Here is a 576,716-nt window from a genome sequence, read left to right as displayed (position 1 = left end):
GTGTGCATTGTATTTGAGACACTGTTCATCCAGAAATACTAAGCAGTACAGATTCCCAGTTCCATAATAGCAGCTTCAATTGGCACAATACAATACAATTTATTATTGTGCAAGGCTTCAGTCATTCTTTATGGAGCTAAGTGTAAAATTTAGAAGTGGGCCCTTGATAAATCTAATGGGGGTCCAATGAGGCAGTGTAGGGTGAGTAGCCAAAACTGACACGGGAGGCCAGGTCTCGCAAGATGCTGAGCACCCTCAACTCCTATTGACTTCAAAAGCTATTGAGTAGCTCATCCCTCTCAGAAAGTGCCCCTGAAGGCTCAGTTCCATAATGGCAAGCTTAAAACCTAACACAAGTAAGTAAAGATTGTAATGCAGGTTGCAGAAAGGTCCTGGAGCATGTGGCAACGGGTGGAAGCAATGTAGGAAATTTGACACAAAAATTCTTAGTGTTGATGAGCCTCAGAATATTCTTCATGCTACTGTCATCTCAGAGAGGCTTAAATCCTAGGTATGCTGATGGGCCTGGTGAATCAATTCTGTAGAGTTTCACACTGTACATGGAATTACAGTACGTTAAAACACAAAACTACATTAAAAGAACATTGAGGTTGCCCAGTCAAGCGCTCTCAAGTGGATAAATGTCAGAATTAAAACTGCCCAGGAAAAGTTTGATGTAAATGATTTACCCAATATCAGACAGGAACTCTGCGGCAGAGGCAACTGGACAGACTCAGTGAATGCTCAAGCGCATGCTTCACAGAATTTAGCTGCCAAACTCCAACAAGTCTCTACCGAGGATCTGTGAACTGAGATTTTTCAAGGGTGTATAACTTATAAACACAGATCTGACACTAGAGTGAACCCCCTGCAAATGTCAAGTCTCCTGCTCCAAAGCATGGAGGAAATTTTTTGAACATAGGAAAAAATATGCATTTTCCCCTAAATTAGTTCTTGGAAATGGCTGAACCATTTCTGCTGAAACTTTTCAAGAAAATTTATCAGCCTGAGACAGACACCCAGCATAGGAAATTTCAGCCCAAACATTTTAAGTTTGACATAATGTGTAATCGAAAATGGGAACTTATAATGGGACATGTCGAGCAACTACCCGCTCTGCCTGTAATAAAATGCAAATGTATTTGGCTGTTGTGTAATCAGTAGAGTGAAAAATCTCTCCTGCCCCACCCCAAGTCAGTGAAAATGTTGACATTTATCCTCAATTTGGGGGTTTTGAAGTTTTTGACTAAAACCTGAAAAAAATAAAATAAAGGAACACAGACATTTTCCGGGAATTTTTTTATTTCTACAAAACAAGTAATTTATTGCCAAATTAGCTCTTTGAATGAAAAAAATTGACCAGCTCTAATAACCAGTAGTGCCTACATCTGTGATGTATATAATTCATAATAATGTGGCAGCAACCATCTCTAAAGCACTTACCATCCTTCATTTTTGTCATTTCCTCTTCTCCATTTGATTTCCTTTTCTTCTGTATCTGATTGTGTCTCCCTGGGTGCAGACTTGCTAAAATTGTACAGGGCAGGAATACATTCTCTACAGTGCTGGATTTAAGTGTCTGACTGTTAAGATGAATAGGATGGTTTAGAGCAGGGGTGGCCAACCTGAGCAGGAGAAGGAGCCAGAATTTACTAATGTACATTGCCAAAGAGCCACAGTAATAAGTCAGCAGCCCTGCATCAGCTCCCCCGCTCCCAGTGTCTCCTGCCCACGGGCAGCCCCTCCGATCAGCGCTTTCCCCTCCCTCCCTGCACCTCCCGATCAGCTGTTTCATGGCGTGCAGGAAGCTCAGAGGGGGAGGAGTGAGGGCACGGCAGGCTCAGGGGAGGGGGCGGGAAGGGGTGGAGTGGGGTCAGAGCCTGTGGCAGAGCCAGGGGTTGAGCAGTGAACACCCCCTGGCACATTGGAAAGTTGGCACCTGTAGCTTCAGCCCCGGAGTCAGTGTCTATACAAAGAGCCGCATATTAACTTCTGAACAGCTGCATGTGGCTCCGGAGCCACAGGTTGGCCACCCCTGGTTTAGAGAAACATATAATGACCATCAGCTAGATAGACAAGCTGGGTGAGTTAATATCTTTTATTGGCCCAACCTCTGTTAATGAGAGAGACAAGCTTTCAAGAGTCTCTCTCTAACCAACACAAGTTGATCCAGTAAAAGAATTACCTCACCCACCTTGTCTCTTGAATATCCTGGTACCAATACAGCTGCAACTACACTGAATGCATCAACTAGAACTAGATAGTCTTATGATGAATCCATTTTAGGTTACACAGCAGTGAAAGTGTGCTGCACTTCTTTAGCCAGAAGATGGCATCATTGTGCCATGAGGAATGATCAGTCATTGTTTTACCTTAAATTGGGGAGGCAGGTAGGTAGGTGGGGGATTGAGATGGGTTTTGTTTCTATAACAATTCCTCTGTGGACATACTGCTGCAAAACAGATCACCTAAGTCAGTCTTCACATATAATATGCAAATGGAAATAGCTTGGTAGATGTTCTAGTCCTTGTTGCTAAAATTATCTAGGTTTCTTTCATTATAAGTTATGGGAGTGACTCATCCTTCTTGAGCATGGCTGTGTGACTTTTCTAAATCAGCATTTGATCACATCCAAGTCCATGCTGGCAGAGAATTTTTTCAGCTACACTGTATGCATGCAAGTGGCAACCGGTGATGCAGTCACATTTTATCACATTCAGTTTTAAAAGACTGAGCTCTTCGTAGACTGCATGATCATTTACAAATTATGTGCCTGCTCTTTTAATCAAAGATTTATGTGAAATATTGTGAAAATGTTTCATAAATAGTGGGCTTGAGCTCAGGAGGAAAACCTATGAATGCCTGCCTGTACCTGCAGCTGATTTGGAGAAAAAGACCCAAAGGCAAGTAAAGATATATTTCTGTTGGACTGGGTCACTTCAGCAAACAGCCAGCTCAGGAAGGGTGAAGTTCACTCCTGTGCAGAGGGTCAGTGCAAGGCCTATGAACCACTTCAGTCCTATTTTGAGGGCTTAAGTTGGATTTAAATGATGCCTTGTGCTGCCTTTCTTTACATGGGTGAATTTCATCCTGTTGGAGTATTTCCCATTATAGTGGAGTGGGAGTGGTTTTCAGTGCTTTGCCAGAGGCAGTGTGATCCCTAGAACTAAGCATCTTGTTACAAGTAGGAAGTCCTGAGTTCTAATTGTAGTTATGCCATTAACTTGCCACATGGACTTTGGCAAGTCATTTTGGCTCTCTGCCTCACTTTCCCTAGCTGTACAATGTAGACAGTAATACTAACGTCCTCCTGGGGGGTGTTTGAGGAATAAATCAGTTAGGGTTAGTGCAGTATTTTGAACACATACTTAGCACTTGTATAGTGCCTTATCATTACTGCTATTACCTGTAGCTGACCCATGTGTGTACCTGTGTGGAATGAACCAGCTGAGCAGACCAAGAAATAAATGAAAGGCACATGGTGAATGTGAGAGGAGCACTGAGGGCAGGTCAGAAATTCCTTTCTTGTGTCAGAAAAAATGACCTACTTCTACAGGTCATTTCCCATACTTTTGCTCAAGAAGAGGAAAAAGCCCAATCAACTCCAGAAACCCCTAGTGGCCAGAAGGAGGAGCTGCAACATAAAGCACTAGTTCTAAATTATCTGCTGAGGAGATACTGAAAGGGAGAGAGGATGTTTTCTATTCCCATGTACAGTACTTTAAATGAGGGTTTGTGAGAAAGAAAAAGTGATTTCCTGCTATTATTGCATTAAGACTTTACACTAAAAATCAATGAGGAAAACTGCATAACCCCATGGGAAAAGAAAGAGACATCAGTAGCATCTGCTTTGGCAATTCTTGTATAGCCTGTCATGCCAGTAATGTTGGATCAAATTATAGTATGAATCACCCCCGAGATTCCTCTAACAGAAGCCATTTGAATTTTTTTTTACTTTTTCGTCGAAAAATTTGGGAGTGACTCATGGAACTCATGGACTCAGTTTCAACAACACCTTTCCATTTTTCAATTAAACAATTCAAAACAAATTTTCATTTTGTTTAGAATTTTTCATAAAAAATCAAAAGTTTCCATGAACGTGTTGAAATGAAATCATTTTGTCAACATTTATCCTGGAAATAAAATACATTTTTTAATAGTTTTACCTACAACCTCTCTGCTCATATGTCTGTTTAACTATGAAATAACATTGTGTGTTTTCTCTGAATATGAGTTCATTTAACTCCAGCATGGTTCCTCTGAGCTTTTCCTGTTCTGTACATAAATCACTTTCCCATGATTGCCATTCCTTCTTGACTCAGGGCCTGATCCTGCAGGGTGCTGACCAGTGCCTACGAGGAACTGAGAGCCCTCAATTCCCACTGAATTCTGTGGTAGTTCAAAACATTCTGCACCTCTTAAGGTGCTCAGCACACTTCAAGAGTGAGCCCATAGTTTGTGGCAGTTTTAAGAGCAGAAGTAAAACAAACAGGCCTTGAATAGCATGGAGGGGGGCCACCCCCTCTGTAAATCTAAAGAGCAAGTGCTGTATAATGCAAGAGGTAGCTAGCATCAACTGGTCTTGTCAGTCATATGTGTGTTGTATGCATTTGGGGTGTGTTGTGTGCGTCTGGTCATGGAAGGAGCTGAGCCAGGGGTGTGGTTTGGAGCTCAAGACTATAACAATAGAAAAACGTGCATTTCAGATGACAGAGGAGCTTTGTTTGAGTATATACAGAGATGTAATCAAGGCTTATTTAGGTGAATTTTAGATAATTTCCTTGTGTGACTGTTTGCATTCTGTTAGCTTTTATGGAAAGTGAAGCTGTCTGTTAGGGCTGGTTGACAGTGGTGGAAAAGCTCCTGCTTCAGGAGTAGTAAACAGAGACTATGTGCAATTCCCTAGAGTTACTATGGCCATTTGGCTAGAAAAGCATTTAAAAAGAAACCATGATGGCCAAAACCCACTTTTAATTAATAATCATTTAGCCCAATCAAACATGCTGATTTTAAAGAGTCTAGTGCTAGAAATATGCTTTTTAGTGGTTATTTATTTATATGCAGTCAGCAGAGTTACTGAGAGAGAGAGATAAGACTCTCAAGCACATCTGCTGCATACCATCAATTTCCTTCCAGCTGAGCCACTTTATCTCTGGAATAAATGCTGGTTGGCTGGAAGCTGCGCCTATATTAGAAAATATTTAGACGTTGTTTAATAACCACATTCAGAAATAAGAACAGCTGTGGCTGACCCAGCATTCTAATGGCAGCACAAGTGTCCTGTGTAGGGGATACAGTTGCAGGACTAAGGTCCCTTGCAAACACCCATGCACATGGGTCCCATTGGGTTCACCAGGTCTATTCATGTGCATAAAGTGTTTGCAGGATTGGAACCTAAGCTGGGTCCCTTGTTTTAAGAAACGGAAGGGACAGGGAGAGCTGTTGCTTTCCAAATTTTAGCAGAAGGGCTGCTACTGAAGTTGGCACCATTTCTCTTTGCTATTTCATTTTATAGAGAAAACATTATGTATGAAACGGCACCTGACATGTTCCTTAGAGCTGTAAGCACAGAGCTTGTGTCTATTGTGAGGCTAACGGCACCTAAGAAATGTGTCTACATCTTTATGAACACACATTTCAGACCTAACCCACTTGTACACTTCCCCCTACATGCACTCTTTTATATATATTTTACTAAGCATATATTTATGTACATGCATTTAATTTCCTTTTTTAAAAATGTATCCATTTTAATTTGAAATGAATATAAATTGTGTGCAACCATTGGGGAGTGAGACAATGGTGGAAGAGTTGCTGCTTCAAGAGTAGCAAACAGAGGGGGTGCTCAGGGTATGGAAGAATTCTCTGTCGTTTGTGTAGTCATTTGGCTAGAAAACTGCATGTAATTGTTCAAAATGCTAGGTAGTGTCATTGTGTGCTGTTAAAGAGTTGACACATTCCACCCCAGAGGTGGCTGCTCTTCAGTGGTGGGTGAAATGTTTCCTGAATTTGGGGCCCAGTTCTATGACCATGGCAGTCCAAAGGAGCAGGCGCAGGCCGTTGTTTGTAAAGCACTTTTGGATCCATCAGGGTCAAAATTATTTTATAAAAGTGAGATTATCAGCTGTTAAAGAATATTGAAACAAGATGGGGAGCCCTTGCCACACCTGCCAACGAGGTGGGGGGTTGGGGCAGGGGGAGCACTGCATAGCCAAATCAAGCCAGGAATGGTAGAAGGAAGCTTTCTTCCTCCTTTTGTCAGAGGAGAGAGAGCTGTGTTCCTCTCCAGCTCCCCAGTACTTTCACCTCTGATTATTATTAATAAGACTCTAGCTCAAAGTTGCTCCTGTATTAGATGGGCATTGTTTAATAACATCAAACACTTAAACAAAGGCATTGACTGGCCCAGCTCTCTATGGCAGTGCAAGGAGCAATCAGCTGTTTGGCGCCGCAAGCCTGGGAGGAGAATTAGAGCGGGGGCGGCATGCTTGGGGAGGATGTGGAGCAGAGGTGAGCTGGGGTGGGGAGGTACCACACGGCTCCCCGGGCCAGACCCTGCATGTTCTCTGGACAGTGAGTGAACCCCTGGCATCCTCTCCCATTAACTTGCTGTCTTCAGAGATGAGGGAACAGGAGGGAAATCTAGCCACAAATGGCTTCCCCTCCTGCCTTTTAACTTCCTCTTCTGGGTGTTGCCTTGAACCCTGATCCAGACCCAAGAGTTAATGGAAAGTAAAAAGAATTCTTACTGTAATAATGTTTAAGTGCTTTTCTGTTTTGGATTTTCTTTCAGTTGCTTATGGTGCACTTTGATAAGATGAAAGTAACTTTTTTCCTGTGCATTTTGTGTCCCTCCAATTTATTTCACAGATATCTCCACCACATATAATAATAATAGTAACAATATCTAGCTCTCATATAGCACTTTTTACCCACAGGTCTCAATGCACTTTACAAAGGAGGCAAGTGTAATATTCCCATTTTACAGAGGCGGAAACTGAGAGGTGAAGTGACTTGGCCAAGGTCACCCAGCAGGCCGGTGGCAGAGCCAGGAATAGCATCTAGGTCTCCTGAGTCAGGGATTATGTTCATTAGAACTGGAGGTGTACATTCCAGCTTGAGGAGTCATATTCATGCTAACTCTGATCAAGCTGCTCCAAGGATGATCCTGTTCAAGACCATTGGTTTGTACTTGGGCAGCTAGCCCCCCCAACTGCCCTAATCACCACAGCTACACTTCTATTTTTAGTGCGCCTGCTCAATCAGCTCTCCTGTGCACAGGTCTCCATGACCTGGAATTTACACCTTCCAGCTCAGTGGAGACATATTCACAGTGCAATCCGGGGATCAGTCCACTAGGCCACACTCTACTCTCTGTGTGGGGGCAGTGTATTTGCTACACCAACACTGACTTGGACTCTAAATACATTCTATGGGTGGCATAACCAAGATCACTTATTCACTGACGCTTTAAAAACTCCAACACACCAATCTGGGTCTATGCTGGTTATGTACTATGTATGTACCTTATGAACCTTGTAACTGATACTTGTAACCTCTCATAACTCAAACCTGACCCCAGATGTACAGTACCTTCCTTCTTGGGTAAATTTGATTTTAAACCTTAGCTTAAAAAAATTGTATATCTCTTTGATGGAACTAGCCCTTGTCATATATTGAAGCCTTTCCCTTTTCCTGCATGTGAAGAGATTTTTGTACTGTTTCCCAATTCTCCTCCGTCTGTGCAAACATGTAATAGGTCAAACATATTTCTGGGCTTTGAAAGCAAAGGAGTTACAATGGAAATAAATTCAATCTATTATATGAAACCTGACTTTTTAAAAAAATGGGATTCATTGAGCTGTCCTTGAGAGGTGGTTACTTTTGTCTTTACCAGTTGAGCCCCATGGCTTAAAAAAAAAAGATGCAAACACAGGATTTGAAACATTATTGAAAGATTTACAATATTTGTCTTCCTGTGTTTAACTTGGATTCATTTAAAATTCCCTTTATTCTATTTCCAACTCATATAGTCCAATAAAACAAGACACTTGTTTGGTCTCATTTTCCATGTCTTACTTTACGTCACTGTAAGATAGTCTTGTTGAGTTAATTGTTTGACCAGTCACTTAGGGCCTGATCCCGCAAAAGCAATCCTTTAATGAGAACTCTGGTGTGTAGGCAGGATCAGGGCTTTATTACCTGAGCTGTCTTGAAGGTTTTGTGGGGCTGTTACATTAGTATTTGTTGTCTCTATAGCGCCAAAAATGTGCATGGAGCTTTACAGAAAAACAGAAGTTGAGGTCCCTCTCCTGAAGATCTGTAGTGAGACAAAAGCAAGAAGAATACGGACAGCCACTGGCGAGGATCTATATAATCTAAGGGGGAGATTTTCATACTCTCCTTTGAGCTTTTGAAAATCCCCACCTAAGTATTCATAGTGCACTCATCACTGTACTTACTATCTTAGTTATATATCACATATAATATAAAATCCTTCTTGTGGTCTGATTTTTCCTCCCATAGCAGCATCTGTTAACTCTCTCTCTTTTTTTTTTTTCTTTTTCCCATGAAGGGCACAGGAGAAGAGGGGGCTAGAACACTCAGATAATTTCATTGCTAGTGATAGTAATGAACAAATCTTGACCTGTTAATATCACAGACAAAAATCTTACTTCTTCCTTCCTTCCTTCACATACATAAGCACATGCATGCACACACACACAGATGCAGGTACCAAAATGGGAGGATTAGGTTTCCACGGGCCTTGCCAGCAAAGTATGTTTATGTATTTCCAGGAGAGGGTGGAGGTGAAAACAAAGGCATCTGCAACCTTATCGATATCCCTGTCCTCCACTAATAAATATCTGCTCTTTCTTATCAGATTAAGAACAATTAAAACAACTTCCCAGCAAGAGGGAGACAGCTAAAACTCAACCCATCCAAACCCATGGTCACACCTGTTGCATGTTTTATACCATTGCCTCTTTTATAAAACATTCCATGGAGCATAACGATCCCCCCAGTGCAGAGGGCTAACATGAGGCTTAGGTACCACTGAAGTCTTATTTTGAGGTCGCAAGTGGGATCTAAGATGTGCATGGGCCTTGTGCTGGCCCTTTGTATGACTATATCCCTTGTCTTAAGTATAGAAAATTTATATAGAGTAGAATTGCTTTTTCCTGAACTAATTGAAGATCATAATAGTGAACATCGCATGCATAAAGCCAGTACAGTAATTTATTGGTCAACGATAGTGTACAGAATGAATGGTGACAAATGTATCCAGTGTGCCTGATTTGTCTTTGTTTGAGAGCTGCATCTCTTCTTTGCTTCCAGAACTCTGTCTTTTCAAACCTGTATGGCTGCTTGAACATGGGCTGAAGGATTGAAGTTACGTTTGATGGCAGAAAGATGACGACTTCAGTGGCAGAAAAATAGTTCATAAAATCAGTTTTTCATAAGATCGATGCTGATAAAATCAAGGTTCTACTGTACTGCATTTACTTATATACCGGGCCAAATCACTGTCTTGGATAGTCCTTCTAGACTGTCCTAATCCTAGCTCCTGATGGAAGAGGAAGATCTGTGCACCTTCTTCCGCCCCATACCATAACATGTACACTGCAGCAATTCAGAGTTACTGATCTAGACGTGCAGTCACTTACTGAAATGTAACTTACACCCCCATTGCACATCGTCTTCAATGGGGGCGGTGGGTGCTCAGCACTTCTGAAAACCAGGCCACTTATTTAGGTGCCTAATATAATGCCAGGCACCCATATCTGGAAAACGCTGAGTCTCTGTTTCCCTCTCTGTAAAATAGGAATCCTTAGGCCAGACCATTATCCATATGGAGGGAACTCTTTGCACAGATCTTCCTGTTCTGGCCGGAGATTGGCGGGGCAGGGTTGGGAGGAGTGGAGAGGTTTTCCATGGCATGGTTCCCCTCGCACTCACTCCCATAGGCCAAACCACATTGAGAGCCCTTTGTGGGGTCAAGGACCTGTAGCTGGGAAGGCGGTTGAGTGGTGCATATCATTAGATTTGGATGCCCACAGAAAAGCTAATGGAAGGTTCATGCAGCCTGGGATCTCGTTGGTGCTCGGGGAACCTGAGGAGGGCCCAGAAGGAAGGGTGACTGGAGTACACCTGGGATGGTAGCTCCAATTGAGCTTCTCTGCTAGGAATCCTGGGCTGCAAAGGGCGGGCTATGCCCGCCCCCCAGCCCCCCAGATGCTCCAAAGAAGTAAGATTGCTGAATCTTTGGGACAGGGACTTCCTATGTGTTTGTACACCATCCACAGTGTCCTGTTTGAGGCATTTAGGCACTACAACAATAGAAATGTTTGATAATACTTCTGAGCATGAGAAATGTTCTCAACAGCACTTTTCATTAATATTTGCAGATACAGTTATATGCGTGGTGTTGCTGCTAAGTCTGTACATTTATTTTGCTTAACGTAGCATTTGTCTCCTTAATTGGGTGATAAAGGCAGGCAAGATTAGATTAGAATATATAGTTCTTCGAGCTGATGTCTTCAGTTCAGAGTAAATTAATAAATTTATGACTGGTTGTTCTGCTGGAAAGGACGACTTCATTGTTCTGCCCTGTTTCAGCCACGCTGGAGCATACGGGTTACTTAGCTGTAAGTGCACCATGTCTGTTGGCCTCTTTATTTTTCTTCTGTGTGGGCACTGATGTGCAGGAGGGGCAGCTGTCATTGGGAGCTGCTGGATGCTCAGCACTTCTGAAAATCAGACCTTTTATTTAGGTGTCTAATTTTTGACTGAGGAGCCTAAATTGCGGCCCTCATTTTTGAGAATCTTGGCCTAAGAAAAGAGAGCAAATGGAGAAAATAATAACGAATGAGTATTTCATACTGCACAGTAATTCTCTGCCAGGAGGATCCTTCACTTTTGGTAATCCAATTGCTCGAGTTTCACTTTAATAAATAATCTTTATCAATTCCATACTTAAACATTTGATCACTAGGTGCCTGATAAATCACTATAAAATTTGATATTCCATGAGAAACATTTAAACAGTCACATTTATTACAGCAGGGGCAAGCTAGTTTGGAAAGTGCTTTAGTAATACTGGAATAAATAATAGAAATCAGGGGCCAGTCCTCAGCTGGTATATATCTGCATAGCTGACTTACAGACTTCAATGGAGTGATGCTAACATATACACCCGCTGAGGACTCGGTCCCTGAGTTTTTAACCTGCATTAACTCATTGGGAATGGGAGAGATTTCTGGGAGGCACCATGGAGGGCATACCCTGTAACAAGCAGCAAAAGCGTGCCAGGTACTTTAAAGTGACCTCAATGCACACCAGCCTCTTCCCTTCTGCGTTTCTCCCCTTTATCTTCCTCTGCATAGTTGGTTTTATTTTTTTTATCTTTTGAAATTAAAGCTTGGGTTTTCCCCTGTGACGGATACTGCAACCACATGCAATATCTTTAGCAAACTGTATTCTGCTCCATGGTAGGTAGGAGGGGTTATGACTGCTCCTCCAGGACCTAAAAACTAAAGGAGTTACTATGCCAGGTCACTGAGGCTGGAAACCACTCCAGAGAAATACCATCCCCTAGGGTGGTTTGAATATATTGGTTTGGACTAGAAGAGAGGCAAGAAACAGAGAATGAAGTTGGGATATAAAGACTGAGTTTAAACAGACACTAGGCTTCCTTTCTGATCCAGCAAATGGACATAATGTTTTGCCCAAGGGGTCTCCCTAATCCTCACTGAAGAGTTAGAAGGACTTTGGCTTACCAGGGCCCCATAAAACTGATGGGTGGTGCCTTCTGATACATTTAGTATATATGTATGCATAGATCCATTTATTGTTGTTTTTCTCTTTATGCTTTTGTCCTTAAATAAATATACTCTGCTTTGGAAGAGCTGTATGGTCCCGGTAAAAAACACATTGTTCTTGGAGAGAAACTAGAGAGCAGAGGTCTGGATATGTGTCACACCTGCTGGGGATAACCACAGTAAAGAGCAGAGCGCTGTCTCCCAACATCTCTGCTCACAGGAAGAGGGATAAAGGTCCTTGCCCAGAAGGACTGAGATCTGAGCCGACATTCCTTGAGCAGATCACAGGGGGCGGGGGTTTAAAGGTGCAGTTGCTCTAAAACTGTGACACCCCCTCACAAAAGCATATACAGAAAGCAACTCTTGTTGCTATGGTCCTGCATAAACTCGAAATCATCACTGAAACTGAAGTTTTGTATTAAGCCTAATACCTGGTGTGGCCTGTGGCCATATTTTCTGTGAAATATAGTGGGATACTAGCAGTACAGGAACCTATCAAACTAGGACCTAGTCTTAGAACCTCTCACATAAGGAGTCAATTGACTTCTGCGAGACTACTTATGTGACTAAAGACAGCTTGCATGAGTAAGAGTTGCAGGATCAGGACTTTGGACCTTACATATTATTTTCCATCCTTCTCCAATCTACCCAGGCTCATATACATAATCAGATACCATATAATCAGAACAAGAATTTTACTGTTAAAGCCCCTGATTTTACAATCTATACCTAGTCCACTGGAGTCAGTGGGATTCCATCTTAGCTGAGGGGTTGTGCTAACAGGATATATTAGAGTATCAGGATCTTTTTTCTAATTATATTGAACAGGAATAAAAGAAACCCATTTGTGTGTGGTTTCTGCAGCCTGACTAATTTTCCTCTTGTGCTCTTTTCTCCTGGCATCTACTGCTTCATTTTCAGCATACATTCACTAATTATGCAGTTAGCTATTTCTCTCTGAAATATCATGATTTGGCTCTGTTGCTCATTTAAAACATCTACAAAAAGAGGACTCTCTCTTGCTACCGTACACAGAACTACACAATATCTGCTTGGGAAAGAACCCCTTTCAAACTTGGCACTAAAGAGTTAATTTATATGGCTTAGCAAAATCATGATTTCCAAGGGACGAGGATAACTGATTATAAAACTCAGTGGGCTCTGAGGGTGTTTTGGATGAGCCATGTCCTTTATGGAGATGAATGCTCTCTTATGCTCTTTTGCTAAAAGTCATAGTCACGATGTTGACAGTTGTGTGTACTGTTTTAAATTAAATGGCATAACAAAGCTGGTAAATTTTTGATGTTGTTGAAGAAAACCAGAGCCAATTGTTTTATTACACAAAGATCTTTCCCAGTGTTATTGCATTTGAAATCTGTGAGCTGTGCTTCATTTTTGTTTGACATTATCTGAATAGAACACCAAGAATGATGTATCAGCTCCACTTAGGAAAGTGAGACAGACAAAATAATGTTTGGATAGAAGTAGTTTTATATTTCTTCTCTGTTTGAGCAAGAAAGAATCAACATCTTAGTCTCATGGTGAGAAAGGAAAATATTTTATTCTCATTACATTTCAGGTTTCCTTGGCTCAAACAAAGATTTGTGGATGATTTAATTTTATAAGTGCTTTAAAATTTGATTGTTTCTTCGTGATCAGTTATAAAATCTCAACTCATAAAAAGGTGAAGTCAGGGTTTGGATTTTTTATTATCTATATGTGCAGACTACTTGGAAGGGTTTGAGACGATGAAAAGTTAATGAAATATGCATTGGGTGTTCAGTAATTTTTTCTAGCCTTAGACTGTTTTTCCCAGACATTTTGACTCCTATGTAATGCCTCTGGGGAAGGGAACTGTAAATCATATTATATACACATAGCAATCAGGTAGAGAGGAAGAACGGTAGCAACATGTTCAATGAAGGTCTGAGGACATAATTCTGTAGTTGCCAAGTGCCTGTTCCGTGACGGGGATCTTGGTTCACCAAGAACCAGGAGATGTGCAGTTGTACTTTCAATAGGTAACATCCTTTGTTTAAAACATTAGCATATTGATACAGAGCTTCTTTGCTCATCAAGCTCTGCACCCATAGCACGCAATCACTCTCGTGCTTGGGACATAGCTTACTCATGTACTTTCTCTAGTTCTTCACCTCTTCCTAGAGTATGTAGAAAAAGTGGTCTATACCTACAGAGCTTCAGAAGAGTATCCTGTTCCCTAGAACAGGGATCCATTGTGGAGGTTTATTATGCTATACACACCAGGGCTTTCAGTTCAGAGTCCATACTGTGCTTGAATGGATCATGGTCTGTGAGAACAGTGTGTATAGTCGTCAGCTGGCTCTGCTTCGGGGTAACGGTGACACTTCCCATCATGGGATGGGCAAAAAGGTGGGAAACCTTATGCACTGGGACTCTACCAAGGGAGGGCCGTTCTTGGTATTGTCATACTTCATAAGAGTTCCCAGGGATGCATTGTCTGCAGCAATGAGGTAAATGCAGAAATCAGGCACGCAATGGCTACCAGCACCAAACTCATCCCTGGAGAAGAATGTAGAGCCAGTGGATTATTATGAGAACACATCAGTGGCCATGCTAGAACAAACCAGTGGTTCATCTGCTGTTGTATCCTCTCCCTGACAGCAGCCAAAAGCTTTAAAGAAAATTGTTAAACCTGAAGATTGCACCTAATTGTGCAATACTGTACCAAAGAGTTCAGATCTTCCTAATTCCAGCTAGAGATCAGTTTCACACTGTCCTCGTAGAGCATGATCCAGTCAAACACAGGATCCTGCATGGTCATAGCACTCCAATGGAAGAACACCATGGCCCTGATTCACTCTATTTCAGTTTTACACCAGTCTATCTCCATCCATTCCAATAGTTATATCACCATAAACCTGGAGAGGAGCACAGCGGGAAGTCCAGGCCTCTGGATTTAGTATTATCCTCTAAACCTCTGTCCCTTTATCCATCTACTTACCTTCTGGAAATCAGAAAGCTAGTCTGACAGAGTAATTAACCATATGTCCATGCTGTGCAAAAGACGGGTACATGCTACAGTGACCTATATGCTATCGAGACCCGCTTTATTACAATATTATCACACCACTAAGAAGATTATCAGGCAAGTTAAGGTCTATCTGCATCCTGTCTGACACCTGTTGCCTGATCTATTGATTGTGTATTCATTATTTAAGACAAATTGATAAATTAACACTCTGAGGTTTGACAGGTTCCAGTTCCAAGGTAAGGCCCAGAGTTACTAGAAATACAATTAAATTGAAAACCCCATGTCCACAGTTGCAACACACACTTACGAAAAAAGTTTTGGCTTTTTAGTATTTTTATTAACATGGTTGGTAAACACACAAATGTTCCAATCCAAACAAGAATGTGACAATAGTGCACTATTAACATTATGTCCAGCTTCATATCATATTCATACTCACACTATCCCTGTGGAGACCTAGTAGGGAGATAGGTGGTGATCCACAGTGGTCCCATCCTATGGCATGCCAAACAATTCCAGTGGTTGATGTTTTGATGGTCTAGGCTGTGGTTAGCTCTATTGTAGGATCTGATGGCTCCTATGAATAGTCATAAGAGGGTTCAACCCTCTTTGCCCATAACTCACTTCCTTACACTAGTAATACTGGGGTGTCCCTATTCTGTAAGTCAGTATATTAATTATCACAAACTCATTAGAATATCCTTTGGTTACTATAGCAATCCTGCTGTTAAGCATCTGCTGATATTCCTATCCTAAAATACCCAAACTGACACCAAGTGACTCTTTGCAGTTACCTGTCAGCATTTTATGCAAAATTTCAGCAGAATTTGTATTGCAAAATTCTATCTCATGCCATCTTGTGACTAAGGGTCACTGTTGGTCAACTTCCTTATGCTAAGGGTTAATAGGCCTAACTTCATTATGCTAAATGCTTAAGCTAATGTCTTTCAGTTTGGGCCTGTAGGCTTCTTGCATTACTGCCTTATACCTATATCTTATACTTAAAAGCTAACTTTGAACCTATAGTCCAACCCACAGGCTACAGACCTAGACAGAGAGTTCTGGGGGGAAGGGACTGTGTTCTTTGATACTTTTCTGTACAGAACCTAGCACAATGGGGACCTGATCTTTAACTGGGTTTCCTATTGTGATATAAATAATTTATTTATATCACACAAAAAAAAAAACTCCACATGGACTCCCCCTGAGGGTTGAAATGACAGTCTGGACCTATACATAGAATGCTTCCGCCGACGTGCACAGGCAGAAATTGTGGAAAAACAACATCGCTTGCCTCATAACCTAAGTTGTGCAGAACGCAATGCCATCCACAGCCTCAGAAACCATCCTGACATTATAATCAAAGAGGCTGATAAAGGAGGTGCTGTTGTCATCATGAACAGGTCTGACTACCAAAAGGAGGCCGCCAGACAACTCTCCAATACCAAATTCTACAGGCCACTTCCCTCAGATCCCACTGAGGAATACACTAAGAAACTACACCATCTACTCAGGGCACTCCCTGCACTAACACCGGAACAAATCAACATACCCTTAGAGCCCCGACCAGGGTTATTCTATCTACTATCCAAGATCCACAAACCCGGAAATCCTGGACGCCCCATCATCTCGGGCATTGGCACGCTCACTGAAGGACTGTCTGGATATGTGGACTCTCTACTCAGACCCTATGCCACCAGCACTCCCAGCTATCTCCGTGACACCACTGATTTCCTGAGGAAACTACAATGCATTGGTGACCTTCCAGAAAACACCATCCTAGCCACCATGGATGTAGAGGCTCTCTACACAAACATCCCCCCCCCACACACACACACAGATGGAATACAAGCTGTCAGGAACAGTATCCCTGATGATGCCACAGCACAACTGGTTGCTGAGCTCTGTGCCTTTATCCTCACACACAACTATTTCAAATTTGATGACAATATATACCTCCAGATCAGTGGCACCGCTATGGGCACCCGCATGGCCCCAGAATATGCCAACATTTTTATGGCTGACCTGGAACAACGCTTCCTCAGCTCTCGTCCACTCACGCCCCTTTTCTACCTACGCTACATTGATGACATCTTCATCAACTGGACCCATGGGAAGGAGACTCTGGAAAAATTCCACCACGATTTCAACAGCTTCCACCCCACCATCAGTCTCAGCCTGGACCAATCTACACAGGAGGTCCACTTCCTAGACACCACGGTGCAAATAAGTGATGTTCACATTAACACCACCCTATACTGAAAACTTACCGACCGCTATGCCTACCTTCATGCCTCCAGCTTCCATCCCGGGCACACCACACGATCCATTGTCTACAGCCAAGCACTGAGGTACAACCGCATCTGCTCTAACCCCTCAGACAGAGACCAACACCTAGAAAATCTCCACCAAGCATTCTCAAAACTACAATACCTGCACGAGGAAATAAGGAAACAGATCAACAGAGCCAGACGTGTACCCAGAAGCCTCCTACTGCAAGACAAACCCAAGAAAGAAACCAACAGGACTCTACTGGCCATCACATACAGTCCCCAGCTAAAACCCTTCCAACGCATCATCAGGGATCTACAACCCATCCTGGACAATGATCACTTTCACAGGTCTTGGGTGGCAGGCCAGTCCTCGCCCACAGACAACCTGCCAACCTGAAGCATATTCTCACCAGTAACTGCACACCGCACCATAGAAACTCTAACTCAGGAACCAATCCATTCAACAAACCTCGATGCCAACTCTGCCCACATATCTACACCAACGATACCAACACAGGACCTAACCAGATCAGCCACACCATCACCGGTTCATTCACCTACACATCCACCAATGTAATATACGCCATCATATGCCAGCAATGCCCCTCTGCTATGTACATCAGCCAAACTGGACAGTCTTTACGGAAAAGGATAAATGGACACAAATTAGATATTAGAAGCAGCAAAGAATCCTGTGGCACCTTATAGACTAACAGATGTTTTTGCAGCATGAGCTTTCGTGGGTGAATACCCACTTCTTCGGATGCAAGACTTCTTGCATCCAACGAAGTGGGTATTCACCCACGAAAGTTCATGCTCCAAAACGTCTGTTAGTCTATAAGGTGCCACAGGACCCTTTGCTGCTTTTACATAAATAATAATTGTATAACTATATATTAAGTGGTTGTAAAAAGGGAGATTGAGTCTCTAATTTCTTCATGCTAAGATCCATAGTGCCGTTTCAATGGGTACTGCAGCCTGCCTGCAGCATGGGAGCAGAGCCAGACCTGTCAGTCACTGGGTGCAGGGGAATACATTTTCTCTACCTGGCCAGTGGCTCAGGCAGCGCTGCCTACTGCAGCGCTTTTTGGAGGGAAATCCCAGACTTGAGTTCAGATTTCTAACTGACAGTTCTGCTCAATGACGTGTCCCAGCTATTTCCCAGAGCTGCGTTTGCCTTTTGGGGAGATGGCCATCTCAGCTCTACTTCCCTCTCGGAGGCGTCTGCAGTGGCTGGTGCCCAGCAGGCTTCAGGTAGCAAGCCAGTCAGAGAAAAAACAGAGGCCAAAAGGAAAGGGCTGTGTCTCCTGCTGCCGCCTCCCCCCGCCCCCCAATCAAGTTTCCCATGGGTAGTTCAGCTGGCTCTGTGGCAGCACAAAGTGTCCCCCTCACAGCCCATTCTGGTGGGGTCACCTCAGCCCCCTGTCCTCCTGGCTGGAAAGGAATCAGGTGGGACGGGAATTGCCTGCTCCAGGGACAGGCAGCCTCGCCTCTCCAGTGAAGCCAGGAGAGCAGCATGCCACAGGGAACATTGCCCCTGACTCCCTATAACCTTCACCAGCAGCCGTGCCTTTGACTGCAGCACTCAGCTGCCTCCTCCCTCCCCTTTCACATCCCCGCAGGCCTTGGATGGAGGGGAATAGCACACACATGGCCAACACCACAGACTGTGATAAAGGGGCCTTCAGACCCAGCTTCCTCCCTTTGCCACCACCTCTATACCTGGCCTCTCAAGGGATCCCTACTGTACCCCAGGCTGGGGACCATGTGACACCCATCTGGAGCCTATACAGTAGAAAGGAGGAGAGCCTGTGAGAATCCCATTTTGTGATGTACTTTTGGTGACATTTCTATGCTGGCGAAAGCCATAGTATACACACAGTTATAGCTGCTAAAAGTGCTTTTGCTAGTATAGTTTATTTTGTTCCGGGAGCCAGTATAAGCTGTGTCTACATTAGGAAGGTTTCCTGGTATAGCTATGCAGACAAACCTTTTCTAGTATAGATTAAGCCAAAGAAAGGAAGTTTGCAGATAGAGTTTTAGGTATTGGAAAACTTTACTCCCCTAGACCCTTTTAATAGTCTTCTCCATCATTCCATATGAATGTAAATGTTCTATTGATCCCATCCTAGCCACTTGTGTTATTTCTGCCAACTGGCCACACCTAGTTTAGCTCACAACCCTTATGGTGCAGCTGTTCTGAAATGAAAGATGAAATGTCAACAAAGACATTTGCCTCAGGGAGATTGGCTCAGATTTAATAGAGGATGTTCGCAGGCTTTCAGTCCTGCTCAGCCCACAAGGCTTAACAACTATACAAACTAAACTGGTTCACTAGAGTCAAATTGTTTGCTTAGATTTATTTACTTAATTCTGTTTGAGGCAGGTGGCCTTTGTATTGGTCACCAAATTACCATATAGAAAATGTCTAGTTTGTCATATGGATGGCCACTCTGAATATTTTATTATACCTACCAGCCCCGCCTATTATTAAGGTTGCCTGACACTTCCCATTAGAAGATCCTGTTTTCAGTTGCTTATAACTTTGCCAGACTTTATCCATTCAGGCTGAAGTTTGCCATGCCCAAGTCTGCCACAGGCTGAATTTATTTTGAAATTTCAGCCAAGACAGTTTGGCATCTCCAAGAATGAGGCTAGTGAAAAATACATTGTTTTTGTCTATGTTAAAACAGAGGTGTAGCATGTCCCTATAGGGCCTTGATCCAAAAATAGGTTAGGAGCCACCTTACCAATTCCAAAATCTAAAATTTTGCTTTCATTTACCATCTTGGAAAATCAGAGCATATCCATGATGGGCACACAGAAAAATTCTATTTACAAATGTATACAAATTTCTCACTGGCAGTGATGGAGTGCTAAATTTTTATAGTGCATGAACCCTGCAACAATGATCCTAAGTTGGTAATTCTGTCACATGTGAGAGAGTCTCCAAAAAAGTTATCTTTGGAGTGATATCATCAGAAGACAAAGCATCTCTATTCAAAATCTAACATGTTACCAGTAAATTTTAGCTAATGAAAAATCTGCACAACAGCAATTATGAGACTTCAGACATGAGTAATAAATACACATCATATCAACAAGAAACATATGCACTCAGCTATTATATGCCAAAATTTTAAACTAAACCACCAAGAACATCCAAAGCACACATGTAGCCAATCAAAAAGCCCAAGGGTTTGAGTCACCACTGTTACTCCAGTTTCAAGTTGGTGTAACTCTACTTAAACTGAATGAATGGAGTTACACTGCTATAAAACCAAAGTAACGCACTATGAGGAAGTCTAGCCTGACATCTTTATACCAGAGTCACCATTTTGCTCATGGAAAAACTTGCAATTTGAGCACAAACAGCATTTGTTTTATATTCACCAATCATGAACAGTCCCATCTAGGCATGCACGCCACCCTAACCCTTCTTTCTGCAACCCTCCTCACCCCAAGAGCCCGCACCAAACAACTACCATCACAAAATAAAAGCCACTTACTGGGTACCTCCTCTGCTGTTTGTTCTTCCCCAAGACGATCCGCTGTGACTGGCTACCTTCCTCCTGGCTTGAAAACAGCTCCTGGCTGCATGCATCTATGGATGCCGGGCCATCCTCTGGCTCTGGGCCCCCCTCCTCCTCAGCACCCTTGCTCCCGCTTTCCTCCTCCTGCCTTATTGAACTCTGTGCTGCTACGGCCTCTGAAGTGTCCATGGTGCTCTTCGGAGTGGAGGTGGGGTCACCCCCCAAGTATCACGTCCAGCTCTTTGTAGAAATGGCAGGTCATGGGGGCAGCACCGGAGCAGTGGTTTGTCTCTTGTGCTTTGTGGTAGGCATTCCACAGCTCCTTCACTTTAACACTGCACTGCGTCCAGGTGATGGCCCCTTTCCATCATGGCCTTTGATATCTGCCCACAGGTATCGTAATTCCTATGGCTGGAGAGCAGCTGGGACTGGACAGCTTCCTCCCGCCAAACACTGATGAGGTCCAGTACCTTGCCATTGCTTCATACTGGGATCGTCTGGCGCATGGCGGCATGATCACCTGGAAAGATGCGCTGAGAGCACTCTATGCCTTGCTGAGCAAACAGGAAGGGGAATTTCTGAATTCCCAGATAATTTAAAGGGCGGGTCTGACGGTTGGTCACCTGAGGGCAGGGCAATAGAGTTCAAAGTGATGACCAGAGTGGCTAGAACAGGCATTGTGGGACACTTCTGGAAGCTGATCAGAGCGCATTAATAGACCAAGGCATCCGCACTGGCGCCATGGAGCTCCAGCCATGGCGCAACAAGCGTTATGCTTCTCATGGAGATGGATTACCAGGGGTGCTCCAGCCGCAGAGTCAAGGCATTCTACATACCTTGCCAGTGCGGACACCTCAGGAGTTAGGGCACCTGGGGCTGATTTAAAGCACTCTAACTTGCAAGTGTAGACAAGGCCCCAGTGTGGGATTGCAGCATTGGTGAGCCTTGTGCCAAGCTATTGCAGTGATCATAATACTTGTATACCATTGTAAACACATTGATCATACAGCATGTTACAAGCATGGCCGGTATTTGTAGTGCCAGAATTCTGTAGTGAGGACAAGGCTTCTGGGCAGTGCTAAACCAGACTCTGCTTGTATGATGCTTCAGGTGGCAGTTGAACTTTCCAAGGCATTTTGTGCAAGAGTTACAAACACTAGGATAGGTATCCTGGTTGTATTCTAATTTGGGTAACTACATTTTACCTAAAACAGTTTTCTGTGTATTGAATGGGATTTTTTTCTTTTTGGTAAATCTACCTTATGCTCCAGATAACAATCTGTAAAATCCCCTCTTTTTATGCTATTGATTTAGTAGGCCTTAATTATTGTATTTAGAGAATAATTTAAAAATCTGTGGTTGTCATTAGTATCTCCATTAATTTATATAAAAATTCCCAGATTAGTAAAATCTTGCCTTCTGAGCATTATAAGTAGGAGTAACTATGAACTGAACTTTGGTTTTTAAAACCTAGATCTTAAATCAGACAATGGCTTTCTACCCTAGAGGGTAAACCCAATACAGTACAGCATTTTTAATTTAAAATATCTTTTGATCTGTATTTTAATACTAAATGTACTAAACAGTGTGGTCTGGCTCTAAGTACAAATCATTATGGCAGAGTTAACTGTGAACTCTCCTCTTGGAAAGGCCTAAATGGAACATTCCATCCATTCTGAGGACAACTAAGCCAATCAGGAAACCCAGTGTTCTGAAAGCTGCAGACACAACACTCTTAATTAATTAAGGGTGCTTCAGAATCCTTAGAATTCTGAGCAGTGAGTAGATCACACAAATAAGGATTCTTTAAAGAGAAATAAATGCTATGCAAATATTGTTTACATTGACATATATTGTGTTAGTCTGTATACACAAAAACAATGAGTCCGGTGGCACCTTAAACACTAACAGATTTATTTGGGCATAAGCTTTTGTGGGTAAAAAACCTCACTTCTTCAGATGCATGGAGTGGAAGGTACAGATGCAGGCATTATATAATGACACATGAAGAGATGGGAGTTACCTCACAAGTGGAGAACCGGTGTTGACAGGGCCAATTCAATCAAGGTGGATATAGTCCACTCCCAATAATAGATGAGGAGGTGTCAATTCCAGGAGAGGCAAAGCTGCTTTTGTAATGAGCCAGCCACTCCCAGTCCCTATTCAAGCCCAAATTAATAGCGTTAAATTTGCAAATGAAGTTTAGTTCTGCTGTTTCTCTTTGAAGTCTGTTTCTGAAGTTTTTTTGTTCAAGAATAGTTACTTTTAAATCTGTTATAGAATGTCCAGGTAGATTGAAGTGTTCACCTCCTGGCTTTTGTATGTTACCATTCCTGATGTCTGATTTGTGTCCATTTCTTCTTTTACGTAGGGACTGTCCGGTTTGGCCAATGTACATGGCAGAGGGACATTGTTGGCCCATGATGGCATATATAACATTAGTAGATGTGCAGGTGAATGAGCCCTTGATGGTGTGGCTGATGTGGTTGGGTCCTCTGATGGTGTCACTAGAGTAGATATGGGGACAGAGTAGGCAACGAGGTTTGCTACAGGGATTGGTTCCTGGGTTGGTGTTTCTGAAGTGAGGTTAGGGGTTTGTTATAGAAGTGGATGGGTGAGATTCTGTGGCCTGCATTGTGCAGGAGGTCAGATTAGATGATCATAATGGTCCCTTCTGACCTTAAAGTCTATGAGTCTAAGTGTGGTGTGTAGTTGCTGGGGAGTATTTGCTTCAGGTTGGGGGGGTTGTCTGTTAGCGAGGACTGGCCTGCCTCCCAAGGTCTGAGAGTGAGGGATCATTTTCCAGGATAGGTTGTAGATAATTGATAATGTGCTGAAGAGATTTTAGCTGGAGGCTGTACATGATGGCCAGTGGTGTTCTGTTATTTTCCTTGTTGGGCCTGTAGTAGGTGATTTCTGAGTACCTGTCTCACTCTGTCAATCTGTTTTCTCACTTCCCCAGGTGGGTATTGTAGTTTTAAGAATGCTTGATAAAGATCTTGTAGGTGTTTGTCTCTGTCTGAGGGATTGGAGCAAATTTGGTTGTATCTTAGGGCTTGGCTGTAGACAATGGATTGTCTGATGTGTCCTGGATGGAAGCTGGAGGCATGTAGGTAAGTATAGCGGTCAGTAGGTTTCCAGTATAGAGTGGTGTTTATGTGACCATCACTTATTTGCACTGTAGTGTCCAGGAAGTGGATCTTTTGTGTGGACTGGTCCAGGCTGAGGTTGATGGTGGGGTGGAAATTGTTGAAATCCAGGTTTAATTCTTCAAGGGCCTCCTTTCTGTGGGTCCATATGATGAAGATGTCATCAATGTAGCGCAAGTAGAGGAGGGGCGCTAGGGGACGAGAGCTGAGGAAGCGTTGTTCTAAGTCAGCCATAAAAATGTTGGCATACTATGGGGCCATGTGGGTACCCACAGCAATGCCACTGACTTGAAGGTATAAGTTGTCCCCAAATCTGAAATGATTGTGGGAGAGGACAAAGTCACAAAGCTCAGCCACCAGGCGTGCTGTGGCCTCATCAGGGATACTGTTCCTGACAGCCTGTAGTCCATCCTCATGTGGAATATTGATGTAAAGTGCTTTTACATCCATGGTGGCCAAGATGGTGTTTTCAGGAAGATCATTAACGCATTGTAGTTTCCTCAGAAAGTCGGTGGTGTCTCGAAGATAGTTGGGAGTGCTGGTAGCATAGGGTCTGAGGAGAGAGTCCAAATAGTCAAATAATCCTGCTGTAAGAGTGCCAATGCCTGAGATGATGGGGTGTCCAGAGTTTCCAGGTTTATGGATCTTGGGCAGCAGATAGAATACCTCTGGTCGGGGCCCTGGGGGTGTGGCCGTGTAGATTTGTTCCTGTGCTGTAGCTGGGAGTTTCTTGAGCAGATGGTGGTGTTTCTTTTGGTAATCCTCAGTGAGATCAGAGGATAGTGGCCTGTAGAATGTGGTGTTGGAGAGTTGCCTGGCAGCCTCTTGTTCATAATCCGACCTGTTCATTATGACTACAGCACCTCCTTTATCAGCCCCTTTTGATTATAATGTCAGAGTTTTTTCTGAGGCTGTGGATGGCATTGTGTTCTGTATGGCTGAGGTTATGGGGCAAGTGATGCTGTTTGTTCACAATTTCAGCCTGAGGTTCTATAATTTCTAGGACACTTTATTCACCTTTTGCTTTGGCAACTTCTGTTTGGCTAAAGTCCACAGATGAGCTATCACTGGTAACATCTAACTTTATCTTGGGCTGAAAAGTATGTCTGTGGTTTCTAATGCATAAGCTTCGCAGACCGGTTTAACATAGGTTTATTGCTGTAAATAATGCACCTCTTAGTTTCTAGGAGGAGCAGGCACTGAAATACCACTTATTTCATTGATCAGAAGTTCGAGAGTAACAGTCATAATAAATAAGAAACATACACATGCAACATGGATCAACGCACCTGTATGTTTGGTGTGTGCATTTAGTTTAACAGAAAATACACACTTGACATCAGCAGCAGTGAAATGGTTAAGAAAATGAGCAGCAACTGAAGCAGGTTTTTCAGGTGCAATAACATTAGAAGGCAGTAATTTAATCTGAATAATATCAGATAAACAAACTGATCTCTTAATCAAGGAAAACTGAGTCCAACACCTTAAAACAATCGGTGGAAAATTAAATAGCACATCCAAGTGTCGAGGTAATCATTTCATTTTGAACAAAGCTGGATAAACAAGATGTTCTACAGGATAATCCCATACTTGATGATAATAGTGGAATATTAGCCAAAGACTACTTGTCCTTGGGGTGCAAGGGCTAAGAGTTAGGGAACAGAGCTATAAGTCCATGCTGAGACATCTAAAGATCATGTAATTTTTACCCCAAAATTAACCATTAGATTAAAGGAGGCTTCAGCGCCTAGTGAACTAATGATTCTATTAAAGACAAGTATCAGAGGGGTAGCCGTGTTAGTCTGGTTCTGTAGAAGCAGCAAAGAATCCTGTGGCACCTTATAGACTAACAGACGTTTTACAGCATGAGCTTTCGTGGGTGAATACCCACTTCTTCAGATGCAAGAAGTGGGTATTTCTTGCATCTGAAGAAGTGGGTATTCACCCACGAAAGCTCATGCTGTAAAACGTCTGTTAGTCTATAAGGTGCCACAGGATTCTTTGCTGCTTCTATTAAAGACAAGCCTTTCAAAAAGGCCACATTTCCAATACTTAATGTGCACAGGACCCAGTAACTTCAAATGTGGTCTCCACTCACACTAATGATACAGAGAAACCATCCTCAATAAACAGTCACTTAGTTCACAGTTCAGCAGTCAATAGTAGAGCACTGGAGACCTATATAGCAAAAATATAGGAGTGGAAAATGCATCCATCAATGTGAAACTCAAACAACCTCTTGACCCACAATCCACCTCAATTCAATCCACTCCACTTACTCAGACAGAAACTGCTTCCAGCTATGCAAATAGTCCATATCTGTCTTATTGGCCTTTCCTCCACCTGACCTAATTAGTGTGGGGAGTAAATAGAAGCATGGGGTCAAATACAGGGCTGAAGTTTCCTTCAAATGATTCCAGATCTGACAATGCTGCTGCATAGTTATTGACATCCAAGAGACTGAAGGCTGTGGATAAAAGCTGCATCATTTGGATGTTTGGAGGTGGAAATAAGAAGAGCAGGAGAATGGCCTAGGAGAGTTACAAACACCTGAAAATTCGGATTCCGTATCAAAACCCATAGTATCAGTACAAATAATTAATATAAGTGGTGTAAGTAGCCTTTGACTTCACATAGATTCCATTGCTTCATGTGCATTTTGTGAGCAAACTAAAGCATTATCTATCACTGTGACTTTTCTAAAAAAAACATTTCAGGCTCCAGGTGATTTTAAAAAAATGTTTAATCACGAAAACAAGATTACTACTATCACTGTGACTTTTCTAAAAACAACATTTCAAGCTCCAGGTGATTTTAAAAAAATGTTTAATCACGAAAACAAGATTACTACTATCAGGATAGTCTACTAGGGTAGGCAAGCCTAGTCAGGGAACTCAAATGTTCTTTCCATGGTATGAATCCAGATAGTGGAGTTTTCCAAGAATTGTAATAAGCATGTTAGACTTTTATTAACTTTAAGTGCCCTTCTCTTTTGGCATTTCTAGCTGTTATGCTACAGGAAACATCAGACCACATTCCAGTGCTTTTCCAGATTATTTAACCACAAGCTATATTTTGCACTGATTGGGTCCCATGATCTAACTGTGGGTTTCTGGGGGAAGTTTTACATGTTCTGTTCCATTCAATATAGATTCTTATACCGCACTCATCACTTAGCATGTGAATGCTTTGCAGTATTGCAGTAACTATTAAGTGACTACACGTTTGTCACGTGTGTGTTTTCTCATCCTCTCCCAGGAGAGAAATGTGTTCTCTGGACTGTCTACTTTTGAAAGGGTTTTAGGGTTGTTTTGTTGCTATGTATTTATGTTACAATTATGACATTAGATCAAATAAATGTGCCTTGAACTTGGAGTGGAAGGTGGTGAGGTTTGTGACGGTCCTTAGTTCCTCGAAGAGTTTATTCCACAGTCTTGGACTGACTCCTAAGAAACTTCTGTGTCTCACACAGATGCGCTTTACCCTTATTATGGAGAATTCCACTGTGCCAGCGGAGCATAGCTGTCAAACATAGTTTTCATTCTGGAGCTTTAGAACAGCTTCTAGATATCCTGGGCCCAGGCCATACAGCATGTTGGAGGTAAGGACCAAGACCTTGAATGTGATCCATAATTCTCTGGGAAGTCAGTGTAGAGAGCGGAGAACAGGTTTGGTGTCCTCACTGTAGCCTGTGTTGCTGAGATGTGCTGCAGTGTAGTGCACAAGCTGGAATTTCCTAATTGCTGAAGGCTTCATCTGATTGCTGTAGTCCAGCAGAGAAGTGCCAAAGGCATGAATAACTGAGGCCAGGTCATCGTCCACCAGGATGAGACAGAGTCTCCTCCAAGCCAACCATGGATGCTGCTATGTGAGAACTTAGCATCTGTGAGGAATCGAAGAGTACTCCTAAAACCATGGACTGAATTGACCAATTGTGGAGCTACACCTTCCATCAAAGGAGACTGCATCATGGCTGCAAACTCTTAAAAATGCTTTCCTCTGCCCACTAGCATCATCTCTATTGCTCAGGTTCAGCTTTAACCAGCTGATCTTCATCCATGAGCTGATCTCGTCTAAGCATTAGGTCATTTTAGTGGTAGAGATGTGACTGTATATGGCGTGCATACAGATACAGATGTGTATCATCTGCATATCGCTGGCATTTGAGTCCATATCATATGACCAGTTCACATAGTGGTTGCATGTAGATGCTGAAAAGGACAGGAAAGAAAACGTATCCTTGTGGGACTCTACGGATGAGAGATGTAGTGGTGGAGGTGCAGTTTTCCATCACTACTTGTTGGGTGTATGCCTCCAGGAAAGATTCAAACCATTTTAGTACATTACCCTGGACCCATGTCACCTCTCTCAGTCAGGACAGCAGAATCTCATGGTCAGGTGTCAAATGCTGCAGAGAAGTCCAGGAATGTGGAATATATCTCTATCCTCTATCCATTGACAGGAGGAGATCATCCAGCAGTGCGGTTTCATTTCCATGTCCTGGCCTGAATCCAGGTTGTGCCAGGTGTACAATGTTAGCTTCAATTGGATGAGTATGGAGTTAGTCTTTGGCTACCTATTCTACACGTTAGCTCAAGAATGGGAGGTTTGACACTGGGCAGGAGCTGGCTAGAACCCATGTATGCAGGTTGGGTTCGAAGGAGAAGGAAAGAATCCTTCTCTGAATGATGCACTGGCTGTTCCAGTCAGGATTGGCACAAGGTTTTCATGACTCTTTCACAAGCCAAGAATGGCATGAGTTGGATTAATAAATCTTGGGTTGAGATTCCTATAGGGTGTCCAGAACTTCTTGCTGAGTGGGAACGCAGTTGGGCTGCGGATTGGTGAGAATAGGTAGAATGGATCCATATTGGTTGAGAGAGCTTCCTAAATGTGCATGATCTTCTCAATGAAATAGGATTATAGTTCTTAACAGATCTTGGTGCTCAGTTCTGATGCAGCCTGTAAGTACTCAGGATTGATGAAGCAGTTTACTACCCTGGATAGATCTTTGTGGTGGACTTTGGTAGCCTGCCTCTCCCTGCCCTGATGCCACAGTGGAAATAGACAGAGGTGCACAATTTGGAGTCCCACTGATGTAAAAAAGAAGGGGCTGCTTGCTGGGCATTGTCTGCAGTGGCCTCATGTCTTTTGGAATTCCAACCATCCCCAGCCTTGGTCTGAAACAGCCAGACTGAGATGATCTTCAAGGCACATTAACAACTCCTTTTTTGCAGGCTTTTGAAAAGCGGGGAGGGATGGTGGTGAGCAGATTGGTAATTATTGGGGAGGGTGGGGGATGAGCCCATGAGTTGCCTGGTTTGTTGGTGGGGTTTTTGGTTTAGGGCCTTCTCTTTTTCAATTTGAGAAATTTACTCCCATTCTTAAACACATTGTATTAAAGACATTTTCTCCTAACATTTCCCAAATCAGTCATCTGTGCATGATTTTAATAAGCACTTCCAACAAAGACAAGCTAGTTTGGATTCAACTTCCATTTGTCACCTCAGGTTGCTACCCAACTCCTGTGAGGCATCTTCTATTTCACCTGCTGCAAGTAATTTCAAATCAGGATGAGATTCTTACCAAATCTGACTACCCCACAGCTCTGCACTCACCCTCCTATTGGTCAGCATCTTCTGATCATGCCTGGGCCCAATGTTCCTGTGTTTCTTCCACCTACAGCTGGATGGCACTAAGCCATTGGTTAAAATTATTTCTTGTTACTGGGTTCCATGGGCTCATTTTCTGAGGAATCTACTAGAACCCTCCCTTCTCCTCCTTTCCCTGCCCCACCACATGCACCCACACTCCCCTTTGGGAAGGCTTTCTGAAGGGTTATATGAGGAGTCATTCCATTACTTGCCACGTGGGTGGAAAGGAGAGTAGGTCTGAGCTCCTTTCTCAGGTAAAATTAGCCAGTTGGAGTTTCCATTAAGAGGAGTGCTGGATCAGACTCCAGGATTTGTAAACTCTGTAGTTCATAATAGAACATGCAGGACAATGCATTTAGGATTCAGCTAAAAAAAACACTAGCTCCAACAAGCCATGAAGGACGTTTGTTGATAGGCTACTGGTGCATGTCTTGGGTGCTTTGCGAAGCAGCTTCTCCAATTGTAATATTAAGTAATAGACTAAACAGTTATCTACACACAGTAAATTGTTCCACTTCCACTATATCAGTATAGTTAAAGTGGTAAACCCTCCACCGTCAGGGGGGAATGCAGTTATATCAGTATAAAGGTGCTTATATCAGTATAGCTTATTTCCATACATTTTTATCGATATAAATCCACCCTACAGGTTGTATCAGTAAAAAATCACACCACTAACCAGAATAGTTATATTGGTGCAAAATCTTTCTATAGACCAGGCCTAAGTAATGGCTTTTGTGATAATGCTTGGAATTGTTATGGGTAAGCAAATTATTCCTGTGGATTCTCACTGGCTGTTTCAAATGACTCAAAGAATATGAAAGCTTTGTATAAAATTTTCATTAGTTGCAGGCTGGTATGGGGGAATGTTGGCATTAGTATCCGATTACCCTGAATTATAGAAATGTACAGCTGGAAGGGACTTCAAGAGGTCATCTCATCTACACCCCTTTGTCCACCCCTCCACCTGTGCTAAAGCAGGATTAAGTAAACCTAGACCATCCCTGACAGATGTTTGTCTAACTGTTCTTAAAAACATCCGAGGGCAGGGATTCCACAACCTCCCTCGGTAGCCTGTTATGGTGCTTGGCTATCTTTATAGTTAGATAGGTTTGCCTATTAGCTGACCTGAATCTCCCTTGTTGCAAACCTATAAGACAATTACTTCTTGTCTTACCCTCAGAGGAAATGGAGAACAACTGGTTGCATTCATAAGTCTAATATTGTCTAATAGGACCATTCCTCATTGAATTCCTGCATCTCGTATCACCCTTAGAAGGATGGTCACTACCCAAGCATCCATTCTGGTCAGATTTAGGTCTGCAGTGCCCTGCCTCAATTTCCCTCCTAGGACTCCAGATATACACAAGGGACATTCATGACTCCACTAACAGCCTTTTCTGGTGTCTGGTTTATTAGCATAAAGTTTAAAAATAAACACAAAGTCTTCCACCCCAGCTGTAAACTGGGCACAGCCCCTCCTCCCTGAGGTTCTCTCTCTTACTGCTCACTGAGCCGCTGGAGAAGTCACAAGCCTTTTTGCTATCTCTGAAAGGACAATTAAACTTCCAAGCTGGGCTTTCTTCTCAGCCACGACTCACTTCCTCAGGGATGGCTGCAGAAGACTCTCTCTTCCTGCATCTTCACTCTGCAGTCCCCCTTTTGGCTGTCCACCGGCCTCTGTTTTTCTATACTCTTCCCCGCAGCCGGTTCAGTCACAGGACTGTCATCATTTAATTCCTTCTTTCCACTTGGGGAGGTAAATCAGCTGCATCACAGGTGGGCTGAGACCTATCTTCCTTTAAAAGGGCCAGCCACCTTGTGGCCTCACCATAGAAATTATAGACAGAATAAGACATATTCGATCATATTGTCCTTTCCTCTTCCAACGTAAGATTGCTAGAGAGAGTATTGGGGCTTGCAGCCAAACAAGAATTCCCAAACTCTAATCCCACCACCACTGAGTTTCTGTGCAGTCTTTAACAAGTCACTTTACCTCACTACCACAATTCTTCCCATTTAGAATATGGCGATACAAATTCTTGTCTACTCCACAGGAGTGTTGTGAGGATTGGTGTTTTACAGGAAATTTATTAATATAATTTTCTATTAGTGCTAAATATTGTTTATTTCAGTGTATTCTTGAGTGCTTTATCCAGCTCAGGCACCTTTAAATGGAGCTTCCACCATATTGATTTCACAGTTAGGAAATGTTTTCCACTGTCCTGCCTAAATTTTCTGTTGCTCATTTCCTATTACTTCTGCTTATGCCTCTTTAGTCACCTCAAACAATTTCTCTTCCTCTGAGTTATTTCAACACTTTAGATTCCTGTAGGTCATCATATTCAGCTTTAGTCAACACTTAGCCAACATTTTAGTTCTCATACTAGCTCCTTAACACTTTAGTTGTTGTTATCGGCGTTTCCTCTAATTTTTCAACATCTCTCTGGTATTAAAGTGCCCAGAACTGAACACAGTATTTGAGATGGAGCCTGCTCTATGACATGGCACCCCTGTAGATAGCTCAAAAACACATTGGCCTTGGTGGCTTCTCTATTGCAAGCTCATATCTAAATTACAGTCCCTGGGTCTCTTTCAGTATAGCTGCTCTCTAAGTATGTGTCTTCTTTTTCATATTTAGGACTTAGAATATTTCTTCCCTGACTTATTGGAGTTCATTTTTCCATGGTGTTTCCATTTTATTCCCTGTCCTTTTCTTTGATGTCCATATGTCCATTTGTGTTATGTCCTTGTTCTCACCGTGGTTTAAGACTTCTCCATTTTTAAAAATGTCTATTTCTTGTTGTTCCTTTTTGGAGTTATTGAAAAGATTTTAAATAAACCCAGCCCCTAATAATGATCTCTGTAGCAACGCATTAGATGTCCCCCCGAAAAATCTATACTAATATGTACTGAAGAATCATATAGTAACACTTGCTTTACTTAAGAAATACAGTCTAGGAGCCAGCACTCTTTCCACTAGTAGCTCTTAGTTTGTTTTTCTACACAGCTCTTACAGTAGATTGATTAAATACAGATGCAATTTAGAACACTAATTGCAATATCTTTATTGTTCCAAAGCATTTCTTGCTAATAAAAAAAAGTAACTTACATTGATTGCAGCTTAGCCTACGTATGGCCACTGTGAGATAATCATTAAGTTACTGTTTTAACATATTGTTCAAAGCACATATTTATTCTGCTGCCTGTTTTATTTCTTCCTGTGTTTAGTCCAGTTTTCAGTTTTCAGTCCATGGGACAGTGTTCATCTGTTTTTATGTGAATTAATATTGAAAATAGGATATTGAGGGTAAGTTATTGGGGTGCCTGAGCAGAACACAGCAACAGTCAGGTGTAATCAGCAGGACAGAATCTGTATAACTACAAGCCAAATAAGATCATGTAAGCTCAAAGAGCAATTTAACAAATTTTTCCCCAACCAGGGATGAACCCTGCGTTCCCTGAAGCATGTTCTTTTTCCTGCCTCTCCAACAGCCCTTCTTCTAGTCCTTCCCTTCACAGGTGTGCAGGGAGGAAAGGAAGCTAGGGTTAACCCCGTGTGTTCTGCACCCCGCTCTCTGTCCCAATAAGACATATTTAAACTAACTGGTGTACAGATTATTACATCTATTGCCTCCACTTTTCCCCTGAATAATTTTGTAATTCAAATAAAAAGTTGCCTTCCTATCTACATTTTTATAAAATCATCCCTTGCTGTGATATCTGAGAGTCTCTGATCAAAAAGTGAACACAAAAATCTCTCTCTTCCAGCCCTGCCAGGCGGAAAAGTGTAAAGTTGTGTTTTTCGTTCTAATAGAAAAAGTGATTATTTTCATACTGTTTAATTGTGCATAGTTCCATTGTTCTCTAGGTGCCTTCAGTTGTTGTTTCTCAGTATTTGCTGCATGATTTGATCAGGGATTGAAGTAGGAAGATCAATTCTGGCAATTACTTTCTAGTAAGTCTTTTTTTCTTTCGGAAGTTTGCTAATGTTTATTTTTTGTCCAGTCCTCTAGTACTGTCCTTATTAGCCCCTTTTCAAAAATAATTTCTAGGCCAGTCATCTGTACATACATTTGTTTCACAAATGCTAAATATTCTATTTAAAACTTTTCTATATCTGATTCCTGCCAGTAGCAATTTCAATGAATTCCAGCAATTTAGTAAGGTTTAAGCCGGGGCCAGGCTTTTCCAAGTATCACCCCAATTTGATCCCTTAAAGAGTCTTAAGACTTTCCAACAATGGATTTCAAACTGACTAGTCTGTAGCTCTTAATGTGCCCCGGGCTGCTTTTCCCCAGCAATAGCATTTCTTTACATTTTCCAGTTCCTAGGAATTTCTCTTGAACGTATAAAAAGGTTTGCTAAAGCGTCTCTAATTTCTTTCCCCATTTCCTGCAACACACTTGGATATGGGCTTTCTGTTTTATCAGTTTTAAGGATCTCATGTTTTTATTAACCATTTCTGATCTTATCACCTGGTTTCCTAATTCTTCATAATCCGTTCACAGTAATCAGATTCCTGATTAGGAAAATATCTTTTCTCTTGTACATAGAGATGCAAAGTATGTGTTTAATATTTTCTTTGCCCTTATCGTTTCTTTCTGATTACCTTTAACATGCTAACTAAAGAAATTGCTTTTTTCCCCTTTATCTTTTGCCCTCTGCTAATTGTTTGTGTTAATTTAGATGATCTAGATTGATCTAAGTGCAGCTGGTTCCTCCAACTATACTTTGATTTTGCAAATTGTTATTTTCTGATTATCAGTGGGATAAGGGTCTGTCCAACTCTCACATTTACAAAGCGTGGCTGCATTGTAAAATGATTTCCCTTTTTTTTCTGGATGCCTCCTTACCTGTTGATTGAATCACATCCACATTTGTATTCCAGTCACTTCTAAATGTGCAAAGAGATGCATAAGGCCCAATTGCACAAGGTCTCTGTGCACAGAACATATACTGAAATCAGTGGCAGTTCCTTGCATACAGAGCTTGAAGAGCTGGCTGTTGTTTTAGCTGAATGACTAAATTCTACTCCAACTTAAAAGCTGATTTTTGTGGGCAGCATTGGATATAGGAATTTTAGGTGAAGTGGGTGGGTGGTGTGCTCATTTGCATATGAGTATCCATAGTCCTCTTTCAGTTCACATCTGGTTTGTACTGTGGACATAGTTTGGGGGAGACACGGGGAGCGTTGCAGTCCTGGGCAGGCATGGAATTTGTAAACCCTTCTCCCCCCCACACACGCTTGGCCCCATTGGCCTGACTGAGCTGCTCCCCCAAATATAGAAGTCAAACTACACCTATGGTTTATACTGTATTGTGGTTATTTGAACTGAGATAAAAACTGCACAGTCTGTGCATGTTTGTGGGTGTGCATGTTGTGTGGCTTGTGTGTACTTGACCAGAATGAATGTAACATGCACGGTCACATTCTAGTAAATTTACAATGAGGTTTGATTCAGCTATTAGGCAATTGGTTTTCTCTGATTCATTCTGTATTATCTTGCAATGCTTTTTAAATCCTTTAAACTGTCACTTTATACATATCTGATGTAGTCGTGATTATTCGCCCCATGCAACTATCATCAAGATATTACCAAAAGTAAATCCAAAATAGTATTGGCCAGTTACTCAACGTGCTGTTCCCAGGAATGTACCTGCCTTAGCTCAGTGCACCTTGCTTTGGACTTTTGTAATTTGTATGCCAGATGGTATCAGTATCTTAATGTTCACATAATCAGTATGCTGGCATTTTTATGGAGCTTTTTGATTTGCATAAATATTTCCTGACGTTCCTTTGCCTTGAGTCCTGGAGAACTAACATTTGATCATGATCTTGTACCATCCAGTCTTGTTGCTTTCATCCCAGTCTACACCATTCTCTGCTGCAGTAACTTCATGTGCTTCTTTTCTTTTCTCAGAAATACTGTCCAGCCCCAGTAATAAGAGCTTCACCAAAGCTCCTGCTTTTCTGCTCCATCTAGTTTACCCTTTGCCATATTAGATGATGGGATCATAGCATCCTCACACAGTTCACTGATCCACTCAAGTTTCATGGGTGCACTGCAGATCATATTTGACTGTGAACATGTGGTAACACTAATAACTTTCTTGGCCGTTTGTCCTCAGAACATTAGTTTACAAAGCACTTGCTTTTATTATGCTCTTCTTTCAAAGCTTTGAGGCTTCCGCTATACTGTATCTGCATGTACATTGTACGTTGCTCTCCCCTCCCTAAGCACAGTGGTATCCATACTTTCCCTGCACTCCATGTACACAACATACTAGCTTCCCTTCTAAAGTAAAGGGTCTGCCAATATCTGTACCTTAATATACATCACGTACTGCTCGCCCTACAGCTTTGCCCATTACGTTGGGGTATGCTCATTTATTAGTGTTACTCTTCGGGGGGGGGGGGCGGGTTCTGTATTTCTACCAGTGTACTACCAGTGTACTGCGTGTGTGTGTGTGTGTATGTATATATATATATATATATATATATATATATATATATATATATATATATATACACACACACACACATTAACAGAGCGCATCTGAGAAAACCGGGTTAATCAGTACTCCCAAGCTGACTCCTTATATGTCCCTGGACTCAGCAGGGGTCGAACAGCACCTCCACATTGTCACCTTCCTATGCCATGGGTATCGCACTGGAATAAAGCATGCCTGAGCAGACTGGGTCGAGCAGCACTTCCAAGCTGCCACCCTCATATGTCCCTGGTTCAGCACGTACCTATCCCTACTTTCATGTTACAATTGCTCTGGTAGTAACCCACTTGATAGCAAACCCCACAGGATTTTTGGGCACTGCAGGGATCTTTTAGCTTAGGTACGAGGAGCGTTGCTGCAGAGCGAATGAGGAAACCAAAAAAAACACACGAGGGAGAGGGAGAGCGGGAGAGAGAGAGAGAGAGAGAGAGAAGCAACCAGCTTAATCATGACAGTTATTTATTGCCAGGTAATAACCATAGGGGAGCCAAACAGAACAGTGATAATATTAAATCTAACTTAAATTTGATTATAAAAGTCAGATTTACAAAACTATAACTGATCACACAAGTCAGGGTCAGAGAGAGAGAGAGAGAGAGAGAGAGAGAGAGATGGGTTCTCATCACTCCATGAAACTTGAATTGATCAGGGTCCCAGGTGGTGGTGATAGCTGAGGGCCTGGAGTGCTGGAGTCAGGCAGAGTCCCCAGCACGATCAGTCAGGAGAAGATGAAGTCCCAGTGGAACTGATGCAGATTTTGGATCCAGGCATCAGAACACTTCCTTGAGCATGGGGAGGGGGTTTTGTACAGAAACAACAATGGTTCAAGGGAGATCACTAGATTTGTTTACGGGTAAACAAGGGAGTATACCAACGTTGTTTTGTTCAGGTTAGACCACGGAAGCTGATCATTCCTGGCTCTGGGCAGTGTTCCTTGGAGGGAGCTCACAATGCAATTAGGCAACTTCAGTATTTTGGATACCAATAAAGGATTTATTACTAGGATTGGTCTGATAACTACTGAGCTGGATGTGTGCAGGTGGGTTCATTAACATCTGGAGCAGAGATCCCCCATCATGCAGTGCTTCCCTGCTCTTCTGGTCCCAGAGTTCTGTGTGGTTCTTGCCTTGGAATCTCTGTTCTCTATTCTGTATGCCAATGAAGATGCCTCCTTCTCCCATCTTTGAGGCTAGGGGAGTTTCCTTAATCCTGTCACCCTTGTCCCAGGGGTTTAGGTGTGTCTCCCACTGCCTCTTCATTGCTTTTTGTAAGTCTTTCTGCTGATGCAGATTTGGTTCAAGCAGAAGCTGGGGGTGGAGGGAGGAAAGGTCTTTCATGAGTCAGACAGGCTGGGTACTGCACCCTGGTTCCCCAAGAACACAGAGCTGCTAGGTAACAATACCATCTATGAGAAACTGAAATGTTTAATTTTTCATCATGGCTGCTCCCCAAGCCCTTCTCCCCTTTGGCCCTAGGACAAACAAAAATGAATGTTTTTATATTTTTAATCATGAAAATAATACATTCCCTGATTTGGAGTGATTTCAGAGACAATGGTGAGACTGAAGAAATCAAGAACTGATTTCTTTGCAGCTTGTCTCCCGCTTGTCTCTCTTGTCTTTGTTTTAGTCCAGTTATTTTCATAGCGCTGGCACTAAAAGTCCTGTGATGGGGGAAGGCCTGAAACCCTTCTGGAGCAAAGGCCAGAACCTTAGGCCAAAAGTCAAGACTCCCCCCTAAACATTGGATGACTCATTTATTGTACCTGCTTATAATAATCTACCTGTGCACCACCAAATGTACCACATGATGATGATTCCCCTGAACTGTTACTAGAGGAGCTCACTGCAAAAGAAGTCACTTTCAGTTCCATATGATCTCTTCATAGTTTCTCTGCACTGCAAAGGCCATTTAATTTTGTCTCTAAAGCTCTGCCTAGACTAGGGATGTTAAAAAATTATCTTGGTTCTTTTGCACAGTGACCAGATGACAACATTATGTTGCAAACATCAGGATGTTTTGACACAATGAATGTGTCGCAGAGTGCAAATGTATACATGGGCTACCACTTTTCTGGCTATGTATGAGATTAATATTATAGCAAAGAGAAGTGATTATCCACTGTCTATATGTTTGTTGTCTGCTTTGTAGAAGTGGGGATTTTCACTTCAGAAAGAGTAATTAAAACTTGCTGAAGTGATTCTACAAACTATTATAAATGGTAAACACAAAATATAGGAAAGAGACTTTTTGTTTTCTCTTTTAGGTACCAGAAGCCTGGCCAAGTATCTTAACCTCATTAATAGCTAAGTAAATATTATTTTAGTGGAGCAGGATTATTGGATAAGAGCGATCCTAGTTTATAAGTTCTATTATTCATAAAAAACTGAGTTCAAAGTACATTATTAAAGTTGCAAAGTCGAGCACTCAAAAGTTAGAAAACACCTTTGAAGATCCATGGGTCCTACCCATGGCTATCGCCACACGGGGTGTACCTCATCCAGTGCACTAAATGCCTCAATAATAACTATGTGGGTGAAACCAGACAATCACTACACTCTCGAATGAACTCTCACAGGAAAATGAGAAAGGACAAAAACACTCTATCACCTGTGGGTGAACGCTTTTTACAAAACAATCACTCCATATCTGACCTCTCAGTCCTTGTCCTAAAAGGAAATCTGTACAACACCTTCAGAAAATGAGTCTGGGAGCTTAAATTCATAACTTTGGTAGACAGTGAAAATCATGCCTTAATAAGGACATTGGATTTATGGCTTATTACAGCAATCTGTAACTCACTAACCCCTCTTTTTCCCCTATGACTACAGAGGTGTTAACTGGCCGCTCTATCCTGAATGTTCTCTTACAGTATTTGTTAACTACTTATGCTACACAATCAGTTCTACCTTGTATTGTGCTGTGACATTCTGGCCATGTCTACACTACCACATATGTTGGCAAAACTTATGGTGCTGAGGGGTGTGAAAAAACACCCCCCTGAGCAACATAAGTTCTTCTTCGAGTGCTGTCCCTGTGGGTGCTCCACTGTAGGTGACGGTGCGTCCCGGCGCCGTTGATCGGAGATTTTCGGTAGCAGTGCCTGGTCGGGACGCACGCACTCAGTTGGTATCTCCCATCTCGTTGGAATCTTCCTGAGCGCGTGCGTCCTGCACCCTCCTCAGTTCCTTCTCAACCGCCCTCGGCCGAAGTCGGGACTCGGAGCAGTGCTGATCCTCTTCCCTGGTTTTTGAATGAAACAATTACATAGAAATAGTTAGTTAGTAATATCCTAGTTGTTTCCCTTCTTTTAGAATAGTTACTTAGTTAAAAAAAAAATTCCTCAGGTTTGTCTCCCACTGAGACTCTCTCCCCTGGCATTACTAGTGCAATAATGCCAGGGGCTTCAGGATTCAAGGAATGTGCTTCCTGTCAGGACTTTATGCCAATGTCCAATGGGCACTCGTGTTGTGTGAAGTGCCTTGGCGAGACACACGTCCCTGCCAAGTGTGTCCACTGCACGAGCCTCAAAACCAGGGCTCGTCCTGACAGGAACCTGCCACTGAAACTGCTTCTCATGCAGAAATCCCTGCAGCCGCCTCTGGAGACAGGTAATGGCAAGCCCTCTCCCTCATGCTCCCCGGACAGGTCCGAACAACCAGGAGCATGGCTTCACCCTCTCTGGAGCAGAGGCAAGAAGCATTGCAGCTGCCTATGGAGCAGGGCAGTAAACCCGCTCCCTCACGCTCCCCTGCCAGGTCAGAACCGACCGGGAGCATGGCTTCACCCTCTCTGGAGCAGAGGCAAGAAGCTCTGCAGCTGCCTGTAGAGCAGGGCAGTAAACCCGCTCCCTTGCCAGGTCAGAACCAACCGGGAGCCCGGCTTCACCCTCTCACGTGAAGAGGCAGGAAGCCCTAATGTCTCCTCTCAGAGACAGTCAAGAGGGTAAAGGATCTCCTGCAGAGTCTTTACCCTTGGTGCTGTCAGCGCCGAGAGCAGGCAACTCTGACCACCCCTGCACTTTACAAGCAACTCTCACGGGGCTCTAAAGCAGGAACCCGACTTCCCGCAGCGGGAAGCTCTCCTCGGCACTGGTTTCCCTGGCACCGACAATGGACCCGGTGCCAACAACGAGTTCCACCTCCGGCACCGAGCCTGCCTGCTACCCCCAGCAGGTTCAGACCCTCTGCGAGGCTCTCACAAACAGCTCTCGGATCCTGCCAAAGTGAAACTAAAATCACTCTGGGCTGCCGCTCAGACTTCATGCTCTGCAGCACACCAGCCTACGGAGCAGCAACAATTCCTGCATCAGCAGGATATCTCTGTGGCCCCTAGGCCTGACTCTCCGCTCCGGGACAGGGAGCACTCATTGTTTGAACAGCAGCTCTCCCCACGTGACCTGGGTTCTCCCTGCCTGAATCTTCCCTCCCTCCACACTGGAGCCATATATACCCCAAGACATGGGGCATCATAAGAATCAGCCTCAGTTTCCCTAATTTGTCCTCCAGTGGCTGGGACCCATTTTTTTTTCCTACCCGATGCCCTGGCCTCAGTGGTACCCATGGTCGGGTCCTGCCACTGCTTCTCCTTGCGCTCCTTCTACCAGACTGCAAGCTCATCCTATGCCTATATCCCCAGCTCTATCAACATCTAGAGCTCCTGAACCCCCTCCTGAAGACGTGGGGCTATGACCCCTTCCCTGTTTTACTGGCTCCTGCCTCACCATCAGCCGCAGAAGTCGCCCTTAGGCCTCCACCTCCACAAAACATGGACGGCTCTATGCAATTCCACGAACTCAGGACATCCCTTTGGAGGAAGTCCAGGAGACACAACATAGGCTTCTCAAAATCCTCCAACCCTCTGCACCTTCAAAGATAGCACTACCCATACAGAAAGCTCTCCTACAACCAGCTGGTACTCTCTCGCAGACCCCGCCTCCATTCACCAACATGCAAGAAAGCTCAACATAAATACTACATGCCTGCGAGGGACATTGATTTCTTATTTTCCCACCCACAACCCAATTCTATTGTGGTTGATGCAGCAACACACAGAACAAAGCAGCCACACTATTGGCCCACTCTGCAGGACAAGGACTTCAAACGTCTTGACCTCCTGGACCGCAAGGTTTATACTCTTCTACTTTGCAATTTAGAATTGCAAATTTATTCTACCCTCCTTGCAAGCTATGACCATGACAACTACAACAAGCTCTTTGATTTGCTTCCCATATACCGAAGAACAGGAGAGCAGACTTCCAGTTAGTCCTCGTTGAAGGTCAATTGGTGTCTAGCATGGCACTATAAGCATCCCTGGACGTGGCTGATCCAGCAGCCCGCACCACTGCACTGTTGATGTGCTGGTCTTCTTGGCTCTCGGCATCCGATATCCCCAAAGATTTGCAGTCCAAAGTGGAGAGTCTCTCCTTTGACAAAGATAACCTCTTTTCCCACAAACAAACAAACAAACCCAATATGAAATCTTTCACACTATGAAAGACTCTAGAGCCACTTTCTGCACATTGGGCACTTACCTGTCCCTCCCCAGGAGACAAGGTGTAATAGTCTGGTGTTGGGGGCCGTGCCCTCTCAGGGGCCATCGGGAGCCAGGCCGCCTCACTACACGGCCCCAAATCAGTCCTCGGGCTCTGAAGGTCTCGGGGTTCTGCCCCTCAGGCAGGGGCTAAACCAAAGGCACACGGTCACTGCAATGCCCCAGCCCTCAGTCAGGGCTGGGCAGCAAGCCAGTTCTAAGCTCCGGTTCTTGCAGCCGGAGCTGAGCAAACACAAAGTCAAGAAGCCCTAACCCTAGCTCAGGGCGGGGCAGCACACCAGAGTCCAGGGGCTCAGATCCTTTCTGCAGGCTGAGCACCAATAAAGTTAATACGCTAAGCCCCGGCCCTCAATCAGGGCGGGGCAGTGACACAGCAGTCCTGGGCTCAGCTCCTCTCAGCAGGAGCTGAACCCCCAGGGCCACTTGTAAGCCCAGGCCCGCAGTCAGGGCGGGGCACCAAACACTTAGTGCTAGGTTTAGGGCTCCGGTCCTTGCCCCAGGGGCGGGGCAGTAGCACTAGTCTCAGAGCTCAGGTCCTTACCTTAGGAGCTGAGCAGTAATAACAAAGTCAGGAAGCCCAGGCCCTTAGTCAGGGCGGGGCCACACACAAGAGTCCAGGGGGGCTCAGGTCCTTGCAGCAGGAGCTGAGCACTAATAAAGTCAGGAAGCCCAGGCCCTTAGTCAGGGCGGGGCAGCAACACAGCAGTTCTAGGCTCAGGTCCTTGCAGCAGGGGCTGAGCAGCAATGATAGTTCAGGGCTCAGGTCCTTGTATCAGGAGCTGAGCTACAATAATAGTTCAGGGCTCAGGTCCTTGTATCAGGAGCTGAGCTACAATAATAGTTCAGGGCTCAGGTCCTTGCATCAGGAGCTGAGCAACAACAATAGTCAGTAAGCCCAAACCCTAGGTCAGGGCGGGGCAGCAACCAATAGTTCAAGGGGCTCAGGTCCTCGGGCAGGAGCTGAGCAACAGCAGGTGCGTGCAGGCTTCTATGCCTGAGCGCTGGTGTGAGGGGGAGACTGCCACCCGTAAGTGGGGTGGCAGGGGGGACACAGGCCCACCCACTCCACTGTGTCCCAGCCCAGGGCCCTACCAGCGGCAGTCAGTCTGCTGCTGTGTCGGTGGGGTCCTGACCGAAACACACCGACATCGGCTCTTCCTCTGTCGTAGCCAGACTGGGGTCAGCTACCCCCGGGCTACTTCCCGTCTCCCCCTCCATGGGTACCTGCTCATCGCGGGGCTCGGCAGCAGGGTCCCACACCATGGGCTCCTCGGCGTGCTGAGGGCTGTCTAGGTCGGGCCGCTCCTCCGGACTCGGGTCAAGGGGCCGCTCGGGCCGCTCCTCGGGGTACCGGGCTCGGGGCAGGCTCGGCCAGTCCACCTCGGGGTACCTGGCTCGAGGGAGGCTCGGTCCGTCCGCGTCGGGATACCTGGCTCGAGGGAGGCTCGGTCCGTCCGTATCAGGGTACCTGGCTCGGGGCAGGCTCGGTCCGGTAGGAGCCCGGGCAGGAGCGTCTGTCTTCTCCGGCCGCTGGGCTCCAACTGAGCGCTGGGGCCGGGCTTTTATACTTCCTGTCCCGCCCCTTGACTTCCGGGGGGCGGGAACAGGTGGCGGTAGCTCCGCCCACTGGGGTGGCTGTTCTGGTTCCTCTCTCTCTGGGGCCGTTGGGAGCCAGGCCGCCTCACTTCACAAGGGTATCAACCTTACCAAACGCCCAGCGCAGAACAATACCACCAACCCCAGTCTACACAGTATGACGCTGGTAAAAACTGCAACAGACCTCTTAGATGCAGGCAAACCCAGGCACAACCAACTACTTCCCACCATTGGGTAACAAACAATTTTGAAGTGCTGGTCAGGGGTACATGCAACCACCCCTTGACTCCACCGCCTATTTGCCCATTTGGCTACCGCCTCCAGACTTTCCACCATGTCTGGCAACAGATCACGCAGGACTGTTCGGTCCTGAAAATAGCTCAGTCAGGTTACTCCATCCCTTTCCTATTTTCCCTGCCCATCCTTTCTCCTTCTCTGTCTCTCTTAGGGACCCCTCTCACGAGCACCTTCTCTGCGTGGAGGTGGCTCATCTTCTCCACCTAGATGCAGTCAAGCATGTACTGATGCAACATCGGGGAAAAGGATTCTGCTCCCAAAAGAAAGGCGGGGGGTGGAGACCTACATTGGATCTACGCCAACTGAACATGTTTGTACAGGTGCAAAAATTCAAGATGGTCACATTGGGCACAATAATACCCACACTGCACAAGGGGACTGGTTCACAGCTCTCACCCTACAAGATGCCTATTTCCATATATATATTAATTCAACCCAGCAGACATAGTTTTCTGCATAACACTGACTCCGCCACCGAACATATTGGCCTCCCTACATTGGTAGACAAAACCAGAGAACCTATGCACGGACGTTCCCTTCCATCCACACTCCCCAGTACTCAGGTTAACCATGGTTGCTTCCCAGATAGATTGCGGAGCGCACTTAGGCAACCACAAGGCACAGGGCCGCTGGTCCCTATTAGAGACGCGTCCGCACATCAATCTCCTAGAACTCTGAGCTGTCAGGCAGGGAGGAGCACAATCTCACTCCCTATGCACAACGGCCATTAAACTATGGTATTGGTGCATACATCATCACATAAAAGTCACCGCTTCCTACCTGCCCACGTGTCACAACACTACCGTCAACACACTCAGCAGACAGTTCTCCGAGAAACACGAATGGGAATTACATCCATCAATACCCCAACAGCTGTCCTCCCACTGGGGCACTCCATTGATAGACCTGTTTGCCACTCCTCAAACTGCAAATGCCATCTATTTTGCTCCAGAACAGGACTCGGAAACACACCTCATTCCTTGGAACATCTCCTTCATGTACACTTTTCCACTGATTCCACTCATACACAGGGTTCTACGCAACATCACAGAGGACAAGGCCCGGGTCATACTTTTTGACCCAGCTTGGCCTGGCAGACATGGTATCCTTACCTGCTACGCATGTCCATCCATCCTCCCCGTACTCTCGCCGACAGACCACATCTCTTCTCCCAGAACTGCAGTCAGCTTCTTCATCTGCAGCTCTGGAAACTCCATCTGATGGTGTTGTTCTTTCAAGGTTTCAATCCCACGAATTAGCCTGCTCAGAACAGGTCCGACATGTCCTCCTGCACAGTAGAAGGGACTCCACTCCTAAGACTTACCTGCAAAAGTGGAAATGCTTCTCCATCTGGTGCTCCCACAGATGCTTAATACCCCAGACTGCAACCCTCCCTGACATCTTAGACCATCTTTTCAAACTAAAGCAGGACACGTTTTCACTCAATTTTATCACAGTACGCCTCGCGGCCCTTACCACCTTCCATGACACTCTGGACGGCTATTCACTTTTACACGCCCCACCATGAAACGCTTCCTCACGGGCCTGCAAAACCTCAACCCTGAGATTCATTCACTAGTAGCCTTCTGGAGTCTCAACCTAGTTCTCTGCGCTCTTATGAAACCTCTTTTCAAGCCCCTGGCCACTTCATCCCTGCTCCACATGTCCAGGAAAGTGGCTTTCTTGGTTGCCATAATGTCAACAAGAAGGGTTAGTGAAATAAGCGCCCTGATGGCCTACCCTCCCTACACCATTTTCTCTAAACACAAGCTTACCATACAAACCTGCCCCAAATTCCTCTCCAAGGTGGTGTCTACCTTCCACCTTAACCAGTCAATACACTTACGTGTATTCCACCCCAACCCTCACATGACTCCACAGGAAGCTGCATCACATACCCTTGATGTCCGATGGGCTCGTGCATTCTATCTTGACAGAACTAAACCATTTCGTGAATCCCCTAGGCTTTTGTTTCTATTACCAAGAGATCAAAGGGTGATGCTATCTCTAAGCAAAGACTCTCCAAGTGGATCTCCACCTGCATCAGATCTTGCTATCAGACCCAGAATGTTCAACCACCAGAGGGTGTTAGGACTCATTTTACTAGAGCAATGTCAACATCCATTGCCTTCCTCCACAGCGTACCTGTTACAGACATATGCAAGGCGGCATTTGACCACACATTTGCCAAACATTATGCTATCGCATGGGATACTACAGCAGACACCATAGTCAGCCATATGGTACTTTCTACCTTTGTTCCTCACACATCTCCAAAATCCCACCAACCATAGTGGGTACTGCTTTACATTCACTTACAGTGGAGCCCCCACAGGGACAGCACTCAACGAAGAAGAGAAAGTTACTCACCTTGCAGTAACTGAGGTTCTTCGAGATGTGTGTCTCTGTGGGTGCTCCACTCCCCACCCTCCTCCCCTCTACTTTGGAGTATTAGTATGATTTCTCCACGGTAGAGAAGGAACTGAGGAGGGTGCGGGACGCACGCGCTCAGGAAGATTCCAACGAGACGGGAGATACCAACTGAGTGCATGCGTCCCGACCAGGCACTGCTACCGAAAATCTCCGATCAATGGCGCCGGGATGCACCGTCACCTACAGTGGAGCACCCACAGGGACACACATCTCGAAGAACCTCAGTTACTGCAAGGTGAGTAACTTTCTCTTTCGCTGGCATAAGTGGTAGTGTGAACAGCGTTATGTCAGCAGGAGAGCTGCTACTGCCGCTCGTTGGGGGCGGTTTAATTATGTAAACGGAAGAGCTCTCTCCCGTCGGCATAGAGCGGCTACACGAGAAATCTTACAGTGGCACAGCTGCTTTGTTACAGCTGTGCTGCTGTAAATTCTCTAGGGTAGACATAGCCTCTGAATACCTTTCCCAGACCTGAAGAGCTCTGTGTAGCTTGAAAGCGTGTCTCTTTCAGCGAAACAAGATTGTCCAATAAAAGATATCACCTCACCCACCTTGTCTCTCTAATATCCTGGAACAACTCTGCAAACAAAGTGTTAATCAGAGCTTTGCCACCTGGTAATGGGGTGTACCAGGCACTTGCTGCCCCCTGCCAGAGAACTTGCTGCCTTGGTGCACCCCCTATAAGAAGCAGTCCCTTAAAAAGAAAAGGGCAGTGAGTTTGGCTCTCCAGGGGTTGCCTAGAATCCCAGGGTTCCTAGGGTCAGCTGGTGGAACCGGTAAGACTTGATCCACCAGCTGCTAGAAGGGCTGAGAGCTGACAGAGGCCTGGCAGGGCCCAGCAGGTCAGATAGAAAGGGCTGGCTGCTTCTATCAAATGGCAGTTCTGGGTGAAGCCAGGAGAGGGGAGGACGTATTCTCCCTCTGCCTTAGCCCAAGAAGCCATGCTTGGCCAGAGCCTACTCCTCACTGTACTTTGTGTTTAGGTCAGTGAGAGACTTTTGATTTATTTTGTGAAGTGTCAGGCCCAGGCAGGCCATCCTGAGTTAGATATTAATTGGACACTGAGAAGCAGGCAAGTTCACTTCACAATACACCCACCAGGTCAGGTGAGCCAGTGATACACCCTTTTACCTTGAGCTATTTAGTCATCTCAGAGGGCTGCGCTAATAAAATCTGCTGCCAGAAGCGCTGGCTGCTCTTCCTTGCCTTTCTAGTGGGAAGAAGCATGTTCTAGCTATTATTCTAACTTCCTGGTGTTCCCCTAGAAGTGGATGCATGATTTATAACTTCAATTTCATTTAAAATCTATTTTGAGTTACTGTTTTTTAAAAATAGTAAATGTACGTCATCACAGTTAATTCTATATGAATAAATGTGTTTACAATACGTAGGGTCTGTCCAATCCTGATTCCAGTGAGAGCAGACTGGGCCCAGAGTCAAGCATCATATTGTAATGAACAAATTCATTTGTGTGTCAAGCGCTACCTTCTGCAGGACAGAATTAGAACTGCTCAACTGTGTCACAGACCCTAAGCCAGTGCTTCTTAAAGCTGGTCCGCCACTTGTTCAGGGAAAGCACCTGGCAGTCCGGACCAGTTTGTTTACCTGCCGCATCCACAGGTTTGGCTGATCGCGGCTCCCACTGGCTACGGTTTGCCACTCCAGGCCAATGGGGGCTGTGGGAAGGGCGGCCAGCACATCCCTCAGCCCACGCCGCTTCCCACATCCCCCATTGGCCTGGAGCAGCGAACCACGGCCAGTGGGAGCTGCGATTGGCCGAACCTGCGGACGCGGCAGGTAAAAAAACCGGCCCGGACCACCAGGGGCTTTCCCTGAACAAGCAGCGGCCTGACTTTGAGAAGCACCGCCCTAAGCTAGCAACAGCTAATGGAGAGTGCAAAGTGCAAGGCCTGCACTTTTGTAGAAGTAGGATCTGAGTTCTATACCTACTCGTGTGGCAAAGTTCTCTGCCACCGTACTGCACAGCACAATGACTATTTGAAGCCGTAGGTGCCAAAAATTTGTTGCAGTAAATATAGAGCAGAATGAAAAGGATACATTTTGGGTCTCCTGAGCTACTTTGATTTACACTAGCTGTGGATCTAACTTGGCAGATCTAACAGACTGTTGTATGAAAAATATTCAGTCACTGGATTCCAGGCATAAGGCCAGGTCTTCACTACAGACCTGTATAAGTATAACTACACATTGCTATGGGGTTTGAAAAATCCACTCCCACAGCAAGGTAGTTACACCGACCTGACCCACTGTGTAAACAGCACTATGTCAGCAGGAGAGCGTCTTCTGTCGACATAGCTACCGCCTTTTGGGGAGGCAGATTAACTACGCCGATGGGAGAAACTCATCTTCACTAAAGTGCTACAGCTGCACTGGTGCAGCGCTGTACATGAAGACAAGCCCTAATAAAACAAGTGTCTGGTGCCTATATTTTTCAGAGGGTTAGATTGACTGAAGTTGGTGGTAGATTTAAAAAATTTTAAATTGTTGTGATACACTTGTAAATAAAACTGAGCTGTAACACTAATTTTTAAAAAATCATAAACTATAACTTTAAACTATATCTCAGTTTGCTGAGTGTATAACACGAAGCAAGGGAAAGGAGAGTTGAAGACATTTGTAGTTCTAAATCAGTTATAACCAATCTGAAAATATTTTTGAACTTCTAGCACTTGAAGGAAGTTTTTTTTAAATTGGAAATTACTCTGAGTGCCATAAAACCACCCTTTAAATAACTAAGTGTTCTTTTCTTCTTGTGGAATGAAAAGAAAAATCTGATTCACATCCAACCAGCTCTGTAAGTATTCTGACAGTGGACCCCTCTCCGTTTGGTTTTAGCCAATAGCTGGACAGTTTCCTGGGGTAGAGAGGTGAACTTGCTCTTCAACTTCCTTCTTGCTTCATTCAGCTTTAAAAAGAGTGCACTCGTAAGGGAACATGAGCCTCAGGAGAGTATCTCAGCAGGTTCAAGTGCGTTAGGAAGTTGTGCAGTCATTGGTCCTAAGACTTGATTTTTATAATGACATTCTGAAGAAAAAGGGCACTGGGTGCATGAGGAAATTGGTAGTGGGAAATGGAGACTTTAATCTCCAAGTCACCAGTTTGAAACTAGCTTGAGTCACCAGAGATCAAACCACATAATCATGTATTAACTGTTTCGTGGTCTATAGGTTATAAGTTGATGGTCTCTGCCAAGTTCCCAGTAGATTGGTGTCCACATAACAAGAATTGCTATCACAAATGGCAATCTCAGCAGAGAGGCCAAGGGGTGAATGGGTAAGGAGAATGAGTCTAGAGGTGGTCCACACAGAACAAGACTGTGGGGAAACTTGCACTGATTTTGGGTCTATATAAGTCTAAATAGAAGACTTCAGTCCCTCTTCATTTGGGTCTAAATAGAAGACTTCAGTCTCCGGTGTGGTCAGTCTGCTGTGGAACCATTGTCCAATACTAAATATGCAGAAAAAATACATTCTGAAGGAATTGTCTCATTTAAAGCAGTACAAATAGAGAGTTCAAGGCAAGATTAATACAAATCAAAGACCAGATGGAATGTGGGGCCTTAAATACCAAAATTGGGTTTGAAAACTGTCCTCCCAAGGACAACCCAGGCACCCTCAGGGCCACAGTAATCTCGTCATCTACTACACTTTTGGAGGAAGATTGTATGTTGACTTTCTGCCTGGACTTGTTTTAGCCATTGCGGAATATGTGCTGTAGCATGTCAAGTGATTCCTCAGGCTGCCTAGGAGTCTTCCATCCTGTATCCTTAGCGTAAGAATAACTATGAGATCACTGGCTATACTTGGCACGATATCCCCAGGGATCCCTATTATACCATAAGTACTGTGGTAATATTGTCAGTGCCCTTGGTAAGGCTGACAAAAGAGCTCAAATATTCTTTGAAGCATTTAGATGTGTACGTGGCGGGGGGGGGGGGGGGGAAGGTGGGGAGGTTCCACTTTGTTCATGCCTGTGGAGAAGTGCTGCAAAACTCAACCCTCCTTCTTAAACAGTTCTTTTCATAATAACAATGTTTAATGCTTAGGTAGATCCTACATTTTCCCCAGAAGCCATCTAAGAGGTTAGCTCCCTCTCCTGGGTACAGAGAGCGGGATGCTGCACGTTCTGACACTGTGGATAGGATAAGGGAGGGCGGGAGGTCTAGAATAGAGAATATGTGCAGAGCAGAGGGAGGAAGTTATTAGAAGGATAAGTTGTAGAGGATAAGTTGGCCTTTTGCATTTTGATGTGCTAGAATGTATGGTATAAACTTGTGGTGATTCTCATCATTTGATTTTAGATCTTCATTCTGTAAGTGTTTAGACCATGGGGTATATATAGTGAGTGAACTCAGATATTCTGAAATGTCATAGGAAGTAAAATATAATTCCCAATTGAACCTCTATTTACAACAAAGTTATTCTGTAGGGGAAAAAAATTACCTCAATAGAACAGGAATCTTGTGACAGAGGATCCACTCTCAAGGGGTGTGTGTGTGTGTGTGTGTGTGTGTAGGGAAATCTTTCTGTCTTACAACATCTTGTCCTTATCCTAAGAGAAGCATCAACAACTGTGCTTCAGAGCAGAGCTCCTCTGCTGATCTACATAATCAAAAAGACCAGATGGCTCTCATTACTCCCATTGATTCAGCAGATATGAAACTCTGAGAGTGCCAAAGGAATGGAGAGGGGGAGCAAATCCTTCAATGGAAAACCCTGAGACTAGCCATTTTAAGAGGGAGCTTGGACCGTGTTTGCACTGGCGTAGTTTTGAAGTATGTTTCTGCTCCAGGCTTTGTTTGAATTAAGTAATTGAGGAAGTTGAATAAAAGCAGCCACTAGAACAGGAGTTGAATTGTATAAGAACCTACCTGTTGTGTGCTGTATTTGTTTTGCTGTGTGGACTCCTGCCCACTCACAGTTCGAATATATTCCAAGGAGACTGTGCTGGACAAATTCTAAATACATATTATAATCAAAAAAATTCTCCATAACCTAAGTATCCTCCATCACAAGAAGTACTGCATGCCAGTACCTAATCACTGACAGCAACATACCATTTTTCTTCTTAAGCACAGACAACATTACTGTACTTTATCTGTCAAAGGGCTTCCTCTTTGTTCTGCTAGGCTGCTGCTAATATACAATTAGGTCTGTGTGCGAACCACCTTATATTTTGGATTTAAATATCTGACAGCTGCAGAAGTTTCAGTAGATTTATACAATATTACACACACAAAATTATATTGAAATAACACCATTAAGGTTGCAAAGTTAAGCACACAAAAGTTAGGAAATTGCAGAATTAAAGTTAGCTATGCAACCTTAATTTGTCTCTCTTATGCATTGTGATACAGTCTTTAATTACATAATCACATACTGTTTTTTCCATAAGACCTATGCCTCATTCAGTGCACAGAATGGATGGTACTAACTAAATATTCAATAGTCTGTTTTCTCCTCATTGTTCAATGTGTGGCCCTAAGCCTTATTTACTGCATATAATTCAAACCGTGCTCTAAAGACAGAATTATTTACTTCTTCATGGGATTACTATGACATCCATCGCTATAGTATCTGAGTGAGTACTTCACAAACATTAATGAAATTATTTTAACAACACCCTTATGAGGTGAGAGGGTTGCATTATTATCCACATTTTACAGATGGGGAACTGAGGCACAGAAACATTAAAGTCAAAAGTATCCACTAATTTGGGGTTTAAGTGATTTGCCTAGCATCCAGTCTGTCCTTGTCCTGGTCTTGTCTCTTCCCCTCCCCAGGCTCCTTGGCCCAGTCCCATTCTTCTCACCTAGCTTGTCCAGTCTCCACTCTTGAGGCTTCTCATCCCACTCCTAGTCTCCTTGCCTAGTCAATCCTAGTTCCCTCACCCTCACTCCCACCTTGGCTCCTCAATCAACCTGTCTCTCACCCCCACTCTTGCCTCCAGTCACCAATCCCATGTTCCCCATTCCCAATCTGCCTCCCCAGGCTCCTCTTCCAATGTCAGTGCCCCCCCAACCTCCCTTGACCCGGTCTTTGTCCAGTTTATGTCCGTTCTTTCCCTACACCCTTCATCAAATTGCTCTCCCCTTCTTCACCTCCTTCCTCCACCCCACTGGTCCTCAGTCCCAGTCTCCTTTGCCAGCTAGTCCCAGTCTCCCACAACTCCTCATCTGAGCTCAGTCTCTCTCACGCACCTACTGGCTTCCCGTCCCCACACCCCAACTTCCAGTTCAGTTTCCCTCCCCAATCCTGCCAATCTTCAGTCCCAATCTCCTCGTGCAATCAATTCCCCCTCCCCTGTAGGTTCAGTTCTTGTCTCAAATGTCTTGCATTTGAATCAGGCAGATTCCTCCTCTGTGCTGTCTGGGCCCATCAGGGGAGTCACTGAGAGCACAGGAGAGAGTTTCCTTGCTCTCAGTTCAGGTGCCTAGATCAGGCACATCCCACTGCAGCCCAGAACTGCAATTGCAGAGAAAATCCTCCTGAGCCCCAGGCCAGTGCAGGCCACAAGTAAAGGGGGGGGGGGGAGATATACTTTACTAGGGCCCAATTGGTCCAAGGGGCCCAGCCAGAAGGCCACAAGCCTATTATCATGAGAAAAAAATTCAAGTAACATTGTGGTTTAGCATTCCAAGGAAATAATAATCCACACAACAGCAACTTCCTTGGAACTCCTGAGTTACTAGCTCACTATGACAACATAAATGTTTCAAGACAGTGATGCATTTAACATTTAAGAAAGGTTTCTTGAATTCATAAACTTTGGTCAAAAAACTGGAGAACAGATAGCCAAAATGCAAATTGCCAGCATGAAATGACAAAACATTCCCCTTGATGATTGTAAAGGTTAGGGTTTGATAATGGATCTCATATCTCAGGAAAATTAAAAGGCTTTCAGGTCTGCATTATGTCCAAAAATCATCTTGCTGTGTAGTCTCCTTGTGCTTTTCATTCATTTAATCTCGTAGGAGTTAATGCTGCTGCTGCTGCATGTACTGAAACAGTAACATTTTTTGGCTGCGTGCAGGTATTTTTCATGTTTTTCAGTGCCAGTCCTGTTTGGTGGAAGATTGTATCAACTAAGCTACACTGGTCATTCCATTCTCAATCAGACACATGATGGAGTGCATGTGCTGACGCTGTCCATCCAATGGCAAGGCATCTTCCAGATATTCTGGAGACGCTGGAATGCGCTCCTCAATTAAATTTGACACATGAAGCTCGATTAGAAGTGGAAGCACTGAAACAGACTTCAACTCATTTTCATGCCTTTTGTTGGCTGGCTTCTGGTATAAAGTTCTTTGAAGTATTGATGAGATAAACAAGATTTTACAAGTCTGAGGAATCTCTCTTGATGCAGTCAGCTCTCATCGCAGTTATTATTGAAGAATTAAAGCAACTTTGAGATCAGTGGCCCAAAGTTCTATTGGAAACATGCCTTGTGGCAGAAGCTATGGGAATTTTCCCACAATTACTGCAGAAAAGAGGTTGGAAATGGAAAAGATTTCATGAGACACCTGAATAATCATGTTCTATCACCTTTGAAGATGAAACACTCTCTTTATTCAGAAGAAATGTGTTCTACGCAACTTTGGACAATGTTATCTATGAGTTGGAGTCAGAACAACCAATGACATTAGTTTTGCATTCCAGTCAGTCCTAAAATGTGTCACATTGGAGCCTGAGAAACTGGAAGAGGAATCCAAATGTCTAGTTCTCAAATATCCTATGGATCTTTTGGAGAGCTTACTATGAGAAATCTTACATCTGAAAAAAAATTTCAAGTCTACTTTTGGAAAAGAACTTGAACTCCCACCACTTACCTTACTTAATGAGATTTACAACAAACTACAGCTAATTTTCAGTTAAGTGTGCATAGTCCTCTCTCTATAAATAGTTGCACATTGCCAGTGACAGTGGCAGAAGTTGGAAAATATTTCAACAAGCTGGCACTCATCAAAAACTGCAGTTGATCTCCTTTCATGCAGGAACACTTAGATCATCTTGCTATTGTTTTGTCTATTGAGTGTGAACTCACAAGAAAAATGTACTTTAGTGAGGTCATTCATGATTTTGCAATGAAAAACCTTAGGCCTTATCACTTTACAACTTTATTTTTCTATCTATGCCATTTCAGAAACAACATATACATTTTTTTTCTTTGATTAATTAGTGTGTCTCTGTGGAGGCCCATGTTATGAGTTTGCCCCAGGCCTGGTGAAATGTTGATTGGGGCTTGGGCTAGCACACGCTCAGTGTGGATGAAATCTTTGTGGAATTTAGCTGCTAAAATCTAAGAATTCTTTACTGAGCATGTGCAAACTGTGACATTTCAAAGGCTTATAACTTAGTCAAATTTGGGTAGATTTTCACAGGGATGGCTAAAAACACATCACTGACACCAAGGCCACGCTGTGCTAAATTTCAATTCCCTGCCTTAAAGCATAGGAGTGCTAGTCCTGTTCTAAAAAGGTCAGATTTTTTTCACATGGACAAAAGAATGTATTTTCCCCTACCCTCGTTCTCAGAAATGGTTGAACCATTTAGGCTGAAATATTCCAGAATAATTCACCTTGAGGCAGACACTCGGCATGGAAAATTTCAGTCCAAACAGTTACAATTTGGCAAAGTTAAAAGTAACTGAAATCCACACCTTATAATGGGAGATGAGCAACTTAGGATGTCTTTTTCTCCTGTATCTGCTCCTTTTCTCTAAGAAGAGCAAGTTCCTTTACACTAATCCCTGTGCACTGAATTCTGAAGGTTTGGCATGCTGGCTTTTTTCCTCCAGCCTTTCAAATTCTTCTTGATTTCGCACAACTTGACTCCTCTCTTGAAATGTTTAGAAAACCTGTTAGACAGTTACGGCTTAGACGCTGTTAAGGTGTGAAGCAGCATCAGTGCTGATGAGCAAATCAGATTGAAGGATTAAATTCCTTAATGTTCATGTTCACAAAAAAATGTTTAAGAAAATTAATGGATATGCAAAGCTCTGTCACGGGGACACTGCTGGTGTTTTCTATAACACCTTTAACACCAGCTTCACCTCTCTTCAGAAGGTAATGAGTCTGCTCTCCCTACTAGTGTGAAACTTGCAGTTCACAGACACTAAGAGTACATCTACACTGGAATAAAAGACCCACTGGTTCAGCTGACTTGGGTTCATGGGGCTCGGGATGTGGGGTTAAAAACTGGTGTAGATGTTGGGCTAAGGTTGGAGCCTAGGCTATGGGACCCTCCCTGTTCATAGGGTCCCAGAGCTCACGCTCCAGCCTGAGCCTGAATATCTATGCAGCAATTTTACAGTCTGGGCTCTGCGAGCCCGGGTCAGCTGTGGGTGTTTAAGTGCTGTGTAGATGTACCCTTAAAGAGCATATTATTCAATGCTAAGCAAGGCACAAATTCTCCACTCAGATCTCCATCCGCATTAATGGGAGATGATCACATGGTCTCCAGTCCAACTCTCCTTGAAGTCTGTGGGTCTCTTTCCACTAACTTTCATGGGAGGTGGATCAGACTCACGTAAAGAGAGAAAAACACCTAAGCTAAATACTGCTGTGCAGAGGGGACAGGAGAATTTTGCTCTTGATTTTGGTGCTATGCATTTCAGCTTCTGGAGACCTTTCTTTACTCAATAAGTCAGTGGTGTGTTTTGGGGTTTTTCCCCCCCTCTTTAAGTGAAAAGGATTGCATTGGATGTAATGAAGAGAAGAACGTGGTCCTATAGGTGGACCAATCACAATATTCCTTTTTCCATACAGGCACTTCACACAAACTGTTATTTGTTTTAAACAATAGCACATCAACAATTATTCCTTTTCCCAACCTATCCCAACTACTTATTTCTTCTCTGACCATTATTATTATTATTATTATTAAATGTTTATATTGTGGTAGTGATCAGAGCCCCAAGCAGAACTGGGGCCCCATTTTGCTAGGCACAAGCAGAGAATGAGAGAGCCCCTCCCCAAAAGAGCTAGCTGTGCCCTGAATATCCCAGTAGTGTAATAGCCAAGTGCAGCGCAGCACTTCCAAACATATTTATTTTTATGTTGTGGTTTGTTCCAGGATGTAACAGGAATGATCTCTATTACTTTGTTGTATACTTACAATAAACAGCTCTTCAGAATGATTAAACACCTCCTCTTCACTTCACTGTTAATCATTCTCATCAGACATTTATTGCTTCATATGCAATAGAGATTATCCCTTGATTAAGATAATATTAAACTGCAGTATACCATCAACTTTTAAAGATTGGGAACAGTGCTGGCTCCTACAAAGACAAGGCAAATGTTTTCATGTTGTACCCGATTATGCGGATTTTTTCTTCAAACAATGACAGACCACTAGTATGTTACCACTAGAGATCCTTTGTGGTAGAGATTGGTGTTAGTTGAGATATATATATATATATATATATATATATATATATATATATATATATATATATAATTTATATTAAAAATAAGGAAGTGTGGTATGAAATGACTGAAAATAAGTGACTGAAAATGAGTGAAATAAGCCTTATCTGCATGGAGTTGGATCATGGATTAATTTGGCCCATCACATATTGATAATACAATAATAATTAGCATGTTTCATCCATGTCTCCCAGGGCTTTACAAAGATGGGAATCACTCTCTGTACTTTACTGATGGGAAAATGGAGACCCAGAGAGGTGAAGTAACTTGCCCAAGGTAATATTACAACAGTTCAGTTGTCAAGTATGAAACAGGAAAATCTAAACACACAAACACAAGAGCCTTTTCCCAAATATAAAAAAGTTCTTTGAAAAACCATAAATATTGCTGTTCATGGAACTGCAGGTAGCATGGTGCTGTACAGAGTATGGAAATATCAAATGTTTTCAAAACACATGTACAATTATTAATGATCTACATAGTTTATACAAAACCAGTTTTGTCAGACCCTCTCACTGGAACAAAATGGTATTGTATATTGAAGCTGGGCATTCTGGTAGTCTTCTACCAAACAGACCATCATTAGGAGTTGACAGTACAGAAGTACTATTTACCATTGACAAGGTGATTTTCCTTTAAAGTCAGGTTCCTCTTTCAAAACATGTTCTTTGTTGGCATGTGTGCCACTGGTGAGCAAATTATAAAGAAAATTCTTAAGCTCCATTCTTCTAGCAGTCTGCTCAGCCTACGGACAGCCAGTAAGTGCTGCTATTAGACAGACAAGGAAACGAGCACAACTCCGCTCAGATAATCTCTACACTGAGGGTTTGGCTACACTTGCAGGTGTGCAGGGCTGGGAGTTACAGCTGTCTTCGTACAGCTGTGTAGGGAAACCGCTGGAGTGTGGCCACACTGACAGCTACCAGCACTGCAGTGTGGCCACATTTGCAGCATTTGCAGCGCTGTTGGGAGTGGTGCATTCTGGGCAGCTATCCCACAGAGCACCTCGTCCCATTTTGTCGCCGTGGGTTGTGGGAAGGGGGCGGAGGGTGCGGGTCATTCTGCTTCTTGTCCCAATGCCCTGTGATGCATTGCTTCGCATCCCAGCAATCCCTGTTTTTCTGTCCACGTTTGGTGCCATCTTGACTCTCTCAACGGTTTCTGTGCAGCGTGATTTCTGTGGGAAATGGAGCCCGAACTGCTGAGGAATATGCTGACGAGTCTGGCCAGCACATCACGTTTGGCAGTTGAGCTATTCCTTAAGATCCAAAGTGATGAGGAGTCTGACGATGATAGCGAGTCACCTGACGCGTATGACACTAAATTGCTTCTGGCATTCACGGAAATGCTCAGCAGTGTGAAACGCTGCTTTTGGGCTCAAGAAACAAGCACTGAGTGGTGGGATCACATCGTCATGGAAGTCTGGGATGATGAGCAGTGGCTGCAGAACTTTCGGATGAGAAAAGCCACTTTCATGGGACTGTGTGCTGAGCTCGCCCCCACCCTGCGGCGCAAGGACATGAGATTGAGAGCTGCCCTGACGGTGGAGAAGCTGGTGGCTATTGCAATCTGGAAGCTGGCAACTCCAGACAGCTACCGATCGGTCGGGAACCAGTTTGGAGTGGAAAGTCGACCGTTGGAATCATGTTGATGCAAGTTTGCAGGGCCATTAATCGCATTCTGCTAAGAAGAACCATGACTCTGGGGAATGTGCAGGACATTGTGGATGGCTTTGCACAAATGGGTTTCCCTAACTGTGGAGGAGCGATAGATGGGACGCATATTCCTATTCTGGCACCACCCCACCTAGTATCTGAGTACGTTAATCGGAAGGGGTATTTCTCTATGGTTCTCCAGGCGCTTGTGGATCACCGTGGGCGTTTCATTGACATTAACACAGGCTGGCCTGGAAAGGTGCATGATGCACGCATCTTTCGGAACACTGGCCTGTTCAGGAAGCTGCAGGCAGGGACTTTTTTCCCAGACCGGAAGATCACAGTAGGGGACGTTGAAATGCCCATTGTGATCCTTGGAGACCCCGCTTACCCGTTAATGCCGTGGCTCATGAAACCGTATACAGGGAAGCTTGACAGGAGCAAGGACCGGTTCAACTACAGGCTGAGCTGATGCCGAATGACTGTGGAGTGTGCTTTTGGCCGTTTAAAGGGACGCTGGCGATCTCTGTATGGGAAGCTAGACTTGGGGGAAAGCAGCATCCCCGCGGTTATATCCGCGTGCTGTACCATACATAATATTTGTGAAGGGAAGGGTGAAAGATTCAGTCAGGCATGGACCTCCGAGGTTCAACGCCTGGAGGCTGAATTTGCACAGCCAGAGAGCAGGGCTACTAGAGAGGCCCAGCAAAGGGCTTCAAGGATTAGGGATGCCTTGAGGGAGGAATTTGAGGCTGAAAGCCAACAGTAATGTTTGGTGCCTTGCACGGGAGTGAAGTGCAGTGGTTACAATGTTAGTAGGAATCTGTGTTTCCTAAGCTGATTTGCAGTGCCTGTTTCTTTCCTGGGCTAAGGTATCTTTGACGTTCTGCAATAATAAAGACTGTTTTCAAAGCCAAGAATTCATTTATTGAAAAGAAAATAACTTTATTGACAGACACCCAATATTTTGGGAACCTAAAAAGGGCAGGGGGGTGGGGTGGGGAACTGTGCAGTCACAGGTTTGAATATGTCCTGTCTGGAGTGCTGTGCAATGACTGCTGCACTTCAGGATGCCTATACTGCATGGTGATGGGGGTTGAGTGCAGAGGGTAAGGGTCGTAGTTCTCAGGGCTGGTTGGTGAACGTACAGGTGTTGGAGGCAGCTGGTGGTGGTAAGAAACTGGATGCTGGGGAAGGGGGTTTTGAGCTGACATTGGGGCACAAAGGAAAGAGCTTTGGGATGGGGGGGCAGCGCGGTAGTGCTCTGCCTGCATGGCTACGAGCGCCTCGATAGAGTCTGCTTGGCGCACCAGGATGCTTATTAGCTGCTTTGCGCTTTTCTTCCTGGCCGCTGCGTTTTTCTGGCGGATCCTGCTTTCCATTTCCCTCCAGTCCTGCAGTTTTTTATTCTCTCTGGCAGAGTGATCCATAACTGCTTGCAGCAGGTGGTCTTTGCTTTTTCTCGGCTTCTTCCGGAGGTTTTGGAGCCTTTGAGCTGTTGATAACACGAGCAGCAGCTGAGAATTCAAGGTTGCTTGTGGAAAGGCAAAAAAGAATACACTTAACAGAGGCAGCATTGTTTATATCTCAGACAGTTATTCCCACACAGTGAAGGAGTAACATTCTTCACAATAGCATAATTTTCCCATATCAAAGAAAGCACACAGAACCCACAGGAGCCCCGAAATGGTGAGTAAGGGGGACTGATTGCTTCAGGGCTGATATCTCGCTGCTGCCAGTCACCTGGGAAGGGGGACTGATTGCTTCAGGGCTGTACTGGGGTTTCTGTACATTGGGAAAAGCAAACAGCTGCAGGGGGCACCTACACAGAACAGTCTCCCAACATTTTCCACAGGAGTTGATCCTGGAAGATATCTCGCTGCTGTGGGCCACCTGGGAAGAGCGGGAGGGTCTTCTACAGCAATGCGGATTCCGCCCTGGCCCCTATGCAGTTTGCCTGTGTGCAGCAATGGTCCCCCCACCCCTCATGGCACAGTGGCGCGGACGCATTAGCCTGACAAGGACCACGGTGGCTCTCCCAATAAACTTGCGCAAGCGCATTGCCCACGCTCTGACTGAAACTTTTGAAGAGATTACCGAGGCCGATTACCACGACGTGATATACCACATCAATGTGCTATTCCACTAGGCATGCATGCATGCAGCCCTAACCCTCCCTCCTCTCCTGAAAAATTTCCATCCTGAAAATAAAAAGCTGCTTACCGGGAACCCACTCCTCTGTTTGTCCTCCACCAAGTACCGGCTGCTGTGACTGGTTACCTTCCTCCTGGCTTGAGAAGAGCTCCTGGCTGCATGCCTCCTGGGACTCCGGGGTGTCTCCCCCCAACCCAGTACCCTCACTCTCGGTTTCCTCCTCCCCCCACTCCTCCTCCCCCTCCCCCCCGCTCTGAAGTGTCCATTGTGGTCCTCGGATTGGTGGTGAGGTCACCCCCAAGTATCACGTCCAGCTCTTTGTAAAAACAGCAGGTCGTGGAGGCAGTGCCGGAGTGGCGGTTTCCCTCGCGGGCTTTGCAATAGGCACTCCGCAGCTCCTTCACTTTAACCCTGCACTGCAGCGCGTCCCGGTCATGGCCCCTTTCCAGCATGGCCTTTGATATCTGCCCATAGGTATCGTAATTCCTACGGCTGGAGCACAGCTGGGACTGCACAGCTTCCTCCCCCCAAACACTGATGAGGTCCAGCAACTCGCCATTGCTCCATGCTGGGGCTCGTTTGGCACGTGGAGGCATGGTCACCTGGAAAGATTCACTGATTGCACTCCACACCTGGCTGAGCAAACAGGAAGGGGATTTTTAAAATTCCCGGGGCATTTAAAGAGCGGGTCACCTGAGGCCAGGGCAGCAGAGTTCGAATTGATGAGCAGAGTGGCTGAACAGGCATTCTGGGATACCTCCGAATACCTCTGAAGGCCAATAACAGCGCTTTTGGTGGCCACACTGGCGGAGCAGCACTGCATCACCAGCGCTGCAGTCGTTATTCCCCAGGCAGAGATGGAGTACATGCAGCGCTGTAGCCAGGGAGATACAGCGCTGTATGTGCCTTGCAAGTGTGGATGGTGAATGAGTTGCAGCACTGTAAAGCCACCACCAGCGCTGCAACTCTCCAGTGTAGCCAAGCCCTGAGATTCCCCACCGCTTTTGCCATATTTTTCTAGCACCCCCGACATTTTATGTGTATCTAATTTACCATGTGTTAGGTTCTCTGATCAATAATCAAACATTCTTGTCACCTGACAAATGGAAAGAGGAAGAAAAAGGGCCAATGCTCCTTGCAGTCTTTTCCTTGGCTTGTCTTCTCTAATACTATTTATTTTGCCTCTTCGCTTTGCAAATAGCTAAAGTCTTCAAGCCAGGGCTAAGCCCAGTCCTTTTGTGCCCTGCAGCCATTGCTGTATCTTTAAGAGAAAACTGATTCTCTGGAATGCTGTGCGTGCACATACCTATCTGAGCTCTACGGCCCACACCTGCCTAACAGGTAAACCAGATCCTCAGTGCTGGGCCTCAGCAGCAACATTCCAGCTAGGCAAGCTATTACTCTCTAATTGTTACCTGTCAAACAGGTAAACTAAGCTCTTGGGCCAAGGCCAAACAAGTGTATATTCCCACGAAATCCTAAACCTGCAAACCTTTGACCTTTTCACAGTCCCGCAGATGATTTTAACCAGGACTGACTTAAAATACGATTATATCTTTGGCTGGCAGCAAGAGAGTAGCATTTTCAGCCATTTTTACTGTGACAAAGCTTTCCTGTACATGTTAATACCTGCACTAGTGCCCAGGATTACCACAACGCGGCAAAGGAACAATCAGCCCAATAAACATCATAATAACCAATGGCTCTGAAGCCTCCCGCATCGCTTCATCTGTGTGGTGGCTTTTCAGTGATCTCAGCAACAAGATGTTGATCCCAAAACTGGTTCGATGACTTTGTGGTGCTAATATATAAAGCTTCCTGAGCCTGAACAAGTTAGTGTACAAAGCAGCCCAGAGCCATTTTGAAGAGCTGGAACTGGCACTTCCTGATCATTTGTTACACTCTGCAGAGCAAGTCTGAACTGGAACAGGATTAACTTGCTTACAAGGAGAGGGTAGTGCAGTATCCAGTCACTGTTATCCAGCTCGTCCATATCAGTTATCACCATTGCTCCCCTCTACATTTTATGAAAAGGCAAGGAAGTGCCAACTAGGGAAAATGGCTCAGGCCCAATTACATCAGCAAACAAGGCTGAGGTTTTTTTGGGCTGATTTTTGTGTGTGTGTGTGGGGGCAGGAAATTGATGGTTTATGTGGTGAGATGAGGTTTGTTTGTACTCCTACAAGTCTGCATGGTGCTTTTGCTGAGCGGTGAGGGATTTGAATGACTCTTTGTAGGGTTAGGAAGTCAGAAGAGATCCTGAAGTCTACAGGTGAGCTACCAGGGACCATAGGGTTTAGCAGAGCTTTGGATCATGAGTGGACTCCTCCTGTGAACCCCTCACAGACTCCTACAGAGTTTATAGCCACTCAAAAAATCATGCAGTGTTATCATACCACATTAATACTTCAGAAATGTAGACACTACGTTGTGATAGGTTGGATGTCCTGCAAGGTGATGAAGGGGTTAACCAACTTTCTGTAAAGAGAGAGAGAGCCCTACCACAGCCCCAGGGCTGTTGGCAAGCTGTCAGTCATAGAGGGAGGAGCAGACAGCTGGACCTCCTTAAGGGGCATATAAAAATATACTTGGAGAGGCTCTTGCCTTGTTAAGGGTGTATCTTCCTCCCGACCTGGACCTTGATGGCAGAGGAGCTGTTGTAAGGGCTCAGTAGGATGCAGCAAAGGACAAGAATTTAGACTAATGGTAGTAAATAACTTTATGAGACTGTGGCCTCTTCTTAAGGGAAGCTGTTAATCCAGCAGGCCCAGGCTGGCTGTTGGGAGTTCAGGACCAGTCCAGTCCCAGCTACAGCAAAGGATGTGCAAACAAATCTATGTTTTAGCCTTAGAAACCAACAACGAACATCTGAGTAATTCTTGACAACACCTCTTTTAAAACCAAGGCTTGGTCTACACTACCAACCTATATTGGTACAACTACACTGTTATACTGACCTAACCACCAGAGTAGACAGCGCTGTATGGATGGGAGGGCTTCTCCCGTCCACATAACTACTGCCTCTCACGAAGGTGGATTAACTACCAACCGGAGAAACTCTTCTGTTGGCGTAGGCAGTGTTTTCACTAAGCATGACAGTGGCACAGCTGCACCACTGCAGCACTATAAGGCTTTGGCTACACTTACACTTCAAAGCGCTGCCGTGGCAGCGCTGCTGCGGCAGCGCTTTGAAGCGCTAAGTGTAGTCAAAGCGCCAGCGCTGGGAGAAATCTCTCCCAGCGCTGTCCGTACTCCACCTCCCTGTGGGGAATAACGGACAGCGCTGGGAGCCGCGCTTCCAGCGCTGGGGCTTTGACCACACTGGCGCTTTGCAGCGCTGCAATTTGCAGCGCTGGAGAGGGTGTGTTTTCACACCCTGCTGCAGCGCTGCAAATTTGTAAGTGTAGCCAAGCCCTTAGGGTAGACAAGTTCTAAGGAAACATGCAGGTAAAAATCTTTTAAGATGGATTGAAGGCTGTTAATGTATCAACTACAACACACTTTGTTTCATTTATAGGCTGGGCTCATTGAATGCACTGAGGGCACCTTGCATTCCCCCCCACAAGCTCTCTCCCTGAGTGCCACCCTCCCATCTCCTCTATTTCAGGGGCTCTGTGGGTTCTCCTCTCCCCCGCCCCTCATTTCTTTTCTGTTTTGGGCAGAGAAGTATTTCAGGGTGTCAGCATTTTAAATGACATTGGGAGGCTCAGCAGAGCCAGGATTTTTTTGGGGGGGTGGGGAGGGTGTGGTATTGTTATGCTGAAAGGTGCTAAAGGCTGCCATCAGCAGTTCTTTGATCTATAGATAATTACCAAGGTGCTTGAGGCTGATGGCTGTGCTAAGCAGATGCCAGGGGCTCTGTGTGTCAGTTTTCCTCTTGTGTTTTTTAACAATTGTCACCATAATCAATACAGTTCTGGACACCCATGCCTAGACAGAACATTCTCTGAAATCTTGGAATGGATCAGATTAAATGTTCAGAAGTTATTGTATTGCAGGCAGACAAATGCCATTGAGTTGAGTCTCAGACCTCACTTTTGCTTGGCTAGTTACTTAGGAAAAGTAACCCTAAAAGAACATTGTAGTTTAAATAAATAAAATACTGGACAGCAAGGAAACTGATGCAAAGTTAAGGTTAGAATTCCTAAAAATGTAGGAAAGTATGAAAACAGTGTGTAAGTACCCAAATAATGTCCGCTCTGACCCCAAGCCCTCTTACCCAAGAGCATGAGGTAGCTAGAGCTGGCTCCAATGTTCTGAATTTTGAGTGTGTGTGTGGCTGGTGTGTTTGTTGTTGTTTTGGAGGTTTTTGCTCCATACAGGAAACTGACCTGCAGAGCCCCAAATCCTGCCTCTGCTTGGCAAACGGGCAGCAGAACCCTTTCTCAGCACATAACGTTGAGGTGACCAGACAGCAAATGTGAAAAATCGGGATGGGGTGGGGGGTAATAGGAGCCTATATAAGAAAAAGACCCCAAAATCGGGACTGTCCCTATAAAATCAGGACATCTGGTCACCCTACATAAAGTTCATAGCTCTTATAAAATTCATACAAAAGCTGTTCAAACACAGGGAGGTACCTTAACAAGCTCCATTCAACTGAATGTTCCTCTTTGCCTTTCCGACTTCATAATCAGCATACTTAGATATTATCTGCCTCCAGTTCTCTGTCAGGCTCCTAATCTCAGTTTGCAGTGTTTCATCCCCTTTCACCATGGAAGACATTGTTGTCAATCACTAAATTGACCAAGTCTTATCTGTTTATCCAGATTCCTTTACTGATGCCCAACACCATAGTGTCTGAGCAACTTTGTTGTATCTGAGGCCAGTAGTAATATTTCAGGTCAATATTTCTATTTAGCATAAAATGCAAGACATTTCCAAAAGAAGTTTAATGCAGAACATGCAAAGGGTGCCAATTTCAAACAACCATTTTGTGAAAATTGACACATTCATTATTAATACATGCCTCATTTACTGCATAATGGTCATTTTTTAAATTATTCTTAACAGTGGCTTTAAACATCTTTCTTGGTCAACCTAATACTGAAAAGCTGAGGAATAAAAGGCTATCCTATATCAGATCTCACAAAAGCAATCTAATGGTAGAGAATGAAAGATACTCGTGGAATCAAATACTGTGAGACAATGTCTCTTCCATAAAACTATTTTTCATCTTATTCAGGGCCGCCCAGAGGGGGGGGCAAGTGGGGCAATTTGCCCCAGGCCCCGAGCCCTGCAGGGGCCCCCATGAGAGTTTTTCAGGGAACCTGGAGCGAGGTCCTTCACTCGCTCCGGGGGTCCCGGAAAACTCTCACGGGGCCCGGGCCCCCGGAGCTTCTTCCGCTCCGGGTCTTCGGCGGCAAGGGGTCCTTCCCGCCGCTGCGGAAGGACCCCCCCGCCGCCGAATTACCGCCGAAGCGGGACCCGCCGCCGAAGTGCCGGGTCTTCTGTGGTAATTCGGCAGCGGGGGGGCCCCCACCGCGGGTCTTCGGGGCACTTCGGCGGCGGGTCCTGGAGCAGAAGGACCCCCCTTCACCGCCAATTTACCGCCGAAGTGGGCCCCCCCCGCTGCCGAAGACCCCAGGCCCCCTGAATCCTCTGGGCGGCCCTGATCTTATTTAGGGTCCTGGCTATTGCCAGATTATCCAGTGTTTTTTTTTGTTTGGTTGGTTGGTTGCACATACCGAGTACTCCTTGTGGTGGTGGTGGTGGTGTTTTTTAACCATGAGCACTCTAACATTTTAATCCTGCTATGCTGACATAGTACGTTTTTACCAATAGACATTTAATCACCTAAATCCTGCACAGGGCTAGAGACCTTTAAGTATGGTTTATTTTTTCATACTAGTAAACTTTGGTATGCTTCCTTGATGTGCAAAGATGTAAGAACGCAGGGTTCCGTGCATCAAAATGTGAATATTCTATACATACAGCGTGGTGTCGTGTATATGTGTGTGTAGTTTCTCCGGTGGTTAGCACCCTCAATTCCTAGTTTCTGACAGCAGCATCTTACAGGATCAAGTTGCTGTTCCTTGCACAGTGATTAAAGAGGAGTTTTATGTGGGCAGTTGAGAGCACACACCCAATTTGCTTTCCCAAATTTATGTTCCCAGCACAATGGTTCCTAAGGATGATCAAAAACTCTTGACTCAACAAATCTAGCTAATGGTAGATGTTTTCATTACACAAATGAACTGAAACCTATTTCTTAAAAATGTACAGGTGCTATGAGAATTAAATTACTGACATGATTTCTCAAATAAGAGAAATAATCTTAAAACCAAACAAACCTTTAGTTCTTACCTGCTACTGGATAAAAGAAGAATAAATACACTAGTACGGCCACATCCCTGCATTGAGGGGCATTACTCATGTTTATGAAAGTAATGTGTTTTAACTTGAATTTCGGAAAATAACCTTAATCAATTAGCTGATGACTTGGACAAATGAAACCTAGTCAAAATTTTATCTGACGGGATGTTGCTTAATAGTTATGTGTTGTAATAATGGTGAAACCACTTAAGCACAGAGGCAGATATGGGCTTAAAAGGGAGTTCAGTACTTCTAATAAAACACTGAAAGGTTTTGAACCAAATTCAGCCCCATAAGGAGGCGTCACTATTGACTTCAGCAGAGTTGTGGCAAAACTATATCTTCTCTCTCTCCATTTATTTATGTATGTATCTTTCAATCAATGATTAATACTAAAAAGGTGCTTGTGGCAGTGGGTTACCATCTCTCCATGTGAATGCTCCTCCCTCGGTCTCCTTTATCAGTATGTTAATATAGCCCTCTAGTTGAGCCCAGAGGGGGTAAGTTTTTCATTTAACAGTTCTGAAACCACCTGGAAGTTTCTAGGCCGGCCTAAGTTTTAGATGTGGTGTGGCAAATATGGAAAAATTCTCCAAGTGCCAACTCTTGACTTTTCAAAACCAGACTTTTTTTCCAATTTTCTCTCTCTCTCTCTCTCAGTGACTATAAGTTGCATGTATTTAGACTTTGTTGTCAGGGTGCTGTACCAGATATTTCAGGCAGCTTGGTTTAAGGTATTGATTTTAACCTAAGAAATCCCATGCAATACTGCAGCAGTAAAGATTAATGGAAGCTCTTGAGCTGAAGCCCCATTATCTTAACCTGGAGAGGGCTGATGTTCTCCAGAAAGGAGCTTTGACTTTCACTTTGTATCTAGTTTTGCTTTTTGTCTGTAAGCTTGGATTTGTTTGGAGGGCCTTTTGGAAAGCCCACCATTTTCCTCAGGCATGAAGGGGGGATTTGGGTTGATGGGCAAGAGTTATGGGGGGAAGTGGGTTGACCTAATGGTTGCATTATTTTGATCATTGGGAAGGCTGACTCTATTACTGCAAGATTCGCAGGCCTCTGTTGCTGATTGTGAATTTTGCACCGAATATTGTGTTTACTTGTTTGACGTGCCTAGAGCGTTAGGGCTTGTCTACACAGCACGGCAAAGCACTCTAAAGTGGTGTGATTTGTAGAGCACTAATGCATAGCATCTGAACTGCCCTGCATAGACACTGCTAGAGTGTGCTAAAAGGTACCTAGTTCACATTAATGTTCAGGACTACATTAATCTGAACTAGGAATCTTTTAGAGCGCACCAGCAGGGTCTAATTAATTCTGTGTCCCCCGACATCAATTCTGCCCGGCTGTCCCCTTAACCTCTGCATCTGCTCCTCCTGCAGCTACTGGGAGGCTTCACCCACACACAGGCCTGGATGAGCAGCTGCAGTGGGGTCCTCGTATCCACCTTCCCATCTAAGTTCTTTCTGCTCCCTCCCCTACCCAAAAAGTTCTCTCTGCTCCTGTCAGTGATGGAGTCGTAGGTGGCCTGACCTAGTGGTTGGAGAAAGAGTCGAGTCTCCCACTTAACGCTGGATTCAGGTGGGGCAGATCCAGGAGCAAAGCTAAGGATCAATGCCGTGTCAGAAACCAACGCCTAAACTGAAGGTTAACCGGAGTTGCAGTCAGAACATGTAACTAGCAGAGGGTCGAAGCTGGGGGGTGGGGCAAGTATGGGCTGGAGATAGCAGAGGCAGGGACAGGATCAAGTGCAGCTGTGGTCTAGGAATCCATTGAACAGCCACTGGACTGCTGCTGTTACCGAGCATAAGTATCAGTCGTCTGACTCCGTCAACCAATCAGCTGGCACCGCCAATCAGAGAGCTGTTATTAGGGTTCATTAGGTTGCCAGGAGACTGGCTGTGCTGCAGGCTGGCCCCTGGCAGCTCCTCAGTGGGGGAAGGAGAACTCTGTCTGCCACCTGCAGAAAACCTGATTGGCTGCTCTTTCCCAGGATGCAGGCAAGTAAGGAAGGCAGCCAATCAGAGGAGGTGTTTCCCCCACCACCCCCAAGGCAGGGTTGAAATTTGCAAGACGGTTGGAGCTTCTTGGGTTGTGATAAGACTCACTCCAGTCCAAGCCAACACTGTGTTATTCACAAAAAACTCGCAAGAGTTGACAACACTGAGAAATTGATGTTTCACTTCCAAATATTTAAAATGCAGGTGATTTCCTCCCTATGAATTAAAAAACTTCCAAAGTGAATCAAATTAGGTGATTAAAATTCTTGATGGTTTCATTTTGATGTAGTGTGTTAACGTTTTTTGTTTTGTTTTGTTTTTGGTCTTTAAATCTGAATAACTGTATATTTCTCCCCATCCCTTTGCCTTTTAAAGACCAATCCTCATGCACTGAAATAATAAAGCAAAAGGATTTTGCAAATGTTATCCAGAGTAGTTCAGAACAATAGCTTAGTGCCCAATGATACATGCACTTATTACTGCAAGCAGTGACGTTGGAGACAATGAGACTAACGCATAGCCAACTCCTGCAATGTTATCACAAGTTTCACAATAATTGGTGCTTTTCCTAAAGCCCCAGCTACTGGATTCATGTGACTTTTGAGAATTTCAGCTTTTTTTTCTTTTTTCTTTTTCCATTTTTGAAGTGTGACGGGCTATACAAGCCCCACACTGGCAAGGAGGGGGTTAATGAGGGCCTGTGCAGTGCACCCAATTGGCCCTGCCCCATTACACCTGTAGTAGATGTCAGATGTAGAGAGGGGAGTTAAAAGGAGGAGACCAAGCTCAGTCTGGGGCTGACCAGGAAGAACAGAGCTCTTCAGCCAAGAGTCTAAGGGCTAGTCTACACTTACCTGCCGGGTCGACGCGGTGAGTTCGACTTCTCGGAGTTCGAACTATTGCGTCTAATCTAGACGCGATAGTTCGAACTCCCCGCGCGCTCCGGTCGACTCCGGTACTCCACCACTGCAAACGGCGGTGGCGGAGTCGACCTTGGAGCCGCGGACTTCGATCCCGCGGCGTCTGGACGGGTAAGTAGTTTGAACTAGGGTACTTCGAGTTCAGCTACGCTATTCACGTAGCTGAACTTGCGTACCCTAGTTCGACCCCCGGCCTTAGTGTAGACCTGCCCTAAGACAGCTGGCTGCGTGGATGAACTTGTGGATGGGATGACTCAGCCCAGGAAAGCTGGCTAAATGAACAGGCTGCATGAAGACAAGCCCTGAGTAGAAGGGTGCGGTCCTGCCGAAAGATTATTCTGGTTTTGAGTTCGCAGCATCTCTTTATCTTCGGACTTTGATACCTTGGGAAGGATGGATCTAAAGCATGCCTTAGCTGGAGGTAGGGTGACTAGATGTCCCGATTTTATAGGGACAGTCCTAATTTTTGGGTCTTTTTCTTATATAGGCTCCTATTACCCCCCACTCCATCCCGATTTTTCATATTTGCTGTCAGGTCACCCTAGCTGGAGGGCTATCACACCACTATACTGGTCCCATGAGAAGCAGCGCAGCAGCCACTGTTGGAGACCTCATGTACCTTCCTGGACTGAGTGTCTTGTTGGACCACAAGGGAGCACAATGGAGGAAGGCCCTGTCTCAGTAAATTTCTAACCCTCATGATTTTCTGGGGAAGCTTTAAAATGACACCTAAAGGCTCTAATACCAGAAGCCAAATAACCTCCCAATATTTTTTTTTCAAATCTCATGATTTGGGGGCGGGGAGGTGGTGGTGCCTGGGTCTGGCGACATTTGGGCTGCTCGCAGTAGTATGCCCCATGTTCAGTAATGTTTGCAGGACTGGCTGTCATGCTCGTGTCACTTGGGTAGTGCTCAGTGTTTTCTGTGCCTTTCACTCTTGAATCTAGCATATGTTTTGAGACGCCTCCTGTCCATATTTTGAATGTGCTCTTCCTGTGCTATGAACTTGGTGTGGAAAAAATGGAAACAGGAATAACAAGACTCATGCATTTGCAGAAAGACAGCTTGCACTCGCTGTTCATACTGGAGGGCCTTTAACATGGTATCTAATTATACTGCTCATTGTTCTGGGAGTTTGGTTCTGTAACCCTGTTTAAATAGTCACATACCCACTCTCACTTTCTGTTGCCAAATATCATTATTTAATTGCTTGAAGCAATGGTAACAGTTGATCACATGGGACTGCTCTGATTATTTTCAGTTTGCCAGAGGTGGGGATTGGGAGGAGTGCACTTCAACTGTCAGTCACTAATTAGCCACTAATCCCATACAGTGAAATTCCCACACATGGCAAAGGCATCATTTGGTGACTCTCTCAATTAGCATTATAATACCCCAAGCTTTTGAACAGTTTGTGTATATTTATCCTTCTCTTTAAATTGCATAGGCTGCCATAGATTAAACCAGTTTAATACTATACACAAGCCTATTGTCTGGCAGCTGTTAGCCTAAATCACCCTCTCCCTGGTACTAGCTAATGGTTAGAAGCAAATTTATGTTAAAGTGGGTATAATTTGAATTTGCTTGTAATCTACTGGTATTGCTATAAAACTGGAATTAAATTTACTATCAAAAGGGACAGCTTTTGCCCTTCCTCTCTAGGCATGTAGGAGCTAATGGGCAGTGGAGTCAGTGCAGTTCTGCTGTGAGGGTGAGCATGCAACAGGAGGAAGGGAGGAAAGGACAATCTGTGAGGAGCCCAGTCTCCATAGGAGCTGAATACATGGCAGCGGGAGTTGAGGCAGGGGCGAGAACATGACCACTGGATAAGAGCCTACATGAATCCATGGGGCTGAAGTACTCTTCTGAAAAGGGAGACAGTGGCTGGGAAGCCTTCCACAGCCCTGAACATTCAGTTACCTTCCAGTGAGGCCAGAACTCACCTGCAGAATGACCTATGCACAGGGCCAGGTGTTTGACTCTATGGGTCTTGATCCATAGTCCATGGATGTGAATGGAAAAATTCTCATTGACTACCACAGGCTTTGGATCAGGCCCTAAGAGCAAGTGGTGTAAAGAGAAGAAATTGCAAGCTCTTCAGAGGGCTGGGATAGTCTCTTTGTGTTTTTACAGCACCTGACACAACAGAATGCTGACCCTGATTGGGGCACAACGCCAGTACAGATGTTCAGCCTTCATGTTTCTAATTCCTGGGAAGTCTGCAGGGATTGGTTATGTCACTGTGTCCAGTCTTTAGACTGTAAAAAGCATTTACTTATGTGTTCAGCAATGTGTAGGAGAGAGCAAAGGGAAACAGTCTGAAAGTGCCTCAAAGAATTCCTCCTGGTCTTACTAGGTGTGAGGCGGAACAAAGTAATGCATTGAATAAAAGAAGGCTACACCCACATTCATACATGGAAATTCCAAGAACTAGCCCCAGCTGTGGTCTAAATCATGAACAGCTAGGTACAATGTCACTTATTTCATACATTCTCCCCTGAGCTAAAGGAGGTTGCAGATCCATTATGAGATATAGCCAATGAAGTAGAGGCCAACGTTCCAGAGGTGTCCAGGTCCTTACCTATCAATTCCCAGATTCACAAAGCAACCTTCCACTGTCCATCCCTCGCTGCTACCAGCATTAGCAATGCCGCTGGGCCAGAAGCCATACTACCATTGGCTAATGACCCATGACTGATGGCATTTAATTGCTGTACCGTCTATCCCTGTCTAAATTCATTTCCAATCTACACAACTCCTAGAGAGCTTTGCCATTTTTGTTGCCAGCAAACTATAATCAACAGAGGCCAACAGCTGCTAACTTCTGAACTCTAGCATCCTGTTAAACTGGTTCTTTGCTGCAATTTTGAGCAAAGGCTTCTCAAGCACTTTAAAGTATTGTGTTAAAGATCAGTTATCTCCATCATGCTTTGATTGCTTGTTTACAATTAAGTAATCTAAATGTGTGACATCCCAGCAGAGCAGCCTCTTCAGCTGGTCTTGTATGCAATGAGAATTTTGAGAAATGCTTCTACCTTTGGTGTAGCACCCATGCTTGCTAAAGTTGGGAAGCTTTAGAACCCAAAGAGAATAGCGTAGAGCAAGTGTAAGCATTTCTACCGTCATATCACCTAGTGAGCAGGACTAGATGTTACAGTGGAATAACACCTGCCTCCCCCTGACATGCTTTCACCAATGCTAGACCTTTAGATGCTACCACAGTATAATAAAAACCAACTGTGGCATAACTTCTAACTTCATCAGTGAAGATGCAATCCTACAGTGACCTAAAATGCCATGCTCCTCAATTGTACTGTATATAATCTTCTAGCCATTGTGCTTTCTGCATCTACGTTCCTTACAGGTCAGTGAGAGTGGCCATACTTACCCGCTGCTTAATTAATATTGAATTTTAGTCCCACAGTCTTGCCCTTGGATATATATCCACAGATCCTGCTGACTTCAGCGGGTCCATCTGTACTAGAGAATTGCACTGAGCATGTGCACTTAAAACAGTGTTGGCAACACTTGTGCCGTTACAACAACTTCTGTGAGTGGAACATGAAATGTCCAGTAAGCAGGGGCTTCCAAAGGCTCTAACAATGCTGAATTTCTCTTAAATAGATTGACTTGAAGTGAGCCCACATGTCTCCAAGTGAAGAATTTGGCCCTATAAATCCTGTAATTAATTTGCTTTATTGTACAACTTAGACTTTTTTTCTGAACAAAAGACATCTTAGCTGTACTGTCAGATCTAGTTAGTGTTTGATGTTTGCCCTAGTTCAAGTCATCATGTTAAAGTTACAGGCACAGCACATCTGCATTATACAGACCCTTAACAAAACTGGTTTAAAGTATGCACTGGAAATATCTGAAGGGACCTTATTTTGGTTTCAGCTTAAAATGCTGAGTTTCAAATGCACTCACAGGTAATGGAACCCCATTGATATTGCAAGAATTCTTTGTTCTTCTGCAACTACTTCCACCATCATGGGCAACATACTTGCTATTAGTCTAAGCATCAAGGCCAAGCACTGATTGAGAATGCTGCCTGAACTACTCTTCCACCCCTAGAGCTGGTCTCTCCAGGGCAGGGTTGAGGGTCGTTGCTGATCATGCTGGATCTGTATGCAATATCCAGCAAAACGTTTAAGAATGTGCACATGGGTAGAGTCAGTTACTCCAGTGGGACTACCTAAACGCTCTGCTGAAGTGGGGCAAGAGTGCTCAGCACCTTGCAGCATCAAGCACTGTAAGAGGAAGATCTCGGTCCATAAGCTTTTCATGGCGGCAACAGTCTGTTACTATGAGTGTGTACAGGGCCTGTGAGGTCTTGAGTGGCCCTATAATAATAGAAAATGTTTCTGGGTTGTGGTTACAAGACCTCAGTCTGTCAATCTAGCATCCTTCATGAGCAGAGTTTATTAAAAGAAGGTATGTATCCATGTACACTAGTTCACACATGAACAGCACTGCCAAAGCACGTGTTTTCACGGTCCCACCCAAACTGCTCTTAACTACCTTTTTAAGACTTTAGCTCAGATCTGCTTCCTTCCCCAGACCTGAAGAACTCTATGTAGCTTGAAAGCTTGTACTTTCCACCTACAGAAGTTGATCCAATAAAATGTATTACCTCATCCATCTTGTCTCCCTCAGATCCTGGAATCAACGTGGCTACAACAACATTGCAACACTGAAAACAACTTAACTATGTTTTCAGTATACAGGGTGGTGATTTGTCCTCAGAATGACAGCAGTGCTGGGTTTGCATCTGCCAAGTTAGTTTGTGGTAAAATAGAAACACACTAATTCCGTGCACCTTCAAGGCTATTGCTGATGTGTGGGAGCAAGAGAAAGAAGTGGCAAAGAAATTGAAATGTAAATCTTACTGCTTTACACCTCACAACCATATGCATTAGATAAACAAACAGCCATCTCCACCTACTTTGTTTTTCTAGCCAAACAAAGACAGGCAAATCCTTAGAATGTCTGTATATCTTGCAGCCACATGAAACTAACTTCTTCAGTAAAATGTACTTTCAATTCACTTGGTGAAAAGAAAATGCTTCCATGGAGGTGGAAAAGAGAAAAACAAACAAAGAAAAAGTAGAATGAAGCAGAAAGAAAAAATACAGGCATTGTAAATAAACATGTTTATCCGGTGATGTTTGCTTTCCATGCTGGAATAAAGGAAGCAAAATCTCCAATACAACCCTCATTTGTTTACAAAGTGTCTCAAGGCATTATACAGTATAAAGAGTTTGCAGAGCTCAAACTGCCTGAAAGGCTTGAGAAAACATAGATACCTCATCTATCTCTTAAACACTGGAACCAAGGAAACAGATGTAATGTCATTACACAGTATATTCCATAGCTTCGAAGCAGGTAACAAAGGCTCTGGTACCCACTATTTACAGACTTTGTTACAGAACAGTTAATAAGCTTGTGCCAGTTCATGCAGTATAGGAACATAGGGGTTCAGCTAGATAAGCATCTGGTCTTGCAAAAGGATAAGTAAGGCACAAAGCTACTCCATGCTGCCTGTCCTGGTATCCGCCTGCTTTCAACACAACGGGCCTGATGCTTGGATCCAGACATGCTGTGATCATGGCAGGACATAGGAGCTGGAAGAAGGCGGCAAAGTGGCTGTTAGGGAACCATTTGGGAATCTAATAGTTTCTTCACCGCGAGCCAAGGGATAACTAAAATTACTGCCAATGTAAGAAATAAAATCTCCTTGTGTGTGCTCTGTGTGCGTATCATATAAACACACACTGTCACCTAGATTGTGAGCCAGCTGGGACAGGCAACCGAGTCTGTCACTGCAGGGGATCCTGAGCTGGGGGCTTTCTGAATCAGTGGGGCTGAGTGCTCTTAAAGCTAATGAGCATTAAAAAACAAAACAACAGACAATAACCTGGAACTGATAAGCAGCCCTGAGGAAGACTGAAGGTTATCTCAGCAGGCGCTGATGGTCCAGTGTACTCAGTCTGGCTTGTTGAGCAGATTTATTTCACTTTTAACCCAGGAAAAATTGTTTATATGCTCTCTTCCTAGAAACTCCCTGTTTGAATAAATAGAAATAGACAATGGCATCTGATAATATTATGCACATGTCAAACTGATATAAAAACAAAACTTACATAGAAACTCAGATGTGGGCTATTGACCTTGCTATAGGACTAGGAGCCAAGGCTTCCAGAGTTCTCCTCTGGCTCTAACTCCCTTTAACATTCAACAAGTCACTTAACTGTCCTGCCTCAGTCTCTCTGAAGTAAAATAACAGTTACCTACTTCACACAGCTGTTGTGAGGACTTACCGAGTAACATTATAAAGTCCTCTGAAGATTATAAATGCAGTCAGTCTTATCTTAACATTCCTTGAAAGTTGCTATTCTATTTATAAAAATGCCATTTCCTAATATTTTTTCTGTATTAACACTGAAGTGCTCTCTGCCATCTACTTGATTAAAATATTATTGATAATTGTCAAGCACCGTTTTCTAAAATTTTCATAGTATTGATTTACATTGATAGTTGGGGCTAATTCCAGTGCAATTAACGCTTTATTTGCTGATTTCAACTATACTGAATGAAAAGCCTTTTTTCCTAAGCCTCTTTGGACTGAGTTTACTATGGTTCCTGAAGTGTGGAGAAGGTAAACAGGCTTTGTTTAGAATCCATCCTTCCTGTTAATCTACTGAATGGAAAGACTGCAGAGTGCTGGGAAGTATTCGGAATAAAACAATTTGAGCAGGTATATCTATTACTTTTAGGACAATAAAGTAGAGCAAAAAGAGATCCTGAGAAAACATACTGAACAGTTTTTTAATAATTTATCATTTCAAATGGTTATTCTATATCTGTATTTTCTAAAACTCACAGAAGCTTTACAATTCTTGCAAAATGGTTGAAAATTCAGTCAGAGGTCCAATCCTGTACTGAGCGGTGTCAAAGCTCTGTGAAAGTCCAGGGATCCACCTGCACAGAGCTCACTGCAGAATTGAAACATTAGAGTGCACTGTGACCTGGATTATGTTGAGTATAGAACCAGGAAAAAACACTGCTTTCATTTGTACAACTGAAGGAATTTTTTGGCATAATTTGGAAATTTTGGAAAAGGAGACTGAAATTAAACTAATAATGGCAAATTTTAAAAAAAACTATGAATTTTTCCTGCCATTAACAAAAAATTGAGGTCCAAATTTTAGTGTTGCCTCCTTCTGAGGTTCAACAATGGCTTGTCACACACTAGACCAAATAATAGCATTTTATGTCTCCCCAAGAGAGCAAAAACTAAGATCTCAGATGAAGTTACTCCATGAACTTGAAGATTCTCCCCATGATGATTTAGAAAGATTCCCACAGAATTATATGGAAGCTGGATCAAGCCCTAAAACTGATGTCTTGATAGCGTTTTCTCATTCACCTCCCACTCTTGCCCATTTATTCTTCAGATTGCACTCCCAATTGCCATATTTACTATAAATTCCTGGAAATTAGAGACTAAATTCTTGGGAATTGACTTCCAACATTAAAAAAAACCCAAAAAACCAAGAAGTAAATGATGTGTTGGGGAGGAAAGGGGGAAAAGAAAGTGCTATGTGTCTTGTTAAAAGAAAATCACCTGAGCTTGCTGGAACTCTCAGAGGGCAAACTGTGGGCCAGATCTTCAGCTTGTATAAACTGGCAGAGCTCCACTGAAGTCAGTTGGGGATCAGGTCCTACATATAGTTAGAATAAAATAAAGAAATTGAACGAAACAATCAAATAAGGTTTCAGCAGGGAGAAGTTTGCTACAGAAGATGACTACAAAGGAGAGCCTATGGAAGGACTTAACATTAAGTGCTACATGTCAACAAAATTAGTAGGCAGGCAACTTATTGTGAGTGCCCACAGTCTGGATCAACAACTGACAATGACAAAGCAGTACACAAGTTAAAATTAAGCTTTCAAACTAAGAGAAGGGGTTGTCAAACATCTGCTGTCTCACTGAACTTCTTTATAGCATTGTTTTTATATAAATATAAACGTTTAACACCCTTTATCTCACAGATTTCTTTTAGTAGTTTTCAAAAAAAACAATTTTAGGTACTTACCCCAATTAAGCCCTAGTTAAACCTTATTTGCATTTCCTATTTTCTCTGCCCAGTACTGGCAAGTCCAAACAATGCTAATTAGCTGTAACAGAGAAAATAATGCAAACATGAGGTAAGTTCTTAGTTGAATTCTATGCTGGTTCTTTATAGGAGTAATGCCATAGTAAAACTAGTGGCTGCTATGCAAACAAGCAAGCCAAAGCAAAGTATGAAAAACAGTGGTTGACTGGAACAGTAAATAAAACTGTTGTTTTAATTGTTCTTGTAAGCTCCAAAGACAAGCCATAGATTTAAAAACACATTGCGTTTTAGCTCACTCACTGTTTATACTACAAGAGAGGAAGATTGCTCTGGTCAGAAGATACTGTTAGCTGATTTTGCAACTGACTCAATGACACACAAAAAAATACGGAGATTTTGTAGATCACGACGAATGAGCAGCAGGTTGGACCAGACAGGACTTGTTTGACTTGCTTAACTAGAGCTTGACTCCAACACGTTAAGATGTATTTCAGTCTGCTAGATGTAGCAGAAAAACTCCACCCAAACAAAGAAATCCCCACCAAATATAGTCAGATGATTTCCGGGATCTATTTTCCTTCTCCCGCACCTCCAGGCTGGGGAATAAGGATATCACTAGACATCTCCAGTATCCACAAAACAGAAAGGAACACTACCCTATAATTTTCTACTCTTGTCCATAGTTTTGACCTTGGACCACTTTCTTTGAGGTTGAAAGCTTATTCAGTCTCCAGGTTAGCTCATTCTAAGGCAGGGGTGGCCAACCTGTGGCTCCGGAGCTGCATGCGGCTCTTCATAAGTTACCGTAATATGCAGCTCCTTGCATAGGCACTGACTCCGGGGCTGGAGCTATAGATGCTAACTTTCCAATGTGCCGGAGAATGCTCAGTGCTCAACCCCCTGCTCTGCCCCAGGCCCTGCACCCACTCCATCCCTTCCCCCGAGCCTGTCATGCCCTCACTCTGCGCCCCCCTCCCCACCAGAGCCTGCTGTGCACCATGTAACAGCTGATCGTGGCGGGCGGCAGGCACTGATTGGTGAGGCTGCCGGTGGGCAGGAGGCGCTGCAGGTTGGAATGGGGAGAACTGATGTGGGGCTGCTGACATATTAGTGTGGCTCTTTGGCCATGTACATTGGTAAATTCTGGCTCCTTCTCAGGCTCAGGTTGGCCGCCCCTATTCTAAGGGAATCTCCTGAGATCAGACTGCCAAAAACAGTTTTGTGTTGTGATCTGTGTACTAGGACAACAAACTTCAGTTCAGATTACAAACTGGGTTTGATCCAGAATTGTGGATGTGATGAGAATGTTTTTCTTATAAAGTCACCCAACCTTCCATGTTAACGCTCCTACCTCATTACAGGTGGGATTTTCAAAAATACTCATCTGATTTTACTAATACTTACTCTGATTTTATAGACTTCATTAGGAAAATGAAAAATCACATCTTAAATGTTATCGTACTGTTAAAAATAAAGGAAAAGAAAGGATTAGACCCGATATGGGAACCATCTATTTGCCTTACTCGTACAAATAGTCCTTTTTGGCCCAATAGTTTCTTTCAGGATAACTAAAACATAAGGATTTGGGATGAAATCCTTACCCTATTGAACTTAATGGGAGTGTTCCCACTGACTTCAGTAGAGCCAGCATTTCACCATTTATTTTTCCAAAAAAAGCTACTGAAGGATTGTACCCTTAGGCCCTCAAGTGGTTTTAAGGTGGCACCATAATTCCTTATTGGAAATGAGCAAATAATTTGTAGTGAGTAATTTATTGAATGAATTGGTTTTCTGTTCAAATTTTGACTTTCTCAGATTTGTTACACACAACTACTCGTAGAATCATTTTTATGAATAATTCTTGGTCTATAGATTGTTTGAGCAGTTTATTGCCAGCATTTGTTATTCAAACTTCAAGCTGTTACGTAGTTTTGACTAGACATGTAGGTTGCAAGGTACTGTTTTTGTCCTCCAATAATAATGCCCTGTCTATATTCAAAGCTCTACTGCTGTAGCAAAAATAATTTTAAAATCAATTTAGCTAAACCAATACAAACTTTTAGCAGACATTCTTAAATCAATTTAAATCTGGTTTATATTGATTTGAGCTTAATTGCCTAGTAACTTTGAATATAGACTCAGGTTTGTGCAAATATTTATGCGCCTGATTCTGATCTCATGCTGATTTTTACATGATTGAAATCCCTTTTAATTGAAGAGAACTAAGCCTTATTTAAACTGGGGTGAGAGGAGAATCAGGCCCCACAAGTTCAACATTTTCTGTATTTGAACATTATAATATTTACTAAAAAATTTACTGTTTCAGTGAATGTTCCTACCAGTGGAAGCAGCAAAGAATCCTGTGGCACCTTATAGACTAACAGACGTTTTGCAGCATGAGCTTTCGTGGGTGAATACCCACTTCTTCGGATGCAGTCAATACCCACGAAAGCTCATGCTGCAAAACGTCTGTTAGTCTATAAGGTGCCACAGGATTCTTTGCTGCTTCCACAGAACCAGACTAACACGGCTACGCCTCTGTTCCTACCAGTGAACGCCTTTATGAACTAAAAAGGCATGTGAGCAGACCTGAAATTGAAATACCAAGCTTTTAGGTGCCTTATGAATAGCTGTTCATCGAGGGAACTACCTTTTACTTGATTAATTAATTAATCCTGCTGTGAAATAGGACAACTAAGTAAATATTATCCTATGTGAAAAAGTATATCATATAATAGCTTTATACACTATTTAGGATATAAAATATTATTTATAAAGCACAGCAAGCTTTTGTCTCTAAGCTTTTCTAGCTCTTATTTTTCCTAGGACTTCTGTGCTTGCAGACGATATCTTGCCAGATGTGCCACACCATTTGCTACCACTAGCTTAAATTCTGATGGTTGGTGTCATTTTCTGGCACCATGTATCTGTCTTCACTGTGAAATGTTTTCTTCACTGACAAATCCACCAGTTTAAAATTCAGTTCATTACAGCCTCATGAAGTATCTGTTTTAAGCTTGAAGAATTGAGTGTCTGTCTAATTCCTATTTCTGTGGAGTTACAGGGCAAATGTAGATGCTTCTCTGGAGAACTTCAAATGACAGCAACAAAATGAAACACAGAAATGGCCCATAGATGTTGGTGTGATACTGACAGGGCTCAGGAATTGCAATAATGGTTGGGTTGGGGGTGCAGGTTACTACTTGACAGGTTTTGGTTGGGAAAAATCCTAAGGCATATACATTAATTTTCCCTACCATGTACTTAATGCCAAAACCAAAGCTGGGCGATGCTGTTTAACTGAGCAGAAATCTCGCAAGTGCTCTTTTATAGTCCTGATCAGGACTGTAAATCTTGTATGGGTAAAACTGGTACAATGCAATTATGTAATAGATACATTTGTCTCTAAGGTAGCTGTAGACTAGTTACATATTTCTGCCAACCATCCCTCTTTACGAGACAATAAATGTTCTTGTTTGTTGTTCTCAGCCATACCCCATTGGCCATCCAGGACTCTTTATATCCCGGAATTCAATAGCGTTGGCCTTTTCCTCTACTCGGCTGGCATTTCAGCCGTCTGCGGGTGGGGGTGGGGCCGGGGCCGATTGGAAAAAGTTAATGTGCGTGGAGGGCAGAGAGCTCTGATGGGGCCTCGCTCGGCCTGCGGGCTCCTGGACCATCAGGTCTGCCCCCAGCTCAGCTCAGCTCAGCTCAGCTGCCTGCAGCCAGCCCTGGGCAGACCTTTTCTCAGCTCTCCCCAGCTAGCTCCGTGCTGCCTGGAGTTAAGCAGGGGCCTTACCTGAGCGCGCCTCTTCCAATGGCAGCTCACCTGAGAGCCACCTGCACCCAATCAGCTCGCAGCTCGTCCCTCTGCCTTGTATCCTTGAGTGAAAGAATCCAGCGCCTCTCGAGAAAGTTACCTGTGGGCGCCTAGGTCTGCTGCGTTCCGCTCTGTGCCTGCCACTGCCCCAGCACCGCGGGAGAGAGCCCAGCACCCAGCCTCTGCCCACATGTGAGGGGGGAGGGGGCTCTACCTGTCCTACCTCTGGGGCTGGCGGAGGGGGGAGAGGGAGGAAAGCAGAATTACCAGTAGCTCTGGTTCTGCCGTCCCGGGCGCTCACACACACCTTCACCTGCACAGACTTGAAAGTCCAGTTTCACCAGAGAGACTGAGGCAGCAGGAAAAGGGGAGAGAGTTCATTGGATCAAACATGTCACAAGAGACGGACAAGTAAGTGATCACAGACATCCTGCTGCTCCTGCCGCTTTGGGCTGATCAGACCAACTGGTTTGTTGTGTTTTCTTGGTGGTGGCTCTGGACCTGCTGGGATTACGATTCTGCCTCGATAAAAGGCACTAGACTGAGGAGGCTGAATAAATCCCAGGGCTGCTGAGCACAAAGCTGCAGCTTAGCGTTTCTCCTCTCGCTCTTTTTTATTCGTCTTCCCTTTTCGCTGAGCTTTCTTCCGTGTGTGGGACTCTTTCTTTTCGCCCTGGAGCAGAGCAGCGCCTTCCACTGGCCTCAGGCCCGGGCCGAAAAGTGGCTCTTGGCTTTTGTGTGAATGCAACAAAGAGCTTTTATATTGGATCACAAACGGCCATCTTCTTCCCCCTGCTCCTTGCACTCACTGGTGCGTGTGGCCGAGAGCAGGAGGGGGGAGCTCTGAAAACTCTCCTGGGGAGTGGTTGGGGAGAGACCCCACTCCAGCTCCTGGCTCGGGACGTTGTGAGGCAGGGGGGTGTTTGAAAAGTGGCTTTTGTGGGATTTTGTTTCTTCCCAACGGGAGTCAGGGAGCCCAGGCACAGCCTTGTCTGGCCGTTGTTCTCTGGGCTGCTTGTCACTTTTAATTGCTACCTGCATAGATCTCTTTTTCAGTCTCTAGAAGCTGAAATTGTTTTTAACCAGGACGCCTTTGCAGCGCCTAGGCCTCTCGCACCCGCCTGCGTGCGACCCCAGGGGTTACGAAGTAACTTTTACAGCCAATTGCCCCAAGAAGCGCCACAATTATTATTATTTTTAACCAGAGCGGCATTTTAACAAACCTGTCCCCGTGTATTTAACGCAAGGACACTTAGACCCCCCGGTGACAGGCACTTCAGCGTGCCCCGGTTCTTGTGAAACGTGAGACCCAATCCCGAAGGACGAACTTGGAAAAAGTTTCCTCGAACTAACTTGTTGCGCGTGAGTTTCGAAGGGCACGAGACGGCAGCGTGTGTGCTGGGGGGGGCTGGTGTGTGCGCGGGTGGCGAGTACCAGCCTGGGCTGCAGCCTCCGCTCGCCCGAGCCCTGCCTCCCCCCAGTGTGCGGGGCAGGGGGGTGGATCTCTCGGGGAGTTGCTTTTCCCCTCGGGATTATCTGACTCCTTTCAGCGGCGAGAAAGCCCGCCGGCTCCTTGCAGCTTTGTCTGGTGACTTCGGATCAGGCAGCAGCCGGCGGCCCCGCAGAGCCCGCCGACGCAGGGAAAGGGGCCAGGCGACTGCAGGAGGCTGGGGGAGCAGGAGCCGATTCTGCTCGGGCCAGAATGTACCTTCTCCTTCCGGGCATGTGCGTCGCGCTGGGAAAGTCGCGTCTCGCTGAAGTGGCGGCCCTGCCCCTGCCCCTGCCCCTGCCCCTGCCCAGCCAGCGCGGCTGGGTCAGGCTCGGGGGCGGGTTTGGATCCGAATGGAGGGACGTTTGGGGGTGGGGAGGGACATCAGGGCCGGGGACCCGAAGGAGGGAGGGCGCAGGAATGGAGGGACCTCGGCCACGAGGACGAGAGCAGCTGGAAAGAGGCACCAGGGGAAGCGTGGGTGGGTGGGCAGCACAGGGGTGAGGGAAGGCTGGGGTAGGACTAGCGATAAGACGGGGTGGGGGGGTGGTACCCACGTTGTGCGGATGACGGGAGAGACTGAGCCAGGAGGAGGGTGTGGCTGGAGCGATGCCAGGCCAGTGGGAGGTGTGTGTGTGGGGGGGGGGTGTCAGATATCGGGCCCCTGGGGGCGGGGGTGGAACTTAACAGTGTGAGGACACCACGGGCAAGGCTTGTCAGTGTCGACAGAGGGAGGGACGTTGAACTGGAAAAACCCACAGGACTCGGCGACAGGCTGCCTGACTGTGGGGTGGAAGAGGAGACTAGCAGGGCTGGTGGCTTAGACAGAGCGGGGGAAGAAGGGACGGTTTAGAGGGGAGAGGTGACAAATTTAGTCTTGGCCACTTCGATCATCACCTGGCAGGAGGATCCTGGAACGGTAAATGGTGAGGAGCCATTAGAGAAGGGGAGGGATTGTAGTGGAGATCGAGATTTGGGAGTCACCAGAGCACAGATGGGAACTGAAGCCAAGGGAGCAGATGAGGTCAGTAGTGTAAGCTAAGGGATAAGTACAGAGAGAGGCAAGGACAGAGCCCTGAGCGATGCTGGTGCTGAGGGAGGAGCAGCTGAAAGAGAAACGATAGAGTTGGGTGGGGGACCAGATGACTACAGTGTTCCGAAAGCTCAGGAACAAGAGGGAGTGAATGACTCTATTAAAAACAATGGGTATGTTAAGGAAGATGAGAAAAGGCTGTTATGCTTGACAAAGAGAATGCTCTTAGTGATAGTGATTTCACTGGAGTAGAGGGGCAGAGCCAAGTTTCAGTGGATCCAGGAGAAAATTGGAGTGGGAAAGTCAGGTGAGGTGAGGGACAAGTCTGCCAGCTCCAGAAGCCAAAGGAAAGGAAGATACTGGAGTAGGTGCAGACGTGTGCACTTGTCATTACTGTTGCCTGAGAAGTTGCAGAGGCCAGGTACCTCTCAGACATCAACATCTGCCCTCTGCAAATGTGCCTGTGAAAGATCCTGGGGGAAGGGAAGGGAAGATTTGAAGAGGAAATAAAATGTGGAAAAACGTCACTGGTCTTTGTAGACATAGGTGTGTGAAGCAAGAAGGAAAAGTAAAGTTGTTTATCAAGGATAATGGCAGGGTTGAATAAAGAATTTGTGTGTGTGAAGGAAGTCTGTTAATTTTGTTTTAATATGTTCAGTATATAATTGTAGCTAATTAAAACCTAACCTGCAGCGTTATCTCCATGTGGCATCTCCCTTTACTTTATACATCTATATCTTTATCTATATCTATCTATCTGTATCTCTCTATATATCTCCCAGGGGCAAAACAATATAGAGGTGTTCATTATTATGATGTCAATTAATTCCTGTCAGTTTAATTGGACATTTTTTGGTTATGTAATATTCATATGTTGGGATAAGATACCTATGAAAAGATGCACTATTCCTTCATCTGTGTAGCAGGAGTAAGGAAGTTAAATCCTAGTTAGGAAAATAGAAAGGTGCATAAACTCTGGCAAATGAAATGTAAAAATATAATTTGGAAGGCCAAAAAAGAATTTGAAGAACAGCCAGCCAAAGACTCAAAAAGTAATAGTAACATTTTTTTTAGTACATCAGAAGCAGGGAGCCTGCTAAACAACCAATGGGGCCACTGGACGATGGAGATGCTAAAGGAGCACTTAAGGATGATAAGGCCATTGTGGAGAAAATAAATGAATTATTTGCATCAGTCTTCACGGTTGAGGATGTGAGGGAGATTCCCAAACCTGAGCCATTCTTTTTAGGTGACAAATCTGAGGCCTGGTCTACACTGGGGAGGGTGGTGGTGGGGAGAGGGATCGATCTAAGTTATGCAATGTACTTAGATCTATTTACCGCGGTGTCTTCACTGCGGTAGGTTGACTGCTGATGCTCCCCTGTTGACTCCGCCTACACTTCTCGCTCCGGTGGAGTACCAGAGTTGATGGGAGAGGGCTCAGCAGTTGATTTATTGCGTCTTCACTAGACACGATAAATCGACCCCCGCTGGATTGATCGCTCCAGAGGTAAGTGTAGACATGCCCTGAGGAACTGTCCCAGATTGAGGTATCATTAGAGAAGGTTTTGGAACAAATTGATAAACTAAACAGTAATAAGTCACCAGGACCAGATGGTATTCACCCAAGAGTTCTGAAGGAACTCAAATGTAAAATTGCAGGACTACTAACTGTAGTCTGTAACCTATCATTTAAATCAGCTTCTGTACCAAATAACTGGAGGATAGCTAATGTGATGCCAATTTCTGAAAAGGGCTTCAAACTGGTTGAAACTATAGTCAAGAATAAAATTCTCCAACACATAGATGAACATAATTTGTTGGGGAATAGTCAATATGGTTTTTGTAAAGGGAAATCATGTCTCACCAATCTAGTAGAATTCTTTGAGGGGGTCAACAAGCACATGGACAAGGGAGAACTAGTGGATATAGTGTATTTAGATTTTCAAAAAGCCTTTGACAAGGACCCTCACCAAAGGCTATTAAGCAAAATAAGCAGTCATGGGATAAGAGGGAAGATCCTCTCATGGTGACTGGTTAAAAGATAGGAAACTAAGGGTAGCAATAAATGGTTAGTTTTCAGAATGCCGAGAGGTAAATAGTGGTGTCCCACATGGGTCCGTACAGGGCCCAGTCCTATTCAACATATTCATAAATGATCTGGAAAAGGGGGGTAAACAGTGAGGTGGCAGAATTTGCAGATGATACAAAACTCCTCGAGATAGTTAAGTCCCAGACAGACTGTGAATAGCTACAAAAGGATTTCTCAAAACTGGGTGAGTAGGCAACAAAATGACAGATGAAATTCAATGTTGATAAATGCAAAGTAATATACACTGGAAAACATAATCCCAACAATATGTATAAAATGATGGGGTCCAAATTAGCTGTTACCACTCAAGAAAGTGATCTTGGAGTCATTGTGGATAGTTCTCTGAAAACATCCACTCAATGTGCAGCAGCAGTCAAAAAAGCAAACAATGTTGGCTATTATTAAGAAAGGGATAGATAATAAGATAGAAAATATCATATTGCCTCTATATAAATTGATGGTACATATGCCCACATTCTGAATACTGTGTGCAGATGTGGTTGCCCCATCTCAAAAAATATATATTGGAATTGGAAAAGGTTTAGAAAAGGGGAATACAAATTATTAGGGGTATGGAGCGTCTGCCATATGAGGAGAGATTAATAAGACTGGGACTTTTCAGCTTGGAAAAAAGACGACTAAGGGGGGATATGAGAGAGGTCTATAAAATCATGACTGGTGTGGAGAAAGTAAATAAGGAAGTGTTAGTTACTCCTGCTCATAACACAAGAACTAGGGGTCACCAAATTAAATTAATAGGCAGCAGGTTTAAAACAAAAGGAAGTATTTTTTCGCACAACACAGTCAACCTGTTGAACTCCTTGTCAGAGGATGTTGTGACAGCCAAGACTATAACAGGGTTCAAAAAAGAACTAGATAAGTTCATGGAGGATAGGTCTATGAATGGCTATTAGCCAGGATGGGCAGGGATGGTGTCCCTAGCCTCTGTTTGCCAGAAGCTGGGAATGGGCGACAGGGGATGGATCATTTGATGATTACCTGTTCTGTTCTTTCCTTCTTGGGCACCTGGCATTGACCACTGTTGGAAGACAGGATACTGGGCTAGATGGACATTTGGTCTGACTCAGTATGGCCATTCTTATGTTCTTATGTGCAGGATTTTCATGGCCCATGCAGAGGGTCTACAGAATCGCTGCAGCACAGCTCCATGGGCACCCCATGCACCTCAGTGTTCAATTGAATGTAGTGGGAGAAGCAGATCCAGTGGTTTCACAACTATTCTATGTGGCTCCAGTGGCTATTCTCTCTTAAGGGAAGGTTTATATCAGCAGTCAGGTGACAACAGTAAATAATCAGTCATTTGATTCTAACACTGAACATGAAACTTTTTTACAAGAAGAAAAAAAACAAGTATTATTCCTGAAGATATTTTCTCTCTCTCTCTGGTTCATTGTACCCTTCTGCCTAGATCCTGTCCTTCCTGGCTTCCTTCTACAGCAGACATGGGCAAACTGCAGCCGGCGGGCCACATCCGGCCTGCAGGACAGTTCTTCCCAGCCCTTGAGCTCCCGGCCGGGGAACCTAGTCCCTGACCCCTCCCCAAGTGTCCTCCCTCCCCTGCAGCCGGGCCACACTCTGGCCCACTGCTCCCTCTGGGCAGTGTGGGGAGTGCAGTGGGCTCTGGCCGGGTGTTGTGGTTGCGAACTCCTGCTGCTGGTAAGGGGGCGGGAGCGGGGGGGGGGGGTTGGGTAAGGGAGCAGATGGTCCTGGGGGGCAGTCAGGGAGAAGGGGGAGGTTGGATGGGGCGGAGGTTCTAGGGGGGTGGTCAGGGGATGAGGAACAGGGAGGGTTGAGAGTGAGAGTCCCGGGGGGCCTGTCAGGGGGCAGGAATTTGGATAGCGGTTGGGAGGGCAGTCAGGGGACAGGGAGCAGGGGGGTGGGATCCCGTGGGGCAGTTAGGGGCGGGGGTCTTGGGAGGGGGTGGTAAGGGGCCAAGGAGCAGAGGGTGGTTGGATAGGGTGTGGGAGTCCCGGGGGGGCTGTCAGGGGGTAGGGGTATGGATAGGGGTCGGGACAGTCAGGGGACAGGGAGCAGGGGAGTTGGATGGTTTGGGGGTTCTGAGGGGGGCGGGAAGTGGGAGGGGATGGATACAGGGCAGAGGCCAGGCTGTTTGGGGAGGCACAGCCTTCCCTACCCGGCCCTCCATACAGTTGTGCAATCCCAATGTGGTCCGCGGGCCAAAAAGTTTGCCCACCCCTGTTCTACAGATTTAAAGAAACAGTACACATATTTGTACCAGCCAGAAGGGCCAACAGCAGTGGTTGCTGTGTGGCCTGGGTGGGGGATTTTTGTTCCCCCAGCTGCCATGGAGCACCCCTTTGCACAGTGTCTTTATTTGCACTGTGCACAGATTCCAGGATTTTCCTCTACATTAATAAATTAAAACTTTTTAGTATTAATATTTTCTCACTGCAGAATATATAACTTAATATATAATTCCTAGATCTTCAGACCAGTGATATTAAGTGCACTAGTGATACTGAATAATGCTGGCCTCAGTTTTCATGAGATGTAACTGGTTCATAGGGGCAGGTTCATTGTTGCCCTACTACTCCATAGCTAGTGCAGGAGGGCTGTAGGCCAAATATAAGGCAGGCATGATGAATACAATTAGTGCAGTGTCCCCTTTCACCAGGCACACAGCCCCTACTAGAAAGGGCCTGGGGCAGGTGGAGGCAGAGCTGGGTCCCTAGTTATTGCCCTCTGCCCAAAGCCCATAAGGATTGTGGCACTAGACTGGGATCTGATACCGCCCCAGCAGCCCTTGAACTGGGGAGACAAGCTGCCTCCCGTCTGTCTTTGAGCCAGCCCTAGTGCTGTGGCAGACTGATGGTGTATAGTTTAGTATTTCATGGTTTGGATGTCTGAAGCCTTCCTTGCACTCTTTACAGCTTAGCAGAAAGACCTTCTCATGTTCCTTCCTGAGTGACTGTATCTAAAGGTATTTTGTTTTATTTGTTCCCTTTGTCAGAGTTAAGTTAGGAAGTTTAACAGTATGATTATCTGAGCCGTTATTTCTGATCTGCTGAATCTCTCGCCTGGCAAGTTGTAATCCTTTCCATATAAGGCCCAAGTCTTAAATTGGTCTTGAGCTGTTACAGTAAAGGCTTAGAGTTACGAACACCTTGGGAATGGAAGTTTTGTTCGCAACTCTGAAATTTTCGTAACTCTGAACAAAACATTATGGTTTTTCTTTCAGAAGTTTACTGTTGAACATTGGCTTAATACTCCTTTGAAACGTCACTATTCAGAAGAAAAATGCTGCTTTTAACTATATGAATTTAAATGAAACAAGTGCGGAAACAGTTCCCTTACCTTGTCAATTTTTTTTAACTTTCCCTTTATTTTTTTAGTAGTTTACTTTTAACACAATGCTGTACTGTATTTGCTTTTGTTTTGGTCTCTGCTGCTGCCTCATTGCGTAGTTCTGATTCCAAATGAGGTGTGTAATTGACCAGTCAGTTTATAACTCTGGTGTTTGTAACTCTGAGGTTCTACTGTATAAGATTACGCATTACTCAGCTATTAAATATTTATTTAGGCCATATGTTCAAAGGTATCCACTAGTTTTGAATGCCTCAAATGCCCCTGCGTAAGGCATCGTTGGGCCTGATTTTCAAGTGGTGAGCATCCAGCAACTCCAAGAGAAGCCAATGGGAAGTGCAAGTGTTCAGTACCTGCATTTTTCAAAATGTTGCTCTTATCTATTTCAATGTCCCTTGAAAAGTGTCTGACTTTGTGTCGGGGAAGCAAGCAGATGAGTAGTTGCTATTCTGAGGAATGTACAGGATTTTCAAACATAGATTTGCTTGCTAAGAATAAAGTTAGCTAATAAACACATTATGATTAAGGTTGCGTGTCTGTCATGGATGTCATGGAAGTCACGGATTTCTGCCCTCTCTGCACTGGGGAAGGGTTGTGGAGGCAGGCCAGCGGGGATGTGCTCTTACCCTGGCCACATTAAAAAGCCCATCACCATTGCTATGGATGGGGCATCCGAATGTGAAATCACCTGAAACCGGTTGACACTAGATATCTTTTGAAAAATATCAATTCAGTGCACTATTGGAGAGTCCTTTGCTTGTATTCTCTTGCAGTCATGGAGAAGATGGTCTGGGCTGTCTTATATTGCTCAAAATAAAACTTCCAAACATTCACCAAGATTCTGGGATTCACCACTGTATGAATCTGTTAGCTTAGTAATGCCCCTCTGCAGGAGCGCCACCAGCTTTTTGGCACCCTAGGTGGCGGAAGGTCCCGCCCCCGACAGAGGCGGCGGAAGGTCCTGCCCCCGAAATACCGACGACGACCGGGGCGGCCGAAGATCCGGCCGCCGCCTCCCAAATGTTAGCGCCCTAGGGGACCGCCTAATAGGTTGTGCCGTCCCTGCCCCTCTGAAAAAGCAGTGGCTAAATACAATTTGTGGGTAATGGTAGATAATCAGCTAAACATGAGCTCCCAGAGTGACACCCCAAAAGGGGTAATGCAATCCTTGTATGCATAAACAAGCAAATCTTGAATAGGAGTAAAGACGTTATTTTACCTTTGTATTTGGTACTGGTATGACCTTGCTGTGTCCAGTTCTGGTGTTCACAATTCAAGAAGGCTGTTGATAAATGGAGGGGGTTTAGAGAAGAACCATAACAATGATAAAGGATTAGAAGTGTTGTTGTAGTTGAGTTGGTCCCAGGATATTAGAGAGACAAAGTAGGCAAGGTCATATCTTTTATTGGACCAACTTCTGTTGGTGAGAGAGACACAGAGCTCTGTGCAAGCTCAAAAGCTTGTCTCTCTCACCAACAGAAGTTGGTTCAATAAAAGATATTACCTCAGCCACCTTGTCTTTCTAAAGGAATAGAAAACATGCCTGAAAGCGATAGACTCAAAGAGCTCAATCTATTTAGTTTAACATAGAGAAGGTTAAGCTGTGACTTGATTACAGTCTATAAGTACCTACATAGGAAACAACGCTTTGGTAGTGGGCTCTTCAATATAACAGAGAAATGTCTAACAATCCAATGGCTGGAAATGGAAGTGAGACAAATAAGGCATACATTTTTAACAGTGAGAGTAATTAAGCATTGGAACATTTACCAAAGGTTATTCTGGAATCTCCATCACTGACAATTTAAAAATAAACATTAGATGTCTATAGGAATTATTGTGGGGACATGCTATGGTCAGTGCTACACAGGAGGTCACACTTGATAATCACAGTGGTCCCTTTTGGCTTTGGAATCTAAATCATAGGCTTCTAATCAATGACTGGAAGAATAACAGCTAATCAGCAGAGAACAGCTAACAGGAGTAAGCAACTAGCTCTGACCTCCCAACAGATTCGGTGCACTATCCTTCTTTTCTCTAATGATATCAAATATGTAAAGAGGAAGATAAATCTTCCTTCCAAAAGAATGACTAATTAAACCATATTAAAAGTGTTTGAACTGTGGAGAAATCAAATATTGCAACATCCTTGTAATTTGTGAATATATGCCTAATAACTATTGCCTCAAATGAGAGACTCACTCACAGACTTGCTATTTTCCCTAGTAGTAGTAGAATGCAATTCTGTCCCTAGTATTGAAGAATTTATCTATTTTATGTTTGGAATAAACTAAGATTTTATGATAATATGCTTTTTCCATTGTGAGAAGTCGTGGCTCGAAAGAGGTTAGGACTCTTGCATTTGTGCTTTCCATATGATTGTTGCATCTTCAGAATAGAAAGTCTCTTTAGAGAGCTGCATTGCTGATGCTATAATTATTGCATTCCTATTAACTTCAGTGAGAGTGTTGAGTGAACCAGGGCTGCAGGAACAAGCCCTACAATGCAACAAGTCTAAGAAGCTTTGTCATTGCTACTTGGAAATTAAAGAAGTGCTGTGGGGCCACCTGCACAGAGAGATCTGTTAAATAATCTTGTATATTTCTTGTCAAAAGAATCAAAATACAGAGACAGACCTGGATATAGGTCCTGATACAAAGCTCATTTAAAAAAATGGAAATATTCCTGTTGACTTCATTAGGCCTTGAATCAAGCCCATGGTGCAAATCCAGAAAGTCTTCCGTTCTTTGAAGATATGCCACATAATATTGTCCTACTTAATACAGTGAAACCTTCCTTCTGTAACTACCCAAATGTCAACAAAAATTGGTTGCGTAATAGAAATTGTTTTTAACTAAGTCAAACAAAACTGTATTTGAAACCACAGAGATACTTCAAAGTCTTTGCTTAAGACAGGAAACTGATTATTAGAGGTGGACCTTAGTTCAGATTTTACTGTATATTCTTTATCTTTCTTTCTGTGTCAAATACTTTTCTGTAGCTGTCTGTGACACATTTAATAACATATCCATGTTCACAATATACTTTACTTTCCCTCAGAGATTAGTGTAGGCAATATAATTGCTTTTAGTCATTCAGCATGTTTGATCTTGTTGAGATTTGTCATTATATTGAAAAAAGAAAAATTTACCTAGAATTACAAAAGAGTCCCAAACTAGCACTCCTTAGTAGGCAAACGCCCATTGCCTTCAATGGGAGTGTTGTTTGATTGAGGAAGAACTGCCGATTGGGCCAGAGGTCTGGTATCTTCTTGCCTGTAATTTCCAAGTAGTCTAAACACTTGTATTTTACTCTACTTTGAAGTTATTTGTGTACAGTACATGTTTGCAGGGTTGGGGTGAAGTGTATTGTAAGGACTTGATGTCTTCCTCTGAAGCTTTAGTATTGTCCATTACTAGAGACAAACCATCTGACTAGATAGACCATTTTCTTATTTGAGTATGGAAATTCTTATGCTTCTTTATAACTTTGGACACTGCCATCTAATTGAGGCCCGGATTTTACTGGCTATTAAACTGTAATTTCTGGGACAAGTTCTCTGGATTCCAACATATCTATTAAATAAATTAAAAAGTCACAGGGAGACAATGATATATTTTATTCTTTACCTCCTGCCCACAAAAATATATTGTGAGTAGAGTTTGGGCTGACCTAGAATTCTCAATTCAATCTCTTCAAGTTCTAGGGAAGTCAAGACAATGATCAGAATTTTGTGGTTTATGCTTATTTCTATAATGGGCACAAGTAGAACTTCAGTTTCAAACACTCTCAAACTTGGAGAAAATTTAGATCTGGATCTTAAAGTTGTGAACTGGGCCTATCACAAAAGAGATTTTTTGTTGTCATTTACCCACACTCTCAAATTTGTTCAGGATGTGTCCTCCCTTTAGCTACATGTCACTCAAGCAGGGCTTCCCTTGCACCTTAACTAAGGCCCCAGCCACAGACAAAGTTGTACAGGTTTTAACTAAATATGGGCTTGGCTACACTTACGAGTTGCAGCGCTGGTAGTTTGCAGCGCTGGTCATCCAGCTGTGTAGGAACAGCGCTGGTGTGTGGCCACACTCACAGCTACCAGCGCTGGTGTGTGGCCGCATTTGCAGCGCTGTTGGGAGTGATGCATTATGGGCAGCTATCCCAGCGTTCAAGTGGCAGCAACGAGCTTTTCAAAAGAGGGCGGTGGGGGGTGGTGTAGTGTGACAGGGAGCGGGCGAGAGAGAGAGAGAGTGGATTTTTGGAGCCAACACTGTGTGTTACCTTCCTGCCTTGAAAAATCAGAACATGTTCCCGATCCCTTACCCTTAACTCTTAACTGCAAACAGCCTGCAGCCAACCGACTCCCTCTCTCCCCTCTGCCCCGTTTCTGTCAAGCAAACACTCACTCCCTGCCTGCCTCATTATCTCGTTTGATTGTTCACAGATTGATCACAGCAAACAGGAGCTGTGTTTGTAGATAAGCAGCTCCGAGATCAACGGAGCTACGAGTTCACAACAAAACAAAGAGAGGCTGCTTAACAAAACAAAGAGAGTAATTTATAAAAGCATTCTGGGATATCTGCTAATACCCTGGAGGCCAATAACAGCGCTGGTGTGTGTCCACACTTGATGAGCAGCGCTGGATCACCAGCGCTGCACTCGCTACACCCCAAGCAGACCAGGTGTTCAGCCAGCGCTGCAGCCAGGGAGTTGCAGCACTGGATGTGCCTTGCAGGTGTGGACGGTTACTAATTGCAGCGCTGGAAAGCCTCCACCAGCGCTGCAACTTTCAAGTGTAGCCAAGCCCTATGTGATTTTTATACTGATTTAATTAAACCCATGCAACTTGTGTGTGGATCCTGGGTTTAAATTTAGTTTATATCAGCTTCACATGTCTGTAAAATTTACAAGTACAAGCTAAACTGATCTAATCAGTTGTAAAATGATGTATGAGAATCCACACACAAAAATTGCACTGGTTTAACTAAACCAAATTAAATTAAACTGGCACAATGTCTGTGTTGAGACAAGCCCTCGTTTAGTATCTTTTCACACTTCTATATAGTGGCATGTTGCCTGCAGCCTAGAAGTTTGGTGACTTATTTAACAGCTGCTACAAGCTGCCACATAGATCATATCCAGTTCTGAGCTTGTGTCTCAGCCTACTTGCATCATATTGTATCATTTGAATCAAATATTTATTTGAAATGCAGTTGTAAATGTGACAGGTTTGTTGATCTACACATTTACTCATCCATCTAGAAAGCAACTACACAACAGCACATAACAAGAATCAGCATATCAGACAGAAACTCTCAGTAAGGGCACGTCAGTACTTGAAACTTGTTGCAACTTTTGTGTATCCGTATTAAGTGATCTACAGTAATTGAGCCACAATAACTGTTGCGCAAGCAGTTTGTATACACCACACTGTTATCCTGCAGTTAAGGTACTTTCACCTTGTGTTCTTGCAGCCACACGGCATTGTTTTGTTTCTAAATAAATGCTCAGCAGTCTGGCCAGCCATCCCATGATGCATTGCTCTGTAGCTGTGCTGTATGCATTCTGGGATTTTTTGCACTGTGCATTGTGGGGTATCTATTGGCAGGCAATGGAATTGTGGGGCGAGGGACAAACTAAATAATTACCATGATTCCTCTTATTTCATCCCATCATCCCTCTGGCTTTTGCGAGCTAGCCAGCACCATTTTCAAAGCACTGTCAGGCGTCATAGAGGATACATATGAGAGCACTATATTCATCACCATCTAAATTCATCCAGCATTCTTTAGAACCAGGGCAATAGAGGCCCTGTTAAGGAGGATGACATTGAACACCACACTTCTCCTAGATCTCTTCCTGGGGTGGCTTCTCTTGACAGAGAGCTGCTTTTGGGCGCAGACAGATAGCACTTACTGGTGAGACAGGATAATGATGCAGACCTGGGATGATTAACAGCAGTGGCAGACCTTCAAGATATCAAAAGTCACTTTCCTAGACATTTGTACAGAGCTGGAGCTGCAGTGGCAGAACACCGACATGAGAGCTCTTATCAGTGTGGAGACGCGCACAGCCACTGCTGTCTGGAAGCTCACAACTATTGATTGCTACTGGTCAGTAGCTAAGCAGTTTGGTGTTGTTAAATCAACTGTCTGGGCTATTGTCATGGAGATGTGTAGGGTCCTGGGCATCAGTCTGGGCTATGCACTGGAGGTTATTAATGGATTTGCATGGTTTGGGGTTCCCAGATTGTGCTGCGCACATTGATAGGACCTGTGTGCTTATTCTTTGCCTCCCCTCACCCTCCAGCCTTGGAGTTAATCAACAGGAAGGGATATTTCTAGATGGTGCTGCAAAGTCTAGCTGATCACTGTCAACAATTCACTACTATTGACACTGGGTGGTCTGGAAAGGTCCATGATGCCAGGATCTTTAGAATCTCTGGAGTTTTTTCCTGCAATAAGAAATTGAATTTTTGCTCCCATGGACATTGATGGTGTTTGCAGTGTCATTGTAGCCATATTGGTCCTGGGATATGAGAGAGTCCAGGTAATATCTTTTATTGGACCAACTTCTGTTGGTGCACAGGACACGATTCGACCAGTCATTCTAGAGACTCAGCTTTACCATATGCTCCCCTGACTTTTGAAGCCTTTTACTCTACACTTGGATAGGAGAGAGGAACTGTTTAACTATACTGTGACACAGTGAACTGACTGCTGGTGGTTCCTCTTCCTGGCCATTCTGGGGATTAGCTCTGCCAGGTGCTGTGCCGCCCTTCCAGTGGTGTCTTCACCCATCCTATCTCATCCTGAGGCCCCTCTTGCTCCAGGAACTGCAGCCTCCCCTTTGTGACTCGGCTCTCCAACGAGGTCACTAGATGGTTTCCTTTTCTGGGGTTAGGAAAGTCTCTTCTCACAATAGGCTCAGGCAGTTTTCCTGTTCACTGCCTTGCCAGTGCCACTTCCCTAATGGCTGGTTGGGGAACCCAGGCCCAACCTCTACTCTGGCTTCCGGCTCAGGGACCCTCTATTCAGCAGTCAAAGCCTGTTCAACCCCATACCTTGCTGCATTTCCCTGAGCCCTTTCCTAACCTTCTGGTTCGCCCTTCCTTCTCTGGAGCTGCCAGCTTCACCACTCCCTCCTCCTTGGAAGCAAGTGCAGGCTACATGACTCTGCAGCCTCCAACACTCCTCCCTCCTTCTAGGGAGTGACTGCAGCCTTTCCCATCAGCCCTTTTCTGTTGCCTACTTCCTGGCTTCATAAAGTCAGGACAGCTCCTCCTCCAGCTGGACTTCATTAGCAAATTAGGCCTTAGCATGCCTTGGCTCTCTTCCAGGTGTGGCCTATACATTAATTGGCCTAATTTACCCCATCAGGCCTTTTGTGGGGTGGACACCCCATCACCTATACCTTGAGTGTTGCAGAATGACAGTGGAGTGTGCATTTGGGAGTTGATAGATAGATAGAGAGGTTTGATGGCTAGGGTAGAGGCTGGTGAGAAATAGCTGCTACTTATGACAGCTGCTTGCTGTGTTTTTCCACAGCCTTTGTGAGAGCAAGGGAGAGAGCCTTGCAAATGGATGGGAGGAGGAGGCTGGCATACTTGGTGAACATTTTCAACAGCCAGAGAAGATGCCTCTGTGAAATGCTGCAGCTACTGAGGGGCACAGTTCAAGATGCATTATGTTCCTACTGTGAGGCTAGGGGTCACTTGTGAACAATGTATATGCGTTTGTATATCATATTGCCTCTATATAAATCCATGGTACTCCCACATCTAGAGTACTGTGTGCAGATCTGGTTGCCCCATCTCAAAAAGGATATATTGGAATTGGAAAAGGTTCAGAAAAGGGCAACAAAAATGCTTAGGGGTATGGAACAGCTTCCATATGAGGAGAGATTAATAAGACTGGGACTTTCCAGCTTGGAAAAGAGACAACTAATGGGGGTAGGATAGAGAGCTATAAAACCATGACTGGTATGGAGAAAGTAAATAGGAAATTGTTATTTACTCCTCATAACGCAAGAACTAGAGTCACCAAATGAAATTAATAGGCAGCAGGTTTAAAACAAACAAAAGGAAGTATTTCTTCACCCAACACACAGTCAACCTGTGGAACTTTACCAGAAGATATTGTGAAGGCCAAGACTATAACAGAGTTCAAAAAGAACTATGTAAGTTCATGGAGGATAGGTTCATGAATGGCTATTAGCCAGGATGGACAGGGATGGTGTCCCTAGCCTCTGTTTGCCAGACACTGGGAATGGGCGACAGGGGATGATGGATCACTTAATGATTACCTGTTCTGTTCATACCCTCTGAAGCAACTAACATTGGCCACTGTTGTAAGACAGGATACTGGGCTAGATGGACCCTTGGTCTGACCCAGTATGGCCGTTCTTATGTATACGGTTTAAATCAGGATCACTGTGCTCGTATTAATGTGTATGTACAGTACTGTTAGCTTTTGACATTCTGCATATAGGGATTCTAGTATACTGTATGTGGGAATTTTTAACATAGCGTATGGATGGATTTTATTATAGTGCATGTGAAGGTGGGCATTCTTATGAATTAGGTCAGTGGACATATGCATTTTCACGAATTGTTCTAGATGAAAAACCATGCAAAGACATTTTCAATAATTTTTTAATAAATAAGAAATACACCAGTTTGAAAGTTGTGATCAGTAAAAAAGTATTCAACATTCATAAGATTGTGTAAATTGAAAAACACTTTAAAAACATTTAAGTTATAAAGTATAGTGTGCAAATAAGTTTGTGCTTTCAAAGTCATAAATGTATGTATGTAGGGCACTCAATACTGCTCTCTGCATCTTGAAATATGGGATGATGGTAGAAGGGAATGTCCCTGTGGCTCACGGAACATGATTTTCTTTATCTTGTGCCATAGACTGCCTAGAAAAAGACCTCTTTCCTGGCATTGTTGCAGTGAATGGTGTGTCCCAAAATGTGGAGGTTTCAGAGGTAGAGGGCTGCACAGGCGCATAAGCTATGGCTTAGGCCTTGACCAGAGAGCCACTATGCTCTAGTCTACAGGACAGTTGTTTACCTTTCCATCATCTGCAGCAGCTGTGTATATATGGACCTCACCATGTCCCTGTCCTTTTCTTTCTTCTTTTCTATCATGCTGCAGGAACCCTTCCCTCCACTCCTCTGTCATTCTTTGAACATGTCATGCCATGTCATCTCTTGAGCTCCTCTTCCTCCTATGCAGATTGGACAGCTGGCCACTCAGTGTTGGCACCCTATTCCTGCTCATTATAAGGTGTCTGCTGCGATGGCCACCAAAAATAAATAAATAAATAAATAAATAAAGAGAGAGAGAGAGAAAGAGAAAGGACCACTAGTTACTGTTCAAATTGAAGTCTCCATGCCAACAGTAACCAAATGTTGCTTTTTCCTTAATTTTGGAATTCTATTCCTGAATCTCTTCCCAGTCTTGGGTGAGCTTAGAGATGGTAGGATGTCTTTACAATCTTCTCTGTTTTAATAGGACACCTTCACCTGTGATTTGAGGGGGTGGTTTGTTTAGCCAACTTGGGGAAAGGGGTAATAAATATATGGTGGGCTGTGGGTGTCGGGGTGGGGGCTATCTAAAGATGGTGCAGAAGAGACAAGGTAGTAATTACACGTGCATCTCTGCAGGCTGTCCTTACTTTGGAGGATGTTACTCTGAGGCATGTCACCAAAAGGCAGAGAAGGATTCTGTTCAAAGAGGCCATTGGCAAAGCAGAAAAATATGCTGTGCTGCTGTTTATCAGGATGGTGCCCACAGAGCTGGGGTACAACTAATAAGGAACCACAAACTGTGGGCAGTGAGAGAAGAGCTGCATTGCTGTGCAGTCTTCTTGCCAAAGCAGAACACTGTCTTTGCCTTAGGTTCTGTTTTTAAAACACCCATGAAACAGCACAAAGTGCCCTGTAAAATAAATAGAATGCTGCAGTAGCCCAAAGGGAGCTGAAATCCTTACAGTGCCTAACAATAATTTTATTTTTGGAATTGTTTATGTCCTGTTACTTTTCCAGTTTACCACAGAATACCACGCGTTGGCTAAAAGCTGAGGGCATTAATGAAACTGTGAGCAAGATACATGATTCTGGTGTTTTTCTTTTCTGTGTCGGCCACTACAATAAAAATGCCCTTACTTTACACCATCTGCTTTTTAACCCATGCGGTGCCGCCATCTTGGCTGGGGTGGGGAGGGTTGATTGAGGTGGAGCAAGAAGGAAGACCAGGCAGGAAAGAGAGCAATAGACACTGCAGTGAGGAGGTTGACGGGGTGGACAGGACACAGCAAGCTTAAATGCTTGTTGTGTTTTTTGTTTTGTTTTTATTTTTTAATTGATGCAAAGGACACACCAGTTTGTACACTCTCTCTGGTGTGGCCGCCATTTTGAGCAACAGGTGCATGGGGCTAGGGTAGACCAACTGAGTGACACTCGGATGGTCTGTGGAACTAAGCTGTTTGATATATCATAGAATAATAACTGGAAATGGTCCTCTCCACAGATTGTGGCTCTGCCCATGATCCACCTGGTTTCTCCAGATGTGATTCAGGCACATTCACAGATGTGATTCCTGGGTCTCCAGGACTGTGTCTGCTGCTTAGTTCACTGGCCCAGTGAGATCAGGGATTTCATTGTCATGCTCCTCCTGGTATTCATCATGGTTAACAGTTGCAGGGGTATCATTGGTGGTGTCCACAAAATACAGTGGTTGAGTGGTGGGATCTCTCATAAATATACAGTCCAACTCATCAGAGAAACTGCAGACTCTGTGAGCTCTCCCAGAGGTCCTATTATTGTCCTGCATACTCTTAACCTAGCTAGAGTTCCTTGTTGTGGCACTGCTTAGATCCCAATAGTACCCTTTTCCTTCGTTTGTTTGGGACAGCCATATGTGCATTGTGGTGGCTAGAATTCAGAAGGCAATGAAGTCCAGGCCCTCAGCATGAGGCCACACTGAAGCAAAAGGCATGACTCTTTAACATTCAGGAGTATGACACAGGTATGTGAATGCCCAACAAGCTGAATTCACAAAGGACAGAACTTGGCTGTGTGCTAGTATTTAAACAAGGAGGTTACATCTGGTCAGGATGACCATATAGTAGTAAATGACACACAGGTAGACAGATGGGCCAACCCAGGTGCCCAGCAAAGCAATGTGGGAAACCAGTAGGACTTGGAAGATGAGCAACAGTTCCTTAGGGATGGGGATTCAGCCACACCTACTTTGCTGTGGGTAAATTCATCCCACATCTCAGTAATTCTGCTTCCAAAATAGGCTTAATAGCACACATTGAAGTTGCAACAACAAAATAATCTTGTTTGTGGATGCAAGGCACTATAATGCGACACAACTCCAAATAACCTGCTATACATTTCAGATTTAGACAAGCCCTAAGCAAAGCCATTATTTTCATTAGTCATAAAAATCAAGCTTGAGGCTGCCAAAACCCATAGCCAGGAAACATAGGCAATGTTAAGAGGCCCAGCAACTTGCCAACCAAAACCCCACTGAATAAATCAAAACTCACTCAGACCACACAATAGCTCCAAGGGGTAAGAAAGTTCAAGAATACAGTGATGGAGAATCACATGAAGTTGAGCCTCTCTTTCTGGTACACACAGAATAGGTGGTTGCCTGGAGCAACAAAATGTCCACTAACTATTTGTATCTGTGTGTGTCTCCAGTCTGGAGGAGTTGGACATTTCGCTGTTTGACTAGAGCAGCAGAAACCCCTCGAGCCAGCCCCACTCAAAGGCCTGGTGGTTAGCCACTTGGTGTAGCTTCCTGGTGTAAAGGAAGCACATTAATGAAAATGGTGACTTGCTCCAGTACAGCTGACATGGAGAAGACTGCAGGGTCCTGGAGCAAGATGCACCAGTGCAAGTCAGTCCCAGTTTACATCTGTTCACTTGGCCTACGTTAATTGGAGTAGTTAGCAGTGCACCATGTACTGATATAGTTGTATCAGTGGCTAAAACAAGAAAAAAGAAAAGGAACTGAACTCTGTCCAGATGTACAGCCAAAAGTGAAAACAAAGGAATTGTGCATAGACTGTGCACATTGATAGTGTGCATCACAATACTTTCTTCCTTGTCATTTCAATCAATTATTTAAAACCCTCTGATTACAGCCTTTTCTGCTCTGCCAGTGCAACCAGTGGCCGGAGAACACCTATTGGCAACCTTTTCTTCTTTACCAACATATCCAACCACCTCAGACCAATGTTCTGCTACCCCTCAAAGAAGACCAGAAAAGCATATTCACAGCTCTGCCAGCTGGAAGGAAAATGTACTGCAGACGAGTCATAAACAACATCATGTCAAATGGGCTTGAGGAGAGCCAAGTGGTGCCAGGAATTGGGGAAGGAGCCTACAAAAGTGCCTTGCGTGACCCATGTGCAGAAAGAACTTAGCCTAGAGGGATAGAAGGAGATTGTGAAATCCTGTCTATTAGGGAAGGAATGGTTTGTACCTGGGAGGGCCAGATGAACTACTTAGTTCTTGTAATGTTTCAGAAACCAGATCCCAGGAACAAGGGAACTTTATCTGAAGCACACATCTGTTGGATGTGTGCATTCCTTGGAGAGTCAGAGGGCAAAGTGTGGCCTGGACAACCCAATGATGGGACAGGCCAGAGTTAACCCTCCACATTTGCTCCAATCTCTTCAACCTGTGCCTAGCTTTTGGTGCTCAACAGGGGAATTATGTTATTGTGACATGAAGTTTCTATGGACATTCTGAATCTCATGGTATTTGTGAACTCCATGTGGGCCCAATGCAGGTGGCCACGCTCTGGGGAGTAGCTTACAGGAAATCAAATATGGGAGCAGGAGAGAGGCAGACACATGGATGGAAAGGGGATGCTATTGCTATTAATAATGCCTTGTGCCACTCCAAATGCCTCATACTAGGAATGCCAATTTTGGTTGGATGTGTCCCTGGAGGTTTCATCACATGACATAATCTTTAATTAAATATTCATCTTTAATTCATGGAGACTCCAGGACAATCCTGGAGGGTTGGCAACCATACTTACTATCTCAAAATGAGTTATTTAGGGGGAGATGCTAGTTCAATTTAATTTAAACCTATTCCAAGTTTGCTTAAACTAAATTGGCAAAACCTACCTTTGACCTTTACAATAAGAGTTTTCAAATAGGGGTTTGCACTAGTTTAAGTATAGTGGTTCAAATTCATACCTTTGCTTGTAGTTGTGCAACTTTCCTGTGTAGACAAGGCCTCAGACTAGGCTTATACTATCATGGAGACCAATTTGCTACAGTGTGTAAACATTTTGTTGTACTAAACCTGACCCATGAGTAATGTGATAGTGTTGCTGTTCTTCACAAGCTTGTATCCCTTCCTTCCACCTCACTCCCATCCTTCCTCCCCATCAAAAAATTGGTGAGTTCCATGCAGTGCTGACAGGCAATGTAAACACTACAGTGTCTACACAGACATTTTGTTGCCCTAACTACATTGACCTAAGCGCTATGCCTCTCATGGAGGTGGAGTTATTAGGTCGGTGTAGTCGGGGACTTACATCGGCAGCAGCAACCCTGTAGTGTAGACACTTACAGAGTTAGGTTGATGTAATCTTCTGTCAACCTAACTATATAGTGTAGACTAGGGCTAATACTGCATTCTGCCCATGACTAGCTCTTCTGACAACAATCAATTGGTTGAAAAGATTTCACAATGCTTAACTGGTGATAATTAGGTCTCAGCATTAACCCCCCTGTGAGCTGACTGCAGGGCTCAGGGTAGAGAAATTTTTATTTCTGTTAGTGTTATTGTTTCAGTTTGTTTTCAAGCTCCATAAAACGACAGTGCTTTTGTTTACATGCTGCAGGCCATCTCTATAACCAGAGGAGACAGGCATTTTATTTTTAAATGTGAAAGCATAGAATCTAGAGAAAATGTGTTCAGTTCAATCTGAAGGAAGACCCTAAAACCTAGTCTCCTGATCTCTGCTGCCATGAATTTTCACCTCCCCAGGCTATTTAATTATTGACAGGCAATTCAATTACACTCATCACCTTAGTGTCTGAGTGCCCTCTAAAATGAGAGATGTATCACTTATGGAACTCTCCTGTCTTACCCCTTTAAGGTTGATCCTATCAAGGACTGAGTGCTTAGAGGCTGATTCCTTCTGGTTTGGGTGTCTAACTTTTCTCCAGACAAGCTTGTTACAATTTTAAACAGGTGATTCTTGTGATAAGCCTGTAGCACTCACACTATGAAGTCAGTTATGATTGTCAGATGCAAGAGTCCCAAGGGACAGAAGAGTGAATGTTTGTAGTTTTTGATTATGAGCTAAGATCACTAAAGAGGAGACTGTATGTGGTATTGGTGCTGCTCACAATGGGCAGTTGCCCATGTCATAAAACCATCATGTGTTTAGTTAAAGGAGAGCTTTGTTCAGGAAAGAAGAATCCGAAGGGAATAATGACCTCTTAGCTGGAGAGAAGAGGCTCTTCCAGGGCAGGAACAAGGTTTCAATCACCTCTTAAGCACAAAGAAAGAGGCTATTGCAAACCTGAGTTGAGGGTCACTAACAATACAAAGCTGACAAGGAAAGCAGGCCTTGTAGTTTCTTACACCTGTCTCTTCTATTATAAATAAATGCGTTAGTTTCCCTCACTGTAGCTGTAGATTATAGATATGGAATTGAGAGGGGGAAGCCCTAAAATAGTGCAAAAGGCCAGATGATGGTGGAAAGACACTGCAAAAAGGAAAGGAGTATCTTAAAATCAAGATATTTTAACCAGAAGGAAAAAAATAATCAGAGATCATTATTCTGGTTATTTGTGTAATGAAGTTATGAAATTCTCTCTCCTGCAGCTCATAAAATTTTGATCCATGTACTGGCTGATTATTTTGTTTTTTTGTTAAACAAAGTAATATGCAAACAGTGCTGTGTTCTGGAGAGATGATAATCTCTACCCCCAAAAATCCCTTCATTAATCAACAAGAAAATTCACTTTACAAAGCCCATTCAACCATCAGTAGCGTTCAATGTGAAGTTTGTGCTTATCAGTAAATTTACAGTAGGATTCACTGTAACTGGAAAATTGTGGGTCAGGGCATATCCCAGGGGGGTAAAGGTAAGGGAAGAATTTATTTGGATTGTGAATTCAGTTTGACCTTTATTGTCTCCTATTTCTCAATTCAAATATAGGACTAGATTGCACAGTGTTTGTGTTAACAGAAGTCCCACTAACTTCAATTAAAGTTTTGCCTGCTTAAGAACTGTAGGATTAGGCCAACAGTAATTAGAGGAGAACCAACAAATCTAAAATTAGCAGTTTTTACATAAATGTAAATGATTGTAAGGAATTTTTTAAAAAACTTCACAAGAAAGGCTAGTCAAGTAAATAGGCTGGCAAATGAAGAGAGCACATTCAATTCTAAGTCATTTTTACCCAATTTGATTCTTCCTCGGAGAGCTGATAAATTTTTTGAAGAGGAAATGTATAAAAAAGATTTAATCAGGTGCATAGTTTGAACAATCAAACTGACTCAGTGCTTCCAATGAACAATGGGATTATCCGCCTTTCAATCCAGATAAAACACTTCCCTCCCAGTGCTGGGTTACTTCTGATTTTTGTGTAGTAATAATACTTTGCATTTATATAGCTGTTTATCTGTTGGATCACAAAGCACATTATAAAGGTGGTCATTGTTATTTCCATTTCCAATAAATGAGGCCTTGTCTGCAATGGAGATTTCAGCTATTGGTAGTCAGCCATCAGTGTAGTTGTATCAATGCAAACCCATGACGTATGTTGGCAAACCGACTATAATGCCACGATTCACACAGGTTCAGTGTATCCCAGTTTCAAGCAAGGGCAAACTACACTTGTGCAAATCATAGCTTATAGTGGTTTTGCCTCTTTCTGCCAAGGGTTTACAGCTATACTGGAGGCGGGAGTCCCCTGAATATACAGTGCCTGAGACTCAGAGAGGTTAAATGATTTGCCCACAGTAGGTCAATGGCAGAGGTGGGAATCGAATCCAGGTCTCCTGACTTCCACCCCATTGGACCACAGCTGCCCCAATTATTGAAAGGCAATCTGAAATCACTGTCAAATTACCTTCCAAATAAGCAAGAAGGGAGAAAAATAGTTCTGCTATAAAACAGGCATGTTTCTTAAATGGAACGATAATATCTATTGTTTTACAACAATTTGAAAATTATTTTAACAGATACACCAATATACATAGTATAGTGTGAGGAAAACAATGCACACAAATCATTGGGCTGCAGTTTGGCCTTCTGGATGCATAGATACATATAGTTAAGATCTGAGGATCTCTGTCTAGTATTGATGCATGTTTTAACAGCAAGTTTAGTACCGAAGTCTTTGCTTGACACTGTTAGATCAATTTTACTCCATTTTGTCTTATTTTTTGCTCATCCTCTCTTGAAAAGATTATGCAATAGAAAATTGTAAGGTGGTTTGTGGTTCTGAAAGGAAAAGTCTTTGGTGAATTACCATTATGTGCCTTATGTTTTTACAGTAACAAACGGCTTGTGGCCTTAGTACCAAATGAGACACCATTCAATACCAGACGAGCCTACACAAGTGAAGATGAAGCCTGGAAATCGTATCTGGAAAATCCCCTAACAGCAGCTACCAAGGCTATGATGAGCATAAATGGAGATGAGGACAGTGCTGCTGCTCTCGGCCTATTGTATGATTATTATAAAGTAGGTAACTTGATAGATATATCTTCCAACCCTGCTAAATTTAGCAGGGGTCTGTTTTTAAGGCATATCAAGAGAGAGAATTATGCTGCAGAACAATTTCCAAATAAGTTTCTTCCCACTGGACACTAGCATTAAACTCCCTCTCCAGTTCAAGAAGACAACTTAAAGGCCTTTTGATTTAGCTACCACTGGGGATTAAAGCTAAAATTACAAACCTTAAAAGAACCCAGCACCCACTGTTTTGTTCAGCACAGTATTCTTGCTTTCTTCATTTCTAAAAGCCTCTGATGAATATAATTAAGTTTTCTTTTGGTTTATAAACCTGGAGTATTCTTTAAAAAGCAGAGACCTTGCTCATCTGGAGGTGTTTCTATGGTATCATGACTCATTTTGCTTAAATTGAAACTTTTTATTTTTGCCCACTCTTTAACTAGGTTTTTTCTCTTAATGGCAGTTCCATTTGTTGTTGTTGTTGTTGTTATTTATTTGTATTAAAGTAGTGCCTAGAGGCCCCTCTAGGCTCAGACCCCATTGTGCTAGGCGCTGTACAGACACAGAATAAGAATCAGTCCCTGCCCCAAGGAGCTTACAATCTAAACAGACAATGAGAGAGACAAAGGGTAGAAGAAAGGAAGTAGTATTACCCTGTTTACAGATAGAGAACCGAGGCACAGAAAGATTAAGGGATTTAATCAAACTCACATAGGAAGCCTGTGACAAAGTCATGATTTGAAAACTGAGTCCCAGCCCAGTATCTTAACCATGAAATCATCTTTGTTCTCATATCTCTGACAATGTCTAAGTATGGCTGCTGCTAAGACTCTGGCCCTGATTACTGGCTACGACTGAAGTCAAAGTAAAACCATGGAATGCTTCTTACCAACTTTGCCATGCAGTACCTGTGTGAGAAATACCATTTTAACCCCTTCAGCGATCGTCCCCACTCTAAAGCATGATACTTAATGCTGATTCTCGTTTGTGTAATCTGAAGTTCTTGTTGTTTCACTTAAATTGTCTTGGTCCCAATGTCTCTGATGTGTTGGATGACATTTTTTAACATTACTTTTACAATGAATGTGCATTTTCACATTCAAGCTGTGCTTCAATGTGGTTTCTTTTTCATGTTTGGTTTTTAACTAATCAAACAATATTCACCTCAACAATTTACAATCTCTTGCAAGTATAAAAAAAATTATCTAAATTGATCAGAGGGGTAGCTGTGTTAGTCTGTATCCACAAAAATAACGAGGAGTCCAGTGACACCTTAAAGACTAACAGATTTATTTGGGCATAAGCTTTTGTGCGTAAAAAACCACTTCTTCAAATGCATGGAGTGAAAATTACAGATACAATGGCACATGAAGAGAAGGGAGTTTCCTTACAAGTGGAGAGCCCATGCCGACAAGGCCAATTCAGTCAGGGTGGATGTGGTCCACTCCCAATAATTGCTGAGGAGGTGTCAATACAAAGAGAGGGAAAATTGCTTTTGTAGTGAGCCAGCCACTCCCAGTCCCTATTCAAGCCCAAATTAATGGTGTTAAACTTGCAAATGAATTGTAGCTCTGCAGTTTCTCTTTGAAGTCTGTTTTTGAAGTTTTTATGTTGAATGTCCAGGGAGATTGAAGTGTTCTCCTACTGGCTTGTGTATGTTATCATTCCTGATGTCCGATTTGTGTCCATTTATTCCTTTACGTAGAGACTGTCCAGTTTGGCCAATGTACATGGCAGAAGGGCATTGCTGGCACATGATGGCATATATCACATTAGTAGATGTGAAGGTGAACGAGCCTCTGATGGTGTGGCTGATGTGGTTGGATCCTCTGATGGTGTCCCTAGAGTAGATATGGGGACAGAGTAGGCAACAGGGTTTGTTATAGGGATTGATTCCTGGGTTAGTGTTTCTGTGGTGTGGTGTGTAGTTGCTGGTGTGTATTTGCTTCATGTTGGGGAGGCTGTCTATAAGCGAGGACTGGCCTGCCTCCCAAGGTCTGTGAGGGTAAGGGATCGTTTTCCAGGATAGGTTGTAGATCACTGATGATGTGCTGGAGAGGTTTTCGCTGGAGGCTGTACATGATGGCCAGTGGTGTTCTTTTATTTTCGTTGTTGGGCCTGTCCTGTAGTAGGTGACTTCTGCAAGTAGGAAGAGAATCAGGCCTTGACTATATTAACCTGAAGTTGCAAATACAAAGTGTTACACTTGCCTGACCAATGCCTGATGCTTTTCTCAGGTTCCCAGAGATAAAAGGCTGTTGTCTGTTAACAAAGTGAGTGACAATCAAGAAGACCAAGATAAAAGGTATAGTATCATTTAAAATAATATATTAATACACTGCATCTAAAAGAAACGTTGATCAGATGTGAATCAAAAGAATTGTTATGGCTTCTGACTTCCTTCTACAAGATAAAAGAACACAGTCTAGTGTGGGAAGCAACCATTACGCATCTCTACATATTAAAAAAATTAAATGGGATTTTAAAAAAAATGTGATTTGCAAAGTAATAAAGAATCCCAGTGAAGTTGTCATGTTATTTGAAAAAGTAAACCAGAAAAAAATATTGACATTAGAAATACTCCTTTTTTTTTGGGGGGGGGTAACAAAAGCTAAGTAGTTTGGCTTCAGTAAACTGATTTAGGTAGTTATACTTAGCCTAATCTCATCTCTGTTAGGGAGCAAATAACTGTACATAACATCTTCTTCATTAAAACTACCTTCTGTCAAGCATTTTCTTCCCCTCACACCTGTCAGATTATAGCTTTTGCTGTATCTGGAGTCAAAGTTGCTAAAGGGTCCTCTGTGGTAGGTTAAGAAAAAAACAACTGACTTTATTGGGACTCACGAGCAGGAGAGTGAGGCTATGTCTTCACTGCAAAAAACAGATTTGTTTGTACATCAAGTTAGGTGTCTCACTGTAAAATCTTAGTGGAGAGAAGGCACAGGTAACTTTTACCTTAGTTAGTCAAGGTCATAGCTATGCCCCAAAGTGGGGTTTGGCTCAGCTAGTTACATTGAGGTGAAAACTAACAATGCCTTGTCTCCACTATGATTTACATAAAACTAGCTATCTTGATGCACAAAAAGCTACATTTTTTATAATGAAAACATAACCTGAAACTTCTCCAGTCTGCATCTGGAGAGAGAGTTCCACTTCCTTCTGGCTCCAGAGAAATTCCACAGCAGGATTGGCAAAACATCCATTCAACGGAAAGTCAAGATGGCAGCCATTTTCTCATAAGAGCAACTCTCATTAGTTACTGAAAATGAGAACAAAACCCTTAGCAGCTGTTGAAAGCTGAAAGCTTTATGAATTAACCATTTCACGTGTGTGACGACTGCGCATGACATGGGTTTTCAAGGGCACCTTCAGTTAGAGATAGGGTGGTGCTGCTGAAAGCTACAGTGCACCCGCAACAATTACTGTCCTGTTCTGTTATGGGATTCCTGGAAGTACTTCTTCAGGAATTATATCAGCAAACATGGTCACCACCCCGTGGCTGTCTGAAAGGGCAGACAGCAAAATATTAATCTCATTATTGACAATTCACTCTCTCTATACCACATGAAAATTGTTCTACTGTCAGTTAAATATATTATTTCATGTAAACCCCTTCATGTTTATTTTGGCCAATGGGCTTTTGTATCGATCTATTAACTATGTATCCAAATAGTAGTCTAAGGAGAATGAAAAATAGGTCACATAGGATTTGTCATACTAGATCAGACCATTTGATCACTGGGTCCTGCATTCTAATTCCTGCAGTGGCCAATACCTGATGTTTCAGAGGAAGATAACCTCTCGTGGTCCTCAATACATGAAGAAAGTTTTGCACTGAGGTTGTATTTTCTTCCTGACTTCTGTAGCAATCAGCTTACTCCCTAAACGAGGAAATTTGATGCCAGTTTCTATTAGGACAATTCACAGGTCTTTGTTTGTTTCACAGAAATTGTCTTGGTACTAATGAAGCTCAGAGTAATTTGAGTGGAGGAGAGAACAGAGTTCAAGTCCTGAAGACAGTACCAGTTAATCTCTCATTAAACCAAGAACATCTGGAGTCTTCCAAAAGGGAATACAGCACAAATGTATCTGGGAGTCCAACGCCAATCTCAGTGACTGGAGTTACTGTGGTAAAGGCAGAAGATTTCACACCAGTTTTTATGGCCCCGCAAGTGCATTATGTTAGGGGTGAAAATGAGGAGCACCGGGGAGTTATCTTTGAACAGACTCAGTATGAAGTGCCCAACATTGCCCCCCATACAAACTATCTCAAAGATGACCAGCGTAGTACTCCTGATAGTACTTACAGTGACACTTTCAAAGATGGGGGAACAGAAGTAAGTTTTTCATTTATGAACTAGTATCTTGGAACTCATTAAAAAGAATCATACAGTGTGACTCTCTGTTGTACAGCACCGAGCACAGTGGGGGCTTGGTTCTTGACTGGTGTTCATAGTTACTACTACAATAATAATAATAATTAATAATTAATAAATAACACAAGCAGCATATTTTAGCTCTCTCCACAACAGAGGAGCAGGTGAATGACCGTGACCATCTTTAGTAAATTCAGCTGCTCCTCACAGTGCTCTTCTTTGCCTTCTGACAGCATAAGGGAAAACCATCATCCTAGAGGGTAGTTTGGCTTCTTACCTATTGGAAACAATGAGAGGTGATGGGTATTTCAATAGAGGGCATCATATGGCCTCAGTCCCATTGAGAATAAAGGGGGTAGGGGTGGCTTATTTTGAAAGAGGGCACGTTAACTTTATTAGCAGGCTGTAGCTTCAGTCCTATTCAGAACAATAGGAGATGGCAGCCATTTTGAAAGTGGATAATTGTTCATGAGCATCTCTTAAGGGGGAGAGTTTATGCACCAATCTCTGTTGAGGGATAAATTTTTTAGTTGTGAAAAGTAATGGCAAAAAGTTACCATTAATCCTAAATAGTTCATTTCAAAAGCTACCTATTGCACCAGATCTGCTCATCAAGAAGGGCAAGAGGGGGAAATGGGTGGTATTAGGAGGGTGCAATGGAATGTAGAGGTCAAAAGGTAGGGGGAAGATGGGGCATGTGGGTGGGTGTTTGTACAGAGGAATGTTGAGGACAGGAGGGAGGGAAGAACTGGTGTGTGCGCTGGCTGCTATGCACTGCTCTGGCAATGCAAAGCAACTGTAAATTCAGTGTAACTGGTCAGTATTCTCTGGTTGCTTTGTGCTGCTCTAGAGTGCCTGACCCTAGAAGTTAAAATTTAAAAAATAATTTAAGGTTGATACTACATATCTTCAAATCACATAGTAACATTCTCTTTTGGTTTCCTGATTCCTGTTAATGTATAAAATTATTAATAATTAAAAAAAAACAAGGAAGCTCCCAGACAAAAACTACATTAAGACGGAGTTAAGGTTGAGAGTATGTATGACTCATTTAGGAAAAAAAGATTACAGGAATGTAATTATCTCCAAAACAAGTATTCAAACCCAGGAAATGCAGAATTAAAATTAAACTTAAAAGAAATACAAATATGTTAAGGTATGGAAATGCATATTTAGGTCACCTATACAACCTGAATTCTCTCTGTGGTGACATAATGAGGAAATCTATTGTGCCTTTAAAAATCAGTTTAGACTAAACTGGGAGCTTCAACCCTTATGCTAGGAGACTGGTAAATACCCTATTGTAGGAGCTGGGGAGTAGTGTGCACATAGGCTTTCCCCAGGGTAGTTTGTGACACTGATCCTATCATGCCAGTACATGCGGTTGGAGATGCAACTGAACTTTCACAGAACAGTGAATCCATCCTATAAAGTGCTGTCAAATGGACAAAATTAACAAACTGGAAAAAAAGAGCAAATACATATATTTGCTAATACCTCAGTGACATCAGTAATATTTTATCACATTTTTTTTAAAATATACTCTGTCATTTATATTACCAATTTAAAATTAGGTATTACGCACTGTCTACTGTAACTTACAAACATGGTTCAAGCCTAGCAACATTCCTGCACATAAGCAACTTCACACACGTAAATATTCTCAGTGCATTCAATAAGATTATTCATATGAGTTATGACTCTTGTTTTTGAAAATGTGTGCAGGATGGGCCCAGTCCAGCTCTCTTATTCATGTGACCAATCTCTTTTAAATCAATGTGAATATTCATGTGAGTAAGAGCTATGTGTGTGAATGAGTTTGCAGGGCTTTAGACCGATTGTCTCAGGTGTGAAGTGTAAGTTTGTAAAAAGTAATTTTTCCACCAACAAGATTGCCTCCCCACATTTCATTGCCCTGTGCACATACATTTGTTATAAAAGTACAAGTGCAGATACCTTTTAGAAAAGTCATCTTGATGTATATTCTTTTAATCAGCCAAGGCAGAATACAAGAGAATTATGTATAACATTCCATGTAAATTACAGTACTATGATCATGATTTTTTCATAATATTATAAAAGTGGTAATATCTTCTATGTGATTGTTGCTTGATTTTAATATGGATTTAAATAACTGATCAGATTTTAAATTGTGTCTCAGATGAATTTAATAAAATAGCTTAATTACATACTAAGTAATATAAACTAGTTGTATTGATCTAACAAAAACAAGGATCAATATTTTAAAGTTGTTTATCCTCCGGAGACATTCTTGGCATCACTGCACCAAGCCATACATGAAAATATCACATAAAATGATATAAAAATAAGACTAGTCAACTGCAAATTTACAACCACTGCTGTGCCATGGTAAAAACACTCTGTAATAAACTGGCATCTCTTAAACAGGTTTAAAGTCTTTTTATTACAAAGCACTATTATCATGGCACATCAATCTGTAATTAATCTTGAGTGGTGACAAAATAGTAATAGTAATAATTAATAATCCATGAGATATTACCTAATGATCCATCAGAGAGGCTTTAGAAACAGTGTATTATGGCCACAGAAGGTAAACTAAAAAGAAGAAAAAGCAAGGCTCTCACAGACTATAATTTTTCTCCGCTCTATAATGTAGTGTATAGTTCTTTATTCAATCTATGCAGCAGACATCATTTTCATAATTCAGCCTCTTGATGCACTATATTTCACATTTTTCATCTATACCTTTTTATAGCTCTGTTTTCATTTTGTCAAATGAAGCTATTATTCTAACATCAGAGGGGTAGCCGTGTTAGTCTGGATCTGTAAAAGCAGCAAAGAGTCCTGTGGCACCTCATAGACTAACAGACGTTTTGGAGCATGAGCTTTCATGGGTGAATACCCACTTCGTCGTAGTGGGTATTCACCCATGAAAGCTCATGCTCCAAAACGTCTGTTAGTCTATAAGGTGCCACAGGAATCTTTGCTGCTATTATTCTAACATGATCCTGTATTACATGCAGAATACTTCCTTAGCCTATGTCCCCACTCCCATCCAAATGAGATGACACAATAATACGAATTTTTATGAGCCTAAGTGCGTGGGTTGTGGAGAACAATTAGAAATAGATTCACATAAACCCTCTTTAAAAACATAGACACCGTAAAAGCTTTCATTTAATTTGCAGCTTAGGACATGCTTGCAATTGTGAGCGATGCATGTTATTACAGATTCCTTTTAAACATGTGATAATGTAAGGGCAAGCAGAACACAAAAATACCTGCCACTTTACTGATATGGTTATAATGAGCTAGTTAGACTGACAAAATCCAAACACTCGGTGCAAATAATTTCTTTATGTCAACTCTAGAAGTGAAACCACATAGGGACTACTCAGGCTAATAGGTATTTTGAGTCTTAACTACCTGATAGTTTATTATAAGGGTTACCTAACTAGAAAAGTTTTAATATGATCTTGTCAGTAATTTTAATTTTCTTTGTATCCAATAATTCATCATCTGTTTTTTTTTGTTTGTTTGTTTTTGTATAACTTTCAGAAGTACCGCAGTGCATCAGTAGGGGCTGAGGAATACATTTACGAACAAACAGCAAGGTAGGTTACTGAAAGACAATGGGGAATAGATGGAGCTGATTGGCCTCATATTAAAATATAGTATGGAGAAACCCACTTTGCCACCAGCCTGGGAGCGCAACTACTGCTGCTTTCCTCCATTGCTCTGCACGTTGGCTTTAAAATCTGACTAGTGTGTGTGTCTTCACTGATGGCACATCGACACTTACCGTGAATCAATGTTGTGGCGATCAATCCACCGGGGGTCGATTTAGCAGGTCTAGTGAAGACCTGGAAAATCGACTGCTGATCGCTCTCCTGTTGACTCCGGTACTCCATCGGAACAAGAAGCATAAGGTAAGTCAACAGGAGAGTTTTTCCCGTCGACCCAGGGCAGTGTAGACACTTGAACATGTACTTAACTTTAAGCACATGAGTAGTTCAATTTATATCAGTGAGACTATTCATGTGCTTAAAGTTAGACATATGCTTAAGATTTTTCCTGGATTGGGGCCCTCATGCATGGGACTTTTTTTCCATGGTATAGCTTTCTTACGGCCCAATCCCTTTCCTGATGAAGTCAATGGCAAAATCCCCATTATCCTCAATGTGATCAGGACTGAGACTTTAGACAGGAGTATATCTGCAGCATCAATGCAGCAGAGTTTCCATTTCCTGTGTTGGTTATTTTTGAAACATAATCCAAGAGTGTTTGTATTGTCAGCATTTCTGTGAAGGTGAAAAACTTTAGCATAAGAGCCAAGGGCAACTTCAGATGGTAATTTACCATTCAGAAAGGAAATGCCTCCCCTCTGTGAATTATATAGCATTCTGCTAAGTGTTCCGTACCCTGTATGTACAGAAATGAATGCTTCAGATAAATAACATCAATGTAACTGAGGGCTTGGTCTAAGACCCACTGAAGTAGATTGAAAGATTCCCATTGATTTCAAAGGGCTTTTAGATCAGACAGTTGATGAGATTCAAAACAGGCTTAGAAAGTTTTCTGAATAATAACTGCAGTTACTTTTGCTAGGGTAAAAATGACAAGTGGTAGCAATGCTCATGCTTTAGGGCATAAACTGATTGCCAATTGGAATCTGGAAGAAATTTCCACTACGGTATAGTACAGGTATTACACAATTGGCCAGGTGCAGTATATCTGGTATTTGGGTTTTTTTAACACCTTCTGAAACATCCAGAGTAGGAAACTGTCATACACAGGAGAACAAACTAAGGCACATGGACTGTTAGTCAGTTGTACTGTGGCACTTTCTGGGTCTGATTTTGATTCACACTAAACTCCATTTTAGATTCCTTTATACACTGACTGATGTCAAGGAGCCTGAGGGCTTGGCTACACTTGAGAGTTGCAGCGCTGGGAGTTTACAGCGCTGGTCATCCAGCTGTGTAGGAACAGCGCTGGTGTGTGGCCACACTCACAGCTACCAGCGCTGGTGTGTGGCCACATTTGCAGCATTTGCAGCGCTGTTGGGAGTGATGCATTATGGGCAGCTATCCCAGCGTTCAAGTGGCAGCAACGTGCTTTTCAAAAGAGGGGGGTGGGGTGGGGCGTAGTGTGACAGGGAGCGGGGGAGAGAGAGAGAGAGTAGATTTTTGGAGCCAACACTGTGTGTTAGCTTCCTGCCTTGCAAAATCAGAAAATGTTCCCGATCCCTTACCCTTAACTCTTAACTGCAAACAGCCTGCATCCAACGGACTCCCGTTCTCCCCTCTGCCCCCGCTGTTTCTGTCAAGCAAACACTCACTCCCTGCCTGCCTCATTCACAGGGGTTATCTCATTTGATTGTTCACAGTCAGGTACAGATTGATCACAGCAAACAGGAAGTGTTTGATAAGCAGCTCCCGGAGCACCGGAGCTCCGGAGCTCCGAGTTCACAACAAAACAAAGATAGGCTGCATAACAAAACAAAGAGAGTAATTTAGTTAAAAGCATTCTGGGATATCTGCTAATACCCTGGAGGCCAATAACAGCGCTGTTGTGTGTCCACACTTGATGAGCAGCGCTGGATCACCAGCGCTGCACTCGCTACACCCCAAGCAGACCAGGTGTTCAGCCAGCGCTGCAGCCAGGGAGTTGCAGCGCTGGATGTGCCTTGCAGGTGTGGACGGTTACTAATTGCAGCACTGGAAAGCTTCCACCAGCGCTGCAACTCTCAAGTGTAGCCAAGCCCTCAATGTCAATGAAAATCTGGCCTTCTGTGTTTAAACTACCCTTCTAGCATAAACAAAATATATACAGAACATCCAGTAGTCTTTTCAAAACAATGCAAAATTTAGCACAAAAAACCCAAACTTTTTTCTTTTTAACATTAAAAAAGAATAGATTTTAGAGTAGAGTGATGTAATTAGGAACACCTTTAAAATTTAGCCTTCATTTCAAATTATAAAAATTACTACTAAACTACATTGAAACTAAACAGTTTCTGAACGCTCTTGCATCAGATGGAGGAAAGATGCAATGGAGGGTTTTTGGTTTTTTTCATCTCTTTGGGTGGGATTTGAAAACAAATCCTTGTTATTATTGAATTTTAGTTGTTATTTTTTATTTAGTGGCTAAAAATAAGAAAAATAGTGTTTTGGTCTTTTCCTTATTTCCTTTTCATATTGCCATAGGCAATGGCATGACATCAGAGTACATTTGGTTTAGACTAGAAATTCAAGGACACCTTAACCTTTTGATTTAGCATGTTCTTGCTTTTGGCCCTGATTCAGCAGTGCTTAAATGCTTTGTTAATTCAGACATTTGAGAAGGTATTATTTTCCTCAACTTGTGGCAATATCGTATAAGTGACTCTTTCCATTATGGTGTCTGTAAAAGTATTTTGAAGGGAAACGTTTATTCAGCAAGGTTCACTATAGTCTGATGGGGATGAATATACTAAATTATCGCAATGCAGCATGATAGGATGCCCATAGACAATGTTCTGTGAAGAGTGTGTTTAGGGAAAGAGTCTATAGGACAGAGATTCTCAAACTTTTTCACAATGTGCAGCACAGATAAAGGTGCAGTTTCTCTTATGGAACATCTCCTCTTCCAAAATCCTAATTCCCGTACGATAACATCACTAATATCTTGTCTGTTGTTTTTTCTAATTGTATTATTCATCAATTGCACTACCAGTGAAATCTAGGTATTCTGCACAGTTGGGTTCATTTCTAAAGATACCTGTAAAAATTAGATTTAATTTGTCTTAAAAAAAAATTAACCCCACTCTGCCGTTCCCCTTTCCCATCTCCTTGTACAGTAGTCAGGAGTCCTGTTCCTCTCGCACACTGTCTCAGCAGCTTCTCTCTCATTGGACTCTTCTTCCCGTGCCAGCTGCCGGTTCAGATGTTTATGGAGGCAGCTTAGCTCCCCGTACTAGCAGTGAACCAAGATCTATTCCCACCTGACAGTCAGCACCCTCATCATTGGGGTGTATATAGACTCCCATACTTATGTACAGAGAAACTAAAGACACAGTCCTTGCCCAAAGAGGCTTACAATCTAGCTAGTCTATTCTTAATGAATTCCAGATCTGATGGATTTAAAGGGAGATAATTTTAGTCATTGTCTCTATTTTTACATATTTTGACCTTTTCCCATCATTATTGCTATTTAGTTGCTTATTAGTTTTATGCCAATACCGTCTGTATGCATATGAAATGTATAAATAAATAAGGAAAAAAAGAAAAGGAAAAGTCATGGAGATTGTTTGATCTCTCTCTCTCTCTCTCTCTCTCTCTCTCACAGCAGCACTTTTCAGTATACTCTAGAAGCTACCAAATCTCTACGTCAAAAGCAAGGGGAAGGACCGATGACCTATTTGAACAAAGGACAGTTTTATGCCATTACTCTGAGCGAGACGGGTGACAACAAGTGTTTCCGACATCCCATCAGCAAAGTCAGGGTATGGCAGCCTTTGCTAGACAGAACAGGGTTCTGCCGACATGTTCAGGGGGTTGCTCATGGTTTGTTTTATTTTTTTTGTGGGAACAGCAGAAACACTTGGCTACAACACCAACAGAAATACGCGGAAAAGTTATCAGCTATGGATACCAGCTGTATATTTTTTAGTCTTTTTTCAGTCCCATCTCATGAGCTGCCCAGTTGCGTATATATCTGTCTAAGGCCATGATTCAGCAAGACACTTAAGCATGTGTTTAACTTTAAGCATGAGTACTCCCATTAACTTCAGTGGAACCATTCATGGGCCTGATTCAGCAAAGCACTTATTCCTCTGCTTAACTTTAAGCACATGCTTAAGTTGCACTGACATCCAATGTTAAGCACCTGCTTCAGTCCTCGTGGCCCAAACCTGGGAGGTGCTGAGTGAGCTCTCCCAGCTCCCACTCAAGTCATGGGAATTTGAGGGCATTAGCAGCTTGCAGGATTGGGCCATTAATTTACTAATGATCTGTTTTAAAAATCAAAACAAGAGTGGGATATGCGTGTGAGCTGTTTTATATTCAAGAAGAACACAACCTTTATGGAGAGTCCCACCTTGGAAATCAGACTTACGGCTTCATCTCAGTTCTCAGCTTCTGAAGCAGAGTTGTGACAATCAAACTGTGGTGAGCACACTGGGCTCATCTGATAATGTTTCAGATTAACCAGTGATCACCTGTTAGACTTGAAATGAAAAATGAGCTTCAAAATGAACCTGCTGCCTTGAGAATGGTACTGTCCCCTGAAACTCAAAGTGCAGTGAGTATGTGAAGCAGATGAAACACTACTAGGTTGAGAACGCTGTGGCCATTGTAGTCCAATTTCATTCTCAACATGTTTTTCTTGCTGTGTGTCAGAGACACAGTGGGGGATTAAAGCAAGATGAAATAAATCTGTTTACTGAGGCTCTTGGATGATTAGATCTCTTAAAGGGGTTACCAGATTTATGACATAACCCCTTCTGAGACAGTTTGGGGACAACCCTCAAACCCTGCTAGAAGGGCGAAAATGTGACTATAATTCCAGAACAAATGCCTGATGCAAAGTCAATTGCAGTTAGTGAGACGCTATTCAGCGATGTCATTGCACTGGATCAGGTCCAAGGGAACACCATTAATTGTGCTCTTTATCTCACACATAGTTTTGAGAGGCTTTACATACAGAGGCAGCAATTTTTTAAACAGTTTGGTGATTCAAGGTGGGAGGTTATTTATGGGAAATTTGTGTGGAGATTGGGAAAAGCTTCTTCATCTGAGAACAAAAAGAACACATTGAAGGGACTATTTTTTGTTTTCCATAATTTCAGCCTACCTTGGCATGCAGCATTTGTGACTGCAAAGAGAAATTTTTTAAATGTGCTCAAATAGGCAATTTTTTCCTGAGCTTTTATGACTCCAGTGTTAAGATGTAGAGTGAAGTTACAATTTGGTTTGGTTTGGTTTTTGGTATCACATAATTAGAGCAAAATGAATCCAGAACTTGAAATGAGGCTCAGTAAAAAAAACCATATAGCGTTGTGGTAAACATAAAAATATATGCAAGACTTCTGACCATAGGATGGGTGCTGGGGACTAAGGCAGTGGTCCCCAAACTGGGGGGCATGCCCCACCCTGGTGTGTGTGTGGAGGAACGTTCGGGCGCAGAGAGGGAGCGCTACCCAGCCCCACTCCGCCCCCAGCTCTGCTCCGTCCCCGTCCCCGTCCCCAGCCCTGACCCCTGGCTGCAGCTCCTGCCTCGACTCCAGCCAGACCCACCCCCAGCTGTGCCCCAGCCTCGGTGCCCTTGCCTCTGTCCATGCCCTCACCTCTCCCCCCACTTCCGGGAGCCATGACTCTGCTCTCAGCCCTGGCTCCTGGCAGGGGGCATGGACAGGGGTAAGAGGGGGTGCTAGTCTGAAAAGTTTGGGGACCACTGGGCTAAGAGATATATAATGTGGTATATCCACAAATGCAGACAAAAACACTTTTTAAATTATTGCTGCTCATCACATATGAAAACACCTGTTTGAAAGTAGCTCAAACATTAAACATCACAGGCTGTAATTTGTCTGAATTGTTGACTGTTGCAGGCACTAAAATACTATGTTTTGTTAGGGTGTATTTTCAGCTGTGTTAAATCAATTTGTGGCTATATATTTTTTAAAATCAAACAAGAATAGTCACAATATTTCCTGCTGCACTGCTGATTTTCCTGCAGTGCAGTCCCCAATCCTGCTGCGCCTGCCGCCCCCCACCCCCCTTAGTTGATTGCAGCATTATAGGAACTTTTTGTGTATGTTTCTTTTACCCAGAAGAGCGCCTATCATACAGAGCACATCATTTCTACTTTTATATAACCTTCTAAAGGCCCAACGAGTCCAAATGACTTATTCCAAGTATCTCAGTCAGAATTAGAATCTGGGATGTTTTTGCTTTTGAGATCACCACTGTTAGCACTATGAAACACAGCCCTCTTAAATATAAATACTCAGTCACATTTTATTCAAACTCCAGAATAAGCATCATCATTGTCCCTGCTTTATTTTTAAATTACCTTTCTATTGCACTCAAATATTAAATGCATCACACATGTAGGGCAAGAATACAAAACACGGAATGGTATTCTCTTCAAGGACAGATTTTCTAGTAGCATTGGAGGCAGGTGGGAGTTTCTAGTACTTGGGCATCTGAGAATTAATTAAACGTGAGGTACTGCCAGTAATGTAGTCTCCACTCCCTTTTTCTGTAGAGTGTGGTCATGGTTGTATTCAGTGAAGATAAAAACCGAGAGGAACAGCTGAAGTATTGGAAATACTGGCATTCTCGGCAGCACACAGCTAAACAGAGGGTCCTTGACATTGGTAAGTGAGTAGTTCTATGAATTTATATTCTCCTCCATACTCCATATTGAAATGTGGAGAAGCACAGTTTGTTATTATGTGAGGGAATAGAACATTCAAAGAGGGAAAAATCAACTCTGTCAAAGGTAGATGCAATTTATATGTGAACAGCATTGCAAATACTGTACAAAATTACCATAGGTGGTGGAACTTTTTAACACCTGGACTACCTAGTGATTACAGGTAAAAGCTTTGTGACACAACTGTTAGCAACTGCTGAGCCCCATTGAGGATTGGGCTGAGGGAAAGAGAACCAGTGAAAGAGCTGTGCTGTCATGTGGGACTCAGAGAATATCATACCCACAACTTCTCCATTGATAGGAAACCTATGCTCCATGCACTCCAACTCCTCTACATGGGGAAAACTCTTCTAGACAGAAAGGATGATAGTTTGGGAACTTTGAAAGCCTAAACTCATGGAATATCCCAAGCACTTTTTTTATTTGAATGTCTAAGCTGTCCCTCTGTTTCTAGATAGCTCTCTTTTAGGTCTTGTCTATGGGGAAAGTTATACTGGTATAAGAATAGGTTGAATTGAAACCACTCTAGTTATATGGGTATAACCTCCTGTGTGGACAGTCTTATGCCAGTATAAGAATGTCTTTTCCTGATTTAATTTACGTTTCCTTGTAAGCTTTTTAAACTAAGCCACCAAAAAAAAAAAGAAAAAAAAAAGCCACGCTTATTCTGGAATAGGAATGCCCCCTTGAGGCGTTCCACCAGTATAACTACAGTGGTTTAACTATACCAGTATAACTATACTGGTGTCACCGGTGAAACTTTCCCTTGTAGACAAATGCCTAAGCTTAAGTATATGCTTAAGTGCTTTGTTGAAAAAGGATGGGGTTACTCACATGCTTAAAGTTAAGCATGTGCTTAAGTCCTATTGAAGTCACTGGGACTTGAGCACATGCTTAGGTGCTTTGCTGAATCAGAGCATCTGTGTATGCCTTTTTCATTAATCTTTAATCTTTAATTAGAACACTAATGAGGACTCATAATTAGCCTGTAAAGATTGCCTTTTAAAAGCTTTCTCCTATTTATTTCTTGACATTAATTTTTAAAATAAGTAGCTTTATCAATTATTTTTATAATATCTACACTGCAGACAACAGCTGAATGTTCAATGTATTAAATAATAGTGATTGGTGGGCAGGGGTGTTGTTTTAGTCAGAAGAAATTCCAGAAATTGTGAGTAATCATCTAATAGTGTCCAAACTCATGGAATCATAGACTCTAAGGTCAGAAGGGACCATTATGATCTTCTAGTCTGACCTCCTGCACAACGCAGGCTACAGAATCTCATCCACCCACTCCTGTAACAAACCCCTGACCTATGTCTGAGCTATTGAAGTCCTCAACTTATGGTTTAAAGACTTCAAGGTGCAGAGAATCCTCCAACAAGTGACCCGTGCCCCACGCTGCAGCAGAAGGTGAAAAACCTCCAGGGCCTCTGCCAATCTGCCCTGGAGGAAAATTCCTTCTGGACCCCAAATATGGTGATCAGCTAAACCCTGAGCATGTGGGCAAGACTCACCAGCGAGACACCCAGGAAAGAATTCTCTGTAGTAACTCAGATCCCACCCTATCTAGTGTCCCATCACAGGCCATTGGGCATATTTACCGCTAGTAGTCAAAGATCAATTAATTGCCAAAATTAGGCTGTTCCTTCATACCAGCCCCTTCCATAAACTTATCAGGCTTAGTCTTGAAGCCAGATATGTCTTTTGCCTCCACTGCTCCCTTTGGAAGGCTATTCCAGAACTTCACTCCTCTGATGGTTAGAAACCTTTGTCTAATTTCAAGTCTAAACTTCCTGATGGACAGTTTATATCCATTTGTTCTTGTGTCCACATTGGTACAGAGCTTAAATAATTCCTCTTCCTCCCTGGTATTTATCCTTCTGGTATATTTATAGAAAGCAATCATATCTCCCCTCAGCTTTCTTTTGGTTAGGCTAAACAAGCCAAGCTCTTTGAGTCTCCTTCCATAAGACAGGATCATCCTAGTAGCCCTTCTCTGTACCCGTTCCAGTTTGAATTCATCCTTCTTAAACATGGAAGACCAGAACTGCACACAATATTCCAGATGAGGTCTCACCAGTGCCTTGTATAATGGTACTAACACCTCCTTATCTCTACTGGAAATACCTCGCCTGATGCATCCCAAGACCGCATTAGTTTTTTTCAGGGCCATATCACATTGGCGGCTCATAGTCATCCTGTGATCAACCAATACTCCGAGTTCCTTCTCCTCCTCTGTTACTTCCCGCTGATGCATCCCCAGTTTATAATAAAAATTCTTGTTATTAATCCCTAAATGCATGACCTTGCACTTTTCACTTTTAAATTTCATCCTATTACTATTATTCCAGTTTACAAGGTCATCCAGATCACCTTGTAGGATATCCCGGTCCCTCTCTGTATTGGCAATACCTCCCAGCTTTGTGTCATGTTTGGTCCTGGGAATAATTCTAATAATAGTACAGCTGAATGCTGTCTCTGAGAAATTCACTATTTGGTTTCAAGGGAATTAATCAATATTTCAGTTTATTTGCTGGCCTTGTTTTCTTGAGTGGTATTCTTACAAGGTTGGACTTACCCCCAAATTGTGCCTCCTCTCTGTATTTCTCAGATGTTTTCATTCAGCAGCAGGTTAAGGCAAGCAACCATAGTATGACTAATGTGAAAAAATTCCATGTTTCTAATAAGCCTCCTCTGATATTGTCCAAGGCAAGGTTCTTCATTTAAAAAAAAAAGAAGATTCACTGACCAAGGCATGATCTTTCACCCAACACTGTTATAGGCTCTTTCCAAAGCCTGCTTCTTTAAAGATAGTGGACTGGTGGACTGCTACATCCACACAGGGCCCCATCAAAATCAAATAATGAGTCTCTGTGCAGACACAGCAGTCCATTTGCACTCTGTCTCTTGTAGGATTAGGGCCCAAGATGCTACAACGTCATGTCCATTCAGCACTTCATATATGATGCCCTAGAAAATGTGAAAAAGGGAAACGTACAGAAACTCCATTCCTAAATCTAAATTGATCTGCTACGAAGATGTCCATTACTATAAAACATTCCTGCTATTAGAAAGCAGTGCTGCAAAATAATATACATGTGCAAATATCCATTCTTGGTGTCTGCTCAAGAGCTCAGAGTCTGCATGAGTGACGGCCAATGAGCACGCAACACACCCCATCACCCTTTGTTTTCTGCTTTTAACTGTTTGTCTCACCAAAAACTGGGAGTAAAGCTGTTTGAACCCTGATGAGTTATCCTGATAAGCTCCTTTATTACTCATCCCACCACAGGCATTTACAAGATTCTCTGAGGGTATGGCTACACTTGCAAATTTGCAGCGCTGCAGCAGGGTGTGAAAAAACACCCTCTGCAGCGCTGCAAATTGCGGCGCTACAAAGCGCCAGTGTAGTCAAAGCCCCAGCGCTGGGAGCGCGGCTCCCAGCGCTGTCCGTTATTCCCCACAGGGAGCTGGAGTACGGACAGCGCTGGGAGAGCTTTCTCCCAGCGCTGGGGCTTTGACTACACTTAGCGCTTCAAAGCGCTGCCGCGGGAGTGCTGCCGCGGCAGCGCTTTGAAGCGCTAATGTAGCCATAGCCTGAGAGCCTGCAACTGCCCTCCCCATGTGCTAGGGAAGATCTGGCAGAGCTTCCACCTTCCCCCCATGTGCAGTTTACATACCTGGTAATCTGCAGCAGATTCCGGCCTAAGGCATTTGCTAGACCAAAGCAGGCAGCATTTACCTTGTTTTGACTGCCTGAGGGAACCAAACAATTGAGTGCAGGGAGGGAGGGGGAGAAATGAGAAAAGCAGGACTTGGAGATGGTGGAGAAAATAGCACTGTTAAAAACAAATGGGTAATCAAAGATCACCTGTACTGTACTGGGAGCAGTCCCTAGGCTCTCAGCCCAGACAGAGAACATCAGGTTTGCCTGTCCGTTTTCCGATTTTGCCAGGCCCAGCCTCTACTGGGGCCTGGTCTACACCACAGAATTAGGTTGAGGTAAAGCAGTCCTGCAATGCTGACAGCTGGAGCCTCAAACCTGGGCTGTGGGCTCTGCATACAGCTCACAGCTGGAGTCTCCCTGCCAAGCTCCCAGCTAGGAGCCCAGCTGCCAGGCACTGAGAGCCCGGGCTCTCAGCTCCCCACCCTGCCCTTCATAAATCAGTGGAAGGGCTCCTCGTGAGGATGTGCGCCACCAGCAGAAGGAGGATAGTGTGGACATGAAAAAATGGAGTATTGTCCCAAGAAAAAGAAAAGTGCAGCTGTTTTGCGGAGCACAGCGTTTGAAAGCTCACATATGAACTATACTTGACAATCATTTTGTTCCCAAGTGGCAGCATCACTTGTGACACCAGCAGTTTGGAAGCCCAATGTCCAAAATTTTAATTCTTGATTAAAGGAAAATCTGTTTTGTAAATATTTTATTTGGCAATGGTAACCACCATAGAGCTTATTTCAATTGCACTTAGCTGAAATACCATACAGAAGTGCCTAGAGTGCTAGAGCTTATTCCTGAGAAATGTTTTGGCAAAGTTTAGATCCATGTTAAATAGTTCTCGTGTTTGACATTGAACATTGTATCATTAAATCTAGTTATTCCAGGCTTCATGCAAGTTTACAGTCTAAATAAAAACTACAGATAGGAGTGCCTGGAAGTCAGTGCCGGCCTATTTCTCTTCAAATTAATACAAATGTAAAAGACATTAATTGTAGTATATATAACACACTGCTTATGCACAGCATTCATTTTGCTGTACTCTGGTATACTGAACACACACTGTAGATTTACTTGTTTGGGCAAGGGGCCTAAAATGTATCAATTAAACCATTGTGAAATCCTGGTTCGTTGAAGTCAGTAGGAATTTCACCCCATGTCATCAAAGGTGCAAAGGTATGACCATTGGTCCTGCAGCATGTATATACTAGTACCAAAATATACAGCTTTAAACAATAGTTGTGACATGATACAACTTCTCTCTACATTTGCTCTGTTAGTGTATTTCCTATGACAACTAAATAAACAAATTCATTTGGCCTGGGAGCTGAAAGGGAATTTTTAATTAATCTTCCTCAACGGATGGACAGTTTTCAACTTGAGTCACTGGGGTCAGGTTGGTAGGAAGGAACTCAGTAACAGCACCTTGATAGCTCTCAGCAAATAGGTGGGTTTCTAAGCAATCCTAGTCTGAGGTCTTGTCTGTACCAGTGGTTCTCAGACTAGGGCCGCTGCTTGTTCAGGGAAAGCCCCTGGTGGGCCAGACTGGTTTGTTCACCTGCCGTGTCCACATGTTCGGCCGATTGTGGCTCCCATTGGCAGTGGTTTTCCACTCTAGGCCAATGAGGGCTGCAGGAAGGGTGGCCAGCATGTCCCTCGGCCTGCGCCACTTCCGGCAGCCCCCATTGGCCTGGAGCCGCAATTGGCTGAACCTGCGGATGCGGCAGGTAAACAAACCGGTCCAGCCCGCCAGGGGCTTTCCCTGAATAAGTGGCAGCCCTTGTTTGAGAACCACTGGTCTATACTACATAACTCGGTGCTTAGTGTATGCTACAACTAACGAACACGCTTTGATCTTTGTAGTGCTTATTATTTATAATCGGTTTATTATTCCTCATACTTCTGTTTCTGTTGCATCTAGAGTACAATATCAGGGCCTTCTTAAAGATAATTCAATAGCTACCAGCTTCCTCTTGGAGTGGAAGAATTCTCGTTCTCAAGAGTGCTAACATAACAATAAACTGGTTAGTGTTTGTGATCATGTCTCCTGCTAGTGGCTGGTCCAAGAAGTTCCTTTCAAGTCTCTTCTCATTCTAACTGGCTGGGTCATTTCTATATTCCAGCTTGTAAGCACTTTGAAGCAGGGCATTGTCTAGCTATCTTTCCTGAGGCACCTACAACACTTTTAGGCATGGTACAAGTAACGCATATTGTATACACTTCATATTAAAAATACAGGATAATTTATAAAGTATTAAGAAATGATTAATTTATGTTGTACTAAATTGCCATAGACTGTTATAACCATCTATAACACCTTGTACTGATGTGCTTATAGCTAATGCTAAGTTTTTGTCACGGATATTTTTAGTAAAAGTCACTGACAGGTCACAGGGAATAATGAAAAATGTATGGAAGCCCGTGACCTGTCCTTGATTTTTACTAAAAATACCCATGACAAAATGGATAGCCTGGGCAGCTGGGGGAAGAGAGGGTTGGGAACTCCAAGGTCCCCCCACTGGAGCTGGGAGCTGCCGGGGTTCCTCCTGCCGCCCACAGCAGCCGGGAGCTCCGGGGTTTTCCTTGCTGCCCGCAGTGCATGGGAGCAATGGGGATCCCCCCTGCTGCTGGGTCCCCCCCTGCCTCTCGGGGTGGCCATGAACAGTGGGGATTCTTTGCCACCGGGTCTCCCCAGCCACCTGCAGCGGTGGGGAGTGGCGCGGGTCTCCCCTGCCACCTACAGGGGCAGGGAGCGGCGTGAGTCCCCCCTGCCACCCGTGGCAGCCGGGAGCAGTGGAGGAGCCTCCGCAGGTGGCAGGGGACCCTGCAGCTCCCAGCCGGAACTGGCTGAAGTCACAGAGGTCTTTGGAAGTCACGGTGATCTCTGTGACTAAATTGCAGCCTTACTTATAGTCCTCTATGTCACATATTATTCATGCCTGTTACATGCTTATTACCTCTATTAATCATTCACTAATCCTTTATAAACTGTTCATTAATATATCCTTAATATAAAGCATGGCCTACAGAACAACAATGGTGCTCAGAGCTAAAGAAGTAATTCCTTTAGCTCAGATAATAGGGGCTGGTGCTGAAGGTCCCAGCTGTGATACCTGCTAGCTGCGGTGGTGTCCATGTGTCTGTGCCAATATTCCATCACATTACTTCTTTTTTGATACTCCTGTCATCAGCTTCTGTGCATTGTTTTGCTTCTTTGAATTAGAGATGGGCTTGAACTGCAAACTGCAGATGTGGAGCCAACTTTTACCCAAATTCAGGAGAGTCCAGATCTGGGGGTTTGGCTTGGGCTCATCTCTACTGTGAAGTTTGCAGAAAAGCATCATCTAAGGTTCCATGGCAGGTTTATGTCTCAGGCTCAGTGTTCAGATTGGCTTCAGTATTTAGAGCATGGAGTGAAGCCAGAGCACAGCTGTTGTGTGTTAGCAATAAATCAAATGCTGAAATGATGCAAATTTGTATTGACAACCCCTGGAACTTGCAAGAAGTCAGTTTTCTCACTCCTCAGTTATGCACCTCAAGGCTAGAGAGACCAAACAGAGGCAGAGGGAGTCTGAAGAAAACACTCTGGACACTTTGCAGAACTGAAGACTCCTTTTCCCCCCTTGCTGCTGAAAAGATGAGCCTTCTGAAAGATAACTATAAGCACTGTCTCACCTTCAGCAGTTCATCATACTTGCTGATTTCCTGTGGGAAGGATCCTTAGCTGATATTGGGACTAGCAGTGGGAGGGAGAATCAGTTGATATTTGGATGATGTCTATATTCAGGAGTCCAAATGTTTAGATGACATTCAGACACATACCCAGCCTCAAAATGCAAATGGCTTCTGAGAGACTCAGTATCGTTTCATAGATTCATAGATTCTAGGACTGGAAGGGACCTCGAGAGGTCATCGAGTCCAGTCCCCTGCCCTCATGGCAGGACCAAATACTGTCTAGACCATCCCTGATAGACATTTATCTAACCTACTCTTAAATATCTCCAGAGATGGAGATTCCACAACCTCCCTAGGCAATTTATTCCGGTGTTTAACCACCCTGACAGTTAGGAACTTTTTCCTGATGTCCAATCTAAACCTCCCTTGCTGCAGTTTAAGCCCATTGCTTCTTGTTCTATCCTTAGAGGCTAAGTTGAACAAGTTTCCTCCTTATGACACCCTTTTAGATACCTGAAAACTGCTATAATGTTCCATCTCAGTCTTCTCTTTTCCAAACTAAACAAACCCAATTCCTTCTCTGCCTTCCACTATGACTTAGGGCTCTCCCTGAAGAACACTTCTCTTTCTGATGTAAGGTTGTCTTCTTGGGGCAAGGGGGAAGCTGGGTAGCCTGCTCCAGCTCACTCCGGATATATAGGGGTGGCTAAGTTGGTACACTTGGATTTAATGCTCCAGCTACGGTGGAAGAATGGTCCAATGGTTAAGGTGTTAGGTACGGCCTTTCGAGCCCTTTGTTCAATTCCCTACTACAGACTTGTGACCTTGGCCAAATCAGTTAACTCTCTGTGCCTTACCTGTAAAATGGGGCTAAGAGCACTTTCCTAATGCGCAGAGTATTGGGAGGATAAGTATGCTAAAGATTGTGAGATATTTAGATTCTACAGCAATGGGAGCCCAGTATAACTACCTTAGAGTTCTGTCTCCCCATCCAAAGTCCCTAAGCATATACTTAACTCTAAGTATAAGTTAAGTCTCAATTACTTTAATGGGACAAGCACATGCTTAAACTTAAGCAGTTGCTTAAGTACTGTTCTATATAAGAAAGGATTTAAGGGCTTAAGCTCTTAATTAGCAGGGAGCAAAGGAGCTTTGCAAAATCAAGGCTAAATGTAGGTATGGATTTTTGTGGAAAAGGAGGTAGGCACTTCCACCTCACCTCTTTTCTTCCATTGGAGGACTGGGAAATATTTCTGACCTTTTAACACTTACATGCTCAGATATCCCACAGTGCACTGACTTTCTCTTCAAAAACAATGGAGCATAGAAGCGGATTACATTACAACATGCTGTAATCACTTGGCCAGTATTGATATCATAATATGACCAACAGTGGTACAGTTTTACCTATATTTTACCTAATATTGGTATCATTTGGATGCTTAAAACAAAAACAGTTACCCATAGCATATTATCCATGCAAGCTTGTACCCAACTTATGAATTTATAGTGTTCTAACAGACTGCAAATTTCAATATTGGTTCCGTATAGAATTTTCCAAACAGAATGGAAATAATTCTTGCAGAGCCATTTTCTTGCGTATCAAAGAACCCCAATTTTCTCTTTCTGTTAAAGCAATAGCAGATTGAGAGGAGAAAGTATAATGATGGCAACTTTCCAATATCCAAGGAAATGATTTCTAAATGACAGTTTATCATTAGTTACATTTATACCGAGGTAGCACCTAAAGGCCTCAACCAGATTGTTGCTTAAAACAGCTACAGTAAGTCATTTTCACAACCAGGAATGCTGATTTATCTGCTCTGGCTTCTTTAGTTATCTTTGAGCTGGAGGGAATGATGTGCAGCTCTGCTGTTAAATGGCATATCACACATTTCCTGAGATTTGTGTATGGCAATTAAGGAAATGGGAGGGAGGGGGGTGTTTTGGGGGAAGAGAGATGCTGGTGGGATGGTGGATACTTATTATCTTTTACATGAAGAAAACATATGTCTTTACAAGACATCTTGTTCACCCCTTTCCAAGATACACCTACACAGCATGTTCATGTGCAGCAATCATTTGCACAAGGCATTTTTGGGTGAATCATAAATCGAAGGGGTGGGTGGGAAGGTGGGTGCATGTGCATATTAAACTACATATGTATATCTCCTCATTCTTCTTGCTTACAGGAAAGCCAATGTGTTCATTTAGAAAGATGACCTGTGGTCACAGTGCGGATAAAAAAGCCCAGAGACCGTCTCTATATGCATTCACTGTGTCCAATTGCTTGACCTCCTTGAAAGTTTCATGCTATGCCTATGGTCTGAACGTTCTGAATTCTTTGATCCAAACTGTTTCAAGCATTCCAGGCGTGTTGTTTCACTAGTCCAGACAGCATCCCTGTGCTTCAAAGCAGAGAATTTTATATGAATTATACTTCTCTCCCTTATCACACCCACAACACTGGCACTTTTGCCATGCAAGCGAACTTGAAATTATTGTTGCTTCTTAATTATTTTTTGAAAACCTAGATAATGTTCATTTTTCTTAAAAGAATAACAAGGTTGAGAAAAAGAATAGCAAATTCATATAGGGCCATCACTTACAGAATGTAAAACATTCTCTTTATACAACTGAGTACAAAGCTATGAATCAACATACTTTTGAAGTGCAGATGCAGGTAAAAGTGAAGATAAAGGTTATTACATTGAGTAATCTCAGCCCTCTGGCAAAGGAGAAAAATGGGTTAGAAATTCAGGTCTCACTTACATTGGGTTTTTCCCTTTCAATACTCTTTGGATGACTAGAGTATTGATAGGGTTATGGCATCATAGGTCCAGAGGAAGCAAAAACCAATTAATTGAAGGGGGATATGTTTGGTTACTTTTGTTTTTGTTTATTCTTAAACACTCATGGGTTTGTTTGTTTGTTTTAATGCCAATTAAATTTTTGGAAGAAAATATCCCTTTGTTAAAAATCCAATGCCCTGAACCTTCAGTTATCAGAAAGCAGAGAGTTTGTAACCACTGCACTGAGGACACCACTGGACACATTCCTGATCTATCTAACATAAAAACAAGCAGGATTTTTTGTTTGGCAGTTGGTGGTGAATGATTTGTATATTTATTTAAATTGCAAAAGAAACAAAACTTTCTGGTCAAATTGGAAAGAAGCTATTTATAATATCTATATGCCTTTTCTCTGATGATCACCTGAACTTGCTTGTTTGTTAAAGTGATCATGTCTTTAAATATATTCAGACACTATGAGAAACTTAGTGCCAGGAAAGCTTGTTTGATAAGAAGAATTCTCTTCCTTCCCAGATAGTCAGAGTATTCTATACCACTGGAGTTGAGATGTGAGTTTTCTAGAGACATGACTTTTCCTGCACTTTGAAAGAAAAGTTCCTTTGCAAAGTCCGCAGTGCAGGAGGGTGCAGAAAGGAGCGAATGCTACTCTTCTCCCCCCCCCCCCCCACCAAAAATTGCTGGCAGATCGATGCCAGAATAATACTTGCATAGCATGTTGCAAGCCTTCCTCAAACTTCGTTGCAAGGCTCATTGGTCTCCTCGGCTCCATGCGTTTCCATAAAGGATTAAATGTTCCTTTTAATGTTCCCATTTTAACTTCCCAGTTTCAGCCTTTCCTTCCTACTGCCAAATTAACAAGCACACAAACTCATTCTCAATACAGAAATGCTGGTTCCATGTTAACAATAAAACCTCCAGTAAAAATACAGCTAGCACAGTGTAAGAAAGAGTATGGCTCCAGGAAAATTTATTACTCTGAACAGCTGAAAGCTTACCTCTTTGTAAATCAGATTTTTAATAATGAAACATGAGCAGCACCATAGCTTTTCCTGACCCCCTAGACATACCTACATGAAAAGGCAAAGGACAACCTTGCAGAAGAATCTGTGGACTATGAAGATAAACGATAGAACCCTGTTCTTAAAGTCATTTTTATTGGTTGCATCTTACAGCTGACTACAAGGAGAGCTTTAACACCATTGGGAATATTGAAGAAATTGCATACAATGCTGTGTCCTTTACTTGGGACGTCAATGATGAAGCCAAGGTGAGTTGCAGCACAGACTGAATGTATTGTTATTATGCTATTTATAAATATCACCTTCCACCCCATTCACCATTAACAAGCCTACGAAAGACAGAAGTGAGCAAGTTACACATCCTCAAAGCCAGCACAGTAAAAGCTTGGTCACTCACTGACTTATGGTGTGGTGGTGGAATCTTTACAAGGCCAGATGATGTGTGAGAGTAGGAGCCCATCAGGAGGAGACTCCTGGAGGAATGTTTCAAACATAGACAGGTCCCTGTCTACTAAAGTGAGGTTCAGTGCAAAAAAAATGACTGTAAAAATGGCATAGTGTGGGTCCATATTTATTGACTTTCAATAATTTCCATATAAAATATGCTCAGTTTTACACATAATAAGAGCGTGGTTTTTTCTAACTGCCAGATCTGCCAACCCAAACTGGGATCTGAGACTCGAGCTGAGGTCTTCCCTTTTCATGCCTCATCACCAGTAAGAAAGATTCTGCAAGCCAAATTATGCCCTCCATGATCTGCATGCCATTGTTTTCAGTGGGGTTGTAGATGGACATGAGTCTAGTATACCTCTTCTGCCTCATAAGTGGTGTCATCATAAGGCTTAATTAATCTTTGTTAAGCTCTTTACATTTCTGTGGAATCCATCATCCAAGACTGTCAAAGTATTTTCGTTATAATTCAGACACTTTTAGGAACTTGGTACAGTACTATAGCTTAAGGCAGGGGTTGGCAACCTTTCAGAAGTGGTGTGCCAAGTCTTCATTTATTCACTCTAATTTAAAGTTTTGCGTGCCAGTAATATATTTAAACATTTTTTAGAAGGTCTCTCTCTATAAGTCTATATATTATATAACTAAACTATTGTCGTATGTAAACAAGGTTTTCAAAATGTTTAAGAAGCTAATTTAAAATTAAATTAAAATGCTGATCTTACGCTGCCAGCCCACTCAGCCTGCTGCCGGCCTGGGGTTCCATTCACCTAGGTCGGCAGTGGGCTGAGCGGGGCTTGCGGCCGGGACCCCGGCTGGCAAGAGGCCGGCAGCCAGAACTCCAGACCGGCACCGGGCTGAGTGGGACCGGCGGCCGGGACCCCAGACCCAGCAGTGGGCTGAGCGGCTCAGCCCACTGCTGATCAGCCCGCTGCCGGTCTGGGGCTCCGTCCGCCGGCTCCTGCCAGCTGGGGTCCCAGCTGCTGGCCCCGCTCAGCCCGCTGCCAGTTTGGGGTCCCGGCCCCGCCCACATAGAGTGGGTACCTACCTTCTCCCTGGTTTTAGCCCATTCTCTTCCTCTCTCTCTGCACTGAGCTGAGGGTGGGAGTGCACTGAGCACAGGGCTGGGGGTGAAGGAGCAGGCTGGGGGTTGGGGTATAGGGTCTGGCCAGGAGCTAGAATGAGGGAGGGGGCTCAGGGTTGGGGCAGGAGGTTTGGGTGTGGAGCGCTTACCTGGGCAGCTCCCATTTGGTGTGAGGGGTGCAGGTGGGAATGTGGGTGTGTGTGTGTGTGCAGGAGCTTCTGTTTGGTGCTCAGGGTGGGGGTGGGGATGTCGGGGAGTGCAAGAGTCAGGGCATGGGGCGTGGGGGAGCTGGGTATGTGGGGGTGGGTGCCGGAGTCAGGGCTGGGGTCATGGGGGGTTCAGGGGTCAGGGCAGGGGGATGGGTGTGTGTGAGGGGGGTGCAGGGGTAAGGGCAGGGGCCTGGGAGGTGTGGGGGGTGCAGGGCAGATGGCTGGGAGTATGTGGGGGGTTCAGGGGGCTGGGGGTGTGGGCTGGAGTCATGGGGATGCTCCCAGCCCCCTGCCCTGAGCGGCTCATGGCAGGGGGCTGGAGGGGATATGCCCTGATTCCACCCTCCTTCCCCAAAGCCCCATCCCCACCTCTTCTCTGAAGCAATGAGCAAGCTGCAGCTGTGGTTCCAGCTCCACTTCTCCCCCTCCCTCTCCAGGGCCATCAGCTGTTTGGCGGCAGGGAGGGAGAGGAGGAGAGGCAGGAACCCAGCACACTGGGGGAAGAGGTGGGGCAGGAGGGAGCTTGGCTGCCGATGGAGGCTGCCCTGCAGCAGCAGCTGGCAGGACCAAGCTTCCTGCCCCCTGCCCCCACAGGAGAGAGCGGTGGACGGGGGGCGGAGAAGAGCAGGCTGGGCCGGGTAGGATTTTTAATGGCACGCTGCTGCCTGCCGGGGTCCCGGCCGCCGGCCCCACCCAGCTCGCTGCCATCCTGGGTTCGGCAGTGGGCTGAGCAGAGCCAGCAGCCGGGACCCCGGCAGGCAGCAGTGTGCCATTAAACATTGGCTCGCTTGCAGTCTTTGGCACGCGTGCCATATAGGGTGACCAGATGTCCCGATTATATAGGGACAGTCCCAATTTTGGGGTCTTTTTCTTATATAGGCTCCTATTACCCCCCACCCCGTCCCGATTTTTCATACTTGCTGTCTGGTCACCCGAGTGCCATAGGTTGCTGACCCTTGGTTTAAGGGAAAGGATGAATGGGTGTCACAGGGGCTCTTCCCTGTAGTATACCCCTTGTGGTCTCTCATGGCTCTGCAGGTGCATTGCATTCAAAGCTCACTTGGGTTTTTCAATCAATTACCAAGACTATGATTCAAAACGTTCATCCCAACCTTGGTGGGGTCTGATTGGTTAAGTCTTTCTACAAAGTGTAACTCAGTTCATTAGGTGCCCCAGTTCACATCCCACTTTGGATCCACATGAGAATTCTGATCAGGAGGCCTCCCCAGTCCCCTTCCTGAAGCTTGGGCTGTATTTCAAATGGTCACTGTTTCTTTGGCCAGGAGTCCCCAGCTCTCTTCCCTGGAGCTGGGTTGTAACTTAGGCCGGCTGTAGGGTCTTAGCCAGCTTCTCCTTCAGCTGGCTCCTTTTCCCTAATTAGACCTCAAGCTCAGAGGGTTCAGCAGGCAGCCTTCTCCTGCTGATGTCTGCCCTGCTATGAGGGAGAAGGCAGGCGGCATTATGCCAGTTCCCTTCTCCCAACTCATCCCCAATTGGTTGGGTGAGAGGAGAGCTTTGCCCAGCCCACTCTGCAAGGTTCCTGGTCCTTACAGAAACAGTAACGGATTTTTCTCCCAAACACTGCTCATTCCTGGGACTGCTTCTTTTCCACCAGTACCTCTTATTTCCTGTCTTTGCATACATCAAAACCTCCCAAAATCTTAGAGGATCATGCCATATGATGCGAGGCTCTGGACTCCTAGGCCTCACTACCCTGTCATATACTGATACAACAGGCAATCATATGGTCATGTAAAACTGAGGAAAATAGCTTTAGAACCAGTGAAGGTGACCCAGCATGAGTGCAGGAATCTGACCATTCATCAGGAATAACTATGAATGAATGTGAGAAGGGCAAGTGATATATTTTTCCTGAGTTTGCTGTTTCAACGGAGTTGGATTTTGCTATTGAAAACAAAAGCTACTGCTACAGCTGGTGAACATTTTTCATTTACAACTTTTCTGTGGGGGGATGGGGGGAGGAGGCAGGAAGGGAAACAAAAAATGGGCTTTTTTCTTGAACTGATGAGAAATGAATTTTTCCTAAACTTTGTTGTTGTAGGAATATTCTAATACTTTTTGGTTTTATTCTGTTTCAAACTGAAAAACATTCAAAATTGTGGATTTTCGTGCAAAATGAAAAATCTGGTTCCTGCACAGCTCTCTTAGATGGGAGCATTCCAGCCTGCAGGAATAGATGTAAATTCTGGCTAACATAATTTATTCATGGAGATACAGTTAATCAGAGATTGAACTGAGTGCGTATTCATGTAGAGATTATATGGCTACCCAAATCAGTGTGAGTTTATCTGAACTTTCACCTATTAATGCTTAGCTGGATTTCAACTGGCAATTTCTGGGCTTTTCCAATTTTGTGTTGGCATGCAGGTCATTACATTAAGCTGTGCAGATGCAATGATATGTGTGAGAAATGAAAAGCTGTAGGTAATGCTAAAAACAAGCTTGTATTCTCTAAGCTTTTATCAGCAAGCAAAATGTGCAGTGTAAAAAAGCTTTTTAGAGATCTAGAAATAATAATAAATATTGAACACTATCAGTGCTCAATAGATTATGGGCCCAGCTTCATTTAAATACAAACCGCACTGTACTAATGTAGCACAAAGGGGCTGACAAACCCAGAAGGACAGATACACTCCACTCACAGCCTAGGTCACCACTGCATCCTACCATAATAACATTCTACTCGTAGCAGACTGCACCCACAACTGAGCAGCAGCCTTAGCTCCCGTTCTCCCAGCTGGTTGTGGATTGAACTGGGAACACTGAGATTATTTTAAGAGAGAGTTTTATATTTAATCCATTGTAGAAGAAAATATACAGTCAACACATCTTTAAAACAAAGGTGCTGAAAAGCTCCCAAGTTCCTTCAGACCCAGGCCTTGTTAAATGATATATTTGTACTTGGCCTAGTTGCCATGAAAAATTCCTGTAGGACTTCCAACTCAATCTGCCCTCACCTCATGCCCAGGAAAAGCAGGTGACCCCAGCAGGATGTCCAAGAAAATTCAAGGTGGGAAATATAAATATACGGAGATACACCTATCTCATAGAATTGGAAGGGACCTTGAAACATCATCAAGTCCAGTCCCCTGCCTTCACTAGCAGGACCAAGTACTGTCCCTGACAGTCCCCCCATCCCTAAATGGCCCCCTCAAGGATTGAGCTCATAACCCTGGGTTTAGGAGGCCAATGCTCAAACCACTAAGCTATCCCTCCCCAACTGTCAGGAAGGGAGAGCCAGAGCTACACGGACCCCTCATAGAGGGAGCTCTCTCTTGTTGGCACCCTTGTGTATATGGTAGTAGCATGATAACGGTAAGGACACTGGCCAGGGGAAGTTGGTGTCCAAAGTAAGTGGTGGGGCTGGCAATTAGATACCCCTCTGCCCTGCAAAAATATTTGACACCCCATCACATACCCCTCCAAAATCATTTCTGACCCCTCTCTCCCTGCAAATAAAGATCGACTAATCAACTCGGGGCTCTTCCTACAAGGAAAGCTAGAATCTGCCTCCTTCCCCTCCTGCTCTCTCCATCGTGGAGAGAAGGGAAAAAAGAAAGGCAGCTGCCACATGGACTCTTTGTTTAATGAAAGAGAGGGGATTAAAGACCCGGGTATCATAGGCCGTACTTACAGGATGGGAGACTCTATACTGGGAAGCAGTGGCTCTGAGAAAGATTTAGGGGTCGTGGTGAATAATCAGCTGAACATGATCTCCCAGTATGATGTGGCCAAAAGGACTAACATGATCCTTTGGTGCATAGACAGGGGCTCTCGAGTAAGGGTAGAGAAGTTGTTTTACCTCTGTATTTGGCAGTGGTGTGACTGCTGCTGGAACACTGTGTCCAGACCTGGGGCTCACAATTCAAGAAGGATGTTGATAAATTGGAGAGGGTTTAGAGAAGAGCTACAAGAATGATTAAAGGATAGAAAAGATGCCTTGTAGGAGCTCAATATACTTAGATTAACAAAGAGATTGAGGGGTGACTTGATTACTGTCTGTGAGTACCTATGCGGGGAACAAATATTTGAGAATGGGCTTTTAAGCTGGCAGACAAAGGTATAACATGAGCCAATGGCTTGAAGTTGAAGCTAGACAAATTCAGACTGGAAATGAAGCATACATTTTTAATAGTAAGAGTAATTAACAATTGGAACAATTTACCAAGGGTTGCGGCAGATTCTCCATCACTGACAACTTTTCAGTCAAGCTGTGCCCTAGGAATTATTTTGGCGTGTGTTAAACTGGAGGTCAGATAAGATGATCATAACGGTGCCCTCTGCCTTTGGAATCTATGAAATTTATTATTTTATTAAAACTCAGTATTTGAAAGCCAATCTCATGATTTCTGGGTGCCTGGCTCCTGATTTTTAGCTACTTGGCATTGGCAATTCTGTAACCAGCCACAACTGATATTGCCAAACCATCCCCGGCCAGCACCCCAGGGGTTTATAGAGTGGTAAGGGCTCTGCCATTCCATGTGAGGTAGGAGCAGAATGGCTGAGGGAGCTTTCTCCCACTATGCCACTCCAGTCACTCCCTCTCCATAACGTTAAGAAGGCAACTCTCACTTAAATCACTGGGAATTTAAAATAATAGGAGCCAGTGAGTCTTTTTAGGACCAAACAGTGCTGCCATGCTCTATGCATGAAGTCTAGGAAACCTGTTTCCTGCAGGAGTTGCTCTTTGAAATGCATGGTAGCCTGTGCTTATTCATTGACATGATCATCAAATATTTGACTCAAAGTGGACTTGAAATCTATGTGTTTTTACAAGAATGAGATGGTTAGTGATAAATGCGGGGGATGCAGATAGCAGGTTATATGATAACATGATAGGTACAACTTGCTGCGAGTTACCACCGTACACTAAAACGTATTGGCCAGCGCACACACACTATGAGCTAGGGGTGCGATTCCCTTGCTTGTGTACACATGCTCGCTCTAGCTCTCAGCGAGCTAGCGGGAGTATAAACAGCAGTGCAGCTGCAGTACCGCTGGTAGCAGAAGTGCAGGCACAGCTGAGCCGTGCCAAGTACAAAGCACCCTGAAACCCGTGGGTATGTACTCAGCCTGGCTCAGACATGCCCTATCTCTAGAGTTAGATCTTTCCTTTCTCCATAATTGCCTGCTCCACCTGGTGGGCAGCTGATTTAGGGACAGATCCTCCCTCGCATATTCCAGCTGAGTGGAACAATTTGAGGAGAAAGATACTACTCAGCCTGAGTAAGGGCGTCAAGATCTGCCATCAGCAAAGGAAGGCTGTCCAAAACTTTCAGTTCGGTCTGATGTAAAAGGAACAAACACACACACAAAGAATTCAGACAGAGACCTCTTTTATCTCCTTGGTTATAAGAGAACTACCACTTCAATAAAGCCAGCTCATCTTGCTGTAATCCTTGATTTTCCCACTGTTCCTTAGTGTAGGTTGGAAGAGGGAGAGGAATCATTCTCCATGAACCCGATACATAGCACACTGAATTCAGTGGGCGTCTGTCCACCAACTTTAGCGGGCTTTGGATCTGGATCCATGGCAGAAGAATCATTTTCTTTTGCCAATTAAGATCCTTCAGGACTCGATCCTACTGCCACTGAAGTAAACAGCAGCAGTCTTACTCAGTTGAGTGAGAGCAGGAGTAGGTCCTCAGTCAGCACACACTTCCTCCTCCTTTTTGATGGGGACTTTTCTTACCTATTTAGGCTAAATCCATGGGATTTATTGGCTATATCTGGGGCCCAGGGGAGTCAGAAGAAGAGATTTCCAGTCATGTTAGGCCTCATCTCCAGCTTCCTCAGAAGAAAGACACTGTAGGTATTAAGGGAGTGTCACTAGAATGGGAAAAAAGGATTTTATCCGGCAAGTAACCCATCTCACTTTCATTTCCCCACTTGCTCTTTATGCACAGAATATCTATATTTAAAAGCAAGGTGATGAGCTAGTTTCTCACCTAGATTAACATGAAGGCAGCCTTTAATGTTGGTAAAGGAAGATGGAGTGGCTGTGTGACTATAAAAAGCTAATATTTCTGCAGTGTCTGTCCTGCTGTATTATATAGATGTGCTGAAGTCACAGCTTGGTTGGACAAGATCTAGTGGAACTTTGGTGACAACATAACTCTTTTTTTTCCTGGTAACAGTTACATTTTCAGTTTGACTCATGATAAAATTTGAACTTTCGGGGAAAGTAATTAAAAACCAGACCAGAGACCACACTAGCTTCATGGAAACATTTTTTCCTAAGCTGCACAAACTCTTAAGATGTAGCTGAAAATAAATTGGTGCCGTGAGCATGATTAATAGAAAGCAAATTTAAACAGTTACGACTGAGCTATATCTGAGCTTTCTCCATGATGAAAAAAACCTGCACACAGGCAATTTACTTCCAGTGATTATTTTATATGAAAGTCGAGGCACCAATTCAGTGCACAGTTCATGAAGAAAAATATCACTTTAATGCAGATGCAAAGCAGCATGTAGATTGGGTTGAGGTGGTTGCACTGTGGTGACCTATGTATACTCAATATAGATAATATGTTTTGTTTATCTTATGAGCAGTGTAGGATTTGTGATGGCCTTACCTATTCATATCCTTGCTAAAGCTACATCAAATTCCATTTCACTGGGGAAGAAATTCATTATTAATGGTTAATTATTGTTATTTTTTGTTTGTATTACTGTAGCACCTAGGAGCCCCAAGCCTGGACCAGGACCCCATTGTGCAAGGGGCTGCACAAACACAGAACAAAAAGAAGTCCCTTCCCCAAAGATTAGTCTTTTTCAAACTTTTTTTTAAATTTAAAGCTGGAAGGAATAGACATTTTGTATTTGAGGACTGGTACCAGAACTTCTGTAGTTTAGGCTTGGAGCCAGGTTTGATAAATCATCCCTCTGTATATGTATAAAGAGAATAATAAAACAGCTTGTGGTAGCAAGCAAGGTTGAAATTTCATTGTATACAAATGGTTCAGTAAATATGCAGCTGGGATTAAGGGCAAATGGCATTTTTATGTAGCTGCTGGGGTGTGGTGTGGGTTAAGGAAGCTTCAAAAGAGAAATGTAAACATTCTCCAGAGACATTGGTCTTGAACTAAATCAAAGGCCTTACCTTTGTATAGGATTTATAAGGTAATACACGGCAAGAGAAACTATAAAGCTGCACTTGTGGTATATAAAAGGGATGATGGGATTGATTTTTTTTTCAGTGAACAGACATGTAGTTTAACTCTTTGGTGTCACAGTATGGAATGTGGTGTTTCAAAAGCTGAAGACTGATCAGTCCTTTAAAGAACAGCGCTCTGGGTATAGACTCCATATATTGGCAGCGACATATAGGGAAATGGTTGCACAGTTTTTAATTTTTTGTTGTGAAAAATTGCTACCAGTTCTTTTTAAGATGATGAAAACAAGAAATGCAAACAATAATAAAAGGTTTATATGTTACAGATTTAATGACTAAAGACCTTTACAATGTATAAGACAGGAGATTGAGGTAGGAGTCATGTTGGCTGGATTAAATGATAAAGGGGAAATTATTCCCTGAGCCTTGCATTCTCTCCTGGCAGGTAGCTGTTTCTTTTTTGTCTTGTACAGCACTGATTACCCTGCCATTGTTATCAAACGATAAGTAATCCTCATAATTGCTGCACAAGAGAGGGACTCCTCCCTGAAAAGAGGTAGAGATTTTGGCTATAGGTTCCCCATATGAAACAATCTAGGCTGGCCTCAGTTTCTAATTTGTTTTAGGCCAGTTCTGTCAGCTTCTCAGGCATCAAACGTTTCTCCAGTTTAATTTTTCCTTGTCAAAGTGCACTTGATCCCCCGGTAGCTCAGGTGAGCAGATGGATGAGATACCATCATGTTGCTCAAACGTGTTCCTCACAGCCAGCGGAACCCTAGCTAAAGTTCTCCCTGTACCAAAGATACAACCAAGGCTCTTTCCTGGTTGCAGAACATAGTTAAGGTCCAGTCTACACTACATATTGAGTTGTATTTGCAAATGAACTGGGGGACAAGTGCCTGTAATCAGAATCCCAAATACGGTTGTATATGTAATATTAGACAAGACCTTAGGAAAAACAGCAGTACTGCTATTACAGCTTTTTCCAAGTCTATGTTGTCCAACCATATGACTCTACCATGGAGGAGGCCAGGGCAAGAAGGCTTTGGGACCAAAGAGTATCTTTGAATGTGACACTCTTGTTTCTCCTGACTCCCGACTGTCAGTGTGTTAGGAAGAATGGGCCTGGGAGCCTGGTATGAGCTAATCTTTTGCACCCTTTTATGGCTAGTGAGGTGTGTTCTGCTACCTCAGAAGAGGCTGTTTGCACTCTCAGCCTCAGACAAGAGTAAGGTTTACATGGGTGTTATACAGGAAAATGTGGACTCCACTTGAAGGGGCAACTGAAATTACTGTTGGTCAGAATAGCCCACATTCCTCAGTCATTGCCTCAGGGAGTGGGGAAATGAACATTGGGTCAATATTAGGAAGGGGAAGGAGAATCTTCACTAGGTTAGGTGGGTTCTTTTCACTGCAGAGATATGCTACAATAACTATTATGGCTAGTGCTAAATTCTTCTAGAGGGGAAAGGAGAGTAACAATGTAGGATGTCAGAGGAGGCTATAAGGGAGAAGGATGCTACTGTTGAGGATTACAGACAGGGTGATCAAACAGAAGAGGTTCAGCAGATTCTTTTTCCATGTTGTTGTTTTTCCTCTCATACCAAATTCCAAGCTTGTCTTCCTCTGTTCTGAGGAACAGCATATATGGGATGGTGTGTAATGCACTTTAAGAAGGGATCAGAGCTAGAAGCTGAATTCATAGTTAACAATAGGACAAGTGGAAAGACTGGAGTATGGTTCAGCTTTTATGATTTCATAGAACATACATAACAGAAAAGGCATCTGCTATAGAATAATTTGTTTGCCAAGAGCAATTCTACTGTCTGGAGCAAAATAGTCCATGTTTCAATTTCTAGTCCTGCTGCATGTGGTAGTTCGATTTCTCGTTGTGCTCTCTGCTGCCTGCCTATCTACCGATCTATTCCTAGAGCATCAGTCACCATGGCATCTAAGTGCCATCCTGTCTGGGGCCGATCACTGGAGTAAAAAACTCTGTAAAAATTTAAAATGCACTGAGAAATAATTTAAGGACCCCACTCAGCACTCAAATAATTAATGACTGGTCAGACAAGTCTTCCAGAGGCAAACTCCAACGGAGAACCTTGTCATCTTTAGTAATGCAAAATAAGAAAATAAAATAAACTCAAAGAAAAAGGTGTATAGTCTTCCCACCCTACCATGTTGTGAATTGCTTTTCCGGATCAAAAGCCTGCTTTAAAGGGAAGCTAATAGAAAAGTGTTCTGAGACACAAAACTCTTCTGAAAATCAATGATCTGTGTTAATTCTAATCCACCTATTTATCCACATGGTTCAAATGAGACATTAAGCACAGTATGCCAGTCCTCACCTTCATATGTGTGCCATGAATGTACAACCATTGACCATTGGAGTGATGAAATATCACTATGCAAGATTAGGATATTGAATTTTATTGGGTCTGTTATTTTCATTAAATTATATCTGTCTCTGTAGCAGGGACCTTTGTAATGTTTCAGAAAAAAGAAAGACTGTTGCAGCCGTTAGCCTATCTTCTCTGGTATCTCTTACTATTTCTCCTACCTCCAGAAATGTAGGCCAGAGAGAATACACAGTGCCTGGAACTGGATAAGATGGGGCAGTGCTTTACGTCTTATGTGAGCACATGGTGTGCTTCAGAGCGCCTCAGCAACCTGTTGAGCAAACATGAAGTGCAAATGTGGCGTGGGTTTCCCCTCACATTTTTGATGTTGCGTTCAGTTCTTTCTGGTGCAAAAATATAGACTAAAATATAGCAGGACCGGATTCTCACCTATTAAGGCCCTTCACCATGCTCTAGCAATGTAAAGTGGTGTTTACGTTCTCTTTAAGGCACTGCCAGAACAGTGTAACAGAGACTTAAGGTAAATGAGCGTAAGGCCCCCTGTGTTTCCCCTAACCTAGGGAACTGGACAGGCTGGGCTCTAAACTGAAGCAGAATAACACTATCAGTTTCAAAATCAGTTTCAGCTAGAGCCCTTCCCTCATGCCTTCCCCTCATTTCAGTTAAAGTTCAACTACTTGATTTGTAAATGCAGCAGTGTGATACAATCAAGTGCAGAAATGCTGCTGTGCCATTAGCTCAGTCAGGCAAATAAAGCTGTGCCAGCTCCATCATAAACTACCTTGCGGTAATATTAACTGCTGCAGTTAGAGTAGAGTAAAGTGCCCCTCCCACCAAAGCGACACCAGCACTGCTCTTTTCTCTGGATGCAAGCTAGCACAGAGATATGAGGGGCTGGACTTTATGGAAATGTTCCCTGCTAAACAAAATTATTTCCTTTTGTGGGTGGGGAGAGGCCTCTGCAATTCCGTGATGTCTCTAATTCTTATATCACCCTGTGGACTCCCACCGCCTACAAGTCTCTCCTCTGCACCCTCAAAGTCCCACAGAAAGCAACAGCTTGTGCCCTTGCAGATGAGCAGGACTTTGGGCTCTCTATGGAGACCATCAAAGCTCTTCCTCTAGGAGTCAGTACATTTTACTCCAGAAGGTTTCATTGCCATAACTTAGGCAATTTGTACTGGCAGTTTTCCTTTGTATCCTCTTAGTATAAAGGGCTTAGTTTTCATCTATGGGAAAGAGATAAATCTAATCAAGTGAAAACATAATCAGCACAAACGAATATATGATGCACAGGTACTTCAATGGGAAATAACTAAATGCAACTGGATTGTTAGTATCACATTTTCATCTTTAAAATCCCATGTGGGGTATTCTGGATTGGGAAAAAATCAGTATTTCAGAGCAAAACTAATAATTTATTATTTGTATTGTGATATCACTTAGGAATGCCAGTCATGGACCAGGACTGCACTGTGCTAGTTGCTGTCCAAAAACAGAACAAAAAAATGGTCCCTCCCCAAAGATCTCACAATCTAAGCATAAGGCAAGAGATAGCAGATGGATACAGGCAGGCAGACCAGGGGAATACAAGGATACAATAAGACTATATTTGTCAGCACACCAGCTGCCTAACTGTTCTCAAGTTTTATGTAAACTTCATGGCAAAGAAGAGTGCTAAGAAAGGATCTGAAGAAGGAGAATGAGGCAGCTTCACAGATATTTATGAGGAGTTTTTCCCAAGTGTTTGAGGCAGCAAGATTTAAAAAAAAAAAATTAACAATGTGTGGGGATCGGCCATGAAAGTGAAGACAAGTAGCTTATGTTTGGTGGAGCCAGGAGAGCCAGTGGAGGGGTGCAAAGAGTAGGGTGACTTGGTCAAAGCTATGGGCTAGCAAAATGATCTTTGCAGCAGCATTCTGAATGGATATGAGCAAAGCAAGATGGACTTGTCCAGAAGAAAAGGACTTTGCTGTAATTGAGAAACAAGGTGATGAGACCCTAGACAAGAGTTTTAGGTGTGTGGAGGGATAGGAAAGGCCATATATTAGAGAAGTTATGCAGAAAGAATCAGCAAGATTTCGACATAGCCTGGGTTTGAGAGAAGATGACAGACAGGTTATGGGCCTAAGTGAAAGGGAGCACGTTGGTCATGTCGACACAATAGAGAGGGGAGAGGCTTGGGGAAAACAGTGGGGGCTCTGTTTTGGTCATGTTGCGCATGAATTAATGGCTGGACATACACAAGGAGATGTCAGAGAGACGGGCCAAGATTTTAGTTCAGACTGAAAGAGACAGATTCAGAGCAGAGAGATAGATTGGCAGCACTGAGATAGTAGTTGACTTTAATAACAGTACTAACACGGCTGCTACTCTGAAACCTTTAATAACAGTGTCTTTTTTGGATATATGGTTTGTGTTGGTTTGGTTTTTAAATGAGATGATCCTTGCTTTAATCTTTGCCAGACATTTCCATAGGTCCCAAGTATCCTACATTTAGTAGTAATTTCAGAATAACAGTTTGCACAGCATTTTAAGGTAACTTCTGATCTCCATCTCTCTGCTTCAGATTTTCATCACGGTGAATTGCCTGAGCACGGATTTTTCCTCACAAAAAGGAGTGAAGGGGCTTCCTTTGATGATTCAGATAGACACATACAGCTACAATAATCGCAGCAATAAACCCATCCACCGGGCCTACTGCCAAATCAAGGTCTTCTGTGACAAAGTGAGTGAAGATAACATTGTGAAAGATGGAGGGAGCCCGTATCCAAGGTCTCCTTTTTCTCTCTGAGGTGCTTGCTATCACCAATATTTGGAGTGGCTTCTCCCCTCTCTTCGTATGAGTTGGGGCCTGGGTTCTTTTATTTTTTCTTGGTGCATGGAGCCTCCACACAAAGTGACTCCTCCCTGTGCCCTATACACAGGGGTGCAGTCCCTTGAAAAATCAATGATAACCCTACAAGCTGGAAAGGAGTGTAAGTCCCAGGACACAGGGAACAATAAGTTAAATAATACCAGCGCAGAAAAACCCCTTAAAAAAGAACAGTGTAACAAAGGGAGGGGGAACTTTACTGGGAACAGGAACATAGGATCTGGGGAAGGAAGGGATTAAGGTTAACTAATAAACATTTATAAATAAGCCAATTTTCCTCCTTATACTCACAAACTCCTCCAACCACACCTCTCTCCTTGGCACCTTAGCAAGGTTAGCCAAGGCTGCATGTGCCGAGATGCAGACTTTTACTTCACCCTTGTTGAGCAGGGTCCTCTCCTGATTCCAGCCAGGCTCGCTGGCTTCCAGGTCTGAAATTCTCCTAGGGTCTTGGCTGGCTGGCGGTAGCTGTCACTCTGTCTGGATGTTTTTCACCATAGTGCTGCTGCTGCTGCTGCTTGATCCAGGCAGCTAAAGTCTCAGAGCATGCAAATGCCCTTCGAGGGAAGGGAGAATTCAGCAGGAACTCCCTGAGCTGCACTCTCTCTCCCAGCTCCAAAACTCAACAAAAACCCCCAAACCACCTTTCTTTGTCAGTCTGTCCCTTACCCAGTTCACTTGCTGGAAGCTGTTCAACCCTGGCTTGTCACTGGTCCAGTGGACTGCTTGTCCAGATTACCCCATGAAGAAGCTTCCCTAACTGGCCCTAGCAGATATTTTTAGTTTCTTTTGCCTCCACCCCTAATTCCAGGCATGCTGGAAATAAGGTCAGAGGATTCTGGTAGCCATCTTAGTTGTAGTTCTATTGGTAGTGCCCCTTAGGGTATGTCTACACGGCAATTAAAAACCAAGAGCTGCCTGTGCCAGCTGACTTGGGCTTGAAGGACTTGGCTAAGGGGTTGTAGACGTTCGGTCTTGGGCTGGAGCCCTGCAAGATGGGAAGGTCTCAGAGGTCAGGCTTCAGCCTGAGCCCGAATGTCTACACCGCAGTTAAATATCTCCGCAGCCCAAGTAGAGTTGCCAGGCATCCAGTTTTCGAATGCACCCGGTTGAAAAGGGAACCTGGCGGCTCCAGTCAGCACCCCAGTGCTTGAGGTAAGCACTGCCTGGCCGAAGCCCGCACCTTGAAATCCCTGCCCCAGGTTAGAACCCCCTCCCGTGACCAAACTCCCTCCCAGAGCCTGCAGCCCACATCCCCTCCTGCACTCCAAACCTCTTGCCCCCAGCATGGAGCCCCTTCCTGCACCCCAAGCCCCTCATTCCCCACCCCAGAGCCTGCACCCCCAGCCAGAGCCCTCACCCCCTCCTGCACCCCAACTTCCTGCCCTAGCTCAAAGCCCTCTCCCATACCCATAACCCCTCATTTCTGGCCCCACCTGAGCCCGCACCCTCAGCTGGAGCCCTCACCCTCTCCTGCACCCCAACTCCCTGCCTGAGCCCGGAGCCCCCTCCCGTACCCTGAACCCCTCATTTCTGACTCCACCCCAGAGCCAGTACCCCCAGCTGGAGCCCTTACCCCCTCCCACACCCCAACCCCCATCCCATCCCAGTGAAAGTGAATGAGGATGGGGGAGAGTGAGCGACGGAGGGATGGGGGCTGGAGTGAGTAGAGGGCAGGGCCTCAGAGAAGGGGCAAGGCCTCGGGGAAGGGGTGGGGGGGCAAGGGTGTTTGGTTTTGTGCAATTAGAAAGTTGGCAACCCTAAGCCGAGCCCTCCAGCATGAGCCACTTGCTGGTATAAACCAGAGTAAATGGTGGATTCTCTGTAACTTGAAGTCTTTAAATCATGATTTGAGGACTTCAGTAACTCAACCAGTGGTTTTGGGTCTATCACAGGAGTGGGTGGGTGAGGTTCTGAGGCCTGGGACGTGCAGGAGCTCAGACTGGATGATGACAATGGACCCTTCTGGCCTTAAAGTCTATGAGTCCATTCACAATGGAACAACTTCAACAGGAGAGACTGAGGGGTACCCATCTCAGAATTTCCTATAGCTCAGTGGTTAGTGCACTCTCCTGAGCAGTGAGAGACCTTTGTTCAAATCCTTTCTCCACCTCTGGCAGAGAGGGGGAATTAAACATGATCTCTTGCATCCCAGGTGAGTGCTCTAACCACTGAGCTAAAAGTTATCAGATGGGCACCTTCTCCAACCAGATTTTGAATGGGCCCTGATCCAGTGGGCGTGCTCAGAGGCAGGGGTGCATGCATGAATTTAAATTTTACCCCTTTGGGAGAGGCATGTTGTGTGCCCCCACCAAGGCCCAGGGTTAGAGGAGCTGTCATCTCCCAACGCAGCCCTCAGGGCTGGGAGGAGCTCGCTTCCCCCACCCCCTACCAGGGCCAGAAGGAGCTCACTCTCCTCCCTGGGCCTGGAAGAGTTTGCTCCTTCCCCACATTGTGGCCCTTGGGCTGGAGGAGTTCTGTGTCCCTGACAGTTACTTGCCTGCCCCCACTTCTGCACGCCCTTGCTCAGGGCCGGCCCACAACATTTTGGCACCAGAGGCGGGGAGCTCAAATGACGCCCCCATGCCCCGTTGCTTGGGCCAAAACTTTAAAAGGTCTCAATTCTGCCTTCTTCCCGTTCTACTCCTCTCATGGTACTGCTCTGCTATCTACCCCAATAAAGGAGAACTAACAACTTAAAATGCCTTGTTCAAAAATGTTAAGTAACACTTAACTTTCACATGCCTGAACAGCAAATGTAACTTTTCTTGTCTGCATAGTAAACGCTGGCATTTTTATCTGTTTGAATAATCAAAGTGGTCCTTTCCATGCCTTCTTGGTTGCAAAGATTTGAACTGCTTCCTGAAGGACCACAGTCTGGGCCAGCTCATGCTCTATTGAGATGGTTGCAAGGCCGACCAGCCTCTCCTGTGTCATTGTGGAGCGTAGATGTGTTTTTATTAACTTCAGCTTGGAGAAGCTGCATTCTCCACTGGTAACTGTTACAGGAAGTGTTACAAGTATGTGCAGAGCAACAAAAGCATTTGGAAAGAGGGTGGTCATCTTATCTGTGCACATATATTCCAGAACAGCCTTTGGAGTTGATCCTGCTGAAATGTATCTTGAAAGGGCTTTCAGTTCATCACCTAAATCACTCGCATCAATATTGCACATGTTATCATGTGTCAACACTGTCTCTAGTGCCCTGCATTGCTGGTGTAGGTCTTCTTCAGGTATAGTGAGGAGTTTTGGAATATCATACAACATCCCAAATATATTGCTATGTTCCTTGAGCTGCATGAAACATTCTTCAACTGACTGTATTGCACAATCTAGCACCTGGTTAAAGAATTCAACTTTGAATTCTTGTTTGGGGTCTCTTATGGGATTATCCCAGGCCTCGTAATCAAAATGTCTTCTTCGGTGACTCTTGTATTCTTGAATGGCTGGGAAAATAGCGTCAGTGTGAAGTTCCTCTGCCAACTTCTGTGCACTCTTCAGAATATTTTGAAATCCCTCATCTGACCAGTAAGACTGTAAGTATGACTTTGCTTTGTCCAGTTGTTCCATTGCTCCAGATATATCAAGATCAACACCTTAGAGTCTCTTGCTTACAACATATATTTCAAACAGTATGTCATGCCACAACACTAAGCCACACAGAAATTTGAAGTTATGTATGTTTCTGGTGATTCCCATTTCCCTCTGCCACTGTTCTCCCACAAACAGTTCCTGTCATAGCATTATTCTCCATAATGACAACTATGGCATCATCTATTTTCCCAGTTTGGTGTTTCATAGGCTTTATCTCCTCCACTCGACTTTCCCATTGTGTGGCACTCAGTGGTTTCAGTGTCAGAGAGGATGTTCCCAGATGTTGCTTCAAAATTTGCCACCAATGAGTTGATGCAGAGAAAAATACATAGATGCTTTGAATTACATTAAAAAATTCAGCAGCTTCACTAGAAGCTGATGCTGCATCACTGACCACCAAGTTCAATGAATGAGAACTGCATGGGACAAAAAAAGCTCGAGGGTCTGCACTCCTCTGTTCTTTCCTCTCATGTTGGCACCATTATCGTAGCCCTGACCTCTTATGTCAGTTATCGCAATTCCCGTATCTTCCAGCTTTTTAAGAAGCACATTTGTCATACCAGCTCCTGTAGTATCATCAATGTCAATAAATTCTAGAAAATGCTCTCTCACAGTCACCATTGCAGGGACATTTTCACTAGGTTCTGTTGTTGTTACAAAACGCACCATTAAAGTCATTTGTTCCGTATGGCTGATGTCAGGTGTGCAGTCCAAAATAATAGAGTAATATCTTGCTGACTTCAGATCTGCCACAATTTTCTGTTTGACTTTTGTTGCCAGTAACTGTATGATCTCATTTTGAATTGTTTTTCCAAGGTGGTGGTGTGTGTACATTTCTTGGGTGGTAACTCTTAGATGCTCCTGGAGTACAGCATAAAACAGCCATCAGCTCCACAATTTTAAGGAAGTTTCCATTGTTTGGCACATAGAGCTGATATGAAATGCCATGCAGTGCTAGGTTTTGGGTAGCAAGCATTCTCACAATGGCAATGAGCCTTTTCAGAACATTTTGCCAGTAAAGTGACTCTAATGCAATCTTCTCTTGATGCTGATCATCTATGGTGGCCTTTAACCTTAGTCTCATCTCAAACTCTTTCCACCCATGGAATGCTCTCTAGTGATTTGCTGCCTTCTCATGGCATGCCAGATTTCTAGCAAGATTTTTCCAGTCCTTTGTTCCTGTAGAACCTAATATGGCTGAAACATTAGACTGGAAGAGTTTGCAACAAAAATAGTATGCAGCACTCTGGGTTTTTGAGTACATAAGCCATGGCCTCCCCACTTTGTCCCCATTGGGGATTTCACGCCAGTAATGGATGGAAACTTTTATTTTCATTGTGTTTGGGGAACATGAAGTTTTTCACTTGCTGTGGCCCATGCAGTACAAGGAAGTCCCTCAGGCTACTGCTCAAGTGGGTCCAGACTTAAGGAACTAAACTCAGCAGCAGCTGTTTCTTGCACCTCCACCATACTCTTCTCTGATCTACACTTTTCTCCAGGAATGTGCATGGTTACATCCATTTGAGATGGAGATATGGATGCTGTAGTAGCTGCCAGGTCACCTGCACTCTAACTGGAAGATCAGGAATCTCCTCACCACTCACCTCCTCATTGGGGCCGGGAGGCTCACCGTGAACATTTGTTTCTATGTATCTCAGGAGAGCTCCTTCCTGCTTAGATAGAAAAGCTTCCTTTGCTTGCTTGCTTTTTCTGAATGCTGCCCCAGAGGGGCATTTTCTTCTTTCACTCATGATTGCTGTTCTGTGCCAGCTGTAATGGCTCTCAACACTCAGTTGAAGGGGACAAATAAGCAGGCTGGTAGCAGGGCCTGAGTGAGGGAAGATATCCGTGTCTTAAGGGCCTAACTGGCTCCTACTACTTCAGTTGACTGCCTGTTCTCCTCAAGTGGGTTCAAGGAAGCAGCAGGAAACAGGAAGCTCCCTGGGAAGCTGGTGTTAATCAGTCCAGGCTCCTGAGGGTGCTAGATACCTACGTAAGAGGCTCCTCTTCCTCTCTCTCCCTGCAGCTCCTGCTGCTTTCTGTTATTCCCTCTCACCTTTTCTCCTGCCTGCCAGTTATGTCTCTTGTACCCTCCTTCCCCCAGCACAGCACTCCATCATCTCTGTGCATCTAGAGCAGAGAGAATACATATGCACCAGCAGCAGACACAATTTTCTTCACTTTGGGTCCTAGTGGCGCCCCCCCTCCCCGAGTCTGGCATCTGAGGCAGCTGTCTCAGTTCGCCTCAAGGTAAGGCCAGCCCTGACCCTGTTCAGAGACTGCCTACTGGATCAGACCCTGCACACGACTTAGGCTAGTGAACACTTATCTTCCCCTCGTTCATGAATTGCTCTGAGGCTGAGGCAGGAAATTGGCATCTGGACACTTAGAGGGAGGCAGCAGTGCACATGCAAAGAGACAGAAACTTAGGCTCTGAGGGAACTTTTACCCTGAAAACTTAGGTGCCAAGTGAGTTTAGGTGCTTACAGGGTTCAGCTGGAGTTTTGTGGATTATAGTGGAGCCTCAAACTGGAATTTAGGCACCTGAACAAACCTGAGATGTGGGTGCCTAAGTCTGGAAGTTGAGTGCCTAAATACCTTTGTGGATCCTGCCCTAAGTGACTTGGGCACCTAAGCACCATTGAAAGTCAATGGGTCTCAGGCAACTAAGTCATTTAGGTGCTTTTGAAAATGTTAGTCAGAATTCTGATTCCCATTTTACAGATGGGGGCAGAAAGGTTAGAGGCATGCCCAAGCCACAGAGAGTCAGCTTTTCAAGTGAGAGTAAGATCTCATGTGCTCCAGGCTTCTAGGCCTCGCCTCAGATCACGATACCACTCCCTCTCCTTTTTTCCACTACCTCCCTTTCACGTTCTCCCCGCCCCCCTCCTTCTAGCACACTCTTGGCAACAAAATCTTTGAAGGCTAATCAGGCAGTTTTATGAGTGGAGAAAAAAATGTTGAAAGTAATTAATGTAAATGTATGCGCTGAAGTCATCTTAAGGCCTAAGTGCTATATTTTTAATTGTAACTTTGAATGTCAAATATTTACAGAGATTTGAAGCTACAGCTGGCTGTTAAAAGCTCAGTAAATATCAAAGGAATGAGTGTTTTTCATCTACCCATTTTTAAAAAGCAATTAGAAAAATCTGAACTATTAAAAAACTTAAAAAAGAAAGAAAGACATTTAGAGCACAACCTCATCAAGGGTGACCTGCAGATTTGAATTATAAATGTTCATTACTTTGACTATCTATCCACTTAATTGATACTTCACATTTCCAGGCTAGGAAGCAGGAAATGAACGCTGAGACATTTAATCAAAACCATCTTAAAGTAGGAGAAAACATCACGAGGGTAGTTAAAGTGTTACACACATCAAAACTGTGTTAAAGGTGTGGGCTGGAGAGCTCAGGGGGATAGGGAATAGGATATAAAACCCTTTAACTGTAGGTTGTCCTAAAGGCTGGTACTGACTGAGATTCGTCCCTCTCTGAAGGATGTTTAGTGGCCTATGTGAAATGATTTGGTGGAGTCTCAGTCCAGTTCTTAATGTGCAAGAGTTCACTTCACTAAACTCAACATCACCATTAGTGCTCACTGGCATTTTGTGTAGAGACTGGAGCCTGATACTCCGCTCCATTATGCAGGTGTAAATCAAGATTAACTCCACTACAGTCAGTTTGAGTTACACGGGTGTAAATGCTTGTAAGTGAGAGGAGAATCAGGTCCCAAGTATTGGTTGGGCAAGGAGATCGACTACCCTCTGTGCTCTCTCCTATAGATATATGTGTAGTGCTCATTTCCACCTGGTTACCTCCTTCAGCATCAGTCTCCTTACGAGATTTGATGGACAGGCCTGGGTTCTTTTGGTTCCCACCTCCTACACAGCAGGCTATAACTTCTTTATTTTCTTCCCATATGAATTTAGTTGGTGGTGCCTACACCCCCCTTGCTCCTTTCTGGCAGGTCACCAGGTCAGCTTGAGAGAAAAATTCTAAGCACTGGGAAATCCCCACTTACTTGCCAGATAGTTGAAGACGCCCAAGAAATAACAAACACACAATACATATATTCAACAGAGTAATACAGGAAGTAAATATAACATAATGGGGTAAAACACTACTCTTAGGATCACTGCTGCTCACACTGATAATACCCAGGAATTTCCCCAGTCCCATGACCTGATAGAGCAAAAGTAAAATTTATCATCCCATTGGTACATGTACTTTGTAGGGGCCCTTGATGACCTGTGACAATGATATCTTCTGTAGTCCCAAAGCAACTTGGCTGACTGGGTTCAGTACAGCCCACAAAATTCACACATGGGATAAGGTGGTAAGTCCCTCCACAGGTTTAATAGGCAGCAGGAAATAAAATCCCACAACCCTTACCCCTCAGCTGGAGGACACAGTTCAGGGGATAGGGAGTCCCCCAAACAATTTCCCGGACTAGCTAACTAAAAGATGGTGCACTCACAATCCCATGAATGGACTCTGGACTCCTCAGCAACTGCAGAGGGGCTAATGATAACTGCTGTCAGGAATGCTCGTCCTGCAGGAATGAGACTGATTCTGTTCCCGAAATTTCCCCTCACCACTAAGGGATGCAAGGCGCAAGGTGCAAATTATAATAACTCAAACTCTAATCTCCTGCCCTAGCGCTGAGATCCACTCACAGCAGGCAGGCAGCCTGGCACTAGCAGCAAGAGCAGCACTTGCCATGTGGTAGCTGCATTTATCTAGGAGCTGGAGGGCTAACCCAGTCTGGTGGGGTAGGGAGTTTTCCCAGCAGAATTCCATACACTGGGGAGTTACCTTGAAGAGGGAAAGGACAAGGCTTACGGCTGTTGCTTCTAGGTACCCAGAAGCCAGTTCTCAGGGACTGCAGGCCTGGGACTCAGGAGCTCACCCTGCAGCTAGTCCTTCCCTTTCAGTGGCTGGCTCCAGACTCCTCCAAAAATGGCTTCTCCCTGCTCACAACACTCCTAGGGGCAAGTATCTCACTTCCTGTTGGTCAGGCTAGCTCAGGGGTTCTCAAACTGGGGATCGGGACCCCTCAGGGGGTTGTGTGATTATTACATGGGAGGTCGCTAGCTGTCAGTTTCACCCCAAATCCTGCTTTGCCTCCAGCATTTATAATGGTGTTAAATGTATTAAAAAGTGTTTTAATCTATAAGGGGGGTTGCACTCGGAGGCTTCCTATGTGAAAGGTGTCACCAGTACAAAAGTTTGAGAGCCACTGGGCTAACTCTTCTTCGAGGGCTTTTACTTGTCAATTGTTTGACTCTACCCCCCCTCCCGCTTTCTCTCAGGCACTGCTCCTCCATTGAACAGGTGCGCAGGTGGCCATCCAGGCACCCTTCTACCACCCCCACCCCCACCCCCACCCGAGCCAACAGGGGCCCTATTGCTCAAAATAGTCTCTTTCCCTCTTGGTTGCTCAGCAGACTCTGAGTCTGCCCTTGGCCCCCCTTCTGAGCAGGGGCAGCGCCTCCTTCTGAGTAACAAGCACACAGACCCAGGAACCAAATAAGCTCCTTGCGGGTTACATATGGTCATTCTGTGCTTCTTGCAACTGGGCAGCCAGACCTTCCTGAGGATTTAAACTGACTGTTTCAGAGTGACCGCAGACCAAAGTACTCAGTGGGGATTGCAGCAGCAGCAGATGCCCTTTGCATCCTGCTGAGGCAATCAGAGAAATTCAGGGAGCACAAAGGAAGAAGGAAAGCCGGACATGAGCTGATCAGAACAACAAAATAGCCCGAGATACCTAATTTTTACTACCAACATTCTAACTAGAGTGTCTCTGGCTGGGTTTCTCTTACAATTCAGTTATGCACCGCTTAGTGACACAGAAAGGAAAGGAAGAAAAGGAAATTTCTTTGTGCCTTTTGTTGTTCCTTTTCACGATTAAAACAAAAATTACCATGAAAACTGTTTTTAAAAAGATAAACACACAGCCCCTGATGTTTTTGCAAAACAAGCATTGCAGCATCATGCTGGGGAGCAGATAGACAGAAAATGAAAGTGACTAGAAAGTGATTGGGTTATTTTCATTGTCCAAATAGGGGGAATTGCGAAGTGAAATTCTCCTTCCAGCATAAACAGTGAGACGCAAATACACTTTAATCATCTACGGCAGTGGTGGTGGGCATGCAGCCCATCAGAGTAGTCCCCTGTTCGGCCACGAGACTGTGTTTACATTGACCGTCCACAGGCACGGCCACCCACAGCTCCCAGTGGCCACGGTTCACCATTCCTGGCCAAGGGGAGCTGCGGGAAGTGGCGCGGGCCACAGGGACATGCTGGCCGCTGCTTCCTGCAGGTCCCATTGGCTGGAAATGGTGAACTGCAGCCACTGGGAACTGTGGGCAGCCATGCTTGTAGACAGTCAATGTAAACACAGTCTTGCAGCCCACCAGTGGACTACCCTGATGGGCCGCAGGTTGCCCACCACTGATCTACAGTATTGTTTGTAAAATAGGAGAGAAAACATTTTAAAATGTTTTGTTTTTTACCTGCCAGTATTGTTGTCAATACCATGCTTCTTCAGAGCCCAGAGAAGTCCAATATATTAACTAAGCGTATGTCTACACTACAGCCACTACAACAGCACAGCTATGGCGCTGCAGTTTTGCCGCTGTAGTGTGAACACTTCCTACATCGACATCAGGGTTTTTTCCATCGAGGTAGGTAATTCATCTCTCCGAGAGGCCATAGCTAGATCAACAGAAGGAGTCTTCTGTCAACCTAGCCGCATCTACACCGGGGGCTAGGTTGACCAAATAATGGTCGTAGAGGGTGAAATTTTTCACAGCCCTGAGTGATGTAGCTAGCTAGGCTGACCTACGTTTTTAGATGTAGACCAGGCCGTAGTCAAATCACAGATAAATGTGACTAATTTTGAAGGCAAACTTCTAATTGAACAAATACACTATAACTGAAACTCAGTATCAAAGTACTATAAGAAGAATCCTCAAAGAAATAAAATTATATCCAAGAGTACGTTTTATGTACAGCAATATAATTTACCAAGTATTGCATTTCTTTTGCATATAAGTTATGTAGGACCTGATCTAGCTTGTGCTTTACTTGAAGCATAACAGTAAAATGGTAAACATGGCGAAGGCGTAACTGGTGATCCCTACATATTCTCCAATGCTCCGTCCCTGGTGTTGTCCACCAATTACTCTCCAAGCAACTTTTATGGAGTTTCATTTTCCTACATGTTAATCCTGCTCCCTGTAATGCTCCTTTACCGTATGCAGAATATTCATGCCTTCTTGTCATAAAATGATGTAATTTTTATGCCTTAATAAAATTACATAGGTTGTCAGGGAAACTTGCCACCATGTCTATTTATATTCATGAATTGCAATGTGCTTTTCCCACATAGAATGATAGAATTAGGGCTCCGGAAAGGTTTGATTCTTTATGTTACAGTTCTGTTAAAATAGTTGAAGAAGCATTTGACTCAGGGCATTTTGTTCACAGTACAATACGTTTTCCATAGGCATCAACTCTGTGGGTGCTCTGGGGCTGGAGCATCCACAGGAAAAAATAGTGAGTGTTCAGCATCCACCAGCTACCTGCTGATCAGCTGTTTGGTGGGCCCTGCTGATCAGTGCCTCCTCCTCCCCCCAGCACCTCCCACCTCCCACTAATCAGCTGTTCAGAAGGGGGAGGAAGAGGCAGAGAAAGGGCAGGGTACGCTTGGGGAAGGAGCAGAACAGGGGCAGGAAGAGGCAGAGCAAGGGTGGGGCCGTGGGGGAAGGGGTGGAGTGGGCGCAGAGCCTTGGGGTGGAGGGGGAGTGGAGTACCCCTGGGGACAGACGTGAAAGTAAGCCGGTACGGTCCAGTACGGCATACCGGCAAGAGCCAGTACGCTGTGCCAGTCCGCACTGGCTTCCGTGGTGGGGATTTAAAGGGCTCAGAGCTCCCAAAGGCTGCCTGACTGCCGCCCTCACAGGGACCGGCAGGGCGCCCCCCGTGGCTTGCCACCCCAGGCCACGTGCTTGGAGGATTTTAAAAATCATAAATTTCATGATTTCAGCTATTTAAATCTGAAATTTCATGGTGTTGTAATTGTAGGGGTCTTAACCCAAAAAGAAGTGGGGGGGGGGAGGGTTGGAAGGTTATTGTAGGGGGCATTGCAGTACTGCTCCCCTTACTTCTGCGCTGCTGCTGGCGGCAGTGCTGCCTTCATAAGTGGGCAGCTGGAGAACAGCAGCTGCTGACCAGGAGCCCAGCTCTGAAGGCAGAGCTGCCGCCAGCAGCAGCACAGAAGAAAGGGTGGCATGGTATGGTATTGAGACCCTGATTTCTGCACTGCTGCTGGTGGGGTGCTTCCTTCAGAGCTGGGCACTTGGCAAACAGCTGCCGCTCTCCGGCTGCCCAGGTCTGAAGGCAGTGCAGACGTAAGGGTGGCAATACCGCAACTCCCTAAAATAACCTTGTGATCCCCCTGCAACTCCCTTTTGGGTCAGGGCCCCCAGTTTGAGAAATGCTGGTCTCCCGCATGAAATCTGTATAGTATAGGGTAAAAGCACCCAAAAGACCAGATTTCATGGCAGGAGACCAGATTTCACAGTCCATGACACGATTTTCAGGCCGGAAATTTGGTAGGGCCCTATTAATAAATAACAGAAGAAGCAATGAGCATCTTGCTGCCATACAAAACTATGGTACTATGCTTGTCTGGGTGAATCCATTCAGAGAAAAAAGCCAACAGCATAAACGTTGCTAAGAAATAAAGATCTATGAGCCAAAAGCTCCAAAGTCACAGATGGATCCAAACCTCCCCCAAATGGAGTTTTGGAACAGACATTATGCTTCAGGACCATGTCTCCAAAGAAGGGAGAGAGCCATGGTGGAAATAATCCAGCCTGTGTTGTTACCTTTTGGAATTATAACTGTTCATCCAGCAGTAGAGGGAGAAAATACGTCTAGTAAGGGATGAACATTCATTTATTTGATTTGTCTGGTTATAGCCTGGTTTTTAACCCAGCATTTCTGTGCTGAGGGCTGTTTCCACTACAGGGAAGCATTCAGTTAATATTAAAGCTCTAGTTTATCAAATATCAATATTAGAAGATTCAGCCACAGAAGTCCACCATCAGGAACCGTATGCTCTGCTAAAACTCCAGCCTGGCTCATTGTCTCAGCATCTAAAGCAAAGACAAGCAGAACAGGTCTGATTAACCACTGCTTTGCACTCTGTCTCATCAATGCCACTTCTGCTAAATGAGTGCAGAATGCTAATAAATCAGAATGGTAGATAGTTTTTACATTCATTTTGCATGCACGTAAGTGACAATGCAAAGTGCAAAGCAATGGAGAATTATACCCAGTGATGTGCTGTTAAATAGCTGGTTCATTTCAGTGGTAGGCAAAGTTACTCTTGTTGGCTCAGTCCTGCAAGGTGCTAAGTTCCTAGGCCCTATCCAATGCTCACTGAAGTCAATGGGAACCTTTCAATTTCTTTCTGTGAGCGTTGGCTCAAACCTTACTGCGAAGTACTGAGTGCCCTGAACTTCTAATGAAGTCAATGTATGTGTAAAGCACATTTGGTGCTATGTAGATGAATGTAGATCAAGCTATACAGAAGAGATGCCTGTTCTGAAACTGTCTCTGTCCTTGAAAGTTTGGATGTCTTATCTTGACAGCAGTAACATTTGGCTTAAAAGGCAAAGTCTTCCCAGGCTCAGCCCTTTCAGAAAATATTAAAGGAAAGCACTAAAATGTATGTTGCTCGTAGTGTGAGAAATATCAATCAGGATAATGGAGGGAAAAGCACCTCTAACTTTTAAAAATAATTGGCTTCAAATTTGGCAAGTGGACAAAGCATATTGAAAAAATGTTTTCATGCTGAATTAAAAGAGCCAGTGTTGTGGTTTAGCCTGCTGACGTTATCAGTGCAGAATTTGAAGGTGCACGGCCAGATTCCATGAAATCAATGGAGTTACTCTGGATTTATATCTGTTATAACTGAGATCAGAATCTGCTGTGCCATTTTCAGCGGGATTGTAACGTTACAGTGGAACTGAGCTATACAGCTATTTTAGCCCCCTACTTTATGTCTGGAACATTTTCCCATCTTTCTTGTACCATTTGTCCATTCACTAATAGTAGTGGTGGAACTGTGAGGAAGGAGCCACTTGAGTGCCAGTGAGGACTCTATGGCTCCTCCATAGGTCTTCCACTTGCAGTGACTGTGGAGAGAAGATCTATTTTAATAGTCAACTGAGTGGAAAACATAGGGGCCATTTTGAGTCTATATAGGCGAATTGCTGTGCGCTCTGCTACCACTCATTTTCAGTGTGCTTATATGGCCAATTTTTACAGGAAAGTGCTGCTGTTAAAGAAAGCAGGTCAACAGACAGACATGATAAGAGCTATGTAGCTTTTCAGCAGCAATATGGAGACTGTTTTTCAGTTCATTAATGCACCAGTTGAACTTGTGCAACTTTGTACTGTTAATGACAGCATAAAAAGTTCAGATTGTAATATTGAATCAATTACCTTCCATAGCAATTATGGTAAATGCCAAATTCTCCTTTGCTCTTAGTTACAGCCATACACAGAGTAACTCTTATTGAATCCATTGGAATTGCTTTGAACTAGTTCAGAGCATGGGGGTTATATATGGCACTTGACAGCAGTAGCAGAGATGACACTCTCACAGAAAAATACCATTTTTCTCCTTTAATGAGAAAAACTGCATTGATGCACAAAGTACACACCCCTTTCTCATTAAAGAGACAAAAGTCTCTTTAATACAACATCACCTATTGGCATGTTTGTAAAGGTAATGGGTAGCTCTGTCTGAGTCAAGGGGAGCTTTGCCGTTGATGTCAATTGGAGCTGGATCAGGACTTAAATCTGGGTCAGAGGCTCCATGATAAATGTTAATTTTTAGGGATAAATAATGTAGATTGCCACGGACTCGCAGGGGCGAAAGAAAATGCAGGCCTGTTATTTACCAGGCTGCATGTGGCAACAGACTATATTGGTAAGGGATGCAAGGAGAATGTGGGTCACGATGCAAACTGCAGACACACACACACACTAAACTTAATCAATTTAAAAGTTTTATCGGGGATAATTACAAGGGGTAAGGGAGCAGTGTATGATTAGCTAATAGAGTTAATGAAACTTAAAATACACAATGACTAAAATATCTACTAACAATATTTATAAACAAAGATGCAGCATTTAGTAATAACTGATACTTACAAATACAAACCAACGCATAACGACCAGTAAACGTAGAAGCTCTGTTTGAAACACGTGAGCTGAGAGAGAGGCTTCGAGGTGATCAGGCTCGGTTACGGGTATACACAGGATACACGGGTATACACAGGATTCGTTTTTCTTTCTCCTCTCCCTGCCTGCACATGGCAGGCAGGCCATAAAGTACCCACTATGACATCATAGAAGTGTCATAGGGGACGGGGCCCAAAACCTGTTTGTGTTCGTTTCTGATTGGCACAAGCGAAGTTAACACCATGTAGGGGAGCAGGTGCCTTAAAGTCTGGCTTCGCCCCCAAAACATGAGGAAATGCATATTGGTTTAGAATGCGTTCAACACTGAATGACAAAAGAAGAGGCCAGGGCAATACCGGTATGGGCAAGTTTTTCAGGATGCAGACAGGAACTCATCTCAACAAATAACTTCATTAATTTTTTTTTTCCAAATGAATATTTTCCATTTTCAGTTTCTGGGTTGGCTCTTGGTCCCATTGTAGTCATCAGAAGTGCCATTCATGGATCATGTCCAGGGTTCCAAGAAGGTTAATGGCATATTGGGCTTCATTAGTAGGAGCATTGCCAGCAGATCGAGCGAAGTGATTATTCCCCTTTATTCTGCACTGGTGAGGCCACGTCTGGAGGCCACCCTAATCTTCTATGATTCTATGATTCTCAGCCTCCAGAATCATTTCATTCTCGCTTACTTTCTTTTGTAGCTTGATTCATTTAGCTCTGAATAAATACATTTGAATTTTACTGGCTCCAAGTGAACATCTCCTACTTTGATTAAAATAAAAAAGAGGAACTTCTATTTTTAAGGTGAAAAAACTGGGATATTTAATATTGAATGACGACTGTCTTGGAGCATATGGATTTTTATTTTGCTTAACAATATGTCTGTACTTCTATTTATACAATAAATTTGAATAGCTTCAAAGGAGGTTTTGCTGTTTGTTATGTCAATAACAAAGCTTATTTTATAAACTTCTTAGGAATGTATTTACATAACAGCCCAGTGACTACAAAGGAGCTGTTAGGGCCCATTAGGTCAGCACTATGCATCTTCAAAGTCTGTATGTACTTCTCCATGTCTTTAAATGTCTATAAATATCTGTTTACATGCTTGAAGGCTGTGGCCTGTACACTCTTATGGGGCTACATTAGCTTTCCCACCGTTGCTAATAATAGTTCCTAACTCTTATATAGCTCCTTTCATCAGTACTTCTCAAAGCGCTTAAAAAAGCTAGCACCGGTGTAGAGCTGTTGTGCTAATGCAAACCTAGGAGATCCTAAGGGAAAGCTCAGTGTAGACAAGGTTTAAAGGAATGCCAGTCCTGCAGGGTTGGTTCTCACTTTAGTGCATAATGGAATGAAGCATCTAGGCACTGTGAAATGATACAGAGTTGGCCATTGTATTGAGTTTTCACTTGCCTTGGTTTATTTCACATTAACTTGATTCTCTCTCTCTCTCTGTTTAAGCATTTCTAATGCACCCATGACTGTGGTGACTAGGCATCACGTGTAGTATTTTTAATAGCTGATCCCTGTAGGGTAATATCTGTATTTTTGGTCTCAGGGAGCAGAAAGGAAAATCCGTGATGAAGAGAGGAAGCAGAACAGGAAGAAAGGGAAAGGCCAAGCATCACAAGCCTCATGCAATAACTGTGAGTAAGGAAAGGCCAGTCCAGATTGCTCTAAGTCATGCTCATTATGCCGTCTGTCATAATAACACTGCTTTGTGATCCTTATTAGCAGCTGAAGGGAAATTGTCTGCTCTCCCTCTGCAAAAAAAGAGTGACATCACCTACTTCAAAACAATGACTGACCTGGATTCCCAGCCAGTTCTCTTCATACCAGATATTCACTTTGGAAACCTACAAAGGACCGGACAGGTAGGAAACAACAATGAGAAGCACAGGTGTCTGATAGTTATCCAGCTACACATGTTGTAAGACATACTTCAAAGACTCAGAGCAGGGGTTTGGTGACAGGATTTTTTGGTTTTGTTTTTATTTTAATTTAATGTTGCTCTTGAGTAGCCCTGTGGTACAGGTACACCAAGAAGACCTCAGAAGAGAGGGGGAACATTGTTCATAGTTCTACAGGGGAAGGAAGGAGTTAATTTAATATTTCTAGATTTTTTAAGGTAACTATGAAGGGAACAAATAGGAGCTTCAGAATAGGAAGTTGGCATGTAACTGAGAGAAACAATTGTTTCTGGTCTGTGCTGATTGACTTTAGAGACACTAGGTAGGTGAGGTAATCGCTTTTATTGGACCAACTTCTTCTGGTGAAAGAAACAAGCTTTTGAGCTTACACAGAGCTCTTCTTCAGGTCTGGGAAAGGTACTCCAGTATCCCAGCTAAATCCAAGGTGGAACAGATTGTTTAGCATAAGTAGTTAACATATATTGTGAGAGACTTTAAGAGATAATGTGCCCCCTTGTGGTAGAAGAGACACCCACTCCCAGGATGATTTAAAACAGCAGTAGGCAAGTGAGCTGATTTTCAGTGGCACTCACGCTGCCTGGCTCCTGGCCACCGGTCCGGGTGGCTCTGCATTTTAATTTAACTTTAAATGAAGCTTCTTAAACATTTTAAAAACCTTATTTACTTTACATACAACAATAGTTTAGTTATATATTATAGACTTAGAGAAAGAGACCTTCTAAAAACATTAAAATGTATTACTGGCATGCAAAACCTTAAATTAGAGTGAATAAATGAAGACTTGGCACAGCACTTCTGAAAGGTTGCTGACCTCTGATTTAAAATAATGATCAATATGATCAAATGTTAACTCCGTGTCGGTCTGTCAGGTTTTTGCAGTCTTTAAAAGTAGTCACAAGGAACAAGCTCCCCTAATGCCATTACATATGATGCCTGTCACCTTGGTATCTGTATTTCCTTAGAAGAGTCTTGCACTCATATAGGTAGTGATAATGAAACTATGGGGATCAAGGGTAATCATTACTTCTATTGTTCACAAGCATGATTTACCTTTTTAAAAGACCTGTGAATTAAACACAACAGAGTCTTTGCTGGCTTGGTTAGAGCCACTCCTTTAGCTCCTTGGGAAAGCAGCAAACCTGAATTCTAGCTCCATCAGTGGCTTTTTCCTAAACATGGATATACGAACTGTATACTTCTTAGTGGATGGAGTGGAAGCTTAGTAATAGTAATAGGCACTGCCAAATCTGTGTCTAGGTATATGCACATCTCACTAGAAATGTAAAAGAAACAAAGACTAAAGTGACATTGAGTATGAGTTTATCATTAATTTTGAAAGCAGCCAGCATTGCAGAAGAGATTATGAAAAGCACATAGACCTTAGGCATCATGATCACAACTGCCACTAAAATTATTCACCAGGAATGGAAAGACTCCCACTTATATGTCAGCACTGGGTATCTTCTATTCTTGTGACTTTCAAATGTGAATGTGTATTTGCATCAAAATGTAAGAAGATATAATTATTCCTTAGTACATGGAATGTAAATAATTTTCCAAATTAAAATGGAATATATCAGATTCTTTCTGACTGCATGCTCATAGATAATATTTATCCCTATTCTATATTGCAGTATACTAGGGTTTTCCGGGTATCCTAACGTTTTTATCCTTAGCTATTTTTTGTGGTTTGTATTTTACAAAACCTCCCTATTTCTTGGTTCCAAAATGTTTTATTAGAACAATATTTTGGAGTTATACAGCACCTTTCATCTGATGAGCTTATACTACTTTACAGATATTAATGGATTTAGCTTCAGCACACTTCTCTGCTCCCCCTGTTCGCTCCACCTGGCTACGCCACTGCCCTCATCTCCCATTGAAAGTTTCAGTTGCAGTTGAGTGCAATCAGCACCTTGCACATTCAAACCATAGGAGACGTGTCCAAGGTCAGTCAGGAAGTCTGTGGCAGAACTGGGACTAGAACACAGGTTTTTAGTTCTGTGTTTTAGTTCCTAGTTTTCAATGTTAGTAGAACAAGCGAGCATTTTTACCTACCAGTAAGCATTACCTATCTACCTACTTACCTGCCTTGCAGGGGGGTTGTGAGGACTATGGTTGATCTAGTGTCTTATAGAGCACCTGAAACATGGAGAATGCTATGAAAATACTGAGCATTATTTGTATCTCTGCTACAGACTGTAGTCCAGGACCCTGGCTGGTTTAAATTGGTGCCACTGTATTCAAGTTATGCTAATTTACAGGAGCTGAGTATTAGCCCTGTATATAAGTGCATCATGTTATAAACAGATGTGTACCATACATACTAATATCATTTGCTTATCCATTAGTGCTTTTGATTTTTTTATTTGTTTTTTATATTTTAATTAGCTTCCTCAACATCTATTTTATATATAAAGCTTGTGACTGCTGTGGTTTAAATCACATTGGGGTTATTTAGGCAAGTAGTAATCTGATTTTCAGGACTGTTATACTTTCCTAGCGATTAGAAGGATGATGTAAACCAGACTGGAGAAGATTCTTGTCAGAATGTATTGAGGTACCTCCATTGTGGCATACACAACAGCAGTTGTTCTAATCCACATTTTCTTCAGGTCACAATTAAAATCGTAGACAATTGTTTTATACAAGGGGGAAAAAATTAACAGATGCAAAATTCAAACTGTCTCTTTTTTCCTTTTTTGAGCTCTTCCATACAGCAGGTATCCATGCTGCTGCAATAAACTTGTTCCTTTTCCACCCCTACAGGTTTGCTATAACATAGATGATGAGAGAGAAGGGTAAGACATTTATTGCTTTGCGAGAAAGTTTTGCAGCCAGTAGTCCAAACCCTTGAAAATCAGGCATGCAACCACAGATTCAAATAAACAAGAACCCTTTTTTCCTTCCTGTTCTGTGTTCATAACTTGTGGAGTTACGAAGGCAACATTTTTTTTATTTTGACTACTGTTTTCCTCCACATGGGCTGGCTTCTTTTTATATCTGTTTATTTTTACAGTCCATAATAAAATAGTGCATTAAGCAGGAAGGGTCAACACAAGGTCAATACAATGTATTGGATCATAACATAAAATAATAATTTTACATTTATATTAGTACTGTACCTTCCACCTTAAGGAACCCCAAACCACTTTAAAATTATTCCATGTAGGAATTGCGTAAAGCACCACTGAAAAGCAAAAAGCTCTTCAGTGGAACATAGAAGCTCTTTAATAGTGCAGAGCAACATGTGACACAACTGTGTAGGAGAAGCAGTGGATCCATGTCCAATACAAATGCAGAAGGATTTTAAGTCAGCTGAATATAGTTAGGTCAGCATGTTGGGACTGACTCCCCTACTCTTGCAAACAAAATGGAATTTTTAATAGTACCAAGTGGCCCAGTCTCAGTTTTGACTTATCCTGAAGATTGTAACTCCACTATCATAGTGCCACCTAGCAGCATGCAGAAGCATTAGCTCGCTATGAGCATAGAGGAAGAATGCCCCCTACTTAACCACCACAATAATTTCCTGCAGCACCTTTGGTTTCTCTGGTGTCTCCCAACCAGGTACTGACTGTTTGAGCCTGTTTAAATACGGTGAGATCACAGTCGGAAGTTTAAAGGTTGCAGACTGCAACCACAACCCCTTTCCATTCTACAAGTTATGAATTCTCTGCATTAACTTCATGTTCCTCCTTCTTTTATCTATCTTCTTTACAAATTAGCATAGTGTTGCCTTTTAAACAAGTGTAAAGAACAGGAGTTTGGAATACTATTGAGCAAGGCTCAGCCATATAAATTGCAGAGTATTATTGGCCAAGAGAAGCAAAATCTTTCATTCAAACTGATGGCATTTCTCTTTCTGTCTGTCTGTTTGGCTATAATGCAATAATGCTTCCAGTAATACATTCAACCAGGTCTGTATGGTCTACAGATCAAAAAATTGGTTGACAGCAGCCATTAAAAGGTTCCAGCATAACAATACCCCGGTCTCATCTCTGCCTATCTTCCCAACAGAGTTTCACATGTTGACACCTTTGATGATTTATCTCCCAAACAGAAGAAAAGGAATAAAATGTGGGGTGGGGGAGGTGAGATGGGGGGCATACAGGATCCCATCAGGGAAGGAGAATGGAGAACCTGGTATGGGGAAGGGGGAAATGAGGGAGAACATAGAGCCCTGGCATGGAAGTACGGGGGAGATGTGGTGCATAGAGTCCCTGGAGGGGGAAATGAGGGAATAGTGGGGGGCATACCCTGGCATGGCGGAGTCCTTGATATAGAGGAAGGTGGGAGAGTGACTGTATAGTGACATTAGCAGCTAGGTCTTTCTTTTTTCATGCTCCTTCCTCATATGTTTAAACAGATACTGGCATTTGTAAGTTGTCTTTAATATTGGGAAACATTTACCTAACATAGTCATTCTGGGAAATTCAAGAGGCTTGGATAGTTCAGAGAAGGATCAGGATCTAAATCCTTGCACTTCTTGCTCTACCATTCCTTGAGAAACTAGTGGGAGTTTTGCTTGAGTATGGACTGAGATATAAACTGTCACTGTTGGCTCCTCTCTTGTTGGAAGGACAGTATTATGACAAAAAGGCTGTGTTGTTATTTTCTAGTAGCAGCATCCTGGTTAAAAGGATGTTCCGGCCTGCAGAGGAGGAGTTTGGCCCGTCGCCTTTGAAACAAATGAAAGAAGAAGGACTGAAAAGAGGTAATAATTATTTATCAGGAAAATAAATGCACTGGTCTGCATTCTTCACTCATGCAGTCTAGGGCAGTGGTTCTCAAAGCCAGTCCACCTCTTATTCAGGGAAAGCCCCTGGTGGGCCGGGCCAGTTTGTTTATCTGCCGCATCCACAGGTTTGGCCAATTGCGGCTCCCACTGGCTGCGGTTCGCCGCTCCAGGCCAATGGGGGCTGCAGGAAGCAGCATGGGCCGAGGGATGTGCCAGCCACCCTTCCCGCAACCCCCATTGACCTGGAGCGGCGAACCGCGGCCAGTGGGAGCTGCGATCGGCCAAACCTGCGGATGCGGCAGGTAAAGAAACTGGCCCGGCCCACCAAGTGCTTTCCCTGAACAAGCGGCGGGCTGGCTTTGAGAACCACTGGTCTAGGGTGAATCAGAAATTACTCAAATGAAAATCATAGCGTTACAATGGTGTAAAAATAGAGTAAGTGACAGAAGAATCAGGCCCACTGCCACCACACCAACTATTATACAAGGAGACTTCCTAGAACATGCTAAGGGTAATCAATAGGTACTAGTTTGCATGCTATCTTGAGAAGGGATAGACAAATGTGATTGTATAAAATATAAACTGTCCAGAATGTTTCCCAACCCTTGAAACAGACTTTGAGGTTCAAAAAAGTTCCCCTGACAAATCCTTCACTATTTATTTTTCATTTGCATTCATCTTGGCACTTTCTTGTTCTGGATAGGACCATAATACAAAGGACACAATACACTGGGTCAGATACAGAGATCCAAGCTCCTGCTGACTTTATTGGGAGATTAGCCTGAGTAAAAACTGTAAGGATTAAGGATTTAGTCCAATGAGAGAGCTGCTTTCATGAGACTTTCAGTCAAATATTGCTGAAGACTCCAGAGGTTTGAATAGTTCAGATCAATCAAACCTGCCAATGTGTTGAGATCATAGTGTGTGTGTGTATATGTGTGTCTATCCTTGACAGTATTAAGACAACAAAACACTGAGACGTGCTACACATTGGTGTCCTTTCACCTTTTCAGGAATGTCTCTCCACGTGCTTAGATCTATGATCTTACTTTGTTGGCTGTGGTGGTGATATACATGAATCTTTGAAAGGTACCAGATGTACCAGGTGGATGCTGTTGTCTGCTTAGAATTAATAAGCAGGAAGATTTTTATAAATCAAAATGAAAATGTGAGATAAGCCCAACCAAAGACCCAGCTCTGGCCAGACTAAAGCCCTGGTCAGTTCAGATTTGGGGGTGTTGGCACCAGCCACTGAAAGCAGAGGGGCCAGTTGCCAGGGCTGGGTTTGAAACCCTTTTCTCCCTACCCACTGGGCCCAACGAAGAATTCCCAGCTAACAGCATGGTGAACTGGCATGAGAGAGATACTTGCTTTGATTCCTTCAGTTGAGTGATTAATTTATAATATGGTTCAGGAAGATCACACAGGCATGCACAAAGGAGCCATTGTTGTACAGATCAAAGCACCTGTGCAATTCTTGTTCTGTGATTTGTTGTTTTAACGTTATTCAGGATTCACAGCTATGTCAGGGTGAAGAATTCAAAACATAAAACATTTTAATGGTGACAAAATTTGAACTAATTAAATCCAGCAGCCTCCAGCTGCCCTGTTCACATCCCCATTCATGCAGTGCTACCCAGAGGTTTTATTTTGCTGGTCCCAAGCCAGGCCTCTTCCAGCTTGCCTTCCTGCCCTGGCAGACTTTCTGCAACCTGTCTCAGATTCTCCACCCTGAAGAATGCCTTGTCTTTCTAGCATATGTCTCTCAAGAAAATCACTCTAAATTACACTAAAATAGTTTGGATTTGTAAAAAGCGACAAAGAGTCCTGTGGCACCTTATAGACTAACAGAAGTATTGGAGCATAAGCTTTTTGTGGGTGAATACCCACTTCATCAGACGCATGTGACATGGATCTGACAAAGTGGGTATTCACCCACGAAAGCTTATGCTCCAATACTTCGGTTAGTCTATAAGGTGCCACAGGACTCTTTGTCGCTTTTTACAGATCCAGACTAACACGGCTACCCCTCTGATATTTGGATTTGTAGGGTCATGTGAGCTGTTCACATGGAACATAAAACCCACCCTAAAGTCTTGTCTACACTGAGAATTTGCACTGATATAGCTGCACTGGTACAAACCCCAAGTGTTAAGATCCACCAGCGCAAAGCACATCTTTACTTGTGTAAACTACTTCTCCCTCTTTTTTGTTGCATAAATCACACCTCCTTCCATTGTCAATTATCCATAACCTACAACACAATGCATTGCACTAATTTGTCACACCTTGGTTACTTGTATCATACCTTGGCAGGTTTGAAGGCTGAGAGGCATGAGGCTAAGATTTTCAAAGTGAGTGCCCAAAGTTAGGCTCCTAAATTCCTTTTTTCTTTTTATGTGGCATCTCCATTACTGGAGGTTTGTCACCATGTTAGCCCATTCTGTACAGCCCCCTGCTAATCTCTTTATGAATGATCAGTCCTTTTGATACACACAGGATACCACATCATCCATCCAAGATCTTCTTTGCCTGCATCATGTTCTTCTGCCAACTACTTTCCCTTCCAGTTCCCATAAACATGCATCACCTGCTGAACCCCTTAAAATGCTTCCTGCAAATTGAATCTTTCTTTTCATAAGGTCTCAGTATTTGCTGAGTTCCAGTCATCTCCAGTGGTTTTTCATTGATTCTGCAATCTATCCATTATTTTTCAGAATTCTTCTGTAACGTCATAATTCAAATTCATATTTAGACACCTAAATTAGTGGCCTGATTTTTCAAAAGAGCTGAACATCCCAGCAGCTTTGCTTGACTTCAGGGGAGCTGCTGGGTGCTCAGCATTTTTGAAAATCGGGCTGTTTATTTAGACACCTAAATATAGATTTAGGAGTCTATCCTTAGGGACTATATTTGAAACTCTTGGTCTTAGAGCATTAAGTAACACAGTGCCATCCAGAGCTGGGAAGACAGTAGGTACTGAATATTTAGAGCTGGGAACAGATAGCGTCGAGGTTACAGTTTTTCCGATTTGCCCCTACACACAGCTCACTGTCTATTACTATATCTAGCCTGTCTCTAACATTATGATTTATCCTTTGTAAGAGAGACTGGCTAGATGACATGGAAATAGTGACAGTATGATGGATACTTAATCAGATGTGATAAGAGATGTTTGAATCACATAACTGAGTGAATCAATGACAGAATTCCATTCATGCCACTAAAACACCATATATTTACAACTCCGTGTTCTATGTACGCATAGCAGTGATTCAGGTTCCCCATGATCCCTGTAATGGATCCTTTGTTCAACATAATGTTCTCTGACAGTCTCAGTACAGCAAAGAGATTTAACTTTAACTACCCTTACATTAACATTTGATTGAGTGGTTTTCCCCCTTTCGGATGTAAGCTGAAAGTTACATGGGAACTGTTTCAAGTCACCAAAAAGCCATTCTTGAATAAGCAAATAGTGTTACTACATACCACCTGATAGATTAGGCTCCCTACATTTCACTATTACATGGATTTTTAAGGCTTGTATCCATCCCTGGGTGCACTTTATATGGTTCTATAGTTAGATCCTTAACATTGCTAAATACAAGGAGCAAAAACATCACGATCCCCTGAAGCCCACAGTTTTAAGGCAGAGAATGGTCAGTGATCTTGACCGCAAAGTATGAGCTCATTTCAGTCACCCGAAAGCCTGGGCAAAGAAGTTGCAATTCTTTCTAATGTGTCCATGTTCACACTTAAACATATTTCCAATGGGAATTAAAGCCAGTGGCACTGGCTTGCTATAGCAAATACCCTTCTGCCTCTGTCTTACAAAGGAGGTGATTCTATTGTAAAATTAATATTATCTGGTGGAAAATACCCTCCAGGCTCTAGCCTCTCTTTTTTGTATTTCCAATTTGCAGGTACAAATAATGGCTGGTGCAGTTTGTCACGTGGTTCTCTAAGTATCTGATAGAATATGTATATGTGCATGTAATATACATTAATTGATATTGAATTTCCTGGTAGTTTGAAATAAACTGTCCCTTTAGAAAAATAATTATCAATATCTTACACATCTGTCTAAAAAAGTTTAACCTACTGCAGTTACAAGTGACACCTAAGATTCATATAAGTGAAGAGATTAGACAAAGAAATATGTTATTCTAATTTTCAGTTTGTTTACTTTGTACTTGTGTCAGCACTTTGTGTAGAGTCTTTCACTGTTTCCCCTGAATATCCAGCCAATCGGTCTCCCCTTTTATCTGTGTGTGTGTTTAGCACAGCAAGAGGGGAGAGAAAAAAACATCTAGATCAGACAGGAAACTCTGATTGCAAACCCACAAAAATTGGCAGGGGTCTGAGGAGGAGATTTTCAAAGCCACAAAGGGCAGGTGAAAATCAATGGGAAGTAAGTGCCTAACTGCCATTTGTGCCTTTGAATAACTCCCCTGTAGTGCCTGAAATTACGTTTAACTCATTCTGTGAAATTGACTAGATTTCATTTTGAGGGTGTACATTTAAGGTTGCCAAAATGGTAACATCAAAGAATGTTACTTTTTTTTAAACTTACTTTTTTCTCAGGGTATTGGCTAAAGGCAAATTTAATTTACAAAGTAGACTTGCCTTTTCTGAATTCCTTTCCCTAGCCTTTTGGCTAAAGGTTAGAGAGGTGCAAATCTTATAAATAGGTTGCAGAGAGAACTGGTTATAATTTCAGTCGTTTGATCCCATGATTCAGCCCAGGACTGAAAATCTACAAAGCAATAGCTCAAATGCTCTTTAACTGGGACTTCCCATATTTCAATAAAACTATTGACTAATCTTAAATTCACAAAAACATGGATTCCTCAAAAATTTAATGTAATTGGTTTAATTTTCTTTGTGTGTTTCCAAACTAGCCAATATGTCTCCTGCAAGTTTACATCAGCGTTTACAGGAGACGGTGTTATTTTTTTAACAACAGCATCTGGCTTTCATTATTTGTGTTGATTTGTCATTGATTCAAGATTAATATTTGGCTTCCTATTTAATAAGATGTATTTCATCTGCTCAGTTGTCTGTGCCTGCTCCAAATTTGATCCTTGCTCTTTCAGTGCTTCTGTATGTGAGGAAAGAGACTGATGAAGTGTTTGATGCTTTGATGCTAAAGTCACCCACAGTGAAGGGGCTAATGGAAGCGGTAAGTATCTCACATCCCTACCTCATTAATCTTCCACTGAAGGAAAAATCTTGAGATTCTAAAAGTATTACTTAGAACACATAGTGCACACACAAAGCCATACTCATACATATTTAACTGCTTCATAAAGACTTTCTAGAGCATGTCTCCTTATCTGAAATTCACTACTGTCAGCAGGTCAATGAGATAAGACTAATTCGTACAGCTGATTTATGGGTCTTGAGAAACTGAGGTAATTAACAAATGCTTGAAGAAGAAAATAGGGTCAGACTGCGTGTTCCAACATGCCTCCCTATGCAAGAGAGATTCAGAGCTCTTTAAACCTTTGCCTGTAGCAACTGCATGTGTGTCCACTGCTAATGCTTTTTAACCTTAGGATTCTGACTGTGAATATCCCTTTTCCTGGGGCTTTTGTGGGGTTGCTTTGCTGGGGGTGAAAGGATTGTTAATGGTTACTTGGCAAGAGCCAGTCCTCTCCTCTCCTTGATACCTTCTGCCAGCAACTCCCTTTCTTTTCCAGCCTTCCAAAGTGACCTACCTTCCCTTTATGAACTGTTTGCGCCTGCTCTGCTTCTCTGATTTCGCTTTGCTGCTACTTGCAATCCAGTGATCCCTGATCAGCAGTGGATACCTCCAAATTTATTCCTAGTTTGATGACCTGGCACCAGTCAAGGTCACACTGTGAGGTCTGGTGGGGTGCAGGGAAGACCCCAGAGTGGAGAGGGGGATGGGAAATGTCAGATTGCCAGTGAGCTGTGGGTGGGATGGCTGGGTGAGGCAGGGAGGTTAGAATTTAGTTAAGAAGAGAAATGGGAAGGGGACAGGATCACCAACTTAGAGCTTGTTTCCAGGTCCTCAGCTATGAGCACTAAAAAAATACACTGGGACTGTCAGGGTTAATGTTGGGCTTGTTCTTGTATACGGCCCAACAGCAGAGGCCTAGAACAAAATGTGCTGGGTTACAGTCCCCTATAACAGGCCAGTAGCAGGGGAGAACAGATGGCTGGCTAATGAAGTAGTTCTAAGGACCCTGAATAGTTTGCTGTCTAATTAATAATGTTATAATAGGATCTGTAAAAGCAGCAAAGAGTCCTGTGGCACCTTATAGACTAACAGACGTCGATGCATCCGACAAAGTGGGTATTCACCCACGAAAGCTCATGCTCCAAAACGTCTGTTAGTCTATAAGGTGTCGCAGGACTCTTTGCTGCTTTTACAGATCCAGACTAACACGGCTACCCCTCTGATACATAACAGGATTTGATCTTGTCGTTGTAGCTGGGCTCCAGGTGTGTTATCATCAATTTAGACCTAAATGTCCTCTTCATCTCTGTGCCTATTCACTAGGCAATGTGCATTTGAAAAGATAGCAGAAGTAGCTCAGAGACAGAAAAAGTTCCTGTTTCCTGTCCACAGGCGTGGCTGTGGGTTCAGTAATATGTTTTTAGCACTGATGAAATCTAGTCTGGGAGTGAAATGTTCATTTTAGTGATCTTGGACACATTTGGAAAACAAACATTCTCGTTGGTAGGCAGAATGGTGGTATGATGGGGAAATCCATACCAAACGCTGTTTATTTGCATGCACCATGTATTCTCCCCACAGTCTTTCCAGCAGTTCATTTTATGAGAAGGTCATTTGTATTTTTACACACTCTAAACTCAATAATAAGGTTTGACAGAATAAGGCTCAAACTCCTGAATAATGGAGGGTTCCCTGAGTGATCCTAATTCAAACTCTGCTTTTGTATTTACAAGATATACATTTTTCTTGTATATCACACTTCCTGGTCTTTGGCGTTCTCCACATTTTCCATGACACTTGACAGTATTTTCTCAGCCTTAGGGTTTGTTTTATTCTTCTCCTTCCTATCACTTTCCAAAAGAACAGTCAATTTCCTACTCAGATTACTCTTTTCTGGGGAATAGCTACCATCTCAGGTTTCAGAGGTAGGCGGACTCAAAGACATGATGCAAATATTCGTCCTTTCTATGCTTGCCTTTTACTCGAGGCACTCGTGGTCAGCAGAGAACAGTTACACGTATCAGTAGTGTCTAGAAAAAAAGATCAGCAATCACAAAACACTGCTTTCCTGCTGATTGCTGACCATCAGGGGCCTAATTCTGCTTTTGCTTGAGTTGATTTTAAATCAATGTAATTCCATTGATTTCAATAGAGTACTTCCAGAATTACACTATGTAGGACCAGAAGGGGCCATTTGCTTTATTCTAGCTGCAGAGGGAAAAAATCAGGCATCTCCCAAGCAGGGAATATCTCTCCCATGGTTACTAAAAAGTAACAAATGAACCTGTTTGGACAAAAATTGGAATATAATGGGTCAGATGTACTGTCTGAGTAAACTTCCCCATGGAGTCAGCTGCGCTGCAGAGAGACGGCAGTAATTTTAACTCCCAGCCAGGGAGGAATCAAAACACCTCCCAGCCAACCGGCCATCCTGAACTGCATGCTTTGTGGTCTGTGCTGGTAATCTCCAAGACCCCAGTGGAGCAGGGGGTTGGGGCATGGGAGGAGGACAGCGGAGTAGGCTACAGACTCCCAGAAGCAGCAGCATGTTCCCCCTTTAGCTCCTACGTGGAGGTGCAGTGCCAGCTAGCAGGGTGGGTGCAAGGATGTTTCGTGCCCTAGGCGAAACTTCCACCTTGCGCCCCCGTGGCAGCTCTTCCCCTTCCTCCACCCTAAGGCACCCCCCCTGCAGCAGCTCCCCACCCCCCCACCCTGAGATGCCCCCCCCCGCAGTTGTTTCCCCCCCCGCCCTGCGGCCCCCCCCCCCCCCCCGTGGCAGCTCCTCGCAGCCCGGGGAGCCGTGCGGCAGGTCCCCGCCCCAGCTCACCTCTGCTCTGCCTCCTCCCTGAGCACGCCATCGCTGCTCCACTTCTCCTGCCTTCCAGGTTTGCAGCGCCAATCAGCTGTTTGGCGCCGCAAGCCTGGGAGGGAGAGAAGCAGAGCGGAGCGGTGTGCTCAGGGGAGGAGGCAGAGCAGAGGTGAGCTGGGGCGGGGAGTTCCCCTGTCTGCTGCCCCCCCCCCTTACTTGCTGCAGGCGGCCCTCCCCGCGGCCCCCTGCCCCAGCTCCTTCCACCTAAATGCCGACAACGACTGGGGCGGCCGAAGATCCAGCCGCTGCAGTTGCCGCCAAAGGACCTGAAATGCCGCCCCCCAAATGCTAGTGCCCTAGGCGACCGCCTAGGTCGCCTAATGGGTTGCACCAGCCCTGCCAGCCAGGCAGTTCTGCATGCTGCCCCGTCCGCAGGTGCCATCCCTGCAGCTCCCATTGGCCGTGGTTCTCAGCCAATGGGAGCTGCGGGGGAGGTGCTTGGGGCTGGGGCAGCATGCGGAGCCCCTTGGTTGGGAGCTGGAGGGGAGACATACCACTGCTTTTGGGAGCCATGGCACACACGGAGCGGAGCAAGCCCCTGACCCCGCTCCCCAGCTGGAGCACTGGAGTGGGGCAAGCCCCAGACCCTGCTCCCCGGCAGCAGCTCGAGGGCTGGATTAAAACATCTGATGGGCTGGACATGGTCTGCAGGCCATAGTTTGCCCACCCCTGGAACAGGGATTGGTGGAGTGAGGAGATATAATCCACTGCACAGGCAGGGGGCAGGCTGCAGGAAGAGAAAGATTAAACAAAAACAACCAAAATCTCTAAACTAACATCATCCTCACAGCTTCTCCCTTTGTCCCATGTCTTACGTCAATTTACATTCAGACAGCAAACTCCTCTGAGCAGGGACCCCGTCTTTCTTTATGTAAACACAGAGGGCGCTATTTGTGCTTAACAAATTAGTAATAGAAAGAAAGATGTTTAAAGATAGTGTTTTAGGCCAATATCGGCCTATGTGATATCAACAGATCGCTTACTCAAAAGACTATAAAGTGCCAAGGATATTTTTTAGCTATTTAGGAGTTTCGTTCATTGTTACAGTAAAGAAAGGAGAGCTCCAGGGCCGGCGCTTCCATTAGGCGACCCTAGGCGGTCGCCTAGGGCGCCAGGATTCGGGGGGCAGCATTTTGTGCGCTCCCCACGGGGCACACGGGAGCTTCCGATTCCGCTCCTGTTGCGCCGCCGAAGAAGGATCTTCTGCCGCCGTGCCATGGAAAACAGAGGCAGGCAATTGAGCAGCTCAATGACTGCCGCTGTCGCCTGCGGCACCAGCAGGGTCCATGTGGGCCAATTAGTGCACAACATGCTAGTGCGCACTAGAATTTACATGCCTCTAGTGCGGACTAACATGCCACATGGACAAGCCCTTAGTTATTTGAGGCAATTGGCCAATATTTTAAGGGTGACCACTCGAACTAGGAGCAATGAGATGAAATACAGGAAGGGAATATGAAGGCTGAACGTTAGGATAATGTTCCTAACAGAGAGGTCTATTCTAATGTATTATAGTCTCCCTGAGGGAAGGGTAGAAGTCCTATTATTTGGGTTATTTATTATGAGACTGGTGACAGCTCCAGAGAATGTTCTGCATACTAGCCTGCTTTGGAAGGATCCCTACTCCCAACTCTCCTGCTTTGGAAGAGGGTGTTAAATGAGATGCCCTGACAGTACATCTCTAAATTCTCTGATTCTATAACAGGACTTTAGGATTCTAGCACGTTTGCAGTGGCTGCTCCTTTTCAGAGCCTTCTGAATCAGAGGCTTTCCCATAACCCCGCTCTAAGCCCTGCCTCCATAGTTTACTATTCTAAGTAGTTGGCAGAATCTTTAGTGGTTCTTCAGAAATGTGCTTAACTCAATCAACTTCAGGTATTTCCCAAAGCCCAGTAATCCGGACACGTTATATAAATCCTGCACCTGCCCTAGGGTTTGGCAAACGAGGCATTCCCCAAAGTATCTCCTAATAATATACATAGAATGGGACATCCCAAACCACTTGCAAAAACATGTGGTACATGTATCTTAGGTCCACTGAGGCTTCCCAGGAAAGCTTTGCCTTGGTATGTGCAATATGCTATGAATTAGCTGCTGTCAAACGGCCTTGGGACAGGGAGATTTTCTTTTCCATGTCTGCTTGACGTTTTCAATAAACATTGCCATGGGACAGAGATACAAATTCAGCAACTCTTTCATGTAGCTGTGTTAATAGCTTGTTAAAATAGTGACATTTAAGTCATCATTAGGCTTCAGAGTCAGCTCCCCAGTGAGGTGAAAGGGACAGTCTGTATCTGTCACACACCTATTAGTTGAGCCTGTCTGCAGACTCAGGCAGACATTGCTGCACCACTTTACATTTGAGTAACATGTTCAAGGATTTCTTCCCAACCAACAGGGACAGACTCTTAATGCTTTTTTTCAAATGAAAGTGTAGACTTGGGAATACTCGAGAGCAGCAGCCACTTACCTGATATTATCTGACCCCTGGTCACTACTCAACAAGGTTTGCAGGATTCTGTGTTTCTCCAGTGCCTAGCAAAATGGGTCCATGACTCGAGCTCCTGGGTGCAACGGTAATACAGATAATGAGGGGGAAATAAAAGGAGGAAATGGGAATTTAATGCCTGGAAATGGCAGCTGCTCTTACGGATTCTCTTGCCTCTTCTTGAGTTACAGTGACAGGGCAATTTGCCTTGCGTGTACTTTTAAACCTCCCCCCTTTTAGCAATCAGACTTCGACACTTTTTCTATCACTTCTGGTTTTCATTTCAGCTAAATTACTTTCAGAGCTTCACCTTTTAGCCTTAATCTGCTGTCTCTCTTTCTTCCCTTCTCTCCCAGACAGTATGCATATCTATAGGTATGTTCCCCTCTTGACACTTGTAACCACCCTGCCTCCTTGGAGGAGAATAAAAAGCAGTGAAAGAGCTTTCCCGAGTAGCAATACTGACTGTGATTAGTTTGATGAGGATACTCGCTAAGCCTCCAATACTGCAATGTGAGCTATATACCCGCAGCAGCCCACCTGCTTCGATCACAATGCAGGATTGGAGTCTAACTTTGCAAGCAGTTACATGCTGTTAACTAAGGCACAAACCTCACCTCTCAAGCCTTCTTCACGTTAGTAGAGTGTTAACTGGTTTTTAATGCAAATCAGTTTAGAACATCTTCACCATCCTTCTGTGAACAATGGGCCTGGCCCTGCAAGCTGCTGCATTGGCCTGGGAGATACTGAGAACCCCCACTCCCATGGAAACCAGTGGGAATTGAGAGTGCTCAGAATCTTGCATGATCTTATCAGCGTTACCCCTGTCCTTTCTCTCTCCTATCCCTCTTCATGTTTGATAAACCCACCTGTTATGTTTTGTTTACGTTAGATTGTGAGCTCTTTGGGACAGGGACTGTGCTTTACTACATGGCTGTGAAGTGCCTAATGCGATGGGTCCTTGATCCTCATGGAGACCTCTTGGTGTTATTGTAATACGATTGCTAATATGGGACCAGGCCTAGCATTAGCACATCCAGCCATTTCCAGAGGCAATGAACCATGTCAGAGCCATGATTGAGAGCACCAGCCTGACAAAGCACAACCCTAATAAAATTGACAATTTGCAAATTTCACATGGAAACCCACTGCCAAAATTTAAACTGCATCACATTCCTTATGGGGTGTAAAACCAGAAGTGTGGATGGCACCTGAATCTCTTATCAAATCTCCCTGATCTAGTCTTGCGGTTCCTACCAGGCCCATTGTCAGAGCGGCCAGACACAGCCATTTGCAGTGCCCAACACGTTTTATTGGTCCAGAAAAATCCAGGAATTATACTATATATTCTTGAGCGCCATCTGTTGGTGCCTTATCTGTTAGCTTCTACACAACACCCATCATGTCCAAGCACTTCTCAGATAAATTAGATCAGTCTTTCAATGTCCCTAAAGACTTCCTAGGAGGCTCTGGTCATGACCACTCCTTGATGTTAGGAAGCCATGTTTTGATTTTTGTAGTAGCATTTGCCTTTACTTCTGAGACTGCCTTTGGTGCTGGAGTACTGGGTATTTGTTGCTCTTCATTCTCCATTTCACAGCAATTATTCTCATTGAGCTTTTGAAAACATTCCATTTTCTCAAAGTCATGCTGAACACACACACACGCACACACACCCTACCTAGGACTTTCTAGTGGCTGATGTCTGACAGTCTTTACTCAAAATGAATTTTTAATTGTGCATTTCACGTCTCTAATACAGGCAGAGAATAAACCATTTAGTTGCAACATAATTTAATTTCACCTGGGAGAGGGCAAATAGTTTGACTGGATGCTTATGGCGTCCTCTTGCCTGGAACAGTCTGTGACAGAGACACTCCCTTTGACATAATTATTTTCCCTTTTGGAACAATCTGCTTTTGCCCTTCCTTTAAAGGAAAAAAGAGACACAGAGCTCCTCCCCAAAGAACGAAGTAATAATTCTGAAATGAAATTGGTATAAGCTTGATGAATACTGGAATTACTATCTCAGTAAACATTAAATGGGTTTATCGTGGCATGGGTTATGCTGTTATAATGAGCATCAAAGAAGTTACCAGTGAACTGCCACCTATGCAAAGGGCTGCCTAAAGCATTACAATGAAGTGGATTTGTCCTTGGTAATTTCAGTTAGCTAAGATGTAATTCTTCAAAAGTTCTCTTGTACATTCTGGTTCACCCATGGACACATCTCAAGAGATGTTTTTGAAAGCCTTCTGGTTTAATGAACTTTTCTGATGTGCCTCCAGGGCGCCCAGAGGGGAGGCAAGTGGGGCAATTTGCCCCAGGCCCTGGGCCCCGCAGCGGCCCCCATGAGAGTTTTTCGGGGCCCCTGGAGCGGGGTCCTTCATTTGCTCCAGAGGCCCCAGAAAACTCTCGCAGGGCCCGGGCCCCCGGGAGCTTCTTCCGCTCCAGGTCTTCGGCGGCAATTCGGTGGTGGGGGGGTCCTTCCGCCCCAGGACCCGCCGCCGAAGTGCCAGGGAAGACACCGGGCCCCCTGAATCCTCTGAGCGGCCCTGTGTGCCTCAGGGAGTCAGCCTATAGCTGGTTGAAAATCTGAACCAAAAAAATGAAATTTGATGAAAAATGAAAATGTGCACACATTTTTTTTCATTGGTTAACCAGTTCTAATCCAGGTTGTGGGTGAGCCAGTGACAGCCCATCTTTCATTCTGTGGTTAAGGTGTCCCTGCAGACTTGTGCTCCAGGAATAGATGCCAGGAGCATGAGCCCCCTGCATAGAAAACCACCACTGTCAGCAGAATGAGAAATTGCATTTGATTATACGGAAGGTATATTAATGGCCTTGCTAAATGCACAAATGTGACGAGTGACAAGAAATGTTAACTGCTGGAGCAGAGCACTAGGAGGAACTCTTAAACTGCTTTGCTGGGTCGCCCTCAAAGGTGATTATAGTTACCATGTTTCTTGGTGCTGGACTGATGAGTGTTTTTATAAAAATCTAGTTATTTAGGATTATCCTTCTCCAGAGCACAACAGTCTTCAATTAGGCCACATTGTCCATGAAAGTAGGTTGGTGGTGGCCCTTTTAACATGGGAAATATATATATATATATATTTGCTAAAAGAGTCTGCATGAGTTAGTGCTTCAATATCTTATCCTAAAGGTACAGAATGTTTTTCCTATTCCTCGTTTATCTTTAATTCTTGTTGTTGTTGTTTAATGATTTCAGATATCTGAGAAATATGGGCTTCCAGTAGAAAAGATTGCAAAACTTTACAAGAAAAGCAAAAAGGGGTAAGAGAAAGTAAAACCTTAACTAATCATTATGAATTTTTGGTACAGTAGTGCCCAGAGACTGCAGCTAAGATCATGGCCCCATTGTGCTCTGTGCTATACAAAAACCTAATAGGAAGCAAGTCCCAAACCCAAAAAGATGACAAAGGGTGAACAATATTGAAAAAGTTGATTTCTAGTCTGTGTCTGGAGCACGTAGGTTCAATATTTATGGACTGAATGGGGTACAGCTGGGTATCAAGCCCATAATGGGGTGAGAGCAGAGTCCTGTGCAGACCATATAAGTAATCTTTATGATTTACTGGCCTATTGGTTCTCCAGCCTTTAACTAGTGGGTGCATGCAGAATGGACTTGACAGGATGTAGAGTTTCCTGGAATAGTCTATGGCCCCAGAGCTGAAAGTTTGACAGGGAGCAGGTAGTTGAGGGATGGGCAGAGCTATGATCAATATTAGAACATTAGCTCAGTAACTTTAGACCTTTTACAATGATTCAAATGTACCAATATTTTAAAAACAACCAACCTCCCACCTCCCAAACCTTACTATCCTGACTTCCAATGTTTCCTTTGAAATAATGACAATATTCTAGTAACATTTTAAATTAATTGGCATCTATTTACAGCCTTAATTCTACCTGAACAAAGTGTTCTGGGGGGGAATTTCGATGGCTTCCAAAGAAATTCCAGTTTGCTTTTTAAGTCAGCTTCTTCCTAACACCATATTCAGCTGTTACGTTTCTTAGAAGAAGCTATTTTTGTCAAAACGAACGAGGAAACATGTTATAGTCTCACCTTTACGCCAGCCCACCACATGTGGTGTAGCTCAGGCTTCACATCCAGCTACAAATCATTTCCCAAAGATCATTGACTCACACAGCAGTAACCCTCCATGTGTCTATACAGCAGGCTGGGAGTAGCAAGATGCATTTGGGCAGCCCAACACCTGTGCAGGCAAATATGAGCTACCGGGGCAGGGAGAGTGGGGAAGCTTTGTTAGAGTTGCAGGATGCAGAAGCTTTGGCTGTAGCTCTACTTCCACGCAGTTTATAAACTCCACAGATGTCCTGCCCCTGGCAGCTCTCTTTTGTCCTGCAGAGCTTATAAGTACTACAGGAGACCCAGCTCTGGCAGCTTCCTCTAGTCCAGAGGCTATAAGTAAAGAAAATAAAACAAACAAACTAAATCCATTCTCCCACCCCCACTGAGATTTCACAGTGCATGGCCGAAGGAGGGGGTGTGGGAGGGGGCTATTCTGTTCTCTTCAGGAAGTGGAAGAGATTTCATCAGTGGGACTCTGAAAGAGATCGCTGTATGCAGGGCCAATGCAACCATTTAGGCGAGATCGCCTAGGGCACTAGAATTTGGTGGGTGGCATTTTCTTCAGAAGCGACCGCGGCGGCCGGATCTTCGGCCGCCCCAGTCGCCGCTGGCATTTAGACGGAGGGACCTGGGGCAGGGGACCGCGGGGAGAGCCGCCTGCAGCAAGTAAGGGGGGGGGGCGGCACACAGGGGAACTCCCCGCCCTAGCTCACCCCTGCCCCGCCTCCTCCCCGAGCACGTCATGGCTGCTTCACTTCTCCCGCCTCCCAGGCTTGCGGCGCCTAAGCTGATTGGTGCCGCAAGCCGGGGAGGCAGGAGAAGTGAAGCAGCGACGGCGTGCTCGGGGTGGAGGCGGAGCAGGGGTGAGCTGGGGCTGGGGGGGTGCTTCAGGGTAGGGGGTGAGGAGCTGCCGCAGGGGGGGCACCTGAGGGCGGAGGGGGGGAGCTGCCATGGGAGGGGGGGCCTCAGGGCGGGGGCTCGGGGACGAGGGAGGGCCCAAGGTGGAAGTTTCGCCTAGGGCGTGAAACATCTTTGCACCGGCCCTGGCTGTATGTCCCTTATAGCCTCCCGCCCATGCAGTTTGGGGTCAGTCAGGATTAGGCAGCGAATACACCTAGCCAGGCAGCATTGCTTTGGGCAAGTGTGCAGAATCTTCCCCTTGATTGGCCATGTATGTAAGAATACTGATTTCTTCATTTTCACCAGAATCTTGGTAAACATGGATGATAACATCATTGAGCACTACTCCAACGAGGACACTTTCATCCTGAACATGGAGAGCACTGTGGAAGGCTTCAAGATCACGCTGACTGAGATCTAGCCCAGCTCAGGGCCCTTTCCTGAGGAACCACAGCATTTCATCCTTGTTGTGAAGAGGAACATTCCCCGGGACCCTGGCAGACTTGTCGACGCTGATCAGAGAAGCTGTTACAAAAATGCATTGAAAATGTTGCCCACTCTGTTATTCAACACTAAAAACAAACCGTGACTTGATTCTGTCAAGCAGGAGGCCACACGTTCACTTGACCCCTTATTTATTGCTCCCCCCTCTTCAATGTACAAACGATTACCAGACCAGTCACCCCCGGCTCATGTGAAATAGCAACTTTTGAACCCAGGTGTTAAAACAGCACAAGTGCCCGCTAAATGAGGGAAAGGAATTGTATTGGTCCAACTTGGGAAATCTGGTTGAAATCGCTTTAACGATAGCCCCCTCCACAATCAGTTGCCAGAAAATCTGATGCTACTAATTGGTGCAGTGCTAAAGATGGGGAAAGTGGCCAACTGAATTCACCTGCTCAAAATGATGCCTGTTGCTCTGTAGTGCAAAGTCTTGCCAAATACTCTGGTAGTTCTCCGCATGTAGCAACGAGGACGTGTAAGTAAGGCATTCATCTATACTGTAATTTGTAAGTAAGCTGGAAAAAATACCATTTTAACCTTGTATATAATGTTTATAATATGCAATAATATATTTTAACCTACTGTACATGGGCATGTTTACTGCCACTGCATTTTTTTGTGTTTGGATTAAGGGTGAACCGAGTCTCTCCTCTCCGAGAGGTTTAGATTTCTGCAAACTGCTGAGAGGTGAGGCTGTGCTGGGAAGCTAATATTCACATCTGATTCATGGGTTTGGTTCAGTATTTATACTGGAATATTTACAAGTATCAGGCCAAATTCCTCCCGGGTGTAACTCTATTAACTTCAAAGGGCTAAATTTGGGGATGAATTTGGTCCATTGCCTCTAAAAGTTGAATGCACTCAATTGTTTGGTGGTTCTATTGGTGTGTGTCTTTTTTTTCTCTCCAAAATCCTTTCCTTTCTGCCTCCATGCTGGTCCATTTCAGTCATGTTGTTGCAATGGCCACCTGCAGAAATGTTTGCCCAGGTTAATGGGCCTGATTCTCTTTTGCTTTGCACCTCGTGTTGTCATTTCCATCTGTGCAAAGGTGGGTGTAAAATGCTCCCAGTCTGATCTGGTGGTATTGTTTTAACACGTGCTTTGTACAGATGTAAGCTCCCAACCCTGTACTCACGTATGTAGTCCTATTGACATCAATACTTGGCAATAGTAGTTCAGCATGTACGTAACCATTTGCAGGACTGGAACCCAGGCACGGTTCAGGGGAGACTCAAACCCAACGTATCCAGAATCTGCTTTTTGCTGTATTTCTGTCTGCACTGTAGATCTTCTATTTTTTCTATTTCCCCTCCCCAGCTGCAGCTTGCTCTGCATTAAGTAGTGCTGAATGGTGTGTCATGGCCTTTTCATAGGAATCTGGTGGTATTTGAATTTGGCTTTTGTTTGGAGCAAGGATCTACCCTGACTTGGGCCAGATCTTTATTTCTGACTCTTCATAAAAAGAAGTGAATTCTGGCAGGTTAGATTCAGGCCTGGGTATGATGCACAGTCCTGCTGAGTTGTTGGATTTGTTCTTGTATTTTTCTTTTTTAAATGGAAGAATTTTTTGGGATTCTAAGACATCTCACAAGGGCCCAGTGGGGCTACTCATGTACTTAAAGTTAAGCCTGTGAGTAAAGGTAAACAAGCATATGAGCCCTTTGATATCAGGCAAGCTCTTTTATCTATTTTACCCATCTGTGGCTTTTGATACTAGGCTGTTTAGCAATACACATCAATTTGGCAGATGTCAGTGGGGATTCTGGATTCACCACATAGTTGACATAGATAAAGAAAGGCTCAGCAAAACCTGCACATGGAGCAGCAGCGCTTGGGTTAATAGTGGACTTTGCATTCCCTCCCCCAGGAATGCGTTTATTCCTTCTTGCCTGCATAACTGATACAATATGAATGTCCTGTGGGTTGCACTGTGTCCCACTGTCCTGGAGCACTGCTGCTTGCTAGCTTAGGACGGGTGAGAACTGCTGGGTTTTAGGAAATGTGAACAGGGGTGAAACAAAACATCTTTCTAATCCCAGGCTCAGGAGCTGCATCTTGTGCACAATCTGCAAAAGGGAAGGCGCATCCAAGATTAACTGAAAAGATTTTGTAAAATACACTTTAGAATAAAATGTTTAGGATCCCATGACAGTGACAGAATGGCCAAATCCTTCTGGCTTTACTCACACAGGTAGCCTTCCTGAAGCTAAAGACCTCTTTGGATTTGGCCCGATATAGAGACAGGTTTAACAGTGACTAATATAGCTACATTAAGCAAATCTGCTAGTTGTTTCTTCTTCAGCGTTACTGATCTGAAGTTTAGGGGCTCCAGCGGATGGCATCACAAGCACCTAAAGCCATACAGAGAACACAGCTTGCTGCCCTGCTTTAGGTTTTAGTAACAGCATGAGTTGTAGAAGGAGAACCACAGGACCCTGAACTTGCCTTTCAGGGCTTTTCATCAAAAGGAGGTGTTCAAGTCACAGGAAGGCCCAGTGCCAGTAACTCACGCGCCTAGAACAATGGGAGAGCGCCTCTGTCCAGTCTAAATATCCATTACACATTGGTTCAAAGGCTTCCGCTGGCCCGGAAAAATCCCATGCATTTATTTACATTCATACTGGTTAAAACATGTATCTGTCATCAAATCCTATGATGAATAACGTAGCTTACATTTAAAATGTGCTCCTAATTTAAATGGGAGTGAGCTTTGCAACAGAGGACAAAAATACCTGTGTTAGCTTGCTGGGTTGGGTTGGGTTTTTTTTGGCACTTTGGTTTAAAAGAACAAAAATCTCCTCCTGCAAACGAGGAGTCCTGAATATGAACGAGTGGAGTCCGAAAGGCAGCTGGTGCATGGAGCGCTTTACACTAAGGGCAGGTTAGTATTTACAGATGTTACACTAGTTTTTAAACATTCCAACAGGACTGTGCGTAAAAGCTGTCCCACAAAAGACCGAAGCTATAATGCAAGCAGTAGTACTTCCTGAGCGGTCAGTGGTTCGTTTCATAAATTTGTTTGTATAGCCGTCCATTGAATGCCTTATTATGAAAGCCAAACTATGCAATAAAAATCTAAAGTCTGATGCTGCTCCAACATATTTCAGCTGCTTATAGCCCAAAGCAAATGCATAGAATCGTAACCCCTGTTTTGAAGACTACATTTTTTGTTGGTGGGGAAAGGGCGCCTCCTCCTCCCCCTCCCTCTCCCCCCCAAGATTAGTGATAACTACTGTTTGGTGAGGTTTGGAGAATTTTTGCCACTGAAGGGTGCACACACACACACACTCAGAAAAAAAATTGACTTTTCGTTCTTGTGTGTATCTCCTGCGCTCTCTTCTCTTGCACAGTGTGTTGAACAAGGAACTACAGATGATATTGTTTCAGACACCGTTCCTGTTTATTTTCCTCTATTTCATGCTATGGATTGTTTAAAAGTTGCAGATTGAGTGGAACTGATGGCTTCAGTGCTATCAATAAAAACGAAGCTGCACCGCTGTTCTGAATGCAGCACGTAGTGTGACATGGAACTGGAAATGAATGCTCTTCCTGAGACTTTTAAAGTGTAAAGTATGTAAAATGTTTAGTCCCTTCCCCACTTCCTTTAAATTGTGATAAGATACAAACAAGTGTGTTTGTGCCAAATTTTGTGACAGCCCCTCTCTCTGGCAAGCAAGGAAGCTTTATGTATAAACAGTGTGCGTTTATATTAAGGTAATAGCTCATGTAACTTAATAGTGTTGTAAATGGGAGAGGGGATTGCTAAACTATAAATACAGGTATTTTATTTTTTTGTACATTTTTCAGAAGGAAAATAATAAATATTCATATGTAAGAGAGACTGGTGTCCAACAGGTTCATTGGTGTATAGTGCATTATTTTCCATTTCCTCTTTGTGTCTCTAAGAAACTTTCCAGAAAAGTAGAAGTAGCACTTATTATGAAGGACTCAAGAGGGGCTGATGAAAATACCCATTACTCAAGCTCTGGAGTCAATACTCGTGTATTTATAAGTAGGGACTGGAAGTCACAATAGCAGCCGTATTTCATGGGAAGCAAAGCACAGTATTACACTGGTGTAGTGTTTGATTCATGCACTGAGGCCCCCCCATGAGTTTCATAAAACAAAGGCAGCGAATGTGGGCTAATTGAATGGAGCACTTCCCCAAGCTCCATAGCAAACAGACACACATTTTCAAAGCTGATTGTCATGCTGGATCTGCTAAGCAGGCGACTCCAACTCCCATTAACCCTCCTCCCCTTGCACTTATCCTTCCTCCTGGCCAGGTGGGAGGAAGGACTCTGACTAGGAAGGGATTGGGCAAGCCTGGGAGCCAGGAACTGTATGCAGAGCCTGTGCCTGCCTGATGTTACAGCTGAATGCAGGTCTCTGGGGGACTGATAGGACAGCAGCAGAAGCTGGGCAGGGAGTCAGTGCAGCAGAGCCCCAATGAGCGAGACTAACCCAGCAAGTTCCTAACTGGACTGGCGAGGGCCCCCCTGAGGCATTAGGCCCGAAGATCCCTGATGCTCAGTTGGACCACCCCAGAGACCTTAACATTGCTCACATGAACGGTGACTTTTTAAGGCTTTGTACCTGGAGTATTTGCAACCTTTCCTGCCAGTCCCAGTAAAATATCCTTTCCATTAGCCATATAGCTGACTGGGACCTACCATGGCTAGCATCTGTAAGGCCTAGCTGCTGAGTAGCACCCCTAGGGCTTGGTGTATGCCAGCATTGAGCCACTATAATAATTACAGTTGGCAAAAGTCCCTCTTCCCATGTGTGCAGTTTGTAAACTGCTTTTCTGCTCCCTCTGCTTAGCCAGGTTTTTCGGTCACTGTCCCAAAAGCCACAGCATGGGTGTGTACATAAGCAATGGCCCCGTCTTCCACCCCATTCAGCAGATGGAGCTGCTTAAGGCAGTAGCCAGGAAAGCTCGGTTCATGTCCTTGCTCTTCCATGGCCTGTCTGACCTTGGGCAAGTGCCACCAAGGGCCATAGGCAGACAGTGCAATAACTTTTAGGTGCCTTGCAAATCACTGGCAGTCACGACCCTGAATTAGGCACCAAGACTCCTAATACAGTGCAGCCGGGGGGGGGGGGGGGCGGAGGGGGAGAGCTAAGCATGGGCTTCACGAAAGCCAGCACACTGAGTTGGGAGAAACCTACGTTAGCCAATGGAAGATGCCAAAGATGCTGGATGTGTCCTAAACCCTCCCTCACTCTCAGAGAATTAGGTACCTAAGTTGGGCTTCAGGGAGGTGTCTGGCTCAGCTAGTGAGTCTCACCCATGAACCTGCTCCTGGCATACTGAGAGGCACTGAGAGGCTTGTGAAGAAGAGGAGGCCCAGTGGTTAGGTACTTACTTGGGATGTAGGAGATTCCCATCCTTCCAGGCTGCTTCTACCTGACAAGATGGCCGCTGAACGGGAGGCTGGGGACTCCTGTCTGGCCAGTGCATAATGGTAGCTGGGGGAGACTAAGCCTTCCCAAACCTCGTGACATTGTGGGGCGGGGGTGGGGAGGGAGGCAGTTGGAGAGGAACACATGGGCCCATGGGATCTGTACCCAGGGGACCCGGCCAATTTGGGGCCCTGGAAAAATTTTCCCCACCAAGCCTTGACACTGGAGGAGCTCTTGCTCCATGCTGCGGCCCTGAGCTTTTCCCCCCACAGCGAGGGGGGTACCGAAAGGAGCGAGTGGGGTGGGGGGGAAGGGCCTCGGGGGGGGGGAGGCGGAGTGGGGGAGTGAAACAGGGGCGAGGCTGTGGGAGATGGGGTGGGGGCCATAGATGGGGCTGAGGGCAGAAAGGGAGGAACAGGAGAGGGGCTCTGGGTTCAGAGCTCCTGTCAGGGCCAAGAGTTCTGCAGCAGTCCCGGTCGGGGCTGACCTCTCAGCCCCCCCCCCCCCCGCCACCTCCAAGGCCCTGATAAGGTCTCAGCACCCCCCCCCCTGCACATACACACCGGGGCCATGGGGGAGGCTGGGGCAGAGCTTTCAGCCCCCCCCCCCCATGCCCCAGGCCACTGCGGGGGGGGGGGAGGGGGAAATGAGACCAGTGAGTGGGAGCATGGCCTCGGCCGGAAGGGGTTGGGGGGGGGGGGGGCTCAGCTGGAAGAGGCAGGACAGGGGCTACCCTCCCCAAGGGGAAGCATCATGCACCACCCATGGTCTCTTGCCTCTGAGGAGAGTGTGCAAACTGCTGAACTAGGGGCTATTCTGACGTGGGGGGGCTCCCTCAAATGCGCCTGCTGAAGCCATTCCATGGCGGCAAAGTAATGAAAGCATCACTGGGCCAGCAAGTGAGACTGCCTCCAGCCTGGGTTGGAGGGGGAGGAGGCATATCTAGCAGGTGGAAAACCCATTATCCAGTGCCCCTGCGCCAATGAGGTTAATTAATTAGCCAATGTGCAATAGTTTCCAAAGGTGAGACTGAGGTTGCTCCACATCAGATTATCCCATAGCTCAGTGGCCAGAGCACTCACCTGACAGCTGGCAGAGCCCTGCTTAAGTCCCGTCTCTTAATTAGGTGGGGGGGTTTCTCCCACCTCAGGTGAGTGTGCTAACCCTCGGGGCTAAAGGTTATGCGGGGGGCTCCCCTTTGGCGGTTCTGTGTGGCATTAGGATGTCCCTGAGCATGCCCAGCACATCAGGCCCTGCAGGCAAACCAGGTGAAGGCACATCTTTGTGAATTGCTCTGAGGCTAAGGCCGCTGGCATCCTGGCGTGGCGTGGCAGAGCACAAGCCTAGAGGCAGAACCATAGGGGGACAGGAAACTTTTACAGCAAAAACGTAGGCACTGGCCGGGTTGGGTGGCAGCTGAGCAGGGATGCCAGTGAATGCCTAACTCAGGGATTTAGGTGCCTAACATGGCAGATGGGTGCCTAAGGCCCTTTGTGATGCCAGCCCTTAGTTCTGCTGTGCCTTAGTGCCACATTTGTGAAATGGGGATAACAGCACTGCCCAGCCTCCTGGGTTGTGAGGGTAAATCCTTTAACAACTGTGAGGTGCTCAGCTACGAGGGCAATGGGGAAGGGCGCGGGGGTGGGGTGGGGGCAGCGTCAGTACCTAAGATAGTACTAGCCATGACTAGCATGTGCATAAAGGCAGCAGCACCGGCACATCAGCATGACCTAGAGCCTTAGACTGCCTTCATGAGGGCTAGTGCAATGAATTTACTGCTCTGTAAATCAGCTGCATGTTGTGTATGTATAAGCTGCTTAGCCGCTTTCACACCAGGCCCAATCCAGCCTGTGGCTACTATAAGGCCAAGAGCAGCTGCTGACTGCGTCCTAATGGCCTTTCCTGCCCGCAATACAGCAGCCCTGAGTCACCTTTCACACTGGTATGCACTGTGCCACAGGGGCGCTAAAACCATCCTCAGAGGAAACTAAATCTTCCCCCTTCATGCCTTTCTGACCGTGCAGCAGTGAAGATGCAGGGTCACACCCCCGCCCCCCACCCCAGATTTCTGCCTTCCATTTAGCAACAGCTAAATGTTCTGAGGGGACCCACTCAGAGGGGCTGCTGCAGCCTGACCCACAAAGAAGTGGGGGTGAGCAAGGCCTCAGGCTGCCTCTGGCCAGGACACCCAGCACCAAGGAGGCAGCAGCTCCCCCTGGTGGCAGCATTCTCCATGTGTCTGTGCTGCACAGGGAGGGAGGCGGCAGCAGGGTAGCTGGCTGCTCCCCAGCTACTTGGAGCTGCTCTCTTTCCCTACCGCTGGGTGAGGCAAACGCAGCGTGCCTGATCTCAAAGCAGAAGCCGCTCTCCCATTCCTACAGTAGGGGGTCTGCCTGGCGGAAACTGCTCTCCTCACACTGCAGTGGGGCATGCACTGCCTTCCATTTAGCTATAGGTTCTATGGTGAGTCAGGAGGTGGAGATGCTGCTCCCTTCCCCGCACAGGACTGGCCCGAGCCACTTGGCATTGCTGTTCCCCCCTCCATGAATGTTCTTCTGTGCCTTCCCCAGGGGGATCCGTCCCCCAGTTTGAAAATGTCTGTGCTAGAGCCAGATGCAATGAATGGGGTGGTCACATCCCCCCGCCCCCCGAACCTTTAAATTCACCCCACCCACACTATCAACAGTTACATATTGTCTCTGTGCTAGTGCAACAATCAAACTGGAACGTTCACCTTCAAAGGCAAACAACTTGCAACTACTGTGCCAGCCATACTGTAAGTGCTGAAACAATCACTTTCAGTGTTAGTTGTCTGCAGAAGATAAGATACTGAAGTGAGTCCCTGTTATAGCAAAAATAGTGCATCTTGCTTGGCCAAGTGGGGATTTTTAGTCCTGGCTCCAAAGCGTGAAAGGAGCTAGCCTGCTGCAGTGGAGATGTGAGATGACGGAAAACCTCTACCCACCCTGCCTGCTTGGCTTCCTCTATCCAAACTCAAACTAAATCTTCTTAAGGGTCTGAAAACATCCCCTCCCACCCCACTTCAGGCCAGGACTAGAACAGAACACCATGTGAGAGGCTGTTTTTGTGCTACAATTGCCAGCTGTGGCTGAAAGGGAAGTGCCCAGGGATATTTGAGAAGGTTGTTCTCCTAAAATTTCCAGTCCAGTTTGTAGACTTCAGAGATTTGGATCATCAAGATCCACCGCTGATCTACTGGAATCTGATCCGTACAAACCCCAGCCATGTTCACCCAGCTCCACTGGTGAGAGCCCTTCCACAGCCATTTGCCATTTTCAGAGGATTATTGCTGCACATTTGGTATCATCTAATATTTTGAATGTTATTTGTTAATCCATCATTTAATCGCACCCTACAACAGGGACAGCTGGGAAAGTAATGGGCTGATTGTTAAATTAGTCTGAAGGAATCATAATACCAGAAGAGCTTAAATGCTACTGAATCTCCATCTGCCCCCTTTCCTTTACACATTCACCAGTGTGATGCCGTGGTGACACAGACCCTGCCTCTCTTTGGCCAATGACCTGGTCCCAACCACTATCCTTTGTGCAGAGGGGCCATCTTATAGGAACATTTCTTCCGAGCATGCTTTTTTTGAAGCTGGCCCTTTAAATATGACAAAGCCACATGGCTGCAACCCTAATGTGGCCATTTTGCACCTGGCAGCTGTTTGCTGTCTCTGTCTCTCCCAGCTGATAAGCACTCTCTGGTCCTTGTGTTTCCTCCTTCCTTTTCAGTTCCTGAGGAGATGGTACAAATACTCCTAGTGTTTCTTCTCTCTTTTACAAAACTGCTCTTTGGCTGTTTCATCTAGTGCTGTGGCACAGGCAGGGACATTGGACCCAAAATGTTTCAAATAGTGCATCTGGGGCATGTGGGGAATAATTTCAGTCTAAAAATAGTCTTAAGGGGGACTTGGAGATGCACAGACTACACTAGCCCTATGCACTCAGATGAATTCCACCCTAAATACATTATTAGGAAATCCCAATTCTAATGCCCCTTCCCTATATAGTATTTAAATTCTGGAACATCATAAAAACGTTACTTAAACTTAAGTTCCACTGAGTACAGATTGTGAAAAGAGCCACTCCATATCTCATTTCTCTATATACATGTCAGGCTTAAGAAAGGTATTGGATTAAGAAATAGTTCAACCTTGCTGCAAAGACCATTTTAATTAAGGTTATTTATTCTGTTTATCTGTGCAAACTCTATGCTTTTCCCAACAGGAAATTTCCAAGCCCAGTCATCCCAGCTGGGTCCAAATGTAGAGGCATAGTGTTTAATCCTCTTTGGAGGATGCTGGTTTCACAGCAGGACTGCAGGAGGCAGGCAGGTTTTAACTCTGCATCCTATATGTTGTAAAACCAATAGAACCTGGAAATTCTTGTTCATTGCTTCCTCTCACATGTGTAGAAAGCTCTCAGCCTCTGAAGTCACATATCCATGACTAAGACCCAAATTGAGGGATACAACTGAAATGGGCCAGAAGGAAGCTTGCAACGATGCAGAGACATGTGTAGTTTCCTCTAGGCCCACCTTCACAGATTGTCATTTCGGATGTCAATAACTCATAGTAACAAACAGAGAGGTGAAGTCAGTCTTGTGAGAGAGGGAGGTATGTTTGAATTTAAAATGACTAACATTTCATTTCTGTCAACCAGGTACGGTGGGGGAGGGTAAGTTTTTGGGGCAGGGGATTTTTTTTAAACACTGATCATAGGTCACCTTATCATATTTCTTCCAGTTTGTCAGTAAGAAACAGTGCTGCCAATGGCAGTGCAATATTGATTCTGTACTTTGAACTAGTGCTAGTTCCAACTGGAATGGACAGGCACTTCTGAAAAGTGAAGACAGAGACAGTATTAGGAAAAGAATTCATAGTGAATCTGGGCACTGAGGTTTTTTCTCTAAGTCTTACGGCTAACTCGCTCAATTTTCTTCAGGAGCAATACAATAGCACTTTCCAGAAAACTAGCTGCAGCAGAATATTTATTAGTAGGCAGGAACATTTAGGGGCTTCAATAGGGAAATTTCTTTGTGAACCTTGGTATTCACCATACACAGATGTTCATAAAGATTGTTCAAGGTTACGTATTTATATAAGAAAAACAATTCAGAGTTCGGTGCACTCAGTAATTCCAGTATGAAAAAGCACCATGTCACAAAACAGTTTACAATACAAAATTCTTCAAAAATCTAACATTTAAAAAAACAATATTTGTTCAACAGTAATAATACAGTAAAAAATTCTTATTTCCCTTCAAACAATACTGCTCATATGTTTGGCACTGAAAAAGAAACTGTCACAAATGTATCTTTTTTAACCACACAATGCTGTTTTATGTGCGTTTGTATAACAAGGAAAAACAGTTGCTAAATTTATCATTTTGCCAGATGCATTTTAAACTGTTTTCTCATAAAAACATCCGTAAGATGCAGTGGCACAGTGTGCAAAATGGATCCATATTCCTCTCAGAAATTGTGTTAAATATTGGGATTGGCCAATCCCAAAATCCTGGATCTGAGCACCCCCCAAACTTTAAAGGAATGTGGATCTAAACTTCATAATTGGTCCCATCTGGGTAATAGGCTGAACCTAAACCCTAGCTCAATCCAAACACCCTGACTAGGATTCAGACCCAGAATTAGCAGTTCAGGCTCATTCGTATTTAAATGATACAGTTTTTAAGTCAGTTACCCACATCAGCATGAAAAAAGGACTACGCTAGGCTAAGCTAAGGTAGTAACCCATTGATTTTGTTTTGATGTAGCCAATAAAGTATGAGGGGAAAGTCATCGCAAAAGTGACTGATCAGTCTGTCCTGTGGGGGTAAAGGCCTGAGTGATCTAGTCATGACATCGTGCTTGAAAAATTGAGACAGCTGAGCACTCCTCACTGCTATTTCATCACCAGTGTCACATGGGGAGGGAGGCATAAATCTATGGGGAAGACTTCCGAGTCTTGCCCTCATGCAGACCTGGCCACAGGCATGTAGCACTGGGAGCAGCCCAGAATGTGTGATCAAAAAAGCTTGAAGCTGAGAGATAAATACACAAAAATAGACTTTTCAGGAAAAGTCTGTGTGAGTTTTAAATTAACCCCTACTAAAAATAAGGATGCAGGTTTTGTACATGATGTAAACCAATTGCATCGTTATAATGACTGTCTGCAGCTGCACAAAGGAAAAGTGAACAGGAACATGCATTTCTTAGTTCTGTTTCTATGAACAACAACAAAAGTCAGTTTAAATAGTTTGTACATCTTACAACAAAGATGCCGTTTCTAAAACACATTACCACACATTAGTACAGTCTTTAAAAAAATGCAAACTAATGCTGCTAAGACTTCCATAAAACTGCATGTCATATATACAGAAGAAAATGTCTGACACTGGAAAGGATAGTCAATAAAGAAATAAAACATAATGCAGGTACATTAGCAGAATAAGAAAAGTTTACTCCTTTCACATTAAAAATTCCAGAAATGTCTTAAACATTTATAAAATAGCAAACAGTGATCATGCTTAGAAACACAGACTATATACACTAGTGCCTATCAAACGCCTTCTACCTTTTAATTTAATTGGCTGTTTACCGATTTCATTTCAGAGGTTTGGTTTAACCACTGACCCTGAACATTTCTAACACATACCTATGAATAATGCCCAGGGCCCATATCCAGAAGCCTTTCCACTGGCAAAGCTCCCACTGATGTCACTTTCATTGAGTTTTGTCTGTGTAAGAACTGAGTAAAGTCTCACAATGCGGCCAAATGAGTTTGCAGCAGAAACAAAAAAGGTGACCCACAACATTCTGATATGAATATACATAAGAGACCAATGATTTCAGACAGCTGTAATAAAACACTGCAGATTGCGCTAGTTTAATTAATATTTGTCCTTTCGGAATTTAATATTCCTTCCTTGGGTTACATCAATTAGTTTACAAAGGGTTAATCCAAGGGGTATTTCAATTTTCCAACCTACGGGATGAAGATGCAAGTGGTCGACTTGTGGAAAGCCAACTGACTCTGTGTGTGTGTGTGTGTGTGTGTGTGTGTGTTTGTGTGTGTGTGTAAAATATGTATAGTCTGAATACACAATTGGGCCATACATTTTTACCCTACATCAAGATGTAGACCTGTATGTTCATAACTGGTAATGTTATTAAACTGACCAGGCTCAAGTGTTTTTGCCAAAGTATAATACTGATCACCCCTTTAAAGTTACAGTTAAATAGAACTGAATCTGCAGAACCATAAAAGGGAAAACTGCAAAACCCAGAGAGGCTGGCATGGGTGAATGGAGGAATTAACAAGTGCCAATACAAGAAACAAGTCAAACCAATCACAAGTTCAACCCTATGTAGCAAACATGGTGCAGAGAAAAACAAACAAACAAAAAAGCCAACAAGCCCCAAACAAAAACAATCCCTAGATCAATTTAAAACTCCATTTTTACCACACACAACCCACTTCAGTTACTCAGGCAAAGCTACCACTGAGATCAATGGAAGTTTTGCTGGAGTAAGAACTAAAAATAAAAACAGCCAGACTGGATCCAGTAAAATGGATTTCACTCTGTTTCAAAATAGCTATGAGAAAAACACCACAATAAACAGAAATGTTAATAAAGAAATTAAATAATAAAATAAAAAAGAACACAATCATCTCAAGCATTAAAATGGCCAGCATGAGATGCAAAATAGTTCATCAGCCTCTTTAGATCTTTATCAGCTTGAACCTCTGTTGTTGTTTTTTTCCCTCCAAATGCTTTGCAAATCAGAGTTTGGCTGCAGTGGAAATGCTAATAGTTTAATTGCAGAGGATACATGAGAAAATAAAAAAATACACTCTCTCAACAAATGATTGTGTAGGGCTCCACTAATTGTCACACAGCAGGTATCCAAGTTGTAGGGCAAATACAGGTTTAGCAGTAAAGTGGATTTTCTCAGACAGTTTTGCTAATCATCATCATCTGGTCCTTCAGTGTTCAAGGTGGCCATCAAGCCAATCAAGTGACCATGGCATGGCTCTTTGGGCAGATGGGATGAGAATTCTCTGAAGTGCACAACGTTGTCTAACTCTGCCCTTGTTGAAATAACTAGTAAAACTCCATCAACTTCAACAGGTATAGAGCTAGGCCAATGGAGAGTACTCTTGAAAATGCCAACCACACTCGTCACTTCAGTGTTCTTATCGGGGGAGAACAGCCAAGAAAAGCTCTTTAATATGTAGCATTGAGATTGTGTCAGAGTATGTGTTAGCACTGAATCATTACTGAAGGCTCAGAAGGCCCAGTCACGATCAGAGCTCTCTAGTGCTAGATCCTGACACTAGAGCTATACAACTAACTGATTTTTTTTTTTTTTTTGGTTTGGTGTCTGAACTGAAAGAAAAAAAATTGGTTTGCGTCAAACAAGCTGTTTTGTTTTGGCTTTGAGGTTGTTTTTTTTTTTTTTTAAAAAAGAGTAATGAAATTGTAGTGTCAAAACGAAAAGTCATTTTACACTGAAAAATCCAAATGTTTTGTTTTAAAAATGTCAAACAAAACATTTAGATTTTTTCAGAATTTTGTTTGTGTTTTTTGACTGAAACAGTTTGGCACAAATCGATGAAATGTTTCAGTCAACCCAAATCTGCATTTTTCAGTGGGAAAAGTTTCTGATGAAAAATATTGTCTAGCTCTAGCTGACACGTAGGAAGACACTGTCCCTACCTTGAAGAAATCAATACACTGTAAGCCATGGGGATGGCTAATAAAACTGATTAGCTTCAGTTTGCAGCAGATTAATAGAAATAAAATAATTTAACCCACAAATTGTCTCAAATGATTAGAGTTTTGTTCAATATTTAAATAACAATAAATATTGTGGTTTGGTGAGCAGCACACAACAACACAAGCTCCCAAATCTGGGCCTGCCCAACAAAAGTCGACCCATAGAGATGCAGCAGTACCAGCACTTCCAGATGTCAAAGGCATAAGCTAGTGCCTCATATTCACGGATTGGGAGGGGAAGAGTTGTCAAATGGATAATGATAATTAAGTACTGTATGTAGGTGAGAACCCAAACCCAGTGACTTGACTCAGCCTAATATAGCCTAATACTCTGAGTGCCTGTGCTGAGGAAGCTTTTGTTGGGATTACATCGGGGTAGACAGGAAATATCCATTTACCTCACAGTTAATGAACACAACTAAAAGGTGGGCAAAATTTTACCTCAGAATATGGAACTAACCAACTGAATTGAAAAATTCTCCAATGTAAAGCTTTGTTGAGGGACACAGAATTCTCACTTTTTGATTTTCCTGGGTTTTTCAGTCTGTACCACGCAGGGAGAAATTCACCCTGGGGCAAATGCTAGACCTTAACTGGGACTGAAGTGATGCAAAGGTTCTGCATGGCCTTTAATCCAGGAGTGAATGTCACCTGTAGTGAATTCAAACCTTGATCTCTGGACAAAGGCACAATTAATATCTGTTCATTTTTCTGATCTTTTCATAGTGTTACTATATATATATATATATATATATATATATATATGAGATCACATTTGTGTTGTTCATTGTGTATTAAACATTTTAGGAGGGATTTCTTAATCCCTACTGTACAATTAAATAATGCTACATTCTGGGGCAGGACTGAAGGAATTTAATATGTGCATTCCCAAAGAAATGCATCAAATCTATATGGATATTACTTTGCTTCATAGACTAACATAATTAAAGGTGGGCAGAGCAGGATCTGAAAAGTTTGTGCATCTTATACCTCTAAAATGTGGCACCAACCTCAGCTCCAAAACGATCTCCACCTAAAACCATACAGATTCTTAGAAACCCACCACCACCAGCCAAAGTCACACTGACAGGAGAGATACAGTGAGACTGTATCTGACTATAATACATATGACTGTCTCATAGGGTGGGAGTGGTGGAAAGACATAGATCCACCTTTCAAAATGACCCGAATACATATATAACATCTCCTGCAGTGTTCTTTATTTCTAGAGTGTGAATGTATTTCATGCTCATTTGCAGGCCCTTCTTCACTTTTTTTCTTATATTTTTAAAAACAGCTGTTTACTTAAAGTACAATATGTCTCTGAAAATTTTCTGTAAAATAGGCATCATGGGGTTCTATGCCTACTGCTTCATAATAATTGTGTATCAAATGTTATCAATTTACAAGTAAAGATTTTTTTCAAGGCCAGCTTGAAAACTAAAGCTGGTCTTCAAAAGTCAAGCTGAGTTCTTTCCTTCTTGTGTATCATGATGGCGAACAAAGTTCTGCAGGCCAAATTATGCCCTCAGTTACACCTGTGAAATGCCATTATCTTCCAGTTATGCCCTTAGTGACATCTGCTAACCTGGCTGGAGTTCTAGTTGGAGCACAGTAAACAATTCTGTTGATGATGCACATGAAGGCACAAAATCCACCTGCCTCTCCTCCTCAAGTGGATTCTGAGGCAAAAAGTATTAAAAACTTATTTATGTCACTGCAGTCAGTAGCTCTCACCAGACACGGGGAGCAGATCTGCTGAGTTAGAAGGTGCCATTTTTTACGTAGTAATATCTAGGGTTAAAAGGATTTGATTTAAAAAAATATATATTTCTATTGATAAGGAAAATTTACAGATAGGCAAAGTAAGAAAAATGCTGCTTGAGACCTTATTAGAATTTGATTTAAGGATATGTACTTTGTCAACATCACATGTCAAAAATAGACAATTTGTGTTTTTAACAGTTATAAAGCTTTAACATTTTGACTGTCAACATCTGCTGTCATTAAATAATTATTGTCTGATTCCACACACACCCTCCCCCCACCATTTCCCACAACTGTGAACATTTCAAGAGATAAATAGATAAACATAGAAAAAAAACCTTAAAAATAAGCACTGATCAGTAACAATTATATTAAAAAATTCAAAATTCTGCCAAGCCTAGTCGAATTTCAGTGCAAGACCACACTTTGGGCCTGATTCTCCACTGCTTTGCATCTTGGTAGCCATTTACAGCTGTGCAAAGTGAATGGAGAACTATACAATTCTGATCTGGCAGCAGTGTACACTCAGTTTGCGCAGGTGTAAATGACAACACAATATTCAAGGCAGGGCCCTTTGTCTTTAAAACAGCTAGTATAAAACACAAAAATATACCAAAAATGTGCTAATGCACCATGGGGAAAATAGTAGAGAAGCAGAACTAATTATCTCACTCTTCTCACAAGCACCTGCTGTGATCCTGTAGCTTGTTGGAAATACACTTGGTTTTGGTGGTAGAGACAATAAGGTTCCAACCTACTGTTCTACCTTTGTCCCTCCACCCTTGAGTGTTGTTTGTCCAGTGTTTGCAAAGCTTCTTTATGCTTTTAGAATTATATAGTGTCCTTAGCGTCTACAAAAACCAATTTCCCCTTCTTTAAATATGTTAAATAATGTATAAATGTACAGTAAAACACAGAGCAAAGAAAGATCCAGGATACTTAGGGTTAGAAGGGACCACAAAGGTCATCTAGTTTAATCCCCGACAAAGATACAGGATTTGTTGTGGCTAAACCATCCACAACAGGTGGCTACCCAGCCTGCTTTTGAAAACCTCCACTGAAGAAGCTTCCACAACCTCCTGAGATGTCTGTTCCATTGCCCTACTGTTCTTACACTTAGGAAGTTTTTCCTGAGATTTAATCTAAATCTGCTATTCTGTAGTTTGAAGCCCTACTTAGCAAACAATGGGTAAAATATTACTTCCAGCAGGTCTTGCACCTGTCACCTGACACTTCATCTTGCAGCCAAAAGACCAACCCACCACAGGTACCAACTGAATCAGCAGAGTTATGTAGAAAAGGTGGTTTGTAACAGTGATTCATTAGAAAAATGACCCTATCCTCAAGGTCATACTTCCAACAGCACAGGGTGTAACTACACCCTACTTTTGTGTTAGTACACCAGGCTGCAATATGAAACATCTAGGAATTATGGCTGGCTGGTGGCCTCTGCTACTGATGTTTCCCTTACCTTGTCTGGGCTGCTCTGCTCATGTTGCTGTGCTTTTTCCTGAGTTCACAAAATAAGCATTGGTTTAGAAAAAGGGTCACATCTCAGAGCTTACAAAGTTAGCTTTGAATGTTCAGGTTTACCTCATCGAGTCATAGACTTTAAAGGTCAGAAGGGCCCATTGTGATCATCTAGTGGGATGTCCTGCACATTGCAGGCCACAGAACTTCATCAAGTACCACATTAGCAAGTACAGATATACTGAGAAAGGTGTGGGGAACAGTTATGTTTTTAGATCATCATAGTATAATTGTCTCCAGGTGAACATCTTATAGATTTCAAGGTGCACTTACACATCTTCCATTTAAAGTAGTTTTATACATAGTTTCCTGTTGTTCTAAAACAACGATAACGTTTAAGATATTTAAACATGAGAGAGTGTCGAGGTCAAATGGTATAACAGAAAACAACGAAACATGAGGCAACTCAACAATGATGGTGAGAAATGTTCAAAAGTCAGAAGCTTAGTAGGAAGTATACTGCAACTTTACCTGAAGGTCTCAGAGGACCTCCAAATCCTTTGGGTTCATGGGGATTCAGATGTTGGAAGAGGGTTGTGCTTCATTTCCCTCAAACCCAGAGTGCTCAAAAGAGCATGCTAGCTGGCTTTATAGGGGCTCTGTTTCAAGTTCCCAATTTCAGAGCTCAGTAAAGTGAATACTGAACGGCTTTACAGCTTGGCTGCTATAGCTTCTGTGCACCAGTTAGTCTACACAGATGACTGGTACTCTCCTTCAAGGGCAGGCCCCCAGCAAGGAACTAACATCACTTCTGTTCACTAGGACTTCCATGTAAATAGAGCTCTAATTTATGTACTTTTACAGTTGCCAGGTGTACATGCTAGACACAAAACACTATACATTTTTGGATGCCAGATCAGTCAAGTTTACCTAGCAAACATACACAAGTATTATTGAAAATATATCTACAAAGTTACCGTAAGTGATATCAAGCAGCCTGTACTGTCTACAGTCTGAGATTCAGATATTTTAATTCATTCCCTTAAAAATGGCTACGCTGCTGTGACATTTTGTTTTGGTCATTCTTTTTTTGAGAGATCACTGAAGGTAATAACAACAATTAGCAAGACAATAAAAAAATGATGCATACCAGTACTATGTTTGTTTTGTTAGCCAATAAACTGCAGATATTCATTTAACAAATTCAATTATCGATTATTTTAAAAATATCTGCAATTATTACTTGCAGAGTAAGACAGGAACAGTAAATATTTTGAAACAAAATAAATTGTGAAAGGCAGGCAGAAATAAGGAATAATCTTCATGCATTTTGTAAATGTTTATACAATAACCATATCTCCAGTTATTTATGTCCTCTGCAGCTGTGGGTTACATTCCTAGTCTTTCAGTGGAAAGAATTACAACTCCACTGGCCTGGGGTCATATCACAGGTTGCATTTTCAAGCACATAGTTTAAAGTACTAATACACAAATTGATTCTGTCAAAAAACAGCCAAACACCAAATTGAGGAACTAGGTTCTGGGCCAAAGGATTCTCATAATACAAAAAAAAAAAAAAAAAGAGATGGAACGCAGCTGCTTAAAAAAGGCAAAATTTTAATAGTTTCAGTCACATGCAACTGCTTTCACTGTATTAGAAACAAAATTAATTGTAGGAGCTATCCACTTTGCATACTTTACTTCAGCTTTAATAAATGTCAATTTTTCTAGCTTGTCTGCTTTTGATCCAAAAGCCTGCAATGATACCTGGAATTGGAATTTTTCAATGTGTATTCAGATTTCTAAGAAAATTTATATTCCAATTTATTTTTCTTACATAGTGGATGTGATGAAGTGACCCAAAGAAGGGCTTTGATACAGTGGCACTGTTTGCTTATATTTGATGAAGGAGCAGATCCTCAGTGGGTGTAAATCAGTGTAGACCCATTCACCTTAATGCAGCAATTTACAACAACCAAAGATCTAGCCATATTTGTCCAAATGAAAACTGACCCTCCAGGCAGTAAGGAGAGAACTGACCTTTGACTCAGTATGAAGAGAGCTCTGCAGATTTCTTCTAGGGCCAAGGCCTCTCTGAGGTCTATTTCTGACAAACACAGAAAATTATCTTGAAGAGCACAAGTGCTTTAAAGGTTCTGTTTTGTGCATAGTATCTCCAATGGGGTGTGGATAAGACAGGGATGGGAAATAGGCAAAAACCATTTCAGCCAACCAGGAAATTTCACTGTAGTATTTCCAGTGACTATGCTAAAAGCTAAAAAAAAAAAAGTTATGTATTGAACCTGCACTTGTGTGTGCCTCTGTCTGTCTCTCACACACAACTCTGTCTAGTCTTTTAGCTCATTTAGCAGGAGAATGACATCAATGGCATTTCTGTAACCACTTTAAATTGAAATTGATTCTGGATAAGCCCTTTAGGTCATCTGAGACAGAAATGGGCCCGATGACCTTTTATTCAGGATTGCTTTGCCACTTATAGTAAATTTGAAAGAACTTATTAACTATGTTAACTATAATTAATTTTCACTGTGCTCCATATGTTAAGCATGACAGAGAAAAATGGTATTGAAAATTAAGTCAAGGATCTTTTTCCTTCCTAAATTACTGGATATATGTTCTCCTAGCTAGTGATCAGCAAAAACTTGTTAATATATTCTACTGCTTTTTCCTGATAGCTAATCAGCATTTAACTAGATTGCAGCAGCAGATCTAACCTACTTTACTCAGTTTATTTTAAATTAAGGCTAGTTGGGGTTTAGTGTCTACAAGGTCACTTAACTGAATATCACCCTTGCCCCTCATACAATGATTATACTATAGCAGTCTCACAAGTTCCTGATATTGGGCAGTGACTGTAGTGATATATCACCTACCATATCACAAAGCAGACTCAACAAATGACAGGTTATCTCAAACTCAGTCAGCATAGTACCTCGCGTTGCTAAGCTTTTTTGCCAAAGCAGTGCTTGCAAATTCCTTACGAGATCCCAAACGTACACACTGCTTGGAATATAGTGACCCTGACCAAATGAAATAATTTTGCAGCAGCAAGTTTCAGAAATCCTTTTGCATCCAAGTGAAAAGATAAACATTCAACAGTTTTCTCTTACATCTAATTTTTTTAAAACATTTATATATTATTAAGCGTACCATGTCCTTGTTTCAGTACAGATCTTTCAACCCCACTAAAGTAAATGAAATATGAATTCTACAATTCTAGCTTTAAAACAGTTTGTGATAGTAGCTCTCCAACCTTTAGAAGCAGACACAGGAACCACATTATCTATGTGTCGAGAGAGAGAGAGAGAAAAAAAAAGTCCAGTCTATACAAGAACATTCATAACAGTGGACATGTCTCAGCGTCAGCTGCTTAAGGTTGCACAATGTTATTTCTTAGCTCAACTCCCAGTCTCCTGCGTAGAAACTGCTTTATTACAAATCTGAAAATTTCTCATTCAACGCACATCTCCCTTAAATTTGTGTTCAATACTCAGTTTGTAATATACACAATTACACTTACTAATTCGAAATGGCAACAGGTGACATTCACCTGTTTTTTTGTTTTAATCGGGATTATAAATTGTGTTTGATTTCCAGATAAACCATGTTAAATCAATCAGCATAAGCCTGTTAAAAAACAGCTGATCATTTCCCCCTCTTCTCAATGCACCTTAAAAACTTTCACAGTATTGAAACAACGTGGCATTGTAGGGAGACTGAAGTAGGCTAGAACTTGCTAATTTATTGTATTAACACTTCTTACTCATCCTGTCTTGTAGTTTCACTTGTGCCTGCTGGATAAAAAAAGACTGTACAAATCAAATACTGCACCTCTTGTAACACTTTGCACTTCAACCACTATTGTGCTTCAGATGCTGTGGGTGAATTTTCAGCTATTAAAGCAGCATTCTAAACTCTGGCAATAATGTGTTGCTGAAGGTTTCTTCCTTCTTGTTTACTTTTGAGAACAGAAAATTGAACAAAATAAAATCTTCTAAACAAGTTAACACCACAATGTCCATTTAAAACAGTATTCTGTCTGTGTTCTGGACAAACTATTAAGAGCATTCAGCATTCTTATAATTAATCCACAACAAATGAAGCTAAAAGATGCCACAAAAGAAGGCATAATTGGTCATACAGAGGCAACACCACCATGAATGTTGTTTGGCAAAAAAACAAAACAAAAAGCAGATACACAATTCATCCAAAGAACTGTTTTAGAATTGCCCTGCACTGCTAGGATCACACTGAAGGAGACGGACTATGGATGGATCACTCTTGGCCCCTCGGATGAACTCTTCCAGAGAGAGTTTGCCTAATAAAAAAAAAATCATAAATGTTTGTTTAGCATTATAAAATGCACTAATCAATCACAGCACATATGAAATGCTTTAACACTATGGATACATACGGAAATTTACAAATTAGCACTACAAGGAAAGCATGGGAAAACGGTTAGGCCTTTCAGCCTGCCTGAAAGTAGCAAAATCTAGGCTCTGGTGGATCAGTATTGTGGGGAGAGACTTTCAGATTTGAAGAACCCTCTCTGAGGGCAGGTCTACACTACAGAGTTACGTCAACTTAAGTTATGCAACTCCAGCTATGTGAATAACGTAGCTGGAGTCAACGTAGCTTAGGTCGACTTATTGCAGTGTCTACACCACGCTGGGCTGATGGGAGAAACTCTCCCGTCGACTTACCTTAGGCTTCTAGTTCCGGTGGAGTACTAGAGTCAACAGGAGAGTGATCTGCTGTTGATTTAGTGGGTCTTCACTAGACCCTCTAAATCAACTTACAGTGGATCGATTGCCGCAGCGCTGATCCATGGTAAGTGTAGACATGCTTGGAGAATGCTCCCTCCATTTAAATGTGAGGGCTGGTGGCACAAGTGCTTTGGTTCCTTGCAATAGACCCAGAATCACAGGAGGAGACAGGCAGGCTCTAAAAGCTATGGACTTGCTCTGAGTATATACAAGTACCTTTTCCAAATGTATGTTTGAATTAAGGACCCATATCCATCTATTCACCTGGGGTTTCTTTAGAGTGCCCATTACAGTAGTATCTAGGTGCTGAACAGGAAATTTTTAACTGCAGGCTTTATCACTATAGGGCAACCTCTATCTGAGAAGCTTGCGTGCAAAAGACAGGATAGAAAAACTTCCACTGGAATGGAGGAGGGGTCGGCAACCTCTGGCACACGGCTTGCCAGGATAAGCACATTCGCCGTCCCAGGCCAATGGGGGCTGTGGGAAGCGGTGTGGGCTACCACCCCCATTGGCCTGGGATGGTGAACCACGGCCAGTGGGAGCCGCGATTGGCCGAACCTGCCGATGCGGCAGGTAAACAAACTGGCCCGGCCCGCCAGGGTGCTTACCCTGGTGAGCCACGTGCCAGAGGTTGCCGACCCCTGGAATGGAGAATTGGTCTGAATTCAACAAGATGAAACTCGGTAAAGACAAATACAAAGGGCTTCACTTAGGAAAGAAAAAATCAAATGCACACCTACAAAATGGGGAATAACTGGCTAGGTGATAGTACTGCTGAAAAGGATCTGGGGGTTATAGGGATCACAAATTGAATATGAGATAATGTGACACAATTGCTAATAAGGCTGATATTCTGGAGGTGTATTAACAGGAGTGTCATATGTAAGACACATAATTGTCCTGCTCTTCTCAGCACTGCTGAGGCTTCAGCTGGAGTACTGTGTCCAATTCTGGGTGCCACTATTTGGGAAAGTTGTGGACAAACTGGAGAGAGTCCAGAGGAGAGCAACAAAAATGGTAAAAGGTTTAGAAAACCTTACTTATGAGGAAAGGTTAAGAAAACTAGGCATGGTTAATCTTGAGAAAAGGACACTTGAGAGGGGGACCTGATAAGTCTTCAAATACATTAAGGGCTGTTATAAAGAGGACGGTGATCAATTGTTCTTCATGTGTCTCCTCAAGGTAGGACAAGTAGTAATGGGCTTGATCTGCAGCAAGGGAGATTTAGGTTAGATATTAGGAAAAACTTTTTAACTATAAAGATAGTTATGCTCTGGAATAGGCTTCCAAGAGAGGTTGTGGAATCCCCATCATTGGAGGTTTTTAAGAACAGGTTGGAGAAACACCTGTCAAGAATGGTCTGGGTTTACTTTACCCAGCACAGGGGACTGGGCTTGATGACTACTTGACGTCCCTTCGAGCCCCACATTTGAATGATTCTATGACATTCTGGCCAAAAAAAAAAAATTAATCTGTTTCTGCAAAATCAAAATTTTCTATGGGAAAAATCTTGATTTTGCTGAAAATCTGACTTTCCATTGGGAAAAATTGAAATAAAATATTTCAGAGTGGGTCAAGTTGACCAGAATCAGATATTTCATTTTGTTGAACTGACCCAAAGTGGTTTGTTTTGTTCAATAAAACATTGCACTGCATTTCCCTCTCAGCACATTGCCTTATGGGATTTGTAGTTTGGTCCCCCATTCTCTCCTACTGTGTGAGCTCCCTGGAGAAATACCTCTCCCATAATACAATGTGGATTTGCCTCTTGCCTGAACTCCCATGAGGTAATATGCCACAATGGGAAATGCAATTTACTGCTGAACTGACTTCAAACAAAGCATTTCAATTGGGGAGTGTCAAAAAGTTTCATTTGGACTGAAAATGTCAAAAAGAAACATTTCTACATTTCCAAATCAAAACACTTCAATATTTTTGTTCCCCCCACATTTTTTTTTCTTCAAAATTTCAATTTCTTGTCTTGATTTGGGATGAAAACAAATGTTGAAATGTTGGAATTCCCTGTGGGACAAATATTCTCAATTTTGCTCAGCTCTAATTTGCATCTTCTCCAAAGGCCATTGCCCACGCTGCTCTGCAAACCAGATGGGCCTCTGCTCTCCCATGGCAGGGTATGAGTAACTCCCATTGCAGCCACAGAGTATTACTTGTATCCTACCACCAGAGCGCAGGGACCCAGGACAGCACTTGCTGAATGACTTGCCATATACCTTTGACATTGTGGTTCCGACATTGTTGTTGGGTTTCCCCCGTCTTTTCTAGAAAAGCCACAATCCTGCAAAGGTTTAGGCATGTGCTTAATAGAAGACCTTACTCATGGTGCACATAGATAAGCACATATCTGAGTCTTTGCTGGACTGGGCCTGTCACATGTAAGTTCTTTGGGGCAGGCACTGTCTACTGCTATATGTTTGCACAGTGCCTAGCACAATGGGTCTCCAATCCCAACTGCTGCATTGAAGTGTGACCACAATACTAATAAATCATAATAAGTAATTAAGACCAAATTTATCTGCTCAACAGGGAGTACAGTAGAACCTCAGAGTTACAAACTGACTGGTCAACCACATACCGGAAGTACACAATCAGGCAGCAGCAGAGACCAAAAAACCCCCAAACCCCTCACCAGATACACTACAGTATTGTGCTAAATGCAAACTACTAAAAAAATAAAGGGAAAGTTTTAAAAAAAAGATTTGTCAAGGTAAGGAGACTGTTTCTGTGACTTTTTCATTTTAATTCAAATGGTTAAAAGCAGCATTTTCCTTCTGCATAGGAAAGTTTCAAAGCTGTATTAAATTAATGTTCAGTTGTAAACTTTTGGGGAAAAAAACCATAACGTTTTGTTCAGAGTTATGAACAACCTCCATTCCCGAGGTGTTCGCAACTCTGAGGTTCTACTATACTACCATTTTCCCCAAAACAATGATATTCCTAACACGCTTGATCAAAGCTCCTAATTCAACAGTCTTCCAGAGCCAGCTAGCCTGTTAGACAGGGAATTTTAAAGGAGACTAAAGGGAGATAGTGGCTTAGTTCCCACCAAACTTCCTTAGGCTCCTTTGAATACCCCAGCCCTAGTCTGTCTATTAGAGTGGCAAGGCGCAGTGGTCTAAGGAGCCAGGCACACCTGGGTTCTAAACCCATGTCTCACACTGAAAGTCTCCACAATGACGAGCACCTGTACAAAAGCCTACAATAGAGGGTCTCCCATCTGAAAAACAGTGACAATATTTACTCTAAATTAATCTGCTAACTTTACAAGGTTTTGTGGGGAGCCATATTCAGTGTCTGTAAAGTGCTGTGAAGATGAAAAAAGTAATACTGTCTAAGCCTGATGTACTTTTTTTTTTTAAAGAACCACTTAAACTTAGCTGTTTAAGATCTAACACAAAGATTAAAAAAAAAAAACCACTTCAAATCCAACCACAGACCAAATGTACAGCACACCTCTCTCCATGAAATGTTGGGTACATGACTTCCCTTTTGCAAACACTTCTGCAAATTTAATTAAACGAAAAATCAGAACATAGGTTTCTAAGCAACAATTCTGCAGCATCAAGTCCCCTTTAAAAAGTCTGACCAATTTTAGAACTATTTCACTTCAGTTTAATGAGGTTACATTTCCATAGCTATGGTATTCTGTTAATTTCCTTTCTTTAAAACAAAACTAAACCCTGAAATTCTGAAATCTGAAACATAAGATAAGGCCGTCAGTTTTCACACAGCCTCTTGGTTAGTTGTATAATTAGCGGAGATAAATTAAATCTTTTTTCCCCCTCCTTGCAAGATGGATGTTGCAGAACTGCCTGAAAGCTGTAGATGTCTGCTAAGCAAGACTGTACAGAAGAAAGTAAACATTAGTATTATATTTACAATAAGGCAATGACATGAGTTAAACAGAAAAGACTCTAGAAGAAGCAGCAAAGAATCCTGTGGCACCTTATAGACTAACAGACGTTTTGCAGCATGAGCTTTCGTGGGTGAATACCCACTTCTTCGGATGCAAGAAGTATTCACCCACGAAAGCTCATGCTGCAAAACGTCTGTTAGTCTATAAGGTGCCACAGGATTCTTTGCTGCTTCTACAGAACCAGACTAACACGGCTACCCCTCTGACACTTGACTCTAGAAGAGACACTTTTCCAATAAGTAATGGCTTTTCATTCTTTATTGCTTTATAATGATTTTTTTTTACTCAGCTGCTAACAACATACAGAGGGTTATTTTAGCACAAAGGGACTGTGTATACTGATGTGAGAGAGATCCCCAAGAGATTTCATACCTTGGAGTCTTCACTTTCCTTCACCTTGTACAATTATTTACACCAATGCAGAGTGTGTGTTTTGCTGTGCTGGTTCTCCAGCATAACAAAGATGGTTTGAAGGCTGTTTCTATACTACTGTAGCTGCCAGTGGCTCAACAAGGCTCAGATGCAGCCTAGCCCTGCAGGCACCTAGGTTCAGCCTGGCAGGCACACACAAAGCTGCCCAAGTCCTGACACTGCCTCACAGTGCATACCAAAGCTCCAGCAGGATTCTCAAACTAGGTGTCTCCCCCACCTATTTTGCTTGTAGGACCTGATCCTGTTCTTACAGCATGCCTACCAGCTTGAGCCTTGGGTGAAAGATAGCTGGGGGTGAGCAGGCAGGGAATTGGTCATGTGTCCAGAACACCCAATAGCCCAGAGCACTCACCTGGGATGTGGGAAACCCTCTGCCTGACTTGAACTCACAGCACCCACATTCCAGGAGGGCTTGAAAGGAGCAGGCTCTTGGTACTCAGGGGCAGGGCCATCCCTAGCTATTTTGGGGCCCTACGCAGCCCCTCCACGGGGGGGGAGGGGAGGGCTGATTTGGGGGACAGGGGGAACTGCCCCCCAGCATTCACTGGCAGCGCAGCTGGGGCCGGGTCGCTGCACTTCCCGCTACTGGTGAGTGCAGACCCAGCCCTGCTGCAATCCTCAGGGGAGTGGGGGCAGGGCTGAGGAGGAGCAGGGCCGGGGCTTTGGGGAAGGGGTGGAGCGGGGGCGAGGCTGGGGAGGGAAGAAGTGGGGTGAGGGCGGGAAAGGGGCGGGGCTTTGGGGAAGGGGTGGAGTGGGGCGGAGCAGGGGCAGGCAGGGGCGGGCCTGGGGCTGGAGCAGTACGCAGCTGCGCAAGGTGCTCTATGCAGCTGTGTCCTTTGCGTATGGGTAGGGACGGCCCTGCTCAGGGGGATCGCTCTAACCCTCCTGGATTAAGTGTTCTACAAATAATTAAACATTGATTGGGCCAGAGAAAAAGACAGCAAGAGACTGACTCTATAGTCCAGTGGTTAGGGGCTCACCTGGGATGTGGGAGTGTCCTCTTCAAGTGCCTGCTCCACTGACTATTTAATTATTTATACCAAGCAAAACAGCTTCAACAAGGGAGACAGCGCAAGACCTGCCCTAGAATACCCCGCAGCCTGGTGGTTAGGGCCCTCGCATGGAGACCTGAGTTCATGTCCCTGCTCCAAAGAGTCTGAGTCTCCCACATCCTAGGTGCATGCCCTGGCTAAGGGCTATAACTGAGTGGGTTTCTTTCTGTCTGTGTGTTTTCACAAGAAAGGGCTGACCTGGTTTAGGCATCTAACTCCAGGAGAGGTTTTTATGGCTGAGAATCCTGAGCAGAGATAGGCATCTTCCTCCAGCTCATCAGTCTGGTGCCTAGAGCGCATGATCTTTGCCCAAAGCCCCCCCCCCTTTCTTCTGCATTTCACTCCTGGGTAGTTTAGGCAGCACCCTGCTCAGCTTGCTGGCTTCAGAAGATCCCTCTCTTATGTGCCTAACTTTCCCCATGTGCTATATGGGAGCCTGGGCACCTAATCTGAGGCTGAGGTTTCCACTAGGCAGCCTAGAAGTTAGGGGTTACAACATCTAAGTCCCTTTGTGATCTAGCCCTTCATGCTTTCATCTTCAAGGCATTTTATAAACATTAACTAATAAACCCTCCTCAAACCTTTTGTGAGTTAGGTAAATGGAGAAACTGCAGCAGACAGGTTAAAGGGCCAGTTCTGCTTTCAGTTGTACTGGCAGAATCCAGAGCACTGAAGTCAGCAGAGCTAGAGCATAATCAAGTCCTAAGTGACTTCCCCAAGGCCATAGAAGGAGTCACTGCTTTAAATTCTAGCCCACGAAAGCTTATGCGCAAATAAATTTGTTAGTCTCTAAGGTGCCACAAGGACTCCTTGTTGTTTTTGCTGATACAGACTAACACGGCTACCCCTCTGAAACTACTGACTGTCGACATCAGAGTGATCTCTCTCTACTTCCTCAATCAGTCTAGCTCTTCGATGGAAAGCCAGCTGTCAGTAACTGCAGAGTAGAGAGTGTTAAAGGGAAATGCCTAAGATTCCTACCATCTCGATTGGTGTCCATCTGACGGAAGATTTTCTCTGTCCTTTTCTCTGGTGTTGACTCATCTTCTGGCATCTTCATTACTGAAGAAACCATCTTATAGATTGCCTAAGTGAGGTGATAGAAACAAAGTGTTGATAATAGAGATCTGATCTGAATAGAATGGGGTGATTATTAGATGCTGAAAACAACAAACATAGCATCACATAAACCTCAGCCTGGATTCTCACCACAGATTCCTAGTGAGAGTGACAATGCACAGATCTATACATACATTTGCTCTTTTACACTGGAGACTTTCTGATAAATAACCTTGTTTCCTTATCTAGTTGCTGTTCAATATAGTTCTGGCTTTGGACGGAGGTTGTATTTTTCCCTATTACAATATACTTCAGAACAATTTATCATACTTACAGCACATTACTACAAATCATCAAAATACATTAGATCAATAAACTAATGAATGGATGGTTCCAAATATAACATGATGCACACTGTGTCACTCAGGCAACTCTTTAATCTTTTTGCACATCCCTTCCCCAACCTCCCACTCCATTCCCATTCCCCATTATTTACTTTGCCCCAATTCTGCTTCCTTCCTCACTCTTTTGTAATTTTGTCTGTTTATACCGTAACTTTTCCAAGGGAGGGGGATCCATCTTATTGCATGCCTGTAAAGTGCATAGCATATTACAAAAAATAAGATATTTTACCGCACCAAGTTTTATATGTGCGTACACTGACTTAGATATAACAACCTTATCTGGGTTGTTCCACAGAGAAGAGAAATCCTGGTGTCACATCAAAATTGTACTGTATCTAACATATTTTATGTATTTACTCTTCTATTTGTGATATATTATGTTCCTCTGCTATTCCTGCTATTAAGAGAGATAGATTAGAGAATTTTAATCTTGTGACAAAAAGAGCCATATTTTCTAAAATGGCTCCCTGAATTGTGCCTGCAAAATGTGGACACACCGAGTGTGCATGCAAACCCTGTATTTGCACATGCAAATTGGAATTTTTGCATGCAAAACAGGTAATTGTGCACCTAAGTCCCTATTTGCACATGCACAAATACATGTTTTCCAGATACCACAGGTGCACATGCAAAATTTGTAGCAGCCATTTTATAAATTGGCCCAAGTCATCAACACTTTGGTTATTTCTTCTCCCCCTCTGATTGTTTTTCATCCTGGGTGTAGGCCCAAGATCTCTTAATTTAATTCCACTTTCTAGCTTGCCATCTGCCCCTTCATGAAGGCCCTTTGCACTGGAGGTTTTAACCATCAAGTCAAAGCGGACTCAAGGGAACTGCTTCTGAAGCACAGCAACACAGCTTCATCACCTGGAGGATACTGTTAAGTAATGCAAGACACTTCCTTCTCTGAATGATGAACGTCCTGCTTGCCAAGCATTCACAACTACTTCCCTTTTGTCAACAAAACCTGCTCACCTTTCAGAGCTCATAAGTTCTAAATAACAAACAGAATTACACCTTGAGAAAGACATTTGCTTGTTTAATTAAATATTCATCTGTCTGATGAATGCAATCAAACATCTGTCCCCTAGATTATGTCACTAACATTATGGCAACAGATTGTGCTGGGGGACCTCTAATAGTTCTTTGACTCAAGTTATAAAAATGATGGTAGGATCAGAAAAGGATGTTTCGATATTAATTGACAACTGAATAGGGAAAGTGATTAGCACCTGATTCATTCATTATTGCTTTGAGCAGGGGGTTGGACTGGATGACCTCCTGAGGTCCCTTCCAACCCTGATATTCTATGATTATCATCATGATGTATATTGAAAGTGCCCAGCGGCGCAAATGAGGATTGGAGTCTCACACTGCAGGATAATGTCTAAAGAAAGGCGGCGGCACAGTGCCTATCCCAGAGAGGTTACAATGTAATAGACACAAGAACAGAGAATGGGGGGATAACACACAAGCAAATGAACATGGTGATGGCAGGAATGGGGAGTGAAGAGGAAAGGACACTCAGAGCTTACACCTGCCTAGCTCCGGTTTGCAGAGATCACAGCAGCACTGATCCTTAGAAATCTGTCATTCATTAAATAGCTAAACTTTTATTTAGTGGAGAGGTTAGTGCATCCCAGCATGTTAGAGCACCATATAGCATAAAGAGAAAGCGTGGGGCAAAATTACATTAGCTGGGCTCGCAGTCACGGTTACACTCCGAGTAACCATAGTAAGAAAATGCAGATTTTTAGAACAAAATTGTTTAAAGATGTCCTCATCCTACAGGGTCCCTTTAACAGAAGAGTGTTAAAAGAATAATACATGAGATGTTCTAGGAGAGCCCGAGCATGATGGGAATAATAAAATGCTCCTTTTGTGCTGAAAATGTCGTCTCTGGTCAAATCTTTATGGCCTTACTCAGTTGTTCAGTGGGAAGTTTCCCTATGTAATGGCCAAGTGAAAACTAGTTAAGAAACTCAGGATTTGCCCCTGTATTAACTGAGTGTAACTATACTGTCGTTTTAAATGAGAAAGCTCTCAAAGGAAGCAGGTTTATGTAATAACGTGAAAACGTTCAGATAGTCCCTAATCTGGGACCAAATGCTGCTCAAACCTCTACATGGGCATGCAAGGGTGCAGGAGCCTTGTCCACTCCCTGTGCCTCCGGCATGGGACAGAGCACAACGGGAGTCCTTGGGCTCTTGGAACCATCACTGGTACTAATCACTGCTGATTGCTGACTATACACAACCTCCGTCTGTGCAGACTGTCCCTCTCAGGCGCGCAGCACTGGTTAGGGCAGCTAAAGTTGGCATAACCCTGGAGTAAAGAAAATCACGATGGGGACCAAACCGAGTCCTGCGAGAAGCAGGTGCAGCTCTCTCGGAGGCCCAGGGGACATAGACCAGGTATATATTTCATGACTTCAGACATTTTAAAAGCCAAAAGGGACCATCATAATCATCTAGTCTGACCTCCTACATAACACAGCTCACAGACCTTCCCCCAGTAATCCCTGCATCAGGCATGCGGGGGTGGTTTGTGTGGGAGGGGAGAGCCGGGGTTGGGGGAGGGGGAAGTACACCAGTTTTATCTTACTCTGCTGTTGGCTGGTTTTCCTGCTGAACTCTCTCTCCCTCAGCTTTCCACATTTGCTGAGTGACAAATGGGTGCAAATTTCACTGCTTTGCCACTTACCCACCTGTTTATGACCAATTGACACCCAGCATGTAACTGGCGCCATCCTTTATTCCACTGCTGAATTTGGCATAGCAACTTCCATGGGGGCTGCACCTGCTCCCTGCATTTGACAAAGTGTCTGAGAGCCAGTGATAGGGGTAGTGATGACAGCATGAATTTCTAGGGACTGGTTTTAACTGTACTAGAATCAAACAGAACGCTATTCTTTCTATTTGACTTTTGTGCTGTTTTAGTACAGGGCATCTAATGAAGGGAACAAGGGCCTGATCCCCCACACACTGAAGTCCCATTGAGAGTTTTGCTACTGCCTTTAAAGTAGGGTGACCAGACATCCCGATAAAAACAGGATCATCCCGATATTTAAGTGTTTGTCCTGCATCCCGACCCAACCAATCTTTGGTCGGGACGCATTTTGTTCCGATATTTGCTTCGCCGGCAGCACTCGGCTTTTTTTTTCCCCTCTCTCCTGCTCAGCCGGCACGAGTTGGCCTCACCTGCCGGATCTGGAAGGGGTTACTACTGGACGCTCGGCCGGAAGTGACGCCGTGGCCGGTGGGGAGCCGCCGGTTCCCGCACCTCGCTCGTAGGACTTTGCCAAGAGCCTTGCACGCCATGGGGGGGGGCGCAGGGCGGGGCCATCTGTGCTCCAGCGGCTCCTGGGCACGGCGTGGGGCCATAGCAGAGCCCCACGGTAATGTCACCAGCTCCCGAGAGTGTGAGGCCGCGGGGAGCTCTGGGGGGCAGACCCCAGAGAAGCCCTGTGGTAACCACATGTCCGCTTTGCGGCAGGGACGGCTCTGGACAGGCTGCCTGAGGGCCAGGCGCTGGGCTGAGCCGACGAAGGCAGAACGGAGAGAGGCCTTGGGCCAAGCTGCTAGGACAGATGCGGGGGAGGCCGAAGGAAACTAGACGTCCAGCCAGTGCCTGTGGCCCCGAAGAACCCCCAGCTGTGCAGCCAGGGGGGGAGGGTTGCTACTCCTGGGGTGGGACGTTTGGCAGGGGAGGCAGAAGGCTCCGCTTGAGGGTACACAGAAGAGACGTTTGAGATTTTTTTCTCTCCTGCTCCGCCGGCAGCACTCGGCTTTTTTTTTTGCGACCCCCCCCCATCCCGATATTTTCTTCCTCTCATCTGGTCACTCTACTTTACAGGAAGACACCTCCAGACCAGTTTCTCCCTGGCTTACAGATCAGTTAGCTCACTAAGGGCTTGTCTTCCCTACCAGCTAAATCAGTGCTACTGCAATTGATGGTGTCGATTTAGTGGGTCTGGTGAAGACATGATAAGTCAATGGCAGAGTGCTCTCCCGTCAACTTCAGTACTCCCCCTCCCCAAGAGGTGGAAGCTATGTCGACAGGAGATGCTCTCCCATTGACATAGCGCAGTGTAGACACCGCAGTAATCCGATCTAAGCTACGTCAACTTAAGTTACATAACTTAAGGGAACAAAACTAATTAGATAAAACTAATTTATCTCAATAGTACAGACCAGGCTTAAGAGGGATGGCCAAAGCCACTTCTGGGTTTTTTTGTGTGACAGCTGAAAGTGCTACACTTGTCCCTTGGATAAGTATTGGGAAGATGCCCTGGCAGCTCCACAGGATCAGGTTGCGTTGAAGTTTTACACTTATGGCAAAGTTTAAATCTCTTCACTTAAACCCTTAATTTTACTCAGGTCCTCACCAAACATGTACTATTTCAGCAACGGGGCAGACTCAAACTCTTTAGCTGGATTTCAGCTGTGGCTTGAATGGAGTTGTTTGTACGGTGGGTGGATGTATGCTGGAAGTGAAAAGGAGTTTGTTATGCAGGCGAGGAGTCTGAGAGAGCATATGGCATTGCAACGTTTGGGTGGTAAAGCACTGTGACCCCGGAGGGAAACTGGGATGGAAGGAATCTTTCCACAAAGCTTTGTGGATGCTCCATGCCTGCTCCTGCGCCCAAGAGGCTACAGTAGCCAATAAATTTGCTGTGATCCTCCTCTAGTGTGGGCAAAAGTTACTCCAGCCATCAGCTCCTCCCCTCAACCCAGCCACAACATGCTGCCAACCTGCCATGCAGGGCCCCAGATGGGGTCTTCCAGATCATGCCACCACCTTGGGGGAAATTCAATCCAAAATTCCTTTGGGGATGTCAGCGACTGACAAAAGTCATGACACTCAAAATTAAGCATCAAACTCCATCCTTACAGCAAAAATGAATCGCTGCAGCTTAATCTGAGAGAGCTAAAGGACTGGAGTTCTCACTCCCCACACGTATAGATTAAAACACAGCATTTTCCAAATATACTTTAGAAATAATTGTCTGGTTTAATAACTCCATAGCTGTGGCTAGTTCCAGAGTCTCTCACAACAGGCCTTAATTGAGGCGCATGGAGGCTCTTTGTACAGGGGTGAATTTCACCCTGTGAGAGTCACTTGCTATGTGTTGCAGGCAGCATGCTGTAAATAGGGTTCAACATGAGAAAAGAGCTTTGCCAGCCAACCCATCAGCCTGAAGGGAATATGGAGTTCTACAGGCTGACCTGCACTGTCAGTGGTGTTCACCCCTTGGTGGATGGCCTGCACAAAGGCTCCTCAAGGCATGGGAGCCCCACAGTGCCCCTAAGACAGGGCTGAATTGGAATAACATGGGATTCTGTGTCTAGTGGGAACCAAGATCGTGGTATCCACGGTGGCTCTGAATAGGCTGAAACATATGGAAACACTGGAGCACAGGCTTGGGGCAGGGCCATGAGATCCAGCAGCCAGGAACCTCCTCATGGGGTGGTGGAAGCGGCTTCTATTGCAGCACCTAGGCTAGAGTAGCTGCTGTGCAGAGGCTGCAGTAGTGATTTTATTCCCTCTCCAATCCTGCACAGCTCCCCACAGAGCCTGCTAAGTTAGGTATTTGCATGGCTGGGGAAAGGAAAACGTGACCCCAAGACAACTGGCAATTGGCTGGAGATGCTATTTCCAAAAGACTTAGGAATTTATTACATCCAGACATAGGCACTGACTCCATGGGTGGTCTGGGGCTGGAGCACCCACAGGAAAAAAATAGTGGGTGCTCAGCACCCACCAGTCCCCCGCCAATCAGCTGTTTGGTGGGCCGCACTGATCAGCTCCTTCCCCTCTCTCCCAGCACCTCCCACCTGCTGCTGATCAGCTGCTTGGCAGAGGAGCGGGGGGCCGGAAGAGGCGGGGTGGAGCCTTGGGGGAAGGGGCGGAGTGAGGGCGGGGCTTCGAGGACCAGCAGGGGTGCAGCACCCTCCGGGAAAGCTGAAAGGCGACGCCTGTGCAATTGGACACACACTGTAACTAAAATTATACCCTCTTCTTTCCCTGTGCACAGATCTGCCCAGTGTCTCTTCAGTTTCAGCTCTGCTGCTGCTATTGGTAAACACCTTCTCACAGAGCGTGCGCAAGAGCAGGCACGTGAGCTTCCCTTCTCCCCACCCAAGCACTGCACTGTGACCAGACTGATGTCATACAATAATACCACCTGGCACTTTTCATCAGTACAGCACGTCACATTCCAGGCTATGATGCTATTTACACCCACACTAGCTTGATGACTGCTCGTGCGAGTATGTGTACACGGGCAGGGGGTCACACCCCCCTACCTTGTAGTGCTCACGTTGCCTAGTAGCCAGGTGTTGCAGCACCTAAGTCCCTCTGTGGATCTGTGCCCAAGTGCTCTAAAGCACACAAAGTCAGCAGACTGACAAAAAGAGAAACAAAATGTTTTTCATCTCCTTGATTTCACTTAAAGGAATCCCTGGGGCTCCTGGTAAGAACGGGAGGCGGGGGGATTTCCAATTAAATGATTTTCACATTGACGGTGTCCTTTTATGCATTAGCGTGATGCGTTGTCCTATGCAGAAAATCAGCCTAAAATATAATAAATCCTACTGTATCAATATGCAAATGTATCATAGATCAGAGACTTGTAATAGGTTCCTGAGGGATATATCAACAATGCAAGCATAGCTCTTTTTTTCTTCTTCCAACAAAGAGAAGGATCTTGATGACTTATGTCCGAGTGGAACACATTTGATACAGTGTCCTCTATTCCCACAATTAAAAAACAACCAAACAGCTCCCCCCCCCCCCCGCACACACAACCTTGTTGAATTACAGCTCAGATTGTTAAAGAACATTTCTTATCAACTCAACCACTAAAAATTAATCTCCAGTAAGACAACAAAACATCCACATCAATCTCAGTTTCACATGCCTTTGCCAGTCAAACACACTCACGGAGCCCTCCCCATCAAGCCTCAGCCCTCTGAAATATACAGATGAGAAGTGCTATAGAAGTATTATTATTAACGATGAGGTATGCAGCAAACTAGGGAAATGTGATCTAGATTAAATTACTATTAGGTGGGTGCACAGCGGTAGAAAGATCACACTCAAAGAGTAGTTATCAATGGTTTGCTTTCAGATTGGGAGGATGTATCTAGTGGGGTCCTGCAATGGGTTGTTCTAGGTCCGGTACTTTTAAACATTTTCATTAATGACTGGGATAACGGAGTGGAGAACATACTGATAACATTTGCAGATGACAAATCTGGGAGGGCTTGCAAGCACTTTGGGGAACAGGAATTCAAAAGAATTCGACAAATTGGAGAATTGGTCTGAAATCAACAAAATAAAATTTAGTAGAGACAGGTGCAAAGTACTTCACTTTGGAAAGAAAAATCAAATGTACAACTACAAAATGGGGAATAACTGGCTAGGTAGCAGTAGTGCTGAAAAGGTTCTGGGGGTTATGGTGGATTGGAAAATTAAATATGAGCCAAAAAACTGTGATGCAGTTGCAAAAAAGGCTAATATCACTCTGGGGTGCATTAACAGGAGTGTCGTATGTAAGACACGGGAGATAAATGTCCTGCTCTATTCAGCACTGCTCTATCGAACTTGGGTGCAGGGGGCTGGACTAGATGACCTCTCAAGGTCCTTCAGCCCTACATTTCTATGGTTCTATGAATTGGGATGGACAGGGAGACACTTGCAGGCAAAGTTGCCTGGCAAACAGAACTTATAGCTGCATTATGTAGCAGGACGCTTCTCTATTTGGGAAGTTCCCTTTAGTCTGCAACAGGGGAGCAGTCGCTGAACAAAACTTACCAGGTTTCTTAGATTGAGATTCTCACTGACAAACCTTAGAAAGTCCCTCAAAATTTTGGCAGGAGGGGGAGAGTTGGAAGCATAGAGACAGGTAGAATGAGGAGCTGTCAAGGTCTATGAGCAGGGGAACCAGAGCAGTATGGCAAGGGTGCCAATCAAGGTTGGTCCTAGATCAAATGGCACCCCAGGCGAGGAGCATCTTCAGCGCCCACTCCACTCCATGTGTTAAGCTTTTGAATACCTACTTTTTTTATTGCATGTGTAACCCATTTCACAATTTGATGCATGATTTGCATACATGATTTATCCCTGTCATATAAGAAGATACAGATTTGCAGATTCTGGCATGCAAATTTATTTATTCATGCCGTATATAAGCAAATATGAAATACCTAAAATGTGTTATTTCTAACATTCTATTTTCCCTTTTGTCGCTGATAACAAAAACAGCACCCTGAACCTGGCATCCCCCAAGCCCGGCACCCCAGGCAGTCGTCTGGATCGCCTTCCCTATATCTGGCCCTGCTGCCAATACTGAATGGTTGTTGAATACATTAATTAATGGAATTTGTCCCTAAAAATCCAGTGCTTTGTTGGCCTACGTGATGAAAAACAACACACGTGGAAGGAAGAGGTATCATATTTTTAATGCATTTAATTTTTTTCCTCCAGTGATGTGATGTGTCTTGCAGCAAAATGTGTTTTGTGAAATTTCAAGTCTGTGTGTTGCTAGTATAGAAGGAGTCTGAAAAAAAAAAGAGAGGGAAAGTGGAGAGGAGTTTGGCTGTACACATTTCAAAAGAGGTCTGACACTGTATTCAATTCTCTCTGTTTTTAAACCTAGGGCTGGTTGGAGTCTGACACTGATTCTTGAGTGGTCATCTTGAGCACCTTCTAACCTATTTGTCAGTTTTTATTTGATTTGCGGATTTTTGTGTTTTGTTATTTTGCCCCGAGAGCCACGTTTTTTTTTCAAATGCAGTACAGTGGCCCATGGGGGTTGGAGGGAGTGTGGTGTCTCAGGTATGCATCAAATAACTATTGTTGTACATGCCCCTCACACACGAGGCGGCAAACAGCCAGCCCAATTCTCCATCTAGCAGTTAGTGCATCAGTTTTCTTTAATGAGTTGTACAGTCGTTCACACTGATATGAGTGAAGAGACACTCTCCATCCTTCCATTTTTGAAGTATAAATGGATAGAATCTGATTTCAGTTTCATCCCTTCAGTGCCCCTTGATTTCAGTGGGGTTTTATGGGTGTAAATGAGACCAGAATTTGGTGCTTACACGACTAGAGAGGAGCCAAAGTCAGTTAGTATCTAAGCAATCTGATTAGCAGATCTGGGGCAACTGAAAAAATAGTAGTTTCCTTCATAGGAAAACTACAAATGTTGTGAACTCCATTCTCCATATTTTTAAATCTATCTATTTTAGGGTTTTATATTGCTGGCCATCACCAAAGTGTCTGCAATCCTTCCTTGTCTAATAGTTAGGTCACGAGTGTGCTTTATGGTGGTTCATGAGCTTTTCAATTTTCAGGGATAAAAAATCCATTTGGGTGAGGGACAATTTTTATTTGTTTTGACTTTTTTTTTGTTTGTTTTGCAGGGGAAAATTTGTGAGGGGTGCAATATCTTCTCACTGGAATATTTCGTATAGTTTATTATGGCACACAGGCCAGGTTATGTGTGTGTCTCTGAAAGAAGAAAAGTGATTGCCTTGGCTAAGGAAAGCATGTTTTATTGGTCCAATGAAGTGTAATGCCCCAGCCCACTTTCAAAATGATCTTAGCAGCTATAGAGTCAACTTCAGAAGAAGTGACACATTGGTCAGCTGGTGAAAATGACTATAAATGGGTGCCAATTCTATACTGAGGGGATGTAAAGAGAGGTGAAACCAGTCAACAATTCATAGGAGATGTAAGAAGCTGCAAAATAAAGCAGCGTCCTGCATACACTTTTATACCCTCCTGTTATCTGCTTTTCCTGCTACAACCCTGTCTTTCTGTCCCCTCATCTGAATTTCTGCCATTATTCATATTTCTTCTGAATGTCCCCTGTAAGCAGATGCAACTTCACTGATGGTGTTGTTGTTGTACCATTTATACCAGTCTGAATTTGGCACACAGTTGTTAAAATATTCATTCATGCCCCTCAGAGTTAGCAACATGAAGTCCTGTTTAACTTTCAAACAAGCACACAAAATACAAAAAAAAAAAAAAGATGACGAAGGTGGCTGCAACTGAGTCAAGTCTATGGTCTGATGTATACGGAATAGAACGAGTGCCATCACTGGTTACTGTTGGGAGGATGTTCAAAGACAGACTAATAAAAAGGAGCAGGATGGCATGCATTATAATGATTCTACCATATGGAATTAGCCATCATAAATTGTAATTTGTATGCATTCCAGTCCCTCTATTTCTATCAGATCTTTAAATATGAATAGTATCGTATCTAGTTAGTACTTCAATATCTCCAGTGACGAGGAGGCAGGCGCTTCCCTAGCAGAGGTGGATTGCACAGATTAAAACTATGCAAGTGTACTATAACAAAGAAAAAATGAAGCTTTCAATGAATTTGTTGTGCCCTCAAGGGGAAAGACACATTAGAGAAAGATGAAAATGGGGAAGAACTCATAAGTGCAACATTAGATAATATACCTGAAGCCATGCATGGAATCACAAGAGAGGGCTTGTCTACACTGGAAAATTATATTAACTAACACAATGTAAAGCTCTCAGGCCATGTCTGGGCTAGGAAAAGAGCTTTCAAACATTTTAGCTATTTCTTCATACAATATGATTTTAAAGAGGACTTTGCTCTTAGATAGACAGGGCCAGTCCCGTTTAAAAATGCGTTAGCTGGTCTTGGTCATCCCAGGGCTCCGCACTAGGGTGACCCACTAGCAGCTGACATGATGATAAATATGACAGTCCTTGTCTACATGGAGTTCTTTGTAATATATATCATCATGTTAGTTCTCGTGTTCAAACTCAAGGTAATTTCCCAGCATAGGGAAGCCCACAAAGAAGCCGCATGGTTACTCAGTAAAGCTTCAAGTAGCTATAAACATCTCCTTTTCTACTCCAATTGGTATTCCACCTTTGCCAAATTTAACAGTACCTTTTTTATGTTCAAGCAAATATATAATAGACTAAAAACGTGGGCGAAGATATCACAATAACCTTTTGCGCACCCAACATTCACAATACTGCCCCCACAATTTAATCAGAGTGAAAGAGAAAACGTAAAACCCTCCTGAACAGTACATACCTGCACTATCTCCAGCATTTCTGACTTACTGATGTATCCATTTCCATCCAGATCATACATGCTGAATGCCCACTTCAGCTTTTGCTCCAGTTTACCTCTAGATGTTACACTCAAGGCTATGATAAATTCTCTAAAGTCTATTGTTCCATCGCCGTTAGCATCGAAAGTGCGGAACACGTGTTCCGCAAATTTAGAAGCGTCCCCATAAGGAAAAAAGTTCCCATATATTTTCTTAAACTCCTCCATAGATAAATGTCCACTTGGACAGTCTCTCAAGAAGCCTTTGTACCACTCCTGGATCTCATGTTCTGTAAAGTCTGTACTTTCTAGCAAATCTTGCATGACCTCAGGACGTAGTTTGCTGTTCTGTTTTCCCATCTTGGTGTCAAAAATTTTTATCTGAGGAGGAAAAAAAAACAAATTAATTTTGTTTTTCATTTTTGGGGGGGGGGGGAGGGAGAGGGAAGAACAAGGATTTGAATTTTCTGACACTTGTTGACTTCAGTTCACTTACTCTAAACTTTTTGCCAATGTCAATAAATGTATTTTCAATACTCCTTTGTAGCCAGGAATAAGAGCTATCCGATAATTGTAAATTTATTTAGCTAGGGTCCTTTCAAAATCTTGTATGGGGAAAAAAGTGATCTGCTAACCACCTCATTTACAATATTTAAGTCATTTCCCTTACAATAATCATGAAGAAATATTCCTGAACACAACTCATATGTGCAGTTTTTCAATTAAATCACGGTTATATTTTGTTAAAGGCAAATTGCTATGTACCGTATTGTGCTATAGGTGCAGTAAGGATTAATGGCCTTTGGTTTTTAAATACCATTTCAGAGCCTGATCATGATACTCCAAAGGACAGTATCATTAATTTTACTGGAAGCTTAAAAAAGCACATCTCTAAAAGAAAACCCACCTCATTTTCATGGTTAAAAGTGCTTCTCCTGATAATTGCTGTGCATTTATAGCCAGATCCCCCAGCTCTTACTAAGTTCCAGCCCGTGACTGAATTGTGGGAAGCCATTCTTTACAAACAAAAATTAACCCAAATGATCGGATTCATTATGCAAATGAAAGCCATGAAACATGATTTATGAAAATGTAACTTAAATGGGTCATGGCTGCCTCTCCCCCTTCTTCCCTGGAAAGAGGAGGTGAAAATGTAGGGCCTCTCCTCATTGGTGCTGAGCATTTCCTGTGTGCTGCTGAGCATCTGCAACTCCCATTGAAATCATCAGGAGATATTTTTCAGGATCGGGCCCTTAACATCTAATGCTTATAGACCTGAACAACAAAACCAAACTGGCCTTTATAAGAGAAAATGTCTGTGAAGTACTTTGAAGTTGGAAAATACCATTTTAATGGTAAATATTGCTACCACCTTTTCCTCACTCACCCTTGTCAAGTGATGTAAAGCCCTGACAGGATCCAAGGCCTGAATTCCTTGGAGATGGTGCAAAGGCTGTTGATTTATGGGCCAGATCTGATATTCATGAGGTCAGTGGAAGGACTCTCGGTGATTTCAAATGGACGTTGGATTGGGTTCATAATGAACAACCTGGGAGTTTTCAGAGTGAAGGGATTACATTAAAGCAACCAGACATTTTCAGGCTGGCAATCTTGGAGTTTAGACCAGGAAAAATGACACATGCATGTTCTGGGAGCAGCATGGAAGATCAAACTGCCAGGTGAAATGATGTAGGTCACTATAAAGCAGCATTGTTTTAATTAAAAAACAAAACCCAAAACCCCTTTCTTGGTTTGGCACCGGGACTTGCCATTATTACACAATTCTGTAGGTTGTGCTACTTTCAGGGCACAAAACTGGAGATGTAAGTGCTATTCTCATCTGAGCTATGAGGACACTATGCGAGAAAGCTGCAGGAAAGGATGTGTTAGCATTTATAACCATTATAATCCCTAGTTTGTGATGTTTAATATCCCAGCCATTTGACTGAAACTTGCAATGAACATTTTCAGTCCAAAAGCTTTATCAAATCAAATGTTAATAAATGGAGGGAGCGACACCTCATTCTGGGGTTACAGAAGTGCAAACATTAGTCTTTTATAAATTTATATTAAGATGCATGTGAAATATACTTGCACCAGACAATAAAAACACAGCATAAAATAGCGCACACACACAAAAAGTTATAACCGTAATTACTGAGCATCATGATTAGAGCAACTAGCATTCTTCTGCAGGGCCGGATTTTGCAGTAGGCACAGTAGGCATGTGCCTAGGGACACCAGCATTCTAGGGGTGCCAAAAAATTCAAATTTTGCCATGCCTGGGTCCCAGCAGGAGGCGGGGCTTGCTAAGAGGGGAAGGGCCCCACGCAACCCTGCTGGAGTGCTCCTTCCTCAGCCCGGCGGACAGTCATCTCCAGCGGGGCTGGTGAGTGTGGCGGGTGGGGGAAGGGCAGAGCTTGGGAAAGTGGGTTTGTGCGGGGGGGCTCTGGACAGTGAGGGGTTGGGGGGCACTGGGCAGTGGGGTTGGGGGAGGTCTGTATGTTGGGTTGCGGGGTCAGTGTGGAGCACTTGGCTGTGCAGGGGGTGCTGGGCAGTGGGGTGCCTAAAAGTTAAAAGCGGCAGGGTACCCCCGCTGCCCATGGTGGTTCGGCGCTCCCGGCCATGGTGGGGGCACCTTGCAGCTCCTGGCTGTGGTGGGCACAGGGGTGGGGGGGCTCTGAGCCCCTGCATCTAGGGGTGCCCAACATGTAAACCTGGCCCTGTTCTTCTGGCCTTCTGGGGGAGACATGCTCAGCAAGCTTACTTGCTGAATGTTATTACAGAAGAGCTAATGGGATGAAATCCATAGCTCGTGTGAGAGAGAGGACAATGCTGTTGAACTCCATGAGGTTCCATCTGATTATGCTTGTAGTGCATGTGGACCAATATGTTCCTTGCACCAAAAATGCTCCCCTAAATAGGCCACCCTCCAGAAATTAGTAATATTGGGATGAATCATCCCTGTTTTATCCACAGGTGATACAAATCCCTTTGCAGTCTGAGTAGAGAATCCACACTTGGAGATCCTTACAATTACTTCATCTATTGTTGCCTAGCTCTTCATAATGGCTATGTCTAGCTCAGCTTAGATTAAGGTTAGAGTCACTGACTAAAACAATTTTTACTACAAGCAGCAAACACAAAAACGTGGACCTGGTTGTAAATATTTCTCCACCCCTTCCCCCAAGTGTAGGGACCGTAAAATCTTAGCTTTAAATAATAAAACATTGCAAGGAATTAATGAACTAAGATCACTGTGACATTTGTGGGAGCAAAGTAAAATAGCTCATATATTGAAAAATAAATGCCAAGAAGATATAAAAAAAGTTGAGTACTGAAAATTATTTTTCATAACATTTCTGCACCAATAGTAATTCCTTCATCAGATACAGTGGTGAATGGCATGGTATAAATAAAGAGTCTTTTGAATGGGACAGCATAATATACTTGTGATGATATCAACATACTATAAAAGTCTATGGAGATGATGTTGCAAGGTCTTGACGGGGTCCCCAGCATGCAACCTGGACTGTGAGACTGCTGAGCCCTGTCCCACCAACCTGGGCTGCCTCTCACACTGTGATGCTGTTGGCAAGCTACAAATCTCTGGCAGGAACTGCACTTACACAGCCATCCACAGGCAGGGACACACCCACCTGAGTTACATGAATGGTTCTCCCAGCCACTCATGAACCAACAAGAGAGAGGCTCCAGCCAATTCCTCCCCCGCAGCTCCCCAGAACTGTACCAGCTTGCCCTGGTCAGAAGCCTGAGCAGTGTAAGTTTATTACTCAGTCCGCCCCTCCCTTGATGTGGAGAGGACAAACACTAGCCTTTGTAAACTGAGCTGAGATTTCCTGTCAGTGCTCATGGGCCATTATAAGGATGTTCCTTCCCTCTGCACCCCATGTTCTTCACAATGATATTATTAAGATATGATTATGACATAGTTATGATGTATTTTATGCAAAATAAGTCATGTGAGATGTCATTGGAAAGATTATGATTTGCTGAATAAGATTATCATATTTGTATGCATGTAGCATTTTTGTATCTGAAGTTATGAACATTGACTATTGTGATGGGGCAAGGCCAGGTGGCTATAGAAAAGTAGTGGGAGATAGATACATTAGCCCCAGGTTAAACAAATCCCTGGTACCAGGATAAGTAAATGGCAGCTGCTCCAGGTCAATTAAGACACCTGGGGCCAATTAAGAGCTTTCCAGATGGCAGGGAAGATGCTAGGTTGATTGGGACATCTGAAGCCAATCAGGGGCTGGCTGAAACTAGTTAAGCCTCCCAGTTAGTCAGGTGGGTGTGCATGTCAGGAGCTGTGATAAGTTGCGCTGTTGGAGAGACTGAGCTGCACACACACACACCAGATCAGGCACAAGGAAGGAGACCCTGAGGTAAGGGTGAAGTGGAGCTTGAGGAAGTGGGGGCTGCTGTGGGGAAGTAGCCCAGGGAATTGTACGTGTGCTGTTCCTAAAAGGTCAGGTACCATAGCTGATACTATTAGGGGCCCTGGGCTGGAGCCTGGAGTAGAGGGTGGCCCTAGCCTCCCCCCCTTTGCCCCCTGATTAATCACTGAGCCTAGGAGACAACAGAGACTGTGCAAGGGAGGATAGATTCTCCTCACCTTCCTTGTTGACTTATGATGAAAATGGCTCAGTAGACTGTGACCCTTGTCTCTTGAGGGAGAAGGGTTAAGGGGAGGGTCACAGTGAGCCTCTGAGGCTAGCGAAATCCATCAGAAAATGCAGGACCCACGGAGACAAGGACAGAGCTTTGTCACACTATGTATCTGTATTTCACATGTAGTTACACCTGGGAAACGCCCACTAAACAAGATGTCTTCATTCTAGACCAGAGGTGGGCAAACTACAGCCCATGGGCCGGATCCAGCCTGCCAGTCATTTTAATTTGGACTTGAGCTCCAACTGGGGAGTGGGGTCTGGAGCTTGCTCCACTCTGGTGCTCCAGATGGGGAGCAGGGTCGGGGGCCACTCCTAGCAGCTCCTGAAAGCAGCATCATGTCTCCCCTCCGGCTCCTATGCATAGAGGCAGCCAGGAGGCTCCGCTCCGTCTGCTGCCCCTGCCCCAAGCGCCGCCCCTGCAGCTCCCATTGGCCGGGAATTTCGTGAACACTTATAACCTGCCATACAATTTCTATATCCAGATGTGGCCCTTGGACTGAAAAGTTTGCCCATCACTGGCTTACACTGTACAGTTCCCTGTGCAGAGCAAGATGATATAATTTTGGATTTATACTCCAGAGAGGATGCATGCCTGAGAAGCTGGTAGTTGCCCTAGCTGTCGCCTTCTCATGCAGGGGCTGGTCAAAGTGCCTGCATGTAACTGCAGCTGGATGTGTCCCTAACTATATGTATGCTGGTGAAAGTGCAGGCTGAAGCCTGGAGGGCTTTGCAGTTGGTCACAGCAGTACAGTGTAAGAGGGAGCCCAGGCCGGTAGGTCAGGTGGGCTCAGTGGTACTCCAGTTCCAGGTGGCACCCCAGGGGGAACCCGTCACACCTTCCTTTTCTGCTGCTATCATTCTAATGAGTGCAGAGGAGAGCTATGACCTCCTTAATTTGGGAGAGGGTAGTTTAAAACTGGAGGAAAGGATAAGGTTGAAAGGAAGAGAAGGGAGAATATAATGATGGGTGGGCTGCTACTAGACTAAAGAGGAAAGATGGGGTGCAGGCAGAATGGAGACAGGCTCAGTGGGCACTCAGCACCTGACAAGGGAGACATAACTGCCTGCAAAGTTTGAAAGGCGTGAAGAGCCAGTTCTGAGACCGGAACTCCTTGGAGTGTTCAAAGTGGCAATAACAAGGCAAATCATGAGAAAATACAGACTTGATGATAAAGCACATATTTGGAACAGTGAGTACTATTAGATTGTGGAAAACCTTCCCAAGAGTTTGAGCCCCATTTCCCAAGCTATTTAAAACCAGAATGAACAAAACAATTAAGAATATACATTAGGGAACAATCCTGCACTGACGGTGGGATGAACAAGAGAACTGAGTGGGGTTTTACAGCTTTAATTTCTACAATGCTATGAATACAGGATTTACATGTTGAGAGTTTCTGGTATATGAAGATGGAAAGTTTCAGCAACATGGTGCTAACTGTGAAGAATATTTCCCCACTGTATCTGAGCTGAAGGCATCTTATACAGAGGCCAGCAGAAATCATGGGATAGAACCACCTGAGCAAAACAACTTGACCTTGGTATCAGCTCAAAATCTTGTGGAAAATAATCATGAATCACTTCCCTCTTTATTATTGTTTGCCTTCAGAAACAGCTAACTCATGGTCTCTTAGGTACAGTCTGATCTGTGTCCAAGGAAAATCCACTAAGGGACAAGTTCTGTCTTTGGCTTATCCAAGTTATATAATTTGAGAGCCTCATTGAGAGAAGCAACTGGTAGGAATACTGCCATCTGCTAACCAATTGAATGAGGCCCTGACAATCCCTGAAATGGACCAAAGCTTAAGAGACAAAACAACATGTCATGCTGCAGCAACATAACCATTAAGGGAGGCTGCTATCTACCATCTCAAGCAAGCAGCATTCAGGTCAGTTTCCTAAACCAGTGTATATTGGCTTGTCTATAAACAGATTGTTTTATTCAATATATGTGGTTCTCCACTCACTTGCACCTCTACTCCCTTTCTCCACAGTAATTAGTGATGACTGCAGAAGCCAAGAGTTACAACAATGGACACATGAAAAATGGAATCACATAAGAAATCTGTAACTCGGACTATCTGTGAAGTTGGATGTGGCTCTCTCTTTCTCTCAAGTCTTGCAAGTGAGGAGACATTCATATAAATTAGTGAAAATCCTATGAAGCCACCTAATCCATCCTTCTGTCACTGCAGCATGGGACTCTGGTCTTTGCAATATAGTTTAGAATACTTGTTCTTCCCAAATTTCCCCCCCCCCCATATATTACTTCTGGTAATAGCCCCATTTATCGCCCTATATAATTCCTGTCCTTTGGATCTTGCTTCATAGAAGGAGGGTCTTCGCTCAGTTCTGGCCTGACCCATCCCGACAGGATAGGGCTTGGCAACAGGGGGGCTCAGTGTGGGCAACCCTCCTCCCTCCCACACATGTGGAGAATGAGACGTGTCTGTGGCACTCTGTGGCTTTCTCACCATCAGCTTCTTGTTTTTGGAAGAGAAGGCCTGTCTCAGGCCTGATGGGCCCCTGGCCTTATGTTTGACAACTTCATGACACAGGTAGCAGCTGGTGCAGGAGAGAGAAGTGAAGATGTTTAGCCCCTTCGCTGTTTGACTGCCTTGTTTAGCTTGCCTACCCAGGTATAGTGGGGAAGCACAGCCTCCTTCTGGTATCACTTTCCAGTGATCCCATTGCCAGGCATGGCAGTAAGTGTGGGTGGAATTCTCTGACCCTGCTCCAGGGGATTGGTTGGAACTGGGCATTCACGGCCCAGGTCTGTAAGAACAATGCACAGCAGGTTATGGCACTCTGCCTGGGCTCCATAGCCATGGAGCCACAGGGTCAGGCTTTGTCTCTTGCTGTCAGTACCTTTCAGGGGTGGGTGGGTGTGTGTGTGTGTGGGGGGTGGGGTGGGTGTGTGTTACACCCATCTCTCCCCTCCCCCAACTGCTGTCATTGCTTAGTGAAATGCTACATATTTACTACTTCTACTCTTCCTTCATATAGCATGTCAGGTCTCCAGTCCCTGCTCCATCACATACATGCATATCTCTCTTCCTGTGTCCTGCAAGGGATTTTAGGAGGAACGGAAGGTGAATATTTACCTAAGCCAGCCTATTAATGTACATGCTCCTGTAAGGCATGTTTTCCTTGTGGCATCAGTTATTCCTTTAGACTTTCATATGTTTTGATGCTAGCCATGCTTTAGAATAATCAGCTGTCTCTCTTCAAAGAAGCATCTAGCTAACATAACACATTTTCTTCCCATCTGCGTATTTTGTTTCCCTCTGTACCCCCATCACTGATGGCTGGAAGATTGGTGTTGCCATGGCCAGATAATTAATGCAACTCCAACAGTAAATATGACAGTATGTGGGCAATGTGCTGTGTGTCAGCTTGTAAATCACACAAATGTGTCACATGAGGCACCAGTTGCCAAGATAAGAACCAGTGTTCAGTAATTACTGCAGTGCACAGTCACAGAAAGCTGTGTAAATATTCACTGGTATCTCCACAACAGGTTACTCCTGAACATTTTTCTTCCTCAGCCTCTCTCAAATTTCTCCATTTTTTTTCTTTGTCATTCACAACCTCATGACCTCTTCCAGCTGCCCTCTCCTCTTTCAGGTGTAGGTGAACTAAAGATATGTCTGCACTGCAATAAGACACCAGGGACTGGAAAATGTCCACTGATGGGTTCGCAGGGCTCAGGCTGTGGGGCTATAAAATTGCAGTGTAGACGTTGGGTCCAGGCTGGAGCCTGAACTCTGGGACTCCCAGAGCCCAGGCTCCAGCCCAAGCCCGAATACCCACACTGCAATTCTATAACCCCGCCAGCCGCAGTCACCTGACACAAGCCAGCTGCAGGTGTTTTTCTTGCAGTTGTAGACTCACCATAAGTGAACAAACTGCAAGTGAATACCACACAAACTCCCAGCCTTGGTGGGCCAAATTATATTCTCAGTTCAAGGGATTTAACCCCTGTACAATTAAGAGCAAAATCTGGTTGGGTCAAGCTTCTTCCGCACCCCCGTCCCCCGGTGCCACAGTTCAAATCTTATGATTTGTTTCCTTACTACTATTTCTATTTTGCATTCATATTGTTTGTTTAACTATTACAGCAGTACTCAAAGTGCTGGGCAACAGGCTGCTTTTTAAAAAAAAAAAATCAACATTTCTGCAGCATTTCTTCTGAAGGGAAAACCAACTTATTCAAAACTACCCAAGCTTTGCAAACAGCAGGGGGGAAAAAGATACAGAAATAAGATTTGGGCCTAGCCTCCCGGATTATAACCCTTTAAACTGTCAAACTGCAAACTCTGTAAAATTCATAGGAAGGATGCATTTAAAAACAAAAACCACATTCTTTTTGAGACTATGCACAAATAATTTCAGCAAATAGAACTGTAATATAACAAAAGCAGTGCACCATATAAGAAGTATAATATGCAGAAATATGCTAGATAAAACTAAATTGTATAATGACCAGAAAGTAAAAACAGTGCATGAAGGAGGAGCAAAAAGAACAGAAGAAAAGGAAGGAGATCTGCAATCAGGAGCATTATTAAACACTTATACTTTATTTATTAAACATAAGATACAGCCCTCATATACTATCAAATTGTTCATTGCTATTTAGTAATCTATTATAATTCCCTTTTACAAAGCTAGTTTAGTGAATACCCTTTGGTCTTTCATGGTAGCCTTGTAGTCTTAGCCAATGTCCTAATGTTTTTGTTGCTAAGGGTTTTTTGCAATCATATTTACCATATTACACATAAGAATCCTTCCCAAATACAGGGTGCCCTCAATTGCTACTTAGACAACACGATGATATGCTCTTCCTTTATATCATATAAACCCCGCAAAAGCTAAAGACACAAATCCAAAATTTATAGCTATGTCCTGTGAGAGAGGTTGTGCAGCTGCTGGTCCTATTTGGGCTGCCCAAGTTAATGTGTTAGGAGCTTAGAGACTCTTATGGATATCCAACATCAAAAGCATAGTCAGTCCCTTTAGATTTATTCTGGCACAGAAGGGCTGCAACTGCAACCGTGTTGTCTCCTGTTTCTCTTTGTCATAATTCCTTTGTATTGTCTCAAAGATTGGGGGTGGGGCAGGTAGTATGGAGATGCAGTGCTCCTGTCAATAATTGATAATTTATTATCATCAGGATAGTCTACATCAATGGTTAAATGAATAACCACCTAATGTCTGTCATGTTATGAGCAGCTGTTCTTTGTTCCACTCTGGAATCTTTTAGAGACAGACAAATGGCAGTTATGTGTCAGGAGCTGGACTGCAATAGGAATGCCCTCACGCATTCCCACTACTGTACTGGCTTCAGTTTAATCAGAGATGCCAGAATGACAGTCTCCTGATTCCATTGAGGTTTCATGTAAGGCTGATGGTTTGCACCAGTGAAATATGACTAAGCATGAATATTTATAGCACTGAAAGGATGGGGACAAGTCCATATTATGTCAATTCATGCTTTGCAGAGCTGCGTGTTATACTGTGACTCCACTTAATTCATGGCCCATTCCAAATACCTGTATTTAGGAGGTCATAGCTTGGTCATAAAAACACTGCCCAGGTGATATTAGCATCTATCGATCGATTGTTCGTTCATTAACCCCACCTTAGTATCAGACAGCATGCAAAACCTCAGATATTTAGGATGCAATCCAGCCAGGTACACATGGGGAGGGTGGATCTGATCCTGTCCCTCCAGTTATTTTGGCTTTTGGAGGTGTGCGGTTTTCACTCTATTAACATTTAAGAAAAACATGTTGGTTAAGCATTTATTACCCAGATCACTTACTCACTGCTGAGTGGGAAGAGCTTCAGAAACACAGCACAGCTCAGACATAATATTTTCCTCTCTTAGCCCTGCTCTACACTACGGGGGGAATAACGTAGCTGAAGTCGACGTACTTAGATTGACTTACCATGGTGTCTTCACCGCAATGAGTTGACTGCTGCCACTCTCCCGTCGACTCTGCCTGCGCCTCTCACGACGCTGGAGTACAGGAGTCAACGGGAGAGTGCTCAGGGGTCGATTTATCACATCTAGACCAGACGCGATAAATTGATCCCCGCTAGATCGATCACTGCCCGCCGATCTGGCGAGTAGTATAGAGATACCCTAAGATAAAATGAAAGCCAAAAGGAAAATAAAAAAACATAGAAAGCCCATGTTGCTAAAATCGGAGGTTAATTCACAAAAGAGTCCAGCTGGTTTCCCTAACCTACCACTTGGGCATGTTATTTCATATCATCTTTCCCTCTTTGTCAAGAGTATACTGAAGTCAAAATAATGTCAGTCTTCATACTGCTTTTTGTTCTTTAATTATTTCAGAACAACAACTCTAAAAAACAATAATTTACCATAGGCTTTATTAATAAATATAGTAAAATATTCATTTAACTTATCAGAACCATCCATGGCCTTTAAAGCAACTAACTCCTTGTCCCAGAAGACTTCAGATGAGTCCTGTAGGAATGGAATATGTTTTTCTACCTTTTGTGGGGCTGCATTTTGGAAAACAGCAATTTTATAAAATATTTGCTGCTTCCTAATTATTATGGACCAAAATGGGAATAAAAAGTTTTTTCCAGCCTCTATTGCATTCAACTGTTTCACTGAGCATAGGGTATACCTAGTATTCATCAACACTGGTGTTAAGTTAACAGCCGGGGAGCTGGCAAAATCTCTTAGCTGGTTCCAGCTGGGGTGACTTTATCTAGCAGCATTCTTTCAGAAGGAGGCCATATATTAAGAACATGACAGACATTTTCTGCAGTGAACCTGGCTTCTATTATGAGAGTAACTTGGGAGCCTGAAGTTTTTGTTCAAAAAGCTCGGTGAGGGCCAGATTTTTCAAAAAGACAATAGGTGCCTAATTGGAGCCAAAGTAAGGGCCAGAGTTTAATGAGAAATCAGCACCCAACATGCGGCTATCCTCTGAAAATCTCACCATTTATTTTGGTGTCTAACTGGGAGCTGAGCCTATTTCAAAGTCTGGCCCTAGCACCATGTCTTTTGTTTTGGTTTTGTTCTAATATTCAGACATCTAATGATATTAAAACTATTTCCCTTCTCCTGAAACAGCTCTTTTGTACAAGGAGCTCACTGATGGCGACAAAAACCACCCAAGTGCACAAAAACATTCCAGTCACTGGATGCATTTAGCAACAACTTGATCAGGCCTCTAATCTGGCCTGCATCTAGTTCAGTGCTCTTTGTAACCATATATGTAGTACACTTTTTGAATAGTGGTGGAGACTGAAACAGAATGTGCACCAGAAGCTGCCTGGCCCTAAGTAATATGAGAAGCCAATATTCCAGTGTGAATTCATGATCTTTCTTCTGTCTAAATAAACAGCATGTGACTCTCACAAAGAGCAACATTTGTGCTTAGATTATCCCTTAAAAAAAATTGTTAACAGATGCTCTCTCATCCCATAGCTGTGAATTAGTGTTGAAAAGTTACAACAAAACCATGATATTGTAAAAACTGGTGCAAGGGTCCGGGGTAATGTAAAATATTCAATAATAAAACAAGAATTTTAAAATTTTCATAAACCAATGTTTATAAAATACAGAAATACTGCACGTAACACATGCATAATGAAACACTATTTCCAAGAAGTCTTAGCATCTTGAACTTACAAGTTGAGGATGTTGTATCACTGGATCCTCAACAATCAAGCTGATTGAAAATTTTGGATGGATCCAGTTTCCAATCAGAAAAATCAAAACATTTTGCAGGAATGAGTCAATTTTGACAAAAGTTTTCCCAAATGTTGAAATGAATAATTTCAACTTTTATTTCACTCTGACAATGTCAAAATGTTTTGGTTTTGACTTTATAATTTCTATTTATTTTGTTTCAACTTTTATATCATCAAAACAAAACAGTTTCACATTATTGAAATGATTCAATGGTTCCAAATCAAATTTGGAGGGAATTTCTGTTCTGCAGGAGATTTTGAAAAAATTGACTTTTTGCTGTGATTCCAACTGAAGACAAATTTCAAAATATTGGACTTTCCTACAGAATGAAAATTCCAGTCTATGACCAGCTCTACTCAACAATAAAGCCTACTTCTTTCTATTATGAGTTAGGGCAATATTCTGTACTGATTGATATGTAGTGTAGCTTATTAAAGTCAATGCCATCTAACAAGTCTCCAGCTCTTAGTAGTCTACGTGAAGTTCAAGTCCAGCCATTCTGATTGTACATACAGAACTGCCAGATCATGACACAGAATTCACATGTGAAATCCAAACTCTACTGAGAGTCTGTGGGAAAATATCCTTCCAGTAACTTGTGGCACAGCCTACAGCTTCTAATAATCAACTCTAGAAAGAGCAGCTGTTCAGCCATTCATATAAATATTGGAATCACCAAACTGTATTTGCAATTAGTGACCATTATCTATAATTTTACTCCACAAAAATATTAAAGTCAACCAATATTAAAAGAGAATATTCGTTATATCTCTACTACAAATTGTCACTTTTGTACAGTAACTGCTGAAATGGAAGATAAACCTATTTATAAAATTAAATTTTATACTACTGTCAAAATTAATTTACTCAAATGACATTCAGAATTGTGTATTTATCTTGATACCTCATTGTCATAATGGAATATATGGATAAAATGTGTGTGATAGAATATAATAGAAATTGGTTTAACACAATATACTGTATGTCATATTCTGCCTGAATACTCTTGTCTTTTGAGATATATTCTATGTAAAGTTTACACAGAGCACATAATTCACACTATGAATTCTAGTACACATAGGAGACTTCAGAAGAACATCAGCCTTTATTGCCTTCTACATCAGATTTAACTGATTGAGACAATAGCTGATTTTTCCCCTGCTAGCTTGTTTCAGTAGGTCACAGCTTTCTAAGCGAGGTACAGTAATTAGTTTTCTTATAATGAAATAGAAGACTCATTCCTGAAAAATGCAAACACAAGATTTTTAAAATGTAAAGTTTTTTAAAATTAAGTAGCAACATCTATTAATTTTGAAAATAATGATTACATCCTGTTCTGATTTCACATGCAAGAAGAGGCACAGACATGTCTCTTATCCAACTGCTAATATGTGCATGGGCACTAGGACCATACCCGATATGCAGTGATATTTACCTGTATGAACTGAGGTTTGGACAACAGTCTGCGAGTCAATACACTGATTCTTGCAAAAGGAATTTAACTACATTTTTACAAATTACGTGCTGTGACACACTCTCTCTCTCTCTCTGTATGCAGTGGCTTCTCTCTTTTTTACTTTTTATCATTAGATAATGTAATGCTGACACACAACACAAGTATCGGCAGGCAACAGGACCTCTTGTGCTTTAATGCATTAGCATCTACTGCATGAGCTAAAAGACACATCAGTTATACAGGGCTGTAGTAGGCTCATCAATCTCTAGCTAGCCTAGCCACCACTAGAGGGGGATAGTGAGCCATTCCAAGCAAGCAGGGGTTAGGTGCAGAGGAGCACGTCCCCAAGCTTCAGTGACTTCTCAGTTGAATTGCCTGAAATCCCTGTACGGGACACCACTTGTAACGCTGACCCACATGGGGCGTTGTCAGCGGGGACCAAACCTGGGACCTCTTGAGCTTAGAGATGCATCTTTTAGCTCATGTATTGTTAGCCAACACTGTAGCAGGCTCATCAACCACAAGCTGGCCTAACCACCACTAGAGGGGACACAGTGCCAGACCCAAGCAAGCAGGGGTTACAATAAGGTACTAACAGAATTCACCATTCTAAGCAGAGGGACTAGCTGCTCACACAGATTAGTATTGTTTTACCTAACAGTATAAAGGTAAAAGGAAACGTTCTAACAGCATCCATTCATAATTTAGATTGTAATAAAACACATTAGGGGTGATGTTTCAGTCAAGAAACATTTACATAGTTCTAGCCAAGAGACAAGATAGATGAGATAATAGCTTTTATTGGACCAACTTCTGTTGATGAAAGGGACAAAACTTTCAGGGTACACGGAGCTCTTCAGGTTTGGGAAAGAAAAGCGGAATGTCTAAGCTAAGTACAAGTTGCGAGAGATTGTTAAGCATAGGGGGCAATGCCTGTTGTAGGAGGCCACTTAAAATCATCTGTCAATACTCGCCCAACACCTTCAAAAGGCAAGCGTGGGAACTTAAATTCATAACGCTGCTAGACACTAACAACTGTGGACTTAGCAGGGACACTGGTTTCACGGCTCATTATAATGATTTGTAACACATGCCTTCCTGCTAACCCTTAAGAGCCCACCTCAAACCCCTTGTCCATAACAGTCTGATCCTTACTGCCCATTCCATTTCAACTGGCCTCCTACAACATGTGACCCCTTCTGCTTAAGAATCTGTCACAGCTTGTATTTACCTCGGACACTCTTCTTCCTTCCCCAGACCTGAAGAGCTCTGGGTAGCTCAAAAGTGTGTCCCTCCTACCAACAGAAGTTGGTCCAATAAAAGATATTACCTCACCCACCTTGTCTGTCATGTCCTGGGACCAGCACAACTACAGCAATACTGCAAACCGTAGCCACAGCTGCTCAAATAGCATAGTGATGGCCACAGCTAAAAACCTAGATTGAGTATCTGATGTTTGCTCAGTCTTCACTGAATATTATTTCTTCCTCTAAACCCACCAGGATGCACTCATTTTCATTTGATGAGTTAACATCATTTCAGTGTTCATTATTACTGACCACTGAGGAAATGAACAGAAATGCATCAGATAACTGTTTTCAGACCAACCAACCAACCAACCATTTTTTCTCATGTAAGTACAAACAATTTTTATTGGTGGTGAAAGTTTAAGCGGGAGAGCCAGAAAATGTTCTGACCCTTATTTCCAGGGTTTAGGTTTAGAAATGCCAGGATGTATTCAACATGGCATAACAAAAGTCATGTTTCATAACTCCTTAGCAGTCCTAAATAAATAAAAATGCTACCTCTGGTTATATTTTCTGTGCCTGTTTACTTTTTGCCTCCTTCCTGTGCTCCATGTAGCAGCTTCCCTGAGATTTCAGTTTGCCATTCTCCCGTTCTCCCCTATCTTTTCACTTCCCAGACACTTTATTTCATTCTGTACTTTTATTAAACTCAATACTGCAGTGCTAACCCTGTTATTTCTTTCATTCTTTAGTCTCTTGACTTCTGTTTTTGCTCTGTTTTCCCTCTCTTTCTTTCCCTAATCCTTTAGGCCTAACCTCTTTTTCATATTATCTTTGGCCATGTCCCTTTTACTTTTTTCTTCTTCTCATTTTTGCTTTATTTTCTAACTCAGAATCTCAGTCTATGGTCTGTGAAGCACCATTTCTCTGTGGTGCCAGTTCTGGTCATGCAAACAATGAAATATTTGGAGATCCAAAGAACAGGATATTAGAAATATTGAAGGGGAGGTCTTCTGTGGTAGCATCTCTCTTTTATGAAATGGTCTGCAGAAGAAATTAGTGGGTGAACTCATGCTCGAGAAGTCTTCTCTTTCCTCCCAACCACCTCCCTCTCAGTAATTTCTCATCTCGCTTCTGCCCTGCTGCCTTTGTCTTGCTATTAGATGTACTGCTGCCTAGCTGGCAGCAGAAACAGTTCCCTATGCTGGCTTTCACAGCATTATCAGTAGGGTTGCATGAAAGAATCATCCATCAGTGATCTGGTCTGTTTGCACTGGAAACCACAAGCTGCAAAGCTGGAATATGGTTGGTGGGTGTGTGGGTGTGTGTTCATTTCATGAGTTACAGGCTGGTGAACACTTCAGATACATTCATCAAATGTACATAATCATAATCTGACCTCCACCTGACCTCACTTCCTCCCTCCTCCTTTCTTGCGCTCTGTGCTACTCACACTCCTCTTTCTTTACTGGTCTCAATCTTCTTGTACTTTCACCTCCGTGTCTTCGGCAATGTAGCCCCCTACATTTGGAACCATCTCTCATTCTTGCCAGATACCCCTTAAAAGCCTACTTTTTAAGCAACTCTTCCTTGTAATTCTCACTTTCTCCTTACTGTCCTCTACCTGAACATCTCACACTGTGTCTGGGCCTTACATTGTAAGATCTTTGGGCAGAAAATGTTTCTTAACCCATGGGCCTGGTTCTTCACTGTGTTACACCAATTGCCAATGTAACTATTGAAATCAGTGGAGTAACACCAGTGTGGAACTGGCATAACACACCGGAAAACTGGCCCAGTATTTGTGAAGTGCCATGTAAATTTACATCACTTTATAAATGACTTGCTGAATATTAAAAAATGACACAATAGAACTGTTCAACAGAACTCATCTGATGCTTTATGCCCTAACATTCTGATGACTTCCATGAAAAGTCACATAAATCAGCAAGAAACACAGGATTGTCAAAGGAATCCAGCAGGAGAGAGAAAGATATCCATAACAATTTCAAAAGAAAAAAGTGGACTTCTGGTTTTCTATGTGCTTTTTCTTTATTAAAAAGCATTATTAATCAGGAAGTTACTCATGAGACTAATCACTTCTAAAGAATGGGGTTCTAGGAAAAATAAACAAGGCTTATTGTACCATACATTAAGAAGCAATATACCCTTTGCACATCAGTTATACACCACAGTCCATTATTTTGCTAGTTTAAAATGGGGAATGTATCTACACTTTTTCACACTGTTCCCTCACTATTAGTTTAGAGGATGTTCATTTTTCAACCATTTACCAATAGGCATTCAATTTGATCTCTGTATAGGTTAAAGATTTGACCAATCTGCATCACCCCTCATCATATAACGTGCACGATTTACACTCATGCGATGTTCAATCATTCATGCTCAGATGAAAAGTTGTTTCAATTAACTGCTAGTGATTTGTGAAATCAACTGTCACTAAATCTTGCTTGAGAAAGGTGAGTTAATGTGAAACTTTTGCTCTCCCCTCCTCATGGTCCAGTATTATGTGAAATCTTAAATGTTTATCCAAAAAAATAAGCCTCAACATAAACATCAGGATGGATGTTTGCAATTGTGTTTGATCATTGCTCCTATAAAAATATTGTACAAATTACAATGCCTTATTCAGAACAGCACTGGATACTACTATTTCCTATTTGTGTTAAAATTTCCCACCAAGTATTACAACCAAATTAGACTGTAACATCTATTCCTCATTCTATACCATCAGTCTGCATGAGGTATGTTCTGCTGCACTTTGTTTATGCGCAGGCTAAAATAATTAAACAACTCCACAGTTCTTAAACTTACTACGTATTAGCTATAAACAGCTGGCAGCTCCCAGAACCTTGTATGAATGAAGTCTCCTCCTCTGAAGGGCCCTGAGTGCAGGTGAAAGGATGGCATTGTGGCTAAGCACTGGATTGGGACTCAGGAGATGCGGATTCTTTTCCTGGATCTGCCACAGAAGTCCTGTGTGATCCTGGGCAAGCTACTTAATCTCTCTTGATTAAAGTTCCCCATCTACAAAGTGTGGATAATTCTTTTTCCTTCCATTCTTATTTAGATCCAGTTATTTAGACTGTAAGCTCTTCACGACAGGATAGGACTATGCACCCAGCACACTATGGTCACTATTTTGGTGGAGACTCTGGGTACAATTATAATTCAAATAATAATCATGACAAAACACCGTATAATGATACAGAGTTATCACTAATGACTCATTCAGGCAGGAGGATTTTTGTTAGTGCCAGAAAGGATGAGACAGTAACTGCTACCAACAGTGCAACTGCACTAGTGCAAGCAATGGTGTTAGTAGAGTGCCCTTTTATAATTTATTTATTTATAATTTATTTTATTTATTTATTTATCAACACAATGGGGAAAATGGCTGAGCCCTGACCACACCCACTGGTGGATGCTGCTTACATAGAGGTACGTTTATAGGAAGTCAATGGGAGTTGTGGGTACTCAGTACCTCCCAAGATTTAGTGAAATAATTTAGGAAGATGTAGCCAATCAAGTGTGATCAGCTACCACAGAACTAATAGATTAAGTCTGTGCCAGAGCAGAGTACAATGAAGGGGGAGGAGAGCAGAGAACTGCTGCATGTACTACTGTGGGAGCAAATCTGGGAGTTTCAACAGCCACTGAAGCTCATTCTGCAGCTAACTCAGCTCAGCTCACCACTCTCTGCAGGGCTTCACTTTTTGTTAAGTCTGAAGATGCTTCTTGAGTCCCCAGTGTTGCCAACACTCATCGTTTTACTGCACATCTTGCACTAGATGGTGTTCTTCAACAAGCCCCAGCCGCTGTAGTCAGATTGTTAGCTGAGAATTTCAACCTTCATTTACAAAAAGTTTCTCGCTCTCATCGTTGCAAAAAATAGATTGAAAATGTTGCTTGTCAAGTCTAAAAAACCAAAAGGCGAACGAAGAGAGACCCAAATGTATTATTTTTGAAAATGTTTAAGCCAATCATAGGATTCTAACTGCTTGGAGCTGGCTATGCTGCTCACAACAGCAGGCAAACTTCTCCAGTACCTGAAATCAATCTATTGAACTTTGGAAGAGAGCAGAGAACTTTGGTTGTAATTGCAGAGCGGCGTGGGAGGGAGCAGTAGGCCTTGCTTTTGGCAGCAAACTTTCCCACAGGCAGCTTCATGAAACGAGCATTCCCACTTTCCAAAAGAGACTCAAAAGTTCTGACTGTGACAGCTGCCTCTGTGCTGAAAGGAGCAGAGACATCGAGAATTGCTTGATTAATTATTCAGAAACTTCCACAGAGGCAAATTATGGGCAAGTTATTTATAGGCCCCTCTGATGCTGCACTTGAAGCAGTAAGGCCACAGTTCAGCTAAAAGTAATGGACTTAAAACGATGCGATCCCCTCTAATCTGAGTTTTGTGCACCAAAGAAACCTAAAATGCACTTTGTAAATGCCTGCCAAATGACAGAGAACCTGAGTACATAAGAGGGTTGGATACATGTGTGAGCCTCTTGATATGTGCAGAAATTCGTAAACAGGCCTTTTCTATTAGTGATCCAAAAATTGTGCACCACAATTCAGTAGCACTGAGACAATTTTCAATACAGAAGGGACAATGTGACCATTGTCACATACTACGTATGGCTTCTATACCCGCTTTCCAATTGTCTAATGTGTTCCGGAAGGAACCGGGAAGGAAGCCCATGCCTTCTATAATGGTTCTGAACTTGGACATCTAACTACTGAAGTTTGACTCAATTTGGAGGTGTCTTACTATTTCCAGCAGCTTGGCAGCTAAAAGGTTTGAGATGTTTCTTTTACACACATATTTAAGTGAAAGATTCATCCTCTACCTCACACAGGAGGCAGCCAGAATTTGGACACTTATGTTAGATGCCCCAAAGTTTGTGGGGCCATAGCTTTATGTTTCTTCCACACCAAATGGCAGGCCCAAAAGCAGAGCACCTAATGCATCTCAAAACAGTACGAGTTACTCCTCAGTATTAGAGGCATTTTTAAAATGTGTCAATTTCTCAGTATTTGACAGTCTTCACATTATCCAGTTTTATTACTACAGTGTGTCTATCTTCATTATCAAAATCCTTTGAAGCACAGACTTATGTTTGTCACTGGAAACAAGTGGCGCTTCCACAGGGTTAAACAGCCCACAATTATTACAAATTAATTTGTTTCCCGGAAGACTGGTGGTATTCCAAGAGACAGAAGCCCCAATATTTGATAACTGGACTGGAGAAAGTACACCTCTACCCCGATATAACGTGACCCAATAGAACACAAATTCAGATATAACGTGGTAAAGCCGTGCTCGGGGGCGGGGGCTGCGCACTCTGGCGGATCAAAGCAAGTTCGATAATAACGTGGTTTCACCTATAATGCGGTAAGATTTTTTGGCTCCCGATGACAGCGTTATATCGAGGTAGAGGTGTACAAAAAAATACTATAGGGAAAAGTCCTACATTAGTAAGTGGCTGGACTAAATGACCCATTTGGGCTTTTCCATCTCTAATTTCTATGATTCACTCTATATGCACATACTACATTACTGACACACATTAATGACCATGGATTTAAAAAGATTAGGTTGTTTTAAATTTGTGTAATACCCTGCTTTATTACATGTACACATATACTTTACACAAGGCCATATGCAGACCAGTTTTTCCAACAGTGTTTCCAAATCTAATCTTCTGTTTTAAGCAAAGCAAAGAAACAAAACACAAAACAAAGCAAAACTAAAATCATCACGTTATGCAATATTTGCTTTGAAAATAAATCCATACAAAAGAAAAATACCGGTACTTGTTCTTTTTTCCTCCAGAAGTATATCTCAATGGATTACGACTCCTGCTTCCAGAACATGATCAGATTTGAACTCACATAGCTTTGAAAGATCTGAATCAGGAAGTCTTGCACATACAGTAGTCAGTCATTTAGGCTGCTGCAATACATTCCAAAATCATTTGCAAAATCAAAATCAGCTGATAACTCCCAAAATAAAAGCCAATTAAAATGACAGAAAAATATATGGAAAGTGTTAGTGCAAAATGGAGAGAGATGCTAAGGGCTAGATCCACAAAGTAATTTAGTCACCTAATTCCAAACTTTAAATCCTCAAAACCACAGCTCAGCTGCTGCCTAATCCTGCAGGTGCCTAAAGTTCCTTATCACCTATGTTATCACAAGTGAAGTCCTCTCAGCACCTAAACTTCTGCTGATGGGCATGCACAGAGCCACCTCAGGCCAGGTGCTGCCAAGCTGCTCAGTGACTAAGCCCCAGAGGGATCATCAAACTAGGTGTTGCTGTGCCAACCTCACTGGTGGGGCCCAATCCAGTAGACAGTCTCTGAGGCTGCCTAAGAGCACAGCTACCAGACAGGTACCACACAAAACAGAGCCGAGGAGGTAGTTTCCCCTCTTACCTAATATTCCAGGAGTTCAAGCATTCTGCAGGGGTGTGGGAGACCCAGCTTCAAATCCCCACCTTGTCTGTATCTCAGCAGGAATTTAAACAGAGACCTCTCAGGGGAGCACCCTAATCCAGCTATTGGTAGCTCTCAATAGCTCCTTTTAAAACTGTTCTAAACTGTACTAAAATACTTAGTGGCAGATGCATCTTTTAACTCCAAGGAGCGAAGAGCACTGGAGGGACTGTCAGTTATAGAAAAGATTTTGCAAGTGTGTTTTGTGTGAGTATATTCTGTTCAAAGCAAGGTTAGGAACTCTACCTGTTTATAGTTACGCAATCTTTCACATTCTGAGGAGAAGATGACTGGTGATCTACTGAGGTGTGTAGCTTCAAAGAATAAGAATTACCGGTAAATAAGAATTTGTCTTCTCCCAAAAAGACCCATCTAATTGAGGTCCCACTCTTGGAAACTTACTAAAAAAGCTCAAGGGATAGGTCAAAAAGAAAGCAAAACTGAAAAACCGCCTGATACCATAGCAGTAAAGAAAAAACAAGAAATGAAAGGCTAATAGAGTTCAAAAAATGAAAGCAGAGACAACCTTAGTTCTGGTACTTCCTAACTTTTGAGTGCATGACTCAAATCTTAATGTTAAATTCTTTAAAGTAATAACATGCATAGATAGCATCGAGTGTATGGGGAAGGTGGAGTACTTTCACGAGGTGAGAAAACAGCATCCTGAATAGAACAACATTCTGAAGTGCAAGAGACTTTGAATAGTGAGAAATAGGTTCTGGATTCCTGACTAGATGCCAAAACTAAGCAATAATGCTTTACATAGGTGTGAGGATAAATCCATGTGGCTTCTCTGCAAATCTCCTGGCTAGGGGCAGATCTGAGGTTAGCAGCCAAAGCTGCTTTGAACAGAATTTACTGAGCTTTTACATGACCTTCAAGCTGCAGGCCTGTTGCAGTGAGAGGCAATCAGATATCCATTGAGGGCTATACTGTGACTTAACAATATGCCTGGAGTAACAGGCAGCACATGTTCTGTTCCATGGGCAGTGCAACTATTTCCTGGTTCTCTTCCTTGCCCCATGCAGACACGATCTGTTATTGGTCTATGCCAGTAGCAGATTATTTCCCCCTCTTCACTAGGTCTGCTGTGCAGGATGGCACTAAAGCAGGTAAAAAGTTGGCATTTCTATTCTGCGGGAACTGTTGAAATTCTGAAAAACATTTTGTTCCGAAACAGAACTAAAAGAAACATTTCAAAATTTCACATGGAAGGAAAAAAAAACGTTGTTTAGAAAATCACCTTGTTTCATTTAAAAAATTGAAATGAATCTGACTCTGGGGGTATGTCTAACGCTGCAGTTAGAAACCCGCGGCTCGGCTGTGCCAACTGACTCGGGCTCATGGGGCTCGGGCTAAGGGGCTGTTTAATCTGGTGTAGATGTTTGGGCTTGGGCGGGAGTCTGGGCTCTAGGACCCTGTGAGGTGGGAGGGTCCCAGAGCTCAGGCTGCAGCCGGAGACTGAATGTCTGCACTGCAATGAAACATCCCCTTAGCCTGAGCCCAAGTCAGCTGTCACGGACCAGTCGTGGGTGTCTAATTGCAGTGTAGACACACTTATAGCCAGTGGTGAGCTGGAGCGGGTTCGCACCGGTTGCGGGAACCGGTTATTAAATTTAGAAGCCCTTTTAGAACCGGTTGTCCTGCGCGGGACAACCAGTTCTAAAAGGGCTTCGAAATTTAAAAACCGCAGCAGGTAACCCGGGGAGGGGGACACGCAGGGGAACCGCTCCCTGCCCCAGCTCACCTCCGCTCCGCCTTCGCCTCCCTGGGCCTAAGCACGAAGCCGCCGCTTGCTTCTCAGCCCTCCCAGGCTTCCTGCGTGAACAGCTGATTTGCAGGAAGCCGGGGAGCTGCGAGCTTGGCCTGACCCACTGCTCCAGGCGCTGCGCGGCGGCGTGGCCTGGCTCCAGCCAAGCAGCACGGCTGTAGCGCCGCCAGCCACCTCCAGGCAGCACGGTAAGGGGGCAGGGAGCAGGGCGGGGGTTGGGGCGATCAGAGAGCAGGGAACGGGGGAGCAGTCAGGAAGGAGCAGGGGTTGGATGGGGCAGCGGGGGGCAGTCAGGGGCAGGGGTTCCAGGGGCGGTCAGGGGACAGGGAGAAGAGGTGGTTGGATGGGTCCCGGGGGGCAATCAAGAACGAGGAGGGGTTGGATAGGGCAGTCAGGGGACAGGGAAGGGGGGTGCATGGGGCAGGAGTCCTGGAGGACGGGGGTGGGCCACGACCCCCTTGTGGGGTGAGGAGGGAACCGGTTGTTAAGATTATGGCAGCTCATCACTGCTTATAGCCCAAGTGGCAAGGCTTGCAGCTCAGCCAAAAACTGAATTTGGGTTAACTGAAACATGATGTGAATTCATGTCAAGTTCAAACAAACAGTTTTGGCCAAGGGGAAAAAAAATTCTGAAAAAACAGTGGCAATTTTTAAATAAAACTTTGATTTTTTTGATTTAAAAAAACTTTTCGTTTAGAATTTTCCCTTAAAAAAAGGTAAAAACATCAAATGAGGTTTGTTTTTTTAACTTTCAATTTGCTGAAAATAATTTAAAAAATAGTTTCCAGTTGACCCGAAACTCCCCCCCCCCCCCCCCCCAATTCGGCCGCCAAACCAAGAGACCAGTTATTCACATATCCCCTCCCAAGAGTCCCCAGGGTTTCCCCACTCCTCAGCAAAAACCCTGGAAGCGCTGAGGTCCCTGGCCGTAGGGCAGGCCACATGATGGAGCCATAGACTCTGGAAGTCTTGGGGTCCCCAGCAGCCTACCAGGTGAGCTGGCAAGAAACCAAGTTGTCAGAATGTTGTTGAACCAACTGGAATTTTCCAATGAAACCATGCGCTAGCCCAGCCACCCAGCTCTGGGACCACAGTTTTGGGGCATGATTCTGTAGTATCATCTAATCAATATAAAACATAGAATAAAGTCACTAGAGCCTGAAGCTCACACACTTCATGAGCTGAACATGCTGCCACTAGGAAAATGACCCTTCTAAGACGCTTCTGGATGAAATCAAGAGTGCGAAACTAGTGAACAATTCTACTAATACAAGTAGATAGGGCCACACTGAGAGGAGGTTTCCCCTACATTACATAAAGGATATATACAAAAGAAGCCTTTGCAGTACCGATGTATTACAACTTCAAGAGCTAGATATTGTTATCAACCAAATAAGGAGAAAAAATATATCAGGTCATTGATTCTGTTATCATCCACAGAGACCTGAAGATTAAATCCATACATGATTAAATGAAGCAGATCCAAGCTAGCCACTCCCCTTCCCTCTATTGTTGTAAAGTTTGCTGTCTGCCTGGCTACTGCTCTTCCTACTCAGAGGTGGCTGCATTTCAGTGATGTTGTATGCACTATGGAAGAGTTTGCAAAATGCTTTAATCTGCAAGTTGATACATACAGAGCACAATGCTCGTCATGGAATTTGCCACAGAATCCAGCCTTTACCAGGGAGTTGTATGTTAGAACAAAGCTTTAATTACTTAAAAAAACAAAAACATTTCTAGCCTTCATGTTTGTGAAGAGAAATCTTCCGGAGAGGAACTGAATGCAAACCAACACAGTGTTTCCAGATGTGTGACTTGCCTGATCTCAATGGGGTGTTATCTGTGAAGCCTACTGATGACAGTTACTGAGGAAGTAACTTCACTCCTGATTATTTCAGCAGACCTGAAAATTGTTGCCCAGACCTGAAGAAGAGCTCTGTGTAAGCTGGCAAGCTTGTCACTTTCACCAACAGAAGTTGGTCTAAGATATTACCTCACCCACCTAGTGTCTCTAATATCCTGGGACCAACGTAGCTACACCACCACTGCATATTTCAGCAGAAACATTCAGCTAATCTGCTCATCCATCTGGCTGGCTGCAGTAGCAGACAGTGGGGATGTGGCAGGCCGCTGGTTAGAGCAAGGATTGCTGAGACAGGGAAAAGGAAGTTCAAGCCCTCCACAACTACCATCATCTTCTCCCCTGCCCAAAAATGGGGAGAGCAAGAGGAGATGCATTTTCTTCCCAGTGCCAAAAAACAAAATCACTTCAACCTTGGGCAGTCCAAAACCCAAATCAGCTCCTATGCCTTGTCCCAGATGTTCTTGATTCAGCTGTCAAAACCTCTGGCTCCTCCCTTCTCTCTCAACAATCTCCAAATGCAACCACTATAAAAATATGTAACGCTTTGAACACTGAGAATATAGGGGTAATATGAGCTGTTTGGGGCAGGAGTGGGGCCTTCCCGTAAGTTTGTAAGATACCTAGTGTATTATAGGCACCACCAGAAATGCAAAATAGCGAACTATAACAATGGAATTACTCCAGATTTACAGTGGACTCAATGAATAGAATTTGCCACACTGCGTTTAATATAAGAATAAATAAACCAATGGTGGTGTTTGAGCAGGGAGTTAAAAGAAACAGCCCGAATTAAACAGAAGCTTCGAGATGTGTGAACCATTTACTGAAAAAGAATGATGCAACTTTACTAATGTAACTTGGTCCTTCTACTCTCTCCCCGCTCCCTTCCTTTTGTTTGGTTAGATGCCCCTCATTTGTCTAGTTCAGTCTGATGTTAGATTGTAAAGTCTCTGGTGTAAGGTCCATATCTCACCTTATTTCTATCAAGTGCCTAACCACTTATGGGTCCTCAAAAATAAATAACAATTAGTAATGTTCATTTTGAATTCAGTAAAACCCTCCGTTTTGAGTGCATGTGAAGCTGCTGCAGGATTTTCAGTTTGCTACAGGGCTTCCTGCATAATACACAGGGCTATGGCTTATAATATGAAAACTCTCATTAGAGGAAGCATGCCAGTTATCTGCAATGGGACGCTTTTCTCTTGTTTTGTCCTAAGGAGTTCCCAGATTATTTCTCCATTTGGCTCTCCCTTTCTGTCATTTTGAATTGTGTCTATGAGTAACTACTCTGTCAAAACAACCATCTGCTACATTTGATCATTTATGGGTTTTGTCCGGCTTGATCGTCGGGTCACTACCATCTGATTTTTGTAGCTTATACCTGCCTCAATGACCTGATTTCTCTTTTTTTTTGGTTGGCTATTCTACTATTGCACTGAATGCTTTAATATGCTGGTATTGTAGTCTTTTTGAGTGCACATTCTTTATATAAGGCAGGTATCCTATTTTGCTTCCCTTGCTATGTGTGCACTTTCTCTATTCGTTCTTCGGTGTAATAATTGTATAGTGGTGGTGCAGAAGTTACATAATCTTTAAAAAGGGCAAAATAAATTATTTTTACCAAATCTTTCAGTAACACTTTTCAATAGGATTTCTTTACTCAGGAATCCATAGCCAATTAAGAACCTTTTGTGATTCCTTTTGGGGCGGGAAGGCACTGTTATTTACCCTATTCTATAAAATGTATACATTAAGATTAATCACACCACCATAACCTGCTCTGTCAAACAGTCTAGCCACTATCATAAATTATATAGCATTTTAACACCAAAGGACTAGACCAGGCAACAACAGAACAATTAAACCATAAACAGACAAAGGGTACGTCTACACTTCGAGCTGGAGTGGTAATTTCCACTAAACAGTAAGAACATAAGAACATAAGAAAGGCCGTACCGGGTCAGACCAAAGGTCCATCTAGCCCAGTATCTGTCTACCGACAGTGGCCAATGCCAGGTGCCCCTGAGGGAGTGAACCTAACAGGCAATGATCAAGTGATCTCTCTCCTGCCATCCATCTCCATCCTCTGACGAACAGAGGCTAGGGACACCATTCTTACCCATCCTGGCTAATAGCCATTTATGGACTTAGCCACCATGAATTTATCCAGTCCCCTTTTAAACATTGTTATAGTCCTAGCCTTCACAACCTCCTCAGGTAAGGAGTTCCACAAGTTGACTGTGCGCTGCGTGAAGAAGAACTTCCTTTTATTTGTTTTAAACCTGCTGCCTATTAATTTCATTTGGTGACCCCTAGTTCTTGTATTATGGGAATAAGTAAATAACTTTTCCTTATCCACTTTCTCAACATCACTCATGATTTTATATACCTCTATCATGTCCCCCCCTTAGTCTTATCTTTTCCAAACTGAAGAGTCCTAGCCTCTTTAATCTTTCCTCATATGGGACCGTCTCTAAACCCCTAATCATTTTAGTTGCTCTTTTCTGAACCTTTTCTAGTGCTAGAATATCTTTTTTGAGGTGAGGAGACCACATCTGTACACAGTATTCAAGATGTGGGCGTACCATGGATTTATATAAGGGCAATAATATATTCTCAGTCTTATTCTCTATCCCCTTTTTAATGATTCCTAACATCCTGTTTGCTTTTTTGACCGCCTCTGCACACTGCGTGGACATCTTCAGAGAACTATCCACGATAACTCCAAGATCTTTTTCCTGACTCGTTGTAGCTAAATTAGCCCCCATCATGTTGTATGTATAGTTGGGGTTATTTTTTCCAATGTGCATTACTTTACATTTATCCACATTAAATTTCATTTGCCATTTTGTTGCCCAATCACTTAGTTTTGTGAGATCTTTTTGAAGTTCTTCACAATCTGCTTTGGTCTTAACTATCTTGAGTAGTTTAGTATCATCTGCAAACTTTGCCACCTCACTGTTTACCCCTTTCTCCAGATCATTTATGAATAAATTGAATAGGATTGGTCCTAGGACTGACCCTTGGGGAACACCACTAGTTACCCCTCTCCATTCTGAGAATTTACCATTAATTCCTACCCTTTGTTCCCTGTCCTTTAACCAGTTCTCAATCCATGAAAGGACCTTTCCTTTTATCCCATGACAGCTTAATTTACGTAAGAGCCTTTGGTGAGGGATCTTGTCAAAGGCTTTCTGGAAATCTAAGTACACTATGTCCACCGGATCCCCCTTGTCCACATGTTTGTTGACCCCTTCAAAGAATTCTAATAGATTAGTAAGACACGATTTCCCTTTACAGAAACCATGTTGACTATTGCTCAACAGTTTATGTTTTTCTATATGTCTGACAATTTTATTCTTTACTATTGTTTCAACTAATTTGCCCGGTACCGACGTTAGACTTACCGGTCTGTAATTGCCGGGATCACCCCTAGAGCCCTTTTAAAATATTGGCGTTACATTAGCTAACTTCCAGTAGAAGCGTAACTGCAGCAGCATGGGCGGCAGTACAGGCGATCTGCCCTAGAACCCGACCTGGGACCCTACTCAAGGCAACTAGCCCATCCTGTTGCTAGCCATGGTACTGTGGCTATGCTTCAGTTTTTAGCATGCTATCTTGATCAACGCTAACCCATGTTTGCCTGCCTGAACTGGAAATTACTCCTCACACTCAAAGTGTAGATGTACTAAGAGAGAGCAACTGGCAGCCCAATGCCAAGGGAATAATGGGCTACTGGAGGAGAGTCAAGGAACACCAGACTGGAGTAACTGTCATTGGAAGAGAAAACGAGGGAGGCCTGAATCTGATCTCACTTCCATCAGTGCAATGGAAATGTCAATGGAAAAAACTTATTTATACAAGGGTCAGTGAGCTGAGAACCAGGCCCTTATGGCCTACTAGTCTGCTCCTTGTTTTCATAAGTCTAAATCTAGAATAACTCATGGACATCAGATTTAATTACGAGATTAAAATTTGAATTTGGTCATAAGACTTTAAATGGCATTTAAAATGACAAAAATTCATTCTCAGGACTTGTAACATTCACTTGACCACAGCAAGTCGGAATCTTTTTCTTCCCCCTGGCAAGTGCCGTTAATGGCTGCAGAATCAAAACCAATGTAATGTCTAAGCTAAAACAAAATTTCTAGCCCTTATGATTGCAAAGAGAACCTCCCACATGTGACCCAAGTTAACACAGCACCATCTTCCCAGGTATGCCAGCAGACAGATCCAGTGCTCCTGCCGCCACAGCCAAATGAAAGCTCTTTTCACTTCTGCTGGGAACCCTGTGACAGCATCAAGAGAAATTTCCCAGTTAGAGGAGGTGAGCACAGGAGCTATTCCCTCAGGAGGAGGGCACAAAAACGCAAGGGAAAGGGAAATTAGCAGAGAACCCACCATCACTTTCTCAGTAGCTAGGTGGCTCTGGGTCAGAAAGAGAAAGGACACAGATAGTTACTAAAACGTTACATAGAAAGATGACTGACAATGTGACAATTAAATATAGCACGACTGGCTTATTTTATTGCATTGCAGGGAACAATGCAACATAGTTATTTTCATACTCACTCAGGAGTGGGCTTTAGTCCTCGGGTTAGCAGGGTGGCAAGTAAAATTTTCAAGACCAGTCCACATTGTAATAATAATAATAGCACTATTACTGCAATGTGTTTTCACAGTGCAGCACATATAGCTCCATTCCTCACTCCTCGTTGTGGCATAAAGTATTCTTATCTCTATTTTACCAACAGGATAATAAAGTTCGCCGTTGAAGTGGCTAAACCACAGCTACACAGTAAATCAGTGTCCGAGATGGGATTCTGATCTGAGATATAGCACTGTCAGTTTGGCGTAACTCCACTGAAGTCAGTGGAGTTATATTGGTGTAAAACTGGCCCTACTTTCTAACCCAAAGCTCAAATGCAGACAGTGCTGCCTATATATCTGCACATTCACCATGTTCAGTAGAAGCTAGTATACCAATATTGCCCACCTTAAGAAAAAAAGGCTAAAAACTTCTACATTCACAGGATCCAGAACATCAGCAAAATAGAGCACAATGTGAAAACAAATCCAGGCCACCCCAAAACTATCCAATCATGTTATACATAATCTATTTGTCTTTCCTCTCCCTTCCCAGAGAAACCTTTTAATCTCATTTTACCTATCCAAGATACTTATATGGGCTCCACCTCTCTGTAGTATCTGAGCACCTCACTCTCTTCAGTGTACTTATCCTCACGACACCTTGGTATGGCAGGGAAGTATTATCTGGGGAACTGAGGCAGAGGAGACTAAGTCACTTAACCAAGGTCACACTAGAAATCGGTGGCAGAATAGGGAATTGAACCCAGGTCTCCTGAAGGCTCAGAGTGTCTATATGGGGCTATAGGCAGCTAGCTGTGAGCTCCCCAAAACTAACTATGTTCTCTTGCGTAAGTGTACCTTGTGTTGGGGGTGTTTCAATTAGGCAGTTATGTCCAGGAAAGCCAGGCAGATTAAGTACAAGAGTATTATAAACACACTTCTTTTAAATAAGCTGCTCAAACAGTGGCACTCAAACTGCCTCTATAGGTTATTGCTTTCATAGCTCAGATGTTCATCCAAAGTAACACATTTATTCAAACAAAACAAATGCAACAAATAAAAAGCACTCACATGCTAAGTAAAATTAATGGGCTTTATGTTGTGCATTGAAGCTTGCCAAGCTCAGGTCTGGTAAGCCATCAAGGGAAGGGTGTTCCAAAGACAGCAGCTGCAACTGGAAAACCTCTGCCATAACCTTCAAATTTACTCTAGGAACTAAAAGACGGGGTATCTGAACTTCAACTGGGGTAATGGGTGATTTACCAATATTCTCATGCAAACTGTCTCAGTAGTAACCTCAGTGCCTGTCAGGCCAGACTCGTTGAATGTGCAGTTCTCCTGTCTCCTATGGATGTTGCATAGGAGCAGCGTTGCAATTCGTGCTGCTAAAATCTCAGCCAATGCCACTGACTATGCTCAGAAGTGATTTTTTTTCAAATCCATTTAAATTTTATTTTCAATTCTTCTCCCCCCACCTGAAATTTGCAACAAGTTTCCTCCTTATGGAGAACTAACAAAATGCCAAGTGTGGTATTCTTTGTTCAGCCATTTTTTCTGTTATCTGTAAGGGAAAAAATTGAGTGCTGTATCCTCAGAGGCTAGAAATTCTCCTAGCAACTCTGAAGTCCGATTCTGCTGAAGTCAATGGAGCTAAGCTGATTTACATTAGAGGAAAACCTGACTCTTCTTTTTCCAACTGAGAATGTCTCTCCACTCCAAAATGGCTGAATTTTTCTTAACCTTTCCAGAACTGTTTGCTTTCATGCTCAGGCCAAACATCAGCCCCAAAGAAGAATTTAGTTCTGGGCACGTGAAAAAGAAAAAAAAAAAAGAGTAGTAATAGTCTAAATGCAGCTTCCTCCAGTAAGAAAGCTCTAAAGCAGTCACTATGTATGCTGTGTAATACATGATGTAGTAACATTGTGTAAGTGAATAGCATCAGACCAAGGAAAAGGTAAGTAAGCAGGGTGTGTTATAATAGTCCTAGTGATGAAATAATCTCCTTGGTTACTTCTTCTGTTCATACATCAAAAATATCACAACCCAGAGGAGAAGACATTGCATGCAAGGTCCCCAATTTTACAGACATTAAGATTTCCAATAGTTTATTAAACAATATTTTCTTTTTTGTTTCAACACTGGAATTACATCCATAAATGTGCTAAAGAGGGAAAAAAGCTACTAGTAAAACTGTTCTTCCTCTCTTTTTTAAAATATAGAGCTATAGAGATATAGATATAAAATTGCAGCAGCATCTAGGAGCATTTGTGCATTGCAGTTGGGAGCAAGCCTCTCAGGCCAGGAAGACAGACCTGTGCAAGTGGGGCTCAAGCTAGCATGCTAAAAATAGCAATGGGAAGGTTGCAGCTTGGGCTTTCAAGCCCACCTGACTAGGGTTGTCAACTCTATATTTCAAAAATAAGAGACTGTTTTCTTAGCACCTCGCCCCATCCCTCTTCCCGATGATATTATCAATCATCATCATCACTACTACTACTAAGACGCAGTACTCATCTACACTCACCAGAGGTATTCCTTGCTGCTTTTTGCAGCACTCGGCAACTCCCGATCTTGTTGTACAGAGATGAAAAATTAAGAGACTGTTGGCAACCCTACACCTGACCCCCATGGCTTGAGAGCCCGAAGCACTGTGTCCACACTGTTATTTTTTGGTGCACTAGCTTGAGCCTCACTAGCATGAGTCTTTTTACCCAGGGCATCACTCCCCGCTGCAAGGTAGCCATACCCTACAGGTCCTATCCAAGACTGGGGCCTCCTTGTGCCAGGCACGAAAGAAACACATAGTAAGGGACAGTCCCTGCTGTAAAGAGCTTCCCTCTGGGAGGGAAAACAGGGGCATAAAGAGGTCTGATGATTTGCTCAAAGTCACGCAGCAGGTCAGAGATTGAGACTACAGCTAGAACTTACTCCTCTGACTGCCAGTCCCCGTATCCTATTTATTAGGCCATGCTACTGGTTCTCTTTTGATTACTTCTCTCAAAGGGTGTATAATTTTTCTTTGTGTTCCTCACCCCCACTCTCCTGTGTATGAATTCCTCTGTATCTGTTTGTCCTAAAAGAATTATCTTCCCTTATCTGTTGCTAGGAAAATGATAAACAGTAAAAAAAATTTTTTTTAACTGAAAAGGTTTTAGAAGTGTCAACTGCAATTTGGTGGATTGAATAAGACTAGCATAATTATACATCCGCTCTCTTACTCCTATTAATGAATGTAAAATAACTGGAATATTCTGAAGGCTGTCGTCATGGTAACAGACATACTAGCCTGGCAAAAAAGGAAAAATCTGCAGTTATAATTCAAGGTAAAAATCTCATCTCTTTACCAGAGCTGGAAAATATCAAAGACTTAATGCATGCTCTTGTCCTTCTATTATAATCTCTTTTAAAACATATGATGCATGGTTATTGGGAGAAGGCAACATTTTCCACACAATGGTCTCTCTCAAAGGCTGCACTAACTAAATGGGAAATTGTAGTCTTTCTGATATCATATTGTGGAAACTGTTGGTAAAGGCTGACTTTGAAAATAGTAATATGGTTTCAGTGACCAGATCCTCATCTGATGTAAAGTGGTGTAGCTTCCTTTAAGTCAATGGAGTTGTACAGTTTACACCAACTGAGGATCTAGTGCGATAGGCATAAAATTGCATTGCCAGACATATCAGCATAGTCTATATGCAGAATTCCTTACTCCAGCAGAGGGAGTACTAATGGAAATCCTTACTTTTCATGACACAATTGAGAAAATCGCTGGAAAACTTTCAGGCTTCTTCAAGAATGTAATAAATAGTGGAGCCTCCCCCCCAAACTATATCCCTCACCTCCAAGACATCTGCGCTGTCCCCCTTGGCTTGTGCTATACCATCCAAGATTACACATCAGATATTCTAATCCGAAGTGTAAATTGCCAAGCATTCAGCATGCCCATCACGCACAACTGGAGAGGAAAAGGATCATTAGTAAAATCAACGTTATCCGTTAGAATAAAAGTTGTAACAGAGAGGCAAGACGGACTTAAACGCTGGCAGTAGGTGACTATACAAACCTGGTGCTCGCAAAACAATTGGGATCAGGACTCATGTAAGAGAAAAATACTTACAGACAAAAGATTGTTGAAATGGACTGCACTGAGGGAAAGCGCGTAGGCTAGCAATGTACCTCAGCCTGCTCAGTTATCGTACCAGACCTGTCTTATGCCATAGCCCATTAAGTATCAGGAGGTAGCCGTGTTTGTCTGTATGTACAAAAACAACAAGGAGTCCGGTGGCACCTTGAAGACTAACAGATTTATTTGGGCATAAACTTTCGTGGGTAAAAATCCCACTTCTTCAGATGCATAGAGTGAAAATTACAGATGCAGGCATTATTATACTGACACATGAAGAGAAGGGAGTTACCTCACATGTGGAGAACCAGTGCTGACAGGGCCAATACAATCATGGTGGATGTAGTTCATTCTCAATAGCTGATGAGGAGGTGTCAGTTCCAGGAGAGGCAAAGTTGCTTTCTCTTTGAAGTCTGTTTCTGAAGTTTTTTTGTTCAAGTATGGCTACTTTTAAATCTGTTATAGAATGTCCAAGGAGATTGAAGTGTTCTCCTACTGGCTTTTGTATGTTACCATTCCTGATGTCCGATTTGTGTCCATTTATTCTAAGAGAAACCACAGAACTAAAATTCATTTGCAAATTTAACACCATTAATTTGGGCTTGAATAGGGACTGGGAGTAGTTGGCTCACTACAAAAGCAACTTTGCCTCTCCTGGAATTGACACCTCCTCATCAGTTATTGGGAGTGAACTACATCCACCCTGATTGTATTGGCCCTGTCAACACTGGTTCTCCAGTTGTAAGATAACTCCCTTCTCTTCATGTGACAGTATAATAATGCCTGCATCTGTAATTTTCACTCCATGCATCTGAAGAAGTGGGTTTTTTACCCATGAAAGCTTATGCCCAAATAAATCTGTTAGTCTTTAAGGTGCCACTGGACTCTCCTTGTTTTTATAGTCATTAAGAAAGCTCTCTCCAATATTAACTGGCAAACACTGTGTATATAAATAATAATATCCATAGTTCCACCGAGAGACAAGGTTGAAAGTATGCTTCCACAAAGTCCAGCTAATACCCAACCCCAATGTTATACTTTCTTTACCAAACATACCTTTTCAAATCCTAAATGGTAGAAGGTCTAGGAATAAACAGGGAAGGGGAGACCAGGGGAGCTCGGGGCTTGTTACTTAAATATAAACCTCAGCCCATACTTCTGAACTTTTTGAGAACATAGTCTGAGGTTCGTATGTGCAACCCAGTAAAACCCCAGCCTACATCTGAGCAGGTTGTGGGCTTGTCTCCATCGTAGGCTCAAGCAAACAGGTCAGATAACTTGCTAGAAAGGCAGGAATGACAGTCAGTAAGAGTGTGACATTTTGGGGTTCAACCCAGACCAACCCTGCCCTGCAACATTGCGTGCCTTAAATGACATGCTTCTGTGGCTCACAGCCCTGACGCCAACAGCCAGCATCCAGGTCACACCCTGGCTTCCACCACAGAGTTACTTTTTGCAAAGTGAAGCCAGAACCCTCCAGGTCCCAAATTTCCCCAGAATCATCTGCCAATGTGACAATCTGCTGAGGTTCCCAGAATTGAGAATTATATTTCCCCCTCAGCCTCAGCAAGTGAGAGTTTTATTACTGATAAGCTATGTGACAACACCTTGACACACCAGCTCGTCTGCCTTGCCAGCAAATTCTTCAGAATTTTGTCAGTCTAAACCTTGTTGTGCAGGCTACAAAACAGTGAACCCAACTCCCAAGTTCCCTAGAGATGTCTTCCTGCAGACAGTCACAGAAGTCATTAGGTTTGTTGTTCCTTTAAAGAGGACGCTCATTAATTTAACTGGGGTTTGACAAACACTGCTATTTTAATCACAGCACTGCACTACTGGTTTATAATAAAAGTAAAACAAGTTTATTAAACAAAAAGTCATAGATTTAAGTGATACCAAGTATGAGGACTAAAGATAGGAAGGGTTACAAAGCAAACAGAAGTAAAAATATGCTTCTAAAATAAACTTAATTTCAGCAAGTTACACTCTTTGCTTAAGCAGGTTTCTCACCTAAACTCAGTTCCCAGAGATTTCTACCCTCTTGGCTGAAGGACCCATTTTTTCCTCAGATGACAAGAGCTCTGGCTGTGTCCAGTGGTGGATAACTTAAATGTCTTTTTACCCCCCTTATCGCCCCAAAATTCACTCTCTCTGTTTCAGGAGGCAGGAAGGCTTCTTACTGTTCTTCCCTTTTTATGGACTTCTTATCTCCCTGCTGATTCATATGTAAATTGAGCTTTCATTGTTTTGATTTCACACTGCTTAATTTACACTGGGGACAGGTAGACAGCTGCTTTCCCTCCTGTCTGTGAGAAAACTGGTTTCTCCCTGTGTTTGGTCATAAGCTTTAAACCATAATATCCATAATTCCACATATAGTATTAATGTAAACATTTCACAGTGATGTTAATCACCAGCGTGTCACCAGCATTCATAAAATACCTTTTTTTAAAATACAGTAATATTGTATACAATCAGTTGATACAACTGCTTATCATTGAGGTTCAGACCCCCGTCTTTACAGTTAAGAGGCGCTTTCCCCCACTTGCTAGTTTGATGGCTTTGTTGACCTTTTATGTAAATGTATCTTCATTGTCTCTGCCTGATGACCAGACTGGTCAGACAAGCAAATACACATTCTGTTGCCTAAGGCAGTGGGTGTCAAATGTATTTGATCACGCCCCCCTTCTCTGTGTCTGTACTACTTTACACCTCAACTCTTTGGGTGCCCAGCCAGCAGCTGCCACCACTCTCCAGCCACCCAGCTCTGAATGTGCACAGCAAGGATTTTTTTTCCCCTAAAGGTCCCCACTGAATACATTCTGCACCCCCCAGAGGGGTGTGCCCCTGGTTGAGAACCTGTGGTCTAAGGCAGACTGTGCTTGTCAAACACATTTGAAGAACATAATTCTAGCACATATTTATAACTCTTTGTACACACCCTCTACATACCTTATGCAAGAATATTAATGATCACTGAGTTGTTAGTTTTCCAATGCTATATTACATGCCACCTTTTGGGTATATATCATGACAACAGTGCATTAGGTGTAGTGAGTATGGCAGGCCTGACAATAGTTGCTGACGCAGAGTTGTTGCTAATGGGCCTTTGTATAACAAAAAGTTTTAAGCTTTTGATTTTCCCATGGATTGTATATACTGTCTGAGGGTGCATAAGAGTAATTCATTGGGATTCTGGTGACAATTAAATCATGAGCTTTATTGGGGTGGGGGTGGGGTGGGGTAGGGAGGTTCTTCTCTTGGAGTTTGTTATGTCAACAAGGCTCCAATAGGCACTTTTTAATGTTATATGTACACTGGACATTTGATCTTGTATAAAGAAAGCACAAACCAACAAATCATCTCAAATATGGTGATTATAGTTCAGAACCAGTGTCAGAATAGTACCTACAAGGCACATTACTAAAGTCTACAACAGGGGTAGGCAACCTATGGCACACGTGCTGATTTTCAGTGGCACTCACACTGCCTGGGTCCTGGCCATTGGTCTGGGGGGCTCTGCATTTTTATTTAATTTTAAATGAAGCTTCTTAAACATTTTAAAAACCTTATTTACTTTACATACAACAATAATTTAGTTATATATTATAGACTTAGAGAAAGAGACCTAAAAACATTAAAATGTATCACTGGCACACGAAATCTTAAATTAGAGTGAATAAATAAAGACTCAGCACACCACTTCTGAAAGGTTGCCGACCCCTGGTCTACAATATAAACATTACCTTTTAAAATGTAAAGCCGGTTGGAGGGAAGGGAAAGTTCTGTTTAGCCTGCAACCAACCCAAATGTGGCCAAAACAGATAGAACCACAAGCATCAACTTCACCTGGAGGCCACGTCTGTGTTTTTTATCAGAACTTCCCTAATAGCCTGGCCAGATAAAGAGTTTAATGCATTTGAAGTTACAAATGGAAAAGCAAGCTTATTTACCATACAAGACAGTCTAATCATAGGTGAAAATAAACCCGCTGTTAAGACCTGCAGATGTCTCTGTGAAAGAGCGACACAGGGGCCCAAGAAACTAGGAAGGAGGGAATTTTTTTAAGCCACAGAACATACATTAGATGGGTCGGAGTCTAAACTTACATACGCCACCCCCTTTCCACAACCATCACATATACATCTAGCCACCTCCTTTTCCACAACAACATGTGTCACTGGTTCCATTCCCCCACACCTCTACTTGTGAGGCTCTGCTGAGGACAAGCAAGTTTGGCAGCCTCCCTGCTGAGCTCCCAGGCTGCTTCATCTCAGTTTGAAACTCCCAGCACACTGGGGCTTTCCTGTCAGTTGCACTCCAAGTGCAGAGCTGATCTCCCAAGCCCCAGAACAGAAAAGATTTAGATTTGCTCGTGTTGATTGCTCTGTAGCTTCAGAAGTATCCTTGATGTAGCCAATCAGAATTGGATCCCCACTGTGCCATGAACATTCAGGGGCAATCCCTGCCCCAGTGAGCTGACACACTAGAAAGACAAGGGACAGATTGGGAGGGAGGAAGGTGGACTGGGATACAATATAAAAGCAAAGTGTATATTGTATCCCAGTGTGACAACAGGCATGGGTAGTCTTGGTTAGGTCCAATAGCTGTTCCTTTTTACCCCAAAACAAGCAACATTCAGGGAGATTAGCCCCCGTCCCCGCCCCTGCTGTTCCCCCTCTCCCACAGCCTCAGCTCACTGCGCCGCCGGCACAATGCTCTGGGCAGCGAGCTCTTGCTAGGCAGCGCAGCTGCAGAGCCAGCCTGACCCAGTGCTCTGTGCTGCGTGGTGGCGTGGCTGGCTCCAGCCGGGCAGCACGGCTGCCTGTCCTGGTGCTCTGAGCAGCACGGCTATAGCGCTGCCAGCCACCGGTGCTCCAGGCAGTGCGGTAAGGGAGCAGGGTGGGTTGGATAGAGGGCAGGGGAGTTTGCGGTGGTGGTCAGGGGTGGGGGTGTGGATAGGGGGTGGGGAGTCAGAGGGCGGGGAACAGGGGGATTGAATGGGGGCAGGGGTTCCGGGGGGGCAGTTAGGAAGGGGGGGTAGATGGGGCAGCAGGGGGCAGTCAGGGGCAGGCGTTCTGGGGGTAGTCAGGGGACAGGGAGAAGGGGTGGTTTGATGGGACAGGGGTGCTGGGGAGCAGTCAGGAAGGAGAGGGGGTTGGATGGGGCGGTGGGGGGCAATCAGGTGTGGGGGATCTGGAGGTGGTCAGGGGACAGGGAGCCGGTGGGGGGGGATGGATGGGGCAGGAGTCAGGGGTCGAGAAGCACAGGGAGGTTGGATAGGGGGCAGGGGCCGGGCCACGCCTGGCTCTTTGGGGAGGCACAGCCTCCCCTAACCGGCCCTCCATACAATTTTGGAAACCCAATGTGGCCCTCAGGCCAAAAAGTTTGCCCACCACTGATTTAGATCCATTAGTGCTGCAAATACACATTACAGATACACTTTTAATGTGCAGCAAGTACATACAACTGCTCCTCAGCCTGGAATGCAAATGAAGTGAAATGGGGAATTCGTAGAGTACTGGGAATGCTGTAATCAGGGATTGCTCAGGGGCTTTGCAAGATTTGTTGTGTTCTTTGGGTATTCAAACACACAAGAAAGGGGAGGTCAATGGGAGCTGGTGGTTGAACGTGTTAGAGGAAGGGGAAAGAAAAGGCAAATGGATGGAAAGGGCAGGAGTAGGGGTGACTTTTTCTGAACCTGAAACAATATTTCATTTTGGTTCAATGGGTGCACAAAGGCAGGGCCGGCTTTAGGAAGTACGGGGCCCAATTCAAACAGTTTCGCTGGGGCCCCGTCAAGGATGACTTAAAAAAAAGAAACATGTAAAAAAACACGGGGGGGCTTGTACTCACCGGGTGGTGCTCCGAGTCTTTGGCGTCACTTCGGCAGTGGGTCCTTCACTCGCTCCAGGTCTTCAGTGGCACTGAAGGACCCACCGCCGAAGTGCTGCTGAAGACCCAAAGCGCCGCCAGGTGAGTAAAAATTAAAAAGGCGCCTGTAGCCAGGGAAGGGATTCTCACTGGGTGCGGGGCCCTCTTAGGCGCGGGGCCCGATTCGGGGGAATTGGTGGAATAGGCCTAAAGCCGGCCCTGCACAAAGGTTTGGGATGATTTTTATTTTGCTCAAACCATTTCTCCCATCCCTACTTTGTATTTACTTTCACATTAGGGCTGTGAAAAGTTTGAACAGATGTTCAGATGCAGGCGGAGGGAAGTTTTAGTGCTGCTCTATTTACTTCCTCTTGCAAGATCTGCTTACATTTGCCTATGTTGTGAAGAGGAAAACATTCAAGCAGCTTAACAGCTACCTGGGGGAGATCTTAATTTACTGTTCGTCTGAAGCATTATGAATTAAGAAAGGAATGTTTTGTGCCATGAAACCTCACTTAACTGGAGCTTTTATGTTTCTCAAAATTAGGTCAGCAAATGTATTGGTACGGTAGCTTAATCTCCTAGCACATTAACTATGCATGTGATGGACTGAAATCTGAACTCATTCTGTCAATAAAGTGACTTTTTGAATCTTGATTTTGCCAGATACAAAGCACATCAACACAAAGACCAAGTTCTAAGTAGTTCCACTCATGTCAAAACCCCAAAATTCTGGGCTTGATTCTTCCCTGTATCTGAGCTTTGCTCAGCACAAGGAAGGGAAGGAGGGATCTTCAAAAACTGGCTACAGCTCTGGTTCTGCATCAGCCCAGCCCCAATCTCAGTGGCATGGAGCTATAAAGAATAGGGGCTTCTCTAACTGATGCCACTGGTACAAAGTCCATTGGGGACCTCACATCAGTGGTGGAGAGAAGCTCCATTCCACAATGTCCACCAAGCTCCTTAGATCAGGAGTGGAGGGGTGGCTGGTGCAGGGGCAGCCCTCTCCGGGTTTATGTTTGCAGAGTTCCCACCGTGACGGGAATCCTGCAATTCATTTTACAGCCATAATCCAACCTCTTGTGCTGCCTGAACAGTGCAACGGGACCAAGTATAGGAGAGGATATGCTGGCTCAGCCTAAAACTGGGATCTGCAACATTACAAGGATTATACAGTCCAAGACTCAATAGCTCCTCCTCCCTCTGTTTGTGACTGGACAAGACACAGCTCAGTTTTCAGGCTCTTGTGATCTATCCATGTCCTCCAAAGCCCTCCAACATAAAGAGGGAAAGAGGCCAGCTTTTTGTGGGGGGTTGTTACAATTTTAATGCAAGAAATTGCAGAAAAATCATTTTACTATTATGACCCATAGGTCTCAAGTCCCTCCCCCACCCATAGGAGGAGCCATGCTCCAACCCTTTACCTAGCAGCCTGCTGACAACAGCTCACCTGAGACCCACAAAGCCCAGTCCTACAGAGAGGCTCCTCCCTTGAGGTATGATTGACAGAGTCCCATAGTGGCTGATTGGCCCACTGGCCCTACTTAAGCTAGCAGCAGGAACAGGAAGCTGTCTGAACCACTGGGTTCCATGCTCCTCTGGACTATGTGCCTTGTGTTACCTATTACCCACTCCTGCTTCCCTGGCTTGATTTTTCTGGCATCTGATTTGTGGTTCCGAACCTCCAGTTTGCCTCCTGCCTCTGACCCCCAGACATCCTGAACTGACCTGACTCTGGTTCCCAACTCGTGGTTCTGATTTACACTCCGTGTCCTGCTTCTGACCTCCAGGATTTCCTGCTGCTGCTGACTCTTGACTCCTGTCTTGTGACTATGGATTCTGGTTCTGACTACTAGGTCTGGCCACCCATGACCTGGCCATGACATTTAGGAATATACAGGATTAGTGAAGAACAACCACCAGGTTTTGTTTCTGCTTTGCAATTCAACAAGATCTCCACACCATAGTCCAGCGCATGAAAGAATTTTCACTTCTATATCTAAATTCTCAAAACATTGACCCTGAATAATGAGTTTAGTAATCTGAATCTAGAATTTAGCTTTAAACCACCCCTCTGACATAAGAACATACGCAGAACAAAATCCACATAATCTAACACCCAATTTATATCTCCACAGTTCACAAGTTTTGTTTAAGAGAGGTTCCACGTTGAAGTTGTAGAGATGTTGCTGGTCAGAAGTGAAGTGTCTTGGAAGAACTACCTGATATGGAAACCTCAATAGACCCTGCTTGTAATAAGCTTCAAATTAGTGCAGTGGCCCTTCACTTTATAAGCTATCATAAAAACATTTAGGTACATCAAATAAAACCAAAGTGTAAATTTAAAGTCAACAATTCCCATAGGGAGTGTAGGTTGGGGAGTGAGTTTGACAAATGCCTCCTTTCTGAAGTAGCACTTTCCAAAACAGCTGGTACCTTGCAAAAGAAGGAGCTATCCAAACTGTCCAGTGCTTACGGCAACCAGTGCAGAAAATGTTACCAATATTCACTCCAAAGCCAGTAATGTAAAGGGATTGTATTTATTGTATCTCAACCTTTATCTGCAGTAGATAACATTTGATCGTTACAAATCAATACTCCATTGCATCAAAAGTGTAAAACAAGTGTTGTGTAAGAGGATGATCACATACCGTAACGAATTGGCTAGGTAAAAAGAGTCAGTAAGCTATGTCAGTTCATGCATTAGAAGCAACAACACAATTAGTGCAAAATTTAATTGAAATTACGATTTAAAGGTAATCTGAATAAAAAACAGAGCCAATAGAATTTAACCTTAAAGCCAAGAGGCTTTGCTTAGTATGTTGTTCAAATCTGTTAAACAGTATGTTTTCTCTTTAAGTGAAATCATTTATCTAATTTTCCATTCTGTACCCACAGGACATATAGCATTAATTCAGGGGCAATTCATTCTTCATATAAAATCTGTCTTTGTAAAAATGTTTTATTTACCTGCAATATATTTATTTATTTATTTATGGAATTCAATAAGAATACTTTGTATTGATGCAACTTAGCACTTTTCATCTGAAGATCTCAGAGCACTCTATCGCAATTGGTAGTGTTATCCCTGTTGCAGAGGTGAAGAAAATGAAACACAGAGATTAAGAATGGGGTTTTCAAAAAGCACCTAATCTTCAAAGTCAATGTAACCTGTGCTTCTAAATCATTTTGGCTCAGATTTTCAAAGGTGTTCATTCCCCAATAGGTGCAGATAAGCACCTAGAAAGATTTTCAGTCTGCACCATTAGGTGCCTTAAAAAAAACCATATGAAAGTGAGGTCTTTAGGCAATTCTGAAAATCTCATGTCGCGCCATCGCCCAAGGCCACAGCAAAGAGCGGTAGAGTCAAGCCTATAACCTGCATCTCCTTACTCCCCTGTCTGTGCTCTAACTAGAAGACCTAGCTCACTGTTTGTGGGCCAGATTCTGCTGTCACCAACCAGTGAATCCTCGCTTTCTTTAGATTTAGAAATAAAAATGATCCTCAAATAATTAATATTAAAAAGTGCTTTGTAGATGGTAGTAATAAATAAATAGCAGAACATTCCACGTGTAACACTTTAGTAGAGGAGCACACATTTTTACCTTTCCATACGCATTCTCACTCCCAGTATCCCTCAATTAATGTGAGCACTAATTTTAATCAGGAGAGGCACTGTTATAAATCGTTTAAATTCTTCAGATGCTGCAGCATACAGTATATGCATCCAGCTGAGCTCTATAGCAATCACGTGATTATTTACAAATAGTTAGAGGTTAACCTGTTTGAAGGGTTGCCATTGGTCAAAATAATGCAAGGCAGAACAAGGCTGGGAGGGAGTCATAACTCCAGGAAGCAACCTTGGATTACACTTCTCGTTCTGCCCTCTGAAATTCCCTGTCCTGGATTTGAAACATCAGCACACCATGATGAGCTAGCAAGTGCTTCCAGTGTATCTCACTGTGTTTCTTTTAAGTGGAACACACTCCAAAAGTCTTCAAATGAAAACAGATTTGCAGCTATTTTACCAAGACATGGGAGCAAAGCCTAATAAAATGAAACTGTCCTCTTCAAAATGACAGCGATAGATATATTACCCATCAGCTGAACTCACTGCCCACATTTTGGCTATATTATGAATATCTTCAGGGCAGAAAAAAAAGTGTTGATTCTTATCTGTTCAATAAGAGCTGTTATCAGAAAACCTAAATGAAATAATCTGATGCCAGTTTCTCTCAGGGGAAGTGTAATTCGATTATCCAGTGTTCCCATTAGAAACTCTAAACCCAATTAGTTTACGTAAGCATGTTTTCTGGAGAAGGTCTATGTTGTTAAAACTTGTATAATAGATCTTGCTGTTGTCTACTTAAGAGTAAACTGATGAGCTTTGGATGTTAGATAGTGACTTAAAATGAAATGCAATAAAGGTTTCCACAGTGCATTGCATTTTTCTTAACAAATTTAACCAATTTAAGCCAGTCTTCTATTGACACTTTTTCCTTGCAGAGGGGGATTTTTTTTTTAAAGAAATAATGTATTTTTACAGACATGACAAGCCATCCAATTACCCAGAGCTTGTCAAGGCTAATGCATTCAGGAATAAGCGTGTCACACAACCGTATCGTTTTGAATCCTTTTGTGCTAGACACCTGTGGAAATTCTAAGTATCTGCCTAAATGGCAGCTATTATTAAGCTTTCCAGAAAGGGGAGAAAAACTTTTCCTAATCGAATCTTCATAACAACAGAGAAAAGCATGTTATTATTTGTTTACATGAACAAATTTAGCTGCGCTTGTGAAGTCTTGAACAAAATTACCCATCAACAAAATCTGATAACCAACTCAATTAGAAAGGAATAGTGAATTATGTGCAGTTGAGCAATGGCAATTTGGAGAACATTGACAGCTTAATAGAACAATCTTAGCAAAATGCAAAGGCTAAAGAACAATCAGTACAAACACTGATGAAATATTAGGCCAGTTTGAATAGTGTTTATTACCAAATTTATCAGCTGTCTTATTGTGCAGTTCAGGAGCACATTTTGTTTCCAGAATTTCCCTTGTTCCCATGGAGCTACTCCAAAGAACTACAGTAGATTAGGGCCAGAGGCTGTACTGTTAATGAGAATGTAAATCTTCAGAAAAAATGTTTAGATTTCAAAGCACTTACCTGCTACTGCCTTCTTTTGCTACTTTGTGGAGGAAAAGCTTGTGTTCAGTTGTTTATTTAATAAAAAACAACTATTACACATTGTCCAGTTTCCTTGGATTTCACTCAGACACATCAACCCTTCACCACAGAGAGCAGTTTGTGTGGTGTGAAAGACAATATTTAATCACTGTGGAAAAATGACAGACTTACTTCCAAGAAGTCCCCTAAATTAGTCAGAGGAATGCAGAACACTGCAGTTTCTGTTTTCAGGTGGAGGTTTTGAACCTTTCCATTTTCATGACTTCATGCCCCTGGATTTAGTTTCAACAAACCCAAAGACTCTCAAACTGTAGCTCAACCAAAATCCCTGACTTTCACAAGACTTTGATGTAAGACCAGGAATAAAACCAAACAGCACTGATACAGGGCTTTCCATGCAACAAAACTGAAAGCACTTGATAAAAGTTATCTTCACTTCACTGTAAAGGCTATAAAGGTTAATTCACTAGCCTAAGGTCAAAAAGCAAGTCAGGGGAAGAGCTTGGACCAGAACCCAAACCTGAAGACACCTAGTCTAGCATCCTAGCCACCAACCCACAATACCTCTCCTGAATGCACCCTCTTCATGCACCTTAACAAACCTTTTAATGACTCTAATCCAAATTTCTAGTCTGCAACAAAGCCTAAAACCAGGCAAGTTTTGTTACTTGTAGGATTAGTGACGTGCCCTTTGTAAAGGAGGCTGCCACACCTTTAGGGGAGGAGGGGCACGTCATTGGAGGAGGGTTGATTTTACTGGGAAATTTGAGGGAAGGAGAAAATGGACCATCTCAGTTCTACGTCAAACATGGAATATAATAATGGAATCAAGCAGTCTTAAAAAAAGTTCTGCAAGGAACAGCAATAGGTAAGTGCTCCCCACACAAGACTCTCCTTAGAACTACATTCAATTTAAGTTACATCCCTATTCTGAAAAAAAAGGGTTGAGTTTAATAAACCAGGAGCAATGAGTGTAAATTGCAGCCAGATCTCTTTTCTTTTTCCTCAGTCAATGCCATAAGAGAGCATCTTGACATTATCTCATGGCATCCCTCCCTGGGCTGAAATACAAACACTGCAAAGCATTGCAAAGACACAGCCATTATCATGTGCTGCACTGTGTCAAGCTGTTGTCTAAGACATTAAGCCAATTTTTCATGTGATACAGTACAGATCTGTTGACCCACAGCAGGAAGATGTCAAAAGTGGGTCCTTTCACCGTCTTAACAATTCTTTTGGGGAAAAAAAAAAGGTGTCATGTCAATCTATAATTGAGAGGATTAATATGGACAAAAGCCACATACTCATTCTAGAGAGATTCCAAAAAACAAAATAAAATGAAAGTTTTTTTTACACCTGTCTGCACATTTTCAGATATTTATAAACTATTAAAATGGATACCTGAAAAACAAGAAAACCCTAAAAAAGTGAAACCTGTATATCAAATTATCATCAAAGTGGATAAACCTATTCTGCACAAGCTTAGGTCAATGCAAACATGATACTATCCTTCTACAAATATACCTGCCGAGACCACTGTCTATCATGCTGACCAATATTGTCTCATTGTTTTCTTGAATTCCCTCATCTGTCTTTATCCATCTGATGTCTCTTGTTTTATACTTCAAGTGTAAGCTTTCATCTTTTTGTTCTCTTTGTACAGTGCCCACCACAAGGAGGTCCTGGTCTATGACTAGCTTAGGGCTCCTAGATGCTATGATAATACAAATTACAAACAATAATGAGAGCCAACTCATTTACAGAATAACTATTCTGAAATATCTGTGTCTAGTCATTACGGGATTTGTTGCTATTTTTCCTAATCATGTTATATTCATCACATCTTTCACTTAATCCACATTTTAAAAGGTTCATCACTATATTTTTGTTGACTTGAACTGCCTCTCTTCCAGGCTTGGCTTAGCTACTCAAGTAGGAGGAAGTGGCAGATTTGCTGTGTGGTAGCCACCGGAAGGGACTGGACCCGCCTGACTGCTGAGTTTCAGAAAGACTTTTAGTTTCGCTGAGGTTTCCCATTTTGCTGGAAGAAAGGCCCTCGAGTCTGGGGAGAATCGTCTTAGGAGCAGTCAGGTAGTCTTTCAAGTGGACAAACAAGAAGAGGCCCATATTATCAAACCCAAGATATAGAGGATCATGACTTTGGTGAGGAAGCTTTATCCTCCACTATTTTAACTCTGTATCAGGGTGGATATGGTGTCATATTATTAACTGTACTTTTGATGCCTAAAGTCACTTTAGCTGGTGTGATTTTAGAGAAGGCTCACATTCTGTTCCTGTTGTGAATAGTGGTGGTACCGGTGGTGGTGTTTTGGAGTGCTCTGAAGTTACCAGTAATCAGGATTGAAAAAATCCTAGGGCTAAATTCCCTTCTCCCCTTTAGCCAGCTGGCAAAAAAACCCAGCAGCAAAATGCATGAAAAGGGTTGAAGTTCGCAGGGGGCGGGGGGAATGGCCACAATTTCTTCTCTTCAGGGAGGAGGGAATGCCATGGGGCCTGTACAACCCAACCCCGGCTGGTGCTGGGCAGAAAAGAGGCATGGCTAAGGGATGTGCAGATTCAACACATCACCACATCGGCCTCTAACTGGCAGAGGTCCTCACCAGAGCCTTCATCAAGAATCTCTCTGACAGAAGCACTGAGAGAGAGTAGGCTAGGGGTACCACTCCCTATCCTTCCACTCAGTGAATCCTCCCCTCCAGGGCAGGGGGCAATGCTGTTACACAGGGGTGTCAGTTATACCTCTTTTTGCCAGCTGCAGTGAATCTGAGCCCAAACCTGGGCTTTGTTTGCCAGTAGTATGGGTGATTCCACAGTGGCATATGAGGGTGGGGGAGGAGGGAAAAGGAGCAAGCGAGTGATGGTGATGAGTTGGCCTGTCTGATCTACCAAAGCATCACGTTCAGCAGGAATCTGTTGTTGTTGCAGAGGTGTGACTGTGGTACCGTAAACACACCTGAGCTTTGATCAGGCTAACTTGAAGAACAATAGCAGTGAAGTGGCTGCAACATGGCCTATACAAGCCCATTCAGGGTCCTGAGTATGCACTGGAGTGGCTAGCCTGTGGCTTGATTGCTATTGTTATTTGAGCTAGCTGGATCAAAGCTAGCTTATGCTGCAGGAACCCTTTTGACTGTGGCGTAGACATACCCTAAGTGATCAGGGAATCAACACTTCCGTGACAGCAAGGCAGTAACAAAGGGAGATCCTTTATACATGGGGATGGGAAGCCATCACTATGGTATTAGTTTTTTCATCTTTGGATCATCTCTGGATTTCCTTGCCCTCCCTCCAGTATAGCTAGCTAGCTAGCAAGGACTGCACAGTGTAATATGGCTGTGTCTCCTCCTGTCCATGACACACCCACCCACTCTAGGGGCTAATGGATCGGTGGCATATCCTGGCTCTATGCCATCTCACCATTTTCCTTTATAATGGGAAATCCCAGCTGCCCTCTTGGGTCAGTTTTAAGAGGTATAAAGGAGATACAGTGAGAACTGAAGATCTGTTTCAGTAAGATTAACTCAGCAAGGGCTACCTGCCTGGCTCCATGGTTATGTTTCTTTGTCATCATTTCTCCACACAGAAAACCCTTTCTGTCCCTAATTGTTGCATGCCATCAAGAAGCAATGGTTCTAGTCAACTGCAAACACAAAGGTGCCCTACAGGAGATCTACATGATCCCGCACCGCAGCCTTGCACTATGTACAGTAATCACATCTTTTTTGTAGCTAGAAACCATTCACACATGTTAATGGTTCCATTTTTTAGAAAGTTACTTACATCTATATATTACATCATTTTATGGAGCTGGAGCAATTGTAGCTGTGCATGCAAAATATCAATATAGCCATGGAAACCCAACTGTAGACTCAGTGAATGAGAACTATCAAGTTTATTCTGGGGATATGAAAGTTATTATATTACCCAAAATACTGAGAATGGCCAATTGTTTTATCATCTCCAATTAAAACTAAAATGACAGTGCAGAATTTACCCTCACACTGACACACCAGACATGCAGCTGTCCAATTTGGCTACGTGTTCCCCTCTTCAAGTTCAAGCAATCCCTTCTGTTAAAAACGTTATTTCGGGCAAGAAATGAGTAATGGGAAAATACTGTAAAAGCACAGGAGAACTAAGTGAACAAAAGGAATAAATGCCAGTCTGGAAAATGCTATAACCCTTTACAATGTTAACAATAAATCTTTTTACCATTTTGCTGCTGCTCCTCCTCTCCAGCAACTGTGCAACCAGCACACTGCTCAAATTTGCAAAGTTTCTACTAAAATCAGAATGCAGCATTGTGCTGAAAAGTGTACCAAGAACAATGTGCATTTTACCTTATGTACCTGGCATGTCAGAAGCTGTAATGTGACAATTAATTACACACTAAAATCTGCCTTTCATTGAGATCTTTAGAATAACGTAAAGCAGAGTTCTCCACAAAGACTCCAACATTTAATGAAGGGCTGAGCAAACAGCCACACACACCAGTAACTTTTCTATCACCTTCCTTTAAAAATAACTTTGTTTTTTAATTAACATGGTTTGCGCAAATATTCACATACATTAAGTGAGCATGTTGAGAGGTGGACAACACCACTACACGCCAACTCACAGTCATTGGACTAGACTGGACTGCAAAGGAACGTTTTCTTTTCTGTGTACAGATGGCACTTAGTCCAGCAAAAACTGCAGAATTCACATAACTGCCTGGCATCCTGAACTTTTATTAATAAATTCAATAAAATCTCCTAGCCCCCTAGACCACATGTGTACCAGGTTCACTGCAATTCCTTGAACTCTCACCTGCATTTACCACCAGTATTCCCAAGCATTTTGCAAGCTTTTTCTTTTTAATACACACACAACACTGGTAAATTTTTGAGAAGTAGCAACTTCCTCAGAATTCTAATATACATGGGAATTTTTACCAAAGGAAAGTACAGGTGACCTTTGGGGATACCTTCGCAGCCAGCACAGCAGGCCATCCTGCCAGAGAGGAAAGGCCCCAGCAAAGCAAAAAGAAAGAAAGAACCATGTTGTGGAGTAGCTCTAGGGATGCTGGTGGAGGAAGAACTTATGTATTGAGGTGCTGCAGTTTCTCATCCTGAATCTGACCCACTCCACCCCCAACCCCAGTTGGGGCTGCATACATTGGAACTGTCCCAAGCATTACAATATAATGAACAACATTGTCAGGGATTGGGGCATGAAGAGATGCCAGGAATGCTGTGAGTTGGTAGGTGAGGAATCCTCCATCTCGGGTCAGTTATGGGAGCTCCTTCCCGATTGCTAGAGGCTGGGGGTAGCGGGAGAGGGAGAGTCTTCCTCAATCCAGATAGGAGACACCTCATTCCTTCCTTATCATTGTTTGGATGGAGGGAAAAAACCTTTAGCATAGAAGAAGTTGTAATCCAGGAGAGATCCTCCCCCTCGCCCCATGTTGGGGACAAGACATCAGGGGCACACATCATGCTCACTATCCATTCCAATAGTAGCTAAGAAGGATGTTAAACAGTAGCTCCTAAAGTTGGACACTTTTAAAATCAGCAGGTCTGAGTAACTTGCATCCAAGAATTTTTTTAAAAACTGGCTGAGTTGCTCACTAGACCATTAATGCTAATTTTCAATAACTCTTGGAACACTGGAAGAAAGCTAACGCTGTGTCAATATTTAAAAAGGATAAATCAGGACAATCTAGTTAATTATAGGCTCATCTACCTGACACTGATCCTGGGCAAAATAATGGAGCAGCTGACATGGGACTCAAAGAATTGAAGGAGTGTAATATAATTCATGCCAATCAACATGGGTTTATGGAAAACAGATCTGGTCAAAATAAACTGATATATTATGATATTACAAATTGATCGATAAAGGTAGTAGTCTTGATGTAATATATTTAAACCTCTATAAGGCATTTGACTTGGTACCACACAATATTATGATTTTAAAAAATGAGAACAGTACAAAATCAACACGGCACACGTATGGATTAAAAACGGGCTAGCTGACAGATCTTAAAATGTACCTGTAAATAGGGGAATCATCTTCAAGCAGGTGTGTATCTAATGGGATCCTGCCAAGATCAATTCTTGGCCATGCGCTATGGAACATTTTTTATCAATGACCTGGCAGAAAACAAAATCACTAATAAAGTTTGTAGATGACATAAAAATTGGGGGAGTGGTAAATAATGAAGGGGCCAGGTCACTGACACAGAGCTAGCTGAATCATTTGGTAAGCTGGATACAAGCAAATGTGTTTTAATACAGCTAACGATAAATCTACACATCGAGAACAAACAACGTAGGCCAGACTTGCAGTACAGACGACTCTATACTAGGAAGCAGTGACTCTGAAAAAGATTTGGGGGCTCCTGGTGGATAATCAGCTTTTGACATTGTTCTGCTGCAATGACTTTCTGCAGAACAATTCACTACAATTCCTTGATAATCCAAATAATTGAACAACCCTATCAATGCGTCAGAATTAGAGAGGATGTAACATATCACGAAACACTACTCATTCTGCCACATATTTCTGGATTTTCAGATACGAAAGCCCTCCAGCACACCAGAATGAAACAGCAAGTTTTCATAATATTGTGACATTCTTAGCACTTAGCTGAGGGCAGTGAGCATTGAGGGTTCTCAGCACCTCTTAAGATCAGACCTACATGATGACAAACAAGCAATGAGTAGACCAAAGACAGGTTCAAGATTCATCCCAAGCCAGCTATAATTTCGTATTCTGCTCTCATGCACCGCAGCTCATATACGCATGGGAAAGTTCCACGAGGATGAAAATGAACCCTTCAATACATTAGCAGGGTCAGTGTGAGTTTATATATAAACTCACACATAAAACAGTTGTGATTAGAAAACTTGACAGATATATACAGAAGACAGCAGATATCTCTGCTGAATTATAATTGCTTTAATTGGACCAGTGCTTACTAAAATGGCAAAGCTAGAGAGAATTCCTCAATCATGCTACCATTCTACACAAAAGAATAATGCTGTGAAAACAGGCATAAATGAGTTGTAGAAATAAACAGCTTCATGTTCACTCCCTCCCACCCACCCTCAACATCTTGGAATTGGCCATCAGGAATATTCATACAACATAAACTCAAGCAGAATATTTCTTTTGGAATGAAACATTTTCAGGATTGTGTCACAGTTTCAATGACTATGAGTGTGCCATTTAAGTTAGACACTTCAAGTGAGACATGCCCACTATGTTTTAGCAACTTTGGAAGAGCTACAAATGAGGTCTCAATTAACTAGGAAAAGTGCTTCATTCTACTGCCTTCAGTGATTGAGAGAATCCTATGAAAGAAGAATCTAGCTGAGATTTATTTTGAAATGTTTCTGCTTTAAAATTCTTTGGAATGCAAGTGCTAGCACTTAAATTATCTTATATGCTTGTCTAACAAAACCTCACGGATACTTAATCTTGTGGTTTTTCAAATGTCACTCTTTTATGAGAGCCTCCTTGAAGCCCTTAAGAACAAATTCTTGATTCTTCAGCAGCACCTGCTTGCGTGTTTCTTCACCCCCAGAAAAACTGCTAGCGTTTCTATTTTACATATCTTCCAAACGACAAACCAATTTTTTTTTTAGCTATTTTTAAAGGACAGCAAAGGTTACAAATGTTTACTAGTTTCAGCAGGGCCGCCCAGAGGGGGGGGCAAAGGGGGCAATTTGCCCCGGGCCCCAGGCTCCGCAGGGGCCCCCAAGAGAAGAGCGGAGGCTCCCGCCTCCGCCCCTCTCCTGGAGCCTCAGCGCATCAAGCGCCGAGTCTCCGGCCGAGCCCCTGAGCCCCGCCCAGCTCCGAGCCGCGTGGTGAGGGGGTGGGGCTGGGAGCTCCAACGGGGCCTGAGCCCCGCCCCGCTCAGAGCGGCGTGGGGAGGGGGCGGGGCAGCTGCCTCCGCTGGGCGTGGAGCTCACAGCCCCGCCCCCTCACCACGCGGCTCTGAGTGGGACGGAGCTCAGGCCCCGCCAGAGACGCGCTCGGGTAAGGGGCCGGGGCGGGGAGGGGGGTAAGAGGCCGAGGCCGGGGGCGGGGGGAAGCGGGACCTGCCGCCGCCGCCGCGGAAGCGCAGCCCGGTCTTCGGCGGCGGGGGGCCCCTTCTGTTCTGGGACCCGCCGCCGAAGTGCCCCGAAGGCCCGCGGCGGGGACCCCCTCCCCCGCCGCGGGTCTTCGGGGCACTTTGGCGGCGGGTCCCAGAACGGAAGGGGCCCCCCGCCACCGAAGACCCCGGGCCCCCGGAATCCTCTGGGCGGCCCTGAGTTTCAGAAGCCTTTTGTCTTCCTGTATTTTTCAAACAGCTTTGTTCTCCACATGGGGTTCAGCAGGCCCATAGCACACCCTAGTAAACACAGTGGGTACAGTTTTAAAAAATGGCCAAGCCCCACTAAAATTTTACCCAGTGTAACTATGCTGTGATTTAAAAAAAAATTAAACAGCAGTTACGGACATTTAAAAGCACATACCAAGTAGGCCTAATGACTGTGTCAAAGGTTTTTAACCATAGTCTGTATCTGGTTTAGGGTTGCCAACCCTCCAGGATTGTCCTGAGTCTCCAGGAATTAAAGATTAATCTTTAATTAAAGATGGCATATGATTAAACCTCCAGGAATATGTCCAATTAAAACTGGCAACCCTATAATTCCATGCATATTAAAGTGAACTTCTCCATGGGCTGGAATAGTGACAGCTGCTCCTGTTGCATCCATTATCCAAATCCACATAAATTCAGGCCCAATGAGCGCTCCTTTCTATGCCAGACTAACAGAGTAGACAAAAAAGGGGCTGTGCAATCTGCATGCATTCCCAATCCCCTCTGTGCACCACTACCATGAAGCCTTGACAGCATGATGGGTCATTTACCTGTAATGAAAACACTTTTCCGGTACACACTATGGTGTATGCTGTGATTACTTATGAAATATAACAAAATAGATCCAGATGATGGCACATGCATTGCTCTAAACAGTAACTATGATGCAAATTCTCTCCCCTGTGCCAAGCAGAAGTACATGGACTGGACACAGTCGGGGTGGAAAGATGTCCCATGGCTGTCACAGGAGCAGAATCCTATTCCTCAGAACACTAGTGACACTTCTGCAGCTATAGAATCACCGGGCTCAACATACGCACATGTAGCAAGTTTGCTCATTATCTGCACTGTCACAGATCCACAGGAACCTTTTCTATTCTTCTGTCCCACCCCTGCCCCATTTTTAAAGCTCCCTCTGGTGGAGGACAAGAAGTTTCTGTGAAGCACAGGTGAGTGGTGTGTGTAGAGTGTCTGTGCACTGAATGGGTTCCCTATTTCCTGGACCCCACCCTCTACAGAGTGAGACTGCTCTGGTTCTGCCATATACCTAAAGTGGCGGGCAGGATTTGTTCCTTGAAGCACACTCCAAAGGGTGAGCTGAGTAAACTCATGTTCATCTATCAACATGAATCCAGATCTAAAGATACTTTGGACCTTTAGTATTTCAAAGATGCATGTTTTCATTTCCAGTTAATACCAGGGCAATCTTAATAACAACAAGAAGTTGTTTCAATAACTTCAGGGATTGAAATCAACAAGACTCAGGCAATTACATTGTGAATATGTACTAAATCTTAAACTTCCAGAAGCAAACAACTACTGTGTAAAGCCTGGAACTTCATCCTTTACTCATCCCACTGAGACTAGATGTTGTTGGGGATTCCTGACATTGGGTCATTTTATGGCATTGCCGCTGGGGCAGATTAAAGGCAACGTTTTAGTCCAAGCGACAAGCTTCCTGACTTTTCTGGGTGTAAGTCAGATTCTTAACATCATCTCAATGTTATTTTGTGGTTGAAAAATATTCAGTAACGCATAGCAGTGTCAGGCTGAAATCCTACAGAACAGGGACTTTTGCATTAAATGATTAAATGTTTTTGTGGAAGTGAATCTCACGAAAAATGAAGTTCAGCAGAAAGTCAAAAGGAGAGTTGAGACCACAGAAATGAAAGGAACTCTGCAACTATATGTTCATATTTTCCAAATATAGGATTTCACCATCAGCTACAGTTTTAACAAGAGCAGCTTCTCTTCTGTGCTCCCTTTGGGAAAACATTGCACTCAGTGATTTGAGCTGCAGTTTCTAATTATATTTTCATACTGTAATGCTGACTGAAACGCAAATTTGATGACAGAACAATTCGATCCATGTAAAATAATCACAAAATTACTGTTTCTCAAACCTCAACTCTTACTCCCTGCTATTTAAGAAGATAAATTTAACAGCAGTAAGAGTGGAGCCAAAACACACTATTTTTAACTGTTATCTGACTATGGTTGTCTGCACAGATTTCAGCTTGTTGTAAATGGTTCCTTTTGAAATGTGAATACCAAAAACATTCCAGAGTTTGGCTTTTGTACTTGAACTTGGTACAAATCATAGAGTAATCATTTACTTTGCCTTCCCAATATCATATGCATGGCATCTGGGTTTAGTTAAAAAAGCAACTGTTGATTAAAAGGCTAATCTCCACTGTTACTCAGTTGTCACTTTAACTGTTTGTTGCTAATGTGGGTGAAAGACATGATCACGATTTAGTTACTTTTTAACAGGATTGAAACTAACTTCTGCAAAAAATGTGATTTAAGGGCCTGGTGCTCCACTGGTTTTCCTATGGTGCGATTCCATTGACTACAATGCAGTTACACTGGTTTTATGGTGCTGAAACAGAGTGAAACACTGGGCCCTTAAAATGCCAGCAGAATTGGCACTCTTGAAAGGTTTTCAAATCCATGTAAGATTCAGAGTATTGTAAGTAGGAAGTTTTTATTAAAAAGGTGGCTTAGATTGTATTGGCAAGAATTTGCTTTTAACTTTTTAGCCAATATTTGGATTGTCATTGTCCATCAGCTCACGCAGATCAAGGTACAATACACTAAAACAATAAAGTTATTTCTAGAGCAAATGTATCAACAATTTGAGCATGGTTTTTAATTTTACTAGTTGAATCCAGTTTTGCAATGAGCTTTATATTCCATTTTTAGCCAAGATCTCCCTGAAGGTGAAGTACTCTGATTCTACAGTAATTACCAATCAGTTCACTCTTCTTTATGGATAAAGAGACAAGACTGTACAAAGGGATAGTCTCCTGATGTGTGCAAGGGATTGGCATGTGTAACTCTTATTAAGACTAATGGGAGTTACACGTGTCAATCCCCATACAACCAGATGAGGCTGTAATGTCACCTAAGGCGGGGGTAAGCAATTCACTGAAGTAAGATTTGTGGGTTTCAAGTATGAGTAAGTTTACATTTTAAAGTCTCTGTCTCCACAAATATCGCATGGGAGAGAATATGGAGAAGTGATCTAAATTGTGGGTTCTCAACCACCCTCCTATACAGGAAGGGGAAATCTGATTCCCCCCCCCCCCCCCCCGTTGGTGTGGTAACATGGAGTCATCCTAGGGAAAAGGCTGAGAAATCAAATTCTAAACTATCTTGTGAATATCACAAACACAGAAGAAGATAAATCAAGTGTTAGTCAGAAAAATGCTTCATAACATACAGGATTAACCAGACTTAATATACGCTGTCCCTGGGAGCTGTGCATAGCATTAGGGACCTTTATCACTAGCCACCTTCCTCATTTCACACGAAGCAAGGATGTGTGCATTTGCCACAGTTTCTGCATTCGGAACGCAAGGTCGGCCTATCAAACATCCAACTTCCACACTGCTGGATTCTTAATAGTAGATAAAAAACAAGGCATTCTTCTGATATTCATATAGGGCCCAATGCTGAGAGAGACTGAGTGTCTTTATATTCCACTGAAGTCGATGAGAAAAAATAGCTCTCATCACCTTGCAGAGTTGGACAACACTTGGTTCACTCAGTTTAATCAATACTCTTGTACTTCACACCTTTTGCAATAATATTGCTAGAACCATTTTGGTCAAATGGGGAACTCTTTGTCTTCCTTCCACAGATCAATCTAATCCTTTTATTAAGACTTGGTTATTATTGCTAAAGCAAAACATATCTTTAAAAGATGGAACTGATGGATCTCTTAAAATTATTTTTAATTAATGGCACATGGGCAACCACTACATGAATTATTTTTCACCCAGCAGGCATTTCTAAGGATATTAAGCACAATGTAATCAATGGGAAATTTTATTCATGCTATAAATTAATGTGATTGTGCGTCAACATTCATTGTATGGCACCGGTGAAACAATAAACAAAGCTTGGTAGATAATGGTTTACATACATGGGACAGATCCTGAAAATGTGAATACAAATAATTTGTTGTCCTACTCAATGCAAGTAAGTAATTGACTGGTGTACATAATTGCTTTCAGATTCTGGCCTGGTCACTATAAATGAGTGAACATGTGTACCTTTAAACATTTAGGGCTAGATTCTGCCACTACTTGTTGTCAATGAGTACGTTTCCTTGATTTCAGTGAGCCAGATTTTTGTAATCTCTTTTCATACATGGATATATGGTGAGCAGTTACACATGGCTCACCTGTGTACGGGCTTCACAGTCTAATACAACAGACAGAGTAACTATGCAGTGTGAATAAGAGCGGTATTAGAAAGTCTTGTTCACTTGAAGGAGGAACAAACTTTCATGTAAGATTTTAAATGATCGTGAAGTTAATAAGAATATATTAACCATATAGTATTTCAGAGTAGTTGCAACATTATATATCTTAATTAAATTTGCCTAAATAAAAAAGTAGAGCGTACATAAAATCTGATGCTTTACCATTAGGTGATTTTTTTTTAAATGAAGTTTAAAAATATAGAATTTTTTTGACAGAAGATTTAAACTCCAAAGTATAGATTTAATACCAAGTACAACTGTTTTAAGATTTTAGATGCATTTATTTCTGGTGTTCTGTTTAAGCACATTTATTCTAGACTAGTCTTTTCAGAGATGCTTTCAGTCTTACTATCTATTGGTTCACTTTTAAAAACAATTATTAATGCCACCATACTTGGATATGTATCTGTTTCTATATAGTTATCTTTCTTACTGCATTGCATTTTAAATTGTTGCACAGCTCCTTGAGTGCTTCAGCAGAGGGGCAGGTTTAAAAAAGATCATCAAAGTTTAAAGGTTTTATTGTTAGCTCAGGAACAGGGAATGGTGGCACATAGACATGCTAGAATTATCAAATATATTATTTTTTTTCCAGGAAAGAAAACACACTGCTTCATCTGTGATCTATTCTTAGAATTAATAATATATATGTACCCACACACTAATGTAGCCAAAGATTTACAACTTTAAGAAGTGATGATTTCTGCTCTTGGTGACAACTTCCTTTCAAGAAATGTAATTTTTAAAAAAACCTTAAGAATTTTTTTGCCAACATAGCATTTTACTTTTCAATTAGTACTGCATTGTTCATGCTGTAATTCTTTTTTTTTTAAGCTAATCTAACCACTCTTTACCCCACAAAGAGAAACAGAAAAGAAAAGCTCTGTGCGCGCATGTGTAGGGCAGAAAAGGGGTAGGAGCATACATTACAGTTATCTTGGTATCTTGGCATATTTCAGATTATTTTTCAGGAAGCTGTTGACCCTTTCCTCCATAAACATACTGTAATACAGTCAATCAATCACATGCCCTAAGGCTCTGATAAAAGGCTTTAACATTGTATGATTGCAGTGTGTGCTGGGAGCATGCACGAACACAGATGATTTAACAGAGAACTCAAACTTTTGGAGTCTAGTAGCATAATGTTCCTATCCATGTCTATTGTTGGCTTGTTAAACACATCAGGAATTAAAAAAAGAAAATTGATTCTCAGTTTAATCTGAACAAGACAGCAATTTTTAAAAGTTCCAACAATACACCAAGCTATACTGATGCCTAAACCAACAAAATTCCTAACAAAATTATTTGTGTGTACACCAAGAAGGAATATTTTGCTGATGTTCCTCTATAGTGCTACGTAGTGGTTTAAAGTATCAAGCAAGAACTACTTACTATATTTTATTTTCCCTTCATGGACCATTAATCCAAATTTAACTTTTCTTTGCTGTCTGCACACACAATTAGTAACTGGAAGCTGCTTTGCAGTTGTCTGTAGTTGCTCATCAAGGCAAACTTGCAGCCAAAACAAACCAGCAAAAAGAAAACAACCACAACACGCTTAAAAACATATACACATATATTATAATACCTGATTAGAGCATAAAGCAAACCGGTAGCCTCCCACGGTAGCAATGCAAGGCGTTAGTAGCCCATGCCTCGGCAGCCCCTGGGAAACAGCAGCAGCAGCAAGGGAGATAAGTCCAGCATCCACCAGATTCTCACAAGCCTTTGGCTGTGTGGACTAAACCACAGACTCTGCCTCCAGCTGACGTCAAAGTCACTGTCACATGGCCAGATGAAAGCCAAGAGAGCATTGGTTGTCGTAGCAACCACAGCACGGCTCTGAAATTATTTCAATAGGTCATCTGTCATACTGTGTGCACATTTGAACCATCACGGGCTCCCTGACAACCCAAACACCGCGAGCTCATTTCAGTTTCGCTAGGAGGAGGAGTCGGGGCCACCTTTGCTCGGGGGTGTTTTTACTCATGTCCCTTTAGGAAAAGGCACTTTACTAAAAAATAAAAATAAAACGCTCCTCTCCAAACCTCGCTTTGATGCCTAGCATCAGCCGGATGAAAAAAGCATCTCTTCCCCCACCCCACTAAATCAGCAGCCGCCCTCAAAGCACGTGCAGACTCTGTCTCTGCGGTTAGTTTGCAGGCGGCTCTGCACAGTCACCGGCCTCGGCAACGCCCAGACGAGGGTTTGCACAACGTGGCGGGTGCAATTAACATATGGGAAAGTACAGCCGGCTGAGCGGTTATTGACAGGCGCGGGAACCTCCGGGTGTCAGCCTCTCTGGCCGGGAGCTGTCTAGGGAAGCCCGGCCCGGCTCCGCGCTGAAGCGCAGCGCTCGCATGGCAGCGTAGCTAATCAACACCGCGCGAGTCTGAATGAGAACAGCTGCCGGACCCCAGCTACGCTCCCTGCTAACATCCGAATGACTTGGGGGACCCCCCCCCCGCATCCTACTCCAAGCACATTGTGCAGAGAAAAGAGATGCAGTACTTTTCCCGCTGCTCTGCATAGAGATGTCGTGGGAAGAAAAACAAATTAAAGCCCCACAAACACTTTACCCACCGTCTAGAGCCCTAGATACAGCACCAGACTCCGATTTTCTTGAAACTTTAGAGCAGCTCAAAGCAGCTCTTTTACTCAAATTTGCCCCACATCCAGAGCTTTGTAGCTGCTGCAGAAGAGGGCAGGGTGGGAGAATTTCGCCTTTCATAAGTGGCAAGGAATAAGAAGGGTTGTAACTAGAAATTATTTTTATGCTGATCTGAAGGAAGGAAGATGACGGTCAGTGCACAAGAGCAGATTAAGACAAACAAACAGAACCCCACATACATACACATAGGATGCATTATCAAAAATGGTACATACAGAAAGGTGGCAGCAAATCAAACAATAGAAGTCTCTCTGAAGTTAGTTTTAGCCACCTCACGTTAAGAAAGCTAGAGCAGAAATGGAAGAGACCTAGGCAAGGATAACAAAGAGCATTAGCGGAAAGGCTTTCATCCATGTATGGGAGAGACGACAAAAGGTTTAGTATGGGAAAGAGGAGAGCTAGAGGGGAGATGACTGAAGTAAACAGAGTTATGAAGGGACTGTTGAAAACTGACCAGCCCTCCTTTTCACTGTTACAGAACAAGACACTTGATGAAATTAAAGGACACTAATCTTTAGACATTTAAAAAATAAACAAAAAACAGAAAACTATTTTATGCAATTTGTAGGGAACATATTAATTTCTCTTCTGGAAGAGGTTATCAGCCTTTCAAATACAGTGGTTAGATTTAAAATACACCCAAATAATTTTGCTACCAGAAATATTTGTGCAGTAGTGATTGAAGCTGAGATAATAGTGAGTAATCAAATTTCATGCTTCAGGGCATACAATCATTGCCTGCAGCGGCCAGGGAAGACTCTCTTGCCAAGAACAACAGTATGGTACAACTGCTAGGTTCCTTCTCAAGGAAATGTTGCCTTCCTCTTCAGGAGTTACCATTAGTCACTACCAGCACCAGGAGATGAGTCTGATCCAGTATGGAGGTGCTTCTTACTGCTCAGGGGATCAAAGTTCAGAGTTTTTTTTCCCTCTACCAGTTCTTTTCCTACATGATCTTAGGCAAGTAATTTAGTCTCTCTCTCCCTCAGTTCCTCATCTGTAAAATGAGATAAGAGCACTTCCCTATCTCATGGGGGTGTTGTGAGGATAAATACAAAAAAGATAGGTGCTCAAATGTAAAATTTTCTGTAAAAACAAATGTTAAAATTATATAATACACAGGTTAAGGAAAGAGTGTCTGTACATCTGGGTGTAGTGCTTAGATTATCCAAAAGTACAAAATCTGGTTTAAAAGTCCTAAAATACATATAGTAGATAATCTCCAATAACCCAAATTTAGGTGAATAAATTTAATGATACAGTTTAGGTATTAGAATCTGAATACACAGGTACATCACTCTTGAAAAGTTATACAGAGAGTTAGTTAAAGGTAATAGGTAATAATTGGAGATATACCAATCTCCTAGAACTGGAAGGGACCTTGAAAGGTCATTGAGTCCAGCCCCCTGCCTTCACTAGCAGGACCAATTTTTGCCCCAGATCCCTAAGTGGTCTCCTCAAGGATTGAACTCAACCCTGGGTTTAGCAGGCCAATGCTCAAACCACTGAGCTATCCCTCCTCCCCAAATTATTGTAGAAAGCAAATATAGGTATGAGTACAGATTGTCTCTCAGTAATTGAGCATTTAGGATAGGTTGTCCCTTAGTAGATATAATCCATCAGAGAAGTATTTCAGTTACTTTCTGATTTCCTTTCTCATCAGCACTCCAGCTCATCTCTCCTGGTATTGCTGATATCCAGTGATATGTTCTAGACAGATGTCCCCGCCTGACCACCTGATGGCATCTGACACCATAAGTTGCCACATCAGCCGAGTGTAGCATTGACCAATTCCACATTCTCTCAACACTTGCTCGTTACTGGGGGCCCATTCGCCCAGGGTGCCAACTATCAGCGCGTAAGTTTGAACCTCTTGCCCCTAACTCTCAGCGTGGCAGCCAGAGGGGCATATTTTTCAAGCTTTCAGGATCGGGCATCATGGAAGGCCGGGGTCCTGTTTTCAAAGGGAACTGTGATGTCCACCATGATGATCTTCTTCCGTTCCTCGCTGGTGATGACAATGTCTGGTCGCAGTTGGCTGTTCGTTCTGGGGATCTTGGAGTTCACTGCCACCTTTCCAATGGGTGGCAGGATAGCTCTGACTAGGTGATCTTCGGTAGCATTGTGGCACAGCTGCTAGGCTCTGGAATGGAGCTTGCAGATACACAGGATGTGGGGTAGTATCTCATTGGCATAGCCGCACTTCCTGCATTGCTTGTTCCAGTTCCCATGGCAGACAGCTCTGTTCAGTGGGACGCAGTTGAGCTGGGGCCTGTGGATGAATCTCCAGTCAGCAAATTGGGTGAAGCTGCCCCCGGGCAGGAAGTGATTGCTGGCATCCCACTTGTACGTCATCTCGAAGGCCTTGCTCTAGTCTGGCTTCTGTTTCAGGTTTTCCACGTACTGACAGCAGATGGCATCCTTCAGTGTCCTCTCCAGCATGATTCTAGCTCTTGGAGTGATGATTCTGTGCTCTGTGTTCTTCACCTGTGGCACTAGGACTCCCAGCTCTTGGCGTTTCTTGCACCACGTCCAGTGGCAGCCGATACACTTCTCCAATCGCTGCATGGCATTGTCATCTGAGACATGTGGAAGATAGAAGTTGTTCTTTAATTCTATCAGCAAAAGCCCTGAATAGTCTCAGCATGTTCCTATATGATTTTGTTGTCTTGACATAAAAAGGAAGTGCCCTCACTGCACCTAGTGTTGGAAGTTTAGCTTCCCCTGGGGTTGAATAAGGTTTGGGAAAGACAATTGGGAGGTGATGGATTGACTGATATGGAACTGAGACAACCTTGGGCAGAAACTACGGGGGGGGGAAGAGAGGCCAAAGAGTGACTCTGTCCTTATGAAATAGTTATAAATGGGCTAGGAAGGGTTAGATTTTTATCAATAAACATCAGTAAACATCAATTTCACTGTACACACAAATCCATGAAAAAATATTTCCATTGATAGCAATCAAAATTTACAAATAGGCAAGGTAAGAAAAATTCTGCATAAGAACTTAGAGTTAAAATCTAGTGATTTGGACTTCTGAATTAGGCTTATTAAAAATGGACTAGCAAATGAATAGTAAAAGTAGGTATGATTTGTTGATCTGATTTAAGGATATTTACTTGTGTATTATATATTTTGTATTCATTTACTTTTTATAGGTGATACTGACCATTTGTGTTTTAACAGTTTATTAAACTTGAATTGTTTGAATCTCAATGTCTGTCATTAAATGTCTGACTTCTACCACCATAATTTCCTGCAACTGTGAAAATTTTAAAATATATAAAAATCTAAAAAAATGCTTAAAACAAACATCGATTATATCCATTGAAATTATAAAAAAAATAAAAATTTAATTCTGCCATGTCTAATTATAAGGAGGATCTGTCATGAAGGCCTGAATCTCACCTACCCTTTGAGCTGATGTAATGGCTACCAGAAAGGCAGTCTTCACTGATGGGTGGTACAATGAATAGGGTGCTAAGGGCTCAAAGTGGGGTCCCATTACCCTGAAAATATGATATTGAGGTCCCAAGCAGGAAGGGACTCCCAAACTAAGGCAAAAATATGTATGAGACCCTTAAGGAATCTTTCCACTATAGACTCCTAGATAGGCAGGTGATGCTAGATGGAGCTGATGGAAAGCCCAGAATGTTTCAGGGCTAGCAAATAGTCCAATATTGCTGAAACTGGTGATGTCACAGAAGAAAGCTGGTGCAGAGATGCCCAACTGGAAAACTTCTTCCATTTAGCTTTGTAAGTAACTCTGGTTGAAGGTTTTCTGCTTTGGAGCAGAATGCTCTGAACCTCTGCTGAACAGCTTCTTTTGGTTGACATCATTCAGCCAAGATCCAGGCTGTCAGCTGTAATAAAGCTGGGTCTGAGTGTAGGATCTGACTGTTGTTTTGTGAGACTTCATAGGGTACAGCCAAAAGGGTGATGTGGGGGCTGTATTGCAAGGGTCATCAGATCTGAGTATCCAAACTGCCTAGCTCTTGCTGGGGCTATCAGAATCATCAGTCCTCCATGTTGCTTCAGTGGCCTTGGTATCATGAGAGTCAGTGGAAAGGCATACATCAGTCCTGGTGTCCAGGGGATCAGAAAGTCATCTGTCAACGAGCCTGGACTGGAGGCCCCTCTTGAACAAAACATCTGATATTTGTTGTTCTGGTCTGCGGCAAACAAGTCTATTTCTGGGAATCCCCATTTGTGAAAGCTGTTCTGTAGGACTGAGTTGGAGAACTGCCTGCTAAATTGATCTGACAAGTTGTTCTGAAGGCTGGGAAGGTGCAGAACCACCAGTGTGAATTGGTTTGGAATGAATCAGTTCCACAGGCACATAGTTTCTAATCCTGACAGAATGGGGATAATTTTGCTTCCCCCCTTGCTTGCTGACATAATGCATAGCTGTGGTATTGTCTGTCAGGCTTTTATATTGTGGATCCCTAAAGTGGAGGAATGTTGGCACGCCAGGTGGATGACTTCAAGTTCTAAGACATTTATATGGAGGTGAACTTCTTGAGGGGATCATGGGTCCTGAATTTGAAGGTAATCTAAATGAGCCCCCATGCCAGAGTGGAGGGGTCTATCACCAAAGTCTGGATATATAGAGGTATACAGAAGGGTACTTGGTTGCACACCTGCAGTGGTTCTGTCCCAGTTTAATGAGGAGAGGACTTTGTGAGGGACTGTGACCATCATGTCCTTTTAGTGTCTAATGGGTAGTTACACTGATTTCAACCATCTTTGCATGCAGTGTAGATGAAATCTGGCATGCTGGGTGAAAAGTGCAGGAGGCCATGTGACCTAGAAGTCTGAGACATGTTCTCGCTGATGTTTTTAGGTAAGCTTGAAAATGGTTGATGAGAACTACTCTTGTTTGGAATCGCTCCTGTGGAAGGTAAGCTCTCACTGGCCTGGGGCTAGATTCACAAAGGGACTTAGGTACCTACCTGCCACTTCAGAACCTAAATCCAACATTTGGGCACTACTGGCATTCAACTAACCTAATCCTGGAAGTGCCTAAGGTCCCTAAGTGTTAAATTTTCCGCTGTTAAAGTCCCCAAGGTGCCTAAATTCCAGCAGCTAAGCATGAGCATGGTTGCCTCAGTCCTGACCAGCAGCTCGGAACCTATTTCATACCTAAGATCCAGCAGGATCCTCAGAGTAAGCAATTCCCCTGCCCATTTTGCCTGCAGGGTCCAATCCAGTAGGTGTTCTCAGAGCACATCTAAATCCACACAAAATGTCTGAGGAGTGGCAACCGCTACTCTTATAATCTTTGGCTCAGTGGTGAGGGCACTCACCTGGGATGTGGGAAACCCTAGTTCAGTCCCCCTACTACCTGGTATAGAGCACTTCAGAGTGGGCTCCACAAAAGCTAGAACACTAGGCAGGGAGCTGCCTACATTAGCCCATAGGTGATGCTGACAAAAGGGATGTGTCTTACGCCCTCCCTATCAGGGAACTAGGCACTTAAGTCCCAGCTGGAAGGAAATAATTATTTCTGCTTGGGATCCAGAGCTGGGAATTCTCTCCTCCCAGGTGCCTAAGCTGTTTCTTGATAGAACAGTGGCAATGTCCTACCAACTCCACACAAAATAGCCATAAGAGGCAGATTTCCCCCTCTAGCTCAGTGGTGAGGTCATTCACCCACGAGGTGGGAGTTTTCAGTTCAGTTCCCCCCTTTACCTAATGAGAAGTCAGGATTTTAATACTGATCTCCCACCTCTAAGGTGAATGCCCTAACCACCAGACTGGAATATTCTGCTGTGGTTCTCTCTCAGCCTCTCCTCTTAAAGCTGTTCAGCTGTGTGTGAAATAATTAAATGTGCATTCTGCCAGAGAGGATGTTGGAATGACTATAGCCCAGTGGTTAGGGCACTCACTGGGAGGATACTGTCAACCTCAGTCTCTCAAGGAAAGGTGACTCCGGTCCCAATCCCACTGATAAGTCACTCAGTATTGTGTACAGCTAGGAGCTGAGATAGTCAGTGCCAATGTAGTGAGTATCATAAAGTAGCCAGTACCACATGGAAGGTACTGGGCCTCTGATTATAGAGGCACTTGGTGCTTGGACCTGTACCTTGGCTCATACGTTGGAGCAGTGCTCCTTTCTGCCCATCAGAAGACATCAGCACCAACAGAGTTGTGGATGAACGTGGCTTCTGAGTAGATGCGGCTCATGAGCTCAGCATGGAATTTCAGCTCACCAGAATACTAACAGACAGAGACTGGCCAGGTGGCTTCCTCTCAGTGTTTAAGGAAAGTTGCACCAATCTCTTGTGCAAGAGCAGTTTCAAGTGGGCTTCCTTTACTCTGAGTGGACTTGGAGAAAGAGCATCAGACAGAACATTGCTCAGGGATGCGCCCTTCTCTAAGGCTATGTCTACGCTAGAGACCTTACAGTGGCACAGCTGTATCGATGCGCTATAAGGTATCCCATGTAGCCAGTCTATGCCGATGGGAAAGCTCTCCCATCGGCATAGTTAAGCCACCCGCAATGAGCAGCTGTAGCTACGTTGGTGGGAGATGCTCTCCCGCCGACATCGCACTGTCCACACCAATGCTTCTGTCAGTGTAACTTACGGTGGCCAGGGGTGTGTTTTTTTCACACCCCTGAGGAACATAAGTTTTACCGACAAAAGTGCTAGTGTAGACATAGCCTAAGATACAGTGAGCACCAGGAGTGCCTGTCATTAATGGGCATTGAAGCATTATTTGCACAGTGATTCCAACCTAAAAACACAAAATGGGTTTAACAAATGTTTGATTAGATGAAAGTAGATCGTGATGTTTAAACAAGCTCTTATCTTTGAAAAATTCCATTGCAGACGCCTCATTTTATTGGAATCATATCGACTCTTTTTGTTTGGTCCACTACAATTTAATCTACAGCACCAAGCAACACAGGTCTTTATAGTAATTGCACTACAGCCACTGCCTTAAGGTGAAATTCACCTGTGTGCAGAAGGCCAGTACAAGGCCTAGACTGCATTTAAGTTCCACTTAAGCTCTATTTTTCTGTCTCCTTCCCAACAGATGTGTCTCCACCATATCTTGCTCTTCTAATGTAAAATGAACCCTCTCCACCCATTCCCACTCCTTTTTAAAATGCATTCCTTCTGCAGATATTCAGAAACGGGGAACGGCAGCCTGAAGCAAAGTTCTTTAAATATGGATATTGTTTATTAGGATATGCTAATTATATGTATGTGAATATTATAATTATTTTTCAGTCAGCTCAAAGATACATAAACGTGTGAGGGGTGCTGGGGATGGGGACATTCTGCCACAGAAAATAACAGAAGCCTAAAAGTCAACCTTTCTGTTTTACAGGGCTCAGCTGAAATCCTGTCAGGCCTGCCTCCAAAAATGATTGGAAAAGAGCTTCTCCACAGAACAATGTGACTGAAAGCTTCACTTCTCCCCAGTGCTTTAATGTAATTCAAAACCGTTTTCCAGCAGCACTAACAAGCTTTAAATCAGTAAAACACACAGAAAAGGAAAAGCAACAGTATTCACCCTGTGGAGGGCACAGAGCATATCTACTTGCAAATACTGGTAGAAAAGTTGTCATTCCCCTGACTTACTATTTTAACTTTTACATGGTAAAATACCCAATTCCCAATTAGTTTTGCTCATAAGGTCAGCATAGCAGCAGCTGGGTGCTACGCAGCAAGAGATACACCAAGAGGAGAAAAATGAAAAAAAAAAATTGAAAACCAAATGTCTTTTAAAAACAGCTTCATTTATCCTGGCACCACAAACACTACGATGCCTTAATCATAAGCATATCCTTATTGCTGGGTGTCATTACAGGGCAGAAGGTTGTCTGGATGCTTTACTTGTGCATTTCCATACCTTAACATGTTTGGCTTCCTTTTAAATGTAACCTTAACTCTAAATTTCCTGAACGTGGTTTTGGGATAATTACAAGAGCCTTGTAATGGTTTTTACCCTTATGTTATTGATCTAGCCTTAATTCCACCATAACGTCCTTTTCCTGCTTGGAATTTAGAGTGGGCTATTAACTGTAGTATCTAGGTGCAAATGAAAGAAAGTTGTAGTGACTGGTGTCATGACAAGAAAGAAGAGGTTAGGGCTTTGGGGATGTTAAAAGGGAATAAAGGAATTAGCCAGGGCTTAAGGTGGCCTCCAGAAATGCCTGGTGATCAGAAACTATAGGGATAGACACTACTGTAAGAAGCTAGACAGTCCCTGCAATATAAGTTGATTAGCTCACAACAAAATCTTAGGGTTTAAATAATTTGCTGAAATGTAAATGCCATCCCAAAAGCAACCAATCCTTCTGAGATCTAACTCAGAGCTCTCCCTCTATTGTTCAGGCCAGGTCTGCAATGCTATGCAACTCAACCCACTGTAACCCTTGGAAATAACTATATGCACATTTGTTCTGTGCTAGCAGCTCTTGCTGCCTTATATTCCAGCTCTTTCATGTAAAATGCTTGGAAAGGCGGAGACTCTCAGTCAGAGGCTTCCAGACTCCACAACCCCAAGTGCTACTGCAAGACTCAAGCTCCACCTCCCCACACATTCAGTGTGACTGCAGAGCAATTCCTTGGACTCCCAACCTGTCCAGCTCCCTGGGGAAATGTCCATGACTCTGCCCAATCTGATTGTCATATGTAACAATTCACTCCCTGGGAATATCACCTCCCTGACCTCCCAGCAGGAGTGGATGCAGGATTCTGATGACAGCTGGGGAGAATGCAAGAACAGGGATGAAGCTAGCATGTTGAGGTGAAGAAATCTAGCCTTCCACAATTAGGAGGAAGGGAAGGAAGACCCAACCATCTCAAAACCAAATTAGAGACCTTGGTGTTCTCTCTCCTCTTTGCTGGAATAGTAGTACAGAGTCTGTTGCATCAGCAGATTCCTGCACCATAAGTGAACAAGGAGAGATGACACCAGGATCAGTAGTGTACAGCTGCTCAGTTCTGGGAGGGGATTTTGGGATTGTAGATCTCCTACTTACTGGAGGTGTGATGCAAAAAGAATGGCTAGATCAATTCATGGAGGATAGGTCCATCAATGGCTATTAGCTGGGATGGTGTCGCTAGCCTGTTTGCCAGAAGCTGAGAATGGGCGACAGGAGATGGATCACTTGATGATTACCTTTTCTGTTCATTCTCTCTGGGGCACCTGGCATTGGCCACTGTTGGAAGACAGGATACTGGGCTAGATGGACCTTTGGTCTGACCCAGTATGGCCGTTCTTATGTAATGGTTACAACTCATCTCCTCTCACAGCCATAGATTCCAAGGCCAGAAGGGACCACTGTGATCATCTAGTCTGACCTACTGTGTAACACAGGCCATAGAACTTCCCCAAAATAATTCCTAGAGCAGATCTTTTAGAAAAATATCCAATAATCCGTTGTTCCTTGATTTGTGATGAACTGAATATACAAACTGGGCCTGCCGTATCATCAGCCAGGAATCATTTAATGCAAGCTAGATCAGCCATCTCGTGCCTGATAAGATCCTGGGTGTTAGAGAGGTCTTATCTATGCTTTGAATTCCAAGAGCAGAAGGTCAGAGCATCACTAGAAAGTCTCTGCTTGCTTCTATCACCAAATATCCTGGCTGAACACAGTGCAGAGACTCCATTTCAAACATCCTCCGCTTGCAACTACATTAATTAATTTTGTAACTTCTGGTGCTGTAAACTCACCTTGTGATCTATGTTCTTTCACCTTGTATATCATCACCACCAGTATTAAGATTCTGCAACAAGCACTTAGCTGATTGTTGATGGTACAGGAGGAGGAATAGAATCCAGTTCATTCTCCCATCGCTGTACTGGCTTTGCAGTGCTAACAATAGATCCATTTTACTTCGGCCATAAGCTAAGTAGAATACATACAGGGTGCAGGTATGCTGCACAAGATGATATTTGTACATACAGAAGACCAGTGTAAACCAACATAGCAACTTTTTACAACAATTTACACCAGATGAGGATCTGACGACCCTCTCCCTTTTTTCTACTATAACTTCATCTGAAAATTGTCATGGAAGTTATTACACATTTACAGTCCTTTTTAAAATATCCACAATTCTGTTGCTTTTAAAAAGCAAATCAAAACAAAAAAAGTAACAAACCAAAACCAACACGTTTAGCATTGTATTTAAAAAAGCTGTTTATGTGCCTGTTGGCACCAACAAAGTAGATACAGAAAGAGAGACTGAGACAGAGATCAGCAAATGTAGTCATGTTAACTTCTGCTCTTTGACAAATAGGATGGACAAAACCCATGGGAAAAGACATTTTATGTTTCAAACAGCTAAGAGGCATTACAAGCAGCGGAGGTTTTGAAATGAAAACCATAAAACAAAAGTGGTTCACTACTTCCCATGCACGAATGATGGGCTAGTGAAAGAATTATTGTTCAAGTCAAATCAGGTGGAAGATGGTTTCTCATGAATGCAGCATTATAAGAAAATCCCAAGCTCTCCATTTTTGTTATAGCCGTTAGCACCAGTAATTTCTGTTTTCAAGAAGCAATAATGATTCAGTTCTCAAGAACCAACAATTTGTACTCTTAATTATGGAATGGTCAGATAATTTTGATTACAGCTTTTGGGTTTTTTTTTAATGGAGCTGTCTTTTCAAACAGCGAGAAGACTCAGCAATATAAGGTTTATAGTATGCACAATAGCACCTAGTATTAATTCCCAAGATAAAGTTATCTAATATGTGTTATAGGGGAATTGTAGAGACCTCCAGAAACTCCAGCAGACCTATAAACTGTTTTGACGTAAAGTCTCACAGAAGACATTATTTGATTAACAAGAATAATTCTAGCATTTTGTCATCACCTACCTTTAGGGCTATTGATTTATGTGAACAGACTGGGACAAATTGGGATCTGCACAATAGCCAAAATATGTGCCGGTTTTGTCTTGCACCTGGCTGTGGTTCTGTAAGCACAGTTCAAAAGTTAGTGTATTTGTATGGCACAATTCAGCATCTATGCTCTGAAGCAGGGAACACAAGGTTAAAACACAGTGAGTTTTCTCTCTGAATCATGCAGAACAGATCATAGCACACACTCAAATGTAAGTGATATTTACTGCTTTGCTATTTCCCTCTTTCAGCCTAATAGTCTTGGTGTACATTATCCTTCATTCTTTATGCTTCGGTGTATTAGGTTTATTTGTTTTGGTGAATTTAGCTTACAGATTGCAGTATAGTTACAGGGATGAATCTGGTTCCTTATATTTAAATAGCAAGATTTTTTTGATAGATGAATTATGTTCCTCAGTTATGTTTTAAAAATATCCCAGCAATAATTTTAATTTTAATTCCAGCCCTGCAGCTGAGACCCGTACTGGGATATGAAAATACAAACTCCACCAGCTTACCACTAAGTACCAAATGATGCCCCCATGTCTATGCATGGAAATGATGCAGTTACACTGCAGAAACTGGGGAGAAGGAATAGGTTTTGGGGGCCTCCACCCATGATGCTCTGCTCCACAGTGGTCTCTGCCCCCCCAGCGTACACATTTTTTTGAAGAGGGGAGGGACAGTAGGTCTGTGGCTTTGCAAATACTCTATGCAAATACAAGCTGCCCAGCTTCTACAGCTCTGAAGCTGCAGTGACATCTTAGAAGAGGCTCTGCTATTGCTCAGAAGCCAGGGGAGTGAGAATTCTTTCTCCCCAGTCCTGACCCCAAGAGTAGCTCATTGCAGAGCCCTGTCGCTAGGTATTGGCCCTGGAGCAGTAGCAGCTGTGCTGAACTCGAAAGCACTCTTGCATGAATTCCACACTGCTGTCACTGTAATACCAGGACACACTGTTAATAGTTACAACAGATGAAAAACCTTAGTGTTAATTGCTGGAAAAAAGCCATAATTTATTAAACCCATCAGTAAATCCTATAGCATTATCCAAAATGCTTAATGCATTTTTGAATTTGGATATCCTTAGGGGTAATATATACAAGGGACATAGCTAGTTAATTACGTATATTGTATTACAAGTAGTTTCAGGTACTGCACTTGTCCCTGAGTCCTCCTGCCAATATTTTTGTGGTTTTACAATCATATTTTCCAATTTTCTAAATATTTTTCTCTCCTTTTACTGTGTGGAAGACCCACATAAACAGCAGGGAAAACTGGGACCTTGACCCTGCAATCATCTAAGCACATGAATAACCTTATTCCCATTGGGACTTCTCACATGAGTAAACAGGTACACGTAAGTGTTTTCAGGATCAGAGCTTTACTGACTGACAACCACAGTGGAAACCGACTATACACAAAGTGCCATCAAGTACACCAAAGAAAGAAACAAAATAGGTATTTTTCTTTCAAATTTCCTTCAGTTACAATGATCTCAGGTGCTGCTTGTAACAAGAGCTCATTGAAAAATGAAAAAAAAAATCAGAATATTTTAGTTCCAAAGTTTTGAACAGGAACAACTTTTGTTTATTCAAAGTTTTTCATAATTTTTTTTAAAAGCACAATTTCTGGGTTGCAAGCATTTTTATTATTGAAAATTTTTGTTTTTCCTTCCATCCATCCCCCAAGCCTGCATTTTTCTTCTTTATTTCTATTCCCTCTTTTTCTTTTTTCCATTTTGCCACTGAAAAAGGGTGGGGAAAAAAGGAGAGGGGCAGGGGGGAATAAGAAACCCTCAAACAAAAAAACAGACCAAAACAAAAAAACGCAAGACCCAAACACTCTAAACTAAAAAAGAATCTCCAGTGACCGAGTGTATCGCGGTTTTCACACCCTACACACTATTGTAATAATCTTTGTACAAAATATGCCTTGCAAGGTATCATTTGAAAACTAATAACTCACTGGTCAATAATATCATGGTGAAATGTGTGTAAGCAACATAATGAACATAAGGTGAAATTATGACTGAAATGTGTTTACCAGTCAGGTCTGGGGAGGGGGTGAATTTCTTTCTCAAAAACAAAGAACGAGCCGCTGCCTCTAGCCATCTGTCATCAAAGCTGATTGGCAGTCAAGTGAGCATTCTTCGGCAGCAAAGGGGGGCAGGAACAGATCGATCTGCATTTTAACTATCAACAACATGGAACCTCTTTCACCATGAGACTACATGTCTCCGACCTCACAGCTGAAAGGAACTTTCTCAAGGGGTAACCCTCAGGACAATGCATTTCAAAGGGTGTCTGAACTATAAAAGGGTGGGGCAAAATACCCCAGATATTCTCTCTTTCTTTCACCCCCATCTCTCTCACCTAAGACAACAAAGGAATCAGACTTTGGGAGGAGTTCTGAGGTGAGAATTTTGTTAGCCCTGTTGCTAGGAACATGTGGTAAGGATTTTACCTTGAACAGAGTCTAATTTGTTAAGTTTTAGTTACTAGAAAGTGTTTTCTCTCTATTTTTATTGTAACCATTTCTGACTTTAATAGCTTGTACTTGTGCTCACGCAAAATCTCTCTCTTTGTAGTTAAATAAACTTGTTTTATTCTTTAATCAAAACTGATCCAGTGTTTGGGTAACTCCAGTTAAAAAGCAAACGGTTGAATACTGATTGACCCCTTACAAGGCCAATGAACCTCTAACATCTGGACAGCGCAGAACACACATTTTGGGGAAAATTCAGGACTGGGAGTGTGTTGGGGTCACCCTGCAAGTGGTAACCCAGGCTGGTGGAAGCCACAGTGTGACTGGAGTGTTGCTGGCATGCTGCAGCTACACACAGACATGTTGTTTGGATGTTTGTGAGGGGCCCAGGTTGGGAGCTACAGCAGCAAAGCATTGTGAAGGGCCCCCAGTTGCAGGGCCCTTACTAGTCTGGGATGCACCCCAGAATGTGACACCCCCTCCCAAATAGATATTAGGGTCAAAATATCACACAGGAGCTTGATTTTAAGGTGGATGACAACACTTAAATAATCCTCAGCTCAAAACTTGCTCACTGCAAGACTCCACTTATAAAAAACGGTATATGGAACAGAGCTGGAAGTTTTCTGAGGCTGCTGTTGTCTACTCTTGTACAGCTTCTCTTATTCAAATAACTGCTGTTAGTTAATATTATAGTAGCTAATTAATACTAGGGGTTTTTCCTCTTTTGTTTTTTTAGAGAGTTTTTTTTGCCAGCATTGAGATCTCTCATATAAGCAACACTCAATGTCATTGTTACATGAACTGGCTCATGATGAGTAGCCTGTTTTATTTTTGAAAAATGAGTCGACAGCATATTTGACATTATGTTTCATCGTCCACATTCAGAAACCAGTCTGTTGCATTGTTTTTTTCCCCTCTTGGAATCTTCTTGATTCTGGCACAATTCTTTCCATTACACTGAAGCACTTAAAGGCAGATTAGCTTTTGGCAATGGGAAAATATTTTCCTTTGTAAATGACGGTAGTATTTTGCAACCCGTTCATGGGTGGCCAATTGCAGCATATTTCTACACCCTTAACTGGTGAAAATAAGATACAGAAACCAACTCAGAGAGACAAGCCCCTAGTGACCATACAAAGCATGACAAGCTAGTCACAGGATTCACAGTTTGTTTTAAAATGTCACCTCATTTCATTGCCTTGGTAAATATAAGAACTGTAGTGCTGTTAGTAAGGGTGCATTCTCATACAAACAGAAATGTCTCCAAGACAAATATTGAGCATGCCTGACCCAAACTTCCTTGTACAGTCAGTGATGTGGCTTCTCCGTGTGACAGAGGAAATTGTTCACAGTTGGCATTCTGGATACTCTTTATCAATGCTTCATTTCTACATGTAACATTGGGCCCCACTGTTTGAAACTCCTTTGCCAAGCCTGTTGGACTAGTACATGGCCAATCATCTCTAGGTGGTTCTATGCTTTTTAGAGTTACCATTACAGAACTATATAGTGTGTGAACATCTGGGAGGCCTCCAGAATGGGGAAATGGGCTAATCGTCCACACGCTGTTGACTGTCACTCCCCCTTCATTCCCCACTCTCAATGCTCCTCCTAAGGCATTATTTAGGTGATGAAAAAATATCATCTGTATTGAAGTTGGACACAATAAACAACTGAGTCTATTTCCTTTCCCTGCTGGCACTGAACATGACATCTCTGCACCTCTTGCCTTTAAATCATTGTCCAACTCACCAGCAGCAGCTAATTTGTGCCTCAAATGGTTGGATGGATAAACTGTAATTGTCAGATTAAATTGCCAGAGTTAGTTGCTTGCCTTCCCTTTTATTACAGGACAAGCACAATTCAGACCAGAATAAAAAGAATGGCTCATCAGAGAGGGTGCTTCATAGTTTCACTCTTGGCATGAGAATGTGCTGTTCTAGTACGTATTTCTGGCAGATGCTTCATTAACTTTTTCCTCAAGAGATAATAGAGAAAGGTCTCATCGTGTTAGTCTTCGCAGAAGAGACAGTAGGAAAGAACTTCTGGCATCTGTTTTCTGGCTTAGACCAGACATCTTTCCCCATTCTTTGGTAATAAGCTCTTTTCACCTTTCTCTCCCTCCAGTACTCAAAAGTTGCTAAATTAGAGTGAAAGTTTTTTTAAAATGCACTGTAGGAGTAATTTCTATGGGTTTAGCCATCATGGGGCTGATCCTGCTGGCTTGACACAGATAAAACTTCTATTGACTTCAATAGGAGGTAAGGACCACAGGATCTGGTCATATATGAAAACAGGTAAAAAAAACCCACTTTCTTTGACAAGTAAGTTTCTATTATTACCTTTTTATAAATCTGCAGAAGCTGAACTGTTACAGTCTTTATCGATAACAGCCTCAATCGCCATAGACCAAAGCAGCCTTAACTTGTTCTCTAAACTTGCATATCCATCTTTTCACATGCTTTGAAACACTGATTTTTGGACGTCTACACCATGAATGTGTTTTACCTGCATAAATCCAAGCACAAAGGCTGCTTTCATAGTAGAAGCCTACACATCTTGCATTGCCTTGATACTGAGACATACATTAGTCACTACTACAATATTAGCAACTACACCTATACCCCAATATAACGCAACCCGATATAACATGAACTCGGATATAACGCAGTAAAGCAGTGCTCTGGGGGGGGGGGGGGCTGCGTGCTCCGGCGGATCAAAGCAAGTTTGATATAACGCGGTTTCACCTATAACACGGTAAGATTTTTTGGCTCCTGAGGACAGCGTTATATGGGGGTAGAGGTGTACTACATCCCCATGCATTTGCAGCATAACAAACAGCATTACCCCACAGAGAAAGAAAACAAAAAAAATTGCCTCTTTGCCTTTCCCTACCTCACCCCTGAAAAAGGTTTAGCTGACAATAGGGACTATCATGATCCCCTCTCACACTTTGCCAAACTCTTAATCTGGATTGTATAAATACACAGATCTGCATGAAAGCTCTCAAGGGGTGATATTTTGTACCACTTTTGATCACTAGTCCCCTAAAAAAATAAATAGAATTACGATTTGTTTGCCTCAGGTGGCAAAGCATAGAAAGATATACACAATACAACTCTCCAGTTCCGCAAACACTTATGCACATGCTTAACTTTACTCTGTGAATAGTTCAATAGAATTCAATGCCTGAATGACGCTAAGTGCCCATTGTTACACCCAGAGAAGTCAACAGGAGTGTTTCTATTAATGTCTGTGGGCCTTGGAGCTCGCCAAAGGTAAATGAAAGACAGCTGGCAGCAGCCAGTGGATTTGCACTGACTTTGTAATATTTAACATATAAATAATTTATATACAAGAAATATTTATTTCTCTTTTACCTGAATATAACTGGGAACTGAAAACTATTCCATACACGGAATGAAAGGAGGCCTGATTGCGTTAAGTGCTTTTGTATCCTTTGTCACAATAATACTATTCAGTCAATCACAACAGAGATCCTTCATCTCCCAACTGCAAGTGAAAACTACAGATGATTCCTCCACATTCTCCACCAGTAGAAAAATGCACCTCGCAGAGCAGTAGTAGGCCATGGCAACAGAACGGTGCAACACTAAAGCATAGAACAAATGATTAGTTGTCATTGTGACTCGGGTAGGCATCACCACATGGAGATGCTATGATCCAGGTGACTGGGCAGGGAAGCAGGAGACCAGAGCTCTATTTCCAGTGCTTACACTGACTTTCTTTGTGACACTGGGCAAGTCACTTAGAACAAAATGGTCCATGTTGGAGGCCTGAAGTTCAGCCTTTGTTGTCCCTCTGCACAGGGGGGAATTTCATCCCTGGCGGCTAAGGACTGTGTAATGGTAACACCAACAGTGGCATTTAACACCATTAAAGGATGCGGAGAGAAGACAAATAAGGGCAAAGCTGCGTCCCTGCCCTCCCTCAACATTGGGCAGTGGGGCTGAATCATGCCGCACCCTTTCATGGTATGTACCGGGGCGCGCTGCCCATATCTTGCTGGTGCTCTAGAGGCAATTTATCTGCCTCACACACAATGCCCCAGAGACATCATCTGGGGTGGTGCAGTTCCACACATACCCTATGGCTGGGCTGTGGCCTTACACCCACAATCTGCCTTTATTCTATGTAAACTGTGAAACTTTGCTTTTAATAACGTGTCATTTCAGCCTTTAAGAGTGAGCACTGATTCCTTGGATCTATGGCAGGGGTGGACAAACTACAGTCCGCGGGCCGGATCTGGCCCATCAGCCATTTTAATTTGGCCCTCAAACTCCTGCTAGGGAGCAGGGTCTGGGGCTTGCCCCACTCCAGCACTCTAGCCAGGGAGCAGGGTTGGAGGCCGCTCCGTGTGGCTTCCAGAAGCAGCGGCATGGCCTCCCTCTGGCGCTCTGCCTCCTATGCATAGGGGCAGCCAGAGGACTCCGCTCTGTATGCTGCCCCCACCCCTAGCGCCACCCTGAAGATCCCATTGGCTGGGAACTGTGGCCAATGGGAGTTGCAGGGGCAGTGTCTGCGGATGGGGCAGTGTGGAGAGCCGCCTGGCCGCACCTCTGCATAGGAGCCGGAGAAGGGACATGTTGCTGCTTCCTGGAGCCGCTTGAGGTAAGCTCCACCTGGAGCCTGCACCCAAGCCTCCCCCCGCGCCCCAACCCCCTGCCCCAGCCCTGATCCCCCTCCTGTCCTCCAAACCTCTTGATCCCAGCCCAGAACATCCTTCTGCACCCCAAAACTCTCATCCACAGCCCGCACCCTCAGCTGGAGCCCTCACTCCTCCCACTCCCTGCCCGATCCCCCTCCCACCCTGCAAACCCCTCGATCCCAACCCAGAGCACCCTCCTACACCCCAAACTCCTCATCCCCAGCCAGATCCCTCACCCGCCCTGAACCCCACCCTCCCACCCCAGCTCGGAGCCCCCTCCTGCAGCCTGAACTCCTCATTTGTGGCCCCACCCCGGAGCCAGCACCCCAACCAGAACCCTCATCCCCTCCCACACCTCAACTCCAATTTTGTGAGCATTCATGGGCTGCCATACAATTTCTATTCTCAGAAGTGGCCCTCGGGCCAAAACGTTTGCCCACCCCTCATCTATGGTTTACCATAAATTCATTCAAAAGAGAATATAACTTTTCTTACGTACATACCGCCTGCTGTATGCTGCCTCTTGAATAGTTCCTCTTTTGTTTACCGTACTCTACTTCTGTCCTGGAAAAGGCAGGAAAACACAAATTTATAAAAGGCAAGGTAGGTAAATTGCACTCTTTAATATTCTGCAGGGCAACATATAACTAGGCAATGCAACAACACAGCACTATAAAATGAGACTGGATTCACCCACTGGAAAGTCCATGCTGGAAAAAGAATCCAATGAGAGAGAGAGCGAGCGAGAGAGAGAGTGTTTCATGTTGCTAAGAGGAAAAATTATTGGGATATTTGGATGATTAGCAACAATAAATATGGAACAAGACCACATGAAATAGGCAGGCTGAAAGTATACAGTAAACAGTATCCAAATAGCCCATAGAGCAAAAATGAGTCAGTGTCACCCCGGACACTGCAAAGCGAGCAGGAAATCTTACACAGCTATTTATAGTATGGGATGCAGTCTCGTAGGAAAGAATAAAGACAATGCTCATATTTATGCATTATTTAACTGCTTCTCTGTTTATGCCCAGCTAAACAGAGATCCACACCGAAAACATACTAAGGGAAAACTGTCTAAACCAGTCTTTAGGATCAATGAGGATTGTCACAGTGTCTATCTGGGTGTCAAAGCAAACTCACCATCACCTGATTAAAGAAAAACTACTGCACAAAAAAGTGTGTTCTTTTGCATCTGCCATTAAGTGTGTCCAATAACATTGAAACACTGTGTGGCAAACCCAGGACAAATGGCTACAAAGGGAGAGGTAGGAATTAGTTGGAAGGGGGTTAAAAGGCCTCTCCCTATCCATTGAGGAGAGATAGCCATGGAGAAATTAGGTTCAGCTGGAACAGGGGTTACCAGGGAACTAGTTAGGTTCAGCTGGCCCCAATTGCTGGAGATCTTTTTAAACCCTCCCTGGCAGGGAAACAGGGGAGGGGTGAGAGAAGCAGAGAAGCTGCCAACAAGTAGGTGCAGCAAGACTCTGACCTCTTCCAGGAAGGAAGACTGCACTCTGTCCCCAGAAGGGGAGAAAAACAGCAAGGGACTGACTGAGAAAAGGATCAGCCAGACCCTGCGTGACTGGGAACAACTTTGCTTTGCCCAAGCCTGTGTCTCCAAGGCTAAAAGGGACTGAGCCAGCCGAGAGAAGCAGGTACTTTGCCACACGTGGTGTCAGAAGTGGGATGTCATAGTGAGTGAGGCTCTGTGGCAAGCCATCTCAGGGCAAGGTAAATCACAAAGGAAAAAAAAAAAGAAAATGGAGGACGTAGTGAAGGCGTTGATACAGGCCACTGCGGCCCAACAAGAGGCTACCAGAGTACAGGTGGCGGCCCAGCAAGAATCAGTACGTGTCCAACAGGAGACAAACCAGCTGCTGATGAACCAGGTGGCCCAAGATCGAGCCACCCTGAATGAAGTAGTGAACCAGTTGAAAGCCCTGGCCACGCTGACGCGCGGGGCCCAGGGGACCCGGCTGCTATGGGCAAGCAACTATTTACAGAAGATGACAACAGACGATGATATAGAGGCATATCTCCTCGCATTCGAGAGGACGGCACTGCGGGAGGCCTGGCCCCAAGACCAGTGGGCAGGCCTCCTGGCCCCATTCCTGTGTGGGGAGGCCCAGAAGGCCTACTTTGACTTGACCACAGAAGCAGCTATGGATTACCCCCAGCTGAAGGTGGAAATCCTGGCGAGGACAGGCGTGACGCCGGCCATAAGGGCCCAGCGCTTCCATGAGTGGAAGTACCGGGATGACAAAGCACCAAGGTCCCAGCTATTTGACTTGATACACCTCACCCGGAAGTGGCTCTGCCCCGAGACCCATGGGCCGGAGAAGGTAGTGGAAATCCTGGTATTGGACAGGTACATGAGGGGGTTGCCGCCAGACATACGAGGGTGGGTCCGCCAAAATGATCCCTCCTCTTATGATGAACTAGTTGCTCTCATAGAGAGACACTTAGCAGCCCAAGAATTTTCTCGGACCACCGAGGAAGGGAGGCGCCAGAATCGGAGACCAGTCTCTGTGCCGAGGCCCCGGCTTGCCCTAGCGCCAGGCCGGACAATGGAGGGGAGGAAAGAGGTGGAAGAGCAGCCGGCAGTCCCGGAGAGACTGGAGGACTGGGGGAGAAAGACTCGGGGGATAAATCCCAGCAGCCAGAAAAATAGGGGGCTGCCCCGAGCAGGGTACCGAGGCTATGCCTGTGGCGAACTGGGGCATATTGCTGCCCAATGCCCAAATCTAGGAGAGCCTATGCAATGTGAACTGGGAGATATAGGGGGACCATGTGATCTAATAAGTCTGGTCGGGGTTGCGATGGTCCCGCATAGATACACTAGGCCCGTTAAGATGAATGGTATAGAGACCACAGCATTAATTGACTCGGGAAGTGCAATCACATTAGTCTCGGGGAAGCTGGTCAGGCAGGACCAACTATCCCAGGCCAAACGCTCGGGAATATCCTGTGTGCATGGGGATGTCAACCATTATCCAACCATCCCCATAAGCATAGAAGTTCTCGGAAACCCCAGTAAGTTGACAGTGGGAGTAGTTCAGAAATTTCCTTACCCTGTCCTTATCGGACGAGACTTCCTGGGGTTTGATGGCCTACTCCCCGGGGACGAGGTAGAAGAAAATAATGACCCTGGGACCCAAGGTGTAGCCCAGATAGATGACCTTCCCCCAGCCTTCCATGAGTTTACTCAGAATTTGTTCTCCCCGCCGGGGAAGCCCAGGAAGACTCGGAGGGAACGGAGGGCGGATAAAAGGAGGGGGACGAGGATCCTGACCCAGTACCAGAAGTCTACGCTGGCAGGGGAAAGAAGGGGCTCAGCTGACAGCGGGACTGGGTCGGCCATCAACAACCCTATCGTTGGACCTGGTTCCCCAGGGGCTTTTCCCGAGCGGGAGACAGAGGTAGACCCCCCAGAATTTGGACAAATGGGGACCGCACATGGGAATTTTGGTCAGGATCAGGCCAATGATCCCATATACCACAATATTCATAAGGAAGTAGTTGAGGTAAATGGGGTCCCAGTGGAGGGGAGAGTTAAGGGCCCAGGGCCATATTATATGATTAAGAAAGATCTGCTATATAGAGTAGTCCGGGTCCAAGAGCAAGTTATAGAACAACGCTTGGTCCCCTGGAAGCATCAGAGGGCGGTAATGGATCTGGCCCACAGTCATCTGTTTGGGGCCTATCTAGGGGTAGATAAGACCCTTGATCGGATTCTACAGAGGTTTTTTTGGCCTGGCATTTATGCGGCAGTCGGCGATATTGTACCTCCTGTCCGGAATGCCAAATACATGGGCCCCGATCATACTTAAGGGCCCCTCTGGTACCTCTGCCAATTACCGAGGTTCCATTTGAGCGAATAGCTATGGACATAGTAGGGCCATTAGAGAAGTCAGCCCGGGGCCATCAGTACATTCTGGTAGTGCTAGATTATGCCACCGGGTACCCCGAGACCATACCCCTATGGAATACCATGTCCAAGACCATAGCCAAAGAATTAGTCCAGATTTTTTCCAGAGTAGGAATACCTAAGGAGACCCTGATGGACCAAGGGACCCCCTTTGTGTCTAAACTGATGAAGGACCTATGTACCATGCTCCACATACGGACCCTTAGAACATCGGTCTACCCTCCCCAGACCGATGGCCTTGTCGAACGTTTTAATAGGACATTGAAAAACATGTTACGGAAAGTGATTAGTCATGACGGGAAAGACTGGGACACCCTGCTGCCTTATGTACTGTTTGCCATACGGGAGGTTCCTCAGGCTTCCACTGGATTCTCCCCCTTCGAGCTGTTATATGGTCGCCACCCCAGGAGCATACTGGACCTGGCTAAAGAAGACTGGGAAGAACAGCCAAACCCGGGGAGAAACATTGTGGAACATGTGCTGCAGATAAAAGACAGAATAGCCCGAGTCGCTCCCCTTGTGCGCGAACACATGGAGAAGGCCCCAGGGGCACAACGGACATACTACAATCGTCGAGCAATGACCCGGAAGTTCCAGGTAGGGGACCGGGTGATGGTGCTCATACCCACAGCGGAAAGCAAGCTCCTGGCCAGGTGGCAGGGGCCATATGAGATAATAGAAGCTATAGGAGAAGTCGACTATAAGGTCCGGCAGCCAGGTCGCCGGAAGCTGGAGCATATCTACCATATAAATCTGCTGAAACCTTGGCAGGATAGAGAAGCTCCAGTGGTTGCGCTGGGGACACCATCCCCTAAAAGCAACCAGCCCGACCTGGTGGGAATATCCTCCGAGTTGACTCCGGAACAACGATCAGAAGTGATCAGCCTGATCAAACGCAACCAGGATGTGTTCTCGGAAAAGCCAGGCAGGATGACTGAGGTTCACCATCACATCTTCACAGAGCTTGGAGTGAAGGTGAACGTCAAGCCATACCGGATCCCGGAGGCCAAGAGAGAAGAGATTAGGAGAGAGGTCAGGAAGATGCTGGCCTTAGGAGTCATCGAAGAATCTCATAGTCAATGGTCCAGTCCCGTGGTTTTAGTGCCTAAGCCGGACGGCAGTATGAGGTTCTGCAATGACTTCCGCAAGCTGAATGAGGTGTTCCAATTTGATGCATACCCTATACCCAGGATAGATGAGCTGATTGACCGATTGGGAAAGGCACGGTTTATGTCTACCCTTGACCTTACCAAGGGCTATTGGCAGATCCCCCTGGCCAAGGCCAACAAGGACAAGACGGCCTTTGCAACTCCAGAAGGACTATATCAGTACACTGTCCTCCCCTTTGGGTTGCATGGGGCCCCCGCTACTTTCCAATGGCTAATGGACAAACTGTTACGGCCCCATGGAAAGTACGCGGCAGCCTATCTCGACGACATCATCATATATAGCCCCGACTGGGAGACGCACATGCAGAAGGTAGAAGCAGTCCTGGACACCCTGAGGAAGGCAGGACTGACTGCAAATCCCTCCAAATGTTCGATCGGGTTAGCTGAGGCCAAGTACCTTGGGTATATAGTGGGGAGGGGCGTGGTGAAGCCCCAACTCAACAAGTTAGAAGCTATACAGAAGTGGCCCCGACCACTCCGGAAAAAACAGGTCAGAGCATTCCTGGGACTAGTGGAGTACTATAGACGGTTCATTCCCCACTTCGCCACCAGGGCATGCCCATTAACGGACCTAACCAAAGCTCGGGGCCCAGACATAGTAAAATGGTCTGCTACAGCCGAAGCCGCTTTTGTGGATCTGAGGACGGCCCTCTGCACAGACCTGGACTAGTAGCCCCGGACTGGGGGAAGGAGTTTATCCTACAAACGGATGCCTCTGAAGTAGGGCTGGAGGCGGTGCTTTCACAAATGGTCGGAGATGAGGAACACCCCGTCCTCTTCCTCAGTAGGAAGCTCCTACCTAGGGAACAGAAATACGCCATAATGGAGAAGGAATGCCTGGCAGTAAAATGGGCCATAGAAAGCCTCTGCTACTATCTGCTTGGGCGGAGGTTTATCCTGGTCACAGACCATGCCCCTTTGCAGTGGATGCACCAAAACAAGGACAAAAATGCGAGAGTAACAAAATGGTTTCTGTCGCTTCAACCCTTCCACTTCAAAGTACGACATAGGTCTGGAACCCAACATGGCAATGCAGATGGCCTGTCAAGGGTGCACTGCTTTCCAACCCAAGTAGCCCAACCCCGTAGTGTTGAGCTAGTGGGGGGGATATGTGGCAAACCCAGGACAAATGGCTACAAAGGGAGGGGTAGGAATTAGTCCCAAGGGGGTTAAAAGGCCTCTCCCTATCCATTGAGGAGAGATAGCCATGGAGAAATTAGGTTCAGCTGGAACAGGGGTTACCAGGGAACTAATTAGGTTCAGCTGGCCCCAATTGCTGGAGATCTTTTTAAACCCCCCCGGCAGGGAAACATGGGGGGAGTGAGAGAAGCAGAGAAGCTGCTAATGAGTAGGTGCAGCAAGACTCTGACCTCTTCCAGGAAGGAAGACTGCAGTCTGTCCCCAGAAGGGGACAAAAACAGCAAGGGACTGACTGAGAAAAGGATCAGCCAGACCCTGCGTGACTGGGAATGACTTTGCTTTGCCCAAGCCTGTGTCTCCAAGGCTAAAAGGGACTGAGCCAGCCGAGGAGAAGCAGGTACTTTGCCACAACTGTGAAATGTTAACCTAGCCAGCTATTTACAAAGGCAAGAGTTTGGCCATACAATTTGCCAGCTACAAGAAACTGGAGTTTAAAAATGAGCTATTCCTGTAGAACGTTAGCCAATGTGGCCAAATGCCTAGAGGACTAACTTGTGTTAATGGCAGCAAAATTCTATTTAAAATTCATTTGCAAACAAATTGAAATGATTTAAGAAATACAGTTCAACCTCATTTGAGGATAATTCAATCAAATTAGCCCATTCAAACTTTTTTTTTAAAGTTATATACTGCAGACCCAGCAGCAAAACTTTAAAATAGTGAGATGGCAAGAAAACACAAGCAGAATAGACGCAGTTTGTCATTTAAATCAAATACACGTTTGCAGAGGGTATAATGTTCACTGCAACTATTTAAAAGCTAAACACAAACAGCTAATATTAAACTGATATAAAACCCCACTTACAATAGAGAATTTTGATGATATTTTCTAACACATACTGCTCTGTCAGCTCCCTTATTCTCACATGTATTATTCTGTCCTTCCATGAAATGTGTAGTATCTTCTTCTGCCAGCTGTGATGGGCAGCCTCCAATAATTTTTTTTTGTTAGCCATTGTCATCAGTTAAGTCTATGTTCCATACAGTAGTGGGGTCAGTCCAATCACATAGTATAATCTGACCCTTAGTTTGGTGTGGTTTGACCAGATATTGTTCATACTTCCAGATGTGGTGTTTGGTTTTCCTAATTTCATATGAATATCTTTATCACAGCCACCATCAAATGTCATCACGCTCCACAGGCAGCAGAACTCTTCTACCTGTTCAATTTCTTTTCCATCCATGTACAGCTTTGCAGCTTATGTCCAGTTTCCTACCTTCATAATCTTGGTTTTCTCTGCATTTACTTGCAGTCCAATTTTCACTGCTTCTGGTTCTACCTCTGATGTATGGGCAATCTTTCTGTTCTGTGTTCATTCTTAGTAAAGCAAAGTTAAAAACAGAAGATGGACTGATAAAACTCAATGAAATTAGAGCAGCCATCAAAGGCCTCTGTGATGTGGTATATAAAACCTACACTGGGACAGAAGGGGTTAAGGAGCAGTTCTGCCCCAGGTGACTACGCTCCACTGCTCCTGCAGAGCCTGGTTCTCCTGGAGGAGAAGCTTGAAAGGGAGCCAAGACCACTCAAAATGGGGGGCAGACAGAATAGGAGGATAGACCTAACTTGAGAGCTCCTGAGTAAGGGCACAGCAGAAGTCCTTACTGCATGGGAGGGCTCTGCAAGCGGCAGCTATCCCAGGCCCTAGAGGAGGGGCCAGGGAAGAGACCCAGGGGAGAGGTAGCTGGGAGCTTTCTTTCTTGGGCTGAGAGGCTGAGCCCTGAGCTGGGAGCCTGACTGGAGACAGGGGCCTACCAGGAGCCTGCTCAAAACCCTGGGGAGAGGGAGAGCCTGCCAGCTTTGGGCATGGGAGGGAAACCCAGGAACCTGGGCCAGTTTGAAGCTGGGGCAAACCTGCAAAGTAGGTTACCAGCTGAGCCCCAAATGGGCAGAAGATTCGGTTGTTTTTGCTATTTTCTGTTGGACTTTAAGGAAAGGACTTTGAGGCCTTGTGGGGAAGCAAGTGGTAGGAAGTGGCCCAGAAAGGCAGCTCCGAAACACTCCAGGGTGTTTGCAATCGCTACCTCTCATTGGGCCCTGGGCTAGAGCCCAATAGAGAGGGAGGGCCCAGGTTCCCTTACCAACCTCCCTCTTGTGGAAGGGGCATAAAACTCTTCCTCCTACATCTCCCCAGTGAGGACGAGACGATAGAGGCTTTGTAAGTCCTGAGTCAAGCGTGTGCCATCCCCTGGGGACTGGAGGGGGGCTGAAGACTTTCTTTTGTGGGACTGTTGGGCTGCATATATTTTGTTGGACTCAAAGAAAAGGGAATGGGGCTAACTCAGCTGGACATCTGGCCAGAGGGCTGAGTTGCTACTAGTAAGCGGTGGACTGCCATAGCATTGGAGTGATTACTGGGAAGGGACTCTGGAGACGGGGAGAGCTGGGACCCATTGACCTACCCTTAGGCCGCAATACAATGGGGCTGCAAAAGCTCCCTGCGCTGCTGCAGGGCTGGTGATGCCACATCCTTGCAGGCATGAGGTGAGCAGGGGAGGCTGTGGTCCTGGAGGGGCAGAGCAGAGACCTTGGCCAGGACTTTGCTCTGCCCAACCAGGACTGCAGCCTTTCCTGCACTTTGCACCTTCAGGAATCAGGAGTCACCAGCCCCACTGTCATGGCTCCGCTCACTCACATGACAGTGGGTCTGCAGAGACCCCCCTCCTGGCTGCAGAAGCCATTCAGTACCAAGGTGGCCTCCTCCACAGCTCGGGGCTCCTCCTCTCCTGTTGCATCGCAGAGGAGCATGGACAGAGTCTGACAACCCATGTGATCATAAGCAGAGAGTTCTTTATTCATTTCCAGCATGCTCTTATATCCCATTATGGCAAGCAATCAGACAGTTGCTAATTGGTTAACAAAATTAACACAGCCACAGCTGTAACCCCATAGGGTAATTATCATCCTAACACCTGTTTGATTTATCATCCTATTTACAATTAGCTGGCCGCTCAAGGCCAGCCCTTTACACACAATTCCCAGCGTTATCGGCTCGTCCCAGAAGCCTAAACAATCTCAGCATTTCACATTCTATTCCCAACACTTCCCCCCTCCACCCAAAATCAAAAAGGAGGGGAAAAAAAAGGGATAAAAACATTAGCAAAACATTTCCAACTTATAACAACATAACACCACAATCTATCACAAACCAAAATTAAAACTTTATAAAGCCAACCTATATAACCATGCAATTCTTAACATAACCCCAACAACACCAAACAAAAACAAAGCACAACAAATAAATGGTGTAAATTCTACAGGATTCCCCCCTTCTCTATAGCACACCAACTTGTGGCAACCTTCTATTACCAAATCATCCCTCAGATGTCAGGCGATCAAACTGACACTGAGGGAGGGGGGGTCCTAGAAAAAACACAACATAAACCACATAAAACGCAAAAGACAATTCTGGCCAGAAAAAAAAACAAACACCACAAAACAAAACATAAAACACATAACATAAATTTAACTCTGTAAATAAATGCATGGTACATAAAATGCTATGCAGCTAACACCAATTTTCTTAATATCTAAAAAACAAAACAAAACTACCCCTACTGGGCAAGCAATCATTACATACAATATACAAATACCCTTAGTACCATCAGGCAAAAAAAAAGGAAAATTACATCATCAATAAAATCATTTACAGTAATACAATTGCATCCTGACTTACTTCTAAATTCAACTGCTATTCCCTCCAGCAACCACAGAGTTAACTTTGTACTCTGCCTAACATTACTCGCTAGTAGTTAATTACCTTTTCTATCAACTACACCCTCAAGGTTATCAACCAGTATTCCAAGCTTGTTGTCTGTTGCCCGCCGCCTGGGCCCGATCCTTTTTTCCTCTTCAAGTTCTCTATCTATTGCGTGCCTGCCTGGGCCCGATCCATATTTCCTCTTGCTAAACCGTACTAGCCCCTACCTTTCTGGTATCTTCTGTGAACAACTATCTGTACTTTCCCACCGTGGGGGCTACATCAAATATCAAACAATCATACAACTGCCAATAATCAGTACATAATACAAAATTTACAAAAATCTAAAAAGGCTAACAAAAGCACTTTACATAAAGGTATTTTGGGTCACATAAATTCAAAGCCATTCTCCCAAATTACCTAAATTTATGCCTACAACTCCCCCCTTTGAGAATACTCAACAAACCTTTCGGCTGAGTGTTCTCAAACTTCAAAAACAAAGGTAACCAAGCTCCAGAGAGCCGGGGCAAGTAATGGGGGGGCAATCAATCATTACTTAGAACACACAAATACCCTATACATTCAGGCAAAGCAAAAATTTATCCCAATTAATAAATCATTCAGGGAGGATCAAACAGAAAGAATCCTGGCATAGCAAACAAGCAACTATCCTCCAGGGGCCCAGGTTGTGTACATCTTGTGGCTCTTTCAGACATTCCATCCACCACTGCAGCAGACATCTCTGATACTAACACAGTTGCAATTGCTTCACTGCTACTGCTTGCAGCCTCAAATCCCAAATGAGCAGTGGTAACATTGTGGACTAGTTCAGGAAATAATACTGCAGGCACTGCTTCTAAAGGCTTTAAAATTTCAGCTGAGGTTTCCATAGATGTTACAGTTTCTGCAATGATTTGTTCTTCAATTGCTGCAGCTGTAACAGGCACAAATGTTTTTTGAGCCCCAGAGCTTCCAATACTAAAAATGGGTGAGCCAGTATCTGCCAGCTGCACAGCTAAACTCTCTTGCTGCACTGGAGCTGAATAAAATTTATCACCGTTTGCAAGTTCCAATTTTCCAAATTCAAACAAATCCTTTTCCACTTCCGTCCTTAGCTCAAACTTGGTTTCCTTTCGCTGATTGTCATTTGAGCTTGTCGCAGTCAGTAGAAATGTTTGTTTTGCTTCCATAGGCTCCTCTTCGTCTCCCTTTCCACACACAGGCAGTTCTTGAGGACACATGTCGCTCTGTAGAGGGGCCCCTTTTACAACTGCCCCTGGGCATTCTGATACTAGGTTAGATGGCGCATCTCCTACATCATTCTGCATGGGGGCCTCAGCTGCAACCGCTTCAGTGTGCTCTGATTCCAAGGTAAACACAGTATCTTCTACCTCTGTCGTCCCAGGTGCCTCAGTTACCCCACTCTGCATTGCATCCCCAATAAAAGCTTCCTGAGTGATTTGCTGCCCATCGGATCCCTGAAGCCGAGCAGTTCGGGTGGGCTTGCGCAAAGTGATGTCCATAGCAAAGGCAGTTTGGGGAGGGCCAGTGGATCCAAACCCTCGAGACCCGCGGTCAATCGGGGTCGATCGGGGCACACATCCCTTGAAAGGTATTAACTGAGCAAGACGTGTACCAGCAGTTATAGTCACAGGGGGACAGAGGGCACGTACCATTATCCCAATATTCCCCGTATAGTCGGCATCAATAAGGCCAGGCAAAACAAAAAGACCTTGTTTCGATGTTGACGAACGGCCAATCAAAAGGGCACTCAGTCCAAATCCTAATGGACCATCGATGTTGGAAGGAAGAACTTGAACCTCGTCAGTGTCTAAAACTACATCTGTCGCTGTGGCCAAGTCCACTCCGGCACTGCCACGGGTTGCTCCGGTGAGGTGTTCCAGGCAGCCGGGTTGGCGGGTGGAGGCACTTGTGTCGTCGCGCTCCTCCGAGGGGCGCTTCGCGATCCGTTTCCCGGCAGCGGTGTTCCATCCTTCGTGTAACGCGCCCCACAGTCGGCGGCGGGATGTCCAAACTTATCACATCGTGTGCAAGCGCCAGTTGCAGCTTTAGGTGACACATCAGAGGCCCGCTGCCCATTTTGCATAGGGCAGTCCCGCCGGAAATGCCCGGGTTTTCCACAACCAAAACAGGGGCCGGCTGGCCGGGTCGGTCTTCTAGCCCCCCGCTGTCCCCCGAGCAGGGGTTGTAACGCCACGGCCAGTGCAGAGGCCTGTGCCTTAGCATGAATTGCTGCCTTATCCGTCTCCTCAAGCATAGCGGCCCTACCACATGCCTCGATCATTTCCATCAGGGTCGCAGTCTTGGGCAAGGTGGCTAATATACGGCGGCAAGTGGGATTTGCATTCTGGGTTGCAAGATCAAGTCCAACTGCAGTTCTGGCCTCTGGCGTCAGATTAGGAGATCTATCAATAGCCTCTCGAAGGCGATCCAAAAAGGTGGAATACGGTTCCGATGGGCCTTGTGTAATTTTAGCATAGGGAGGGGTCGGCTTCCCCATCTGGGGCACCGCTTTAAAGGCAGCCAAGGCCAGTTCCTGTGATTGCTGCAGGATCCGGGGTTCAAGGCGAACTTGCAAATGCGGGTCAACAAAGCGGCCGGCTCCCAAAAGCATATCAGTAGTGGCCACGCGCCGGGGATCATCGTCCGGCAAATCCAAATTGCGGACAAGAGCCAAGTCAACTCTCTTAGCCCAATCATCTTTCCACAACAGTTTCTGTGTAGGTGTAAGAAGCATGTCAGCTAGCTTAATCGCATCGTACGGACACATTGCTTGGCCAGCAAATACCTGTTCAATGATAGACTGTACATACGGATTATCTAGTCCATAAGCCATGATCGATTTCTGTGCCTCACGGATCAACTTCCAGTCCAAAGGGGCCCACCGTCTATGATTAGGGTGTTGAGGATCTGGCGTAATCACCGGAAAGGCCTCGGGTGTTAAACCTTCAAGGATGGCGTCTCTTAAAACCCCATGCCAGCGCTGTACCGGATCCGGAGGGTCTCCAGGTGGAGGGTCCCCGGGGCCAGGCGGGGCGGGGGGGTGAGTTGAATGAAAGCACTTGTGAAGATGCGACCGCAATGATCCAGGTGGAAAACTTTCCAATTGGTCCAACTTATCACACATATGCTGCAGCTGTCGACCCTGGCGCTCCATCTCCTTATAGAAGGCATCAAACTGAGTAAACTGAGTAAACGTAGTCAAATCGGGATATGGGTTTGATGGCACATGTTCCACCTGAGCCTCCTCTGTCCCCCCGCAATCGTGGCACCCCCAGGCCCCGTGGACACGGCATGGCTTTGGAGGGGGTGCATACGGCAAGGCTGTCTCCATAGGCTCGGGCGTATCGGGGGGTAACGGGACCGTAGCAGGATCAATCATGTCGGGGCCGATAGCCACATTGGAGGGTAGTGGGGCCGTAGCAGGGGCAACATCATCCATGGGGAAGGGGTCGGAAGCCAAAGGTATCACCGTGTCCTCACCACCAAAAAACTCTCTGGCTCCAACCGGCAACACAGAAGGCATTCCGGGCGTTGGGCGGCAAAGCTCAGAAAGGGCCGCCTGCACTCCTGCCTCGGCCGCGAGAGTTTCCACTATCTCCTTCGCCTTATTCCATACTGGACTCAGGGAGAAGGCCTCCTTATCGCCCCGAGCCACCGACTTCCAAAGCTCGGAGCCTAGCCGCTCCCAAACAGTTTTATCAAAAATTGTACTTGGTTGAACAGAAAGTCCCCTTCTCCGTCCCCACCGCAGCAGACGGGATAACGTATCAGAGGGGAGCTTCTCTCCCTGCCGCTCCGCGATGCGCATCAAATATTCATGCACCGTCCTTTCTTCCGCTGATGCAGCGGTTCCCATGTTAGCTGCTCACCTCTGGGCTGGGGTGTGCCTCCCTTTTCAGACGCCCTGCGGCTTGCCACTCGACACTGAGCTCAGGTGCGCCCCTCTTTTCGGACGCCCTGCGGCTCCTAGCCGCTCGACACTGAACTCAGGTGCGCCCTTCTCTTCGGACGCCCTGCGGCCGCCGCTCGACACTGAGCTCAGGTGCGTCCCTCTTTTCGGACGCCCTGCGGCTCCTAGCCGCTCGACACTGAGCTCAGGTGCGCCTCCTTTTCTTCTTTTCAGTTCAGGCCACCAACACTATCCTCATTCGATACGAATCACGTCGGGGTCACCATTTGTTGCATCGCAGAGGAGCATGGACAGAGTCTGACAACCCATGTGATCATAAGCAGAGAGTTCTTTATTCATTTCCAGCATGCTCTTATATCCCATTATGGCAAGCAATCAGACAGTTGCTAATTGGTTAACAAAATTAACACAGCCACAGCTGTAACCCCATAGGGTAATTATCATCCTAACACCTGTTTGACTTATCATCCTATTTACAATTAGCTGGCCGCTCAAGGCCAGCCCTTTACACACAATTCCCAGCGTTATCGGCTCGTCCCAGAAGCCTAAACAATCTCAGCATTTCACATTCTATTCCCAACACTCTCCCTCACAGTCTTGGCCAGTGATCTCTGTTCTATTATCCAAACATCCACATTATCTGAATCCCTTCCTTATCCTCCAGCAGGAGATACATGGGAGACAAGGAAGAGAGTCCGATAATATGGAGGTCTGGAGAGCAAGGTTTCAGATAAACAGGAGTATACTGTAATTACTCTTTGATAGATCATCGAAAAAGTGACTGTGTGGCAAAAACCCATCTTAATCAACTTTCAGAAAGCATTCAATAGTGTCCACCCAGAGAACCCAGGGACTACTGCTAGAAGGGATACCAGATACCAGACAAGCTGACCAGCATAAGGAGTTTACATGCTGGAAGTAGATGTGCAGTGAGATCAGATACAGGCCTGGGTGAGAGGTTTGATACTGTGGCTGAAGTTAGACAAGGGGGTGAGTCATCACCAATCCTCTTTGCTTTAGCAGTAGATTGGGTGATGAAGTGGGCAACATAAGGCATAGTGGATGGTGTAAAATGGGTTAGCAGAGAGTTCTGTGACCGTGACTTGCCGACGACAATAAGGATGCCACAATACCCTTAACACTGCCCCAGCGTGTGTGACTATTCCAGCTAGTGTCTACTTAGAACATCAACTATTCAGGGCAGGGACAGCCTCTTCCTATGAGCCTAGCACAATTTGGGCATCAGTGTAATAACAATTGCACAAGTTGGGATGTTTAGAACAACAACACTATTCCACTTCTCAGAGTATTTTATAGACTGAAATGCTATAATATGAGTGATGTCCAGGCCAGATTCGCTCCTGTATATACATAGGGTACCATTTTTCACTGTTTCTATGCCCATTAGGCCAGCTGTGCAGATGGGGGGGATTGAGCCCCAGAGGAGATTGGAAGACAATATAGCCACCTCCTGCACTCTTGAGAGTTCTGCTACACAAAGGTACAGCTCTCTAGGAGCCTCACCCCTAGCAGAGGCTGCCCAGGGGTGGCACTGAATCCAGTCATGTATTTGTCTTGGAGAAATATTCTCTTTTGTATTGGACATAGCAGCATTCAGACCTCATGCTGCAAGGTATGGGGCCCTTCTACGGAAGCCAGTGGGAGTTTAGACTCCTCAGCATCTCGCAGGAACAGGTCCTTTAATCTTATGGGACTCTGAAAGAGCAAAACGTGTTGTAAATAAGACTATATTGTTGTGGGTTGGGCTAAATGAGTATTTGACTGTTCTTACAGCAACTTTTTTTAACCACATCCATTTTGTGGGTGTTTTGGCCTCAGACTTTGTCATTTCTTTTGAGGGGGGCTTGTTACTTTCACTTCTACATGGAAGTAAGGTTTGCATTATATTGCATTGCATTGCATTGCCAGAACAACTATCGGAATGTAAAACTTTATCAACCAAAGAAGCAGTTCCTGCAACTGCCATTCTAATGAAAGGCCATGCCAGAAAATAAAACCAGGTCACAGTTATAACAGAACTCCAGGCCTGCAGACTCTGAAAGATTGATGCTGGAGCGCTTCTTTTGTGCTCATTACAAACCCTGCCTGCAGCTGCAATAGCTTTAAACTGACATACATCATGCCCAGTTAGCAGCCTGTTTTAAAAACATTAACAGAGAAAGTGCTTTGATCTAGCTCAGAGGGCATTCTCATTTGTTGCATTGGTTAGAAGATTAGCTCCCATTATTTCTGTGCTAAACAACATGTTTAATTTCACATCTGAAGTTACAGCTTTTATCCTACCTGGTGTATTAGGAAGACTGGAAAGAGCTAAGGATCCTTATATATAACCACTGTGTTTTATTTTTTGCATCATAGCCATTCGACTTCTAAAAATACACATACACTATTTAGAGCCTGATTCTGATCTCACTTACATTACTTCCAATCAGGAGTAACTCAACAAAAATCAGTATTTCACTGGTGTGTAAAACGTGTAAGCAGGATCAGAAACAGGCCATTAAAGAATTCAGAGTGTATTACACCTCACAGATTCTGAGCAGGAAATAAAATGGTTCAGATTTTGGGGGTGCTAAACTTCCTACTCCATTGCTAGTTGTGCTGCTTGTTATAATGCAAATGACTTTTATAGCAGTACTGGAGAGACTATGGTTTAGTATTAAATTGTGTAGTTATTTTGAATGGTGATACCACCAGAGACCCTATTACATGAATATAGAAGAATGTAATGTAGCTCTAACACTGTCACTATGTCTGAAGTATCTTCAACATGCACAGTTAATTCCTTCACTTATTAAGTTTCCCTGAACAATGCAGCTTGTCCAGCTGTAATCAATAATTCATTGAGAGAATTATGGGTCAGAGACAAGACTGTTCTAAAGAATCGAATAACCCTTCCTTATGGACAACAAAAATAATTTATTTTAGAGGTTAGTAGTGAAGGACCAGAGTTATTTATGAGAGACCTCTTCATGTGGTCAGTGTTTATGAGCAGATTTTTAACAATTGGAAATGACCTGCTTTCCACAAATACGTACTACAAAGCTCACCAAAGCTAGGGACAGATGTTGGACTGGGGGAATAGGGAGAAGGGATAAGTACTTAGTCAAATTAGTCAGTACCAATCTCATGGCATTCATACCTATTATTTACCCATGTCCCCTGGCAATATAGCAATATGCTGTTATATTATTTTACTATGTCCCACATTTACTATACCTTCTAGACACTATTTGCCACATTCTGCTATCCTTATTCATGCTGACTATTTTACGCTTCAAACAATTCCATTGAAACCACTTGGGAAATTTATGGATTAAGTTACCACTCAGCATATGTAAGGGTGGCAAAATCTGGAGCACAGGACTTGTCATACTGGATCAGACTCATGGGCCTACCATTTCAGCAGCAGATATTCAAAAGAAAATATAAGAACCCCTGCAGTAAGCAGATGTGGCATAGTCTGCCTCCCAGGAAACCCCTAAGAAGCCCCAAACCTCTTAAAAAGTCCCTTACCACTCAGTTCTTGTCTACACTACAAATGCTTTGCAGGTATTCAGATACAGCTATTCCACACAAGTCCCCTAGTGTAGAGGCAGTCTATGCCAACAGAAAAAGTTTTCCTGCTAGTACAATAGCACCACCTCCATGAATGACACTAGCTATGACAACAGAACCTCTCTTCTTTTGGCATAGCTGCATCAACACTGGGGGTTTTGCTGGCATAGCTGTGGGGTTTTTTACTCCATCCTTCACTGACATCGCTATTTTGACAAAACTTTGTAGTGTAGATATGGCCTAATAGTCAGAGATTGCATAAGCCCTGAAGCATGAGGTTTTATATCCCTTCCTAACCTTTGAAAAATATTTACTATTTTAACTTTGGCTATTCTTTTCTTAGTCATAAAAATGTCCAATCCCTCTTTGAATCTTGCTAAATTCTTGACCCTGTGGTTGTATCATTGCTTTAAGTTCTGAAACATCACATCTGTTCCATTACAGTTATTTCTTATATTGCTACGTGTGGAAGGTTCTTAAACAAAGGGTTTACTTTTTTCGGACGCTGTCCATGAAACATTCTCCCTCACCAGAAAGGTCATTGCCTTGGAGAAATCCCAAACCCTGAGGCTCCATCAAACATTGAAATCCTCCTATTGCCTCCATTAAAAAGTAATCACTGAAAAATTTTACTGGAAAATTGTTTTTCACTTTTGGAGACTAAGCCATGAAGAATGCTTGATACAGCGATGTATTATCACGTGTGCTCTTATCCTTTAGGAGGGCTGTCTCCTTCTCCATCCTTGAAGAATCCTGTTGATGAAGGGGACTATTACCCACCCCAATGAACCTCTTATTCTTGCTGAGATGGCTAATTTTTCAAATCTCTTACTAGTGTTAGTGCAGGCAAGACAGTACAGGACCTGAGCCTTTGCCCAAAATCTAACCAGCCCAAAGGCAACTGAACCAATTAAGGGCCAGAAAATGAGTTTTTTTAAAAGTTTTAAAATGTGATCACTATTCATTTTTGCCACCTTTGGCACAACCTGATTCTACATTGACCAAAAGCACCAAAATGCTGTAATGCCTGGTCTACACTGGGGGTGGGAGGTGGGGAATCGTTCTAAGATACACAACTTCAGCTACAGGAATAGCATAGCTGAAGTCGACGTATCTTAGATCGAATTAAAATTACTTACTTCTCATCCTCGCGGCGCTGGATCGATGGCCACGGCTCCCCCGTTGACTTTGCTTCCGCCTCTCGCACTGATGGAGTTCAGCAGTCGATGGGAGAGCTATCAGGGATCGATTTATCACGTCTACACTACATGCGATAAATCGATCCCCGATAGATCGAGCGCTACCCTCCGATCCGGCGGGTAGTGTAGACGTACCCTAAGAGAATGCTCTTGTTGGATTCCCAGGCCAAATGGAAACAGGATATATTTGAATGACAAACTCCAAAACCTGCTTTCATGAGAATTTATGGCCAATTTTGTAGATGTAGGCACGCATCCTGCAAATACTTATGCACATGCTCAACTTTAAGAACAAAATGTGTATTGAATTCAATTTAACCACTAACGTGCTTAAAGTTAAACCATATATAAAAGTTTTTGTGGAATGAGAGATCTAAAAGATTTACATATAAGGTTTAGGTTAGAATCTGAACTTCACTGTGTAAAGGTATTATTTTTATTATTGTTAATTACCGGTATATTCTTATTATTTTGGATGCTAAACTGAACCTACAGTCCCTTTTAAGGAGAGACTATTATAGAGTAGCAAACAGTAGAAGTGCCACAAGTAAGCAGCGCACCATTAGTGTGTACACCAGAATGGGAGATGGACAGCAGTAACATACCTGGGCTCAGCACAGAAGATGGATCACAGTTTTATCACTATAATGTAGGAACTGGAAGTGGTGACTGTCTGGAAAAAAATGGGGAGATTGCTAGCTCATACGCCTACATCTTTGTGTGGCAAACTGGTATAGTTACTCAAAAAGGTAACAGCCAGTGTCCTGGCATCAGATGCATGTGCAACACACTCTAGTTTTATCACTGGGATCTTCTGAAGATGGTAAAACAACAAACTGACCTTTATACTCCATAAAATGTAAAAGGTTTTTGCATTAGAGTCATCAAGTTGTGATGCAGAACAATGTGCTCTCTATTTTACTTTTTAATGCAAGATGTAATGTTTCCGCCAAATTACAGGAAATCTTAGAAATCAGTCACAGCTTAAGAAAAATTAAGAAAAATTCAAGCAAAACCAAGTCTAGTCTAGCACTAGGACTGTGATAAAATATAATTATTTAAAGCCAGTAACAGAGGAGCTACACTTTCACACATTTCCTGCTCTTCAGGAAAGACTTGACAATGTCCTTTTAGATCCTATATTAGGCATTTGCTAGCTCATGGTTCTGCCTATATACTGTCAACTGCTGCTCAAGACACTTGTCTCCAGTAAACGTCTTTGATCTACTTAATCACTGACTTACATGGATGTTTTTGAGGTGCATAACAGAATCTTTTACTAAAGTTTTAGTGGGACTGCCAACTGGACTGTAAAATTGTCTGTGCTTCATATTTGTTATTTTTATTTTGGTAGTCATGGATGAGAAACTATCATTATGGAAGAATCAACTAACTAAGAATGGGACCAAGCCAGTGTAATATTAATCAGAGCAGTTTTTTAAAAAATATATTATGCAACTCATACAAAATGTTATGATATTTTAGGGCTTCAGTGAACTCCCACTGAATGCCAGTCTTTCTACTGACGTTAACAGGAGTTGAATCAGGTCCTGAGGGACTAACAAGTACAATATTTGAAATAGAGGTGTGGAAAATATTTCTAAGAAAATGAAAAACTACTCAAAATGTTTGTTTTTTAATTAACTCAAAAAATGTGTCCAATTTCAGAGAAAGTTTTGCTAACATACTGAATTTGAAAATGTTGAACAACATTTTGCCTGTTTCTGAGTGAAACAATAGCTCATCTGACCTAAGAGGAGATGAGTTTGCTAAAGTTTTAGATGACAAAAATCATCAATTGGTCAAAAATGTAAATAAAGACAAACTGGAAAGAGTTCAAAGCTATGAAAAATGAAAAAAATATTTCATGTGAATTTCCATAAACTAAAAATTGTGAATTTGGCACTGCTCTAGTTTGGAAACAGCTTGGTTGAGATTATTTAAGGATGTTCACGGTTTGCCAGATTGTAGTTCACCGCTAATGTACCCAAATAGATTTTAAACACTTTGAAAAGTAGAAATACCTACTTTGTGCTTCATAACTGACATTAAATGTACTCCAGTGGATTTTAACATTTTGCTTGAACTGAGCATAGTATAATAATGTATAAACTGGTGTCTGGTTTCAGTGTCTCCATTCTCTTGCCTCATTTTAAAGGTCCTGGCCATCAGTTTGCTATTGAGAGGCAAAAAGTGAAGGAGATTAGGGGGTCACATAGGAGACTTAGTTCAGGGCAAAAAGAAGACTCTGTTCCAAATCACTTGAACTCCAGAGGATTTCAGAAGTAAGGTGCCTAGTCTCCTAGGAGAAGCAGAAGGGAAGGGGAGGGGCAGCGAAAGTCCATCTAATGGCAGCTGTCTTATAGATGACAGGTGGATGAGGAGACTACAGGGGAAATACTGGTTGGTTGTTTAAAACCCAAGGGTTTTTGAACAAAGAATAAATTGGTCAGGCTAGATATGGCAGGAGGCAGCCCACAGTCAGATGCCAAGAAGCTTCATCACAAAATAATTACGCTACTACTAATACAAGGGTGTCCACACTATAGGACAGCAGGACTAGTGGCCAGGAGCTTGGGCCCACAACTAATCTGAATATATATTTACATATTATAAAAACTTTATCTTTCTTGGCTTTCCAGATTTGATAGGAAATAATTATTTTCAAATCAAATATAAATGCTTCCAACTATAACATGTGGTCGTACATTTACCTGTCCCTTACAGAAATTGCTTTGTTGGCTTCACCAGCACTAATACACCTGCAGTGAATCCACTTTGTCTTCACTCTGAAGTTATAGGGTAAGGACAGCTGGAGGCTAATTTTTAGGACTCTATAACCTATACTTTGGGCACCTGTGCAATAGCAGGCCCTCATTTCAAAGTAGTCAACAAGACCTATGAACTCTTCACAAAAATAAGGCATCAAATGAATATAATAATGGACACAATATTATATAAACACATCTTGCTCCTCTCCTGTAGATAAGGCTACTAAAAACGGATGCCTTATCTTTATTTTCTGACCTACTGTATAATTTTCAAACATTGGCCTTGCTACCCACATATTTGTTAGACACTAGCTTCACTGTTATTTAATTTATCTAAGCTGACAAGGATGGGGTGGGAGGGAGATGAATGCAAATTTGGAAAGCTCTGCTCCTGTTTTCTTCATGAGCAGAATAGCAATATCGAGATAAAGAGTTTTAAGGTGCCCTGTCAACAAAAATGGTTCACAATATGCCAGATTCTTAGGATTTTGATAGAATAGGTATAATATAGACAATCTCTGGGTTGATCACATTTTTACAGTTTAGTAAAAGCAATAAGTGGGATTTGTTGTTTTTTGTCATACAGTAATATTGTCATTTCTGTTTATCAGAGCACACTGTAAGGAGAGAAGTAACAAGACAATTCAGAACTGCTGCCAGAACACACAAAGGTATCTGAAAGGTTGAATGTCAATAACACAATCATCACTGTGCTGACATATGACATTTCAGAGTCATACTTCAAACCCTGGGAGGGTTCTAATTAGGGCTGTCAAACAATTTAAAAAAAAGAATTGCAATTATTCGCGCGATTAAAAAAAATTGCAATTAATTGCACAATTAATCACACTGTTAAACCATAACAGAATACCATTTATTTAAATATTTTTGGATGTTGTCTACATTTTCAAATATATTGATTTCAATTACAACATAGAATATGAAGTGTACCGTGCTCACTTCCTATTTATTTTTAATACAAATATTTGCACTGTAAAAAACAAAAGAAATAGTATATTTCAGTTCACCTAATACAAGTACTGTAGTGCAATCTCTTTATCATAAAAGTTGAACTTACAAAATTTGAATTATGTACAAAAAACTGCATTCAAAAATAAAACAATGTAAAATTGTAGCGCCAACAAGTCCACTCAGTCCTGTTTCAGCCAATCACTCAGACAAACAAGATTCATTATATTTGCAGGAGATAATGGTGCCCGCTTCTTGTTTACAATGTCACCTGAAAGTGAGAACAGGCATTCGCATGGCACTGTTGTAACCGGCGTTGCAAGATATTTACATGCCAGATGCGTTAAAGATTCATATGTCCACCCTTCCAGAGGAAATGCATCCATACTGATGATGGGTTCTCCTCGATAACTATCCAAAGCAGAGTGGACCGATGGATGTTCATTTTTATCATCCAAGTCAGATGCCACCAGCAGAAGGTTGATTTTTTTTTTTTTGGTGGTTCGGGTTCTGTAGTTTCCACAACAGAGTGTTGCTCTTTTAAGACTTCTGAAAGCATGCTCCACACCCCATCCCCTCTCAGATTTTGGATGGCACTTCAGATTCTTAAACCTTCAGTCAAGTGCTGTAGCTATTTTTAGAAATCTCACATTGGTACCTTCTTTGCATTTTGTCCAATCTGCAGTGACAGTGTTCGTAAATCAAACAACATGTGCTGGGTCATCATCCAAGACTGCTATAACATGAAAGATATGGTAGAATGCAGGTAAAACAGAGCAGGGGACATACAATTCTACCACAAGGAGTTCAGTCACAATTTTAATGAATGCACTCTTTTTTTTTTTAAATGAACGCTATCAGCATGGAAGCATGTCCTCTGGAATGGTGGCTGAAGCATGAAGGAGCATACAAATGTTTAGCATATCTGCCACGTAAATACCTGGCAATGTCAGCTACAAAAGTGCCATGCAAATGCCTGTTCTCACTTTCAGTTGACATTGTAAATAAGAATCAGGCAGCATTATCTCCCATAAATGTAAACAAACTTGTTTCTCTTAGCAATTGGCTGAACAAGAAGTAGGACTGAGTGGACTTGTAGGTGCTAAAGTTTTACATTGTTTTGTTTTTGAGTGCAGTTATGTAACAAAAAAAATCTACATTTGTAAATTAAACTTTCCCATAGAGATTGCACTACAGTACTTGTATGACGTGAATTGAAAAATACTATTTATTTTGTTTATCATTTTACTGTGCAAATATTTATAATAAAAATATAAAGTGAGCACTGTACACTTTGTATTTTGTGTTGTAATAGAAATCAATATATTTGAAAAATGTAGAAAAACATCCAAAAATATTTAATAAATATCAATAGGTATTCTATTGTTTAACAGTGCAATTAATCACAATCAATTTTTTAAATCACAATTAATTTTTTTGAGTTGTGAGAGTTAACTGCAATTAATCAACAGCCCTAATTCTAATCCCAGTTCTATTGCTGACTTGGAGTGTGACTTTGAGCAAGTCACTTAGACTCTCTGGACAAAATTCAGCCCCAGAGTAAGTACGCACAATGCAAGTGAAGTCAATAGGAGTTGTGCCATTTTGCCCCGGGGCAGAAATTGGCAGTCTATGCATCAGTTTCCACATATGTATAATGTGGTGCTATGAGTATAGGTTAACTCTTTCATTACTGAACAAAATTACATCAGTACTGCCTAAGTACCAACATCATCAAACCTAATCCCAGTAGATATGCAAACTTATACAAGTTTGCACGAATGAGCACAAAATTGCATAAATATACTTATATAAAACCAGAAGGGGTGATAGAGCAAGGTCGGGAGACAGAGTAAGATTCCAGCATTTAATTGTTCCCTCCTGCATTTTTTCCCCCAGCATTCACTCACTCACTCACCTCCTCTGGCTTTTCTTTTCTGTTTACTCTTCAAGCACCACCAGCCCAACAGCCCCTCAAGGAGTTCACAGCTCACATGCAGATATCTTTCCCAGGCATTTCATTTTTAGCACAGCCTCCCTCCTGGTGTGTGTGTGTGTGTGTGTCTCTCTCTCTCTCACACACACGCGCTCCCCCAGACATTTAGGTTTTACCAACCCACCTCACTTTTAGAAGTCCAGCCAGAGAGGAGGAGGAAGCAGGAGGATCAGATCCTTCCCAGGCCAGGGTGGGGGCAGCAGCAGTGCAGGATCCTCATTCCTTTTCCAAGTGTCAAAGGTGGGGCAAGAACACACAGAGTCACGGTCTACACCTAAAACTTAGGTCAACTTAGCCACATTGAAATATTCACACCCCTGAGAGACTGAGTTAAGCCAGCGTAGGTCCCCATGTAGACACTGCTAAGTCGATGGAGGAATTCTTCTGTCGAACTAACTACTGCCTCTCATGGGGATGGATTATTACAGTGACGAAAAAAAACCTCCTTTCGTTGCTGTAGCAAGTGTCTAAACTACAGTGGCGTAGCTGTGCCACTGTAGCACTTGTTGTGTAGACATCCCCCAAGACGGGGCCAGAGATTGCTGCAGAGCCAACAGGAGATGCTGCTCCCCAGCCAGCACTGGATGCACAGGTATACTCCAGCCCCGTGCTGGAGGGAGGGAGAAAAGGGAGAAGAGGGGGCAGGAGCTCTTCCAACTGCAACCTGATTGGCTGCCTTTCCCAGGATGCCAGACAATGGGTATGACAGCCAATCAGTGGGGATTCTTCTGTTGATTGATGAGTTTTCTCTGTAGACCCAAAGGGTCTTTGGAGGAAACCCATAGTTTTGGCAGCCATAATACTGGAGTAAGGAATGTGGTGGAGGAAAGAAGGGGTTGGACTGAGCAAGTGGAAGCAGAGAGGTACTGGTGGAGGCTCACAGGTGCCAGTTGTTAAAACTCCACCAGAAAGAAGCATGAGCCCAAGAGCAGAACACCATGCTGCTCTGGTCTCCCACCGCTCACAGTTGTTGCTGCCTCCTTCCTATAGCTAGCAGCTCCTTCACCTCTACCATCTGCTCTCTCTCTGCCAACAAGAATGCTGTAGCCCTTTGTACTAAGAGGGTTCTGTTTATACCATATAAGTGCTTAGTGCTGTTGTTATTATGCTTGGTTTTCATCATCATATCCTGACTGGTCAGGATGCAAATATCACAGTGCAATTCCTGAGCGTCACACCAGTTTATTCTGAAGCACTCTGTGCTACGCACTGATGACCAATGGACTCTCCAGCTGTTAAGGATTCAGTGCCTTAGATATATGAAGTTTTAAAAAGCAGAGTATATTTTAAAATGAAAAGGAATCTTAACCTCACATGCGAGATAAAATGTAAAGTGTAGAGCACACAGTGGACAAGGAACCAAGGAGGAAAAAGATTTCAAGGATGAAAATGCATAGCAACCTCGCAACAGTTTATATTAAATTAAGGTGTATGCCATTTACAATTTAATAACTGCGTATAGCCAGAGACAGGTGTCAGACAGAGAGAGCAAGAGCTCAGAGCTCATCCAAAACACAAAGCTAAATGAATATTCATTTCCCGTTGCCTGAAAAAATGTCACATGAATGTTCTTGGGGGGAGACATCTTGGTAGGAGACTTGTTGCAAGCCAAAATACAACTGATGTGTAGCATGAGAAGATCATTCTACTTACTAACAGGCAGAAATGGAGCAACATATTGTGGAACATTCAGCTGGCTCTTCTCTCTTGTGGAGACAATTAAGTCCCATCTACCTAACTTTCTAGGCAAGACCTAAAAGTATCCTAATTAACTACTTTTCCACCAACTCAGCATGAAATACAGAAAAAGCCTATTCAGGGTTTATGCCCTCACAGCCCAAATATCATGGCAGACTCCCAGATGACCTCAGGTCACCATACAAGACATACTAGAAGAAGGCAAAAGAAAGGCCTTCTGAGAGAGAGCAGTTCAAATGTTCTAAATGTGAAGGATATAAAATCTGCTCCTCTCTGGCATAAATGACAGGCGATAGACAGGGGGACTAATATCAGAGGTGTTTTGAAAGATTGTTTCAGCCACTATTTATATAGAAACATTCTCCGGTGTGAAAGGACATTGCTTGAATAAAAGGAACAAGAGCTGGCCAGCGTTGACCTGGACTGAAACCAAAAAGGAGCATTTGGAATTGTCAAAGCAAAAAGTATGTGTCAGTAGAAGTGAAGGCATTAGGGAAGGGGTGAGGGAGGGGTAGGAGAAATGCATCAATCCCAGCAAAGCAAATATCACCATATGTGTATTTCATAGTAAGAGACAAATGCAAACATAGCTCTTTCCAAAATAAATACCTGAACAAAATAAACACATCATGTCTATATATTAAACATAAATAATGAGTGAGGTACAATGGAAAGTCTCAATAGCCAGTCACAAGTTCGAGGTAATTATGCAAAAATAAATTATTTTTCCTCTTGAAAGTGCAGCCTCAATAAACAATAACGCTTTGCACTTCCAGAGCAGTGATTTTCAACCTTTTTTCACTTGCGGACCCCTAAAAAGTTTTGAATGGAGGTGCAGACCCCTTTGGAAATCTTAGTGTATAGATCCCCAGGGGTCTACAGACCACAGGTTGAAAATCACTGTTCTATGCAAGAACCTTTCATAGACCCTGTAAACTGTTGGTCGGGGCTCAACCCTCCGGCTGGCGGGAGGGGAGCCACACCGACTCGTTCCTTGTCCCCTCTAACTGGTGGGGGGGCAAGAAATCAGGGTTAGCACCGTCTCACGTCTCGGGCCCTCTGGATCAGGGGGGCTGAACAGCAATCAGTCTCACGAAGGTTCACAGGTTCAGGTCCTCCGGCGGGGGCTGAACACAAGGCACACAGTCAACCAGTGTAAGCCCAGGTCCTCAATCAGGGCGGGGCAACACAACAGCAGTTCTACGCTCAGATCCCCACATCAGGAGCTGGGGAACACCAATAGTTCAGGGCTCATGTCCTTGTCGCAGGCTGAGCAGTAACATTAGTCCAATTAAGCCCAGGCCCTCTGGGGCAGGGGCTGGGTAATCAGCAGTTCAATACAAGCCCAGGCCCTCTGGAGCAGGGGGTGGGTAACAGCAGTTCAATATAAGCCCAGGCCCTCTGGAGCAGTGGGGGGCTGGGTCACAGCAGTTCAATATCCGCCCAGGCCCTCTGGAGCAGTGGGGGGCTGGGTAACAGTAGTTCAATATAAGCCCAGGCCCTCTGGAGCAGGGGCTGGGTAACATTAGGTCAATATAAGCCCAGGCCCGCTGGAGCAGGGGCTGGGTAACAGCAGTTCAATATAAGCCCAGGCCCTCTGGAGCAGGGGGCTGGATAACAGCAGTTCAATATAAGCCCAGGCCCTCTGGTCAGGGCGGGGCAACAACCCATAGTCCACAGGGCTCAGGTCCTGGTGTCAGGAGCTGAGCAGTGACAACAACTCAGATTAGTGCAGGCGTCTCTGTCTGCACTGGGGTGAGGGGGAGACTGCCACCCGTGAGTGGGGTGGCAGGGGGGACACAGGCCCACCCACTCCACTGTGTCCCAGCCCGGGGCCCTATTAGCGGCTAGCACTGCCGTTGGTCAGTGGGGTCCTGACCGCAACACACTGACATGGGCACCTCGGTGCCTACAGCCTGACAGGGGTCGGCTATCCCCGGGCTACATTCCATTTCCCCCTCTGTGGGTACCTGCTCCTCGGTCACCGTGAGTTCGGACCAGTCCATCGGCATGGGGTCTGCAGGACCAGGGCTTGGGGGCAGGTCCGGCAACTCCTGCTGGAAGTCTGGCCAGGCTGCCTCCGGTGGTTCCTCCAGATAACAGCAGGGCGGAAGCGGCGGCGGCGGCTCCTCCTCGTACCGGGCGCGAGGAAGTCCTAGCGGCTGCTCCAAGTTCCGATCCTGGGGAAGTTCCGCGGGTTCCTCGTCGTACCGGGCGCGGGGCAATGGGGGCCAGTCCTGATCGCCGCCTCGGGTCCTAGAGGGTTCCCAGTCTGGAGCCCCCGCCGGCACGTCTGCTCGCGGCGGTGGCTGGCTGCTGACTGAGCTTTGGCGTTCTCCTTTTCTACTTCCTGTCCCGCCCCTTGACTTCCGGGGGGCGGGGACAGGAAGTGGTGACTCAGCCCACTTGGGCGTCTGGGAGGGAGCTCCCTCTGCTGGGCAGGAGGGGAGCCACACCTACTCGCTACAGACCCCTTAGACATAGTCTGTGAACTCCCAGGGGTCTGTGGACCACAGGTTGAAAATCGCTGTTTTAAAGGATCTTACAGTGCTTTTAAAAACAATGAATTCATTAATTAAGGCTCACAACCTCCCTGTGAGGCAGTTAAAGGATATGAGATGCACTAGTTCAGCCATCAGTAAGATACACAGCCACCTCTCGGGAAGAGCATGACAGCTGTTTATGCACCCAATTCTGAGATGTGCTGAGCACCCACATTTCCCTGGTGCTAATGGCACAGTAACAATACACAACAATTTTAGCACAAGCAGTGAAGTATCCAACTTAAACTGCAAGGTGGATTTAGGTAGAGAAAATATAATCAACCAAATCAGAATTTGGCCAGGACATCAAGATTAAACATTCTAGCTTGCAGAAAAAAGTTCTTCAATGGCCACGAATGTTCAGGGCCTCAGCTTTACATATCTTCCAAAAAACCAGCATCTCCGCCAGTACGGTACCCACTAAAAGCACATTCGGACTCATTCCATACTTACTCACAGGGAAGTATGACATCTTACTGTGTTGCCATCACCTTTTTCTGCAGTACCTAAATGTTTCTTGGCATACATCTACACAACAAAGAAAAACCTGAGGTTGGCCCCTGCCAGCCAGCTCAGGCATGAGCTGCAGGGCTGTTTCATTGCTGTGTAGACTTCCACGCTTAGCATGGTGCCTGGTCTCAAGGACCCTGCGAGGCGGGAGGGTCCCAAAACTTGGGCTCCAGCCCAAGCCTGGTGTGATACTCTATACCTCGGGGGAGCACCCTGTAACCCCCATATTCCTTATCTATATATAATTGTGATATTGCATATAAAGCAGGCCATGTGAAGTATCAGGGGAAAGGTTATGATCTGCTGAAACCCATGGTTTCATTTCAATATTTACATCATTACTGCATATGAAGTTATGAGAATTGTGTTGTGTCGGAGAAAAACTCAGTTCTCGCTTTTTCTTTGGGTGCAGCAAAATCAAATACTTTATTATTTCTCCAGTAATTACAATGGAGGGAGAGAGTGTCCTAGGACACAGGGTCGCCCCAGTCCTGGATAGATCTCTCAACTGGTAAACAATTACAGCAAGCATTTATACCTTTGTTACAGACAATAACTAGCAATAATACAGACAATAATGAGCAACAGCTGCATTTTGTTTATACATAAGCCATCCCGCTATCTTATTTTTCTCACTCCTAAAAGACACCAGTCTGCATATTTGGTTACAAGTTGCAAGGTCGTAATAACTTTTTACACAGTTTCTTTCCCTCTTGCCTCACACCAGCCTCGCTCCTGCAAGTCTCATGTCATTAGGGTTACAGTGTGGCCTGACTCTTGCTAACTTACTAACATGCATTAAGATCCCCTTCAAATCCTTGTTAATTCTTTCCCTGCTTCCACACTCCCCCCTTTTGTACTTCTAGTACAACAGATATTTTCAAATCTCTATTTGCATTAAACCATGGATTTCAGATTCTACAGCAGATATGTCAACCTTAGGGGTTTTCATTGGATGTAATGACAATGCATGATTAGTATGGACATAAAAGGTATTACTTTTAGTACATCCTTTACAACAACAACATAATTCTAAGCTAACTAATATCAATACAAGCAATAACATTTCCATAGCAATAATATAATGGGGTTGTTATACAGTTTTGGTCACAAAGCACAATACATCATACTTAGTACATAATGTAGACACTCTATAAGCTGTATGAAAGGCATTCTTTTCAGCTTGATATATATTCTGAAGCATGTGAATTTGCCCTTGCAATTCAGAGATTCTTTGAACCTCTGGTAACAATGAAAGCAAATTTTGAAACCGATCAGGCACTACTATAGTCCAATTAAAATATACCTGAAATCTAAAAGCTATTTGTAACATTCTATCTGCAGGCCAGTAAATGATATGATTGCCTGCAGCAGTGGTAAGATTAATATGTATATCTTGCAATGTGATGGCTTTAACGTACACACAGCTATCCTTAGCTTGAAAAAGTGGGTGTCCTGTCAGGTCAGTTCCTTGTCCTCTACCCTTCCAGCAAACGTTATCATGAACAGTGACAACTTCCCCTGGCTTCAGTTTATAGATACACTGAGCTGTGGTGGTTCTAACGGCCAAAATGTCCATTGACTGTCTATTTTTATCCAAAATGTCAGGTGTTATTCTAGGGGCACTGACTATAAATCAGTTAGGTATACCAGGTGGTCTAATTTCCCAGATGTCACGGTACATAATTCAGTCCCACATTCATCCTCCCCATGGACCCGGCAGGATTCGGTATGTGGGAGCCCACACCCCCCTAACCGGTCCAGATGCTTGGAAGGAGCACTGTAAATGTTCACACTTCCACCCAGGAAGTATCCAAGTATGTCTTCCTGACCACAGATCAGATGGTTCTCCTGATGCGTCTGTAAGGGCAGTGGGCCAAGTCTGGTCTAGATCCCAATGCAATGCCTTCCCAGCCTCAGTGATATTCAACACCATCTCTGTCAATAACTTCTGGGTCATAGAACTAAGGGTGGAAATGACATGTAACTCACCAATTCCAGCCTGTACTTGGGTTAGTTGAGCTCCAGAAATAAGGCTAGTGGCCTTTTCTAGTTGGCCCAATTTCTCATCATGTTCTTGGCTTTTAAGAATATTCTAAATGGCTGCTGCACTATTGGCCCCAGCCCACAGGGATCTGCTCAATTCTCCCTTTTTCCAGCGGAAATAACCCAGGCTCTCTGTTGTGCTAATTTAATGGATTAAGATCCCCTGCAAATCCTTGTTAATTCTTTCCCTGCTTCCACAGTTGTATGATTGTCACTAAAATTTGCAGTGGATTTAGGAAGCACCCAGATACTAACTCTTCAGAGACAACGACAAGGGAGGTAACCAACGCCCGGATGGGTGCTGAACAGACATCACCAGCCATTGTCCAGCAGAGGAGTTATAATTCAATGATTCACTCACAGGAGACACATTGGGAGTATTGCTTCAAATTGTGACTTGGCAATGCCCACCAGACATGCCTGGCTCCAAGCACGTAGACTCAGGGTATAAAACAGAACAGTGGCCCCATGCTTTGCCTTTTCTCCTGCTCCCACGTATGCTGCAAGCAACAAGGATGCTCAGAAGACTGAAGACTCCAACAGAGGAGACTGATCCAGGTTTCAAGGGTAAAACCTCTGTATTATGAACTGTAACATCTAGTGGGGTAAGAAAACTGCTTGATCTAAATACTGCCTAGTGTCTTACAGGTTTAAGATTCAGATTGTGCGCTTATTTTGTTTTCTTTGGTAACTAAATCTGACTTTTTGCCTATCACTTATAATCATTTAAAATCTATCTTTTGTAATCAATAAACGTGTTTGACTGTTTATCTTTACCAGTGAGTTTGCCTGAAATCCTTGGTAAATCTGCTCAGGTTTGCAAAGGCTGGTATATATCCACTTTCCATTGATGAAGTAGTGAACCAATTAATAAACTTTCATTGCTCAAGAAAAGGTCTTGAGCAATGCAAGACAGTATATTCCTGAAGTACAAGGCTGGGAGGGATTAGGCTGGTCTTTTCTCTGTGACTGATGAGTGGTTCTGGGAGCATTCATGCAATCTAGCTGGGTGGGGGGCTTCTCATGCGGTTGTGCTGAGTGATAAAAGCAGCCAGAGGGGTTTGCTGCTTATCACTAGCAAAGCATTGTGAGAGACAGCCCAGGCTGGAGAGTTAAGGGGGCACAGCAGTCCCACAGTTCCAGGCTGCACCCCGGGGATCTCATCACACTTGGAAGTCTACACAGCAATGAAACACCCCCACAGCCCAAGTCGGACGGCATGGGCCAGCCGCAGGTTTTTCTTTGCTGTGTACACATACCCTGGGAGGTTCTCCATCCAGCATAATCCTGTTTAACTTGTGAAAGTTAATGGGATCACAGCATATAGTGGTAGGGCAACAGGCCTAAGGAAATGTGAGTGAAATCACTCTTCTCCTCTTGTTTCCTTTTAAATGTGAGATTTAAACTTCATGAATTCAGAATCCAGCAATCAAAACAAAATGTCATATATTCTCAGGTTTAAATCTCTTGCAGTCCCAAGTAGCAATTTCACTCCCATTGCAACAAGGATATTTGCTAATGAGTTGTATTTCTGTAAACATATCTGGGCGGTAAAGGTTTTCTCATGTACAGCAGACCGACAATACATTATGGGAGCAGCAAACACGGTTATATCCACTTACCGCTGGCAAAAGTTAGATATGGAAGGAAAGCAGATTTTGTTTGACAACTTCTCTGCAACCTGTCAGAATCTGCCAACATTATTCAGCCCACTCAGATGAATATTTTTAAATGAAGAAGTGAGGTGTGGTAGGGCAGCCACTTTAACAAAGATTATTTCCTCAAAGCAAAATCTGAGCAAAAGTTCAGAGGCTTTTCTGCTACTTCCTCCATGAGGGGGCTTGTGAGCCATTCACACATACATTGCCTGACCACAGGAGCAACAAGAGCAGCCCCTTTGGAAGCAACTTAGCTGACAGCTTCCGTTGTTGAGTTGTAGAAGAGTCCTGTGTTCTCATTTACTATTTTTTTTCTCTCACGGTGCAATATAGATCCTATTCTGCGGGGTTCTCCCCAGACACAGCAATGATCCAAGCAAGACTCTTTGCCTCCTTTCAAGGTCTTTTTTTAAAAGTACATTTTAAAGAGCATGTCGTGCTGTGCTGGAGATTGAAGGTTTCTGTTCATTCAAAGGGCAGGCACAAATACAGGCAGCAGCACATCCTAGAACAACCCGTCTCAACCCTGACCTGGAGAACTACTTCAGGAATTGGAGTACATCAGGCTCTGTTCCCATTCTCCCCCTAAGAACCTTCTTCACTAGGTTTATGAGCCATGAGTCAATATAAAATACACTTGATCACACAGGTTAGTGAAGCTTGTGTTTAGAAGGTACAAGTCTGTAGAATGTGGAGAATTTGCTACAGCAATTCGAAGCTGAGGGGACATGTCTCAATATTCACTTTATCACTTTCATGTTAACTTGATACCATGGCTCAAAGGTCATGCAATGAATGGAGATTCCAGATCTGTCCACCTCAGGGTTTTCCATAGTGCCCACCAACATGGTATCAAAGTCCCCAGCAGGAAATCCAAGCCTGAAAGCTTTATTTTTATGGGCTGCCTTTACCCCCAGTTGTTCTACCACCTGTCTCCAATAGCAAGGTTACCTCTGCAACAAGCAACTTCCATTTGCCTGTTTGCATCATCTGCAAAGGCCATTGGAGATCCTGCTCTACAAACCAGCTAGGGTCCTTGGGACTCTCTCTTCCTCTGTGTTTGGACAGTCCTCAACATGAGGGCTCAATCCTGACTGGAGCTTTTGTCTGTGTTATGGTCACTTTCAATACATTTGACTTGCTCTCTGGTGCAGCAGGGTAGCTAATAAGAGGCAGGATAGTTCAAGTTTTGAGCACGGGTAGGAACTTCTCCTAAGTTAGATACCCAGACATTCTGTTTTTTGCTTTCCATAAAATTGGCTGAAGAATTAAAGCATCATGAACATTTTTTCTGGGGCTGATCTCAGGCTGCAGTGAATAGTTTATGAAAAGACTGATTCTTTGCCTTTAGTGTTTGACAAGATACATGATGGTTTATACAGTATTATAGTCAATTGGATTACTCCTGGGACTACGCAAGGATTCAGGGTTGGGAGCTGTCCCTGTAAATGGCATTTAGAAAAGCTAACGCCCCATATCATGTTTGCCAAGTTAGCTAATGAAATGGGTTAGTTTATTAATTCATTTAAAAACAATCCTTCCTACAGCAAATGCCATTAAAAGGAAGAATTGATTTTATCATGATATTAACAAATCACAATAAGTCAGAATATTTTTCTTATTTTCATATCATGGTGAGCTATTTATACTGTAATCCAATAAGAGAGAGGTTTCCTTTTCATTGCAACCCCTTTAACTCCCTTTTTACTGAGCACACAGAGCCATCAAAATCGTAAGAGTCTGCCAGCATACTCTCTCCTGACACAAGATGGTTAACTATAGTAACTTATGTAACAGAGGTTGTATCTTCTCTACTTCCATTCAAAAGCAATTCAAAGTGAAGAATGCTTCTCTCAGATGTGTCCCTCATATCTCTGAGTACACAAGACCAGACTCAATGCTCATTTCACCAAACAGACTAGCGGATAAAGATGGCTTTATCACCATCTTTACAGTTTTCATTTTTGAATGTATTGTCTACCTTTGTCCACATGTTCCATATAAAACAAAATATCATCTACTATTAGTTGAAGTAAATAAATAAAAGAATCTAGAAACACAAAAATAACAGCAGCAGGTGATGTCTAGGTTTGACCACTGTGTGTGTCCAATCAGGAGTTTAATTTGGCATCTTCTGATTAAAAATACTACTTAAAGCCACAGATGTGTCAACGTGGGACCTCCTGAAATAAACTTCAAACAGGGATTTTTTAAAAGAAGTACAAACAGTGAATACATTAGGAGGGAAACCCAGTTTTTATTTTTAAAAAGCCATACTGTACTTTTTGATCTCTGCACACAAAAGTAGTCTTTAAAGGGAATGGCTTAGTAGTTAGACTGCATTAGAATAAAAATCACTTTTATACTCACTGAAATGCAATACTGAAGAAAAAAGTATCACTTTTTAAACTCTTTGTAGTAGGTGCTGATCAAAGAGTCTGAGCCGTCAATGTCACCCTTATTCAGAAGGAGATGTTCTTTGTGACTCTGAGCCAGATAAAGCATTATTATGTTCTCAAGGTATGGGGTGAATTTTGCAAAAATGTGATCAAACCCCCTAACATGGTCCATCCCCTTTTCAATTTTCAGAACAAGGATTTATATACCTGGAAACAAATGTCAAACTATCCTTGCTGAGCTAGACAGATGGCAATGTTGACATTAACATGGTTGAATAAACGTAGTGTAATTAAAAACAACCTTCTCCCCTGTCTACACTGTACACTGCTTGATGTATTATGTAAAAATCACACCATCTAATTAACGACAGAAAAGTGTAATACAAAAGTATCTTCAACCTTCCTGCAATCAAGCAGGAATGAATTTCTATTTTTGAAATAAATGTTATATAGCATCTGTCTGTTCCAGGCACTATTGTGTTTACTGGATCTACAGTAATCAATTCTTCCAAGGTTACCATCACCATAGTATCTTGAGCATTTCACATATATTAATGAATTTAGCCTCAGTACACTCATATGAGATAAGGAATTATTATTCTTCCCATTGCCACAGAGCGTATGCATGGATCCTAGTGTGCCCATTCCAGCCCTTGCAAGAATATCCTGGGAGAGGTAGTTATGGGAGGGATGGATGGGAGATGAAGTCTCAGAAGGGTCATATGACTGTATTAGGACCATATAATGAACAGCCTGGGCTCAAAAGAGAGAGATCTGCAGGGAGCAGGAAGTATGGGGAGGTTCTCTAGCTGCAGGATTCTGGAGTTTGACTGTAGCAGTCTGGGGAAAGCTCCCAGGTGTTAGGTGGTTTTCTGACAGAGCGTGTGAGGTGCTCAACAGAGGAAGCCTGAAGAGGATGGAGGAGGAGTCAGGGTGCATAGGAAATGTCCCAGAGAGGAGCATAGTAGGTTAAGCAAAAGGGACACATCACAACAGCACTTTAATGTCTCTGGGTTGGAGTCTGAAGTTGAGGGAGGAACCAGGCTCCCCTACACAACAGCTGTGCTGGCAGAAGGGTGAGAGGACACCCCTGCCATGCAGGGCAAAGGCTACGGAGCCCAGAGAGGGCAGCGACACACTACTTGTGATTTGGTACTTCATTTTGTTAATCCCCAAAAGAGGTGGTCTTAAAAGGAGGATTGGCTGGAGGGCTAACTGCTCAAACTCTGAATTGCCCATCCACGAGGGGAAGATGGTGGCCCACCAGCCCAAAGAGGTGGGGGAAGCTGAGGTACAGTTATGTACCTTGATGGGGAGGTGCAGGAACTCCACAACACACAATTTACAGTTGGGAAACCACAGGACCAAGAGATTAATTGACTGGTGCCCAACATCACAGGTGAAATCTCTGGCTGAATCAGGAAAAGACCCTCAACTCTTGAGTCTTTGTCATCTTTCCTCATACTCACATAGCATCCAGAAAGATTTTGCAATGAATAGAAAAAAATATTCTACAGGACAAATCCTGCCCCTTCCTCATCTGTGGAGGACCTTAGCTGTAGAGCTGCCACAGTGGTTCCACTGTGCATGGGGGGAACAAGATTTGAGAGGGCAGCATAGACTGATACAAAACCATCACCAAGTATGGTGGGTGTTGTGTATTTGGTTGTCATGGTTTTGTTGCTATGGCAACTGAGTTAGATTATTATGGGCTAGCTCAACCGGTTTCAACCGGCTGAGGTGCTCTCTGTATATATGTAAATAAAATGGAGGTTTTGGTTAGCTGCCTGCTCTCTGGCCTCAAGTGATTGCTTCCTACACCGGCTGCCCCAAGGATATAACACTGGCGACGAGGGTGAGACTCCGGTGCTGCTCCAGTAACAGAAGGAAGTAGAAGTTAAGGTAAAGAACAAACAAACAAAAAAGCTGCTTGTTGCACTGACTGTGAAAGTGAAACTAAAAATCATGGCTACTCTGACCAGGCCCCTGGAGCCTTTTGATGAGAATACAGAGCAGTGGCATGTGTATACTGAGCGTTTTGAGCTTTTTGGTATTGCAAATGACATTACAGAAGCAAAGAAGGTGCCAATATTCTTAACTGTTGTAGGGGCTAAAACCTACTCTCTGCTACGCAGCTTACTACACCCTGTTAAGCCTGAGACTGTGTATAAAGAAAAGCTACAGCATCTTCCGCTTAAGGCAACAAAAACTGTTCTGAAGACGTATACGGGAGAAGCTGTGCCTATGCTGGGCACTATTGATGTTAAGGTGGAGCTCAATGGACAGGTGGCTAAATTGCCACTGTTTGTGGTGAGAGGTAACTACCCAGCCTTAATGGGTAGGTCTTGGCTTGGGAAGATTCAACTGAACTGGGCAGAAGTGCACCGGATGACTAAAGAAGAAACCAGTCTAACCCCTATACTAAGGAAACATGCTGCTGTTTTTGGAGATGATTTGGGAAGTATGAAGGGAATCACTGTGACATTGAACATTAATCCTGGCAGTCCACCAAAATATCTGAAAGCCCGAACTGTGCCATATGCCATCAGGCCAAAAGTTGAAGCAGACCTGGAGCGCCTGGTCACCAATGGAGTCCTAATACCAGTTACCCATAGCTCATGGGCCACTCCTATCGTTCCAATCGTGAAGAAAGATGGCTCTCTCCGGATTTGCGGTGATTTTAAAGTCACTGTCAACCCAGTGTTGTGTGCAGAGCAATACCCGCTTCCCCGCATCGATGACCTCTTCGCAGGCCTGGCTGGGGGACAAAAGTTCAGTAAGATTGATCTGAGTCAAGCATATTTACAGATGCACGTCGATGAAAAGTCCCAAGAGCTGTTGACTATTGTGACTCATAAGGGGCTTTATCGATACTGTCGTCTACCCTTCGGAATAACATCTGCTCCCGCCCTGTTCCAGAGGGCTATGGACCAGATCTTGTGTGGCTTGTCAGGAGTTCAGTGCTATCTGGATGATATCCTGGTCACTGGAAGAAATGAAGAGGATCACTTAAAGAATTTAGAGGCTACCCTACAAAGACTGGAAGAGTATGGCCTACGAGTTCGCAAAGACAAGTGTGAATTCTTCAAGCCCTCTGTTGAATATTTGGGACATATCATTGATTCTGCAGGTCTTCATAAGGCCCCTGCAAAAGTTAAAGCTATTGTGGAGGCTCCCCCACCTCGAAATGTAAGCCAGCTGCGCTCGTTTCTAGGACTCCTGAACTATTATGGAAAGTTCATCTCACAGTTAGCCACACTGCTAAAACCACTTCATGAGCTCCTTGGGCAGAACAAGGCCTGGAAGTGGACTGAAGCCTGTGATGTTGCGTTTAACAAAGCTAAGGATGCATTGCTAAATTCTGAAGTTCTAACGCACTTTGATCCATCCTTACCACTGCAATTGGCCTGCGATGCCTCCCCTTATGGAGTGGGAGCAGTCGTGTCACATATTATGCCTTCAGGAGAAGAGAGACCTATTGCTTTTGCTTCACGCACTCTAAGCAAAGCAGAAACTAACTACGCCCAAATCAAACGTGAGGCATTAGGAATTGTTTTTGGAATTCGGAAGTTTCATCAGTACCTGTTTGGGCGAAAATTTACTCTTCTCACAGACCATCGACCTCTGACATCAATTTTTGGACCTTACACAGGCATTCCCCCATTAGCTGCTAGTCGTATGCAACGTTGGGCATTGTTACTTTCAGCACACACATATGAAATCAAATATCGGAAATCCACTCTACACGGCAATGCAGATGGCCTCTCAAGGTTGCCTTTGCCGGTCAAACACCAAGATAGTGCCCACAAGGAAATCTTCTACTTTGAACAGGTAGAGAATACACCCATCACTGCTACTCAGATAAAGAAGGCAACTCGCGTTGACCCAGTATTGTCCCACGTTATGGACCTGGTGATGCATGGAACATCTCGACAAACCTCTCCGGTCTCATCCGACCTTGTTCCCTACATGTCCAAGCGGACGGAGTTATCGGTCCAATCTGGTTGTTTGTTGTGGGGGAGACGTGTCATTATTCCATCACCACTGAGATCACAGATGTTAGAACAGCTACATTCCGGTCACTGTGGAATAGTGCGCATGAAGGAAATTGCACGAAGCTATTTTTGGTGGCCTGGACTGGACAGCGCTATTGAAGAGAAGGCAAAAGCTTGTATGTCATGTCAGGGTGTGAGGAATGCACCCCAGTGGGCACCCCTACACCCATGGGACTGGCCTGAAAACCCGTGGCAACGTATTCACGTTGACTTTGCTGGCCCCCTTGAAGGAAGCATGTTCTTGGTGGCAATAGATGCCCATTCTAAATGGCCAGAAGTCTCTATAATGCAGTCCACTTCTGCAGAGAGTACTATCCAAAAACTACGAGGACTCTTTAGTCGTTTTGGTCCGCCAGAACAACTTGTGAGCGACAACGGACCGCAGTTCGTTTCTCAGGAGTTTCAAAATTTTATGAAAGCAAATGGGATACACCACATCACGTCAGCACCATATCATCTGTCCACCAACGGATTAGCTGAAAGATTTGTGCAGACAATGAAAAACGCTTTGAAATCAGCTATGTTGTGTATTTGGTTGTCATGGTTTTGTTGCTATGGCAACTGAGTTAGATTATTATGGGCTAGCTCAACCGGTTTCAACCGGCTGAGGTGCTCTCTGTATATATGTAAATAAAATGGAGGTTTTGGTTAGCTGCCTGCTCTCTGGCCTCAAGTGATTGCTTCCTACACCGGCTGCCCCAAGGATATAACAGTGGGCTCCTCTGAGCAATGAATAAAAAGGTGAATAAAATAATGACTGGGACAGAGAATGCAAATCAAGTGCTCTCCCATAATACATGAACAAGGAAATTGGCAATTAAATTGAAAGGCCCAAAGGAAATACATTTTTTTTAAACACAACACATATCTAACCTGTGAAACTCACTTTCACAAGATATCACTGAGTCTAAGAGCTTAGCAGGACTCCAAGGATTGGATGTTTATATATAACTATGAATGTTCTCATTATCCATTAGATAGGACTTAAACAAATACAGAATATAAGCCCTTATGCTTATGGGCCTAAGCCAACTTCCTATAGTTAGGGATATATTTCATTTATGAGCAGGTTATTCTATAATTGTCCCTTACTAGGACACTAGGGTCTTCTGGGAACATCTGGAAATTGTCACTGTTGAGGACAGGATCCTGGACTAGATTTATCATTGCTCTGAAGCTGTATGGCAATCCCTACATTCCTAATATTGTGCATATTTTACACACTACAGCATCATTGGATAAACAATGGGAAAAGGGCACCTGAATTTAGAATCTTTTGCATTTGTGGGTTGTTGTTGCAGTCTTATTGTTATTGTAATGGAGAATTTCTGCTTTTAATTTCCTTGGGGGTTTTGAACAGTAGTATGATATAATATGGCATCTGTTTACTGGAATAGGAACCAAATGTAAATATTGAGAAATTGAATAAACAATACTTTAAATTTAGAACTCCACAAAAAGGCATTAGAAACCAAGTCCAAAAACAGTTTACAAAGCTCCTTTAACGAGGCCCGGTGGGCCAAACTCACCCTGACGTAACTCTACAAAAATCACTAAAGTTATATCTGCGATGAATCTGGTCCAAGGACTTTAAACAGGGGCAGTGGAGGGAGGAGAACAAAAACTACTTTTGCATCTGGGTTTACATCTTTAATATTCTGCTAAGCCAACACAAAACATCCACCTGAACATAAATGAACTGCTGTAGAAGAGTCTTGCACTGTTTGAATTCTTATCGTGCCCTTTGCCCTGATGTATTTGGGTTGTTTGTGTGTGTGACTGTAATGGGATAAAAATGTTGCTGAAAGCTTCTGAATAAGACTTTCCTTAAAGCTGTTTTCCTATCAGCTAACACCTGAATTTGCTTAGGGCTTGTCTACATGGGGAAATTGCCTGGCACAGCTACATACCAATATCATTATTCTGCTATAGCTATATCAGTGTAAATGCCCCAGTGGACACACTTATTCTGGAATCAGAGTGCTTTATGGTTAGCTTATGTTGCTTTGAAAGTGGCATAAAGTAAACTGGAAAAAGGCACTCATTCTGGGATAAGCATGTCTACAGGGGGATATATGCTAGTATTGTTCTTTACGTACAGTTATAGTTAGGCCAGTACATTTTTCCATGTAGACAAGCCTTGTCTCCTTTTGTTCTGCCTATACATGGAGATTAATGGGAGTTCTGAAAGCATGTTAAGGGAAGAAGGAGTTTAGGGTCAGGGTACATTTTGCTACTGTTTTCACAGTGTATATTGATTTTGATACTCAAAGCCAAAAGTGATTTTTTTCTAGCTGTTCCTAACAAGAGATTGGGACCTTTGCTTTTGGATGAGCCTCTCCCCATAGCTATTTATCCTTTTGTCACCTTCAGAATGGATTACTGCAGTAAACTCTTTCTAGGCTGAATCTTACCCATGAAAACCTCATCCCAGGGTGAGGATGCCTCCTTGCTTTGTGGTCTTCTCCTTGAGAGTGTATGTGTGACGTTATTCTGATTAAAATATGACCATATAGATCATGGTTGCAACCACTGTTATATATCTCCAACAAATCTTCTACAAAACATGACATGTAAGATGTCTATGGAAAGGTTCTGATTTGCTGAATATGATTATCCTATTTGTATGCATATATCATTTTTGTATTTGAAGTTATGAGTATTGGCTCTATACCTGTATTTCAAATGTTTGCTCCTGGGGTAACGTCCACAAGGTATTTAGCCTGCACATCTTGAAGGAACTATTCAAGTAGAATGGGCCATTAAAGGACACTTAACTTACAATGGAAGATGCCTTTCTAGTTTTAATGGACTTTCCTGCTGTAAGTGGGTGCAATCATGCATGGACATGTGACTTGTCCGTGAGACTCCAAACACCATCTTGTTAGGGCTTGTCTACACTGGCAATTTACAATGCTGCAACTTTCTCACTCAGGGATGTGAAAAAGTGCCAGTGTAGACAGTGCCCCAGCGCCAGGAGCCACGCTCGCAACGTTGGTAACTATGCCCCTCGTCTAGCTCTTCTATAGTACCTTTCATTCACCAATCTCACAGTTCTATATAAAGAGGGATAATTGTCATTATACCCATTTTACACAGGGAAATTGAGGCACCAAGCGATTAAGGATTTGTCTGCAGTGAGGATTTTTTCACTGGTTTAGCCACACTGATGTAGCTGCAGCACTGCAAACTCTTCACTGGGAAAAATGGTGCATCCTCATCTTGCATTAGCTAACAGGAGGTAAAATCCTAGTGACAATTAAGCAGCTTGTAGTTCTCACACAGGTCGATGTAAAAATTATGAGAAAGCTAGGCTTTACCTTGCTTGACCTGCTAACGCATGTTTTGTCTTTACACATTGAAAAACTGCATCGTCTTGACTAGCATTTTACCTTATGGTATCTAATGTGTTAGCTAACACAAAGGGAGAACACACCTGTTTTCCTAGTGAAGGGGCACCCTTTGTGCAGATATGCTGCACTGGGGCAGGCTGTTTTTTACACTTGTGCAGATGCATTGTAGTCAGCGTTTATATAGTATAGTTACACACCTGATATAGACAAGCTCAAAGGGACTTGCCTAAGGCCACAAAGGGAATCATGGGCAGAGCAAGGGACTGACCCCAGATAACCTGAGGCCCAGTCCAGCTGCTGAACCACAGAACTGCCCTTCACGAGAGATGCCAGTGGTACGCACTCACTGCTGATCGACCAGGTCGTTCATGGAAGTGGAGCTGAACTGCAGTTGGAAATGGTGTGAAGTTTTTTACAGAATGTCCCAATCAGAGGTCAGAATTCAGTGTGGACATGGCTTTAGGGATTACTTTTAACAATAGCAGGAACCAAGTGTTCATATGGAAACCTGAGTTCAAGAGGAGAGGGCCACCTTTAATTACACTTAAGCCAAAGGGGTCACCAAATGAAATTAATATGCAGCAGGTTTAAAACAAACAAAAGGAAGTATTTTTTCATACAATGCCAAGACTATAACAGAGTTAAAAAAAGAACTAGATAAGTTCATGGAGGATAGGTCCATCACACTGGTCTACAATTTTTGAGAAGTCGTCTGCTTCAGAGATAAAATGTGCTATTTATTATGTATTTTGATGTGCTGAATTCAAATATGACAATTAAAACAACTGATTGGCTACTGTTTCTAAGACATTTAAGTTTTTACATTTTATGTCTATGTATATTGTGTAGATAGTAGAGTTTTAATCATAAATTGTAAACCTAGGTCTTTTCATGTGTTTATGGTTGCTTTACATGATAATATTTCACCTGTCCTGTTTATGTAACACTTTAAAAATCAGCAAAAGGCTTATATAAATAAAATTTATTATGAAACAAAAGGCAAAAAACTATTATGTACATAGTTTAGTCCTATTCAGTGTCTACTCGGCGCTTCTTGGATTGTCTCTTGTATTCATTAAATGGAGCATCTCTTGTCACTGTCCAGCAATAGTCTGCAAGCATTGATGGGCTCCATCTGCCCTGATAGCGTTTCTCCATTGTTGCAATGTCCTGGTGAAATCGCTCGCCGTGCTCGTTGCTCACTGCTTTGCAGTTCGGTGGAAAAAAATCTAGATGAAAGTGCAAAAAATGTATCTTTAGTGACATGTTGCAACCAAGGCTTTTGTATGCCTTGAGGAGGTTTTCCACCAACAACCTGTAGTTGTCTGCCTTGTTGTTTCCGAGAAAATTTATTGCCACTAACTGGAAGGCTTTCCATGCCGTCTTTTCCTTGCCACGCAGTGCATGGTCAAATGCATCATCTCGAAGAAGTTCACGAATCTGAGGACCAACAAAGACACCTTCCTTTATCTTAGCTTCACTTAACCTTGGAAATTTTCCACAGAGGTACTTGAAAGCTGCTTGTGTCTTGTCAATGGCCTTGACAAAGTTCTTCATCAGACCCAGCTTGATGTGTAAGGGTGGTAACAAAATCTTTCTTGATTCAACAAGTGGTGGATGCTGAACACTTTTCCTCCCAGGCTCCAATGACTGTCGGAGTGGCCAATCTTTCTTGATGTAGTGGGAATCTCTTGCACGACTATCCCATTCGCAGAGAAAACAGCAGTACTTTGTGTATCCAGTCTGCAGACCAAGCAAGAGAGCAACAACCTTCAAATTGCCACAAAGCTGCCACTGATGTTGGTCATAGTTTATGCACCTCAAAAGTTGTTTCATGTTGTCATAGGTTTCCTTCATATGGACTGCATGACCAACTGGAATTGATGGCAAAACATTGCCATTATGCAGTAAAACAGCTTTAAGACTCGTCTTCGATGAATCAATGAACAGTCTCCACTCATCTGGATCGTGAACAATGTTGAGGGCTGCCATCACACCATCGATGTTGTTGCAGGCTACAAGATCACCTTCCATGAAGAAGAATGGGATAAGATCCTTTTGACGGTCATGGAACATGGAAACCCTAACATCACCTGCCAGGAGATTCCACTGCTGTAGTCTGGAGCCCAACAGCTCTGCCTTACTCTTGGGTAGTTCCAAATCCCTGACAAGGTCATTCAGTTCACCTTGTGTTATGAGGTGTGGTTCAGAGGAGGAGGATGGGAGAAAATGTGGGTCCTGTGACATTGATGGTTCAGGACCAGAAGTTTCATCCTCTTCCTCTTCCTCGTCTGACTCAAGTGAGAATGATTCTGGTGCATCAGGAACCGGCAGTCCTTCTCCGTGGGGTACTGGGCGTATAGCTGATGGAATGTTTGGATAATGCACAGTCCACTTTTTCTTCTTTGACACACCTTTCCCAACTGGAGGCACCATGCAGAAGTAACAATTGCTGGTATGATCTATTGGCTCTCTCCAAATCATTGGCACTTTAAAAGGCATAGATTTCCTTTTCCTGTTCAACCACTGGCGAAGATTTGTTGCACAAGCGTTGCAGCATATGTGCGGGGCCCACCTCTTGTCCTGATCTCCAATTTTGCAGCCAAGATAAAGGTGATAGGCTTTCTTAACCATAGTGGTTATACTGCACTTTTGTGATGCAAAAGTCACTTCACCACAAACATAGCAGAAGTTACCTGCACTGTTCACACAAGTACGAGGCATCTCTGCTCACTTTGGCTAAACAGAAATGTGTCCCTTTGCAAAATCAAACACTGACAAATAAGAGAGCACGACACTGTATGATTTCTAGAGCTGATATAGGGAAATTTGTTCAGCAGAGTGATGTAAGCTTCGTTATGATTGCATCATCCATGACTTCTAGGAATAACATGATGCAATTCATATCATGTATGACGCAATACCAGCTTCAGATTGCATCATTCATTGTTTTGCCTAAAAAGCAAGTACTGTCCAAACCCAGTCATAGATTTATTCATAGATCCAGTCAAAGATGTATTTTAGTCATTTCTGGTTTAAATTGAGATCCCTTCCCTTTATAACTCACTTATCCTCCGCTATTCCCAAGTCAAGGGTCGTATATACTGACCCAATAGCATAACTTGAAAACTAGAGCCAATCAACAATTTTAAGCATCATTTTCGTTCTCAGTGACCCAGAATTAGTAAAGTTTGACTACATTTATTTCAGAAGCATTTTGGCTGTAGAGCAGTGATTTAGCCAGGATGGGCAGAGATGGTGTCCCTACCCTCTCTTTGCTGCAAATGAGTGGCAGGGGATGGATAACTTGATGATTACCTGTTCTGTTCATTCCCTCTGGGGGACCTGGCATTGGCCATTGTTGGAAGACAGGATACTGGGCTAGCTGGATCTTTGATCTGACCCAGTATGGCTGTTCTTATGTTATGTTCTTATGAAAAAAAAATCCATTTGGGGATTTATTGGATGATCCCAGAAGAGCTGAAGAACTGTAGGTGAGTCAGGAGGCAGAAAAGAGGAATTAATGGGAATTGGGGAAGGGAAAGGGCATCCCTTACTCAAACCTTAAAATGGGTGAGTTTGAATTAGAGAGATGGAAGCATATTTGGGCTGGTTCTTATTTTTCCTAAATGAATTTGTCTGCCCTACCTCCTGGTCATTGACATAATGAAATTATAACGCAGCCTTGTGCACTTCCAAAGGGTTCTGCAAGAGCCCAGTATAGAGTGCAAGGTAACACCAGTGGGAGGGTTATAACATTATGGTGCTTCTATTATTGGAGCTGTACCTTTCTGTTTGGGATCAACAGGCTTAAAAGTGTTAACATTTAACATGGCCAAGCCAGCCTTTGAAGTTAGCACTCTCTTAACATTAGTGGGGGAAAGTTCACACCTCTCTTCTACTTGGCTGGCTTCACAGCAAACAAGACAGTAGCGCAGTGAGCAGCAATACAAAAGTCACCTTCACAACCAGATTAGTGAGAAACTGTTTACACAGGGCTTGGGAAATTTATCTGACACCTACAAATTCAAGGACTAAATCCATTAACTGGGGGAAAGATGCCTGTGCCACTATACGGAGAGATTCCAATCACTATCAGAGCCTCACAATGCTAGACATTTTACAATACTGTAGATGCTGTCCCTGCCCCAAACAGCATACAGTCTAGGGCTTGTCTCAGTGGGGAACTGACCAGAATAGTGTTGAGGAACAGCTCCCCACGTAAGCACCGTATTCCAGAATAAAAGTCCACACGGGCAGCTATTCCAGAAAAGTGACAACAAAATAGCTAAGTACATTATATCTATTCTGGTCAGTTTCCCCATGCTTGACTAGCCTTTAAAAACTGAACAACATACAAAGATGGAGAAGAGGTAAACACCCAAATACAAATACAGCTTTTTCCCTCTCCCCTTCCCTTCTGCGCCAAGCCCAGATGTCCCTTGTTGGCAGACTTCTTTGTCAATATCACTGCTATTTACAAGGCTACCAGTGGCATGACTGAATGCCGACTAGTCTGTAGACAGTTTTCATGCTGTTGCAGTTCAGGAAAACTAGAGCAGTGGCAGAGGCAATTAATCTGTGTCCATTTGCAGACTCAGGTAAAAAGTCGTATGTTGGGTCAGGTTTGGAAAGTTCTCTCCTCAGACAAACTGTCTAAGCTTTCATTAAAAAAAAAAAAACCTAGACAGTGCAGTGGTTAATACAATTGCCAGGGGAAAATTCCTACTGCTCCAGGCAAGCAATTTTTTCAAGTCCTGTGTTTACCTATAAATGCTTAGGTCCTGCAAAATGTAGATAGTAAATTTTCAAGTAGGGAATGTGTCTCCACATATGTCTGCACAGCACCTCGCACTATGGGGTCCTTATCCTGACTGGGGTCTTTTGGCACTGCTGCAAACTAAATGTGACATAATAGGACAGCAACTCCACCATGTCCTGCTATGCTGTGTGCTTGTCTTTGCTGAACGCTCTCCAGTTTATCAACATCCTTCTTGAATTGTGAGCACCAGAACTGGACACACTATTCCAGCAGCGGTCCCACCAGTGTTAAATACAGAAGCAAAACAAACTCTGAACTACTCAGGATTCCCTGTTTATGCATCCCAGAATTGTATCAGCTCCTTTGGTCACAGCGTCACATTGGGAGCTCACATTCAGCTGATTGTGTGCCACAACCCCCACTGCTTCCCATGCTAGAGTACCTCATTCTGTCAGTATGGCCTACATTCTTTGTTCCTATACACACACACACACACACATATTTACATTTAGTTGTATTAAAAAAACCAACACGCCTATTGTTTGTTTGACCCAGTTTATCAAGCAATCCAGATCACTCTGAATTAGTGACCTGTCCTCTTCATTATTTACCACTCCCACCACTTTTGGCTCATCTGCAAATTTTATCAGTGATGACTTTGTTTTCTTTCAGGTAATTGATAAAAATGTTAAATAGCATAGAGCCAAGAACTGACCCCCATGGGATGCCACTGGAAACACACCTGCTCTATGACAATTACATTTTGAGATGGTCGGTCAGCTGGTTTTGAATCCATTGACATGGCACAGTCAAACACGTTACAGAAGGCTTTTCTGTCAACACTCTTACCTTTATCAACCAAACTTGTAAACTCATAAAAAATATCAAGTTAGTTTGACAGGATCTATTGTCCACACACTCATGTAGTATTTGCATTACTTACATTGGATTAAATTGCCCTCCTTTAATTCTTTATTAATCAAGTTCCATATCAGTCGCTCCAATATCTTGTCTGGGACTGATGTCAGGCTAACTGGCCTATAATTATCCAGACCATCCCATATACCCTTTTTAAATATTGGCCCAACATTAGCTTTCTTCCAGTTTTCTGGAACTTCCCCAGTGCTCCAAGCCTTTTTGAAAAAAAAACAACATTATCCATCCAGTGAGCTCCTCAGCCAGCTCTTTAAAACTCTTGGATCCCAGTTATTTGGACCTGCTGATTTTAAAATGTCTAACTTTAGTAGCTTCTGTTTAACATCCTCCAGAGATACTAATGGAATGGAAAGAGATATCACCATAATATGACTATATATCATCTGTTTTTCCCCAAATATAGAACAGAAATATTTATTGAACACTTCTGCCTTTTCTACATTATTACTGATAATTCCATTATGTCCATTTAGTAATGGACCAATACCATTGTCAGGATTCTTTTTGTTCCTAATATTTTTTTTTTTAAATTTATATTGCTGATTTATATTCATTACTATCAACTTCCCCTTTCTTCCATTTGTTTTTTTTTTTACAACTGCCTTCACTTCCTCACTAAACCAGGTTGTTTTTTTAAAAACCAGCACAGCCTTATTCCTCAATTGTGGCTTTCTGAGAACTTAGTAAGGTGTTCTTAAATTATTCCCAATTATCATTCACGTTTTTCTGATTAAATTCTTCCTTCCAACTGACTTGGCTCAATTGTTTTCAGGTTTGTTAATTGGCCCTATTACAGCACCATATATATATATATATATAACTAATCTGGCCCTTATTCTGCTTCCACTTTATAACTGTGATCAAGTCATGATCACTTGTACCTGTCCATGTAGACAAGCCCTGTGTCTCCTTTATCATGCCCAGTTTCTCTTCCTTTTGCTTTTTTCTTTCTTTCCTGTGTATTTGCCTTTCACATTTGCATTTCTTTAGGGCACTTTTGTATGTTTTTGTTGGCTTTGCCCCTTCTGCCTGTTCTCCCCATATTCCATCTCAGTAGCTCACCAAAGGCTCCAGGTGGGGGGTTGCGGGCATTGGTTTCCCCCTAAACTAAGCTGGCCACAGGAGCAGAGATGATGAGCTTGGGCTTGTGGACAGCTGAGTGTGCTTGCAGCCCGATGCATGTAAGGTGCCAGCAGCCTCGGGATCCACAACGGAAGCAGTGACGGGAAGGAGAGGTGACTTTCACTTTACCTGGAAACGTGGTGGCGGCATGTTTGCGTTGGATCAGGGGTCCTGCTGTTTCCATGGCCACAGCACTTCTCTCAATGCCCTAGCCCACTCCACGGTCGCAGCACGCTGAATTATGGTCTTCTCTCCCACAGAATTTCATCCGGTGTCATTACAACCAGTCCCCTTGGTGTGAGAGGCTTCGCTTTTATATACCATCCCTTTCTTCACTGCATAGTGTTTATTCTGTTCCCCTACTAATCTATTACATCGATCCTCACCCTCTTAATTACCCTTCTGTTACTAAGGCAACAGCCACCCAAGCAGTTGTCTTGCTGTTTTCCTTCCATTATTTTTTTTCTGTCTTTTCTGGCATCTTTCTGCTTTGGATGCTCTCTCTTATTTAAGTCAGTGTAGAGCTATTTTCCAAAACATTTAATTAACAGAAGTGCACAAGACATAAGGGTTGAGATTTAGCCAAACATTATGGCTGGTTCTCATTTCATCAGAGCCATTTCTTGCACAAACACCAAAAGAAGCATTCACCTGCAGTTCCTGGCCACGTCCAGCTACTAATTAGTCACAAAAGGCTGGATTAGGCTCTGTAGGCACCTAAAGATGCAGATGTGCCTAGTGCGATTTTCAAAAGCGCCTGACTACATTAGGTGTCAATTTTTAGGTGTCAACTCATGGGAGTTAGGTGCCTCAATCCCACTAGATGTCTCTCTCACTCATATTTAAACAGCTAAAGATGTGGCTATTTGAAAATCTGGCCTTATGGCCCTGCCTAGACTAGGGAAGAGAATCATGTTTGTTTAAAAACATGCCAGCTGACATGTTTTAATTGAAGCTAGGTTTTACTAAAAGGGTAGGTCAACCCAGCTACACCACACCCAGGAGCAACAGAGTTATACCGACCTAACCCCCGGTGTAGCAAGTGCTAGGTTACATAAGAATGGCCATACTGGGCAGACCAAAGGTCCAGCTGGCCCAGTATCCTGTCTTCTGACAGTGGTCAGACAAGGTGCCCTAAAGAGAATGAACAGATCAGGTAATCATCAAGTGACCCATCCCCTGTCGCCCATTCCCAGCTTCTGGCAAACAGAGGCTAGGGACACCATCCCTGCCCATCCTGGCTAATAGCCATTGATGGATCTATCCTCCATGAATTTATCTAGTTCTTTTTTGAACCCTGTCCTAGTCTGAGGGAAGAATTCGTCCATCTACCTAGCTCCCCCGCCTGGGGAGGTGGATTAACTACAGAGATGGGAGAATCCCTCCTGTCGCTGCAGCGAAGCACTACAGCAGTGCAGCTGCAGCTGTGCCACTGTAGCAGTTTAAGTGTAGACACAGCCTTGAGGGGTGTTAGCACCTAGCACACACGTGCCCTTAAAACCATGTTATTGCCTGGCCTTGTTTGTTGTGTTAGTTGACACAATTTTAAATGCCATTTAGAACCTAGTATAGATGATCTGGCACCAAAATAACTAACTCAATGTAACTTACATCTTTTTGTCATTTTTTTGGTAAGGAATTGGGGTATGTGCTAAATCAAAATAAGGCTTGTATGCTGAAGCACCAAACTCAGAGTACCCTCACACCAACGGGCCCTGCAAGAACAGCAGGTGTGAATTACAACTGATTTAGTTCTTTTGGTGCAAGTTTCTGTGTAGACATGCTTACAAGTCCAACACCTTCAGAATTATGTTAGTTGGCTATGTTGTGGCCCACTCCTTGTCCTAGGGTTAAACATTAGCTGCTAATATATTTTTAAAATAGACCAACAAAGCATATAACGCACATCTCCTCTGTTTGTCACCATGACCCTATGTAGACAACTGAACTATCATCATTATGCAATGCCTCCCATATGCTCCTACGACGTGACAGAATGGAAGTTTTCCATATACCTAAAAGTACTTGCAATTTGTCTTTAGTCACACTTGTGAATTATGTGTCTTCTGCTTCTCGGGCCTGAAACTTGCTGGATGTGTTCCTTCCTTTGACATGGAAGTTGTCCTTCATTGTCTTCAGTGCTGCCACCTCCCACATAATAAACACTTGGGGAGAAGCATGGCAGAGCAATCTATCTGGCTGACTGAAGCAAAGAGGTGTGAGTGTTCCTTACTTTTACTCCAGTGTTCTCCATTTGAATCTCATGCGGGAGGGGCTCAACCAAAAGTTCAACTTTCATTAAGTGAGTAGTTCTTTCCCCAGAAGGTACTTAGAACAAAGAGAAATGTGCACTGTCTAAAAAATCCCCATTGCGGTCAGGACTTTCCATTTTTATCAGAAGCACTAACGTTTCAAATAAATGAGATGTTGTCAGGTTTGACACTATTCTACAGAGTTGTCATTAATTATAGATCTGGGAATACAATGTATGTTCTTGAACAATGACAAATGTTCTATGGAAATCAGATGGGATACTGAGGGTGAGAAATGTGGAGAAAAAAATCCTGATTTTCATTTGCTTGATCTCTTTAGCACAGTGAGGTTTTTTTCATCAACTATGGAGTTCATGCAAATCTGAAGCCAGTTGCAAGCTAAAAGATTTAATCAAAATGAATAAATTGCATAATTTTGTCCTAACTCTAGAAAAAGTATCAAATATATGTTTAAATGTCATTCTCAAGCCATTAATTACCTCCACTGAGTGATCCCTTCAGAATAAGCATTATAATGAAATGTCACTCATCTAACCTACATCATCTATGTATCTCATAGGAAAAGAGGTGCAAGCAGATACTTAAAGTAACTTTGTGCAGATTTTTTTAAAATAATTAAAAATACATAACAAAATAATTGTTGACATGCCTTCCTGAGTGTTTCCTTTAAAGACTTCCTTGCACATGTGAATAGATAAACAAAATGAGTGAAATGTAGATGTAACCCTTCGGTACATAGGGGTGCCATTTCAACAATACAACGCAAAACCAGCTCAAGCCCTCACCCAGTGACCTGGGGAAATTAAACGCACACCCCTGGTCACCTCAAAGAAGCAATACTTCCCCTCTCGCAAGCAGAGTCTTGGTGTAGCAAAAATCTTTAATAACATGAGGTAAACAACTCAGCATTAAATTGAGAAAACACCACAACTAGGGTTCATAAACATAAACCATGAACTAGAAGGCCCACCCCCAAGCAGATTGGGCCATGTCCTTTTCCTTTGGTTCTTGAGTCCAGCAACCCAACAGTCACCCCTTCCACAGCATCTGTCCTTAGTCAGCGCAGCCCCCACCAGAGTTCAGAAGTTCCTCTGCAGAGTTTACTTCCCAGCCCGGGCAGAACGGGGGGCGGGGGAAGGTATGGGGGCATCTTACGTGCTCCGCTGCTCGTGTTGAAGGCCGATTGCCATGCCTCTCCATGGGGTTCTGATGCAGTCTTCACCATGAGCTGCTCCTCCCCGCCAGCCGTCCTGCTAGCCACTCCTTCCCACCAGCCGTCCTGCTAGCTGCTCACCACCCAGCTAACCGTCCTGCTAGCCACTCCTCTCTGCTAGTCATCCTGCTAGCTGCTCACCAATATGCCTTCAGCCACCCCCCCACACACACTTAAGACAGCTCTCAGTGATTCCAGCTCTTAGTAACTTCAGCTCTTTAGTGATTTCAGCTGGTAGTAGGGGAGCCTCAGTGCTGGTGCATTACTAGCCCAAAGTAGGTCTCTTAGAACTAGGTATCAGTGATGTCAGCTCTGCAGCATGTAACAAGACTCCTAATGGAGTCAAAATTATCTCTGTTATTACACAGTGGCAAAAGGAAAAGTCAAAGTGGCTCTCACAGGTTTTGTTCATGGAGATATCCACAAAGGCAGCTACAGTGTCTAGGACAGTTGGCTGATATGGCCAGTTTGGGATTCCCCTTGCACAGAGGAATTCCTGGGAGGCATAAAGCCAGCTGTACATCACCCACTCTTGGGCCCCTGGCAAGAGGGTGTCCTGAAGATGTGCCAGGGCAGTAAGGAGCATGGCTAGAACGTGCTGAATAATGCCAATACTGGGCCAGCAGAACAGCCCAAAAGAAACCATTATTGTCAGCACAAGTTATAGGGGTGCCGAGGAAGATCTGTTTAGGACTGGAGATCAAAACAATCCCAGCTGCCCCCAGCACCAGAGGAATGGAAAGATTGCAAAAAGGTACCTTTATACCCTGTCCTCTGGTGAGATTCTGGTTTTATGTGTTTAAAATATTCATGGGTGGGAGATAAAATTATTGAGTGGGTCTTGAGCAGAAAAAAGATTCCTTTCATCTCAGTGCCTAAAGTATGCATTGAAGCTGATTGGGAATGGAGGAGAACTCCACTGGATACAGGTCTGCATGTACCTATTTGAAAATAAATTAACCTAACACCAAGGAGGCTGTCCAGTTAATATTACCCTTCCGTCATGCTCATCTAACTGATTTGCTACACTTCAGAACTGAATCTCTTCTTGGTCTTGAAACAGAGTTTTTAATAACTTTCAAACAGCTGTGAAATATTAGTTCAAGATCGAGTTAACCTAGTGAATGTGCCTTTGCTATATACATTTCAATCACTGCAGTATAACAGAAAAGCTTTTTCTGAAGATCAAGCCATGCCTTCCCTTAAAAGTTATTTTAAAATATGTCTTTGAGCATTGCAGAGGCTTAGAGAATGCATTCTTCCTTTTGTCAGAAAACTTTGATTCCACCAGCACATTTAGAGAATATCAATGGAAAATAAAAATGCAATTGTTTGCAATGAAATTGCAAGCACCATCCCCCAAAGACCACAGTAGTTATATTTCTCTCTGTATCCCATTAGGCCAGAATTGATGTCATTACATGTATCCCATTTAAGTATTTATGGGTCCTCAAAATTGTATTACATTTTGTAGTCAACTAAATTAGAGCCTTCTGTTCCATGAAAGAGATCTGACTCTTACCCATTGCAAAAAAAGTGTTTATTGAACAGATGGGTGGGATTTAATTTTCTTGATCTGAGCAAATAGAAGAATTAAATTATCAGTATTCAACATATACTACAATCACCAGTCTCAGGAGGTGGACCTCTACTCCCGAGTGAGTATAGAGATAGAATATCCAGCAGTTTAGTAAAGAGATAACAACAAAATCTGTGGGCTAGATCCTCAGCTGATGTGAATCAGTGTAGATCAATCAAATAGCCAGTTTGGGAATCCCTTTGAAGTCAATGGAGCTACATTGATTTACACTAGTTTTGGATCTGGCCATATCTTGTTTTCCAGTACAAGTACCTACACAAAATACAGACCTACCATCACCACATATGACATAATTTAGGTAAAATATCTACCATAAGTATAGTAGATATTTTACCTTTGAAAGTCTGGGGTTTGGGGGAAGGGGAGGAGAAAATCACTTAAGGCCACATTATGGATCTGATCCTGCATCACTGAAAATCAATGGAAGTTTTATCATTGAAATCAATGGGAGCAAGACCTGGGGCCTTGTGAAATGCTGAATAATTTGTAAGACCCATACAAATACCTCCCCCCATGCTCTCAGCTTCTTAACACCTAGAACAATCCTTCACTTTACAAAATACTATAACTAAACAGCAGAAATCCCAAGAATCTTTCCAAAGGAAAGATCACACTGAAAATAAAGTATTTAAGGCACTGAAATGATTTGATAAATGTAACAGAATTTCAAAACTATCTAAAACTCCTAGTCAGTACTTATCTGAAAATGTCCTTTCTCCAAGAGGTCCACAGATCCATTACAATAGTACATTATCTTGCTTGCAGGTTGGATACAGAACTAGACTTGTTAGTGGCAGCAGAGAAATGCCTTGCCTCCATAAAGTTCCCTCCAGTTGAGATAACTTTCACATCCCAATTAATTAAATTCTACTTTCCAAATTACAGATTGTGTTCAATATATTTTGAGTGGAAAGCACAACAATTTCTCCTAGGACAGAGCATGTGGAATTCCCCGTAATGAAAAACTCAAATCTCTGGAGGTCAATGTCCATCTGTCTTGTGGATGTTCCATTTCTCTCCACCATGGGCCAGATTTATGGACCTTATTATTCAAAGAAAGAAATTTTTCAGGAAAACAGAGAATTTTTCTTTTCTTCATCGAGCTAAGGTCCACAGATCTGTTACAATGGGACATTCATAGAGGTGTGCCTCCACGATGGGAAGCAGGATCACCTTTGAAATATGGACATCCAAAATGAGATATATTATTTTTATATATCCTCCTCCTTCCCCTGGGCACTAAGATATGGAGAAGATTTCTTTCCCAAAATGTCATTGCTAATAATTGGATGACTAATTGGTAGAATTTGATGAATTTATGTATTGAGGGCCATGTGGCCACCTAGGAGCTCTCAGTAGAGGAGACATGACTACTCTTCCCTGAGATTGTCACTGTTCCTAAGGACTGGACTTTGACATGTAACTGAAGGAAGAATGCTTCTTGAATTTACTGTAGGAAAGACTGCTATGATAGGAGTGAGGATTGCTTGTCTGAATTTAAAGCTGTCAACTTCCAAAACTCATCTGATTGGAGAGAGGAGCTATCAGGAGGTATACTTTAATGAATACACAGTAGAATGCCACCTCCACAGGTTGTACTCTATGATCTTGTGGGGCTCCCTTAAGGAAGACTTTAATGTTAGATTTGTACTAAACTTCCTTTTCTGGAACATGTTAATTACATTACACTCTAGAGACCTGACATTTTTGCTTGAACCCTCTTGTAAGCCCACTTTAAGGCCCTCCTGGAGGAACTCAAGGCTATTGCATTTGTTTGACATGCACCAGACAATAGATGTTTAGTGGCTAGAGAGCATGTTATGATTTTGTTTCATGTATAACCTTTTGTTTCCATTACCTCTACTCACTGTTTCTTGAACCCTGAATCTTTGGTAACAAGCTTAACCTTGTTTTCACTATAAATACACTTCAGCACTGTGATGTTAAGCCAGGTGCTGATCCTGAGTTGAATCATACAAGCTGGAGCGTACACTGTTCCCTAGGGGGAAAGCAGAGCTGGTATTTCTGTGAGTGTTCAATGGATAACGAGTTGGACTCTACAGGGGAATGCTGCAAAGGGACACGGGGACAGGGGTATAGCCAATATTAACCTGCAAGGCAAAATAAGGGCTGGCATAGCCTAGAGGAGAGGGCTTGGGTGGCTAACAGGCTGGCAGTTTCCCTCATGCTGGAGACAGGGGGTAACAAGGTGAATCACAGTCCAGGGTACCGTGAGAATGGTCACAGAGGTAGCAGGGAGGGCGTGGAGGGAAATATTAATAGCGCTGTTTTAGCCAGATGGAGCTTCAGCTGACAGACACCCACAAGGAAACGTCAGAGAGACAGGCTGAGATTTCAGTAGTGGCACAGTTGCTCTGCTAGCTAGAGCATTTACTGCGGAGACATGCCTCTGCACTGCCCATGTGTGGGACTCGGGCTAGATGCCTCCATTTATTCCAATTAATAAGCGTTCATGTCACATTCAGCGTTCATGTCGCATTCCCCATCAGTACCCAGGCCAGGTTGGGGAAGCTAATGATCCAACCAGCGGCCCAAATTCAGTGATGAATCCTGGTCATAGGCCACCTGAGGCACACTGCGCATACACTAAGAAGATTCCAATTAATACAGAAAAATAGCACATGCATGTGAACAATGTCCCTTTCATCTTCCCTAGTATACACCTTAGGGCAAGCCATGGAAGCATAAAGAGGTTGAGAGAATTGAAAATAATTGGGAAAGTGCAGTTCTTTTGAATACCATTCCTAAGAGCTACTACAAAGGGCATTGGAGCTAAGTTTCTTCCCAAAACAGACACATTGCCTGCATACTTCAAGTTATATTTGCTTCCGACTCCATAAAAAATCTTGCAAACTTAACTTATGTAGTGAATGGTCTCCTTTGCTTCTAAATTAAATCATCCAACTTTTGGTACACACAAATGTTAAAATATTGTTAGTACCACATCTTAATCTTGAATTTAGTTTAGAAATCACAGCTGCCCAATTATGATACTAAATTATTAAGGTTAAGAAAGGTTATGCTACAGGGGATATATAAACGAATGGAAATATGTATTGAATACTATTTTAACAGGGTGCCAGATTCCAAGACCCACTCATGTCAGAACAGGTGGGCATGGGCAGCAGATAACACAGGCTGAGGGAGGCTGTGCCTCCCTAAACAGCCAGGCATGGCCCCGCATATGCTCCACCCCCAGGGTCCTCCTGCTTCCAACTCTGTGGCTGGAGTCCAGTGTCCCTGTGGGGTGGCCCTGGCTCGGGCCACACTGCCCGCCCAGCCTCATGGTGCTCCAGGATTAGGGGGACTGCGGCCGCACTGCCTGCTCTCCCTTCACTCTAGGACTGGGGGGGAGCTAGCCTGGGGTGGGAGCCGGTGGCTGGTGTTGGGGAGGGACCCTGCTCTCCGGTGGGGGGCGTGGAAGGGGAGGGGCCTCAGGCAGAAGGTGTGGGGCTGGGAGCTAGCCTCCCCCAGCTGGCAGTTCTCACGCCGCCCATGCAGGTGGATATTATTAGCTCTAACCCAGGTGTATAGAAGGGTTTGGGTGTCTCTTTGGCAGAAAGAACAGAGAATTCTGCAGGGAATATCATCAATAAGGCTACATTTTAGTCAGGGATAATTTTAGTAAAAGTCATGGACATCTCATGGGCAGTAAACAAAACTTCACAGCCCGTGACCTGTCCATGACTGTATTATATACCCCTGGCTAAACCTTGGATGAGAGGAGGAGGCATGGGGCCGCCACAGGTGCTGGGAGGAAGTGGCCCAGGGGCACAACCCCTACTGGTGCTGTGGGGTGGGCAGTTGGCAGGGCTGGCAGGCTCCCTACCTGGCTCTGTGTCTCCCCAGAAGCGGTGACATCCCCATCCCTGAGCTTCTCTAGGCCAAGGTGTGGCCAGGTAGTTGTGCGTGCTGCCTCCACGCTGGGCGCCGGCTTCACAGCTCCCATTGGCCAGGAACCACGGAACTGGTGGGAACTGCTGGAGTGGTGCCTACAGGCAGAGGCAGCACGCAGAGCTGCCTGGCCACACCTCGGCCTAGGAGCTGATGGATTTTACCGCTTCCAGGGAGCCCCCCCGAGGTAAGCACCCCTGCAGAAATCACGGAGATCCCAGAAAGTCACAGAATCCTTGACTTCCATGACCTCTGTGAAAAACTCGCAGCCATACCTATGAACAACAAAGCTTAGGAGAATGCTTAGGCTGAGGTTTATGGTTTTGCTATTATTTAAGATCATGATAAAGGCAAACCATGGGATAGTGGATAGTTGGGACAAGATCAAATGTGTGTGTACTTGGCTTGGTCTACACTCAAAAGTTATATCAGTATAGCCACATCAGTCAGGGGTGTGAAAAAACACACCCTGACCAACAATAGCTATGTTGACACTCCCTCCTTCCCCCATAGACGCAGCTATGCTGACGGAAGAGTGTTTCTGTCGATGTCACTAATGTCATTCAGGGAGATGATGTTCCTACAATGACAGAAAAACTCCTTCTGTTTGTGTAGGGTGCCTCTTCACTGGAGGGCTATGCCAACATAGGCTCCATAGTGTAGACCAGTGGTCTCCAACACAAGATCATTTTCTGAATTTAAGATCAACCCAGGATCTACCCGACCCCCTCCCTGAGGCCGCGTCCCGCTCACTCCATTCCCCCTCCCTCCGTTGCTCATTCTCCCCCACCCTCACTCACTTTCACTGAGCTGAGACAGGGGGTTGGGGTGCAGCAGTGAGGGGTACAAGCTCTGGGAGGGAGTTTGGGTGCAGGGGCCATATGGTCACACTGCACCTAATCTCATAGAATCCATTGGACATTTCATGAGTTTTACTTTTTATTAGTGTCATTTGTGGTTTATAGATCCAAAATCCTTCAGGGATTGTCACAAATCAGTGTAACATTCTCAGCTGTGGAGTGTGCATTGGCTGAGCCTGGGGCAGGGGGTTGGGGTGCAGGAGTGAGGGGTGAAAGCTCTGGGAGTGATTTTGGGTGCAGGAGTAGGCTCCAGGGTACAGGAGGGAGTGAGAGGTACAGGCTCTGGGAGGGAGTTTGGGTGCAGGAGGGGGCTCTGGGCTAGGGCAGAGGGTTGGGGTGCAGGAGGGGTAAGGGGTGCAGGCTCTGGAAGGGATTTTGGGTGCAGAAGGAGGCTCCGGGCTGAGGCAGGGGGTTGGGGTGCAGGAGGGGGTGTGAGGTGCAGGCTCCGGCCGGGAGGCACTTACCACAGGTGGCTCCTGGTCGGCGGCGCAGCAGGGCTCAGGCAGGCTGCCTGCTTGCCCTGGCCTCACGCCACCCCTGGAAGTGGCTGGCTGCTGGCACATCGCTGTGGCCGCTGGGGGAGGGCAGCGGGTCTCTGTGCACTGCCCACACGCGCCATCCCTGCTGCTCCCATTGGCCGGTGGGGACGGGGGGGTGTATGCTGCGGGGATGGTGCTGGGGGTGGGGGCAGCGTGCAGAGCTTCCTTCCCCCTCCTCCCCCCAGAGATGTGCAGCAGCTGGCCGCTTCTCGGAGCAGCATGAGGTCAGGGCAGGCAGGCAGCCTGCCTGAGCTCCGCTGTGTTGCCAGACTTTTAGTGGCCAGAGATTGCTCGACCGGCAGAGGCTCTAGGATCAACTAGTCGATTGCGATCGACCAGTTGGTGACCACTGGTGTAAACACAACCTGTATGAAGAACAGGGTGAGAACTCCTCTTGCTTACAATCACCTAAACCACTAGTCATCTAAACTGCCAATGGACATCAATTTACCAAATAAACTGAGACAGGTGACAATCCTCACACCTGTAACACAACATGCTAGCCCAGCTTGTGTTTATAACATCAGTTCATATACACTGACATTGTTCCTTCTGCAACTTCCTGTTCTGAATGCTTCCTATGTCTTCCAGTGCTGCCCATGCAGTCAAAATAAAGCAACTTAGCTGTGTTCCTTTAGGCAACCTTAGCGCTTATCTACACTAACAGTGCTGCAGTGGCATAGCGGTACCGGTGCAGCTGCACTGCTGTAGCACTTAGTGAAGACACTACCTACACTGACAGGAGAGCTTCTCCCATCAGCGGAGGAACTCCACCTCCCCAGGAGGCGGTAGCTGTATCAACAGGAGAAGTCCTTCCGTCGACATAGCGCTGTCCACAGTAGGGAGTTAGTTTGGTATAACTGTGTCGTTCAAGGGTGTGGATTTTCCCAGACCCTGAGAGATGTAGTTATACTGGTATAATTTTGTAGTGTAGCCCAGGGCTCAGGCACAACCCAAATGGCTAACCCTAATGAGCTGCTTCATGTCCACTAGCACACCATCGGTGCCTGGAGAATTTGCACAGGTAATTCCTATTAATGTTATGCATGTAAATACCACTTACAACAAGAGAGCTAAACGACGAGATCTATAAAATCACAACAGCTGCTAAGAGCATCTGCTTATGCTGACATTTAAACTTGACCCAAACATATTTTATGGCAAAATTATATGTATATACTATACGAACAAAAACATTTTGTTTTGTTACTTTGCCATTGTTCCTGAAACTGTAAGTACAGTATGTAATATGGCCAAGTAGAAAGAAAAAGATACTGTTTCTTGCATTCTATGGCCCTCGGTAATATTCAGTACTCATTAGTAAATCACATTGAAATTGCCACAATGCAAAAATCAAAATACCCAAACAAGCAGGTCTTTCTTGCAGACATTATGCAAGAGGAGTCAAAAAGAGTTTGCTTGAGTGAGGCAGAGTAAAAATTGACTAAAGATCTTGGAATTTGGCCCAGAGTGTGTGTTTAATTCATGGGAAAACAGTTCAAAGAAACGAACATTCTTTATTCTGTATAATGTGATATTCTTTATCTTAACAAGTTGCTTTTGACTTCACTCATTTTCTATGATGATAATGATGCTCCTGTCTTAATCGGGAATCTAGTTTTGATTATGCTAATATACTAATTATACAGCCATGGAATTTCAAAAGGCTAAATTTTAAGAAAAACTATAAAGGTAGGGCCAGATTCCAAAACAAATATTTTTTTTAAATCTACAGCTAGGTTTTATATGTCAAGTGAGGAAAATGTTGATTGTGATTAAGAAAATTTATTGCTTGCTTTCAGGAAGCAGCCAGCTAGTTTCAAGGATCATTTCAAAATCTCTTAAGTCTTTGCTGTATGTCATAGGAAGCCAAATAAAACTTCTCCCTAAGTGGCGTCTCTGCAGGAAGATCACCTCGGAATGGGAATTAAAAATAAGAAAGCTATCAAGCTGGTTGGGGGACGGGCTGGCTCCCTTCCCTCCCCAAACTATGAATTGACAGTCAATTAGTCCCTTGCCCAGTGCTCTGAAAATGAAGACAGTTCCTAGCCACTAAAAATAGAAAAAGAAAATCACAGAAACAGCACTAAGCAGCAATCTATTTGTATTGTAAGCAGCTAGTTTTCTTTCTCTGGTTTACTTATTAAGAAGTAATATCCTTCAGACTATAAAGTTCACTCACAGATCCAGCTGGAGATCCTGAATCTTTCCAAGAAATCAGATGGTATCTTGTCACAAGAACCAGTGCAGCAATAGCCACCCTGTAAATGAGATCGGTCAAAAGTGAATATTTAACTTTACGATGGGTAGATTAATGAGACATTAGTAAACATGTTTTAAATACCATGCAGTTCTTTTGCAAGCATGAAATAACAAATGTATGGACAGATGAACGACTTACTACTAATTATTAGCATATAAACATCACATAGAATGGGTTTTACACTGTCCAGGCATTCTTTAGAAATGGCTGCTAAGCCATCAGTTTAAGAGCTATGCACAGAATGATATTTATATTTTTGGTCCAAATTTTGATGATAGGAAAATTAATTTAAGTGTGAAATTTCATCCAAGAAACACACACAGGCTAAGCGAAATACCAATAAGACTTTTGGACAGAGGATCCGAGTGAAATAGAAAAGATAAAGACGACTGCTGTAATTTTCATGAACGGCATTCTCCTCTCATTCACTTGAAGCTCACATGGATCCTTGAATTTTAGGTCACAGAGAAAAAAAATTAGTATTTGTCTCAGAGGAAACTGGCTTGATTACCACTCTCCCTCTTCCCTCCCCGTTTGTCATCAACTTTCTCCCAGACAGCTGCTGGGCCAGCCCAGTGGACACTACAGAACAGATCTGGAGGCAAAGCAGGAACCTGTGGCTCAAGAAGGCACATGGGGCCAGATTTTTAAAAGGTATCTAAGCACCTAAAGATGCAGAGAGGCACCCTTCAGGATTTTCAGAAGTTCCTAGGCACTTAACTCCCAGGTACTTGCATGATTTTGAAAATCCCACTAGGTGCCTCTCTGCATGTTTAAGTGCCTAAATACCTTTTAAAGTTAGTTCCATGGCCTCTATGACAGAGTTTAATTATTTTATGTCATTTTGTTTGTCCCAAGTCTACTGAGCCACCAGTAATTGGACCAATAAGGACACAGGACACCAGACTTCCTGCTTCCTCTGAAATTTAGTTTTGCCTGGGAAATTGACAGGTCCAGGCCTAAAGTCCTGGGAGAAGAAAACCAAATGTTCTGGAAAAAGCCAACAGAGTTCAGGTTGATTCATATTGGACAAGAATGCTAGGCCCATTATACAGTTATTAGCCCATGAATAAGAAGCACTCTCAATTTATCACCCTTTTAGAATTCTAATTAGTCAAACCGTTTATGATTTAATATTTACATGGAACATACGGCGTTGCTGCTCTAAGCAGTAGAGGGATGGGGAAACCAATTTGCAGTTAAATAAGAACTAGCCTGAACCTGAGCCCCCATATTGAATATTTTTGAAGGATCCAATTGTCTTGGACAGAAACCTAAATATAAGGATAAGCTGAAGCAGGAAAAGAGGACAGATAGCAGTGTTACTGAGCCTGAGTCGGATTTCTATTTACATGGGTATTTCACCATTGTAACTCCACTGATTTCCACAGATCTACTCCCTACTTACAGGATCAGAATCAGGCCCAGTCGGTCTAGCTCGGAAGAATTAGCCAGAATGGTGATTTGTACTCAGATGGGTTGAAGGGACTGAGCAAGGTCAGGAATGAGTTATTTGAGAAAGGAGAGAAGGACATAATTGGAGCATTGCATGCAGAAAAGGAGCAGAACAAACTTCAGAGATCCAACTGGATTTGGGTAAGTAACCAAACTTTAAGAGAGCTTTTCCAAAGTTAACCTCTGAACATTTTGAGGGTTAGTCATCATTATTAAACAAGGCACTTCTCAGTATAATTGAAAGGTGCTTGAATCTAAGTTCAGAGTTGCATAGATACCTCTAAATATTGCTATGCAATACCATGTTTTAGTAAGCACACAGCACCTACTGGTTATCACGTTAGGGCGTTCAGACTATTTATGTAACCAACTCTTCAGTAAGGACTGAAAGTTTGTATTACAATATCACCTAGAGGCCGCAATGAGGGATCAGGGCCCCAATATAAAGACACTGTACAAGCATGTAGTAAAACAGCCCTACCCGAGAGAGCTTACAGTCTTAGTGCCAAGATACAACAAACAGGTGGAGAGAAAAGGATGAGGTAACAGAAATAGAAGCATATTTTGCAGACTAGCTGTGGATATAAATATAACATGTTACCTGCCTAGCCATTATCAATAAGCTGAAATGGAACTGCCAAAGGTGCCATGTAGTTGGCAGGATTTGATCCTGATCAAGGATAACCCAATGGATTCCTAGTCTATGCTTTCACCATTTGGCCTACAATACCTGTTTAGCTTAAACAATTCCTTGTTTGTAACTCAAGCTTCTTGTTGTGTGTTTGTTCTGTTAAGCTGCATAGTGCTAAATTGGGAGAAAGGAAACAAAAAAATGAAACTAAAATATCACTTAAGATTTTACAAAACCTAAGAAACTTACCACTGTTTTATTTAAAAGCATTTTGAGTAGTTTTGTGCAGAAAGGGCAACAATGTCAGTGGCGTTTCTAGCTAATCTAGATTTGCGGTCTAGGGGCTTGGCTACACTTACAAGTTGCAGCGCTGGGAGTTACAGCGCTGGTCATGCAGCTGTGTAGGGCCAGCGCTGGAGTGTGGCCACACTGACAGCTACCAGCGCTGCAGTGTGGCCACACTTGCAGCACTTTCCAGCGCTGTATTGAGAGGTGCATTGTGGGCAGCTATCCCACAGAGCACCTCGTCCCGTTTTGGCGCTGAGTATTGTGGGAAGGGGAAGGAAGTGTGTGGGTCATTCCGCTTCCTGTTCCAACGCCCCGTGGTGCATCGCTTCACATCCCAGCATTCTGTCTTTCCGGCAACGTTTGGCGCCATTGTGAGTGTCTTTCTGTTTTACTCTGTGTGTGAATCGCGATTTCTGTGGGAAATGGAGCCCGAGCTGCTGAGGACTGTGCTGATGAGTGTCGCCAGCACAACACGTTTGGCAGTCGAGCTATTCCTTCAGCTCCAAAGTGACAGCGAGGAGTCTGACGATGATATCGATATCGATTCTCCTGCCGCGTGTGACACCAAAGTGCTTGTGGCATTCACAGAAATGCTCAGCACCGTTGAACGCCGCTTTTGGGCTCGGGAAACAAGCACTGAGTGGTGGGATCACATCGTCATGGAAGTCTGGGATGACGAGCAGTGGCTGCAGAACTTTCGTATGAGAAAAGCCACTTTCATGGGACTGTGTGCTGAGCTCGCCCCCACTCTGCGGCGCAAGGACACAAGATTGAGAGCTGCCCTGACGGTGGAAAAGCGGGTGGCTATTGCAATCTGGAAGCTGGCAAATCCAGACAGCTACCGGTCGGTCGGGAACCAGTTTGGAGTGGGAAAGTCGACCGTTGGAATCATTTTGATGCAAGTTTGCAAGGCAATTAATCGCATCCTGCTAAGAAAGACCGTGACTCTGGGGAGCATGCAGGACATGGTGGATGGCTTTGCACAAATGGGTTTCCCTAACTGTGGAGGGGCAATAGATGGGACGCATATTCCTATTCTGGCCCCCCCCCACCTGGCATCAGAGTACGTTAATCGAAAGGGGTATTTCTCTATGGTTCTCCAGGCGCTTGTGGATCACCGCGGGCATTTCATTGACATTTACACAGGCTGGCCTGGAAAGGTGCATGATGCACGCATCTTTCGGAACAGTGGCCTGTTCAGGAAGATGCAGGCAGGGACTTTTTTCCCAGACAGGAAGATCACAGTAGGGGACGTCGAAATGCCCATTGTGATCCTTGGAGACCCCGCTTACCCGTTACTGCCTTGGCTCATGAAACCCTATACAGGGAAGCTTGACAGGAGCAAGGACCGGTTCAACTACAGGCTGAGCCGGTGCCGAATGACTGTGGAGTGTGCTTTTGGCCGTTTAAAGGCACGCTGGCGTTGCTTGTATGGGAAGCTAGACTTGGGGGAAAGCAGCATCCCCGCGGTTATATCCGCTTGCTGTACCCTCCATAATATTTGTGAAGGGAAGGGTGAAACATTCAGTGAGGCATGGACCACCGAGGTTCAAGTCCTGGAGGCTGAATATGCACAGCCAGAGAGCAGGGCTAATAGAGAGGCCCAGCACAGGGCTTCAAGGATTAGGGATGCCTTGAGGGAAGAATTTGAGGCTGAAAGCCAACAGTAATGTTTGCTGACTTGCATGGGAGTGAATTGCACTGTTTACACTGTTATTCTATTATCCCTAAAATGATTTGCAGTGCCTCTTTCTTTACTGGGCTAAGGTATCTTTCACTATCTGCTATAATAAAGACTGTTTTCAAAGCCAAGAATTGTTTTATTGTAAAGAAAAAAAATTCCTTGACAGACAGACAGACACACAACATTTCATGAACACAAGAGGGAAGGGGTGTGGGTTGGTGAACTGTACAGTCACAAGTTTGCATATGTCCTGTCTGGAGTGCTGTTTAATGAATCCTGCACTTCAGGGTGCATATACTGCATGGTGATGGGGGTTGAGTGCAGAGGGTAAGGGTGGTAGGTATCAGGGCTGGTTGGTGAACGTACAGGTGTTGGAGGCAGCTGGTGGTGGCAAGAAACTGAATGCTGGGGAAAGGCGGTTTGAGCTGACATTGGGGCACAAGGAAAAAAGCTTTGGGACGGGGGGGGGGCTGTGGGGCAGCACGGGACTGCTCTGCCTGCATGGCTACGATAGCCTTGAGAGAGTCCGCTTGCCTCGACAGGATCTCTAGCAGCTGGTTTGTGCTTTTCTTCTTTGCCACAGCGTTTCTACGCCAATGTCTCTGGCGGATCATGCTTTCCTTCTCTCGCCACTCCTTCAATTCCTTTCTCTCTGCAGCAGAGTGATGAAGAACAGTCTTCAGCATGTCCTCTTTGCTCTTTCGGGGATTTCTTCTCAAATTTTGTAGCCTCTGTGCTGTGGAACATCTGCCCACTCCAGGAGTCAAGGTCACTGTAGAAACCCAGAAATGAAACATTTAACAGGGGCAGCATTGTATCCACTATCTCCAGACATGAATTGTTACACTGAGGGAGTTCGCACTTTAACATTCTTTTCCCACACGCATAACACGACAGAAGCCACGAAATGGTGAGTGAGGGGTGCTTATAGAAGGAGAAGTGGGGCTTGATTGATAGAGGGGGGCTGGTTGCTTCGGGTAATCTGGAGTGATAGAGGGGTTGAGTGAAGATGCAGCTGCAGGGGTGATCTTCACTATCTACCTATCTCTTCACTAAAGAGTCTCCCAACATTTTTCACAGGAGTTAATCCTGCAAGATATCTCCCTGCTGCGAGTCACTAGGGGACAGCGGGAGGCTCTTTTACAGCAATGCGGATTCCGCCCGGGACCCTACGTGGCTTGCCTGTGTTCAGAAATGATCCCCCCCCCCACTCGCGGAACAGTGGCGCGGACGCGTCAGCGTGACTGGGACAAGAAACACAGTGGCTCTCCCTATAAACCTGCGCAGGCATATTGCCCACGCTCTGGCTGAAACTTTTGCTGAGATAACTGAAGCAGATTACCGCGACGTGATAGACCACATCAACGGGCTATTCCACATCTAGAGGCTGGCATGCATGCAGCCATAACCCCCCTTCCTCTCCAGAAACATTTCCACCCAGAAAATAAAAGCCGCTTACCGTTAACCCGCTCCTCTGCTTGTTCTTCTGCAACTGCTGGCTGCTGCGATTGGGTACTTTCCTCCTGGCTTGAGAAGAGCTCCTGGCTGCATGCCCACTCTGGGGTGTCTTCCCCCATCCCAGTAGCTTCACTCGTGGTTTCCTCCCCCCCCCGCCTCCGCCGCCGCCGCCGCCTCCGCCTCCTCCTCCTGTCCCCCAGCCTGCTCAGAAGTGTCCATCGTTATCCTGGGATTGGCAGTGGGGTCACCCCCAAGTATCTCATCCATCTCCCTGTAAAAACGGCAGGTCGTGGGGGCAGCTCCGGATCGGCGATTCCCCTCGCGGGCTTTGTAATAGGCACTCCGCAGCTCCTTAACTTTCACCCTGCATTGCAGTGCGTCCCGATCATGGCCCCTATCCAGCATGGACCTTGATATCTGCTCAAAGATATCGTAATTCCTACGGCCGGAGCGCAGCTGTGCCTGCACTGATTCCTCCCCCCAAACACTGATGAGGTCCATCAGCTCGCCATTGCTCCATGCTGGGGCTCGTTTGCCACGTGGAGGCATGGTCACCTGGAAAGATTAACTGATTGCACTCCACACCTGGCTGCAGCAAACAGGAAGGAGATTTTTAAAATTCCCGGGGCATTTAAAGGGCTGGTCACCTGAGGCAAGAGCAGTAGAGTGCAAACTGATGAGCAGAGTGGCTGAACAGGAATTCTGGGATAACTCCTTATTCCCTGGAGGACACTTAAAGCGCTGGTGAGTGTCCACACCTGCTGAGCAGCGCTGGATCACCAGCGCTGCACTCCTTATACCCCTGCCGGGATGGGTTTTCAGCCAGCGCTGCAACCAGGGAGTTGCAGCGCTGGTTGTGCCCTGCAAGTGTGGACGGGGTGTAATTGCAGCGTTGGAAAGCCTCCACCAGCGCTGCAACTTGTAAGTGTAGCCAAGCCCTTGGATATTCTCCCCCCACCCTCCGCCACATACTCCACTATTAGTTTATCTTCTTCCTTCCCCTCTTAAATCAGAGATTCATCCAGTGCTTCCCCATTGCTCAATCAGCTGCTTTGGCTTAATTTTACACTGAAAAATTCAAACAAGAGCTAACAGCTTCTGACTGACTATTTCCTTTCTAATAGAAACTGAACAGCTGATCTAGAGGAAAGAAGTAGGAAGGAGAGGGATGGGGTATCTGCTGGTAGAGAACAGGGATGGAGGTGTTAAAAAGTACCAATAATAAAAATCTTGTTTTTATTTTTCATTGTGGCCTAGAGGCTTTTGATTTTCTTGGCTATTCTTTGTGAGTCTGCTCTGAAACTTGCATGATGATTTATAGCTCAAAGCAAACAAACAACATAAACCTGTCCATGTTCTCTGTGAGCCCAGAGCAGAGATTTTTATCTTGCACCGTACATCTTTTCTGGCAAATTAGCTCAGTGATTCCACAATCAGTAGAGATCTCTAACAGACTAGAGAGAGAAGACAAAGATAACGGCTTTGGCTGTTTTTTCAAATTAAGCACATTGGGCCTGAAATTAAATTTTCATTGCTGCTGTTCTGATGATTATCTCGGGGGGGGCTGGCCACCAAGAGAATGAGGACCAAGAGAATAGCAACAACTATGAGTGAGAAAATCAGCCATATGCACTAGTCAGTGGCACCCAGGATTGCACTAGCATTCTATCCCTGCCTCCTCTTCCTCCCCCACTAAACTATTAAAAGACTAAGACAAGCTGTTGTAGAGATAGCAAGTGCTAAAGAGCTTGTAGTCTTAAAAGGTTGGGGGAAAGTGAGAGCAGTAGCTCTGGCTCAGGAACTGAGCCTGTTATGAAAGAGGATTACTATTATTAGTGTGAATTTACCACTCCCTCACTGTTTGAGAAACCATCGCAGGCAATATCCCCTCACCAAACCAGAAGGGGACTAAAAGCAAGAGTTAGCCAGAGGAAGCTTGATGGTTACTTAGTTGTGTGGGATATTTCAGGCTAGCCTGATCTCTGATTCATTGACTTTTGTGCCAAAATATCAGGTACTGTTACCATAGCCCCAGACATTCCTTCCTTCAGTTCTTCCTGCATCTGTGCACAATTCCAACCTTGTGCATATGGGGAGCAGCATCAGATGGAAATATCCCAGCCCAACTCAGGAGTGATATAAATGGTGAGGTAAGTTAAAGCGTAGGCCCAAGTCAGCTCTCAGCTGTACCAGCATGAGGGAACGAGTGCAGAAGCAGGCCCCTGAAATTATTCAAATGCGTTCAATATATTGCTGGGGTAACATGATTCTTCACCATAGCCTTTCCCAGAAAAAAGTAAGTCTTCAAAAATGTTACTGTGCTTTGGGTCCCCATCCTAGCCCCCATTTTTCTTTTGCTGTAGACTATATTTGGAGATATCTGACGCTGTCTTAAAAATGAGTCATTTTAAAAAAACAGCGTTGTGTTATTTAAAGGCAGTTTTTACATCGGCTTCTATTGAGTTCTCTTACCCCGATACATATGTCGGCCTCTAACATAAATGGGGACAAACAGAATAGGAATATATGTAATATAGGTATCAATATAGTCACACTATCCTAAGTGCCTGTTTACTTTACAAGATGCCAAAAGAAAAAAATCTAAGTTCAAGTTGTATTGCCCTCAAAGTAGGAAAGATTAAAATAACAAATCTATTTTTTAAAGCATACCAACAAGGAAGTTGAATGTCCTCAGTTACAGAATGAAACATTTAAAGATTTGTTTTGTGACTAATTTTACAATGTAGCAAAATGTGTATTGATCAGAGCACTAAGAGAGACTATTCTATTGTCAGTCACAGCACCAAACAAAATCCCTATACATGTACATCCATGTGGATTAATATTTTAGACCAAACTATACATCCTGTGCTGCCTTCATAAATTCTATTGTCTCAGGAACTGTTTCTTTTCAAGAACCCTTTATTTATATATCCTTGTTATATTTTTAGACTAAAACATCCAGAATGAAATGCCTCTAAATGCAGTCAGTACTTCAATGGTTACTGAATTTAAATTTAAAAGAATGGTTTTATAGCATGCCAGCCAAAGCCAACTGCTAAATTATCAATACTTTTATACATTCTACTATTTCAACATTGTCCAAAAGTTATTTTTCTATAGTCATGACAGAAAGTGATACTTAGATCTCAGCAACCATAATTGTAACATTGCATCTAATAGATAGGAAAATTACAAAAATGAAGGGCCTTTGTAGTCTTTGGGTTTTTAAGCTTTCCTTTCATCCTGTTTTTCTTTTTCTTTGATCTGCTTTTAAGGACTATCACACTTTCTAGATTATTTCTGAAGCCATACAGGTGTGCTTCTTGCTGCATAGTTGCATAAGTAATTGTCCTGGCCCAGAGAAGCTAACAGTCTTGGGCCCTGTCTACACACACAGTTGTACAGATTTAACTAAAATCAGTGTTTAAATAGGTTTAGTTAAACTGGTTCAAACTTGTGCATGGAATCTCTTCTATAGATTTAAACCTGGCTTATATTGATCTACCTTATGAATCCGTTCACATTTTGTGCAAAGACAAGCTCTAAGGCCCCAGCCCTGATCACTTGACTCAAGTTAAGTCAGTGAGATGACTAGTGAGAACAGGATGAGCAAGAGTTGACTCTAAATTAAGACTAAATCAAGGTGAACAAAGAAGAAAAATGTGTGCATCTTGTTAGTTGGGATTTCTTTTTCTTTTTCAATGCAAGGTATTTTAGGAGTAGTGCATTAGGTCATGCATGAGAGCATAGGCATACAACACAGGACAGGAGTTTAGCTGATAGATTGTCTTGTGGTTAAGACACAGTATGTTCCTGTATGGCTTTGGGTGAATCACATAAACCTGTCTGTGCCACAGTTCCCCATCTGTAAAATGGGACTATAATACTTCCCTACCTCACAGGCATGTTGTCAGGACAGATTTATCAATATGCATGAGGTGCTCAAATACTATGGAGAGAAGCTGTGTAGAACAGTTTGTAAATAAAATGGATGACTGATCTATCTGGCAACTTTCTCAGACTATCTTGATGGGTGCTTAGCTTGGGCCTTCCAGGCAGTAGCACATCAAGATAATGGGTGTTATAAGTGGTCTTGTGGTAGATGTAAAATTATACAGTAATATTCCAGTTTCAATTTAACTTATTAAAAGTCATATTACAAGCAAATAACATTTTAAAAAGTTTTAAAAACAAACATTTAAGACTAGTAATGTGTTCTTAAACAATATTTTTATTGTGTTCTATGCTTTGTTATTTTAGTAAGATTTTATATGCACTAAAACATGTAGTTTTTGGACAGATAAAGTTCTTCAGGAAACATTTTTAATTTCTTCTCATAGCTAGAAGGGCCAGTTCATCTTTGCTCATCCTTTTCTCCTATGAACAATTTACCCTGATATTAGCACTGGTATAGATGTCCCCCTCTGTAGCAGCTTTTTATAGTCACTCTTTTATTTAAAAAATAAAACAAATTTGGGACATGTTTGGTTTCTGAGATTTTAGGTTTTTTAAAATAACCGTGAAAATTGTCAAAACAGTATGACTTCTGAGTTCCAGTAGCACCAGGACCCAACGCATCATGGGAGGTTAAGGAAACCTATTAAGCAGGGGAGGAGGAGGAATATATGTTATGGCTGTAACCAGCCAAAAATATCCAAGGATTTCTGAGCCAAGGATGTTGGTAGCACAGCAGGCCAGATGATTCAGGGGAAAGGTCAAACTGATGCTCAGTGCCAGAAAGGGGGGGAAAAAAAGGAGGGAATTACAAAGCAGCTTGAGGGAAGGGAATGCATGGGGATCTCTCTTATGCCTCCTATTTATTATTATTACTGTAGTACCTAGGAGTCAGTCATGGGTCAGGATCCATTGTGCTAGGTGCTGTACAAACACAGAAAAAGATGGTGCCTGTTCCAAAAAGCTTATAATCTATGAATAAGACAAGAGACAACCGATGGATACAGACAGACCAGAGAACAAGCAAACAATGAGACAATATTGGTCAGCATGATAGGCTGGGTATCAGCACACCAGCAACCTAGCTGTTGTCAAATGTTTTGTACGACTCACAGCAAAGGAGAGTTTTAACGAGGATTTTGATGGAGAATAATATTTGAGTTTTGTGAATGTTTCCGAGGCACTCCTCCCATGTGTGACAAATAGCTTGGTAGAAAGCACCAAGGTGCTTGTTTAAAACTTTAACAGGTGGGCGATAGAGGCTGGCATCATGGGCTGATCTGAGACAAGAATTGACTACTCAGTAGGGAATAAGCGATAACGTAGGGTGGGGATAGGCTGCAAAGAGTCATGAAAGCGAAGACAAGAAGCTTATGTTTGATGTAGTAAAGAAGAAGGAGCCAGTGAAAGGATGCAAAGATGGGAATCGCATAGTCAAAGCAAAGGACTATGAAAATTCTCTTTGCAGCAGCATTCGGATATGAGCAAGGCAATAAAAACGGATATTGCAGTAATCAAGATGTGAGATGATGAGAGCCTGAATGAGAGTTTTAGCTATGTGGCTGGATAAGAAAACCATAGCCTAGAGATGTCATGCCGAAAGAGCAAGATTTAGACATGGATCTCTCTCCAGGTCCTCATAGCCAGCCTGAGTCAAAGATGACATCCAGGGTACAAGCCTGAGTGGCAGGCAGCATGGTGGTGTTGTCCACAGCGAGTAAGGAGGTAGCAGAAAGGTTTGGAGTGGATGATTAAGTACTCTGAGGTAGGCATGTTGAGCTTGAGCTGACAGCTCGACAGCCATGAGATGTCAGAGACAGACTAAGATTTTAGTTTGGACTAAAGAAGTAGGTCTATGAGTCATCAGCATAGTAATGGGAGTTTAAACTGGAGAAGTACAGTTGTTTAGCTAGTAAGATTGCAGGAATGAAAGAAAGAACAAGGTTCTAGTGGAGGAAGTCAGCCTGGTCATGGGATTTCTGCCAGAGATGGTCCTCACCTGGAGAACCAGAGTGGAGAAAGTAGATGTTGATGGTCAGCCAGGGATGGAGATTGGCAAAGCCAACCTTGCGATGAGAGAGGGGGAAAGAGTCAAGGGTGGAGAAGAGAAGTGTGGAGAGAATCAACAACCACATCAATGCAAGAAATGGAAGAGAGAGTGGGGAGGAGAGGGCTGAGAGCAGACAAGAAGTGTGTCTGGAAGGTACAGAAAGGCAGGGTGACATGGCATTTGTGGAGGGTGACAATGGAGGATGCTGAGAGGCACTAGGTGATGGCTGAAGAGGGGGAACTCAGTAACAGAGAGATGAAACATAGCAGTGCTTGGTGAAGACCAAGTCAAGGGAACAGCCCTTTTGGTGAGTGGGAGAGCTGAACCAGGGCTGCAGGTTGAATGAAGAGATGAGTGAGGAAACATGCAGCTAAAAGTGGGTCATCAACATGGAAGCTGAGGTTACTGAGGGTGAGTGCAGAAGATTGGAAAGAGAGGAAGAGGGAAGGCTGATGGGGAGGACTTTGGCAGACTGTAGATGCCAAATGGGGCGGGGAGAGAGGAGAGAAGGAGTCAGGTGCAGTGCTGTTCAAAAAGCAAGGATAAGAAGGAAAGAGTTGAAAATGGTAAGAACAGGAGAGAAGCCCATCGCTGCCACCAAAAGTCTGATTCAGGGCAGAGAATGAGAGAGGAGGAGTGATCTCTCAAAGAGGGCAGAAGCAGTGTCAAATGAAGGGATCCCAGATTCAGAGAGCCAGAACTATTACAATTCCCTCCACTGGATATTGTGTCTACATTTCTCCTAGCCCTTGTGCTGGAGTAATCCCTTCTATACCCTTCGGTTTAAGAGGCACCCAGCTAAGGTGACTCTTTAATTTGAAAGAAAATTTTATTTCGAGTAGGGGGGCTTTCAGCCTCACTCCACAGAGAAGGCAGCTTTGAGAGCTCCTGCTTCAAACAACTGATGAGGTTGAGGGCTCATCTGCGCATTACTTCTGTGGGAGGCTCTCCCCTCAGTCTTCAGAACCATTTGGTGGTGTTAGGAAATCATCACCCAATGGACCTCTTTGTTATCCATGGTGGAGCCCCATTTCCAAGAGAAACCCAGAGAATCTTTCTACATGGGCCTTATGGCTCCATGAAATTTATTCCTAGGACAGACTGAGTCAGCCAAGGAAAAATCTTGCCCCCCATCCACACATTAGGCGATGTCCCTCAACAATAGAGTTTATGATTCTGCTCTTGGGAAGGGAATCAATTGGAGCCATGTCACGCCAAGTGTAGGGATTACATGAACACTAACAAGCAGGAAGTACTTTTTCTAAATAGGATAACGGCTCCACTAATGCGTACACAGGAAAACCCGCATATTTATGGCCAGATCCTGTGCCTTTCTTTCCCCAAAGCAGCAGCAGAATTCATATGGTTGTACTATGTAGGTAGGGGCAGGATGCAGAGAACCCGCACAAAGGAAAAGCCTACCTCCTGTAGGCAATGGGACTGTGATCCACTGGGCTCCATCAGCAACAAGCGTTTTGAAGATAGAACAAGGACAGATGCACAGAAAGGATTCAATGTATGTGGATCCTCACACCTCAGTCTGGTTGGATGGAAAGGACTCCATACAGCCGTCCCCCAGAAGTCTGACGCACAGTTCATTTGTTCACATTGTGAGCAGGGATCAGAATCTGGCCCCAACGTCAATGCATGAAGACTATGATACAAACTGTGTGGTAAATATCAGGTTAGTTATTATCAGTACAGTTAGCATACATTACAGGTTGCACTGGTGCTATGGAAAAGCAACCGGAGTTGTTCACAGCAATTATGCATTTCTAGAGCTTCATGCAGTCATGGATCCCAAGGCACTTTAGAAAAATTAACTCATTAAGCCTAACAGCCCTGCAGTGCTCTCATCAAGATTCTCTAAGACCTACTTTTAGTGCACATGAGTAAACCACAAGATTAAAGAGTTTGGGCAAGAAAACTACAGAATAGGGCTCTTTACACTCTGATTGGCACAATCTGTCATTTATTATTTGTATTCCAGTAGTGCCAACAATATACCTTCCTCACACACTTTACCCTCTGTCAGTTTCCAAGTTAAGATTTTCCCCACTGGATTGAATAACACTCTGATGTAGAAATAGCCCTGGGACGGGAGCAGTTAGAGTGGCCAGAAAACTGCAAGGTGAGCCTCACTGAATTTCATTCAGATTGTCCTGTTGTGGGGAGGAGTGTGGGTACAGTCAGGAGGAGAGACCTCTCAACCCTGTTAATCTGGGCTTTGCAAAGGAGGGAAATTCTAGTCCTATGGAGGGAGGGGCCTTTCCCTTACACTGCTCCTCGGGCCTCTCTTTCCTCCCAAAGCCATGTCATGGGCCTAGCAATTCCCTGTCCCAGTCCATGAGGAGGGTACAAGCACAGAGGCTGAGGGAGCCCGTATCACAAGGAGAGACCCTCCACTCCACTCTCCCAAACACACACGTGCCCAGCCAGACCCATCAAATCTAAATCCATTCATGAATACCAATGAGATGATATGGCCCTTGAATTAATAAATAGCCTAAACCAGTTTTAGATATGAACAAGGCATAGTAAGTCTGATATAGATAACAGAAAGCCAATCCTCTGTGTGTAACCTGCTTTAAAACACATAAAAACATTGCATTCCTCCACATTATTTGCATCTATACACATATTTTACTTGTTTCCTAAAATAAACTTCCTTCCCTCCCTCTTGAGCAGCTATGTGATTATTTATATTTTGAAGGAGAAAAATAGTATGTGCTATAAACAGGTACAGAGTACTGTACTCTTGGCATTTTTTTGCATGTGTTCTGTTGTAAATGTTTGAACAACGAATGCCTAACTCTCCATTTGGGTGTTGGAGCATGCAAAATTGGCTTCTATGTGCTGCTATTTCCAGTCTAGCCATGAGCTAGACAAACAGGACATGGTGGCACATGTAACCTTCAGGGATTAGCAGCATTCCTCGCTTACAAGATTAAGAAAGCAGGAAGCCTTAAATCACTGACATGGTGGGAGCAATCCAGGCAATGCAATGAATATGAGGTTACTTTTATATACCTTAACTTAATCATATCTGTGACGAGCCAAATCTAGCTTGCCTTCTTCTCACAGTTAGTCCCCTTCAAGTCAATGTGAGTTAGGATTCAAGCCAAAAGAGATATGAACCTATTACACAAACTTAAAAAAAAAAACTCTTTAAAAAAATCTGAAAAACATAGATTCCAAAAGTTTTGCTAGGCAAAGTATACTGCACCTACACAACAGCTGCCTGATGTGATATTCCAAAGTTTTAATTACATTTGGATGTGGTGAGCTGATCTTACAACACAACATGTAGTAAGATATACAGAAACAAGAAATTCAATTACAAGAATAAAATGCACTAAAACTCCAACTGATGTTTATCTGGTCTTATACGGAGACAGAATTTACAGCAGTCCCTTTCACACTCCTTTAATGAAATGCATGTCTGGGCATTTCAGTATTTATCATCTGCTCATCCTTAGCCTGGGCAGCTTAGTAAGTGAGCATGATGTGTAGAGAAAATTTTTAGACATTCATTAATGCCAAATGGTGACAGTTGTCTTCACGGGAATGCTGTACTGGAGAAACTGTCATAACAAATGTTTGGTATAGCACTGACAGTACCATATATTTCTGTGATTGTTTCCTGAATGAATGCTGTATTTCAAAGAGTTCAGTATTCTCACCTTATTCCTGTCAAGCAGGCCTGACAATTTATCGTGGAAAAAAATCAAAGTGATAATGGAGAACCCTCTGCCGAAGTATAGAAGATACGGGTTTTGGAAAAAATCAATGTATTTTTATTGCATCTTTTCCAGGCCAGATAACAGTCCTGTTTCTCTTGCAGTCACTTCCATTATCTGCACTTCACAAACTTTGCCAGTTACATCTATTCTACACCTTTAACATTCTTTACCAAACTAAACTATTCTTCCCCTCGTCTCTCAGTTTATTTTGAAAGATGCTCACTTGCAAAGTCCAGTATTTTATCTGCAGGGCTGTAGGCTTGGCTCAGTAAATTTGAGGAAGTGTCAGGGTAACAATGTCACAACTCACTCAAGTCATGACAAAAATTATTCATATTACTCAGTTAAAAACTCTTCACATAACTATTCCAGCCTGGAAGTCCACACTCTATTTCCCTTTTTCCAGCACTCAGTGGTATTGTTAGTTTCCAGCCCATCAATACTGTTATCCACATTTTGAAATGTGCTTGTATCTATGTTTTTATATTTATTATGGAGGCTTTGGTTGCAAGTCCATAATTAGATTGAGTTTTCAACTTTAAGTAGGCATTTAGCTCTTTGTTATGTATTAGTAGTATAACATATCCTCTCCTAATGTACAGCACTTACACTGAGTACAGAATGAATATACAGAATATGTGTATACACACCTACACCTTTTATACAGCTACATCCTCCAAGGATGCTGCTGGATTTACTTTCCTTTTAAAAAGTTACATTTTTGGATTTTGCAAAGAGGTTGATGCTTTCCTTTTAAGACATACAATATTGGTTTTCATTGACATTTAACTCATTATCACCTCAAGAACATTTTAATGTTTTGTACAAGTTTAAGTAGCTGTAATCGAAAAGACTTTGGCAGGATGTCACCTAGATTAACAGGGTTTTCTTCGTTTTAATTTCTGAGACACTGAAAAATTCGAAGAAATCAACTTCATCCCTAATGCAACTCTACTCATTTCATTGGAGTCTCATAAGGGGTGAATTTGGCCCAATATTTTTATTATTAGACAATAAAATTATTGAATACCTGCAAAAAATGCAAAGTTGAAATGTTTTCATTACACAAAATATTAAGCATATAATCCAAAACTCGTTGAAATCAATGGAAACATTCCCATGAGCTCTGGATCACGTCCAAAGAGTTGAGGAACAAATGTGGTGAACAGGGTGAATGTGGGGCTTAGAGAATAGCAAAGAACAAGTATGTGACAATCAAAATCCATTTTTGTTGATAGAACATTGAAGTAACCACTTGAATATACAGTACAATGGCATAAGATACAAATCTGAACATTCTAATGGCCACGACTCCATCTTACTTGCATTTAAACGAAACTATTGTATATTGCAGCTCAGTTTCATTCAAACCAAAACTCCTTCAATTTCTGTCTTCTTCTGCTACTCTGTCAGGGAAAGACTTTCACTCATGTTGAAGCAATAGTAGGAGTCAAAAAATAAGAGGGCTGAAGAACAGAGATTCAAAATTGTCAGGCAGTTTTTTTCCTAAACCTGAGCCTTTCATGACAGGAAAGTGGTAAAACAAAAGGAGAAAGAATGACTCTTGCCATTGTACTGAAAACTAATCATGTAAGCTAAGGTCCATCACACAAAAGCATTTGGGGTGAAATCCACCCTCCTCTCCCCTCACTGGAGTCAATGAAAGCTTTGCTATAGACTTCAGTGGGGGCCAAGATTTCACCCCTGATCTCCAGGGTCAGGTGATGAAAGTCATCCTATCATACTGGCAAAGGTAATGCTCTTACCTAGCATTCAAAAGACATTGTAGCCTAGTGGATGGCACACTGGCCTAGGGAGCAGAACTGGGTTCCATTTCTGGTTTTGCCACCAGACTTCTAGGGCCGCGACTACACTCTAAAATTATGTAAACTTAATTTATGTCAGCATACAGGTGCCGCAGTAATTAAATCACTTTTGCATATTCACACTATGCTTTTTGTGTGAGCAGTGCACGTCCTCACTAGCAGCGTTTGCATTGATGCAGAGAGCAGTGCACCGTGGGTAGCTATCCCACTGTGCAACTCACCACTAACTAGCGCAGGGTGTTTTGGGAACATTTTGCAATGCCTGATGGGGCTGAAACAAGTCGCGCTGGGGTGACTGGGAACATGAGTTCAGTGTCCCATAATGCAGTGTTCTTCATCCAATAATTTCATCTTTTCAAAATTCCTCATAAACCCACACATCCCTTCTCGCTGGCTGCCTTCTTTGTCAGAAGCCTGGATCCTGCACAGCTGTGCACTATTGTGATGAGCGATGTCTGCACGGATGGCCTGATCCTGCAGTATTTGCAGAGTTGCCAGAGGAGCTGCAGGGAACATGATGATTCTTGCTGTGGGACATAGAAAGAAATAATTCAAAGTTGTAGGCAGCATTCCCAGAGCAGCTGCAGATGGTGAAGCACCAGTTCTGGGCCCAAGAAACAAGCTCTGACTGGTGGGATTGCATAGTCATGCAGGTTTGGGATGACAAGCAGTGGCTGCAGAACTTTCAGATGCACAAGACCTTATTCCTGGATCTGTGTGCAGAGCACACCCCAGCCCTCCAGCGCAGTTACATCAAAGTGAGATCCGCACTGACAGTGGAGAATGAATGGTGATTGCTTTGTGGAAATTTGCAACACCCGATAGCTACTGATCAGTCAGGAATCAATTTGAAGTTGAGAAAACCACTGTGGAAGTTGTTCTGATGCAAGTGTCCAGGGCCATTAATCGCCTCCTGCTATGAAGAACTGGGCAATGTGCAGGACACAGTAGATGGTTTTGCAGCAATAGGGTTACCAAACTGTGGTGGGATGATAGACCGCACGCATATCCTCATTTTGGCACCAGACCACCTTGCCACAGAGTACATCAACAGAAAGGGCTATTTTCTATGGTATTGCAAGTGCTGGTGGATCACCAGGGACACTTTACCAACATCAGTGTAGACTGGTCAGAGAAGGTGCATGATGCATGCATCTTTAAGAACACAGGGCTGTTCAGAAAGCTGCAAGTAGGGACTTTCTTTCCAGATGAGTGAATTACAATTTGGGAGACCCAGCCTATCCCTTACTCCCACGGCTCATGAAGCCATACATCCGCCACACTGACAGCACCAAGGAGCACTTCAACAACAGGCTAAACAGCTGTAGAATGACAGTTGAATGGACCTTTGGTCATTTGAAAGGTCGCTGGTGCTTTCTACTCATGAGACTAGACCTCAGTGAAAAAAATATCCCAATGGCTATAACTGCCTGCTGTGTCCTGCATAGTATCTGTGAAGCAAAAGAGCAAACGTTTCCACCAGGGTGGAAGTGGAATGGCTGTCTGCTGATTTTTAGCAGCTGGATACCAGGGCTATAAGATGAGCTCAAAACAGAACTATTCGTCTCAGGAAGGCTTTGAAAGACCATTTGAAATTGAGCCACAGTAATGTGTATTGCTGTGGTGTGCTCTACCTGGTTTTGCTCTTTTCCACCCCAGTATGAACCTTGTAATGAGTGCTGTGTGTGTAGTAATATAAAATTGCAAACGCATCTATTACGATTATCTGTGAATGATGTCAGCCCCAGTCAGCATATGCTGTGAACTAATAACGATGAATTAAGTTTCCAAAAATAGATTGATTCCATACCCAGGCAAACAGACACATTTATAAGTGAATAAAACAAAGGGGAAAGAATTTTTGAAGGGGAAACAACAGTCATTTCCATTTCACAAACACATACACCAACTGTGTCTTTCACCAGCCAGTGTATGTGCAGCTGTGATTGCCTCTACTCTCCTCCGGAGTGGAGTGGTAGGGATAGTGCAGCAGCCCCGAATACCATGAGGAATGCAGAGAGGGGAGGCAGGGAAGAAGAATGCAGTTCTCTAGGGGCTGCAAAGGGAGGTGAGCATGGAACTGTTGAACCTGAAGGTCAGAATAGTCTGCAGCATATTTGTTTGCAGCTTGAGAAGCACTAGCATCTCCAGCTGCACATCCCTCTCCTTTTCCTGTGCATTTCTCATCTCCATTCTGCTCTATCCCTGGCCATGCGGTCCGCAAGTGTCATCCTCTAATCACTGTGCTCAGTATCCAAAGCAGTAGAGGAATGCAGGATTTATTTGAGCATGTCATCCCATGTCCTCTTCCTTCTCTCCTTATCTGGCTGAGCCACTCCACTGGTGTGCCAGCTGCAAAAGATACAATACACAGAAGTACTATTGTGAGTGTATTCACAAGATAAATGGAAATCTGGTATACTAAACTCACTCCCCTTGATCCACACAAGTTGCAAGCACTACATTCTCACTTCTCCTAGGGATTCATAGAGCACAGTGACAGTCCCAGCCATGGTGAGTGCAGCCCGGGGGACTGAGGGGGCAAGTTGGAAAAATAAGTGGGGGGGGGGGAAGATAGCTCACAGGTATGAATATATTTGTATAGGGCAATTGAACTGAATACAGTTTTCCACAGGTGGTGGTGATTTTAGCTGATCTCTCATCCGAAGGGTAACAGAGGCTGAAATGGAACAGCTCCTGCAGGTGTCCAACTGCAGACCAGTGCTGTATGCTGCTTGCCTGTGTGTTGCAATGGTGTCCGCTGAAGTAAATAGCTCAGTGGTTTGAGCATTGGCCTGCTAAACCCAGGGTTGTGAGTTCAATCCTTGAGGAGGCCACTTAGGGATCTGGGGCAAAAGTTGGTCCTGCTAGTGAAGGCAGGGGGCTGGACTCGATGACCTTTCAAGGTCCCTTCCAGTTCTAGGAGATTGGTATATCTCCAATTATAAAAAAAAAAAAAAAAAAAAAAAAAAAGTGTCCTACCGTGGCAGAAGAAGTAAGGCAGCCCTCCCCAGAAACCTTCAGCAGAGGATTGCAAACTGCCTCCAGGAAAGTTTCCTCAGGATCTCTACAAAGGATTCACGGGACATCTTGGGGCACCTAAACAAACTGTTCTGTGCTTAACTCTAGAGGGGAGTGAGAAGCAGATAGCAACTCTACCTCTGTTGGCTGTTTCTCTACCTCTTCCAGCATAAGTAAAAAAAAAAATCAACAGATGTGTCCTGCTACTTTGAGGGTTCCATCCCTGCAATTTCAAAGCAACCTGCGTATTTACCAGAGGTTCTTTCTACTATATCAGGCTCACCCGTGCGAGACTGGCTGGAGTGCCCAGGTCTCAAAAACAAGTCCTGGCTAGCTGCACCACTGGATCCCCCATACTCCTCTTCCACCTCCTCCTCTTCGCTGTTCATGGCGGGGCCTGTGACTTGTGCTCCCCCGAAGTATCCACAAGGCTCTTGGGAGGGGATGGGTCTCCGCCGAGGAAGGCATGCAGTTCTTTTTTTAAGAGCAGCAGATCTGCAGCTTTGCACCAGAGTGATTGTTAGACTTCTTTGCCTTCTGGTATGCCTGCTGCAGCTCCTTGGCCTTCAAGCGGCACTGCTGCTGGTCCCTCTTGTGGCCCTTCTCCATGCCCCAAGTAATCTGCTCATAGATGCTGATGTTTCTACGGCTGGATTGGAGCTGTGCCTGCAGACAGACCCAGGACATCCATCACCTCCTGTATGCTCCAGGCAGGAAAGCATCTGCAGCATGTAGCCGGCATGGTCAACTGGGCAGTTACTAGGTACGCTCAAGAGCTGCTAGGTGAGCGATCCAAGCCAGGCAACCAGGAAATGAAATTTCAAAAATTCACAGGGCTTTAAAGGGGAAGAGCGTGTACCTGTGTACCTGGCCACATGGCAGTGGAATTCAAAATGGTGACCAGAGAGCAGTCAAGGTGGGGCATTGTGGGACACCTCCTGGAGGCCACTAAAGTCAAAGTAAGTAATTAACTACATTAACCTAAACTCTATGACTCTCATGAAGGTGGAGTTATTAATTCGGCATAGCGGGTAAGTGATGTTGGTGGGAGCAAAATTTTAGTGTAGACGTAAGCTGCCTTGTGTGGACCTAACTCTATGGCATAGACTAGGCCTAAGTGACCTTAAGCAAGTCACTTATCTCTCTATGCCTCAATTTTCCCATCTCTAAAATAGGGATACTGATACTGCCATCTTTTGTAAAGTGCTTTGAGATCTGATGAAAAAGTGCTATACAAGAGCTAGTTATTACTATTATTCATAAAAATAACAAAATTCATACACTACTACATACAATGCAATGTTCTGAAATAAACTGCATTTAATTTTGTATTTACAAGAATCTCTAGTGAGATCATTATTGGCTTAATCTTAATGGATAACTAGTTACAGCATGCCACGTTCCTCTTGATAAATAGGCTGAAACCATTGTAATGGACAACAGCTAGGCTGCTGGTGTGCTAAGACCACTGCAAATCTTTGACCAACTTTGTCTCGTTAGAACATACAAATGGCCGTACTGGGTGACACCAATGGTCCATCTAGCCCAGTATCCTGTCTTCCAACAGCTGCCTGTGTCAGATGATTCAGAGGGAATAGACAGAACAGGGCAATTTATCAGGTGATCCATCCCGTCATCCAGTCCCAGCTTCTGGCAGTTGGAAGTTCAGGAACCCAGAGCATGTTGTGTGTCCTTTATCATCTTAGGCAAAAGCCATTGATGGACCTATACTCCATGAACTTCATTCATTTTTTAACCCAGTTATACTTTTGGCCTTCACAGCATCCCCTGGCAACCAGTGACTAGGGTGACCAGAAAGCAAATGTGAAAAATCGGGACAGGGTGTCAGGGGTAGCTTTGGACTCAACGATCTTGAGTATTTTGTATCATTTACAAATTTTGCCACCTCACTGCTCACCCCTTTTTTCAGATCATTTATGAATATGTTGAACAGGACTGGTCCCAGTATAGATCATTGGGAGACACCACTATTTACCTCTCCATTGTCAGAACTGACCATTTATTCCTATCCTTTGTTTTCTGTCTTTTAACCAGTTACTGATCCATGAGAAGACCTTCCCTCTTATATTACGATGGCTTACTTTGCTTAAAAGCCTTTGGTGAGGGACCTTGTCAAAGGCGGTCTGAAAGTCCAAGTGCACTATATCCACTGGATCACCCTTATCCACATGCTTGTTGACTCTCTCAAAGAATTCTAATAGATTGGTGAGGCATGATTTCCCTTTACATAAGCCATCTCAACTTTTCCATAATATATCATGTTAATCTAGGTGTCTGATAATTCTGTTCTTTACTATAGTTTTAGCCAATTTGTCTGGTACTGAAGGCAGGCTTGCCAGCCTGTAATTGCCAAGATCACCTCTGGAGCCCTTTTAAAAAGTCAGCATTATATTAGGTTTCAGAGTAGCAGCCGTGTTAGTCTGTATCCGCAAAAAGAACAGGAGTACTTGTGGCACCTTAAAGACTAACAATTTTATTTTAGCATGAGCTTTCGTGAGCTACAGCTCACTTCTTCGGATGCATAGAATGGAACACACAGACAGGAGATATTTATACATACAGAGAACATGAAAAGGTGGAAGTATGCATAACAACAGGAAAAGTCTAATCAATTGAGATGAGCTATCATCAGCAGGAGGAAAAAAAAACTTTTTGAAGTGATAATTAAGATGGCCCATAGAAGGTGGGGCCATCTATGGGCCATCTTAATTATCACTTCAAAAAGTTTTTTTTCCTCCTGCTGATGATAGCTCATCTCAATTGATTAGACTTTTCCTGTTGTTATGCATACTTCCACCTTTTCATGTTCTCTGTATGTATAAATATCTCCTGTCTGTGTGTTCCATTCTATGCATCCGAAGAAGTGAGCTGTAGCTCACGAAAGCTCATGCTAAAATAAATTTGTTAGTCTTTAAGGTGCCACAAGCATTATATTAGCTCTCCTCCAGTCATCTGGCCAGAGGATGATTTAAGCAATAGGTTATAGATCACAGTTAGCAGTTCTGCAATTTCATTTGAGTTCCTTCAGAAGTCTTGGGTGAAGACCATCTAGTCCTGGTGACTCATTACTGTTTAATTGATCAATATGTTCCAAAACCTTCTCCAGTGATCCCTTAATCTTGGACAGTTCCTCAGATTTGTCACCTAAAAAGAATGGCTAAGGTGGTTGCTCTTTTGGTGATATCCCAGAGGGTATCCCCCTCAATTCAATACAGTCCCAGCATTCTCTTTTGTTTATGGTTTACAGTCAGTTTTCATTCCATGTGGCAATCCACATCTACTAAATTACATGCAAAGGATTTAATCGGTCTTTCAGCAATGTTTGGAAAAATCCTATTAACCCACATTCAGTGGCAAGAACTGTATTGTTGGTGGGGAAGCGTGAAATTTAATCATTTTTCACCACTCAAGTTGTTACTCTGGACCTGAGTTTAACTGGCCAGAACATCTGATCTGAGGATGGAAGAACTGCTCACCTGCCTTGTAAATGCTACAAAATGCCCACGGGATGGGGGAACAAAACAAAAACAAAGAAAAAAAACAACCCTGATGATTTGTCCATCTGGCCCACTACTTTGCTAGATTCCTTCCTTGGCTCTGCTCAGCCATGCATGGCTGATTTAATACATGTGCTCCATAAAGAGACACATGAGACGCAACTGACTTTGTTTACAAGGAAACAGAACCAAAAGATAAGTGACAATGACTGATAATCCAGCAATGAAATCATAGCTCCATAAATATAAATATCAATCAACATTAGTTTAAAGACATTCAAACACCAAATTGTTACACCCATATTTTGTCAGGCTTCTGAGATTTGAGCCCCATCCTGAAATTTGATAATAGGCAGACCAAACAGATTGCGGAATTAGAGCTTTAGACTGTAGCCCTTGGATAAATCACTTAAAAAAAACCACAGTTCCTCTATGGTTGTGTGCATTTCTACATTTAATAGACGTGATTCCTGCTCTACTGATTTTTTAAACTCATGTGCACTGGCAAAGCTGTTTTGTTCATTTTGGGGGGGAGGGGAGGAGAAGAGAGGTTAAGAAAGGGGAACTGAGGGACAATAAATATCAATCATTGGATAGGCATTCTTCAGGCCTGATCATGCATACAGGTCCACCAATAATTGTAGCTCCATGTGCATGAGGATTTTTTTTTATGTTTGAAAAGGCAAAATATGTTTCTTTCTTCTCTAGCAGCAATGCTCCTGAGACGCTCAAACTCTGCATTTTTAATAACCAAGGCTAAGACCTAATGCTAGTGAGCCTGTAACTAGGTTAATGGAGCATGCAGTTCTAAAACATGATCATTACTCCATGCTTTGAACTGATAAGTCCACATGGATATTTCTGAAGCTTAAAGAACTTCAGATGTTTGAAAAGTTAGATCCGAGGTTTCTTTCTCAACCACGATTTGCGTGCTGGAAAAGAAGCAATTACCGCTTCAGAAGGTAGCCTTATGGACTTCATCTTCCTTCAAATATCATTTCAAAACTGTGACCAAATCTTTAAAAAGAAGAGCTGCAATAGACTTTGGGATACTTCTAGTACTATCACTCAGTACAAGAACACCAAAAAAAAAAAAAAAGTGACAGAACAATGTTCCAGCACGATTCAAGCCCTTATTCAAAACAGGAAGAAGGGATCATTTTAAAAATACTTGTACTGTTAAGCAAGGTACATGCTCAACAGTAACATCAAGCAGCAATGTGACACCCCCACCGCCAGGCTCTTGTCATTATCTTCCTGTTCACCTCACAGAACTTCCCCAAAATAATTGCTAGAGCTATCTTTTAGGTTATGTCTACATTGGCATTTGAATGACAAAACGTTTGTCTTTCAAAAGTGTTAACCCTCACCCCTCCATAACACAAAAGTTTTGCCGCGACAAGCGCCAGTGTGAACAGCTCGTTAGCAGCAGCAGTGCTCTCCTGCCGACAACACAAATGCTGCTCGTTGGGGGTGGAAGTTTTTTGTCAGCAGGAGAGACAACAAATAGAAGCTACACTGCACGACTTTTAGCTGCACAGCTGTAGGAACACAGCCATGTCGCTAAAAGCTGTATAGTGTAGACATAGCCTTACAAAAACATCCAATCTTGATTTCAAAGTTGTCAGCAATGGAGACTCCACCAGCATCCTTGGTAAGTTGTTCCAATCATTAATTACTTTCATAGTTAAAAAGTTATACTTTATTTCAAGTCTGACCTTGTCTAAGCTTCAACTTCCAGCCATTGGATTGTATTATACCTTGTTCTGCTAGATTGAAGAGCCCAGTATTAAATGTTTGTTCCTCCTGTATATACTTACAGACTAATTAAATACCCCTTTATTGGCTCTTTGTTAAGCTAAATAGATTGTGTTCCTTGAGTCTATCACTATAAGGCATGTTTTCTAATCGGTTAATCATTCTCATGGCTCTTCTCTGAACCCTCTTCAGATGTTTAACATCCCTCTTGAATTGTGGGCACCAGAACTGGACTCAGTGGACACCAGCAGTCACACCAGTGCCAAATACAGAGGCAAAATAACCCCCTCTACTCAAGAGTCTCTATTTATGCATCCCAGGATCATACTAGCTGTTTTGGCCACAGCATTACACTGGGAGCTTATGCTCAGTTGATTATACACCACAATGCCTAAATTTCTTTCAGACTCACTGCTTTCCAGGATAGAGTTCCCCATTCTGTAAGCATGGCCTACATACTTTGTTTTGAGAGGTATACATTTACATTTAATCTTATTTAAATGCATATAGTTTCCTTGCACCCAGTTTACCAAGTGATCCAGATCACTCTGAATCAGTGACCTGTCCTTTTCATTATTTACCACTCTCCCATCTGCAAACTTTCAGTGATGACTATGTTTTCTTCCAGGTCATTGATACATATGTTAAATAGCATAGGGCCAAGAATGGATCCCTATGGGACCACCCTGGAAACACAACCACTTAATGACAATTCTCTATTTACCGTTAGATCAGTGAGCCAGTTTTTAATCTATTTGTGTGCCATGTTAACTTTAGAAAGCTACAACAATATCATCAAAATGTTGTTACAGAAGTCTAAGTATTTTACATCAACACTATTACCTTTATCAACTAAACTTGTAATCTCAACAAAAGAGATATCAAGTTAGTTTGACGGGCTCTATTTTTCAGAAACCCATGTTCAGCATTAATTACATTACCCTCTTTTAATTTATTATTAATTGAGTCCCCCAAGAGCCCCTCCAGCATCTTGTCTGGGATTGTTAACAGGCTGACAGGCCTACGATTACCCAGGTCATCCCATTTTGACTTTTTAAAAACTGGCACAACATTAGCCTTCTGGATATTTGCTGACAGTGGAGTAATAGTGAGACACAAATTTTCTATTCCATTCCATGCTATAGAGGGAAGTGCTCTTGTGGGCAAAGACTCTTCTGCCTATTCCACCCTCAAGCTTGACCCCTTCTGAGCAGTCCCCTCCAACCTGTCCCAGTCCTGTGTCTTCCTCACCCCAGCTCCTTGTCCCAGCCCCATTCTCCTGGTCTAACCTGGTCTCTGTTCCCCAGGCTTCTCATGCCAGTCCCAGGGTCCTTGCACAGCCATCTAGTCTCTCTCTCCCTCATACACTCCTAATCCCCTTGTTCAGCATTCCCAGTTCTCTACTCACATCCCCCACTAGGCTCCTTGTCCCGAGTTTCCTTGACCAGGTAGTCCCAGTTCCCTCCTCCTGGCTCCTCACTGATACAATCTTTCTCCCCCATCTCTTATATATCTGATGTCTGGTTAAGTAGATGATTTCAGTCTCCAGGTCTGTCAAGCCACAACAACCTGAAGTATATTCACTTTAAACAAATGGAAAAAACTCAATTTTCCTTGGATATTCTCTTATGGGCCAGATTCTGTCATATATACCTTCACACAGGTTGAGTAATCCCTTAGTCTGTGACTCATATCATGGCTCCAGTGGGACTACTTGTAGAGTAAGTGGTTTTAAAATGAGCAGTTAGGCCCCCAAGGTCTACTTGTGCCACGCTACTGGAGTCTATGGGTGAGATTCTCTATATTCCTTATCTTTCTGACAGTATCTGACCAACTAAATTTCCCCCCTCCCCCAGAGTGAAGGAAGTGTCAGCTAGTGGGGGGAGGGATAGCTCAGTGGTTTGAGCATTGGCCTGCTAAACCCAGGGTTGTGAGCTCAATCCTTGAGGGGGCCATTTAGGGAACTGAGGTCAACAAACAAACAACTGTCTGGGGATTTGTCTTGCTTTGAGCAGGGGGTTGGACTAGATGACCTTTGGAGGTCCCTTCCAACCATGATATTCTATGATTCTAGTGGAGAAGAAGCATAGCTGGCCTGTCCATCATTATTCACTCAGTTGTAATTGGGAATGATATTGCAGGCATGTGGCTGTGCTCTGGTCACGCTCAGCTGGCATAAATTAGACCAGCTCTCAGACTGAACTACCTGTGCCAGGGCACACAGTGCTGCATCCCCACCCTGAAAAGCAGTAAACTAATCAGTTCCCTGATGGCCCTTCCATCTGAAGAGTAGAAAAACCTCCCTCCAAATTCAAAGACAACAACAATTAACAGAATAAAACAAATTGGGTGCTTGCAGGCCAAGCTGTTCTGGAGATCTAACAAGCCCAAAAAACAAGAAGGGAAATTTTCCAAAAGTGAAACCCAGCTCATTCTTTCAAGCTTCATATCTTCCATCCAATTTGATCCAAAAGCTCCAGAAAAGTTTACCTTTTGGTGAAATTTCAGGTGGATTGGTCTGGTTTTGGTGAAGTTACAGTTGAAGGAAGGGGAAAAGCCTTTCAAAATTAACTTTATAATGGGAAACTAATTTCAACCTTAATAAGATCAGATATTACAATGCCTACTGTACAAAGTTATAGTGATCTAGGAATTCACTATTGTTACTGGGTTGGTGAAATCTAATTATAAAACACACAACCAGTTTGGGGTGTGTGCCCTCTTTCTTGACTGTCAGCCCTGAGCTTTTTAATAAAGGTATTATTAGATTCATGCTGGAGATTAAAATGTGTTAATGACATCTAGTGTTACCCTCTAAGATTACCATTGTGCTCCATGAAAAACAGCACTTTCATTTTTAAAAAAAATACATTGTAGCTAGATACTCTGACTGAGAAAAAACACAGTCTAGCTGTTCCTTGGCTTTAAACCTCCAATACTTAAGCATAATTCTGGGTTATTCTGAAAATACAGACAAATCACATTCATTGGCAGTGTAACTCCACTGAAGTAGGATAATTGGCCCAACTTCTTTTAGTAAGAGCACCACAGAATTTTTCAAGTATTCAGTTGAGAGAGAGAGAATGAATATCAAGATTTGAATTTCATGCTTAGTATGGAAACAATAAAAAAAGCAAATACAAAGCACAACAATGCACTGAGGAGGACTTACTTCTCAAGACTTGGGTACATAAAAGGACCTGTCAAGTCTTGAGAACTAGCAAGACAAACTTAATGAAAACTCCTATGTAAACACCATATGCACAACTGGGTTTGTGAAATCTTGGGGACAGCTCTCTCTTAATAAAAAGTGCCAGGCCAAGAGATAATTCAAAACCAGAATCTGACAAGCCTGAGTAATAGATAAAAGATAGCACAGTTGTTCCTACAGCAATACATCACACTACATAGAACAAACTGCAAGGAACTTCACTGGTCAGCTGATGAAGCCAAAATGCAGACAAAAGATTAACTAAGCCCTAAAAATTAGCACACTGTGGACAGCAGGTTTTCTATGTCCTAAAGAGTAACACATTTGAAACGGTCAAATCTTATTGATAAATGAAAACAGGGACCCCAAAATACACTAGACAACAGAATTTGCTAACCTTTTGAAGATAACCCTAAAATAGAATATTTCACAATGTAAACAGTCAAAAGAGTATTTAAATACACAGAAAGTGGGCATATATTGTACTACTCTGAATGCATCATACTTGCACACTAAACAAAGATATTGCAGCCTCCCCCCTGAATCCCCCATCTTGTCCATGTCAGCTTTAGACACTCCTAGGATTCACTAGGAGAGTGTTAAATAACTGGAGAAACCAAATCCCTGTAAAAGCTTTTCCATACTTAAAGTGTCACAGTTTAAGTCCAGTATCTCCTGGTCTTGTAGGGCTAGAAATGGTATAAACCATTGGGCAGGGATAATTCCAAGCCTTCCAGTGAACCTAATACTCACTTCACTTATAGCCTTGGAAGGGCCAGAGGAAGTGGACTTCTGTGATTGCTAGGTACAAACAAAAGCTATTTTAGGTCATGTTTAGAGATTTTTATGACTCCCAGTTGATCTCATGATGACTAGGACAATTGTATTACACAGAGGATAAGAAAAATAGTCCCAATAACTTGTTTTAAAACTCTACAGGCGTCTGAAAATAGTCTTGTGTAATGTATGATGCATATATAGAATCCATGAAAAGGTGGTGTGGCATAGAGGCACATTGGCAGAACCTGCATGATTCATTCAAGGCTTCAGAATTTATAAGCTCCTTTGGTTTTGCTAACCGTTTTTGTGGAGTTCCTTGGTCTGGAGCTTACAGGCTTTGCCAGCACAGCTTCTAAGTCCTTAGTTATCACTGTACTTCAGTGTAGCTTAGAAGCTCTGCAGGAGCAAGGATGTGGTCCTTCAGAACTTCAGAACTCCAGAGCCTTTTGAACTATTCAATGCCTTCTGAACTCTGGTATTCTTAAGAGCTTTCAGGCCTTCAACTTCAGGCTCCACCAAAAAGACCTTAAATCACTAAACTCTTAAAGTGGCTTATAGAGTTATGGCTGCATACTGGGATCCTTAAGTGCAGAGCAGCTTTTAAGAGCCAAAGATCATAGGCAATTAAGAGCACATCATAATTAAAGGGATTCCACCTGTGCTCACTCTGCTAACCCACTTTAAAGGCCCCCCCCCCAATGAACAGAAGTGTTCAAACGTGAAAGCTCTAAAATGCCAGTTTTATAAATTCAGCTTTGAAACTTGAACTAGTTTTCCTACAAACATATCTCAAATGTCAAAAAGCAAGCTAATTTTGAGCTCTGTCTCTGCTTGTCTCACACACAGGTATTTTTCATAGTCATAACTCACATAGCTCAGATGATTTTACTGAAAAATATCAAAATATTCAGATGGGATGAGAGCAAGCAAAAATTAAAAAAAGGAATTTCACCCAATTTGTTATAAGATCTGTCCTGCCACCCTGGGAATGATTTTCAGTCCAAAAATCCTGAGATTGTAATATCATCATTCTCGGGATTTCAGGACACGGTCCTGAGGTTACACAAAGAAACTGCAAGAGTGGGAAGAACTAAGAGTGAGGGAAGTGCGTGCACTCGAAAATGAAATCCTAGATTCATTTTTCATTGTCTGTTCCATGAGTCAAGCTCATACTAAGCAATAGTCTGACAATGTGAACTCTTAGTTCTCCCCATTTGCAAGAGCTGCACCTTTTTACCCACGTTTTTGCATTTGGCCTTCATTTTTAAAAAGTTTGCTCTGTAAGAAGTATGGCTAGTCTGAAACACCTTTTACACCTCACCTGATACACATGAAACTCTTAAACAGAGAAGTTTCCCTACCATGCCAAAATGACCAAATTCAATGCAAATACATTTGGACTACAGCAGGAAAGTGCATTACTTCAAAATTCAGCAGCTATTTCAATAGAGAAAGAAAATATTCCACTTATCTTTTGATAGCTGCATATCAGCAAAGAGCAGCCAGTATATGAACATTAATATGTACAGTCCTGAGCAGCATTTATGAAGCTTAAATCTAGTGTTTGTTCATGCTGGTGTTACACTAGTGTAAGAAAAGTTACACAATATGGCTTGGCACTGAAAAAAAAGAGACACTGAGCTAAATTCTGCTCTTTTACACCAGCGTAATTCTGGAGCAGTTACAAAGTTCAATAGAATTGCTCTGGATTTATCCTAGTGCAACTGAGAGCAGAATTTGGCCGCCTATTTTTTATCACTGCAGATGGTGTCAGTGCCATGACAAAAGTTGGTAAACCAATTCCTGCTGGGCTGCAGTTTGGATTTGTCAATGGAAAACAAACAGTTAGGTGGGTTTGCTGTAGGGCACTCTGACTCTCTCTACGGGTACCCAGAATTGTGAGGCACCTCACTACTACCTTTCCTTAACGTAAAGCAATTTTGTCTGTACCTGCTGTGGATCAGCTCCCTGAAACCACGAGCCTCTGGCAGCACAAGCCTCACTCTCTATACAGGTAGTGAAAACATACACCACCACCAAGTCCTCAGAGCATTTCGTGCAGTGTCCAGCCCCTTCTCCAATGAACGCTGTCAGAATGACCAGGCCTGCTATTCCCAAAAGGAAATAGTGTACAAGAGCTTGTAAGAGTCAATGCCAGATCATCCCTTTGCTTAACACCACAGCATTTAGATAGATCTATAGTGAAAACAAGAATACTTAACCATTAAAGGCTCAAGATTCAAGTGATAATGAGTAAGAATATTGGAAACAAAGGGTTACACATAAAACAAAATCACAACATACTTTCTAGAGACTAAACTTAACTAGCAGGTTAATCTCCTCTCTAGAGGAGCTTATCTCACTCAAAGTCCACTCCTGCATTTTCCAACCAGGCCTTGCTGAGACTCATTTTTCCTATAGAACAAAATTGCTGTCTTTTTACTACCTCAGTGAAGGGTGTGTAGGCAGCTCCTTTGCCACCACCACCCCCAAATATATTCAAGCAAACCTTTGATGTGCACATCAAGTAATGGTTCTCTCCCCAACTCACCTCCCCAACTGTTATTTTCTTCCTGAAGTCCCCAAAATCCTTCATTAACATTCAGTTCAGACAGGTGATAGGAGACCCATTGTGAATAAGACAGTGTTTAATTTACATGTAAACAGATAGATGGATAAACCTCTCGTCTGAAAGAAAACCCATTTGTCACCTCGCCAGTCCCTAAACACAGATGCTAATACAATAACTCCGCACTTAACATTGTAGTTATATTCCTGAAAAATGCAACTTTAAGTGAAACGATGTTAAGTCAATCCAATTTCCCCATAAGAATGAATGTAAATGAGGGGGGTTATGTTCCAGGGAAATTTTTTTTTGCCATACAGGTACAGTACTATAGTTGGGAGGTGCCCCCGCCTTACCCCACACAGGCACAGCCCACTGGCACTGGAGACAATGAGGCGGGCAAGGAGGCTGAAGGTGCTGTAGGCTAGGAGAAGCATGTTGCGCAGCAGCGGCAGCTTCCCCTACTCTGCAAGCACCATGGGTTGGGGGGCTCAACCCTCGGCCTGCCCACGCCACCCCAGTCTCCCAAGCCCAAGCCCCCACCCTTAACCCACCCCTTCTTCTCCCCACCCTCCCCCTTTACTCTGCACGCTGTGTCCTCGCTCCTCCCCCCTCCCTCCCCTGCCTCCTGCCCACGGCAATCAGCTGGCTTGTGATATTCAGGGGACAGGAGCGAGGACTCGGCACGCAGGCTCCCCCCTCCCCTGCCTTCTGCCCATGGCAATCAGCTGGTTTGCGACACCCTATTTAACCCTGGAGGGTGCCCCAGGAAGTAGTCTGGGCAACACCAGACTTCAGGCCTGCCACAACACCAGACCTACCTCATCTCTGGTCTCCCATCCCAGCCTGACCCTGACTCTTGACTCCGAATTCTAGCCTGTACTACCTCTAATTTCCAATCTCTGACTCTGGACTGAGACTCAGACCCTGATTCCTGCCTCTCAACTCCCCAGCCTGGTACTACTTATGGTTTTGGTCTCTGACTGTGGCCCGACTCTGATCCTGACTCTTACTTATTGAGCCCAACTCTAGCAATTCCTCCAACCCCAGATCACCAACTACTGTCCCTGACATGTGGAGTCCTGCGCCCAGCTGTGATTGCTAGACCAACTGCCTAGGCCCCGTTCCCTTACAATATGGAAAAGATTAAGAATAGAGAATTTCTGCAAAGTATTAAAACAAAGTAATCAGACAGTAATGAAGAAGCATAAAATTTTTATAACAGCTTTTGACTCTACAAAAGCTTATAAATCATTACTGGCTCCCGAGCTGTCATACTATGACCCTTTGACAGAAAGATTGAGAGAAGCTTTGGTCTTTTCAGATGCTCCACAACCAAAATGCTATTTTTCAAAAAATGTGAACTCCAAAAATTGAGAAGAATTTGCTTTGTTTATGGATTCTGAAACATGCTTTATCCCAACATTGGAAAGGTTCCTTATTTTAAGGATCTAGGTCTGAAAAATCTCTTATTGAATTAAAATCCTCAATCACATTCTTTCAGGCAGGGTTAAATTTAATTTAAGATTATTGTGCACTTAAGCCCATCAAATTGGCTGTGAAAGCCTTATGCTGCCATCATTCCATCCTTTTAACTGCTGATGGTTACAGTGAATAAAATAATTCAAGGTCCCTCTACAAAGTCTCTTAAGCAAAATAAGCTGTCATGGGATAAGAGGGAAGGTTCTCTCATGGATTGGTAACTGGTTAAAAGATAGGAAACAAAAGGTAGGAATAAATGGTCAGTTTTCAGAATGGAGAGAGGTAAATAGTGGTATCCCCCAGGGGTCTGTACTGGATCCAGTCCTATTCAACATATTCATAAATGATCTGGAAAGGGGGGTAAACAGTGAGGTGGCAAAATTTGCAGAGGACACAAAACTACTCAAGATAGTTAAGTCCCAGGCAGACTGCGAAGAGCTACAAAAGGATTTCTCAAAATTAGGCAATTGGGCAACAAAATGGCAAATGAAATTCAATGTTGATAAATGCAAAGTAATGAACATTGGAAAACATAATCCCAACTATACATATATAATGATGGGGTCTAAATTAGCTGTTACCACTCAACAAAGAAATCTTGGAGTCATTGTGGATAGTGGCAGTCAAAATAGTAAACAGAATGTTAGGAATCATTAAGAAAGGGATAGGTAAGACAGAAAATATCACATTGCCTCTATATAAATCCATGGTATGCCTACATCTGGAATATTGCGTGCAGATATGGTTGCCCCATCTCAAAAAAGACATATTAGAATTGGAAAAGGTTCAAAAAAGGGCAACAAAAATGATTAGAGGTATGGAACGGCTTCCGTATGAGGAGAGAATAATAAGACTGGGACTTTTCAGCTTGGAAAAGAGACGACTAATGGGGGGGATGATAGTGGTCTATAAAATCATGACTGGTGTGGAGAAAGTAAATAAGGAAGTGTTATTTACTCCTTCTCATAACACAAGAACTAGGGGTCACCAAATGAAATTAATAGGCAGCAGGTTTAGAACAAACAAAAGGAAGTGTTTCTTCACACAATGCACAGTCAACCTGTGTAACTCTTTGCCAGAGGATGTTGTGAAGGCCAAGACTATAACAGGGTTCAAAAAAGAGCTAGATAAATTCATGGAGAATAGGTCTATCAATGTCTATTAGCCAGGATGGGCAGGGATAGCGTCCCTAGCTTCTGTTTACCAGAAGCTGGGAATGAATGACATGGAATGGATCACTTGATGATTACCTGTTCAGTTCAGTCCCTCTGGGGCTCCTGGCATTGACCACTGTCAGACGATAGGATACTGGGCTAGATGGACCTTTGGTCTGACCCAGTATGGCCATTCTTATGTTCTTAATTAGGCCTGCAACTGGCAAAAGCCACGATTTATCATATTAAGCAATTAATCTGCAGTGGACTGATTGGGGTGGAGCTCTGAAGAATCAGTATAATGAAGCATCATCATTTGATATGTGGAAAATAATTCCATCCCCAACTATACATACAAAATGATGGGATCTAAATTAGCTGTTACCACTCAAGGAAGATCTTGAGTTATTGTGGATAGTTCTCTGAAAACATCTGCTCAAGGTGCAGCAGCAGTCAAAAAAAGCTAACAATGTCAGGAACCATTAGGAAAGGGATAATATGGTTAATACGATAGTACTGCTATATAAATCCCTGGGTGACCAGAACTGCATGCAGTATTCAAGGTGTGGACATACCATCTCAAAAAAAAAAAGATATATTAGGATTGGAAAAGGTACAGAGAAGGGCAAAAAAATGATTAAAGGTAAGATGATAAATTTACAGGTACGAAAAATTGTCCTGTTCTCATCACACAAGGAATCCATCAGTTCAGAGAGAAGACTTCTGGAAATTAGCAAGCAATCAAGAAATGAAGAAGGGAGAGTAATTAGTAAGATAGATAAGGAAGGATGGCAGAAAGCAGAATCCAATAACCTAAAGCAGCATCTGCTGATAATGAGCGAGACACTTTCTAGGAGTACCCAGGACTGAGTCACCATGTTACCTCCCTGCCTCAGCGAGAGAGAGACTGACTGACTGACTGGCTAAACTAGGTGTCAGCTTCGTGACACTCACCAGTCTGACAGACAAACTCCTCAGGATCACTGACAACCCTTACTTTGCCTTGCAGGTTAACACTTGGTGTATCCCAGTCTCTGAGCTCCTCTGAAGAGTCCGGCCTGTCACTGGACACTCACTGTAATTACCAGATTCTCTCTTCCCAAGGGAACAGTATACACACAATTTGACTGGTACAATTCAGAATCAGGTCCTTTATAACAATCACAGCACTGAGATACATTTATAGTGAAAACAATCCTAAATTTATTATCAAAGGCTCAGATTTAAGATATAATGAATCAGGATAATGGAAACAAATGGTTACACATTAAACAAAAGTATAACATGCTTCTTAGAGTTAACAGGCTAAAAGTCTTGTGTAAACCAGTTTCTCACCTAAAGCTCTCTGGCAGTGTTTCCAACCCAAATGGCTGGGATCACTATGCATGGATACAAAAAGCACTGTCCTTTTTACTCCCTCAGTGATGGATAACAGGGTGCTGTCCTTGGTCCCCCAGTTAAAGTCTAATAAACCTTTGAATTGCACCTCTACACAAAGCTATTCTCCCCCTGTTCTTCTCTTCCTGTTGGCTTGTATGTTAATGGGGCTTCCATTGTTTTTTATTTATAATGCTTAATCTACATATAAGAGAGAAATACAGCTTATCTCCTGTCTGGAAAAAATTTGTTTATCACCTCTGCCTGGGACACAATTTCTAACATATTTAAGGAGTTGTGTGTATGTACTGAAAGTATCAGCTGCACATACATCTCAAAATGATTACGAAGATCAGCATGATAAGCTTTTTAGATACCTTAACATGATATTCTTTATCCCTAAAGAATATGAAAGTGGTGTCTGAGGGGTAGCAGGTTCATCAGGCTTGTTAGGAGTTGCTGACAGAGTAATGAAGCCTTTGCCAGCAAGCATCAGTGATTGCATCACAGGGATCCAATCCAATTTGTCTTGTTAAGGACTGGATAGCTGTCTGGGTCATTGCTTTGCAGATCTCCTCATACACCAGTGATTTTTCTCTGTGCACAAAATAAAATTTGATATTGCTAGTGAGCTTTTTCTCTAAAGGAGGAGTTTTGCCTGATTCCTCATCTGCTTAACATTTTGAATAGCTGCTTGAACCCACCTGGATATGGTGGCCTTAAGAAGTTCAGATATATTTTTCCTGCATACATGACAAATAAGGTATTGGTTATTCTGAGTGGCTTTGTTCTGACGAAATAATGTTTAGTCACTCATCTCATGTAAAAGACAATACATATTGACTTCCCTTATGGTGAGATGGTTTTGCACATAAAGATGGTAAAAAGTTGCCTTGACTAATATCAAATGAGATCTCTTTAGAGAAAAATTCTGAGCAATCCAAGTTACCATTTTAGAAGAAAAACTTGTACCAATGATCCTGTATTAGACAACACATTAAGTTCAATTACTCTTCTAGACAATGCAATTGACACCTTTCTATATAAAGAAGATAATAAAATGGTAGACTTCGTCTCAAAATAGTAGCTTCATTATATGACCCAGTACCAAGTCTGAATCCCAGCTTGAAAATGGGACTTTAATCAATCAGTGTAGTTTGGCCACTGTTTCAGTGACCCTCAATGTAGAAGTGTGATACCTTCCCTCTAGAAAGCCTAAGATCCCCAAGGGGGCAAAAACACTGGGCCTGTTATACAAATTTCTTCATTCTGAGAGGCAAGGCAGAGGGAAATCACCAAAAGTTTCCAGCATAGCTTCCTACCGCCATAACTGCTGGCAGGCATGGTTACCCTCAAAGACTCGTCTCTAAACTGACAAGTTCTATTTGTGAGAACAAGCCATTGACTTCTACACTACTGAGACTGCAGAACACAAAAAGATAGCAAAAAAGCAACAGTAAGTCCTGCCCCCTAATGCACAAACACTTTACTCAATAAAATATAGCAATAACTCAGACATTGTCAACCTGCAACTTTTTAAGTTCTTTACTTCTATGTCTTATACTGAATTTTGTTTAAACAATTTTTAAAAATTATTTTTTTGCAGTGTACACTGTTATTTCACTCCGCTTAGATGTTGGTCAGTTTTGCTTTCTGGTTCCTATGCACTAGCATAATGCTGTTTGGGCTTTGCAAAATTACGAGGGGAACATTTAAATAAACTGGTTTTGACTGGAGTTTAAATATTAAAAAAATCTTTCAAATTCTTTTATGTATAGAAAAGTCTCTTTAAAAATGAAGAATCTTAGTATTTGAACCTGTAATTAGTTGACAATGGCCAAGATTTTCAAAAGCAACTAGTTATTTTGTGTATCCAACTTGAGACACCTGATTTTCAGAACTGCTGAGCAACATCTCCGACAAGTAGATCTCATTAAGGTGTTGCCGGTTGGGCACCCACTGTCACTAATCACTTCTGAAAATCTTGGCCAGTATTCCTAAAATTGCTCATTAGAAAGGTAGAGGATCACCTGTGCTTTACTTGCATCTAATACAGACCTAGAATACTTCTATTATACCTACTAGGTGGAGTCAAAAGGGGCTTCCGGTGCAGTTAGCAGCTTGTGAGTGTTCTGAAAACAAGAGGATGAGTTATTGGGTTGTTTCCTTCATGCATTTTATCAGAGATCACCGACTCAGACATTCGAGAGCTGATGAAGGACTGACTCCATGTAAATAACAGAAATATAATAGAAAAGTTCAAGTCACTGAACTGGTATAAAATATAAATTAAAAAGCAATATTTTACAGTGTGTTTCCCCCTCCCCTTGAGGTGTTTTAGTTTTCTGTGATAATTTGACAGATAAAAATCTTGCTGCTTAACTTATTCAAGGTCTAATTCCCTATTTTTATCTCTGCTATTATCTTGTTTTCAATAGCATTGGTTATGTAACTGACAAGAATGGTTGAAGTACCCAAAGTGAAAAGATAAGTCAGTCTAATGATTGAAGCAGATGGGAGGCACTCCCCATAAAAATCTACATAGCTAATATATTACCTTTCATCAGATTCTTCCTTGAAACTCACACCAGTGAGAATGATTACAGAACAGTCAACAATATCTAGACAGACCATGTGCCACAACTGCTACTTGTTGCACCAAATACAATTATTTCTGTACCATATCCTTCTCTCCTCATTTTGTCTGACTGGTCCACTGTTCTGTGTTTAAGTGTGCCTATGGTTCCCAGCACAGTAAGTCACTGATATGTGATGTTTGCACCTCAAACAGTAATGAAGTGCAGGTGATCCTGAAATCACAGGATGGCAGAATTGCTCAGGGATTGCATTACCTTTTGCTATCCAGTGTTTAGCTAATACACATTTTTACATGCTAATTTCTCTCTCTCCAGCCATCAACTCATAACTTACGCCATCTTTCTTGTCATGCATCCCCACTTATTAACAGAAAAGACAACATGGAACCAACAAAACTTTCGCCCAAATATCTTAGCTGGATTACCTGGTCATTGTTATCCATTTGTCACCCACTTGAGTTCAGTATTTGCCTCTATCCAGCTTCTCCTCCAGGGCTTCTCTCCATTCTGGGCTCGCCCCTGATATCAGGCCTCTACCAAGGTAAGGTCCTTCTCTGGAGTCAGTCTTCCAGGGAGGTCCATCCACTGTGACTCTGCTCTAAGGACAGCAAGTGACCCTTGCCAGGCCAGGCTTCCAGCCTGCGTCTGGGAGACCACTGGGCTGACATCAGGCTCTCTTGGATGCCTGACAACTGCAGCACTATCTAAGTGCTCCTAAAAAGGGAGCTTCCTCTTAGGTGTTCCCCATTTTGGGGGGTTCCCTGGAGAGCTCATCCTTTAGACTCCCAGCTCAGTCCTCTCCTGGAATTTCTCTTCATAAGAGCTTCTGGTCTCCTTTGGGCTTTCTCCACTAACTGAGCTTGGGTAAGAAAGTTAGTTACTTAACTTACAGTAACTGGCAGTTTTGACATGTGTGGTCCCTATCTGTATTCCACTGTGGATACACATGTACTCTGTGTGCCCAGACTCAGAGAATTATTGAAAGCAGGGTCTGCTGGTCCATGCATGAGCCCTCACTCTCCTCCTGCCTCCAACCAAGGAAATAAAGCATGAAGCAGACTGCCTGCTTCTTCAGTTCCTTCTCTACTGTGAATCCAAGAATGAGCCAAAGCAGAAGGGGAGGAGCGGGGTAGTAAAATACAGACAGGGACCACACATCTCAAAAGAACATCCAGTTATTATAAAGGTAATTAACTTTCTTCTTTGAGTGCTGGTCCCCGTGTTTATTCCACTATGGATGACTGACAAGCAGCACTCACGGAGGATGCAAGCCTGCAGACAGCAGAGCCACTTGAAGGAGTGCTGTCCCCAAGGATGAGTCAGCGGAGGAGCCTGTACTAGAGCGTAATGCCTCTCAAACACGTGAATGGAACTCCATATAGAAGCTTTGCAAGTGTGAAGTAGAGTCAGTGCCACTGACATCACTTGTGGTCATCACATGTGAGAGATAGGAATATGTGACAACTGGTTAAGGTAAAAAAAATAAGAAACTCATTAACTACAGAAAGATAGACTTTAAGTGATGATGCATAGATGTCAAGATTGGTTACAAAATAAAATAAGAGTAATATGCAAGCCAATACCTAACTTAAGCAAAGTGAACTTAAAAACAAAGGTTTTGTCTCACCATACGCTGCAGTAAATTTCACAGATTGAGTATCCTTTCAGCCTGGAACCACTCCCCCTTAGTTCAGTTCTTTGAGAGTCATGAGCAGAGAGTTGGGAGGAGGAGAAGTCCTCCCTCTTTATAATTCAATTTCTTGTGCTAGAAACATCCTTGCTGAGTCATGGTGACATGCAGTCCATTGTGGACATAAGGTTTGACTCGTTCCTGTGATTAAATGTACATTTCTTGTTTACACCTTCCCCCCTGCTGGAGGATGGATGCTTAAGGCAGTGATGACCCTTTAACATCTGTCTGGGGTACTAGTGTGTCTCTCTGAAAACTGGTTTGTAGGTGTTACTCAGATTTACAATGCATTTCAGCAACAATCATACAGTAAAATCTTATCTTTGCATATAGTGTCGCTACACATTTTAACAGGATAATAGTATCAGAGGGGTAGCCGTGTTAGTCTGGTTCTGTAAAAGCAGCAAAGAATCCTGTGGCACCTTATAGACTAACAGACGTTTTGCAGCATGAGCTTTCGTGGGTGAATACCCACTTCTTCGGATGCAAGGTGCCACAGGATTCTTTGCTGCTTTTAACAGGATAATGATATGCAGCAGATTAGGACTTTTTAAATGATACCTCACAGGCCATACTTTGTATAAAAATTTATCACAGTCGTTAAAGTGGTGAGCATAATAGTATAGACTGTCACACCATCCATACTTGATGGGGATTCTTCCACCACAGTAGAGATGTTACTGTGATAGGAACTGTTATTATGGCGTTCATGGACTGTTTGTTTGGTGAGTACACTGTTTGAAGCCATGCCTGCAGGCAACAAAGGAGGAGTCTGGTGAACAGTGTGCCATAAGTGCATGAAGCCATATGCCCCAGGAGAGAGAGACAAATTCTAATTGATGCTTGAGGGTGGTTCATGATCAGATCTATAAGGTCATTCATCACTTGAAACCTGTCCATTGGCGGATAAGCCCTTGTCATTATTGAATTTAGGGATGCTCTGATGAAGCCTAGAGTCCATGTTGAAGTGAGGACAGACTTGAGTTTCCAGTGACTCTCAGGGAACACAGGAGCTGAAGCACTGACAAAGTTGACTCATAAGCGTCTTGATCTGTTTTTGTCAATGAGAACCTAGTCATTGAGCTAGGGGAAGATGATGAAACCGAAATGCCTGATATGGGCTACTACTACCACCGAGAAGACCTTGAGGATGGCAGCCAGGCTGAATGGGAGCACTCTATTGAAAATGGACAGGGCCCACTATGAACCTGAGAAAACACCTGTGAGCAGGATGCAGTCCATGTGAGAGTACACGTCTTTCATACTGAGAGCTGTAAACCATATGCCCTTTTCCAGAGATGGGATTATAGGTGCCCAGGTGACATTTCAGTTTGTAAATAAAGCAGTTGAGATGACGGAGATCAAGGCTGGGCCTCCAACCGTACTTCTTCTTGGGTACTAGGAAGTATGTTGACTAAAAACCTTCTGTGGCGCTGATGAGGTATGACTGTATTGCTCCTCACTGTAGGAGGGATTCTACTTCTTGTTTGAGTATCTCCTCATGAGAATGGCTGCTGAAAAAGAGGCAGGGGTGGAGGTTTGGGAGTGGACAAGGAGATAAATTCAATTGCATAGCCAGAATGGATGATGCATAACACCCACCTGTCCATTTTTACTGCACTCCAGGGGTGGAAATAGAATGCTAGATGACACCCTCTGCCTCTCTCCCCCCCCCCACCCCCGACATGTCCGGGAATTGGCAGATGGTGGCATCACTGGTTTGCAGCTCTAACTTCCATCAAAGATATTGTTTTAACAGGGCTGGAATGTTGCTATTGCCAAGGATGGTGCAGAGAAACCGGTGCTTTACCTCTTACAGGGAGGCGCATAAGGCTGCTGGTGATAAAATTAAGCCATCATATAGGTTTATATGATTTCTGTGGAATTCTGTTCAGGGCAGGTGTATATATTTGCAGAGTGGGAGGGTGGCCCTGGAGTCCTTTAGAGTGTGTAAGGACTCGTCTGTCGTTTGGTTAAAAAAGACAAGTTTCACTGAAGGGCAGGTCTTCTCTGGTGTTCTGGGCTCCCTGGGAAACCTCGAAGTGTAAAGCCACAATTTACGGTGCATCACAAAAGCAGTTACCATTGATCTTGAAAATGCAACTGCTGCATCTGCCACTGACTGGAGAGCGGTTCTAGCAACCTACTTGCCCTCCTCCATGAGAGCCTGAAATTGAGCTCTATCTGGTTGCAGAAACTTGTCAAGGATGTCCATGAATTTTGAATAATTCAGGTAATCATACTTAGCCAACAGTGCTTAGTAACTGGCTATTCTGTACTGAAAGCTAGTAGAAGTGACGACCTTCCTTCTCATTAAGTCTAGCATTTACCCTCTATCATCCAGAATAGACCTAGGATGTTGCTGTCTAGATCGCCCAATGGCAGCCTGAACAACCGAAAAGTATGAGAAAAAACTCTGCCCTTTGGCTGGAACAAAACAGCATTTTTCTGCCCCCTTAGGGATGGGGGCATAAGTGGCTGGGGTATGCTAGACTGCCTTAGCTGGTTCCAGAATGGCTTCATTAACAGTAAGCACCATCCAGCTGAATCCAAAAGGATTGTAGGATGTCCAGGAGTTTGTTGGAGGATCCCGAACTGCCTCACGGGAAATCTGTAACTCCTCTGCAACCCTATGTAACAGTTCCTGGAACTGCTTATGATCACAGGGGGGAAGGGGCGGGATCAGGGGAGGGAAGTGGGGATATTGGAGTGACTATTTCATCTGAAGATGAGGACAGTCTTGTTGGTACCAGCAGATGCGCCAAATCAGGCTTGTAATCTTCCTGTTCCATGGGGTCAGGAGGAAGCTCTGTGTCTTCTCACAGGGGAGGTGTACTGACTCCCTGGCAGATTGTGTTGGCTGTGGGGTGGTATGGGTTCCACAGTCCCCCCAAGAAAAGAACTAGATAAATTCATGGAGGATAGGTCCGTCAATGGCTATTAGCCAGGATGGGCAGGGATGGTGTCCCTAGCCTCTCTTTGCCAGAAGCTGGGAATGGGTGACAGGGGATGGATCACTTGATTATTACCTGTTCCTTTCATTCCCTCTTGGGCACCTGGCATTGGCTACTGGCAGAAGACAGGATACTGGCCTAGATGGACCTTTGGTCTGACCCAGTATGGCCGTTCTTATGTTCAGTATGGCCATTAAGAGAGGTAAAAAAGTGGTTGTGGAGGTTGCCATGGCATAGGATGCCAACAGTTCCAAGATAGGTGTGAAGGTTGAGGTTGATTCATGACAAGTCCAGGTCCCTTGTCCAGGAAGGTATGCCTCTGAAAAGGACATATCAGTTCCTAGGGTGATCCAGAGTGTCCTGAAAAAAATGTTGATTCTGAGGGATTGACTCCTCCCATATGTTGCATCTCCTGGTGGAGCCAGGACCTGCCTCGTGAGGAAAGGACCTGATGGACATGGGAGCTCATGAAGAGGAACAATGTTGGCAGGTGAAGTGTAAGACTCTGCTCTCCCTGGAGTGGGAGGGGGGCCTGGCCACCCAAGTTGACTGAGCTGGAGTAGTTACAGTCATAGTCAGGAGAGTACTGTCGGTGGCAGAAGTGCCCAATATTTGCTTTTTGTCAGTGCTGTCAGCTCCCAGCGTTTAAGTTTAATTGGGACCAGAGGTACTGCTGCTGCCAGAGCATGGTCTGGTACTGATAGAGACCTGGATTTGTGGGCTCTGTTGTCATGTCCCTAAGACTCCAAAGGTCCCCAGGCCTCATGGGTTGCGCAGGAAAACTTACTCAACATAGGCAGGGTGGCATCAGACTTCTTTGAAGTGGACTTAGAGCAGGAGGCACACTCCTTGCTGAGTCAGGCCAATGTTCCCCAACCTCGGTTCAACTGCAGCCTCACAAATTTCTCCGTTAAAGTGCTTTTTATGGAAAGTTCCTGTCTCCCATGTGAGCAGTACAGGCAGTGTTGATGGTCACAGCTGACCAAGAAGCAGCATGGGAAAGGAGCACAGATTTTGAAGCCTAGAGTCCAGGACATAGTCCAGTACCTGTAATAGGTATTGGGGAGAGGGGGAAGGGAATTCCCCAGGATGGGGAATCTAATTAAGAAATTTATCTAAAAAGCTATGGAGTACAATCTGTAAATAGTTTAGAGTTGAAGAACAAAGGAAGAAAAGCTCCAGCTACTGGAGGTGCTGACCTAGTCCATGCCATGATAAGAACTGGAGACAGTCAGTCCATTCCACCCTTTATCTCTTTGGCTGGAGGCATGAGGACAATGAGGGCATATACGTGGACCAATGGACACTGCTTTCAAGAATTCTCCAACTCCAGGCACATGGAGCATGTGTATCCACAGTGGAATATACATAGGGACCTTTACTAGGTTCACGTTCTCATTTACTAATCACAGTCACTCATCCCCAGGTGGGGCCTTCATAGTGCAGTCTAGGCAGACTAAGCCCTAACTTCTGGAAAAAGGGCAGCTTCCCCATAACAGTAATCAATCAGAAGCTTGAAGACTTTAATTTACTTTTGTTGGCTTCCCAGTCCATGCCACAGTGAAAAAATTATGTCTATATTAAGTTTAAGCTCTCAAACATGAACATTTTTGAGGGAGCAATGTTCAAAAGAATGGCAAATTTTTGGAGAAGAGGAAATGGGCAATTCTGAAACCCATTCCCTGTTTAAAAGTGGCCAAAGGGCTTCCTGGAAAAAAAATCTGCTTTGGCAAAGATCAAGAATGCTGCAGATATTTATTCCAGAGGATGACTATTTTGTAAAGTTGGAAATATTTAGATTTGGTGAATTTGGCAGTAAGTAGGAGTTGAGGATGCACAGCACCTCATAAGAAGCATTCAACACCTTGTATGATCTTGCCCTAGATGATTTACAAATGATATCCTCTTTGGAAAGATTTGATCTAATTTTATCACTTCCACCTCATTCATCTACTACATCCTAGAACACATTCTAGAGCTCTGCTAGAATGACAATTTTTTTTTATTCAGTAAGTTCCCTTTCCTCTACATGTTTCACTACAGCAGGAAAACCTACTATGGCTCAGACTAGGTCAGCTCCATGCTCTTATGCAAAGTGAAACAAGGATCGAAACAAACATTTGGGTATCAAGATCACCCCTTTAACTTCTCCCCCTTTTGGCTTGCAGTAGGACACTCCCCACCCCCTTATTACACATGCATACAGATAAGAGAAGTCTAAAATGGCAGGTTTGATGCCATTAGATTTAGAGAGGTTCTCCTTAGAAAAGTATTACAAATAGCATCCTGAGGTTCTATGTGTACTGTCTCTCAAGGATTCCATTGCAAATACGTTCAGTTTGAAAGGCACACTTTTTTTCTAATTGCCACTCTTGAAAGTTCAACCTGGAATTGAAAGTCAAGCTAGGCTCTTTCCTTCTGGTGCATCACCACCAGCAATCAAGGTTTGGCAGGCCAAATTAAGCCCTCAGCTACACACCTCTCCAACTTCACAATCTTATATGGGTGGCACCTTACCATTGAATTGTCCCCACATTTCAAATGATGTCACTCATTTTAGACCAAAACATCCCTTCATTACACACAAATTTGATGTCCTCACTTTTATTGTGGAGAATTATTGACATCAGAAATAAGGAATCACGAGTCTGAGGTTATAGAAAGTATTATTTACATGAAAGGAAGATGTCTCAGAGCATTTTTAATTTCTTGCATTCACTATTTTGTTTGCAGTTCATTTTGACACCGTCACACGTGGTGTTCCATAGAATATCCCTTCGCAGGTTGAAAGGTGTGGGTTTCACAGGTGTAACTGATTAGCTCTGCCCCTAAAACTGATGAGCTAACAATTTTGTTGCTAATGCATGAGAATGTCAGCTTTGATGCTGGCATGTTCAGAAGAAAAAGCAGTATGCACTAGTGAATATATACATTAGCTAAAAGGCACTTTCATCTGTGATTTTTTTAAAAGCAATGTGTATTGAACTAGTTAGTGAACACTTTAAACATTGTTGCCCCTCCTTACCCAAGTGGTTATCCAGTAATCAGGGCCTTGCTGAGTTGTTTCTGTTAGGAACAGAAATTGATGATAGGAGTCAGGTATTTCTTTGGTGCAATCCTGTTTATTTAGCTCCCTTCCCCCTCCCAAAAAAATAAATAAATCTAGAGTCCTGTTTCCATGAACACAGTAGAAACAAACAGCGGGAGACTTTTTTTTTTTAAAGAAATCCAGATCATTTCTAGTAATTACTGTGCCCAAAAGAAGCTCTTCTGTCTTTTGGCTTCCACCCGGGGCTATGCTCATCACTGCTTCTCCTGGCTTTTTGCCTCACACATAGCTACTACTAATGAATCCTTCAACCCTTGCATTAGCAGTCAGTCCTCAAGGAAACCCCTACACCCACATGCCTTAACTTCTTATGAGCCTGGCCATATGGGTAGTGGCTTACTATTATTTCAGCTATCACTAATGAAGGGCATTTAATTGCTCCTTCCAGTTAGCTTAAATGTAAAATGTTTAGAACATCCATCAATTTTTACCAGCTCTGTGATTGATCTATAGCTCAAATGCACTTGATAGTAGCCATTAACACCTTACAGGATAACAATATGGTACAATCTACAGGGAGAGACTCAAACCATATATATAAAACTTAAAATAGATTCTACTTTGAAAAGTGACTATGTAAGAATTGACAAGGCGGGTAAGGTAATATCTTATTGGAGCAACTTCTGTTGGTGAAAGACAAGTTTTCGAGTTACGCAGAGGTCTTCTTCAGATAAGAATAGATCTGTTCCCTCTGTATTCAGAATCAGAACTACTAAACATTAATGACTAAAAAAGTATTACTTTTTATTCTGCTTAGCTGAATTTGCAATGCAGTACTATGGAAGAGTGAGGTGAATAGTGTTTTTATTTGGGTTGTTTAACAGTCAGAAGCAAATTAGTACTTTCAGACAAACTTGGGCTATGTTTACACTTACCATTTAAAGTGCAAAAACTCCTCTTTTTGCGCTAAAACCGTGGGAGCATCTACACTCGTTAATGACTTTTTGCAGTGAAACTCATAAGTTTCACCGCAAAAAGAAAACCACCTTCACGAGAGGCATACAGTTCTTTCTGCTGTTCTTTCTGCGCTGTTGTGAAAGTGAAGACATATTCTACCTGTGTAAACACCTTTTGGCCTCTGAAGGACATCCCACAGTTCCAAAAGTGACCACTCTGGCCAGCATCTCCGCTGCTCTGACGCCCGATAAATGGATGTCTGCCCCTCCCCCTGTAAGCCCTGGGAAGTTTGAAGCTCCCTTTGCTTGTAGATGTGGTGGGAAAAGCAGCCAGACAGCAGAGGGGTGTTAAAAAAATGCCATGAAAGAAACAAGGAAGTAATGCGGCTCCTGAAACATGAAGCAGTGCAGCACGGGGCATTGAGCAGGGACCCAGAATGCCTTCCATTCACCTCCCGCTCCTTCCAACAAGACCTATGGAGAGAGATGCACTGTGGGATAGCTGCCCTACAGTGCTGCTGTCATTGGCGATGGAAGTGCTCATAGTGTAAACACTCTGACTCCTGAGGAATTAAGTGAGTACACACACCAGTGCTTTTCTTTCACCAGTGATAGGGAACCAGTGAAACGTACAGCACAAAAATTCTGCAAGTGTAGACATACCCTAATAACCTAAACATTTCTGTCATTAAAAACCATTGCTGTTTTAACTAGATATGGAATTCATCAGTTCCTGACCATATCCATGAGATAGTGTAAAACAACTGCCACGTTCCACCCCAGAAGTGTCTGCATTTCACTGGTGGGTGAAGTGACTTCCTTAGAAACTGCTTGAGATTTTCTTAAATGAAAGTGGAAGATTTATACAGGTTTGAGTATCCATTATGCTTCACCTGAAAGGAAAGTTAAACACATTTACCTTCTAAATAGCTGAAATTTTAATATCTGTACATAAAAAATGTATAGAACAAAAATACAGCAGAAAAGAAGGAGCTCTAGACATAGCTTGGAAAGAGGACACTGCCTGTGAACAAAATGAATTATGGAATGTGACTACAAACAAAGAAACCATAACTGGTAAAAGAAAAATGGGCTACCAGAAAAACAATTTCAAGATGCCTGGTAAAAGGAAACCATCATGTTTTTACAGATGAGAGGTTTATAATGTAACTGTTGTCATGGTTACATAGTTAGCTGCACCTCTGACCCCTTTTTTAGTCTTTCAGTGCACTCTCCTCATGTCTCAGATTTTAGGCCTTCAGCTTTCTCAGTATGGAAACCTGCAATTTTCCCACTCAGACGGGACCCAAGATTACAGCACCCGTGTATCAACCCTGCTTACCCAGTAGGTCCAACTGGACCCCATATCTGACCAAACCAGCCTTCTTGAACCAAAATATTGTTCCAGAAGGAACATGGCACAAGAGAAAATGGATCTTAAAAACATATGGTCTATATGCATGTCTTACCCAAAGCCCTACCACCCTGTAACGGGATCTTAGGAAGGTCTAGCTTCCTCAGACATCCCAGTAGGTGCCAGTCTGTTTCCCCTAAAGAGCCCCCTGAGAACAGCATCTCCCTGCTGCTTGAGGAAATCCTTAAAAATTGCCATAATCTTTGTTCTCCTCAGCTTCCCAGGCTTGGACCCTCTGCCCAAGATGAGTTTGGTGAGCTCCACAGGAGGTTAAGCCAAACCCCTCCAAACCAGCTGTTCTCCTATTGTCTCATTACAATCCCCCCAGGGTTTGCTCATCTTGAGTCACAGTCTTATTTCCAACAAGCTGCTACTAAACTAAACTGCTATAAACATACACTAACTCCCCCAGTAACTGTGGCATTTACAGCATTCATACATTATTACAGAGCAGGCCCACAGCCTTCACAGCCTGGATAGGGTTTATGAAAAGTTTAAAATACTGTGGCACGGCAGTTAAATGAAAAATGGCTTGGTTAGTGTTATGTCCTCCAGCTGCTATACACCATTGGTTTTAATAGGCAGTTTGCAGTAATCAACACACAGATGCTACCCTAGCCTTGAGGCAGAAACAATTAGCACAGTAAGATCTGTAAGGTAGAATCTGGTGAATATGCCGAGCCAAATTCCACTCTGTTATATCAGTCCAAATTTAAAGTAATGCCCTGCGATCCTCTCCATTGATTTCAATAGAGTTACTAGACCTACAATGGGGTTTAACACTGCACAGGTTGGGGGTTGCAGTTTTCCCCACTACTACAGTGGAAAGTGAGGAGAGATTGCTGGAAAGCAGGGCTTTTTATTTGTTATTGGCCATATTGTACCATAATTTTTTAACTGGGAGGCCCAGTGAAACTAATTAAGAGTTCTGCCTAACAATTACTAGCACAATGTGACCCTCCAGTAGCACCAGGTACTCATTAGATTCTCTGTCTAAGCAAGGACTTTTTAGCCCCACATTGGAAATAGTGTTTCCAATCCCAACCAATGAAAGCAATCAAGTGAGTCTATGCTCATGGTACTATTTCACTAGCACCAGATTTTGCTATATTTAATTCCACTCTGCTTTCTTTAGAGCAGACTACATTCCTTCTGACTCCTAATTTATTTTATGTCTTAAAATTTGTTATGGAACATCAAGTGGTTTTCGAGGAACATGAAATGCGCAATGTACTTTCTTCCCAATTAAATCTGACTATCAAACTGTAACCAATGCAGTTCAGCAAAGATATAATGATGTGATAAACAAAACAAAAAACGCATTTCAAAATCCGAAAGACCGATTTAGCAAGAGGATTGAGCAAACTGTAAAAGAAAGAAGAGAAGGGAAAAGAGCAAAATGATGCAAGTTACATTTCTAATTTAATGTAACAGCAGAAAAATAGTGAAAGGAAATATTGTTTCTCAGAACAATGGAAGGAAATGAAATTATTAAAAACATAACACTAAATACTATCAGTTTACAAAAGAACACACAAGCCCCAGGGATGGAGGTCATCTAAAATCAGGAATCCGATTACTATAGATAGCAGATGACCAAAGACCATCATAAGAGAATTACTGAAAACAACTAAACACTATATTTTGATAATATATAGGTTCACTGAAGGCTGCTGAGGATTTCACTGATGCTACAGGAAATGTTCTGTAACAAAGCATAATGATTTCCTGCAGCAATAAGCAGCATCACAGTCTTCCTTGTATGTGCAATTGTGTAAAAAATAAGTTGAAGGGGAAACATGAATGGAAATTTGTTACAAAAAAGAGTTCTAGAGAGACCTCAGATTATATAACTGTTTGGTTAAAGCAAAATAAAAAGGCATAATGAACAAGAGACAGGTGAAGGAGGTGATGCTCTGATCTGGATTAGGTTTAGAGTAGGAATCAAGATATGGATTTAAGGTTGAATCAGGGCTAGGGTTTGGATTCAGCCACACTGAAATATCACAAGATTTCAATTCAAAATAGCAGAAGCCTCACAAACTGTTCATACAAGATTTCTTCCATCTTTCATGGAAGGAATTGTGCAAGCTTAACTGCTAAGCACTTTTCACCTGTAGGATTTAAAGTGCTTTACAAAAAGCACTATTTCACCAATTTTATCTATGGGGAAACTGAGGCACTGAGCAGTGACATCACATAGCAAATAAGTGGCAGGGTAGGGAATAATCCATGGCCCTGATGCACACTCCTATCTGCTAGGAGCACACAAGTTTTTTGATACCTTGGGACAAATCTCAAGACTAGTTATTTTTATGAAGTTTGGCAAAACCAGAAAGTCAGTCCTTTCTAATTCCGAATTCAACATGAAATCAAAACTATAGCACAGTATCAGAGTGGAGGATTGAAATCAGCCCCTTAAAAAAAATCAGAAGGTATACAGATTCTATGTTCCTGTTTTGGGTAATTTCTAGAATAAAAAAAAAAAGAATCAGTCAATGAGGTCTGGTGTTGGACTAATCAGTTATTTTAAAGGATGAGAAGTAGCACGGCTCTGACACAGCCATACAGTTCCAGGAAGGAAAGTTCAGGCCTGACTAATTTACTAAAACTTTACAGTAGAATTGCTGCCATGTTAGACAAAAAGAATGTAGTCACATTATATACAGTGCTAACATTTTCATGATCAGTTGACAGAAGTTCACAACATAGCTTATGTTCCAAAGTCAAAGAAATAGCAGGAAATTGAAAAATCTAGATTTGAAAACAAGGAGATAACTACTTTATCATAAATTAGTTAAGCAGGAAGGTACCCTTGAGAGCCCCAGGGTTTCAATATTGTTACCTGAGGGTGCAGCTTGCTCTGATTTGTGTAGGTGATTTTTATTATACAATATTGAAGAAGCAAATTCTTTAGTTCTGCATATATTCTAAACTGAGATAAAAAAAACTCCAACTGCAATGCAAGTGAGGGACCCTGGTGATAGAATATTATGAGCTTTGCCTAGCAAATTGAAGGGATATTGTCACAAAAAATTGATCTGTGGGGAAATTTCTCTAGATTCTAAATATATTTAAAAAACTGAAACAAATACCATGCATCTACCTGTCTGTCATCTAGAATTTTTAAAAAGTAATGGTCCCTACCTGCTATATAGAACCTATGTAATAGTTTGTGTTCTTCTGTATCGTCTGAAATAGAAGTTAACTAGCAAACCCTGTACTTAAAACACGCAGGAACTGAAGAATACAGGTAGGAACTGAAGAGAATCAGTCAAATGAAGAGTCCCCATTTAATTATGTCACATAATGGCAGGCAGCTAAAAAGTGACAAATTTGATAAGTGCTTGTATACAGATGCTAAAAGTCTAAATACTAAGATGGGTGAACCTGAGTGTCTGGTATTAAAATAGGATATTGATATAATAGGCATCACAGAAAGTTTTGGAATAATGATCATCAGTGGGACATGGTAATGCCAGGGTACAAAATATATAGGAATGACAAAGCTGATGGATGAATGGCACTATGTGTGAAAGAAAGCAGAGTCAAATATAATAAACATCTTAAATGACTAACTGTACCACAGAAACTCTACAGAAGAAATTCCATGCTTGAATAATAAGTATATATCAGTAGGAATCTATTGCCAACCACCTGACCAGGATGGTGATTGTGAAATGCTCTGGGAGATTAGAGAGGCTATAAAAACCAGAAGACTCAATAATAATGGGAGATTTCAACTATCCTCGTATTGATTGGGTACGTGTCACCTCAGGATGAGATACAGAGATGATGTTTCTAGACACCATAAATGACTGCTTCTTGAAGCAGCTATTCCTGGAACCCAGAAGGAGAGAGGCAATTCTTGATTTAGGCTTAAGTGGAACACAGGATCTGGTCCAAGCAGTGAATATAGCTGAGCCACTTGATAATAGCGACCATAAATATGATTAAATTTAAACATATTTGGGAGAGAGGGGGAAAAGCCAAAGAAGTCCACCACAGTAACATTTAACTTCAGAAAGGGGAGCTACACAAAAATGAGGAAGCTAGTTAAATGAAAATTAAAAGACAGTCACAAAAGTTAAATGCCTGCAAGTTGCATGCAAACTTTTAAAAATACCATAAAAAGATGCAAATTAAATGAAGACCCCAAATTAAAAAACATAGTAAGAGGACCAAACAAGCATCACCATGGCTAAACAAAGTAAAAGAAGCAGAGGCAAAATGACATCCTTTAAAAATTGGAAGTCAAATCCTACTGAGGAACATAGAAAGGAGCATATACTCTTACACTTGACTTACCAGGCAGCGACACACCGAACTGAGTTACATGAATGATCTCCCAGCCACTCATGAACCATCAATAGAGAGACTCCTTCCAATTCCCCCCAGCTCCAGCCTTGCACCCCAGAATTGTACCATCTTACACTCAGGGGCGGCTCTAGGCATTTTGCCGTCCCAAGCATGGCAGGCAGGCTGCCTTCAGCAGCTTGCCTGTGGGAGGTCCCCAGTCCCGCGAATTCGGCGACAACCTGCGGGAGGTCCGCCGAAGCCGCGGGACCAGAGGACCCTCCGCAGGCATGCCGCCGAAGGCAGCCTGCCTGCCACCCTCATGGCGACTGGCAGAGCGCCCCCTGCAGCTTGCTGCCCCAAGCACGCGCTTGGCGTGCTGGTCCCTGGAGCCGCCCCTGCTTACACTGCTCATGGCTCCTTTGGGCAGTGCAAGTTCATTAAGCAGTGTGGAATGGACACACACTAGCCTTTGTAATCTGAGCTGAGATTTCCCAAGCACTTCAACCAAACCACTCTGTTTTAGGTAAAATATAAAACAGATTTATAACTACAGAAAGAGATTTTAAATGCTTAGAAGTAGCAGGCACAGAGATCAAAGTTAGTTATCTAAGAAACAAAATTAAATTCAGTCTAAATTCTAACAAACAGACTAAGCAGGATTTGAATCAAGCAGTCTCACTCTAACATATGATACAAGCAGCTTACAGTTCCTCAATACATAGCCTGGGACCAAACTCCCTCAGTTTGAAAGTTCGAAGTCTTTTCCTTCCAGATGTTCTTCCAGGTGTTGAGATGGGGGGTGGGGAAGAAAGGCCAAGTGATGTCACTGTTCCTCTTTTATAGTTTCTTCCAGCTTTCTGGAAAGATCCTTGCTGTGACATGGGTTAGTCTGCACCCATGGCATACATGCCTTCTCCAAGAAGTCTCTGGGATAGTGGATTGGGTGTTGATGAGCTATTAACACCTGGCTGGCAGGTGATAGCTGTTACTTTTGCAACCAAAAGGCTGTCCATGAGCATTCCTAACCTCACAACACATTTCAGTAAGACATATAGCAATACTTAATAACTGCACATACAATGAGAGTACATACAGTCCAGTCCAACAGAATATTAATATTCAACAGATCAAGACTTAAAATGACACTTCACAAGACATGCATTTGTACCAAATATATCATAGTCATATGAGGGTTCCAGGATGCTGCTTTGAGGTACAGAGTGTCAGACCCTTCTGGGCTAAATTCCCTCTGGAACTGGATCAGCAGGTTCCCTCTAAATGCCTGCCACTGATCATGGCCAGCAATGGGCTCGGGCTCTAGTCTAGGAAGCACCCCCTTCTTTGGCTCCAGCCAGGAAACGACTTGCTGACAGCAGGTAACTCCTTTTATTTCAGTCTGCTGGACCTTGATTGGCTGTTGCTGGCCCCGAGCTCTTCTAGCTGCTGGAAGACCAGAGCTCACTGGTTTCCAAAATGGCTGCTACCAGGATGCCTTTCTAGGCAGCTTGGGAGGTCTAATATTCACCATTCTTTTCTTCTCAAAGAATGGTGGCAGGCTACCGGCAGTGGGGCCCCCAGGAGGGGGCCATGAAGGCCTGGTACATACAATGAGTCAAACTACTGAAAATCCAATACTTGAAGAAGGCAGCTAGAAGGAAATACAGTCTTGTATGTTCCCGGTTTGTCATGTCTTCTTTTGTTGAAAACCTATTAAAGAGTATTGAAAAATCTCTCTACCAGTCTAGGTTTTATAAAGTACCCATCACCATGATATCTGAGCAACTGTTTCTGGGCACTGTAAAAACAGTACCACACATGTAATATTCCCTTTGTAAGATTTTTCTCCCTGCAAGTATATACTGCCTTCACTATGGAAATATACCAGGTTTGCTAATGGATGTCAGACACATCTCCAAGTGAGCCCTCCCTCAATTGGAGGTGAGCAAGGCCAACTCATTGATGTGGACAGGTTCAACCAAGTTTTATATTGGAATAGCAAAGCAAGGTGAGCGTTTACCATATTTTCCTGCCATGGGTTTTGACTTCCACTGACTCCATTCACACCAGTAAGACAATCATACTCCCACTACAGGAGTACTGATGCGGGAGCTGTACTGGAGAGCCATTAGTAAGACATGGTAGGAGAGGTAATATCTTTTATTGGACAAACTTCTGTTGGTAAAGGACAAGCTTTCATGCTACACAAGCTCCTCTTCATATCACTTAAGATCCTGTCTCTTAATATCCTGGGATCAAAATGGTTAAAAACACTGCAAACAACTTTGAGAGCAATTGTCAAACAGCTTATTTTCAAAGTGCACACAAAGCCTACAGGAGACCAGCAGCCAACTTCTGCTTTCTTTTAAAGAAACTGACAAAAGAAACCAAAATCTTCTTTCCCCTTTAGAGAGACCAGCAGCAGACTTCCTGTTAGCACCTCTTTTGTGATTCAGAGTCTGGGAACCATTCCAGGGATTCACAGAATGGTACGGGGCTATCGTTAGGAATATGTCTGTTACCATGTACTGTATAACATGACCTGCGAGCCCTTTGGAAAAAGTTAGACTGTCCAGTAAACGATGTTGTTTCATTAAAGCAGAGCAGGGGATTGGAAGTCAAGACTCCGGATTTATTTTCCTGGATCAACCAAAACAAAAACACAACACACTTCCCATACTTGCTTTCCACTTGAAAGTTCATTAAAAATAAATAAACAAACAAAAAATACCTAAATCACACATGAGAGTTCAGAGAGACGGAATAAAATTCATTGGACAAACAAAGATTTCCAATTTTGAAATAGTTTAGCCAGGACTGGATTCTCTCATGACAAGAATTGGTATACAGAGGGAAGGGGAATTTTGTGTTTTAAAATGTTTTGTTTATTTTTAATATTATGCTTTTATTACCTTTGTAGCTCTTCTAAACAGTTTTCCAAAAAGCTAACCACACTTGTTTTTCAATAGGGCTACTGCAAGTCAAAAATGACTGACGTTTGAACACTGAGACTTGGCATGTTCTTAATGAGTTGTGCCTTTGCTAGTTTTAAAGTAGTTATTAGGCCCCTTTCAAGACTGCATAATGAGCACTCACGGAACACAATTTCACTGATGTGGGCATTATGGGAGAGGTGTACTTGGCAGGGAAGCGCCCACCTTTGATGCTAGGTGTGGAGAGGTGGGAAATATTTGTTTTTTAGAACAGTCATATATCCCTCAGTCTATCTGTGTGATATTATCCTGCCTGAATACACAGTTAGATCAAAAAGGCTTGTCAGAAGAAATCAGGCAGGAATGGCCTAGATAAAGTGCAGTTCCTTACACAACAGGCAGGTTTATAGCTGTGAAGGATTCCTCAGCCTTAACACTGGCAAAAGGCCATTGGGCCAAAGCTAAGAAAACAGGTCAAAAGACACTGGTCTGTTAAATTGTGCCCCGGCAGAAAGGGATCCCTAGCCACATGGCTCCAACAGTCTTTCATTAAAAGGGGCGCCCCTCATTTTTTCCATCTCTGTACAACAAAAATCGGGAGTGGCTGAGTGCTGCAAAAAGGAGCAAGAAATACTCCTGGGGAAGGTGTGTAATTACTGCTTATTATTAACGATAATAAATGGGAGGAGGAGGAGGAGGGATGGGGTGGGGTGCTAAGAAAACAGTCCCTTCTTTTTGAAATACAATGTTGGCAATCCTGTATGCAGCACACACTCACACAGAATGGTTGGGAGTCTGAGACTTTCAGCAGGCAAGTTGTAACTTGGTGCCCAGGGAGAATGGGGGACCCCCCAGGCTAAGTTAGGTCTCCCTAGACCATGACGCTTCCCGCAGCTCCCATTGGCCGGGAACAGTGAACCATGGCCACTGGGAGCTACTGGAGGCTGTGCCTGCAGACAGTCAATGTAAATAAAGTGTCTCACAGCCCACCAGTGGATTACCCTGATGGGCCATGTGCTGAAAGTTGCTGACCCCTACCCTAGGGGCTTAAGAGGAATGCTCATCTCATTGTCATCTGTGCCACTGCATACTCTGATTGACCTAAGCAGGCCACTTATCCAGTATTAAACCAGACAGTTCTGTTTTTCTAGGGTTTGTCCCCTATCCAGTATTCAGACAAGACTGGACGTGGCTGTGTCTGACATTGGATGGGGGAGACCATGTTTAAGAATATGCTGCTCCACTCCCACCGGTGTGGCCTCACACACACACAAGGTCACACCAGCAGGGTTGGAAAGTGGCACCACCTGTGTAGCATGACTTTGCACATAAGATGTATGCAAGGTCATGCTGCACGGGAGGCACCATTTTGAAGAGCATCCCACCCCCATGCAGCCTGACCTTGCATGCACCACGTGTCTGAGGTCACACTGGCAGGGGCAAGGTCCTGGCATTCCCAGAAGTACCAGAGTGTCCAGTATTCCAGAAGCATGTAAGTGACCATCCTCTACTGACCACAGGCTCCTGGAGGAAAATGCTTGCAGGTGCCAAGTCTATCAGGCTGGCTAAGCAGCGTGACTGCACACCGGGGGGGGGGGGGGAATGGGACGGGGGGAAATGTAGCCTAATCCAGAATGGCTGGGCCATGAGGCCCCATCCCCAGAAGTAGTAGAGGCCAGAACCTGCCACTCTGGAGTTTAGGAAAAGGGTGAGTCTTAGCCAACCCAGGAAGTGTGAAAATGAGGACCAAGACAGCAGTTCAGCTGGACTAACAGGATTTTAAAAATTTGGCCTTAGATTCTTTTCAAAATAACTTCAGTGGGAGTTAGGCACCTAGGCTCTTCTGAAGACCCAACTAGGCACCTATTTGCATGTTTAGAGTCCTACATACTTTAAAAATCTGGCTCTGTCAGACAGATTCATACACAGGAACCTCCATTTTTACTTTCTATGAACCAGTAAGTGAAAAGTGAAATATCTGGTCATTCGCCCTTGGTTTGTAATTCTTTTCACCCAACAAAAGCTGAATGCAGTCTCATGACAACCTAATATTTACCACCACACGATATCATAGGAACGTATACATTTAAGCATCTCATATGAAAGTGCAAGAATATTTCAGGCTTGCAACATTGATAATTCCACAATTTGTATTGCAGTAGTGCCCAGGGCCCCCTCATGACTGGGGCTCCATTGCCCTGGGAGAATGTAATGCCTGCCCCACAGACTTCTACAGTCTTGTATGGTTTCTATGTGCTGCACAATTAAGCAGGTATCTTCTATACAAATTACCCTCTTTTTTTCTGCCTGTATTTCAGCAAGGGCTTGCTCCTGCTCCCACTGAAACCAGTGTCAGAACTCCTCCTGGCTTCAGTGGAGGAGGATCAAGCTCAAAGACATTCCAACAGGCATCCATTTTGCCAATGCTGGAAACCAGTGTGACAGAGCTTTCTACGTGTACCCACAAGCCTCTCCTTCCTCACTGAGGGATCCGTTGCATTCATGTACTGTAAGATTCAGCTTCCTTTCTGATTCATTTAGTTTACCTCTGATAAAACACTGATTTCAGGGTCATAGGTGCAGAACAATGGAAAATATTCACATACAATCTAAGTCAATATTAAAGGCTGAAGCAGGGGAGCTACACTCATCATCCATTTACCTTATTTCCGTGTGTATGGACAGCAGTATACAACAGCCCAGTAAGGAACATGGGTTGTAAGCCTGCAGGATTTTAACATTTAATTTACCTTGATTTCTCCATTTCTCATCCTAGTTCTCTGTACATCCTGGTTATTCAATGGTCTACAGAAGTAAGCCTATACATAAGCTTGGCAAAGTTCTATTTTTTTAATAATTTTGATGGATAATATCCATGTTTAAGCAATTTTTAAAATTTATATCTATTTAAATCTATTTTAACAGCTGTGCAAAATTATGGGCCGGCATTAGAGAATTGTTTAATGACAGTAGCTGTAGAGATTCAAAAAGTTGGAGCTTTATAACAGTTAAAACACAAATTGTCAACATCACATGTCAAAACAAACAAAGTAAATATCATTAAATTAAACTAAACTCTCAAGCAGGATTTTGTTTTACTTTGCCTGTCTGTAATTTTTGATCATCAATGGAATTCCCCCATCGCCTTCAGTGTGTACAGTGAAATCAAATTAACCAACATTTACTGATAAGTCTAATCCTTCCTAGCCTATATGCAGAACATATACTTATTTAATTTCCTGTACCTGGAACGGCCTTAGTAAGGGTTCAGAAAATTATTTTTAGAGCCATTTTCCAAAGTCTCTTGAAGGCCATGCTGATTATTACCTACCATGTAAGCCAGGCACCATGTAATTATTGCAAATGTCACCTGGAGAAAAATCACTTCTAGTCAATCATCTCACCCAGAAGTCAACTGCTCTGCAGCAAGTTAAACAAAAGGGATGAGGGGGCTAGAGCCTTTCCCTTCAGTACTGCACTTTCTTCCAAACATTATAATCTGATTTCCAGCCTGTTAAATTACAGAGGCTTGTCCCAAGATACTCTATTTATACAGTATTTGCATATTGCTGTGCAATACAGTATATTAGTCCCACCCTGTGTAGTCTTCATATTGGGCAAATAATTTTTTTAAGTCAAAGTACTTTAATACCAGTCATGGGGATTAGCAGCACTGTGGTCTATTCTTCACTTATTGATTTTAATAAGTGCCAAAGAATAGCCAGATACAGTTCCTCTAGACAACCACAGAACAGGCACCTCAGTGAAGATACACAGAATTAACTTCTGACACAAGGGTAAAGTAGCAGAACTATCTTGAAACAGCTCTTGTACTACACCAACCTTTCTGTTGCCCTGGAAATATACTTGCACATCCTATACAGAAGTGACTCCCAAACTTTTTACCTCATGCCCCACTTACCATGGTCCATGTCCCCGCTGGAGCCGGGGCCCCAGGCGCAGGGCCAGCAGCTGGGAGCAGAACTGGATGGCAGTCCCCACCATGGGGGTTGGCCCAGGCCCCAGCCATGCCCCCTGAATGTTCCTCCATGCCCCTAGTTTGGGGACCTCTGCTGTACAGGATCATGATGATACTCATATGGCTATGCTGTGTACTTCGTGGCTATGCTGTATACATTTTGGCATTCCAGCAAACTTGCTCAAGACTTGGTTCATTACTCTCAATAGAAGTCAATGGAGTTGCAATGATGTACAACCAAATATGATTTCAGACTCTGTGTATAACAAATGGAGCTGACCAGCCGAGTTTGAAAGGCAAAGACTCATGGACCCTGCATGCAAAGCATACTTGCAATTATCATAAATCCCAATGATCAGAAAGTTTCTGGTGTCCCCAATGAAACAGACAAAATGTATGTGAAGCACCTATAAACATAAAGTAGCACTAAAGACTGCTTATAGTTGAGGTTGCAAGATTGTTTCCATTGTAAAACTCTGTTTTCATTCATTCATAACTGACAAACTTGCACCCATTTGAGCTGAATTTTTCCACATCTGGTCAGTGCCTGAAGGTGAATTTTTTTAAATAAAGCATTAAACAAAAATGGCTCAGCCACTTGTCACAGATATGACAGTTCCCTGCAATATCCTTGGAGGACCTTATTACACTAAGATTACATATTCTTGTGGGCCAGGATTGTATATAACCTCCCTAGGGGAAACATGAAATAGATGAGATACCTGGGAGTTCAAAAGATTATACTGAAAATATTCCAGGAAAGTATGGACTTTTGGGACAATAAGTGTTAAGCAGATTTCCTGGAGAATTCCTAGGGAGAGGTTAATGCAAATTCCCCACCTCTGGTTATGCAAAAACTCAATCTTTTGAAACTATGCTCTGAGGAGAGGGTCACTGTCTACTGATTTCCTGTTACAGAAGGCCAAGATCAAAGGCCTAAGCTGTATAAAGAAACATCTGACCAGCCCAGTCTCTGTTCTGGATGTAAGATGGATGAACTTATAACCACAGGGGAAACCCATTTGTGGGTTCTGGGGGAGTAAAACCTACCAGAGCCCTAGACTGGAGTTGGGGGTAACCTTTGGTAAGCTTTTTATCATTGTAAAAAGTTCTGTGATGCTTTCACTTGAATAATAAATGTGATTGTTCAGAAGGAGCTGTGTGGTAACTTGTAACTGCAGGCAATACATTGGTCATAGTCCTTGAAGAGAAAGCAAAGTGCACATGCAGGCCTTTTAGGCAGTCTGGCTTGCTGGGAAGATCACAGTATATGGCAGGGTACTGTAGAGACTTAAAATCCAAAGTCATGAGATGAGGATCATAAGAACAACCTTACTAGGTCAGACCAAAGGTCTATCTAGACCAGTATCCTGTCTTCCGACAGTGGCCAATGCCAGATGCTTCAGAGGGAATGTTCAGAACAGGTAATCACCAAGTGATCCATCCCCTGTCACCCATTCCCAGCTTGGCACCCAAGAAGTGATGGCTGGAAGCCGAAACCTTTAAGTGGGTTTCCTTGAGGGACCACAGAGGAGGAAATACAGATACTGTTATCTTGAAACTTGATACCACTTTTGACTGCAATTGACATGGGGGCGAGGGGGAAGAGAACCCACACACTTTTCCCATTATAAAATTTTTCTAGTGACTTGTTCTGAACAGCCTCATAACATAAGCAGCTGGAGGGTAAGCATTAAAATAGACCTTGTTGAGAAGCAGTGCCCAGTAATCAGATACTATGGAGATGGGCACCAATACAAGAACCTGGTTAGGCAGATAACCCACTTCCTCTAGAACAAGGCTTTGATTTGACCAGTATATGGGGTTTTGAAATATCAAGTTTTTTACATGTTTCCTTTCCCCCACCCTGGTAATGAAGCAAAGATGCACTGCAGATGTGCATGGAGCTAATTTAGTTGGTCAGAAATGTCTGGTCAAAAAATATTACTGCAAATTGATAGGAGGCTCTTGGCTGGAGAAATGGGCTCCTGCCAACCTTTTAAGGAGTGAAGGGACTGAGGAAAGCCTCTTGCAGCTTTTGAAAGGTGTATAAGGGATCAGCCAAGGGGCTAAAAACATTTGAGAAGCAGTAGGCAGCCATATAAATAAAGGCTGTATGCCTTCTAGTGCAGCTGCATTATGAAGAGCTAAGATTGCAGATACAACCTTAACTTTTGCATTCCCTGGTGTGTGATTGTGGAACAATACCAAAGCCCCATCTGACAATGCGTGGATTGAAGCTGACACAAGAAAGCAACATCCCTACAGAGTAAGGGGAAAAATATTTCTTTAGCAGGTTTTCCCTCAGTAAATTTACATGATACTGTAAGTGAGACTATTGAAAGTGTCACAGAAAATATTCAAAGATATTGGGAAAATACATTCCCCAAAATCAAACTCACAGCACCATAACACCAGAAATAAATACTAACGCACATGTAATTCACAGGCAGAATGATGCTATTTGTAATTATATAAACCTATATCATTTTTACAGCAATTCACAAACAGCACTATGCATGTTAAATGAGAAAAGCCACCCACAAGACGCTTGGATGGCCATGGAAATCTCTTTGCACGAGCATAACAGCATATAATGAGATTCAATGAAGTACTTCATATACAGAAAAAATTAGAGTTTCCAGATCAGCTGCTGTGAATTTACAGTATGCAATAGGATTTAATTACATCCATTTGTTACTTGTTTTAGTGATAAAACAGCATTTAACATGACCCTAGCAATCCCAGCAGATCTTTCATAAACTGTTATGACAACGAACAGGAATTGCTAAGGAAGTTTTGACATTTCCTGTGTTGCAAAGATAAAATCAGTAGATCAGGCTTTCAATACACTGTTAGATCTAGACAATCGTACAGTTCTCTTTTTCCACTCAAACAGATCAATGTTTACATTGCATGCCAAATGCCAACAGGTTTCTCATGCTGGGTTTCTAACTGCAAAAGTCTGAACTAACACAGTAGGAGACCTTGCTCCAACACCTGTATTAGGCACACATGAAAACTATTTTTAACGTGTGTCATTGGCAATTCACATTCCATTTTATACAGCATAAGAATCAAAAGAAAGCTTCCTGTACGAACCCCGTGACCTGCTGAGAGTGTTTATACAGGGGAAATGAGTTTGCAGTCTTGTTTAGACCCTATATACTACAGTGATGGTGCTTTAGAAATTCCCAAGACAGTCTCTTTCTGATTCAGGGTCATTATGGTCCGCAGTTGTTCACATCAGAAAAACACCACACAGTCTCTGCTTCTGTTCCATCACCAGGCCTGTTTTGAGGAATTACAGTTAGCTATGCAAACCCTGAGGGATATGCAATATGCCCAAGGACCCAAGCAAATTTGGAAAATTAGTTTAGTTCATTTGTGACCCAAACCACACTTGAACTGAGGTCTCTAAGTTCTCCCCATGGGAGAGAAGCTATGTCGCAAGATCCTCTACCCTGCAATTAAAACCCACAGCTGGCCCATGCCAGCTGACGTGGGCTCCCAGGTCTCAGGCTAAGGGGCTGTTTAACTGTGGTGTAGATGTTTGAGCTTGGGCTGCAACCTGGGCTCTGGGACCCTCTCACCTCACAGAGTCCCAAGCCCAAATGTCTACACTACAGTTAAAACAGCCCTTGCCATGAGCCTGAGTTAGCTGGCACAGGCCAACTGCATGTGTCTAATTGCAGTGTAGACATACCCTACGTTCCCTTCATACCCCCTGGCCCTCTCCACTGTGTGGAAACTTGTCTACTCAGTGATTAGGTCCCTATATTGGTACTAGCTATGTGGTTTGCCTCAGAGAACAACTAGCTTGTGAAGTTCTGTACTGTTTCTTTAAATCTATAAGCCTCACAGGACAGGGCTGAGGTCAGTTCTAAGTTGCTCCATAGCGAAGCCAGAGAGAAAAGTTTTAGCTATAATACTGTTTTCCTTATTCTGAAAAGAGCCACTGGGATGGGCAGCCAACCAGAAGGCTAAAATTCACTAGAAGGCTGGAGCACATCATTGAGACTGGCTTCAGCCCTAGCCAAAATCATGTCACTCCTGGAAAAAAATCATGAGTTGGCAATACTGTCCTGATGCAGGCCACAGAAACATATAGTGAGCAGTAGGGCTTTCTGCACCTCAAAAACGAAGAGCTCTTCACTGCCTTGACAACTCACAAGATTCATCTGGGATTCAAGGATGCCATACTTGTAAAATGTTGCAATCGGTCTTTTGTTTTATTTGGCTAAGTCAACTGACCAGCATTGTCAAGCCCTGCATCACAGGAGAGAGGAAATTAAGGTAATAAATTCTACCTACATTTTGTAAGACAACAGAAAACTTCAGAGTATGGTATGTGTAACTTCCATAATTTATGGGCATCATGCAGTTGCCTTAAACAAAGGATTCCTGCCATAGGACACTTAAAGGAAAAAAGCATGCTACTAAAAGAAGAACTTCAAATGAGGGGAGCTCCATTCTGCCTCCTTCATCAGCACCACATGAAACCTATCCTTAAAGCAGCAAGAGGAACACTTGTGCAAAGACTATTATCGGAGGGCAGGACTAAACTACAGCCTTCTTAGGCTTGAAGCAACTCTGCTGTTGCTGCTGCTTGGCCCCAGCCAAAAGAGAAGGAAGGGTGCTGTTTACTACCATGGCGGGGGGCCGGGAGAGGCGCACATCACTGCCCTCCCTAGGTCTGAGGAGAGGAGAGGAAAAAATAAATTCCACACCTCTGCCCTCCTCAGGCCAAGGGGGAGGAGTTGGGGTGCCACAGATCTCTGCTACCCCCCCACCACGCCATTCCTGGGGGAGTTTAAATTCCACACTCACAGGGGTAAGGAACTACAATGATGGTCCCAGATAGAGTCAGATTCCCCCAACCATGGCAGGGGAGAGTGCCCTAAAGATCCCCATGGCTCTCTGTTCTGGGTTGTGGAGAAAAGAGGAGAGAAGCTATGTCATAAGATCCTCTTCACTCCTTCGCTGTTTACTAGGAAATGCTGGGGCAAGGGAGTTTTTTAAATCAACGTGATGGGCATAGGTGCAGACCCTCCCGCCCGCCGTGAACAGCTCTTTCATGGCATGCAGGAGGCTGGGCGGGACGGGTGAGGAGCAAGGATGCAGCACACTTGGGGGAGGGGGCAGAACTGGGCGGGAAGAGGGGGGGCAGAAAGAGGTGTGGTGGGGGCAAGGCCCTGGGAGAAGGGGTGGAGTGGGGACAGGGCCTGGGACAGAGCCAGGGGTCGAGCACCCCCTGGGGCTTTGGAAAGTCGGTGCCTGTGGTGATGGCGGAAGGTGTTTTGTACTGATCAGTAAGAACTTGTGAAGGAAGTTCTTCTACTATGTGGCCCTGACTACACTAGCCCAATCAAACTGTGTTAAAACTCCATCACACTTCAATAAGCCTGGGTAGAAGAGGGCATAGAATTGAAGGTACTTAGTTTGACACCCCCACCGTCCTCTGTATGTTTTATACCTTATAAACTATCATGTTCTAAATGGTTTAGTGTAAGAAATGCCCTTGAAGAATTCAGCTTTTTGCTGAAAAACAAAACAAACAAACATTTGTTGCCATAAGAGAATTTTATCATATCTCAGTGCACCTAGGGTATATGTCTCAGGCCCACTTACGTTTAAGGCAGCACTTTGTATTTAACCAGACCAACCACCTATATTTACAAATCTCTGCTTAAAGTGAAGAGTATATTGTTTGCTTTCCTTTAGAATACAGTTTTTTCAAAATGAGATTCTGAGACAAATCTTTCTTTTATATTTTAGATTATTTCTCTGAGCAAAGTAAAAGTAAAATAAAGCAAAGTAATTTTTGTTTCAATCAGGTAGAATTTCATTTGTCTGTTAACAATCAAATTATGTACTATTTAAAAGAAATATTCCATTAAAGGCCATAGATGTAAAATCTCAGGGGATCTACTGTACATTGTATTCTGGCAGATGCATTAATCTCTCTTATGTGCTTCGGAGTTCTAAAATACTTTACAGATGGCCACTGGCCAGCTACCAGCTTCTACTGCACATAGTCTCTTCTCCCATTAAAGGGACAGACCTATTGTAAAGGTTCAGGGCCTGATTTTCAGCTCAGCTTTTACCAGGCTTCCTTTCCTGCTCACAAATGACTGCACCTGCAAGTTTTAAAAATCTGGCCCTACATTTATTTTGCTTGGGATATTGCGCAATGACCAATCTTTCCAGTACATTTCCGATTTGGTTTAAGCTCAGCAATTTGTTCTTGGATTGCAGGTATAAAATTACTTCACTGCCTTGGTTGGTAGCCAACTAGTCAAGGACAACAGTATTCTGCTTTTTCAGTGTCTATGTGCAAAGACCAGTAATCAGCCAGTAAGCTGCAAAGAGAAGGTACTGACCACAGGCAAGTTAATGGGCTAGGAAAACAAAAGGCCACCTTTCCTTTACTTTTATTTATACAGCATATCATAGGTTACTCTGTTTTTACATTTGTCTTGAAACTTTTTGTATACTAGTATTGGAGGGGAGGGTGGGGAGAAAAAACAATTGCCCTCCTCCCTTTGCTGTTAGGGAGTTAACTTGGGCTGATCTCTCTCTACAGAGCAGAAGAGGCAAAGTTGAATTGTGAAATAGTGACTAAGTAACATTTAAAAAAAAATCCTCACAGACATTTGTCTCATCCTTTTCCACCCCTGTTTAAAGAGGTCCTTTTCTATGCCTTTCCAAGGATGGAAGATCTCAACTATCTAGTCATATTGTGGTTTTAATTGTTTTTAGAAAGAAAATTGTAATGTATTAGATCATCCAGACCATCATTGCTCTCTGCAGTACTTTTTTTTTTTTTAAATGCTTTGCTCGGTTGAGTAAGTCCCAAGCTATGGGACTTGCATCCTGGGACACTATTCCACACCGTCTCTTCACCAGTGAGAAGGTAAGAATTATGTAATATGCACAACAGCGTTGAGAGAAAGGCTCAGTTGTATCACAGATAAGTTTTAGGGTCCATCTGTTAGTTGTGGAATGGGTCCAGGACCTGAAGAAAAATTGCAGCTTTCCAGTAAAATTTGCTGGGGCCCAGTGAGAGGCCCTGTGATTTGTTGGTACTGCTGTGGACAGACAGGATGGTTTAGTTTTAGACTTCTCAAGGGATAATTGTAGTAGCCCTTTGCCTTTAACGGTGCAGTAGGAATAAAAAGGGATTCCACAGCTTTGACTAGAGGTCTCCCTAGATGTCCTGAACTAGGAAATCAGTGGCAGAAGAATTTTTCTTCTGTTGTTAGTGGCCGCTTCCTTACAGGCTGTGTAAAAGGTCTACCTAAAGCAGTGGTTCTCAAGCCATGGGGCAAGCCTTCCAGGAAAGGTGCAGGAATAGGTCAAGGGAGGCACAAGCTGTGTGGTTTTGTGTTTTTGTTTTGTGAATTAAGAGCTCTGTCAGCCCCAGGTGGCTGGGGCTCGTGCAGAAGGGCCATGCGTATCCAGAAGGCAGGAATAAAGGGGACAGCTGGAGACCCACCACCCTGGTGCTGACAGCCCAGGCCCCACCCCCTGCCCCAATCGCTCAGGGGGAAGCAGCCTGGCTCTTCCCTCCCACCAAATCCCTCACCAGGAGGCTGGGGGCTCTGGCTGTCAGCTCTGGGGTGGCAGCAGCAGCACAGAAGTAAGGGTCGCAATGAGGCACTAAGCCTGCTGTGAAAAGTGATATTGACAAATATCACTTTTCACATTGCCACCCTTACTTCTGTGCTGTGCTGGTGTGGCACTGCCTTCAGAGCTGGGTGCCCAACCAGGAGCTGCTGCTCTCTGGTCTGCCCTCACAGCAATATATGTACTGGGGTGGGGCAGTAAGTGACTACAAACACAAAAAAGGGGGGCCTGATCAAATAAGTGTTTGTTGCTGTTAAAAGCAGCATAAATAAAAAATACTTTGCATCTCATGGCTGTAGCCAGATGCTGCATCCCTCCATTCCGGAACAAAATAATGAGTCTCCTCAGTCTCTCCTCTGTCCCCTCTAATATGTTAATCTCTGGCATACAGTATTTATCACAGGCTAAGGGCAGGGGGAGAGCATCTTTGTGGGACCCCCTGTTAAAATACAACACTGCCTTTGTTTAGGTATGATGAGGATTTCTGGACTGACTGGAAGATAGGTAGCCTCGTTTTCCTGCCTAGCAAACTCCTCCCACATGTTCTGGGTGTACCCCCAAAGCTAGAGGACAAAAGGTTGACAGTAGGCATGTAGGGAAGCTGCTGAAAGAGGGGCCTGATGGAACTGGAAGTGAGCACTGAGCCAGAGTCATAGAGGAATCCCAACCAAGTGTGGAAGACAGCCAGTTGGAGGCAAAAGAATGGAGGATAGAGACTGGGAGCTCGAAGGCCTGCTTAAGGGAGAACTGCAGTCATTGTATTTACCATTCTGCTTTGGGGCTGCAGCCTCCCCCCATTTTTTTCCCCACCACTCTAAGGAGGTGGTTGTAGAGAAGTACATCAATCCAACCACAGACACACACGGTTAGGTATTTGGTTTGGGAATTTAGTGCCTGAGAACCCAAAAGTGAAATTTTATAGAAACTGATTAAAAATAAAAGCTTATCTGAAAAGTTCAATTTCAGAATCCAAGTTGTAAGAAATGCAAGATAAACAATAGCATAAATAGTAGGAAAAACACATTTGGAAGATGATCTCAGTGTTAACAATCTATAGGTGCTGTTAAGTAACAGGTAAGGAAGACAAGGTCCCCGTCTCCCCCACACACACTTTTTCATGTTCTCTGTATATAGATATATATCTTCTTACCATATGTTCCATTCCGTACATCTGATGAAGTGGACTGTAGCCCATGAAAGCTTATGTTCAAATAAATTTGTTAGTCTCTAAGGTGCCACAAGTACTCCTGTTCTTTTTGCCTACCTCTGTAGTCTTTTCCTGCTTCTCCCTCTTTGGTGGACTGGTTTGTCTGGCAGCTTCTCCCTAGTCTGCTGGAAAAGTCCTCCCTCCACAATCCCTCTGACAGCCAACCCACCCACCTACTTATAGCCCTTTTATCCTCACAGCTGCTGTGGCGCTGCCAATCAGCACTGGCTGAGCAGGCAGACAGTTGCTTTGTTAACTCTCTGGCTGCCAAACCAGCATGGGGTATATAGATCCCATGATATTATCCTTATAGTTAGGAAAACTTTCTAATAATTAACCTAAGTGTCCCTTGCTGCAGACTAAACCTATTACTCTTTGTCCTCTTTATAACAGCGCTTAACATATTTGAAGACATTTATCAGGTCCCTCCCAGTCTGCTTTTCTCAACACTAAACATGCCCAGTTTCTTAACCTTTCTTCATAGTCAGGTTTTCTAAACCTTTTATCATTTTTGTTACTCTCCTCTGGACTCTCTCCAATTTGTCCACATCTTTCCTAAAGCGCAGTGCCCAGAATTGGACAGGGTACTCCAGCTAGGCCTCACCAGTGCCGAGTAGAGCAGCACAGTTATCTCCTATGTACTGCATACAACACTCTTGTTAATACACCCCAGATTGGTATTAGCCTTTTTTGCAGCTGCATCACTGTGATGTATTGGACCTCAAAATAGCACCCTGTAATCCCCATAATCATCATTTGTATATGGCTGTGGTATCATACAAAGCATGCCATGTAGGATACCATATGAAAGGTCATGATCGGCTGAAACACATTGTTCTGTCAAAATGTGTACATCATTAGTGTGCACGAAGTTATGAGATTTTGCTGTATGGTTGCTATTGAAATATGCTGTGAGTTTGGGAGATGCTGACAGCTAGCTCTCCAGTGGCAACAAAAGAGGTGGCCCACAACCATTGTTCACTTACATTCAATTTGTGATCCAGGATAATTGCCACATCCTTTTCAGCAATACCACTGCCTCTCCATTTTGTAATTGTGAATTTGATTTTTCCTTCCTAAGTGAAGTACTTTGCACTTTAATGACTTTCATCTTGTTAAATTCAGACCAATTCTCCAAATTGTCAAGGTCCTTTTGAATTCTAATCCTGTCCTCCAAATATAATCCCCACCTCACTTGATGTTATTTGCAAAATGTATCAGCATATTTTCCATCCCATTATCCAAGTCATTAATGAAAATATTGACTAATACCAGAACCAGGACTGACCCCTGGGGAACCCCACAAGATATGCCCTTCCAGTTTGACATTGAATCATTGATAACTACTCTGACTACGATCTTTCAACCAGTTTTATACCCACCTTACAGTAATTTCATCTAGACCACATTTCCTTAGTTTGCTTATGAAAATGTCATATGGGACTACATCAGATGCCTTACTAAAAATCAAGATACATCATGTCTGCTGTTTCCCCCTTATCCACTAGGCCAGTAACCCTGTCAAAGAGCAAAATTGGGTTGGTTTGGCATGATTTGTTCTTGACGAATCCATGCTGGCTATTCCTTATAATCCTATTATCCTCTAGGTGCTTAGAAAATGATTTGTAATAAATTGTTCCAATATCATTCCAGATATCAAAGTTAGGCTGACTGGTCTATAATTTCCCACATCAGCACCAACTCTGTGGATGCTCCAGGCCAGGAGCACCCACCAGCAGCCCCGCGGATCAGCTCCTCCCCAGCTCTCCTGCCCACTGGTGGGTCCTGCCAATCAGCTCCTCCCCCCCCCCACCCCACCATGTTCAGTGGCATGCAGGAGGTGCTTGTGGGGTGGGGAGGAGTGAGAGCAGGAGGTGCTTGGGGGCAGGGGGCAGAATGGGGCCGGAAGAAGCAGGGCAGGAGCAAGGGCTTGGGGTGGAGCAGGGTGGGCAGGGGAGGTCGAGTACCCCTCGTGAACTTGGTAAGTTAGCACCTCTGATTCTCCGGGTCCTCTGTTTCCCTTTTGAAAAATTGGTACTATGTTTTCCCTTCGCGGGTCCTCTGAGACTTTACCTGACCTCCAGCAGCTCATGGAGATAGTTACCAATGGTTCCAAGATTGCTTCGGCTAGGATTAATTTCATCAGGCCCTGCAGACTTGAATACATCTAAATATTCTTTAACCTGTTCTTCCTTTATTTTGGCTTTTGTTCCTTCTCTCTTGTTATTAATTGCATTGAGTATCATTACCTTTAATGAAGACTGCTGCCATTTTAATACATTACAGCAGATCCTGGGGCCCAGCCTAAGTGCAACCAGTGTAGATTGTAGGTCAGTGGTCGTGGTGGGGGCAGAGGGGAGTCTGCCTTTGCATTGCTGATCTTTGGGCTGCTGTGTGCAGGCTGAGGTGCTGGTCCCCTGGGCAAAGGATACAGCAGTTTTATCTGCTGGCTGGTGGTAGAAGTTGTTGGGGCCACAGCTGGGGAGCAGCAGGATAGAGAGGATGTCCTCAGGAACACCCATGTGCCAGTATCAGGGAGAGGTAGTGGCATGGAGTCTCTACAGCAGATCTGTGTCACTAGAGGATCCTTCTTGCACCGGGATGCTCATGGGACTAGATGCGCCAGCTCTATGAATGAGTCTGCTGGCATTGCAGCACAAAGTGGCAGGATTGCACCAGAAAAATCTGCTGTGTCACTTAAGAAAAAAAACATAAGATGTGTTGACCAAAACATGAATAAGGCACTGTGATGGGGTGAGACTCACCATGCTAGCACCTCCTGCTGGTCATCTTGTGGATCAGCTCCACAGTCAGTATGCCTCAGTACGCCAACTCTCGGTGGTGTCTCACCCACTGTCACTTCTGCTCCTGGACTCGTGTCACTCCAAGGACCATGGCATCCTCTTCAGGGCACAGCACTCTGGCTGTGCCATACTCTGTGCTCCCCCTTCCAGGGGACAGTAAAGCAGTTCAGTGGCCCAGCCACTTCCTCAGTGGTGATGGAGGGGGACCTGGGCCCACCCACTATGCCAGGTCCTGGCCCAGAGACCCTGTAGATGGCAGTCACATACTGCATCCCCTCCAACCTCTCAGTCTACTTCCCTGGGCCACTTCCCCACAGCCCCAACCAGGGCCGGCTCCAGACCCCAGTGCGCCAAGTGCGTGCTTGGGGCGGCGTCCCAGCGGGAGGGCAGCAGGCGGCTCCGGCGGACCTCCCGCAGGCGTGCCTGCGGAGGGGCTGCTGGTCCCGCGGCTCCGGTGGAGCATCCGCAGGCATGCCTGCGGGAGGTCCACCGGAGCCGCAGGGCCAGCGGACCCTCCACAAGCACGTCTGCGGGAGGTCCACCGGAGCCGCGGGACCGGCGACCGCTAGAGCGCCCCCCACGGCGCGCCGCCCTGCTTGGGGCGGCAGAAATCCTAGAGCCGCCCCTGGCCCCAACACCTTCTCCGCTCTTATCTCAGGGCCTTAGCATGCCAGTCTTTGTCAGCCAGGAGCTTGCTCTCACTCCCCATGATCCTGCCCAGCACTGCTCTGTCCAGGTGCTAGCTTTCTTCCTTCTGCAAGGCAGCCAGTTCTCCCTCCTCAAGTGCCAAGTCGTAACTGAAGCTGCTGTGCCCTGCAGCCCTTCTTATATGGGCCTGCCTGGCCCTGATTGGCTGCTCCTTGTAGTCCCTCTCTAATTGGCTTCCTACTTTGCAGCCTCCCTAGGGCTCTATTACCCATTATAGACCAGTGTGGGGCAGATGCTCCACCACAGGCACCTTCAAATTCAGCTTACTAACAGGAATAGAAACAAGTTAGAAGAGAGCAAGCAATTCAATCAAGAGAAAAATTTAAAGTAATATATTTTTTGGACCCTAGCCCTGTTTTCTTCAGTGATATGTGCTTTCCAGCAGGATTTACATGAACAAAATTATCTCCTCTCTCACCCCTCCCACTGCATGTCATACTTTAAAATATATTATTCTGGAGGATGTTGCAAAGGATATTCTGCATAAGAGAACCTGGCACCACTTCTTGGCTTTTAAACACCCCCCATTCCCATCTAGTATTTCTTGATTTCATTTTTCTCCTCTTAATCGTAGAAGTAGGTACAGAGAGCTTCCATTCTGTACTGGACAGAAGGGGTACAGCATCTCTCCACTTTCAGTAATACAATAATTCAATAAATTAGTTACGTATGAATGAGCCAAGCTCCTGATAGTGCTGTATATAAAACTGACAAGTCATCAAGAAGAAACAAATAGAAAGGCAAGAATGGAAATAACATGCACAGTGTTGAGAATGAGCCTCAGGGCTTTCTAATTATCTATCTTTCTGGCACCAATGACCTATTTTTCCTACTGGATTTAACAAAGCGTTGAACATCCTTCTACCGAATAGATGATATATTGTAGCAGAAACTGGAAAGGGAGCAATAAATAGCTCATTCAGGGCTGTGTTATGGCCACTTGGAGAAATGAGATCAGGAAGTCACTTTCTGAACACTTCACTTTTGCAGCATCCATTGTAGCAGTCAGTTCATTTCCTATACTCTATAGGTGGGCTCACCTCTGCGATAACAACCAGTCACATGCTCTGGTCAGTTTTCTATTTCCTCACTGGACAAGTGCACATAAATTGTAAACTGAAGTCTTCCAAAGGTTGACAAAAAATGTCTGTGCTTCCAACTGCTAATTTGTGTTGAGTAGAAATAGTGCATTTACTATAAGATATATTCACAAAGGACTATGGATAGTGACATGGTCACTGAAAATAGTTAATGTATCTTAATTCTAAACCACTATGCATGCTGGAATATTTTCCACTATTGCTCAGTATTGTTATATTAGATACAGTATATTGTCCAGGCACTGTGTACTCTATACTTTTCAAACATCTCTTTCATGGACTCTGTGATGGGCTGGATCACAGAAACCCCCTTGGGAACTGCCAACTGATGTGCCAAGACTACTTCTGCTCCTGCTTTCCTGCCCTGGCAGCTTAGGACTCCAGCACCCTGTCCTGTTGAGCCAGACATGCCCGTCTGCTCCAACACAGACCCAGGGTCTGAACCACGTGCCCCAAAGCTGCAATCTGAACTGAAAGCAACTTACAGAAATGTTCTTGTCTTTAACACTCGGATGCCCAACTTCCAATGGGGTCTAAACCCCAAATAAATCCGTTTTACTCATAAATTGTTTGCCCTCTACAACACTGTTAGAGAGATATGCACAGCTGTTTGCCCCCTCCCAGATATCAATACATACTCTAGGTTAATTAATAAGTAAAAAGTGATTTTATTAAAAAAACAGAAAGTGGGATTTAAGTGGTTCCAAGTAGTAACAGACAGGACAAACTGAATTATCAAGTAAATTAAAATAAAACATTCAAATCTAAGTCCAATACAGTAATAAAACTGAATACAGATAAAATCTCACCCTCAGAGATGTTTCAATAAGTTTCTTTCACAGACTGGGTGCCTTCCTAGTCTGGGCACAATCCTTTCCCCTGGTACAGCCCTTGTTCCAGCTCATGTGGTAGCTAGGGGATTTCCCATGATGGCTCCCCTTTGTTCTGTTCCACCCACTTATATGTCTTTTGCATAAGGTGGGACTCCTTTGTCCCTCTGGGTTCTCACCCCTTCTCAATGGAAAAGCACCAGGTTAAAGATGGATTCCAATTCAGGTGACCTGATCACATGTCACTGTAAGACTTCATTACCCACTTGCACACACGTACACAGGAAGACTTACAAATAAACAGAGCCATCTACAGGCAATTGTCCTGCTTAATGCGAGTCATCAAGATTCCAAACCACCATTAATGGCCCACACTTTGCATAATTACAATAGGCTCTCAGAGTTATATTTCATATTTCTAGTTTCAGATACAAGAGTGATACATTTATACAAATAGGATGACCGCACTCAGTAAATTATAAGCTTTGTAATGATACCTTACAAGAGACCTTTTGCATGAAGCATATTCTAGTTACATTATATTCATACTCAGCATACTTTCATAAAATCATATAGAGTGCAATGTCACAGACTATCTAGCATAGAAGGAGTAGAACACAGCACTGCTATATCTTAGTACACATGCTATCTAAGCATACTATACTTTTTTCTAAGTATGAGTAGCATGATCATCTAGTTAATCAGTGTCATAATGCATACTGGAGGAAGAGTGAAGATTGCAGTATATTACCGGATTTGAGTGCTTAACCATACCATCATAACGTTACATGAATGTAGTTATTGGATTTATTTCTATAGTGCCAACAGCAGACAGGTAAATAGGAAGACAAGGTCCTGATGTGAAGAGCTTAAGGGCTATATTGTGGCATTTTGCCACTGACCTGTGCTATGAGCAGTGCTGGGCCACACTGCCCAAGCAGGAATACCAGGAGGCACTGTGCCTCGGCAGCACATATCGGATGAACAGTCTGGAAGGTACCTTCTGCTTCCTTCTAGGAGAGAGTACAGCAAATGCTCCCTTGTACTGGCCATCGCTTCTCCTGGCTAACGTGAAGGAGGCAGGTGGGGGAGGGGACATTGTACTCACCTGCTAGGATTTATATGGTTCCATGCCTGACAAGCATATAATATGCACTGAAACAGGTGAGGAAGAGAAAGTAGTGACACCAGCAGCTTTAAAGCACCATGTACTGAAGCATAAACAAATTCTAGATGAAATGGGGAAAGACTGAGATTATAAAAGGATTGGATACAAGAGAATGGGGAAAACCAAGTCAATACAGCACAGCAGATTTGAGAACAACCAGCGATTTACTGGGAAAACAATTTAATGTCTAAAAATTCAACAGGTCATTGCACTGAGTGCTACTTGCAACATTAGGCATGCCAACATTTAGAAGTCCATAAGCATCTGGGGCAGGGAGTGGTTTTCATTTTATAAGACATGGTAAAGGGGAGTCTTCCCAGTAAGTGGCCACCTATGGCTGCGAGTCTCAGAGCCTGGGTCAACAGATTTGGGCAGTGGGCCTTGCGCTACATAATTAAAAATAGCGTTGTAGACATCTGGGCTCAGGCTCTGAAGCCTAGGGCGGAGGTTGGCTTCAGACCCCAAGCTTCAGTCCAAGCCTGAACACCTACACAGCTATTTTTAAGGACATGATGCAAGGTCTGCAAGCCCAAGTCTGTAGACCCAGACTCTGAAACTTGTGGTCATGGACTGATGCTTGCTGTGTAGACATAATCAAAGACATCAAAAGGTGAGGTGCCATCTTCTTTTGGCCAGAAAGCATCAGGTGGCACAATCTACTCTTGTGATTCAGATAGCTATATCAGATGTGTCCTAGAGAAAATTAATTCTAATACAGCTTAAACTAAAATATCTATAGCCATTATAATGGATGCTAAACTTGTTAAGTTAACTGCATAAGTCAACAACTTAGATAAAACTGGGTAGGAACATAAAAAATGGAATGGAGATAAAATCTGATACCCTAACCTAGAGGTTCTCAAACTGTGGTCTGTGGACCACCAGTGGTCTGTGAGCTCCATTCAGGTGGTCCGTGTATAGTTCCCTCTAAAGTGTGAACCTGGGTGGCCGCACACAAGAGAATGAAGGGTCACGCACCTAATTAATGGACCCCAGGGGGTGGGGGCAATTTGGGATGTGCAGGGCTGCGGCAGCCAGAGAAAGAGGCGACTTTCCCCAGCTCCAGAGCTGCGGCTGCCAGGTAGAGACAGCCCTCTTTCCCAGCCCCAGCTCAGGGGCTGATGTGGCGGGGGAGAGAGGGCACATTAGAAAGGTAAGACTATTAAAATATGAGTTGTGCGCTTTTATTTGTAGAACAAAAAAGATTATTATTATTAAGGTTTTTTTATATTGTGCTTTTATCCAAAGTGCTTTACAATACTTAGCTAAGGGTACAAACAACATTTGGAAAGATCATTAAGTGGTCTGCTGAGACCCTCAGCAATTTTCAAATGGTCCACGAAAAAAAAAAGTTTGAGAACAACTGCCCTAACCTAATCAATGCAAGAGGGAACCAAACAATGGGATACTGCACAGGAATATCAGAAAGACAATGGTGTCATTGTAAAAACATCAATCAATATTCCAGATGGAGCAATATTTGGAGACCTGATAAGTTCCTGAGTAACTGAATACCAGTGACCCTGCAGCTGGACTTGGAAGACAACCACACCTCCACTGAAAGGACCTTGAGGATCCCAGCCAGAAACACTGGTAAAAGCTCTGCTGATATAAGCACAAAACCCCCTCTGCTTCTCATGCCTGAGAGCTCAGGACAGTATGTTAGCTTTTGCTGGAAAACACTTTTTTTTTTTTAAACACACAATGGAATTACTAGATTTTATTCTTACCAGACATATACCTTAAAACTGAAGCCAAGAGAAGAATCTCCTCCTTATCAAAAAAGAGACTTCCAACCATGAAATAGAAACAGTCAATCTACACTTTAGATCAATCCAGGGCCACCCGGCAGGGGGTGGGGGGGGGAACGCCAAGTGGGGCAATTTACCCCAGGCCCTGCAGGGGCACCCCATGAGCCCCGGCCCAGCGGCAGTCCGAGTCTTCGACGGTATTTCGGTGGCGGGAGCCCTTCAGTGCTGCCGAAGACACGGAGCGACTGAAGGGCCCCACCACCACCGAAATGCCACCGAAGGCCCGGACTGCCGCCGGGTGAGTACAAGCGCCGCAGCTCCCCCGCTTTGCCCCAGGCCTCCTGAATCCTCTGGGTGGCCCTGGATCAAACTTTAGATCAAGCAAGTTTGCAAAGAATACCTCCTTTGAGACATTGCATCTTCAAAAGCAACTGTTAAGCAGGATGAGAGCTGCTTCCACAATGAACCAATGTTGGGTCAGACTGAATAGTAAACCAGCTATATCTATTGTTTTACTTTACTATTCTTGCAAACTAAGGGCCCAGTTCTGCAATCTTCACACAAGGTGAGGTGCACCACACTTTGCAAGTGGTCCTACTGAAATGTATGGAATAAACAACAAAATAATGGTGGCAGTCTTAAATGGTCTCTCATTAAGAGAATGCCAAGCTAAGTCCTTAGGAGGAACTCTGTGTGTGTGTGTGTGTGTGTATTACATATGTGTATACACACACACACACACACAGAGTTCAGTAATTCACACAAAAAACTACATTAAAAGAACATTTACGTTGTAAAAAAATCAAGCACTCAAAAGTTAGGGAAACGTTAAAATTAAGGTTGCCTATGCAACTTTAATTCAGTCCTCTTGTGTATGAGCATTATGGTACAGTAAAGTCTTTAACTACATAATCACATACTATTTTAGGGGGGATCCCTGCATTATTCAGTGCACAGGATGGATACTGCTCATTTTGTGAGCAGCTATTAAATATTGTGTTTTATCCTCATTGTTCTACATTTAGCCCCAGCCTTATTTACTGCACATTAGCTCTGAAGACAAAACAATTAATTTCCTCATGGTCTTTTCTATGGCTAAAAAAAAAAAAATCTACAGTATCTGAGTGCTTCACATACATCAATTAATTTATCTTCACAATACCCTGGTGACTTGAGAAGATAGTATACCCCTGTTTTACAGATGGGGAACTGATGCACAGAGAAATTAAGTAAAAATATGCGCTAATTTTGGGTGCCCAATTTGAGATAACTAGAACCTGGTTTTTCGGAGTACTTAGCATTATGTAATGCTTATGTTCAAAGCACAGCTCCCATTCACTTCAGCTGCAGCTGTGAGTGCTCAGCACTTCCACCAGTCAGACCCCATGATATCAAGCTGGGCACCCAGAAAATGAGAAACATAAAACTAATGACCACCTTTGAAAAGTCTGGTTTAAGTGACTAGCATCATGCAGGTTCTCAGGGGCAGAGGCAGGGATAGAATCCAACTCTCCAGGATAGTATTCAATTGCCTTAACCATTAGATCATTCTTTCTCTCCCTGCAATTCACTGCCTCCTTCAATGCACTTCTTCCAGCTTCTGCAACAAACGAAGCAGGGACCCTACAGACAACAGCCTCCTTCATGACACAGCATTGATTGATTCCCAGAGTACCACCCATCCTATGCATTGAATGAGTCTTGAGTCTGTGGAAAAAAATAGTAGGTGATCATGTAATTACGGACTGTTTCATCGTGCACATGCACAAGAGGGCCAAATTAAGGTTGCACAGGCAACCTTATTTGTAGCATTTCCTAGTTTTTCAGTGCTTGACTCTTTAACATGGGCAAAACAATGTATTTTCTCTATCCTCATTCTTGGAAATAGATGAACCACTTTGGCTGAAATTCTCCAAAATAATTCAGTCTGAGGCTGACACTCGGACTAGCAAAATTTTAGCCCAAATGATTGTTTGGCAACTTAAAAACAGGATCTTAAAATGAGAGGTGTTGTGCATCCTTAATAATAGGCAGTGCGAACAGCCCCATCTATAATTTATTTTGGTAGTGAGTTTACATTCCTTCAAGTGAGCTATTTACCATTTATTTGTGCTCCTAAATGTCTACATCGGTCAACCTGATAAACCTGTCAGTTTTGCCTTACACAGGTAACTCATTTATTTATGTATTTGCAGTATTACTTAAAGTTCTCTGGATGCAATAAGAATACCCAGAACACTACAGTTACTGAGATAACTAATAACTAAGTTGTTTTGTCTTGTTCAGTATAGTATGCCCTTTGACCCCTGTTTTGTGCTTCCTGACAATTCTATACATAAAGTCTGAATAGTTACTTAAAATGCGGCTTGAACAACATATCTACACTCCTGTAAATTATGACTGGTCTAATGTGGGAGTTCCACGTAATAGTCTCTTTGGAAAAAATGCTTTTATAGAGCAGAAGTGGCAATATAGGCAATACAGAAATATATATGTTTATATAAATGCTTCAAGCACTGTGGTTACCAGGATCACTTGGGATGGTTCTGGAAGACTTAATGGAACAGATCCTCAGCTGGTGTAAATGGCACACCAATGAAGGTACACCAGAATAAAACCAGTATGAAATCAGAAGCAGGACCCACATCCTTTCATTCATCATTACAAACTTCTGAAGCAAGTGAGCACGTGGTGTGGTTATTATTTATACTCTACAAACCACACTGCACAACACGCAAAGTAAGGAGCCTTTAGCAACAAAGGGGTTTTGTTCTGTACCCAATAGGCATGTCAGCTTTTACTGTGTATGCAAGCCTGGTAAGATAAAACCTCCCCTAGCCTATACTCTGACTCATGGTGGCAAGGACCGCAGTTAACGTTTGAGGGAATGAGAGTCACAGGAGCAACTTTAAGTAAAGTTGGGGGGCAGGGAGGAAAGGAACTTTCATTACTACCTGCACAAAGAGATAGTACAGACAGTTCCCTGTGGTTAAACATCCACTTGACTTTCCACTGACGTCAGCTTTCAACCTCAACTAATGAAAATTAAAAGTAACTAACGTTTATTGAAAGGCTTCTAGAGGAGAGTTATCAATAACTGGTGTTTATTTAAATATCAGCTATGAAGGGTAACAAAAATAGACAGATTCTTGTCTACCAGGATCCACAGGACAGACGAAGCAAACTTTAAAATAGGTTTGATATATCCAGTCCATATCAAAACGAGCTACCCAGCCCAAAATAAGCAAGCATAGAGTATTTCCCCAAAGTTCTTAGCTTTCGTTCCAGCTAACACCCAGTAGAGTAAGCTATGCAGAAGAATAGATCATGCTTCTTCCAGGAAGTAAAAAAATCCCATTATGAAGTATAAAAAAATCATTTCTTAAGAATTTATTCATCCCTTGGTGGGAGAATTTAACTGGGAATCTCGAAGTTACCATTTTAGACTAGCCTGTAGAGTACTGAACCCTGCCTGTGAAGCACTGAACACCTTCATGCCCCAGTGAAGACTGTAGGGGGTCAGGGCATTTGGAACAATGCAGGACTGGGCCCTGAAATGGGGCTTCCCTCCCCCAACCCCAAAACAAAACCGGAACTTGCTCTGCACAACTCTGTAGGGATAACAACTGGTTAAAAAGCACTCCTGTTGAAGCAGATTTGTGTGTGCTTCCCATCTATGGAGTGCTTTACCTGACTGATTAGGTTTCTTTCATGTATTTAAAAAACCCTCAAACAGAGAGGATAATATTTAACAGCACTCAGTCCGAGAACATTTTTGAAGAATCCAACAAAGGAAGCAGCTTTAGCTCCTACAAAATGTGTGAACATTGCAAAGTTCTTTTAAAAAAAAAATCTCAATTATGTGTGTGTTATAAGAGTGAGGGGGGAAGGTTGAGTTTCTTCAGATATTTCCAGTTTATTGAACCCTTCCAATATATTTTAATGAAACTTCAGGTTACAAAGTTGTCCCAACTATTGCCTTGGGGATACAAATAATTGTGTAAAGCCCTCTTTCAATTTATCACAAAAATTGAGACTAAATGGAGATTTCAGAGGACCAAATGCAAACAAATCCTGTACTGCAATATGAAGGAATATTAGTACCCAGTCACTGCCAATATTTCTTTTCCTACATAAGAATTGGTGGACTGATAATATCTGGAAAGGAAATAAAGTGAGCTGATACAAGTTAAGCCTTACAGGAAACCTACCATCATATCTACATTTGCTGTCTAGACTGAGCACAATTTTTTAACCTTTTAAGGACCTGGTAATAAGTGGTGAAAGGGTCATAACTTAATATGGAAAATACTACATTATACTATTTGTTGCTACTGTTGCTGACTTATAAAATATCCACTCACCAAAAACATTGAGTACACTTACAGTTTTAAAATATCAAAACCAAAACTGATATCTCCTCTGCACCTGAAGAGGAGGTGGTGGTGAGCCTGAACCTAAGGGTTCAACCCTTAGAAAGGAAGGCTGGTCTTCTGGCTGACACTTGGTTAGGATTCAAGACACCTGTATTCAACTCCCAGCTCTACCACAAACTGTCTGTGACCCTGGGCAAGTCATTTAATATCTGTGTTTCCATTCCCCATCTGTAAAATGGAGATGACACCATATTTACTATTTCCCCTGTCATAAACAGTTAGTTCAGGGTTAAGGTTTTTTTTTTCTACCTGTGAACACCTGACCAGAGGACCAATCAGGGACAAGATAATTTAAAATCCCTGTGGAGGGAAGTTTTTTTTTCCTGTGTCCTTTGTTTGAGTGACTCGCTAGTTGGAATTAAAGGAGTCCAGCCGTCTTAATCAAGTCCTCTCAGAGTTCTGCAATAATTTCTTCTATTCAAGCTAGTGAGTATTAGAAAGGGAACTAGTATTTTTATATTGTTATTTCTGTATTTGCAATTGTGTGTTTTGCTATAGAATTTCTTTAATTCTGTACTGTTATTGCTTTTACTGAGAAAGAAAGGAGGGGGGATTCTCTCCAGCGATTGATAAATTTAGACCCTGTGTATTGTTCCATCTTGGTATTACAGAGACAAGTTACTTTCTTTTTATTCTTTAATAAATCTTTTCTGTTAAGGACTTGGTTGATCTTTCCTTGGGTGAATTCTCAGGGAAAGGGGAGGAGGGAGGAGGAAGGCATCCCTCTGTAGTTGAATCCCAGTATCTCTCCTAGGAGAAGGGAGGGGGGAGGAAGCAGGGGAGAATGGTTTACTTCTCCTAGGTGTAAGAACTCCATGGATTTGGGGCTCTTGGGATCCCCAAGGATTTGGGGGAAGGACTGTGTCCCAATACACGTACATTATTGGGTGGTGGCAGCTTTTACCAGATCTAAACTAGGATTTTAGTTTAGGGGAGTCCATGCAGGTCCCCATCTTGGAACCCAACAGCTCTAAGTGGGGGTAAGACCTATGACATCCCCCTTTTTGTGTCTGTCTTTAGACTGCAGGTTCTTCAGGGTAGGGACTGCTCTTACTATACGTATAGCACAATGAGGGCCTGATCTTATTTGGGGCCTCTAGGTTCTATCATAACACAAACAATAATCCTACTAGGTGCTGGGACTCCTCAGGTCCATTTACCTTCAGCACTTTCAAGAAGGAAACAAGAGGATGGGTCTCAGATACCTTCCACCCTGCATGAAAACCCTCCTGCCTAATTAAATGGCACTATCGAAGATATTCTGATGCCCTAGCAATATTCATTCTTGCTTCCACAAATGAGGATGCTAGGCCAGGTGGTCCAGAAAAGAGTATGCCCCGATCTTACACAGACTCTTACACAGACCTCTCTCCGATTGGTAGGCCTTGGCCCATAGTAAATAATCACATTTTAAAACAATTTGTAAAAGCTGCTTTCTTAAGTCATGATCGGCCAGTGGCATGCCCAATAGCAGCCTTCCAGGGAGGGCTCAGCACACGTGGGAGTGCGGATGCATTGCCCTACTGAACATCTATCAACAGTACTGCACTTTCACTAACCAATTACTAGTTCAGGATCACAAATAGTAACCAACTTTGTAAGCTCCAACCTATGTAAAAGAGAATTTGTACTCAGCCTTAAGAAACTGATTACACTGGTACTGTCACTTAGTAGTAACAGATCTCACTAGTTGCAGCAAGTATTATTATGCAATAAGATGTCCATTACTTGGATCCATGGTGATACAAATAGCAGGATGACATTGTATTCCTATACTTAAAGTATTCAGCTCAATGTGATAGAGCCCTGGAGAATGCAATTTTCCAGTTTCTTTCCTGTTTCTAACCACAAGTACTAGTGCACTAGGGAAATGTTTTAAAATCAGATGAATACCTCTCTAGGGCTTACCAGTTAGCAGTGTAAGGAAGCAGACAATTCTGAGTGGCAGTTTGATAAAAGCTTCCAAGCAAGTGTGTGGATTGAGATTTCTAGCAAGACACAACCACACACAGCGTAACAAAATTATAGTTGGATTGACTTGTTGATGCTTAAACTGAACTGAGAGTGATCACAGAAGGGCCAATTACCTTCAGGCTGCCAGTTTTCTGGACAAAATAATATGTCTGCCCTATATTACAAGGCAATGAATCAGTGTATTGATTCTTCTTGTTAAGGAATATCTAAGATGGAAATTACAATATTTTTATTTCAAATTGCTTTTAATCCCTCTGAACAGAGTCATTTATTGTTAAATCTACAACAATTTAATGCAATCTATTACTTTTGCAAGATTTTTGGCAAACAGATTAACAGAAGCTACAGACAAGTCGCTATCTTCATCAGTCTAAAATGGCTTTTTGTAACCTATAGGTCCACTAGATTAAACACAAACAAATGTTAATAATAGGAGATATTCTATCTCCTAGAACTAGAAGGGACCCTGAAAGGTCATGGAGTCCAGCCCCCTGCCTTCACTAGCAGGACCAAGCACTGATTTTGCTCCAGATCCCAAGGTGGCCCCCTCAGGAACTGAACTCACAATCCTGAGTTTAGCAGGCCAATGCACAAACCACTGAGCTCTCCCTTATATCTTAATTTCACTTACAATTATCTACAGTCTTTGCAAATTTATAATATTTAACAAAATATACCTTTACCACCAAACAAACAAAACCACTGAGATGTTTCATCAGTGATTTGAAATTAGGCAGGCCATTCATCCTATTTTAAGACAGTCCTCTTTTTCTATGGTTTTGACCCATCTGATATTGAGAAAAAAAAATCGGGTGTGCATATTTGAACCAGGTATGAAAAATTATCTTCCATACCTAGAAGGAAACATTCCCTGTACAATGAATAGATAGACGCGGTCATATTTATTTTGGCTTGTGGATTTCCTCTGTGCTAAGCTCAGGTATTTTTGTTTTCTTTTGTAACATTAAGCTGGACCCCAGGGAGCTATTCCTGGTGTTTAACCCCTTTTCAGTTGCTCTATAAGATCTAGCAATAGCCTGATTTTCCAGATGTGTTTTTTTTTTAATAAAATTTATCTTTTAAAAAACCCGATTGGTTTTGTGTCTCAAAAGGTCTGTGCATATGTTTTTCAATTAGCTGGTGGCAACAGCTGGGTTTCCTTTTTGTTTTCTTTCTCAGCTTCCCTGAGGGAGGGGTGGAAAAGCCGAGGGGCCTCAGGGAAAAAACTTCAAGTGAGTTTTTCCAGAATTTGCAAGAGGCAGTTTTTCACTTGGGTGATGGCAACGTTTACCAAGCCAAGGTCAGAGAAAAGTATTAAACTCCAAGGTTACTGCAAGCCTGGAGTGGCAAGTATTAATTTTTAGAATCCTTGCGGGCCCCCACCTTCTGCACTTGAAGTGCCAGGGTGGGGAATCAGTCTTGACAGCATATGTCCAGTATCATAGATGAGGGACACCATTTTGAAGATCATGCTTCTCCACTCCTGTCAGCATGAACTTGCATGCACTGTGCATGTGAGGTCACATCAGCAGGGACAGGATGGCGAGCTCTTCAAAATGGCAACCTTATTGCGGCATGACCTCGGAAGTACTGGAATGTCCTATATTCTGAGGATGTGGCAGTGGCCATCCTATTTGAACTAGTTCTTCTCTTTCAATTTTATTTTCATTAGAAACAGACTCAAACCAAAACCATGGATCTGAGAAACTGTAAACATTTATTTATTTTGGCAGGGAAGGCATTTTGAAATCTATACCCAGATTTGAATTTCTCAACTTGAGATCATCTCTAGTTATGACGTATTGTTTTTCAGTGATCATGTATGTTCTGTGAGTTGCAAAGCACAATCAATGCCACATCTTCTGTCTGGAACTGCCATAGACCTGAATACGAGCTCTGGCAGGATACTGAGCTAGACAGACCATTCGTCTGACCCAATAGGGCCATTCTGGTGTTCTTATATACCGGAAGGGGAATCAGTTAAACTTGGGGTGAATGCCAAATCATCATTTGGCTAATGCTCCCCCAAATTCCCATGTTTGTAGTGCTAGGATCATTGAGGATAGGAGTCAGCTGCGTTTGGAAGAGGGAAGGCACCAAGAAGTTGTTGAAAATGCTGCTTTAAAGTAGACACATTTATAAAATCAATACACAGTACATCTGGAAGGGAATAAAATTAAAGAAGTTATGCAAAAAAAAGAAAAAAAGAAAAGAAAAAAGAAACAGTCTTATCTCCTAACAGGACTTTGACTTGGCCAACCAGCATGGACAATGGAGAATCCATTTCTCTGATGAAAGTCAGGCAAGAAAAGAATGACCATACCCCTCCCGCTAAACTCCATTTCTTTAAGTCACTCTAGGCCAGATCCTTGCCCCCTGCCCCGCCATGAAGTTTGCTTTGTTCTATCAGCACACAACAAAGTTAAAATTGGCTACAGTCATCTGATGAAGATTCCTTTGGCCCAGAGGAATCTCCAGTGTCATAGAGCCAGTTTAGCTGGCCCTTTATGATATCCCTTTGCAACCCGTGCATAGGAGTGCACTAGGCTTGTGGCTGGGAAAAGGTGAATAGCCAGAGCATTGCTGTGCTCCTCTATACCCCAGTTGTTAGCACAGCCTTTTGAGAGATACTGCAGCTAGGTGCAGATTAGAGAAGCCCTATAGCTGCTCTAAATTACACTGGGGCCTAAACAATACTCAGCCAGCCCCAGGATTATTGGACCATACAGGTGTGTAACAGCATGATGACTCACCATGTGGCACCGCCTGCTGGTCGTCCAGGGAATTAGCTCACCAGCCTCCAGAGTGCCCTCTGCAGGCCGGTGTCTCGCCTTGCCGCTGACCCCGGTGTCCCTCCCAGAACCCAGTGCCCCTTCTCTAAGGGTTCTGCCCCCTGCAGTACCCCACAGTCTCACTGGGTCTCCCCTCCCCAGGGAACTCCCAACCCCCTATCCTCACCTTGCCTCAGTTTTTGGCTACTGCCAGTCACCATCTAGCCCCCACTCACTGGGGCGAACTGCAGTATAATTGCCACTCATCATCAGCAAGGAGGGTCTGGACCTGCTGCCTCTGCCTACCCTTGGGCTGCCCTCTGCAACCCCAGTACCTTCTCCGGCCTTTAGCCAGGTCTGCAGCCTGGGGGTTTTCCAGGCCGGAGCTCCCCAGCTCCTCTGACCTTTCCCCAGCCCTGCTCCAGTCTAGGTATCCTGCTCAGCTCCCAGCAGCCAGGCCCATCCCTCTCTATATCCAGAGAGAGACACTCTCTTAGCTCCAGCCTAGCAGCCCCTTTATAGGGCCAGCTGCGGCCTGATTGGGGCGTGGCCCAGCTGCGGCTGCTTCCCCAGTCAGCCCAGGCTTACTGGTTCCCCACCACAGCGCTCTCACAGGGCTGTTTTAAGCCCTTCAGGGCAGGAGTGGGGTTACCGTCCTGCTATAAGGTATTTTAGAGGCTTCTTTGACTTCCAGCTGTTCCTCTCCACCAGTGGATTCTACACCATATAGAGCTCTGCAAGCCTGAAGATCTAGCCACCTGCATCCAGGTTTCAGTCCTCTGTCTCTAGGCTCCCTAATCAAACGCTGTCAAACAGCCTGATTAGGCTACACTACACCCTGGCAGAGGTAGGAAGTGAACCTGGACCTTCTACCTTCCAAGTCTCAAATACACATTTTTGGCCATGTCTTTCAGAGAATTTCTTACCACTGACTATGATCATTCCGACAAGCCCTCTTGACTGCTCGCTCAAGATGTTTCTTTTCATGTGTTGTCCATTTCTTTCTCTCTTCACTTACTCGATTCTGACTTTCCAGTGTATCTATCTTGCACTGCACCTCTTTTTTTTCTCTCCCATAACTTGATGGTGTCGTCTGTAATCGAGTGTTGCTTTTTCAGTCTCCTTAGTCCAAGTTCTCCAGCAATCTATGTGACAGAATCCTACAATAAGTCCACTCTTCCTTCATGGTAGACAGCTGGTCATCCAATATAGAGTACTTGTTGGAAATTGCAATCACATAACCATTAGCACTCCTTTCATTATGAAGCTTATCAACACTGAGGAGTAGGAGGAAACTGACCAGAACCCTTACTTAGATCCAGAGTGGGCATGGAGTTGAGTGGCTAAAGAAGCGAGTTACACTCTGTAGACAGAGTTAATAAACCAGCCCCCTTGAATGTGGGTATATGTTTGAATTAATCTGGTCTGCATAATGACTGAAAGAATTGAGGCAGTGTGCAGCAGAGCCACGGCTGTCACAAAGGGCATGCAGCGACTGCCCCCACCTTTACAGCCAGGCCAGATGTAGGAATGGATCTGACAGGAAACTAGTTGATGAGATTTTAAGTCTCTAGTGGGAACCTAGTATGAGTAAGTGGGAATTTCTGGACTTTGCTATTTAAGAAAATAGGATTTCAAGGCCGTATAGAAATCCAAGCAGTGCCAGAAGATTCCCTTCTGTGCCTTGGGGTTTGTTGCAGAAGTTGGGGAAGGAGAGGAGTCTCCTGATCAAGGTGAAAAGAGGTGGCAAATTTAGCAAGGGAGCTATGACAAGTGCAAAGCACTGTTTTTCCTTATGAAAAGTGAGGCACAGGGGAGCACAGGCCACCACCATTAGCCTACCTGGGCTGTGATGCTACTGACAGCACTGTTCAAGGGAAGCATGTTGAGGGACTCTGTGGCAGGGTATATTATTGCACAGGTTTTGTTCCCAGTTCTCCTGCTTCCTTAACCACAAGCCAATTCTTCCTTATAAGTGATACACCTGAGTAACACTAATACAGGTGTGGGTATGTTCATATTGTGTGTACATAGCAACTAATGTACAGAAAGCCATATGCATTTTGTGAAGCCTATCTCCATTAAAGCATAACCTACACAAAGTTGTACTGGTTTAATGTGATGTGTGATGTTAAAGTGATTTTGTTAAAGCAACACAACTTTGTATGTGGACACTCTTGCATTTTCTTTTTTAATCTGCCTTATAAAAAGTGTTCACACAAAGTCGTCCTGGCTTAACTACAATTACTTTAACATCACACTTCAATTCAACTGGTGTAATTTCTGAATTTAAACACATAATGTCACCTGCTGAGTTACCAGGAGTAGCATTAATGTGAGCAACTGCAGTTTGTATTGACTTTGCCACTCCTGTAAAGTATTGAAATTCACTGCACATCTCACATCAATGAGAAAAGAAAACAATTTTGCATCTCTATGGTAACCTCCAATGAACAGCATATTAACTGTCTCTGAAGAGATATGCAATTGCATTATTCTTGCATTACACTGATTGACAGTAATATCAACTTACAGATTGCTTACAATTTGGAGCATTGGAGCTCGAAGCCACTGAACTTAAAACCAAATATTTAACACAGTAAACATTAGCTTTTTATTCTATAATCCTTATTTGCATAATACTACTGTAATGTCACTGCTTGCCAACACCAACATTTCTGCACACAGTTCCCACTGAATGGAACAAAATCAACATCCCCTCAAACGTTGAGGATTTTTGATGAAAGCATGAGAACAAAGCCAGTTGCTTCTCCTTCCTTTCCCTTCTCCCCTTTATCTTTGGTCTGCTAAATGGCTCACCTCTCCTGCATTGTGACAACACTGAAATATCGCATTGGATGTTCCTATTCCTTTCTCTGAATTTAGATCATCAGGAAAAGAGAGATGTACTTTTATAAGCATGCAAGTTTACATACTAAGTTGAAAATCAGACTTCTGAAATAAATGTGGCGGGTGGACGAGCTGAGAAGATCAAGTGTGGAAAAAAGATTGCTTTCTCTACAGAAACATAGCATGCATGTGAAAGAAAGCATTGATACATCAGAAAATAATACCATAGAAAAAGAGATACAGATTTCACAGCAACAGAAATCAGAAGAGGTTCCAAAAGTTTCACTGTACACCACCAGTGAAGAACTGATTTGTTGATTAGAAACATTTTTCAAGATACCTGGAATCCTTGGCTTGATACAATGATATAAAACAGAGTACTCCTTTTATTGTGCTCTCTATATGTTTGTAAAATCTCGGCCCAGCGAGATATAGTAAGATTCTCTGAGGTTCCCTGTATACCTAATTCAATAAACCTTCATGATTTTAGGGCATAAATCAGCCTCTAGTGGTGATTATGTAGAAACATTCTCTGTGAGCAGGTTATTCCATAACTGCCTATCGCATGATTTGTGTGCCTTCCTCAAAAGCTTGTGGTAGGAGCCACTGTTAAAGACAGGATACGGGACAAGATGGCCCGCTGGTCCAAATGTATGGCCATTCCTATGTTCTTAAAGAAATGCTTTTTTAAAAGAGGTATGATTTGAGGGTAGTGTATTTGAAGAGTCTGTTGTGATGAACTATCTTCATGTTGTGACCTATCCAAGACATTCCATACACATGAGAAGAAACCTCTCAATTTCCATGAGTGTAATCTCCTGCATTTACAGCCATCTTGTATTCATTGATAATAAGGACGTGGTGAAGAACTATTGCCAGTAGTATGTTTTCAGCTACCTGTCACAGAGTTGGAGGACAACAGCAGCTGAGAAGTGATCCTTGTGGGTTTCTCCATTTTATTTAAATTGGTAGAAGCATTTTTTAAATTTTCCTTTTTAAATCTATATTTGAGACCATGTGTTGGAACTCCCTCTTCCCCATCCTCCCTGTTTGTCTGCAGGAATAGTAAGTGTTCTCTGGCTCTGTTTAGAATGAATAATTGATGTAGAATGCCTTTCTGCATATTTAAAACACAACCCGCTATATTTTCTATTTAGTTCCAGCAAAAAATTTATGGACTAAGTCAAAAAATGGCCACACTAAAAAACCCTATCACACTTGTACATTAGGCAATGATGAAAAAACCTTAACACAAAATATAATCATGTGCCTTCAAACTAGAATCAATGATACTTCCTCTACAATTGCTTTCAGTTAGATTATTATGTTAATTAGCTGCTTAGAGACTGCACCCAGTAAACGGAGCTATACATAGCTCATAGCAAACCAGCACTTTAATAGCACCACTTCAGTACAAATTAATGGAAAAGCAATTCATTTTTAAATCCAATAAGACTTCTGCTCTAAAGCAATTTGATTTGATAGGCAATTTAACTTGCTTAATTTATATTCATCCATTGCTCAATGGCTGAATTTCATAGTCTGTACACTCAGAATAGCAGACAACCCACTTTGAAATATTATTGTTATTACTGGTTTAGGCAGAATGCTTCACAGGTGGGTGTGTGGGCGGGGGGAAGGACTGATAGTATGCTTGTATAACATATACATTTGGTACTTTACTGGTGACGGAATTAGAGAGGAAACAGATCGTTTTCAGTCTGATGATGGAGGACTAAAATATTTTAAGATCTGGTAACTTCAATTCCAAACAAACAATTAAATTTGTTTATCACACACTGGACTTCCATAGAGTCATCACAGGAAACAAAAAATAAAAACAGCCTCAGGTCCCCTTGCTCCCCAAAGCCAAGGACTTTTGGGTGCACTGAAGGTCCTCATTGTGGCCATTTCCCCCTGGTGCAGACCCAGCTGTGTTCCAGGCCCTTACCACCCGATGGCTAGATCACTGCAGCATGCACATGTGAGGTTACACTTTAAATGAACATAGAAAAGTAAATGGATGCAGCAGCCTGTTTGTTAAGCAGTGATTCTTGGTTTCTAAATAGAGTTTGAGTTGTTGGTTTTGCCTTGGTTTGGGAACTTCTTACCTGAGAGACCAGCAGTGGCCCCATGCCATGCTGCTGTCAGAGACAGAGATCACTGAGGTGGGTCGGGGCACTGGGGAAAGGAGGGAATATCAGAGGTACATGTGGAAATAGTGCACATGGGATGTTCAAGGGATCAAAGGCACATGGGAGGTTTTGGAGGTTAGATACACATGGGGCATCAGAGGCACATAGGGGCACTGGAAGGATCAGAGGTATATGTGAGGGGACGATCAGGGTTGGGTGGCCCCCCAGCAGCAGTCTGCTGGGAGGTGTGTTGAAGACTCTGGGGACCTATTTGTGATGGCATGTGTGCACAGAATGAATGAGTGTGAAGTGTAGGAGCAGCGTGCGTGTGCAGAACGACTGGGTAGAAAATGAATGGGTGTGTGGAGCGGGCATGGGTGCATGTAGAATGGATGAGCATGGAGCGTGAGGATGATGGTACAGAATGAGTGCACTCAGTGTGTTTGTAGGCTGCATGAATGGTGGGGTGAATGAAGAATGGATGGGATAGGTACTGGATTAAGCTGTGTCTGGGAAGTACATGCATAATGAGGGTGTGGTAAAACAGGTTGGAGTGAAAGTGGATATGGAATGAAAGCTAGTGGAAATGAATGCAAGGAATGGGTATAAACAGGACAAATAGGCAATGTGTCTGCAAATGTTTGCAAAGTAGAAAGAATGATTTCTTACCTTATAGTAACTGGGATTTTCCAAGATGGTCTGTGCATGTGGATCCCACTCCTGGTGCACTTGTACCCTGCACAAGACTATGTAAAACTTCTCTAAAAGCATCCACTAGGGGTTGCGCATACACCCTACATGCTCTCATTCTTCCCCCTTCTGACAGCATGAGGGGCCAGGTGACCCCAACCACCAATCAGTTCCTTTGCCTCATGGATAAGACTTGGATCTGTGGGGAAGGAGACCGAGTCATGGGATCCACAAGTAACCCTTCTTTCTTCGAGCTCCTGTGCTTGTGGATCCTCATTCATGATGACTAACAAGCAGTTTGACTCTTCAGGAGACAGAAACTAGGAGTTTAGCTGAACAAAGAATGAAGGATCACTCTCCCAATTTGAGCATCTATCCTCCAGGAATAACGTCTAGTAAATGTGTGAATTGATGACCATGTAACTGTTCCACAAACATCAATGGGAACCTGCTAAGACATGCCGTTGAGGAAGCCAATTCAATTAATATTATTTGATGGAGATTATCCGGGCCCTCCAATTTAGTCCGATTAAGCTGTTTGAGTTTGACTTCCACCTTGACTGTAGTAATTTCTACTTCCATATCCTTGTTGCCATTAGCCACTCTGCCACTACCCCTAAGCTCTTAATTAGTCTTATTAAAAACTGAGGCAAAGTATTTGTTTAGGTGTTGGGCCATGCCTAGATTATCTTTAAACTCCATCCCATCCTCAGTGTTTAGCGGTCCCACTTCTTTCCTTGTTTTCTTTTTACTTATTGGCTATAGAGCCTTTTACTATTGGCTTTAATTCCCTTTGCAAGATCCAACTCTGCTTTGCTTTTGGCAGTTCTCACTTTATCCCTACATTTTCTGACCTCCAAGCATTCCTTGCTGATCCATCCCACCTTCTATTCCTTGTAGGCTTTCTGTTGTCTTCTAATCACCGATTTGAGATGCTTGTTCATCCAGTTTGGTCTGCAACCAAATTTTTATCCCTTGCTTGGGATGCAGGTTTCAGATAGTTTCTGCAACTTTGACTTGAAATAATTCCAAGCCTCCTTCCCATTCAGATCCTTGCGTTCTTCAGTCCAGTCCATTTCCCTAATTCCCTGAAATCTGCCCTTTTGAAATCAAGGACCCTAGTTTCAGATCACTTGATTTCACACTACAAGATTACCTCCAGTTCACCTAGCCACAAAGTGGGCACCTGATCCATAGGGTTGAGAAGCCCCTTCACACCCTAGTGTCGCATCAGCTATGGAAACTGGCACACCAAACTGCATCAATCTGATGAGCCATCTATGCCTCAGGGCAAACTTTGACTATTATTCTCCAGGTGCTTACAAACTGATTGTTTAAAACCTCTCCTGAGGAAGAAAAGCTCTTGCTGTTTTGGAGTCCAGAACAATTCCAGTGAATTCAATTGACTGGGATGGCAAGAATTTGATTTCTTTTTAAAGTTGACAATTAGCCCCAGCTTCAAGAAAAGAATTAACTCTAACGTGATGTGCCTAAGTCCCTGAATTAACCAGTTATAGAGATAAACATGTATGCCCTAACAATGAAGATGAGCAGCAATGAAAGATAGACGCTTTGTTAGAACTTAAAGGTGTGGTTGATAGACCAAACAAGAGAACTTTGAACTGATGTTTGTCCAGTGCCACAAAAAGAAACTTTCTGGATGCTCAGTGAATCTGTAATTGAAAAGTAAGCATCTTCTAAGTCAATGGTACTGAACCCAGTCCATGTGATCTAGCGAGGGCATAACAGAAGTGACAGTTACTGTGCACAATTTGATACGACACAGATAAGAACTGAGTAGCCTGAGGTCCAGAATTGGCCTCCAATCCCCCTTCTTTTACAGAATCAGGAAGTATAGAGAATAAAATCCTCTCCATACAAATTCAGGAGAAGCTACCTCTATCACACCCTGTTGTGTCAGAGTCTCTCTCTCGTTTCATGAGAGCCTCTTCTCCCTGAAAAGGGAATGGGAGGAAAGGAAGGTGGGGAGGAGGAATGGTCTGGAATTGTATGGTGTAACCTTTGTGAATGACCTGAAGGACCCATTTGTCATGGTTACCCCCTCACTTGAAACTGGGGGGTTTCAAAGTGAGGACCAGCATGTATCCCCCCACCCTAAAATCCTAGGGTAGGTCTCCTTTTCGCTGCCACCACCTCGGTCAATTTACGTGGGCCGGGACACCCCTGTTTTCCCCCCTGCCTCTTTCCAAAGGCGTTCCCTGGGGAAACACAGATCAACTCACAGAGGGAGAAACCTTCCCCCTCCCCTCTCTGCCCGGAGATAAGCTGTCTCACCACCGAGAGAGAGATTCTTAGCCCCACCCCCTGTATTCACAGTGGAGGGATTTAATCAAATCTGTATAGAAAGAATTTATTAAAAGAAAAACAAGAACAATACAGAATCTCTATGAGCCCAAGCTGGACACTCATAGGGTATAACCTTGCTAAGTTCTGGAGAGAATCCTCTCTCCTTCTCAGTACAACAATACAGGCAGAATTAAGAATAATCAATAACAAACACACAGAATTGCAAGCATAGGATTATTAGGTGAGGACACAAAGTATCTTTCTAATACTCACTATCTTGACTAGAAGAAATTAGTTCAGAAAGGTGGAAATTTGTAGACTTGATTAAAACATCTGGACTCTTGTAACTCCAAACGGCTAAGAACAATACACACACACACACAGAGGGAAAAAGTTCCCTCCTAGGAATTTCAAATTCTCTTCCCTGATTGGTCCTCAGGTCAGGTGCCCACCAGGTACTATGTGTTAACCCTTTACTAACTATTCATGACACCATTGGCCTGTAGTTATTCCAGCCCAAGCCTCCTTGAAAAAGAGGCAGGAACCAAAAAGGTTGGGAGGAAGGGTATAGATCTATGAACACTGAATCCATATCCTTGACCATGGTTTCAAAATTGCTTCTTTTGAGCATGACCAGACTGAGGTGAGATATTGGAAGAATTGGACAATTTCCTCTTCTAGAATCTAGGCCTCTGTCTACTCTGATAAAAAGGTCTCTGATGAAAAAAAACAGTTAGAAGTAGGTTTAGACCTCCGTTATATAAGCTAGTGTTGCCCACAATTCTTTAGCTGGCTTGAGAACACCCTCGTTAATGGGTAGGGTGATCCTATTTTGAGTATAAGGCTGCAGAATATCAAACAGTTTAGTATACTTTTCCTGCACCAGTTCCTGGGGAATTTCTAATGTTTCTGCCATTCTCTTTAAAAGATCCTGAAAATCCTTAAAAATCACTGTGACCCTAAGAACCCCTCAATGTCAACTGGCAAAGGGTTCAGTGTTCTGTAACAGCAACTCCTATCAGGCCTGACAAACTTAACGACATCTAACACACTGCTTTTATAGTATTTATTCAAAAAGTGTCAGGTGAGGTGTCTAGTGAAAGCTTATGTCATACTGATCCTCATAATCATTATGAGATGTATATATGCAAATATATTTGAGTGTCTGTAACCAGGCAGGATTGACAAACAGGTTGTACCAGACAAAAGGATGTCTGCCTAGGTTCATGTGTAGATTACGCATTGTAAATCAAGACAATGGAAGCCCTTTTTGCATATGGAATTAACACAACTTAATTGTTGTAAAGACAACTTGGAGCCAGAACACCAGGAAAGGAACCCCTCCGGGGGAGTAGGGAGGGAGTCATCCTGACTCTGGGGACAAAACAATGAAATTTGGGAATATAAGAAGGTGGTAACAGGACACATCTTTATCCATCACTAAGGGAGTAAAAAGGACAGCACTTTTTGCATTCATGAAAGGTGGGATTCCAGTCATGTTGGCTGGTGATGCTGGGAAATTGCTTTAGGTGAGAAACTAATTTAGACAAGGATTTTAGCCTGTTAAAGTTGAGTTTAGACTCGAAGTGTGTTACACTTTTTGTTTTATATGTAACCATTTCTGTTTCCATTCTCCTTATTCACTAATCTCTTAAATCTGAGCCTTTGATAATAAATTTATTGTTTTCACAATAAGTGGATCTCACTGCTGTGATGTTACAAAGGACCTGATCCTGAGCTGTACCAGGCCTTGTCTACACTACAAGACTATTTCGAATCAACTTAGTTCGAATTTGTGGATTCGACCTTATGAAGTCGAATTTGTGTATCCATACTGAATACACTAATTCGAATTTCTGAGTCCACATTCACGGGGCCAGCGTCGACTTTGGAAGCGGTGCACTGTGGGAAGCTATCCCACAGTTCCCGCAGTCCCCGCTGCCCATTGGAATGCTGGGTAGAGCCCCCAATGCCTGCTGGGGGAAAAAATGTGTTGAGGGTGGTTTTGGGTAACTGTCGTCATTGAACCGTCAATCACGCCCTCACTCCCTCCCTCCCTGAAAGCGCCTGCGGGCAATCTGTTCGTGCACTTTTCTGGTCAGTGACAGCGCGGACGCCACAGCACTGCAAGCACGGAGCCCGCTGCGATCCTCGCCGTTTTCTCCTCCTCGCACTTTATCGTCCACCTCTTCCACATTCAGCTGCTGAGAAATTGGGCTACTTTTCAATGGTTCTGCAAGCACTGGGGGACCATAGGGGACGTTTTACCAACATGAACGTCGGATGGCCGGGCAAGGTTCCTGATGCGTGTGTTCTCAGGAACTGTGGGCTGCTCAGACGCCTGCTGGAAGGTAGTTTCTTCCCATACCACGAAATAACTGTTGTGGATGTGCATTTGCCTATAGTGATCCTCGGTGACCCAGCCTGCCCGCTAATGCACTTGCTCATGAAGCCCTATACAGGCGCCTGGGACAGCGACAAGGAACTCTTCAAATACCAGCGAGCAGCGAGCAGCGTGACCTGTGACTGTTCAGTTTCTTTACAGAGAAGCTGAACCTGCCCCTGTTTCTTTACCCAGTTACTGTTGACTCTCCTCTTCGGTTAAATACCCCGTTCTCCCCGTTTCCCCACTTCCAAGACACGTGTAAAAATAAAATACATGTCACACTGTTACTGAGGAGAGGTTTCTTTATTCATGACTTTTCGTTAAAAGGGTTGAAACTGGAACGCAGACTGTGGTAGGGTGTGCGCTGATGTAAAGACCGCCTCTAAACTCAAGGAATGACAGGCTCCTGCTCCTACAGCGGTCCGCATTGCCGGACTGCTTGTTTCAACGGAGCCTGCCATCCCTCCTTTTTGGGATTCTGTGTGCGGGGGGCTATGTGGCCTTGTGGCGGAGGAGGACGGATACAGATTCCTCTGCTGCGTGACTCAGCGGTCCAGGACAAGGACCGCTGTATAAGATCTGTAACCGCCCTCCCCTGCTAAAAAGTCACATCCCCACCGCCCACACAGAACCTGGAAACCACCTCCCATACCGACCACGGTGCCTACTGACTGCACTGTATGTGTGACCCGCTGCTGATCCGGCCCCCGTGTCTGTACCCTGGGAAAGGTGCCTGTCCTATGCAATTAGCAACGCACTTCCCCACGCACCCCATTCAAACACAGTCTTCAGTGAAAAAACATGACGGAAACAGTACTTAACAGCAAAGTATTTTTATTACTTAAGTACACAGTTATGGGATGGGACTGGGATTGGGACTTGTTTGAGTCCGGAAGGGAAGGACTTATGCAAACGTAGGGTATGAGAGCTTTTGGTTACTTGAGCACTCTGCTGGGGTGAAGTGACAGTATTCACGGCCCAGGGTGGGCATCCTCCTGGTTATTTAGGGTGAGGGGGGTATGTGACTTTGTGGCGGGGGAGGGCAGTTGCAGAGATACTGCCGGGGGCTCTGTCCTGCAGCGGTCCTGCAGAACATACACAAGTCGCCGGAGCGTGTCCATTTGCTCCCTCACTAGTACAAGCATTGCTTGAGTCGCCTGCTTGTGTTCCTCACGCCACCTCTCCTCCCATTCGCTTTGTGAGCGCTGGTACAGAGAGACTTTCTCCCTCCACTGCCTCTGCTGGTCCGCCTCGGCTAGGTAGCAGCCCACACATTCATCGAAAATCGTGTCCCTTGTCTTTTTCTTTCGCCGCCTAATCTTCGCCAGCCTCTGCGAGGGGGATGCTGTGGAAGGTCTGGAGACAGTGGAAGCTGTGAGATGGGAAACAGTTAGTGAATTCCTTGCAAAGATACTTTTTTGCGAACAATTAACTGAGTCTAGGCTGTCTCTGTGAATTTTTTGTTGAGACCCCTGTGCCTGCTGTTGCACAAATCATTTGCGCGGTGGATTCTGGGTAAATGTCGCCAGTCATTCCTTCCTCCGGGAAAGCAACGGCAGACAATCATTTCGAGCACGTTTTCCATGAAATGCCCTGGCACACGCCATAGCGTGGCAACAATGGACCCTATTGTATGTCACCGTATGTGTACTAGATGCCACTGACAGAGGCAGACCAGCAGCGCTACACAGCAGCATGCTTTTGCTTTTGCATGACAGCAGCGATGGTTACCAGGCATACTGCACCGTCTACCATACCATGAACTGGTAAGAAGACGGTAATAAGATGGTCATGGTTACCTGTCCTTTTGCACTGCGCCATTTGGTGCTGTCATAAGTGCCCCTGGCCGATCAGTCAGGGGCGCAAAAGCAAAATTTGGGAATGACTCCCCGAGTCAATCCCTCCTTTTTGGGTATCTAAAAATAGAATCAGTCCTGCCTAGAATATGGGCAACTGTACTAGAGAACCACTGTATCATAGAACCAGAGAGCACAGCTGCTCTCTGGCCAATCATGCATAAATTTTGAGCTGAATGCTATTCACAGGGTGTGCTCCTGAAACAACCCCAGCTGTTCATTCCGTTCTTCCCCCAGCCTTCCTGGGTTCCAATACCATTGTCCCCCCACTTGTGTGATGAAGTAATATAGAATGCATGAATAAGACAGAGGTAGTCGTTTGTGAGAAATGAGTGGAAGGAAGCCTCCAGCTGCAATGATAGTCCAGAGATGACATTAAGGGGTGTGGAGGAGGGAGCCAATCATCCCTCTGCTAGTCCAGGGGCAATTGAATCTTTTCTTTACAATGAAGGGTGGGGGCTGATGGAGCTCAGCCCCCTGTTGCAATGATGAGGACGGTTACCAGCCATACTGCACCATCTACCATGAAAAATTAGGACCAGGCGACCTTGATTGACCTGTCCCAAGCAAGTTGGTATGGTTACCAGTCCTTTTGCACTGCCCCATGTGCCAATAGGCTGATGCTGAGGACGGGTAGCAGTCCTATTGTACCATCAGCCACCCATGGCGGGGTGGGAGGAAGGATGTTGTTGTTGAGTGCTGCAGCAGCGCGTCTATCTGCAGCATTCAGTACAGATACGGTGACATGTAAAAGAGTCAACAGAGGATTGTTTTCCCTTTAACTTCTGGGGGTGGGGGGTGCGTAAATTGCCGAGCTATGCCCCGACCCACCGCGGACACTGTGTTTGACCCTAGAAGCATTTGGAGATCAGCCAAGAATGCAAATGCTTTTCGGAGACAGCAGGAACTGTGGGATACCTTGCATCCTCGTTCCCCCCTCCCTCCATGAGCGTCCATTTGATTCTTTGGCTTTCCGTTACGCTCGTCACGCAGCTGCGTGCTGAGTCTGTGCTATGCCGTCTGTCCGGAGATTTTTTAAAAATACTTTGGACCAGGTGTAACATTACAGTAATTCCCCTACTTAGATGCAGGAGTCTCCGAGCGAGATAACCGTGAGGACGGGCACTGAAGGAGATAGAGAGCGCATGCTGCGTGAAATCTAGCACGAACCACGGACCTATGCAGCCGTGCTCTGGGAGGCAGTGCTCCCTGAATACCGCATGAAAGCCTCGCGCGGAAAAGTGTGCTATCACGGAGCACCCAATAAGGCAGCTCTCCCCAGGAACCTCCTGCTGATGCTTATCGATTAACGGCAGGAGAGCTTCGTGGAGATCTCCCAGGAGGATTTCTGTTCTATCACCATATATACAGAGACCTCCTTTTCACACACTTCAGATTCCTGTTATATTAAGAATAAAAGTTAACATGGTTAAAGCACTTACCGACTGCTCCTACCCCTGATTCAGGATCCGGGTTCATGGCCGGGGAGGGTTGGTAGGGGATCTCCGTGATGGTGATGAAGAGATCCTGGCTGTCGGGGACACCAGCGTTGTAAGCGCTGTCGCCTGCCTCGTCCTACACAAACCCTTCCTCATCTTCCCCGTCCGTGAACATCGTCGAGGAACTGTCCTTCGACACTGTCCCATCATCAGAGTCCATGGTCACTGGTGGGGCAGTGGTGGCAGGCTCCGTAGCATCCGTTGGCCGCTTTGATTTTTTGGTAGGCTTGTCTGGGGTCCTTGATTTTCACGCGGCACTGCATTGCATGATGGCTGTATCCTCTGTCTGTATCATGGCTTTGGAGACCTTCTCGTAGGTCTTTGCATTCCGTTTGTTGGAGCGCAGCTCCGAAAGCACAGACTACTCGCCCCCCACACCGATCAGATCGAAGAGTTCCCGGTCAGTCTATGCCGGGTCCCTCTTTCTATTCAGAGATTACATGAACTCCTCTGCTGGAGAGCTCTGCATTGCTGCCGGTGCTGCTGAGCTCGCCCTGATGTCCAACCACAAAATGAGATTCTAACTGTCCAGAAAGGAAAAGGAATTCAAATTTTCCCGGGTCGTTTCCTGTGTGGCTGGTCAGAGCATCGAAGCTCGGACTGCTGTCCAGAGCTTCAACAGAGTGGTGCACTGTGGGATAGCTCCCGGAGCTACTAAGTTCGATTTCCATCCACACCTAGCCTAATTCGAACTAGCCATGTCGAATTTAGCGTTACTCCACCTGTCGGGGTGGAGTACCAAATTCGAACTAAAGAGCCCTCTAGTTCGAATTAAATGGCTTCCTGGTGTGGACGGTTGAGCGGTTAGTTCGAATTAACGCTGCTAAATTCGAATTAAAGTCCTAGTGTAGACCAGGCCCCAGTCAAGCTGTGTGTACACTTTTCCCTTGGAAACAGCAAACCTGGTCATTTCTGTCAGTGTCCAGCGACAGAGGCTGTATATTACAGGGAGATACTTCGAAGGACGCAAGGGCTGGGGTACACTTACTGTTAACCTGCAAGGCACAGTAAAGCCTGGAAGAGGCTTGAGGAGATTGTTTGGGTGACTAACAGATTGGATGTCAGTTCCCCGATACCACCAATTAAGCACAAGCAAATCTTCCTCTTGCTGGAAGCGAGGATAACAAGGAGACTCACAGTCCTGGGCACTCCAGGAAGCACTGTAGCCCCCTACTGTCAGAGGAGCAGAAGACACTATGGTTTCTTCAGGAGGAGAAGAAAACTTGCTGGAGAAGGCTCATCCCGGGTCTGCTCGATCTACCTCCTCCTCAGACAGAGTTTGCTATGTTTCCAAAACTGTAGATTTTGGGAAAGAATGGGCAAGTAGAGGGAAATCTTGCCATGGGAATCTGGCTCCTGAAGTGCAGAGAGGAGGAAATTGTTGACTTGGATTGTACCAAGGCGGCCAATAGGGCCACAACTGACATCTGTATGGGCAAGGCATAGAATTCCAAGGTACTGGCATCCACAGAAGTGAGTGAGTATCACTTGGTGGACTCCTAACTGGACTAAACCATGAAGAAAGAACTAAACATCACAAAAACCTATTGGTAGGGATTGATGAAGGTTTTTACCAGACTCAGCTGACTAGGAGGATGAAGAAAAGTTCTCTAGTGGAGGGGCAATAATCTGATTTGGAATGGAAAGTTCCTCAACCTCAGTAGCAGCAGATTGTAAAACTATTTTCATGACTGGTACCATAGGTTCTTGCTGCAAAGAAGATCTTGGAGAAACTGAGGCAGGAGAGGCCTGTAATATAGAAGATTCTGGCTCTGGACTAACCCTAATCTCCTCCGGGGTTATAAATTATGATCCAGTTGGTACTGTCGGTACCAAGGTAGAATCCAAAGTGTTCAGAGGTGACCTCTTGGGCACTGAATCCCCCAATCCAGAGCACTTTGATGAGAAAGGTGTTTCTGATGCTCTGTACCAAAGTGGGCAGGGCCAGTCATGAGGCATTCAAAGTTGCTTGTGTCGATGGCAAGGATGTGCTGTGCACTGGTACTGGCACCAAAGCTGATGTCACTGAATGTGGTTTCGGTGCATGGGAAACAGAGTGCCTCAGTGCCATCACAGACTCCTTTGGCACCAGTTTCTGTCTTTTTCTTCATGGATGGCAGATGAACAAGATGGTGGGGGCGGCTAGCCCCCAGCCCCTCCCCCTGTGCCCAAGGCCCTGCCCATCCCCTTCCGTGCCCACTCTCCCGCCGGACCCCAGAGCACCCCCCCCACAGCCCTCTTTCCCGCTGCCCCAGTCCCAGAGTGCTGGGCAGGCAGCACAGCGGAAGCGCCCCCAACCCTGGAGGGCCCCCAACCTCAGTGCCAGGCGGGCAGCGCAGCATGGCCCAAGCCCCATAGCCCCCAAGCCCCAGGCCTTGTGAGCACTGGCCCCAATCTGCCTGCCCCAGCCTCTCAGCCACAGAAGAGTGGGAAGGGAACTGGAAGCAGGCAGGAGAGAGTCTGGGGGCAGAGTGTGGGTGGGGCCCCCTGGCCTCTGCTACCAGCCAGCCATGTTTTTTTTACGTAGTGCCAGGGATTCAGTTCAGTAACAGGACGGCTCCTTGGAGCCATGGTCCTTTCTCTTGTGGGCAGCAGAGGTTTCTGACTGCTCCAGCAGTGTGTTTGCCTGCTGTGGCAAGCTCTTATTAGATTTGTGAGGTTTCTCTTGAACCTCTAAGTCTCAGCATGATTTCTCATCTCTGGCGAATTCAAAGTGTGAGCACAGCAAAAGTGGGCTTCTTTCCCATGGCCTTTCAAAGTCTCTGATTCAGCAGCTGCTGCCGTGGATTTCTCCAATCAGGAAAATCATGAGCCTTTACTCACTAGACTTCTGTGTGCGTTTCTTGAATGCCTTACAAATCGCACACTTAGAAGTTATGTGGCCTTCCCCAAGGCACTGTAAGTATACGTTGTGTCAGTCTTCCCATGGAATCATTCTTCTGCATGATGGACAAGATTTAAAACCCTGTGAGCATGACTCAGGCTTAACGGCTGCAGTCTGGCATCAGCAATTAAATAATTACACACAAAAAACCCTACCAACAGCCAATTGTTTTTTAAGCCTATGGGGATAAAATAAAAGGCCTATGAAAATGATCTGACCAAGAAGGAGGGACACAGAGCAGTTCTAATTCTCTATCAGAGCAGTCAGAAGGAGCTGACTAGCAGTTGGGACTGCCCTGCCCCTTATGCTCTCGGGAGAAAGAACATGAGAGATGCATCCACAACCCCTAGTGGACACTGCTGGAGATGTTTTTTGAACTCCTGTGCAGGGCACAAGTGCACCAGGAATGGGATCCATATGCACAGGAATTTGAGGAAGAATGTCCTATTTGTGTTTGCAAATGTTGGCAGGTATATAGTTTCACTGACTCTTCTAGCTAAATTAGAAAAACCTCCATTTCTTCCAACCTAAGAGGGATTTCTAACCATAACAATGGCTCCACAAGCCTCTGATGAAAGAGGTTGGGTTAAACTTTGTTGAAGCTGGTGGGTGCATCAGTCATCCTTCATTCTGGATACATGTAAGTAGTTACGCTTCTTTTTGGAGTAAGCTAGCTGAAACCACCACTTTGAGCCACTGCTCAAAACACAGGCCATGTCCAAGGCTGGTCAGAGATCAAGCTATTTGGGCAAAGGGGTTTTGCTTGACAGAGTTGTCTGTCTGGGAGCGGAAGCAGCCAGAGAACAGGCAAAGAGAAGCAGCCAAAAAGCCAACCGGACAGCAAGAGAAGGACTAGGAAATGTGGTGTGGAGAGAAAAAGCTCTGGCTGGAAAGCGGCTTGGAACTGTGAGCAAAGAAACTGTCTCCTGTTTTATTCCTACTATGTTTGGGGAAGCAAGAATTTATGTACATTCTTTGTAAATAAACAGGATTACATCAAAGATTGCACCTGATTGTTTCATTAGGAGGAGAAATTGTGACAAACAACAAGACCCCAAATACTGGTGATCACTTGGGCCAAAAGTGGTAACAAGCCATTCTTCATTCTCTTGAGGCATCAAGATATAGCCTCTTGATGCAGGGGAGGGAACTACTATCCTGGAACCCCTAAACAAAAAGGCAAGGGCCGATCTCAGGCCTCAAACCTCCACTGCTTCTTTTGCCCCAGGCAGCTTCCTTTGCCCACCTCCGAGCACAAGTCCAAACCTACACCCCAGGGTGCTGGGTGATGGTCTTTTCACAAATGTACAACTTATTCCACTTCATGGACCATATTCTCCTGCATGCCTCTACACCTTCCCTCTGCGCATTCTCAGGCTCCTTTCCACAGCTCCTCCCAGGGTGCACTCTGCAGAGGAGCATGCCCTCCAGATCCCTTGTCCTTGTGAAAAGGGAACTTATTTAAGCCCCTCACCCTATCCTAGCCTGTATTGCTGCCCAGCCTACAACTCCCATGGCCCCACTGGAACTACAACCCCAGAATTCCTCACAGCTTGAGAAGGTTTGTGTCAAGCTGTAACCCCGCTTTCAAGGGCTTAGCTTTCCCTGTTACAAAAGGATTAGCTGCTCGTTTCAGCCACCTTTTTTTGTAATTTATATCAGATGCACTTGGAGTGCTAGATAGTTATTTTTGCATACTTTTATAAACAAGAATAATCAATTATAATAACAACAGCTGCTGAAAATCAGTCTGCTTAATTTGATACCTAAATATGGATTTAAGCACCTAACTTTAGGCACACTAGTTTGAAATGCTGGCCTTAATTTTTTTGATTCTGCTAGAGGAAAGGATTGAAGAAGTAATGGGGAAAGGACTGGGAATTAGGAATTTCTAAATCTAATTCTTGCTTGACATCAACTCCCTCTCAGGCCTCAGACAAGTCAGTTAGCTCCCAATCCTGTAAAGCAATAAGTATGTTCTTTAAGCACATGAATAGTCCACTGGTGACTCAGTTTCCCCATGGGTAAAATGTGGATGATAATAATGATAACTGCCTCTCAAGCTCGTTGTGAAAGTTCTTTGAACAGGGCAAGTGCAAATTACTATTACCAGAGAGATGCACATGCATTTTTGTAGCTGGGAGAGGAAGCATTTTTTTGCATAAGTTTATTTAATGTTTGTGTCAGTTATTTCAGCTATCTACAGAAGAAGTCAAATGAAATACTTGCTGAAGTGCTGTGAGAGAGAATGCCTCTGGCAGGAAAAAGGCTAAATGTCCATTAGTCTGCCTGTCATTCACCAAGCAGGTGGAAAGCCCATCATTCCATATTGTTGGGTATGATGAACAGAAGTGGGGGGAGAAGCGGGGGGGGGGGGGAGGGCGGAGAGATAATGTGAGGAGGTCTGTGTTTTACAATTCAACTAAATTTCACAATAATCAGGCCCAAGACACCAGGGTTGAATATAGTCCAATGTCAGTCATTTACAATCCATTTACACAGAATCCCACAAGAGACACCACTGCTGCTGACTGATTAGAATGATCCTTGCTTAACCTCAAACAGTAGTTTCTTAAAATTATAACCGCCTTTGTAAAATTAAAGAAACAGAAAGACAGACATGGCACATGCTTGATATACAAAGAAAATGACAACATCCCATACACCTCCTCATAAACATGTCATCAAGAGTCAGTTTCAAGTCTAAATTTAGTGGAGGGCCTTCTGAGTCCATAACTCAGTGCATCTTGCTGGAGAACTACACCTGAAGAAAAGAGAGGATGACATTTTAACTAGAGCTCTAATTACAAGGAAGCCATTTGGCTTGAGTTTTGTAAAGGCATAAGAGCGGATGTTTGTTATTTATCATCCTGCAATGAACTCATATCTGTTGCTCGGAACTGGAATAAAAGACTGAGAAGAATTAGATTAACATCAAAGAAGCAGAGCCAAGCCATACTCTTCATCAAAGAAAGAAAGCAGACCTGTAACTGTATGTTCAAAATGAGTTCGGTATCTGGTACTCACTCACAATGCTGCTGTGCCTAGATCAGGAGCTCTGATGCACCTAGCATAGCATGAACTGAACTAAAGGTTTCTTGGCAAAAGCCTTTCTTATTTCCATATTTCAGAAATGAGCCTTCTAAAGTCTGCACAATCATTTGCTGCCTGCCTTCCTCACTGCTCCTTGTCAGCAGAAGTAATTAACTTGAACGATTAGCTTGAATGCTGAAAGGCCCCATGTGCCTATAAAGGGACAATACTATGTATCCTAGCATACAGCAACTCATTAACATGAATTTCTGATACAGTGTGGATTCAAACAGCATATGGCCTTGCCATGCAGTTTTCCCCAACAGATAGCAAAATCCAATAATAATCCTTCTGATTATTTTCTGTCTACAATTTTGATTAGAGTGGTTACAAAACATTAACAAACTGCATATTGTGCATCTGCCTTTCAGGTATTAAAGAGAAAATTCAATCACTTCAGTGTAATTGTTTTATTTACATCAGATTAACTAAAAAAAGGTTACTTTTTTCAACAGAGTAAGAAATTATGCAATTCACAGCAGGAGACTAATCAGCAGTGAAAATTAATATTTTAGTGAAGAGGCTGGAAACTGGTGAGTGCCTCTGGGATGGGCAGGAAGCCAAATATTAAAATAACCTTGAACGATTCCATTTAAAATTTAAACCTGACAACAGTGCTTACCATGAAGTAATATTTTATTCATTCTTTGCTTCCATACATCAGCCTTTCAGATGAATAAAGGCCAGGTGATCAGCCTCTATTCTGAGACCAAGCAGTAGAAATAGAATTTATTTTCCTCTGAATCAGCACTTGACCCATCACAGAGATGTCTTGTGGACGTGCTTCTTCTCTTACTCAGTGTTTAAAGCACCAACATTTCCAAATGAGCTTGACAGGAATGAACTCAAATATCAACCATATCTGCTATAAATGTAATATTATATGACAAGGGGTTAACTGGACACCACATAATGTCATTTCTTTTAATTAAGCTGCTCACAAGGAAAGACTAGCTATAGCAGTACTGTCAGAACCATAATAAAGAAAAACAATTAGCTGTCAGTTCAATAATTCTTTTCTATATTGCTTGCAGGCTGAGCACAGGGGACTTATCACACTTTTCAAATTAGCTGAAAAACAGTTGCCAAAAGACAGGTGTCTTACCAGTAACTGCAATTCTTAAAGTGTATTGGCTGAATCTTCTAGAAAACCCATGACCATTGGGACCACATGAGTGCCCCCTGATGGCATGGAACATTCAGAGCTGCATTCACAAGAGGCTGTGCTGGCCTCAGCAGCCTCAATTCTTCCTATTATACCCCAGAGTTATTCACAGTAAAACCTGCAGGAGGAATGGAAAGTGGACAGTTAGTATGAATATGCAGAGGCAAAATTATGACCCACACTTACTAGTAACTAAACTTACTTTCTTCTTCAAGGTGGCTTTTGTATATTCCCTGTGAAGTTGGGCTCAGGAGTTCTAGTTCAACAAGGATTGTAGAATTGCTCTCCCAAAGTGAGCATAAGAACTAATACCAATTCATGGAAGTAGTGTCGTCTAAATGTGTACACAGAAATCCAGGGACCAGTCCTACGATTTTTGTATGATGCAAATATTACAGAGGCAGACTACCAAGGCTGCCTTAGCCATAGAAGAGTAAGCACTAAGACTTGGATCTGTGGAGAAGTTTCTTCTCTCTTCTGCGATGGTACCAAGTCTCCGCAACAGGTGATGATCTCTGAGTTCTTTCCTCTTAACCTTTCCATGGGCAAAGAAGCATAACACCAAAGCCTCCACAAACGTTGGGCTTGTCTGAGACCCTGGTTTCAATGAAGTTAACTACTGCGCACTTACTGATTGAACTAGCGTGCTAAAAATAGAATGTAGCCATGGAGGCGCAAACAGCAGGAGGGGCTAGCTACTCTGAGTACATAACCATCCATGATGATTATCAGGTAATTGGGACAGCTAACCCCTTCCGCCACTCAGGACATTGCAGCTCCATTCTATTTCTAGCATGCTAGCTTGATGAGAACTAGTGCAAGTATGTCTGCTCAAGCTGGGAATTACATCCCCAGCTCAAAAGAGTAGATAATACCCTAAGAATCTGCCTCAGTGCCAAACAGGTGCCAGCACTGAGGAAACTGACAGCTTTAATGGCTGGCACCAGTCTAGAGGAAGCACCAATGAAGTCTCCAGCACCAAGAATACCCTAGTACCAACACTTAAACAATAGTGCAAGTCTCACTGAAGCTGAAGCAGCCCTGGAAACAAATGCCAGAGTTGCACGGAACTTGGAGCAAGATGAAAGTTCTGGTCTTGTACTCCCACTTTAGAGGGCTTCAAAGCTGATGCAGGCGTACACAAGAACCAGGCCCTGGGCAGAGGATGGATCGAAAGTCTAGCTTGTAGGGCTTTCTTTATGAGTAAGGCCTGGAGCAAAATATCTTTATAAAGGCCCAGTACACCAAACAACAACTCAGGAGATGGCCTTCCCCTGGCACCTCAGACAGCTTGTATGTGCATTCAACTTAAGGAACATGGAAGCATACAGACTACTCCTTGAAAAGTTGGTCTTTTTTCCTCATTCTTAGGAATGTCTGGATCAGACGTAACACCTCAGAATAGAGCCACAGACAGGAAATGAAACTGTATAATGGCACAGAAACTACATTAAATTACCAGTCTAAAACCTTTTTAACAATCACAGAATTATACACGTGCAGGACTGGAGGGCCACAATAGGTCATCTAGTCCAGTCCCCTGCACTCAAGGACTGCGTAACAACTAGGCCTTTCCGGACATGTGTTTATCTAACCTGTTCCTAAAAACTTCCAATGACGGCGATTCCACAACCTCGCTAGGCAATTTGTTTCAGTGCTTAACCACCCTGACAGTTAGCAAGCTTTTCCTAATGTCCAACCTACACCTCCTTTGCTGCAATTTAAGCCCATTGGTTCTTGTCCTATCCTCAGAGGTTAACAAGAACAATTTTTCATCTTTCTCCTTGTAACAACCTTTTTATGTACTTGAAAACTGCTATGACCCCCTCAGTCTTTTCTTCTCCAGACAACAAACCCAATCTTTTCAATTTTTCTTCATGTTTTCTAGACCTTTAATCATTTTGCTGCTCTCCTCTAGGCTTTCTCCAATTTGTTCACATCTTTCCTGAAACATGGAGCCAAGAACTGAACACAATACTCCAGCTGACGCCTTATTGGCACCTCTGTATCTGAAATACAACAGCAAGAGATTCCTTGTGATGAAGACAAGGAAAAAAATTCTCTATACCTGCAGCATTTTCCTCAGGGACTAGTAGCTGCATTTTGCCATCTGGGATCACTAGGTGCTTCACTGTTGAGCTTGCTGAGTGGAATGTGCTGGATTTCTGCAGTACTAGGACCCTCCACTAGTCTTCATAGGACCTTGGCCTGTGCTGGCAGAAGCTGAGACACACTCTGGGGAAAAGCTTGCCCACTCTATTTTCAAATAGGCAGAACTGGCTGTAGCATGTTGGGATGTGCCTGTGTCCCTCTTCTCCTGCCTCTCACCAAAAAAAAACCCCAACAACCAGATCATGTCTACCATGATCACAATGCATTGCAAAAGGCCAGTCTCAGGACTTCGGGGGAGAAGTCAGTAAGATGATTGTCCAGGCTACAAGCAATCTTCTCTACTGGAGCACAAGGAGAGTCCAGGCTTGGCTCTGTACGTAGTTGCCAACATTTGAAAAAGTTTTTCAAGGGAAAATTATTCAAATAAGTTAGTGATCTGGAGTCATGACTCCCCCACTATGTGTGTTTTATCCTCTGTCTCTAATTAGCCAGCCATAGAGCCCAGAGTAGCCAGCAATAATGTTAAGGTAACATGAGTTCAAAATAGCCGAACTGTCATGTTCCTGAAAACATACGAGGCATGTGCCAGAGAAGTACAGTAAAATTAGAGAAAATAAATTATATTACATTCATTAATCTAGACATTGCATGTCTTTTATTGCCATTTCTATTCTCCTGTTTCTCTATCATCTTTCTCTCCTTCCATGTCCAACTCATTCTTTCCTCTCTTCTTTCTTTGAAAGGTATCGTCTCCTTTTCTCTCCTACTTCCTCTTTCATATTCCCCGCATCCTGTTGGCTGTTCTTTGTCCTCTCACATGGAAAGTTGTTGCTTTCCTGTGGCTCACCTTTCTCTGCTCTACCTGTCTCTCACCTCTATTCCAGCACACCTCCACAGCCCTTTCTGTCTCTCATTATTATATACAGCAGTTTACTAATATTACTACCCATCAGAATGCCCACATGGAGGTTCAAAAGTAAGTGTTTTCATCACAACGTTATAGCTGGGGGGCACTAAGGTCGAAAGGTTCAGTAACTGACTAAGGCTACAGAGGTCATGGCTGAGATTAGAATATAGGAGTGAGTCCCTGACCTCAGTTCCAAACCTAGTCCACTAGACCACACTGCCTCATGTGCTACTGAGCTGTTGTGTCACCATCTGCATGATCACAGGCCACAATGGGTGTTCCCCAAATGAGCCAGCTCATCAGCAGACAGTCAGGAACAGCCCGGGAGCTTGTGGGTGGCTCCAACATCATTAGCAGCAGCCCAACTGGCAAATCTCCTCCTCAATAGCTGCCGATTGGTCTGACTTTTACCACCCCTCCAAAATCAGGGACCCACGGCTGTGGGTTTCACAAGCCCCAGAGACAGCCTGATGGCTGTGCGAGGAACTGTGAATAACTCCTAATTTTTAGCAAAAGTCACTCTGACAGGCAGCCCTAGTGACTGGTTGACATTGTCAAGGGTATCTTTCCCATGAAAATGGCTAAGAAATTACTTGTTTTAAAATGAAATCTGAGATTAGCCTTAACAATTACAGATTCACCCAAATCAGAGAGGAATCACAGGATTCATGGGCCTCTAAACGCTGGCTATGACTGCAGGAGCAGAAATTGGCTCTACAGGTACAGAATATGTTTAATTAAATAAACAAGATGTCACAGACCTGTTCTATACTCTTTAGGCAAGTCACTTGGAATGGATCCAAGAAGGTATTTAGTCCCCTAATCCTCAAATTTAAGCACTTAAATCTTGGGTTCAGGAGCCTAAATCCCAGTTTTGGCTCCACTGTGATCCACAAAACTCCTGCTGAACTCTATAGGTGCCTACGTTTTCAGAGTAAAAGTTCCCTAAGTGCCTATGTCTCTGCCTCTGGTCTCTGCACTGCTGCTCCACTCTAGGCAGCCGGACACCTAAGCTCCAGAGCATTTCGTGAACCAGTGAAAGACAGGCGTTTGGCCACCTAAGCCACATGTGGGGACTGATCCAATCGGGGTGCTCAGAGGCCACCTACAAGATCAGATCCCATTCCAAATCTGCCATTGCCGGATGCAGATCATCCACAGTGGAATCAGACATTTGGAGGTTGTGAAGGGGGGAGAAGGAAGAGAAAGAATGCTAGAGAATGACTCTGTAGTCCTGTGGTTTGGGTACCCACCTCGGAGGTGGGAGACCCAGGGTCCAGTCCCCCTGCCCCAATTGCGCTGTCATTATTTGTCCACTGTGGAAAAGCTTCAACAGGAAAGACTGAGGGAGCCCCATAATCAGAATATTCCATAGCTCAGTGATTAGAGCACTCTCCTGCAAGGTGGGAGACCCCTCTTCAAATCCCTTCTCCTCTGGCAGAAATAGGGTGACCAGACAGCAAATGCGAAAAATTGGGATGGGGGTGGGGAGTAATAGGAGCCTATATAAGAAAAAGACCCAAAAATCAGGACGGTCCCTATAAAATCAGGACATCTGATCACCCTAGGCAGAAAGTAGGGCACTGAACCTGGGTTTCAGACATCCCCGGTCAGTGCTCTATCCACTAGGCTGAAAGTTATAAGGTGGATGATGGTGAGAGCAGCACCACCTCCTCCCCTGCCTATTCTGTGTGGTGCAAGGCAGCACTCATGGCTTAGACACCAAGGCCATGTGACTCTAGGCATCTGGTTCCCATTCATGGGTCACTAAGCAGATAGACTTCTCCCTGCAGCCTGGATTTAGGAGCCTATCTCCGAAAGAGGAGCAGGCTTAGCAGACACCCCTCTGGTTGGCATCTCCCATTGGCTAGCTTAGTTGCGGAGACACCCAGCATGCTGGCTTTTGTGGATATTATCCTTAGGTGCCCATCTCTCCCCATTCATTGTATAAGAGCCTAGGCACCTAACTCAGGCTTTGTGAAATGCAGTGTGTTCCTGATTCTCTGGGTGCCTAAAAATTAAGTGCTGTGACACTCAGCACTGCAACCCCTGTCTGTCTCTTTGTGGATTCCATCTCTGTGCCTTATTTCCCCATCTTTAAAACGGGAATAGCAATCCATACCTAAGATAATTCACAAAGGCACCGAGACATCCTTAGATAGAAGGTTCTATAGTAGTGACCAATATAATTAGAAAGTGTAATTTGTACTTCCAAAACTACCTAAATGGCTTTGGAAATGCTTTAACCAAAAGGCTTTTGCAAAGACTCAGGGATAGCATCAATAATGAAAATGCCAGTGATACATTGTACATTTTTGCTATTCTACTGTGCTCCTACACTTGCCATGTTATGTGTTCAATTTGTTTTACTCTCAGGCAAAATAAGCTAATCACTGCAGCTGCAGGAAAAAAAAGCTTTGCTAATTGAAAGATAAGCACACTCCAGAGGAGCCTCCTCCAGAAAGCAGCTGACAACTCAGAAAATAGCTGGTGAGAAGTCACTCAGTGCTTAGCTAATAAAGATAAATTATTTTGTTAACAATTTAAAAACTCAAGCTGAGCTACACACATTTTTTAAATTATTATGATATTTACTGTCTTATTATCTATCCCTTTCCTCATGGTTCTTAACACTGTTAGCTTTTTTGACTGCCATTTTACATTGAGCAGATGTTTTCAGAGGACTTCACACCCTGACTCCAAGATCTCTTTCTTGAGTGGTAACAGCTAATTTAGACCCCATCATTTTATATGTATAGTTGGGAATACGTTTTTTCCAATGTGCAGTACTTTGCATTTATAAACACTGACTTTCATCAGCCATTTCATTGCCCAATCACCCAGTATGTGAGATCCCTTTGTAACTCTTCACAGTCTGTTTTAGACTATCTTGAGTAATTTTGAATCTGCAAACTTTGCCACCTCACTGTTTACCCCTTTTTCAAGATCATTTGTGAATATGTTGAACAGTACTGGTCTCGCTACAGATTCCTAGAGACACCATTATTTACCTCTCATCACTGTGAAAACAGATCATTTATTCCCACCCTTTGTTTCCTATCTTTTAACCAGTTACTGATCCATGGAAGGACCTTTCCTCTTATTCCACGACTGCCTACTTTGCATAAGAGCCTTTAGTGAGGGACCTTGTCAAAGGCTGTCTGAAAGTCCAAGTATAATATATCCACTGGCTCACCCTTGTCCACATGTTTGCTGACACCCTCAAATAATTCTAATAGATTGGTCAGGGATGATTTCCCTTTACAAAAGGAGTGTGGAGTCTTCCCCCAGCAAATCATGTTTATATATGTGTCCTGATAATTCTGTTTGTTACTATAGTTTCCACCAATTTGCCTGGTACTGAAATTAGGCTTCCAAGCCTGTAATTGTCAGGATTGCCTCTGGAACCCTTTTTAAAAATTACCTATCCTCAAGTCATCTGGTACAGAAGCTTATTGAAGTGATAGCTTACATAACATAGTTAGTAGTTCTGAAATTTCGTATTTGAGTTCCTTCAGAATTCTTGGATGAATACCATCTGGTCCTGGTGACTAATTACTATTTAATTTATCAATTTGTTCGAAAACCTCCTCTACTAAAAAGAATGGCTCAGGTATGGGAATCTCCCTCCCATCCTCTGCAGTGAAGACCGATGCAAACAATTCATTTAGCTTCTCGGCAATGGCCTTGTCTTCCTTGAGTGCTCCTTTAGCACCTCAATCAGTAAGTGGCCCCACTGATGGTTTGGCAGGCTTCCTGCTTCTGAAGTACTTACAATTTCTTTTGCTGGTGGTTTGAGTCTTTTGCTAGCTGCTCTTCAAATACTTTTTTGGACTGCCTGGCTATACTTTTACGCTTGACTTGCCAGGCTATACTTTTACGCTTGACTTTATATTTTCCTCAGTAGGATTAGACTTCCAATTTTTAAAGGATGCCTTTTTGCCTCTAACAGCTTCTTTTATTCTGTTTAGCCATGGTGGCAATTTTTTTGGTCCTCTTACTTTTGTTTAATGTGGGCTATACATTTAATTTGAGCCTCTATAGTGATGTTTTTAAAAAGTTTCCATGCAGCCTGCAGGTATTTCACATTTATATACTCATACTGCTTCTGTCTCCACCTGTGCCTTTAGCCAGACAGAGCGCCTGAGCATGGATGCTTCTACCCAGATCCTGGTGTGGTTTTGCAGGGACTGTAACTTGCAATTCCCACTTACTGATATCCAGGCTGGGTGGACCATTCAATGTGAAAGGTGCCTGCTGGTGGAATGTCTCAGGCATCAGGTGGGAGAGCTACAGGAGGAGGTGGCTAGGTTGAGGAGCATCTGAATCCACGAGCAATTCCTGGACAGTGTCCATGTGGAGACAGCTGAGGTAGCTGTCCCAGAACACAGGACTGCTGACACACCACTGGTGGAGGAGGAGATGGCTCAGATGCCAGGTGAACACTGGCAGCTGGTTACTTCTAGCAGCAGGCAGTGCTCCACCCCTGCTCCGAACCCTCCCGCCGTGGTAATAGGAAACTGTTATGCTCTTCTTGATACAGGAGAGAAGGAATCACCCCCTACAGCAGAGAAGGAGAAGCCTCGTACCCTAAGGCTGGGAGGTCTGCTGCCACCACTGCAAATAGGAAACGTAGGGTAGTGGTGGTCAGAGATTCTCTGCTGATGGGGACGGAGGTGCCCATCTATCATCCTGACATTTCATAGAATATCAGGGTTGGAAGGGACCTCAGGAGGTCATCTAGTCCAACCCCCTGCTCAAAGCAGGACCAATGCCCAACTAAGTCATCCCAGCCAGGGCTTTGTCAAGACTGACCTTAAAAACCTCTAAGGAAGGAGATTCCACCACCTCCCTAGGTAACCCATTCCAGTGCTTCACCACCCTCCTAGTGAAAAAGTTTTTCCTAATATCCAACCTATGTCTCCCCCACTGCAACTTGAGACCATTACTCCTTGTTCTGTCATCTGGTACCACTGAGAACAGTCTAGATCCATCCACTTTGGAACCCCCTTTCAGGTAGCGGAAAGCAGCGATCAAATCCCCCCTCATTCTTCTCTTCTGCAGACTAAACAATCCCAGTTCCCTCAGCCTCTCCTCATAAGTCATATGCTCCAGCCCCCTAATCATTTTTGTTGCCCTCTGCTGGATTCTTTCCAATTTCTCCACATCACTCTTGGACACAATACTCCAGATGAGGCCTCACCAATGTCGAATAGAGGGGAATGATCACGTCCCTCAATCTGCTGGCAATGCCCTACTTATACAGCCCAAAATGCCGTTAGCCTTCTTGGCAACAAGGGCACACTGTTCACTCATATCCAGCTTCTCATGCACTGTAACCCCTAGGTCCTTTTCTGCAGAACTGCTTCCTAGCCATTCGGTCCCTACTCTGTAACAGTGAATGGGATTCTTCTGTCCTAAGTGCAGGACTCTGCACTTGTCCTTGTTGAATCTCATCAGGTTTCTTTTGGCACAATCCTCTAATTTGTCTAGGTCCCTCTGTATCCTATCCCTACCCTCCAGCATATCTACCACTCCTCCTAGTTTAGTGTCATCTGCAAACTTGCTGAGAGTCGCAGTCCACGCCATCCTCCAGATCATTAATGAAGATATTGAACAAAACCGGCCCAAGGACCAACCCTTGGGGCACTTGGCTTGACACCGGCTGCCAACTAGACATGGAGCCATTGATCACTACCCATTGAGCCTGACGATCTAGCCAACTTTCTATCCACCTTATAGTCCATTCATCCAGCCCATACTTCTTTAACTTGTTGGCAAGAATACTGTGGGAGACCGTATCAAAAGCTTTGCTAAAGTCAAGGAATAACACATCCACTGCTTTCCCCTCATCCACAGAGCCAGTTATCTCATCATAGAAGGCAATTAGGTTAGTCAGTCATGACTTGCCCTTGCTGAATCCATGCTGATTGTTCCTGATCACTTTCCTGTCCTCTAAGTGCTTCAGAATTGATTCCTTGAGGACCTGCTCCATGATTTTTCCAGGGACTGAGGTGAGGCTGATTGGCCTGTAGTTCCCCGGATCCTCCTTCTTCCCTTTTTTTAAAGATGGGGAATACATTAGCCTTTTTCCAGTCATCCGGGACCTCCCCTGATTGCCATGAGTTTTCAAAGATAATGGCCAATGACTACAATCACATCCACCAACTCCTTTAGCACTGTCAGATGCAGCGCATCCAGTCCCATGGACTTGTGCTCGTCCAGCTTTTCTGAATAGTCCTGAACCACTTCTTTCTCCACAGAGGGCTCGTCACCTCCTTCCCATGTTGTGCTGCCCAGTGCAGCAGTCTGGGAGCTGACCTTGTTTGTGAAGACAGAGGCAAAAAAAGCATTGAGTACATTAGCTTTTTCCACGTCCTCTGTCACTAGGTTGCCTCCCTCATTCAGTAAGGGGCCCACACTTTCCTTGACTTTCTTCTTGTTGCTAACATACCTGAAGAAAGCCTTCTTGTTACTCTTAACATCCCTTACTAGCTGCAACTCCAAGTGTGATTTGGCCTTCCTGATTTCACTCCTGCATGCCTGAGCAATATTTTTATACTCCTCCCCGATCATTTGTCCAATCTTCCACTTCTTGTAAGCTTCTTTTTTGCATTAAGATCAGCAAGGATTTCACTGTTAAGCCAAGCTGGTCACCTGCTATGTTTACTATTCTTTCTATACATCGGGATGTTTTTTTCCTGCAACCTCAATAAAGATTCTTTAAAATACAGCCAGATCTCCTGGACTCCTTTCCCCCCTCATGTTATTTCATCTTGGGAGGTATGCTGCCTGCCGGGGGCCCGTATCCGAGACATTACAGAGGCATTGTCGAGGATTATCCAGCCCTCTGACTACTACCCTATGCTACTCATCCATGTGGGCACAAATTATACTGTGAGGTGTGACACTGAGCGGATCAAGAGTGACTACAGGGATCTGGGAGTACGGGTGAAGGAGTTTGGAGCGCAGGTGGTATTCTCTTCGATCCTTCCTGTCAAAGGTAGGGGCCCAGGCAGAGACAGGTGCATCATGGAGGTGAATGCCTGGCTGCGAAGATGGTGTCACCAGGAGGGCTTTAGCTTCCTCGCCCAAGGGATGCTATTCCAGGAAGGACTGCTAGGCAGAGATGGTGTTCACCTTTCGAGGGGGGGAAAGACCCTATTTGGACACAGACTGGCTAACCTAGCGAGGAGGGCTTTAAACTAGGTTCGATGGGGACAGATGAGCAAAGCCCACAGGTAAGTGGAGAACATGGAGACCTGGGAGATGGGTCGGAAATAGGAGAGAATGTGGGCTATAATGGCAGAGAGAAAGGAGGGTCAGGGCAAAACTGGGAGGCAAGATCAAATCAATATCTTAGATGCCTATATACAAAATGCGAGAAGTATGAGTAATAAGCAGGAAGAACTGGAAGTGCTAATAAATAAATACAACTATGACATTGTTGGCATCACCAAAACTTGGTGGGATAATACCTGATTGGAATGTTGGTATGGATAGGTACAGCTTGCTCAGGAAGGATAGATGGGGAAAAAGGGAGGAAGTGTTGCCTTATATATTAATAATGTACACACTTGGACTGAGGTGGAGATGGACATAGGAGACGGAAGTGTTGAGAGTCTCTGGGTTAAGCTAACAGGGGTAAAAAACAAGGGTGATGTCATGCTAGGAGTCTACTACAGGCCACCTAAGTAGGTGGAAGAGGTGGATGAGGCTTTTTTTAGACAACTAACAAAATCATCCAATGCCCAAGATTTGGTGGTGATGGGAGACTTTAACTATCCAGATATATGTTGGGGAAATAACCCAGTCAAGCACAGACTATCCAGTAAGTTCTTGGACTGCATTGCAGACAACTTTTTAAAGCTGTTCTAGATTTGATTTTTAACAAATAGGGAGGAACTCCTTGAGAATTTGAAAGTGGAAGGCAGCTTGGGTGAAAGTGATCATGAAATCATAGAGTTCACAATTCTAAGGAAGGGTAGAAGGGAGTACAGCAAAATAGAGACAATGGATTTCAGGAAGGCGGATTTTGGTATGCTCAGACAGCTGATAGGTAAGGTCCCATGGGAATCAAGACTGAGGGGAAAAACAACTGAGGAGAGTTTGCAGTATTTCAAAGGGACACGATTAAGGGTCCAAAAGAAAGCTATTCTGCTGGGTAGGTGTCAGACAGATAAGGGTTAAGGTCTCTTTTACCTGTAAAGGGTTAACAAGCTCAGTAACCTGATGAACACCTGACCAGAGGACCAATCAAGGGACAGGATAATTACAAATCTCTGTGGAGGGAAGTCGTTGTTTGTGTCCTTTGTTTGGATTGCCGTTCTCTCTTTGGATTTAAGAGAGGCCAGACATATTCTTCAAGTTCTCCAAGGTTTCCTGAAGTATTTTCTTCTATTCAGTATAGTGAGTATTAGAAGGCGGTTTAGTCTTATAATTGATTTCTACATTTGCAATTGTGTGTTTGCTGAAGAAATATCTTTATTTCTGTTTGCTGTTACTTTGATTATTCTGAGAAAGGAGGGGGGGGGAAGCCTCTCCAGGTTTATAAGTTAGACCCTGTATTTTTGCATCCTGGTAATACAGAGATAGTGTACTTTCTTTCTTTCTTTAATAAAATCTTTTCTTTTAGAACCTGAGTGATTTCTTCCCTTGTTTGGATTTTCAGGGGAAGGGGAGGGGGAAAAGTGAATCCCTCTTTGTTTGATTCAAGGAGTTTGAATCAAGGTATCTCTCCCAAGGACAAGGGGAGGGGGAAGAAGGTGGGGGGAATGGATTATTTCCCTTTGTGTTAAGATCCAAGGAAGTTGGGATCTGTGTTCCCCAGGGAAAGTTTGGGGGAACAGGGAGTGTACTAGACACTGGAATTTCTAGTTGGTGGCAGCTTTACCAGATCTAAACTAGGATTTAAGTTTAGAGGAGTCCATGCAGGTCCCCATCTTGTGGATGCTAAAGTTCAAAGTGGGAAATAAACCTATGACAGTAGGAAAGATAGAAAATGTGGCAAAAGACCAGCTTGGCTTAAATCTTGCATGATCTAAAAATAAAAAGGAGTCATAAAAAAATGGAAACTAGGACAAATTACAGAAGACGAATATAGGCAAACACAGGAATGCAGGGGCAAGATTAGAAAGGCAAAGGCACAAAATGAGTTCAAACTAGCTACAGGAATAAAGGGAAACAAGAAGACTTTTTTATCAATACATTAGAAGCAAGAGGAAGACCAAGGACAGGGTAGGCCCACTGCTCAGTGAGGAGGGAGAAACAGTAACAGGAAACTTGGAAATGGCAGAGATGCTCAATGACTTCTTTGTTTCGGTCTTCACCGAGAAATCTGAAGGAATGCCTAACATAGTGAATGCTAATGGGAAGGGGGTAGGTTTGGAAGATAAAATAAAAAAAGAACAAGTTAAAAATCACTTAGAAAAGGTAGATGTCTGCAAGTCACTAAGGCCTGATAAAATGCATCCTAGAATACTCAAGGAGCTAATAGAGGAGGTATCTGAGCCTCTAACTATTATCTTTGGAAAATCATGGGAGACAGGAGAGATTCCAGAAGACTGGAAAAGGGCAAATATAGTGCCCATCTATAAAAAGGGAAATAGAAACAATCCAGGAAACTACAGACCAGTTAGTTTAACTTCTGTGCCAGGGAAGTATCAGAGGGGTAGCCGTGTTAGTCTGGATCTGTAAAAGCAGCAAAGAATCCTGTGGCACCTTATAGACTAACAGACGTTTTGGAGCATGAGCTTTCGTGGGTGAATACCCACTTCGTCGGATGCAAGACGACGAAGTGGGTATTCACCCACGAAAGCTCATGCTCCAAAACGTCTGTTAGTCTATAAGGTGCCACAGGATTCTCTGCTGCTTGTGCCAGGGAAGATAATGGAGCAAGTAATTTTATTTTATTCTTCTAACATTTGAACACATGGCTCTCATTGTGTACAGCTGTATAGGAAGCACAGACCTGGATACAAATTAATTAAAACTGTATTACATTTTAAAGGAAATGTTTGGTGCCACAATGCCTACAAAGTCAATTCAATTTAACCATTATAGTCTATAATAATAATTACTGGGAACTCCAGGAAACCACACAACACTTGCGAAAAGACTTACAAGAATATAAATTACACTTTTTTTCCCTGCAACAAGGAACAAATAACCCTTACCAAGATCATTCATTCCCTATCACAGAACACTCAGAGTGCTCAAATAAAATAGACCAAAAAAACTGAACAATGGAGACTTAAGAAAGAATAAATTACAAGAAAATGTCACAAGCCTTTCCAAGGTTGTTTTTATCCAACCTTGTGGTTGGTTCTATTATGTGTGCTAGGTCAAGAGCAACTAGTCTTGACAATTATTTCAGCTCAGACATCTACAAAGGTTCCATGTTGCCAGAAAATCTGATGGTCTATAAGTAAAACTTGTAACATTAAAACTTTGGGCCTTTCAGGTTGTGTGGAATGAAAGTAGTGTGTGAACATTGTGTATGTTGAGACAAACGCAGACAATCAAAAGCAGAGATGAGAAAAGCCTTCCTTGGCAATTTACAGTCCTGTAACTGCATTTTGAAACAGCACAGGCCACACAATGAATTTTAACAAAAAACTCATTTGTTCCCCCAAACAAAAGCATGGACATCAGTCACATAATTAACATTAATCACACTTTTCTTCTAAACATTTAGTTATAGATACTTACCATGGTACATATAGCACAACCTCAGAAAAAAATATTAAACTGCCAATTATTTCAACCAAACATAAAATAGTTTTGCAATCATGTTTGGTATCTCTATCCAAGACTAACTACTAGACTGAATCAGTGTACTATACAGGAACAAGACATTTTGTCTGGACTATTAATACCAAATCTTTCGGGAAAAGGTGGACTATTTTGTCAGAGTAAACTCATTTCCAGTCAACTATAGTCCAAAAGGAAGTAAGAGATCTGGATGCCAAATACAAAACAAGGAACACTTGTAAACAGTCAGTACATATTTCCATTCTTTGGAGGGTGTACCTGGATTCTTTAAAGTGTGTGTGTGTGTGTGTGTGTGCGTGCGCACATATAATGGCAGTCCATTCAAAGTTAAAACAAATGTAATGTAACTGTTTTGAAAAAGTTCCTCACTTAACAATAGACCAGGCTCAATGACAGCCTTCCTGCTCCGTTTGTTTCTTAGTTCCTGCTCCCCAAATTCAGTGTTCCTCTGTGTGTGTGTGTGTGTGTGTGTGTATGTGTGTGTGTGTACATACACATAGCATGGGTGCATGCAGTTACTTGGGACCTGCTGCTACATACCTGCCCTTTGGACTATGATTATGTTTTATTCAGACTGTTGCTGACTTAACTGGTGATTACATGTTTTGATTGATGAGCCTACCTGCAGGTCTTGCTTCAATTTCCTTGTGTTTTAGGATTGCAGCTCTGGGGAACATCAGAGCGTAACACAAGGGGTTAAGTGTTTTTACCAGCAAAATGAATCAGTCTGTAATCATTCATAAGCACAGAAGCCAGTCCTGCTTCCACAGAAGAGAGAGTGGGAGTTTAGTCATTGACTTAAATGGAAGCAGGATTATGCCCCCTTATTGTATTGCTCTAATAGAGTTCTTGCTCCACACACAGAAGGATATCAGCATATCAGCTCAGATCACTACTACAGTGCTCTATGCCTCAAATAGGACTCCTCAATAACAAACATGAGGAAAGGGTTTTTCCATAAAGGGTGTGGGATTGGAGGGTGTATTGGAAAAAAAATATCTTTCATTTCAGATAGACCCACCTTCAGTAGCTGAGGGCCTACCTGGAAAATTTTTTAACACATTTTAAAGGCATAAAAAATCTTTAAACCACTTTTGGCCTTTAAGGGAACATAGACACTGCAATAAAAGAACTGTGACATGGCTGCAGCTGGCCTAGGTCAGCTGACTCATGTTTGCAAGGCTAAATACTGCAGTGTAGACATTTGGGTTCAAGGTGAAGCCTGGGCTCTGGAACCCTGCAAGGGGGTTGGACCTCAGAGTCCATGCTCCAGCCTGAGCCCAAATGTCTACACGTATGGTTGCCATACTTCAGGTTCCCAAAGAGAGGACATTGCTGGAGGGGAGACCTGGGGGGCTCTGGAGGGTTGTGTACTGGGAGCGGTACCTGAGGGGTGCTGGAGGGGTGTTTGGGGGTTGCAGGAGGGGTGTGTGTACTGGGAGGGGTATTTGGGGGATGCTGGAGTGGGTACTGTAGCAGGGAGTACTCATTGGAGGAGGGGCAGTATCATTCCTTGTGATGATGGCAAGGTGGCTGGCACAAGCCCAGAATGCAGCAACAGCTGTCCATCAGCACCTCCCTACAGGACCCCTTCCCCAGGGCTGGAAGCCAGGGCCTGGTTGGGCAGGATCTGGCAGCTGTGGCTGCAGGGGAATAGACCAATCGGCTGTGGATGCAGGGAGGGACCAATTGGAAAGCAGACCATTCGGGGCTCTTTCTGAACGGCAACATCTGCTCCGCAAAAATCCTGGACATTGCCTGTTATTTGAAAAATCCACCCAGACAGAAAATGGAGGATCAAAAGAGAGGCAATGTCCAGGAAAACCCAGACATATGATAACCTTATGTACACTGCAATTTTTAGCCCCACAAGCCTGGATCAGCTGACCTGGGCTCTGAGATTCAGTGCCATGGATCTTCTATTGCAGTGTAACAGTAGTTTTTAGAGCTGGCTGTTATCTGGCTAAATCTGAGCTGAATATATTGTGTCTCTGTATTCAGTGGTGACAACAATGGGTGGTGCAGCCTTGCAAAGTTCTACTTATTCACCTCACCTGGAGTATGTAATTTTTTTTAAATGGGGAAGTAAAGTATCATTCTTCTCTTTTACGATCATGGTAAACATAGCAGGCAGTAGACTGTGTTCCTGAATTTTATGACAACTGTGCAAGGCTGCAGTAGTGTCAGCATGCATTACTGTCTATACTCCCTGTGCACTGGATGATTGTACAGGGTGAGAGAGATATAGCATTGGAAATTTGGTGCACTGATTACATAACAAAAGGAAGAGAGTTTTTGCTGTTTTTAAAAAGAAGCACAGATTTCCTTTTCCAACAACATCACTAATAGTTAAATCACATATACTTATCACAAAATAAAAAAAGGAAAAAATAAGTTTATGTTGTTTGAAAGTTTGTATATTCTCAATATACATCCTTTCACTTTAAAAGTGAGGGCCACCCATAGTGCAAGCAACCTTCACTCACAATGACAGAAATGATGGTATAGCTAGAATTGATGAGGTAAGTAAGCAAAGGGAGAGATGTTATGATTCTGTTTTCTGTGTGCTGCATCTTTAAATTCTCACCTAAAAAAAATAATCTTAGTTAACTGAGTTAAAGTTGCTCTAAAGCATTTTCTGTGAACAGTCACAAAAATTCAAGTAACATCTATACCAACCTTAATCTACATCCCTTACCACTTATATATCATAATACCCAAACACCCTTTCCTCCGCAACATGCTTTCCTTCATGTCCAGTATAAAACTACCCACAGTACATACATCCATTTCCTCTAAATCGCACTAAAATGCACCACCTTAAAGATAACATCAAGAAGAAGATATGTTATAAACGTACTTTTTCTTACTTCCAATATCCACTATTATTCACAAACTGGAGACTAAACACTTTTTGGTGGGGAGGCTGAGTGCTGTATGTCACTTCAGAATGGAGGATCTTACAGGTTGAAAGAAAAAAACTACACTGTGCCCTTTCTCCTGGAGAGATTGGTTATTTTTTTGTTATTGTTTTCATGAATCTGAAAGAACAAGTACTCCAGATGAAAGGTACATGTTATGTTCTTTGTGTATGGAAAACATAACAAGTGCCTCTTTTGTTTTAATGAGCTACGATACTGTAATACAGTCACGATCTCATGCTGCAGCTTATACATATTTTAGTTTCCTCACCAAATAGAAATACAACATGACTAACAATAACCCATGGTAATAAGCCTTTTATGCTTGTGAAGTCACATGAATATTTATACCAGTGGTGGGCAACCTGCAGCCCACAGGCTGCATGCGGCCTGTCAGGGTGACCTGCTGGTGGGATGCGAGACAGTTTGTTTACATTGACTGTCTGCAGGCACGGCTGCCTGCAGTTTCCAGTGGCCGTGGTTTGCCATTCCCGGCCAATGGGAGCTGCAGGCAGCTGTGCCTGCAGACAGTCAGTCAATGTAAACAAACTGTCTTGCGGCCCGCCAGTGGATTACCCTGACGGGCCTCGTGGGTCCTAGGGCCACAGGTTGCCCGCCACTGATTTATACTGTCTCCAGGCTGCAACCAATATAGGGTGACATAGTCACACATAGTGAGCAGCTCTGCCATTCTGTTCAATATGAGCTATAGTGCAGAATCACATTGTGAAAGGACAAGTAGCTACACAAACATACCATATTACAAACAGAGTATGCACTAGTTCTTATAAAGGACAAATTTCTAAAACAGTAGCAGCAAGTCCATCAGTTGGTACACACTCCTAATGCTGATTCTTGTATTTTAAATTTGGCCTCTGTTCAAACAGGATTCACACACACACTCTCACCCTCTAAAAGCATTCATTGAGGACCTTCTGATGCCACCATTTTAAAAAGAGTTGGGTTGACAAGTCACACCAAAGCTATGCATAGGCCAGACCTGTCAAATGACAGCATTGCACAGTGCACAAAATAGATCTCACCACTACATGTTATTTTATTTTTGTGCAGCACAAAAGGGAGCCACAGTCCTCACCTTGGTCTCTGAATGCTACTGTAATAACATTATTAATAATGCATCACAAACTAAAGCAATTGTAAAGGAAAAAAGCACATGTTACAAGGTATTTGTATATTCTCGTAATGAGGGAAGTTGTGGGAGTTTCCATTTAGCAATTAAAACCGATAGTTGGTCTGCTGGGTTCTCAGTACAGGTCTGCAGGCTCCAATGAAGATTACATAGAAGAAAATCTTACCAAGAAGAGAACAAGATCACAAGAGAGAAAGTTGGCTACAAACACTTGTGTGGCTGCTTCTGCTCTGTGTTAAGTTCATCTCATGAAACTGAACATCTCTATGGAACATCCAGGAACACACTAGAGACTTATGAAATAACACCACACACATTGATGTCTTCATCTTCATAACACCATGCACATTTGACATCATCATCTGGACCCATGGGAAGGAGACTCTGGAAGAATTCCACCACGATTTCAACAGCTTCCACCCCACCATCAACCTCTGCCTGGACCAATCTACACGGGAGGTCCACTTCCTAGACATCATGGTACAAATAAGTGACGGTCATGTTAACACCACCCTATACTGAAAACCCGCTGACCGCTATGCCTACCTCCATGCCTCCAGCTTCCATCACGGACACAACACACGATCCATCGTCTACAGCCAAGCGCTGAGGTATAACCACATTTGCTCCAACCCCTCAGACAGAGACCAACACCTACAAGATCTTCACCAAGCATTCTCAAAACTACGATACCCGCATGAGGAAATAAGGACACAAATCAACAGACCCAGACGTGTACCTGGAAGCCTCCTGCTACAAGACATGCCCAAGAAAGAAACCAACAGAACTCCACTGGCCATCACCTACAGTCCTCAGCTAAAACCTCTCCAACGCATCATCAGTGATCTACAACCCATCCTGGACAACAATCCCTCACTTTCACAGGCCTTGGGAGGCAGGCCCGTCCTCGCCCACAGACAACCCGCCAACCTTAAGCATATTCTCACCAGCAACCACACACCGCACCATAGTATCTCTAACTCAGGAACCAATCCATGCAACAAACCTTGATGCCAACTCTGCCCACATATTTACACCAGCGACACCATCACAGGACCTAGCCAGATCAGCCACATCACTGGTTCATTCACCTGCACATCCACCAATGTTATATACGCCATCATGTGCCAGCAATGCCCCTCTGCTATGTACATCGGCCAAACTGGACAATCCCTACATAAAAGGATAAATGGACACAAATCAGATATTAAGAATGGCAATATACAAAAACCTGTAGGAGAACACTTCAACCTCGTTGGACACACAATAGCAGATTTAAAGGTGGCCATCCTGCAGCAAAAAAACTTCAGGACCAGACTCCAAAGAGAAACTGCTGAACTTCAGTTCATTTGCAAATTTGACACCATCAGCTCAGGATTAAACAAAGACTGAATGGTCAGCCAACTACAAAAGCAGTTTCTCCTTCTTTGGTGTTCACACCTCAACTGCTAGAAGAGGGCCTCATCCTCCCTGATTGAACTAACCTCCTTATCTCTAGACTGATTCTTGCCTGCATATTTATACCTGCCTCTGGAAATTTCCACCACTTGTGTCCGACGAAGTGGGTATTCACCCACAAAAGCTTATGCTCCAATACATCTGTTAGTCTATAAGGTGCCACAGGACTCTTTGTCGCTTACCACACACATTGACACAGCCAGTAAAAAGTGACAGTATTTCTGTGTCATTTCTCCACTGCTTCTGCCATTCTGGGGCAAAGAGGAGACCTCAGATTTTCTTTCAGAACCCCAAGTGTAAGTGTTTCCACCACCACCCTTTCCTAGTAACGATGTCAGGAAGAATACCAGCACCAGGAGCCTGCACCACTTCCCCAGTTTATACCAGTGCAGACCCCTGGAGTGAATCTGGACCCATCACCAGAAGAGATCATCAGAGAGCAATGTAGGGCACATCCCCCATTCCAAACAAGAGAGTCAGACTAGATTAAATCATCTGCAAGATTCACAGTTCAAACTATAGACAGTGTTGACCTTTTCATATTGAGGACTGGGTAACCCAAACCAGGCAAACTCAATGAGCCTCCCTGTCAGTGGAAGTTACAGTGGCAGACATATGGTAGGAAAGACTGATGGTGGAAGCAGAAGGCAGGCTGCAGCCACCTGCAGCAAAGATGCCAATTGCTACCTGCTCACATGCCAGAGTATTCTCTCAGCATAAAGCCAGTGCTGGCTTTGTAACAAAGCCAAGTATCCTGTTTAACCAAGTTAATGTTGAGCATGTCACTTTAGTACCTTTGGTGTTCTACTGATATACTGTATAGCATATATCCATGATTCTACACATATAGCATACATCCAAGACACTACAGATGGAGAATGAGCAGAAGCCCACAAATATACACCCTATCACCAGCAGATTTCACAGCAGTTCTAATGAACAAGTGGAATTTCCCGCTGATAGAACTGTAAACCATTGTTTCCAGCCCACTAGCACTTGTAGGCTTTGAAACATGAAGATTCTTAAGCCCTTGCTGTATTTACCAAGTGCTTCTCATTAGGTGACTATCTCTTTATCAAACAAAAGCTCTACCCATATGATAGACAATCATAATATTTAGTGAGATAAAAGAATGGAATTAGTTACTAACAAAGCTTCATTCATAAGAGACTGTACAATTGAATTGTTTAATTTGTTCTGAAAGTCAATTCACAGTGTTAAAGCTCATTCTTTATAGTGTTAAAGCTCAGGGTTTATGTAACAGCACTAACTGGAACTCCCTCTTTCTAATTACACTGTGTTATTTGTACTGTAAATTATACAGTGTTGCTGTAAAAATGTGACAGTGTTTGTAAATCAGCTCTGTGTCAGAGCCATGTTAAAGCCGATAATCTCCAAATACCATTCCAACCTTTTCTTAAGCCTTCTTGAGTTTGGATGTTTCCTGTATATAAAACAAGCATCACATGCATTTTGCAGCGCTTTACAATCTATGTGTGTGTGTGTATTTTATACACACATAGCAGGAGTGTATATATATATATATATATATATATATATATACACACACACACACACACACACACACTGAATGCAGACAGCCTCCATCTCTTTGGATGCCTTGCCCAGGGGCAGGCACATCCAGAAACAGAGGGCCTTCACAGTTCAGCCACTCCCTCTTAGGACACCATTTGATACATGTTAAACTTCTGTGTATGTTGCCATAGTAATTGCAACCTACAGCTTGAACACTTACTGCCCAGCCACTCTCCCACAGCCCTGACTCACCAACTGATCCAGCTCATGCCACCCGGCCGCTCCTCCATGGCTCTGACTCTCACCAACCGATCCAGCTCTCTCCCACTTGACTGCCGTCTTTCCCACTTCCTCTCATTTTCCCTTTTCCTTCTACCACCAGCTCCACCTCCTTTCTCCCTCTCCCCATTCTCTGACCCAACAAACCTAGCCCAGCTCCAGATCTTCTTTTGCCATTTCCTTGCATCTGGTGACATTTCCCACAACCCTGGAACTCCATCTGTCCTCCCCCTCTTCTCTCCTCATCGCCTTCACACAGTGGACCCTGTCTCTCAACCCTGTTGGGTTGGTTGGGTGGACCTAGTGATAGTAGAGAGCAAAGGAGCTGAGGGTATTGAGTGGGAAGAGATTCAGCAAATGAGTGATGGAGGAGAGGGAAGAGAGGGCTGGGAGGAGGGCAGGAAGTGGGGTATTTCAAATCAGCAGCAGCACAGTATTATCACCTACACAATCGACTAATCAAAAAGATGCTGGCAAGCTGCCACTATTGATAATTCATGGGATATTAAACTAAGGCCTACACTGAAGGGTCAGTATCAACTCACAACTCAAGAGTAAAACTGTATTGGAGGGAAAGTAAAATGAGTGCAAACTTGCAATAGTAAAATTCCTATATGAGTAAAACTAAAATAGGAATTACCTTCCCACACTCTCACCACCACCCCTTCTCCATCAATAATTCTACCACCCTCCCCTTTACCCAGGCTCATTACCTCATTGTCTGTCTCCTTGACTCAATATCCAACACCTATCCACTGCATAGTTTTCACATTGCCTCTTAGGTCACATCTGAATCTGGCTATAGGGTGCATACAGGGTGCCGAACTTAGAAAACACGGGCTCGGGGTGCTGGTTTTGTTGTTAGCCACAAAAGGGAAAATAGAATGTTTGGTTTGGTAGAGCTTGGGAAATACGATGATGTCATGCGTTAGCACCTACATCGAGTAGTTCATAAAGAAGCTATGGACCATTACTGAAGCAAAACAATTTAAAACAAATTGATTGACCTTATGACAAGGAAGATGCTTGATAACATATTTCACTTTGCTGAGAAGATCAGTATTACACTGCAATAATGGACTGCACTCCCAACTTTAGTCACACTGAAAAGATGTCATTTACAGTAAGAGTTGTTGATGACGAGGATGGCTGTTTCCAAGTACAGGAACACTTGATCTGTTTCCAGTCTGTGGAAAAGGCCAAACAGAATTGTTTGAGTGTTTTGAATGAGAATAAAATAAAGCTTCAGGACTGCCTCGGCCAAGGCTGGTGCAAAAATGAAGGGAAGAAACAGTGGCGTCCAACATGGGTGACGGGTGAACCCACCCTTCAGGGAAGCTAGCCCCCTGGCCTTGCCCCTTCTGCCTGAGGCCCTGTCCCCTGCCCGCCGGAGCCTGTGCCTCCCACCCCTGCGGCCAGATCCCTGAGCCAGAGGAGCCCTGGCCAGCCTGCCCCAGCCGCACCGGCCTAGCCTGAGCACTGTCCCGACCCTGGGGCCAGCCCAAGCTGCCCTGGGCCACCGGCCCAACTTCCAGGCTGGCCCGAGCCACCAGCCTGACCCCCAGGTTGGCCCGAGCCACCCCGGGCTGCCCAAGTCCTTGGCCATTGGCCTGAGCCCCAAGCTCCAGGCTGATGGCTGGAGCTGAGCCCCTGGTGGCTTCAGGGGAGAGGGGAAGTGAGGGCAGGACCTCAAGGTGGAGTGTGGGTGGGGCCACGACCTGTGTTAGGGCAGTCTTAGGCAATCACAGTCGTGAGTGATGAGCACAACTTTTTGAAGCTCATTAAAACATATCTTCAACTGATGACTGATGTCAGACTGACATCACTTGCTATTTTATAACTTGAAAATGTCACTGGCCAGCCTTTGGATCTCTGAAACTATGCTTCAGTTTGTGAGGGTGAAGGCAAGAAAGCAACTTTTTGAACAAAAGGACTAGGGTTCTCACCTACCGTAACACTATTTAATACTTGTCCACCCCATGTTAGTGCATAGCTCAATTTCTTGATGTGAGTACATTTCAGTTATTATTAAAATTAAAAGGTTTATAAAAGATTTGAGGGAAAGAATTTGTATTTGCTTATATATGTGTAACCGGTCCTTTCCTGGCCTGCCTTCCCACTGCTCTGGGCTCCTTTAATAAAGCACCTTCAGGCTTCTCTTTTGCAGCACCCGTGGTCTTTATTTATATCCAGTACCCACCACCAGCAACACTATATACAAAGTTTACAAGGCTTTGGTCTCCTCTTTACAGGGATTCTCCCTTCTCTCTGGAGACTACCCCTTCCCTGGCCAATCCCCCCTTTGCACTGGCTGCCAGCCAGCCTTTATAGCTCTCCTCTGAGCAGGCCCACAGGTGCAGCCAGTTCCTGAGGCCAGGCACCAGCCTTCTCCCCAGCCCCAATCTATTTCCCCTGATTGAGGCTGGCTGAGCAGGGGCTAATTAGGTGCTTGTGCACCAGCACCCTGCTACAATATGGCATGAATAAATACAGATTTACAGATCCTAGAGTGCAAATTTATCATCTTATATGACAGTGATGAATCATGCATGCAAGTTGTGCATCAAAGTCATTAAATGGTCTAAAAATGCAATAAAAATAAGGGATTCAAAAGTTTAACAAATGGAGGGTGGACATCAAAAATGCTTCTTGCCTGGGGTGCCATTTGGTCTAGGACCAGCCCTGGTGTCTCATACTGCACTATGTTTAATGAAACCTAATGGGTTTTGGTTGGGAGCCATGTTTTCCTTGAGAAGGTATGTGCAGCATAAGACATACTGATGGCATTCAATAAACAAGAAAATTAATTCCCTTTTCTGAGCTATTGACACCATTCAATGCAAATTCTGAACAGTAAATGTTTGATTACTGAAAGCCTCTTCACAAGAGCCCATTTTGATTCTATTCAAAAACGTTACCACCAACTTTCTCTCAAAACATAGGAAGTTTATTCTTATAAACCACTCAGAATAATGTAGGCCGACACAGAAAGGACACTTGCTCTTCGCTCTTGGAATTGTTATTTAGGACTGAGGTAGGTTCTCTCCTTTTTGCTTCCATGGTCCCTTGAATACCCAGGAAGAGGACACCTTCTGTGTCTCAAACATACTTTTTCTCTTCATTTTAATAGCTCTTAGAATCAAGCCTTTAACTCTGAAATAAGGGACTCAAAGTCAGTAAGCAAGTTGCAGCGCTGTTATGCACTAGTGTAAACAGCGAGGTGGTTTTTTTAGAGCACTGGGAGAGCTGTCTCCCTGCACTGCGCCGTGACCACAGTGTAGACTAGCCCTTTAGTTCCTTCATTCAGCTTCCAAGTCCACATGACAAGCTTCCTTGCAGATAGCATTTTCAAGGTGAGATAGGGCCATTAACCAATCCTTTGTGTTGTGATGCTTCTTGATGGCCTATCTGATTTTGATCATCCTTCTGCATGGGTGGGAGGGATGATTCCTGTGTTCACAAGTTCAGAGCAAACATATTCAAAGTTATACACCAAAACTTGCATATTTTCTTATAGCCTAGAACACAGACATTTCAAGTGAGATTAATGCATGCAGCCACTCACAAGCATTTCATAGAGTCTAAACACATTCTTATAGGACTCATACCTATTTTGAGCAAAACTAACATACTAGGTGAACTAGTCTGGTCTCTAACTATGACTTTGTCAGTTCTTAGCTAACGCCTGCAGTCTTGGCAAGAGCTGGCACTTGGTTTGCCAGCATCACACCTATTTCATTTTGTCTGCCATATTTCTAACCTCTGATGGCCTACTTAGTTACTTCTCTTAGTCACTTATCATTTGCAAAATTTACTTCACACATTTTTAAACCCCTCTTCCAGATCCTTAATAAAGTTGTAAAAACATCATCAGTCTCTTTGGCACCTCACTAGACACCTCTTTCCAGCTTGATTCATTGCAGTAAATCACTACACTGTTTACAATCCCTCAGACCACATGAAACTGCTCATATGAAAGCCAGTTTGAATTACTTCTGCAAGCAGGATTTCCTGAGACCCCATGCCAAATTCATCCCTGATTAAACTCAGCTGGCTTCAATGGATTTACACAAGGGATGAATTTGACCCAATGTGACAAATAATTTACTACAATCCAGATACTCTGAATCTCAAAATAAATGCTATCAATTAATTCTCCTTATAGACAAAGGTTTGGAAAAATCCATCAAAATTAAAAGACAACTCATTTGCCACAACAACGACCCATTGCTGAGCTTTGGCAGTGCAACCACAGATGCAGGCAGCTGTTCATGGTACCTGTTGCTAGTTAGCAGGCTGGCAGTGCCACCACATGTCTCGCACTGGAGACTTCTTACTGCCTAGCAATAAGCTGCCCAGACATAGTTGGCCATTGCTTTCACGGACTGCTAAATAGTGTAAATAAGAAACCAGGCCCCAGGGTCTCTACGACGCACCCTCAAAGGTTAGGAGGAGAGGGGGACTGTTGGGAATTAGGGGCTGCAGCTGGGCCTGGGATGATGACTGAGCTCCTAATTGACCAGATCACCTCACAGGCTGAGCAGCATTGCCAGGACTGCTCTTAAGTCCAGCATTAGCATTTGGTCTGTCACTAGTTAATGCACTTGCTTACAGCTGGAATCTCTCCTGTGTCTGCCTTGCTCCCAGTCCTACTCCAACCCTTGCCCTAGCCTTGTGCCCAATGATGCTCTTGTGGGAGCACCATTAGAGCACGTTGCCATTGATGTTATTGGGGCCTTGCCTGGGATCCAGACTCACAGTCACTACTTGGAGAAAGCTACTAGGGGAGAGGCTGTTCTAGATTTGATTTTGACAAATAGGGAGGAACTGGTTGAGAATTTGAAAGTGGAAGGCAGCTTGGGTGAAAGTGATCATGAAATGATAGAGTTCATGAGTCTAAGGAATGGTAGGAGGCAGAACAGCAAAATAAAGACAGTGGATTTCAAGAAGGGAGACTTTAGCAAGCTCAGGGAGTTGGTAGGTAAGATCCCATGGGAAGCAAATCTAAGGGGAAAAAACAATTGAAGATAGTTGGCAGTTTTTCAGAGACATTAAGGGCACAAGAGCAAACTATCCCACTGCGTAGGAAAGATAGGAAGTATGGCAAGAGACCACCCTGGCTTAAGCAGGAGATCTTCAATGATCAATTATCTGCAATGATCAAAAATCTTTTAAAAAAAAAGAGTCCTACAAAAAGTGGAAACTAGGTCAAATTACAAAAGATGAATATAAACAAATAACACAATATGTAGGGACAAAATGAGAAAGGTCAAGGCAAAAAATGAGATCAAACTACCTAGAGACATAAAGAGTAACAAGAAAACATTCTACAAATACATTAAAAGCAAAAGGAAGACCAAGGACAGAGTCCAGAGAAAAGCAACAAAAATGATTAAAGGTCTAGAAAACATGACCTATGAGGCAAGAAAAAAAATGGGGTTTGTTTTCTCTGGAAAAGAGAAGACTGAGAGGGGACATGATAACAGTTTTCAAGTATGTAAAAGGTTGTTACAAGGAGGAGGAAGAAAAATTGTTTTTCCTTAACCTCTGAGGATAGGACAAGAGAGGTTTAGGTTGATTATTAGGAAAAACTTCCTAACTGTCAGGGTGGTTAAGCACTGGAATAAATTGCCTAGTGAGGTTGTGGAATCTCCATCATTGGAGATTTTAAAGAGCAGGTTGGACAAACACCTGTCAGGGATGATCTAGAGAATACTTAATCCTGCCATGAGTGCAGGGGACTGGACTAGATGACCTCTCAAGGTCCCTGCTATCCTATGATTCTATGATTGCTATGGACTTCTAGCTATGGCTATGATAGCTATGGAAATCTAGAGGCAGTGACCGTAGCGGGGTCCTTATGAATTAATTTTTCACTACATTTGGGGTCCCAGATGAGTTACACATAGATCAAAGGAGAAACTTTGAATCCGAAGTGTTTCAACAAGTTTTAGACACTATGCTGCAGAGGTTCACAGGTGTGAGGTGAATAAGATTGTATATGTATACACATACACACACAGCATGTGTTTGCAGAGGTACATATTATAACAACATTAGCAATTTAAAATCTCCATTCTGAATGAAGTCAAAAATAGGTACAGTCACTGAAACTATAATTAAATGATACTGGTATATTTGCAAATGTAAAAATGCTTTAAAATTATATACTGCACCTCTTTAAATACAACATGCTTCTTAATATGCTTCACTGTGCCTATATGGTAACTTAAACTACATTTTTTTGCTTAACTATTTTCACTTAAGGAGTTTTGTTGGGTGAATTGTGTTGTCAGATGCTCCCGGTGTGGTGCTCTGCTCTGTTCAATGTTGATATCAATCGGCTGCGTGCGTGTGTTCCCTCTGTGTGCTGTCCCAGCTCTGCGCAGACAGTTGACACAGCAGACCCCGAGAGAACTCCCAATGACCACAGACTCTAGTAAGGTACGAAGGCACTTCAGCCAGGTTTATTGTCAAACGAAGCACAATGATAGTTCCCTCTAGACTTTACTCTACAGGACATACTACGAATATGTGCCTCCTGGCAATGGACTCAGCTCAGTCAGTGGCAGGACTTTCCACTACCCCCTAGGCTGGACAGACATCCACTCAGGGATGCATTCTTATACAGAGGTACAAACAAGTTACACATCACTCCTGACGTATTGAGGTGCAACCCCTCTATGTAGCAAGGTACAACCCCTCTATGTAGTAAGGTGCCGCCTCTCACCTTGTACATGTTGGCTCAAACAAAACAACTCTATCCATCATATTACCCTTTTGGCCCTGTCATTTGGATGGGTCAGCCTGTTCCTTGTTATCCATGTGGAGTGTACAAGTATGCGAATGTTCTGATATCTGGTGTTCAGTACCTTTTCGGTATGTCTCTTTTTGCAGTATCAGCTCTTTCCTTGCCAGCTTCTGTGAGCAGGGCCTGCCTCTGGCTCACAGCTTAACTTTGCTTTATGTTAGCAAAGTCTTGACCATTACTTTAGTTCAGGCCTCAGGCCTCATACTGGGCCTTTGATAAGGGTTTATGTTTCAGGGCCTTATCTTACTACAAATTGTATTTGAGCCCAACCCTACAATATTAGTGAAAACAAGGCCTCTGAATCATATCCACCTGTTCCCTATCCTCCTAAACAAAATTTTAGTATTACTGTAGTTTATGGCCAAATAAATCTTTAGATATTTCTATGGCACTAAAACCATTTTTTCTACTCTTATCTCCCCTCATTTCTCTGCCCTTCTAATGATCACTGATCTGTCTTCATAGCTCTGCCATGCCTTTTCTAAAGCTTCTCTCTATAGCTCTCTGCTTTTCATGAAAGCAATTATTTCTGACAGCATCCTGTCTCAAAGACAGCAACTTTCATTAAATCTGGTGTACTGAGTAGCAAAGAAGAAGCTGGACAGAAATGGAAAGATTCTTTAACTACTTCACTTTTGCTATACACACAGCTATGCCTGATATAACACCACACTTAAAATTTAGGGCTGAGTCCACCTTTGGCTTATAAATGTATCACACTCCCATCCAGGGGCGGCTCCAGGCCCCAGCACGCCAAGCGCGTGCTTGGGGAGGCATGCTGTGAGGGGCGCTCTGCCAGTCGCCGGGAGGGCGGCAGGCAGGGTGCCTTCAGCGGCATGCCTGCAGAGGGTCCGCTGGTCCCGTGGCTTCGGTGGACCTCCCACAGGCGTGCCTGCGGAGGGTCCGACTGGTCCCGGTGTGCTTGCGGGAGGTCCACCGAAGCCGCGGGACCGGCGAGCAGCAAAGCGCCCCCCGCAGCATGACGCCATGCTTGGGGCGACAAAATGTGTAGAGCCGCCCCTGCTCCCATCTACACCCACTTCCCACTGTGTGTACAAATCCCACATCTGAATGTGCACGCACAAACCCAAATAGCTCACACTTGTTTGGGGGACAGGTTATCCATCTACCATAAGCTGGGTGTTCACTCACACCTCTCTTCAAAAATATGAACTCTAGTGCATCTCCTATGCTGCTTTTTGTGTGTGTTATATCTTGGGTTGCCAAGCCTCCAGGATTGTCCTGGAGTCTCCAGAAATTAAAGATTAATGTTAATTAAAGATTGTCATTCTGCCAGGCATATGTCCAACCAAAATTGGCAACCCTAGTTATAGCCAGTTGGTCTTTAGATTTCACAGGAATACCTATTTAAAAACAAGGCACAGGATTGTGTAGGAGACAGGGTGTTGCAATGTCTTAGCTACATAGGAAACAGTCTGGTCAAGGAGCTCAGTCAATAGGAGAAAATGGGGACATGAACTACAACTCCCATCAGGCACTGTGGTACCAAGGACAGATGCAGTTTAATTACAAACTGAATTGAAACATTCCTTTTTTGGTTCAGTTAACAAACCAGGGAACTTTCATTCAGGTCAAACCCACCCAGAATGAAATATTTCATGTTGATTTTCCCAACAGTCTTTTTTTTTTTTTTGACAAAAATCAAAGTTTGCCCGCAGAAAATTCTAATTTAGCAAAAACTTCATTTTCTATCAAAAAATCATTTCAACAGAAGATTCACAACCAGCTGGCAACATTACCCTTAAAAACTGTTGTACCACTGGACTGGATGCAAGTGTGTGTGTGTGTGTGTGTGTGTGTGTGTGTGTATTTATTTATATGGGAAGCTAGTTTCCACCTTAACAATCAGGTGACAACTCTCACTGTTACATAATTATTTGATTTACAGAGTTTTGCATTTCCAGTTATTTGCTGCACATTTTACAAAAAATTCAAGGCATTGTAAGTAATATTTTCCAAATATGAAAAGGGTCAAGGCAGATAAAAAAAATCTTTCTCCATACAGAAGCTAGACACCACATTTAGATTCTTATCAGTAATGAATTAAATAGAATGAAGCCATTAAAAAGACTGCCAGTCTACAAATATCCTGATTCTTTTAGTATGGCTGGCAACATTATCCCTAATACAATATTTTTCTTTAGAATAAAAAACAAAACAAAAAGCTGTTCCTTATTTGCCATGGCATGTTGATGACAGCCAACTATAAATACATTATATAATGTAATAGAAAACTGTTTATTCAAGACTGCTTAAGTGGTGAAGCCACATACATCAGGGATTCTTAACCTTTTTCTTTCTGAGGCACCCTCAACATGCTATAAGAACTCCACAGCCCACCTGTGCCACAACAACTATTTTTCTGCATATCAGCCAGGGCTGGCATTAGTGGGTAGCAAGCAGGGCAATTGCCCAGGGCCCCATGTCACAGAGGCCTCCACGAAGCTACATTGCTCAGGCTTCAGCTTCAGCCCTGGGTGACAGGGCTTAGGGCCCCGGGCTTCAGCTCCATGCAGTGGGGCTTTGGCTTTCTGCCCTGGGCCCCAGAGAGTCTAATGCTGGCCCTGCTTGGCAGACCCCCTGAAATCTGCTCATGGCCCCCCAGGGGGCCCTGGATCCCTGGTTGAGAACCACTGACATAAATCATGATATTTGTTTGGTTCCTTAGCTGTAGGAGTAGTTTAGGACACCAGCTGAATGATTCCAATCCCAAGTACATACCTACATATATTTCACTATGCTATAAAAGCTTTCAGCCAACTCTAGGGTGAGATTCTGAATACTTTTAGAGCTGCCATATGTGCAAACGACTAGATATATCCCTATCTAGTCATGTATCTGTCCAGCTCGGGAATTCACACACTCATCTCCAAGAGTGCATGCAAAGTGTGGCATATACTTGCCAAGTGCAAACCTGTGCTTCACAAAAAGTCACACTCATATTTGAATAATTTGCTGTTGTAGAGGTTTATAACCCACAACAGTATTTCCTTAACAGCATTTAACAAAATTCAAGTGCATTTCATCTTATGTGAGAAATCTGGAAGTAACTGAACCCATTCTTCACTGCATAGCAAGAAGTATGAGACTTTAATGCTAGCTAAACAAACTGAGCATTGCCTATGTGTGATTTGGGACATATCTATCCCAATTTAGTCATTGGTCCTTATCTTGTACCTACATTTTATAGACAACAAAAATTCATTCAAGAATATAATACATTCAGTTTGGTCATCATTCCACTTATACCTTCATATAAAGTTATGTATTCCCTCCACCAGTGAATGTATGTATAACACTATTTTTATGAATACATTATTTAAAAAAATAATAAGGCCACAATTGAGATCAGGACCCCATTGTGCTACTGGGAATCAGCAGACACCACTACTGCAGATAGAGCTGTAGAACTTGTACTTTTCTTAGAACTTGAGTATATCACCAGAAAAACTATTCTGAGTCTTTCTTTAAGAATCACTTTCTTAGGTGTAACTGCTGCCTACAGGTTATGCTTATGCAGGTGACATTACACAGTGCCAAAATATTTCAGTTTGGCATTCTGTAAGGGCATGAAATTAGATGAAGGTTTCTAACCATCACAGGAGTGAAGTTCTGGGACAGCCTTCCAAGGGGAGTAGTGGGGGCAAAAGACATATCTGGCTTCAAGACTAAGCTTGATAAGCTTATGGAGGGGATGGTATAATGAGATTGGTCTTTGACTATTAGTGGTAAATATGCCCAATGGCTTGTGATGAGATGTTAGATGGGGTGGGATCTGAGTTACTACAGAGAATTCTTTCCTGGGTGTCTGGCTGGTGAGTCTTGCCCACATGCTCAGGGTTTAGCTGATCACCATATTTGGGGTCGGGAAGGAATTTTCCTCCAGGGAAGACTGGCAGAGGCCTTGGGGGTTTTTTGCCTTCCTCTGCAGCCTGAGGCACGGGTCACTTGCTGGAAGATTCTCTGCACCTTGAAGTCTTTAAACCATGATTTGAGGACTTCAATGGCTCAGACACAGGTTTGATACAGGAGTGGGTGGGTGAGATTCTTTAGCCTGCGTTGTGCAGGAGGTCAGACTAGATGATCATAATGGTCCCTTCTGACCTTAAAGTCTATGATTCTATGAATGATCAACAGGAGACTTAGATCTTCAGTGACTTAACTTAAAAATGAACTTGGAAGGGATTTCTTCAATATTTTTATCCTGAAGGACCTCCATTTATATAATATCATCAATTCTGAAAGATCCCAGTGCTCTACAGATTGAATGTAGAGAAGCCACTCCAACAACCATCAACAATACTCTTAGAAAGCAAGGGTCTGTAGTGCCAAATGTCCATGACCACATTGTACGGCGGTATTCCAGGTGTCTAAAAGGTCCACAGTTATTACTGACCTGTTGCAGCCAGGTTAATCATGTACAACTATGTGGCAACCACCAGTCCATGGCAGGCAATGTCCCCTCCTGACCTCAAATCTGGTGTGTGGGGACTTGATCTCCATAGTTGTGGGGAGGGATAGCTCAGTGGTTTGAGCATTGGCCTGCTAAACCCAGGGTTGTGAGTTCAATCCTTGAGGAGGCCACTTAGGGATCTGGGGCAAAAATTGGTCCTGCTAGTGAAGGCAGGGGCTGGACTCAATGACCTTTCAAGGTCCCTTCCAGTTCTAGGAGATTGGTATATCTCCAATTATTACTATTACTATAGTGAGCTATATGACCGAAGAATGCCAGTCAGAAGTGACCAATGACAACTTCAATCCTCCCAAGGCCTGTTCTAAATAATACATCCCTGTTACTGATAAAATTAAACCTTCTTATTCCCAATAGTTGCTACAGGCATACACACATGAAATGCCTCCAGCCTCCTCATGTTTTTAACACAACTTCCATGTTTCAGATCCATATAGAAGGATCAGAAGTACACAGATTTGATCAATCCATATTTTTGTATATAATTTCACTTTTTTTTTTGGCTCTAGACCCTATGCAGGTCCTTCATGTCTGAGGCTGCTAAACCAATTCTCCTTAGGCTGGATGGATAGCAGTGCCCATTTGATGACAATTTACTGCCTAGATAAATGAAATCATCCACTACTTCCATGGTTTATCTGGCAGCACAGATGTCTTGTACAACTTTTGTGCCAACACTCTGGATTTTTCTTTTGTCCAAGAAACTCTAAACCACTCTCCCTGACTATTGAAATGCAGCCACCTCAGAGGGTGGAATGTGGCAACTCTTCCAAGTCAGTAACACTACACAACACTGGTTTATTTTGTAGGGGCAGAAGTGGAAACTAACTAACTAGAGAAACAATTTGGACAGGAGGTAAGAGGTCCCTATGGAACGCTATCTTTAATTCACCGAAAGCTCATTGAACATGAAATGTTTCTGCAAAACATTTCAGGTTCTGTGAGTTGGCACTTTGTCATAAAAATTATGAACAACTCTAGTAGCAAGACACCATTTATCAGAAGCACTAGAGGCTAAGAAGTCACTTTCATCAGGAAGTTGCTGTGGAAATTCTCAGTGCAATAGCAGTGTTAAGTGTTGCTTTGCAGAGTATTTTGTAAGAGTTACACAGAAAAATGCCAATAATTCCACTTAAAACAGTGTTGTTAATAATACAATAGCTCACAGTAACTGTACCATATTATCTTGTGATAAACCTTAAATAAAGATTAAATAGTTTGTGTCACCTCTGTCCATCCATCTACCTTGTCTTACAAGGCACAAGTGAGAGTTACTGAAGCAAAGATTTGACACTTGGCTTGAGTCAGGGCTAAAAGCTTGTTTGACAGCCCAAACTTCACTATATTCAGCACAGCACAATTTTCTTAACCCCTAACAGGACTATCTCTAACACTTAAGTTACAGGAAGTACACTCGGCAAAAACTCTCCAACAGACCTGACACCATTAAGCTTAATATTTGTTCCTGAAGTCTCTTGACTAAGTTATGCAGTCGTTATTTGCGCAAAGGGGCTTCTGCAAGCTTTTAGAAAGCCATCAAGAAAATGATTTTCAACTCCATATACATTCACACTGTTCAATAAATGGCAGAGCTCTCATACACATTTATACAAATATGTGTACTATACACAGCAATTACATCCAAAAAAAGTATGCATAGATGATAAAGGTTGCAAAGTCAAGCAAGCAAAAGTTAGGAAACACCAGAATTAAGACTGTCCATGCAACATTAATTCATCCACTCTTCATAGAATATCAGGGTTGGAAGGGACCTCAGGAGGTCATTTAGTCCAACCTCCGGCTCAAAGCAGGACCAATCCCCAACTAAATCATCCCAGCCAGGGCTTTGTCAAGACTGACCTTAAAAACCTCTAGGCAAGGAGATTCCACCACCTCCCTAGGTAACCCATTCCAGTGCTTCACCACCCTCCTAGTGAAAAGGTTTTTCCCTAATATCCAACCTAAACCTCCACCACTGCAACTTGAGACCATTACTCCTTGTTCTGTTAGATGCTGTCTGATACTGCCTAATTACATGATTACATACTATTTTTTCCATGGGACCCCCTGCTCTGTTAAGAGCATAGACTGGATAGTTCTCGGAATGAATCAGGGATGTGTAGTGAAGGAGGCTGTTGTCTGCAGGACCCATGCAGAAATTGTAAGATGTGTAATGAATGAAGCAGGACTTGCAGGAAGAGAAAATGTGGTCTCCTGAATAAGCCAATTAAATGCTGTCTTGAAGTATTGGGTTCTATCCCTGCCTCTGCCACATGATGCTGGGCAAGTTACTTAAGCCAAACTCTTAACAGGTGGCCACTCATTGTACATTCCTCATTTTCTAGGTGTCCAACTTGAAACACCTAGGGCCCGATCTGCAGAAGTTCTCAGCACTCACAACTGCAACTAGAGTAGGTGCAAGCTGTGCCTTGAATATAAAAATGCTAAGTACTCAGAAAAATCTGGACACCGGGGCTATAATTGGGCACCCAATATTAGGGGACAATTTTGGCTTTGATGTCTGTGCCTCAAGCCATTTTACTGATGTGGTACAAATACTATTTTACCTCACGATATTTTTGTTTATATAAATTCACTAATGTCCATGAAGCATTCATACACTACAATTATGATTGCCCGTTATGATGGGGTGTTATGAAGGGAAGGGGTTAAGGTGGCTCAGAAGGGGTTAATTAACCTGGCGGAATGACTCTGGGGGCAGAGGTAGGGCTGGTCAGTCAAGCCTAATTGAAGATGAAGCCCACCAGGGCCAGGGTAGGCTGGGTTTATATAAAGCCAGGAAGTGAAAGCAGAAGGGGTGAAAGTGTGGAGGTCTGCCTGGACTACTCTAGTGAGGTGAGTAGGGGAAACCCAGGAGAAGAAGCCCTGTCATCCTGACTCTGAGGAAACGGTTTACCCAAAAGGGTGATGAAGAAAGTCTGCAGCGGACAGAGTAAGAAGCCCAAGGAATGGCAGCAAAGGTTAAGATAGTGCAAATGTTGGCTGCTGATTGTAGGGTTCCTAGGCTGGAACCCAAAGTAGCTGATGGGACCAGGTTCCCATTCAATCCACTTGGAAAGTGGCACAGTGTAGATTGGGAAGACTATCTGGAATGGTACCCAGACAGTGGGTGTAGGGAAAACTGTATCATGGCTTGGCTGGAGGGCCAAGCCACGAATAGGAAGCACTGTGACTCCTAGAGAGCAAGAGGGGCCATGGCATGAGCTGAGAGAAGGAAGAGGGTGTCAGATGAGGCAGAGCTAATCCCCAGATGTAGCTATGAGGAGAAGCCTCAGTGGGGAGTGTACCCTGTGACACCCAGGATGAGAAAAGCCCATAAGGAAATTAATAATTCCATATTCAGTGCAATGTTTGGATGGTGTGCGGTTAAAGGCATGGAGGCACACCTGGAGTGATGACAATACTGAATAGCTTCCCATTTAATGAGCACTTGACAGTCTGTGTTTTTAAGTAAGTTTTTTTAAAAAGCAAACTGAAAAAAACCCAGAAATTTCAACACGTGGAACCATACTGACCCTCATGTGGGTCATCAGCAGACCTAGCACCTTTAGAATGACTGCACAGACCTCTACCACTTGAGCTAGCAGGGTAATTGGTAGCAGTAGAAGACAGTTATCCTCTATGGCAGTGTTTCCCAACATTCCTCTGTCAGTAAATAGCTGTGAAAAACATTGCCAGAGCATGTTTCATCTGCCTGTGTTGACTGGTCCCCATAGAGCAGTGTTTCCCAAACTTGGGACACCACTTGTGTAGGGAAAGCCCCTGGCGGGCCAGGCCGGTTTGTTTACCTGCCCTGTCCACAGGTCCGGCCGATCGCAGCTCCCCCTGGCCGCTGTTTGCTACTCCAGGCCAATGGGAGCTGCTGGAAGTTGGAAAACAGCTGATTAATTTTATTCATTTGCTTAAGGGGAGTAAGCCCAATAGCTATTGCTCTGTATGAAACAGACTTTTCAGCCACAGGATTAGAAGAAACTTGTCAGAAAACAATTTTCATTCTCATGTAGCAAGGAAGGATGCTATTTAACGATCAGAGATAGACACCAGGCCAGAGTACAGACCCCTGCTCTGTAACACAGCCATATCTTGAGGTCTGTACCTGCCACCAAGATCACACTTTTTCACAAAGCATTTCAAAAAGAAACTGAAGTGTTCACAATACTGCATACAGCCTGCTGTTAAAGAAAGTCAAGGCTACTGGGATGGCATAAGCCTCTTGAGAGGGCAACTTCAGTTCACAGAAAATCTATCCTATTGACAGGTCTGTCTCAACACATAGTGTACTTTAAAGACTTTATGGCACTACTGAATAGATTTTTGGCTGTGTGCAGTGGAAATCAATTCTTCAAATTTCTTATGTGGAATTAACATGTTTCATTAGAGAAGCTTCTGCTGGATATTTATTTATACAATCCGTGGCCGGAGATATAAGCATGAATGCAGTATCATTCCATCCTAAGACACTGCATATTTGTATGGAAATCCACACTATCCACTAGTAAATGACCATTCTGAAGAGAAATTTTACAAAAATGGGATGGAGAAGCTCTGGTAACTACTTCTTTGAATTATTTCCTCAAATTGTCCCAAAACCTCAAGAAAAAAACCCACAAAAAGTAAAAGGTTAAGGGAAGAAGGATTTTTTTTTATAAAGAGCATTAAAAGTTGTGGTTAGAGTAACCTACTGAGGACAGGTGGGGTGTAGAACTTTCAGTGTGGCAGGCTGGCAAGGTCATGGCCCTAGTCACCAGAGTTCCTTTCCTGGGGCACCCCATGCACTCTGGGTGGGGCCCAACATTTACCCAGGCTGATATCCGCTGATATCTGGGTGGTTTTGATGCTCCAGTTCTTATCTTAAGAGGCTCAGCCCTCCAGCTGGGCCCCAGATTGACAACCGCAAAAGGAATTAACACAGAGGAACCATCCCAAAGCTGGGTTAAGAACTCTTCCTTCAGGAAGCCTTACCAGGCTGTGATCTTAAACTGAGTTCACAGGTAAATAGAGAGGAATGACCCTCTCTCAAAGTGAGTCAGCATTCAGGGAGGAGTCATCGGGCAGCAGTTGTCAAGGAGCTCCAGACTTCATTTGGCCCTTTCTCAAGGAGCTGAGGACTGAAAGTCTGCTCTCCTCCTAGGTCTGCCCTCAACTGAGCTGGGCTTCTCACTGTTAAGTTCCTCCCTCCAATCCTGACATCTCTTCCAAGTGTGATGGGGTGGGGCCACCTCAGCCCACACTAGCTTATTAAACCCATTTTTCCCAGTGAGAGTATGTATACACCATCACTAGATACTCTCCATCCCCTTTGCAGAGGCTACTGTTGACTGTAGTGGTAGGACACAGAACATGGGCTCCCTAAGTGCAACAACCCTCACTGTACTAGGGGATGCTAGGAAAAGGTGGGTATATAAAAGGGGCTCCTTGTTCTCTCTCCCTTCCTTGAGAGTGCACAACCTGGCCATGGGCAAGAATCTAGAGTAACATTTAACTCAAGTATGAAATTGCTGTGTTGGTACCTTTAATGGCTCTGATGACTATTGAAACCAGGAGAGGCCTCCTTTAGTGTTCCTGCAGTGTGTGGGAAGTGGGTAGTATCCTTTAAATAGTTTGTGAACCCTCTAGTGGCCCTCACTATCTTCTCTGTTCCAGTAGTCACCAACCCTGCCAGAGCAACAGTCTATATATGTAGCTAGGTTTCTGTGTTGTATGTAGTTAGTTTGGCTTCTACTGTGTCTGTGTGGTTCCTTCATCTTACATATGTAGTGTAAAGATCAAAGGACACAACAGTTTCATTAAACTAAAAAACAATTCAAGTACAGGCTAGAATCCAAAGAAGTCTCAAGGAAAAAAGAGAGCGATTCAAGGAAGGGCTGGGAGGACACTTTTACAGTACTGGCAATCCCAAGGAGTCAAAAAAAGAAAAATCATGAATTAGGTTAAAAAAAAAATCATGAAATTTAAAAATTCAAATTTGAAGTTTTTATTTGTGTTTTGAGTCTTTAAAGGTACACCTGGTCATGTTTTCAAGCTTCTCTCACAACCATGAGGGCCAGACACTTATTTTTGTTTTATGAAAGCTGAAAATCTCAAGATTCCAAGAGCTAACAAAATGTACAAGTGCTTATCTATAAATGCTAGAAGTCTAAATACTTCTGACCCCCAGCAGGCATAGACATAGCTTCCTCTTGCTAAGGGCAAGTGGTAGCAAGGTGCCTCAGAAGCCTGGGAACTCCTGGGAAGCATCACATATGTCTTGCACACAAAAAAATGTTCTGCTATGGGATCACCATGCCTGATGTCACTAGTTACACACAACCTGTCTCCCACTCATCATAATGCAAAACTTGTTACTTTACATACTCATCCATTTCACAATATCAAACCCCTCCTTGTATCCTCTGCTTTGTACTAGAATAAGACTAGCCAAACTGGAGGCCCAGAGGCAAGGATGAGTAACTCACAATGATTCTTAAATGTGTGGTCCTCCAGCAACCCTCTCCTCTAACACTGAATTCTGGCCCCGCTATGTAAAGTGTCTGCTCAGGCCCAGGAAGCTGCATCCACCATGAACTGCTAAATCTTATAATGCACCATCGGACCTTCAAATCCTTGGGGAATGTCTACACAAACACTTACTGCACAATGAGCTGAAGTATAAATCTACAGTGCCACAGTGTGTTGTGCACTAACTATCCACATGGACCCTGCTGCTATGCACTAAAGGTCTCTTAGTGCACACTGACATAGTGCTGGTTGAAATAGCAGTATGTCAAAGGGAACTTTTAGTGCTCCCGAATTCAGAAAAATGCACACCCTATTGTATACTTAATTCAGATCGAAAATGCCCAAAGACCAAATACTGCAGCGGGGCCCCAAAAGTTTAGTTTTTAAGATAAGGAGGGTGTCACTGAGGATCAGTAAGGAGGAATCTGGGTGGCTGTAGACATGGCATTCCAAAGGAAGGTACTGGTAATGAGACCAAAATGTTGAATGGCTACATCAGCATCTGTCAGTGATAAACACTTACTCCATCCTCACCTCCCAAATGCCAAAACTTTCTCACATTCAACAACAAGAGCCTGAACTCTACCAACCCAAGCTCATTTTCCTGACCCATCATCCTCCCTGCCAACCTGAACCCCACAGTTGCCAAAATCATCTTGCATCCTTCTCCATAAAAACCCTACCTTTTCACTTTATTTTAGTTGTGGTCTTTGGTATTATTATAATATGGTGCCATAATGTGGAAAGCCATAACTACAGTTACCTCAGTTAGATGGGAGAGAAACGACAGTGGTGTATGCAGGAGGGCCATTGGAATGCATGCCCGCAGGTTCCTGCAGTTTACAGAGTATTCTACGAACAGTCCACTAAAATAAATAAATAAATAAATAAGGAAGGTGGACCTATTTCATGCAACTTCAACAAAGTCTTCAGTGGTATCTCAATGCAAGAACCAGAATCTGCCAGCCTGAAAAGAGATTATCAGAAGTATCAGAGGGGTAGCCGTGTATCAGAAGTAGTCTCACTGTAAACCTGTTCAGGGATTGCATCTTGTACAAAAGTAGGGCTAAAGCACACCGTTTGTCTAGAAATGTAGTTTCTCAGGAGAATCCAACATGCATTGAATGACTCATGGAAATACTGCACATTATAACTACAGGGAACCATCAAAAGAATCCTGGTGATCAATAGAACACACTGTGGTGTTTTCAGGAAGAAAATTAATTATTTTGAAAAGCAGAGGGTTCATTCCAAAGGCTTGGGTTGAAATCAAAGATATGGTGTTATCAGGCCTGAACAGAATCGTCAAATTCTTGCATGAGATCCAAAGCAAAGATGTGTAAGCTAGATTACAATTGACTGATGTGGATGTCAGAAATCTTTTTGCTAAACCATATTTATTTGAATGCTAAATGAAACCTACCACTATTTTTTAAAGTAAAATAGTATCAGACTTTCAGAGGGTGGGGGAAAAAAATGAGAAGTAGTGGATGTAATGTGAATTGTAGCACAAAGGTTCTTTCTTTTGGATCCTAGAAGAACCCTGCTTTGCTTCACACACCTTTTACAGATGCACATTTCTTGCAAACAAGACAATGGTAGTGTGACGGGATTCCTCCGGGGGGCCACTTGGAATTGGGGCTTGGAATTAAGCCCACTGACCCACCAGCCTGGGCTCCCTTTACACTGTACTGCAGGGGCAAGCCAGCCAAGTCCTCCCTCAGGACTCAGACTGCACTTAACCAGCACACATACAGGTAGGGAAACACCCAGCTGCAGCTTTACACACAGATGCTGAGTTCAGCTAAGGAACTGCCCAGTACTCAAGTGCACACCCACCTCTGGAGTGCAAACCCAAAATTATACCATCTTGCGCTGCACAGAGAACTGTACAGCGTAAGCTCATGAAATTCGTCCTCTCCCTCAATGTGGAGAGAGATATGCAACAGCTTTTTGCCCCTGTGATGGTGTCAAGACTCACCACTGCTGGCGCCTCCCGCTGGTTGCTCCACCACAGAGCGCCCTCAGCGCGTGGTGTCTCGCCCGCTGTCCGTTCTGCTCTGGGACCCGCGTTCCTCTCTGCTCAGTGGCGTCCCCTTCAGGACACTGCCCTCTGGCAGTGCCCACTACTCCAGACTCACCCCCTTCTGGGGGAGGGGGTTAACAGCAGTTCTTGGGACTCTCACCTGCCTCAGTGGCCAACCCACAACCCACAGTCTAGCCCCATAGCTCAGGGGCAAGTTGCAGTCTGTATTGGCCACCATCTTCTGTGGCCAGGTGCACTATAAGGGGGGGAAGAGGGAGCCCAGGGCCGCCCACATCTCTGGGTCCCAACCCAGGGACCCTCTAGCAGCAGCCTCCTTCTGCCCTCCTTCGTTCCCCTCCTGTCTGCTTTCCTTCCCTGGGCCACTTCCCCTTTGGCCCTGTGCACCTCCTCGGCCCTTTGTAGCAGGGCCCGCAGCCTGGCAGGTAACAGGGCTGGAGCTCTTTCTTGCTCCCCCAAGCCTGCCCGGCACTGCTCTGTCCAAGGTGCTAGCTCCTTCCTCAGAAGCCAGTCCTTCTCCCTTGCCAGCCAGGGAGTGACTGACTTCTTCTCTTCTAGGCAGCCTTTATATAGGGCCTCGCCCAGCCCTGATTGGCTCCCTACAGGCCTTTGTTGATAGGCTGCCAGCCTGCGCAGCCGCAAAGGCCTGTTCCAGCCCTTTTCTCAAGGGGTGGAGCAACCACCCCACCACAGCCCCCCCAGTTATGAGTTCCACACACTGGGTTTTAGACAAACAAAAACAAGTTTATTAACTACAAAAAGATAGATTTTAAGTGATTATAAGGGATAGCAAACAGATCAAAGCAGATTACCCAGCAAAATAAAATAAAATGCAATCTAAGATTAATATACTAAAGAAATTGGTTACAAGTAGCAAATTCTCACCCTAAACAATGTTTTAGGAAGATTGCAGAAATTCTTGAAGGCAAGCTGCCCTTGCTTGCAACTTAAAACTTCAGATATTCCTTTTACAGGCCAGACACTCTCTAGCCTGGGCTCAGCCCTTCCCCCCCAGCTCAGTTTCTTTGTTTCTCAGGTGTTTCCAGCAGCTTTCTTTCAGGGAGTTAGTGAAGAACAAACTACAATGATGCCACTCCCCTGCCTTAAATAGTTTTTGCATTTGGAGTCCTTTGTCTCCCAGTGTGGTTCTGAACCCCGGTTAGTGGAAAAATACTAGTACTATCATGGAGTCCAGTACCAGGTGATTTGATGACATGACCCTGCAGCCATAACTCAGAGGTTGTTTGTAGTGTTCCCAAGAAGACTTCCCAGGGGGTGACTAGCATCTTCATAGACCTCTTGTTTTCCCAACCGGCCATCCGGACTGATTGCATTCTGTCTAGTGGGCATTCCCCAGGTGTAAACACATTTGTAATAGATGCATAGACAATATTCCTTACTTCAGATATAAAAATGGTACATGCATAGAAATAGGATAATTCTATTTAGTAAATCCTAACCTTTTCAATGATACCGCCTCACATGACCTATCTGGTATAAAATACATCATAGTTATGCCATAATCATATCATAACACTATTTCTATGAATGATATGGAGGCGTAGTGTCACAGGTTGGAGTTTATGCTGTCCGATGAGAATAAGAAATCCCTTGTGGTATAAGAAATCAGACTAGGGTTATCTAAAGTCCATGGAAGCTGCTGTAGCTCCTACATAGACCTCAGACTTTTATTTTTCTTCTATTATTTCATTTTTAACAAAACAGATTGATATGCTGAAATAACTTGCTCTGAAATGACTTGCTGTCATCTAGAGAGAATATTTATGGCTAAGGATGTGAGTAGTGAAAGTTTTGTCACTGCTTACTGGGAACTAGGAGTAATCTTTTCACCCTCCCCCATTAGCAATAGCACAGAGTCCTTTTACCATTTTCAGAGATGCTGGGCACCCCAAGCACCCACTGAAATCAATGGGAACCATGGTGCTCACCACATCTATAACTCATACCCATCAGTGCATAATGTGTCCCTACACAGATGAGGTTAAACATTCTTCAATTCGTCAGTTCTTTTAGGGGTGAAGGGACCAACACAGAGTCTACATTTGCCAAGATACCTAATCCCTGAGAAGTTTACATTGTCCCTTGTTATTGCTTATATGGCCATTGTTGTTGCAATATACAGCACATAGTAATCATTTTCTTTGGGAATTGTGAGGCGTTAGACACAAGTCCCAGTTTGAATTTGCACTAAACACACACTGCTTTGCAAATGTAGCACACCATTAAAATATATTATGTTTTTACACACAGCATGCCCATTCTGGGAAATTAAATTATATGAAGGGTAAAAATATTTGATGTTTTGTAATTTTTTAAAACTAAGTCCCTTCCCCTGTCCCCGCAGAAATCCCCACTGCCATGCCCTGCTATACTGAGTACAGGATTTGCCCCAATATCGATAGGAATTGTTAACAGACATATGACAGCTCATTGCACTACTACTCCTGTTTCTCTATTTCTGCCCTCTGTCTCATCCCACAATTTTTTTAATGACTAAAATAAAGCATTTGTATTTTTCTTAAATAAATATTGTTACTATAAGCCCATTATACCCAGGAATGTCCACAAAGAGAACAATATTTCTAATCCGTAGCTAACTTTTGATGCCATAAATATGCATTTTGTGCTCTGTGCCATAATCTGATTAGGATTCAAAAGTTATTTATGAGCTTTTCTGGCTAGCTGAGCACAATTGCCTGCACACAGATGAAAATGCATTATAGGAAGTTCAAACTTACAGGAACTTCAAACTTCATTTCTTACATTTTTTTTTAAGAATAAAATATGTAGGTGTTTGGCCTTTAAAGTTGTCAACCAGCTCACCCCGAACAACTTCTCTTCCCTCTCCTCTACCAAGATGATGATGTATTTTTATCCTACATAAAGAATAGGTAAAATACATTATTATCCAATTCTCCAAATGTGCTCTGTTCTTTAAAGTTAGCCTCAGGGCACTGACTCAAATTGTCAGTTTTCCTGCTCCATTAGAATTATGTCATTTCTGATTTGATTTTTTCTTTATTAACTTTATATTACACACCTATTGATTTTTTTTAACTGAAGGACGACAGTAACCCTGCCCCTCAATACACACTAGATCTGTGCATGCAAAGGGTTGTATGAGTTGTAAAGGGCAGAGACATTATTTTCCTTATTTCTCTTTGCAGCCTCTTTGTGCTCCTTTGCAGGACATATACTGAGGAACCAGAGGCAATAAAAGAACTGAGAAATGATAAAGCCATTAGCGGCACCAGAGATTATAGAAATCTGTTACATACGAATGATAGTTAACAAGTAAATAAAATTAGACAGACTTTTAATATTGCAGTAATAACAACCCAGTGCCTCAAATGCAAAGAAATTCAAAGTTAAGTATTAGGGGTGAACCTGGCACTACTGAAATCAACGGGAGTTTTGCCATTGACTTCAGAGGAGCTAGGATTTCACCCTAGATATCCAATATCAGCACCTAGATAGCAAAGAGCTCACCGTAAGTAACTCACATGGTAGTTTTATCACTGATTTCCATGGGTGTAGAAGCAGGAACAGGCTTTAAGAAAATTTGAAGCTTTGCTACTAGTGCATTTTATTTGCGAGATTGCATTTTTGTTACAACTATCCCAAATGTATTATTTTAGTCCATTGTCATTGGACTGTCATGATTCCTCTCACAACAGTATTTACTATAATTATATCAAACTACTTATTATATATTGAGGGTCAACAATGTGCTTGGGCCGTACAGGGAGATGTGATCCATGAGCAGTTTACAATCTAGAATAGACACAGACAAAACAGTTCAGATACTGGCACAAAATGTGCTCTGCGGTATGTAACAGGTTGAGTTGGTGTCAGAATCTTGCAGATGTCATTATCCAAACTTTGCAGAAGAAATTTATCTGGAGGAGGTATCTGAAGGATGAGTGAGACATTTTTAGGCACACAAGAAGAAGATAACAGACAAGGAATTAAGATCAGAGTGGGAGAGAGAAATAAAAGAGAGGTTAAAAAGACTAAGCAAGGTAGTTTGATTTAAATCAAAGCAATTTAAATCAGTGATTTAAGTCACCAAGTGGAAAGCCTCAATTTAAATCAATTTTAATCAACTTTTCCATTTGCACTTCAGTAATTTTCTAAAGAAAGGTGCATTCTTGTTGGTTGATATAACCATGAAAACATGTTGATTTACAACTGAATAAAGCCTTTACACTACATTTGGTACATCTTTTGCTATCTAGGAGAGGTCACAATAACTATATACTTTTATTTAAGCAATTACATAGCTTAGTATTTTGGGATTCTTATTAATTAATAGAAAATGGTCAATGATATATTGCTTATTTACTGGATAATTAACTTTTTGCTCACGATTTGTGTCAAGCTGTACTAGGATGGTAACTGGAGTTTAATTAAACAACCAAAACAGCATATAAAATTTATTTTTATTAAACAAAACAAGCACTTGATAAAGTACATGACCTACTGTTCCATATTTATAAAGCTTGAACTCAAAAGTTAGAATCTGGGGAGGGGAATATATTTATATAGAAAAAGCAGCTTTTAACTCAAAAGTTTTTGATAGAGGACCATGGATTCAGCATATTTATTTTTTATTTAAATATTTTGAAGATAATAAGTTTAAGCCTTAACATATTTTGTGCAAACTTCAGATTTCATTTTTAGATTTTTAAAAATAAAAACTTTTAATGTAAACAAAATTTAAAAAATCCATCTTAAATAAAAACAATTTAAATTAAAATAATCCAATTTTGTGTTTGTTTGTTTTTTCAAAAAAAATATTAATTTTATCCACCCTGAGACTAAGAAGAATGAGATCAGAGATATAAGCAGTTCAGGACTTTGAAGGTGAAGATAAGACTCTTTATTGATGCCAAAGACAAGGGAAAGCAAACACAGGGATTCTCAGAGGAGAGTGACATGATCAGAGCAGAAGGAGAAAAAGATGTTTACAGCAGCAGCTTTTTTGATGGAGAAGGGGAACAAGAGGCTAGGCCACAAAGGACATGGTAATCAGAACAAGTGATGGCCAAGATGTAGACAAGGGTTCTGGCTGTAGAGATAGAGAAGAAAGGAGTTTATTCAATATATTGTTTGATACATGTATAAGACATCTATTATACAGTGACTTAGCACCTTACAATTAAATCAGTACAAAATATTGAACTTAGAAATAAAGATTAAGAAGCCGGAACAGATCACCAACCAGCACTGTAAGGCGTGACACGAGCACAAGCTCACTAGCCCTCAGGCAAACCAGTTCGCCAAACAAAAGGATACAAGTCCCATTTCAGAACCGCTGTTCAGCAAAGGTTGTCAATTTTTTTCATAGCATGTTCTACAGTTTAACAGAGAGACTGCACCCTGAACAACCACCTGTCCCATTCACAGTGGCACAAATCAATTCCCCTCCCACCTGATCACATAATGCCCGCTCCAACTGCAGCAATTGCTTATATGAGAAAGTAACATTCAGAAAGTATTTAATGTATTTTAGCACAGGGGTTCTCACCTCTAGGGAGTCGTGAGGATATTACGTGGGGTTCGCGAGCTTTCAGCCTCCAAGCCCAAAGCCTGCTTCACCTCCAGCATTTATAACAGTGTTAAGTATTTTTAAAGTGTTTTTCATTTATAAGGGGGGGGTCGCACTCAGAGGCTTGCTCTGTGAAAGGGGTCACCAGTACAAAAGTTTGAGAATCACTGAGCAGCTGAAAGCAAGCAAGAGAGCCAAGTAGATGGTCACAAGCTCCTCCAGTCAAGGCTAGACATAAACATTTGCAGGACATTTAGCCCTGCAGACACTGTCCCTATTGACTTCAGTGGGAGATGCACCCTCTTACATCAGCCTTGAATTTGGTACATTTAAAAAAATCCTTAAAAAAACCTTTAATTTCAGAGAGGCCATTTAGGAATCCTAGTTCTGGCTGAGTTTTACAGACCCAGTTGGCGTCTTCAGAATTCTTGCAAGGAGTGCCTCACTTTTAAAGTACATGAGAAAAATAAATAGCCTTCATGTTACTAGAACAGAGGATACAAAGTCCCTGCAAAGACCGGCACACACATCTTGTGGTTGCTCCTTTAAGTTCCCTCCATCCAGAGAGGCAGTCCCCAGGGCAGCTTTTGAAGCCGTAAGAGCCTCAGGCATTTTTTCTCAAAGGGAAAATGTGCCATGACAAAGCTCTTGAGCAAACTGACAGCACAAATATTGCCCAAAGACTTCACAAACGACATGGTAATGAGGGTATACAATGAGGACACTGAAGTGCTTGCCCAGCACTGCCCTTACCTATGAACACGGTGTAGATTTTTTGGGAAAGGATTGGCACACATGTTAAGGAAGATGCTCACAGCAATGACTGACAAAAAGCTAGCGTATCTGGCATGGCCCAGCAGGAGTTTCCCAATTAAATGAACAGGGGGCTTGAGAGTGAACTTGCTGCAGCTTCACCAGACCCTGCTGCTTTCCCGCTGTCAGCACTGTACACAGAGATGGTCTGATCACGCAAGCTTTGTTCCTGGGTTACAGCCTTTGCCACAAGGCTCCTCTTTTTAAAGAAAACATTGTCTGTTCTGGGAATTCAAACCTTTTGCTTTAGCAGCTTCTTGCAGACAGAGATCTCCCCAATTCCCAGCCCACTCTTGCTGCCGCTGCACACCCGCAGCTCACACTACCCTCTACAGTAGCCCACTCTATGTGCATCCTGTTCTTAAAGGGGCAGCTCCCACTTCTCTTATTACATTATTTATACCAATATGAACAAAAATATATATGTGATGGTTCTCAGGGCACCCAGGACTGAGAGTCACCTTGTTATCCCTTGCCTACAGCGAGAGGGCATCTTGTTTGTGGGAGCTAGGTGTCAACCCCAAGGGTCGGTTCAGATTTTAACTCCCTCTTGCTTGAATAGGTCATCAAGACACAATACCACCTAGAGACTAATTTCTACTCCAAGTCCATAAAGCATACTTTCAATAGTAATACATTATTCCTGAAATATGACCCTTGCATACATCTTGCAGAGATTATAAGCTTGACACGTTATGAACTTTCTGCAAATACTTTACATGTTACTCTTTATGGATAAATATCCTATAAGAAATGTTAGATATAGTGAGTTTGTCAAGTTTTAGATGAGAACTGTTTGCAAAGAATTATAGACCCTTTGCCAAGGGGTCTCTGTGTCACAATATACAATAATAAACAACTATTCAAAATGACTTAATATAAACAATATTAACCTATTTCTCAAACATCCATTCTATGACCTCATACCTACGAAGTGTCCTTAGTCATATGCATAGCCCTGTTCACTACAAAGGGATGAGTCACAATCCAGAACAGCGGAAGCCTGATTCTGGGTGCCCCTTGCTACCCAGTACACATAATAACCACCATGAGAAAATGTATATATGTTTTATAACTTCTGACTGCATCCCCTGACTGGGAGCCAGGGCTATATGCATAAGCGCCAACTTCCCCTCTTTCCCGTGGGTGCTCGACCCCCACTCTGCCCCTGGCCCCACCCCCACTCCACTCCTTCCATGAGGCCCCTCCCCTGCCCTGCCTCTTCCCACCTCTTCCCTGCCCCCATTCCAATTCCTTCCCCAAAGTCCCCACCCCAACTCCACCCCTCCCTGCCAATATTCCAACCTCTTCCCCAAATCCCTGCCCCGGCCCAGTCTCTGCCCCGCCTCCTCCCCTGAGCGCGCCACGTTCCTGCTCCCATCCCCCTCCCAAACACCTGTTTGGTGGCGGCCTGACAGGAAATGCTGGGAGGTAGGTCCCCTGAGCAGGGACACGGTGCGCTCACGGGGGAGGAGCTTATCTGCCAGTGGGTGCAGAGCACCCACTAATTTTTCCCCGTGGGTGCTCCAGCCCCAGAGCACCCACGGACTTGGTGCCTATATCCTGGCTGATTTATAGAACTGCATAGGGCTGCCATATCTCTTAGTACCCTTAAGCCGGGGGCACCATAAAATGGAAAGGACATAAATGTGATCACACATAAGAGTATTTGTAAATAAAATGCTTATGACATAATTTATAAAAGATTGGCTTCAACAACAGGAGTGGAGTTACTTAGCAAATCCCTTACTGAATGCAGGACTCTTAGATTGCTAAGAATCCCTGTCTTTCACCAAAGAATAAGAAGCCCACCAGAATATAGTTTTCATAGATTTGTATTAGTTTAATGGGAGAAAATAATATTTTGGTGATAATCTCAGGAAAATAAGCTGAGTGATGAGACAATGTGAATGGGGGTTAACTAAATAGTCAGCAAAACAGCATACACAATAAACCACATTGTGTGAGAGTCTGCTATTCGTTCCCTTTGTGCCATCACACCTTTTTTCAATTCTGCACAATTGCTACACAGAAGATAGTGTTCTTAATGTTCTTGAGCAAAATCCGACGGTTTCATATCCTCTGTCAAATTGTTCTTTCAATACAGCAAGTGAAACTGTCAGCCACTGGGCAGGCACCTTGCTGGGATATGAATGAAGGGAGTTCAACTCGGGGCTTTTTCTTCTGTGTCACAGGGCAAGGAGAGAGACTGCATATGTCACTTCTAGATGAAGAAAGTCAGACCCCTGCCTACTCTGATGATCAGACAAGCTGCACTGGTATTTCCAGGGGCATTTTCTTCACATTTCCTCACAGCTGGAAGAAACACCATAAGAATAAGCCACTACAGAAATAAACACTTACCACCGCTATAGCATTCAGCAGTAAAAGCCATTTAGCTAGCAGCATACCCTGCAGTTCTATTCTAGGCCCATATTCTCCTCTCATTTTAAGCAGCTATTCACACTGGTGAATCTCTTCAATGGAGCTACTCCTGATTTGCACTATTCTAAATAAGAAAAGAGTCTATCTAATTTTAATTCTTCTGATTAAATGAGAAACTGACGTTTGATTCTTCTCCCAGAAGATGAATAATTCCACTTTCAACTTCCTATAACCCTGTCATTCCCATTCCCCTCCCTCATCACACAGACTTTTTAGAAGGACATTATTTCATACTCTGCACTTGAGGCAAGCTAAACAAATGAAAAAGATTCCTTTCCTATCATCACTTGACACAATGACCCTTGGAAAAACATCCAGCAAACACTGAATTTCCTCTTGTCCCTTTGCGTTCGGAGACATTGTTAATACTATTTAAATGTGCGGTATACTTTAACATTAGAAGGCAGCAGCCTTGCAGCACTGGATAAGGATCAGGCTGACACAATTTAAATTAGAGAGCCTCAGTTTACATGAGCATTAGAGGTTAAACTGCTTTGTGAGTCACTTGGTGGCTACTGTTGTATAAAATAGTTCATGTAGAATAATATTAATTAGGTGTGTAATACAGATAAACCCAAGATCACTGTACTTAAAATTCAATAGCTAAGGGCCCTGTACTCATTGGTGTAAATGGGGTGCAGAGGATCAGGGCAATGGGGTACAAAGGGCCCATAAACCACAGAAGGGATGGTGGGTAGGACCAAGAAGCCATGCGCCTAAATTTCCCGTAAGATCATGGATGCTTCTGTGCATGAACTCCATACAGCTGGTGCTTCAGGGGATGGTGAGAGATGTCAGGATCGAATTTAAACTAGTAGGACACATTCCACGAGGACGCTCCCCTGGTAACCCAGTGGTATCGCTGCTGGAAAAACCAGCACAAGTCAATTATGCAGGAGCAGCAGTATTTTCTACTCTGCACTGTATATTCTCCTCAGAAAGAGAGTGGGAAAGCATAGTGTCAGTAGGCGCAAAGATTTCAGACACCACAGTGATGGGTGCAGTACAGATGCCTAGATAAAGTGAGATATGGATTATGCCAGCCAATGGCACTTCAGTTCATGAGATACCCTGTTGTCAGTGGCACCCAGAGGTGGGGTAGAGAGGTGCAGGACACTGGGATCCAGGAAGTTGGATTTTGCCTTCCACACAATTCTTTGGGCTACTTTTGGGTCTGGAGGTTCTGCCCCATCCACAAGACTGCAAACTGAGAGGAGTGGAAGATGTATGAGATGAGCACCAGCATTTTCCAGAGTCTCTCTCTCACAGGTTTTATCACAGAACTGCTTTTTAAAAATCCCTGGATACAATTGTCAATACCACATCTCTGATTTTGAATTAGTCATAAACTGTTAGGTGAAAGAAGCTGAAGATTTAACTATAGACGCTTGGAAGGAAAAATAATTCTTTATTTAAGTAGTTTAAAAAAATCAATTTGTCATTGATATACATGAAATATTTGAAACCGTCTCATCATGGAATAAAAATACATGACCAAGCTTTTTTTTAAAAAAGAGAAATTAGACAAGTGACTGTTCTACAAACCAATACACAGATCATTCAAAAAGCAGATGAACTTTGAAACACGGTACTTATTTTGGAGTGCAGTTGCAATCAAGTCTGAAAAAAACTGGCGTAATAATAAAATTATATGTGATTGCAGAAACCACTTCTGAGCATGGACAGTAGGCATCTGAAATTTTTAGCAGCACCTAATGAAGTGTCTCCTTTGTGACTTCACATTGCACATTCTCCTTACTCAGCTTTAAAGGCACAGAGATTGCAGCTGTCAGGCTGATGCTAAAATAACTTGCTTGAGGGAAATTATACATATTCCATTAAAACACACATACACAGAACACGATTCTCCAAAAATGCCCAGTCTTGCTACCTTCAGGAACAGAAGAAAGCTGTGGTTGTTTAGAAAAATAGCAACCAATGATTTCACAATTGTAGTTTACCTCCACGATTTCTGCTTAGGACCATCAGCTTTGCCACACTGAATACAGTGGTGGGCTATCTAATCTCTTATCCTTTCTCCAACAGTAGCCCAGTACCAGATACTAAAAGAAAAGTGTAAGAATCTCCATAACTGTTCATTATGGAATAATCTGCCCATAAGGGAAGTTTTTATCTAACCACAAGGAGTTAATGGTTGGCTTATGTGCTGAAGCATGCATACATATTTGATAGATAGGTAGATAGAAACTGTGAATTCTAATTACAAGGCTCCGACCCGACAATTGACTCCACTCTCAGGCAGACCCCTGAGCCCACACAGAGCCCAGTGAAGTCAAGGGGGCTTTGAAAGACCACAGGAATACACCCTGGCAGACTCAATTGCAGGATTGGTACCTAAACACTTAAAACTTTTTAAAATCCTGCTAAGTTCTTGGACTCAGTTTGTCCGCACACCTCATTGTTAGTGAACTTGGCAGCTAACCACCTTTCACCCTATCCAAAGGCAAAGGCTGATACATGATTGCCTTCTTAGTACAAGTAAACTGCTTTTTGTTTGCAAAGCAGAAAGGAAGCCCTAATGATGTTTGTGTAACCAGTGTGGTTGGTCCTCCTTCCTTCCACCTTTCTGTGCAATAGGACATCCCAAAATGCAGTGACCCATCTCCTCATCTAGGGCAGAAAGTATGGTCTATCCACTGTCCCAACTTCTGAACACAAAAAAAAAAAACAGTAAACTTGCTAGAAAGCAGATAGCTGAGACTTGCCACTTTCAAGATACAATGCAAGTCTCATGTCTGGCACAGGCATTTTCCTAACTAAGAGACATCCAAATGATACAGCACCTCCTGGCTGTGATGTTATTTAAGAAAGTGATGATGACAAAGAAGGAGAGGACAATTTACGTTCCCCTTGGAAATATTTCTGGATTCTAAGTTACCTAGAATCAGCTTACTGCAGAATTCTGTGAGGGGTGCCAAGATAATACAGTGATGGGCACCTCAAAAATGATTGGAATAATAAATAATAAACTAGATTCACAACTGATTGCACAGAGGCTTTTAAATCAACTGTTGACTGCAAAAGTAGCTAATTCATACCAGTTTTTTTACTGTGATTTTCTGCACAGGTATTCAGATATTTTGTGAGCCAAAGGACTTTTCATTTTGAAAGATGGGCATAGACTCTTCAAGTTAGGAACTTTGAAATGGGAGCACTTTCAAGGTAGTTCATTTCTTATGCCTAATTACCCCCCAAAATGTCTTTTTAATAACACAGAGGATACATTTGATAAACTTATTTCACACTACACTTCATAATCACTTGAACCAAACAGCAGGTTTTTTCTCTTGTTTATTTAAGTCTATATATAATATCAAAATCTAAAATATCCCAAAAACATTTTATGTTTTTCCTTTTATCAGATTTTAGGAAGCAAAAAGTCACAATTACCCCCCGCTATGTAAGATGCAATGTATCTGTTTGGGCAAGCCTAATTCTGTTTGGGCAAGCCTAAATTTACAGGCATTGCATGGGACTCCACATGCCATTTCCAGATATTGTTCATGTCCTCAGATGCATAGAATTGTAATTGTCATGGGCCTGAACCTGTCCCATGAAAATCAGTGGGAGTTTCGCTGCTTATTTCAGAAAGAGAAAGACTGAGACTCTCGTTTGCATATTTCTGAAAGTAAACTCCATTTTGTCTTGAGCTTAGCTGCTCTATGGAACTCATGCTGAGAAAAGCTTTTTCACCTTTACAGGGATGTCAGCCACACGTAGGAATCCTAACAGTGTTTCACCTCCCTTCTGAGACCAAGGAAGGAGGTTTGAAGCCATCAAGGTACAATTGCAGCTTGAAATTTTTCTTATATTCAAATCTGGGCTGAAGAGAGTTAGAGTATTAGGACTACAGTACTGTCAACATCCCACATAAATTAGCTCCAGTCAGAGCTTTTACATTATAATTAGACAGCTGCAGTGGCACAGGAGCCAGCAAACAGAGCTGTAAACAGGGGAGTTTGAGTGGGACTTCTGTTGGAGGAGAAGGTATTTGTAGCTATTTGTATTTGTAGCTGTATTTGTATGTGTGGAGGCTGGCAGGGGCAGTGTGCTGGGTGAGAAGCTGAGGGGCGGGGCTTCTCTGACTAGGGGTCCTATAAAGGTAGCCAGCCAGTCAGGCAGCAGCATAAACAGCTGCAGCGGCACAGGAGCCAGCAAACAGAACTGTAAACAGGGGAGTTTGGGGAAAGACTAAGGGCAGGTCTACACTAAGGGCGGGGGTCGAACTAGGGTACGCAAGTTCAGCTACGTGAATAGCGTAGCTGAACTCGAAGTACCCTAGTTCGAACTACTTACCCGTCCAGACGCCGCGGGATCGAAGTCCGCGGCTCCAAGGTCGACTCCGCCACCGCCGTTTGCAGTGGTGGAGTACCAGAGTCGACTGGAGCGTGCGGGGAGTTCGAACTATCGCGTCCAGATTAGACGCGATAGTTCGAACTCCGAGCAGTCGAACTCACCGCGTCGACCCGGCAGGTAAGTGTAGACTAGCCCTAAGAGAGGCAGGCTGAGGAACACACAGGCTATTGAAGGGAGTGTGCGGTGTTCTAGCAGTGTCTTGGTGCTTGTTGGGGGTTTGTTTTGCTGTGGGTGGTGGTGTTTTGGTTTGGTTTGTGTTTCCCAGATTTACAGGATTTAGGAGGGAAGCCTATGACAGACACAGAGGCAGAAGCTGTAGTGACCCAAGCAGTGGAAGACACAATGAAGATGACTGAATGTGGAAGCTGCGGCATGTTCATGATCCTGAAGCAGGTACCTGATAAAAGTTTCATCTGCATGAAGTGCCGCCTGATAGAGCTAATGGAAGAAAAGATTTGAGGACTGGAGATGCAGGTGGAAACTCTGGTTGAGTTTAGAAGGGGGTTCGAGCAGAGGATGGAGCAAAGACATGAGGAGTCTGAATGGAAAAGCTCAGACTTGCAGATGGAAGCAGGACCAAAGAACTCTGAGGGGAGACTGCTGGGTGAGGAAAGTGGACGGTGGAAGCATGTGACTAAGAGAATCAGGCAGAGGAAAAGATGGGCTAGTGAAGGAGAAATAGAGCTCACGGACAGGTTTGCAGAATTGGAAAATGAAGAAGGGGCACAGCAGGTGGTCGCTGAAGGTGAGAGGGCAAGGAAGAAGAAAAGAGCAGCTAGTCCTATAAGAAGAGGGGATGTATGGCCACTGGGAAGCATTCATGGACAGAGGACTGTTCTCTCGGGATTGTTCTCTGAGTAGGGAGGGAAATAGACTTCTAGAATGGAGGCTGGCACAACTGATTAAGAGAGCTTTAACCTAGGAATTGTGGGGAGATGGTTGGGAGATGTCCAGGTAATCTCCACGCCGGATTTTAACATTGAGAGGGGAAAAAATGAAGTAAGAAAGGATACAGCTGTGGGTAGGAGAATGGACAAACGGAGGAAGGGTAGTGTAGATACCAGTCTAATAGGTGATACTGATGGTAGAATGTCTGGGCCTAATCGGGTAAAGAATGTGAGTGAAGCCAAACAGCAAAAATTAAGATGTTTGTACACCAATACAAGAAGCCTAGGTAACAAAATGGAGGAACTAGAGTTACTGGAGCAGGAAGTGAAACCAGATATTATAGGGATAACGGAAACATGGTGGAATAGTAGTCATGACTGGAGTACAGATATTGAAGGGTATGTGCTGTTTAGGAAAGACAGAGATAAAGGTAAAGGTGGTGGAGTAGCATTGTATATCAATCATGAGGTAGACTGTAAAGAATAAGAAGGGATGGAATGGATAAGACAGAGTCTATCTGGGCAAAAATCACATTGGGGAAGAAAGCTACTAGAGCCTCCCCTGGGATAGTGCTTGGGGTGTGCTACAGACCGCCGGGATCTGATTTGGATATGGATAGAGACCCTTTTAATGTTTTTAATGAAGTAAATACTAATGGGAATTGTGTGGTCATGGGAGACTTTAACTACCCAGATATAGACTGGAGGACAAGTGATAGTGATAGTAATAGGGCTCAGATTTTCCTAGATGCGATAGCTGATGGATTCCTTCACCAAGTACTTGCTGAACCAATAAGAGGGGATGCCATTTTAGATTTGGTTTTGGTGAGTAGTGAGGAACTCATAGAAGAAATGGTTGTAGGGAACAACCTTGGTTCGAGCAATCATGAGCTAATTCAGTTTAAACTAAATGGAAGGATAAACAAAAATAGACCTGTGACTAGGGTTTTTTATTTCAAAAGGGCTAACTTTAAAAAATTAAGGAAATTAGTTAGGGAAGTGGATTGGACTGAAGAACTTGGGGATCTAAAGGTGGAGGAGGCCTGGAATTACTTCAAGTCAAAGTTGCAGAAACTATCAGAAGCCTGCATCCCAAGAAAGGGGGGAAAATTCATAGGCAGGAGTTGTAGACCAAGCTGGATGAGCAAGCATCTCAGAGAGAGGATTAAGAAAAAGCAGAAGGGAGTAATCATCAAGGAAAGCTACCTTATTGAGGTCAGAACATGTAGGGATAAATTGAGAAAGGCCAAAAGCCATGTAGAGTTGGACCTTGCAAAGGGAATTAAAACCAATAGTAAAAGGTTCTATAGCCATATAAATAAAAAGAAAACCAAGAAAGAAGTGGGACCACTAAACATGGAGGATGGAGTGGAGGTTAAGGATAATCTAGGCATGGCCCAATATCTAAAGAAATACTTTGCCTTAGTCTTTAATGAGGTTAATGAGGAGTTTAGAGTTAATGGTTGGGTGACAAATGGGAATGAGGATATGGAGGCAGATGTTACGACATCCGAGGTAGAAGCCAAACTCGAACAGCTTAATGGGACTAAATCGGGGGGTCCCAGATAATCTTCATCCAAGAATATTAAAGGAACTGGCACATGAAATTGCAAGCCCACTAGCAAGAATTTTTAATGAATCTGTAAACTCAGGGGTTGTACAGTATGACTGGAGAACTGCTAACATAGGGGGAAAAAGTGATCCAGGCAACTACAGGCCTGTTAGTTTGACATCTGTAGTATGCAAGGTCTTGGGAAAAAAATTGAAAGAGAAAGTAGTTAAGGACAATGAGGTCAATGGTAATTGGGACAAAATACAACATGTTTTACAAAAGGTAGATTGTGCCAAACCAGACTGATCTCCTTCTTTGAGAAGGTAACAGATTTTTTTAGACAAAGGAAATGCAGTGGATCTAATTTACCTCACTTTCAGTAAGGCATTTGATACGGTTCCACATGGGGAATTATTAGCTAAATTGGAAAAGAAGGGGACCAATATGAAAATTGAAAGGTGGATAAGGAACTGGTTAAAGGGGAGACTACAACGGGTCGTACTGAAAGGTGAGCTGTCAGGCTGGAGAGAGGTTACTAGTGGAGTTCCTCAGGGATCGGTTTTGGGACCAATCTTTTTATTACTGACCTTGGCACAAAAAGTGGGAATGTGCTAATAAAGTTTGCAGATGACACGAAGCTGGGAGGTATTGCCAATACAGAGAAGGACCGGGATATCATACAGGAAGATGTGGATGACCTTGTAAACTGGAGTAATTAGTAATAGGATGAAATTTAATAGTGAAAAGTGCAAGGTCATGCATTTAGGGATTAATAACAAGAATTATTGTTATAAGCTGGGGACGCATCAGTTGGAAGTCACAGAGCAGGAGAAGGACCTCAGAGTATTGGTTGATCACAGGATGATTATGAGCTGCCTATGTGATATGGCCATGAAAAAAGCTAATACAGTCTCGGGATGCATCAGGCGAGGTATTTCCAGTAGAGATAAGGAGGTGTTAGTACCGTTATACAAGGCACTAGTGAGATCTCATCTGGAATACTATGTACAGTTCTGGTCTCCCATGTTTAAGAAGGATAAATTCAAACTGGAACAGGTACAGAGAAGGACTACTAGGATGATCTGAGGAATGGAAAACCTGTCTTATGAAAGGAGACTCAAAGACCTTGGCTTGTTTAGCCTAAGCTAAAGAAGGCTGAGGGGAGATATGATTGCCCTCAATAAATATATCAGAGGGATAAATACCAGGAAGGGAGAGGAATTATTTAAGCTCAGTACCAATGTGGACAGAAGAACAAATGGATATAAACTGACCATTAGGAAGTTTAGACTTGAAATTAGACGAAGGTTTCTAACCATCAGAGGAGTGAAGTTCTGGAACAGCCTTCCAAGGGGAGTAGTGGGGGCAAAAGACATATCTGGCTTCAAGACTAAGCTTGATAAGTTTATGGAAGGGATGGTATAATGGGATAGCCTAATTTTGACAATTAATTGGTCTTTGACTATTAGTGGTAAATATGCCCAATGGCTCGTGATGGGATGTTAGATGGGGTGGGATCTGAGTTACTACAGAGAATTCTTTCCTGGGTGTCTGCCTGGTGAGTCTTGCCCACATGCTCAGGGTTTAGCTGATCACCATATTTGGGGTTGGGAAGGAATTTTCCTCCAGGGCAGATTGGCAGAGGCCCTGGGGGTTTTTCGCCTTCCTCTGCAGCGAGGGGCATGGGTCACTTGCTGGAAGAGTCTCTGCATCTTGAAGTCTTTAAACCATGATTTGAGGACTTCAATGGCTCAGACACAGGTTTGATACAGGAGTGGGTGGGTGAGATTCTGTGGCCTGCGTTATGCAGGAGGTCAGATCATAATGGTCCCTTCTGACCTTAAAGTCTATGATAATACTACAAAACCTACTGCAGCAGTTGTTTAAAAAGAGAATTCTTAGTTTCATGAAATTTTGTATTAATATTGCAAACTCTATTATGGAGTTAGAATACCTAATCAATGATGCAGAACTCTCTGTGGAAATTGCTCCATTGTATTAAAAAAAAATTATTCAGTAAGGGCCCATTCCTGTAAGGGGAAGAATGCCTTCAAATCTTATTAAAGCCGTGGCGGTTGAGGGTGCCCAGCACTACTCAGGAGAACTCAGTGTACCATATAGCATAGAAACACAGGTTAATTTTCATAAAAAAAATCAATGCAGTGGGAGAGATACTGTAGAAAAGAACATAACAGGAGTTCAGTCAAGGACTTAATTAAATAACAAAGGGAATGGATAACAAATCAGGTTAAGCAGGTATTCAAACTACTATTACTATTTGTTTTACTTGGAACGACCAGGTTTTAATGTCAATATCAAGTAGAAGGTGATAATTCCTTGTTTATTATGACTAGTAAGTAAACCAAAAATCATTCTGCTTTTCTAGGAGAATCCAATTTGGCATGCTTCCTAAATTGGCAAAGAGTCAAGATTTGCACACACATATACAGTAACATTAGCCAGTAATACTCCATGGTTTGTTTTTTACATGGACATTCAATAACATCACATTCAAAGATTCAATAGTCAGTATTTTGCCAATAGTGCTGTTCAATCTGTCTTCCTTTGTCTTCACACACTTATTTGGAGCTCAGATTACAAAGGAACACTTGGATCACTGACATGTCAGATTATCAAGAGCCAACTGTAGGCCTGCAAGGAAGACAGGGCATCCTGCAATAGTCCTGAGATCTGCAATCCAGTCCACCCCCATGTTGCAACCTCCTTCTTCCTTATCTTTATTTTCAAAGATAACATGGAGTCCAGCTATGTTGACTATGTACCAGCACAGACATATGTGAGACAACATTTTATTTTGAAAATAAGGAAGGGAGCATGAGGAGGTGCTGAAAATGAAAATGTGAGGAAGGAAGAGGGTGTCACAGTGTGTAGGGGAAGAGACTGGAAGACCAAATTATAGCAAGAGGGAAAACTCATATTGAGGGGGTAGCTCTGGCTACAGAAACCCTCAACACAAATCGCTCCATAGCCCAGATCATTTCAGGTCTCCATTACAACAAGCACAATGAGCACCTACCCAGCTGCTAAATATTTTTCTAGTGGCATGCTCCTCCTTGTCCAACTCCATTCCCACAGGCCTACAACCCCCACTTAATTAAAATCACGCCTTATTGGCACCTTTAAACTTTTCTTATAGGTAATGTAAAACTTTAACCTTAATGTAGATATTTCTCTGAAGTGAAAGTTTTAAGGAAAGCCTTTATGCTGAGGGTTCCATGAAGGTAAAGTTTTATCTTAAAGTGTGGTTATGCTCTTAAAACCTTACTATGAAAATATAGCAGCATCCTAATCAATTTTACAAGGTTTGTTTGTTTGTTTATTTAAATGTTACTTTTTTTTTATATACTGGGCCAAATTCTGTGCTGGCTCACGCACATCATGCATTCACACTGAATGCACAGGGTATAAATCAGCACAGAATTTGGCCCAATAAGTGCAACTGAGGTGGAAGACAATGATGATACTTTTGTTTGCTAAGTATGTATTAAAGTGTAATTTGTTTACTGGTAAGCAAACACTCCAGGAATAAAATAAACACCAGTTCAAATCACTGATTTCCTAAGGTTAGGCAGAAAATTCTTTTATGGATTGGTGTCATGGAGACCTCTACTCACCAGTGCCTCCTCCTGGCTGCTTTAGGGATTAGCTCTTTCAGCCTGGTGCCCTCTTCTTGCAGTTCCTTGGCTTGTCATGTTGCTTTCTCAGTCTGCAGGAGCTGCAGCACCTTATCTTCATGGCCTAGCCCTCCAGCCAATTTACAAGAGTCCTCCCCTTCTGGAGGATGTCTGTTAGTCTATAAGGTGCCACAGGATTCTTTGCTGCTTCTACAGAACCAGACTAACACGGCTACCCCTCTGACACTCCCCTTCTGGGGTAATATCAACATCTTCCTCACCATTCAAGGCAGTCCTTAAGTCCATTGCCCTGGCTGGGCCACTCCCTCAGTGGCTGGAATGCATGGTCCCAGGCAACTTCCAAGTTCACTACCCAGATCGTGCCACTCACTCATTGGCCAGTAGGGGAACCCAGGCCCACCCTCTACTCTGAGTTCCAGTCCAGGGCCTTATCTTCAGCAGCAAAGGTCTGGGCAACTACAAACCTTGTTGCCACTCCCCTGTGCTACTTATTACCTTGCCTTCTCCACCCTTATAACCAAACCCCTTTCCTTGGGGTCTGCCTGACAAATCCCTCCTCTTGGGTCCAAATCCCTACTCTCCCTTGGGCCAAGGGACATGACAGCAGCCACTTCCTTGCAGTCTCTTTCTGCTACTAGCTCCCTGGTTTTACAGAAGCCCCACCTGAATCATAGAATATCATGGTTGGAAGGGACCTCTGGAGAGCATCTAGTCCAATCCCCTGCTCAAAGGGAGACCAATCCCCAGACAGATTTTTACCCCCAGTTCCATAAATGGCCCCCTCAAGGATTGAACTCACAACCCTGGGTTTAGCATACCAATGCTCAAACCACTGAGCTATCCCTCCCCCTGTGTCTACACAGGTGAAATTCCCTTAATTAGGCTTTCCTCTCATCCTAAATCTCCCCTGGTTTGCAGCCTCATAGATGAACTGGCCCATCTGGCCTATGTTAACCCTTTCAGGATGAGTGTGATGACCACACCCCATCACAACTTGTTATTCCATAATGGCCTATTATGGGTGTTCATCTTCCTCTCTGACATCTGGTGCTAGCCATTCACAGTCTGCATTCAAAAGTGCATAGATCACTGGTATGATCTGGTACAGCATAGGATATACTTCTTTGTTTACTCCTGGGAGAACTCTGTGCTAAAAAATAAAAAATTCTGTGCGCATTTTAAAAATCCGCAAAATTCTGCATATTTTATTTGTCAAAATACAATATAATCATGCCAGTTTCAATTATTTTTGTAATTTATTTCAAAATACCTGTCAGCAAATATGTCCTAACAATACAGACAGAAAAAAGGATTCAGAACATGTTTTTGGTTTTTTTTTGACGAATAGATTTCTTACTTGGCATAACATAACATAAGAACGGCCGTACCGGGTCAGACCAAAGGTCCATCTAGCCCAGTATCTGTCTCCGGACAGTGGCCAATGCCAGGTGCCCCAGAGGGAGTGAACCTAACAGGCAATGATCAAGTGATCTCTCTCCTGCCATCCATCTCCATCCTCTGACGAACAGAGGCTAGGGACACCATTCCTTACCCATCCTGGCTAATAGCCATTTATGGATTTAACCACCATGAATTTATCCAGTTCTCTTTTAAATGCTGTTATAGTCCTAACCTTCACAACCTCCTCAGGTAAGGAGTTCCACAAGTTGACTGTGCGCTGCGTGAAAAAGAACTTCCTTTTATTTGTTTTAAACCTGCTGCCTATTAATTTCATTCAGTGACCCCTAGTTCTTGTATTATGGGAATAAGTAAATAACTTTTCCTTATCCACTTTCTCCACATGACTCATGATTTTATATACCTCTATCATATCTCCCCTTAGTTTCCTCTTTTCCAAGCTGAAGCGTCCTAGCCTCTTTAATCTTTCCTCATATGGGACCTTCTCCAAACCCCTAATCATTTTAGTTGCCCTTTTCTGAACCTTTTCTAGTGCCAATATATCTTTTTTGAGGTGAGGAGACTACATCTGTACACAGTATTTGAGGTGTGGGCGTACCATGGATTTATATAAGGGCAATAATATATTCTCAGTCTTATTCTCTATCCCCTTTTTAATGATTCCTAACATCCTGTTTGCTTTTTTGACTGCCTCTGCACACTGCGTGGACATCTTCAGAGAACTATCCACGATTCCAAGATCTTTTTCCTGATTTGTTGTAGCTAAATTAGCCCCCCATCATATTGTATGTATAGTTGGGGTTATTTTTTCCAGTGTGCATTACTTTACATTTATCCACATTACATTTCATTTGTCATTTTGTTGCCCAATCACTTAGTTTTGTGAGATCTTTTTGAAGTTCTTCACAGTCTGCTTTGGTCTTAACTATCTTGAGCAGTTTAGTATCATCTGCAAACTTTGCCACCTCACTGTTTACCCCTTTCTCCAGATCATTTATGAATAAATTGAATAGGATTGGTCCTAGGTCTGACCCTTGGGGAACACCACTAGTTACCCCGCTCCATTCTGAGAATTTACCATTAATTCCTACCCTTTGTTCCCTGTCTTTTAACTAGTTCTCAATCCATGAAAGGACCTATATTAATACAGAACGTTGAGTAATTCATTTAAACTACAATATAGAAATGTATTTCCTGCACTCTTCATATAAAGCAATTTTTCCTCTCTTGGTATTGACACCTCCTCCTCAGTTATTGGGAGTGGACCACATCCACCCTGACTGAATTGGCCTTGTCAGCACTGGTTCTCCAGTTGTAAGGTAACTCCCTTTTCTTCATGTGCCAGTATATTTATGCCTGTATCTGTCATTTTCACTCCATGCATCTGAAGAAGTGGGGTTTATTACCCATGAAAGCTTACGCCCAAATAAATCTGTTAGTCTTTAAGGTGCCACCGGACTCCCCATTGTTTTTGTGAAACCTTAAGCAGATCTGAGATGACAGAATCAGGACCCAAGGATCTTTTATACAATTTCATGTCCTCTTTGACAAGTTGGGAGTTCCTCCGGCAACAAAAGTTAATTAGGATGACTTTGAAGGAGGTCCATCACCGGTACTTAGCTATACAAATTAACATAAAGCAATTGGCTTGTTCCTCCACCATTCACAGATGATCTGCTGTACATTTCAAAGAGAGATGAATACAGAGATACCCTTGTTTACAATTCATTTAAATGCTATGATGTTCTTTTGATCTCTGAATTAACAGAATACAACATAGACAGGGACTATGGATTACATTGTTGACTCTACTCATATATATGTAAATACACAAAAACCCAAACATTATCTCCTTACATGTCTTTTGAGGGTTATTTATTTTGCAGGATGTTTAACCCTTTCTGGTCATGCGTCACAGCATCCAAAGAGGTCCAACTTAGGCTCATTATCCTTAGGCATGTCCTTTGTGGACCTGCTACTTTTCTACTCTGCTGAAACAAGCAGAGACTCTGGGTTTGGGTGGGCACAGAAGTGGTCAAAGCCCTTTGGGGGCACCTGGTATCTCTTTTCCACTCATTTTGAGGTGGGCAGGAGAGTGGCCAGAGTTTGTTAAAGTCCTTTGGCTGGCTCTATGTTCCCCTCACTGATTGGGAGGGTTGTCCTGGCCAGAGTCAAGAGCTTAACATACCAAAAGGCTTGTAAGACTACTCCTGTATGAATGTAGTCTCAATGGCCAGAGTCTCTGCAATACGGGACGGGAGGTCCTGGAATGCCTTGAAGTCATCAATTGCCAGTATGGGGGCTAGTTCCATGGCCTCATCTGCCAATCAGGATGACTCCTTGGGTGCAGAAGGGGGTCATTGCTGTTCCTCCATCATCTCCTGCTCAAAGGAACCACCATCTGGCCTCAGGTGGGTGGCGTGGCTAACGACACAACTGGAGAACAGGATCTCCTCCTCTTCCTGGATGAGTGAAAGGGGGATCTGCTCCTGAATACACCTGACAACGGTCCACGGTAAGGTCAATACAGGCAACATGCCACAGTAGAGGGTCCAGCCTAGTTGAGGCTGGCCAGCCCAGTGCCACTGACTCCTCATCTGAGGCAGAGCCCTAAACGAGAGCAACCTGATGCCCAACCTGGGATGGCTCTCTGAAGGTAAAGGAAAAGAAGTAGGTCAATGATGAAGAAGAGGAGTACATTTCTTCTTCAAATAGCAATGCCTTTTGTGATATTGCTGCCAGCTTCAGTGCCAGTCATTGTCTGGGCTCGGAGAATGTCTCCAGAAGAGACATCAATTTCTCCAGGGTGTATTTCAGGCCATTACCAGGCTCAATCATGGGTACTGGTACCAGGGGTACCCTACCAGGTCTCTTTTCCTATATATCAGTGCAGTTTTGGGTGAGGAGTTGGCTCTGTCCTTGGAGGATTGGTGTTTTATGTCCTCTTTCCAGGACTTTCCCTTCTGCTTGCAGCTATTCTTGAGCTCCTTTCAGCTCTGAGTTTTGGCATCAGCCCTCTGCAGGGGCATAGTTGCCAGCTTTATAGCCTGGGATGCCAGCACTGGGGCTGCCAGTGCCAAAACTACCAGTGCCAAGGCTGTCAGTGCCAATGTTCTTGGTGTTGAGTTTGTCAACATCAAAGTCGCCAATGCCCGGCACCTTCTTTTCATTTTCTGATCCTGGGATATGATGTGTGCTCAAGGGAGCACTGGTCAATGCTGGCTTTTCCAGCCTCACTCTGGTAGTTATGATCACCTCACGGAGTGCCCTAGCAAACGTAACTTGAGCTGAGCATCCCAGGATTTGCAAGTCCTCAAGAAGAAAACACACAGAGCATTTATCTGGAAAGTGACTCCCCTCTAGGTAGACAATGTCCATCTTTGATGAGGATCAGTCTGTCCTATGACAGACAGGGTTTGAACCCTGAAGGTTTACAGTCTGTCACGAGGTGTGGCAGTTGGTGCAAAGCACCTCACCCTGCTGTAAAGTTTTCTGAGTTGACATCTCTAAGAAGACTAGTGGGCTGGATGCTCGCTAGGCTCCACCTTCCTACCATGGATGCTAAGAGGGAACTAATGGAGGCTCACAGTTGCCCCACCCCTCATGCCCTTGCACGGAAGCATTAGGAGACACAGGGCACATGAGCGGCTCTGATGGATACTGCTTGTCACACATGAGTTGCATGTGCATTTACAGTGGGGCCCTGTGAGGGATTTACAGACCTCACACTAAACCAGAGCAAAGCATGATCAATATTGGGCTAGGAAGGCCCTGCCCCTCAGCAGCTATGGGCATCCTGCAGGTGGCAGGACAGTTTAAAAAGACATTGGCAGCCCAGGAGAAGGGAGCAAAGAAGCTATAGGCTGCACCAGAAAGTACGGTTGATGCCTGGAGCTGTGGACAGAGTAACTGTGATGGGTTCCCCAAAGTGCAACCTGGAACTGGGGTACTGCTGAGCCCTCTGGCATACCAGCCTGGGCTCCCTTTCTCACTGTGATGCTGTGACAAGCTGTAAACCTCTCCAGGTACTGCATTTACACAGCCATCCACAGGCAGGGATGCACCCAGCTGAGTTACATGAATGCTTTTAGCAGGCACTCATGAACCAACAATAGAGAGGCTCCAGTCAATTCCCCCCAGCTCTCCAGCCTAGGAGCTGTACCTTCTTGCCCTGATGGTATAGTTCCTTAATACACAAGCTGGGATTCTCCTTTCCAGCCTTGGCCCACCTCCGCAGTTCAGTCTTTGTTCTGCAGACCCGTTTCCAGATGTTGAGTTGTTGGGGGAGAGAGACCAAGTGATGATGTTACTTCCCCTCTTTTATAGCTTCTTCCAGCTTGCTGGAAAAATCCTTTGCTAGGATATGAGTCAAGCAGTGTCCATTGTCTGTGTGCTATCTCTGACTAGTCTCCATTGTAAACAGTTCCTGGGATAGTCCTTGATAGTGTGGATTCCTCTTAATGGGCCATCAACGCTATCTGGCTTCTCCATTGTTGTACCTGAAAGGCTGGTTGTGGGTGTTTCCAACTTCACAAAATATTTCAGTAACACACACGTAGCAAAACTTCATAACTTCACATACAATGACAGCACATATAATCCAACAGTATATTAATGTTCAACAGATCTAGACTTTTAGAATGATACTTCACAAGGCATACTTTGTACAAAACATATCATAATCATATCACCATGGTAAATATGGGGGTGCCAGGGTGTCGCTTTGGGGTACAGAGTGTCACAGTGACTATGCCTACTCCAGAAACAGTGATCCAGATGCACCCCCTCTGGAGGTGGGAACCCATGAGAGGCCCTGAAAAGCAGGATGTTATCACCCTGGACAGACTAAATTGCTACTACTAAGACTGTGACCACACCCCAAAGGGAGGAGCTCCAACCCAGGAGGAAGAGACCTGGGGAGAATGAAACTTGTGGTAGACCAGTGGGTGGTCTGGTCAGGACACTGCAACACTCATTTAGGGCCCTGAGTCACGATCTGGTGGAATGGAAGGATCCAGGTCCCCCTACCTTGCTCCCCCTCTTCCCTCTGTCACGACAAAGCCCCAAGGGGAGAAGATGGAATACACAGGAGGGGCTGAGGGCTGCTGTATATGACCTAGCAGGGCCCCCTCCAGAACAGAGAGACTGATAGAGACTGGAAAGCTATGGCCTGACTACTAGGCCAGCTGGCTTTCAGCTTGACACACTACAAAAATTAGTGGAGAATGTGGACAACGCACTTGGACCTGAAGGGACCCTGAAAAAGGTGGGGTAGAGAGCATGAAGAGGGCCATGGAGATGACAAGTTGCTAAGATGGGTAGTGGAAAATTGACAACAGCAAAAACAGCAACAGACCCAGTTGCTGCAGCAGCCAGGAACACAACCAGCAGCAACAGGATCTGCAACAACAGCTGCAGCAGCCGCAGTTTATTAGGGAGTTGGCCATGCAACACAGGGAGCAGCAGTACCAGCTGTTGCAACAGGTGGTGATGCCTCTGCAATCCCAAAACATACCATCTAACCCACCAGTTAGGGCAGTTAACCCCAACTCTGCTCCAATCCTCCCTTTGAAATGACAAAAGTAGGTCCAGACGACAAGCCCAAAGCATTTCAAGTGACCTTCCAGAGGAATGGACATGAGCAAGCACTCAAAGGAAAAATGGTTATCAACCTTTCGTAACTGTAGTTCTTCGAGATGTGTTGCTCATATCCATTCCAGGACCCGCCCTCCTTCCCCTCTGTTGGAGTTCTGGCAAGAAGGAACTGACAGAGGGGGGAGCCGGCGGCACCCCTTATATTGGCGCATATGTGCACCACTCCAGAGGGCACCAGAGTCATTCCCCTACGGATACCGCTGAGAGAAAAACTTCCGGCCCCAGTGAATGTGGTGAGCACGCACGCTACAACGGAATGGACATGAACAAGCACTTGAAGAACCCAGCTATAAAACCGAGGACTAGGGTGGCCCAGTGAGCAGAGACCATGCTCAGTACTTTACTCTCATGGTGAGTTGCGACAGGAGGAAGTTTCCAGCCCAGCAAGAGGCTCCTCTGCAGACACACTGTCAAATGTGGGAGCACAAGCAGCCAACGACTCTTCACTGCCCAGCAACTGCTTCACATGCAGGCAACCAGGCCACTTCCAATTACATTGCTCATACATGGACTATAATTACAGGTGGGTCTGGGTGGCAGAAGCCAGAGCCCACAAGACGGGACCAAAGAAATTGGTGGTTTCAGTTCAGGTTAATGGTGTCAGGATCTAAACCTTAATAGACTTGGGGTGTAGTCAAATGGTGGTCAGAGAATGTTTGGCCTGGATTTAGCAAGAGCCGCTCAAATATCATATTTCTACAATGCATGCACAAGGATGTGCATCTCTTTCCCATGAAATGGATGCACTTAATAATACCGAACCTGCAGGAATAATAATAATAATAAAATAATAATAATATAGCCCGCTGTAAGGTAGCCACAAACCTGGCCTACCACATAACAGTTGGATGGGACTGGAAGTTCTTTCAGGAATTGCTAAAGGCAGAGAGAGGGAAGTCCCCAGAGAAAGAAAGAGGGAACGCTGTGGACAGGACGATAGGAGAACCCAAGGGAATAGCTGGGCTGGGGGGGACAATGAGCCAGGGAAAGGGATGTCCACATCCCCAGTTAAAGGCCCCCACCCCTACTGATGAACTATGCCCTATGGCGACTCAAGCCAATGATACACATATCACACTCCCTGACACCGACTTGTTCTTGAGCCAAGTTGATTTAGTCAAAGAACAACAAAACAATTTGAGGCTGAACCGAGCCTATGTGCAGTCAGTGATGACGTAAGGGAATAGTGGCTAGTAAAGCAATGGTCACACTTCGTATTTCAAGGAGAAAAAAATATACTGAGCCATGAAGGACGCTCAGATTGGGGAGGTCAGGATGCAACTCCTTGTCCCCAAGTGATCCTGAAGGGAGCTGATAAGATGGCCCATATGATACCTCTTGGAGGGCAACTCAGGCAGGAGAAAATGCTTGAAAGGGTGAACCTGGCATCCACAAGAATGTGCAGGACTATTGTGCTTCATGCCCCGAATGTCAGTGGACAAGCCCAAGAAAGGTCCCTAAGGCTCCTCTAATGTCTCTCTCCATGGTGAGGTCCCGATTCAAATGGGTAGGAATGGACTTAATAGGTCCACTGGAAAAGAGTGCAGCAGGATACCAATATATTTTGGTGACCATAGACTATGCCACATGCTACGCTGAGGTGATCTCCTCCAATGCACAAAGGCGTCAATCATCACCGCAGAGCTTGTGAAAGCATTTGCCTGAGTTGGAATCCCTACAGACATAATCACCAACCCAGGGTCCAATTTTATGTCACAGTTAATGAGGGTGTTGTGTAGCTTGCTAAAGGCAAGAGCAAGGCATGGATCTCATGGTGGAGGTAGAGTTTAAAGGAGCATTGGCAGCCCTTGGGGAAGGGAACTCAGGCTGAAGCTTGGGCTGTGAGGCACAGGGAGTGGGTGGGCTTCAGAGCCTGAGGTCCAGCCCAAGCCAGAATGTCTACATATGGCATGAGTCCTGTGCGCGCAGGACTGTAGACCCAGGCTCTGAGACTCACTACCATGGGAGGGTTTTTTGCCATATAGACATACCCATTGACACTGGAAGCACAGAGACTGAAGGGAGTACAAATACGTTACTAAGTAATATTATCTCTCTTAATTTATAGCACCTAGTGCACATGGCAAAAAGAGAGACTTGCTCAACTTGGACTTTTTTGAAAGTGAAGACTTAAAAGCGTATGTTTTTCTTTAATCTCTGAATCCCTAACAACGAGCCAAAATCTTGCTTCCTTTATGCAACAAATAGTCCCGTTGGTCCATCAGTTTTCAGTTTGCTTACTATGTTGCTATGTAGTGACCAGCTACTGCCTCTCGGGATGGTGGAGTACCTAAGCTGATGGAAGAAGTTCTCCTGTTGGTGTAGTGGTGTCTTCACTAAGCATTACAGCGGTGCATTTGCAGCTGTAAGGCCTTGGCTACACTTGCAAGTTAGAGCACATTAAATCAGCCCTGGGTGCCCTAACTCCTGAGGTGGCCACACTGGCAAGGCACTTAGAGCGCCTGGACTCTGCAGCTGGAGTGCTCCTGGTAATCCACCTCCATGAGAAGCATAGAGCTTGCTGCACCCTGGCTAAAACGCCCGGGCGTCAGTGTGGACAATGTGTTGCATTACTGCGCTGTGATAGGCCTCTGGAAGCATCCCATAATCCCCTAAAGTCAAGTGGCCACTCTGGTCATTGTTTTGAACTCGGCTGCAGGCATGCGGATATCCCCTTTCAAAGCTCCATTTCTGACAGCCAGCATGCTTATCTGCTCCAGGACAAAGCAAACTATTATTGTGGCATGCTCCTGCTGCAGAGGCAGGCGTTTGTGTGTGTGTGAGAGAGAAAGAGGCAGGGGCGGAGGCTGATGTCAGGGTTTCCCCCTTCCCTCTATGGCTGAACTTACAAGACAGCATGCTTACACACTCTACCCCCCAAAACACACTGTCTCTTCCCCCACATACACACAACACACTCCTTGTCACACTCCACCCCCTCATTTGAAAAGCACTCTGCAGCCACTTGCACACTGGGATAGCTACCACAATGCACTGCTCTCTGTGGTGTTGCAAGAGCTGCTAATGTGGCCATGCCACTGCATTTGCAGCTGACAGTGTGAACACACAGCAGTGCCTTCCCTGCTGCGGTCTCCGAGGACTAGTTTAACTCTCGGCATTCTACATCTGCAAGTGTAGCCATGCCCTAAGTGTAGACAAGTCTTCAGTGTGGAAGGAAAAATCCCTGAGATCCTGTGCGCCCACCGATCCTAGTTTAACACAGCTGCTGACTTCAATTTAGTAACCCCTGATTTTACCCGTGTGAGACAAAAATCAGGCCCTCAGTAAGGCCCTCGATTTGGCCCATAACTAAAAAAAGCCTTGATTGCATATTATTGGATGGGAGAAGGTGTGTATGTGTATTAAACCCTGATAGAAAATTTGAATGCGCAGACTTACAGCTAGACAATCTCTCTGGACCCCAGACATGTGGCAGCAATTCGCTCAAGCCTCCGGCATCTCCTGCGTCCAGCGACCAGTGCAACCATGCTGCACACTGGTGTTACACATCCCGCTCCCCCGGAGGCTATTGAACCACAGCCGCTAGGGACACACCTCAGCCCGCCCCCGCCCTCAGCGGGCCAGCGCCTACGTCCCGGCACGAGCCAAACCCGCTCCTTGCTGCCGCCTGCAGCACACGCACAGGGCCATGCCTCGGGAGTCGGGGGGAGAGGGAGTGGGGACAGGCGGATTTGGCTCACGGGGTTAGGGGCTGAAGGCACCATGCAAAGGGCCATGCAACAAGGCCACCACCCACATGGTGCTCTGAGCCTCTGCAGCTGGGATTGGGGTGGCTGGGGACACTCGCAGGGCTCTGGATACCAGGCCAGTGGCTCCGCCCCGGCAGGGCTGCAGGGGCATCGCTAGAGAGCACCGAGCAGTGGGCATGGTGCTGCCCCTGCTGCAACCCCACCTGCCGTGCTTCCTGCCCGGGTCTGTGAGGGCAGCGCCCCCTGCAGGGAGAGTGATGCTGCGCTTGCCAGCTCAGCGGCCGCCTCAAGGCAGGAGAGAGGTGGAGTCGCGCTCAACAGGCCTGACACTGTAGGCGGGGCCACAGGAGGAGGCGGCGGGTGTCTGAGTGGCACGGCTGATGCCAGGCAACGTGGGGCTGCACGTCCCGCTCCCGCAGTGGCAGGGAATAGGGCTGGAGTTCCTGCAGCTCGCCCATCCCCACTGGAGCGCCCACAGCTGCGGTTCAGATGGGCCCCTCTCCATCCTCCCGCCACCCCTGGGAGCTGGGACACCGGGCCCGGGATTCCTCTGGGGAACAGCCTAGCAGACAGCCTCGCAGAGTCTCAGCAAACCCTGCGATGGGGCCCACTTGAAGGGAGCCCCAGGGAGTTTCAGCGGAGCTTCAGTAGGAAGTGGAAATTTTGACTAACAGTTTCACGGAAAAATGAGAAATAAGAAAAATTCCAACCAGTTCTAGCCTGTATCCCGTGTTCAGAGGGTCCCCACAGCCCCTCACTGGGTCTCCAAAGTTTCAGCCCCTGAGCTTCAAGTAGCGGCACTGCTATGGGTACCCTCATGGCCCCACAGTACGCCAACATTTTTATGGCTGACTTAGAACAACGCTTCCCCTAATGCCCCTATTCTACTTGCACTACATTGATGACATCTTCAGCATCTGGACACAGGGAAAAGAAGCCCTTGAGGAATTCCACCATGATTTCAACAATTTCCATCCCACCATCAACCTTAGCCTGGACCAGTCCACACAAGAGATCCACTTCTTGGACATTACAGTGCTAATAAGAGATGGTCACATAAACACCACCCTATACTGGAAACCTACTGACCGCTATACTTACCTACATGCCTCCAGCTTTCATCCAGACCACACCACACGATCCATTGTCTACAGCCAAGCTCTAAGATACAACCTCATTTGCTCCGATCCCTCAGACAGAGACAAACACCTACAAGATCTCTATCAAGCATTCTTAAAACTACAATACCCACCTGGGGAAGTGAAGAAACAGATTGAAAGAGCCAGAAGAATACCCAGAAGTCACCTAATACAGGGCAGGCCTGTTGCGGGGTGGTCACCCCACTCCGGCCCTGAAGGGGTTAAAGGAGCCCTGGAGAGGGCTGCAGAGGGGAAAAGAAAGGCTGATTGGGGAAGCAGCCACAGGTGAGACCATGCCCCAGTCAGACCACAGCTGGCCCTATAAGAGGGCTGAGGGCCAGAGGCTGTAGAGGACATTCTCTAGCTTTCAGAGCGAGAAGGACCTGGCTGCCTGGGAAGCTGAGAAGGGTACCTAGGGTGGAGCAGTCCTGGGGAAGGGCAGAGGGAGCAGGGGAGCTCCAGCCTAGCTAAGCCCCAGGCTGCAGACTGAGTTAAGGGCCCACAAAAAGGGTACTATTCTGCAGCCCAGGAATAGGCAGAGGCAGCTGGTCCAACCCCCCTTGCCGATGATGAGTGGTTTACAGACTGCAGTAGGCCCCAGGGAGCGGGGGCTAGATGGTGACTGGCAGTAGCCACTGAGGCAAGGTGAGGATAGGGGGTTGGAGGTTCCCCTGGGTGGGAAGACCCATATTGTGGGTTGCTGCAGTGGGCAGAACCCCTGGGCAAAGGTCACCGGGGTCTGGGAGGGACATAGGGCCAGCGGCAGATGAGACATCAGCTGGCAGAGGGTGCTCCAGAGCTGGAAAAGAGCTAATTCCCTGGACAACCAGCAGGAGGTGCCACGCCAGTGAGTCATCGCCCCGCCACAAGGCCCAACAAAGAAAGCAACAGAACGCCATTAGCCGTCAACCATCAGCCCCCAACTAAAACCTCTCCAGCACATCATCAAGGATCTACAACCTATCCTGAAGGACAATCCCTCACTCTCACAGAGCTTGGAGACAGGCCAGTCCTCGCTTACAGACAGCCCCCGCAACCTGAAGCAAATACTCACCAGCAACCACACACCACACAACAAAAACACTAACCCAGGAACCTACCAACTCTGTCCACATATCTATTCAAGGGACACCATCATAGGACCTAATCACATCAGCTACACCATCAGAGGCTCGTTCACCTGCACATCTACCAATGTGATATATGCCATCATGTGCCAGCAATGCCCTTCTGCCATGTACATTGACCAAACTGGACAGTCTCTACGCCAGCAAGTTAAAGAGGTATGGGCTGGATGAATGGACTATAAGCTGGATAGAAAGCTGGCTAGACTGTCGAGCTCAATGGGTAGTGATCAATGGCTCCATGTCTAGTTGGCAGCCGGTGTCAAGCCGAGTGCCCCAAAGGTCGGTCCAGGGGCCGGTTTTGTTCAATATCTTCATTAATGATCTAGAGGATGGCATGGACTGCACCATCAGCAAGTTTGCAGATGACACTAAACTCGGAGGAGTGGTAGATATGCTGGAGGGTAGGGATAGGATACAGAGGGACCTAGACAAATTAGAGGATTGGGCCAAAAGAAATCTGATGAGGTTCAACAAGGACAAGTGCAGAGTCCTGCACTTAAGATGGAAGAATCCCATGCACTGCTACAAGCTGGGGACCAACTGGCTAGGCCGCAGTTCTGCAGAAAAGGACCTAGGGGTTACAGTGCATGAGAAGCTGGATATGAGTCGACAGTGTGCCCTTGTTGCCAAGAAGGCTAACAGCATTTTGGGCTGTATAAGTAGGGGCATTGCCATCAGATCGAGGGATGTGATCATTCCCCTCTATTCTACATTGGTGAGGCCTCATCTGGAGTACTGTGTCCAGTTTTGGTCCCCACACTACAAGAAGGATGTGAAAAAATTGGAAAGAGTCCAGCAGAGGGCAACAAAAATGATTAGGGGGCTGGAGCACATGACTTATGAGGAGAGACTGAGGGAACTGGGATTGTTTAGTCTGCAGAAGAGAAGAATGAGGGGGGATTTGATAGCTGCTTTCAACTACTTGAAAGGGGGTTCCAAAGAGGATAGATCTAGACTGTTCTTAGTAGTACCAGATGACCGAACAAGGAGTAATGGTCTCAAGTTGCAGTGGGGGAGGTTTAGGTTGGATATTAGGAAAAAAAATTTCACTAGGAGGGTTGTGTAACACTGGAATGGGTTACCTAGGGAGGTGGTGGAATCTCCTTCCTTAGAAGTTTTTAAGGTCAGTCTTGACAAAGCCCTGGCTGGGATGATTTAGTTGGGGATTGGTCCTCCTTTGAGCAGGGGGTTGGACTAGATGACCTCCTGAGGTCTCTTCCAACCCAGATATTCAATGATTCTATAAAAAGAATAAATGGACACAAATCAGATGTCAAGAATTATAACATTCAAAAATCAGTCGGAGAACTCTTCAACCTCCCTGGTCACTCAATTACAGACCTAAAGGTCGCAATTCTTCAACAAAAAAAAACCCTTCAAAAACAGACTCCAATGAGAAACTGCAGAACTGGAATTAATTTGCAAACTGGAGACCATTAAATTAGTCTTGAATAAAGACTGGGAGTGGATGGGTCATACACAAAGTAAAAACTATTTCACCACGCTAATTTTTCCCCTACTGTTACTCACACCTTCTTGTCAGCTGTTTGAAATGGGCCATCCTGATTATCACTACGAAAGTTTTTTTTCTCCTGAGGATAATAGCCCTCCTTAATTGATTAGTCTTGTTAGAGTTGGTATGGCAACTCCCATCTTTCATACTGTATTTTCCACTGCATGCATCTGATGAAGTGGACTTTAGCCCATGAAAGCTTATGCCCAAATAATTTGTTAGTCTCTAAGGTGCCACAAGTGCTCGTTCTTTTTGGTCTACACATTATAACTTTTCTTGCGGGGGGGGGTTGTTTTAAGGGCATGTCTACACTTGACATTTAAAGCGGAAAAAAGTCCCTTTTTTGCACAAAAACAGTGGAAGCGTCTATACTTGCCATTGACTTTTTGCAGTGAAACTCAGAAGTTTCACCACAAAAAGAAAACCACCTCCACGAGAGGCATACAGCTCTTACTGGTGATGCTTTTGTGGTGATGTGCAAGTGAAGACACGTTCTTCCTGTTTACACAGCTTTTGGCCTCTGGAGGATATCCCACAGTGACCATTGTGACTTAGGTGACCACTCACCAGCAGCTCTGCTGCTCTGACTCCAGGTAAACAGACCTCCACCCCTCCCCCTATAAAGTCCCGGGAACTTTGAAACTCCCCTTCCTGTTTTCTTGGCAAGTGCTCACTTATCATCTGGCTAGGTGACAATGCCTGCTCCACGGAGCAAGTGATCCCCTGCTTGGAGCAATGCTGAGCTACTGGAGCTGATCAGTGTTTGAGAAGAGGAGGCTGTGCAGGGACCCAGGATGCCCCGTGATCACACACACACTCCCCTTCCCACAAGACCTATTGTCAAAATGGTGAGAGCTGCACCGTGGGATAGCTGCCCTCGGTGTGCTGCTCTCATCGTGAATGGAAGTGCTGCAAATGTAAACACTCTCAGACACCTGTAGAAGTAAGTGAGCACACAAACCAGCACTTTTCTTTCACCAGTTCCCTATCACCGTTGAAACTGACAGCGCAAAAACTCTGCAAGTGAAGACATAGCCTTGTGCTGGCTCCATGCTAGGAGTGCGTCGCTACAGCAAAAGCTGTGCATGGGCACTTGAGTCTAGCTAGTCAGCTTTCGGGCTTGGTCTGTACTTAAAAGTTAAGTTGATATAGCAGTTAAATTGATATAGCCTCAGCACTTGCTGTAGTTAAGCCAACCTAACCCTTCAGTGTAGACCTGACTGTCAATGTCAGAATCATTTCATTGACGTAGCTACCACCACTCGGGGAGTTGGATTACCTACCTGGATGGAAAAAAATCCCTTCTATTGCTACAGAAACGTCTATAGAATGAAGCGACAGCGTCAGAGCTGCATTTGTGGCTCTGTGGCATCAGTAGTGTAGACATGGCCTTATAATATGAATACTGTTCATTTAGTGATTGATTTCTGCATTCCTCTGACACCCAGTTCTCCCAGTGAAGTCAATGAGTCAGGCACAGGGCTTTGGAGCCACAATCTTGCCCCAATGTGAGAATCTTTCCTATATTTTATTTTCTTGTACTGTATGAGCAAAAAAAAAAAAAAAGTTTCTTTTGAACCCTGGTCAGATTATTAACCTTTCGATCCATTCAAACAAACTTTTTATAAGGCCATTTTTGTCACTTTAACTGATGCTTCCTTTCACCTTTACTATTGAAACCTGCACTATTGTACTTTCCTACAGCATTCCAATTTTTGCAACAGGGCTTGGTTACTCAGAGATCCTGCAGTATTCGGTGCTTCAAGTGACCCTATTATTTTCAGTCTGTAATATGCCTGCTAGTCTCCTTTACAGTTACCCTACTTTGCACGTAATTTAGCAACATTTGTATGTGATACCCAGCTTCCATAAATCTGCCACTTGCTTCTTAGGCAGTATTCCACTGAAAATATTTAATGGAAAATGTTCTTGTCAATATTTTAAGAGGGGAAAAAATCCTGTCTATGCAATTGGTGATTTGGGGAAATAAAGTCCCTCTTTGCTGAAATAATGCAGTTAGAATTATTTTGCAAGTGCACATAACAGAGCACAATGGAGCAGTCATTAATCTTTATTATGGTAGCTTTTGAGTAGTTGCCACCAGGAGAAAAGAGACACCAAATACAAAATCTGGAATTAATTTGTTCTTCAATATCCCACCCACTAGAAAACTATTTTTGGAGTGTTATGATCACTTTCACATCCCCAGAATGCATATTAAATTCACCTTCAGGTCATTAATCAATTAAGTCTAATATTTCTCCACAATTTCTATTACAGCCAGATACTTCAATATTTTTCAGTATTATTTGTTACCTGTGTGCTTAGAGCTGCCCCTGTTCTGATGGGTATTCAAATCAAAATAGAAAACAGAGCACACTGGGAGTGCAAGGGGAAGTGTCTATTTTGCAATTTATTCACATAGTGGAAAATGACCAGCATAGCTATTCTAGAATAACTATTTTAGGGGTAGCCTACACTACATTGTTAGATTGACATTCCCCACATTGGGTCGAATTTATAATGTGCTTGTCTACACTACAGAGCCCTTCCCCCCAACCTAAAGGGCTTTTAAAATCAACACCTGTACTCCATCTCAACAAGAGGTGTAGTGCTAGATTTGACTTTCCCAGGTCAAATTAGGGGAAGTGTAGACACAGCACAGTGTATTATGACTTGTTTGGCTTTCAGGAGGTGTCCTAGAGTGCTCTAATGTGTCTGCTCTGGACAGCACTTTCAACTCCACTGCATTTCAGACAGGCAAATAGGAAAAACCCTGGGAACTTTTGAATTTCATTTCCTGTTTGATCAGCCTGGAGAGCTCACCACTAGAGCTGACCATGGGTGCCCAGGTATGCAAGAGTGCTCCAGCATGGAGCACACAGGAGACACTGGATCTGATTGTTGTGTGGGGAGAAGAGTCTGTGCAGGCAGAGCTTCGAACCAGCAGAAGAAATGCTGACATCTGTGCCAAAATCGCACGGGGGGAGGCTACACCAGGGACACACAGCAATGCCGTGTGAAAATAAAGGAGCTCAGGCAAGCGTTCAGAAGACAAGGGAGGCAAATAGTCGCTCTGGTGCTGAGCCACAGACATGCCGCTTCTATAAGCAGCTGCATGCAAGTCTAGGCGGGGACCCCACCAGTCCCAATACTCTCCGTGGATACCTCCCAGGCAGTGATGAGCTGCCAAAATATTAACAACCGGTTCCCTCCTCCTCACCCCACGAGGGGGTCATGCCCCCCCCGGGAATCCTGCCCCATCCAACCCCCCATGTTCCTTGACAGCCCCCCCCGGGACCCCTGCCCCATCCAACCACCCCTTCTCTCTGTCCCCTGACTGTCCCTGGAATCCCCATCCCTGACTGCCCCCCACCACCCCATCCAACCCCTGCTCCTTCCTGACTGCCCCCCAGGACCCTTGCCCCCGTTCAATCCCCCTGTTCCCTGCCCTCTGACCGCCCCAACACTAATCCACCCCCCCCAACGCCCTCTCCCTACTCCCTGCCCCCTTACCGCGCTGCCTGGAGGTGGGGGCCGGGGCTGGGACCGGAGCCAGGGCGCTCGGCCGGGACCGGGCCCAGGAGCCGGGCAGGAGCCGGGCTGCCCAGCCGAGGTCAGGGACGGACCCCGGGAGCCGGGCAGGAGCCGTGCCTTTGAGGGCCAGGCTAGAGCCCTGCAGCGCCTGGAGCCCTCCTCCCGCTCGCGCCCCCACCCCAGCTCACCTGGGGGAAGCCGCTGCTTCCTTCTCAGCCCTCCCAGGCTTCCTGCACGAACAGCTGATTCGCGGGAAGCTGGGGAGGGGGAGGAGAAGCTGGAGGAGCATTCAGAAGAGGAGGCAGAGGCGGAGTGAGGTGAGCTGGGGCTGGGGGAAAGGCAGGGAGCTGCTAGAGCTTTTGTTAAATTTAAAAGCTCTTTTCAAACTGGTTGTCCCGCGAAACGGGCTTCTAAATTTAACAACCGGTTCCCACGAACCGGTGGGAACCGGCTCCAGCTCACCACTGCTCCCAGGGGACCCAGGCAGCCACAGGCAACAACGAGGAGGACATTGTTGAGGAGGAGGAGGAGGAGAATGAGCAGCAGCATCCCCCCGAACAGCCAGGACCTTTTCCTAACTCTGGAGCCAATCCCCTCCCAGGATCCACTGGTGCAGGACTGTGATGGCGGGGCAGGCACCTCTGGTGAGTGCACACTTGTAATAACACTACAGGGGTTAAATGAAATTGTGGTTACCGTTTAATTTGAGGTAAACAATTGGGATACAGTGGCAGGCAGTGCAGCCACGCAAAGCTCCCTGGGAAAGCTTGTTTATGTGCCAAGAGTTTCCACAGTAAAAAATTTCCCCGGGTGTGCCCTCACACCGCCTACCCTTTCGTGTGTGCTTAGCATGCATACAAACCGAAATCTGCTGCCCAGCACTCTGCCATGTGTAACCCTTCTGCCCATCTGAGTGGGCAGCAACAAAGGCTGGGTTCAGTATATAGGGGTTCTGTTTCAATAACACAATGAAAAACCAGCTTGAGCCCCCACCCAGAGACCTGGGACAATTACATACCACCATCACCACCACCCCCGGGCCCCTCTAAGAGGCAATACTTCCCCTCTCGCAAGCACAGAGTCTGAGTGTAGCAAAATCCTCTAAATAAAGGAGGGAAATAATGTGGCATTATGTTGGGGAAACACCACAAACAGGATTCATAACACAAACCATGAGCAAAAGACCCATCCCCAAGTAAGTTTGGCAGTATATTTTTCCCCTCAGGGTCTTAAGTCCAGCAACCCAAAAAATCACCAAAAGTCCAACACCCCAAAAGTCTCTTGAGTCCAGCAACCCAAAAATCACCCAAAAGTCCAACAACCCAAAAGTCTCTGTCCAGGGTCAGTGCAGCCCCAGAGTTCAAAAGTTTATCTGCAGAGTTTTACCTCCCAGCCTGGTAGGGGCGGGGGCACACAGTGTTGTTAAGGGGCACCTTACATGGTCCCAGGCCAACTGCCCTGCCGCTCCATGGGGTTCTGCTGCAGCCTTCACTGCAAGCCACTCAGCCAGCCGCTCCACTCCACCAGCTGTCCCGTGAGCCACTCCAGTCATCCCACAAACTGCTCTGCTCACCACCCAGCAACATATCTTCAGGCCCTCCGACAGCACTCAGTGATTTCAGCTTTTAGTAATCTTAAGCTCTTTAGTGATTTCAGCTTGTAGTAGGGGAGCCTCAGTGCTGGTAAACCATCATCTCACAGTGAATTCAGCTCAGCAGCTTGTAACTAGACTCTTAACAGAATTAAAATTAGCTCCGATATTCCACAGTAGAGAGAGGACATGCAAGTAGTATTTCAGACCCTCAAAAGGGGCCCAAACCATCAGGTACAAATATCAATCCCCAGCCTCTCAATTCCCTGGGTTTTTGGAACCCATGTCCCTTGTCTAGCGAGTGCTACTTAGTTGATGACGAGTCCCTCTGTAATAAAACAGTTCCATTGTCCTTGATTCACATAATCAGGGTAACAACACTTTATTCTTCCTGCCCCGGTAACAGAGAAACTGGGGATTCCACAGTAGCCAAAGTGACCATTTGGGTTGATGTGGGCTCATGCTAGGCAGGGTGGGTGTGCCTATGCAAACAAGATCAGCCCCTGAAGTTCTTTTCCACAACTCGCCACAATTCACCACCAGATGTCAGGGTAGAGCTCATCCTGACTCTGCTTACACATGTGTTGTACCTTCCTGGCAGGCTCTTCTTTTATAATATAAAATTTGGCCGAGTACCTCAGGGAATGTAGTTACTGCTGTGAATTGTTTCATTCATTGCAACAGTTAACCTTTTGTTTTCAACAACGTATGCTTTTCCTTGCAGCTCCAACATGTTCTCTGGGTGCTTCCTTCACTCCAGCACAAAGGCTGTCCCAGATTAGAAAGCAAAAAAAGTGGACAAGGGATGACATGTTCTGTGATTTGATGCATTCCTCCAAGGCTGACAGGGCCCAGCTCCATGCATGGACACTCACACTCTCAGAGACCATGTGCATTGACCAAGAGTGCAGGAAAGCAAGCAGGGAACAAGAGCTAACATGCAAGAGGAAATGTTGCGGCTTATGGGGAGCAAACAGACATGTTGAGGCATCTGGCTGAGGTGCAGGAAAGGCAGCTAGACCTTAGAGTCTCACAGCACCCAATGATCAGCCAGCTGCCCTCCTCACCAAGTTTCATATCCTCCTCTCCCAGACGTCCTAGAATGTGGGGTGGCGGGGAGTTCTGTTATCCCTTGAACTCAACTACAGGGGATGGTTCATGGAGCAGAAAGCTCGCATTCCCACAGCTTTGATTGCTAGACAGTGCAATTGTAATAAGCTATGTGTCCTTGCTCCTCCCTCCCTGTGTTATCACGCCCTTATCTGGTTATCATTGCTATTCATTGGTGTCTCTGTTCAGTGTTTATTAGCATCATAAACATGCATGAACTGAGTACAAGAAGCTCTTTATTCACTGTGGCTGCTGGGGGTTTAGTTTACAGAGAAGTACATGTGAAAAAGGGGGCAGGTTGGTAAGGAACAACACACAGAACTGTCACATCAGTGTTGGATCATTCATGAAACTGGTTTTCAAAGCCTCTCAGAGATGCAGTGAGCCTCGATGTGCTCTTCTTATTTCCCTGGTGTCTGGCTGCTCATAATTCGCAGCCAGGCAATATGCCTCAACCCCCCACCCCACCAGAAACTTTCCCCCCTTACTTTCACAGATATTATGTAGAACATAGCAAGCAGCAACAACAATAGGAATATTGCTTTCGCTGAGGTCTAACCTAGTGAGTAAACTGCGCCAGTGCCCCTTTAGACATCCAAAGGCACATTCTACCACCATTCTGCACTTGCTCAGCCTATGGTTGAACTGCTTCTTAATGCTGTCCAGGCTGCCTGTGTACGGCCTCCTGAGCCACGGGAGCAAGGGGTAGGCTGGGTCTCCAAGGATAACGATTGGCATTTCAACATCACCAATGGTAATTTTCTGGTCTGGGAAGAAAGTTCCTTCTTGCAGCTTTCTGAAGAGACCAGAGTTCTTAAAGATGCATGCGTCATGTACCTTTCCCAAACATCCCACGCTGGTGTCGGGGAAACAGCCCTTGTGATACACTAGCGCTTGCAACACCATTTGGGAAGTAGCCCTTCCAGTTTATGTACTCTGGCAAGGTGGTCCGGTGCCAAGATAGGGATGTGTGTTCCATCTGTCACCCCACCACAGTTAGGGAACCCCATTGTGGCAAAGCCATCCACTATGTCCTACATGTTTCCCAGAGTCACTATCCTTCTTAGCAGAAGTGAATTGATTGCCCTGGCTACTTGGATCACTGCAGCCCCCACGGTAGATTTACCCACTCCAAACTGATTCCCAATTGACCAGTAGCAATCTGGTGTTGCAAGCTTCCACAGGACTCTCACCACTCGCTTCTGAACTGTCAGAGCAGGTCTCTTTTTGGTATTTCTGTGCTTCAGGATTCGGGAAAGCAATTCGCAAAATTCCATGAAAGTGGCCATATGCATTCGAAAGATATGCAGCCACTGCTCCTCATCCCATACCTGCATCACGATGTGATCCAACCAGTCTGTGCTTGTTACTCTGGCCCAGAAGCAATGTTCCACTGTGTCAACAACCCTGGATGCTGCTGCCAGTATGTGCAAATTGCTCTGTTCCATGGCTTCCAGCAGAGCTATTTGCATGGCATCACATTCTTCCGTGTGGCTGCTCCTGGTTATGCTCTGCAAATACTGCAGGATGATGCACGAGGTGTTTGTGACGCTCACAACAACAGCGTACAGCTGAGCATGGTCCACGCTTACTGTGCTATGGCGTCTGCACAAATAACCCAGGCTTAGGTGCGAAAATGATTGTTTGCCATTGCTTTCAGGAAGAGAGGGGGATAGGAGCCAAGTGCATCATTGGAGGCTGATGATATGTACCCAAAACACCACACAAAAATGTTTTTGTCTCATCAGGAATTGGGAGCCTAACCCAGAATTCCAATCAGGAGCAGGAACTGTGGGATAGCTGCCTACAGTGCATTGCTCCGTGAGTCACGGAGCGCATCCCCATGGTAGTGGGGATGCACTCCACCGACGAAATGTACATAGTGTGGACATACACTATCAATTTTGTAAAATTGGAGGCTACAGGTCAACTTCAATAAATTTGAACCAATTTTGTAGTGTAGACAAGCCCATAGTATAATTTAGCTATTCCAGGATGACTTTATGAGCAAAGAATTTATTCTAGAATAAAGTCACTTATATTCTGGAATAGAATGTCCACAGGGGAGCTTCTGGAATAGTTATAGCAGAATAGTTATTCTGGAATAATTATGCCACTCAGTTTCCCTGTGTAGACAAGCCCTTACTTGTTGTTAGTACTTGTTTGTTTGATTTTGTGATTGGAGGATGACAGCATTTTACCAGCATAGGTAAACTTGTTAGAGCAGGGAACAAGACTGGAAGTCACAATGCAAGTTCTAAAGCTCTTCAGATAGAAAGTGACATACATGTATTAATTATTAATTTTATTGTACAAAATAACTCAAATAATGACAGTAAATTTAAAATACAATGATGAGTTTAAAGAATGAAAATAGTATAAAGATTTTAAAGTTGAAGCTCCTTATTACATGACAGGTCAAAGCTTTTTATTTTTTATTTTTTTTAGTGATTAAGACTTCCATTTGTCATTTAACATTATGTAATCGTACCGACACACACGGGTGAGCTATTAATGTAAATATACATATCAGCATTTTTACAATGCTGATAGAATAAATCTGAAAGTGTGTAGGAAGAAGTGCTGTAGAAAGTAGTTCACATCATCTCACTGAACAAGCAGTAGGGTAACATGGGGGTGTAAGACCAGGTTAACATTAACAACACAGCGTTGCATGTAACCCTAAAAGTACTAATAAAATAGCTTGTAATTTTCTGCAGTTCAATAATGAAAATGGCACTTTTTTGTGTATGGCTGAGGTTTGCTTTTAATAGCTGCCCTTTCAGTTTGGTTATATTTATCAAGCTCAGAAGCTGAAGGGAAAGTAAATTGCAACTAATTTGCATCAAGGCAGAGTTATGAGAAAACTTTCACCTACCAGGCAGTAATTATGTAAGATTTGTTTTTCTTCAGATCACTTGCCAGCTGCAGAAAACAAATATTATTTCAAAAGGTCCTAGGTTATTTCTTTATTGGCTGTTACCGTCACTGAACACATTTCCTACAATTATTCTTTGCTTTTTCCTGGCCTGGGAATTAACTTTTCTGCTGGTCAAAAGCATATGCACTTGGCTCATGCTGGTTAGAAGTGTAGGGTCCTGTAGGTGGTATCCACGTGAGTTCTCCCACCCACTTAGGGCAGAGAACAAGGAATCCTCCCTGCCCACTGTACAGCAGCGGGGCACTATTGCAGTCCCTGCAATCCCTGGTGCACAGGACTGCTCACTCCATCCAGTGGAGTGGACTGCATATGCACTTCCTAAGACAAAAGACCCCTCCAAAAGGAGTGGGAAGGAAAGGAGATAGGTCAATGGCCCTCTCACTTCATGAACTCCCAGCAGAGCTGGCTGGCCATAGAGGAGGGTGTATGCTGCACCCCCCAAACAATTGTCATAGAAAATGTTCTCCCCTCACCCACTGGAAAGAATTCCCGAAGAAATTGTTCCTCTCAAAGACCTCATAGCTATCCACTGTCCCCACTGCAGCACAGAGGCTAAATCGCACCATTGTGCCCAGAAACACAAGCAGACCCAGAAACATGCAGAGTAAGGGCTGTAGGATCACAGGCATCAAAGTTTGTTCATTTGTTTGTTTCTCCCATTTCACATGCTTCCGACCTTCTCCTGCCCCCTTTGCACTATCTGCTATCACAGCACTTTCAGGCCCATCAGGAAATGGCTTTCATCAGCATTAGCATTATTAAAATACAGCTATGCTCTCTAAATTGGCAATACAGCAGCTCCTCACACCACCAACCCCCTCCCCCCCTTGAAGCCAGATGGTGGATGGCCTTTGCATGGGTGCACAAGAATGGTGCAAAGACATTCCCTTCCTTTGGAACCCCTCCCCTCTGTGCAGGGACTGGCCACAGTTGCAGTATTGCACTCCCTTGAGTGCAATGACTGCTCCTAAGGTACAGCAATGCCCCATCTGGGACAGTAAGGAGGCACTTCTCTGTAACCGCCACGAGGGCCTTCCAGCTGGAGAGAGGAGTGTTTGTGGCACTCTCAGTGAAGGTGATGAGACATTTTTAGCGTGCAAGTTCAAGCACACTAGCGTGAGCCGGTCTATCCAGACTGGGAGGCTCGCTCCCAGCCACAGTGTAGACATACCTCAGGAGACCTTGGGGCTCCCTAAGAGATGGCTTTAGAGCTCATGCTGAGACCCAATGCCACAATTTAACCCTGTGTGTTTTACACTAACTTGTAAACACTTTTACACTACTGCACCTTTGCTCCATAGAAAACAGCTCAGTGCACAGTACTAATTGCTGTGGTTATTTTATCAAGCCTGCTTCTTACTGCAACTCACACCTGTAGCGGAGTGATTACCCGCTCCTGCCCTGTGGGGCTTGAAACAGCCCAGGGGAGGGCAGTGGTTGGAGCAAGAAGCCTGGGCTGATTGGAGGAAAGTAGGCTCAGCTGGGGCCATGCCCCAATCAGGCCCAGCTGGCCCCTATAAAAGGCTGTGAACCAGTGGCCCAGGCAGTCTCCCTCTGCCTGTAGAGGGAGAAGGGCCTGGCTGCAGGGTGCTAGAGACAGGCTACCTGAATGGAGCAGGGCTGGGGAAAGGCCAAGGGAGCTGGGGCGCTCCAGCCTAGGAAAGCCCCAGGCTGCAAGCCTGGTAAGGCCTATTAGGTACTGGGTTGCAGGGGGCCCATGGCTAGCCAGAGGCAGCAGGTCTGAACCCCCTTTGCCTGTGATGAGTGGCTTACACTGCAGTCTACCCCAGTGAGTGGGGGCTAGATGAGGACTGGCAGTAGCCTAACACTGAGGTGAAGTGGGGATAGTGGGTGGGGGTTCCCCTGGGAGGGGGAGACCCTGAGGCTGGGAGGGGTTACTGCCAGGGGGCAGTGCCCCAGGTAAATGGGGCACTGGGGTCCTGGGAGGGACATGGGGCCACAGGTAAGGCAGATCACTGGCCTGCAGAGGGCTCTCTGGAGCTGGAATGAGCTAATTCCTGGAAGTCACCAGCAGGAGGTGCTGCAGGGGTGAGTCTGCATGCTTACAATACCAAACACCATTGGGGCAAATTCTTCCAAGATGTAATCCCACAGAAGTCAGTTTGCAATTCCTCAAAGGTTATTGCATAAAGGGTAAAATGCTTCCCCTGTTTAATTAGTGTCTACCTCTCCTGGGAAAAATAAAATGAATTCTGTCACCTACACTAGGAGGAAATGGATTCCAATGGTTAAAGCAAGGGACTCTGAGTGAGATTTTTCCAAACCCTCAGTATTGGCCTAGTTCTGTTCCCACTGAATACAATTGTGTGGACATCAGTGCAAGCAGAGATGAGCACTTGACTTCAGTGGAAGCAAAGTCAGACCAGAACTGAGTGTTTTTTCAAATCCCACCCCAACATACAGAGCTCCTGGGGCTTTGGTTCCAACTTTACCTCAGACTTGCTGTGTCTCAGTTTGCCCATTTGTAATATAGGCATTACATTTACCTTTCCCAGCGGTGCTCATAGGGCTTTAAAATCACCAAGATCCTCAAATACAAAGTAAAAATAAAATGCACAATATTGTTTTATTATTACTGAATCAAGATGTCATTTTATAAATGTTATTGCTGTTTATTATTTGAGCTACCCAATATTTACATATGTAGGTATAAATGGATTGGTGGTTTGAGCATTGGCCTACTAACCCCAGGGTTGTGAGTTCAATCCTTGAAGGGGCCATTTAGGGATCTGGGGCAAAAATCTGTCTGGAGATAGGTCCTGCTTTGAGCAGGGGGTTGGACTAGATGACCTCCAGAGGTCCCTTCTAACCCTGATATTCTATTACACTCAGTATGTGTGTTATAAATTGTCACTGTAAAGATAAACCACTCTGTTAATTAAATATCAGTAAAAAGACAGGCACTTTGATCTTCAGCGTCACATAGGAAGGTGATGGTATTATGTAATTCTTCTTGCCTGCATTAAAGGTGCAGGTTTTCATCCCCACCGACTTCTTTTAACCTTCACTCTCTGCTAACATAGTTAAGTCTCTCATTCTATGCTAAAACTATGGCATAAGGTTTTGTGAGTTGTTACAGCTTAATGGAAAAATTATTTTTGCATTCTGCTAAAGGTCAATGTCCTAATACAGATGTAAGTCAACAACAACCTCATACGTGTGGTTTCCATACATAGTTATACTTAGTCATTCTCTCAGCAAGATCCTTTTTGTTTCCTGTTTCTCCTATTCTGCATTTGAACTGGTGTTTTAGACTCCAGAATCAAATGAGTTGCTCACCTTTAAATTGTTACACACATCAAACTATTTCTTGTCGTTAGCTGACTGATTAAAGTCATGCAATGAGTCAGTTGGTTTCAGTCTTGGTCATCAACAGTAACATTCACCAAATTTGACTTTAGAGATCAGTAGCTAAAGTCAATGGCGGCTTCATTTGCTCAGCACCTCAGAAAATGAGGTCACTTAGTTAGGTGGCTAAATATGGATTTAGGTAACCAACATTAGACATCTGGTTTTGAATATTTTTTGGCCTAACTTCATTGACATAATGATCCAGCATATTTTTATTGACAATATTTCAATAATTAGTTTAGTCTCTCTATGGTAATGGTATATGTTCTGCTGCTGTTAAGGTGATCCATCCTCCCTGCAAGGGACTGTGGATTCCAAGAGGCTTTTCTCTAAAGGCATAGCACTGCATTCACATATCTGGGCATGTGGTCTTTTAATATCAGTGTTAATTTGTTTGGTGCTGAGTTGATTGGTGCCAAAGACTAACTTACCTTTCCTAAGGTGAAGAGTCAGGCAGGTCTTGCAGTTGTGTAGAAATTTGAAGAAGGAAAAAAAGAGAATGTAAGTTGAGATATGGGGAAACAGAACATTTCCGAAATATGGGCAACAGTATTACCAGGTTATTAATAGTCCCTCTAGTCTAGTGTCACCACCTCCCAGAGAATCTGAACAGCAGAGATCTGACTTAGGGGGCAGAGGTCATTTCCACAGCAGAGTTCTCAGCTCCTGTCTTAGAATGAGAGAATCTAGTATGAGGATTAGGTGTTGTCTCTGGACCACAGGTGAAGAGTAATATGCAAGACCTTTTCTTATAACTGGAGAGGAGACTGGCTGAGGGTTGAATCTGTCCCAGAGGTGGTGGGGCCCTGGCTAGCACTGTCTGTAGAATGTGGGTGTGGAGTGTGGCGGTCTGTGGATGATACTAGAGAGAGAGTGACTAGAATGGTATCAATTTAATTCTGCGATAACTCTGGACAGCATATTGTACTTTTTGTCTTTTTGGCTATTGCAGCACACTGCTAAATATAACTTTCATGTCTGTTGGAATTGCTGTAAAAATCATCCAGACTAGGGGAACGATTCTGCGAGGTGCTGAGTGCCTTGTGGAGGGAGCACAGCACACTGCAGGATCCAGCCATGCATGAGTCTCTGCATTAGCTATCTCGCAGGTTCCAGAGATGTCACCCAAACAAAATGGGAGCACCATGGCCTTCAGGTTAGAGGTTAAGAAGTCGTGTTGTTTAATCTTATCTTTTTGTGTGGCTTTTTAAAAAAATGTGCTTTGGTCTCTGGGCTGTTATGGATTTCTGGGGAGCTTTCATCTACTATAGCCATTGTAAACAGTTTACTTTCTAGCCTAATTATCCACGACATGTCCATGTCTGTCTCCCTTGTGTTGGCTATGCCTCCAACTCCATTCCTCAATACATTTAAGACAGCATTTGAAGTTTGCACATAGAGGGAGGAACAACTATTAAACTGAGCATGTACAGCATTATTTTATGCTGACTGATATATGTGTAACACTCATACATGCATAGAGTATATCAGGGGAAGAGGATGACTATGGAGAATGATCTTCAAAGGTAAAAAATGAACTTACTGTTTTTGTGTAAAGCCATTTAGCATCAGTGATTATTCAGTAACAGAAGTGCAGACTCCACACTAATGATAATGTAATAGGAAATACATAAAAGCATGGGGTAAATAACTAATATGCAAAAAGACATCTGCCCTTTTGAGAGCCTACCTCACATTGTCTTTAATCATTACCCAGCAGGCATCTCATGCAGTGTTCTACTTCAACTTCATTTAGGATTTACATGACAAAGTCTTATCAAAATAGAGCCCAACAGGCTGGAAAACAAACTCTTAATTAAAGCACAGTGTTTCTAATTACGTACACCAGGACAAACTCATTACAATAAATGTCATTTTCAATAGTGTCCCAAGAAATGACAAAACAAAGTCATTGTCAAATGCACACCCAGCAGATTTATGCCATGCATGCTCACAGAATTGATAGCTGTTTCCATTAGAGACGCCAGCACAGGCTGCGACTAGGCCTAATTTAGTGTTGGATGGTACAGCGATATATCTCTGCATAGCGCGCTCTCCATAATGTGGTGGCAATTGTAACATGCATTATTGTACAGGAAAAGCAGGTTCAAGAGGTGGGGTGTGAGAAGGACAATCTATCCTGGGGTTGGAATCTAGCCTCAACTGAAGTCAAAGGAGATGTCTTTTCATTGCCTTCAATGGGAGCTGAATCAAAGCCTTGGTTGGTGGAAATCAGATGCATTTTAACAGGAACGGCTATCCACCAATATTCAGGTTACATAAATGTTTCTATCTAATCCCCTGTTTTCAGCGACCTATAACTTTTAGAAACTTTGAAGTTCTGCATTGAAATTTTCTAGGCATGGTCTCTGCACGAAGAGTTGCTCAAAGCTGGTTCAATAACTTGAATCTGAAGAGGGTGTAAAAATGCTTCACCATTACATAAAATAATTACAACTTTTCTGAATGCCTCTACAGCCAAAAATTGGTTTGGGGGGAAGTTGGAAATTATGACTATTTATTAAGTACCCAAAGTTTTCTGGGGGTAGTAGAAGTAGAAGTTCTAACTCTCTCTAGAGCAGTGGTCTCTAACCTTTTTTTACACCTAGGATCACTTTCTGAATTTAAGGGCAACCCAGGATCTACCCCGCCCCTTCCCCAAAGCCCTGCCCTGCTCACTCCATCCCCTGCCCCCTGCTCTCCCCCACCCTCACTCACTTCCCCCAGGCTGGGAAGGGGTTGGGTTCGGGGGGGATACAGGCTCTGGGCTGGGGCCGAGGGGTTTGCAGTGTGGAAGAGAGCTCTGGGCTGAGCCTGGGGCAGGGGGTTGGGGTGCAGGAGGGGATGCGGGGTGCAAGCTCTGGGAGGGCATTTGGGTACAGGACGGGGCTCCGGGCTGGGGCAGAGTGTTGGGGTGAAGGAGGGGGTACAAGGTGCTGGCTCTGGGGGTGGGTCAGGGCTGTGGCTTGGAGTGCAGGAGGGGGTTCAGGGTGCAGGAGAGGGTATGGGGTGCTGGCTCTGGGAGGTGGCTCAAGGCTGGGGCTTGGGGTGCAGGAGGGGGCATGGGGTGCTGGCTCTGGGAGGTGGCTATGGGGTGGGGGTGCAGGAGGGGGCATGGGGTGCTGGCTCTGGGAGGTGGCTATGGGGTGGGGGTGCAGGAGGGGGCATGGGGTGCTGGCTCTGGGAGGTGGCTATGGGTGGGGATGCAGGAGGGGGCATGGGGTGCTGGCTCTGGGAGGTGGTTATGGGATGGGGGTGCAGGTGGGGGTTGGGGTGCTGGCTCTGGGAGGTGGCTCAGGGCTGGGATTTGGGGTGCAGCCTCCCCCTGGGCAGCACTTACCTCCAGCAGCTGCCAGTCGGTGGTGCAGTGTGGCTGCCACTAAGGCAGGGTCCCTGCCTACTCTGGCCCCACATCACTCCCAGAAGGGGCCAACACACCCCTGCAGCCCCGGCGGAGGGGGGGCACCTGGCTCTGCATGCTGACCCTTTCTGCAAGCACTGCCCCCGCAGCTGGCTGCTTCATGGGAGCAATGTGGGGCCAAGGCAGGCAAGGAGCCTGCTTTAGCAGCAGCTGCCCTGCCAGAGATTGCGATCAACTGGGAAATGAGAAGATGAGAGATGGAGGAATCTGTTTCCCTGTGTAAACAAAATGACTCATACAAAACACTCGGTGAACAAACTTGTGTTAAGTGCACTCAGCTGGAAATGTTTACGCTGTGTTCCTGAAAAATATACTGAGTGAGTATTGATAGACCCGGAGAAGTGATCAGCTTGGGGAAAGTGAGCTTGTACAGGGAGACTACCCCAGGAAGAGTTTTGAAAAATACCCAACACTTGGTGCAGCTTCAAAGGTAAAATATTTCTCTGCTCAGAACACTTCTATGAAACCCAGGGATGAGTCATCTCTGAATTAGGTGACTCAGTAGAGTCCAGAGGGGGTGAACTCCCTCAAAAATCACCCCAACCCATCCTTCAGTTTGTTGGTGGGATTTTAGCAGAGGGCTTCGGAAGCCCCTCTCCTCTTGGCACATCACAGCTGGGGGGCGGGGCAGGAGCCAACTCAAGCTGCAAGGTGCTCTGTCTCTTAGGATCAGGCCCAAAGTTGGGTCATGGTGAGTTATACAAAAAATATCTCTCTCCTTTTTTTTTTCTTCTTTTTTTTGTAATTTGTTTTGTATCCTCCCCCAGTTTAATTTTCTACTTTTCTTTCTGGTTCTTAGAACAAGTCACACCCTGTCCCCCATACCAAGGTTGCTTATTATACCATTAGTAATGGGATGCTGCACCAAAAATCTCACTAGCCACTAGGGCTAAAAGTGAATGCTGGCTAGCACTGGAAAGCTGGCATTTCTAGCCTGGACTGGTCTTGGGATGTTGACAACCTACTAGGCAGCTGAGAATTGGGACTCTGGAATGGCTGTAACTGAGGAACCTCTTGGTGCCAACTGGCAGAGGGCACAGGGGGTGCATATAGTTTTAAAGGGATCCCCTGGGTTGGATATATGCATACGTCACTTCTTAGTGAATTATTGTGAGGCTGCTCTAGCAAGAGCCAGTAGCCCACTGGTCGTCGTCATATCTGTATATACATTTTGCAATTATCTAAGGAGTTATGTGCCTATACTGAAAATTATGTTCTTAAGGAAGGTAACCAGGAGGTGACATGTCTTGGATAGCTTCCTTTCAGATGGGGGTAGCAGACAGTATCTCCCTGTCTAGTCACTGTATTGTATGTTCCAGTGTATCTCTATTGGCATACTGAGCCAGATGCTGATTAAGAGATTGTGAAATCTACAAGAAAGAGGTATATAGGAAAAAGCAACAGTGTGTGTCTGTGTGTGTGTGTGTGCACTGCTTATGTATAATGACAGTGGATTGTTCTAATATGTCTGGGGGTGCAAACTGACACCCATGATTTTCCACCGAGGAGGCAAGCTGACAATATGACTTGTCTCATGAGCGGAAGTTCACAACCAAGCTTGGCTGTAAAATGCTGGAAGGACTTTGGGTGAACATTCTTCTATAAGACAAGAAAATATCGAGTTAAATAAGTCTAGGTTCTAGAAGGCAGCTTATGATTTTATATGTAACAATTTGCTTCCAATACTTCTACCTGCATTACTTGAATCTCTGTACTTTGTTAAATAAACTTTTACTTGTTTTCACTATAAACATATCTAAGTGCTGTGTGTTAATGGCATAGTGATCCATGATGAAATGGTAAGTTGGGATATACTGCTTCTTTGGAACTGGCAAATCTGTGAATACAGCATGTGTCCAGTGGAACAGGGACTGCACACTCCAGGGAAACACTTGGAGATCTGAAGGGTTAGCATGTGCCTATCACTAACCAATAGAGACACAACTGGGCCTGTGAGGTCTACAGGGGCATTGCTTGTGTTGCCTGTGGAGTTGGGGAGCTGACACCCAGCAGGCACAAACAATGCTGCTTCATGCTATGGGCAGGTGGTAGCAAGGTGCCCCATTCCCTTGGGTACTCCCTGGGAAGTGTCACAATGGCACCATATATACTATTCATTTCTAGCCTTGTGGCTTGTCATCTATTGGACCTTAATACAGTCCCTGGGACTAGCAGCACCTTCTGAAGTAGCATCCTGTTTTTCCCCCACAGCGCTGCCTCCTCCTGCCTCTTCCTCACTGCTGCTATACACCCTGCTGCTAGGCAGGATTAGCTTAGGAGCCACACAGCAGCACTCATTAATTCATGATCAGTTTCCCCTGAATTTCCAGATCTGCGTATCACTTTTCACTTTAAGCTTATGAATTTTGCAACACTGTATTTGTGCTGCGTAAAGATCAAGTGGCATGGTGGCCACTTATCTTCCAGGATGTCAGTGGTACCTGAGGGTACTGCACTGATTTATGCCTTATTTGTATTACCATAAAAAGACAGAGTGAGATATTTATAGGGAGCAAGACAGAGAACATTCTTGCACATTGGCAGTGCCTTACAATTCAGAATAAACCAAAACCCAGAGGAAGAATTTTTACTCCTGCTAAAACAGGGCCAAATCCTCCTTGCTTTAGGCAATCGCTAGGCAGTGAGTCCACTCAGATACGTCAGGCAAGCAGAAGTTGGCCCACAACTGCCTGTAGGTGCAACACAGAGCTCAGCCTTGATGAGAACACCTTGGACAGTTCCTAGGATCGTGCACACCAGAAACAGAACCTTGTCAGCCACAACCGATAAGTTAAAAATGAGCATTAATCCATTTCAAGGATGTCACTTTGTAAGCTGGCTGCTGCTATGCTGAGCTGTGCTCTCACCTCCTTGTCCCATCATTAGAAAAACTAATTCACCATTTTTATAAATCAGTACAAGGGATTAAACCAAACAAAATGTCTGCAAAAGATTTATGGCAACTGAGGTTAAGTAAGACTGTAAAAAGCAAATACCCAAGATCGCTCTCCTTCAAACCTTAAGAATCTAAACTGGAATGGGTAAACTTCCCAAGGACTATGGGGTTTCTGGCAGGTCATCCAGAACTACCTGAAAAGTGTTAATCACAGGGAAGAGGAAACTGGATATCTCTGTGGTGGTGATTATTTTAAATAATAAATAACTATTTGTGACATGCTTATACAAAGTGGAGTCCAGCCCTTGAGACAAGAAAGGTCACACAATGGTAGTTGTTGTGGAACATAATGCAAGATAGGTCTCACAGGGCTTCATAAAATGTGTTCTATACACCACCAAGTGCTGGCTACAGCAGGTTTACTCAATGCTTGTGCAGTTACAGGGAAAGGACTACCTGATGAGCATTAAAAAGAACAGCTGCTGGACACCAGTATTCTGATTCACACTGCCACGCTGCAATGTTAATGATTAGTCATGTTCTACAATACAGTGAGCCAGGAGTGTATTGAGAACAGAATTTGGCCCAGTCTCTTCTTATGATTAAGGCTTTTTGGTACAAAGCTGCCCTTTATGCAAAGTTATTCTCCCGTGGCAGACAACTTGACTGAAACCCATCATAAAGATTTGTTTGGCATTCACTACTATACAGCTTAACACATACAATCTTTGGCTATTTAGAACAATTTGTAACCCTCCCCATGAGTTCTAATTTCAGAGTTATTCCAGTGAATGTCATCTTATCAATACAACCAGAGCAGATTTATGACTAAAAGACGGCAGCAGATCTTGGGCAGCCCCCACACCATAATTATAGGCTTTCTGGCTGAGTGCACTGTCTCAAGACTGAGGTGTAGACTATTTATTTGCAAATTGTGGTAATAATCCCACTTTGTGTTTGGAGTTTTTCCTCTTGCTTTTATATAATTTTCTTTTCTACCATGTTATTTCCCTTGTGATACAAGGTGTAATTTTCTTGCCTCTTTCACAGTTTATTGTTTTAGTCACTGATGGTTTATCTTTTCTTGGTCTATTCCACACCTTTGAATTTTTTTTTTTTAGCCCAAAGCAAAACCCTGGTCATTGCTAGAAAATTAATACTATATGTTCTTTAGAGGACCACAGAATTGTTACAGTTGGACAAGATCCATGGAATAGATTCTAATTCTCACACCTGCTTATTTTGCAGGACTCTTGGGGCCAAATTCCCAAAAGGTCTGAGTCTTATGCATGCAAAGACCTCCGTTTATACATGCCAATGGGTATTCCCATGTGCAAATTGTAAGTTAGATGCAAAACTGATAATTATGTATGTGTAGATACCCATTTACACTCTCAAATGGATGCATGGGCACAAAACAGAGGCCATTTAAAATATTGCCATGGATGAATAAGAACTCACCTACTGTCAAACTAGAAGACGACAGCATAAGCAACATAACTTGAGGGACATGATACTCTTCTCAGTGACATGAACACCTGAAACATATGTTAATATGAGCTAGAGACAGCTGACTTACAAAGCATGAACAGTATGAAAATTGAATTAATTTTCTTTTAAGAAAAGATTTTCCCCCATTTTCATTGTTATTCTGCTTATTTTTGCTGACATGACACACACACACAAACTCAAATGCTACACTATTCTTGGTTTGTAAACTCCATAGGTCAGTTTCTGATCTTAGTTACAATAATATAAATCTAGAGTAACTCCACTGACTTTACAGCAATGTTACTGAGATTAGAATCTGGTTGTCATTTTCCATTACTAGTGACCGTATTCTTATTTCTGTCTTTTCTATTTCTAATTCTCTTTTTTTCTTCTTTCCTCTTTGATTATTTTCTCATTCTCACTGCTTTTCCTCTTCCTTCCTGTTTGATTCATGCAGTAGCATTGGCAAAAATAACTTGGGAAATTAATCTGTATTTTTAAGTTACTCTGACCCCTCACGCTTCCCTTTCTGTTCCCTTATGAAAACGCAACAGCAAGGTTTCTGTAGCAATTCCTTGAAAAGCTGGTTCCATCTGCTAGAGTTATTTGCTATAAAGTGCCACATTCATCCTTGGTGTAAGAAGGTTGTTTGCATTGAGGGTGTGTGAATTTGGTTTATGGATTCCAGGAGGTGAAAGGGTAAATACCTACCTGTAGGAGATGCCTGTGTTGCAACCTGATCATCAGAACACCATCACGGGCTCTTCTCTTAAAAGAATCCACGCTGGATGGAACAGGCTTGGTAGTCTAGCAAAGTACTGTACGCCTGAGTTCTGTATTTCATAGCTGTGCTTTGGAAAGGATACGCTTCAATATCAAAACTCTCACATCAGCTGGGGTGGGAGCTTTGAGGAACCTGCTTTAGGTTATAGGAAGTTTAGGTCTGTGAATTCAGGTTCTTCTCTTCATACTTATGGATATTAAAGTTGTACAATACAACTTAGGAGCAAAACTGCTGAAATACATAATTCTTGCCCACCAAAAATAAATATGCAAGAGAACTGCTGTATTTTTTTTAAATTTTAATCTGTTCATATTTTCTCCTGTTTCACAACATGCAGATATAATTCAGTGGCATTTAAAGTCCTAACTTGACACATATTTTGATATGTACAGTAGCATATCAGAGCTATTTCTTACAGCTGTTGCATATGACCTTTATTTGGCTACTGCAGACAACCTGTTAAACCTTTTAAGTGACTTTCACAAAAAGCATTATAAATGTTCTAGTTCTACTTGGTCTGAAAGAGGAAGTTATTTACCTTGTGCAGTAACAATAGTTCTTTGAGATGTTTGTCCCCTTGTTGTTACCCCAAAATTTGGACCCAACACCCCAATAGTGGGCTGCCTGTAACTTTAAACCAACTGTCAATTTGGCCCACTTCAATAGGTAAGTAGCAGTGGTGCAAGTAGATTTTAACTCTTACCAGTACAGTACCGATTCCCCCACACACACACACACAAAATGTTCCGTGACTAGAGCCCTGTGCGGATACAAATTTATACTGGCGGATGCAGGTATCCACTGGCCTGCAGGGCTCTCCTGGGAACTGCAGTGGTGAAAGGAGCAGAACGTGGGACTGCCACTCCCAGGAACCAGTGCCCTGCGCCAGCAGCTCCTCCGGCGTGGCTGCACCACCCCCAGCCCTTACACACAGCTACGTATCCTGTCTGAGGTCTGTACAGCCCCACCGGAGGACAGGGCTGGGGGCAACACTCTGGTTGTGGTAAGCAGTTTCACTGCTTTCTGCTGGGCTTTGATTAGCCTTGTTAGCAGTGGTGGTGAATAACTTGCACCTCATGTTGTCAACAACAGCCTGACTGAATTGTCACAGCTTAATTGTGGGACTTTTCCTAATGCCTGTCAATTGTGTGTTCTTGAACGGCATAGCCTCTTTGGCATGCTGTTCCTGTTCAGCGTACAACCCAGGGATTCTATGCAGGCTCTCGATTCTCTGCAAATACATTTTCATCAGGTTATCTGCTTTTGGGATCGTCAGTTCTCAGTCTTGTAAGAGTTCAGACAAATTCATGAGCTGCGTTAGAACATCTAGCATATTTTTCACAAAGTTGACCAAACACAGTTTTGAACGGAGACCTTGGAGTTTCGCTCATTCCCTTCTATCCCTTGACTGGTTTTGTGAAGCTTCCTCGAAATGTTTAGCTAATGCTGGGTAAGTCTGCCAGACTGCATTGAAACTTTCCACATTGAAGCTACCCATCATACACTGAAAACTCTGCCAGTTTTTTAAAGTACGATATGCAGTTTGTTGGCATGTGCACTGAGCTTACGGGCGTTTTTTGGCGACTGGCTGTAAAGTGAGTACAAGCTATCTAAAAATGCCCCAGTAATATCCAGTGCTTGATCAACAGCCAGTTCAAGTCTATGGTTAAGGCAATGCCACAGAATGAGATTTGGGAAGCCTTTCTGTAGGAGTTTGCCCACCCCAGCTTTGACTCCTAGCATGACATTTGCACCATCACTGCAAAAACTGACAAAGGCCTTGGTCAGTAATTCCATAGTGAATCCATAGCGTAGTAAACATTTGATTGTCTCTTTATGTTCTGAGCCGATGCGCAGGGGCGGCTCCAGGCCCCAGCACACCAAGCGCGTGCTTGGGGCGCTCTGCCGGTCACCGGGAGGCGGCTCCGGTGGACCTCCTGCAGGTGTGCCTGCGGAGGGTCCGCTGGTCCCGCGGCTTCGGGGGAGCATCCGCAGGCATGTCTGCGGGAGGTCCACTGGAGCCGCGGGACCGACGACCAGCAGAGCGCCCCCCGCGGCGTGCTGCCGTGCTTGGGGCAGCGAAATGGCTAGATCCGCCCCTGCCAATGCGTTGTCTAACTCAATCAAATCCAAAGGAAACAGTACTGAATTCATAACATCAAAACACTGGCTTTTACAAAAAATAAGTAGTTGATTTTCAAGCAAGAGTAGTAGATTCGTCAACTAGTACAGTGATCTTGGATTTGGTCTCAATTATCTAAGACCATTTTTTTTCTTCATTTCTGCAGAGACATAGAATCATATGGTTGGAAGGGACCTCAGGAGGTCATCTAGTCCAACCGCCTGCTCAAAGCAGGACCAATCCCCAGATTTTTACCCCAGTTCGCCCCCTCAAGGATTGAACTCACAAGCCTGGGTTTAGCAAGCCAATGCTCAAACCACTGAGCTATTAATGAGTAATAAGAGTACAAAAATACTGGCCATAATTATGATTTTTCCATTGAAATTCTTGATAGAGTAGCATTGCTGCAGCCAGGGCCGGCTCATGCTCTGATATCACCGCAGACAGTTCTGCTTTGAAGCAATCGCCCCATTTCAGCCCCATTCACTTATTGCAGGTCAATCAAACTCTCGTGGTCAGTATACAGCTGATTCATTTTTGCAATGTAGTAAGCCATCCTGAACACACGAGCAGTGGTTTCAAATGCTGCTGCTTCACTTTTTGCACTGATATTTATCAGAATGTCTTTCTTAGCTGTTTTTTGTAGCTTCAGTGTGAGCAGCTGACTTTTTGTGTTTAATTTTTTTCCCAAGTGATGTGAGCTCTGTTTCTTTTGCCCAAAAGATGAAATCTGACATTCAGTCCATTGAGAAGCGATATTCAAGCCTCAAGCAGAGAGAAGCTTAAAATTGGAAGCATCGCTACACGTTCTACACCCTAGCTTTCCATTGGAAGCAAAGAGCCAATAGTTTTTCCTTTGGAATTTGTCAAATTGAACCCTCAACCACACAGCTGGGTATTGCTTTTCATCAGTAGGCTTACCCCTTGATTCAGCAGACTTCTCACCCTCCTCAGGCTGTAGACTTGGCTTTGTGTGGTATCAGTGACTCATTCATTGTTTGTTTTTTAAGAGGCCCTTTCTTCACATCCATCCTCTGCTTTATGCTTGAACATTTTTATTAACATTTGTTGCACTGACATTGTGATCGACCCTTATTAACTACTTTAAAGAACTAGCTAGCTAAATATGCTCTCTCAATTTGATCATCTTCAATTTCACTCATTGCCCAGATTTTTATTTTCATGCCATGCAACAGCCACATAGATGCCTTACCATGACCATTAGGATTCTAAATCAAGTGCAACTTACACACAGAGAGATGACACAGATAATGCCGGCTGTGTCTCGCTTGTTCTTTACAGAGGCACACATGACATACCTAAATACTGGATCTGATCTGATAAACTATATCAGGGCAGAACATGTCGGCGCTGCAGCCATCTACTCTCTGTCACCTTAAGTCCCAACTCCAAAACTCAACTTAAACTGTGGCTGCAGCCTCTGCCCCACACCTAAATATTCTAACCCCACATGGTAACCGCTGACCCAACCCCCCCAGTCATTTACCACCTATCCCCGTAGCACCTCACCCTAACTGACATCAACACAACACAATACACAAGACAACATGTACAAGGGACTTATTTTAGCAATTAGATACATGTGCCAGCACACTCTTCCAATATCCTTACGAGGATAACAAGAGGAACTAGGCCGCAGACTAGTCTTGCACAGCTGCCCTAAAACACTGCACGAAGTGCGTACTGGAACGGCTATGACACCTAGCACATTACACAAAAATAGTCCATGACAGAGTCCTGAGCATATACAAATTTCTATGAGCAGATGCAGATATCTGTGGATAGAAACTGTTATCCACTGAACCTCAGGGCTCTCCCAGGAACCACAGCGGCGAAAGGAGCAGAACGTGGGGCCGCCAGCACCTCATGCCGGCAGCTCCTCTGGTAGGGCGGTACAGACCCCAGACAGGAGAGACAGTGGAGACAGCTGTGTGGAAGGGCTGGGGGTGATACAGTATACAGCCTTCCACTCGAAGGATTGACACTGAACCAGGAATTCTTCAAAAACACAATATTTATTCAAAGAAAATAATCAATTACAATACCCTAAATCATCAAGAAAGAATACACTGTAATACATGACACATAGCATAACACAATGGTATTGCATTTAGAAATCATGTACTAAGGCAACACAATAGACTACACAGACCATATAGCAGATACAATGTTGCATAATATGGTACATATTGACCCCCTTACACATATGTATGAAACTGTAATACGTTGTACTAGATTTAATAGTGTAACACACAGATTTCCTATACATATTGTGACGTTATGGACATAAACTGGGACGGTATAGATCATTGTTGCAACCAAAGTCCTGTAGTGGCAACAAATCTGGTATAAGGGAGGTCAAATAAGGTATCTAAGACAAGGTTACGGTTTGCTGGTTATGATTATGCTGTCTATATACGTGTATCATTTTTGTAGTTGAAGTTATGAATATTGGCTCTATACTGTCTGTATTTCAAACTTATGCTATGCTTCTAGTGACACCCCAGACAAGCTGGTGTCAGCTCTGCCTAGCCTGCTTGATGGCCCATTAAGGAACATCAGCTATACAACTGACCCATTGAGAGACGGCAGATATGCCTTTTGACTCAGCAAAGTATGCAGGGAGTTGCCCATGTGACTCCAGACTCCATTTTGCTGTAATTTTCCACAGTAAGAACAAAGAGGTGTTCTTACACCTCAAAAAGACTATAAAAGGCTGATGTCTCATCTCCACCTTGTCTTCAATCCTGCTTCTTACCTCTGGAGGGACTTTGCTACAAACAGAAGCTCTACACAAAGGACTGATGACCCATACCAGCTGAGGATGTACTCCAGAGACTTGATTTAAACCTGCAGTTAATTCTATCATTGTTACGAGATTGAACTAAGAACTTTGCCATTACTGTATGTAATAGATTCCATTTAACCAATTCTAGCTCTCATCTATATTTTTTCCTTCTATGAATAAACCTTTAGATTTTAAATTCTAAAGGATTGGCAACAGCGTGATTTGTGGGTAAGATCTGATTTGTATATTGAACTGGGTCTGGGGCTTGGTCCTTTGGGATTGAGAGAACCTTTTTTTCTTTTTCTGGGGTATTGGTTTTCATAACCATTTGTCCCCATAACGAGTGGCACTGGTGATGATACTGGGAAACTGGAGTGTCTAAGGGAATTGCCTGTGTGACTTGTGGTTAGCCAGTGGGGTGAGACCAAAGTCCTCTTTGTGTGGCTGGTTTGGTTTGCCTTAGAGGTGGAAAAACCCCAGCCTTGGGCTGTAACTGCCCTGATTTAAGCAATTTGTCCTGAATTGGCACTCTCAGTTGGGTCCCAGCAGAACGAGCATTGTTACACATATGCATAAAGCAACATTATAATGTTATACCTTAAAGAACATTAAGTTCTAACAATAAAATCCTGAGTGGTGATCAGACACTCACAGGATGGGTGGGGTAAAAATCCATTCACATGCAGGCATCCAGCTTTATTTACAATCATACCCAGACATACCTTTAGTATATTAAAATTATTATACTTTCCTTCTCTAAATCTCTCTGATACGTCTCAGGGTCCTTCTGCTCTAAGTTCTTTGCTTGTTGCTGCTGCTGTGCTCTGCTCAATGCTTTGCTTTGATCTTTTGCTCCTTCTCCAGTCTCCTCCAGCCACTGCTCCCCCACACCCAAGCCTGCCAGCTCTCTGCCTTATATACGATTTCTGGCCTTCTCTGATTGGTTGCTTCTTCAATTCCACCCTGTGGGGTTATACCTGCTCAGCCAATCAGCTTTAGCTGTCATTCGAGCTGAACTTCCTCCTGACCCTTCTCTCAAGGTATTTTGAAGTGAACTCGCCCTTCCTTGCTGAACTTTATTTCACCCCAATCTCTTGTCTGCTATTGCTCAATTTAATCTGAATCCTCCATTTTCATTTTCCTAATATGAAATCATTGCAGTTGCCATTTCTAGTTATAAAGTATCATTATTTATTACTTATTAAAAGCCTTAAATCTCAAACTAATTACATTTTTATGCAAGTTAAAGCATTATGACACTGTCCCCACCTTTGTTATGTTAATGGGAGAGGTGATTTTCATGTTTTCTGCCCCTCTTTAGCTGTTTACAGCTGTATATGTGGTTGCATGTCTCTGTCCTGGGTGCTGTATTTCTTATACAGGATCAAGGCAGCTAAAAAGCTTTTTATGGCAACAGGTACACCACTGTAGGTGTCTCTGTATCCCTGTACTGCTGATCAGAGAACTTTGGTAGCAGTGTCCATTCAACCCGTGCATGCACTGCCCCCTCAAGCTTTGCCACAAGGCTAACCAGCGCTGCACAGGCGAAGCCTTCTCAGTTCCTTCTCTGCCACAGAGTCATTGATAAGAACTCCGAAGTAGAGGGCAAGAGGGTGGGTCATGGAGTAACCGTAGGGGGACACATCTTGAACCATCATTACTGCAATGGTGAGCAGGGCCGGCTCTAGGATTTTTGCTGCCTCAAGCAAAAAAAAATTTGGCTGCCCCCCCACCCTTTTTTTGGCTTTTACACATTTGCACTTTGCAATGTTTTTGTTTGACTCTTTAAAATTAAAAAAAATGAAAACAGAAGTTTTAGTTAGTGAAATATAACAATTTCCTACTAGTGTACTCGTTTAATTTTAACAAAATCACAATTACAAACAACTTAGGTTCAACTATACACTGCAATGAAAAACGTTAGTCTTCCAGTGCCCTCAGTTTCTCATAAATTAAAAGAATTTATATGAACTGAATTTTTCTGGTTTTTATACTTGCATAGTCTTTTAATAATTCAGTGAAATCTAAATTTTTTGCAATGGTACTTTCAATTAAAATTAATGCGAGTCCTGACAAACGATTTTGAGACATGGTGCACCTCAAATAATTTTTTAGTAATTTCGATTTTGAGAAACTGCGCTCACCAGAAGCCACTGATACTGGTAATGTTAAAAGAATGCGTAATGCTGTAGCAGTGTTTGGAGTGAAAAAATCATTTCTTGCTATAAATTCTAATACTTTTAGAGGACAAGTTTTAGGACTTATTAGCTCAGATAAAGCTATTAATTCATCATACAATTCTACTTCATCAATGTCAGCAGCATTATCCGCACTGAGAGCTAAATCAGTGCTTCATGAGGTCTTCTTTGGAAAACTGATTTTTAATATTCCCAATAGCGTATAAAAATTCAAAAGTTTCACAATGACAATGCAACTGATAAAATCTTTCTTCAATGGAAGTTATAGCTACATCCAAAATACAATGGAAACATTCAACTTTAAACCTTTCTTCTGGATTGAGAATAGGATCATCATGAGGTGAGTTAAAGGACAAGTAGCCATGGATTCAAATAGCGGTCTGGTCAGTCCTTTCAGTACTAGGTTAAGATCCCATTGTGGGATAGGAAGTCTGGATTAAGGAAAAGTTCGCTTTGGCTTTGCGAACAGGGGCCGCTAACAGGGAGTTTCGAGAAGGAGTTCTCTAGGTGAAGAAGGAGCAAATATGGGACCCTTGGGGTAAATGGCTGTCTGTAGTGTGTGTTTGTGGGTTACTTGCTGTGTGCTGAGCTTGTGGGTGTCTGTTTGTTTGAAGGACCGTGTGCTGTGGCCGGCTGTTGGAAGCTGTGAGCGCCTAACCAAGGTTTGAAATCTAGAAGCCTCTGTTCATTGGCTGAGCCTTAGTCAGAGGGCGGGGCTATCAGGAAGGTCAGGGCCTTATAAAGCAGTGAGCAAGCAACCAGGGAGCTTTGTGACCAGGGGCCACTAACAGGGAGTTCCAGAGGGAGTTTGGAAGGGGAGTGGGAAGGGGGCGAGGTACACTTGCCATTCTTTAAAACCTTTAACTTTAACTATAATCAAATCTTCTTGATTTAAACAAAAACCCTATCATTAACCTAGGTAGCTGTAGGAGAGAATGCAGACAGAAGCCCAGCAGCAGATTGGGGCTATCCAGTTTATTGTGCCAAGTGCAGCATGTATGATTACCTGTCCTGTGGGCAGGTAGCATGTGTGCATTTGGTGCAAGGAGCTCCTGGCCCTCAGAGACCAAGTACGCGCTTTGGAGGCCAGGGTGGCGGAACTGGAGGAGCCAAGGGAGGCAGAGAGGTATGTTGAGGCTTTCCAGGACACTGTAGAATTGTCCCACCTCCAGTCAGACAGCCCCTGCACTGTTAAGGAGGATGAAAGGCTCAGGGAAGGAGAGCAGTCAATGGGAGCAGAGGGAAACCTTCCCATAGTTGGGAACCTCCTTCCAGATGCTGGGGTATCCTCTTGCACTGAGGTTACCTCTCCGGGGGAGGGAACTCCAGTCATTAGGAAAAGGCAAGTGTTAGTAATGTGAGATTTGATCATTAGAAACATAGATAGCTGGGTTTGTGATGACCGGGAGAACCGTATGGTGACTTGCCTGCCTGGTGCAAAGGTTGCAGAGCAATCGAGGCATCTAGATAGACTTATGTGTAGTGCTGGGGAGGAGCCAGTGGCCGTGGTATATGTAGATACCAATGACATAGAGAAGGGTAGGAGAGACAGCCTGGAGACCAAATTTAGACTGCTAGGAAAGACTGAAATCCAGGACCTCTATGGTAGCATTCTCAGAAATGCTTCCAGTTCCACGCGCAGGGCCAGGTAGGCAGGCAGAGCTTCAGAGTCTCAATGTGTGGATGAGACAATGGTGTAGAGAGGAGGGGTTTAGATTTATTAAAAACTAGGGAAACTTTTGGGATGGGGGAGCCTATACAGGAAGGATATGCTCCACCTGAACCAAAGTGGATCCAGACTGCTGGCACTTAATATTAAAAAAGATTGCAGAGCAGTCTTTAAACTAAGAGATGGGGAAAGCTGACTGCTGCAGCAGAGCACGTGGATCGGACAGAGACTTCTCTTAGAGGAGAGTCTATTGATAGAGAATCTCCAGGTTATAGT

The 576,716-nt window shown here is 43.7% G+C and overlaps 2 protein-coding genes and 1 long non-coding RNA gene across 10 annotated transcripts; 2 read left to right on the top strand and 1 right to left on the bottom strand.

Moving 5' to 3' along the window:
- The first annotated feature begins 81,431 nt into the window (after positions 1-81,431).
- GRHL2 (grainyhead like transcription factor 2) lies at positions 81,432-187,561 on the top strand. The gene is made up of 16 exons (XM_045002888.1): positions 81,432-81,685; positions 105,791-105,980; positions 108,209-108,276; positions 109,921-110,311; positions 113,891-113,946; positions 117,662-117,818; positions 120,584-120,695; positions 132,136-132,230; positions 145,796-145,954; positions 162,524-162,611; positions 162,700-162,839; positions 165,666-165,697; positions 167,519-167,613; positions 172,734-172,819; positions 181,433-181,497; positions 183,524-187,561. The coding sequence occupies exons 1-16, from the start codon at positions 81,666-81,668 to the stop codon at positions 183,636-183,638; spliced, it is 1,869 nt and encodes a 622-aa protein (XP_044858823.1). The 5' UTR covers positions 81,432-81,665; the 3' UTR covers positions 183,639-187,561.
- Positions 187,562-200,024: 12,463 nt separating this feature from the next.
- NCALD (neurocalcin delta) lies at positions 200,025-433,331 on the bottom strand. Of its 6 annotated transcripts, none has more exons than XM_045005099.1 (6): positions 433,283-433,331; positions 364,482-364,560; positions 302,868-302,932; positions 223,936-224,334; positions 212,359-212,464; positions 200,025-205,508 (listed from the first exon to the last, which is right to left on the bottom strand). In XM_045005099.1, exons 4-6 carry the CDS (start codon positions 224,311-224,313, stop codon positions 205,411-205,413), a joined length of 582 nt encoding a protein of 193 aa, XP_044861034.1. In that variant the 5' UTR covers positions 224,314-224,334; positions 302,868-302,932; positions 364,482-364,560; positions 433,283-433,331; the 3' UTR covers positions 200,025-205,410. The 6 variants fall into 6 exon arrangements, with proteins under 6 accessions (XP_044861034.1, XP_044861031.1, XP_044861030.1 ...); XM_045005096.1 differs by having other exon boundaries at positions 302,872-302,932; XM_045005095.1 differs by lacking the exons at positions 302,868-302,932; positions 364,482-364,560; positions 433,283-433,331 and adding an exon at positions 283,258-283,528.
- Positions 228,040-231,508, top strand: LOC123363757. Of its 3 annotated transcripts, none has more exons than XR_006576885.1 (3): positions 228,040-228,365; positions 230,288-230,542; positions 230,648-231,508. It is a non-coding gene; the product is annotated as an uncharacterized LOC123363757 (long non-coding RNA). The 3 variants fall into 3 exon arrangements; XR_006576883.1 differs by having other exon boundaries at positions 230,263-230,542; XR_006576884.1 differs by having other exon boundaries at positions 230,031-230,542.
- Positions 433,332-576,716: the final 143,385 nt, after the last annotated feature.

This window comes from Mauremys mutica, chromosome 2, assembly GCF_020497125.1.
Source record: "Mauremys mutica isolate MM-2020 ecotype Southern chromosome 2, ASM2049712v1, whole genome shotgun sequence".
In the NCBI taxonomy this organism is placed as follows: Eukaryota; Metazoa; Chordata; order Testudines; family Geoemydidae; genus Mauremys; species Mauremys mutica.
This window is presented reverse-complemented; position numbering and strand designations above follow the sequence as displayed.

Excerpts from the sequence above, each read along its gene's own strand:
- GRHL2 (XM_045002888.1), top strand. The coding sequence starts at position 81,666 with ATGTCACAAGAGACGGACAA. Across the intron at positions 81,686-105,790 it reads ATGTCACAAGAGACGGACAA|TAACAAACGGCTTGTGGCCT; the intron begins GTAAGTGATCAC and ends ATGTTTTTACAG. Across the intron at positions 172,820-181,432 it reads TGAAGGGGCTAATGGAAGCG|ATATCTGAGAAATATGGGCT; the intron begins GTAAGTATCTCA and ends TAATGATTTCAG.
- NCALD (XM_045005099.1), bottom strand. The coding sequence starts at position 224,313 with ATGGGAAAACAGAACAGCAAACTACGTCCTGAGGTCATGCAAGATTTG. Across the intron at positions 212,465-223,935 it reads AAATGCTGGAGATAGTGCAG|GCAATCTATAAGATGGTTTC; the intron begins GTATGTACTGTT and ends CACCTCACTTAG. Across the intron at positions 205,509-212,358 it reads GATGGACACCAATCGAGATG|GCAAACTCTCTCTGGAAGAG; the intron begins GTAGGAATCTTA and ends TTTTTTTATTAG.